The sequence below is a fragment of the Camelus ferus genome, chromosome 3 (assembly GCF_009834535.1).
Source record: "Camelus ferus isolate YT-003-E chromosome 3, BCGSAC_Cfer_1.0, whole genome shotgun sequence".
Classification (NCBI taxonomy): Eukaryota; Metazoa; Chordata; class Mammalia; order Artiodactyla; family Camelidae; genus Camelus; species Camelus ferus.
Window position 1 is genome coordinate 48,311,994 of NC_045698.1, and position 576,716 is coordinate 48,888,709.

The window sequence follows — 576,716 nt, forward strand, 5'->3', positions numbered from 1 at the left end:
CTACAGACTTCATTCAAGTCATTGCAAAGCCACTGGTACACTCTCTAGGAAAACCCATGAAAGATTAAGTTGAATCAAGTTTGCCAGTAGACAACAGGGGCTCATAGTAAAACAACCTTGGATTGTAAAGATATCTGCAAAAATACTGGATGATAATTTTCTTAAATGCTGTTGACCAAAAACTGAATTTAAATCTCCTAATTCATAGCTGTAATAGTCCATAAGAAAAGAAACTGCTGTGGCATGAATTCCTAATCGTTAACCTCGAATAGCCTAACAATGGGTTAAAGAGTGCTTCCTAAAGAGGACTTCTCAGTGGCTCTACCTTGGGAAAGGGGAAGTTGGGCAGGGGTTCTCCTGAAAGGGGGCATGCAGAGTACCACTGCCAAGAAGTACCTGCAGAAAGTGTAAATGAGCAGATATTTAAAGTATGAAACGGATCAGAGAAGCAGAAACTAAATTTACCCACCATGAAAATGAAGACTTATCAAGAAGTGCAAGGTGAGACAGGACTGGTTCAAATACATATAAAAGAAAAATGCCCAACGAGCCCTAGAGAGCCTAAGCTAAACAGCCCTTGGCAGTGCAACCTGGTAGCTTTCAAAAGCAAACATAATACTAGGAATGAACCATTAGGAACCACAAACCCACTTCTCCCTTTATTAGAGCTTTTTATTCAATGTGAGGAGCCACAACTGAAGAGACTTGGAGAACTAAACCAGTCTCCCTTCTCTCCTGTACTTCCTTCACTTGCTTGGTTTACATTGGTCTTAGGTGTCTACATCTTAAGGACTTAATGACGTTTGCCACCTGTCTAATTTTGTCCCCCAAACTCCCCCAGATCAAAATTAAATTATCTATGTCTCCATCAAGTGTGAAAGGAGCTTGTGGCTTCTTTTGATCAGAGATCCATGGCCCTGAGTTTAGAAAAGAAAAGGAAAGACAGCATTCATAAAAATTGCCCACATTTTATTATTTTGAAATCGGTTGGCAGAGACAAAGGGACTAAGGAAAGAAGTTTCAGACAGCCAAAAAAAATCATAGCTGAGGAACTTAAATTCTTTGGAATCAAAGACAAGAACAGGTTTCAAAATTTCAAACTCAAATTTCCTTTCCTCAGTGACCCCAGCCAAAAGAGGACACTTTGCTCTGACCCGTCAAGAGAAAGACATCAACAAAATGCCTGGTTGTCCAGTAAACCAAGGGGACCAAGGGGACTGCCCATCTGGAAGGTGACACATTCCCACACCCAAGCTGAATTTTTTGATGCCCCTTCATCTCCATGTGAGAGTGTCTTAGTCAGCTCTGGCTGCTGTAACAAAATACCATAGACTGGGAGGCTTAAACAACAGACATTTCTATCTCACAGTTCTGGAGGCCGGGAAGTCCAAGATCAAAGAGCTAGCAGATTCAGTTCTGGATCTGAACTGGAGGCCCCCTTCCTGGCTTGCTGACTTCTCCTTGTGTCCTCACATGGACACAGAGTGGGAGCTCCAGTCTCTTTCTCTTCTTATAAGGACACTAACCCATCATGGGGGTCCTGTCCTCACGACCTCATCTAAACCTAATTAGCTCCCAAAGGCCTCACCTCCAAATGCCATGAGGGTGGTTAGAGCTTCAACATATGAATTTGTGGGGCAGGGACACAAGCTTTTAGTCTATGGCAGGAGGCACTGCCAGGGGAGTGCAACTAGAGAACCTGTAGGACAGGACTGGTGGCAAATCCCATCCCACCTTCAAGGTGCAGACCAAGACCCTGCAAAGGGCCCACCTCCCGCTTTGGAATTTTGTCCATCTTCCTTTTCTGAAACCCCTTATTCCTCTGTGAAAAATTTTACGGCATTTACGGCCATTCTTGTTTGGTTCCTAGCATAAGCTACTTTGGATTAGTTCTATCCCGTGGCCCCAGCTGGAACACTACGGTGTTGATAAGAGTGGTGATATGATGGTGACGGCAGCTAACCTTGATTTGGCCTGTCTCGTGTGCCAGTGCTTTGCATGCATCGTACGATATAATTTTCACAACAAACCTCTGAGGTAGGTATTATTCATGCCCTGTTACAAATGAGAAAACTGAGGCTCAGAGAAGTTAGGTAGCTTATTCACCAGGTTAACAGGTGGCAGAGCTGGGCCTCAAACCACTGGCCTCCCGAGCCTGAGCTCTTAACCAGTGCACTGTCATGTGAGCATCTCCTTATGCACACATGGTGCACCACCCCCTCCCCAAATGCCTGGGAGGATGGTAATGTAAAATTTCATTTCCCCTGGGATCAGAGAAAGCCTAAAATTTTGAGTATCAACTTTTTTCTTACTGTGTGAAAAAATTATATTTCCATTCCCTAGGAAGTATTAATTATTGCCCCCTCCCCCTTTTTAAATGAAAGTCTCTCTCCATCACTTATAACTAGATTCAGTTGTGCACTTTGCCTGAGCCTGCATCATTCTGTTTGCTGTAATGAGTGATTGATAGCTTTAATTTTTAATGTATTAAACACCAGCCTATTGGGAAAATTTACTTTTCCCATTTGTTATTCTCAAAAAATCTGAGACTGATGAGATATAGGGGGGAAAAAAATCAGGCTTCCATGGAACTGAGTTTCCCAGGGTCCCCAGTAGATAGCTGGACTCAGGGCAGGAAGTGACCCAGAGCTTATGAAAAGAGTACAGAAACCCAGTTAAAATGCCCAAGGGGTCCGGGAATGGCTGCTGCTAGAACCACCCTTGAGGTAAGGGTTGGACATCCATCAATCAGAGAAAGAAAAGGGCCCGAGGATCTTGACTAGCTCATGGGTCTCCTGCCTACAAAAATGGAACTGGTAATACTGGTGCTTCTCTTCCAAGTTAATATGCTGTCAAATTGAGGGGCAAATCTAGTCAAGTACCTTGGGTGCCTCTCAGGAAAGCACCTACTGAGGAAAAGTTCTTTTTTAAAATGACATTGCCTCACTCCATCACCAGAAATTAATTTCTTTCCTAATCAAATGATTGATAAGCGGAATAGCTTTCAAATCACAGCGGATCCATGTCATTTAGATGAGCCATTTGTCTGAGCTTCCAAATGGAAAATAGGACCAATCCCTCAGAATTCCTCAAACACCAGGTGCCCTTATATGGGCCGGACTTGCCTGGAAAGGAGAACAGAATGACGCTGCTCAGTGAATCCCCGGGGCCTTGCATTCCAAAAGTGTCCCGTTAAATGAGTCCAAGCAGTTGCTTCTGAAATCATAAATTCCAAAAGACAATGAGAGTTGCAATCACAAGGGGTAACAGAAGCCAAACACATTAGGAGCATGTTCCTTGAGCAAATAGCATAATTCCGGACACGCGGGAACACATGGTTTGCTTCAAACATGTTTCATTTTGTCATCGCACTGAGTGCACAGTATTTCTCTTTGGGTGCAAGAGTGATTGATTTCGCTGGGAGAATTGTTTGTAAGAACATGAAAGTTGCCAAAGCAAACACGTTGGAGGGAAGTGTGGAGAAGGGGAGTTAGAGTATTTGGAGTCGATCTGGGTTTGGGAAGTTCATGCAGAGGTGAGACAGTGAGATGTAGAACAAATAAAAACATTCTGCACACTTCATCTACATAAATTATGTTCAGAAATTCACTCTGTGTAGACATTAGCTGTGCAGCTACAACTCTCCCTAGTGTGCCTCTAGAATGTGGGCACAAAGCCAATTTTTAAGTGAATGATTTGTAACTTTTCCTCCACATAAATTAATCTATTAATATTTAGATCATCCTGATTTTAATCCACAAAAGTCATGTAGTCATTGTAAAAAAAAAACCCTATAATCTATTTGCCTCTCATGATAGAGTTCAGTTACCATCTTGTATTAATAAATTCTCTAGAGATAAGTTGGAAAAATGAAAAACATTAAGAATATTTCCTTTGATCTGTTTCTCTACCATGAAAAAAAAAGAAAAAAGAAAAACCTAAAACTCTACCTAAATAATACACAGCAGCATTTACAATCATGTGAGTTTGAAATGTTCCCTTTGGTCATTTACTTTACATGTAAATGGTATGTTAGAAATGAGAAATTTCTTAGCTCTTATCTGCCTGTAGGTATTAGCTACTAAAATTTTTAAATTTGTTGTTTATACCTTTCACGAATAAACTCATGATTCTTAGATGCTTAAGTGCACAGTTACACTACAAACTAACAGATGGAATTTTTTGTTTACTCCATTAGCGTTTTTTTTTGCAAAGAGCAATTCGTCAAGTGCAAAAAGAAAACTTCTGAAAATTAGCAATGAACTATCTGAATAAATATGCTCATTTAAAGGTGGTACTCTAAGTACAAGATAAATAAGTTAAAATCCGGAGAACAGAGATTTTTTTAACTGATTTTGTACAGTTCCAGCATAGCTCTGTGTGTGTACAGGAAGATTCTCATCATTAAGGCACAGACTCCCTCTGCCTCCCCCTCTTGTCCTACTGCCCATCCGGTACTTCATGGAATGCTAGGAGGTCACTTGTATTAGTTATCTATTGCTGCATAACAAATTACCCCCAAACTTAGCAGTTTAAGACAACAACATTTATTATCTCATAGTTTCTGTGGGTCAGGACTCTGAGCTGTGCTATGTGGCATATCTGAGCACAGCTTGACTGGATCCTCTGGCCCTGGGTCTATCACATGGCTGCAGTCAGATCTCATGACCTGACTGGGAAGGATCTGCTTCCTCACTCACTGACATGGTTGTTGGCAGGGTTCAGTTCCTTGCTAATTGGTGGACTGTTGCCTTAGCTCCTCCAGGAATGTTAGCTGGAAGCCTCCTTCCCACATGGGCCTCTGTGCAGAGCATCTCACAACATGTCAGCAGGCTGCATAAGAGCGAGTGAGCAAGCAGGCAAGAGAGAGGACCAGAAAGATGGAAGACATAGTCTCTTATGCCCTGAGCAAGGAAGTGACATCCTGTCACTTTTGCTGCCTTCTCTTTGATGGAAGCAAATCACTACGTCGAGCTAAGAATCAAGGGGAGGGAGTTGCATCATGGGGAGCCATGTCAGAAGCTACCTTCATCTCCCTGATGACTATTAGGGGTCCACTTCCCTGGCATCCTACGTCCCACTTTATCTTCTAGGACAGTAATTCTCACAGCATGATTCCTGAACCAGAGGCATCGCTTAGGAACTTGTTACAATTGTACATTCTCAGGCCCAGTTCAGACCTACACCTGCTGAACAGAAACTCTGGGAATGGGGCCCTGAATGCCAACAAGCCCAACAGGTGATTCTGAGCATGCTGAGGTTTGAGAAACATTGCTTTCAAAGCAAAGGAGCAGAGCTGACTGGACCTCCCAATTTCTCTCTTACAAGACCAAGACCTCAATCATGAGAAGGTCTGCTCGCATCGTCAGCACACTTGTGACTGCTGATGGTTTGCAATGATGATGACTTGCACCATAAACCAAAGAGCCATCTTATAGCAGTATCTCATATGGCATATCTGGAAAAGACTTTTGGGTTTTCTTTACCTTGGATTTAAGTTTTTCAACCTAGTAGACCTCACACTCCTAACCTCACAGGCTGATGTAGGTTTGGGGACCGAATGGAACTATATCACTTGAACAAAGCTTAAAAATAGCTAATCAACAATAAGAAATTCACCCAGTTGTCTACATGCCAGATTGTTCACATACCTTGATGCTCTAAACAGTTTCTTCTTAAATTTTGTATCTGCTCCTAAAAAAAAAAAAAAAAGTTGTTAATGGCCAGAAGTGTGCTCCTAAAGTGCAAAGTGGCTTAAAAAGCTAATTCTATGGATTAGGTCCTTCTAGTAAGAATGCAAACTCTGAAGGAAGTCGGCATCATAGTCATGGAATATGGTGAGAAATTCTTTACTCCTCCCCAGTTGAGTCCCTTTGATCTCTTTACCATACTCTCAAACTCATCTTTGGGAGGCCTCCGTGGTATTGGTGCAATAAAGATTCTGGGGTTGGAAGATCTGGGTTCAAGTTTAAACTTTGCTACTTAGTCCCTGTGTTGCCTTAAGCAAGTTACCTAACCTCTCTGAGCCTTTATTTCCTAGAGTAAGACAGGCCAAACATCTGTCTCACTGGGTCTGATGTATAAATTAAAAGTGATATGATGCTCAAAGTTCCCAGTACATAGTAGGTGTATAATACATGTTATTCTACCCTCCCTTTCTTTTGCATTCCCCCTAATGCTTAGCATCACACCTTGTACATCTTAGCTCTTCCATAAAAGTGAGACAATCCAGAGCTGGGCTTTCAAGCGGGCTGGGCATTTTCAGGAAGTAGACAGTAGAGCACACAATAGAGCCAGCATACTCTGAATTATTTTACCCAGATCTTTCAGTTGAGTGATAGATTAGTCAATTTATTTATCAGTGAAATTATTCATCATCATATTTATTGAATGCTAATTATGTACAAGGCATTATGGGAATACAAAGAATAGCCTTTCTTTTAGGCAGCTTAAAACATAGAGGATACTTAATAGTAGACAGTCAATATGAACAAATCACCAAAGCTCATCTAGAATTACTGCCAATTAAGTTGTACATTTAATAAATTCTTTAGACCAGGAGAGACAAGTCCTTCATTGGGGGCAACAAAGAATAATGGAGCCCAGGTTCCGGAATCAGAACTTCACCCTAGCTCATCTGTTTAAGGATATACGGCAATGACAAATTGCTTAATTTTATCATGCTTTAGTTTTGCCCTGTGATAAACAGGGATGTACCTGGTAGGATGGTTGTGAGAATTAAATGAGATTATTTGCAAAACAAAACTATCAAAGCACTTGGCACAAAGTGCTCCATACTTGTTAACTATATAGTAATAGTATAAGTGTAGTAACAGTATTTATGTAGTATCAGTACTCATGTAGTAATAGTGTTCATGGAGCGGGGAAATACCTCAGCTGGATCTTATGTGATGGAGACTACAACACTATAGGCATGGAGAATCATAACCTCAGTAGTGCCAAAGGCAGGAAAATTCAGTGTCTGCTAGGACAGTAAGTTTGGCCCAGTTGTGAAAGTTCTTGATTATAAGGTAAACTTACTATTTCATCAGGTAACCAATAAAGAACCACTTCCAGGTCTTGAGCAGAAGTGTGACATGATAAAGAGGTTTCTGAAAAGGTAGTCAGCAGCATGTATTGGACAATGGGGAGACTAGAGATAAGGAGACCAGAGGAAAAAAACGATTTCAGTGGTACAGGCACAGGGTAATAGAGGCCTGATCTCTGACTGAGGTGCCTTGTGAGAGTGGAGACGGGAGAAAGAGCAGGTCTTTGCAGAGGAAGAATTGACCAACCTTGGTGAATGACGATGTGAGAATGAGTGTCATGAAGAAACGAAAGATGATTCTGAAAATGTTAAACCTGGGTTAACAGGACAATGGAGTACTATTGATAGAAGTACGGCAGTCAAAAAGGGAAGCCAGTTGTGGAGAGATGCTTATCTTAGAAATGTTAAGGTTGAGTCTTACTAACCTTACATTAGAAAGCTAGCACTAAAGCTTGGTAGATGTTGGGGATGTGATCTGGTTACCACTTGAGTAAGGGGAGGCTGGATGCAGTGGCTGTGAGTGGCATCACAGTGACTCATCAGAATTTGCTCTCCCTGTGCCTAGCTCACCACCTTTGCCACTCTTCCCTGCTGGCTCCAGCTAGTCTCACCGTCTACTCTCGTATCCCTGTCCATCCTTTATCAAGGTAGACGTTAAGAACAGGCCATAGAAGTCTGAGACACATCTCTGTAAACACCCTTCTTCTCCTTTCTCCATTCAGAAAATTACATATCCCATAAAACATTTCCATTTTGGAGTCATTATAGTAGAAATATGCCAGAAGGGTTAAACATACTTCAACAGTTAACTACACACTCAAATGAAGGGACCCCTAGTCCACACTTTTCCTGCTCTTTCCCTCTGAAGTGATTCTAGGCAGTGCCAAAGAAACCTCCGATTTGGGTGATCAGACTAGGAGTATCCATAAGCATTTGGTTGACTCAGTGTGATGTGTTCAATTACCTGCTCACTGAAAACATCCTGCTCTTTCATGCTGCTGTTTTTCATACATTCTATTCCCGTGTATAATTTTCTTCCTCCTTCAAGTCTCCTCTCTGACATTACCTCCCCTACAAAGCCTTTCTTGACCCTCTCAGACAGTTATTTCTCCCACTGTGACCTTACACTAATCAGTTCATAATTCTACTGAAGCATGTCCTATAGTATTTTAATTAGTGTACACGTCTTCTTCCCCTACCCTCCAACCAGATGTCTCATTTTTCTTTGTATCCATAGCACATCACACCATGCCTGACACACAGTAGGTGCTCACTAAGTGCAAGATGAGTCAATGAATGAATAATCAAGTGTAGATCTTTGGCTTCCCTTGATCATTTGTTTTGGTTATAGTATCAGTATTTCAGTGTTACCTTTATTTGTACTTTCTTCAACCCTTATTTTATGTTATGCCTGTAATACTATATATACCAAGAATATACCAATACCAAGAATCTGGTAACAAATTACAAATTTTGACACTTTCTATAGCATTTCACAAGATGTGGTTTTAGTTTGTTATTAATTTTCTATGTATGTTGTTAAATTTCTAAATGATAATATTTACAATCTTTTCAAGAATCTGTTGAAATTAAGGAAAGTAATATGTCTTAAGTTTTTATTTTATTTTTATTTTTAAAATAATAAACTGTTTTCAAGCAAATCAAGAAGTAAGCAAAAGTTTTTGATTCATTACTAGAGATTTTTCTATAATAAAACCAAATTTTTATCAGACACCCATGATCTGGTTCTTCTGCTCAAGTTTTAGATTCCGTGTGGTCCCATCTGGCTTCTTTAAACAGACGGGAGCCCATCTATGTGAGCAGGTAGATGAATGGGTGGAATAAAAGAGGCCAGTCTCTCTCTCTCCACATATAAATCTCCAAAAATAATAGGATACATGTGTGTAAAAGTGGTAAACCACTAATAATATTTACAACTCCACAATTCCTAGAGGAAATAAAATAATAAAGCAATAAAACATTCTAGTACAAGAACAAGTACCATAGTTAAAACACTGGCATCAGGACTCAAAACTTGTCTGATATTCAGCCACTTATGATTTGATCTGCTACAGTAGGAATTTGGATTGGTTTATGTCATGGTCCACTTACAGATATGCCAGCCAGATGTCCTGGGTAGGACCTGCATTAAGTCTGTGCCATAATTGTGCCAATTGTTGAATATGAAGGCTGAAAGATTCTTTGTCAATGGAGAGTTTTAACAACTTAATGGTAGTACTGGTTGAGTCACCCTTACGCTTTGGTAGACTGAGTAAGAGAGTCACAACTACATCTAGAGTTAATAAACATTCCATTTGCAAAAGTTCAAATTACAAAACAGATTAGGTAATGTGTACTGCTTTGCTTAGAAAGAGATTAATGTGTCACCCTTTAAACACTCAATATTTTGTTTAACATACTCTTTTCAAGAAGACACACACTTCCAAGAACCAAATTTACAGCCAGACTCTAGAAATGAGGCAAAAGTTTTAAACCATCACTAGACTGCTGCATACAAATGAGTATTTCCTTCTAAATCACCCCAGGAGGCCATACTGATTCCAGTGATGCTCTCAATCCCAAAGACATTTTGAGAACTCTTTTTTTGTGACCAGGGATGATAAATCTTCAGGGACACTTGGGCTTTGCCAAAAAACTGTTTTACCCAACTTGGTCATCTGTCTTATTCACCATATTTGACTCTTAGTGACATTTGGCTATTTGGAGGAATTAAACCCGCCTTCAAAGAATGAAGTTTTTCAAACAGATGGGCAAAATGTTTTATGTTCCCAGAAGTTTTCAGCATTGGGCCAATCAATAGGAAAAACAACTTAAAATGACAAGTCTTTTAAACATTGCTTATAAAATACCTTTCATAAAGGCAGGGCTAAATTCATTGCCATTACTAATTAAGAGAAATCAACCAATGAAAGCTCTTGTCATCAGCAGAGCATTCTACTAATGTGACACTGACTAAAAGATTTTTACTCATTTTTAAACTTTTTTATTCTGAAATAATTGTAGACTCACAGAAAGTTGAAAAATAGTACATAGACTTCTATGCACCCTTCACTCAACTTCTTCCAAAAGTGACATGTCATATAACTGCAGTACAATATCAAAACCAAGAAACTGACACCATATAACACTGTTAAGTAGCTTATAAGTTATAAGAGGACTTAGTCTTCACCATTTTTACATGCATTCGTGTGTGTGTGTGTGTGGTTCTATGCAGTTTTATCCCGTGTATGGATTTACGAAACCACCACAACAATCAAGGCACAGAACACTTTCATCACTACAACGGAACACCCTCCTGCTACTCTTTTATATATGAACCCCTTCCATCCTTTCTCTGTCCCATGGCAACCTCCAATCTGTTTCCATCTCTGTAGTTTTGTCATTTTAAGAATGTTATATAAATAGAATCATCCAGTATGTAACCTTTTGAGATTAGCTTTTTTCACTAAACATAATGCCTCTGAGATCCAGTTTTTTTGCATTACCAATAGTTTATTCCTTCTTATCACCAAGTAGTATTCCATTGTATGAATATCCCAGAATTTCATCCATTGAGTAATATGTGTATTGGCTCCTTTTTTTTTTCTTCTGCTATTACAAGTAAGACGGCTATGGACATTTATGTATAGATTTTTCTATGAACATACAGTTTCATTTTTCTGGAATAAATGCTGAGAGTATAGTTGCTGGGCTATATGATAGGTGGATATTTAGTTTTGTAAGTAAATGACAAACTCTTTTCCAGAGTGACTATACCATTTTATATTCACAACAGTGATGTATGAGACATCCAGTTTCTCTGCATCCTCACCAGCAACTGGTATTATTGCTAGTTTTAATTTTGCCTTTTCTAATAGGTATGTAGTTCTTTTGCTTATTTTCAGAAATTACCTATTCAATTTATATGACCGGTACCATGATAATTCAGTAGAGGTGACTTTTTGTCTTCACAATGTCTTCCTGAGTATGAACTCCATGGCTTATTTTATATCTATGTTAATTTTTAGGTTTAAGCCTATTAAAAGATGTGTTCTCTACTTCAACTTTATCAATATCCAGTAATAAGCAATCAAAACCCCAAATCAGTCTCTTCCACCTGGTCCCATAATTTCTCCCATGGCACAAACAAGCCCATGCCTAAAAATGCTGTCCTTCCTAGGGAGAAAAAAAAAAAAAAAAGCCCTACTGGCTGCATTCTCTTGTTTTTTGTGGGGGAAGGAGTCCTAATGATGAGCTGCACTGTTTGTCTCTGGTTGGTCATCCCACAGCATGAGTTCGTGAGAAAGCAGGCTTTGTGGCTGGATGGCTAGGGGTGCTAGGGAGAGCAGGACAATCATAATTCTGCAGGTTTGCTGTGCTTTTCATTTCTAGGGAACAGCTTTCTCTGCTCAAAGTTAACTGACTTATATGATGACCCATGGATGAAACAAAGTATAGATGACTAGGGTAGTTGCAAAATGAACACTTTACTTTCAAACAGAATTCAAAGTTCACTTGACAGGCTGTTGCCTTAAGTACCTGCACGTCTGAAATAAAACAAACTGGATGTAATTTATGTGCCCCCTCAAGTTCATGCATTCTTTATGAAGAGGCTCAAAGTACTTCCTACTGCTGAAATGGTGAATAGGAAGTAGAATCTAGTGACAAAAGCAGCTTCTGGCTTCTGCTTTCCTTATAATTTACCCACAACTGCATCTTGAAAATGAGGTAACAGTTATTGCAGGTAAAACATTTCATCATATTTGTTTACTTACATACTTATAGTCATAAAATCACTTCTGCTGGTTGATAATGACATATTTTGGAGGAGGGGGTTGGAGTGGGGGGTTGTTTTTAATTTAATGTTATTTGTTTTTAATTTCAGAGTAAGTGAAAGCCTTCCAGTATCTACACACCCTTCTTGACCTATATAAATTGACTTACTATTTAAATTGTCTTATAAATAGGAGTCTGAGCAGATGGATCTCAAAAACATACTGATGAGTAAAAGAAGCCAAACAAAAGACTGCATACACACTGCATAATTCCATTTATCTGAAGTTCAACAACAGTTCAAAATCTATAGTGACAGAAATGAGAACAGTGGTAGGAGGTGGGGTGGTATTGACTAGAAAGGGGCATGGAGGAGTTTTCTGGGTGTTTAAAATGTTCAATAACTTGATCTAAGTAGTGGTTACATGGATCTATCTATCTATATCTATAGGACACATATATATGAATACAGTTTACCAAGTTGTATGCTTAGGAGTTGAGCACTTTACTTTAGTTGCTGTGATTTAATTAAAATTTAAATTGCAACTGAAACGAAAAAAATAAGAGGTTTGGTGATAAAAATCACAGACAGAATTGATTTTGCTTTCTCATTTCAAAGTTTCCAGGAATTTTAAAATTTTCAAATTATAGTTTTCCTCAGTGCAAGTGAACCACTTTACTTGTCTCTCTTCTCTTCTCTGCCGCTCCCAGCTTCTTAACTAGTTAGATTTATGCTGCAATGTCATGCATATTGGAACTGTTAAATTAAAATATTGTGAAGCAGGGTGTGGAAGCAATAAAACTCTATTAAGATCAGTTTAGGCCTTTAAAACTTCCATGATTCCTTTCACTCACATGACATCTTTCATTCCTTTTTTTGAAGTTTGGATCCAAGGAATTTTGCACGCTGTGGGTTGACATTTAGTTAATAGCATCTTTCACTGAGGTTCCATTTTCTAAATTAACAAGATCAAGAACAGTGACCTGATGATATTTCTTTGTACATCTGGCTCTTTTCCAAAAAGAAGGATTAGGGCAAAGAAAGAAAAAGGGAAGGGAAGGGGAGGCAAGGGGAGGTTAGGAAAGTGAAAGGAGAGGGAGGGAAGGAAGGAAGGAAGGAAGGAAGGAAAGAAGGAAGGAAGGAAGGAAGGAAAGAAAGAAAGAAAGAAAGAAAGAAAGAAAGAAAGAAAGAAAGAAAGAAAGAAAGAAAGAAAGAAAGAAAGAAAGAAAGAGAAAGAAAGAGAGAAAAGGAAGGAAGGAAAGAAAGGGAGAGAGGGAGAGAGAAAGAAAGAAAGAAAGAGAAAAAAGGGGAAATCAAACTCTGTCACCTTTATTATAGGGCAAAATATGTTTCAAGTTTTTGTAAAAATGTCAGATACCACCCTCTTACCAAAAAAATGAGCAATAACCCCACACACATACACAAAATCTGTAGTTGAAATGTGTCTGCTGTTTCTCATCTCTAACTCGTTTTCCTAATACTTTGTTTTCGTACCTTCCTCCTAAGCCATGAAAAAGATAAAATCTACATATATCTACATATAAACCAGGGGGATAGAATCTACAGCTTACCTGAGGAATTGAACCAGGTCAAGTTTAGCTTCCTAAGTCAGATCTGGGGATGGGCTAAGAAGGAAGGAAGAGGGCTGAAGCGTATAGTAAGATCTATCTGACTAGGCACATAATAGGTGCTCAATACACACGTTTCTTAAAATAAAAGGCTGGTGACCAAAAGTACAAATTAAGCAAGTGAAGAACTCCTACAGCAAAGTGTGCGACCAAGATAAGTATAGTAGATCAAGAGGGCACCTGAGGCTCCCATTCACAGACTGACTTGGGAATTTCATGTTTAAAAAGGAGTAGGGGGTAGTAAGCCTGAGCTATACATAGACAATGTGGAAATACTGACGAAAGCAGATGGAGAGGAAAATCTGGAGCCTGCCAAGTGCCAAAGGGTGCTTTCTGAGACAGGAAGGGGGAACCAGGAGCCTTTTCCACGCGGCTGCCCCTAACTTCTCTGCCTCGCTTCGCATTCAAACGCAGTTGGCCGGGCCTTCTGCCTGGAGCGAGAGCGCGGGGGCTAGCGGTGCGCGGGAAAGGCGGGCCAGCAACAGGTGGGGAGGTGTCGGACTTTTGTCTCAGGGAAGGAAATCGGCTGCGCTGAAAGGGCGGAAAGCAGCGGCGAGCAGAACTTGTGTCTGCGGGGTCCCGGCGTTCTCGAAAACGCCCCGGGCTCCTCTAATTACAGAAGGGATGCAGGGTGGCGTTAGTTCCCAAACGTTTTAATCGAGCCTCTTTTCAATGGCCAGGGATAAATGTAGCCACTGTTACTCTGTGCTGAATGGGTCGCAAAGACCCCCGCTCGGCCCCCAGCGTGGCCATTCAGGGCTCTTTTCACAACCTCTAAGCGTTTCAGTCCCTGAGCCTAGCGACACTCCAGCGCGTTCCTAATTAGTCTAATTAGAAAGGTAGATTGATAGATGGAAAGAAGACAGAGTTGGGTTAGGAAGATGCTCAAGGCTGCCAATCTCGGTTAGGTTGCCGCTTATTCTCTCCAGAAAGAAAAAGCCGAAAAGGAGGCTGGAGCCAGAGCCAGCCCGCCCGCCCCGCAGAGGCTCGGATTGGGCGGATTCGCGGGCCGGGCAGTTGCTGACCCCGCGCTTCCCTCGCACAGCCGGGTGGGCAGCGGGCACCTCCGGCTTCTCCAGGGAGCGTCCCCGGGCCTCGGAGGAACGGCCTTCGCCGAGCGAGGCTGGAAGGAAGGGCCGCAGGGGAGCGGCGCACGGCTGCCCACCCCGGCCTGACGCCTCTCCCCCCCGCCGCCGCCCCTTCCTCACCCGGAGAACTGTGCAGAAGCGCGGCCTGGGCAGCGCGGCGGGCCCCCCGAGGCCGGGAGGTGGGGGGATAGGTGGGTCTCGACCTGAAGGTCGATGCGGGGCCTCAGCGTCCGGCCGCGACACGTGGCCGTTCCCCACGCCCTCCCGCCCCGGCCATGCGTGCTGTTGGCGCAGCGACTCGTCGCAATAAAGCCGAAACCTCAAGAAGGAAAGAACTTTGGTTTGGAGACGAAGCTTAACTGCGCGCGCTGTTGGGTGTATGCGTGCGAGGTCCCTTCATCCTTCTCGGAGAACAGGCCCCTTACCCACGCAGCCGCCCTTGGGGTCCCGGGCGCGCCCCGCGGCCGCGCGCTGCGGGTCGCCGTGCGCATTTCGGCCCGGCCCAGCGCATTCCTGCGCTCGCCGAGGCCTGCGGGAGGCGGGGAAGGGAGCAGCGCGGGTGGCTTCAAGAACACTGAACCTTTAATTGGGCTATAAATCAGACAGGGGAGTGCGGTGGAGTTTGTGCAGGTGTAAAAACAGAGGGAAAGCCCGGGCTGAGCAGCCAAAGCGCCCGGGCAGGTCAGAACCTCCAGCAAACTAACATCTTGATAAGTCCGCTGACAACAAAATAAACAGTGGAAAAGGCCGGGGGAGGCGGGGAGAGCGGTCGCCCGCGGCCCGCGCGCAGCAACACAGCGGCCGTCTGCTGGAGAAAGCAGGCCTCTCCTGGTTTTTTGTTTGGGGCTCTTTTTGAGGGGGCAGGGGGCGGTTAGGGAGGAAGTGAAAGCAAAATTATCTCCCTTTTTGCCCTCTCGCTTTCAGCATCGCATCCTGGTAGACAGAGCGTCCCAGTACTATCAGATGGTGAAGGGATGGGAAGTGTGCGCTGCCTCGCCGACCCCCGCTACGTCCAGGTGCCGGAGCTGTCGGCGATCTACGGCCAGGACGTCGCGCATCGGACGCGCGGCCCTCGGTGAGCGGCGACCGGTCCCCGCGCCTTCTCCCAGACACGGCGCCACCGAGAGACAAACCACCGGCTCCCGCTTCATTTCAGGGCCTGACGCTGAGAAAACACTGCTGCGCCCCTGGCCGAAGGAGGTAACAAACCAAGGAGAAAGGGCGATCAAAAATTAATTCGGTACACTGCTCGGGAGCAACACCCTGTCAAAATCCTATGGAGGCGTTGGCACAAGCGGCAAACGGATTCACAGACAAAGGAAAACAATACAAGTCTCGTTAGATCATTTTTCTGGACATTGTTTAAGGTCTGAAAGGGACCAAATCGTTTCAAAATGTTGCCAGTAAAAATTATCCTATGTGGAATGCAACTAATCCTTTTAGGTTCCTGTCAACTGTTTCCACAAAAGGAATCCGATTTTTCAAATCAAAGATCCAAAAGTCTTTGGGGAGAGATTTATTACATGCCAGAGCTTTAGTTACAGAATAGAGTTACAATAACAACTCGCACCCACCAACTCCCTAAAATAAGGGATCCCATCCCACACAATTCTAATGACGTGTGGGGGATGGTTTGTTGGAGTCCTGCTAAGTATGCAGATGGGGGGAGGAGGGTGAGGGAAAGAGGAGGAAGGCAAAGAAATATTAAATTCCTTAAATAGAAAAACAGAACACAGTGCCTCAGCATTTTTTTTTTTTAATCCTCTGGTACCCCTGGTTACTTTTGAAGAAAACAAGACCCAAACTTGGTGACCTGCCCTCAGTTTTTTGGCGATGACAACTTAAAGGTGAGGCTAATGCTTGAATATGGAAACACTCTGGGGTGCTTCTGCGCCCCCAGTGATCCAAACCCTAGACTGTGAGTTTGCATATTGATGTGTCTACCATTTCTGCAAGTGGAAGATATTTATTTTAAAGTTTATAAAAGAATACAAGGAATATATTTTTCTTTATTAAACATTTTAAATTTATTTTAAAACTTTGACTTATAATAAAAGTTTAAGGATGGATGAAAAAGGTGTCCTAGGGCTTTTTACTGTGCCTGTGTATTTGACTCTGTCACAAACCAATGTGGACATAAACTCATTCCGTGTTGGTTACAGTCTCAGTTCACAGTAGTAAGAGCATGTTGTGATGGGCCTGATCACATACCATCTTCCTCCCCCTTTGCAGTTTTTCACGGAGAACTCATGGGGTAAGACTAATAGGTAAACTATTCATAAAAAGCCTTAAAAACGTGGGAAGGAACTCAAATTTCTAGTTCTCTGCATGGAGGAGTTTCTCACTGAGTTACCTCCATACCACATAGGCACTTAGGTATTTTTGATATTTTGAGAGTAAACCACCACAGCAGAAAGGTATTTTCAAGAAGCAACTTCAGTTTAGTTTACAGATGACTGAGCTTTTTTAAATGGTTCTGTTAAATGCAGAAATGAAAACACCATCTTCCTAGCTTTCCCTCCACCCCATTGTATCCTGCTGAAATGGTCTGTTCCTCTTGTTTTGTGAGTATGTGTTTCTGTTATTAGATGCAGCTTGGTGGTGGGAATTCTTTCATTTGTTCCCTATATTTCAATGCGGAGTAACGGGATTTGCAATGTAGCAGGTGCTCAATAAATACCGCAGACTAATCCCACTTTTCAAAGCTTAGAGGTTAAAGAGATGATCAGTAGATAAATAACTAGACAAAAGAAATAGAACAAGAGACTGGAAAAGTGGATTTAAAACACCTTTGGTTTGTTTATTTTAGGAGGGAGGAGAAAGTTAACTGTCCAAATACACATCTGGCTGAAGTAAGAGAAAACACAATACTACTTCTTCTCGTTTCTAGGGAAGGTTAGATAACAATTTATTTCATGGATAGGACGGGAATTTTGAAGATGAGTTTTTACATGGGGCCAAAAATTTCTGTTAACTAATTTAAGGATTTGGATATACTCCAAAGTTTAGATGTTTTTCTTTTTATTTTTATTTCCTGGAAGAATAGGATGTGGAAGGGAAGCCACAAAAGAATCATTATTCCATTATTCTCTAAATGTGGATAGGTTTTGTTTTCCAAAGCATTTTCACATGAACTGTCTTGTTTGATTCTTGAAACCCATTCCCACACTCCCCAAAACTATAAATGAGTGTGAAAACTGGTCTAACATTAATTGTCAACCAAGGCTTATTCCTTCTGTTGCAGGCTTTGGAGATTTTGGTTTGTTTGTGATTTCCCCCTCTCCCATCTCCAAAGTCAATCATTTAACAGAAAACAACCTTGTCATGGTCATTTTCATATATATACTCTCTGCATAAAAATAATAGAAAATAGAAATAGAAAACCAAGTTATTTTTCATTCATAATAATCTTTCATTATTGACTTGTCAGAAAATGTGCCACATCCTCTTATGCTCAAAATATCTGCCTTTTAGTTATATTAAAGAGAATTCATAAGCAAGTGTTCAAAGAAGCGTCTGCTTTCTGCCAAATTCATATCTGCCCCCCTTTCTTTGCCAGTCTGTTATTGATCAGAGTTGCAAATAAGAGAGAATCTGTAGTTTGTTTCTGTCTACCTCTGGGACAGACAGACCAGGGTAAGTCCCATGGCCTCAGATCCATCGTCTACCACTCAGGCCTGCCTGACCCTCTCCTGGTCCTCGGGGGACTTGCCAGACCTGTGGATGCATTACATAGACTTGCCTTCTGCTTAATGGACTAGATAGAGTCTCCTTAATGGTAGCATCCCATGTACAGGGAAGCATCCTATCTTGAAAGGTAGAGTCACTCTCACTTTAAGACTAGAAAAATATCCTTTCAGACCTCCTGATTTCAAATTCAGAATTATAATTTTCCAAGCTATCTAAATAAAGCTTCTAATTTTAATAGACTGCTTTTCTTCCTGGAATGGGTTTTTTGTTGTCTTTTACAGTCTAGAATGTAGAAGAAATAGAAGTTTGTTTTTTAAATGCTTTCTCTAGAAAATTAATGTTATCTTGCATTAAGCACTGTCTCTTGAAAAGATCACCGAATACACTTTCCTTTGTGGTGTGCAGTGCTCACAATTAGTCAGGTGCAATCTCTGCATTGACTCCAGCCTGGATGTCCTCATAAAGGACAAAGCAGTGGCCCCACCACCTGCCTAAGGAGGCTGGGCTTCAGCGAGGCTTTTGGTGGCAACTGGCAAGGATGGGCTGTTCACATCAAGGGAGAGATGTGATTTCCAGCAGGTGGTCCAGAATTCCCTACCCCCACCCCAAAGCATTTTAGGGAGACCTCTGGCCAGACAGTTTGGAGCTCCAGGTGGGATTGCCCCTCAGGAGACTCCAGTGCAGTGGATTAACCGTGCAGGGGCTAACAGAACCCACTCAAGCCACATCATATGCAGCTGTTCAAAGACAGTAAAACCTTTGAAAGAGTGAGGGGACATCACATTCTCAGAAAAATGATTTGCTTTCTCATGAAATGTTCAACTTTTTGATCTGACTTTTACATAGTCTTCCCTTTTCCACATGAGAAGGATGTGACCCTAAGTCTGGTTACAAAGATCTACTTAATAGTTTAGCAAAAAGTTCTGTCAGTTTGGCAGATTTTGACCATTAAAAATCAGTGAGAAACAGAGGAAATGGACACATAGTACAGAAGTGAAAAGGTAAGCTCTGTGTGTGTGTGTGTGTGTGTGTGTGTGTGTGTGTGTGTGTGTTTAAAAAGACCGCTGATGCAAAAGAAAAAAGGAAAAGTGATGCTAGGAGAGTGTCACATAGAACTAGGTTGGGGAAGTGGCCATATCTGAAATAATTAGCTATCAATTCCAAAAAAAAAGGGGGGGGGGCTGAGGTATCTCTAGGAAGCCCTGAGTGGAGGTGGCAGGGAGGAGGATCTAGCAAAAACAAAAAAAAGTGTATAAAAAATAAATGACTCTCCTACACAATGACCTCTAAGGCAACTGCCCTACTACAGTGGGCATTTAATCAATCATATTGATGACAACACAGTGGCAGTGTGATGTAATGGAAATAAAATGGGATTTCAATGCTGACGTCCCAGTAGCTGCTACCTTGGGGAACTCACTTCATATCTTTTGAGCCTTCATAACTCTGTAAAGTGGGGTCAGTAACAATTAGTGCCCTATTTCACAGTGTGGTTGAGAGAGAGATATTAGTGAAAGTCTCTTTCAAAAGTCAATGTGTGCTGAGGGTAGTGACTGGAATGGACAGGAAAGGGGTTCTGGGGTGCTGGTAACGTCTGCCTCTCGAGCTGAAGCTGGTTACACAGGTATACTCACTTTGTGAAAAGTGGTTGAGATTTGTGCATTTTTCTATACATATATTTTACTTCCTTAACATGTTCACTTTTAAAAGTTACAGTAACTCAAAATAGTTTTTGAAGTTAGGATGATAATGCTAAAGACAAGGAAAATTATATATGCATGAGTCAGAAGCTTACAGTCTTTGGGGAGCAGGTGTACCTCAGTGGTAGAGGGCCTACTTAGCATGCACGAGGTCCTGGTTTCAATCCTTAGTGCCTCCAATTAAATAAATAAATAAGTAAGTAAACCTAAACACCTCTCCCTCTAAAAAGAAGAAGAAGAAGAAGAAGCTTACAGTCTTTATCCTCATTTCTCTTCTGAGCCACTTCCTCACACCTGGAGACTCAAAATGGGGGCTTGAAGATATTAATCAGTTGTTTTCTATGCGTGTTTTTTGCTTGTTACTGAACAGTATTTTCCTGGTAACGAAGCAGGAGCGAACTGGGAAGTTTCCTGCATGCCAGAGGGGTCAACAATAAAAAGAAAGGAGCCCAAGCTGTTCACATCAAGGGAAAGATGTGATTAGAGAGATGTGACATGCAAAGAAATTATCTGAAAAGTGAATTCAGTTGGGAAAGTACAAGCGCCAAAGAGCCCTGAGCAGCTGGTCATGATCAGATTCTCCATCTTTCTGTCAAATGTAATCGTATCCGAGTTGGCAGGATATTTATTGCTGAAGTCGAAGGGCCAGATTTTACACTAAACATATTTACACATTTATATTTGTGGCCCTATAAACACTCCACGTTTCACTGGGCGTGACATCAAACACATTTACCAACAAAAAGCATATGCCTAATTACAAAATCATAGCAGAGAAGAGACGCAAGTGGCAGCTGATAGGCAATGAGCACACATGCCTGTGTGTGTATATGCGTGACCCAGCTGCCACACCAGGAAACCGGTAGAGACAAGGATGGACACTGAGAAAGCCAGGCCCACTTCACTTGTTCCCTGCTCCCCAGGCCTGTCCTTGTCCAGTTCAGTTTTAAAGGAGGAAAGAGACCCCTGGCATTCCAGTTAGTTCTGGGGTTACCCTCATGGAGAAGCCCAGAGAGACCAGGGTGCTTCCTGGGCAGATTGCTGATTTGGATTGAGTTTGATGCTGATATGACCTTTAAATTGCCCCCAAATGATTTTTCTCAGTAATAAAAAAAGGTGTGAGCAAAATGTGTAGCCAGCAAAGAATTTCTAAACTAAAACTAGAGTTCTTAATTCTGGCTTTGGATAGTAAGATCAGATCCCTACCCATCAACAGCAGTTGTAATAACACCGTTAGCTGCTCCAAGCTTGGTCCTCGGTCAAGCAAGGAAATCAGAGCCACCAGGGCCAGAGAGAGAAAAACAAAACAGGCACAACCACTGGCCTCAGACAGCCTTTAATAAATGGCACAGGCTGGTATTCCATCAAAATAATCACCTTCCATCAGAATAACCACCTCCCCCAGCACTCTCAGAGGACAGGCTACAGGAAGAAATGGTGAGTTTAAAAAAAAAAAAAACTGTTAAGGACAGAAGCCTTTTCCCCAGATGGATGTTTAGTACGTTCACGGTGAGAAGTCTGATACCAAATATATCCCAAATTCCAATTCCATCAGCAGGAAGTTTGGGCAGGAACCAGCCACTGCGTAGGGGACAGGGAAGTAGAGGTGTACAAACAAGATCCCTTGGTGAATAAAAAATGGGGTAAGTCCTCACAATTGTTTCCCTCCCCCACCCTCAGTTTCTTTTTCTTTTCTAACAGGAAGGCAAGTAGCTCTTAAATAAATTCACGGGATGGGGGTGGAAAGGAAACACGTTGTTGAGCAGAAGGACTAGCTTCTTATTTTAAAGAAATAAAATAATTATCCAATAGAGAAAAAAGAAATCAACCAAGAAATGATCTAAGGTCATGACACCATGTGTGGTACAAGAAGCAATTCAATCCATAAGGGCTTCATTACCCCCGCAATAGATAACATTTGGCTAAATCTAGCTGCAGATTAAATCCCCGCAACACAACAGAGCCCTGAATGGAGAGGCTCCTTTTTGTGTGGTCCTTCTCCCGGAGCTGCCTGAACCATTAGCCCCAATATACTCCTCTCCCTATTAACTGCAATTCCCTCCCGACTGTGCTTCGGTCATTTGTCTCCAGGCTCTACGGGGGCGTTTGATGAGCAGAGAAACAAGAAGAAGGGGAGAAAAGCGTCGGGTTAATGAGTTGTAGCAAATCCACACTTTGTAGTCAGGAGGAGGAGAGCTGGTGGCCAATGTTTGTCCAACTGGTTTATTTTTCGAGACCTAGCCTATTGAGGAAGGCTTGTTCAAGCAGGCTTCGTCCTTACAAACACACAAACATCCTTCTGTTTGCCTTCAAAGAAAAGGGAACCAGAACTGGATTTGCATGCGAATGAGGAGCCCCGGGAGGAGACGTCCTCGCCCATCAAAGGCCTCGGTAGCCGGGCGGCCCGGCGGCCTTTGTTCCAGCACCTGCTCGCCCCGCGGCCTGACGGGGCGCGCCCCGCGCTCCTGGCTTGCCGGGTCCACGGCCTACGGCCCATCCCTCGCCTGCCCCGCGGCCTTCAACCTTCGCTTCTCCGTCTGCCATCCGCTTGCCGGCCAGGCCCGCGGAGCCAGCAAAGCCGACGTGGAACCGCGAAGCGGACGATGGAACTCCAAACCAGGAGGGTGGAGGCGCTAAACTCGCACGACACAAAACTCGAGACTGAGGCAGACGTGAACGTGTTTCCCTTTTCTCAGGGCTCAGTGCTCACAATGTTGCTTGCGGGTGAAGCGGGACCCAGCTCTGGGAGCCGGAGCGAGGCCAGTCCTTCTGGCCATTCTTGTAAAAGCACTGACAACCTCGGAGGTGGAGCCTGTCCCCGCACTTCTTTTAAAAGATGCGGAAATCTGAACAGAGAGAAGGTTTAGCCGGGATTCCCAGCTTTCAGGACAACCAAGCATCATGCAAATAATAATAATAAATACACACGGTTTTGTTATTTTGCTCCGTCTTCATAATTACTTTCAGATCTTAATTTTGGATCTACGCATTACAGAAGCCTCGAGGCCCGCCAGCAGTGCCTGTGCGGTTTGGGCTTAGCCTGCTAACGCCTTTCCACCCGGGGCGGCAGTGGCATTCGCACGTACTGGATTCCAATGTTTCCTCTCTCTTAGCTGGGCTAGGGTAAAAGTAACTTTTCACCTAAGATTTTGGTCTAACGAATTTCAGCTTGTATCTATATATTTTGTGGTACATTTTGGGGTGATTGTGTTTACTTTAAACTCTGATTTAACCTCTTACAAATATTTCATAGAAAAAAAAAACAACTTAATTCTGAGACTCTGAGGGTCAGGTTTCTTTGGTCCCTAAAAAGGGAGGAAAGGACAGAGCATCGAGATTGAATGTCACTGCAAAATACTGGCCTGTAATACAGTCTTCATTAATTTGCTAAGTCTCTAGCTCTTCAGATAAATACCTGCTCAGATATTTGAAAAAATATTTAACAGATTTAACCAATGCAACTCATGATATTAATCATTTAAATTAATACTACATATACCTTGGTTTTATTTGGAGCCCACAGTAACACCTGTAGTCATCAAAACTAGTCTCACAATTTTTCAAAGAACTATAAATTGACAGCAACAAGTAGTTAATGAAAACAAAGTTTGAAAAAGATATTCTAAATCACTTGAATTGTATAAATATTAAGTATTTCAATAAACACCTGATGCATTTTCACTTTTATTCTTTAAAGAGTATACTATTCCAAAATTGAAGGTTTCCCTTACGTACCCTAAGTTATTCATTTAAACTAGAATTTTAATGTTAAGTTTATCTTTTAGGATAAAAACTTCTTTATGCAACTACTGGAATCCTTTCTGTCGAAGAAAATAGCTTCAAATACTGGGGCTTTCATATACAATTTATTTCATATATGTGAATTTTCTTATTCAGGACTTTAAAGCCATTTAACTGATGATCATCTCTATTACATTTTTCTAATAAATTTTAATCTAAAAATTGCCTATTTGCTTGTGTCACTTCCATTACAATGTAATATTATGTTAGAATTTTTACAAAAATATACACTATTGTGTTCAAAAGTGAGTGGAAATTAAATAAAATGCGAGGCTACAAAATAAAATTTAAAGTTCTTTAAAATCATCTTGGAGTAACTGTGGCTCTCATTTTAAATAGCCTCAACACTCTTCAAAATGGAATAGAATAAGACTTGAAAATGTATACCAAAGTAATTCCTTTTATTTGTAGTCTTTAAAAAATAATTTCTCATCTCCTGCAATGGTTTTGACTTGGAAAATATAAATGAAAATTCATGGCATGACGCTTCTATTAAATTCTCTTTGAAAATATTTTTCTATTTCATAATGGGTTCCTAGCCTCCCTCACAAGGAAACTTTTTTTTTTTTTAAGGAAAAGAAAATAAACTAAGAAGGGGACGACTAAAGCCAATTCTTTTGGTGGTTTTTCTTTGAAAATTAAGCATTTTATTTCTGAAAAAAGTGTAAAAATCTTACATTAGAATAGTACAATTGCCAGTAAAATTTACAATACTCCTTGTAAAGCATACGCAGTAAGTACAAAATTAAAATTCCGCATGTCTGTTATGATACAAAACACAGGTTAAAATAAGAAATGATAATTTTGACCTTTTTCCTTGTGTAAACATGAGCATCATTTTTTTCTTTTCATGAAAAAGTACACCAGACAAGTGTCCTCAAATAAAAACCATTCTTCGGGACCGTTACTATTTTTGTATCATTATTCTGTTGAGTATTATTGATTTTTTTTAAACGCCTGGACCTGAGAATTTCTAGACCTTAAAAAGGCTTAATTTTTAAATTTCCCAAAGTCATGGAAGCCTCTTGTGCCTAGAGAGGGCGGATCCCCACCAGCACCCTCTCCCTCCTCACCCCAGATTGGGGGACTGCAGCATAGGGCGATTTTGCAGAAACAGGGGAACCTGCAGAGCCAAAAGGCGCGCCCAAGCAGTTGCCGAACAGTCTCCTCAGAGAATCCAAAACGGCGAAAATGGGGGCGGGAGGTCGGCAGGGGCCGCGTCGGGAGGCGGGAACAAAACACAAAACCACCCAGATGAAAAAAGGAGCCGGGATTCCTACCTTCTCCATCTCAAGCGCGCTAACATAGCGTTATTAACAATTTGAGATCCTAGCAGTAAAGTTCTCGACACTTGACAGGGCAGTCCCTTGGTGCAGAGTCCCCAGGGCGGCCGACGAGGAGACGGAGGAGGCGGCGGCGGCCGCGGCGGCCACGAGGGAGCGGGTGAGCGCGGCGGCCGGGCCCACCGCCGCCTGAGCCCCGCAGCTGCTGCCGCCGCCGCCGCCGCCGCCGGATGCGGGCGCGGGCGCGGACGGCGTGCCCGGAGAGGGGGAGGGCGAGGCCTGCACGGTGACGGCGGCCTGCGCGGCGGCTGCGGCGGCGGCCGGGCCCAGGCTGCCCCCGATGATGCTCTCGATGGAGAAGGGCGAGCGCGCCAGCGCTGAGGCGCCCGGGCCGCCCGCCTTGGTCGCCGAGGCCTGCAGGGGGCCGGGCAGGGCGGCGCCGAGCGGGTGCGGCCGGTAGCCGAAGGCGGTCCGGGCAAGCTCTGCCGCCGCACCGTGCGGTGGCGGGGGCGGCGGGGGCGGCGGGGGTGAGTGCGGGTGGAAGGCTGCGGCGGCAGCGGCGGCTGCGGCGAAGAGGGCCGAGGGCGGCGCGTAGGGCGGCAGCTGCAGGCCATAGCCGCAGCCGTAGGGGCTGTAGCCATAGGCGTGCGGGGCTGGTGGGGGCGCGGGTGGGAAGAGCGCGGCGGCGGCGGCGGGGTCCCCTGCGCTCCCCGCGCCCCCCGCGCTGCGCAGCAGCAGCGATTCGGCGGCGGCCGCGTTGGGCGGGAGCAGTGGCTGCCGCTTGAAGCGCTTCCTCCGGCGCAGGAAGCTGCCGTTGTCGAACATGTCGGCGGACTCAGGGTCGAGCGTCCAGTAGTTGCCTTTGCCGGGGTTGCCGGGTTCGCGGGGAATCTTGACGAAGCAGTCGTTGAGCGAGAGATTGTGGCGGATGCTGTTCTGCCAGGCGGGGAACTTCTCCCGGTAGTAGGGGAAGCGGCCGCTGATGAACTCGCAGATCTCGCTCAGCGTCAGCCGTTTCTTGGGGCTCTGCAGGATGGCCATGGTGATAAGCGCGATGTACGAGTAGGGCGGCTTCACCAGGGGGTTCTTGGCGCCTCCGCCCGAGCTCACGCTGCCGCCGCCGCTCGCGCCCGCGCTGCCGCCGCCACCGGCCCCGGCCCCGGTCCCTGCCACTGGGGCTGGGCCCGGGGGTGCCGGGGAGCCCCCTGTCCGCTGGGCCAGCAGGATGTCATCGTCGTCGTCCTCCTCCTCCAGGTCCTCTAGCTCGTCTTCCCCGGCGTACGAGCGCCGCCGCCGCCGCCGCTGCGCGGGGACAGCCAGCCGGGGCCCGCCACCGCCGCCCTCGTCGTCGTCCTCCTCTTCCTCGTCGTCTTCGTCCTCGCCCTCCCCCACCACGTCGATGTCTGTCTCTTCGGCGAGGCCAGAGGCATCGGACATCTCCGTACTCAGGGTCATAGCTGTGGCGCGGCGGCGGCGAGGCGGCCCATAGGGGCGCCGGGCTCCGGGCTCCCGCCGCGCCCCAGCCCAGGTCTCGGGCGGCGGGCTTGGCCCGGGGGCGCCACGCTGGGGGGGGCGCCGCTGCGGCTCAGGCTGCGCCGGGGCCGCCCGGCGGCAGCGGTGGAGGCTTGCGCTGCGACTTTGTAACTCCTGCGCCGCCGCGGTAGCCCCAGGATCTCCGCGCTCCCTTGGCTCAGCGTGCACCCGGCCGGGGCGGGGGACTTGACCTTCCTCTCTCCCAGCGCCTCTCGCCGGTTCAGTTGAGGAGGGGGTGGCGGGGCCCCGGGCGAGCAAGTTAAAACGTCGGGAGCCCGGGAGGGTGCGGGACGGGTTAGAGTCTAGGGACAGAGCTCGGCGAGGAGAGGGCTGAGTCCAGGAGAGGGCGGACCTTTCCTCGGCTTATAGCACAAGGAGGCCTGTCACATGGTGTGCACGTCAGAGCGCTACCGAGGCAAGGGAAAGAAAGCCTAGAAAATCAGCCCAGCTCGGGAGAGAAAGTTCACCCGTAGGAGGGAGCAGCAACTGAGAAGAGGGGGGAGGAGATAGGACCCCACCATTCCTTGCCAAGGGGGCTGAGACCTGAATTACGCGCAGGCCTACGGTGGTCTGACCGAGGGCCGCTGCCCGAGTTAAGAGTTCCCAGCCTCCTTGTCTTCAGTTAGCTCTCAACCCTAACCTCAGGAGCACTCCCGGGACGCGACGACTGGACCAGTGGATGGCCGGTAGGAGCCATCCAGCCGGGAGATAACCACCCCACCGTCTGAGGTGGTCCCTGGGGTACGGCCCTGAGGTCTGCTGGGTTGTTCCATCTCCTCCAGATTGGGTGAGCGGCTGCCCACCGAATCTGATGAGAAATCCCCCGGTTTAAGCACAATAATAATTGTTTATTGACCTTTTAACCTGTCCCCTTTGGTTCTTCTCCAAAGACGTCTGTTTTCCACCATTTGTTAATAAAAATGCTTTTAAGCTGGTGTTTTAGTCACTTATCTGCAGTTGAAAGCCCTAGAAACTTGACAGCTAAACTAAGCCACTCTAATGAGAGGATCTGATGAATTTCATGGGAATAAAGTGATCATTGAATGCAGAGAAGAAATAGAAATTTTTAGTGAAAACCCAAATACACACCAAAAAAAATGCATCTAGGAACAACTCAAAAAAGTTATTTCATAATGGCATGAGAGATTCTATAGTTTTCAGTAAGGGGAATGTTCTAATCAACACTCCACAGTAATCTCAAAATACTTATATTACTAAACATACACACGTATCTGTACACGGCCAGGCTTAATAATAAAACTACAATGATAGAAACTTTCACATCAGCTTTTAAAAATTGTTTTAAATCCACTAAATATTTCCAGTAGGTACTGGTGAAAAGAAATGAAATAATTTTAAAAAGTAAGATTCAAGTTCTGTTCAACTCAATTTTCCTTTTTCAGATGACAAGGTAGTGGTAGTAATTCAAATACAATGGCATTTTAAGTACACCTATCTTTGTCACCAACTCATTTTTATTTTGGTTAGTGGAAAAATCCTAATAGCTTGTGGAATTCATACTCACATAGCCATACTTTTTGGACTTTTGCATTTCCTAAAACTCTTTTACTTCAAAGTGGGGACCTTGCCTCAAAATTTTAGCTTTCTGACTAAAATGACCGCTTGACAAGAACTGAGAATCAAAAATCAATGGCTTTATGTGGAAACAATCATCAGCTGCCCTTCTGTATATCATTTTAAGGACCAAGCACTTTTCACATTTTCAAACATTTCATTACTCCCCTTACCAATTACAGAGCCTCAAAAATAAACTGTTTCCCCCATCTAAGACTTCTATTTAAATCGAGTTTTTGTTGCTGAGGACAGCTATCAACCAATTACAGTTACAAATGACCCATACAGTCCGTTATAGGTCTTTGAAAGTTCCATAGGAATGCCTCAGAACCCTAAATAAATTATTTTTCATTGACTCTTATTTGATATATGACTGCATTATTTAATTATTGTAATGGGCCCAGCATTAACCGGAGCCAACATTAATCAGCACTATTAATCAGGCATTACATTACTTTGTTGATGTAGCCAGGAGTCCTTACCAAGCAGTTCACTTTTACATTTGAAAGTTTAAGTTTTATAAGTACTCAGTCGATATTTAAATAAACACCACGAGATTTTCGCTGCACTGAGGATTGGTGTGTGGCAAAGTAAAGTTGAAACGTAGAAGAATTTGTTCGCAGACCATTAGTTACTTTAGGTGATCAGTTACAGCCGTCATTCGGTTCTGTTAACACTGCCTTGAACTTGTCTGACCAAGAAGGGCTCTGAGATTGACTTTGCATTTCGTTTGTAACTTTGCCTGAAGGTCCCCCACAAAGGGTTAAGAGCTCTTCCCTGGAAACCCTTGAAAAACGTGGCAAATTATCTTCTGGCCGCTCCTAGGAAAGTGTTAGGATTTACCGAAGGTCAGAGCGGAAGATCAACCCAGGAGAAGCGCTGCCGGAACAGAGAGTGTTAACAGAGATTTGGGTGAGCTTTACTAAAGCTCCACATTTGGACATACCACTTGCTTTGTTTGCTTTAGTTAAGCTACACGTTTGTATGCCACTTTTAGCTCCGTGCTCCTTGAAATTCCCCGAGCGTGGAAACCCAAGAATTTCATTTCCCGCGCGGGTCCCTCTTTTGCCTCCCTCGTCTGCCTTCCGTGGGCCTCCCGCCCTAATAAGCTCCCAGCTCTCGGCCACGGCTGGGAAATCTCCACCCCTATCTCTCAAGTTAGTACAGGGACAAGAAACTTCGGTGAGGCAGGCGGGGACGACGAGGTGACCCTCTTCCCTCACGCCCAGCTCGCGCCGACGCGGAAAGCCGCGCGGCTCTCGCTGGCCGGCTGGTGCCCGCTTGCGGGAGGCCTGCCTCCTGGTGGCGGCGCCGCGCGGAGCTGGCCCAGGGCTGGCCCCGAGCCGGAGCTCAGGAAACTGCGGTCGTTTTGCGAGTGTGGCCGGTGAGCTACCGGGCTTCCTTACCCCTGGACTTCGGGCCGCGAGTCCTTTTCTTTCTCGAGAACCCACCTCGCCTTCTCTAGGGCGACTGGGCGCATGCGGAGGCGTTTCCCTGGACTGCAGGTTTAGGATTTTTCCTGTGGCGGTTTGGACGCTCTAGGAGTCCTCCTGGGGGTATTGGGATGACGCGCTGGAGGAGCAGAAAAGGCAGCCGGACCCTCGGGAGGCACCGCCTCAGCCCTTTGCCCTCGGGCCCCGGACCGCGAGCTCCGCAACTTCCAGGGGCTTCCTTCGGTGGGCGAAGGCTGGCACAGACCTGGGGGCATCAACTCCCGGGGCGGGAACCTGGACTACTCTCTCCGGCCCCTAGCGCACCCCAGGAGTTTACCCATGAACGTGAACGTCAACGCGTCTTTAAACTCGGCGGACACTTGGGGCCACGTCCCTCCTCCAAGAGTCGTTCCACTCCGTCTGTATTGAGATGCTACTTTGTGCCTGGCACTCTGGTTTCTGGAGAGAGTAAGAATAAAACGCGACTTTCTGGTGTGACTCACGTCTCATGGAGAAGTCAGGTAAATAGATCATTATTAGGCCCAAAGAGAAATGCTTTCTGAGTACCTCTAGACGAAAGCGAGAAATGCCCGTGGCTCCATTCTTTCATCCTGCGCTATCCTTCTTGTGGCTGTAGCATCTTCCCTTCTCTGTGTAAACTCAAGCGCCTAGAGGTCAAAAGGGGCTCCATTCGTTGTTTTCTGTTTATTTTTGTGTGTGCGGGTTAAAATATATAAAGCATAAAATTTGCCATTTTAAGTGTACAGTTCAGAGGCATTAATATATTCACATTGGTACAACCGTAACCACTATCCATTTCCAGAACTTTTCCATCATTCCTGAACTGAAACTCTGTACCAGTTAAAGAATAACTCCCATTCCTCCTCCACCCCACTGCCCCCAGCATCTTGGCAACCACTATTCCATTTCCTGTCTCTAGGAAATTGACTATTCTATAGCTACCTCATATAAGTGGATGCATACAATATTTATCCTTTGTGTCTGGCTTATTTTGCTTAAGTAACATAATGTCTACAAGATTCATCCGTTATAGCATGCATCAGAATTTCATTCTGTAGGCTGAATAATATTCTGTTGTGCATTATATACACCACATTTTGTTTATTTATCCATCAATTGACATTTGGGTTGTTTCCTACTTTTCTGTTTGTTTTAGAGCCTACACTCACCTAGCTCTTTGTAATACTCTGCATGCAGTATGCACTCAATAAAGGTTTATTTATTCATTTTCCTAATTCTTTTTCATCCCAGAAATCCTCAAAGCATCCCCATTGTTTTTTGCTGTGCCTTCTGGATTTGTACCCTTAACTTGCTCACAATTAAGAGACATTCAGACTCACTCTGCACATTATCTTCAGTAAAAATAAGTAGGAGTTAAGACTGTACTAGAATTAGTTCCTGACAAAACTGTGATCATCCCCCTTCTCCCCTGCCTACCCGCCCCCATACACAGACTTTTTACGTCCTTTTTATGCCTTCTTACCTGTCCTAAGTCCTTGAGCGCCCAAGATGACTTGGAAATGTTTCTCTGACTGTCCAGGCCCTCCACTTCAGTGTCCTCTTGTGGTGTAATATTACCTGCCATAAGTGTTGGTTCACACGTGCTACTAAGCTAATTTCAAGGTCACGAAAACCGGTCAAGTGGATGGCTGAGGATGCAGGCGCTGAGAATTGCTGCTAGCTCTTATGTAGGTGGTGATGGCAGAGCAGAACCTTCCATCTTCATGGGTCTAGCAGTCTCTCCCAACACAGCCTCTCCCAATTCCATTGGACAAGCTCTTTCCAACCCTCAAATGTATTTCTTCAGGACCAGTTAGGTAGTCTGAAAATAGGTTCAAGGCAAGGTATTGCTAGCTGACAGTAGTTGGTGCTTCTCCCAAGAGAAGATTCATTTTAACCCAGGAATTCTGTTGATAACATGCCATAATCCAATTTCAAATGGTACATTTTCAGGCAGTGTAGCTGGGAGGTGATTCCCTCATGAAGAAGATATTTCAGTGGCCTCCTGGGTCTAACTAGGTAGTCTATGCCTGCACAACAGCTCCTTGAACAAGCACTTCATGGCCTGAGCAGGATTCAGAAATCCTCAAGAATTCAGAATGTCAGCAAAGGTCTAAATCTGTGTTTTATAAAGGTAAAATTGTTTACACTAACTCAGGAATTTTCATTACCGCAGTTAACCTGGACTAGCCCTCCCACCCTCAACACACAACACAGACTTATTTAGCTCTGAATCTCAGTGGTTTGCAGTGGTACACGTTTAAATTTTGCACCCCGAAATCAAAACTTCATAAGGTTTTTTAAAATTATGAATTTAATTGCAAAATATACACAACTCCATCCCAGAGAGAACTCCTCCATTTGTGGGTTGCCTTCCATAAAAGACCCTCAAGAGTACGTGTTTGTGGCTCTGTAATCATCTAGAGTTTATCTACATTGTTTAATAAATTAATTTCCTGGAAATATACTTAGTATTTTAAATTCTAATATAAGAATTGAAAAAATAATATTACCACATCTAGAAAGAGTGCATTTATTTATTTTTCATTTGTAGTTCACCCAGCGGGTGTCTGTGAAGAGAAATCTCTCTGCCTGGAAAGAATGGGGATCTCTAAATTGATTCTAGGAGTGTGGCTGTCTACAGGACACATTGGAAATGAATAGAATTCTCATGAGACCATGAGAAAGCCTTGTCTTGAACTGAAATTTTTTTGTGCTCAAAATCTATACAGTGACCAACTTTCTTTGTCTTTCTCTGTCTGTCTGTCTGTCTGTCTGTCTCTCTGTCTCTGTCTCTCTCACACACACATACACACACACACACTCACACACTCTTTTTAGCCTGATGTTCAGGCTTAAACCAAGGCTGAACTATCACCTCTGTGCTCTGCATATGCAAACAGACCAGAAGCTCGATGTCTACCCTCAGGGGCAAACCCGCACCTGACACCACAATCTGACACCAAGCTGTGGAGGTGGGGGTTGTGGGGGGAGGAGGAGATTTGTTGCAGTACAAACATAGTTTGTTGAGTACATAGTACCCTGTGCAGAGAGCACTTTAGATATCTTCCACTAGAGGCATGTGTGAGTAAATCGCCTTTGCTAGAAAGCTTTGATTGGCAGTCTTCCAGAGCAGAAAAAACTGAGAAAGGTCCTGAACCCAACATTTACAGAAGAGTAAATGCAAATAATAAATGATCACTAGTCATAAGAGACACACAAATTAGAAAATGATGAAATGCCATTTTCCTCTATCAAATTAGCAAATTGCACAAGAACGACGGGCATGATGGTAGGAACTCAGCCATATGCTGCCTGTGTAAAGTGCAAAGTGGTACATACCTTCTAGCAAATGATTTGGCAACACAAAGCTTGGACCTTAAGTGTCATTCTCTTTGTTTCATTCATTCTACGATTCCACCCTAAAGAAACAACCTGAAATATAAGCAAAGATTTATGTACAAAAATATTTGTTGAAATGGTTTTTTAAAGGGTAAAAATTGGAAACATTCTAAAGAGTTAAATATATTACTATATATCCTTTAGATGGAATATTTTGTAATCATTAAAAAGTAAGTCTATGAACAATTTTAATAACTTTTAAAAATCTCAAGGGTAATGGTAAATGAAAAGTCCAGATAGAAAATTATATATAATACTTTATCAGCTATTTAATATACTATACATGTAAAATTATGACTGGAAGGAAATGCACTAAAATGTCAACTGGTTATTTCCAGGAAGTGAAATTATGGGTGGTTTTTTTTTTTTCATTATTTATATTGTACCTTTCTATGTTTTCCAAATTTTTCACAATGTGCAACTTCCAAATTGCTGAGTCAAGACACCTGAAGAGCACAATTAGTGTAAAAAAAATAGACTACACACTGAATGGTTTATATTATCTGAAGCATGATTATTGGAATAGACACCAAGAATTTAAAATAAGCATGATAAATACCTCAAAGAGGAAAGGGAACTTATTAATAACATTAAGCAAGAAAAATTAACACTTTTTAAAAACCCTAGTGGAAACATTAAGTATGAAGACTCTAACAGACTAAATAAAGAACAAATTAATGGAATAAATAGAATAGGATACAGCTGAATAGGATACAATTGAATTTGAAGATTAGTTTGAGGAAGTCTCCCAAAAGCAGCTGGAACGGACAAAAGTGGGCTGCAGTTAGCATCAATAGAATAGAATGGAATAGGATGGGGTGGGGTGGGATGGGATGGAATAGAGAATAGAATAGAATAGAATAGAATAGAATAGAATAGAATAGAATAGAATAGAATAGAATATAGCACCACATGACACATGAATAGTTTGTGAAACTTTCACTTCAATTATTTTTACATCTTTATTTTTTATGTACGTGTGTACTGAGTTGCCATGTAAAATGAAATCTGTTAGTGTGGGTCACAGTACAAAAAAAAAGTTTGACAGCTACTACTTTAAAAAATATATATTTACATCATGCTCTGGCTATACTTTTCTGCCTTCTCTGGGACTTTGCTCATAAATTATCATCCTTCTCTCTTCATGCTCATCTCAGCTCACAAACATGTTCCAATCTCTTGCATCTAAAAATAAAAACAAGCAAAAATGTTCTTCTCTCCCGAATGTGCCAACGCAAGCTAGTGCCCCCCGCTCCCCTTCCTTCCATCACCTAATTTTTTAAAAGGCTGGTTTGGTCACATTGCTTCCAACATCATCTCTTGCCCACTCGTTAGTCCCTCACAGTGTCATTCCAACTCTGAACACCATTGCTATATTAGTCAGTGTGCCGAACCCATGTAGGAAAGGCTGAGTTAAATGAAGAATGCAGGTGACTTCAGTGCAGCATTTGGAGTTTTAAGGAGTGTAAAGTGCACTGTGATTCTTTTAGAAGGATATAGATGCAACATAGTATCTTCCAAGTTGGTTTTGCTAGGGAATACCAGTTTGGGAAACGGAGCTCGCTGAAATAATATGATAAAGCGTCAACAATGAATTTCTAACTGCCCAGATTAAGGATCCTTCTCATTTATTTACTTAATAAGTATTCATTGAGTGTCTACTATGGGGCAGGTACTGTTCTAGGCACATGGGATACATAAGTTAAAAAATGGACAAAGATATCTGCCCTAAGAAGCTTTATCTATTTAGCAAGAGAGAGACCGTAAGAAACAAACACAGTGGATATATTAATGAATGGATTACTTCTATTGTATGCTAGAAGGTAATAGATATTGTAGGGGGGAAATGACAGATGTGGCAAGAGAGTTGGGAGTGGTGAGGGTACAGTGAAGAAGAGACAGGTGGCTTACAGCTTTCAATAATGAACAAAGACTGGAATGACAATACAGGTGGATGTCTGGGGAAGGAGAAATGCAACTGAGCAAGGGGGAGAATGGTACAGAATCACAGAATTGGAGATAAGTTCAAAGAAGTGTGGGATGGGAGGAGGCAACCACACAAGTCCTTGTAGGTATTAAAAGGACTTGAGAGATGGGAAGCCACTGTAGGTTGTTGAGCAGAGCAGTGACCTGCTCTAACTTAAATCCTTACATCCTGTAAGGGGTTCCTCTGGCTGCTCTATTAAGAACACCCTGTATCAAGCAAGGGAAGAAACAGGAAGACAGGCTAGGAAGTGATTGCAGCAATATGGCTGAGACCTGAAAGAGGCTTCAACCAGGAGGGTAGCGGGGATGGTGAGAAGTGGTTGAATTCTATATGTATTTTGAAGAGGAGCCCACATGATTTCCTGACATATTGAATACAGGCTATAAGATTAAGAAAGGAGTCAAAGATAATCATCCCATTTGGTCTTTGTGCAGCATTTTTAGCACTGCTCCATCTAAGCTTCTTTTTTGACCCCATCATCACCTAATTGTTGGTGTTCCCCAAGACTGTGTCTTCAACTCTACCTCATTCTATATTCTCTGTCTTGGTGAGACTATCCACTCTCATAGAGTTATGTTATTATTATGCAAATAATCTGAAAATTCCTGTCTCTCTCCTAATTTCCCCATGTGCTGCAGACAGAGTGATGATTATGTTCATTATCTTGACTGCGGTGACAATTTCCTAGGTGTATACATGTCAAAATGTATCAAGTTGTACCTTCATCTGCATCTTCTATTGCATCCAATGTTCTGACTTGGATTAGCCATAGGTGACCTCTTTTAGAAGCCATTTATCAGCCATCTTTGCATCCACATGCAGTATTTAGCATGTTTCATAACAGACTGTGTTTAGCAAGGCTTTGCTGGTATGAAACAAATATAGATAAATCAATTGCTCTGCTATGTAACAACTGTAACTGGACAGATGGGCATAATGACTAATTTAAAGGTGTTAATATTTATGAGTTCAATGCAATTATAATAAAAATTATCATGGCTTTAAAAAACTTCTTTCAAAGGTTATATCAAAGAATAAAAGAGTAAGAATAGCCAAGAAAACTTTGAAAAAGAAGAGTGATTGGGCATTGAAGATTGCCTTACTAAATATTACTATGTAGCTGTAATAATCAAAATAATGGGGACTTCGTGTAAGAGTAGAGTGATGGTGCAAACTGTAGATTCCAGAAACAGGCTGTAAACTGTGAACATGGAACTACTTAGTATATGGCTTTAAATGTGGCAGGACAGATTGGAGGGGAAAGAAGGAATTAGTCAGTAAATTATATAGAACAATTAATTTTTCTTGGATGTCAAAAAAAAAAAAAAAAAGTTAGACACTTAGCCCAAATACCTAGATAAATTCCAGGTGCGTAAAACTGATGGTTCTTTAGAAGTGGGAAGTGGATGACAGGGATATCTCACATTGGGGTGGGTTTTTCAAAATCTAAGTGCTTTTTCCTCTTCCCATTCCCTAACTGTAATATTTTAGTTGAAAGTAAATGCAAATGATGAAACCATTTTTAATGAAGAAAAATATAGGAGCTATCTATCGGATCTTGGAATGGGCAAACATGTTAAGTATCAGAGAGTGGAATAAATCACAAAGGAAAAGATGGATAGATTTTGCTACATAAAAATTGTGTAAAAATATATATAAACAGAGGTAAAGGGGAAAAGGTCAGATGAGGAAAATAATTGCAACAAATGTGACCAGTAGAGTTTTAATAAAATTAAAAATAGTCCTTACAAATTAATTTTAAATAAAAATAACAACATTTGAAAAATGGGCAGTTAATGAATGTTTGAAAACTGTTCCACCTTTACAATTACATTAACTGTTAGAAATTGGAGAAATGCAAATTAGACAGATAAAATAATACCTAAATAAATAAAAGGTACCTAAGCGTGGTGAGGTGTGAGGAAATGGACACTCCTATGGCTTGCTGATGGGACTGGAAACCATTTGGCAGGATGCTGTCAGAGCCTTAACATGTGTATATTGTTTGGCCCAGTGATTCTGCTTCTAGGAATTTATCCCAAAGAAATAATCATTTATATGAAAAGTGCTTCATTGAAAAAAAAAAAAGCACTTCATTCAAACAATCCCCCCACAGGAATTTGAGCTCCATGGAGGGAGGAATTGTGTCAGTTTTGTTTACTGCTGTCACCCCAGTAATAAAACAGGAACAGGCATAGACTAAGCACCTCCAAAGTATTTGTTGAATGAGTAAACATTTTTACTTTCTGAATTTTGTCTTGTGATATATTTTAGATGTATGAAAAAAATACATCTTTTAAAAAATACAAAACACCCAACTACTATTGCTTGATTTAAGAAAGAAATTATCAATATGACTGAAGTTCCCTGTTGCATGTATTAGTTTTAAAGTAAGAAAAAAATGAAAAATATGTTCTCTTTAACCTTCTGATCAGGCCAAAAAATCCACACAAATTTTTATCTTTTCTCTCACTTGTTTTTTATTTATTATTATGGTAAAATGCACATAAAATTTACCATCTAACCATTTGTAAGTGTACTGTTGTTCAGTGACACTAAGTAAATTCACATTGTTGTGCCACCTCTACCACCATCCTTCCACAGAACTCCCTTCATCTTGCAAGACTGACTCTGTGCCCGTTAAACAATAGCTCCCATTCTTCCCTCCCCCCATCCCCTGCTAACCACCATCTGACTTTCTGTATGTATTTGACAACTCTAGGTATCTCATGTAAGTGGAATCGTACAATATTTGTCCTTTTGTGTCTCTTTTTTCACTTCAAGATTCATCCATCTTGTAACATGTATCAGAATTTCCTTCCTTTTAAGGCTAAATAATACTCCATTGTATGTGTATACCACATTTTGTGTATCCACTCATCCAAGGATGGACTATTTGCTTCTATTTTTGGGCTATTATGAATAATATTGCTATGAATGAGAGCAAACAAATATATCTTTGACACTGTACTTTCGATTCTTTGGGGAATATACTCGGACGTGGAATTGCTGGATTCTATGGTAATTCCGTTTGTAAGGAAATGTCACACTGTGTTCCACAGTGGCTGCACCATTACATATTCCCAGCACTAGTACACAAGTGTTCCAGTTTATCCATGTGCTCACCAATACTTGTTACTTTCTGTTTTTTCGTTTTATGTAGTAGTCATCCTAATGAGTATGAGGTGGTTCCTCTCACTTAACACCACTAGTGAGCTTGGAAAGCATCCTTCTCATCTCCTGCACACAATGCCTATCTGTGAACAAGTGTGTGCTTGAAAAAGAAACTATAGTCAAGAAGTTCTCAGATAACAGAACCACAGTCTAATAAGGTAGTCAAGAAAAGACCTGTAGAAAACACCCCCCTCACCCCCCCCACCCACCCTCATTCCACTTGAGTACAATGAGTTTCCACTTTTCTCCTATCCAGGAGAGGCTTTTCCAGCAAGCATGGTGGCCATTACCACACTCTGCCACTAGGGGCAGTATGCTTCCCAAGCAAGGCTGGCTTGTGTGGGTCAAAACTTCCTTGTTCCTTAGCCAGGTGGGGAAGAACAGGGATTTAAAAGGCCAAGGAAACTTTGAGACTGATGGATATGTTCACTATCTTGATTATGTTAATAGCGCAAGCGGCATATACATATATCAAGACTTACCAGATTCTATACTTCAAATATGTGTAGTGTATTGTACGTTGGTTATTCCTCAATGAAGCTTTAAAAAAAATTTCCCCCATCACTTCACATCCACTTATTTTTATAGGGAACATGCTTGGGGCCACTTGTGCCGTCTGGGTGGCGGCTCCGTCCCCAAGGCCATGTGGCCACGCTTCACATCACTCACAGTCTGAGTTCTCATCTGTTTGTCTCCACCCCTCATCGCTCCCCTCTGTGCCCACTCCCCACTTCTGTCCCCCTTGGCTTTCGGAGAACACCCCTGACTGGAATCTGGGAAATGGCCGGTCACCAGGGCTTTGGGGACTTTCCAGTGAGACCCCCGCTGCCCGTGGGGAGTTTCAGCTGATGCCCCCTTGTTTCATTTCATTTCTTTTATAAATTCAGGTTAAATGTTGCAATAATATGAAGCAGAATACTCTGCTTCTCAAGTCAAGGGGACTTGGGATGGGGGCAAAGCAAAGCAGAATAAATATTAACTTATTTAAGAAAAAAAAAATTTCCCCCATCCCTGACAAAATCAGAAAATTTTCAAAATGAATTTTATTAAAAAGCAAAAAAAGGCAAAGCAAAAGCTAAAAAGAAGAGTGATATAGGAAATAATTGGGCAGATTTACAGACTATATTCTCCATATATCTGATGCCTAGATTCTGATGAACACAGCTTCTCAGTGCAGATGGGCCCATGTCTTTTTTTTCTCATGGGGTATTCACTGAACTTGTGGGGGAGTCAGTTGGCAGTGCTGCCTAGTTCGGCTGAGATTTTAGATCCTGCCACAATCTGCTTCCCAGTTCCTTCTTCTAGAGCAGCCAGTAATTATTGCCCCTCTGACAGGTTGGCACTTGTGCATTTTTTACTCCCCGGACTCTGCCCCAAATGCAGGAGGTATGACTTATGGGGCTCCAAGATCCCTCCCCTGCTCCAGGCAAACTGCACTTCTCTTGCTAATGAACTCGAAACCATCCCAGAAGTTGTCCTGAAATTCCTACCCTTGCCCCTTAGCCACTGCTCCCTGGCCTGTTCAGTTTGCCTGAAATTCATTCATTAGGTCTAATAAATTGACTCATGGCAATATCACCTATTGTTCTTGACTAACGTCTGGGCCTAATGTCACAAAGGGCTAGGAGAAGTGAGGACCGTGGTTTCAACAAAAACAACAGCCATGTAAAATAAAAACTTGTGAACAAAGACAAGTTGTCAACTACTAAGTAACAAATTATTCCCAAATTTAGTGGTTTAAAACAGCCTTTTATTACTCTCACAACTTCTGTGAGTCAGGAATTCATGAGGGGCATAGAGGGGATGATATGTCTCTGCACTATCTGGGAGCGCTTGAAGGCTGGGGTGACCTGGGGCTGGGGACAGGAGTCGCCTGGAGATGTGTTTATTTGCATGTCTAGCACTTGATGCTGCCTGTCAGTGGGGACTGTCGGCTGGAATGCCAGCACATGACCTTTTCCGCAGGCCTGGGCTTCCTCATAGCGTGTCTGAGCTGTCTCCAGAGAGACCCAATGGAAGCCATGTTGGCTTTTATAGTCCAGTCTAGGAGTCATATAAGTTACCTCCATTGTGGTCCTAGGTTCCCCAGATTCGAGGGGAGGGAGCTATATTAGTTTGTTAGGCTGCCATGGCAAAGTACTGCTGACCGGGTGGCTTAGAAACAACGAAAATTTATTGCCTCACCATTCTGGAAGCTAGACAACCAAAATCAAGGTGTTGGCAGGGTTGCTCCTTCTGAGGGTTGTGAGAGAAGGAGCTGTTCCTGGCCTCTCTCCTTGGTTTACAGACAGCCATCCTCTCCCTGTGTCTCTTCACATCACTGTCGCTCTCTGGGCCTCTGTGTCCAGATTTCCCCCTTTTTATGACACTGGTCATATTGGATTAAGGTCCACCCTAATGACTTTAACTCAATGACCTCTCTCAAGACCCTATCTCCAATAGGGTCATATTCTGAGGTACTGGGGGTTAGGACTTCAACATATGAATTTCGAGGGAAACAGTTTAATCCATAAGAGGAACATGGACCCCAACTCTCAATGGGCAGATTGTCAGAGTCACCATGTAAAAAGTGCATGTGGGAGATAATGTCACTTGCCATCACTGGAAAATATAATCTACCACATCATGATATAAAAAGTATAGTGATCAGAACCTATTACATCTCGTATTATTCATTTCATATCAGTCAGCTCCTGACATATAAAACATATAATTTGAGGGGAGGGGAAATGACTTTCATATGTTTCCTATTTCTATAGTGGGCAGAGAGCTCAAATACCAAATGTTTGGTTCCAGACAAGACACCTGGAAACCCTACAGCTGACTCTTCCCCAAGGCAATGAAAGGCTGTGCTTCAACAGCCAGTGCTTCTTAACAGAACTGCCAGCAAACAATTGTTCTGTCCCAAAGGAGTCACTCTACTTTAGGGCCCTTTTGCTGATTTGCTTATTTGTAGTAGACACTCACTAACTAGTGCCTATTATTCAGTCTTGACCAATCTTGTCTTCACTCCGAGGAATTCATCCCTGTTGGTTTTATTTTATGTGCCAAGTAAATTTAAACATGCATTATTATCAATTTTCAGAAAAACAAATATTAATCAGCACCTACTGGAACAATAAATCCTACCGTGCCTCATTTGTCACCATTATTGTTACTGCTTGAGATGACTCTTCTAGTGCAAAATAAACTTTACACTTAGGTGGGCCTCCTGCAAAACCCAGACTGGTATTGGTTAGCACTCTTGTGGCCCCAGTGCACACCAGCAGATGTTCTGCAAAACCAACCATTAAAAAAACATTGTGCAAAAGCCAGTCTTGAAAATTGAAACATTCTTTTTAAAAGTAGGGTAGAAACCTAGTTTCTCCACAATCCACTGGGCTAATCTCCAAATTGCCTTTTCAGTATTGCTCACTTCTGCCGTTTTGCTTTTGCTTTCCCCAGCCTCTTTTCTCCCGGTCAGCCTTTCCCTTCCTGCCCACCTGGAGAGACACCCAGACCTACTGAATTTGAACCTCCAGATGTGGGGCCCAGGAATTTGTTTTGGAAGTTGCCCAGGTAATTCTGGTGATCAGCTAGGTTTGCCAACTAAAGATGAGTGTGATCAAATTCAAGTTTCTTGAGCTTAGCCTAAAGAGGCCCTCACCCCTGCTCAACTCTCCAATCACATCCCCTGCCACTTCCATCTCATAACTTACCCATTAACAGTCCTAACTACCAATAGCTCACAATACTCAATATGTGGCTTCATTCCTTCGGGCCCTGGTCCAGGAAAACCCTCCACCCATCTGGACTGTGAACTAGTCTCCCTCCAAAATCCAGCTCCAGGGTTTGCCTCAAGGAAGCCTTCCCTGACTGCCTCACCTCCACCCTCATCCGGAATTCATCCTCCCCTCTGCATTCCCACTATACCTCGTTCCCATGGCAGTCAGCACACAGTACAGAAACAGACTAGCTCTCCTCTCTCCCCTGCTAGAGTGTGATCTACTTAAAGACAGGTTCCATGCCATCTTCACCTTAGTATTCACGGCAACCAACCCCAGGACAAAATGAATTAAACTGGTTATATGAGGGTAAGCAAAGGAGTCTTTTGTCAAGCAGGTTGTCTCCTTCTTCATATAAGTTGCTGGTATGTTTTGTTACTCTGCCTGGCTTTGAATGTGATCAAGGAGATTTTCTTTCACCGCTTAACACAATACACACTAGCTCCTTCCCTCAGCAAGAAAGCAGGAAAATTGATTTCACTGCAGTTATAACAAACTTGAAGGGCATTAGCACCCAAGGAAAATCTCCCAAATCAAGGCCTTCTGGCCTCTCCTGGCACAGACACTTACCTTCCCTCCTTCCCCGTGGATTTTGTGCTCTTGTTTCACATCCCAGACAAGAGGGGCTGATATTGGCTTTACCTTGCCTTCCCTGTGTTACCTCTCCCTTGCTTGTAACTTTGGCCAAGGTTGCAGCTGCAGCCTGTAACTGATTCTCTCAATTTAATGCCGCCAGTTTCCAGCCAACAAAAGCTTCACAAATTGTATAAAAACTTAAGTCACACTAAGAATTTTGGCATTACTCATCTGAAAACTGGGGATTTGGTATTGCCCCAAATTCAGAGGGCTGAAGTCCTTGCTTCTTGCTCTGGCTGGTCTCTACAGGGATGGTGATCAGGACCCTCAAGGTACAGAAATGATAATACGGCAGTGGTTCTCTGACTTTAGGACGCATCCGAGTCACCTGGGGGGCTTGTTACAACACAGACTGCCACACCCCACCCTCAGAGTTGCTGATTCAGTGGGTCTGAGGTGTGGCCCGAAAATCACATTTCTAAAAGTTCCCAAGTGATGTTAATACTGGTCCAGGGACCACACTTTGAGAAGCACTGTGGTAGAGAGTATTTGGAGGGGAGCACCAAGCTACCAACCTGATTTGTTAAATCTAGAACAAGTGTTCCCAAAATTCTAACTATTAGGCATATTAGAATCACCTGGGGAGATTTAAAAACCCTGGCTGCCCAGGCTGCATCTCATTTTAAGTCAGAATCTTCGAAAGTAGGAGGGCGGTATCAGTAGTTTTAAAACTTCCCAAGTGCTTCCAACATGCAGGCAGACTCGAGAGCCAGTGATCTAGAGCAGCAGTTCTCAACCCTGGTTGCAAATCAGAGGCACATGGGAAGCTTTTAAAACATGTTCTTGCTAGGACACCACCCTGAGACAATTAAATCAGAATATCCGGGTCCGAGGCCTGGAGGTCCTTCCTTCCTTCTCGCCTGCCTGCCTGCCTTCTTCCTTCTTTCCTTCCTTCCCAGTTTCCTAGATTTTTCTAAAGTTTAACCAGCTGTTGGGGATTACTAACTTGGACTTGAATGTACCCGTATTATAAACTGTCATTTGTTTTCCAGTTGATAAATCCCTTCTTGTTTTGAACAAAAGAGATTGGGGAATTTTTTATTTTTTGAAAACTGGAGGCACTGGTCTGAATAAGCTGGGTGGAGGTGGGAGCAGGGGAATAAATCCATCTTCAAGGCAGATCTGCTAGCAGTGGGGCCAGATCTTCTCTACAACTCACCAGGAGCAGCGCTTCTCACAGCCGTCCCTGGACCTGCAGCATCAGCATCATCTGAGCGCTCTCAGAAATGCGCCTCCTCGGGGCCCACAATGGAAATCCAAGGTGGGGCCCCTGGAATCCGTTCAACAAGCCTTCCAGGTAATTTGGATGCGTGTTAAGGTTTGAGGACCACTGACCAGGAAGATAGTAGTGGGGAAGTTAAGATCTGGAGCTTCCATTTCTCATATAGATTCATGTCTTTATTTCCTTATTTGTTTAAAATGCACCCTCACCACACTACCTCTCAAAAGGAAGACTCCAGCAACAACAGCAGCACCATGCCAGTAGCTCCCTGACTTAACGCCAGGTGTCTCAGAGTGAGAGAGAGCCGTCAAACCCCCACCATCCTGGCTGGGCATGGGCTTCCATCTGGGACCTTTTTGTTGGGCCTTCACATGTGGTTTTAGGTCCTAAATCTGATGGCCACAGATAATTCCCAAACTCTGATAGCCATGTGCATTTAGTAGACCTCCAAGATGGCACTGCTACCCCAGTGTGATTGGGGTGCTGCCATCCCATCTTCTGTTCTCCATTTCCTCACCAGATGGAGTCACATACTCTCCAGTTTTTATGCAAGCCACAACACGTGGGCCTGCGCAGCCCTGGAGTTGGAAGGAGGCCCTGCTGGATTGAACCTATCAGTACTTAACCAGAAGCCAGAGCTTTCCCTTCAGTCTGGAAGCCAACAAAATAAGAAACAGCTCAATTTTTTTTTTTTTTTTTTTTGCCAAGAACCCTTTGTCAAGGGTTAGCAAGAACCTTAGGCAATATGAGGCCTCAGGGCCTGTTTGGAAGGAAACCAGACCACAGATGATGTGCAGTGATTCCTGTAAAATAAGTAATAAAGTGCTGGTGTTCTCAGCAAGGAAGGGAACCAAATTTATTGAGCACATATTCATTCCTCAGGATTTTATATACACAATTTTACTTAATCCCTACAACAACACTGTGAAGTTATTAGTATTATTCCTCCTCACAAAAACACAAATGTATAGGAAACAAATTCAGAGAGATTGATGTGCCTGAAACCCCAGTTAGTAAACTGAGATTCATGCTGTCACTATTACCCCACCCTGCTCATCTGGGGATGCCTTTGCCTTCCATGCCAGGCATAAATGCCAGCCCTAGTTTGTTTCTACCACTGCATTGCACTCCCTGAAAATAAATGTTGAAAATGAATACAATTTTAAAATGAAACCGGTATAAACATGTGCTGGGTTTTACGAGTTGATTCTTGGGATGCTCTGTAAAAATCAAAAGCATGAACAAAGAAGAATTTATGAAGGAAAACATAAATGTAATGGCATTGAAACCATCCTTATTTCTGGTACCCTCTTGGACCTGCTTCTCCCTTGCCATCCTGCTGTCCAACTTCCTGTCCCATCAAGAGCTTTCAGGAAATCTCCAGCTGAGCAGACTAGAGCTAAGAACACCCAATCTCTTTTGGGGGCACTGTGCTTTCCAGCCCTGACTGGTCCACCCCTCTGTCCCACACTCTGTCCTAATTCTCAACTGTGTGTGAATGATTCCTCTGAGGTGAGAGAACCTGCTTTTCCACAGCCTTGCCAGTACTGAGCAGTGTATTCTTTTAAAATCTTTGCCATTAAAATAGAAAAAATAAAAATCTCATCATTTTAATTGGTACATCCTTAACTGCAATTGAGGTTGAACACATATATATTTGAATTTTTTTTTCTTTGTTGAATTACCCTTTCATGTTCCTCACCCACCTTTTGGAGAGTGTTTCTTACTGATATATAAGAACTCTTTATTTACTAAGGATATTAATCCTTTGTCATATATAAGCAGATGCTGTGTCCCAATTTGTCTTTTGACTGTGGTCGTTTTGTCCAAAGTGCTGGGTGACAGAACCAAGCCTAGAAGGAAAGTTCAGACTCTTAGACCACTTTTCTTTCTGGCACACCCCATGGCCTACTGAGTAAGCCCAATTGTTCTGTGCAATGCGGTTGTAACAGTACTATTCAACTTACAAGAAGATATGTCTAGAGCTTTGTTATATCATTCCTCTGCCCTTCACCCCCCACCACTGTAATGAAATAGGGAGTCCCCTTTCTTTACACTTCTCCATCCAGAGCATGGGGCTGGGAGAGGAGGAAAGAGGCTAGGACAAGCCTGGGGTGAGCATCTGGATGGAAACCAAAGAAGTGGGGCTGAGGGGAAGTGGACCTCTGTAGAATGAGAATTTGAGGCATCATGGCTATTGGGGTTTTCTGCAAATGCATCTTCAAAGGCTGGATCTCCAGGGACTCCAATCCACCTACTTCCTTTGCCACTGCCACCACTAGGAGCTTCTGATTAGAATCTCCTTTCTCCTCTGGACAACTGAAGAACAGAATTCAGGTTCAGCTTTTTACTGCCTCAGATAAAACTTAAAACACACACAGGTCTTTAAGGGTTTTGTTTTTGTTTTTGTTTTTTAAGGGTTTGTACACTTACTAGCAGCAGTGGGAAAAAAGTGGTAGGAACTGAAAAGGAAAAAGGCTCCACTTTGAGAGCCCCTCTGGTGCTATTTTATGTAGATAGCACCGAAAAAAAGGGTAGATATTTCTCCAATCCCAGTGTTTCTCTACGAAGCTCGGGGACAGAAGATTAACCTGCAACTCTTGCTTGATTGGACATTTCACTGCTGGAGCTGAGACTTAAAGAGAGGGGGAGTTTGAGGTCAATGTGGGGGAAAAGAGCTGGATGCTGTAAGACTAACATTAGGGGTGGGTGGGGGCTTAGAACAGCTGTTGAGGAGTGGTCCTCCCTACCTCAGCCTCCAGACCTCACCCTGGACCAGCTGGAGGGGGGCAAATATACAGGGACGGTGGGGATCTGGGTCAAGGAAGGGGTTGAGAAGGAGAGAAATCTTAAGTTAAGCAATTGAGAGAGAATTTAGACAGGACTCTGGGGCAGGAGGTGAATGTGTATGTATGGGGAGTTGGGGGGGGGGGTGGCGGGTGGGAGTGCAAATTAAGTGACCTAAGTAACTGAGCAAAGTCAGATTCTAAGACCAACTGCAAAGCTTGCTTCTGAGAGTAATGTGTATACCATCTGTCTCTCCATGCCAGTGGAAGCACTAATAAATGTTACATGTTGAAACTTTTGCACTCACTTGTACATAAAAGTTCCATATGCCATTTGACTGGACTCCATGAACACATCTGTCAAAAACAGGTCTCTTAGGCACAATTTAGGACATTCCAAAGCAGCTTTATAACTGTTTTAGCCTCCAAATGGTATGAATTAACTCTCATAAGCCAGATCTATTCTCACTGAGCCAAGGATTGGGCCAAATGTCCAAATAATTCAAGTCAGAAACACTCTTTTGCCTTCATTAGAGAGAGCATCAGTAGCAAGGTCTTTTTTTACCCCAAATTATGCTGTTGATTGACTCAGTATTTGATGTCACTAAACAGACATACAGTATATCTGTGGTATTAAAATTTCATAGGGGGTGATAAGGCAAAAAAAAAAAAGTTCTTAAAAGGCTCTTTAGGGAAATGATAAGTTTTTTTAAAATTTAGAAACTCTGAATTAAAGCCATCTAAGCATTTTGGCATGAAAGTATTTTGCTGCTGGTTTGCCGCATGAAACCCAGCCAAGATTTGAAAATAAGAATGGGTCTATTCACATTCTCTCCTTGTCTTCATGTCCCCTCTTATTTTTTCCCATCCCAAATTACTGTACATCTGTTGTAACAGAATCACTCTTTTCCTTTCGGAGCCATAATCCCATTCCCTGGCTCCAGTTGTGGTAGGTGACCCAGGCCTGGCCAGCAGGAAACATGTCATCTGAACCAGGCCAATCAGTTAATTCTGGGACTTTTGCTGGAATTGAGGAGATATTTTCCTGCAGGGTTTACATCTGTCAGGTTGTGAGCTGGGAGCTGCTGGGGTCTCTCTTTGCTATAACCTGGGGAAAGCTGGGCTGAGAATGAAACCAACCAAGCAGGAAGCAGAGCCAGAGAGCCAAAGGAGACAGACACTGCACAGTGACATCATTTAGCATCTAGATGCAGTCATGCCTGCAGCCATCTGAATCCCTGTGGCCCCTAGTGTCCTTTGTGGCTTAGACCAACTGGACTCAAGTCTCTGTCACTAGCAACCAGAAGTGTTTCCACTTACTAAACCAACTCTGCCTAGTTCCCTCATTGAGCAACTCTGTCCGGAGGTCTGGGACCACTCTTCAGTTCCTCATCCAAGGCTGCTATCCCCACTTAGGGCCTTGACCCACCACCTGCTCCTTCTCAAACTCCACTCTCAAGAGAAACTGTTACAATTCTTGCTGGTACTGCTTTGAATCTCAGACACTAATCCTGCAGCAGTATTTTTGGTGCCACTTTCAATTTCTTGGTTAAATTGTGAATTACTATTTATTTGAAAGAATGTGTTTTATTTCCTTTTGCTGACAATTTTGCCATATAGATAAATACACATAAACTAATTAGGTGGCTTTTATCATCATCAGCTCACTTATGATTAAGTATGTATTACTAAGATAAACATGAATCTGTGCTTATGAAATGCTATTCTGACCTCCATGAAAAATGTCTATTGTTAATTTATGACTGATAAGCAGGTGAAACTGATTTTGATAATCACAAAGTATGCAAATACAAATATATATTTTAATTGAACTATAGTATATGGGCTAATATGTTTTGGTATCTGTTCATAAGGTTCTAACTAGTGTATTCACTGGCACTAAAGCTGTTCCGCATTCCTCAAGAGTATTCCATTTAATAGTCCTGTACACAATAATCTGAAATTTAGCGAATTCTTGATTTTCAACAAACCTACTCTCAAATACTTTCTTCTCAAAAAACTTTAAAAATTAAACATTAAAAATAAATAAATTGAAATTCATAAGGCAAAGATACTAGCAACAAAAGATGGTTTTCAATCCTTTGGGTACACAGTTAATACTGTCCATTTTTCTGTGGACACAGATCATGGAACAGCAGACCCGCCAATGAGAGGGGAAGTCACAGCCTATAGTGTATTATTTCATCAGCCTCAGTCACTGGTAGTAAAAAACAGGATGGTTAAGGAGACCGAATTAACTAGGATGATTTAGGTTGAGATACACTGCCACTGGGGACATCCAAGTGGATTCAGGAGACATCTGAAGATATGGGCCTGGGAACATAGGGCCAGGGTTTGTAAGACAAATTCAGAATTCAGCAGAGACTTGATTGTGGAGGCTCAAAAAATGACTAGACTCTCTGGAGAAGAGAAAGAGAAAAGCAGAAGATCCTGTAGAAGCTTTAAGGACTAGGAGAGGAGAGCCTACAGAGGTATTCGAAAAAATAAGCCAGTCTAGCATCAGGGGGGAAGAAAAAAGACAAAGAAAAGAACAAAAGGCCATATGACTGTATTGCAAGTGCCTGTACCTTCAACAGCTGTTGAGAAGGTAGGAAAGAAAGTCTTATAATTGAGATTTTGCTAAAAAGGTGACAGGGCAATTTTTGTTTAGGTTATATGTTGTATGTTGTCATCTACTGGGTAGGGCTTCATACTGATCCTAGTTGATAGAAGACAGATGTCTGGCATTTGGTTCTATGACCAAGTTTGGTCACTGTTTTAGAGCAGCTGGCAGCTACGCCTGGCCCAGTCTCTGTGGGGGACAAGGTCTCGACAGCAGCTGTACAACCAGATTTGGGGAAGTGGAGAGCAGCATGAAGTGTTTCACCCAAATTACGCAGAAGAGTTTGGTTGTTTTTTGGTTTGGGTTTTGTTTTTAATGGTACATATTTTTAGCACCTTTTATCATAGAGAAGCAATAATTTTGTTATATTCCAAATTTCTTACACATTTTTAGCATGGAATAATCATCTGTGGAGTACTTTATATTACTAAACTAGCTATTTTTTTTAACATTTTACTTTTAATATATTTTATTTATTTCTGTATTATTTATTTTATTTTGGCAGGGGTGGGGTGAATAACTAGGCTTTTTTTTAAGAGGAGGTACTGGGGATTGAACCCAGGACCTCACGCATGTTAAGCAAGTGCTCTACCACTTGAGCTACACCCTCCCCCTAAACTAGCTATTTGGTTCACACCTAAGCTATGGCTATCAGCTAAATGGGGCTGAAGGCTCTTAAAGCGACTTACTTCACCCTCTTCAGAAGTCTCTATGGATGTAATGAATAGACCAAGCCCATTGAGAAGAACAGCTTTGGATTGTCTGTAGCCAAACTTCTTTGAGAATCCCTCTACCCACCCTACCCCGCACCAACTCCTCCACTTCATTCTGGCACTATTTTTTTTGTGGCTCCTTCCAAGATTAACTCTCTCTTGTTTAACACTCTTCAAGACTCCCCCACTTATTTTATAGTAAGACTCAAGGTCCTTAGCATTGCAACCAGGGATCCTCATAATCGGTCTTTTGTCTTTGTAGCTTTATCTCCTACCACATACCTCCATGCAAGGCTTCAAAAATCCAGTCATTCATATTCCATCTCCACATTTTCTGGCACATTCAAATACCAAATGAACTAGTTACTTAATACTTTTAAAATGGATCAATTTAATTACTCAAATAAGTGATTTTTAAAAAGGAAACTGTATCTCTACAAAAATAGCAAGTTAGTTTCAATTGCTACAAAGTTTTGTTGAATCTACCGGGATAATGCTGCCAGCTGCACCTCTGAGTTTAAGCCTACTCTCTCTTTAAAAGGAGACTATCAAGTGTTACCAACATGTTTCGTATGAGAAACAAAAAGATGTTCTCTTTACAAAAGAAAATGTGAAAAAGAACTGGAGAGTATGATTCTACCACTATACAGTGACTTACCTGACCATCAACCACCTAGAATCTGAACATTCAGTGTGATGTGTCCCAGGTTTTGGGAAATAGCTTCTCAAACTGCTTATAGTTTCTATGTCTTATTCTTCTGTGACTAAACTGCTCTCCTCTAATTCTCACTCACTGGATTTATCCAGCCCTTCAAAATGCAGGGAACTCTTCCCTGGTGTGCAATTCTACGCAAACGGTGATGCCCTTCCTTTGTGCTTCCTCAGCATTCTGCCTATTTCAGAGCACATAACACTCTATTGCAACTAACAGTTTATTTGTCTGTCTCCTCCACTAAGCCAAGAACTTCTTTAGGGCAGGGCTTGGTCTCAGCACTGTGTACCTGAGTCACAGAGTACACATTTATTCCTAGTCACCAGCACAAGTTTATTGCTATACACATGAACAGACAAATAAATAAATGCATGACTCAGTCCATCCACACATCCATCTATAGAAGTATACTAAGACAACTGTTCTCAAATTTTGGTGTGTAATCAGAATTACCTGGGGAAACTTGTAAAAATACAGAGACCTAGGCTCTAGCCCCCAACTGCTTCAGTGAGCTGGGGACTCTATATGCTTCATTAGCTCTCCAGGTGAATATGATACACACCCAAGTTTGAGAACATTTTCAGGTGAGAAAACAAGTTCAGAGAGATTGATCTATTTGTCCAAGGACTGAAGTGAAAGCAAAACTGGGATAATTCACCAATGTTTGTGAAGGTTTTCAATTTAGTCTTTATAATATACATGAAAAGTTTACTTATAATGGAAATATGAAGCTATGGTTCTGTTTTAGTCAGTAGAATACAGATTATATATATATATAATATATATATATATATACAGGATATATATATATATCCCTACCTATTCCTCATTTGTTTGAATCAACAGTGAAAGATGAAGTCTGAAAATTAGCCATGATACTTAAAGCACAGATCATGATTATAATTTAACTAGGATTTAATGTAAATGTCATTTACTTCATGTGTTCAGCAGATCTGAGCTCAAAACAGACTGTATGCTTCAAGAAGACAATAAGGGAGTAAAATATTTTAAATTTTGAATTCTGTAAAACTACAGAAGACTGAAAACTATTACTCTCTATCACCTGATTTACATCTTATATATATGTTATTCTACAGGTGCTTTTTTTCCTAAAGCAGATGCTACAGCCTAGACCTTGGCAGTAGTTTAGATTTTGATTTACTGATGCTATTTTTACAAATGAATCAGAATAAAATTCTATGACAGTAGAGGATCTAGAAAAGCCAAAAGAATTATGAATGCCCCACCTACCATTTTAATACCACTGTATCAGGTTTAGTAGAACCTTCTAAGATGTAGTGATCCACTTTATATTACTAATTTATGTTATATAATCTTTCTGCAGAGAGATCGCAACCACTTGTTTGTGCTGAGCTTGGGCCAGAGTCCAATTCAAAACTTTCTGGTCTTTTACCAAGGGTCTTTCTAGAATCCACATGAGAAAAAAACAAATAAAAAATTCCAAACCCCAACCTTGATATCTACCTTACATCACAGCCAAAAATTAGAGATGGGTCATAGAGCTAAATATGAAAGCAAAATCTACAAGAAACAAAGGAGAATATCTTTATGGGGTGAGTAAAAATTCCTAGGAAGAAAAAAGTACCAATAAATTAAATAGTTTAAAAATGAGTAAACGATTATTTTAATAGTATTACTTTTAATAATATAATTTATTATTTTAACACTTTGCAGTATTAAAGTGATAGGTGGGGCATTCATGATTCTATTTCTCTAAACCAAAATTCTCTATAACATTAAAATATTTTCTATAAACATTAAAATACTTATTCTTTGGCTTTATCTTATATAGAAAATGTTTTCTCATTCACAATACCAATATAACAACTAACAAGACTACTGAGGTTTATATTTTTTCCAGTTCATTTTTCCTTTAAATACATTCCATTAAGTTTGGACAATCTTCCTACTGTGTTCAAAGGTCATTTGAAATAATTCTTTTCTCTATATGGCAACTTTGACAATTTGATATAGGTTAGGGTCCTTTGTTTCCATTTGTTTTCAGTTTTAGGGTTCACTTTTTTATCTTGATTACATTTTTCAATGTATAAAAGGTTCAAAAGTCAAAACTAACTGGAAAGGTATACTCTGAAAAGTCTTACTCCCATTTCTATCCCCTCCACTTCTCCATTTTATTTCTGCTCACACCCTATAGGTTTGTTTGTTGTTGTTGTTGTTGTTGTTATTGCTTAGTTTCTGGTTTCTTATTCTAGTGTTTACTTTGTTACAAAAATAACATACACACATATTCCTATTTTCCCCTTCTCTTAAACAAAAGGAAGCATCTTCTATATGCTATTCCTCATTGTATAGTACTCTAGTGCTTTGCAGAATATATATAAGTTTAATTTGTTAAACTATTTTGATTATGCTCAGAGAGAACAGTTAGAGGTCCATTGAGAGCTAATGGCAAGGGAACTGGAGAGACAGCCCCAGTGTGTGTTTCCCATCACTACCTAGCAATTCCTCAATTCTCAGCAGACAGACCGGGTGTCCTACAAGGTAACTCAACTCTGAAACTATCTACTTGGAGATAGTGTCAGATCCCACAAGTTAAGAGCTTGAAGACCACTTGCCTCTGCCAATCACAACTCCAGCTTGTTACCTGCACTTCTGACCAACTGGCTATTGATTGGAGGCTACCACAACACCCTCCTCAGGTTCGATTAATTTGCTAGAGCGACTCACAGAACTCAGGAAAATAATTTACTTACTAGGTCACTGATTTATCATAAAAGGATGTTACCTAGGAACAGCCAGATGGAAGAGATGTATAGGGCAGTAAGCAGAGGAGTAATATTTGCTATTTAAAAAAAACTGTCTGCTGTGTGGAGCATGAACTGCAGGTGGCCAAGCTGGAACAAGGAGGTAAGTTAGGAGGCTGTTCTGGTAGGAGCCCAGGTGAGTGATGGTGGTTTGGATTAAGGTGGCAACAGTAAATACGGTCAGTGGTCAAAGCTGGGATATATTTTGGAGGCAGGATCGGTAACATTTGCTCATGGATTTGATATGGGAGGTCATAGGAGAAAAAAGGAAAGAGTTGACTTTTAGTGTTGATTTAATAGTGGTTGGGAAATATTGTTCTGACTTAGACATAGTATATTTGGGATGTCTGTTAGCCATCTAGGTAAAGATAATGAGTGAGCAGTTGAATATATTTTTGTTGGTTATCAGGTACAGAGTTGAGATTATCACATTCCCTAGTAGTCAGCAGCATAGTGTAATAGTTATGAGCACAGGTTGTGGAGCTGACTCCCTGTGTTCATATTTCACCTTTCCACTTACCAGCACTGAGGTCTTAGGTAAAAACTACTTATACTTTCCTGTGTCTCAAATTGCTGTTTCTGTAAAATAAGATTAATAGTACCTACTTCATAGGCTCCAATGGGTTAATATACATAAAGCACTAAGAATGATGCTTAATATAAAAGCTATACAGACATTAGCCATTGTTAGCACACCATCATTTTCAGTCCTTGCCAGGTACTCTTACTGAGTTCTTCTCCAGATAACAAAGAATGCACAAATTTTCAAAACGTTTTCTCTATTGAAATATATAAAAGGGTTTTAAAAAAAAAAAAAAAGATGCACTCTGTTCGTGGATGTGAAGATTTGGGTGAATAAGGCAGTTTGGTACTCAGCATCCACTCAATCTTCTTTCGAGCTTGCTTCCTTATCCTACAAATCTTGAAAAGTTAAATACTACATTTCTAGACATGCAGTTAGGGTTCTAGAAGTAAATGACTTCTGCTAATTAGGTACACTTAAATAAGATCTGGAAGGTGGCAAAAGCCTTCTTTCTGCTACTTCGTTTTTTGGCTGGTAAGCATGGGGGTGAAGATAACAGTATTTTCTGCAGCAGCTTTCTAAAGCACAGTAATTCACTTTAAGTACTTGTTACAGTATCATCGTTATTCTTGAATTGGAGCTACAGTAGTGTATTCTTAACTTCAGTAACTCTAGTTGTGAGGTCTTGATTCTCCATCATCCTGATGGGTGGGGGCAGTGGTAGGAGCTCCCATGACAGCTCAGACCGGCAGTATTATCCTGGAACTCGTTCCTGACAGCCCAGGCTAAAGCCCACTCCTCCAGACCTTTAAACAATTTTCTAAACACCAATTCCCTATATTAAATCCCTGTATATTGAAAATAACCAGACCTACTTCCTGCAACTGAATGTAGACTCATACAATAATGAGTAAAGATATAAAAGCTTCCCAAATCAATCACACAATCAATCCCCATAAAATCTGGGGTTTTTTTTGTGTGTGGGGGGGAGGTAACTAGGTTTACTTACTTATTTATTTATAGAGGAGGTACTGGGAATTGAACTCAGGATGTTGTGTATGCTAAGCATGCGCTCTACCACTTGAGCTATACCCTCTCCCCATAAAATTTTAAATAATTGAACAAAACCTAAAATATACATGGCATAAAAGTCTGCAAATACATCAGCTTCAAAAATGATAAAGAAGTAATCACCCTACCATATTAAGAATAATGAGTCTATGTATTAATTTAATAATTGTTGAGGCTTGGGTGATGAAGCTATGAAGGTTCATTATATTATTTTTATGTGCCTGAAGTTTTCCATAATAATGTAAAAAGAATATTCAGTCAGGTGTTCAAAGTTAGGGTTAGAACTATAATCTTGGGGCTTATCAAAATAAAGATAATATTTACAGCCATGGGATTGGGTGAAACTGTTAAGGGAGAGTATATATAGAAAAGAACATGGGACTAAGACGTGAGCATCTCTAATATTTAGAAGTCGGAGGAAGAAGATAAAGCAAAGTAGACTGAAAGGATGCCAGTAAAGTAAGAGGAAACCAGAAGGTGAGTCTAGTGAACCAGGAGGTTCTGGAATCTTAGAGAAGAAAATGTTTCCAAAATGTGGAAGCAGCCAAGTGCATCAAATGCTGCCTAAAAGCTAAAATGAGAACTGAGAATTTGCCTTTGTATTTGTCAAGATGGAGTTTAGGCAATTTTTGGAGAAATTTTGCTATAAAGGGGAACACAAAAATTAAGTAGTGGTTGGAGGGGAACAGAAGTCAAAAGTTTTTTGTTTTGCTCTCTTTTAAGATACCTGATACTAAGGCATATTTAATGTACCCGAAGGATGATCTAGTTGAAAGGGGGAAAACAGATATGGGAGGAAAACAGTAACAGAAGAGTCAAGGTCCTGAATGAAATAAACACAAGTACAAGTAGAGGGACTATTTCTTTCATGTGTAACAGGAGGGAAGGCAACATCTCTAGGTTCAGATACATACAGACGAACAGATATGGTGGAGGGACAATGAGGCTGGTTGTGCTGATTTTCACATCTTTAACTCTCTAAGCCTCAGTTCCCTCACCAGTTAATATAGAATCTATCTCTTAAGATTGCTGTGAGAATTCAACAATCAAAGAGCCAACACTCAATATTAACCCAGTGGATAATTGTCATTAAGACTCCTAGCTCAATTCTTCATTAACTCAACAAAATTATCAATCTCTCATTCTGCATTTAGTAAAATACCACAACTAAAAATACATATGACAGATGTAACTCAATGGGGTTGAGGGTGTCAGAGAAAGCTTTCCTGAGACACTTAGACTAAGAGGTAGACGAGATATAGATGTTAACTTGATAAAGGTGAGGGTATTAGAAGAAGAGTTTAAGTATTAGAAACTAAAAAAAAAAAAAAAAAAAGTCCCTTGTGGTTAGCAGTCAAGGGCCAGAATATGAAGCAACTAAAAGCATGGAAACACTTACCCTCAGTGATTTCTCACTTACCTCTTGTGGGTGAGAATGGGGCTCTTAAGAAATAAACAAAATATAAAATAAATACTTCAGTTCTTGCTGAAGTAAGAAGCAACGCATGGGAAGTCCATCTGAGGGGTGAAAACAATCCATGGATGTTGATTAGACCATAAACCATAAGCCAAGGACTGCAGGTTTCCCCTTTTTGCCTACTCTACTGACAGAGGCCACATTGAGTGCTACGTAAAAGATTCTTAGCTTTGTTCAAGCTCAGCAGTAAAGTGTAGAAGCCAATTATCTGTATTTGCCATAGACAATGGGAGCACGTAGGAAATGGTAGTATGTGAGTTACTCTCTTGCCATCACTGAGCTAAGGTGGCAACTTAGCAGATATTTGGGCGGGGGGGGGGTGGGTGGGTAGGGGGAAATCCCTTCAGTTATTTCTTTTGAAAGATTGGTATTATAAATATTAGCAGAATCAGAATTTCCTGATCACACACAAAATAATCAGGAGTCAAAATCAAAACTTTTTCTTACTGTTAAGGAATCTTTTGTGATTTCAACATAGTGCAAGTTTTGCAATTACAAAACAAGAGAAAAGTGGGAACCAAAGGAAAATAAAAACGTGGAACATTTCCTGAAAACAGGTGAGGTAAATCAGATGGCAGATTACTTACGTAGACGCCTGTATTTACGTAAATACTCAGAAAACCTTGCATGACTAGGAAGTTTCAAATGACCCCAGTGTAACAGAGAGGAAGGTGTGGGGGTGGAATTGTCTGAACAAAGATACACTTTCAAAAAGAGGTGTCTTTCTATATATTTTCTAATATTTTTATAGCACTGTATAGTGTTGGCACAGTCATTTTGACCTTTATCATTCGGACAGTGACCCACATAGCCTAACAGTACAAAATCCCTTTTCTGTAATAAATTTGACTCATATTTAATAATAAGGGCAACATTGTTTCTTGAGAAACTATCAACTGTTACAGTATCCTAAAAAGTTATACAGCATCCTCATCACTTATTTTCCTAGAGTCGTCACAATTTTAACAAATTTACACTAGCTAAGTATTCAAAAACAAAAACATTCATCTTAATTGGAGATAAATCTGCACCTACACAAGGTTGCTTGCTTTATATAAAACGGTATTTTCTCTAGGTTAGATTTAGGACTCATTTTTGAATATGCAAAGGCTTTTTATAGCTAAGACCACAAAAGGCTAATCAGATAGCATTGTGACTTAAATCACCATTTTTAGTATCAGTTGTTTTAAGACTGTCTTAAAGCTTGTCCTAGCGTTTAGAAAATTTTAACTCATACCAGTTTAGCCTCCCCAAACACACAGGCACAAATTCTCTTTTGACTGAATTACTCAGTTAAGAAAGGTAAGGTTTGTTCAACTGTGAACGGCTAATCGTCAAGCCCACGCCAAAAGGTATCAAGGGATCGAGCTTTCTGTCAGAGACGAAAGAAGTGAGGTAATCACGTTCACGGGTGTAAGGCTGCCGGCTAGGCCTGCTGAAATGCAGATTACCCGGTCACATCCAAAGTCGGACTTAATCGCCGGGAGGTGGGGCTCAGGTCTGCACTGTGAACACGCTCCTCATAAATTCTGAAGCGTGGTCCCGCAACCACCAAACCAACTGAAGCAAAATTTTCACAAAACGTCTTGGTAAGGGCTCATTCGGGCCGGAGGGGAAATTCTAAAACATTCCGATAATCACTCCAATCTACACCACCCAACCAGCGGAGAGCAGGCTAAACAGGTGAGCACAATCTAGGCGCCCCAATCGTTTCCGCAAAGGTGAACAGGCCCTTTCTTCCGGGGGTAAAGAACTTGGGGATTGGGCCCGGTGGAGACAGGGCCGACTTACTCAACCCTAACTGCGCCTAAAGGCCCCTCCATGGCCTTTCCCAGGACCATTTGCGGTGCTTCCAGGCCAGTCTGACGTGCGGTCTCGACGCGACCTGTGCTGGGCAGCTAAAGGACAGCCACACGCGACGGTCACGACCGCTTGGCCAGAGCCCGCGCGTGCGCAGTCAGGCGCTGAGCTCGCGGCGAAGTCCGTTTCCTGACTTTAGGAGGAAGTGGGATTGCGTCACTTCCGACCTCCCTCTAGCTGCCATCTTGCGTCCCCGCGTGTGTGCGCCTTATCTCAGCTGGTCTGCCCGAGACCCCCCTGAGCGCCAGCCCTAGTCCCCCGCGCGGCCCCATTTCCTCTCCAACAAGGTACAAAAAGGCTCTGGACGCCGGCGTGGGAGGAGGACGGGAACGGGGGCGGGAAGTGCCCGGAAGGAGCGAGACAGGGAGGGACAGGGCTCAGAAAAGGAAGGCGATGCGACGGACAGGCGCACCCACTCAGGCTGACTCTCGGGGTCGAGGTCGGGCCAGGGGCGGCTGCCCTGGGGGCGAGGCGACGCCGTCTCTTCCTCCACCTCGCGGCGGAACCCGAGGACAGGAGCCTCAGGTACCGCGAGGCTTGCGGAGAGTGGCCGGGCCGGGCAGGCCCTGGCTAGGCCGAGGCCGGGCCAGGGCCGGGGGTGGGGGTGGGGGGCTGGCCGGGGGTGGGTTAGAGCCCTTTTTCTGGGCCTGCAAAGAGGGGGGAGTTTGGGGGGAGGGGGGAGGGAGGCGAGTGCTATTTGGGCTCCCTCAAAACTGAAATTTGGGAGCTTGGCGGGGTGGGTTTGGGATCCAGGCCTCGGCCTGTGTAGGTCATTTATTCTGCTGATGTCTTGGGAAATAACGCGCGTGGAATGCTAGAGTGAACTAGCCCTTTCCTCGCTGAGGGTTTCCTGTTTTTCTAGATGAAAGAAACTATCATGAATCAGGAGAAACTCGCCAAACTGCAGGCACAAGTGCGCATTGGTGGGAAAGTAAGTTTTAAAAGTTTGGGGTTTTTTTTTTTTGGAAGTTTAATGGCTTAGGTTTTTTTCTCTTTTGCGTTTGTAACATTGTTGGCTTGTCACATTGTCTCTAGAGGGCATTTCACGGAGCTAGCAAATCGTGTGGAGGGGTAGCAGGGGAAAATTAGATGTACAATATAGTGTATCAGTGAGACGTGCAAGTTGTATGTTAAAAGAAATAAATGCAAGTGATAATAGGTGAAGAGAAGACTCGAACTGCAAACTTTGCTTTTTATGTGGATATGTTTTCAGTGTTACAGTGTTTTAAGTAGAACAAAAGTGTTTCCTAATTAGAAAGAAAATGTGTCTCTTCATTTAGATCATAATTGTAGGCATTGTATCCGTGACTTGTATAAGGTTGTATAACCTCGGTTATATACAGTCAGTGCTTGGTGGTTTTTTTTTTTTTTTTTCACCCATTTTTAAAAATAACTGAGCTAACCATGAATTTAAGTTTTACCTACCTTTTCAACTTTATGATTCTGGATAATCATTGTACTTAACAGTTGAAGGTTCATTTCTCTTGTAAATTAAGATCTTTTTGTAATCCTTTCTTAGCTAAATGTAATCTAGAGTGGTTGTATATTTTCTAAGATATTTGGAGATGTCATTCTTATGGGTATATTTTAGAATTTAAGACCAGTGACTATGGATTTGAAAATATTGCTTAAGCAGGTATCTTCCCATTTTTACCTTGTAGTTATGCTAAAACTAAGGGAATGAGAGTGATTGGTGAGTTTTAAATGACCAGTTTTGGTTAATTCATTTTTCCTGGTGGCTACTGGTCCCCTTTAAGGAGATTCTCTTTTGAACTTGGTAAGTTTTTAAGTCTCTAATTTGCTTAAATCAGAAGTCCACTCTGGACAGAGGTCTACCTCCTTGTATTTTGCACTGTGTTAGCAGATTCCTAGTATTTAACAAGGTGTGGTAGCCTGTTGGAACAGAGCATGTCATTACTTGGTAAAACCTGTAAAGTTTCCATGCTACAAGTTTATTATCTATTAGTTTTTCCCAACGTTAAGCATTTACCTTCAAGTAGAGTCTACTGTGAAATAGCCAAAAGTTGCACTTAGATTTAAGTAATAAGATGTACATCTGTTAATTACTGACTTTTGCCAGCAGTGAAAGTAGCTTGATTCCTGCCACCCCACCCCCCACCCTGAAGCTGGTCTTCAAGATCAGCACCTACCCATTAACAACAGTAGGTGTTTCTTGTCGTTTTTAGCAGTTGTTAGAAGCTAGGTGAGGCCTTCAGGTGCCAGGAAGACTCATATTCTTTGTGGGTCAGTGTTTGCATGCTCTTTATTGTGGTATTTTTAATCATCATTTCTTTCAGTACAGGTTTCAGAAGGACTAATTTGAATAATGTGCTATGTGCCATCTTTTTGTTGCTACCCTGATCATTAGTTTTTAACTCGTGAAAGACATTCTAGGGTTAAGGAAAGTTGAAGTGTTCTAGGATTCTTAAGGCTGATGTGGGATTAAACTTTAGTTGTTTAGTTAAATAGGAAGTATTTCTGTCATCTTTGTAAAATGGAAACATGTTCTTCACCTCTTAAGAAACCTGATTGTGGGATGTGAAATTAGGTGAATTATTCTTGCCTTGGAGAAATCTGCAAAGTGTTAGGTAGTTTTTAGGTAGATTCTCTAAACCAGTTCTTTTTCAGTTTTTGATCAGAGCATTGATAATAAATTATTTCAGTAAAAATTGAATGTGAAGTGTATGAAATCTATAGAAGGTGGGCTGGTTTTGTTTTTAAAATCTTACAGTGGTTCTTTAGAATGTCTTTGAGAGGATTCTTTGGAAACCAGGTGTCTACATGACCACTTGAAGATCTTTATTCTTAAAGGTTTGGGGTGGGAGGGTTGTAACTAGTATTTTTTGTAGCTGTTGATATTTTCTTCTTTACTTGAGGCTTGACTATACTGGATCCTGAGAGTATAAAATTTAAGAAGTGTAAGGTCATTAGAGGGGAACTTTAATGCTAGTAGGGGAGATAAGTATCTTAAAATAACAACAACAACAAAACTTGTTTCACAGTGTAGTATACATAGTGCAACAGAAACATTTTCAAAATACAGAGATGAGAATGATTTGGTTTGGGGACTTTAATTGCAGTTTAGGGAAAGCACAGGAGAGATGATGACTTGAACAGGATTTTCAAAGGATATATAGAAATTGGTGCAGAGATTGGGGGACAGTGCGGTAGGTGGGTGATAGTCTTTCCATGAAGAGTCTTATGTACCACATAAAGGGATTAGTCTGTATGGGAGGGTCCATGAGAGTGTTACTAAAGAGTTTTTAGCAGAAAATGGGTATCACATTTGCCTAGCTTTGAAAGTTTAGAGGATATATTTGAGAGGAGGAAGATTGGCGATTTGGTATATATATACAAGAGACAAGATTTCCTGAAGCCGAAATTCTGTTTATTCATCAAGTTATTGTGTGCCTTTAGTGAGTCAGATGGCTATACTCAGTACTGGGTTTAAAGCAGCAAACAGAATAGAAGCCCTCAAGGAGTTTATATTCTCGTGAGGGAAAACAATAAAATACATTTGTCCCTTGTAAGTGTTGTGAAGAAAAATAAGCTGGATAGATAGAAAATGATGAGTGTGGGAATTGCTATTTCTCATTGGGTGGTTGGGAAAGGCCATTGATATGGTGACTTAAGAACAGGGATCTGTAGTGAGGCAGGGAGCCAGGTAGATGATGGAAGATGTGTCAAGAGTGGCAAAATAGGGGCAGGGCAGATCACGTAAGGGGCCTGGTAGGTTAAGATAAAAACTTCAGGCTTTACTCTTGGGTGCTGTAGAAGTTTGTATATAGACTCATTTGTGTCATATAGTATCTTGCCTGTGAATATTAATGGATGCTGATTTTTCTTTAATATAAAAACAGAAAAAGTTAAGGTTCCTCGACATGGAGTTTCTAAATGAAGTTCAATTTAGGTTGACACAAGCCACCTCTTGGATCACTTCTAGAACAGATAATGTAGAAAGCAGGACTTTGAAAAGACCATTCCTTTATATCTGAGAAAACTAGAAGCTGAGGAGGATTTGTAGACAGTTCCGTTCATTCCTTTCTTTTCCCTTCCATCAGTGCCTTAACTTGCCTACTCACAGCGTAAAAGTTTGTGGATATGGTAATTTTCTTATACAGATTCACAAGTCAGAAAGGAATTAGAAACTGTTTCTATTTGAAAATGTCTGTTGTCGTCTAAACACGTGCTGTGTTCTTTCTTTTTCTCCCCACTTTAGGGAACTGCTCGTAGAAAGAAGAAGGTGGTACACAGAACAGCCACAGCAGACGATAAAAAACTTCAGTTTTCTTTAAAGAAGTTAGGGGTAAACAATATCTCTGGTATTGAAGAGGTAAGTGTAAAATTTTATTTCTTTACAGAAATAAGATTTGGCTGAAACTATTAATGTTCATGCATTAAATGATTTTTTTTTTTACTCTACTTCCAACAGAGAATTTCATAGCTCTCTAAAATGTGTTTCTGCTCTTGGTATCAGGCAGATTGCCAAGTGTGAAACGATACATCCCAGCCAGAATTTCCCCTGTGTATCATAGTGAAATACTGGATTACCTAGCCAGACTTTAGCTTTTGCTTAATGAAATGTTTGGTTTTAATGGGATTTTGGTGGGTGTTGCTAATTTAAATTTTTTTTTCTTTTTAGGTGAATATGTTCACAAACCAAGGAACAGTGATCCACTTTAACAACCCTAAAGTTCAGGCATCTCTGGCAGCAAACACTTTCACCATTACAGGCCATGCTGAGACAAAGCAGCTGACAGAAATGCTACCCAGCATCTTAAACCAGCTTGGTGCAGACAGTTTGACCAGTTTAAGGAGGCTGGCTGAAGCTCTGCCCAAACAATGTGAGTTTCCTAGTAGAACTTTTTTTTCCCAGGGTTACTGATTTATCAGTAGATTTCTAAGGTTTAGGGTGCAGAGTGGATATGAATATCTTTAAATTTGGAAATGTAAACTTTCCTGTAAAAAATGCTTTTACACTGATTTTAAAGCAAGTGTTCTTAGTGTGTTCAGTAGTTTATTTAGTATACGTTGATCATTATACTTGATTAAGTGGAACATTTGTTTTCTACTAGCTTTCTTGTTTTGGATCAGAGACTAAAAATTTTACCTTTATTAGCAGGAAATGATGAAAATGTTAATTGGGGTTTTTTTTTTTTTTAAATAACAGTTTAGAATTGAAGCATACTATACGTTGTTAAACTTCGGTAATAAGGATTTTGTTCAGGGCAGAAAATTGTGTAGTTGAATAGGTGTACATATAGCTACTTTGTGCTGAAGCCCTCTGAAATTTTGACGAATGGAAGTGTAGCAGCAAGTCAGCTTTACTATAGGGCTTGTTACTTAGTCATCCATGCTCTCCTGGGTGTTGGCTCACTCTACTTCAGTCAGTTTGTGTTTGTTGGTGGGCTTTTGTTTTTGTCACGCTGAAAGGCATAAAAGGTTCTAGAAAGTCTTAGGCTTCCAGAGCTGAGGTGGGCTTTTGAAGGGTCCCACTGAAAATCGTACAAGGCTAAGGGCCAGTACTGTGAGGTCTCAGCTCTCAAGTGTAGTTCTTTCTTGTGTAATAAATGGAAAGTAGAGGCTAACTGGTCAAAGACACTTGTACTTTTCTGATTATTTTACTTTCGCTCCAGTAAAGGTTTTTTTGGTATGTGAGTTTACCTGTCCCTTGTCGTAGGTCAGAGGGATTGAAAGGACGGGTATGGACCCTTTGGTGTGTTGACTGATACTAGTATTCCGACTCATTTGTAGACATCAGACTATCATGTTAATGCCTAGTACTATAGATGAAATCCCAAATGCCACTGTTGTCATAAACCTGAGTTGTAACAACCCTTGACTTTTCATCTGATCTTTTGGTTAGTGTTTATTGAAGACTTAAATGTGTAACATTTACATTTCCTTTCACAGCTGTGGATGGAAAAGCACCACTTGCTACTGGAGAGGATGATGATGACGAAGTTCCAGGTAGGAACGGTCACTTGTGGTTAAACTAAAGAGTCGTAGCAAGGAAGAATGAAGAGTCTTTGTACTATAGGAGAAATTACCTTGGGGGAGGAGGTATAGGGTGAAGTGGGGCAAACAGAGACTTGGCCCTCACTTAGAATGAGACAAAAAAAAAATGCAGTGTTATTCAACTGGGAGTTAGGTTTGTAGGCTTGGCTTTTTTTCTGTTTGGGATCCCAAGAAGTTGTAGGTTTCTAACCTTAAATATTGAGTAAATAGGTATGTATGTTGTGACCTAAGTATAGTAACTACTTAGAGATCACATGACCCTTGTTTCCTACTTGGGGACCCATAAATGTGTGAGAATGCATGGGGAAGTTGTTGAAATATCTTGGGATATAACCATTCTAAAGTCAGCAGAAAAACTCCTTTGGCAGTCATGAGGCATTTTTCTATCTTGTTACTGGACAACCTATTTTACTGTAAAACAAGTATTGAGCAGTAGAATCCCTAGACTCAGAAATATTTCCACTTTGTGTAGACAGGTATCCTTAGGAATCTAGGAAAACTGCAAATTGTGTGCTGTGGCAATTCTTTGGTCCTGTCCTCCATGTAACTAAAATACTACATTGCTTAATTTTAGTTCTTAGGGTGGGGTGGGAGTGGGGAGGTTATATACATACTCTTTAAGCACAATATTTGTCTTCTGCTAATTAATGAATTTCTTTCCTTTGTATTAATTATATGCCAAAACATGCAGTTCAAAGCATGCCTACTAGGTAGTAGTTTCATTGGAAATGAAAACAGGTATCTAAACTGATACTCTGATTTAACACTAGGGTATATTTTGAGAGACTTCCCGTATCTCCTTTTTAAGACCTGATGATTATTTTTGTAGATTTGGCTTTTTCTGAGATTCTACTTTTTTTTCTCGTTTTTTATCTAGATCTTGTGGAGAATTTTGATGAGGCTTCCAAGAATGAAGCAAACTGAATTGAGTCACATTCTGAAGAAGATAAAACTTGAAGAAGTTACTGGGAGCTGCTATTTTATATTATGACTGCTTTTTAAAATTTTGTTTATGGATCTGATAAAATCTAGATCTCTAACATTTTTAAGCCTAAGCCCCTGGACACTGCAGCTCTTTTCAGTTTTTGCTTATATACAATTCATTCTTTGCAGCTAATTCAGCTGAAGAAGCCTGGGAATAAAGTTTGAATCAAAGATTAATAAAGTTCTTTGCCTAGTATACAGTTTTATTTTTTATTTCATTAACACCGATTTGTACACCGAAAGCAAAATTGTTTATAGAAAGCTAATCATGGCATGTAATGTGGCTGAATAATCTTGGATGAAATATGATTAAAGATTTTAAATGACAGTATCATGTAACAGGTGGTATAAAGTTCTTATGTTTGAAAACCTTTTTCTTCAGTCCTCAGGGCTTCATTCATGGTTTATGTAATGGGTGTAATTATAAAATGAGAATAGAATACTCCTTCGTGGGTGAGCAAGGGTTTTTTTTCTCTTCATATTGTCTCTATTGTATACATATACTGAGTGCCTTATATGTATTATCAGACTTAATTTTCTCTCATTTAATCCTCAATTTATGAAGTAGGGACTAGTGGCTCCACTTTGCAGTTGTAACCGAGGTTACTTGAGAAAAGATGAAGTAGTTAATCTCTTAACTCCCTTCTATGTAGGATATTCTATAAGATACCTGGAGGGAAAAAAAAAGTAGTGTTTGTATTAGGATGTCACCTTGTCTGAGATGCTGTGCAAAAAGTATCTGCACATCTTAACATTGTATTTCTTCAAAGGATTTGTATCGGTCCTGTTAAAGTAAACTGCTGCAGTAACTAGGACTAAGGTCTCAATGGTTTACAAAATTACAAAACATAAATTTGGGTTTCCAGACTATGGTGGGTCAGGTTAGGCTCCGCTACATAGTCCAGGTCCCAGGCTGATGGAGCAGCCTCTATCTGGGACAAGAGAAGCTGGTGGGTCATGTGCTGACTCTTAAAGCTGTTACAAGTGTCACTTCTTGTATGTAAGTGGCCAAAGCAAATGGAATGGCTAACCTGTAGGGCAGAGGATTGGAAAGGCTTGGAGTGGGGCCTGAGAATTTGCATTTCTGATATGCTCCCAGGTAATGCTGATGGAGTTCCAGCAGTGATGCTTGGAGTAGCCAATTAGAGATTATCTCAACTCATTCCAAGAGATTGGAGTGACAGTGAAAAGCTGACATGAGCATGTGAAGATGCCACTATCTGAATATCCTAGTTGTTTGCCTTAGGTCTGTACAGAAAAGGGACACTGGCTTCTTGTAGCAGATGCTGACTAAGGTTAATCCTGTTTTGCCTGTACTTGGAGATTTTTATTCCCCAGCAGCCTCTAAAAATGTTACTTCTCTGGTCCATTATTTAAACTGATGTGTGTCAGTGGATATAGTAAGGAAGGTTTTTCTTGTAACATTTTCAGCATCAGGATAGGCAAGGTTAAGCTACAGTTACAAATGATTAAAAAATTTAGTTGCTACAAAGGTTGGTTTGTCAGGTTTGACATTTGTGGTTTGCCTGTGACTAACCTCTCACTGCAACATTTCCAGTCTCAGGACAGGGAAGAGAGATGGCAATGAGCTGGCTCTTCAGACTTACACTGGGGAGTGATGCACATCGTTAAACAATCAAATGTCGGCAGCCAGAACAAGTCATCTGATGGCCCTGAGGATTGAGGGAAGTATAATCCTCTCCCAGAGCAGGATAGCAGGTATTTTTAACAATAATACAATCTACCATATCCTTAGAATTTCTCTTTTAATTGCCCACAATTCCTGTTGCCATTATATATTAAGCACTGTACAACTCTATATCATTTCATTGATTGTCATAACAGTCTCCCCCCAAAATACACATTATACAGATAAGGAAACCATTAAGCCTGCTTGTGTCAGGTCACACAGCCCCTCAAGTGGTAGGGTGAGATTGAAACCCAGATCTGCTCTTTTGACCTCAGTACCTACACTGGAAGGCTGGATGGGCAGATAATTCTGATCTGGTTGATCTTTTGGCTTTTGTCACTATTTGCTGGCTTTTGTGCAGTGCTTTTTAGCCCTAAGCCAAACTAGCTTTCAGCTGAATCTGAACCAGAGCTACACTAGTGAAGAGGTAGACAGCAATTTTGAACGGAAAATTGTTAAGATTAAAACCCTTTATTGAAATAATCAAAACAGAGTACATTTGTGTCATCCTCATAATAACCCTGTGGTGTACAAGGCAGAAAGGTATATTCTGAAACTTGGAAACAAGGTTTAAAATGGGCTGAAGGTCACTAAAAGTTGGGTCTGATTTCTACTAACCATTTTTTTCTCTGTTACGTAACACTGGATTCATGCTTTAGTAGCTTCCCCACTCCTACACACACTCTTAAGATACATATGTCACTTTGTGGGGAGAGAAGTCTTAAGGGAACTGGTAACAAGATAAACAATAGAAAAGTCTTCTATTCGCATAAATTTTCATCACTCCAGTCAGCAGTCTTGAATGCCATCTTTGCAGTGAGTTCTGGGAATGCAGGCACAGTCAGCAAAGAAAACAGTATCACACCTCCAGCCTGAACACTTTGGGCACTGTAAAACTAGACAGTTTTATTTATTTTTAAAACCACAACTGTTAAAATGTCAAAGTGGACTGGAAAAGATCCTATTGGAAAAAAATTTTGGATTTTTAAAATACTAGTGGAAACTGTCCAAGGGATATGTTGCAGACATTTATTAAGATTCTACATATTTGGGTGAAAGAATGTGTACTTTAAAAAGCCAGGAAGAGTACCACCTCTCTCCATCAGCTTGAGAATAAGCATACTGACATACTGCATATACAGCAAGAGTCCATAGGAGTTTGTATGTTCCATTAGCAGAGAAGAGAATCAGTATTTGTTAATTGGCAGCTAGTAAGAAAGACCTGTTTGTATTTTCAGTCTTTTGTTGCCAACACATTGTTAGATAACATGCAACTCCTAGGAAGCATTTCTGTTTCTGCCTTCCATGATGACCAGACAAAAGTCAGGATATGACCTATTTAGTGTAATATATTTCCAGTAAGTCTTTTACATGCTTACTGGGGCCATGCCATATTGGAAGTGTATCTACCACCATAGTTTTTGAGTAATCCAGCCACACCAGATTAAGTGATCAGGGGTGCTGCATAGTGTCAAACCACCATAGAGAACACTGTGGGAGGCAGAGAAGAGAGTGGGGGATGAGGGGCAAGGAAATGCCAAAGGTTAAATAAACAAAACTATCTTTGAAAGTCAAAGCATTCAACAAACTTCTTTGATCTTTACCAAAATTTTCAAAGAAATCAAAAAGAAATTTGGTAATAGACAAGAGTTGCCCATCAAGATGATTTCCTTTATCTTTGCTAAACTGGCTTAATTTGCTTCTTAGCCAGAGAACTCACCTACTTTAAAAATGCAAACTACTGGTAATGATAGAATTGCTTAATTGTGAATATAAATATCCTTAGGAAGTTTTTTGAGTTTGAGTTAATTTGTATGACTGAAATGTAAGGGTAGCAACTTCAAGAACCCATTAAAACATTAATTATATTACATAGCTTCATCTTTACCTGATTCATCAGAACAATCCCCACAGTCATTTCTGGTGTCACACACCTTGTCCATGTATGTCCAAGTCTTCTGGTTGGGACACTTGAATATCAAGTTTTGTGGGAGACGCTGGGCACTTGGCCTGTATTTGACAACAGCATTATTTCTAACAGAAACATTCGTGCATTGATAATTTTAATTCTAGTTCTGAATTTTAGTTATTAGATGATGGTGACTGCTTTTTAATTTGGATTGTTCGTCCACCTCACCACAATAGGTAGCAGACTCATCTTCCCTGTGACTGCAGCCAGCCTGCCATTACAAAGCAAGGAGGGTGGCAAGCAAGTGGTGAGGTCCTCACACAAGAAGCCCAGCTGCCGTGAAGCTGTTTTACATGGTCGATACAGCAAATCTGGAAGATTTAAAAGACAGGTACTGGATGTTGACATATGCATCATGACCATAAACGTCAATCTTGAACAACGTAATACCTGTCTGTAATACTCTGCTTCCTTCTTCCCCTGTCTGCTTCTTTCCGTTGTTCTTTTCCCCATGATTTCTTTCCCTTTTCCTTCTTTTTCTCCCCCTTCCTCCCAAACTCTCTAGGCCAGCTTAGCTTGCATTGCTTGCAATACCACTGGCATCTGGGTAAACGAGTGTGTACACACTCCTGCTTGAGAAGGAGTTGAAGGTGACTAGGAGGGGCCAACAAGCCTGGGATCTGGCTTGAGCTGCTCCACAGATTGGTTCTGTGTATTTGTGAATTTCCCTTTTGTGATTTTCTTAACTGGAATTGAGAACACAGATAAACTGCTAGGTCAACCTCAAGGGGACTCTATGGGTTAAACTGAGATCATTGTTTAAATACAATTAATCTACTCACTCAAAAATGAGTGGGAGTTTATCAAAATAATGCTGTGATATATATTTTTTAAATTTTAAGTACTATAAAATTTTGATGGAAGCTAAGAGGTAAATAGCAGACTGGTAACACACATCTCAACCATATTTATACCTAAAATAATGTATTTCCAGAAAATTCTGGCTTAGTGTGTGGGGTAGTAAACAGGAAACATTTTAGATACCTAGGTTAGAGTTGGTGAGAGCTTGAGGAAGGTGTGCTTTGCATCCAGAAAGTTTTGCAGTTGGACTAGGTTGATAATTAAGAAGCAGGTAACACCGCTGTGTGTATCCCTTAATCCATGAGGTGCTTGGCACAACGATTGTGGCTGATCTCCCTCGAATTGCTAACAGTATTTATCACCTAACAGTATTTATCACCCCACCCAACCTCATTTAATACTGAACGATATGCTCTCCTGCATTGTTCATCACTGGTTCCCTAGTCTCCCCAAATATGGCAGAAACTCCTTAAAGATACAAACCACATCCTGTGTAAGCTTCAGAGCTGGGCAGACCTGTATTAGAGCACTGGCTTGTTGATTTACCATCCGTATGATCTTGGGCAAGTCACCTAACCTCCCCGAGTCTCTGTTCTTAATGGTGATAACAATAACCACCTCACAAGGTGGTTGAAAAGCATGAAATCAAGATGAGATGTGTTAGTGTCCAGAGCAATGGTTGTTGGCAGAGACCACGTGCCAGCCACCCATTATCAGTAGACTCCCCATCTCACCCTATCAGGAAGAGACCCCACCCATTTTTGAAATACATGGGGGACAAATATACTCTTGCTGGTTGAGTGAATGACTGACAGGTCCATCACCTACGGGAGACACGTACTTGCAGGTTTTACAGGTATCCCAAAGGTGATCCCGAGACTGACCACAGCAGCCAGAACCCCGAGCACAAGGAATGCCATGCAGGAAACCCAGAGACAGTACTTCGTGGGAGACCAGCACCGCTCTGTAACAACAAAGCACAAACACACAGGAGAACAAGTCTCCATCTCAGTAAGAGCTTTGTCTTGGGGATACGATGTAAACTAGCCAGGTGGTATCCATGTTGATCTCAGTGCGAAAGGCAGGGGACAACATTTAGGACCTTACATGTATGCTCTGAGTGGTAGTGGTGCTTTTCCCGTCTACAATGTCTAATTCAATCTCTCAGCAGCAAGCCTTTTGACAAACAGGTATTGCTCCCTCTGCTGTAAAAATGAAGTTTTAAAATGAAACAGCAGGGCCAGTGAGGTGAAATGACTCCTGAGGCTTATGCTGAGGTGAGTGAACAATCTCACCTCAAACTCAGCTCTCTGGTTCCCTTCCCAGGGCTGGGTCTCCTGTGCCACTGTTTCCCCAGACCTGGCTTTCAGGCTAGCTGCATCAGAATTCAGGAAGGAAATGCAGGTTCCTGGGCCCACCCCAGACCTACAGCATTCGAATCCCTAGGGGGTGGGGCAGAGGAGCTGCATATTTTTTGAGCACCCCTGGTCACTCTTACACACATGAACATTTGGGAACTACAGCCCTGTGCCAAAGATGAAATGCAGACCTAGGCCTTGAGTTCCAACCAGACTTTCCGAAGGACATTGCTTGGTGGATTCTGGAATGAGCAGTCCTTGAAGAGCAGGAGAGGGGAGCTGCTTCCCTTTAGAGCGTCTTGGCACCACGGGAACTTGCCTGACTGGTTTTACTGGCACAGCATGAAGAGGAAAACAGTGCTCTGACTGCTCTTGATCTTTCCTCAGAGTCCAGCTCACTACCTTTCGCAAACAATGAGACTCACCCTCGATATTTCTGAGGTGGCCCATCGGCTGGAGTTCCTAATATCTCTGACCCTTCTTCAGTGCCCGGAGTCTGCAGTCAAGCCCCCTTTTGGGTAAACAGTACATTGTCACAGAAGAGAGACAGGATGGCACTTTTCCATGGGAACCACTCCTGGACTCCAAGGCTTTCTTTTGTCCCTTTGACAAGTATAAAAATTAATTCTTTTATCTCTAACACCTAAGAGTGCTTCAGAGTCAACAGCCCAATGTGGCTGTGAATAGTCACATAATTGGTGAAGAAACTTAGCTTTAAAGAACCTAAGTGTCACAGCCAGTAAGTGGTAGAAACGGACTAGAATGCAGTCAGAGCCTGCAAGTCTTTTTGCAGAACCACAGAGCTCCTCCCTCTGCTGGGTCACAAACACCCTGAAACCAGCATCTCCTGCTCTGCGGTCAGTGTTAATTTGTGCTTCCCACAGCAGCTGCAGCCTGTAAAATGTTCCCCACTCTTTGGAAATCCCACTCCAGCACTCTATCCTAGGCATACAATTTGATATACAGAAGAAAGATTTATGTAAAAAGATTTTTTTACATAGTCTTATTTGTAACAGGAGACGCTAAATGCTAAACTATGCTAAAACATGTATCACTTTCAATAGTGAAACCTGTTTATTAAAAGCGATCAAATAAACTACTCAGCATATATGTGATGGCTTCACGATCGTGTCAAACAATCATATAGAAGCACTAAGTATGAAAACGAAGGCTGGGGGAGCTAGCAGTGGCCATCTCTGGATTGTGGTTCATTGGTTCATCATTCATTCCTTCAGCAAATATGCACGGAACACCCGTGTCAGGCAGTGTGCTGGGCTCCATAGACACAATGGTGAACAAGAGAGATGGATGCAGTCTGCCCTCAGTGAGCTGACTGCCTGGAGAACGATGCGATTTTTAGCTGAGGGGTTTGTGTCAGAATCACCAGGGGGTGCTTTTAAAAAATTCACATACCGCACGCTTCACTCCTGAAGATGGTGGTTTACTGAGTCTAGGATGGGGTTAGGGCTTAAATGCTTTTTTAAAAAAGGTCCCTTAGTGATTCTGAAACAGCCAGGATGATAAATACTCTTCTAGAATAGACATCTGCAACCTTTTTTCATTGTATATCCCTTCAGTAACAAAACAAATAAATCAAATAAAATTAGCATTCCCCCACAATATACAAATATTTATAAACTCTATGCCTGTACTTGTCCACCAGTATATTTTGTATATTGTTAAACATTGTCTGAGATTGAAATCTAAGAAGAGTGAAATGAAGCATACTATATAAAAATAAAAGTTCTAATATTTTTTTCCCTGACCCCACTGGATCCTCTTGTGAGTCCTGTGTGGCTCACGTGGCGATCACTTCTCTAAAGGTTAATGAGGCTGTGAGTGGCAAACGAGAAAGCTGCTTATAAGAAGTCATTGCTTACTTAGTGCCACAGCCTCAAGGGTGTGTTCAAGAGGCCAGTGTAAACACTAATCATTAAAACAGAATCAGACATTCAAACAGCCCTGTGACGTTAAAATGGGATTAGAGCCACAAAGCATGTCTTTACTACCTCAGTGGCTAACGTGTAGCTGGAAATCATTCCGCTGTGGATCAACAGACCTGAGGAAACGTTATGGGGTCTCTGGGCCCTAAACTTCATCTTAACTAAGCCATAAAAACCAAGGTGGTGGTGGGTAGGGGGTGGAAGGAATTGTGCAGACTGAAAAATGAACCCAAGGCCTGGGGGCCTGAGGCCTGCAGTGGATCAGGGCCAGGCTGGAGCTGTGGGGTCCCGAGAAGGGTCTGGAATGCTGAGCTGAGGCACCCGGAGGGCAATGAGGCTTGGGCCTGCGCTGTGTTTCCTCCCTTGCTGCTGAGAACCCGTCGGAGGCAAGGTCAATTTCTGTACTGAAGAGGGCAGTAGAGAGCAAAGAACAAGCCCTCACTCCTAGACTCCCTCAGAAAGCTAACCCATAAACATCACTCTTCCTTGCTCCGGAGTGAACTGGATAGGAAGGACCAGAAGGGCCAAGAGGGACCCATGTCTGTCCCATGCTACTCAGGGATGACTGGCCAGGACATTTCAAAGCATTTAGAGGTCAATTTCTAGCCACTCAGCCCCCGCCCTTTGTGACTGTGTTCTCCATTGGTAATTACGCAGGAGGGTTGTTTAAGCCCCTTCACATTCACTGCCTCACTCACTTTCAGAGTGAGCCTGTGAGGTGAGTGGCATTTGTAAGACTGTCTTATAGATGAGGAAACAGACGCCTAAAGATGTGAGCACCTGTCCAGCCTTCCAGAGCCGGCTGGTGACAGAGTCGGACTTGGAATTGAGTCTCCTGAAAGCAAATAGAGTTTAACTTTTCCTGCTAAACTTCCCTTTCTCAGAGTTGGACAGTTTCTCAAGAATCTGCAGATTCTCTATGAGCACTTAAATTTTTGTCTTCATGGTGACGGTAATCTGTAACAGTTATTCTAAGCAGATCCTGAATCGTCTGGATGACCACACTGAAGCAGTGGCATGGAGCATCAGAATCCCTGTGTTTATCCTTTGATTTGTGTTTATCTCTGAGTTTATACCAAGTGAAATCCAGTCAATTGAATTTCACTTGATATAGCTTCTTGGTATATCCTATCACTGAACACAGAAATGTGGGTGAATTGAATCATCTCAGGACTCACAAAGCACAGGCATGTCAGACTAAAAAGAAACTTGCCTCATAACATCCGTGTTTACATTTCCAGTAGATGTGCTCTGTTTCTCAGTCTTTGAAAATATCAATTTTCAGCCATTCAATTAGCAATAATTTTAGTAGTAAGGATGCCTTGAAGAATGGTTCTGTTTTGGAGTGCAACAGTAATTGAATTAGTTGCCCACTGAATGCAGATGAATATCTTCAAATGAAAGAGAGAGCTTTACAGAGTTATCAAGTGACATCTGCATTGCTCACTTACAGAGTGTCGGTTAAGTGAAAGGTCTCCTCCTTCTATACTGCAAGCAAAGGCTGCGAGGCATTCATTCTTCTGTTTTGTGTGCAAACAGACATTCTTGGGAGTTGTATTTTCAAATTCACAGTATAGAAAAAGAATAAATAAATGACCAGACCTGAGTTAACATTTTTCTACTATGAACCCCACACTGGCGATTTAGTTTCTGCAAGACAATACCATTCACTTACCTATCACATTAAGTTAATATCACAAATTTAAATTTTATTAGCTTTATGGTATTTGATTTCACTTTTATCCTGCAATTACATAGTAATCTATAAACATGGAGTTTATAATTGTTTCATGGTTTATATATTAAAATAATATTATAATAAAATAAAATAAAAGAGTTGGGAGTCTATAATAATTTCCCAAGAATGTGAAGGGGTCCATTTGTGACCTGGTTTGAGGAACGGATCCCCATCCCACTCCGGGATGTCTCACCTTTGAGAGCTGCTCAGATTTGTTTTCCTCCTCTGTCTTCTTCCCTAATGTCAGTCCCAACTCTTACTGTAAGTCCCCTCTTAGTTCCTGAGCCCACCAGGGGACTCTCCTTCTTGGGAAAAGTTCTGAGGCCCTAATCTAGTTCAGTTACTGTGTTTTACTCATGAGGAAACTGGGGCCCAGATGGAGAAAGTGGCTCTAGTTCAAGGTCACCAGAGACTGCAGCCAGCTCTCCTGACTCTGAGCCCAGGAAACAGATCCCGCAAAAGGGGGCAGGGAGCAGCAGTCATTATTCCCATGGGCTTGCTAATTTCCTGCTTTAAGTGGGAAGCCGATGGACTGCAGGCATGACACAGGGCATTAGGAGCAGGGTCACCACTGGTGCAGTGGACTCCTCACCCACTGGCCAATGTGGTGCCCAGACTCCCAACCTGAGCCTCCTGCTTTCCTGAGCAGAGGCTGCAGACTGAAGGGCACGGTCACTGCACTGGAGTCAGCAAACCTGATCCTGGACTTGGACCTGCCGAGGAGGAGGGGGTGACCTTGGGGGAGCCATTCCCCCTGGGCAGGCCTCAGCTTCCTCTTCTGTAAAATAATCAGGGTTATGGTAGAATTTCAGTATCTATATCCCAATTCTCCATGATGATAAAGATCCCTTGGAGTGTTTCTTAAAAACCCACATTCCTGGACCCCCACCCAGATTTGGAATATCCAGGGGTAGAGGCCTGGTAACCTGTATTTAACAGGGGCCTCAGCTCGCTGCTGTCAGCAGGAAGTCACAGGACTTGCTGAGCACTGAGCCCTCTGCTGGCTCTCAAATGCTGAGTCATTGAAAGCCCGGACACACTGCAAGTATGACTGAGGGGAAGAACCCGGATCAGCCCCAGAGGTTCACTCCTAACAGTATCGTCAGTGAGTCACTTAATGTGGCTCCAAGGAACTGGGGAAACGAGATGGGTGAGTTTTAATCAGGGGAATTAACCGAGAGAGGGCAAAGGTAGGCCTCTGAGGAGAGGCAAAGGCAGTCCTGGAGAGCAGCAGTGTGGGTCTCCGAGTGGCTGGGGTTCAACACCTAGGGGAGGCCGGAGCCTGGAGTGGACCATCTCACTGCCTGCAGGGCTCTGAGTGGAGCCAGCTCTGTGGTTCTGTTTCAGAAGACGAGTGTTTGTCCAGTACGGCCCAGAGATCAGAGTTAGCCCTGCTTCAGAGGAATCAGCTGGTCCCTCTGGTGGCATGACCTGATTCTATTCAAATGCCAACTTGTGGCTTTATGGGCAGTGACACCCTCTAGTCAGAAACAGAGGTGCAGAGAGGAGGAGTGTAAAAGAAAAATTACTCTGACACCTGTTAGACTGGTAAGGAAGACTTCATTTGAGACTCTTGCAAGAGGGGAGAGAGAATGAACTCAGCTCCCGATACCGCAAAGGCAACTAGGGGTTTATGGCCAACAGATTGAGGGAGTCAGTGGATGAAAAGTTACTAAGAGGAACTTGATTATACATCAAGGGTAGGGGGATTCTTGGTAGACTGGATTCTTGCTAAAGCAGGCCAAGGCACTTAGCTATTAAGGGTGGGGGAGTCTCAATAAACTGGGTTAGGAGGATGCGTGCCAAGACTTGGCCTAATAGGCCAAGGTCATGTCAAGAAAAGTGCAGACACTCCTGGGCATATATCCAGAGGGAACTCTAATTTGAAAATATACATGCACCCCAATGTTCATAGTAGCACTATATACAATAGCTAAGACATGGAAGCAACCTAAATGTCCATTAACAGATGATTGGATAAAGAAGTTGTGAGACACACACAATGGAATACTACTCAGCCATAAAAAAGAATAAAATACTATTCGCAGCAACATGGATGGACCTGGAGGTTGTCATACTAAGTAAAGTAAGTCAGAAAGAGAAAGAAAAATATCATATGATATCAATTATATGTGGAATCTGGGGGGAAAAATGAATGAGACAAATGAACTTATTAACAAAACAGAAATAGACTCACAGACATAGCAAACAAACTTGTGGTTCTGGAAAGCGGTGGGGGGGCTGGGAGGAATAAATTCGAGTTCAGGATTTGCAGATACTAAGTACCATATATAAAATAGGTAAACAGCAATGTCCCACTGTATACAACAGGGAACTATATACAATACCTTTAATAGCCTATAATGAAAAAGAATATGAAAAGGAATATATATAATGTATAACTGAATCACTATGCTGTACACCAGAAATTAACACACCATTGTAAACTATATTTCAATAAAAAATAAATAAAAATAACATTTTAAAAAGAGAAGAGGGCTGAGAGTGAAACAGCACATAAAATATGGACCAGTTTAAACTGGGTTTGCCTCCTTGAATAGGTTGATTGATGGATCAAACCTTGAGTTATTTTAGAGACAGCACTGCATGTATGCAAAACGGGAACCTGCATCTCCAGGATGACCCCAGAACCAAGAATCTTCAGTCTGCAGAACTCAAAGAATAGGAATATTGCCACTGGAGCCCTTTACTAACCGAGAAGACCTTCAGTAGGAAAAAGCTGGCTTCCAGCAGCACGTGTGGCTTATATCGACTGATTCAAGACTAGCCAATCAGCCTCCAAGCTTGAAATTCCCCCTAATCCCTTATGTTTTGCCTGAACCCTGGTTTGAGGACGACAGAATTGAGCTGGGCTTCCTGTCTTTTTGCCAGTTGGCCTCACAATAAAGCTTTTATTTTTCCTCAAAAGCTGGTACTGTAGTATTGGCTTCTATACACGTTAGGCAATGAGCCCTTACTCGGTAACCGGAGGAGCCTGATTAAAGTTTGGTCAAGGAAGAAGTCTCTGTTAAGGGCTGAGAACCACCATGGTTGAGATGAGTTAAGAAAAAGCTGGAAGGAATGTGCATTTCTCTCCTTCAGGCTAGAGAACTGAGAGGAAGATTCATCCTCAGGTAAACACGGGGGATTGAACTGGGGGCTTTTACTACTTAACAGAGGCAATGTTAATAATAATAAAATAGTAGTAACTATAGCTCTCATTTATTGTTTACTATGTGCTAGTAATTTCAAATCACTTCATTTATTTCAAATTTATATATTATTTCAAATCCCTAGAAAAACCCTCAAAGGTGGTATTATGATGTTAACTTTATAGGTGAGGAAACGGAGGCTCAGGAAAAAACTTTGTTGAAAGTCAGGATTTGAATCTGGGTCCATTTGATTCTAAAACTGCTGATTTTCACGATGGCATGAATTTTATATACAGCAGTATGAAGAGAGAATGGGTTTATAAAGTGAAAGAGTGAATGAACACGTGAACTCTATTCAAGTCTAAAATAGGTTTCCAGATGGAAGGACTCTTCTTGTCTCTCGCAAGTCTCCAGAATTGTAGGAGCCTCTTATCCACACTGACTTCCCCTCTCCCTCTGTCACTTTCACTGCCTCAACTTGGATAGTGTAATTAAAAAAAAAAAGTTTCTAAGATGCATTACAGGAAAGATTAATTGGGTGCTGCCACTTGGAAACCCTGGGGATGGAGGAGGACTGATGGGCACCACGCAGACCTCCTGGGTGTGTGGACATCCTGGGGACACTGACTTCCCTTTGCCCATTTTCAACAGAAGGCCACTGGTCAAAGCGGTAAAAGGAGAGAGAAGGCTTGTTCCACAGCCTGCTGTTTGTGGTGATATAGCCTATTCCCAGAAGTGCATGATTGATTTGAATGCTTAAATGGCTAGAAATACTAAGAGCTAATCTAAATCATCAGAATCATTGGCTCCAACTCTAGCAAAGAAGGATAAACAAAATCTTTCTAAACTGGGAAATGGTTCTGGATTATTTTTCTTTGCTTTTCCAACTCATCAGAAATAAGCTTTCGACACCAGAATGTTTTGTTAATACTTTTAAATAGGCTTTATTATTTTGTTAATCAAGCTTATTACAAGCGTAGCATCTTTATATCTGTATTGCTGACTGGCTTCTTTTAAACCATGTTGACATTTTAGTTGTTTTTGAACAAACTTTATTTTTCCTTTCTTTTCATGAAATAGGTCACGTCTTACTGGCTTCTTTGAAGTTGGCTGCCTTTTTAGGGACTTTTTTTTATCATACTGATTGGTGTGATTATAAAATATGCAGTGAGGACAGATTGACAGAAGGCTGGAGTGGAGAAGAAGGAAATAATTATCTGCCTTGTGCAAAATGTGTACTTGCAATTTTCTATGTTAAGTCACAAATTATAAAAGGTCACAAAATACCACTGTGAGCTATTTAAGAAAGTATAGTTGTTTTGTGTCTGGTCCTAGACTGTGGATGGTGAACACCTAGGGGCACCCACTTTGGCAGGTTCTACTTGTGGCAAGACCCCCACAGACATTTCCCCGAACAATGTTGTGGCTGGACCTGCCCTTGGGGTACCTAACATAGGTTGCAAATCACACCTCAGCTACAATGTGGTTGTATCAGGGAACTTTGAAAAAACAAAGTTTATTACTCAAAAGTCCTGGAGGATACATAGCACACCTGGGGTCACACAGCTAGGTTGTCATTTCGGGGCATAGAACCTGGGGTTCTGCCTTTATTCAGCGGTGGAGGGTGGGTGCCTAGGGTTTCACAGATTCACTCTACTGGTGAATTCTAAAAGTAAGGTTAGAGTACACATAGACTGTGGTATTATTGTCTAATCCCCTTTTAAAACCAACACTTGTTGTAGCTGTTTCTTGCTTCAAGCAAGCTATTTATGCATTTCCTCAAATCTAAGGTGCTTTTGAGGTTGACGACTCTATTTGAAAGGAAGGTGCAAATGGAAAATTTCACATCACTACATCATGACTGCCACCTGGCGGAAAGTTATTTTATGACACATTGACCACATCTTGCTTTCAGAGATGTATGCTGATTTTAGAGAGGTTAAAAGGAGAAAAAATAGAGTGCACTTTAGAATTGTTGAATCAGGATATATATGCATAAAAGAAATATTAGGGACTGATTCTTTATTTTACATAATATTCTCATAGTCAGTCCTTAAATAATGACTGTTTTTTAAACCAAAAAAATTGTTTGATTTGCTAAATCTCATGTTGATGAAATGTCAATATTGCACAAAGTAGGAGACAGCTGGCAGTGCAGCCTCACAGAAGCTATGCTTGTTGCCTTCCTTTCATTTTCTGCTCTTATATCAGTACATAATTTAGTCCTGATGCTCTTTCTTTTTCTCTCTCTCTGTTTCCTTTTGGGAAATGTAGGTAGAAAATTATTCACAGTCAGCTTCTTCTCTTTCAAATAAAACAACTAATAGTAGACCTCGTAAGATAGGTGGTGCTTTTTGTGCCTCAGTGTTTCAGTCTGAAAAATACCAAGGGACAGCCCTCTGTGTAGTTCTGTTTTGAACATGCAAAGAGCACAAGCTTAGAAGGTCTGGCTCCTTTACTATTTATTAGCTCTGCAAGTCTCATGCCTCTTTGGGTGTCAGTTTCTTTGATTGTTAAATGGATATAGTCCTTCCAGCTCGAAGGGACTCCTGGGGGAATCAAATGAGACAGTAGGAGGGAAGCATTTTGGTAACTATTCAAAGCTTTTCACCAATGGATGATGAGAATCATTAAAACAGTACTTGGGGACTGTTTTGGCAAGTATCTGTGGTAGTAGAAACAGATCTTTACAACTAAAAATTTTTTTACTTTTAAGACTTTGAAGTGAAATCAAAGGGTCGGATCTAAGTCTCTGTGTTGTAAAGAATTTGGCCTATTTTAAGGCTGAAAAATGATGACAAGTTGTTAGCTTACAGGACCACCATTTGGCCCCGGCAATGACGTTCAGGTCCCGCTCAGTGAGTGGATGTGGGTTTGGTGGACAGCTTGCTGGGCAGCCCACCCAAGAGCAGCCTCGACTTTCTCCCAGGCGCATGTTTACCTGGCAGGTATGTGGGGGCCTCCAGAGCTGGAGCGTGAACCCCTCTGTTGAGGCAGCCAAAGCTCAGAGCCTCCAGCAGTCTCCAAAATGAGCTTGGGGACTATGTGGGGAGCAGACCCAGGCCAAGTCAATGCAGGTGAAGACAGAAGCTTTCCTGAACTCTTCCGTGGGTCTGTCACTTGGGGATTGCTCTCACCTTTCCTCTTGCTGGCCTTGATTTGGAATAATCCTTTCCAGGTCCTGGCTAAATCTCTGACAGAAAACTTGTGTGTGTGATGCTGGCACCTGGAGATGTAGAAAAGCTGACCCTCAAGGTCCCAGGGTCTGTGAAAGATCTTAGGTCGTGATCATCTTCAGCAGGAGTGGAAATTATCACTGGCTTTTATTATTTTGTAAATAGTTCAGCCTATATATAACTTTTAGGGCAAAAAAATTTAAAGTTAAACTGTATATTTTAATTGGCAACCACGTGTGTTTATGTAGGTAGTTAACTTTATTAAAATATCTTTATAAAGAAACTGTTGTATATATGTGTGTATATTATATGTATCATATGCATATGCCAACATAAGCATACTGACATTTATGGAAAGTCGGTGACTGGAAGTGCTTGGCAGTGGATGTACTTAGTGGTTCTTGTGCATAATCTTTGGTTTCTGGGAGCCCTGAGGGACAAAGTGTGACATAGGCAGGCGATTTTGCCCCTACCAGCTTGGTTACTCAGAATTTACCTGCAACTACCCTCCATGTAAAGTTTTCCAGGAGCCAGAGTCTGGGAAATGCCTACTGACTTTTTAGATGCCCTGAAGCCATTGGCTGAAACACAGAGAAGGCATTATTGGTCGGCTCCTGGGACATGACTGAACGCGTTCCTGTTTTGCAGAGCCATTTAATTTATTTTTCAAAAAAAGTAGAAATATCACCTTTTTTATGATTCAGAGCTGAAGGTATTTCCTTTTGCCACGGAAAGAGGAGAGACTTCTGTCACCTACGAGAGAAGGAACAGCCTTGACTATATTGATGTACAAGGACTTACTTTGGGTTCCAGAATGTACTGGAGTGCAGCGAGGCTTCTCTGAGGGAGGGCTGAGCTGAGGCTTTGTCCTCTTGTCTCATTCTTGGGGTGCTCAGTGAATGCTGGTGGAAGAGAGGGAGGGAGAGAGGGAGGGAATTGGCAGGGTCCGGGCTTTGAGGAAGCAGGTGTCAGGCTCAACAGGAATAACTCAGTCCTGCTAGAAATAATCTAGAAGAATATTTTTAGAAAAAGGACAATTTATTTCCCAAAGAAGCCAGTTTCTCAATATGCAGGGGTTCTGAGCCAGGCACAAGCTGTATCCTAACCAGGCAGTCGGGTTTGTCTGGGCAGGATGGATGAGTTAGTGGAACAGCAGCTCCAGGAGTCTATTTATAGGAGCTGTGTTGTACGGGGTGAAGGCTCTTCTCCTGGAAGGTTTGTGGAGGAGGTTGAGGCAGTGAGGGATGGAGAGAGAGTGAGGTGAGCATCTCTGATGCTGGCTGCTGGGCTGGTCCCGGGAATCTGCAATCATACTTGAGCCCTAGAGAGATGGGAGGAGGGGAGGGGAGGCAGAGCAAACATGACCAGGACTAAAGGAGCTGTTTTCACTGATGGACTCCCAGTGCTCAGATGGCAAAGTGGGACAGAGTCTGGGAGAGGGAGATTCTCCTTGTTGCCTTATAACTGTCAAAATTCTTAGCATGAAACCAACTCTGGTTAAACAGAAAAGGAATGGACTAGAAAACTGTCTGTTGACAAAAATACCAGAAAGTCTTGAGAAGCAGGCTGGAAGAAGGCTAGGGCAAGGAGACCAGGCAGCTACAGGGCCACAGCCAACATCTTGTTAGTGAGGACATGGCTGTGACATTTGGTACAATATCAGCTGCTCCCAGCAACTGAGTATTGCTGTGGTCACTGCCGTCACTGCTATGAGCACCCCTGTTTTTACTGCTTTGTGTCAGGAGGCACCGACTGAAAAATCTGGGGTGGGAGCATCTGAGTGATTAAACCTCTATCACATACTTGCCTTCTAGCTGCAAGGGAGGCTGGGCGTGGGGAGGTTGGGTAAAGAAGAAGCTGGGAAAGGAAGTACCTGGGCTTTTTGGCTTCTTTAAAGGGAAGTGATTTGAGATACTGTTTTAGGAGCACACCAGGGAAGTTAACTACACAAATAATAAAATATGCCTGCTCTGGAAAAGTTAGCATAAAGCCAAAAGACAATGACAAATTGATTGTCAGAATAAACCTCCTGGAACACCTTGTTTAAGATGAATCAACCAGTCATCTACTCACCTTTCCTACAAAGGGAGAGGAGGGGAAGGGAAAGTTCTAAGACTGCTTGTATTTAACAAAGAAGAGTGGTAGGTGATACTTTCTAGAGTTACAAATCTCAATGCATATACAGTTATCCATGACCACCAGCCAGCATTCAAGATTTTGAGAGATTAAAAGCTGCCCCTTTTTAGGAAAAGCATCAGGCTTTGAAAGCCAGATAGCTCAGAAAAGGATTTTTTTTTTTAACAGAAAACCTCACAAGGAAAAATTTATGGTTACTAAATATAAAACATTTCATTCTTAAATTTCTAGCCTCTAAATTTACCTCAAACTATTTTTTTAAATTGTTGCTTGACATTTCATCTTTTCTTCTAGCATCAGTGGCTCTTTTATTTAGTATTTGCAATTAGTAGGGCCTCTTTTTTCAAGGTACAGAATTCCGTTGGCTAGAACTGAGTCCAAAAGGGCAGGGCTTAAAGAAGTCTATGGCTTGACAAAATAATGAGACTCTGAAGCTATACTAACCTGCTTTTATATAATGAAATGTCCATAACCCTCTTCTCCCCAAGTTACTCACAGACTGACGTTCTTTGGAGGGAATTTTCTATACTTTAAGTATACTTAAGTGATAGTGGAAGACAAGACACAGACTGGAAGGAAATATTTGCAAAAGACACATCTGATAAAGGACTACTGGACAAAGAACCCTTAAAACTCAACAGTAAGGAAACCAACAACCTAATTAAAAAATGGGTCAAAGATCTTAATAGACACTTCATCAAAGAAGACACTATCCAAATGACAAATGAGCATATGAAGGGATGCTCCACGTCATCTGCCATTAGGGGAGTGCTCATTAAAACTACAGTGAACTACCACCACACACCTAGTAGAAGGGCCAGCATCTGGAACGCTGACCACACCAAATGCCGGAGCAGGTGTGGAGTAGCAGGGAATCTCATTCACTGCTGGTGGGGATGAAAAGCAGTGCAGACATTCTGGAAGGCAGCTTGGTGGAACCGGGGTCTGTCTTGATATTGTTGAGCTGCTCTGTCAACCAGCCCTGAAGTGCATCTTCCTCTGGACTTCCTCCCATGTGAACAAAAACCTATTTGTTTAAGCCATCTTATGTGGGTTTTATTTTACATCTAATGAGTATCCTACCAACAGATACAGGAAGTACACGTTACTTTTATATCCAGAAAAGGATAAAAATCAATTTTTAAAAATGCTTGTGTATTGGTGATTTGACATTGGCTTCCTGAAGCCACAGAAATAATTTTCTTCCCCCAGTTCATTCCTCCTCGACATTGGCTTTTGTTATTTATGACCTCATATTGCTCTGTGGCTCATTTATTTGTATTGCATTGACTAGATCCATGAGGCACAGTGACCATGACCCCAGTACCTTAGCACAAGGCTTGACATTTGTCCTAGGCTCTTTCTCATAAGACAACGGTGGTTCATGTATTGGATCTCTCCCCAGGTAGGAGGCTATGTGAAAACTGACCAAGTACACAATGCTGTCTTGGGGAGGGCCCTCCAACATCTCATCAACATGGACAAGGCAACACTATCTTTAAAAGAAAATCTAGAATGGCACAGAAAGAGTGGTTTATTCTCTGGCGAGGGCAGTCAGGCCAAACCCTGGCTCAGCTAGGGGGATGGGCTCTTCCATAAAGACTGACAACTGGTTCCTGAAGCCGCTGAGGGGCCTCTGAGGAAGGGGCTCACTGAAACAGGCTGAGGCAGTTGACTTAATCTTGTGGACAGTCTCCTTGGCAGCGGGGCAAACACCAGGATGGCCAAGTAAGAGGAGAGAGACGTTTTCATAACAGACATGCATCATGGAGGAGGGGTTACCTGGCCTCGTGGATGAACCCTGTGAGCAGACATGAGTTCTGGAGGCCAGTGCTTCAGTCAGTGCCTGCGCCCCACAAGGAAATCCTAGAACGAAGGAATAATACAATAAGCTCTTTGGTGTTTGTTGGTATGAATTGCTGTCCTGAATGTTCAGGGCAGCTCTTTAATCCAGAAGGTAATCAAAGTAAGTGAACAATCACGTGACATCAGATGTGGGCTCTGCCTTTCAGAAACACAGATGAATAAAGGATGCTGAGTCACAGCTAACAACTCGTGGAGTGACAGGTGAATTACAAAAGGTAAGATTTGAATTTCAAAACTCTTTGTCACCTAGGCTTAAAAGGGAACATGTTTGTTTATCTTTGCAAAAGAATCAGAGCAAGTACCAACCCGCCAGAGAGAAAGAATGAACTAGGTTCTTTCGTAAGGTTCTTTTGTAGACAAGTTGGCAATGAGAGAGGCAGATGTTAGGATGTGGTGTGGAGTACACTGGTTCCACCAGCCTGGAGCTAATCGCCCCAGAGCAGTGGTTCTCCACCTTGATTGTACATTCGAATCATCTAGAAAGCTATCTTATGTCTCTATATGGCATTCTTCGCTAGTAAATCGGAACTTCTAGGGTGGGAGGACGGGGGGGCAAGGCCCCAGTGTTTTCTTAACCTCTCCTATTGATCCTGTTGTGGCAACAGAGAACTAGCTGCCGTTGGAGTGGAGCTTCCTTCCGCTGCTCTGAGTTTCTCAGCCCTCTGGTTGCCCTGAGGACATGGAGGTTTCTATTTGTGTCAATAGGAGTGCGGGTGTTTTGATACAGCAAAACAAGTGGCATTTGAGAAACCCAATAACAGACATTTCTGAGCCTTGAACACACCTCAGTTAGTACATGACATTTTTAACTTGTCTTCAGGATGTATGGGATGAGGGGAGATAATTCTGAGCAAAGCCACACTCACTGGGTATGCAGATTCACTGGGTAAGATCTGCAGGGCAGGGCAGGGCAGGGCAGGGCAGGGCACCAGGTCTATATGGGTTTCCACTGCATCCCCAGGGTCCGGTCCAAATCAGCACAGAGTGTGGGCTCCGTAAATGTGTGTCGAAGGATTGAATAACTGTTAGAGGAAATTTCTTGTTTCAAACGTTTAACCTTTTGGAGAGAGGATGGTGAACAGAAAATCAGCTAAGCACATAGAAGATATTTATGATGCTTTCCATAAATTGATTCTGGGGTATGTACATCAGCCTGACTATCCTCAGTGGATATGAAGAGGGAAAATAACAGACACATCTACAAATTTAAGATACTTCCCAGGTTTATAAACACACATGAGCAAATTTGTCTGAATGGAGAACAATTTAACTGAACTTATGAATGAAAAACAAAACACATGAAACATATCATATAGTGGTCTCCATTTCATAGAGAGGAGAACTCAGCAGACAGTGAGTTTGGGGTGGTCTATTCTCAGTGCAATAATTACATAACCAATTGTAATTTCAATTCCATAGAATATAAAGTCACCAGAAATAAAGTTTCTTGCTTCCAGACATTGACCTGATAATAATGCAGGTGGATTGTGTGTCTGTGCACCAGCTCCTACCACACAGCTCAGAAAAGACTTTACTGTCTGAAGAGGAAAATCCATACAAAAATCTATATAAACTTTTCAAGTTTACTTTAATCCAAGATTATTTACACAAATCTCTGTAGATTGTACCCCTTTTCTTAATGATTGCATTTCCTATCTAAACGCACACATAAAAAAGTATCATGTTATGGTCCTTTTTCATATCTTCTGTTATTTTAAGACCAATCTATGCCTATTGTAAAAAACTTCTAAACAGCAAAAAATGTGAAAAGTTACTGTTACCATTCTGAGTTTTATCAGTAGTCCCCCCTACAGAGGAGTAAGGTGGTAAATTTTTGAAGTTCTCACCAAGTATGTAAATCTGAGAAGCACTGTCACAGAAAAAAAATTGAATATTATAAAGGGAAGGAAGACTTAATTTAAGGATTTTATAACAGCTAGAGTTTGTCCTGCCTTTCATTCTATTTTTATTCACTTTAAAACTATCAGATTTGTAACCATTTTATTTATCACACAGGAAATCACCTAACAGATATGAAAACACTCAGTGCTCCCTACAGGAAATATGAATATTCAATGATTGAATCATTGAATATGAAACATGTAAATATAGAAAGTGTAGGCATATAGAGCCAGTTTCTTCTAACAAAAGAATTTAAAGTTTTAACTTTTTGTGTGAGTAAAGAGACATGAATGGTAACGAAATCATACTGTTTCCTAAAAATCAGGAGGCTAACTGGCATGTTAGAGAAAATTCAAAGCTTTTAAACTTTAAAAATCTATAGTTTAGTTAACATCATCCATTACATTTTCATTAAAAACATGTACATTTTTCAAGTTACCGGCAATATTCTTTTTTAAAGTTCGAGGCTATTGAAATGACTAACCTCTTCACTCAGCTCTCCAGTTCACAGCTTCTTTCACCGTGGAATGAGCTGTGTCGTCTAGTCAGGAGGGGATGTGAGAGACTGTCACCAACACTAGCATGCTTATATTAGTTTACCTCTCAGCTGATGACAGGAGGGCGATTACCTTAACCCCACACTGGCTTTCACTGAAGTACTAAAAAGGGTCGTGGCCACATGTCCTTTCAATGTCATATGAGATGAAGGCCACCCAAGGATCACCTAGAGATGTAATTTGATTCACTGTTTACTATTTATTCAAGGTCCCAGACTTAGTGAAGTTGCATGTTAATTTGGATATTTCTGTCTTCTAGAGAAACAAGTAATTTCTGTCTTGGGGAAAAGGTCCCCCAAGTGACAATTTCCGTCCCTGTCAGACAACAGCAGATTTGTATATAACCCAGCATTTTTATCCTAATGCTACTAAAAATGCCCAGCTTCTCAAATGCTCTTGGAGCCAGTTTGCATAACTTCCTGGTTTCCTCGTTAGTAAGTGGAATAAAATCTTTGTCACATTTTTTCATTATATTTGTCTGAGAGCATCGTGTAACCTTTTGAAAATTGTATTTTACCAGTTTTGAAGGTCCTCCACTGAGATGTTTGAGGGGGTTAACCCAGTGGAGGCAAATTAAACCAACTTGCCCACACGTATTTTCTTGTCTTCTGAAGTGAACCCCGGGTGGCAATAGAACTTTAACTTTTCTGACTCTCTACTCCTTTTTTTTTTTTCCTACTGATACTATGCATCTTTCTTTTGGTTAGTGCACCTTCAATAAGTTAGCCCCAAATGCTGGCAGGAATGATTGGGGTTTGCTCTTACAGTCTATTTGGTAATCTCTGTTGGACGTGTAATGTAGACCTGTTCTCTGTTGGGTGGGAGATGACAGAGAATCCAATTTAGTAGTCTTCTTTCCTTTTCTTTTCGTTTTTTTCCTTTTTTTTTTTTTTTTTGATGTTTGTTTTCAAACTCACATCAATTAAGATCAATTACATGCTCACTAGGAAGAAAAATTACTGAGTTTTTGTGTTTCTGGTTTACTTCTGATTTGTAGCTAACAAAGCTATAAGCTTTCCATGTGTTTCTGTCTGTTCAAATGCTTCTTATATGATGAAAATTATTAATATTACTGCTGTTAGTGAGATAAAAGAATCTATAGATGAAACAGTATTTCATGTTGTGTATGATCAGAATAGTCAGAATATCATTGTGGTATCCCAGAAAGGCCGAGGACATGCTGTGGAAAGGTTATATTTATGCCCACATCTATAATTAAGAAAGGTCTTTACCTCTCATTGTGTAATAGAAATAGTTTTCTAACACTGGAGGGTATTAAAAAACTAGATTATACTATCCCTTAAATTAAAGAAGCATTGTTCTGATTGGTTTATAAAGATAAATAATCACTTAAATGAATCAAATATTCCCTCAATTTCCCCAAAATACAGAAACCACACCTCCTCCAGTGTTTTGTGTCCTAGGCTTTTAAGAAAAAGAATTAAAGTTCACATAATGAAGGTGAGTCTTTGAACAGATTAGCTTGGTTTAATAATTCTTGTTTTAAAAAATAATATCTATTGTCTTTACTCTTGGTTTATCAATATGTAGTATGATACAAATATACATTTAATTTTTTAAAATAGGATTTGGGTTTGTTTATAGTGCTCCTGCAGTGGAATTAAAGAGCACCTGACTTTTATTGAAGACTTGACTTCTTTTTCACAGACAACTCTTCCTACTGGAAAACCCACTGACAAGAGAAAGATATTCTCAGTATACTTCTAGAAATAACAATCAATAAGATTTTGTTCCCTGACACTGAATTTATTTTAATTACATTGTTTGAACTAATGGAGTGTCCTGGCAGGACATAGAGTTAAACTAAAAATCCTAAAGAAACCCCTTAATAATTTTATGTAATTAAAAAAAAAACTAGCGTGCAAACTAGCAGAAAAAAGTATTTTATTCATTTATAACATCATTTTGTAAACAATCACACTGTGCATTTAAAATTCATTAAGAACAAAATTTTTTCCTATGGATTTATAGCAAACCCTATATAAAGTCAATGAGTTAATGTAAGAGTGAAGATGAATAGCATAGAATAATTTCTGAAAATGTTAAATTACAGCACTTGATAAAAAGACAGATAACTATCTGTACCATAAAAATTTACATGCCAAGAAACATTCATTTATCGTTTTAAATATACAGTAAAACACACTTATTAAAAAAAGCATTAACAATAATCTTATTAAAACCAGTGAATTACTCAGAGGAATATTTATTAAAACTTACTAAAAATCAGTAAATATTGCAACTGAGGTAAAAATTTGTAAGTAAACAAAACTATCATTTGTAAGGGCCAAAAGTAAACCGAAGGACAGCCACCACTTCGTAGTGACTATGTCTACTCCTTGATGTTCTGAAGAAGTTTCAATAAATGTGACTCAATAACCTGTTGAACTAGAACAGACAGGTGATCAAGACCATGGCATGTTGATTATAAAATTGTTAAAAAACTATCAAATTCAATTTACCATCCCCAACTTTCTCCTAAAATAATCTCTAATTAGGATATACGCGTAGTCTGAGGGTGATAAGATTACAGTGCGATACCTAAATACTTAAAACTTCGTCTGTCACTGACTTTAGCAGCTGTCCAAGCTACTGGATTTTCTGTTCTTGGTTTCCAGGTTTTGAAACTGAAGGACAGTCTAGAGTACAAGGCTGTTCTATGGAACAGAGAAAGGTCAACTATAGAGCATTTTATAAGCAGTTCGCTATGAAATGTTAAATATATCTTGTAAACAGGTGTGCACTTATCTTCCAGCAGCTAATTATGTGGGTTGGTGAAAAGTAAAGTAACAAACTCATTTCTAGACTTTGCAGGACTTTGTTGGTTTTGCCCACGGTTAAAAGTACATGTTAGGAGTTATGATTACATGCATGTTCTAGGATTGCAGGTGATGATACCCGTTTGGACCACTGGTTTATATTATTTAACAGCTTTACTAAAATGAAACCTGAGAGTTCTAAAATACTTACCACTTCTATAGCCCAAGGCTACAGCTAAATCCATAGAATTATATCCAGAGTCTGTTTCAATGGTTGGGTCAGCTCCATTTTCTATAACAAAAAAATAGAAAAATCTACATAAATAAAATGAAAATGAGGATATGTCTCTGACTGGCTCATGTGAAAATAGTGGGACAGATTTTCAGCAAATTTGGAAGATCTTTTCAGGCTGGTCTGACAAAGTACAGGACACATGGAGTGCACAGAATTCACTTTGGTGGGTTGGAGGGAAGACACTTCAAAACAAACAGGTATCCTCTAGAGCAACTGGAACTTCTAAAAACTACAGACAAAGCTTAGGCATAAAGATACTGTGGAAGAGCCAATGGCTGTGGATTCTACATGTGACCCCTAAAAGGAAGGCCACAAGGACAGATGTTCCAGCTGCGAGCGTGCTGTGTGATGCAGATGCTGCTTACACGGGCAGTCTTCAGGCAGCAGGCGCTCCAGGGGGAATCATGTATTTAATAATACTTCCTGATGCTCCCGAGGCCAGTTTGTGGGAAAAAAAAAGTCTTCATGTGGCATTTTCTAAATATTTCCCCTTTTATCTGCTTACCTAGGAGCATTTTTACACATTTCACATGATTTCCATGTACAGCGTAAAGCAAAGGTGTCCCTCCATTCTGCGAAAGGAAAAGGTGATTTAGCTTTTCAAGGTGAGCAAGATTCAAATAATTTAATGCGGCTGTGAGAAGCTTTACTAAGAATTGGGCATGTGAAAGTAGTTTAGGGTAATTTTAATTTTTTTTTAGAATACTTAAATCAGAACTAATAACTGAGTTTAGGACATTAAGTTTCTCTTCTAAGTGTTCAATTAACTAAAGTAATTAATTATTCTTCCAAGTGTTTAAAACAATGTATTAGGTCTCCCCAAACCAAATAAATCCTAGCGTTTGTTTCAGTAATTTAAAAATCAGCATTACAGACTCACCCAATCATATTCATTTACATCAACTCCACAATCAAGCAGCATTTTGACAATATCTGTGTAGCCTTTACTGCAGGCCAATGACAGTGCACTTTCTCGACCTTTCCCTAACAGCTGGGGATCAGCACCCTGGAATGGGAAATGGAGATAAAAGACTTTTCAGTTTATGAAAACAAGAATACTGTTACTTCTGTCAATAATAATTACAGTTCAACACCTAGGTCAGGTAGCGTTCTGGGGTTCATAAAGAAATAACACAAACTTCCACTCATGGATGCTTTTGTCATCAAGGTTTGTCCGAATGCCTTCCTTCCTCCCTCTACCTCAGTCCTAACTCCTGTCACTCTGGAGTCAAATGGCATCTCCTCCAGGAAGCTTCTCCTACAGGGCTGACAGTACTCCTGTCCCCATGGCACTTAGAGGGGGGCTGGGCATTCAGTTCCCTCTCGCTGCTTCATGTATGACCAGACTGCCTGCTCTACTGGATCCACGTTCCACAGGAATAGGAAGAGCACTTAAAATGTTTTCGATCCTCTCCCATTACATCTAACTGGCTGGAGACACAGCAACTTTACTAAATACTTAACTGGACTTAAGTTAATGTACATAGACATTGTCTGAGGCATTTTCCTTACATTCTGAAGTAGAAACTCTACCACAGCTATTTGCCCGTGTGCTGCAGCCCACATCAGAGGAGTAAATCCTTCTTCGTCCGTGTGATTGATAACATTTTCTATTTAAAAGAAAAGCAATTTTTGTGATCTAATTTAACAACCGCATATTAATATTATTATGAAAATACTGGCATTCTAAAAAGTTGACTATATTACTCAGTAAGGCTCGCTTTGTGCGACTTGTGTTCACTGAAGTCCTGTTATGTGCTGCTGCATTTGTAGTCTGAATGTATTACAATGTGCCTCAGTGTACATGGCTGAGTTCAAATCGCGTGTTATTTAAAGTGTAAACTACCAGACACAACATAATGCTAGGTACGAGAACACTGGATTCAGAATCGGAAGACCAGAGTTTGAATCCTGACTCTCTCACTTCCTAGCAGTGATGATTCTGGGCATGTCACTCAATTTCTCCAATATCCAGAATACTGCTTTGCTTATCTCCATGTAGAGTTGGGAGGACCACAATAAAAATATGGTTATATGATAGCCCTTGGCATTACATAGCTATGTATTATACAAAGTCCAAAATCTCATTAAAGCTATTTTCTACTCTCTAGCTGACATTTCTGCCTTGGAGTTTCTTTCATTTTTGGTGATTTGCTAACATAACATAGTATAATGTGAATGAAGATTGAATAATATGAGACGCAATACTATGCAATTCTACCTCAAAACCCATTTTGTTCCCTAGATTTAGTCTACCAGTTATTAAGTCCATAGTTTTTTCCCTAGATTTATTTAGTAGATGGAGAATAGAACTTTCAAGTACTTATAAACAAATAGAAATATAATGATGAAGTTAAGTCTTTCTTATAAAAGAATGACATGATAAAAAAAAAAAGCGCTCTGATGTTATGTCCTGTATTCAGTCGATAAATTTGGACAATTGGCTAACTTTTTGAAAAATGAAAATACAAGTAAAGCTCGATCTTTACCCCATTACACCAAAACATATTCCACGTGGGTCAAAGATTGAAATGTAAAAAAGGAAACCACAGAAGTTCTAGAATAAGGTATGAGTGAATTTATTTATAACCTTGCAGTAGGAAGTCTTTTCTAAGCAAGATATAAAACTCAGAAGTCCCAAGAAAAAAATAAATTTACTACTTAAAAATGTTAAGCCTTTGTTTGAAAACATCATAAAGTCAAAGGAAAAATGGCAAACTGGGAAAAAATATATGCAACATAAACAATAAAAAGTGAATTTCTTTAACTTAGATAAGAGTTCAAATAAATCAATATACAACAGGCAGTTCACACAAAAGGAAATTCAAATAGACCATAATTTTAAAAAGGTAAACAAAACCAGTATGAGATCCCATTTTCCACCTATGAGATTGGCAAAGATTAAAGTCTGATGATATTGTGTCAGTGAGGGAATGGGAAAACAGAAACTCTAACTGGTATGAGGACAGGACAGACATCTGGCAATATGTATAAAAATAAAAATCCATATGCCTTTTGACCCAGCAAATACACTTGTAGGAATTTACCCTGTGGATATACTTCAAAAGAATGCCAGCAATATCGTTATTTAATAGCAACAAACTGGAATCAACTAACACCAGGGGGCTAGTTAAAAAATAACAGAGTGTATGCATATGCAATACAACACAAAATTACAGACCTATTAAAAAGAATGAAATAGATCTTTATGTGCCTGTATAGAAAGATCTTAAAATTTTAAATGAAAAAAGTAAACTGCAATGCAGTGTGTATATTTTTGCTGTTGTGTAAATAAAAACATACATACACATTTTCACATATAACCCCAAATACAAATAGCAATATTTTCCAGAAAAGTCTTCCGAAAATGTAAGAAACTTACATTTGATTTTGGAGAACAGGCTAGGGTGGTAACGGAAGCTGTATTAACTTTTATACTTTATCTTACTATTTTTTTTAAGTATCTATTGGGTTATCTTCTTGGTGAGATTATGCAACTTTTTTTTGTCTTTATACTTTTCTTGTATAAAAAGAAAATAATAAAAATCTAATAAACCTATTAAATTTGTTTTAAATACATTTTTTAAAATAGGCTAGTACCTTGTTCGATACGAGTAGCCAGGTATAGCATCTCTCCCTGAGCAGCCAGCTGGTGAACAGATAAAGCTGAAACAACACCATAGAAAGCTTCATGTGTATCTGCAGGGCACACTTTCATCACCTCATTGCTCATGTTTGTGTAGCAAATGTCTTTTCAAAACACAAGCCATCATTTTCTTGTTAAAAAAATCTAACCCAAAATATATCCTAACACTACAAGCAGCCATTCTGTATCTGAGAATTGACTCATATGTTTAAGGTAATTCGGACATTTGCAAAGTGTTATTATCAATGATTATGCAAATTGGTCAATTCTTAACAAGAAATGGTTTATGCACTTAATTTTTAAAACTATTTTGTCATCCAAACTTATAAGGAAGTTGAGTCTCAAAAGACCCTTTCTTCGTTTTGTGACCTTGGAAAACTGGTTAAACATTTTTGCCTGTAACATAAGGGATGTGGAACCACAGGATTTCTAGGGTTTTTTTTTTTTTTTTTAGCTCAAAAATCCTATGGTTGGAATATTCTAAGACAATCTCTTCATTTTAAAACAAAGCCAAACAGGCACTGTTCTATGACAGTTCACCTTAAAAATTAGCAATCACTTGATCCTTGATTTCAGGTTATATGACTGCATGGCCTTAATCCAGAAAGGAAAGCAATTGGGAGGCACGTGCACACAACGTAAATAAAACAGAAACGGCTTGTGGGCGGAGTCATGAACTCTTTCTGGCTTAACTTCTATAGCATACAATTCAAAATCAGGAGGGCACAGTGTTTCCAAAATAAAGACATATTTCACCATGCTTTAGAATAGAGATGCATTTACCTTGTATTCTCAAATATAGTTCCCAGCATTAAATTGCTAACTTTTTTTCTCTCAATTGAGAAACCCATACTATATAGAATATTTTCTAGCTTATATAGAAAACCTTCATTTTATTTCTTCTAGAATAATTCTGCATTAAAAAAATTGTGAATTCAAAGTTTTTAAAAGGTGGTTTCATATGCATATTATATTCAGATTCAAAATTACAGTAGACATTACTCAGCTTTTACTACAAATCACTTGTTGATCAGTGATCTAATTTATAAGTAAAACGCATTCCAAGAACACAGAAACACTCACAATGTCTTACTTTGCACAAAATTCAGAATAACTCTGTTTTTATAGTAAAACTATGAAGGTTTTAAGAATTACTATTTTAGTCTGTATTTGTTCTCAACAGAAAAACATAAAACATGAAATATTTGAATATGCAATAAGTGAAAAAGTTTTAAATTACTAAAACTATCAGGACATTACTTAAGGTTTCCAAAATAGAATATGCACTTAATGAAAACAGTGTTTCAAAGCCAAACTCTTGATACCATTAGTAATACGATTATTTTAATACATCACTGGGAAATACTTACAATTTGCTAACAGAGGTGTGGTCGAGACCTCATTTCCTCTGTGCTTGTTGGTTAAAGTAGTTGACTGTTTTATGGGTGAGAAGTGCTTTGTTGTAGAGGGAGTGTAGACATGCCTTACTTGAATTCCCGGAGAAGGAGATGTGTGGATATTGCATTCAGCTAAGTAAAATTAATTTAAACACATTAAAACAATATTTTAACAACAAAGCGTTTCAAAGTTCTAGGCCAATGTTTACATTAAAAAAGAAATACATGATGTATAATATCTTCAACTGATTCTCCTGTGATATTATTTTTTGGCATAAAAAGTCTGTACTAGTGAAAGTTCCAGAAAAAAATCTGTATTACTCTTGAGCAATGTTATCCAGAGATTAGTTTTGTTATTCAATAGCTTGTTATAAAAGTAAATCTACAATATGATGACAAACTTCACTGCATTAAAGCATAAGAAACTAATGCCAATTACAAATTTATGGTATAGAGAATATTAAAAATATTTGTTTCTAAAAGGCACAAATAATTTTTTCCCTATAATTTTAAAAGGTACAATAGGGAACTTTATTAGAGAATCTGTAAACAAACAAAGGTCAAGAAAGGAATTTTTTAAAAAATGTACTTATAGACATTACATAACATGAAATTATTTCATTTTGGTTTCTGTGAGATTCTAGAAAATCATATTAAAAGATGACTTCCAAACTCTCTTCCCCAAACTCAAAATCTCATGATCCAAAAGGGAAAAAAAAAAAAACCCAAATAAACAGAAACAAAACAAATGCAGATATTTATACCATAACTTTCAACCTTTAAATAGAACAGATGCCACCTCCAGGTCAGAGTTAACCTGATCTTGAATATTTTTACTGTCCTCTTCATTTAAGGACTTCACAAACCGAGAACAAACATTCATATCAAATCGGTTAGGCAGTATGAACTTCATTCCCATGGCAACACCCTGAGCTGATCCTTCTTCTGCATTTGAGTCCAGCTGATGTTCTATTTTAATGTCAGGCATGCCAGTTAGACTGTAGCTGCTGGGACACTCTTCCACTATCAGCTGGGCTCCAATATCCAGATTTGCTGATGTAGCCATGATTTCAACTGTAGTTTCAACAATTAAAACACTTCTTCATGGTTTCCTCTGGGTTTTAAAAGAGCAGTACACAGTGTATTCTTGGAATTTGGATATTAAAAAGTCTGAAAGAAAAAGATTAAAAGTGTTATATCAACTTAATGTACATAAAATAGTCATTTTCAATCAAATATGCAAATAGTGCTCTTATAAGCAACTATACATAACAGAAAGCAATGTTGAGAGGTAGGGAAACCTGGGTATGAATCCAAGCTTCGCCATTTATTACCTGTGTGAATCTGTACAAGTTATGATGTCCCTGAGCCTCAGTCTCGCTGGTAAAATGGGGATACACCTCACAGGATCCCGGCAAAGACCAAATGAAATACAGTCACATCCTCACCTCCATCACTAGGTTCCAGCAAGTTTTAGTTACCCACTTTTCTCCCCTTTCCTATTCCTGAATATTGCCAAATGGATTTTTTAAAAAATCAGGCTAACAACAAAAATAAACTTTCATGTAAAAACTTTAACCTCTTACCTGAGGTTCACTTATAAACACGCTGTTTATAAGTGGCTCTCGGTATGAATTTAAGAAAAGACAGAACTCATGTAGTACCCAAGTCCATCAGCAACACCCATGTGATTCCTGGATACCGAAAGGCTTTACGTAGCTTTGGTTATGATGACATTAAGATACATTTATCTATCAGTTTTTGTTCATATCAAGTGGTAGCAACTTAATACAGGTTTTTATGAAAAATAAAGTATATAGACTATGGACTGACTTCCTTTGCTTCAGCATCACTAGGACTTAAGGTCAACGTATAATTTTTGGATCCTGATCTTTGTAACAAGTGTTAAGAACTAAGAATTACTGATTTTTTCCCCAAATATAGATTGTCAAGACATGAACTCAATAAATGCAAACTCTCAAAGCATAGATTTTAAGCACATCTGTTATTCAAATACTTACTATTGTTTTAAAATGAGTTTTCAGTAAGGTAATCACAGGCACTTCCCTATGGACCTTAATGTAATTTCAAGAGAAATTTCATTATTATACTTAAAATTTCTAAAAAAAGGAAGAACTCCACGATATATAATTGACCCAGATATATAGTCACTGAGACAGGAAGAAAATTAATAACATCCAGTTAATTTTTTCATGTTAGGGTTTATTGCCTCTTAGAAATTCTGAGGGTGCAGGGTGTTTTAAAATTGGAATTTATTGGAACTAAAAGAGAAAAATGCATTAGGGTTACAATGGAGCAAAGGTTGGCAAATCATACGTTTACAGATAACCACTGTTTAGTTTTTAAACACTTTCCAAGATTGATTCTTATAACAATCCTTTGAGTAGTCAGGGCAGGTAATCATTATGTCCACCACAGAGAGAAGAAAAAAGGGAGCTCATGACTCCATCACCCTGTTCATTAAAATAAGAAGCAGCACTAAACTAATTCAAAACTCCCAAGGGAGAAAGAGTTGAAGAATAACAAATAACAACAACAACAGTAATAATAAAGTTAACAGGTAACAAAGGCAATACACTTTAGCAAAAGGTTAGAAGGAAATCAGAACAGAAAATGAGTTGTGATTCAAATGGAGATGAAGGTGCAATACAGAGGTCTTTAAAAGGATACTGCAAGATACGAACTGGGTTTCCTAAGGTAAGAGCCATCTCCCACAGACTTCTACCCAGAGGTGGGTGAAATGCAACTCCGCTGAGCTCTCAGCACCCTGCATATATCTTTATTTTAGCATTTATCATTCTCTTGAAATTTTCCAATTAAACTTTCAATACATTGAAAACTCCTCTAGGATGGGAAACCACTCTTACTAATCTTTGCACACAAAACACTGCTTGGTTCTATCAGGTGCTCCAAAAATGTCTTCTGATCTGAACCTTAACAAAATTTCGTATTATTTTCTATCCTGAAATGACCCTACAAGATGCTCAGCAATCTGCTAATTAGACCTGGCTTTCCATTCCCAACATCACTACCAACTAACTGAGCAAATCATATACATTTCCTGAGACTTTTTTAATTTATCTATAAGATGAAGATGGTTGAAACAGTCATTTCTAATATTATTTCCAAGTCTAAGCATCTTCCATGTTTCAAATCAGGGTTTATAGATGGAGTTACTGGTTTTAGAGGGAGGAAAAGCAAATGCACTTGGAGGAGGAAGGAGTAATCTTGGCACTGCTACAGAGAGGAGAAGCAAAACTGGTTAAGCCATAATTCTGGAGCGTTAAGAGAAGAAAGGCGAAAAAGATGATCTAGAAGAGGGAGTGTTGAGAAACAGAGATAAGGCCAAGGATAGCTAGGATCACCTCGATCTGTCAGAGTCCAGGTAGAAAGGGAGGGAGACCCTTACGAAATGAAGTGGGCATCTGAATTAGTCCACAGTGGGTGCCAATATCAGGACCCCCTCCCCCTGGTTCTTCCTAATCCTGGAATTGTCCTACAAGGTGCTATGAAAATGAATGATGCCTCACAGGCGACAGGTGTCCCGGCGTCCCAGGACAGGAACCCGCTGGAGGAGAGATGGTTGTACGGAAGTCCGCTCTGTCGCCAGCCGCCAGCTCTGTCCGAAAAGTCCCGGCGCGGCTCAGGTACGGCGGGCGGAAACTCGCTCAAAGGGGGCAGGCTGGTCCCGGGGACAGGCGCCGGAGGCCGACCGGGTGGGAGCGCAGGGCCTGACGACCACCGTCGACAGCCCACAGCGAGTCGGGCCTTTCCATCTGTGGCCACAGATTCCCTGCAGGCCCTCAAGCCCCGGCTTGTTTTGACCGCGACGTCACTTCCGATTTCTTCCCTCGCTTTCCGGACATAAAACGTTCTGCATCATCGCAGCCGAGAGGACTTCCAGGTTTTTTCCCGCCGCTGCGCTGCGCGGTCCTTACAGCCTGAGTACTACAGAGACAAAGTCGTTTCAGTTACAGCTCCGGGCACTAGAGCCGGCCTTAGTCTTGCCCTTCGGCCACGCCTCCTCTTCTCCATAGCCCCGCCCGGGCCCGCCCCCGCGTCACCCGGCTGCGTGTGTCTCTTGAGCCTGCGCCGTTACGTCACCTTCGCGCGACAGGCCTGGCGGTTCTCTTCGTAGTGTGTTTCGGAGCCTCCTGGAGGGTCCGCGTGATTTTCCGCGGTGTTAGTACAGTCCCAGGAAGGGGCTGGTGGAGTCCAAGGGCTTATCTTGAGGCCGGAGTGTCTCGGCGGACCCTCGGGGTTCACCGGAGGTAGGTGAAGGGGCTTCCAGTGGGGGTAGCCCAGACTCACGCGGGGCCTTCGTTGATACCTAGCATGTTCCTCTGGGGCTTCGCAGTCTCCGCGGAATGGCTAAACTCCGTGACCAGCCTCTCAGGATCCCCGCAGTTCAGCTCAACCTAGATTTTCCTCCTCTACGATCATATCCGCTCCTACGGTCCACCGTTTTTAGTCCCCGGAGTAATCACACCCCTTAAGGGCAGTGGTCAGATTTCCATCTCTGTCTTTGCTTATGAGGTTCCCTCAGTGTACAGTGCCCGCCCCCTCCCCGTCGCCTTTGCGCCCACCTTAAGTGTTTAACTCAATATTATACTTGAAAGCCCAGCTGAAATGCACTCAGAATTTTTCTAGGACTTTCCCGGTTAGAGTTAAAAATCTCTTAAGAGAGCTCAGTTCTCTGTACGTTACTTACAGCATACATTTGGTGTTCTGCATTGTATTGTAGTAGTGCCTATTTTTCATTTAGTCGCCAGTCTTTCAGACTCTAACCTCTCCCTAATCATTTTCTTTCTGTTCATTTTCACACTTCTTGCCTTCGTGCCTTTGCACCGTGTCTTAACTTCCCTTCCCCTGCCTCTGAGGCAGTTTTTCACTTTAATCTGGCAAACCACTGCTACTACTACTCACTTTTTCCTTTTAAAGTTCTAAACAATTTCTTTCAAGGCAGAGTTAATGCACTCCTTTGCCTATACAGTTACCCTTGAACATTGTAGGAGAAGGGAAGAGTTTAGGGGTCCCGACCTTCTCAAGAGTGGAAAATCCGAGTATAACTTACAGTGGGCCCTCTATATGTGCAGTTTCTCCTTATTCAAGTTCCTCCAAATCCTGAGTTCCGCTTGTGAGTGCAACCATCTGAGAATCCTGTAGCACTGTATTTAATATCGAAGGAAATCTGCCTGTAGGTGGACCTGCACTATTCAAGCCTGTGTTGTTCAAGGGTCAACTATACTCTAGTAAGGGGCTAGGTCTGGCCCAGTATCTGTTTTTGGGTAGTCAGTGAGTCAAGAATGATTTTTATAGATAAACATTTGCAATCTATTTGATGATAGGAAACACTAACTTTGAATCGAAGTAAGTGAAATGTTGCCCCCTCAAAGAATCCCATTCCTTTCATTCATAAATAAAAAATTGTACTCATAATTATTGGGGGGGGTTCATGAGTAAAAAATCGGGAATTTTTTTCTTTCTTGCTACGTAACTACATAAAATCCTCCAGTTTGCCTCTTGGACTGCAAAACCTGAAATATTTATTATTTGGCCTTTTATGAAAAAAGCTTGTGGACTTGCGCTTCATCACAGTGTTCATATGATAGATACCACTTGTGATTTTAATTTTGTTTCTCATATAATCCAGCACAATGCTTCCTTTCCTTCCTTCCATAAACATTCTTTGAGCACCTGCTTTTAATCTTCGAGACATGAAATTATCAATTTAATGGGGAAAAGGGATCATTACAGTGCAATGTGATTATGTGCATTGACAGAAATACGCAGTCAAGTAGGATCATAGAAGACAAGCCCATGACCCAGCTTAGGAGGTCAGAGGTTTCCTGGAGGATGTGATCCTTGAGTTGAACTTTAAATGATAAATAGGAAGTGGGAGAAGGAGGTCATTCCTGCCAGAGAGGACTAATGAACAAAGACTTTGAGACAAGAAAGAGCATGATGTGTTAAGGAAATAACAAGAGGTGAAGCTGCAAAGGTAAGTGAGGGCAAAATCACAGAGGGCCTTACATGCCATGTGAAGAAGCTTGCACCTTCTTTTCTGGGCAGTGTTGGGCTTTGCAGCAAAAGCTAGATTTGCATGGTGGTTAGGTAATTCTGATGACTATTTGGAAGATAGATGAGGGAGACCTTATATTGCACTTTCTCAGTGAGTGGGAAGATCTGAACTAGGTGGGTTGGACATTATGAAATTTTAGGACGATTTGGGAGGTAAAAATCAACAGCTCTTGGTTTGGTAACTATTTGGATGTTGGAAATGAGAAGGAAGGACACATCAAGGCAGATCCCAGGTTCCTAATTGATGCCAATTACTAGCTGAAGTGAAGAATATGGGTGTATATGAAGGCATTGACCATGTCTGTTTGACTCACCATTGCACCTAAAACAGTATGTCCTACATGTTATAGGTACTTCAATGAACAGAAAAGTTTCCTCCTTTTAAATCATTGATTACCATGTTTCATCAAAACAGCTTTTAAAATATGTTGCACCTAGTTATTTTGCTGTTACTGATACATTGTTTTCAGGCTTTTGTGAATAGATGGGTGGCACCGCTGGACTCATTCTCCTGGTATAATTGAATCTCTTGCAATTGAATGGTTCTGGAAAGACATTTTGGCTTAAATCATGTCAGCTGAAAGTTTTAATTAGTCTTTTATTCTGTCACTTTAATTTAGAATTTAACTTTAGAATTGCTTTACTCTTGTTTTCTTTCTTACTGTTCAAACCTTTTAAACTTAACTAACTTGATTTTTAAGGTTCTACATCAGAATATTAGCTTTTAATTTAATTTTAAGCTTTTAAATTTAATTTTAGTCTTCTACATTAAAATATTAGCTTTGTTTTCTTTTCTTGCAGTTTTAGACTTTCAGGAAGTCAAGTGCCTAGACTATGTTCTTATGGATTAAATGTCATCCTAAATTTAGGTTCAGGAAACATTTGTATTTGCAGTTTCACCTTAATGTTTTCTGTTGTCAGTAAATGAACATTCTGAGCCAGTGTGCTTTTCTCTGTTTTGCCTACTGGTTGGCTGAGCCAGATTTATTCCTAAGTGTTGTAAATTGGTCAATTAGGTGTGGGAACATTTGTGTACAGCCTCTGTTTATATCTGAGTAGGTGGTACACTCTGGTAGCCCTATCTGGATTCCTTCTTCCTTTGGATTGCCTCTTTTGTATTAAAATTAAATGGTTACTGATCACTAATCCATAAGCTACCACACAGCCTTTTGAAAAGACACAGAGTGAAAATCATAAGTATATCTAGCTGTATGAATAATATGTGTCTATAAAATGTTTTCTTTTTCAGACGTAAGGCAGAGTCACTTTAAGTATTTCTAACACCAATTTCAAACTACTTATCCTTGGATAACAGTCCAGTTATATTAAAGTATGGCTGGTTATAAGCCTGTATCGATCCAGACATATCCTATACTTGGTGAAAAAATCACCCAAGATACACTGTACTGGAATAACTATAAGGTAAGTATAGACATAATTGGGGGTGGGGGTGTTTTGCATTTGTGCTGATTACTGCAGCATACTTTGGATACTGTAATAGAGAGCTAATAACTACAGATAATCTATCAGTGGCTTATAGTTTGGGTATGATATATGTTATTTTTTTCCTTAGAGTTATATAAAAGTCTGCATTCCTTAATCAGCTTTATCATACAAGTACCTTGATCAGAATAGATGATTAATCCATGCCAAATGACAAATTTTAGAATTTGAATCTCATATGAAGTTTTTTGGTTTTTTTTTGCCTTTCTTAATCTAAGAAGGAAGAGATGCAGAATTAATTCTTCTAGACTATCTGTAAAAGCTAACAAATGATTGTTTTAAAAAGATGAACAACTAAATAGAAAAACGGGGAAAGACTGGGATTGGGAGGTTTATAGAAAAAGAAATTTAAGTGGCCAATCAATATATTAAAAGAGCTTCAGCCTCACTCATAATTGAATAAATGCAAATTAAAACAATAATTGGATAATTATTGGACAATTTATTGAATAATAATTTATTGAATAATAAAATTATCATTCGATAATAATTTGGATGCTATTTTTCATCTGTTGTATTGGCACAAATGAAAAGTTTTCATCATCATTGCTACTTGAGGGAGGGAAATTGGTGTAAACTTTATGGAGGGCAATTCTGGCATTATCTATTATGATAGAAATACTTTTTGGCCTTGTAAGTTCCACAGTTTGGAACTTAACGAAAATTTGTGTATAAAGTATGTTATCTTTATGTGTAAAGATGTTCATTGAAGTATTATTTGTAATATTAGAAATCTTGGAAAAACCTATTTGTTAGTAGTGGACTGGTAAATGATGACGTATCTTATCATGGATGGTAAAGCTATTACTCAAGAAAAGTTACCTAAGATGTGTAGGTAAGTGAAAAACAAGCAAGGTGCAGAATGGTCTGCATGATATGATTGATCTTTGTGTCAGTTTAAAAATACATGGTTAAATGTATGCTGGTTTAGGCATTAGCTTTTTCCCAATAAAAATCACAGAAAACTTCACAGCTGAAGGGAAAAAACGGGGTGTGGCTTTCCAATTATATATTTATTTACTTTCATGGCTACAGAGATAGTTCGGGTGATGGGATTTAGGTCTTTTCTCTTTCTTCATACTTCTCTATTAAATACAACTAAGTATATGTTACTAAGAACGAAAAGAAATTGTCAGTAAGAAATTACATGCTGCTTAAATAGTTACCAGTTCTAACTCTGTTAATACTCTGTATTATTTTTCATTAAGACCCCTGTTCAGATCAAGGAGTTTGGTGCAGTGTCAAAAGTAGACTTTTCTCCACAGCCTCCATATAATTATGCTGTCACAGCTTCTTCAAGGGTAAATATAATATTTATTTTTCTTTTGTGTAGTTTATGTTTACTCCTGATCTTGAGCCATCCGGTAAAATACTATGTTTTTTATCTTGTTGTAGATTCACATTTATGGCCGATACTCCCAAGAACCTATAAAAACCTTTTCACGGTTTAAAGACACGGCGTACTGTGCTACTTTTCGACAGGATGGTAGACTGCTCGTGGCCGGCAGTGAAGATGGTGGCGTTCAGCTTTTTGATATAAGTGGGAGGGCTCCCCTCAGGCAGTTTGAAGGCCATACTAAGTAAGAGACCATTGTTGTTTAAAAAAATTTTTTTTGAGGTATAATTAACATACAACATTATATTAGCTTCAGGTGTACAACATGATTCCGTATTTGTATATATTGCCAAATGATCACGACAGTAATTTAGTTAACATCTGTCACCATACAGTTACAGGTAGCTGATTTTTATGTGTTTTGTTGTATTGTAAGCTCTGTTGGTTTTCCAGGCTTTGGGGGAAAAATAGAGAGCAGTTCTATGAAGATTATGTACCTTTATGTACTTTATTTCCTGGTTGTTTTGAGACAGAGTGCTTAACTTGGTTCAGTTCAATGGTTCAGTTTGATGAGGCTCATGAATTCCCTAGAATTGTATATGCCATTTTCGAAAATGTATGCTTATCTAGGGAGATGTCCTGTAGCCTTTCATGAACTTCTTAGTGAGTTATGTGACCCTGTTGAGATTATAAACCATTGATCTAAAGAACACCTTACAGCTATTAATGAGAACGCTAAAGACCTGGACTATATTAGAGGTTCTTGTTTTGAAATCAAGTTAGAGGGTGGATTTTTTTTTTTCTTCTTAGGTTTAGTGTTTTGCCCCTTATAAATTAAATGGCCAGGGCAATTTTACATTATATCTTTGTTTCAGGATTACCAGTGTCATTGCTGAAATTTCCTATTGATTTTAAATCTCAAAAGAGTTTTTATAGTGTATTATCAGAATGGTCTTAGTCCATCAGTAAAACATTTAAAATACAACAAATTCACTTAACATGATACTACTTAATGGCAAGTCTCCTTAGAATTTTTTAAGAACAACCTGTTTTGAAATATTTTAAGTTACAGAAAAGTACCTTTGTGCCGACATTTATTTTCCATTGAGCAGCTAAGTAGAAATGCTGACATATTAGAAAATATAATTTTAAGGCTATTGTTTAATATTCTTATTAACTTCATAGTACATGGGTATTTAAAATTTTACATTGGCTTGGGTAGAAACACCTTTTTTAAAGATTTTCTTTTTCTCTCAGGATTTCTCCCTGCAATTACTCATTGAAACTGAGCTGCTTTTTTTTGAAATTGCGGGAAAAGGGCTGTTTTATGTTAGAAGGTGCCAGAAATATTTTTTTCTTGCTTTTTAATATACTGATCCTTGATCTTTCAGAGCAGTACATACAGTAGATTTTACAGCTGACAAATATCATGTGGTCTCTGGGGCTGATGATTATACAGTTAAATTATGGGATATTCCAAACTCCAAGGAAATTCTGACATTCAGAGAACATTCTGATTATGTGAGGTGTGGATGTGCTAGCAAACTGAATCCAGATCTCTTTGTAACAGGTTAGTGAAATCTTTTTTTTCCCTCCTGAAGTTGATAATTTTATTGATATACTTTAATACTGCTTTGGGACTTGGGATAGAGGAGTATAAAAAAGTTTTATAAAGAAATGTATCTCTGTTTTTTTTTTTTAACATTCTTTTTTTTTCTATTGAAGAATAGTCAATTTACAAGGTGTCAGTTTCCGGTAAAGTATGTCTCTGTTTATCCAGTTGCATTATTTTACTTTTCTTCTTTTGGTGATTGTCCTTACTGTCCCCCCAGTGTGTTTGGAAACTTAGTACTCTTTCCAACTTAGTTGGAAGTTAGTATTCTGGCTTTCAGAGAGCCTCCAGCAGCCAAGAAACAAAGACAATGCAGTTCAATCTTAATGGATCCCTGGGCAAAGATTCCCAGACAACTCAGTAGTAACAGTAGTCTAAAGGAATTTGGAATAGTTTAAGATTCTGCGTGGTATAGTGTCGTGCTTCAGAAACACCCAGTGGTACCAGCGGGTTTGGAAGTACTATATCTTCATAAGTATACATAGGTCTTTTTAAAATTTCATCTAAGCCTTTTCTCCTTTTAAAATTTATGTTTGAATATACACGTGCACACACATACATATATAGTTTTTGTTATTTGAGTAGTGGAACTTACATAATACAATTGATGTTTTAGGGTCATATGATCATACTGTGAAGGTGTTTGATGCACGAACAAACCAGAGCGTTATCTCTGTTGAACATGAGCAGCCAGTGGAGAGTGTCCTGCTTTTTCCTTCTGGAGGTCTTCTGGTATCAGCAGGTATCTGCTTTAAAAATTGCTTTCACCAATATTGTTTGTCTTGAGTCAAAAATTTCTTTATCAGTTACTCTTTATAATTTATCAGTGTGTACTTGAATTGCATATTTAGGTTTTTGCTCAAACAGTTGATAAGTGGGACAGGCAAGTAGTTATCATTTATTGAGAACCTGATATGAGCCAAGCAGTGTACTGTTATGTACATATTATCTCCAGTGCCTTAGAAGTGCCCATGAGATGGTTTTCTCCCTATTTTTCAACTAGGGAAATAAATAAAAGTTTTAACTGAGTTGTCCAAGACAAAGTGGTAAGTGGTAGATCTGAAATCTCAGAACTTGAGAGCCTGTGTTATGTACGTAACCCAGAAATCCAGGTTATACTCCTGCTGTTGTTCCTACCTAAGAGATCTGTGGCACCTTTGGAAAATGGGTTCTTTCAGATCTAGAATCAGGCTTATCTCTTCTTATGAGTCTTGAATGAAGTGGCCTTACCCAGCAAATAGTTGATAGTGCTGGAGGAGGAGATTAAGTGGAGTCAAAGGGGCCTTGATACATTGTTCATCAAGTTGGAACTAGGGTGTTTTTTTAATTATATTGATTATAGTGCATTTTCAAAATTATAATTGAAGAAGTAAATTGGCTTTTTTCATTTGTTCAATCAAAATGAATGTGTTGACATTAGAAGAATACATAGGTAGTCTGTAGCTTTTTTTTTCTTAATTCTTAAATCTAAATAGAAGTTATCCTGTTTTATAATCTTTTCCCCACTACCTATTTGATTTTAAAATAAGTTGATGCTATTGTCAGAGGTATCTATTTTTCTTGCTGTTATTTTGAGAAATGGAAGTAAATTCAAGTTGAACAGGGAGAGTGAATGCCTGTTTGCTAATCTCCATCATGTCACTAATTGTGTGACTTTAGGCAATCTCTTAACCAACATAGACCTTGAAAATGAGATCATTGGTTTCAAACTAATGTCTCTCATGAACTGCTACAGGAGACAGGGACTGTGAATTGGGTTCCAGGTCCTGTTTCCCATTCAGGATAGGTAAGAACTTCATCCCCTTCCACCGCCAGTCCCCAGGCTCTTTATATTTGACCCACTAGACTTTTGCTTAATATTTCATTGAAAGAAAAGTACCGTATTTAAAAAATTCTTTTTAAACCATTGAATTAAATTGCGTTTAAGGATCCTTCCAATTCTTAGAGTAAAAGTTATAGGGAAGTTTTTCAGTTTTGTTGGGATTCACAGAATGTAGGAAATGAAATATACATTATTCATTTCCATGGTTATACAGAATTTCTTTTGAAGAATTATTATAATTTTTTAAATGAAATCTTTTTTGGTTATACTTTTTATTTTGCCAGGCAGTTCTGTGTACTTTACAAATATGAAATTATTTAATTATCATACTGGTTTTTGTGACGTGGGGACTGTTGTTATTATCAATCACACACCCAGTAAATGGTACAGCCAGCATTGAAACTAGGCAGACTGGCTCTGAAATCCCTCCACTCCATGCTGTGGAATGTCCAGTGAACAATGCTTTTCAGGTCTTTGCATAATCAAACTGGTGGTTATTTCTTTTATAGGAGGTCGTTATGTTAAAGTCTGGGACATGCTGAAAGGAGGACAGCTGCTAGTGTCTTTGAAAAATCATCATAAAACTGTGACGTGTTTATGTCTGAGCAGCTCTGGACAGAGGTTACTCTCTGGCTCACTGGATAGGTTAGCATTTTAATTTTCTTTCTTGATCATTCTTAGTGTACGAGTGTGTACTGTTTGACGAAATGACTTATTTCTGCAGTATTTGTGATAGAATAAATATTCTGCCAAATGATTTCCATGAAAAAAATCTGTTTAGTTGAAAATAGTTTTGACCTTTTATTTACATATAGCAAACTTATCTTCTCCCTTGACATAAATTTATTGCCTAAAGTTATATATTTGAGGAATTTTATTGAACCATTCAAGTATCTTTTAAAATAATTTATTATTCTGTAGTTTTCTTCTAAAATTAAAGTCATTGTTGTATATTTGTATATTTTGAAATATTTGTATGTATATATTCTAGCTTATATTCTTTAAAACTTTATGTAAAATTTCTATACATTATAGAAATTATATATTTTCACATGCTGCTATTTTAAATAGGTATTAGTGTTTCATTAGTTAATGTTCTAGAACAGTTCTGTACATTAGAAATATAATGTGAGCTACATATGTAGTTTTAAATGTTTTACCAGCCATGCTTTAAAGGTAAAAGGTAGTAGGTAAAATTACTTTAATAATATATCTTATCTAGTCTAAAATGTTATTTCAGTATGTAATCAGTGTAAAAATTACTAATAGGCTAGAAACAACAGCCACCATTACAAAGAACTCTCTCTCCCAAAATGTCATTAATGCTGGACAAGCTGAGAAATCCTGCTCTTTTGACTTCTAAAGAGCATTCATTGATGCTTTTTCTTTACTCTTAAGTTTTTTTTTTTAACATTTTTTATTGATTTATAATCATTTTACAATGTTGTGTCAAATTCTAGTGTAGAGCACAATTTTTCAGTTATACATGAACATATATATATTCATTGTCACATTTTTTTCTCTGTGAGCTACCATAAGATCTTTTACTCTCAAGTTTTATCTTCAGGAGACAGTGGTTCACGGTCTGTCCTTCTGGTGGCTAGTTGAAGTCTTTATGGAAACATAATAATAAACAGTTCATTTAAAAAAAGAGATTCAGTGATTAATTAGTTTGTAATTAATATTACTAATTATTGTTTTTCTTCATTGTTGTGTAAATTTTAATATTCATATATTCTAAAAAAGTAGAAATTTTACATTTTATATTCATTTCCAAGATGATTTGTGACCCAGCTTTCTTTTTCATTAGGAAGGTGAAAGTATATAGCACAACTTCCTACAAAGTAGTCCACAGTTTTGATTATGCAGCTTCTATTTTGAGTCTTGCACTTGCAGTAAGTACTTTTAGATTTTTTTTTTAAAGGTTTCACTAACCTTGCCTGTTAAATTGTACTAAAAGGGAATATTAGGGTTTATCTTTCTATTTGAATAAGTCTTATTTCCTTCTTGCCACATTGGATAATTGGGCTAAGACAATATATGGCTTGTCTCAGTAACTAAGCATGAATTTAGATTGAGGTCCCACTCACTGCATAGCTTCAAAGCATTTACAGTGTTGTAGCATTGTTAACACTAAGGGCAACCCTGGGAAGTTGATAAAGCTCTCTTCAACACATTTAACTCAAGGGCTAAATACTCCAGAAAGTTAAATTGGCTCCTTGAACAAAAAAAAAGGTGGTGGGGGGTGGGCAAGAATAGAGGGCAGCAAAATGAAATGTCTCCTTTTCCTTCTTAACTGCTCTTTCTGGAATGTCCACTGTCAGGTTAGATGAGCCATTGAGGAGGAATCTGAATTGGGAGAGGAAAAGTTACTACAAAATATTTTCTTGGCAAGTCTGTGGAAAATCATGCCACTGCATAATTCTTTTTCTAGTAAGAGGATGCAGGAAAAAAAAGAACTATTTTGAAAGTTTCCCAAGGTGTCATTAACTGTGTATTATTATACAAACTGCCAGTGATAATTTCTAACTATAATAAGTTCTGTCAATATATTAGTATCCTGGAGGAAAAAATGATTTTAGTCCAACTTTTTGCATAGATCATTGTTAGGCAGAGGCATATCTGAATGGAACTCTGAGGTAACGTATAGATAAGTGGCAAACACATTATAAGTGGAATTTTAAAGAAAAGGTAAATTATGAGCTAGGAATATACTAACTTGTTTTTCTGATTGCTGTTAGCATGAGGATGAGACAATAGTTGTAGGAATGACCAATGGAATACTGAGTGTTAAACATCGGAAATCTGAAGCAAAGAAGGAATCTGTTCCCAGGAGACGAAGGCCTGCATATCGAACTTTTATTAAAGGAAAAAATTACATGAAACAGCAGGTATTTGTATACTTTGTGTATTTTTTTAAAAGGTGAAATTGGTCTGATTTGATCTTCTAAACAACCCTGAAAAATAGTAGAGCCAATGAAGTCTCCATTTAGCATCTGAGAAGATGGAGATGTACAGAAGTTTGAATCCAGGATTTCTTTATTGGGACTAGATGGCAGTTCTTCTAAAGCACACTTACTAACTCCCGTATGAAATCACACTGCCCGCCATGTAAAGAGAATTGCAGTGAGTAATGTTTGCCCAGAATGGAGGTATTGTGTATGCATTGTAAAGTCACAAAGTCGTAGGAGACTCAGAACACAATGATGTGACAAATTTTTCTATTTTCATTTAATCGGCATTATGGGTATATGACCATTATGTCTGATATAGTTCAAGGACACCCTGGAACTACGGAAAAAATACCGCTATGAACAAGTTTATTTTGAATGACACTCTGTGATGTTGATTTTTCTCTATAAATTTACTTTTCAATACAGGATGACATTTTGATCAACAAGCCATCAAAGAAACACCTAGAATTGTATGACAGGGATCTGAAAAACTTCCGGATCTCTAAAGCACTTGATAGAGTCCTTGAGGTGAGTGAGGAAATTTTTTTAGAGTTTTAGGGTCACAGCAGAATTGAAAGGAAGGTGCAGAGATTTCCCATATACCACCTTCCTGCCACATGCATGGCCTCCCCCATTATCAGCATCCCCCACTAGAGGAGTACATTTGTTGCAATTGGTGAACCTTCAAGGAGCTTATTTTTAAAAGAATCATTTTATTTCTTGCATTGTCCATTTCTGTGATTCAAAACTGGGAAGGAAAAAAAACTATTTAAATTTGATTATTGGTAGTGAGTTTCAAGACTGTGGTTTTTTTGCTTGTCCTGTCTTGTCGGCTCATGTTGACTCTGAAAATTTTTCTAGCCCAGTTGTACAACAAAGACGCCTGAGATTACAGTTTCCATCATAAAGGAGCTAAATCGAAGAGGAGTTCTTGCAAATGCCCTTGCAGGTCGAGATGAAAAGGAGATCAGTCGTGTTCTTAATTTTTTGATAAGGTATGTTTCATGTGTATGAATCACATGTATTTTGCATCTGAAATCTTTCATTATCCAAATTTACTTTTAGTTTGATCCTTATAGAGAACTGACAGAACAATTTAGTAAATCTATTTTAAGGATTTTTTTTTTTAAAGTTTGTAGGTTTCAGTTAACAGAATTTTTGCTTTGTAGGAATCTGTCTCAGCCAAGATTTGCCCCTGTTTTGATCAATGCTGCTGAAATAATTATTGGTAAGTAGTTGTTATAACTTGAAAAATCTTAGCATACTTGTAAAAGTAAAGGTGTGAAATGATGAGATCAAAGCTGAAAATCAAATAGATTGAAATATCTTGTTTTTACCTCCTGTAAACATTTCATGGAGAAGACAATAATAGTAAATCAGTGCACTTTAAAACAGAGTAAAATGTTTACAGTGGCTTGACTTCCAATTGCTGGGACTAGGGTTATTATCATTTTAAAAGTTTTTTTCTTAAATACCTGTAATGACCATGATTCATTTTTAATGGGGAAATGAAAATAAGTCGGGACCTCCACGTTATTTTTTTAATTATTTCTTTTTGAAATACATTTATTCAGATGGATTGTTTACTTTATGTAAAACATAAATTGTAAAATAAGTGCAAATTTTTCAATGTCTTTTATATTTAGTATTTTTGTACTTTTTCTAAATAATTGCTGTTTAGAAGATGTTTCTAGTTAATGTATTTCCTTCCTCTCTTTTTAGATATATATCTGCCTGTGATTGGTCAGTCACCTGTAGTTGATAAGAAGTTTTTGGTACTTCAAGGACTTGTAGAAAAAGAGATTGATTACCAAAGAGAACTACTAGAAACCTTGGGGATGATGGATATGCTTTTTTCTACCATGATGAGTAAAGAAAGCACTTCTGTGTTGCAGCATTCATCTGAGGGAACTCTAGAGAACAAGAAGATGAAATCATAGTGTCTGCTCACCAAGACACATAAGAACTCCTAACTTGGAATAGAATTGATGCTTTTAACTATCAGGAAGAGAATCTCTTTGATACATTTTTTTAAAATCTATTTACAGAAGCAATTTTATGAAAGGCTGGAATAACTATGATTAGAAAATAAGAACCTGTTTTAAGGCATGGTTTTCCATGTGATATTTTGAATCACTTCATGGCATCTTCAGCTTGGAAGGTCTCAGTTGTTTTGGTTATAGTGTATGTCCATCTCGGACAAGTTGATACTAATTTTTACACAAGAGAGTTCTGTTTCAGCGTTTGGGTAGGCATTCAGAATTTTGGAGGGGGTTTCAACTGGGTATTCTGACAGAGGAACGGGGCTTTATTTTTTCTTTATCCTGGAAAAATAACAACAATAACAACAAAACAAACAGCAAGAACAAGTCAAGTCTTTCTTCACTCTAATCAGTGCCCTTGGGATCCCCAGGCCCCAGCTGAGCTTGCCTCCCTCTCCTTGATGTCATCACTCGTCCCAGGTCACATGTTCCCCTTCAGCTGGTATTTTGACTGTTATCTGTTCCAAGTGTGGCAGATTAGTGGCCAACTCTGAATAACTGACACTAGTTGGACATGTATTCAGAGTGTGATGAGGGAGATTTGATACCTAAAAATTGTGCTCTCCATCCCTTGTTTTCTTTTTAGTTCTGTAATCTTGTATGTTTATCAGAGCAAGGTCTGCAGATTGACCTTATGGACCGTGGTTTTCCACTTTCCCTCAACATGCAGCCTTTCTACTGGGTTTTCAGCTTGCTTCAGGTCAGAGGAATGACAACATTTGCTGGTTCCTCATGATAAACAGCCTTTCAGCCTTTTTTATACATATGTTTGGAGCTTATTTTGTAGCCCCCTACCCCTCTGAAAACTATTTTCTCTGATCTGTATTTAGATTTTTATTTTTTCTCTATTCATATCATCTTGTGTTTCAGAACCCCAAGCCAGAGTAGCTTGCTTTGGAAAATAGTTGTATTTTTTTAAAAAGTTTAATGTAAATCACATTTTTTATAAAGAGATCTTATTTTTCTTCTTGGATTTCTGAGTTGTATTAAGTCCTGATGGATGGTCACTGGCTTGTGACTCCTAGCAGACTGATTTTATATTTGCTACCCTTTCCGCCTTCCCTCAGTTCCTGTTCCACCTCAAGTAGTTAATTATCTGTAAGGAAATATGTCTTAGGCTAGTTAAAGGGAGATTTTATAATGGGAACTTCTTAAAATTTCAGTTCTGTGAATTCAGATATATTTTTTAAAGCAGAAAAAATACTCCTATGTTCTGCTAAGGGCACGTGCTCAAACATAGGGTCTGGTCTCCCAAATGAATTGATTTAAGCAATCATACAGCCCAATGGGTTATAAGAAACCAGGAGTTTGCTTCCCTGAGTAATTATGAGATTAGTCAAGGTCAGAAACTGTGTTTTCATGTTAAGAAGGGCTAATTTATTTAAATAAATTTTGTATTTAAAAGCTTTTTTTAAATTTAACTTCATAAACATACTGATAATTTGTATAATAGTAAAAATGAAAAGTTGAAATTCTATCAAAAACTAGCTGCCATCAACTATATAACGTGACAAGGGTTTTTCCCAGACACGTATTTTATTTGATTCTTACTACAGCCGTCCAAAGTTGGTAATCTCACTTAACATTGAATTTACAACAGTAGTTAATTCACCCTTGAATCCCCCAAGCTTGAGTTCTTCATGCCAGCTCTGAACTGGCCTGCACACTGGGGCAGAAAGCACTCATTCCTTTTAGTAGAACTTCACTTAGTGCTGCCATTTTTAGATGAGATATGTAGTAATCACACATTTTCAAAAAGATTAGGAAACAATTCTTACAGTCATCAATACTTCAGTGTTAAGTTTAGGAACAGGTTTTATATTCATTGGGACAAACTAGTATTTGCTGTTTGAAGTAGTATTTGAACACAGCTAACATGTTACAGTATGTAACAATGGCCTTCAGTTCTAATTTAAAATGCCTAACAGAGTTTTAAACTTGTGAATTGTAGTTGAAAGGTTTTTTAAGATGTTTCTGAGACTGCAGAAATACTGAACTATTTCAGAGAACTAAGAAAGTCACTGTACATTTAATTTATTATATTTATAAGTTAAGCACTTGGGAAGGTTTTTCTTGTTGGGTCAAGTGTTTGATTTGCTATTTATAAGAAAATCAAATATCTTAAATATATGCATACTGTTAATTTGTTAAGACTTTGGATTATAAATGGGATTGTTTAGAGAAATTCATCTCTATCAAACATTAATTAAAAGCCCCATTAAAAATGATTATTAAAACATAATGGTTTTCTGAATGGGATATTTGTAAGTTAAAAGTTTAAGGAAAGCTTTAAAATACTTAAATTTTAACAAGTAACTATAAGTTGTCTTTCCCATGAACAAAATGCCCTTTCAGACAGACCTTAAAAAACATTGATAAGTAGGATACATGCCTCTTCCCCTGGCCATAGTTAGCTGCTCCAGGGGTGGTACACTTGGCTCAAGCCCTCTCTAAGCAGGGAGTTGTAATTTGTGTCATCAAATTCTTGATCTGAGAAAATGTGGGAGGCTGGGAACGCTGTGTTTGAGTCGTGAGAAGAGGAAGCTGGTGTTCAGAGAGAATGAAAGTCCAGAGGAAATAAGACAAGGCCATCCTGCCTCAGCAGGTCAGGCTAGAGAGAAAGGGTCTTAGTTCTCTGGTTTCTGTTTTCCTTCTGGCTCCTCCCCTTAGGGGCTCCATGAGTCTTTGGAATCCCTCTAATAAATTCTTTCTGCTTAGGTAAGTGTGAGTGCTTTCTCTTATTTACAACCAAATGACCCCAAAGACACGGATTCACTAGTCCTTACACTTAACTGAGAGACAGAGGCTGGGGTCCTGGGGCTGTAGCAATGAACAAAACGGACAGAATCCCTGTCTTCTTGGAACTCATGTTCTACTTGGGAGAGGTAGACATTCAGTAAGCAAGTAAAATGTATAGTGGGTCAGATGGTGATGAATGATAAGGAAAATCAGGCAGAGGAAGGAGATAGGAAAGGTTTGAGGGGAGGGGTAGGTAGGTCGGTGGTCGTTGTAGAAAGAGAAGTGAGAGAAGTCCTCACTGAGGCAGCAGTTGGGCAAAGACCTTAAGGAGATGAAGAGGGGTCCTCACTGCTATCTAGGGGCAGAGAGCAAAGACCCTGGGGAAGAAGCACGCTGGGTGAGTTCGGGAAAACAAGGTGGCTGGTTTAGCTGACATGAGGCAGGGGAGAGGAGAGTCGTAACTACACCTGTGAAACCAGCACTGCAAGCGAGATAACGTGTCTGTCACCCTCAAAAGTTTCTTTTTGTAAACCCTCCCCAGCTAGGCCCCTACCTCTCAGGCAACCACTGATCTACTTTCTGTCACTATAGATGAGTAGATAAGTTTGCATTTGCTACAATTCTATACAAATGGAATCACAGAATTTAAGAATGGGGGAGCTAGCTTCTTTCACTTAGATAAATGTTTTGAGATTCATAATTCATTTGAGATTCAAACTGGAAGGAATTACAGACTGTGTGCTGGTGGGGATAATCCTGTAGAGAGGGGGAAACTGATGATTATAGGAGAGACGAGGGCCAGTTGCTGGGGCAATGTCTTGGGGAAAGGACATGGGGCTGAGTAGCCAAGCAGAAGAGTTGGCTTAGATAGCAAATGAACAGTTCGGGCATAGTTCAGGAGAGAAGGCACAATATATAGCACAGGTGCAATTACGTGTGTATATGTGATGGTGGGGGTCTCTGTGCTTCTGGAGGCAAGGATGGCCAGGCCTCCACTGGGGCCTCAGTGAAGGCAAGCACCTTACACACTAGATGGTTGAGACATCATCAATGCCCTGTGCTTCTGTCCCAACTGCTACTGGCTCTGCGCTGCCACAGGCCCTAGCGTCAAGATCTGGGACTTGGAGGGCAGGATCATTGTAGGTGAACTGAAGCAGGAAGTTATCAGTACCAGCAGCAAGACCCCAGGGTACCTCTCTGGGCTGGTCTGCTGATGGCCAGACTGTTTGCTGGCTACCTGATGCGAGTGGGGCAGGTGACCATCAGCACCCGCCAGAAACGTGGCAGAACTTTAAAAATAAACTGGGTTTCTGACTTTTAAAAACAAAGTGATGGGGGTGGTCTATGGAAGTACTTTCCTGGGAAAAAAACAAAACAACCAACTGAAACTGAGGATAGAGAAGGAAGAGATCAGAAGTGTTGAAAGTTTGAGGAAGGAAGAGAAAATATGAAACAGTCCTCAAGAGGACAAGAGCTCAGACTTTGGAGCCATCTGCCTGGGTTTGAATCTTGGCACAGCCACTCGCTAGCTATGTGACTTTGGGCAAGTTATTTTTACTGTTTTGTATTTCTTTTTCTCCAACTGTTAATCAGACAAATAAAATCACAGAAGGTGGTTGTGAGAATTGAGTTAATGCCTGTAAACCTAGAATCTTTCCCTCGTTTGATATTATTAATTATCACGGGGGAATGAACAGACTAGAGAATGAAGTAGCATTACCAGCCGCACTAAGGGCCCACGTGAGGTCATGGACTTAAAGCGAGACTAACTAGCAGGATTCTGTGTTTTTCTCTATTCAGGTTTGGCTGTGAGGATGCAGGCGTGGGATAGGCTGAGATACGGACTTAACCAGCAATGCAGTTTTCATCGGTGAATGTGAAATAATTGAGAAAGGGACAAGGGTGTTTTTGAGACTCACATGAAAGAGTGCTTATAATGGACCATGGACTCTAAGCTGGGTGAGTAAGAAAAATGAGATCACGAGGGAGTGAGGGCAGTGAAAACGGGGTTGATGGACTGCTGGCTGTGAGGAGTTGAAAAGTTACAGTTGGTGTACTGGAGGCAGTGAGCTAGAGACGAGAAAGGTGCTGGCCAAAGAGCCAAGAAGTACGTCAGGACTAACGTCAGAGAGACTGACAGCAAGCCAGGAGCTACGATGTTCATGAAATGATGGGGAGTGGCCCTGCGCTCTGTGCTGACCAATAAGGTGGAGTGTGACATGTGAGTCAGATGGCATGAAAGTCACAGGTGAGGTTTTCTTGGGAAGGGGTAAGGGAGCACGGTCCAGGAGCAGCACTGAGCCTCACCCACCCCATCTGCTGGGCAGCACTGTGAGGGCTGTTGTGGAAGCAACAGCAGCAGCACTGGGAGGACTGTAGAGGAAACTTGTTAACAATAACTCACAGGAGCTGGCCTCTCCTCCCTCCTGCCTTCCGAACCATGTGTGATTGTATCTAATTGGTGGAGCCCAATTTTGCACCCAGAGCACTATTTGCAAAGGAATCTGGGAAATGTAGTTTTTAATTGCTCAACTCTGCAGTTCTGAAGATGACCTGGAAGGAGGAGGCAGCAGGGAATAAGGAAGACAAACCTCACAATAGTCTTCCCCAAATATTCTACACACCTTTAAATAAGAACACCCTCAGTTCTAAACAAACGGGAGCACATTATACTTGCTGTTCTTCATTTTACTTTCCACTTACTGTGCATCCAACTTAGTGCACATAGTTGTGCTTCATTCTTTTTTTATGCTGGCTTCCTATCTCACTGTATAGATGTGCCGTAATCAATTTAACCCATCTGCTGGCACGTAGATACCTTACATTCTTTTGTACTTACAAGCAATTCTGCACTGAGCAAGCTTTTACATAAGTTTTTGTGCATTTTGAGGAGAGTATACTGGGATAAATCAATATGAATTATCCTAATCTTAGAGAGCAAGTCTTTGCTTTCCCATCTCAATTCTTTATTTGGTAATGTCTCATCCCTGCTGCTCATCTTCATCTGAGGAAATGCTACCCACCTTTTCAGTCAAGGCTCCACGCACCACTATCACTTCCAAGATGTGTTCCCTGAAGAACTTCTCACCCAGGGTACTTTGTATTCCACAGGATCATTAATAGCCTTATGGGGAAAGGGCTATTATTGTTCCCACTCTGCACATGGTGACACTGCAGCGACACAGAAAGTTTAGGTGACTTGTCCAAAGTTATGTAATTAGTGGCAGATCTTGGATTTGAACTCAGGCAGTCTGGCTCAAGAATATGTATTCTCAGCCACTGTAGGAATAGCATCTTATGTTCTAGAAACACGGAATACATCCTTACTCATCTTTGTGTTCTTGACTTCATCCACAGCACATAGTTGGTGCTTAGTAAATATGTGCTGAATCAATGAATGAAATGGATGGATGCTTATTGGATCCAGCTTGGCAGTTTACGGGAAAACAGCAATGTGGTTACTGTGTACAAGATGAAATGGTTACATTTCATTTTTCTGAGAGCTACAACTCAAAATGTTTCTGAAAGGTGTCCTTATTGTCTATTGAGAATTTTAATCAGGTGAAATTGAAACCCTGCTTTGGGACCACTTACCTTAGCTCACCACTAGTCCACGAGGTGGCAGTATTACTTCGAAAACCATGAGAAACCGGCTCTTTCCACAGCCCTTTCTCTGAGTCAAGTTGCTGTTCTCTCAGAAAACAAGATATTTGGTTTTTGCTGTGTTGACAAAGTGGTTTGAAAGTCATCTATAATTATTGTAATTATAATTATTATTAGGTGCTAGCCATAAATATGGAAATAAAATCTAACTGAGGCCTGTTTTGAATTAAAAATTAAGGTTTTCAACAATGTTGAACAATGGAAAGAAACACGAGCTACATGATCCCCAGTAAGTCCCAGCTGCTCTCAGCCTCAGCTTCCATATCTGTCAAATGGGGCTAATGTCACTTCCCTTGCAGACTTTTGTGAGAGTAAGTGCAATGATGTATGAAAGTGTCTTACCTGCTTTACTGTGTTTGTCACATGCTTGTGGTTATTTGCCCTGAACTATTTGGGAACTTTTTCTTAGCTTCTATGATTATTAACATCATTTGTCTCACTTAAAGGTGGAGTTGAAGTTTTCTTTTATACTATTATAAAGGATGTTTTTAAAATAATTGCATACACTGTTAAATAAGGGATGCTTGCAAGCATTCTGAAAGTAAATGGTGTGATTTGCAGTATATATGAATAAGATACTAACCCCTTGATATGAAAGTAAGATATTAGTTCCCATAGATCACTAGTGTTATGATAGAAATTTTAAATAGAATTATGTCTTTTAACATATATGTTATTGCAGACTTCCCTGTATTCAAATTAACTGTATTAGCTGTGACTGTGTGATGACTGTATTGACCAAAAGGTTAAAAATATAAACTGTGTTAACTTAGTGAGGATAGGTGATTTTTCTATAAGCATTACTATAAAACACTGGACTCATGCAAGAAATTTTTTCAAGATTTTTTTCTTAGTTGAGATATAATTGACATTATATTAGTTTCAGGTGTACTGAGAGATATAGTCTTGACAAGTTGTTCCCAACTGAAACCTCCCCCCCCCCAAAAAAAAAACCCGAGTCAAAAGCAGTTACCTCACAGGAAACAAGTGGAAAGCAGTGGTCAGATTTTTTTTCTTTTACTGTTGACCCCTTAGGGTAAAAGATTTTGAGGCTCACCTGCCTAACTCATTCTTATCTTTCAGTGGGAAGAGATCTAGGTGGTAAAGAATCGAGAAAGAACAAAATAGAGACTTGCGGTGAAATTTGTAGCATATATGAATTTCCTTATTCTGTGATTTCTAAGAGAATATTATGAGCTCATACACATGATTTTTCTACCATAACGTTATTACTCATAAACTTAAATGTAACCTAGTGGTTTTATTTACTTACCTTGTGAGTACAAGTTATTTAAGATAGTGCAAGTCAGGGCATTACTAATAATAGGAAAGTTTATGATCAACATGTAAAGAGGACCTTGTATAATCCTGCTTTAAAAATAAGTATAAGGGTGATCAAAACTGGAAAGTTATAGACAAGGACAATAATAATGGCCAATACTCATAGTATGCTCTAAGGCATTGTTCTCACCAAGGTACATATACTAATTTGTTTAATCTTCACAACTCTGGGGTTGGTACTACTACCATCTCTGTCAAATTACTGTTTTTGTAAATACATATTTCTAAACTGTGTAAAGTTAATACCAATTAAACACAATTAGAAACAAGATACTATGTGAGGTGATGGCTATGTTAATTAGCTTGGGTGTAATAATCACTGTATACTAACATTAAATCGTCACATTGTACACCTTAAATATATACAATTTTATTTGTCAATTATACCTCAATAAAGCTGGGGAAAAAAGAAGGAACAAGCCTCTTAAAAAAAAAAAAAGGAAAAGAAGTAATCACAGACACAGAGGAAATTTAAACAACTTAGAATATTTGACAAAACTTTATTTAAATATATTTAAAAAGCTGAATTACACGAATGCTTTCTTTGAAAATATAAATCAAACAAATAGGTCCCAAAGAGACAGAAAATTGAAACAGAACACTGAATAGGGAAGTAATTGAGAAGGTAATCTGAAAAACACTGAACTCAAATGTTTTACTGGTAAATTTTTTCAAAATTTCAAGGAGCAGAAGATTCTAATGCATTTAAATGGATCTAAAACTTGGAGAAGAAAACTTCCAACAACATTCCCTAAAACTTGCACAACACAAATGTAGACCTGACAAACCTCTTATTGGTAGGTTGTATTATTGTTCAAAATATTTGCTGTCCTGGGGCAGGGGTCAGATTGTACTTCTTCAGGCCACAGACATCTGCCTTTCCCCTAGGACTCAAGGCAAGGCCTTCCTTCTTGTGGTGGGATGACAGAACCCCACCCTGTGGAAGTCTGGCATGGTCATACCGTTTGCCTTGGTCTATGAAATAGGGCAGAAGTGACATTGTACCACTGATAAGCAGAAGCTTTTATTTTTAAATATTTATTTATTTATTTATTTATTTATTTATTTATTTATTTATTTATTGAGGTACAGTTACAATGTGTCAATTTCAAGGAGATGAAAGACTTACATATGGAGAACTACAAAACACTGATTAAGGAAATTAAAGAAGACTTAAAGAAATAGAAAGATATCCCATGCTCTAGGAGGAAGAATCAATATTGTTAAAATGGCAATACTGCCCAAGGCATTCTACAGATTTAATGTGATCCCTATCAAACTACCCAGGATATTTTTCACAGAACTAGAACAAATAATCCTAAAATTTACATGGAACCATTGCCAAAGCAATATTGAAGAAAAAGAATGAAGCTGGAGGAATAACCTCTCAGACTTCAGATAAAACTGCAGCACTACAGTGATCAAAACAGCGTGATACTGGCATAAAACCAGGTATATGGATCAATGGAACAGAATAGAGAGCCCAGAAATAAACCTACAGACCTATGGTCAATTAATCTTCAACAAAGGAGGCAAGAATATACAGTGGAGAAAAGACAGTCTTTCAGCAAGTAGTGGTGGGAAAACTGGACAGCTGCATGTAAATCAGTGAAGTTAGAACATCCCCTCACACTGTACACAAAAATAAGCACAAAATGTCATAAAGACTTAAATATAAGACAAGAAGAAAACATAGGCAAAACATTCTCTGACATAAATCTTAGCAACGTTCTCCTAGGGCAGTCTACCTAGGCAATAGAAATAAAAGCAAAAACTAACAAATGGGACTTAATTAAACGTATAAGCTTTTGCACAGCAAAGGAAACCATAAGCAAAACAAAACAACAACCTACAGAATAGGAGAAAATATTTGTAAATGATGTGACTGACAAAGGTTTGATTTCCAGAATATACAAACAGCTCATACAACTTACTAAGAAAAAGACAACCCAATCCAAAAATAAGCCACAGAAGCTTTTAAATCCAGTTCAGCGTTCACCAGATCGCTCTTCTCTTGCCTTGAAGACCAGCAACGTGCCAGAAAAGCTGCTTTGTCCACCTCACTCCAGAGAGAAGGCGTGGAGAAGAGACACAGTGGACCTACAGTGGATATGTAACATGAGTAAGCTACTGAGATTTTGGGATTGCTCGTTACCACTGTATAATTTAGCCTACCCTAATTGATATACCTCTCTCCTCCACAAAGGCAAACTATCAATTCATTTATGAGTATCAATGTTAAAATCTTCAATTAATAAGAAAAACATTTCATGCATACATTGTAGGAATAATATACTCCCAAGTAAGACCTCGAAACAGGTAAGTTATGTTCCCCGCCAAAGACGTGGAGACCTCTCACCTTATGTGTGTGTGTTCCCAGCTAAAGAAAAGGTAACATGATTTTGTTTGTAAAATATGTAAGTAACTTTGTCCCCTCCCTCCCCCAATCTATTATGTCAGTATCAAAAAGGAGTTAAGGATTTGAAGACTTCACAGTATCAAAAACATCCTTTAGGTATGTGTAACAGATACACATTACTATATATAAAACAGATAAACAACAAGGCCTACTGTATAGCACAGGGAAATATATTTAGTGTCTTCTAATGAGCTGTAATGGAAAAGAATCTGAAAAAAATATATGTTTGTATATGTATAACTGAAATGCTTTGCTGTACACCTGAAACTAACATTGTAAATCGATCACACTTCAATAAAAAATAAGAATTAAAAAAAGTCTTGAGCAGGAAAATATGACTTAGCTGAGATGTGGATAAAGGATATACTAAATGAAAGTTCCTAGGACTCATTGCCTTGTAAAATTTCAGGGTGCAATGGTCCCTATGAAAGCATAGGAAATGAATATTACTCCCATTTTGCAAGAGAAGAAGCTGAAGTAGTTAGCAGGGAAACTCCAATCTGGGCTCCAATCACCAAGGTCCTGATGCAGTTTTACTTGTTGATGTTTTCTTGTTTTGTTAAAAATAAATTTACCATTGCCCAAGTCAGTGAGCTTCTAGTCAAGATGCTCTAGTGTTTACTGCAGGCCTTTTCTTTTCAGTAATAATGAATGTAATGATTTCTAAGTCACAGAAGACGAATACATCAAGCTCTGCAAAGAAACCCAGGTAACAGGTTGTCCTTGTAAATAACACACTGTCTCTGCTGTTGCTATAAGTAGGCCATGTGATGGATGATAAATTTTCTTAGAAAACAGGACACAGAGGTCATTTGCTAGTCAGAGGAATGCTAACATTTAATGTTCAGCTCAACCAATGTAAACTAGATCACTAGTCCTGGTAGTAACATGGATTAGTTCATCTCTGGATTTCTTTCTCAGCTGTGAAGGAGATGAGAGTATGAAACTCCAGGATCCATCTCGGAAGGACAGAAGTGAGGACAATATTTAAAATTTGACTGTTGACACTTAAATAGCAGTTGACAAAAGATTGAATGGATAAGAGAAGTAAACTATGCAGGAGGTGCTAAATAAATGTTTGATGTTTGAAGGCTGAATTCTGAGAGGCAAATGTCAGGCTTGAGATGGGGCTGAGCCAGGCCAGCAGGGAGGGAGGTGGTCTCTCCCTCGGGGCTAAACAAGACGGTGAGTTTTCTAGTTCTCTCTTGAGAACTAGATAAAAATGGAAGCTTCCAGGACTGAAGGCTTCAAAAGACTAGGGTTTTTATTTTATTTTATTTTTATTTTGAAATCATTTTAGACTTACAGAAAAGTTCTAGGAATAGTGCAGCTTTCCCTGGCTTCCTCTGATGTTAACAACTTAGGTTGTTACCCACAGGACAAGTGTCAACACCAGGAAATTAACACAGGTGTGATGCTGTTAACGAAAATATACCAGTTTCTCCAGTTTTCTCCCTGAAAACGTTTTTTCAGTTGTAGGATCCAATCCAGGCTCTTTCACTGCATTTAGTTTTTGTGTCTCCTTAATCTCCCCCAATCTGTGATGGTCCTTTAGTCTTTCCTTGTCTTTCATGACCTTGAAACTGTGGATGAATACTTGTCATTTCTTTCGTAGAATGTGTCTTGGTTTGGGGTTGTCTGATGTTTTCTCGTAATTAGATTCAGGTTACGTGTTTTGGACAAGAATATCACAGATGTGATATTGTGTCTTTATCAAAGCGTCATGTCAGTTCTACGTGATGTCAGTTTGTCTTACCACTGGTGGTGTTAGCTTTGCTCCCTTAGTTAATGAAGGCATTGCAGGCCATGTTCTCCACTGTTAAGTTATCATTTTTCCTTTTGTAATTGAGAAATATTTAGGAGAGATACTTTGAGATTATGCAAATACCCTGTTTCAGCTTAAGCATTCGCTCACTAATTTCACCCACTAATTGCGGTTTTGATTTCCATTTCCCTGGTGATTGGTGACGCTGAGCACATTTTCATGTCCTTGTTGGCCACTTGCACGACTTCTTTGGGAAAATGTCTATTAAGGTCCTCTGCTCTTTTTTTAGTCAGATTACTATTATTATTATTATTATTATTATTATTATTATTATTATTATTATTATTATTATTATGCTATTAAGTTGTACATGTTCCTTGTATGTTTTTAGATAGTACCCCCTATCAGATGGATGGTTTGCCAATATTTATGGACAAGCTCTTTGTGAGGGGACACTGAGGGAAGGATCTGCAAAACTCCTTTCTAAAAACTGATTTATTACTAAATCCTACTTCCAAATGTTATTTAATCTTAATTTCATAAGGAAGATTCATTTAATAAGGAAGATAAATTATTCCATTAATAACTAGGGTAGAGTGTCCACTTAATATATATATGCTATTGCTACCAAGAAGTGCAGATGATTTAATTTCTGTACCCTATGAAGTTTTTGTTCAAATGTATGCATTCTTAATCTGTGGACCATAAATCGGCTTTGGTGGGACCAAGAACCCTCTGAAAAGTAAATTCTCAATTTGGTGAATATGAGTGAATGTGTGTTATTTTGGGGCAACAATCTGAGATTTTTTCGGATTCTCAAAAGTGTTTGTGATCTCATTCTCTCTTCCCTGTGAAGCTTTATACTTTAATCAACCTAGTGGACAAACAGATCATACTTTTGTACTTACTCAGACTTGAAGTGCTGGGTTTGGCCACGTTTATAGAGGAGGGCAGAATAAACTTTAATTCAAGTTGATCATTCTGGTTGGAGGAAAACACGTTCATACAATGGATGAAAGATGATAAGCTTCCCTTTCATGTTGCCAGCTGCAGAGATTTGGATCAGCATTGTACCATGAGGTATGTTTAACTTACAGAGAAACAATTACATTTTGATGCCAACAAAAAAGCAAATAGGTGTTTGGAGTGATTAATGTTACTTTCACACTGGGGCTTTAATCTTGTGGTGTGATGTTTGCTTATTACGGTTTATACGATTTGTCATGCAGTCCATATCAAAGGTGAAAGTCAGATTGCAGCATGTTAAAGATTTTACAGAATACCATTTCCATTCTTCTCCTGAACACTCTTCACCTGTTTCTTAAGACAGCTCGTATTGTATACAAGAAGGCAATGTTTTCTACTAAGGAATGTTTTAAGGACATGGTTATTTTGCACTTGTCAACAAAGCCATTTTAATGGTGCAATTTAGCAGAGCCAAAACTGATGGCAAAACAAGTAGATCCTGAGCCACTCAAGTGTGATTGGGGTAGGGGAGAGTGTGAGAGTGATGGCAAATGAGATTTTTTTATAATGTGGTTAGTAATCTGGGGTATATTGTGAGTGTTCTAGGGGACCAATAGAAATTATTTATAAAATTATTACTAGAAATCATAAGAGAATATTTGTTATGTATTAAGCCAAATGCAGAGTCTTACAGAAAAGTTTGTGAAACACATATGCAGTTCTTGTGTTTTATTACTTGGCTTATTGATCTCCTTGACCACCGTGTGGTTCCACTGGCAACTCTTGCTCATCTCCTTTTCCGTATCTCCTTGTATTTCACAAGGAGCAGCTAATTTTGAAGACCTCGATTTTTTTTTTCCATATTGAAGTATAGTTGGTTTACAATGCTGTGTTAATTTCAGTTATAAATACATATATATTCCTTTTCATATTCTTTTTCATTATAGGCCATTACAAGATATTGAACATATTTCCCTGTGCTATACAGTAGGACCTTGTTGTTTATCTATTTTATCGAAGACCTCAAATTTTAAAAGATAAAGACAGGAGAGTTTGTATCTACAACATTTTGGTTGCAGACAACTATGAAGTGTTTCAATTTGTCTGCATTTTGGAGCTTCCATCCAGAATCCCTAGGGCCCTGTTTCACCTGCTGCAGTAGGTCCCCCACTAATAAGTCAAGGTAGGGTGGAAAAGAGAGAATTTAAGGATGGTAGAGGGGCCTTTTCTGCTAGAAAAGTGAAGTTTCTGGTGTACAAGCACAATGTCCCAGTCATGCATGTATATACGTATATTCGTTTTCATTTTTTTAAAGTAAAGGTTATGACAATATCTTGAACATACTTCCTTGTGCTATACAGAAGAAAATTTTTAAAATTTTATTTTTATATATAGTGGCTAACATCTGTAAATCTCAAACTCCCAAATTTATCCCTTCCCATCCTCTTTCCCCAGTAACCATAAGATTGTTTACTATGTCTGCAACAGACTTCAGCGGTTTTTAAAGCTCCCATCATATTCCAGTGGTCTAGAGCAGTGAGTAGGCCAACTATAGACTGTGGCTCAAATCCAGCCCCCTGCCTATTTTTGTAAATACAAAGTTTTGGAACACAGACAAGCTCATTTGTTTACATATTGTGGATCACTGTTTTTGTACGGCTGTGGCACAGTTGAGTGGTTTTGACAGAGAACATACAGCCCACAAGTCCTGAAATTTGTACTATTTGGCCTCTTATGGAAAAGGTCTGCTGACCCCTGGTCTAGAGGGAGGCAGAGACCATCCTGTAAGCTCCATGGGTTTGTCCACCACTTCTGTTGTGGCTGCTTCGCATGCTCATCTGTGGCTGAAATTATTTTTCAAAATGAAAAACAGCTAATTATTTGCACTATGGAATAATATCAGAGATTGATAATTTAAAGGCTTTTTTTTTTTTTTTTTTTTTGCTAGAAGCAAATCAACTTCCTTTTGTGGCAGGACTCCAGGTAGGACACTTCATTATATAAAAACAAGAAGAGTCAAAGACACATTTTTTTTTTTTTGGACTCACCATTTTTTCCCTATGTGTTTCAATTTTCCTTTGTACATTATGGATAATTCTTTTTTAAAAATTAAAGCAAAGTTTTTTTATTGATGTATAATTGATGTACAATATTATATAAGTCACAGCTGTACACTACAGTGAGTCACAATTTATTTATTTATGTTTTTTTTTCATTTTTGGGGGGAAGGTAATTAGGATTTTTTTTTATTTTTTAAAAATTTATTATTATTTTTTAATGGAGGCACTGGGGACTGAACCCAGCACCTCATGGATGCTAAGCACACACTCTACCACTGAACTATACCCTCCCTCCCCTGAGTCACCATTTTTAAAGGTTACAGTCCATTTATAGTTATTATAAAATACTGGCTGTATTTCCGGTGTTGTACAACATGTCCTTGTAGCTTATTTTATACATAATAGTTTGTACTTCTTAATCCCCTACCCCTATATTACCCTGTATCCTCCCCACCATGGATAATTCTTAAGTCTCTTCATCTGAGTTGGAGTCTCAGGGTCTCTGTAAGCTTACCTGCCCTACCCACCTCCTTAGTGTGCCAAAATACCAACTTCAGGGGCGGGTGGGAAGGGGGTCTTCTCAGAACCGAAAACAGCAGCAGCAGCAACAACAGTTCCCGCATGCTGCATTTAGCATCGCCTATCTTGGTCTTTCGAGTTGGATTCAGAAATTCCAGGATATTTAACTTAGGCTATTAAATTCCTGGATCCTTTGTGGCAAGCTTCCAAACTTAGTTCTTGGGTTGGATGTTGTGAGCAATCAAATGAGTCTGAATGCATTTTTAAAAGCTGAGTTAAAATGTTTTTGTATAGGTTTTTTTTGGGGGGGGGTGGAAACTGATTCATACCAATTTTATTTATAGATTTTCCTGTCTTTTCCCTTCCTCTGCCTGCCCTTTGTAAACAGAAAAACAGGATCTCAATCCTCTTCAATGAGTAATAGCTGCCCAAAGCTATACGTGCATTCTGAGGTTTCCAAATGACATCATGTGCAGAACACTGAAGCTTCATTGTCACCATCTGTCATGTCACCAGAAGTCTTACATATAATTACGGCCCATGTGACAGCAGCACACACATTATTTCCCACATGTATTATCTCCTCCCTCATTAAAATGGTGTTAGTATCTCAGTTATCAACTCTGTTTTTTAATGGCTTTTATTATATAACTGTGAAAACTTGCTTCGGGCTGAGACTTAATAGATTCATGTGAGTGTTCAGCAGGTGTTAGGGGATTGGAGAAATGCTAGATACTGTGTTGTTCTGCCCCACACCCTGTACCTGAGCACACAGCAGTGCTCTTGGAAACAAAATTGCTGATGGTGGGAGATTTATAGACATATACATTTGGGGCATCATCCAGCTGGCCTGCCTTGTAGCTATGCCCTAAAGATCAAAAGGGGGCCTTTGGGTTGGTTTAAAATTGAAGAAGTCAGCTGCAACTTGAGGAGCTGTTTTGCAAGGGAGCCACCCAAACAAACTAATGATTCAAATTAACAGTCACTTTTTGGGATAAAAGGTTCTAGATCATGGGAGAAACCTTTACAGTTCCTTGGGTGGATTTAGAATAGGATTTAATGCCCTTCACTAGTCAAAAAGGCCTAGCTTTCTTGAAGGGCAAAGGGATTTCCACAATAAGTTGGTTTTCTACAAAGTTCGGTTTGGGAGGTTTAGAATAGAACAGAGTAACTGATGATCTGTGTCGTTGTAGATCAGTTGACAAATGGGAACCAAAAAATGTGCCTGAGCTAGAGTCTGCATACTTCCCAAACTGGCCTTGCGTTTCAGAGGGTCTAGGATGGGTGGTCCCCTCTTTACTCAAAACCCTTGAAACAGCACTGATGGAACTTTCTGTGCTGATGGAAATGTACTGTATCAGGATTGTCCAATAGGTAACATGTGGCTATTGAGCACTTAAAATGTGGCTAATGCAATGAGGAACTTATTTTTATATATTATTTCCTTTTAGTTAGTTAAAGTAGTCGCATGTGACTAACAGCTAGTGTAGTGGACAGTAAAACAATCAGCAATTTTTGTTGAGGTGACTGTATTGAGTAACAGTGATGACAATGATGTGGTTTAGCCATGAATGATCACATCTAAATTTTTAGGAACTTATTAGAATTGGTGTTTCTTACAAAATGGAATCTCATCATTGTTTTCTTCTTTTGGAAGAAAATTTTCTGGTAAGTTCCTGAGATAGGGTCCTGGATCTGGAAGGTAAAAAGAACTGGGGCTGAAAGAATGTCGATGTTACAAAGGAATGGTCTTTAGATAGTGTGGGTCTTTAAAGAGTAGCTCTGGAGTCTCTAATGGTAGAATTTTAGAGCCCAGGAACCAGCCAAAGAGGAATAATGTTTGTCAATGGAGCATTCTCAGTGTTCCGCAAATCACGCACGTGGGAAATGATCAACTCTGTGTGGTTATATGACTCCATTCAAGGCACGATTTATATTTTTCCCAATATCTTCCTGTTATTTGTGTAAATATCACTACACAAATATCAGCCTCAATAGGCTTCATGTGCTTTCCTAAAACTACCTGGGACAAAAATGGACTGAGCACACAGCCACATTATGAGTTCTGTGAGGCCCTAACACTTTTGCCTTCATGGGTCACTTCCTCCATAAAAGATAAAGTAAAATAAAATAGAATAATTACATTTTATGACTCCATTATTATAAAGACAAATATATTAATATTATATGTTGAAACATTTCTTTGACCTAAAAGTTGATTTTTTTTTTCTGATTATAAAAGGAATTAAAACATTTAGCTGCTTCTAAAAGTATTGTGGGCTTTGGGCACTGAGCCCACTGTGCCTAGTGGAGAGGTCTGTCCTGTTTGAGAGTCTGTACCTTCCCTGTAGGGAAGTCCTCATACTTCAAACTGGCTGGAGATGGTCTATTCTTTTCTTAAAAGATTGCAAAACATATTTTGTGCATAGTTGGTGCACGATAAAATTGATTAAAAATAGTCAGAGATGTCAAGAGTTCTTCTGTAATAATGAGAGTATTTCTCTACTTTTTGTTCCTAATACCTGTTTTAGATCTCTTTATTATTTTGCTAGCCCAGAGTACAGTCCACAGACCAGCAGAACGGCACCACCTGGAGCTTGTCAGAAATGCAGAGTATCAGCCTCCATCTGACACTGAGTCAGAATCTGCATTTTGACAAGATCGCCAAGTCATTACACAAAGCACCTACAATTTAAACAGGGTTGTTCATCATTAGTAGAAATGAAAGAACTCATTCCCTTACCCTCATATAATTGAGGGCTGGCTCTCACCCTTTTCCTATGGCAACAAATGCTGTTCCTTTAATCCAGCTGTTCCCAACTTTGGCTGGCCATTGGAATCACCTGGGGAGCTTAAAAAGCCAAATTCATCGTATGGGCCCATCCCCTAGAGATTCTGAAATAATTAAGTCTGGGGTGGGATTGTGGGGATCAAGTATTTTTTTTTTTTTAAAGCTTCCAAAGTGATGCTAATATGTAGCCAGAATGCAAACTGAGCATTTCCCCACAAGATTTGTCCCCTGGTTTTGATCATTTTGGCCTCTTTTCTCTGTGTTGCATGACCTTCTCAGTCTGAGCAACCAAGTGTATAATCCAGAACTAGTTTCTGACCTCGGAGTCTGACATGCTCTATTAATTCTCAAAGCTCTGAAGTGTTCTCCTAGTATATCCATATTAATATGGAATATTAATTGCCAGCATTTTCTGCATCCTTATTATGTGTCCCATAATCACCTTCACTCAGCTAATTTTCACAATGATTATAAATACTATTCTTATGTTCATTTTATAGTTGAGGAAATGGAGGCTTAGAGAGATTGGGTCTTCCCAAGCTCATCCTATTTCTAGTTCCAAAACTTGTGCCCCACACCCCAAGTTTTTAGTCTTCTAGTGTTGTGCTTTTATTTAGGAAGTGCTGGTAATTTCCCTAACTCATATGTCCAAACATTAGATATACAGTTATTCAGTCTTTGAGAATTATTGGCAAAGGAAATAGAATGCAGAGCAGGAAAGAATTAAATAGATAATAGAATTTGGAGTGGTTATAATCCATTAAAGGAAAGTTTGAAAACTGTGATAAACATTTTCCAAACTGCATAACTGGTGTGATAGCTCACTTAGGAAAACTAGTGTTAACGACTGCAGAGGTGTCCGGTGTCAGGACTGTGAAGATGACCGGGGTAAGAAACAGTCTTTGTCCTTGAAATGACAAGTGAAGGAGGATAAAAGCCTGTAATAGTCCCACATATGCCAGCGGATGGAATTGGGGGCTAAATTGTGTAGTGACAACATTAAACTTGGCCAAAATTCAGAGGGTGGCAGAAACCATGACAATGAAGAAGGGATTTATGGAGGAGTTCCGTCTGAGGATGAATGGAGACTGAATAACTCAAGAGACAGAGGTGAGCTAGGACACTGGTGTAATGCTCACCGGCAAGTTAGAATTTTCCCAACTGAATTACCAACCTGGTTTCTTGTTGGCCTAATGTCTCTTGTCTGGGGACGGAGAATGTGTAGTCTTTGAATTCTAAACCAATGGCCATTGGGGCCAAGCTTAGCACTATCTCAGTGTCCTGAGTGACCTATACCTGGAGCAGCAAAATCAATCAGATGCAGAGGATTATTTACACAATTGATAGCTTCCTGCCGCAGAAATTCACGGGCTTCTTTTAAGGTTGCTAGAGTATACTTTGCTTAATATTTGAACCTAGAGAAGTTGAAAGCCAAGTGCTTATTTAAATATTGATCAAGCTCAGTGCTTGACAGAAGGCAAGAAAATTGCAGATAGCATGATTGTATGTCCTTAGCTGGTGAGGGTTCCACAAGTGCTAGTTTTGCTTGGTTTTTTTTGCTGTTGTTTTTTTAGTCAGAAGGAGTTTGGGGATAACATCTTATAATAGTTGGTCCTCCTCTTACATTTTCTAATTTTTTTCTATCTACACATTTGACAATTTATGCAAAAAAGGGAGTGGGAGGGAGAGAAAGAAAGAAAAGAAAAGACATAATACTAGTGATGTAAAAGGGAACAACAATGAAGGCCATTAACCTATCAACCGTTTTTTTTTTTTTTTTTTTGTTCACCACGGTTTGGAAACCATTTTTGTCCGGTGTGTTGGTTCAGTTAATCTCCAGTAGACACTGTAGGGTTGGAAATGTTTTTTAGTTTTGAAAAGAATATTGTTTTTATTTTTGTCTTGAGAACCTTGAAATTCTGGCAATGATCAGGAACTTTTTTCTTTTAAAGGCAGTGCCTTGGGGTTCCAGCTCTGTGAAGTAGAATGAGCTGGGAGTGCAGCATGGGGTCGCCGGCAATGCCAATTTGGGGCCCCTTTATCAAGGCAAAAGCCCAGACCTTTGGCTTGGAACAGGGCAAAGGACTTCAGAGAGAAAACAGGATTTTCTTGTTGTCTTCTTCAGCCTTGCCCTCTACTTCAGGTGTTCTGACAGCAAGGTGGGCTGGGCAAGGTGAGAGCAGGAAGGGAGGAGAAAATGACCAAAGCCCAGGAAGGGTGTTGTTGACAGCTGTGGAGGGGTGCTCCTTTCTGGCTCGGGGTCTTGGTGGCCAGCTCCCTCGGGCCACAGCCCTGTCCTGGGTCTGTGGGCGGCTGGTCTTCACGCGAAACCCTGAGACTCAAGGTCATTTTGCCTTTCCAGCTGCTATCATATCTGAAGTCTGTTTTAGGAAGGGGTGGCTGAGGGAGAGGTTTCTCCGCTTCGGGTTGTCATCATTTCTAACGGGAAAAGCACGTTGGATGGTAAGGGAGTCCCTCTCACATTGCTATTCATGGTCAAAACCGTGGTTTTCATTAGAATTCTTCTTATGGAGCCACTGGCGGGCAAGAACGTGCAGGGAATCGCAGCTCGCGAAAACTCTGGGCTCGAGGAACGTGAGCCTCAAGCATCAAGAAGGCGTCTGCTGAGGTTCAGGTACGAATTGGGCCACGTTATGTCACAGGTATGGTGGCTTTTGGCTGAGGACAGCGTGGGCCTCCCTTGGGCCCCGCACACCTCCTGTCAGGAGTGGGCAGCTGGCCCCTCGCTCGGGGGCCCAGAGCCCCCGCCGGTCCGGACGCTGGGGGCGGGGGAGGGAGGCCGAGGCGAGCGTCCGCCGGCGGCGGGAGGGGCCCGCGGAGCCCGCGCGGTCGGGCAGCTTCAGGTTTCCTCCTGGAGCCGGTGTCGGGCGCGGCGGCGGCCGGGCCGGGCCATGTGATGCCGGGGCGGGGAGGCGGGCAGGCGGGGATCCAGTGGCAGCCGGCAGGCGCGGAGCGAGCGGGGCGGCCCCCGCGGCGGGCGCAGCTACCACGGCCCGGGAGCGCAGCCTCGACTCCGCCCCCTGGCTCTGGCCTGGCCGCGCCGCCGCCGGGCGTGGGCCGCTTCGGGAGAGTCTCCCGGGCTCCGGCGGCGCGTTCCGGGCGCCCTCCGGCAGGGCGCGGGCGCAGCGCTTCGCTCGCGCGCGGGAGGCTGCGGAGCCGCCGCTTCGGGTAAGTGCTCTTTGGCGGGCTCCATCCCCGCTCTCCCGGCCACACGGGGCGGAAATGTTCGCCCGCCTCACCTGAGTTCGCCTTGGCCGAGCTACTTTCTCCAGGGTCCCGGGGAGGGGCGGGGGCGCGAGGGTCCGTAGGGGTGGAAAGCGGGTGCTGCCGCGGGCCCGGCTGCGCGGGGGATGGCCTCCGCCTCCCGGTGCCTCGGGGACCGCAACAAGTGCAGAGGCTGCGCGGCCCGGCGCGGCGGCGGCAGCTGCGGAGCGTGGGGTCGCCCGGCGGCACGGCCCCTCTCGTCCGCGCCGGCCCCGCTCTGGGGACGGGGAGGGGCGGGTGGAGTCCTGGCCGGTGTCCTTTGGGCCCTGGAGAAGTAAGTGGTCTTCTTTCCTTGGAGAAGGGAGAGCCTCGGAACCTGGGGTCTCCCCTCTCCATCAGTGCCGGGCTCCGGGGTGAGGGTGCTCGGCAGGGCCGGGTCCCAAGGGAGCCGCAGACCAGGCGGAAGCTCAGGACACTAGCGCTAACATTTCTTTCGTGTGGAAACGTGCTTTTAAGGCATCTATGGTTCTTCCTTTCTTTCTTAATTGAAGTGTAGTCAGTTTACAATGTTGTGTCAGTTTCTGGTGTACAGCGTAACACTTCAGTCATACATATACATACATATATTCTTTTTCATTACAGGTTACTGAATATAGTTCCCTGTGCCATACAGTACTTGTTTAGGAGGGGCGGCCAGAATTCTGTCGAATTTCCTTAGATTAACTTACGGATCTGTTTTCCCCTTGGATACCTGGGGTGTGGGTGCTGGGAGTTTCCACAGGGGTCATAATGTGCTTGGCCAAGGAGGCATCCTCGGTTATCCAGCGCTGTGTGGAAGTTGGGTGCTCAGGCTGCCTTGGAAACCCAGCTCTGGTTTCCCAGACACCAATTAGATTTCCAGGAGAGAATCCATCCACCTCCCTAGGAACCCACAGCATCTCTGTATTGACTAAAGCTGGGTGGATTGAGGAATGGCCGCAACTTTTCCCTTCTTGACGCCAGCCTGTGACCCTACAGATCTCCGCAGACCCAGATTTAAAGAGGTTTACCACCAGACCTGTGCCAACTGGGTAAGAAATACAGAAAAAATGAGACGTTTAGAAAGAACTGATCATTGAGGGCGGGGTCCCATTGGGACCCCTGGTTTTCTAAAACTTTTCTATCTTGTGTTCTAGGCCCTGAAGATGTCAGGGGAATTGAAGTCTTGTTTCCACAATAAAAACAAAATCGAAGACCTGTCCTCTTAGGTTCTGTGGGTTGCTCTTTGGACATGACAATCCAAACAGAGTGACAGCTTTACCTAGGAAGCTTCTTAATATATCTGTCCTGGGTTTCTGTATACACATTCTTAAAGCACAGAAGTATTTGCTTTATCTTGATTAATGGCCAAGCTGACTCCTTTGGAGCATTTGGAGTAAAAGAAGTTAATACTGCCAAAACCTTTGGCATTTTCTTATACAACGTAGTATTTCAGTGGAATGTTCTGATGTGCACTTTCTGTGTGATTATTGTGCTCACTAACTGTGATCAAATAGGAATTTGGATAGCAGCAGACCTCATATTTAGTGGTTAGGGAAACTGAGGCACAGAGCTAGCTATTAGGTGTGTGACTCAGATGAATGTCCTGGCTAGTGGGAGAATGGAGAACAGAGAATCAGTGTTTGTCCTGCTTTTGTGTTTTCTTCCTTATCAAACCCACAGAACCCAGCCAACTAAGAACAGGTTATATAACAGGTGTGTCGTTAGACTTTCCTTTGAAGCACCTCTCCTATCCTTTAAGCAGTTTAGAAACACTTAAAGGTAAAGAGGAAAATAGTAGTTGGTAACTAAGGCTCTCTGAAATTTCACCCAGGGCCTCACTTGGGTTTTGCACTTTTTTTTTTTTAAATCATATGAGTACCGCAGAAGAGTTTGGAATATTTTCTCATTGTGCTCTTATAAGAAACTGCTGCTGTAGCTAAGACTTAAATTGGGCAGGAATTTCAGGTGAGCTCTGATACATGACCTCCTTTAGTGTATGCCATATGAGAAAAAGAAATGTGTTCTAAATAGGTGTTAAGACAATAGGGGCATATAATATTACTTCTAAATTAAGCATTCTGTACAAAATTGTCAACCACTATATTGGTACTTAAGCTCTAACTTCAAGTTCTCCCAGAATTTATGACCAAGTGCTGACTCCCCAGAAAAAAGATTTATGGTATAAATGTTAGAAAAACCTTTACGATTGGGACATGGCTAGAATAATACTGCAGAGAGCCCAAATTACTCTTAAACTCCCAGGCTGACTGTAATTTTGTTACGCTTTAATTTACTGATCAGATATGACAGATCTGGTCTATGTAGGTTTTGTCTAATTGCATTTGTATTTATATTGCTTTAGTGAAGCAGAGAAGCTACAGGGTATTTTTCCTGTGACCTTAAATTTGTTATGAACAGATGGGTCAAGCTGGGCAACTCCCCTTGAGAGTTCTAAATTAAAAACAGTGCTATGTATGTTTTTTCACTTGTTCAAGGTGACATTTAAAAAAAAAACTTTAAAATTGAAGTGTAGTCGATTTACAATGTTGTATTAGTTTTTGGTGTTCAACATAGTGATTCAGTTATACATATATATATATATTTTTTTTCATATGCTTTTTCATTACAGGTTACTTCAAGCCATTGAATATAGTGCCCTGTGCTATACAGTAGGACCTTGTTGTTTATTCTGTACATAGTAGTTTGTATCAGCCAATCCCAAACTCCTAATTTATCCTTCCCTCCCCCTTTCCACTCCTAGGTAACCATATTGTCTTGTATGTCTATGAGTCTCTTTCTGAAAAACTGTTATATTTGAAATGCACCAAATTCAGGGAATTTGCCATATTAGGGTTGTACTGTAAATATTATGCCATGCTGTAAGGCTTGAGTCCAAATCCCTTACATAGAGCTGGGCATAGAGATTTCTTTCTTCCCTCCCCTCCTCTTTCTCTCTTTCTCTCTTTCTTCTTCTCTCTTTCTTTCTTTCTTTCTTCTTTCTCTTCTTTCTTCTTCTTCTTTCTCTCTTTCTCTCTTTCTCTCTTTCTCTCTTTCTCTCTCTCTCTCTCTCTCTCTCTTTCTCTCTCTTCTCTCTTTTTCTCTCTCCTCTTTTCTCTCTCTTTCTTCTTTCTTCTTTTCTCTCTTTCCTTTCTTTTTTTTTTGAGGTGGGGGTGGGTAATTAGGTTTATTTATTTATTAATTATTTTTTATTTAATGGAGGTACTGGGGATCAGACCCATGACCTTGTGCACGCTAAGCATGTGCTCTACCATTGAGCTATACTCTCCCCTAGACATACTTTTCTTGTCAGGTCAGAGCGTTTTGTTCTGACTGGATGGTACTCTGCCATTTTTGTCCAGTATCTGTGATCCTTAGTCCTTTTGTTCTTGTCCTGGGGTTAAGAAGTTTTCAAAAGCTCAACGCAGTGTCACTCTGCTGTTTTGCCATCTTGACAGTCTCTATCATGCTCCTCTCTTTCTGTGAACGTTTTCTTATATTCATTCAACAAATATTTGCAGGCCTACTATGTGCCTTTTATTGTTCCTTGCTTTGATTCTCCAGACTGTGGTTTTCATATCTAAGGCAATACTTTTCTGATTTTAGCATTTGACGATCTGTTGCATTTTGAGTGGGCTTCTGCACACTTGACACAAAGATATTGGGCTGATAAAATGTCAGGTAATTTTTTATGTGATACTGCATCTTCTTAACTTGACTGCAATTTTTCCCTTGAAATTTGATCTTAGGCACAATTGTAATTTGCTTATTTCTACCATTATTGCTCCTGGACTTCTTCTCTGGATAACCAGGATAATGAGATTTGACATCATTTTTAATATGAAGGAAAGTGAAAATGTAATTGACTATTGGGCATCTGTTCCAGTGATCTTGGTTTTGAACACTTTTATAAAAAATGTATTTTCATCTTCAAAGGTGTGTTCTCCTACTTTAATCCTTGGTTTATTAATTTGAGGTTTGATTTCTATAGAAAGTTGATGTAAAAGGACTGATTTGTAGCCACGAGTGAAGGCCAGCATAGAGGGTGATGGACAACGACACCTTCGCTTTACATAGTAGCATGTGTAGAACCAGCCTTCAGGGAATACTCTGCCTACTTCAAGTGGCAGATTTTGTTTGACTTTAAAAAATGCTTAAAATGTTTATATACTTCCCAAGTTTCCCTCAAATATACAGGCATTCCCTTAATAAATAATTAAGAAATATATTGCATATATTAATGAAATATTTGGTTTAGCTCTTCAATTCATTATCAAACACTAGTGAACATGCCCTTTTTAAGCCTTGCTCCTCTTCTTCCATCATTTTATAATTTAAAGCAATTATCTCTCATAAACAATAACAGAGTGGTTTAGAGTGGGGACCCTGGAGCCATCATTAGATGGCCCTGGCTCTGTCCTCGCTGTGCCACCTCTCTCTACCTCAGGTTTCCCATCTGTAGAATGGGGATAATCATCGTAGCCTGCCCTCTAGGGTTATTGTGAGGATTCAGTGAGTTAATTTATGGAGAGCCCTTCTAGTGGTGCCTGGCAGAGATTAAGTGCCAGAAAATGATGGTTGTATTTATAACAAATGGGAAATAGACGTTGAAAAACAAGGACCTTGAGCAGGGTTTCCAGGTTTGAGAAGGCAGTGAGGTGTCAGTGTGACCTCAGGGGGAAGCTGGAAGTTTGAGGCAGGGATGGAGGCTGCTGCCTGTGACCCCTCAGCTGTGTAACCTTGGCTAAGTCTGGCCCCTCGGTGGGTATTAACTTCTTCATCTGGTAAAACGGAAAGGAGTAGACCTGATGGTCTCTAAGAACCCGCTGGTTCTAATGTTCTGTACCGTCCTGAAATTTGAAGGTGAGGAAGGCTTTTGTCAAGTCAGCCTTTCCTGTCTTGGGCAGTACGGCCAGGAATGTCCTGTCCACATGGTCAGTACTGTGCCTGCAGTGGGCAGGCAGTCAGCATTTGAAGGGATTATGAAATAATACTATTAACCTATCTCACCTTGATCACCAGACAGTCATTAGGTTGAAAAAACTGAGTTATCTTTCTGGACTTAGTCCAGAGAGATTTCAGACAGGAAAGTCTGGATCCCATGCATGTGGGTCATAGGCTATCCTGCTCCCCTCATGTGGAAGAGGGGGTAGTGTAGCTCGGGGAAGATGAAAGACAAGTGGGCTGATCGTTCTGAATTTTGTGATAAAAAATCTCCACACCTGATACATAGGAAAACATCACCATTAGCCTTTGCAGGGATGTTGGAAACCAGGAGGGCCTGGAGCAAAGGTGGTCTCGTGAAGGGCTTCTAAGTATCAGTGAAGATCAAGAGGTGTTCATTGGGCTGGATAGTTCAGGCTCAGTCCCTCTGGGGCAAGTTTGTCTCTCCCCTCCGATGAGCCCTGTTTATTGTCTGTGCGTAGTCTTTTGTCAACAGTTTCCCACATTTTCCTGCTCCACCAGCCTCCTGATTTGCTGCATGACCAGGTGTTAGTTTCAAAAAGTAGGGTGCTCAGTGACTAATGAGATGATGGATTATTTGAGTCCCTAACCTAGGATTCTGAGCCTGGCTGTTCATTGGAATCACTGGGTTCAGAATCGCTTAGGTTGGGTCTGACATTTTTAAAAAAAAGATAATAGTAGCTACTTAAAGCGTTTCCTAGCCACTTGCCTAACCTTTAGTGTTTCTGGCGTTCTGCATCTGAAATTATCCAGGAGAGGGTAATTCTTATGGTATTCCTTTTAAGCTATTGGCAAGTCACCTGTTTCCTACTGCCTCCCCTTGTGAACCCCCGACTCCCGTTAGTCAGGATTAGTAACTGCCTGTGGGACATGCCATGTACTTCCTGACTTCTTTGACTTTGTCCCTGGTAGACCTCGTTCCTTCTGAGCTAAAGTCTATGGTAGTCCTTAAAACAAGCTCAAACCACTATCTTTCTGAAACTGTTGACTAATTTCTCAACTTTCCAGCTTGGCTGTAGGCCCAGGCAAAGACCCTGATTTAGGCTACTTTGTAAGGTGCTCAAAGCAAAATATATATACATATATTGGTTGGTTAGTAGTTTTGCTAACTGTCATGTCAACAAGTCCGGGTTTACAGCATCCTCCAAAGGCCGATGTTAATGTTTTCCTGTGTACCAGGTGTGGATACCACTGAAAAATACTGGGATGCAGGGGAGAGAAAGAAAATAATTGCTCAAGAAGTTAGATGGCTAGTCCTTCTCAGATGTAAATGAGAGGCTACCTGGACCTCTCAGGAAATGGTACGTTCTGTTTGGGGAAATGAATGAAATTCTTGTTCTGAGTTAGAGTCTTAGGATTGAAAGAAACCTGAAAGATTTTCCTTTAGTGTCTAGCAGATGCGCGGTCCTCCGGTATAGCATACCTCCAAGAGGCTGACCTTTTGGATACTGTCCTTGAATACTTTCCGTGATGGGGAACCAGTAACTGCAAAGACACCCCAAGTCTATTTTTGTTTTCCCCCCTGAATTTTAAATGCACACAATTATATTTGTCAAAGTGTGCAACATGATTTGATGTACATGGACACTGTGGAATGATTACCAAGATCAAGATAATTAACACATTCATCACCTCGCATAGTTAATTTTTTTTGTGATGAGAATACTCAAGATTTACTCTCAGCAACTTTTTTTTTTGTTTTTTTGTATATATGTATTTTTATTGAAGTATAGTCAGTTTACAATGTGTGAATTTCTGGTGTACAGCATAATGCTTCAGTCAAACATGAACATACATATATTCGTTTTCATATTCCTTTCACCATAGTTTACTACGAGATACTGAATATAGTTCCCTGTGCTATACAGTATAAACTTGTTGTTTATCTATTTTATATATGTCAGTTAGTATCTGCAAATCTCAAACTCTCAATGTGTCCCTTCCCACCCCCTTCCACTCAACCCCCTTCCTGCCCTGGTAACCAAGTTTGTTTTCTATGTCTGTGAGTCTGCTTCTGTTTTGTAAATAAGTTCATTTTTTTTTTTTTTAGAATCCACATGTAAGTGATATCATATGATATTTTTCTTTCTCTTTCTGGTTTACTTCACTTAGAATGACAGTCTCCAGGTCCATCCATATTCTCAGCAACTTTTAAGTCTACGATACAGTTTTATGGACCATAGTCACCATGCTGTACATTAGATCCTCATGACTTTTCTTACAGGTCAAGATGTACAGACTTTCAGTTATATCGTCCTGTTTCCTCATTCCCCCAGCCCCAGAAACCACCATTCTATTCTATTTTTATGGAATCTGCTTCTTTTTTTTTTTTAAAGATTCCACATGTTACTGATGTCATGCAGCATACAGTATTTGTCTTTTTATGAGTGGCTTATTTCACTTAGCATTATGTCCTCCAGTTCATCCATGTTGTCACATAAGGCAAAATTTCCCTTTTTAATGGCCGAATAATATTCCATTATGTTACCCATATCACATTTTCTTCATTCATTCATCTGTTTATGGACATTTAGATTATTTCCATGTCTTGACTATTGTGTATAATGCTGCAATGAACATGGGAATGCAGAAACCTCTTTGAGATGGTGATCTCATCCCTTTAGGCTATACACCCAGAATTGGAATTGCTGGATTACATGGTAGTTTATTTTTGATTTTTTGAGGACCTGCCATCCAGTTTTCCATAGTGGCTGTACCAATTTACATTCCAACCAACAATGCATACATTTTCTCTGCACCTTCACCAGCATTAACTCTTGTTTTTTGGTAATAGTCATGGTAACAGGTGTGAGGTGATCTCATTGTGGTTTTGCTTTGCATTTCCCTCATGAGTGATGTTGAGCATCAGTCATATACTTGTTGGCTATTTATATGTCATCTTTGTTAAAATGTCTATTCAAGTCCTCCACCCATTTTAAAAATGAGATTTTTTTTTTTTTTTTTTGCTATTGAGTGATACGAGATTCTTGTACATTTTGGGTATTAATCTCTTATTAGATATATAGTTCATGGATATTTTCTCCCATTCTGTAGGTTGCTTTTTCAGTTTGTTGATGGTTTCTTTTGCAAAAACTTTAGTTTGATATAGTCCCACTTGTTGAATTTTTGCATTTGTTGCTTTTTCTTTTGGTGTCAAATCCAAAAATCATTGCCAGAAGTGATGTTAAGGAGCTTCTCCTGCAATGTTTTCTTCTAGGATTCTTATGGTTTCAGGTCTGACAAGTCCTTAATCCGTTTCAAGTTAATTTGTGTGAGTGGTGTAAGACAGTGGTCTAGTTTTATTTTTTCACTTAGGGATATCCAGTTTTCCCTACACTGTTTATTGAAGAGACTATCCTTTTTCCATTGAGTATTTTTGGTTCCTTGTTAAATATTGACTGTATATGCATGGGTTTATTTCTGAGCTTTAAATTCTGTTCCATTGGTCTATGTGTCTGTTTTTATGCTAGTACCATACTGTTTTGATTACTATAGCATTGTAATACAGCCTGAAATCAAGAGACATGATGCTTCCAACCTAATTCATACTAAGATTGCTTTGTCTATTCAGGATCTTTTGTGGTTTCATGCAGATTTTAGGACAGTTTTTTCTATTTTTCTGAAAAGGCATTGGAATTTTGGTAGGGATTACATTGAATCAGTAGATGACTTTGAGTAGTATGGACATTTTAACAATATTAACTCCTCTGATTCATGAACATGATTATCTTTCCATTTATTTTTCTTCAGTTTCTTCACTGTCTTAAAGTTTTTGGTGTATAGATCTTGGTTAAATTTATTCCTAAATATCTTATTGTTTTTGATGCTATTGTGAATGGCATTGTTTTCTTTATTCTTCAGATGCTTCATTAGTGTATAGAAATGCAACAGATTTTGTATGTTGATTTTGTATCCTGCAGCTTTATTTATTACGTCTAAGTTTTTTGGTGGAGTACTTAGAATTTTCTATACAAGATCATGTCATCTGCAGACAGACAAATTTTACTTTTTTTTCCCTATTTGGGTGCCTTTTAGTTCTTCTTGCCTAATTGCTGTGGCTGGAACTTCCAGTACTGTGTTGAATAGGAGTGGTAAGAGGGGACATCCTTGTCTTGCTCCTGATCTTAGAGAAAAGCTTTCAACCTTTCACTGCTGAGTATGGTATTAGCTGTGGGTTTATCATATATGGCCTTCATTATGTTGAGGTATGTTCCTTCTATACCCAATTTGTTGAGAGTTCTTATTAAAGGATGTTGAATTTTTGTCAGATGCTTTTTCTGCCTTTATTAACACATTTATTGATTTGTGTATGTTTCTTTCTTTTTTTCTTTTTTTAAAATAATGTAAGTGTTGACCACCAGAAACTTCCCTTTTAGAACTGCCTTTGCTATATCCCATAAGTTTTGGTATGTTGTGTTTCTATTTTTGTCTCAAGGTTTTTTGATTTCCCTTTTGATTTTTCCTTTGACCAACTGGTTGTTCAGAAGTATGTTTTAATTTCCACACATCTGATTTTCTGGCTTCCCTCTTGTAATTGATTCCTAGTTTCATACCATTGTGGTTGGAAAAGATATTTGGTAGGGGTTTCATCTTCTTAAACTTGTTAAGACTAGTTTTGTGACCCAACATATGGTCTATTCTGGAGGATGTTCTGTGTGCTTGAGAAGAATGTGTATTCTGCTGCTGTTGGATGGAATGTTTTATATGTTTGTTAGGTCCATTTGGCCTAAAGTGTAGTTCAACTCCGTTATTTCCTTATTGTTTTTCTGTCTGCATGATCTATCCGTTGTTGAAAGTGGGTTATTGAAGTCCCATAATCTTGCATTGCTATCTATTTCTGCCTTCCCATCTGTTAATAAATACTTAATATATTTAGGTCCTCCAATATTGGGCATGCATATAATTACAAACCTTTTGTCGAATTGACCTCATTTTTATCTAATGGTCTTATTTGTCTTTTGTTATAGCTTTTGACTTAAAGTTTACATTGTCTCATAAATATAGCTACTCTTGTTCTTTTATTTTCCATTTGCATGGAATATCTTTTTCTATCCTTTCACTTTTAGCCTATGAGTGTCTTTAAAGTTTAATTGAGTCTCTTATAGGAAGCATATACTTGGGTCTTGTGTTTTTATCCATTCAGCCACTCTTTGTCTTTTAATTTAAACCATTTACATTTAGAGTAATTTAGTTATTGATAGGTAACTTTCTGTTTTCCTTTGTGAATTGCTAATGAGGCCTACTGGGGTTCTCCAACGGTCCTTTTCCTTGTGGGGTGAAATCCCAACGAGGGGATCCTTCTTGGCACCAAGCTGCTCTGGACTGGGGGATGGAGTAATGCAGGTAAGATGCTTCCTATGCTTTTCTATGCTGCCACCCTCAGTTTTTGAGCTCCACAAGGTTTCTGCTGCTGCTTTATTGTAGTGTAGAGCTTTCCCAGAGCTATTTTCATTGGTTTGTAGGTGGTCTATCTTTGGAAACCTTTTGACTGTTAAACAATCTCCTTTGTATTAAGTTTTATAGTCTGCTACTTGGGGGCCATTATGAACAACTTATTTTACGAGACAGCCCCCTACATTTTTGAGAATTAATTCATAGCCTACCTTTAAGCCTTATTTTATTTAAGTTGGAAAATCTGTTTCTTGAGTTCTTGTTAAGTGACATGATTTTGAATCTCCTCATGACCCTGAACATATTACAATTTGCTATATTCTTCTTAAAGTGTAGTACTTCTAGATGCTGACTGACAGTGCAGAGTACAGTAGAGCTATTCCCACCATTGCTGAGACTCCTCCATCCCCTGCCCCACCAGGAAGCACTGAAGCCTCAGAGTTAAGATTATCAAATGCCTATCAGAAAACTGGGGAGGCTTTTAGCTCTGCTAGTTTCTACCTTGTGTTGGGCAAGCCATCTAACTTTGAGCCTCAGATTTTATCTGTTTCTCTCATAGAGTTGTTACAAGGACTTAGTAAGATAATATATGTAAAATGCTTAGCACAGAATCTGGGCTAGAATAATTTCTCAAACAGTGGCTTTCCAACTGTAGTACTTCTAAACAAGGCTACTGACGTGTGATGTTCAGTCATCTCAAAATTACTAAGTTTGTTTTCACACGTGTTGCTGCTGAGCCCCATCTCCTCATTCATGGACATGTGCAATTGGCTTCATAGTCCCATGAATAAACCTGAATAGTTCTCTAAATTTTCCTGTACATGACCATCTGTTCTAGCCTTTCAAAGTCTTTTAGATTGTTTATACATTTATCTTTCACTGCCCGTTTTTGTTCCAAGTTATCCACAGATTTGATAGGCATTTCTTTAATGCCTTAAGGAAATAGTAAAATTGTTACCTAGGCTGAGGTCTAGGGCAGAGCAATTTGGTGTGTCCCTGCATACCTCACTTCACATTGATGTTTATTGATTTCAGTTAGAGTTGTTCAGCTGATTACTTCTATTTGTACTAGCACCTGATTCTTACCCCTCCATCCTGTCATAAGGATATATTCTATGTCAACCAAGTCTGCTGTGCCTCTACTGTGTGGAGTTACATTTAATAACCACATGATGGAATGGGGTTATTCTCATGTGACTTAATCTTGGGGAACCCACTTTGGCTCTAGGCAGCCACTGCTTCCTCTGAGGTACTCAGACATCAGCCATTTAATCTGTTCTAGAATCTTGCTTATAATCAGCATGAAGTTCCTTCTGTCTGTAGTTTAGAATTGGCCTTTTTGAAAATTGACATGACATGTTCCTGTCTCCTGTGTTTGAATCCTGTCATTCTCCACAGTTCCTGATGGGTTATGGGTGGAAAATCTCATTGTGTTCTTTCTATCTTGGCCTGTCTAGCAGCCTGCAACTTACTCAGAGCCCGTTAGTGCTCCCTTATGATTGACTCTCCTACTTACAGACATTCTTTCTGTCCCCTTCAATTGGAGAGTTATCACTCTCCAAGAGGAGACAAAATCTAAACAGATGTAGAAGACTTCGCCTTATCATTTATCTATACTACATCACTGCTCCTATCAGCAGACACATCTATCCCCTCCTTGATGCTCTGGCTTAAAAAAGAAGTTGAAATAAAAATTTGATTATCCTTAGTTTTTTGGCAACCTCATGTTATTTGAGGCTTCAGTCTTTCTGACACAACTCTTAAGAGCATGATATCCTCATTATTTGTTCTGGAAAAGAGGCAGGGAGGAGAAGAAAAACAAAGCAATTCTTTTTTTTTTTCTTTTTTATCATTTTGAGTGGAAAATAGCACAAACCTTGGAACTGGGTGGCCTGGCTTTAGTTTTGAGCTTTGTGAACATAATGATCTCCCCATATCCACACAGAATCCATATCCTTTCCAAATGGAGGTCTTTGGTTATTTCTATGAAAGAAATCTCTTGATTTCTTTAGGTAGTGATTTCATTGGTTGATAATAAAGTTTGGAGGTGGAATTGGATGGGATGGAGTGGCAGAATCCCCACTATATATAAGTATATAGATTTTTGTACAAGATCTTCAGTGTTGCCTTTCGTAGAGTTGTCGGCTTGCAACTTGACAGAAGTTCTCAGGGATGAATTTCTGGAAGTTGCTTTTATACCCGTTATCACAGCCCTTTCATTAGCCAGTTTCCTGTTGGCCACTCACCATTCTTGGCGGTAAGGGGCAACACACAAAACCTGTTATCAGCGCTTTAGTAAGTTTTAAGTTGATGGATTCTTGGGAAGAATAAAATAGAAGCATTTCTCTTAAATTGTATGTTTCTTGTCACACTGAGTTATGTAAAATACTTATGGATTTTTCTTCTCTCATTTAATAACCAGAAATGTTGATAGCTTGCTATTGAATGTAAAACACAGTGTCAAGAATCTTTAAAATCTCAGCCATGGGAATTCTAATTGTTCCTTGTTCTTTACTTAGAAAGGTTCCACGGAACAGGAATTATGAGACAAAGATCTCATATCCTTTGATTTTTAGCCTTCTTATAAAAACAATTTAAATCTTATGTAACAAGGTGAAATAGATTTCACATATAGATCCAGTTGTTTTGCAATAAAAATGAACACTCTAGGCCATCTTCATATCTGCAAAAAGTCCCAAGTTAGCTTTTCATTTGGTTTATTTACAAAAATGGGGCTGGCCTAGGGAAAATTCAGTTTTACTATGAGCAGTGTAAGGAAAACTTCATCTTGATAGGAATGCCAAGTAGAATTTAGATGTTACTGTATTAGTTTTTTTAAAATTAAAAATAGAATAAGTATTTTTTTCTTTCACACTCAGTAGGAAGCTTTATGCTCATTGGCTGTTATGGCATCTTTGTGTAGAAGCAGCAGCAGAAATTAATAGAAGTAGACAAAATGTCTGGATTTACATTTAAGAAGTTTTTTTAGTGGGAGTTGGATGTGGTTGCTAGTTCATTCATTTAAAAGCTGGTAGTAGATTGTGTGAAAGAGGAAGATTTAAAAAAGGTAGCCTGGGTATAGCAAAGGCTGAAGCAGGGGGAGGGTATAGCTCAGTGGTAGAGCATATGCCTAGCATGCATGAGGTCCTGGGTTCAACCCCCAGTACCTCCATTAAAAAATAAATAATAAATAAACCTAATTACCACCCCCACAACAAAATAAACAACGTAAAATAAATAAAAATTAAAAAAAAAAGGCTGAACCATAAGGAGATTTTCAGTGAAATCTTAGAACTGCCACTGACGTACTGGGTGAGTCATATCACCTCTCTGGGGCCCTAGTGACCTCACTTGAAACCTGATGGGTTGGGCCAACACCTTCTCCATGGTGTGTCTCATCTGTCGAGTTCTGTGTTTCTCCGGAGGTAAGGATGGTGTCTCAAGCCTCCTTTGGGTTACTAGCCTAATGCTTGCTTCCTATAGTGCTTTCAGACTTGACTGGCGACATCTAAGTTGTTTGGGAAGTTGGGTTTGAAGATGCTGCTTCAGGCTGCATCTTCACAGGGAGAAATGATTGCTCGTATCCTGAGGTTTCCATGTGATGGCAGCCCATGTTGTTGTTGTCTGAATACTTCAGGAGCAGTGAGGTGGAATCAGCCAGTAATAATCTAGTAATTATTTTTAATTGAATTCAGAGATGACTGAAAATGGGTATTAATTTCATTTAGCAGATGGAACTTAATGTACCTAACTCCAGTGAGGCTGGGTGGGAATATGCCCTGGAATTCATGGCATTTTTGATAAATGCCAATTTTTAGCTAAAATAACACTTTTAATGGTTCTTTCTTGTTCTCCACCCCTTTCCCCACTTCCCTTCAGTTTGTCTTAAGCTTATAAAATTGACCAAGTGAAATCACCAATTTTATTCCAAAAGGTTTAGCAAATTTCTCAAACCTCTAGTATTTAATGTAGCTTCTGACTAGTAATGTTAAAAAAACCAAACTTGTGCTCATAAAAAGGTGACATTTTAAGACATGACATCCCTCCACTTCTCAAAACCTGCAGATAAAGAGATCTTAGTGTATTGGTGATTTGGCCATTGGGCATTATTCTGTCGGGATTTTACTTGCTGAGTATAGCACTCTAAACCTTTACCCAGGAGTTCTTTCCAAAGCCCTTCTACCTTAGGGAGTTGAGAGTTCTGCTAGAGTTTTGAGACTTCACTGAGTTGAGTTTGGCTGGTAATTACTATGAGGTAGGCATATACTGGGTGCTGGAGGCTTAGAGGCAAGGGACGTGGAAGTTGTTTTGAGGAGCTCTCATTGTGCCAGATCAGCAGCTGTGAAAGCAAATGGATATGTTGTGATGTGAAGAAGGTGGGGCCAGGGCGCTTTCAGCAGCTGGGGGACATACATGGCATAATGGGAATCAAAGGATTGCCCAGGCTCTGTGTTTTTATGTTCTTGTTGCTGTTACAGTTTCCTAAACGTGATCTATATTGTAAATGTGTATCTGCTTCAGTGATGTTATAAAAACAGAAGTGAACTTAAGAAATAGGTATTTTAATGAAAATCTGTATGCTTAGTTCATAAATAGAGTATCTTCCAAATGTCATAATTCAACCATAAACTCTTGGACTTGCTTTGCAGCTTTTACTGAACTTACTTAATTGTTGCTAATTAAAAAAAAACCCTTTCAAATTTGGGCTTATGAAACATTTATAGTAACTATTTGGTGGGGAGCAGGGGAGAAACTTGGATATTATCAAACAGAAAAGTGTATTTTGTATTTCAGTTTGTTTTGGCAATATACGTGTAATGACTTTACATTTTAAATTTGTATGGGAAAACCCAGCTTTGTGTACACACACACACTTTTTTTTTCTAACTACAGGCACTTGAGGATGGAAGCAATTTTACAAAATTCTGAATATTCACTCAAGTTCATTGGTGCTCTGCTTGACTTAAGAGCAAACTGATTCTAATATTTCTGTTGTTGGGGACAGCTCTCCAGTCCGGGACTAAGCTCTTTACAACTCTGAATTACATTGATGGCTGCCAGTTTAGCCAGCTAGGGCAGGCAAATAGTATTGCCCTATCTTGCTTTAGTGACATTAAAGAGCACAGTTGTTAATACTGTGAGTATATATAGTTTTTGTTTTTGAGCACAGGATCATTTGAACAATTTAGTACTTAAAATTAAAAAAATAAAATCCTTTGTTGCCACAGTTGAATATCACTAAACTTACGGAGCATTTAAAGTCACGTAGCACTTAAAAGATACTAGTCAAATGAATCACCACCTCATGTGTTGTTTTGACAGGAAATGTATCACGTCTCAATAATTTCCTTAACATTTTTTCCTGCCAGGTGCCTGTTTTCTTCTTGTTAACTTATTTCCATAGAATTCCAAATATGTGGTTGATTTCCCTACTGATACTTTAACAGTTTTCCTTTTTCCCTTCTTTAGAGTTGCTAGTACGCTTTTGTTTGTATTGAATTTAAGGCTTATTACGGGGAAGGGAGGATAAGTAGCTTTTTTGGAGACTGATATACAGCCACGATGCCTCTCTTGGGTGAGCGGATCTTCTTGGCTCCAGTACATTAAATTTTGCTAAGTAGGTGTTAAGACATGCCTGTTAACAGAGTTGGTCTAAAGCCAGACGTACGTGAAATATTGTTCATCACCTTTGGAGAGATTAGAGGGAGGTTTTACATTTTCTATGTATATATGCAATTGAGCACTTTTTTTTTTAATACAATGAGCTTGAGGTACTTTGAAATAAAACAAATTAGAAACATTAAATATTGGGCTCTATTATAAGCAGGGTGCTATACAAAGTGATATGAAGTGATATGAAGGATGTGGAAAGTTTGCCACAGTCCCTGACTCAGACGTGGACACGCAGGTCCCCCTATAGGGCAGTGTGTTTGGTGGCCGCTAGGGGAGGTGCAGGCTTCGTGCTCTGAGGTGCTCTGGCCCGGAGGGGACAGCCAGCGGATGAAGCAGCCTTTCTTTGCCTGTAGCATCTTCCAGTGGGAGTAGGTGCAGAAGTCTCCTTTTTCTAAATTAGGCAAGGACATGGATGTGTGCAAAGAAAAACATTCAAGTCAGTAACTTATGTAGCTCTTGAACATTCATGTGTTTGCCTTTGAATATTTGGTCAGTATATTTCTGACTGGTAAAAGTACATGTGTAAAATCATAACTTACATACATCTTGTTACATAATAAAAACACTTGTATTTTTATCAGTGAGTTACCAGCACAGCATTTTGTTTTATAGTCTGCCTTATATTTTTTTTTTTGTGTGACTTATTGCTTACTTTCTTTGGTAGGATAAGTTTATGGTTTAAATTCCTTATTTTTCTTTATTGGATGTGGAATGATTGCATTTTAAGTACTAGTATACAGTAGGTAACTTCTTTTAAAGAAAAAAGGAAAAAAAAGATAGTGGTTTCTTCCACCAGAAGTCTTCCTGTTCTTATGATGTGGGATTACAAGGGAAGGACCGTGAACCTTACATCACTAGACATTAAAAGCATACAAGTTCATAGTGTATCCCATGTAACACTGCAGACTAAGTAGGTTGGAAGAAGGTGTGCTTGTCAGGGTTATCACTTATGCAGTCACAGACAGTCCTTCTTGCACATTAGTCTAAGCTTTTAACTATGCTATGAAAGTTAGTTCTTCTTATTTGTACTCTTATTTAGGAATAACAAACTTGTATAGAAAAGGAATACCATTTATTGACAAACCAGTTTCAGAAATGTTAACAATAGATATCCCATTTTTGTATTGTATCGAGACAGAGATCAAAACCACCGTATGGTTAAGGTGAGATGCACTTATGGTAAATAACGCTCTTGAAAATGGCAGGGCTAGGACACTAGCTATACAGAATGCAAAGTGCCAGGGGGTGGGGGGACTGGGCCCGGGCTCCCGTCTCGGTCTCCCATCCCTCATCCCAGCTCTCTTCCCTGCCTTCTTCTCTGCTTTCCTCTTGCAGGAGTCAGGTAGGTACCTAGCCACAGGGCCATCCTCAGTTTCCTCATCTGTTACCTACTGTGACTCTGAGCGATATATATAGACAGTTGCGTGTATGATATGAAAAGCCCCTAAGAAAGTTAAACAGCCTTATTGATTATGTGTTACATGCCTTGCGTCAGAATGCCAGTTACCTATCAGTTTGGCAGAGTTTGGTATTTATAGTGCCAGAGAAAATTTCTGCCAGCAGAGGTCAAAGCAGAACTTCTTCTGCCTTACTAACATTAGAAAAAAGTTAAACAAAATTATTCTGTCTGCTAGTTAAGGATTTATTAACAGGTCCCTTTTGCTGAAAATGCAAGTGTTCTCACTTAGTCTCAAAATTAAGCTTGAGGTTGGGAGCGCAAACCTAGTTTACCTTTTGTACAGTGTTTTAAACTTCTCGGTTCCCTCCCTATGAATGGGATGATAGCAGCCCTTTAGATAAAACTGAGTGGTTTGCCAGTCAAATGAAAACTATAGGTGGAAATACTTGGGAAAGTTTAGATGATGTATAAATATAAACCCCAGACCTAACAATGATAGCTCTGTTTGTGAAAAGTTATTTATGGCATAAGTCTGTAAATATACACGTGGAAAAGCACTGAATGTGATCAGTTGGTGCTATTCCAGCCCTGTGTCTTTTTTGTTAATTTAGCACTTCTGCATTTAGTACCTTGGAGGGAGAATGTGGAGCCAACGCAAATTAGGGAAGGAAGGTCTCAAAGAGGCCTGTTATGTAAGAAAAGGGGCTGATGAGTGGTGTGTTCTAGCAGGAATCCCTGGTTCTCTACTTCAGGTTGCAAAAGAAGTAGAGCACACAAAAGCCCCTCAAAAACCACTGTTTTTCTTTTCTTCTGTTGTTTAGCTAGAGTATAAAGCCACTTGAGAAAAAGCATTAGTGAGACATTTTACTAGACCACAATCCCCCTTTCAGAAAAAATAAATTCCCACCAAAAGAGGTTTTGTGAGTCCTTCTCTCAGATGTTGGTGGGACTGTATACATGTAAATGGTTTGTAAATGTTGGCCTCACTCTTTCATTAGGACATTTTCAGGGGTCCCGAGCATTTGTCCCTTCTAATCCTTACAAAGCCAGTGACAAAATGACCCTTTTCTCTTGGATTCATGGTTGTAATAAAAAGGCAAACACAGAATAAAGAAATTATTGTTGCTTGTCTCATCAGGCTTTGGAGTCATGTTTGATCGTAAAACTGTTACTGTTATCAGTTGAGTCTCCATACTAGAAATGACTTGGCCTGAGTACATTGGTTATCTTCAAGTCTTGAGTTGCGACACCTCCAAGGGAAGGAATTGGCTGTTTAACATACTTGGGAAAAAAAAGAGCCTCACTTCTGGATCTTGGGGGTGGGGAATAGGGTACATGGTGTTCCCACTGCAGACGATGGGGACTTCTCTTAATCATTAGCCAAGTGTGTGATTGTCATAGGTCATAGATAGAACCACTGTGTGAATGTCTTCGTACAGTTGGAGAAATGAGTCTTATGAAGTTATCCGACTATCCAAACAGCCCTCATAGCCTTTGAGGGCCCTGCTACAGGGAGAATCAAGTGTGATTTTCATCGGCTAGAGAAAGACCTCTTTGTGTCCTTTGGTTTGGAGTTCGATAATGAAGATGATGATAACTGTATGTTAATTGCTTTCTCTCTGTTCAGCACTGTGCTTGGAGCCTTGTGTGTGTTATCTTTAATTCCTGCAACAACCTCATCTGTTTTAGAGATAAGGAAACTGAGGAGATACGGAGGTTAAACAACCTGCTCTAGGTCCAGAAGCTTGTTTATCAGTCCCTCCTGGTGTGTGGGACTCCTTTCTCTCTTCACTTTCCCATGGTGCCTCTCAGAAGGCTTGGAGGGGAAATCCAGCTTGTCCACATGTAAGAGAGACCAGGGGAGCTTTGGATTCAGCTGATCCAAAAAGTTTTCACTGCTTCTATGTTGTCATATTTGTCTTCCTAGCGCAACTGTCTCATCTTTGAAATTTGTCACAATTTAGGTAAGACACTTGTCTGTGTTAGAGGCTCTGGTTTATATAGCTTGTCATCCTAAATCTTGCTAGGGTGAAAAATAGAAGTTAAAAACATTTTTTTTGCATAGAATCTAATACACTATCTGTTTGGTCAATTTGAGCCCTAAGTTCATGGCTGTTTCTTAGAGGCTCCAGACGAGGGACAATATTTTAGACCTAAGATTCTTTCCTCTCAATGCCTGTGCTCTGTTCCCAGAATTTTTATGCATTCCAGCAGCCTGTTGACATTTTAAATGTGTTGCGTTTTGAACTTGAAGGTGACTTTTCATTTTGTCACTCCCGAGGATTTATCTGTTTCCTTTTGTTCTGTTCTCGACCACTCTGCACTTGTTCCTTGTTGGCCTTGACTCGGTCTCCTGGGGCCTTTTTAGTATCAGTAGCATCCTGAGGACAGGCAGTGAGTGTGCCCCCCTTCCCTCACCCCTGCCAGGCCAGAGTGCTGACAATAAAGAGGTTTTTCTGCAGAAAAACACTTTAAATTGGTTTTAGTCAGTCTGGTTTTACTATTACCCCCACGAAATCCTTCTGTTGGTCTAAGTTCTAAATAACTCCTGCAGTCACCGTGGCATTTTAATAACATCTGTGAAAGATTCAAACTAGCACATTTTAATGATTTGTTTAACAAACAGTGTGTTCAATGTGGAATTTAATTTGGACAACTCCCCAGTTATATTGTTGACTATACAAGTTTGTTCTGAGAGTAAATTCAAAGATTTGGGGTGATTTGGCTTCTTTTGGGTTCACTTTGTGTGTCCAGTCTCTGTAGTACTATTTAACAGTATATTTTAAATAGTCCATTTGAAATAAGCAATGATAGCAGAGCGATGGTAAAAAAAAAAAAAACCAAGAAACAAAACTTGGGTTACTTTAATTCTGTCATTCTATGTGAGCACTTAATGTTCTTGTGTTTAAAATGTAAAGCAGTGAAACAGAGTGAGTATTGTGAGCCTTCATATTGTTTCATAAATGCAAATTTTATATTTGAACTATTTTATTGAATTTGAATATCTTTCAAATTGAAATTTGTTTCGGAACTAAAAGACAAGTGAAGAAAAAGTGACCCGCACAGTTCCGTGGTTGCCAATGTCTTTGGAAGACATTAAGAATTTTATTTACATTTGCATTATTTTAAAAATTTATAGTTTGATAAGGTAAGATTTTCACTGCATTTCTTGCCATTATTCATTTAAAAAAACTATTGCTGAAAAATTTGTCATATAGAGGAGGGGGATATTAAATGACCTGCTTTCGGTACCAAATATACCAGGTATGCCACTGTGAGGATCACCTTGAATGTTGTTCCTGTATCTTCCCACCATCTGCACAGGTAGTGAGATCCAGGTTATAGAGAAGCGTTTAAACTAGCAGAGCCCAGTTAATCTTTGTGGAGTTCTTTCTGTGATCTGTACCGGGTGCCCTGTGGTTTGGGCTTCCCCGTTTCTCCAGATGACTGTAATGGTTTCCTAACTACGATCCCTGTTTCCAGGTTCCCTTTTCCCATCTGCATCCTCCTACCTCCCACCTCGCACACCATTCATCTTCCACTGCTTTCAGGGTGAAGCTGCTCAAATACAAGCCCGAGCATATCAGTTTCCTGCCTAAAATCCTTCACTGGCTCCTCACAATTTTCATGACCCCTCATGGTCTGGCTCCTGTGTTCCTCTCTGGCTTTCCCTCCTGCCAGACAGATCTCAGGCAGCTCCCTGAACACACCTTGGTTTTCTGCCTTTGCACTATTCCCTCTGCTCACCATTCCCTTTTCTCTGCACTCCTCTGCTCCCTGCACATACCCGGCTGACTCCTGTTCTTCTTGGAGTCTGGGTCTGTTGCTCCTGTCCTGCATGCTCTGTAAGGACCCACGTCTACTCTGTCGTCACACATTCTGCTCCATGTTGTCACCACTGTGTGTTACCTTTAATCTCTTCCACTAGACCATGGATAGGTTCCCAGCACCTAGCTCCACATCTGGTGCAAACTAGGTGCTTGCAATAAATACTGTATGAATGGATGGACAGATAGCCACAAATTCCAGCCAGCTGAGTTACAGTTGCAAAAGGGTCTGTTCTCTGGACAGCAGTTTTCTAGCTTTGAGTCCCCAATCTAGCTGGTCATTAGAGCCACCTGGTGGGAGGGAGGGACCTTGAAATACAATTTCCTGGGCACTAAGACTGCATGAATTAGAATCTCTGGCAGGTGGCACCTGGGAATTTATATTTAACTCCTCTGGTACAGGTTATTTTTTTGCCTGGGTCATTTTATGAAAATCATGGTTAATTATCACTGGTGCTTGCTTAATCCATTAGCTCGCTGCTGCATCCAAGAAAGAAATTTTAGTAGTCTAGTAGAGTTTCTTCTGTATAAGAAAATAAAATTTGTGTATCCTTTTCAGTTTCCAGGGGGCTCCTATTAATATCTCACTTAAATCCTCAACAATTCTGGCAGACAGGCAGGCGGGTCAGTTTTTCATTTTAAAGATGAGGAAACTGGAGCTCAGAGATGTTAAGGAACCGGCTCAGGGTTATGTCTTTTTCAAGGTATTTATGTAACTGGATTGTTAGGGTTCCCAGTCACACTAGCATTTTCACAATTTGGAAGCGATGGAATTTCATCTCAGGTTGTTTCCTAAAAAAAGGCAAAGTTAATACATCTGTTCTGCAAAAATAGCAGATTCAGTGGTTTAGTGTCTTTTAATCTCCTTTTGACTAACTTAAAATGGAATTGTGGTACCTTTATGTGTGATGCTTCCTCAGAAAACATGGTACTGAATTCGGGGAAATGAAGTATTTTAAGTCATTTGGGGTGTGCTTTTTTACTGACAAAATTTAGTGCAGAGGTTAAGAGAGCCATTTTGGACAAAGTTTTGCTTTGAATTTTTGTGGTAGTTTCATCCCTTTTTTATTCTCCACTTCCCCCAAAAGTCTCGTGCACTTTTGTTTTTCTATTTAGTTTTCTGAGGAGAACCTGGGGAGTCTCAGCACTGTCTTAGATCACTGTGATTTTGATTATTTTTTACCTCCCCTTTCCCTTCTCTTTCCTCCTGGTGTTTACTGTCCTCTGGTTTGGGCCGTTGATGTCTGTGGACACTGGGTGTCTACATTAATGCCCCCCTGGAATTTGCATCCTTGCCTCTGGTACCATGTTTATGCTCTAGGCAAGGGGCAGCTGTTAACGACATGCTTTGGCACAAATGGCAACGTCTCAGACTCAGTGTGTCTGAAACAAGCCTGTCACCTCCTCACTCCATCCCAAATGGCTCCTCCTCCTGCCTTAGTTGTTGGTACCTTCCTCTAACCCAGAAATCTGAGAGTCTACCTTTCCCTCTTCTTTGCCGCCTAGGGTGACTGGATCTTTTGAATAGATCTTCATTCTGTAGCATCTTCTCCACACGGCTGTTGCTGCACATCAGGCCCTGATCCGACCTTATCTGGCTTGCTGTTTCACTCCTGCCTTTGATTTGGTCTCCTGAAAATCCACTTTCTGCACTGTCACCAGAATGATTGTTCCCTCCTCGGGTAGGCTCTACAGGTGCTCTCCATTCCTATGTGAAAAAGTTCCAGGTTCTCAATCCATCATTCAGGGCTTTCCCACATTTGACCAGCCTTTGCAGCCTCATCCTTTAGTGCTACCTCACCATCTTCCAGAGCTCCCTATCTCCAAGCTCTTGCTCCTCTGTGACAGCTCACTGGACACATCCCACTGACCCTTGCCTCGCTGCCTTGGCTCTGTTGTCTCCTCTGCCCTAAACCCCCTTCTTTGTGCTCCCGACCCTCATGACCAATATGCCTTTTTCCTTCACCTGGCAAACTCCTGGTCTTGAAGATGTCTTTAAGGGTTTGATCTCCTTTAGGAAACCTCTTCTACCCTTCTGTGTTAGCTAGGATATAGTTAGGGTGACTTTAAAGGGACATAAACAAGACAAGGATTTCTCTTAAGTGAAAGTCTAACTGGAGAGTAGGGTTGGCTCACTCTGTGAAGTGATCCAGGGAACACGTTCCTCTTTCTTGTTGCTCCCCTGTCCTCATTGTCCGCAGGCATTGTCCTCATCGGCATGGGTGCAGCTGGCTCACCTTCATACACCTGCATCCAACCAGTAAGAACAGGGAAAGAGGGTGTGGAGGCCACACACTCCTTCCTCTGAAGAACCCGCCTCAGACCCTGTGGACAGTACTCCTGTTCACATCTTGCTAGCCACAGCTTCATCGTATGCCCACACCTAACTTCAGGGGAGGCTGGGTAATAGAGTCCTTAGCTCAGCACTGTCTAAAATAATGTGAGCTACAAATGTAACTTGAAATTTTCTCATCTACCATATTGACAAGTGAAAAGAAAGCAGGTGAAGTTAACCCAGTATATTTAACCCGATATATCTAAAATATTATTTCAACATGTAGGATCAGCCACATTTCAAGTGTTTAATGCCATGTGCAGCAGTGGCTACCATATTGGGCATGCGGCTTTAGCCGGTTGGCCATGTGCGCAGCTAAAATGGAAGGATCCTGCCACTAAAATGAAGGAGAGAATGGATACCTGGGGTCAGCTGTAGTCTGTCAGCTTTCTTCCTAGCAGTGTCTGCTCCCTCATCCTGATTTGATCCTACTGCTTGGATCCTATTGCCTGTGACACATTTTGTATATGATCTGTTCTAGACTGTCATTCTCATTGGATTGAGCATTTTAGGGACAAAGGTTTTCATCTTTTCCGTAGATCTTAGTGTTTGGCACACTTTAATTACCCAATAAATGTTAGTTAAGTGAATGAATAAGGTGATTGGGGATTTCATTAAATTCTTCAGCTGCCTTCATTACTAGGCAAACGCTTATGATTATCTTCATTGATATAGATAATCCTCTATCTTGTGCACTGAAAGTCACACTGTCCTCAGAGGGGTGCGTTTACCTTAATTTTATTTGATAAATTTGCCGTGAACTCACATCCAGATATGCTTTAGGTTGACATCCACATGCTAATATAATGGCAGGTTCTCTGGCTTATGCTTTAGAAATAATGCTTTAGAAAATATGTCCAGTGTCCAGAAAACTCATATTTTCCCTGAAATAGTGCCTCGTGCTTTGGTTGAGTGTGCCTCAGCACTGTTAACCGGAGGGGGCTGTTTGCATGGGACCCCTTATATTGAGAGTTCCTGTTCAGTCTTTAGAGAAATACACCATTTCCAGGAAATTCTATTAAAAAATCTATTGCTAGAAGACAGAGGCAGAGGATAACATTTTACATGTGAAGTAAACAAGTCGGTGTTACCAGAAGTCAACAAGTCAGCGCAACTTACTTATCAGTGATTCCTAGAATTTTAAATGAAACATGAATGCAGCATCTTATTAAATGAAGCAGAGGACTGAATGTTTCCTGAACAAGTTCAATTCTAGATGTGACAGGCTGTTCTCATCCTTCTCAGGCCTGCCTCTGATCCCTCAGTCAGGTGGCTGCAGGAGCACCTTTCCTGGGCTAGCTCTTGATGTCAGGGCCCTTCTCCCTGGAGACAGGAGCACCGTGGGAGGAAGGGTAAATGCACAGGACTGCGTCTCTCCCTCCGCTTCTCATCGACAGCTCCCCGCACCCCTCACTCCATCTTTCCACGCCCCCTGAAAACAGAAGCTTCTCCTCACCATCTCAGGAGTGGCTCTTGGGTTGAGTTTTATAGGTTAGTCATTCTTTGGGGGAGAATCTCATTTCAGTCAAGTTGTACATCCTTCAGGAAAATAATATTTATAGCAGTAATAATTGCCACCACCACCACCAACACAATAATGGTTTTATAGTGTGTGAATGTGCCAAGCTTCTAAGGGCTTTGTGTGTGTTACTCAACTTATTGCAACAGTCTTTTTTTTTAATTGAAGTACAGTCAGTTATAATGTGTCAGTCTCTGGTGTACAGCACAATGTCCCAGTCATGCATATACATACATATATTCATTTTCATATTCTTTTTCATTAAAGGTTATTACAAGATATTGAATATAGTTCCTTGTGCTATACAGAAGAAATTTATTTTTTTAAATCTATTTTTATACATAGTGGCTAACGTTTGCAAATCTCAAACTCCCAAACTTATACCTTCCCACCCCCTTTCCCCTGGTAACCGTAAGGTTGTTAACTATGTTTGTGAGTCTGTTTCCATTAGTGCCCTCTTTTTCTCTTTTTTCAGATTCCACATATGAGTGATATCATATGATATTTTTCTTTCTCTTTCTGGCTTACTTCACTTAGAATGATGATCTCTAGGTCCATCCATGTTGCTGCAAATGGCATTGTTTTATTCTTTTTTATGGCTGAGTATTTTATTCTTTTTTATACATTCCATTGTATAAATACACTACAACTTCTTTATCCAGTCATCTGTCTTATGAAATAGGCATTATTATGATCCCCATTTTATAGATGAGGAAACAGAGCTTAGACTAAGTGACTTGCGTGGGATCACAAGCTAATAAGTTGCTAAGCTGGATTGACTCCCATAGCTGGATCTAAGCTATAACCATTATGTGGTCCCACCTCCTAAATACCGCTTTCCTCTTTGATATGTTCTTGGTGGTGGTGGTTGGTTAAAGAGCTGGGAAGGGAGAGGGGCCCCGGTGCACCTGACCTAGAATTGAAGGGATTGAGGAGGGTTTGCGTGAGGCTTTTCAGAACAAGATGATTTTGTTGGTAGAGCAAGGAAGAGCCAGAAAAATCAGAAATTCTCAGTAATTTTGAGCATTGGGAGAGCTTTCATTGTGACCCTCTTTATGGTTAAGGAGCTGTAGCTAGGTGTGAGGTAACTCAGCCCTCTTGTTTTATTGACCAGGAAACTGGAGCTCAGAGACATGAAATTACTTGTCCTAGGGCGTGCTCTTAGGAAAATAAAGCAAGGACCCAGGATCACATACTTGAACCTGCTCTTCTGAATGAATTTAATGCGTGCTTTGTAACCAGTGCTTGTTTGTTATTTCTGTTGTATGTTTCTATCAGAAATATCAGAAGAGAATGTATGCTTGCTGGAGGAATGTGCGCAGGGTAACAGAGAAACTGGGACAGAAGTCCATTTCCCAGGTGCATGGTGTAACATGGTGGGTGGTGGCAGGGAAGGGGACTGCGGGTCAGCCCCTTGGGTCCCCCTGCAGTAAAGGGGAGAGGACACAGAATACCGATGAGGGGCCCTCAGCGTGCCCTGCTGCAGCCCTCACACAATTCCTGTTTCTCACCTGAGTTGGGGCATCCTGGCTTCCATGGCTCCATCAATGCAGGGGAGGGAGAAGGGTCTAATCCCACCACCAGGGCTGTAGCAGGAGGAAGTGTGTTTTTGGAATTCTTAATGGGAACTCTGATTGTCCTGTGGAAATGTGGGTAAACGTGATGCTTAGGACAATATCCACGCGTTAGTATTTGAGGTAAAAAGGCTCTTGTGGGCTGGTCTGGGTATTTAATCCTCATGGCATGTAGTAGCTACAAATAACCCACTTACAAGTGTTAGAATCTGACCCATTCATAACCTGAGATATGTGTCCTAATTGAAATTACCTGTACGCCTTGGTTTCTGATCTATCCAAAGGAAAAGCTTGTCTGTGTAGAGATTACTTGATAATTAATATGTGGAGGAGTTACTAGACACTTCAAAACTCTCCAGATCAGGGAGGCCAACATGTTTTTGAAAGACAGATACTACAATTAGGTCTGATACATTTGGGAAGGTTACAGTGAGAGCCTGAATGGGGTAGGATTTTCTAGGAGCTCAGTCCTGGCCTGATCACATACATGGGGCTTTGACAGTCTGCTGAGTTCGGTTGCGCTTATGAAGGGGGTGGAAAATGCTCTTGGTGTTATGGTCCAGAGAATGAGATCTGGATGTGACATACATGGATTTAATTCTCAGCTCTACCATTTTTTTTAAGCTGGCGACTTTGGGCCCTCAGTCTGTTTTCTCATCCATAAAATGAGAATAACATTTTATGGATAATTGTGCAGAGTGAATGACTAACATATGTTAAGTGGCAACTCCAACTTTTCTCTGTGGTAAGAAATGGAGGTTGTACTAGAAGGAGGGGGCTTGTCTTGAAACCAAACGCGCTTTCGGTTAGGCTGTGTTAATGGGGGAAGCTGGCGGAGAGGTCTCCCCCTGGCCATCCTTGTCATCACGGTGTGAAGCGCTCGCAGAGGGAGGCTGGTGGCCAGAAAACCTGTACAGCCCCTTTCACCGTGACATAACCGGGGTCACATGGTATGCACACGGGCCATTCTGTATTTTCTACTTTTTATATTGCCCATGTTTTTGTTATTAACTATCCTTCAACAATTACTATTTCCAGTAACTGCATAAAATTCTCTATACTATTCTCAAAGTGGGACTTTTAGATTATTTCCAGTATTTTGCTCATAATGCATTAAGTGCATCTTTGTCTGATTTTGTGGTTTGATTCCTACAAGGGGAGAGGCAGTTTTATATTATTAATCTTGGCTGCGGCCTGGAAGTCCAGCATTAGAGTCTGGTGCTGTAACTATCAGAGGCCACAGCTTCCTGTGCTCCGTAGCGCCCAGGTCTGCCCTTGACCTGTGTGCATCTTGAGCCTCTAAGGCCTAGGAACTTGCCCTGCTCACCTTGGTTCCCCTGACATCAAGCACAGAGTGGGTGCTGGTTGAAAGTTTGTGAAAATGAACCGAGGATAGAAGTTCTGGTGCACAGAGAGGTTTAAGAGCTTCCTGTCTGTGTGTTCCTCCTCTGTTGTTGCACTGTTTTGAAGTTTCAGGGGATGGGGAGTGGACATAAAATGATACAATCTCTTCCCTCAAGAAGCTTATTACCTAGCTGAGGAGAACACTAGCAGAAAGGAGACATCAGGGCATTGACAGAATATCAGCTGAGAATCTGGTAAGGAGTTCAGAACGAGGAGAGAATCTTTATGATGGAGAAATCACTATTGTACTGGAGCAGGTAGAATGAGTTGGGTTTCAGGATTTATCGACGCAGGTCAATAGCGGGGGCGAGGGATGGGTGCTTTCGGCAGGAGAGCCAGTGGAAGCCCAAGTGCAGGAGCGGGAATGAGTGTGGACCATGAGAGGGACAGCGTGCAGATCTGGGGGAGCAGGAGGAAGTGGTATTCGATAGCCAGGTAGGGTGGGGCCACGTTAAGGAGAGTTGAAGTTAAACAGAATTTGAAAGCGGCATAACAGGCAATAAAGAGTCTTTGTAGGTTCATGAGTGACAGGAGGAAAGTGGTTGAACTGGAAATTCAAAGGTGGTGTCAGAAACGTCTCAGAGAAGGTCATTTCTAAGTACACAAATACCTGGTGATGATATTTTATGTATCCGGAGTCCTTAAAAGTTTCTGTGAATCTCCTTTAATCCTTCCATGTCCCAGAGAGGGCAGTGATTATTGTCCCCATTTCCCAGTTAGGACAGTGGAGCTCCCAAGTGGTTGGTGGACCTCTCACAGTCACACAGTTAGCAGTGGCAGATGTAGGAACCCACACCTCCTCGCTCCCAGCCCACTGGTTTTCCCGTGATGCCTCAGGGTGTGAGGGACATGTCTTCCAGAAACTGAGGTCTTTGTTGGAGAAACTGTTTCTTGGAAAGAAAGGGATGGTGTCAGCATGTGGCTGATGTGTACCGGGTCTTTAGGTGCTTTCAGTTTCATCGCCCTAACAATCTTGCAGCTCCTGGTATCATTAGCTACCTTTAAGGAAATTGAAGCTTAAATTAAGTAACTTGCCCAAAGTCACACATGTAGTTGGAGACAGATTGGAAACGCTAATCCAGGTGTGTGCCTCTTCTCTGCCTTGGTTCTTTCCCCTGCCTGACACTTGGACACCCTGCAATTACTTCTCTTTCTTGCTCTGCTCAGGAATGTGATGGGGTTGATTTTTTTTTCTGGTGCTATATATACAGAACTAGATTATTTTGAAATAAGTTTAACTGAAGCAGGTGTCTTGGCTTAATATTATGTTGTATTTTATGGTGGTGAGTGCATATATTAGTATGCACTATAAGGAATTTCAAAATGCTGATTAGGAAAAATGTAGAATTTAGGTCTCCTTCTGGCTTTTAGGGCTTTTATTCTTATACCACTTCTAAGCCACTCCTTAAGCTTCAGGATGGAGACTCAGGTGTGCTAAGTAAGTAGCGCTCTGCTTACGTCTCCAGTCTCAGCTCTTGTCCCTTTGTGATCTTGCACACAGCTCTAAACAGGGAACTTCACATCCTATGTGGATCGAGGTGTTCTCTGTCCTCAGTGCACATGCTGGGATGTGTCTCCTCCCCAGCCCCCATCCTTCCCTTTAGTCTACTTCACTTGCATTCATCCTTTAAGACTCAGCCTGCCCAGCTCCCAGACTGGGTTTGTTGTCCCTGCCCTGCGCTTCCCCCATCAGGCATCTCTGCCCTATGTTTCCCAGGAAGATGGCACGGGGTGGAAGAATACGTGCCACATTTGGGTGAGAGGAGGTAGGCTACTTTCAGAGGATGGCCAGCCTGTAAAGGGATGTTGTAGGAAATAAGCTGGAGAGGGACCCGCCCATGGTTCTCAGGTGATAACAGAAACAGACTTTGATGCCTAAACATTACCCTGACTGCCCTGAGACGCAGCCACTAACAGAAAAAAAGGGAGGGGAGGGTGCCAGACAACAGAACTCCACCAAGTCCGCTCTAGAGAAGAAAGGGAGTGTTGTAGGAGGCGCTGGGAGGGGCTCTCACACCCAGCAGCCTTGAATGGCAGGTGCTGAAGTGCGGCCTCTCCGCGCTGGACAGCGGGGAGCCATGGAGAGGTTTAGAGTAGGTGAGGGTGCTGGACACCCAGAGCAGCATTTGAAGTTGAATCTTCTGGTCGTGGGCCACCTGGACTGGAGAGAGCTGGGGCCAAAAGTAGGGAAACCAGTTGGAAGATTAGTGTCAGTGTGCAGTGAACACAGAACTGGAAGTCTGGAATTTACCGTGAGTCATCAGCAGCTCAGGGATTAGGACACGCTGACCTTGGGCGAGTCAGAATGTCCCTGCCTCAGGTGTCCACGCGGGGTGATCGTGCCGGCCTGCTCGGGGGAACATTGTTGGGATGAACCAGCAAAATCTTGGGTCCAGATTCCTGTTACTCGTGGTGTCGTTTTGGGCTTGTTGTTCCTACCCTCTGTGTGTCTTGACACTTTTCTAGCAACCACTTGCTCTTCTTTTTCTGAAACGAAAAGTGAGGTGCGAGAAAACCCGATGTTCACAGTAATCTGAGCGCATCCTTGCTGTGTCGGGGACAGACGTCACCTCCAGGCTGTGCCTTCACCTGGTCTCTGGCACAGCTCGCGCCAGGAAGGAGACAACGTGAAAGGTTGTGTGAATGCTGGTGTAAAAGCACAGTGGGCAGGGAAAACCATCTCTTTGGAGTTTGAGCGGAATCTGTCCAGTGGCCTGTTCACATCAGTGTTAATCATGACCATTTGAGTGGAGCTGGACAGCATTTAGGAAATAAGGGAAAACGCTTCCAACAAAGCTCTTTTTGTGGGTGGCTCTTATGATGTGCCTGATTCCACGGTTCTCAGACAAAAGTTCATATTTTTCTCCTTGGGTCTTGTCATGCTTCTAACAACTTGGAACATGGCCTCACGGTGGTTCACAGGTCAACACATTCAGCCCCCATGGGGAGCTTGGCTGGAGCGTTTCATTGCTTTGTAATGATTTTTAGCCTGTTTGATATTGCATGTTTATCTCGAGGGATCACCGCTAAAAATCCTTGTCGTTGGAAGTGAACTTCACAAAGAGCTTTCAGATGTTATCTCATTTGGTCTCTTCAGGCGCATGTAGGATGACTTCTGATAGCTTAGTCTAGCTTTCAGTGCGGTTTGTAAGAAGAGAGTTAAGATGACTCTGTCAGGACCTCAAAAACTTCCAAATAGAGTTTCATTGTCCCTTTCTTTGAGTAGCTCATAGTGTTTCATACACATTAATTCATGAATCCTCACAAAAGCCCTATGTGTGGGCAGTGGAAAATATTTTTCCCTGCTGCAGTATTTACACATTGAGAAACCAAGTCATGAGGCAGAGGCAGGGCAGGGCCCATGGAGCAGAGCCAGGGCTGACTTGGGCTGCCCTACTCTTAGTCTGGTCTTCTTCCTTGACCATTGGAAAACCCAAACTCATTTTCCTTTGGAAAATAATCTTGATTTCCAAGGAAAATAGCCCTGTAGACCAAACTCTATCTGGAGAACGGACCTGTAAGAGGGAAGAGTTTGGAGGTGATTTTTTAGCACAAAATGGTTGATGTGGTTTCATTTTCTTGTGTTGTTGGCATGTATTTTGACTGTAGCCGGAACCCAGACGGTCAACATGGCGGCGTGTTTTTTGTGTCTAAAACCACTCTTTGGATGTACTCATCTCATTTCTTTGATACCTTTCCAAGTGTTAGGAGAGGAAGATGCCATTTGATCTTCCAGCTTGGCCTGTGCCTCGGGTGGAAGAAAAGGCTTTCATGTTCCCTTCTTAGATTTCCGCATCCTCACAGGCAGGGAACCATCTCTACTCTTCGCCCTCTTACTCTCTTCTCTTCCCACATCTGCGCCACCTGCCCCCCTCCCCCTCTCTGTTAATGGCAGTTTCCTCCTTAGCACAGTCTTCAGACTTCAGAGACATCCTTTTCCTCTCATATCCCAGCTTCCACTTTGTCAGGAAATCCTATTGACTTTACCTTCAGAATATGTCCAGGACCCAGCTACTGCTTACCGCCTCCCTTGCTACCACCCTGTTCTTATCCACCATCATCTCTCACCTGGACTGTTGCAGTGCCCTCCAGACAAGCCCCTGCTCTTCGCTTGGTTCCTATGCCAAACTGCAATACAGTAGCTGGAATGATACTGCTAGTATATACGTCAAATTATATCACTGCTCAGCTTGGAACCCTCATAGGAATCCGTACTCAGAGAAACCAAAGCCCATATGACAACCTCTAAAGTCTTATGTGATCAGGCCCTCCATTTTTCTGTTTTCTTCTTCTTCTTCTTCTTCTTCTTCCTCTTCTTCTTCTTTTTTTTTTAGTGTATGTATATGATTTCACTACATGGTTTTGTAAAATAAAAACACAAGCACGACTTGGTCAGTGGCTCTTAAATATAGTTATATGATGTCCTTGTGAGGAAGCTCCAGCCCTCCGTCTGTGGAGCTGGAGCCTGCTCAAGGTAGAGTTTTGGGAGGGGGCAGAAGACATAAGCAGTTTTTAATACTTTTTCTCTCTGCCCCAGTGGGCACTGAGGCTGAGAGGACTCTGAGGACGCAGGAGTCCATAAATATTTTGTCATGGGTGTTCAGGTTAATCTGGGAAGGGGTGTAGCAGCTCTGGCTCTCCCATGTCTTTGGGGGAGGTGGTGAGGCTTTTTCGATTGGTTTAGCAAATCTGATGGTTGAAGCAGGTTTGGAAATTTTCTCAACAGTTATGGTAGTTGGTACAACTCTCCTGATGGGTGTCTTGGAGATTCTTAAAGAGGGAGCTGCTCTCATCTTTTTCTACTGCTACTGAGGGCATTCTGGAAGTATCTTTGTCAGTCCCTACAGATTTTACAGCTTTTCCAGAGCAGGGAAAAATCATGCTTTTAAAGCCTGGAACTCTTTCAGTAGATGATATGCATTTTTTTGAGGATGCTCTTGATAGTTCCTCTGGTTGATGAGTATCTTCCAAAAGATGCTGAAGATACGCTGCTGTAAGCCAAACAGGTTTTCATGAGTGGTTCTTTGGCTGTAATAGATCACTGGTTTATTATAAAAGGCTAGAGCTCAGGAACAGGCAGATGGAAGAGATGCAGAGGGAAAGCAAGGTGTGTGGAGCTTCTGTGCTCTCTCTGAGTGTGCCACTCTCCCAGCACCAACACGAGCTCACGTGCCCAGAAGCTCCTATCCTTTTTAAATTACTCTCCTTTTCATGCTGCCTCCTGGCTGCTCCTTGATCATGCTCACACTGGACAGTGTTCCTGCCTTGCTTTAGGAATTCCCACGCTCTCCTCCTTTGCCTGAGACCCTTGGCCCAGCCATTGCCACGGCTCTCTCCTACATTTGTTTTAAGTCTTTGTTCAAGTGTACCCATCTCAGTGAGGCCCTGACCACTGTACTTAAAATTGCACCTCACTGCCCACCCCTGCCCCCCTTCCTCCTCCTTTGGTCCATGTTTTCAGTAGCATATACCACTTTCAGATATACTATTATAAAATGTTCTAGTTATTGCCTATAAATTGTACTGTAAGATTCCATAGGGCTGGAATTTTTGTTTCTCTTGTTAAATTCCTCAGCACCTAATATCCTTTCACCCAGCAGAGGCTCAAGTATTGTTGAACGAACATGTTGTGTTTTCAGAACAATCACTCTTGACCTCCAGACCTGTCAAAGAATGTATGATTATTGGGCTTGGTCTCCTAATTTTTTAATATGTATGGAGCACAGCAAAGGATGCAAGAGGATAATTTAGTTAGGGGAATAAGAACCACATGACACAACTAGTAAAAAGTGCTGAGATGCAACTACTAGATTGTAGAATAAATAAAAGATACAGGGGAGGCCACTGGAAACATGTGACTGAGGGGAGGGGAGCCTCGAGTCTATTCATCACCTACTAAGTGTCAGTACTACTCTTGGGTTTTTGCATACTGGATTCCATTTGATGCTCACGGCAGGTATCGTGAGGCAGGTGAGGTAGCCCAAGGTCATAGAGCTAGAAGGTGTTTGAGCCAAGATTCAAGCCCTAGTGGCCCATGCCACAGTGATAGAGTATTCAGGGAGGGGCTCATGGAAGTCTGAGGTTATGGAACCTGGGTGTGAGACCCATAGGGAACCACTCCAGGTTGTGTGAGGTTTATGCAGAGCAGTGGTGACCAGTGGGTTATGTGTGGATGAACAATATTGTGGGGTGCTCTGCATGCCCAGTGGGGGAGCTTCTATTTGATTTGACAAGCATTAGAGGCCAATGTTTGTTCTTGAACAGAGGATTGAAATAATGGAAATGATGACTTTGAGTATTAAATTGAGCATTTAACCTGGCATCAATATCCAAGATGAATTAGAAGTTTGGGGGGATGGTTATACTGTTGATGACCACTTAACAGGCTCTTGAAATATTGCTGGGAGTCAGGGGAAGCGATGGGAATGGGGGGCCAGGATAGTCATGGGAATGAAGACGGGATGATGGGGGAGACTCCAAACAATTACTGCATGGTAAATGAGTGAGTGTGGGGAGTGAAGGAGGAAGAGAAACCAGACATGTTCCAGGGTTATAAACCTGAGTGGCTTTTATTACCTTAAATAAAGTAGGCAACTTAGTAGATGTGGACCAATGTGGGCCTGATGTGTTGAGTAGTTCTTGAAGCAATGACATGAGGGAAATAATCAAAGGAACAGTTCTCCTCCTAGAGAAGAGAAGATGGAGGGGATGGGGAAGTGCTGATGAGATGTCATCAAAGATTGTGAGGGAAAGGCATTGCCCTAGTTCTGTGCAGTTTCCGAGGTCAGTTTAGGATGAATGGGTGAAAATTAGGGGGAGGCAGATTTTTGCCTTTAAGTAAGGAACTAAAGTACCAGCATTGGGAGGGTTACCTGTAGTAGCTGATTTGACCTTCACAGCTCTGCAAAGTGGAGCTGTCACCCTATTCTTACAAATAAGGAAGCTGAGGCCTTGGAGCAGACTGCTTAAAAAGCGGAGAGCGAAGCTGTTTTGCTTTTTTATTTATTTTCCTTTTGTGGTTGAATTTTTTTTTAATTTAAAAGATTAAAATTAAATATTTAAAATATAAAACTTAAGTTATTATTAAATATAAATAAATCATTTTAAATATAAAAAGTGTTAAGTTATAAACTAAAAAATTTTAATTTACTTGTGATATCACAAGTAAAATAAGAGACTTTAAAAAGACCTTTCCATCTGCAGAACAGATAAACAAGATTATACTGTAAAGCACAGGGAAATATATACAAGATCTTGTGGTAGCTCACAGTGAAAAAGAATGTGACAATGAATATATGTATGTTCATGTATAAGTGAAAAATTGTGCTCTGCACTGGAATTTGACACAACATTGTAAAATGACTATAACTTAATAAAAAAAAGTTAAAAAAAAGACCTTTCCGTCACTCCCAGCAATGTCTCATTGTAAGAGAACCAACATGAATAGTTTACATATTTCTCTGCACTTTTTCTCTGTGATCGTACAAAGTGCAATATACAGTATTCTCCATTATTAAATCATTTTATATCACACAATAGACATGGTTCTGCAAAGTTTTCAAAAATCTGTGTTCTGTACTTTCACAGTGATGTATTTAGATATAGATTTGTTGGAGTTTAGTATATTTTCAGATCTGAGAATTTTATCAATTAACAAGAATTCTCCAAAATTATCTTCTCAAATATTCTATTATCCCTTTTATCTCAGTCTGGAATTCCTATACAAAGTATGTTGGACTGTTTCATCCTGTGTTTCATATTCCTTAACATCTTTTATATCTTTCCCCTTTTCTAGCTTTTTGCTGTATTCTGGGTAGCCTCATAGGATTCATATTCTAGTTTATTGATACCTCTTCATTTTTCTTTCTTTGCTATTTAACCTGTCCAGTGAAGTTTCAAGCATTGTACACCTTTTTATTTTTGAGGTTTTAATGTTTCTTTGTCAAGTCAGCCTCATCTTTTAGGATAGTATCCTGTTCCTTTCTCATGTTTCCAGTTACTTTTTTCAACATCTTATTTAAATATGCTTATATTTCAGAATATTTGATTAGTCTATGTGAGGTTCCAAGGGTCTGATTTTGCTGTTTGTACTGTCTTTCTTGTGATGCATAGCTTCATACAGTGTTTTATAATTTTGAAGTGTGAGCCTATGACCATTGCGACTCTAACTGTGGGAGTCCTGTAATTCTGAGTTAACTCCAAAGGTAGCATTACTAGCCTGGGCCCATTTTTTGTGTTAGTTTTTCAGTCACAGAATTTCAGGGAACGCTTTGCCCCTTTCCTCTTCAAAGGCTTAGGCTGAGACTAAGTTCTTTGCCTTTTCCTTTTGCCAGTGGTCATATTTTTTTGTTTGACTAAAGGTGGAGCTCTCTGGGTACTGCCTTGTGGAGGAGTTTCTGTTCTAACTCCCAACCACACGTGGATCCATGACTTTGTCTCTTGCCCTCAAAGGCCATTTAAACTCAATCTTCTGGGCTGAGGCCAGCCAAAATCTTCAGGACAAAGATTCATAGAAGGTCATCACTATATTTCTCAATAAGTCTTAATTTTGTGACTTGTGGAGAACTCCCTTGTTTTCTTGGGAGAGTTCGACGATGCATTTGCAGTAATTCTTAAATAGTCTAGCTGATGCTGTGAGCAATAGGGTTTGAAGGTTATTTAACTCATCATATTGACAGAAGATCTGTTTTCTTAAAGACTTAAATGAACAAGTCCTTGTCAACTCATTTTACAAATTACCCAGACCATTCCCGGCAGGACCAGTGCCTTTCCTATGTTCCCCACCAGCATCCAGGGCTTCTCTTTACTCTAATGTTGATCACATGGCATTGGCTGTTCAATTGCTTCCTTCAGTAAGCCGGGAGTTCCCAAGGGCAAAGATCCCAGACTACTGTGGGGGCAAAGTCCCTCAGCTATTCGGGACAAATGGGACACAGATCACAGGGGGGAAGGGGGAGAGGTAAGTGAGGGAATTGAAGGCAGGACCAGAAAGAAAGAGCTCTAATGGCCTGATGGATGAAAGGTATTGATTTCCAAATAGGAAATGATGTCTTTTGTTCAGAGTGAGGTGGCATCTTAAGGATGAAGGAAAAAAGGAAAAAAAAATCGTAGTAATTCTTTCCAAAAAATGTAATGTAGGTAGAAAGGGGGAGGTGAGTTGGTAAAGCATAACTTGGTGTGAGCTCATGACAGAGGTGACAATGGATGTGGTCTGGAATTGCTGTTAGAGACTGTCCATCAGTAAATCACTCCCTTGCTGTACTTGAGTTTGCTAGATGCACTCCCCACCTGGGGCATTTTGTATAGTGTTGATGTTTTACCAGACGCTCTGTGAACTCTCATCTAAAATGAGGGTTTTCCCACAAATACGTAATCTAAGTTTATGGGCCACACACCTAGACAGGTGCGTACAGGTGCATACAGGTGCACCGAGTCAGGGAACTGCATATTTTCTGTAATTTGGCTAATAGCCCTGCTTGCTCCGAGCTGTGTGCCCTGCTTTCCTTCTGGGTTCCTGTCTTTGGATCAAGGCATGGTTTGTTGGTAGGGAAGGTCAAGACTTTATACCTACAACTATCTGTTATCATGTAAACCTGGGTTATAGTGCTGGTTAGCTCTCACCTCGGCGAGGACAGGAGTGTAAAGAACTAGGAGATGCGAGGTGGAAGTCTGTGTGTGTGTACGTGTGTATGTTGGGAGTAGGGTCAAGAGGAACTAAGTTTAGTTGTGTTGATAAGAAGTCCTAAGGTGATGAGGAATATAATTTTAAGTGCTGATCATGTATTTAGCATTATCTTAGTCTGTTCAGACTCCTGTTACACAATACCACATATTGAATGGCTTATAAATAACAAATGATTTCTCACATTCTGGAGGCTAGAAGTCCCAAATCAGGTGCCAGCGTCGTCTGGTGAGGAGAGCCCTCTTCTGGGTCACAGACTTCTTGTGTCCTCACGTGGTGGGAGGGGCTAGGGAGCTCTGTGGGGTCTTCTTTAGAAGGGCACTAAGTTCATTCACGGGGGGCTCCACCTTCATGACTTAAGAATCTCCCAAAGGCCCCACCTCCTAATACCATTATCTCAGGGGTTAGGATTTCAACGTATGAATTTGGTGGGAGAGACACAAGCATTCAGACATGCAAACACCACACCTGTATATTCTGTTGATGCAAATGTTAGTTTTTCAGATTGCATTTTCCCCCCAGAACAGTTAAGAGTATTTTGGTTCATGGCAAGTGAAGATCTGCCTTGATTTGGCAGTTACTGCTTCAGGTTCTGCAAAATGTAGCATTTAGTTCCTAGTTCCTTTGTGATAGTGCTTCTTTTAAAATAGTGAGCTCAGTGTTGCTTTAGGAAATGCATTGTTATGCGAGAGCCATAGAAAACATGATGTGAGAAGGGACTTTTAATTGTCCTGAGGACTTGAGTAAATAGCAAGAGGGAAAAAGCCCAAGTTCTCCCCGCCTCCCGGCAGGTATCGCAGTTTTGCGAGCACATCTAATCTTAGTCACCCACTTGTCCAAGTTCAGGTTGCCTAGAAAGACACAGCCTTATTCTTTGGTCTCTCTTGCTGAGACTATCAACAAGGAAATTGTATGCTGTAAAATAAAACCATTCACTCCAATGGAAAATACGCAGATGTAGACATTAAAGTTATTTCACTGTATTTTTGATAAATTGAAGGCTAGTATTCTGTTTTCACTTTTAACTGAAATTGAATATTAATATATAATTTATGAGTTGGGTGGTTAAGTTATACCTTGAAAATATTTAGAAATTTTCATGGTAGATCTGAAAATAATTTATATGCCAATTTCCTGGGGGATGACACCAAGGATAGTATTATGTAGTTAACTTGTATGACTTTCTAGAATGTAGGAACTGTCCCAGAAGGGATCCCCTTTCTGGAGGAGACTTGAGGGCTAGCCTCTCTTCTGAGGACAAGGCACAGCTAAGCCATCAGAAGCAAAATTAAAATCTGTCCAAATTTCAAAGAAGGGCATGGCCCAGTTCTTCAGTATGCAAGACTGTCCCTGTCAGGGGACATGGACATTTAACATCCTTGGGCACTAGGCACCAAGTGCCAGGATCTGTTCTCCCCGGCACTTTGGGCACTCTCATTTCTTTCCCTTGTCCTTGTAAGCTTGCACAGGTCCCCGCTAACATAAAAAGACAGAAATAAAACAAAAGCCCCCTTCATTTTTCTCTCCACTGCACTTGAAGTGGTACCCAGTAACTTTCTAATTTCCAGAGACTATGGCCCCATGTGAGTCTTCATTCTCCTTGACCTCATTGCAGTCCTTTGTAAGCTCTAAGCAATTATGTATCATTATTGAACTATTATTTAAGCTCTTGAATTGTTGCTGCACTGTTCATGTGTTTGGACTTGTCTCTCTGTAAATGTCCCCGAGGGCAGGATCTTACACTTCTTTGTGCCTTTAGTAATATCCAGGACAATGCATGTAATGTTTAATTTGTTGAAGATTTCTTTTGTAACTTGTTTTTGCCCTGTTTGAGTATTTATCCTGTAGCAAAGTTCTTTTCAGTCTTAATCTTGAATGCCAAATGCTGAATTGCACAAGTTGTTGTTGAATATGTGGTAGAAATTTGTAGTTATTGTTTTTAGCATATGTAGGTCCCATTTGTTCAGACTGCAGGAGCCCAGGGTCTAGCTGGATCTTAGTCACAATAACAAAATGACTTTTGATTTGGCTTTTTACCAGTGAAACCACTTGAACACCAGTCCTCACTCTTTTCCTCCTTTTAAGACACAGCTTAGGGTCCCCTTTCTTAGCAAAGTCTTTTCTGACAACTTCAGCCGCAAAGCTCTCATCTTCCTGAACTCCTAAACACTTGCTGTTTAGCGTGGGTATCTCAACTCCTTCCCTCCTGGTCACTGCTGCACCGCCCTTATTAGGCTGCTCCTTCCAACATGGCTGTGGCAAAGGGGCCAGCCACCTCTCACATCATGGCTTCAATGAGTCCTTCTGAGTTCTTAACTTGCTTTGCTTCATTTACCCACAGGATTTGCTGTCTTGTCCATCTCCTTTGCATTTTTGTCACATTGATCCCCTTCTGAATTTCCAGCGTATCAACAGTCAGATGGTTGGGCATGTGGAATCTGGAACCAGACCGCTTGGGTCTGAATCCTGGTTCTGCCACTTAGTAGTTGTGTGACTTTGGGCAAGATGTTTAACCCCTCTATGCCTCACTTTTCCCATCTGTAAAATGGGGGCAATAGCAGGAGGTATTTTATACCCTTGTGAGGACTAAATGAACGTTGTCTAGCTTAATAAACGTCAGCCCTGATTCTGTCTCTACTTCCCAATGTCTTTTGAGAGCTCCTCTTCCTCTACATTACTTTTGGAGTTCTCCACATTTCTGTTTTAAGCCCTTTTTGAATTTGTGGTTTCCAATTCCTTGACCCATCTCATTTACTCCCAAGACTTTAACTACTGTACTATATTATCAACATCTTTCTCTGCAGCCCAGACCTCTACCTTGAACTCCAGATCTGTGCTTTTGACCTGTCTTGGACACCCGTCCCCACATCTCAAACTCATTATGGCCAGTATTCATTCTTCTCTCAAAGCCACCCATTTGCTTCTCCTTTCACTTTCCCCACCCTGTTCAATGGCAGTGCCTACCTGGTTTCCCAGGCCAGGAACTGAGGAGTCTCCCTAGATTCCTCCTGGTCCTTATGTCCTACATCTGGTTAAGCACCAAGGTCTTTCCATTTTTTCCTTTCATCTCTTAAATTTTTTTTTTTTTTTTTTTTTTTTTTTTTGCCCTCACTACAACATTGCTTTGAATCAGGCTCTCAGCGACTTTCACTTAAACAATAGCAATAGCAATGACTGGTCTCTTACCTGATTCCTTGACTGTGGCCTCTCTCTTTCCAATCCATCTTCCACCTGTGTGACAGTGATCTCTTTAAAGTTCAATTTGGATCACACCCTTCTGCTTAAAGTGACTCACTGGCTTGAAGTTCATACCCTTAGTATGATACAACATTGGGGCACGGAAAAGGTTTCCTTCTTTCTCGCCCACGTCTACCCTATGTACCCTTTCAGTAGTTCTGGAGGTGTTTGTAGCTCCATGAACAGCCCTTTCTTTAATGCTTCTGTGTAGTTGTACTTATTTTTTCTACTTGAAATGTCCTCCCATTTCGTGGTCTACCTGGTGAACATCTATTGTCTACCTCGGTGATTTTCAACAAGGGTTGCTTTTGGCATTTGAGGTGCGGCAGTTCTTTGTGCAGGACTGAGCTGGTATTATAGGACATTCAGCATCCGTGGTTCCTTGTGCTGACCCTGTACCAGCCCTCTTCCCTCATCTGCTCTTCCCTGCCCCTGCCAGCCCAGTCATGTGAGAACCAAAGATTCTGTCCTCATTTCCAAATGCCTTTCTGGGAGGCAGTGTCCCTAGTTAAAAGCAGTTATACATATTCTTTAAGCTTCAGCTTAGGCCTCGTCTCCTTGGGGAGACATGCCAGTACACCAGCTGCTGACTGATTTGAGTATTTCTGCCTCCCTGTATTCGCAGAATCCCACACATATTTTATATTCCTATTGTTTTCCTTTTTTACACTGGGCTGGAAATTCCTCTAGGACAGAATCCATCTTTGCATCCCTAGTGCCCAGGATACAGCAGATAGTCTTTAAGTATTTGTGTAATAAATGAGTGTTTATGTTATCCTTGGCATTTGGTTGTCTGTTCCTCTAGCGTATTTGCCTGTTTCACATTGGAATGCCCTTTATTTTCAAATAGATTGAGAGACACTTCAAGGGAGCCACTTACACTTGTTTTGTTTTTTTATGGAGTACTGAGCATATAGGAATTTCTGAGTAAATGTGCTGAAATAAATTAAATGTTTAGAGACGAACTATATTTATAAAGTTAAACCTACCTTCTTTTAATCTTTAAGGCCATATTTCTAAATGTTAAAGCTTCATTCTAGGACTTCTCCAAGTTTTATACACTTGTCCACTAGATTTATAGTCTAGAATTGGGTGCACCAATCTAGCTATTCTAGTTTAAGAATGTCTTAACTTTTCGGGATGGGGGCGGAGAGTACTTTTTTGTTCCTACAAAGACTGTATGAAGCCTAGTTGGGAATAGGAGGTGCATGAGGGTGGCACTCAGCCACAATTTGCTGCCTGAAATACAGATGAAAGCCACTGGGGAGGTGGTGGCTGCCTCCTGTTAGATTTGTTCACTGCTCTGTAGAAATGTTCCCAAATATCAGGGGAATTTCCCACAGACCTGTTCTCCCAGCTCCTCTCTCTGCCTCTATCTTCTTCTCTTGTCAGTCTATTCAGCAGTCTTTGGGTCAGTCTTGTGAAAAGGCAACCTTAGGTAAGTTACTGCCTCACTTCAAACACTCCTTTGGCTTCACCTTGCATCTAGAAGGGGTTTTCAGCCAGAAGTATGTGATTTTTTTCTCTCAAATCTCAAAACCTTAAGTTAAGCCCATGACTCCACAAACAAACAAAAAAACAAACAAAAAAACCAGTTTCATGACTTAACAGTTACTTTGTTTTTGCCCATGAATTGCATTTCCTACCTTGTTCACTCATGTTTCTTCTTCTTTTTTAAAATATATTTTTATTGAAGTATAGTCAGTGTGCAATGTTGTGTCAATTTCTGGTGTACAGCACAGTTCTTCAGTCATACGTGAACATACATATATTCGTTTTCATATTCTTTCTCACTATAAGTTACTACAAGATACTGAATATAGTCCCCTGTGCTACCTGTGCTATACAGTATGAGCTTGTTTATCTATTTTATGTATAGTGGTATCTGCAAATCTCAAACTCCCAATGTATCCTTTCATACCCCATTCCCCTCTGGCAACCATAAGTTTGTTTTCTATGTCTGTGAGCCTGTTTCTGTTTTGTTAATAACTTCGTTTGTCTTTTTTTTTTTTAAGATTCCACATATGAGTGATATCATATGGTATTTTTGTTTCTCTTTCTCATTCTAAGTGAAGTAAGTCAGAAAGAGAAAGAAAATAGCATACATTTCTTCTTTAATGTAGTTCTGAATTTCTTCTGACACTAAAAAAATTCATATTCTTAAGGATAAAGCCTTGCTGCCCTACAAAATAATCAAAACATGTCACAAGCTGAGAAAGAAATTTTAAAAATGTTTTAAGCAGTGGCAATATTATTGGAAAATGCAGAGAGGGAAGGAGGGGTAGGAGAAATAGCCTATGGTAGCCGCCACAAGAGAAAAAATTGGTTAGGTACGTAAAATTCTAGCATGATTTTTCAAATTAACAGTTTTATTGAGATAATTATAAATTCACACTCAGTGATAAGAAACAATATAGAGAAACTTTATATTCTCTGCCCAGTTTCTGCCGTTTTATAAAACTACTCTATAATAGCTTAATCGGTATTGACATTGGTACAACGTACCCATCTTATTCAGGTTTCCCAGTTTTACTTATATTCACTAGTATGTGCGATCTTACATATCTGGACCATTTTTGTTACCTGTGTAGGTGCATGCATTCACTACTACCGCCAAGATGCTGAACAGTTCTGAAACCACTGGGACCCCTCCTGTTGTTGTTTTATGATAACAACTGCCTTCCCTCCTCACCCCTCCCAATACTGTTTCTAGCCCCTGGCAACCACTAATCTGTTGTCCACTAATTTTTCTCATTTCAAAAGTAATGTTATGTAATTGGGATTCTAGCCTGTAACCTTTCGGGATTGGCTTTTACCACTCAGCATAATTTCCTGAAGGTTGATCCGTGTTGTATAAATGGTTTGCTCCTTTTAATTGCTGCTTAATATATATTGCTGAGTTATGCACACAGGTATGTAAGTATGCACACTGACAACAGAGTTGAACCGTTCACCTGTTGAAGACATCTGGGCTGATTCTAGTATTTGGCTGTTACAAGTAAGGCTATGAACAGTCATGTACAGGTTTTTGTATGAACATTCACTTTGATTTCTCCGGGGGGGCGGGGAATACTCATTAGTGGCATTGCTGGTAGCAGTGTGTGTTTAGTTTTTAACAGACCGGTGAACTGTTTTCCAGAGTGGCTACATTATTTTGCATTCCCACCAGCAATGTATGAGTGATTTAGTTTCTTCATATCCTCTCCAGGATTTAGTGATGTCACTGTGTTTTACTGTAGCCATTTGAATGGTGTGTATATCTCACTGTGTATGTGTGTATGTGTGTGTTAGCTTTATAGCCTTCCAGTGTCTTTTGTATACCTATTTTGTGTGTATATGTGTATATATATATTATTTGCAAAAAATGGGATTATACTGTATATTTTAAATAACTTTCATTCCTAATTTAACATGTAGCATGTAACATGTAATGAATGCCTTTCCAAGGCATTTTTCTACAGTATCTTTAGCAGCTATATGTGTGTGTATATATATGTGTGTGTATATATATATAAAAATATATATACTAGCTACACACACACACATATATATATATATATATTTATTTAGCACTCCAATATATGAACCAGAGCTTTCTTTTTGAGCTAATTGACTTAGAATATTATGTTTGTTCCAGGTGTAGAACAATGATTTGTTATATGTATATACAGTTGTCCCTTGGTATCCATGGAGGATAGGTTCTAGGACCACTGGTGGGTACCAGAATCCGCAGATGCTCAAGTCCCTTATATAAGATGGTGTAGTACGGTCAGCCCTTTGTATAACCTTCTTAAGGTTCCACATCTGTGGACATGGGAGGCTGATTGCATAGTGAAATGATCACACAGTAAGTCTAGTTAGTACCCACTGTGGTTTTAATTTGCATTTCTATAATGGCTAATGATGTCGAACATCTTCCCTTGTGCTTATTTGCCAGTCATGTATCCTCTTCAGTGAAATTTCTATGTCTTCTGTTCATTTTCTAATTGGATTGTTCGAGAGTTCATCATACATTATGGATACTACTCCTTTGCTGGAGAATTTTCTCCCGGTCGGTAGCATGGCTTTTCATGTCCCTCACTTAGGCTCTCACAGAGGAGAAGTTTCTAACTTTGATGTCTAGCATGATTAAAAAAAAATAGTTCTTAGTCTTTCACATCCAATGGTCCCTTGAAAATCTGAAAGCTGTAAACTCTTGTCAGAAAAATGCACATCACACAAAGTTTTGTTCCTAATTTCATGAAGTTTACGGACTCTCTAAAGTCCATCGGTGGACCATATGTTATATGAACTCATGACTTAATTTACAGTAATCCTGCATAAGACTCCAGAGAGAGTTACTCTTCCGTTATTAAAGTAAAAAGTGGCGAAACATTGTAGTTCACAAATAAGAGCAAGCTTCTTAGCCAGGCTTTACTCTTTGGAGGGCCTAACTCAAGTGCCTCTTTCCCCATAAAACATTTCTCAACGACCATGAGATACATTGCCAAATGGCTGCTTTAAACTTCTTAGGCTGAACACCTCTGCCATGAAAAAGGTCTTTCTTATGTCAGATTTGAGCTTTAAGGCATCAGCAAATGAATGAACTTGTGGGCTTTCACACCTGCCAGTTCAGTTTTACTAGCTTGACTCTTTAAGTGTGACTTATTTTTCTTGCTCTATTTCCTTGCTTTGTAAGAATGAGTGGAAAGGAAGAAAATAGAAATGAGATGCTGACGGCAGAGTAAGGGTTGATAAATTTGTTCTGATCATTATCTGTGCTCAAGCAGAGAGTTGTCAGTATCAGTTAGTCTTAGTAAACGTGATCATGCATTCCATTATGAGGGAGAAGCAAAAGTAAGGCACACTGTAGGAAGAGGCAGAGTATATTTTGTTTAAATTCTGACTAAAAGGGAGCATGAAATTAGCAGTGTTATTATTAGGTCTCTGGCAAAGGACCCTCAGCCCCTGGAAGTCTGTTGTTGACAGTTGTCACAGGTTTAGTATGTGTGTTTTAGGGGTAAATTGTTTGTAAAAGTTGGAGGCCAGTGACCTTCACTCCCCCTGGTTTCCAAACCTGCTACTCTAAGCTATCTAACTCCTAGTGTTATGTAAAAATACCCTTCATCTGTGTGCGTCTTCATGCTGAGTCCTCCTGCCCCTGCTCCCTTAGTGTAACTCACTTATCACATCATGCTTGCCCTGCACAATCATGTTCTCAGGGCAGTGGTATTACTCCTTTAACCTTTAGCTTTTCATGGCTGGAAGTCTTACCCGACCAGGGGTGAGATCATCAATGATGGGGGCAGTGTTTTATATATTTGAATATCCCTCCTATTGCAGCCTGCATGATGATGTGCACATAGTGTCGGTGAGTTGACTTTGACATGATAGAGGGACTTTAAAGATCTCTTGCTAATGAGGACACTGATGCCCTGGTAGGATGTAACTGCCCAAGATGCTTGAGTGATTAAGCTTTGCATTGACTATGAAGGATATACTAAACAGATGACTGATATAAGTGAGATGGTCAAGGGGATGTTATATAAAAAGCTTTTTGAGGGCTTCATCACTTTCTGTGCAAATCCATCCTGTGAAATACCAGTGAGTGTGGCTGATTTGGAGGAACATTTTTGTTAGCCGCTAGCTCACTTTCTTTGTACTATAAACTCTAGGCTGTACCATTTCAGACTGACTGGCTCCCCTTCTTCCTCCCCACCCCCAGCAGTTTAAATTGATGAGATCTTCTTGAATGGTTATTGTGTTGCTCTCTTTCTGATCTTCAGACATCTCCCTACAGTGAGTTCAAACAATTCTACTCTTTCACTTAAAGTTGCTTAGACCTGCATAACTCAGGTAGATGACTCTAGTCTGGAGCTGGTCTGTGGACACCGTTGTGTATTCAACAGTAGGTTTATTTCTAAAATGCTCTCTTGCTCATTTCCATAATGCTAGCATTGAAGGTTTTTACTTAGACTTGGCCTTAGCTCCCATTTAACTTTTCTTGCCTTCTTATCCAGTTAGTGTAACGATTGTGAAATACAATTAAAATGCTACCCTCCTCAGTTCATAGAAGGAGCTGTGAATCAGCATTACCCTCTAAGTGTGGAAGATTTCAAACTGAGGTAGCAATAGAATTACCCCTAACAGTAATTGCTCTCTGTCCTTTGAGTTTTCAAACCATAGGTAGTATGGCAACAAACTGGACAACTTAGAAGAAATGGACACGTTTCTAGAATCATACAGTCCACCAAAAGTGAATCAAGAAGAAAGAGATCATTTGAACAGACTGATCACTAGAAATGAAATAGAATCAGCAATAAAAAAAAATCCCTGCAACAGAAGTCCAGGACCAGATGGCTTCACTGGGGAATTCTGTGAAACATACAAAATAAGAACTCATACTGATCCTTCTCAAACTCTTCCAAAAGATTGAAGAGGAGGGAATACTCCCAAACTCATTCTACGAAGCCACCATCACCCTGATACCAAAACCAAAGACACTACTGAAAAACAAAATTACAGGCCAATATCACTGATGAACATGGATGCAGAAATCCTCAACAAAATTTTAGTAAGAAGAATTCAACAACACATAGTAAAGATCATACACCATGATCAAGTTGGATAAGTAGGATTCATCCCAGGGACACAAGGATGGTTCGGTGCAAGTCAATCAATGTGATAAACCACATCAGCAAAAGAGAGGACGAAAATCACATGATCATCTCAGTAGATACAGAAAAAGCATTTGATAAAATGCAACACCCATTTATAATAATAAAAAAAAAGAAACAACTCTTACTAAACCTTAGGGGGAATATTCGGTTCTATAACATCAAATAAAATTCTGCGGAACTTAACAGTGTGATATTTATCTGGTACAGTGCTCGTCTGAATTCCTGATGCGTCGAGATGCCTCTGGGCTGCTGGGATGAGGCTGAGCTGGGTAAGCCTCTTTCAGACCCTCTTGGCCTCAATTACTGCTGAATCATTTTGATCAGTCTAAGATGCGGAGGCTCCAATTGATTTCATTTGAAAAGATTCACATGCTTTAAAAAATCCTTTGCATGTGCTTAATGTGCAATGATAATACGTAATAGCTGCAGCTCGCGTTTATTGAGGGCTTATGATGGGCAGTAAGTGTTTGTCAAATCTCTTAATCCTCACAACAGTCTTAGGAGGTAGATACTGTTACCAGTTCTGCTTGATTTATTAGAATCTGGCCCAGGGAGGTAAATAATAGTCCCGAAGTCACACAGTTGGAATATGGTAGAACTGGTGTTTAAACACAGCATGTTCCCGAGCCCGTACGCCCAGCTGGGAGGCTTTTGCAGCCTTTTAGCCAAGCAAATTGCTGTCTTTCAGACCAGAGTAATGTTACAAAAGGACTGTGCTGAGGCTGAGGAGAGCGTGGGCTCTGGGGCTGGGCAGGCTGGATCCGCGTGACCCAGCCACGTCTACCTGCTTGTCCTCGTCCTCAACCAGGTGGCACAAGACGGCTGAGCTTTTCTTTCCTTGTGTGAAGTGGGGATGGGTGCTGGAGGTCCTCTTATCTGAAGAGCAGGTATCTGGTAAGCTCCTTAAAGTGAAGCTCCTTAAAATGGGGTCAAAAATTCACAGGAAACAGCGGCGGAAAAAAGATTTGCCTCGGGTTCTAGTTTTTGAAAATGAAATTAAAATTAGGAAAGTTATCTATGACATTTGTAGTTTATTCCTCTGGCTGAAAGGCAGCAGGGCGTCATGGCTAGGGTTACAGGCTCTGGCGCGGCTGCTCATACCAGCCCCGCCTTGCTTGTGGAGACCTCATGCACGTTTGTTCTCAGCCCTGTGCTCATTCTTGGGGTGAACACAGGGTGAATCTTGTGTGTGAGAGGCTAATTGGGAGAAGTTGTGACTTTTTCCCCCCCGACGTAACTGATCAATAATAGCACAGTAGGACATCCATGTCATCACGTTTGGTTTTCAGAGCATTACTATGAGGGTCATTTTTAATAGAAATACCCAAGAATGTCTCCCATTTTCTCACAGAGTAATGAGAAGGTGCTTTTATTCTTGTAATATCCTGAAATTTATTCCTGAAATTATTATCTTGAAGCCTTTATCTCATGATGTTTTCTTTTTACTTGTTACCAGATCTCTGTCACATTCTTATTGATGGTTTCATATATGACTTGAAGTTCTCCAGCACTCAGATTATTTCCTCAAGTTTTATTTAACCTTATTTCATGTTTAAAAAAAGATTTCCAATTTTATTGTCAGTTGATTTGTATTTTAGCTATAACATTTGGTAACCACATCAAGGCCAAAACAAACACTAAAAGATTTGACGTACAAGATAAAATGGTTAGAGAGTAGATGTTAGCATCAGATGGGGTGAAGAAGGAACAAGAGACTTTGTTGCTTGTAATCTGATAAGTAGTCAATTCATCTAAATATTTTTGTTTAGGTAACCTGCTTCTCACTTTGCCTTGTAACTTGAGAGGCTTGTAAATGAAGATTCAAGTAGCTAGGACTTCTACATTTTCCTTAATGCTACTATGAGAATTCTCTGAGATGATGTGTGTAAAGTAATTAACACAGTGCCTGATACATTGTTAACCTTACCAAATATAGTTTATAGTATTGATAAATATTTGAACATTGTCTGTTAATAGGTTGTGTAAGAGGCATACACACCAATGATTCTTAGCTTATTCAAAGGTAAAATTAGTCATAGGATTTTATATTGAATCAGTCTTAGAATATTTCATTTAGATGCAAAAACATGAGAAACACAGAACTTCCAAGAACTGTTTTTTTTCTGTATTAGTTGTTATATTTTTAAATTTAGTATATTCTTTTCACCTGTTGAAAATGGTCTAATATTTTTCTTTGGAGTGAACTAGTGTTCCAAGATACTGGAACTATTATGTATTTGTCATAAAATGTCTAAAATATTGAATCTTTTGTATCTTGATCTTTTCATAAGATTTTTTTTCCCCTTTTGGGCACAGACTTAAAAATTGTGGCTGTGTGCTTAGGCCCCCAGTTCATTCTGTGGTACAGCCAGCAAGACTGGAAATGTATTGACTTTTACTTTCCCAAGAAATATTTTCAAAAAATGCAATACAATTAAAATAGTACTTGAGTCTCAATTTTTGAAATTGCTGGTAGGGAACTCAAGCATTAGGAAATGAAGTGCAGAGTGTGATGCTGGACTTGTGTAGTGAGAAGCTACAGCATGTGGAGAACTTAGGCAGCTGTGACTTGCTTAGCAAATACACATTTTTTATCATTAAACTTGATGTAAAAGGAAGCATGGCCTCGTTTAGCCATGCAGCTCTGCACATGGGCACAGAACTTATTGTTCTTTGCTGTAAAAGAGGAATTCATTTCAGAAAAATGAGAATACAGTTTTTAAATATCTATTTCAGTTTGAAGTTTTATTTGAATATACAATATATTTGCTCCAAACTGTTTTCTCTTAAGTAGGGAAATCCTGATAGGAGTTTTAGAAGGGTTGAGAGGTTGAGAACCCTGGGTATTTTGTTTTAGTTTATTTTTTCAAGGAGGGTAAAAAGGAGTTTCTCTGAAAAACAAAATAACTGCTGCTCAAAATGGTTCTTAAACTTCTTTACTGAAAACTGGCAAAAGGTGGAGTAGGTGGGAATAACAAAATATGAGTTGTTAACTATAAGGTGACATATAAATAAGTTGTTTAATCGTTGACTTTTTGCCTTTTGCCTGACATGATGATAATCCAGATTTGAGGCAGGCATTAGATGGAGTTGGCCTCGTAATGACTGAAACGTCTGGAGAACCTGGGTCCTTTGCAAAGCTGTGTGACTTTGGGTTCTGCACTGCATCCGGCCCCCCTGGGCCTTCTCACCGGGTAGATAGAGAACCCCTTGGGCTCTTGTGAGCGCCACGGGTTATGCATTGGTCTTCTAAGCCTGGAGGAAAACACTGGGAAAAGTGGCCAGACAAGTAGGGGGAAAGGCTTACTTTACAGGAGCAGATCTTCAAAATGTTGTCATGTACCCTTAAGCATAAAATGCCAGCATGTATCCCTTAATTTGTGTATTTATTAACAAAACATACTGCTGTAACAGTGTATATTCCAAAGCAAGATCTAAAAAGCTCTAAGGACTAAACATGGTAGTGAAAAAATTTTTTATTCAATAACCATTTTTGTTCTCACTGAAAACACTGACGTAATGCAGATCAGTGAGAGCAATATGATGAATATGTGTCATTATTTTGAAAACCTTCATTTAATAATTTTAATGCTGTGTAACATTTCAGCTTGAATGTCTGCTTCAAATTACTGTTGGCTTTGAAATTGGTTTTGAAGTGTCATAGCTGAGAAAGATACTATACTATGATAAATAGATTCTAATTGAAGAAGTGAGTGCTGGCTCTATTTATAAATAAGGGTATTTATGTTTTAATCCCTTTCAACAATTAAACAAGAGTTTGTTTAAATTTGGCTCGTAAATTGCCATCTTCTCTGATGTCAGTCACTCCTCCTGCAAATTAATCAGAGGTTGTTGCATTTTAAAAACATGAAACCCATGAAACATGTGGAAAGGTTTAAAGAATAGATTAGAAAGCTTTTTTCAAAAATGTAAAGCAGGCAGACATGTGAGGGCTTTTGTAGGTGGCAAACTTTAAGTAATTTTTGCAACAAAATCCCAAAATGGAAATGTACACTTTTTCAGAATGTTTTTAGAATGGCACGGACTATCCATAATCTGAGTTACTTTTGAAATGTATTTTCTTTTTCACTTACTAAAATATCACCCCTTTCTTGAAGGTAAAGGATATTTATTTGAAAAATATCTTTTAAAAATCTGCTATAAACAGCTATCTACACTTCTATTTTTGCTTGAAAACTAGGTAATACATGTTTGGCAACTTTTGAAAGTACTTTGCTGTGGTATAACCGACACACCTTAATGTGGTAAAGATTTTTATGGTCATTTTCTGTCTTGTTACAGAAATTGTAAAGATGTGACCACGTTTGAAGGTCTTATTTCTATAAAAGTAACCACACGGACATCCTGTGGAACTGTGTGCTTTCGGCTTCAAGTTCTTTGTTGAAGTAGCTCCCCCATGAGTGACACAGTGAATGAATTTCGTGTAAGATGCTTTTTGACCTTCTTATCCGAGAAGTGCCCTATCAGTGGCTGTACTTGAACAGTTTTCCTGTAGAACATCATTTATTAAAGAAGTGATTCACTCTTCAGACTGTCTTCATATTCTCACCCAAAGTGGTTTCTTTTTAGTGTATTTTATCAGACAAAATTTGATACTAGAAGCTGAGTTCTGGAAAACATCTAAGTGTGTGGCAAGCCTCCCACACAGCTTAATATGTGTTAATGTGCTTCCTGAAATATTCAGTTTTGAAAGTTTTGCTCATAAAGGAATGCATTTTAGTTTTTTTTTTTTAACTTTCTGTATTTCAGTCTTTTTTCTTAGCACCACGTTGACTGTGGAATGCATTTGTTTCTTTTGCTATTAAGCAGAAATCTTAAAAGGATCTTCTAATTTTATTTAGTGAAATTTTATAAAGGGTTGGAATTATGTATGGCATGACTGTAAACATAGGTGAAAAGATGGCTAATATCTGGAGATGTGGCAAACAATATTGGGGTAGCAGGTACCCATGCTGGTGGGTATCCGTTCACATTCTTAGTGCCTTCTTGATAATTTTGAGCCTTGGTGGATCTGCTTGTCAGTGCTCTTGGGCTGGTCGTTACTTTGGTTTCGTAGGGTAGCTTGTGGGCAGTTCACACCGGGATTGGGAATCTGTTTTATCCTTCGTGTGGTTAGTATTATTTTTAATTTGAACGTTTCTTCTGGATTCCTTAAGCCATTCATCCAATTTGTGAGATCAGTTTCATTAAAAATTGATAACAGTAAGCCCTTTTAAGGGGGTCCGCGTGAAGTGTCACAGGGCACAAAATGCTAAAAACTGGGAGGGCTGAGCGAAGGCCCCATTGTCAACCCCTTGGCCTTGTGAGACCCTCAGTCTTGTCTCCAGATAACTCATGGAATGTAACTTGTGACCTCAGAGGGTGCTAGTGCCAGCATATATATGAATGATTTGTAAAACTTGAGCTAAGTGATTTCATCAAAAACCATATTTTCCTCCTGGCCAAATGTGTCATCTGCAGGATACTGTACTAAATGTCACAGTTTGGGTTGCTGTGTGTCTGCCTTCTGACGAGACATCCCCAAAGTAGTGCAGCTGGGCTGTGGCCTGGGAACCAGAGCCAGGCTTGGCCTGGTGAGCAGAACCCTGTCCCAGAGCATGCAGGTGGGTTGGGGAGGCGGAAGGTGACAAGGGCTGGGAGTCCCCCTGTCTGCCACATACATAGTTCTCATACAGCCCACTCTTCCTTTTCTCCCAATCTTTAGGTCTCTTTGGTTCAGCTGTGAGCTCTTTGAGGGCTGGACCACTTCCTGGTCATCTTTGTGTAATGCCTGGCCCACTGTAGGTACTCAGAGAACCTGTTTTAAATGATGCTCCTTTTTTCTAAGCTGCTAGCTGGTTTCTGGGTGCATGTTTTAAAAGGGCAGGTGGAATGTGCGCATCTGGTGGAGAGGCTGGTTAGTGTGACAGCAGGCTGCATCCCTGCAGACTAAGAGGTCCTAGAACTCTGTTGTCATCGCGAGCTCCTGCCTAGTCTAGCAAGAGTGGATTCTGACCTCAGAGTAACCTAAGATCCAAGTGATTAACGACGGCAGAACTTGCAACATGCTTATGTTGGCCTTTCTCGGCTTTCTGAAATATGATTTCTATTTGGAAGCAGTCAGTGGGATAATGTTGGGGGAATTAACCTTATGTGTGGGTATTAAGGTGAAAGAAGAAAGTGGGGGGAGGATATTTTATTCAAAGAGCATTTCATTCCTTTGTTCTTAATTTTGTCTCTGCGATTTTCCCATCTGTCAAGATCCTCTTCCCTCTGTGATGTTAACTGAAGGGCAGGACACAGCCCTGCTGGTTGATCACACTGGGGCTCCTGCAGTAACTCTCTCCTTTATTATTTTCATTGCAGGTGCAGAAGCCATGGAGTTGAACTGCAGCGAAGTACCTCTTTATGTAAGTAGCATTGGGCTTCAGGTCCAAGTGGCCCTGTCTTAGACTCGAAGCCCATGTGACTGAAGTGGGGAGAAACGTTTTGCTCCCTTTTGAGTTGGAGCTTTTAAAAAATACAACAGACAGCCTAACAGTCTAGTTCAAGTCTTTGCATGGAGCCTTTTAAAACTGGTTGGCTTCTGATTCCAAAGTCTGGGTTTTAATTATGCTTTCCTGAGCAACTTTTAACTGTGTAACTTCTGGCCTCAGAAATATGCAGTTCATTTGTGTGGATAATTTTTGACATATCATTTTATGATATCCTGCATGTTTCCTGTGTGTGTCATTTTGTGGGGAAGGTTCAGTGACAGTCGTGTCAGGTAAAATCATGAAATAGGAATTCAGAGGCAGAAGTGCTGGAATATACCTAGAACAGTTGAGGGGCTGGTGGCAGAGCTGCCCAGGGAGAGTCCTAGTCAGACATGCCTTCTGGGCTGAGGGAGGATTCGGTTTCTGAGAACAGTTACTGGGTGTAACAGAAGTGAACGGATTGTCTCCCCACATATAAAGTGGCAGGTGACTTTCACTTCCCTCCTTATTTTAGACAAAATTTCTTTCCTTGGAATCTGACTTTGTAGGTGAGGGGCGGTCATGTGTGTGTGTGGAAATTGAGGTTTCAAGTGGCCTTTGAATCATCAAGTCATGAAATCCAGCAAGAGTACTAGATCTAGAATAAGGATGTGACAATGTGACCTCAATTCAGATGGATCCCTAACAGAACAAAATATCAAGGAAATGGAACAAATTTAATCAGAATCCTCAATCAGTTAAAGTATATTCATTCGTTTCCCTTACAACTGCACTGCCCAGGTGGCCCTCCTTCTCTCCCCTCTTCCCCCTTCCTCCCTGTTACCCTCCTGCCCCTTACACATACCCTCATACCCCACTCTATTCCTTGGAGGCAGACAAAATGATAAAATAAATGGATTTCAGGATAATGACAGAGCTTCATCCTGGGTTACCCAGTGGTCTAAAGTATTCTTTCTAGGTTCTAATTTGCAGGTCATAAAATGTGTATAGCCAACTGTCTGGCCCAGCCATAATCAAATTTTTTTTAAAGGATGGTCCAAAGCTAAATTTAAAGTACTTTCAAGTCTATCTTTTGTTTTTTAGGGGTACCTTTCTCCTCCTTAGCTTTATTCCTTCCACCCTGCTCCCCTACCTTAAACCAGACAAATCCACAAATCTTATCATGATATAAAACCTAGTGTTTGATCGGTATCCTTGTATTGCTATTTTGAACTCAGACCTACCAGGTGATGACCAGACTAGGGAAGAGTCAATAGACATTGTCTGAAGGAGAGAAGAGACTTAAATAGACCAAAGGAAAGCAAAAAACCAAAAAACCAAAAAAAACACAAAAAACAAAAAACAAAAAAACCCCACCAAACTCGAATTATCTAATAATATATACTATTTAGAATAAAACAAAAAGTACAGAAAAGTGTTAAGAAAATAAGTCACTCGTAATCTCATCCTCTATAGATAATGTTAAAACATTAATATATTTGATCAATTTGAAGGTACAATCTTATCAGTTTACATCTCTGAAATTGAGATGCTCTTACTTCACTGTGCATCCTGGCAGATGTCATGATGTAGCTGTCATTACCTCCGCATGTGAGACCTTGGTCACAATGGTTCATAATGTTGCCTCTTGAGATTCCTTACTGGTCTTGCTGGTACTATATGAATTAATTGCTTTCAAAATGACTTTACTGTGATTTGGCACTAAAAGGCAAAGTTACTCTGTATATAGAAAGACATGGAAAGAGCAGCATGATACATGGTAAAATATATAAATAAATTTAGAAGAGCTCTTTTAATAAGTATAAAATCTCACTATGTCATGCTTGGCAGTTTTTTCTCTTAGTGGAATATAAAATGCACATTTTAACTTGTATTCCTCTCAGATAAGAGGAAATACATATTTAACATAACTGATTTTTATTTTACATAAATATATATAAAAATATATATGTATATACACACACACATATATATATATATATATTAAACTGCTTTTTCACTTAACGTGTTATGTCAACATCATTACAGATTGACCTAAGGCAGTCTGACCATTTGGCCTCATGCAGTAAGAGGTCGGTGGGGGAATATTATAACAAAAACAAGCCTTAAACCAAAGCCATCAATGAGTAATATGTAAACAAAACTGACACAACTAGACTATAGCTTGTTTCTGTAACATGGGGCAGTCCTCCTCTGTGAACTTCTGTCTTCAGAGCTTTCATAAATACTCACTTGTAGTTTCTCCTAGTTTATTACAATCTAGTTTATGAACTCAGTATTTTTTATTTGTATGTGTTGTATTTCATATATATTAATTTAAAAATACATGCAAAAAGTAAAACCCTGTTGAACCCTATTATTCATAATGATCACTGTTGATATTTTAGTGTGTTTTCCTCCAGAGTTTTATCTATATTTGGGTTGAATTTTTTTGAAGGTTCTTTTGACATTTATTTACATGACATCTTTTCTTGTTTGATGCATTGGCTCTCTTAAATTTTGATACTTTCATGTACTTCTAGTAATTCTGTCCAGTTGTCATGACTAGTTCTTTTGGAAAAACAAATTAAGATAATTCTGATAAGTGTAATTAAGAGAGAACCCAAATAGAACCCTTCTATACTGTTGGTGGGAATGTAGTTTGGTGCAGCCATTATGGACAACAATATGGAGATACCTCAAAAAACTAAAAATAGATTTACCATATGATCTAGCAATCCCACTCCTGGGCGTGTATCCAGTGGGAACTCTAACTTGAAAAGATACATGTACCCGCAATGTTCACAGCAGCACTATTTACAGTAGCCAAGATATAGAAACAACCTAAATGTCCATTGACAGAAGACTGGATAAAGAAGCTGTGGTACGTTTATATTATGGAGTACTACTCAGCCATAAAAAAGAATAAAATAATGCCATTTGCAGCAACATGGATGGACCTGGAGATCATCATTCTAAGTGAAGTAAGCCAGAAAAAGAAAGAAAAATATCATATGATATCACTCATATGTGGAATCTAAAAAAAAAAAAAAAGACACAAATGAACTTATTTATAAAACAGAAACAGACTCATAGACATAGAAAACAAACTTATGGTTACCAGGGGGGAAAGAGGGTTGAAAGAGATAAATTGGGAGTTCGGGATTTGCAGATACTAACTACTATATATAAAACAGATAAACACGTTTCTTCTGTATAGCACAGGGAACTATATTCAATATCTTCTAGTAACCTATAATGAAAAAGAATATGAAAACGAATACACCAGAAATTGACACAACATTGTAAACTGATTATACTATGATAAAAAAGGAACCCAAACAAACTTGAAATTATGAAGAGTTCATAACATATTGAGATGATATCTTAATTATAAAATAATACTAAACATAAATATATGCTAATGAACTGGAAAAATCATTTAAGGTAGGCTTTAGGAATATGTATTATTAGATTTATCTCAAGAAAAATTAAATTATAAAAATGGGTCAATAATCATGGAGAAAAAAACTGATAGAAATTATTCCCCAACTTTTATCCACTCTTCTCAAAAGGATACTTCATTCAAGTGGGTCCTGTAAGTGATTTTTTTTTTCCCTTTGGTTGTAACCTGTTTTGACTGATTTCTTACAACATTTTGTAGTTAAAATGTTTATCTGTGTTTATTTTTGGATCACTATAGAGAATCCTTCCTAAAAACGATAGCTTCTTTACACCTATAGAAAAACCTGTGGTTGTAAGTCTTTTTTTCTTCCTTTATGCATTTTGTTTGGATCCATGAAAACTTTGAACTTTTTAAAGTTTTGTCCTTTTGTCTTTCACTATTGTTTTCCCCTTTTAGAACAGCTGATATTCTGTCGTTGGACTGTTCTATCCCACCCACCGCCCCCCCTTTTTTTTGGTCTGAATTCTGGAAGCCTGTTTTCTTCTTTTTTTAAAAGCTTAGCAAATTTTATTTTACTATATTTTGATTTACTTATGTTTAATTGAAGTATAGTTGATTTACAATGATGTTAGTTTCTGTTGTACAGCATAGTGATTCAGTCATACATATATATGCATATTCTTTTTCATTATAGGTTATTACAAGATACTGACTATAGTTCCCTGTGCTATACAGTAGGTCCTTGTTGTTTATTCTATACATAGTAGTTTTTTTTGTATATATATGTATTTTTCTTGAAGTATAGTCAGTTTACAATGTTGTGTCTATTTCTAGTATACAGCATAATGCTTCATTCATACATGAACATACATATATTCATTTTCATATTTTTTCACCATAAGTTACTACAAGATATTGAATATAGTTCCGTGCGCTATACAGTATGAACTTGTTGTTTATCTGTTTTATGTATAGTAGTTAGTATCTGCAAATCTCGAACTCCCAATTTATCCTTTTCCACCCCCTTCCTCCTCTGATAACCATAAGTTTGTTTTCTATGTCTGTGAGTCTGTTTCTGTTTTGTAAATAAGTTTGTTTGTCTTTTATTTTTTTTTAGATTACACATATAAGTGATATCATATGGTATTTTTCTTTCTCTTTCTGTGGAAAGCTGTTTTCTTCTTAAGTTTTCTGTACTGTCAAGTTTATTTCCTGCTTGCCAGACAGTTTTAGACTATATTACTTTGTTTTTAATTTTTTTATGCAGTATTTTCAAATCTTGGCCTGTTTCTTCGTGTGCCTACATAGTTTTATTGTGAGCACAAAGCAAAAAGATAATTTTTTTTTCTCAATCTCCCAGGAATCTTTCAGAAGGAGGCGTAGTCTCTGATTCTGTATGTGTGTTATAAATTTCTTTGGCTTTTTTGGGGCAAAATGTTTTTCTGTTTTTTGGATGAGGGGCAGACGTTTCTGTTTGCTTTTCTTTAGGAAGAAGATGAACGTAGTATTGGGAATGCAGGGATATTCCTGAACTCAACCACAGACTTACTCTAATTTTCAGAATGAACCATGGAGGTCCGCTGTGTTGCCATTGCAGAAAAAGAGAAACACTGCGCTATAATAAGATTAGAGAAGGAGTGGGAGTTGGCAAGACTGGTAGCCAAGAATTTTATAATATTGATTTGCAAGCCTTAGGGATGGAAGCATTGCAGATCCAATTTTCATCCTCTGAGCAGCTTCCTGCATCTGTACTTTAAGGGGCACTACAGGAAACAGCTCTGGAAGGCCAGGCTGTTTGTTCCCAGTAGGAAAGTAGGAGAGGCATGCAATCTGGTTTGAAGTCTGGGCTTAATTTTTAGATTGAATGGTAACCTGGTTTTAGGCGGAGGTGTTGTAAGCCAGAAAAGAGTTGTCGTGAAGAAGCTGGTGAGAAGAGTGAAAGCCTGGAAGAGGGTAAATTAGAATTATTATAACTGATCGACAATATTTATGTTCTAGCTTAAAACTCTTTAACTGTCACCACTTGGGAGCTTAAATCCTATTGGAAGTCATGAAGTTATTGTTTAATTTTAGTTTGCTTTTAGTCTTATTTTTGTTATTTCCTAGTCTGTATGTACAGAGAGAAAATGATGAAAGTACAGTGTGAAAGGAGAGATTTTGCTTATTGAGTGTCTGAATTTTGAAAGAGGAAGAGATTGTGCATTCACAAGCCAAGCTGAATGTTTTTGTTGGGGGATTATTTTTTAATTGAAGTATAGTTAATTTACAATATTGTGTTAGTTTCAGGTATACAGCATAGTGATTCAATTTTTTTGCAGATTATTTTTCATTATAGATTGTTTCTGATTACTTTTAAATTGTTTCCTCTAAATTTCTGTGGGTTAAGGAAGCTTATAAAACACATGTTATACTTACATACTTCATCTAAGAACTTCCTTTTCCACATTAATTATACTTATATTTTTATATAAAGTATAATTAGCATTCATCTTTCCAAAAAATTAGTTCAGTGCTGTGATTAAAACAGAGGAACTTTTCCTTGAGAAATTCCTGGTTTCCAAAGGTTCTTTTTTCTCGGTAAAATAGCTTTATTTTAAATGATTATTCAAGTAACACTTGCTCATTATAAAAAAAATAGAAGAAATTACCAAGAAGAAAACAAAAATCACTTGAAATTCTACCTTTGGAAGAACTTTTATTAGTATTTTGATGACAGTCCTTTCAGGAATTTGTTTTGGCAAATCTACACACACACACACACGCACACGCACATGCACACGCACACGCACACAAGATCTGTAGGAGGAATCATATAGAAAAGCTGTTTATCTTGCCCAAATCCCTGTTATTCTCTCCTCTCATTTCATACCTCCTCCTCTGTCCCCCAGGTAATTCTATTTTTTTTTAATTGAGTTATAGTCAGTTTACAATGTTGTGTCAATTTCCAGTGTAGAGCACAATTTTTCAGTTATTCGTGAACATATATATATTCATTGTCACATTCTTTTTCACTGTGAGCTACCACAAGATCTTGTATATATTTCCCTGTGCTATACAGTATAATCTTGTTTATCTATTCTACATATTCCTGTCAGTATCTACAAATTTCAAACTCCCAGTCTGTCCCTTCCCTCCCAACTCCCATCCCCCCTCCCACCTGGCAACCACAAGTTTGTATTCTGGGTCTGTGATTCTGTTTCTGTTTGCATTTATGTTCATTTTTTTTTTAGATTCCACATATGAGTGATCTCAATGGTATTTTTCTTTCTCTTAAACATTTGATAAAATTCAACACCCATTTATGATAAAAACTCTCACCAAAGTGGATATAGAGGGAACATATTTCAACATAATAAAAGCTATATATGACAGACCTATAGTACTATAGTACCTATAGTACTCAATGGTGCAAAACTCAAAAGCTTCCCACTAAAATCTAGGACAAGACAAGGCTGCCCACTATCACCACTCCTATTCAGCATAGTCTTGGAAGTCCTAGCCACAGCAATCAGGCAAGACAGAGAAATAAAAGTGATCCAAATTGGAAAAGAAGAGGTAACAGTGTCACTATATGCAGATGACATGATACTATATATAGGAAACCATAAAAGGTCCACAGAAAAACTACTAGAACTAATTGAAGAATTCAGCAAGGTAGCATGTTACAAGATTAACGTACAAAAATCAGTTGCATTTCTTTACACTAATGGTAAATCAACAGGAAAAGAAAGTAAAGAAACAATCCCCTTTATAATAGCACCTAAAGTAATAAAATACCTAGGAATAAATCTAACCAAGGAGGTGAAAAACTTATACACAGAGAACTATAAAACATTGATAAAGGAAATTAAAGAAGACTTAAAAAAATGGAAAGATATCCCATGCTCTTGGCTTGGAAGAATCAATATTGTCAAAATGGTCATACTGTCCCCCAGGTAACTCTTGTTGAAACCTACTGGAGTCATTCATTCTCAGCAATGTGAACATCCTCTGGAAACTTGTTGGAAATCCACACTCTCAGACCTGACCCTAGACCTAATGAAATCAGACACTCTGTTGGGGGGGGGGCACAGATAACCTGTGTTTTAACAAAACCTTCAGATGATTCTGATGTGTGCTAAAGTTTGAGAATTGTTGATTTAGAATATATGTATCTCTACATTTTTCTTTGCTCATACAACCCTATACATTCATATATGTAGATACAGGCTTTAATGAAATTATTTAAAAAACCTGGATCTTATGTAAAATTCTGTATCTTTTCCAGCTCAGCATTACTTTGTGGAAATTCCTGCAAGTCATCAGGTGTAGCTCCAACTCCTTTTATTTAATAAATGGGTGTGGGTCAAGCCACTTCCCTGTGGATGGGTATTCACTAGACATCATTGTCCATATGTCCTTATTTATTGATATTTTTATCCTTGTGAGATAGGTTCCCAGGAGTGGAATTGCTAGGTGAAGGATGTACATACTTCAAATTTTAATGATCCATTTGCACGTGAAAGGTAACAGTTCCCATTTTATTCAACTTTCAGAAATATTTAGTATCTAGTTCTTTAGCCCTAACATATGATAATTATGAAGTTGGGGGTTAGGTATGCACTTTCACTGTGCAAAGGAAGGTAGCATGTTAAATTTTATATATTTTATAAAAGTTGAAAAATCCCCCCCCCCTTTTTTTTTTCCCCGTGGAGCTTCATTTCTGCTGTTTCTCGAATTCAGGCTGATTTGAGCATCTAATCCATGGAGAGGTTTATAACATCTGCAGAGGGTGTGTCTGTGAAACTTCGCGTGTGGGCTCTTGGTCTCCTCCACCCTTGAGACGTGGTAATCGTAGCAATTGACTGAGAAGAGTAATCATTTCTTTCTCTGGAGGCTGCAGATTGTATAACCATTTGGACGATGGAGTTTCAGCTTCAGTAGCTTGTTGCCGGCTGGAGCTAAGTGGCTTCCCTAGTCCCTTAGCATTTTATGTTTGTTATTCTTTTATTCTGAGTTACAGTGTCCTGCTGAGTTTGGTCCCAAGTACGCTGGTTGCTGTTGGGCTCACTGTGTATAATTGAAGGTGTAGTCTAGTGTTTGGTGATCTGATCAGCACTTCAAGTGGCTGAGATGAAACTTCCACAATCAACCTCTTCTATTTCTGGGGCTTGGTATAGTGTCCTGGAATCTTTGGCTGTGCACACTCCCCTTAGTCCCAGCCTTCTGGAGGGATGACCTTAGGACAGGGCGCAGGGAGGCAGTTTCCTATTGAGGCCTCCACGAGTGACTTGGCTTTGTTCTGCACTCACCTGGCAGACGCCTCCTTCCTGACTCCTGCAGATTCCTTCTGGCTTCTGGTTCCTGTCAGAGGAAATCCTGTCCTCCAGAGGCTGCCCTTTCTCTGCCTGTGGCTCTGTAGCCCCCAATGGGCTGACTGGGACCAGCCTCTCTTGACCATGAACTTGGAATCTCAGTATGTGAAGGCACTTTGGAGACCTTTGCCTGGCTACCCCCACTTTGCAGATGGTGAAATTAAGGTTCTGAGAGGGAGAGTCACTTGTTTGACAATGTTAACTCAGCTGGCTTGACACTTAGGATTTAAATGCTGTATTGGGAGCCATAAAATTTTTTTTGCTCAGTTTGTTAATGTCAGATCCACAATAAGCCTGGGATTTTCCCACCTTCACTGGCTCATTAAATGACCTTCCTCATTGCACTGTTCCCGTGACTTCATTTCCCCGTTGGCCTGGTTCTCAGGGACCCCTTTTGTCCTTTGCTGCCCTGCAGTCTCCCTTGGAGCTTTACCACATGAAGAATAGTGCTGCTTCTTGGACCTTCAATTAAAGTATCTCCTTTCTCTTACATGTTTTTGTCCTGCTAAAGGAGGCTGCTTGTATCTAAGTCTAGGCAGACCCTGACCCTCTAAAGCTCATTTGCTCACAAAAAGCTGGGCCTGCTAATTGCTGGTCACTTGCGCCATCAGGCTCTCAAGCTCAACTTAATAGGAAGTTCCTCAGCTCCGGTGTCACGGTGCTGGCGGGGGTGTCTGTCAGCACGGGTCACTACGGCGAACTGCGGCTTTGAGAATGGAATCAGGAGGGAGGGCTTTTGCCTGAAATGAACTTCTAGATCACACGTTTACTTTGTGCAAGTTTGTTTTTAGCAAATTATACCAACATTACCTGTGTTGTGACTTAAACGCAGCAGCGTGAGCATCTCAACTAACTGCTGCGCGCTGGGCAGCTTCCTCCATCGCGGTCTGAGTGGTGCTGGCTGAGGTCACCTCGCCTTCGTGGCTCTTGCTTTCTACCAACTTAAGTTGACCTTTTCCTGCCTTGTCTTTCTCTGCCTGGTCCTGCTGTTTCCTTTTTGCCTTTTGTTGTATTTTCCTTAAGGAGGGGCAGACAAATCCCAGAGCACCATGCTGTTCTAGCCACAGAACAGGAGAACCTCGGTAACTGCATGACCCTGCCTGGCCAGCAGCCACAGGGTGTCAGCTCCTGTGAAGAGGTGAGCTCCTTAGCTGCTGTGAGAGGTGGCTGGATGGTTCTGGCAGGAGCGGAGGGGAAAGACCACTTCTCAGACCCCTGCAGAACTTTGACTTAGAGATGTTGCCTAAATCCTCCCTTAGCTCCATCCCTGTACAGAGTTTTAAAGAAACACTACCCTTTCCTCTCAGCACAGTGGCACTTTATGGTGCCCCCTTCTCCTGTCACCACGAGATGACAGACTTCTGAGGAAAGGCCTGAGGGTAACAGGTATGACTGCAGGAAACTGCAGGAAGAATTAGCCCCAGCGCTCAGCCTCTTGGAAGGAATGTCTTTGCCGGTGTGGGCTGGAGGCTGGGGATACATAAGTACCAAGTGTTCTTAAAGTCTGATTGTCACATGTCCCATATTTTGGTGACAGCCTCCACAATTTTGGGTAATGTGCAGCCTTGTGTGTTTTTTTTTTAACAGAGCTCACAGTAATTGACATTTTTCTTCTATTTGATTTTTTAAAGATGTATTAGCATCTTAAGCAAGAATTTTAAGCATGAGGGGTGTGGGTCAGATATGTCTTTGGGAGAACCCTCAGCAGAAGAATAGGATATGAACCAGTGAAAAGGTTTTATTTCCATGTTCTGGAAATGCGGCTCCAACAGAGGGTGTGATGTGTAGCGATCCTGTGTTTTCAGCAGAACCTCCCCCGCACCCCTGAGGGTGTGTGCTTGTGGGTTGAACACCGCTGTCTCGCGGTCCTGCCTCCTTTTCCTCTCCAGAACTTACACAGTTTGGCTTTAACCTTGTTTTCTGTCTTGGTTTGTTTTTCTCAAAACTGGACACATGAAAGGCACTAATTTGGCTCTTGCTTAATGTAAGTTTTTTTCTTAAGTCCTGTCCAGGGCAGTGTACTATTCTAGTCACTAAGGATGGAGAGGGGAAAAGAAAGGGTCCCAGGACCCTATTCTGCAAGAGTCCACTTGAGAGTGGAGAGATGGACAATGAGTAGGTAAACAAGGGAAAATGTGAGAGTTTTAGCCAGCAGCATACCTTAGGACAGCACAGCAGTAAGCCATGGTAGAGAATGGTGTGTGTGCGTGAGAGAGATCTGATAGGTTAGGAACCAGGATCCCCAGGGAGCCTTCTGGTAAAGGATCAGAAAGCACCAAGGCCGTGAGGTAGGAATGAGCCTCATGCATCTGAGGGACAGCAAAAGGCTGACGTGGCCGGCGCCCAGGGAGCGAGAGGAGACAGGTCAGGGAGGTGGGCGAGCCCAGCTCGCGGAGAGCTCTGTGGCCGAGGTGACGGAATAAGTCAGGGTGGGCGTCAAGGGGGGAAGTTGCCTGATCTGATTTATACTTTAAAAATGTGTTCTTGGTGTCCAGGAACTCCGCTGGGCCTCCTTCAAGTTACACTGTCTCTTCGTCTGTTGCACTTTTCTCCTTGCCTGCTTACTTGGACGTTCCCCGGGCCCACGCCTTCCTCCCCTCTGGATGCGGCTCATCTCCCCGTGTTTTTCAACCACAGCTCCTCCTCGGAGACTCCCACATGTGGGCCTCCCCTGACCTCTGCCCACGCTGCACCTTCTGTTTCCAGCTGGCCTGTTTGCTAGTTCTACTTAGTTATCCAGCCTTGGCTTCAAATCCAGACTGTTATATTTTTAAGAAGTTTTTCAAGTTCTCCTCTAAACCGACTCACTTTCTAACTTCCTGATTTCTGTTACCATACCACTATTCTCCCAGGCACCCCGGATTGAAATCTGAGTTTTCCTCATTCCTCTGTCATTATCTCCTGCACTTGACCAGCCATCCAGACATGCTGATGGTCACAGCCATCTTTTCTCTCCCTGCTATGATTCTAATTCATCTTTAGACTCTTTGGAGTTGCCTGTTTCTCAGACTTTACTCCCCCCACAGATACTAGTTATCATTTGCATCCATCTTTTGCTTTGCAGCCATATCCTCTCTTTCTTCTAATGAGACAAGTCCTCTCTCTACCTTGGTGGGCTTTTCTTCATTCTCTTATTTGCAGAACTTTGCCCGAATTCCAGGTCCATAACCAGGAATATCCTCAGATAAGAATGGGATATAGTGTTGTATCTAGGTTATGACACTAGAAAGCTGTACGTTGGTATCTTTTTGGCAGTTTTCTAAGGCTTGGTTTCACTTTATGGGTTAAGTTACCATTTTGGAAGCTGCTTTTTAGCTTCCGGGTCTGTCAGCAACAATCAGGATGTATGGTACCCCATGGTGACTTGGGTATAGCCTGTGGCCTGAAGGGCTAGGCTTCCCAAAGTTGAGGCTAATTCAAAGAGAATTAAAGCTTCTTGCTTAAAAAAAAGAATTAGAAAAATTAAATTGCTATTAAATAATACTAGATTCACACTTAAGTAGGACAGATCATTTGGGACAAAATAGACACTTGTGTCCAATGAAATAGCTTAAAAATCAAACATTTCTAATAAACCTGTTATGTGCTAAACACTATACAGTATACTCTTTAATGAGATCCCATTTAATTTTACAAAGCCCTTGTGGGATAAGAATTAGCCTCCATTTACAGATTAGAAAATTGGGGTTCAGTGAAGCAAGGTGGTATTCCTTCATCAGCATGTATTTACCTGGGCTGGGGTCTGTGCTTCTCACAGAACTGGGTGAGGTATGACCACCCGGCTGAATGCCATTGGAACTTGGATTTGAACCCCAGATCTTCTGACTCTCAGGCCAGGGCATTCTCGATTATACCAAATGATCCCATGAACACAGACATTTATCCTTTGTTATATCGAAATAGCTAGTGCAATATCCAGTGTACTGTAGACTTTCAGTAAATGTTTGCTGATTGAATTTCTAGAGAATCATTGAGGAGGAGACAAGCTTGCTCTCTGATCCTTTATAGGAACATTCTAGACAATGACTGGTCACTTGGCGGTGGGGGGGGGTGTCCAGTTGACAAGATGGTTGATAATTAAAGATGGTGCTTGGTCACATCTGTGAAATTCTACAAACGCCTTACTCCATGAGCTCCAGCCCATACTCTCTTCTCAGTTCCTCATGAAAGTCATACTTCTTCCTACCCCAGGACATTTGTATGTGCTATTCTCTCTACCTGGCTGGCACAGTCTTGCTCCCTTCCCCCTTTAATTCTTATTATGCAAGTTTCAGCTCAGATGTCACACCCTCAGAGTGTTCTAGACACTCTACATTTTATATTTTTGAGAGAGTTTTGTTTATTGTTTTAATGTAGCTTCTATTTAGCTTGTGAACACCAGGAGAGCAGAGATTTAAAATTTTGTGTCCACCAACTTTCCCTTACCAGTTTAGTACCATGTTCAATAAATATTTGTTGAATGAAGACACTACTCTAATTTAGTTCCATTCAATAAACAGTGTTCTGGTTCATTCTGGAGCACGCTTTAGTTTTGTTTGCTTATTTCTGTACTGTTACGCACATTTTCCCAGCAGGTGTGTGGCTGTCCCTGTTTTGGGATGGGGACAGTCCTGTTAGTTTTTTGTTCTCTAGGTGCACAAAGAATCAGAAGGAAGATCAAGCAGGAGAGGGGGTTGCTGTCATCATGATGGTCAGGGAATTGGGAGGTTTGGGGGCAACATGTCCCAATATTTGAATCTTAACTAAATTTGGAAGGTACCACATGGGCTGTACCAAAATTAGGCAATACATTAAGGAAGTCTTTGTGAGGAGGACAATTCTTAGCTGAGAATTCAAATTGAACAGAAGATTCCTGAAGAGCCCCCTCACTCAGGAAGGATGATCTGTGAACCATGTTGCATGAACTCCCCCCACCCTGCTTCTTTGGCGTTTTTACTAGTATCAGCCAATACGCATAGTTACTATGTTCCATGTCTTTGGGGAAAAAATATCATGGTGCTCCTACCTTACTTGTTGAGAGCACCTTGTTGTTTTCACACATGAGCTATTTCATTAGGACCACACGGTACTCTTCAGCAGAAGAGGTGAACTTAGGGATTTTAAGTACTTGCCCTGGTGCAGTCCTGTGTGCAGTGATTCACATGACAAATTTTATGAGCCAAGTATACTATACGAGATGCAGGCAGAGACAGATCCAAGTTTTGTGGGGCCTGAAACTTAGGCAATTTGAAGAGTTCTCTTTCAGAAAAGTAATATGAAACTATAAATATAAAATTAGATTGAAAGTGAGTATACTGAGAGATTATAAAATTTGAAAAAGCTGACATCTATAAATATGAAAAATATTCTCAATATTCTTCTTAGCCAGATCCTGAAAATGCCCTCAGCCACTCCAGTGTCACCCAGTGGGAAGGGATGTGTGTCTGGGGGAATTTGAATGGAAAGAGATGGCACACTTCACTGTGGTTCAGGCATCTCTCCCACCTCCACCTCCAGCATAAAATGTAGAATGATTTTATTAGATTATTTTTCCTGTAAAATTTCACCCAGCACACTTCAGCTGAACACCAGGCCATAAGCAGATTTCCCAGGAGTCCATGTTGTTTTCCTCTGGGTGTGGTGACCACTCCAGATGCGTACAAATCAAACTCTATCCCATTTTTAAAAGAATCTTACTACTGTGGATTAGACAAAACCAACTGTGTGAATGAGGCTTAGGGTCTTCCCAGGGCTTGGAGGCAGCCTCATAAACCAGGAGCCCTAAGCTTAAGCTTCATCAGCTTGATGGTAAGTCTATCGCTGAGCGCACAGTGTACGGAGGAAAAAGGCTGCTGTGCCCTTACGAGCACTAGTGAGGGGGCAGTCACACACTCACAGCAAGCGCGTGGTGATCATGTGATAAATGGTTGGACAGAGACAAGCTGAGGATGCTCCTGAAACCATCAGAGGGCTCAGGGAATGCTTCTCAGAGGCACCTGGGTTCAGAAGAATGAGTGTCAGGGGGCAGGCAGGAGAAGAGCGGCCCAGGTAGAGGGTGCTGACTGAGAGGGTGCAAGCCCTGGTAAGAGCTGCCTGATTTGAGGGGAGGGTTGGGGTGAGCGTGGAGAGGAGGATGTTCTTGTGAGGGCAAAGCTGGCACTGAAACCCAGGCTTCCAACCGTGCCCCGCTGTACCGTGTTGTATGATGATTTGTGCCTTTTCTGTGTTCTTCTACTTAATTTGGCAAACTCTTTTCTCCTAAATGTAGAGGGAGGACATCCTTCAGCCTTTTCTGACGGGTAGCGGAACTACTGAGGGAAGAATCAGCAACTTGAGTCGGGGAAGGGACAGGGGACAGTTTCTGAATAACGGTGATAGTTATACTCCTGGGACAAGTCGCAGGAACCCTTTGAGGGTGAATGGCTGTCAGGGTTCTGTATTTCCCCAGGGAAACCTTTAAACCTTCCTCCATTTGTGAAGATCAGTAATAGGGACAGGGATCCACTAGAGACAGAAATTTAGGGGGAAACTCATGAAGCAATTTGGAAACTGTTGCTGGTATAGACCATGTTAAAGACTGCTTCTCGTCTGTGAAATTTCCAGAGACTTTTGTGCCAACTTGGAATTTGAAATGACCAGGCTGTGGAGCAGCATACAGATGAGGGCTGGTCTCTGTGGGTGATCTGGGATGTGGGGAGTGGTGAGCATGGAAGGGAATTTGAAAATCTAGGTCACTAAGGCCAAATACATCAAAACATCTGGCAGTAATCATTTATTGTTTAGAATATGGCTGTAGTTATTAAAAGTGACTTTCTAGAAAGAGGAAATTTAGCTTCTTGTGTCCCTTGAGAACAGATAACAAAAAATCTACAGAAAAAATGAAATGATTACTGAAGTATTCATTTTTCAGCAGAGATTTTTAGCACATTATTTAGTAAAACTGCATCATTAAAACATTAATCCATTTAAATGTGCTTGGCCATCCATAAATTTATACGTCAAATAGGTATCACACATCTTGCCATTTATACTCATCATAAAGTGTTGTGAAAATGGGGTGGTGCATATTTTGTTAAGAAACTGAAAATACTTTGCATGAATTGCAACACAAAGCATTAGTGGGAAAAAAAACATGAGTTGAATGACTGTGTGTGAAGTCCATGATCGGCTTTCATAATCAGATGTCTGCTTTTCTTTTGAATTATGACTTTATGGTTTAAAAAAAATACCTTCACTGTATTCTTCTTTAATAAAGGTGTTTTGGAAAAGTTACACATAAATAAAATCATATTTTAGCAGGAGGATGCCCTATTTGATAAAACCCAATTGACTATACTTCAATAAAAGCTAAAAAAACAAAAAACAAAGCAAAACAAAAACACCCCAATGGTGGATACTCTTGAAAATCACACCAGATTGTATGTTTGAATTTAGATTTTTATATGCTAGATTAGTTTGAACTAGGAGCACCCTATACATCTTTGTATGTTCTTGAATTTTAAAAAGGTATTTTTATACATGGGTGGTAGAGGATTAAACATGAAACTACGTGATATTTGTCAAAAATCACTGACTGAATTCAATAGGCAGCTACCCGCTGCCCCCCGGGCAGAACAGGGAAGAAAATGGGCTAAATTGTGGTGGCTGTAAGTTAATATGTGACAATTTGTTGGTGGAATTTCTGTGGGCAGCTGCCATTGTGCTTTCAGTAGAAGGAGACATGACTGGGAGGGACAATGAGCCATTAAACTGCATGTGGTCCTGGATTAAAGAATCGGGCATACAGAATTTGTGGAGCATTTTTGATGGTGGAAAATTGAAAGTATCTTTAATTTCCACAAATGAGTACGTAAATTTATGGTTCATTAATATACCCCGTCCCCCACCACCATGCCTAACCCCTGGCAATCATTAATCTTTTTTCCATCCCTATAATTTTGTCATCTTGAAAATGTTACGCACATTGTACAGCATGTGATCTTGGGAGGCTGGCTCACTCAGCGTAATGTCCTTAAGATCCATCCAAGTTGTTGTGTCAGTAGTTTGCTCTTTTTCATTGATGAGTAGCATTCCACAGTATGAGCAAATCACAGTTTAACCAGTCACCTGTCATAGGGCATTTTGATTGCTTCATATTGGTTGTTATACATAAACCTGCTGTGAGTAATTGTGTGGATGCAATTTTCACTTCTCTGGGATAAATGTCCAGGAGTGCAGTTGCTGGGTTGTGTGGTTAGTGTATGTTTCATTTTGAAAAGAAGGACTCAGCTGTTTTCTGGAGTGGCTGTACCTTAATCCAGTCACACCAACGATGCGTGAGAGATCCAACTTCTTTGCTTTCTTGTCCACATTTAGCATTGCCACTATTTTTTATTTTAGCTCTTCTAATAGATGATAGCTTATTATGGTCTCTGGTACAAACTTTCCCTCTTTATTCTGATAAAATATGCATAACTCACTTCAATACTGTAACTGTAAGTGTACAGCTCAGCAGCATTAAGTACATTGACACTGTTGTGCAACTGTTACCGCCATCCATCTCCAGAACTTTTTCATCTTCCAAAACTGAAACTCTGTATCCATGAAACAGTAACTCCCCATTCCATCTTTCCACAGCCACTGGCAACCACCATTCTGTTTTCTGTCTGTGAATTAGACTAGTAGGTTACTTCATGAGTGGGATCATACAATGTTTGTCCTCTTGTGTTTGGCTTATTTTATTTAGCATAATATTTTCAAGGTCTGTCCATGTTGTAGCATGTGACAGAACTGTATTCCTTTTAAAGGCTGAATAATATTCCATTTGATGGAGGAGGGTATAGCTCAGTGATAGAGTGGGTGTTTAGCATGCACAAGGTCCTGGTTTCAATCCCTAGTACTTCCATTAAGATAGATAAATAGATAGATAGACAAACAAACAAACAAACCTAATTACCCCTGCCCCCCCAAATTCCATTCTATATGTACACTGCACTTTGTTTATCCATTCATTTGTTGGACATTTGGGTGGTTTCCACCTTTGCTATTGTGGATAATGCTGCTATATGAACATTGGTGTACAAATATGAGTCTCTGCTTTCAATTCTTTTGTGTATATATTTAGAAGTGGAATTGCTGGATCACACGGTAATTCTATGTTTAATTTTTTCAGGAACTGCAAAACTGTTCTCCACATTGACTGCACTGCTGTTCATTCCTATCAGCAAAACATTGCACAAGGATTCCAATTGCTGTGTATCCTCATTTTTCTGTTTTTGATACTAGCCATCCTCGTGGATGTAAAATGGCCTGGTATAGATTTTGATAAAGATATTTGAAATGTTTACACAGTTGTCCCTGTAGTAGGGATTATTGATTAGGGCCCTTCAGACCTTTCAAACTGCAACCCGTTTTCACTCTTGCTCAGGATGAGATTAAAGCTAATTTACACATCAGTCTGAAATTAGAGCTATTTCACACAGAGTATGAAAAAATAGAGACTCTGGTTCCTCATGGGGTTTCCTGTGGGAATGGGACTCCCTAAGGGGTGGAGCTCAGGATGGTTCTCAGGTCCTGCGCCTGGCCAGCCCTGGGAGCCCCAGGGAGGACATTAATCAGACAAATGTCTCTTGTGCTCACATGCTTACCTTCGGGCAGTAGGGCAAGTCAGGTTATGGACCTTGCCTCTTTTCCTTTCACACTTTAGTACAATAATTGGGAAGTCTTTTAAAATTGTACCTATCCTTTGCCAAAAGTATGTGTGTGTATTGTGGATATTACCTATGTGTGTAAACTGCACATTCGCTTTCCATGGTCATCTTGGCTTAAAAGATGATTTTTTTTTTAAAAGAAGTGACTTAACATGGGTGTCTTTGTGGGCAGGAGTGTGGGGAGGTGCTATGATCTGAATGTTTGTATCTCTTAAAATTCGTATGTTGAAATCCTAATGCCCAAGGTGGTGGTGTTAGCGGCTGGGGCCTTTGGGAGATGCTTAGGTCGTGAGAGCGGAGCCCTCGTAGATGGGCTTAGCGTCCTTATAAAAAGACCCTAGTGCGCGCTCTTGCCCCTGCTGTCATCTGAGAGTATAGTGAGAGGCAGACCCTCACCAGGCTCCTAGTCTGTGGGGACTTGATCTTGGACTTCCCAGCCTCCACAGCTGTGAGACATGGATGTCTCTTGTTGCTAAGTCACCTGGTTTATGGTGTTTTGTTAGAGCAGCCTGAACAGACTGGACAGGAAGGAGTGGGAGAAGGCGTTCAGGACATTTCGTGCCTTAACTGGAGCTTGCTGGGAGGTCTGTGCCTCTCCCTGGGAGACTGATGAGTGTTACTGTGTCGGCCACAGGGTGTTAAAGGCCCTGGTTGGGGAGGGGTCCACCCACTGACCCAGGGTAGGTCAGTGAATCTTTTGGAGATACCTAAAAACAAAACAAAACAAGAAAGAAAGAAAAAAATCCCACCATTTCCCTGTAAGAAGGGAACCGCTTCAGTCTCTTTGTCGTTGGAAAACCCAGACAGCCTTTCCACGTGCAAACCCAGCCAGCCCAGGGTTGTTAGTAAGCCAGGCTGTGAACCAACTGAGGGTTATTACTGTTTTTTTAAAAAAGACTTTTAAAATGAAAACTTGGATGTGAAAATAACTTAGAAACCACAGGAGGAAACTTGAAACATAATTATGATACAGCAAACTTCATGTGCTGGGAGCCTGCAGTCTCACAGCCTTGCTAGAGCTGGGGTCCCTGTGAGAGCTCCTGGTAGTCAGGAGAACACACTCTGGGTTATTTTCAAGCAGTGATTTATGGCAGGGCAAAGATGGCCATGAGTTCTGAGAGGGGGGAGGTTTCTGGTGAAGGACAGTCTGCACGTTGACCTTGACTTCTTCCAGAGTTGGCTTTGACTAACCGGCTTTCCTTGACACTAAGGGTGCAAGTGAGTTTTACCTGTTCGTTTTTGCCCCACCCCTTCTGTTTTCCTTTAAGTAGTTTCCTTAAGTAAGTTTCCTTTTATCTTGGCCACGTGGTCACCTTTATTTGCCAGATTTTTTCTTGGCCTGATTTAGGCAGGAGGTATTTTGATTTCCGTTTTTCTTTGAGTTTTTCTTTGTTCTTTTCCTGACTTGCTCAGTAAGTGTGCCATTAGATTTCGATGCCCTAAAGTGACAACTGCTCTGTGTCCCCAGGAAGGCCCCATTCCACCTCATCACAAAGCTGTTAAATCGCTTGAGCTGGGGTTTGTGATTGGCCAGCAGGCCAGCAACCACCACAATGTTACCGTGTCTGGTGGGAGAGCTCCAAGATTAGCGGGCAGCCTCAGCAGGTGTCAGGACGTCTGGTTCACTGGGATAGCATCTGGTGTGTCATGGTCGGGTTTCTGCACTGCCGTTTGTTCATATTTGACAGATGCAGGGAAAGTAGGTAGGAGGTTCATGGAGACGGTCTGAGTAGGGTGGGTGGAACACTTCTGTGGGTTGAAAGATTTTGGAAACTGAGGTACTTAGACATTTCAGAGTTGAGATGCTTCTACTTGTGGCCTGTGACTCTGCTTTTCTTAGGTGGCATTTTAAACCCATGAATTGCTTTGTCTTCATAAAACATTTAAAACAAGTGGAAGATGTCTTATCTATTGGAAGCCACTGACATGTGGGGATAGACGCAACCAAGGCAACCATCCTTATTGAAAAAAAAAAGCTTTATTACAAAAAACTTTGAAGATATACCCTTCCCTGCTCCCTCCTACTTTGAGTTACACCCCTCCCTGCTCTGTTCTCGCTCAGTTAACAATCTGCTTTACTCAGGCCATGCCCCCACCTTCTCTGTTGACCAGTGCCAGCTTCGCACCTTCTACCCAATACCACTCTCGTTCCAGATTTTGGTTAACTGTGTGACATTTGAGGTGAACATTGGTCAGCACATGTCATTTGCCGAGTAAGCACTCAGTCAGTGTTCATTGTGTGGACTAACCATACACTGTGATCAGCATCATCCTTCCAGTTTTTCTATAAATGAAAACCACCAAGTGGCCACTGTCCCAGCTAGACAGCCTCTGTCTCCAAATCTTGAGTGTGTGCGTCTCTGAAAGAAGAGCTGGCCGTTTGACTTTATGTATTTATTTTAAAGGATGGGAAAGGAGGAGGTGGGGGGCCGAGAAGCCCACTGAAGGAGATCTAGTCTTAAAGGGCCTGCTGTGCGCTGGGGGAAATACAGTTTCTGGCCAGAGTTTCCAGGGATTGTGATTTCCGGGACCCCTTTAGAAGTTTGAAGGATATGTTTTTATAGACCATGTTGTCATCTCAGATGCTGATCTCCAGAGACAGGAACGGTGCTGGCAGTACATGAAGTGGCTTCCCAGCAGGCATGTGAGTACGTGCCGGTGACTGGCTGTCCACAGCTGCTTAGACCCATGTTTCGGGAGTGCTGGGGGTGTGGGAGTGTACTCATGACTGCTGCTTTTTGTGGTGGTGAACTCAACTCAGGTAGAATAAACTGTTGATCCAGGATGCTTATGTAGACGGTCCAGCAGCCTTTGAAACTCTGAGTGGAACTGAAGCAGCCAAGGCTCCAGGTGTTTGCACACCTTCTGACCACACTGCTTCAGAAGGGCTCCTGGGTGAGAGAGTCAGAAACAGCTCAGACGGGAGGTAGTTAAAATCCACTTTGTTGTTTTTAGCCTCTGAGGTAGACTATTCAAATGAAGGCCATTAAAAATCAACCACTCGGCCAACAAGAGAACACTGAAAGTGATTTTGCTTTCTGTGTGTCAAAGTTAAGTGGACCATGGGGAAACATACAGCATCGTAAAGAAGATCCTGTTAAAGTTCATGTATTATCATTTGTCTGTTTTCTCACTGGCACGTGAGCTGTGAGAGCTGAGACTGCCCTTCATTGCTGAGTCCTGGGTACCATGCCTGGCACAGAGGAGGTGCTCAGTAAGAACTGATTAAATGAATGAAACTTACATAAGGGTCAATGTCATTGAGCCTTAAATTTACAGACTCTGACTTGTAGCAAGGCTCTAGGTTAACTAAGAAGGTTGGAGAGAAAAATCTCCGTGTGTGACTTACTTTCCATTGGACAAGGAGACGTTTGGGTAAAGATAAGACAAGTGGTGGTTACTTACAGGAAGTCAAGGTGGTACCAGTGGGGTAAACAACCTCCTTGATATGTGTCCTCTTCCTAGCTCATCCCTTTCCTTTCTCCTCCCTTCCCTTATGATCAGCAGATATGTATAAGTAATGTGTGACTTTAGCCCTTAACTCAAAGGAGGGGGAATAAAGCTCAGAATTTGTGGACATATATTAAAATCACCACAGTAATTAATAAATATTTTATAGAAGGGAGTTTGAGGCGGTTACATGACCAACTACATAATTTGTGGGGTCCAGAACAAAATGAAAGTGTGGGACCCCCATGTTCAAAATTATTAAAACATCTCAGGATGGGAGCAGCAGAGCAGAAACCAACTATGAGCCCTTCTGAGCACGAAGCCCTGTGCAGTCACACAGGCTGCACACCCGTAAAACCAGCCGTGAGGCTAATCAAGTCCTGCCTTTCCTTAAACATTGGCCCATTAATTTTAGCATTCATTCGTGTGTCTTCCTACAGCAGTTACTACTGTGGTGTTTTATTGGTTACTTTCTATTTCCCTCATTCCTTCTATATTTGTTAATTGGAGTTCTTTTGTAAGGATTCATGATATTTATTTTATTCTTTGGGTTATAACCAAACACTATTGCTATTATTTAGTTGCTCAAGTTAGTCCAGCTTTGGACATCAGGGGCTCTTTCAGATCGGTTCTCGTGTCTCTGAAACGCTCTCATCTGTTTTGGTTCTTGTTGGAGACCTCCTTACTTTTTGGCAGCATGAGATGCTCCAGGATGATCTTGTATTTTCCATGGCTCAGCTGTTTTTCCAAGGAGCCTTGGTTCTTTTTTATTGGAGACTGGTTTGTAGAAACCAGGGTCTGGGCACTAGGTATGCTCATTGCCACCAGAGTGTCACTGTTTCCAGGCTCTCTCAGTGGACAAAGCCTGGAAATGTATGTGTGTATGCTAACCCATGTGTACAGACATGTGTATTAAAATAAACATGAGTTCATGCTGATATCTTTGACTCCAGTTCAGCACCACAAGTTTACTGTAGTGTTCACTCTTTGCTTATAACTCTTTTAAGACAGTGAGAAACTTGACTCTTGTTAACTACATATATTTACTTATTTGTTCAAACTTGGTACACTTATAATTGCTAACCTGTACTCCTGTGAAATTTAGATTTACCAACTAGAGTACAGTGCTTGTGTCCACGCTAGGTGCTTTATCACTGAGTAGTTTTATTATCGATGAATGTTACTCTGTTAACATGGTGAATTACATTGGTATTTGAATGTTGAGCCAGTCTTGCATTCCATGTTGAAACCTGCTTGGTTGTGATATATTTTCCTTTTTATGTATTGCTGGATTTAATTTCCTGATGTTTTGTTGAGTTTGTTTCTGTGTTCACGAGGAATACTGGTCTATAGTTTTCTTCTCTTGTAACGTCTTTGTCAGGTTTTGGTGCTAATGTAATTCTACTTTTGTTTGAAGAAATAGATTCCACATATACAAACTAGGAGTCCTTCTTTGTTCATATAAAATATGAGGGAATAAAATGATTTGTAATACTGTGATGCTACAGGTAGGCCACCTTTTTGACTGAAGTGAAGGTGTTAGATCTCTTAATTTCTGTTTACCTTTCTCCACTTACTATGAGATGGGTGCCTTCTCCTCCTCTGTAAGTGGGTTGGTATCTGAAGTACACGCCATGGACAGTGCAGGTGTATATTTGTTGCTGAAACTGTGCCAGCTTCTCCGAGGGGCAGTGTCTAAAACTTCCAGCCGGCCTGGGCTCAGTTTGCATAGAATTTGCATGCATGTTAACCACTGGAGAAATGGGAAGTAAGTATTTGGAACAGGCACAAGGTTCAGTGAACTTTCCCCTTGAAATTACTAGCATGCTTCCATTATACGTAGAACAATAGAAAAGTCCTCATTAAACTAGGAGAACAGAGGCATGTTCCCGCTCTTTGCATTCCAGGCTCTTAAACTAGTTGGTGAATTGCTCCTTTTTCCAATCTCTTTCTGGGGAAAAATGGAAGGAAATAAGTGAGTTATATGGTAATATAAATCTTGTTCTGGGATTGGAGATCATTCCTTTCTTTACTGATGTATTGAGTATAGCTATTCAAATATAAATACAATGAGCATTTTTTGAGAGGTTTTTAAAAAATCACTACTTACTGTGGTTTCCTCAAATATGATTGTATTTCCATTCACTTTTACTTACAAATGGGGGAAATGCAGCAGCCCTAAGAAAATGAAACTATATGAAAGACAAATTTTTATGAAAATGCAGTATTTGATGAGGCAGTTATTTTTGTGAAAAAAATGCTTAGCCTCTCCACAATGGCTTTCTTTAAGTTAGTGTGGAAAACCTGTTTCCCAGGTGCCAGGCTGGTGAAACCTACTGCCCAGGCAGATCCTGGGGGGTCACTTCTGACATTTGTTCTCAGATGCATCCAACAATTCTCCCAGGACCTCTTGGTCTCTCTCTCTCTCTATTGCTTTCTTCATAACTGCTTTGTAAATTCTTCTTTGTTTTCATTCTCTTTCTCTCCCTCCCTGTCCTTTCCCCCTCTTCCTCCTTCCCCTCCCCCCCTCCATCCCTCCCTCCCCTTCCTCCCTCCCCATCACCTTTCCCCAGTACTTTCACCCCTTTTTCCCTTCCGCCCTCTCCCCTCTCTTCTCTCCTTGCTATTGCCCTGATGTTGAGGATCCAGGGCTAGATGTCAAATCCTCAATGCTGTAGTTTTTTTCTGACACAATTTTCCTTGCCTCTTGGGATGGGTGAGGATTGACTCAGGGGCAGGGAGTGGTAGGGTAAGGGCACAGGAAGAAAAATTTGGGCCACTGTGTCTTTCCAGGCCTCTTGACTTCAGTTCTGAACAAATAGAAGTTTCTGGCAGAACTATTCAAGATGTGATCTTGACATGTTTGTGAACATGACCACATGATGGTATTTTTGGAGGAAGGGGAGGATCAGCCAAGGGTCTGGTCATTCTGAATGCATGTTATGTTTGTATGATGGACTTTCGTGACTTGTGCAAGACCACAGACATTTCCATGGTAAGCTAAATATTTTTGTTTCTCATCTTGAAGGAAGGAATACAGAGTAATTGTATATACAGCTTCTGGGCTGAACTAGCCCTTCTTCCTCTCTTACTTGGCATTTTGTTTTGCCTTGTGTGCATGTGTGCGTGTATATGCAGAATTCGAAATGGCAAATGGATGTCTTTAAAGAGAAATCATTGGTTCCTTACCAGGGAAAATGAGGGAAAGGAAGAGGCTGAGCACACACTGAATTTTAGGTCTAAGGAAGAGGGGTGAGCTGGGAGAGGCAGGTCGAGCGGTCCTCTTGCACTTTAACTTCAAGGAAGTTATTAACCTCTGTGTGTCTTGGGGCCTCACAGGTTGAGTGAGGAGAATAATGGTACTTGGCTGTGTAAAGTGCCAGTATCTGTGACTGATGAAGATAGTTCCTTATCATCATCATCACCTCTGGGGCCAGATAGTGATCAGGGTCACTTGATAAGAAAAGGAAGCTTGAGGACAGGACTTGCAGAAGAACAAGTCAGACTCTAGGTTTGGGAACTGAGGTGCAGCAAGGTGTCAATACAATGGAGGTACAATGAAATGGGGAGGGCAGCTGGAACCCTGCTGAGAGTTTTGAGTAAAGGTTTGAAGGAGTGATGAGAGATGAAATCAGAACTGAACATGCCCATCCTTAGGGGACACTGAAGAATTTCACTGGGCATTAAAATGTGTCCAGTGATAATTCTGTCAGCAGAATAGAATGCCCAGGAAAGTCCAAGATCAAAAAAGATAGTACGTACAAATAAGTTTATTTTGAGGACATTCTTTGCATTGCTTCATCAGCAGCCTTTTTTTTTTAAATTGAGTTATAGTCAGTTTACAATGTTGTGTCAATTTCTGGTGTACAGCACGACTTTTCAGTCATACATGAATATACGTATATTCATTTTCATATTCCTTTTCACCATGAGCTACTACAAGATCTTGAATATATTTCCCTGTGCTATACAGTATGCTTCATCAGCAGTCTGATGACATCTACCTGAATACAGCTTCTAGGCCATATGTCTGTATGTCTGTGTGTATGAGTGCTATTTAGGCAAACTTACAGGCCATCATGGGCACAGATCTTAAGAGTCCACGTAGTAAATTTTTACACATACATACTCATGTCATCACTACCCAGATGGAGACGTAGAACATTTCTAACACAGCCTGTGCCGCCTCCCAGTTATTACCCTTCCCAAAGGTAAACACTGTGCGTCTGTTGTCGCAGATTAGTTTCATGCAGTAAGAGATCTGAACTGAATGTTCTTCCTCCTGACATATTAGTGTTGAGAAAGTACAGCTTGAGCAAGACACAAATATGTCTAGATTAGATAGAAAAAAGGTCAAGTGAGATCTTGGTTATAGTATCTTTACCAACAACTCTGTTATCACTCCTTATACCAAGTGAATGCTAATTCGTGAGCTTAGCTCATTTCTTACCACCCGTGGAAAAACGTTTCTCCCATTGTGTGAGTCAGAGCTTTTAGTTGCAAGCTACAGTACTCTGGTTTAGGCAAAATGTAAAGTAGTAGGAAGATGGCTGGAAACCCAAGCTTGGAAAAGAGACAGGAGCCACAGCTGAAGCCTCGTCCCGTCCCTGGTGGTGTCCGGCTTTGGTGCTGCTGCCTCCCTGTGCCTCCCTGTGCAGTCGCCCCTGCTGCTGCCGTGGACCATCTCTGTGAACTCTGGGTCTTTAACGTCACTCACTCCAAATTCAGAGCCTGGAACGAGACTCGGTCTAGGTCACATGACTGCCAAGGAGCAGCAGAGGAAATGTCCATTTCCGTACTGTGAGGTAGGGTCTCGTCTGCCTCCAAGGCTCACACAATAGGTGATTCCCTAAAAATAGGAAGAGCTCTGGTGCTGTTCAGACAAAAAGAAAGTAAACAAAACCCAAAAGGCCAAATGTCAGCAACACTTTAAAGTTTCTTTTATTGCCAATGTTATTTTAAAGCTGTTATTAGCTGTAAGAATAGATTTTATCTGTAGGTCACAGAACACCCACTACTATCTCAATGTGCTAGTCACTTTCTTAGGGAGCCATTAATGGAACTGCTAACCGTCACCTCCTAGGAGTTAGTTCCTTGAGTTTTCAAATAAAATTATCTAGGCGTCATTTTGTGAATCTCTTCGCAAAAATATTCCAGCACTGCAAAGAAGTCTCACCCTGACCTGTAACAGAGTGGTGACATGTGCTAATCAGAGTTCCCTCTTTATACGCTTGCACGGTATCAGCAACCACAGCCCAGCAGTTGCTCAGTTAAAGCTGGGGTGTCACCAGCTTCATTTATTACAAAGAAGGAGGAAGTTAATCTCCTCTGATTTGAACTACAGGCTTATTTTAGGATGAAGACCAATCTGAATTTGGTTCATTTGCCCTTAAGGAGTTAAAAACTGCTATCAAGGAGAGCCTTTTTTTTTTTTAAATGATATGCTGTGGTGTTTTGGGCACCTATATTCCTTAATTATTGCATTCTGTGTTTTGATGGCAAGTTTTGAGAATTAGATGAAAATTCTTTGTAGGGACCACGTCGGTGTACGGCGTTGAGTGCAGAGGGCCTGTTTTGAGACCCGGTATTCTTTTTATCCATGTTGTTTGTTTGTGGTAGGATTCTGCACGCATTTTCTAATCTTCAGGGGCCTGGATTTAGGTTGTGTTTGTTTTGGTTGAGTGCGGCTGGGGGAAGACAATGCTTGCACCGACCTGACCAGCTGTGCTGCTCGGCAGTAGTTCTGTTCATCCCGTGTTTGCTGACAGTTCCGTGGCCCAGGGACCATCCTCCCACCCTGAGTCTGAGCACGGGCCTGCATTTGTTTCAGCTGGATTTGTTATGGAAACACCACTTCTCTCCTAAGTGGCCAGCCCCAGATATTGTAGGTTCTTAGTTCGCAGAGTATGTTTTCCAGCATCATCTATGGTCACATCAGTGCTTTAAAGTCTTAGAGAAGACGTCTGTTTCAGCTAAAGGAATTTAGCTTAAAATACATAATATTTAATATTTCCTAATTCTAGGGAAAAATATGAATTCTAAGGCTTCGTGACTATTATAAAGTTCATATCGAGGGTATAAATCTCATGACTGAAAGATGCTGTTTGCTCCCTGTACCTAGAACTTCCAAATGCTTCTCACTATGAAAAGCACACTGCTGCTGTTACCAATGACCTGTTTACATACTTAGAATAAAGTATATTACTTATTTGAATAGTTGATGAACCTAGAGAACTTATTGAGACAGAGAGTCCAGAATGAAGTTTAAAAAAAATCCTGAAAGAACCACCCAAGCAGATGCTCAGGTAGTTGGTGTTAATGATGGACATCCTGCCCTGGTTGTGGTTTGTAAGTCATAGTCGCCTCTGTAAATGCAGGCCTGTTGCTACACTGACATGACAGGCTATTTGGTATGTTTGATCTGTCCCCATCGTAGACTCCAGCCTGAAACGTTAGTCCCTCTTTCTCCCTTCCTTTCTTGGTCACGTGACTATTTTTCCTGGGACTCTACCTGTTAAGTGGTTCATATCAGTGGGATCGTCAAACTTCTCTATTTCTTTTGCCTTTAACCCTGTCCTATTCGCCCTGTGAGTAATCTCCCCACTCTCGTCCCTGTAGCTGCCACCCCCCAACCCCAACCCCGAGTCCTTTCTGGGAAATCTCTGTAGAACATCAACATGGTATTTGGGGAAACCGGGAAGATGACAGTAACTTAGTTTGCATGCAGTATAACCACACCATTTCTAAGAATGTAGAAAGTAGTCATGTTTTTATTTATTATTAAATGTTTATTAATTACTACTTTTGTTTATTCAGTAAAAGTTTATCCAGTGCCAACTATACATTGGAAGTTGCCCTAGGTGCTGGAAATACGAAAAGAAGAGAGCTCAGGGTTTCCCAGGCATGAGATGGGGTAGGAGAGAAACTATAGTTACAGTGTATAAACCTGTGAACGTCCTGTGTTTAAGTTCGTTGCTGTATCCATTGGAGCAGCACAGAACTGTTGCTGTTGGTCATAGAAATGAAATAGTATTTATTAAAATAGAAAATAGAATTCTTCTATGCACTAGTTAGGAAGAGCTCAGATCTCAAGGTTGGTTCAGGTATACAGAAGAAATGTAACTTCTTTCTAAGAAAGATTTGTCTTCCTAGTCCCCTCTCCACTGGGCAGGAGATAACAAAATGAGTCCATTCTAGAATATGTGGTCTGATGCAGTGATTAGGTAGCTCCTTTTGGTTTTGCATGCTTACTTATTTTGATAAACTACTCAGTCGCTCAGCTCTTTGGCTTTCTCCTCTGATCCTTTCCAGGATGGTTTTCTGCATGTATGGGGAGGGAAGTGAGGACTGGGGGTCCCCTGGCTCCATGCTCCAAGTCCTCTATGGACTTGAGTGCCTTGGGTGTCCAGCCGAGATCTGCCGATGGAGTCTGCAGCTGTGTAGTTTGTGGTTTGTCTCTTCCAGCTGTGTCAGGGCCTGGTTGTGCGTCTGAGCTGACCTTGACTTCGTCTCCTCTTAGCACTTGCTGACAGTCTTCTGGACCCCTTCTGTGGACTTGGGTGTCACCCCTGTAACCCCTGCCGTGGGGACATCTATTTGCCAGGCCAGGCCTGCTGCTTCTCAACTCACTTCCACCTGCATCTTCCTTAGGGTTGCACAGGAACTACTGGTCCCATCCACGCCACCCCAGAACTCAGATTGCCTGGGGAAAGCTAAACGCAGTCCTTGCCTCTGCCTGGCCTCTCCACATCTGTGTCCTCTGTGCTCAGACCATCTCCTGGGCTGATGGAGGAGTGGCCTCCCCAAATTCTAGTGGGTCAGATCCACTCACTCCTGGAGTGCCCCTTAGCTTACTGACACCCTTTTTCATTACCAGAGAAGGGAGATCAGGGCTCAGATGCTTCCCCTTCTGCCCCTCCCTGTAATTCCCTGGTCCCAGGAAGGCATGGATTTGGGACTGTAGATTTGTTCTTTCTCCTGTCCTAGGGCCCCAGGCTTAATCTTTAGCTTTAATAAGAAGCTTTATCTTCTGTAGAAGAGACCATGATCTGAATTTTTCAAACTCTACCCTTGATAAACCCTGCTTTTCCAGCCCTTTGTCTTGCTGTAAAATCACATGTGACGTCGGAAGCAGACATTTCTCTTTTGTGTTCTGCTATAACGGTGCTCAGATGTCCCCTCTCCTCACTCCAAGTCCCCAGAACGCCAGTACTTCAGGCTGACAAGGGAAGAGTCACGTGCCCAAAATAACAGTGGAGGACGCACATCACTATTTTTCAAATTATTATCTTTGTCACACAGGTATCAGTAACTAATAAATAACTCTTTTTGTGATGGTTTAAAAATATGTGCATCACACTGTGGTTTTAGATACCTATATACTAAGGCACATAAATACGTCCCAAGTGCATGCTGACTGTTCCACGGGGCACGTGTTCCTAGAAGCTAAGCCCTCTGTGGTGCCCCTGGGATGGAAACCTCGATGAAAAGCAGGGCAGGTTATATTCCTCAGTAGGAAAAATGTACTGGTGATGATACTCCCAACTAAGTACTAGGTCTGACTGATTGTCAAGTGTCATTGAAAGAAAGCTCTACAGACCACCATGAAGTTAGGCGGAAACTCCTGCCTGGAGATGAGACCAGCCCTGGTTCTAACATTAATCCTGCCTGTCGGCACGCCTGCCTCGCAGGAAAATGGGTTAGAGTGAAAATGTGTTGTAAAATACTAATGAGTTAATGTGCATTAAGGTGTTCGGAGTATAGCAGTTGCCTTAAGAAATCTGAGGCATGAACATTGAAAGTATGCTTTCAGGTATGACAGTTTGGATTATAGAGACCATTTATAATCATTGTATCGTGCAGGTGGGAAGAGTAAATGACCACATGAGTAGGCATAGCAAGTGGCCCCTAAAGGCAATACGCATCTTTTGTATTGTATTGTTTGTATTGTATTGTATTGTATTGTATTGTATTGTATTGTATTGTATTTTTTAAACTACAGTTGACTTATAATAGTGTGTTAGTTTCAGCTGTGCAGCTTCAGATTCTTTTCCATTATAGGTTATTACAAGATATTGAATACAGTTCTAACATATCTCTCGGAAAGAATGAATCAGTGAGTGAATGATAGAGCCTTGGGGAACTAAGAGGCAGTTAAAAGAGGATGGAGCAAGAGAAAGTGGTGCCCTGGAAGGCAGGGGAGGGGAGAACTTCAAGAAATGAGTGGTTGTAGAAATTACTGAAGAGAGGCAAGGTGAGATTGCATTTGGCCATTAAGATGTCAGTAGTGGCTGTTGTCAAATTTCAGAGGTGCAGTGGGGTGTTAGCTATATGGTGGTGGGTTAGAAAGGGAGACACAGGGATTGCAGAACTTGACTACGAAGGGAAAGAGAGGATACAAGACAAGGGAAGAATTTGCCTTTGAAATGATAACTGAACTTGGACTTGTTGATAATCTCATTAAAGTGTCCATTGAAAATGAGGGGTTGAAATGGAAAACGAAGAGGAGGACAAGTAAAACCTGACAAGGGGAGTCTGAATGCATTGATGGAGTTTGAAGAGAAGTGTCCTCCTCTGAGACTTGAGGGAAAATGTAAACCAGGGTCACAGTCTGGACCAAGGCTCTTTCTTAATCCAGGCCTTCCAATCTCATTCATCATTCTTCTGAAACAAATGAAACTGCTAGCTGTGAATGTGTATATGTTAACTTAGTCATTTAGCTGACCACCTTAGGATTTGAAGAACCAGTGGGGAAATTTGAAAGGGCCCATGCCTATTTAAAAATAGCAGCTTTATACAAAATGTACTGATTCTCCAATTTCCTCAGAACAGAAGAGGTTTTAACTCATGACTCTAATCACTCATTTTAAAGCAGAGCATAGGGCATTTCATGATTTTGTGATTTTTGGTCCTGCAGCTAGTGGTTCTCAGTTTTGTGCCTTTTGAATGGAAACTGTGAGGAATCTTGCTCTCCCCTGTGTGTTCCCTGCATCCCTGAGATGCCCTTGGGGCGAAGGGCTTAGCAGCAGTCTGTCATGAGCTGGGTGCTGCCCCATCCTAACCTGGAAAATTCTGCAGACCTAGGCACACACTCAGCATCCAATCAGCATATCTAGGAGCCTGTCAGCTATGGTCTGTTGCTGCTATTCACCGCTAATTGAAACAAAATTAAGCAGTAGCGCACAAATATATCTGGCATATATGGACTTAGAGATAGGCTTACTTCTATGCTGAAGTGTTTAGTAGACTAAGGAGAAGAGTTAATTGTGACTATGTAACAAAAGGTTTTTCAGAAAGAAGGGAGAGAGGGAGAGAATTAATATCCTTGAACATCCACTACATGCCAGACACTGTGTTGGCTGCTTTGTAAACCTTTTATATAATTCTCATGACTAACCCAGTGTGCTAAGTATTGTTTTCCCCCCTCTAAGGCTCAGAGATTATAAATGATATATCCAAGGTTCCTTGGTTATTTAATGAATACCCTGGGACTATCAGACTGGAAGGACTCAATAAAAGTTCATGGAATGGATAACTACAACAGAATGGCCCAGCTCTCCTGATATGTTTTAAAAGAAATATACAATTTGTTTTATATATATATATATATATATATATATATATATATATATATATATATATATATATGTATACACACACATACATATACACATACACACACATATATAATTATTTTATATTTATATTATATATGTGTATTTATGTGCAGATATTTGTGTTATGTGGTGGGGTGCGTTTGTATGTGTATTAAAAACAAAGCTAATTGAGTTTTAAAGTAGCCATTCTTTGGTGATTTGGTTTAAAGAACAGATTAGGTAATTTTTTTTTTTTTTTAGTGTTGACAGTTTTTTGAGGCCTTAACAATAATTTAATCTCTTAATTAGTCAAAGTGTCCTCTTTCAATATCATTAGTTTGCTAGTCACCCTTCCTTACATGAAAATATGAAGGTGTCTTTCAGCCCACATTCTAATTTAAGAAAGGTTTACTTGTTTTCAGTGTCCAAGAAAGAGATGAATGTGGTGGTTGTCCAGTAATTATGCCCTGACCTGTTCCAGGTCACTTTCCTCCCTTGTCTTCTCCATAAACAAGAAAAATGGGTGTCACTTTCCTCCATTTGGAGGAAAAAGAATGTTTCTTAGGAAGAACAATCTCCTACTTTATGAAAACCAGTTTGCACATCTCTGGTCTAATTATACCCTTTCAAGCTCATAACAAGCATCAGTTAAGGCTTACTTATGTGTTCTTTCAAACAAAGCAAAACAAAGCAACACAAAACCCCAGTTCCCTCATTAAGCTCAGGAGAAAGTTCCTTGTTCTCAAACCTGTCTGGAGGATGAGGCATTCTAAATCTTCTCTGACACCTCTCAGAAGCACTTTCCTCATATCACAGAGGTGTGGCTAGCATTTTAAGCCCTAAATTGAGCAAACCAAATTGTCCTGGTGACTGCTTAGTTATGCATTAATCAGTGTAGAGATGGTTCTGGCATGGACATGAGGGAAATCAGAGGTGCTCACCTACAGCCAGAGCCCTGGCTTTCTGCACTGGGTCCCGAAGTTTGCATTCAGTTACCTTCTGAAAGTATGAGGCTGGAAAATGATGTTTTCTGTCCCCACTCCCTTTTAAGTACCTTCTCTCCAGCTCTGGAGTTCCTTGGTTGTTGTCCAGGGTCTGCAGGGGCATCGCAGGCAGGCCTGAGTGTCCTGAACCTTATTTTATTACTACTCACATCTATTAAAAATTCTCACTTCTGGATCTCATTCCTTCAGAATTCTGTGCCTACTATGTGATAATTATGTAATCCTAAAAAAAAATCCTCCCCGTTTATTTTAAGGAAACAGAGACTCATCTGGGAGAAAGCACTGCATAGAACGTAATGTAATCTGGATGTTAATAGACTTCCATTTCCAATGGGTGGGATTTTTTTTAAGGCAAGTTTAATAAGGTATAATATGCTTACAGTAAAATTCACCCTTCTTATTATACAGTTCTGAGTTTTGACAAATGCATGCATTCCTATAACCAGCACCACAATCCAGATATAGAACATTTCTGTCACCCCAAAGTTTCCTGTGCCACCCCTTTGATGTGGCCGGTGCCTCCCTTAACCTCAGTCTCCTGGCAACTGTCTATCTGCCCTCCCCCGCTATAAATTTTACCTTTTGCAGAATGTCATACAAGGTGGAGTCATACATCAGGTAGCCATTTGAGTTTGGCTTTTGCCATTCAGCATAAAGCATTTGAGATTCATTCATTGTAACGTGTCTCAATAGTTTGTTTCTTTGCATCTCAGAGTGGTATCCCATGTGTGGAGGTACTGCAGTTTTTTGTGTTCATCCATGGAGGATGTTAGAGGTGTTCTGAGTTTTCTGTGATTATGATCAGAGCTGCTATAACCATTCCTACACAAGTTTTATGTGAATGTAAGCTCACACAATATCTAGGTAAATACCTAGGAATGGATTGCTGGGTGACATGGTAAGTTTGTATTTATCAAAGGTGATTGTTAAATTTCATAAGTTTTCTTCTAATTATAAAAGTTATGCATGTTTATCGTAGAAATTTTGAAGAACATAGAAAATTAAGGTACAAAGAAGGTAAAAAAAAATCCTAAAGCCACATATCTTTCATTTTCATCTGGGTATGTGCATACCTTAGCAAAAATGGTTGGTATTTATCCAGTTGTTTTGTGACCTATTTTTTACTTCACAAAATTTTTTGTATCATTATCATCATTTATCGTAATTTTTAATGCCTTAATATTATCCAAGAAATGCATCTGAAGATAGGAATATCACAAGTCATGGCAGACGGATGCAGGAGATATTTTGGTACAGAGGAACTTGGAATTCCTCAGTTGTAGCTGTTTGCACAAGCCCTATAATTGCTCAGCCCCATATCATAATTTTATCATTTAAATTTATAAATAAATTCATATTTTATTTAAGAACAATTAGAAACTAATATGGCCGATTGCCTCTGTGTGGATGTGCCCTTTAGGTTAGAAGCATATGGGTATGAAGAGAATTTTGGGCCATTCTGCTGTATTTTTTCCCCCTTGGGTAAACTCGGTAGCTATTAACAATGCTTTTAATGGTGACTGTAAGATTAATACCATTTTTCACATTCATAAAAGAATTTTCACTATTTTAATTTTTTTTAGGGGAGGGAGGCAATTAGGTTCTTTAATTTATTTATCTTTTAATGGAGGAACTGGGGATTGAACCCAGGACCTTGTGCATGCTAGGAACACACTCTACCACTGAGCTATACCTTCCCCCTTTGCTCTATTTTTCTTAAGCTTTTTGTTTTTCTGGAGCTTCTGGGCCCTGAACTCCCTGTCAGCTAAGTATGGCTACCAGCCTGTAACCGAGATTCAAGTTGTGTAGATTACTAGTTTGCTGTCTTGCTTATGTACATATTATCTAAAATCCAGCTATACTAGTAGCAACAATAATTCTTTTAAAAGAGTTGATCTAGAGCTTGGTTTTGGTTTTGGTTTTGTTAGAGAGTCAATTAAAGGGAATATATGCCTTCCAGTTTATTGGGAAGCATTTTAATGGGAAATTGGTTGAGTCCCTAGTTGGCAGATTAGTTTGGTGCAGGAGTGCATCAATCCAGTATGTGATCAATTTACTAAGTACCGTGGAAGTAGCTAGGAATACGGCTAGCCAGAATTCTATGCTAAGCAGTGTTTCTTAATTAATTAATTAATTTTTCTTTTTAAAATTGAAGTACAGTCAGTTACAATGTGTCAATTTCTAGTGTACAGCACAATGTCCCAGTCTTGCATATGCATACATATATTCATTTTTATATTCTTTTTCATTAAAGGTAATTACAAGATATTGAATATAGTTCCCTGTGCTATACAGAAGAAACTTGTTTTTCTTAAAATCTATTTTTATACATAGTAGCTAACATTTGCAAATCTCAAACTCCCAAATTTATCCCTTCCACTTCCTTTCCCCAATAACCATAAGATTGTTTACCATGTCTGCGAGTCTATTTCTGTTTTGTTGATGAGTTCATAGTGTCTATTTTTTTTTTGGTTTCCACATATGATTGTTATCATATGATATTTTTCTTTCTCTTTCTGGCTTACTTCACTTAGAACGATGATCTCTAGGTCCATCTATGTTGCTGCAAATGGCATTATTTTATTACTTTTTATGGCTGAGTATTATTCCATTGTATAAATATACCACAGCTTCCTTATCCAGTCATTTGTTGATGGACGTTTAGGTTGCTAAGCAGTGTTTCAAGGTGACTTTATATTCAGGTAGCTTATCTAGTTCCTGAAGAGATGAGAGAACATGTTTTAAGCAAACTAGGCATTTGTAAGTACTTAATGTTGTCACTAGCCTTTGCAGGCCGTCCTGTATTCCTGCTGCCCAACTGTAGGCTCCCCTCAGTTTTGAGTGATTTTAATTCAAACATTACGTTTCAATCTTGTTCTTCTTGCTTTAGAGATAGAAAGCTGGGTCTGAAAAGAACAGCAGAGCTCTTGTACAAGGAGGTCAGTGTTTGCACTCAGAAATGAAAGTGTGTCAACTAGTCTTGTAATGGTTTTTAGAGCTGTTCTGAATGTCATTTGGCATTTAGAGATGAGAAACATTTCAAAATTCATTGCTTAATATTTTTTCTTTGCAAATATTTTTCTTTACTAATTTATATGATCTTCCATCAAATGCTTTCCTGTCATGATCATTACAGAACAGATCATTTTGGTATCCACGTGAACTGGTATAATTAGAGCAGGAGAAATTCAAGTTAGACATCAGGAAGAACTTCCTGGAAAGCTGTGACTTTGGGAATACTAAGATAGGACAACCTCTTCTTGGAGACATATAAAGGAAACATTTTAAAGTAGTCCTTGTGATGCAGTTTGACTTGTCTCTCAGCTCAGAATTAGGGGGAGTGCATGAAATCTTTTGTGACCACTTCCACTCTGTGCTTTTGTGATTCTTTGGATGTCAGCAAAGGGAGAAATCTCTCCATGTTCAGTGCAAGTCTGAACCATTTTCATTATGGAATCATATGTGTAGGAATTCTTTCTGACAACAGGAACAGGTGGTCCTCTCCTTTAGCAATTTTAGTGGTGGAGAGAAACTTCTTTACCCCATAAGGAAGAGAGTCCATATTTGGACATTTTGAATTACTACAAATACTTTTTAAATGTGGTCTAAAATCTGTTTCTGGGCATTCTCTTCATTGGTTTTAGTTTTGCCCCTGAGACATTATATAGGGTCTCTGTTCTTATACATAATCCTTCAAAAGTTTGAGAACAGTGTTCATGCCTCCCCACTAAGTGTTCTCTCTGTCAGAGTAAAGCCCCAATTTCAACAGCCTTTCTTTACATGATGTGGGTTTGAGAGCTGTTAGCACCCTGGTGGCCCCTGGTGGCCCTCACCCTCCAGTTAAAACGTGGTGCCTCTAATTAAACAGAAAACTCTGGCTGGCTCTGCTCAGTGCAGAGGACAGTGGTCTGTTACCTTCCTTGCTGTGACCAGTGTCCTGTGGTCTCAGGTGACTGTACGTTGCTTTGGGCAGCAGTGTCACACTGTCAGCTGTCCTGATGTTGCTGCCAAACAAAATCAGCAGTCCCACTCCTGGGCATGTATCCAGACTGAATCTTAATTCAAAAAGATACATGCACCCCAATGTTTATAGATAGCCAAGGCATGGAAACAACCTAAATGTCCATTGACGGTTGACTGGATAAAGAAGTTGTGGTATATTTATACAATGAAATACTACTCAGCCATAAAAATAATAAAATAATGCCATTTGCAGCAACATGGATGGACCTGAAGATTGTCATTCTAAGTGAAGGAAGCCAGAGAGAGGAAGAAAAACACCATATGATATCACTTATTTGTGGAATCTTAAAAAAAAAAAGACAAACGAACTTAATTACAAAACAGAAGCAGACTCACAGACATAGAAAACGAACTTATGGTTACCAGCGAGGGGAGGAGGTGGCAAGGGATAAATTGGGATTTGCAGATATTAATATATATATATATAAAATAGATTAACAAGAAGTTCATACTGTATAGCACAGGGAACTATATTCAATATCATGTAGTAACTTATGGTGAAAAAGAATATGAAAATTAATATATGTATGTTTACGCATGACTGAAGCATTGTGCTGTATACCAGAAATTGACACAACACTGTAAACTGACTATACTTCAATAAAAATATATGTGTACAAAACCAAAAACGAAACCCAAAATCTCTAGACCTTTTACACATCAGTGGTGTTTGGTTCTCTTCCGTCCTCTTGTAGGCTGCTGAGTTTTCTTCAGGTACAATCAGTTCACTGATAGTTGGGAAGTTCATCTTGTTAGTGTTGGCCCTGTTCTTTCTGAAACTTGATTTGTAGTAACTGACCTTCCCAACTTTGTTCCTGCCATTTGTAAATATGATAAGGACGTTTATGCCTTCACTGAAACCATTAGGAAACATGTAGAACAGGATAGAGCCCTGCTTATTTTGGAGAAAGGCTTTCTCATTCTTAAAACAATTATTTCTTTGTTTTGTTCCGGTTAGTAAAGAAGTGGTTGGGCTAGTTGCTACTGAGCCATGGGGCATAATTGGTGGCTTCCCTTTGTGGTGTCTGCTCTTAGCTTTCCACATCATGGCTTTCCAAGCTCTTTGGTCAACTTCCTAGCTTTCTACATCTGAAAATTCAGTTTTCCTTTCAAGTCAGATGTGATATATAAATCCACTACTGGAAACTTTAAATGGTTTTAAATTATGAACTATTGGAAATAGCACAGTGCACAATATACTACAAAGCCGCCTTTGTACTTACCACGTAAAGACAAGTGGAGAGGTTAATATTCTCCCCTCCGTTCAGAATGCTAAGGAATGTTCTTAGCCACAGAGACGAGTGCACACCCTGTGCTGAACACAGGGTAGAATTCTAGGCGAGCGGAAGGTTCCCGATGGGGAACCCTGAGGAGATGGGTCGGTGAGTGAGCTGCCACGTGACTCTGGGGTGCGTTCTGCGCATCTTGCTTTCTGGGGCTGCTCTTTCCACTGTTTTTCTTATGTTTTGAAGGAGCAGTTTTGATGTAGGATGGTTGACCAGAGGTGTGTGAACTTGCCCCCCAAAACAAGAATATGGTGCTAGGTGTTAAAATGTGAGTTTTACAGCACCTCAAGGTGCAAAGAAATGGAGAATAAAGATGGCCAGAAAATGAGGAAATGGCAGAAAGCCCTGGAATTATGTAGGGGTTCATAACTATCGCTGCAGGCTGGTGGGGGTGAGCCACAGTTATATACAGCGAGAGGCCTGTCTTGTCCTCAGGGGAGGAGCGTGTAGGGGTTGCCAGTGTTAACTGCATCTCTGAGGACTTGGCCATGAGGTTGAGAGACTGCCTGGCTCAGCCTCCTCACTAGGAGTATGTGACCTCAGGTAAGTTAGCTAAGCACTCCTACCTCAGTTTCCTCATCTGTCAATGGGGGTTGTACTAGAACACCGACCTCAGGGGCTTGTTGTGGGATTACACGAGTTAACACGTGGAAAGCAGTGAGAACCAGGCTTGGCAGATGAGGGGACGGTGATACGTGGTGCTCTAATAACGAGGATGACCATGTTCAGTGCTGACTGTATTTTCAAGACCACATGCCCTGGGGTAAAGGAGGACTGTCTGCGCATGCTGCTTAGGGGGCTGCAGTGTTCACCCCCGGTGTCGACTGTCAAACGGATCAAAATATCCAGATTAGGGGGCTGGGTCGACTCGTCTGTAGGACAACACTGAATAACTGGGAAATTTTTCTCCCCAGGTTTTCCGTTTCTAAACGTCATGAGATCATCATGCTTTAATTTGTATTCTTCATTATAGCATCGCCCTTTACTTCGACGCATGGTCAGAACATGCTAAGTTTCCCGTTTGCTTGGTCCCTGATGACGCTGTAGGTGGGCTGCTGCTTCCTGATACCGCGCGGCAAGTCCTTTCCTTTCCTCAGGAAAGTGAGCACATTGCAGTTAGTAACCAGTTTCACCCAAATTCGGTGGATTTGTTTGTTTGTTTGTTTCACAGAGGAACTTCACGAGATGGGGGCTTGCCTTTTTGGGGCCTGTGAATACCCGTGAACCATCTCTGCAATAGCAATTGTTTTCATCTTGAAATAGTGGCAAGTAGTGATAGTAGACAGACCTGAATTCAAATCCCAGCCGGACCTTCTAACTTGTGCTGAGCCTCACTTTCTTCATTTATAAAATGGAAGTTACAAAAGCTACCTTGCAATGTTATTGTAAGGATTAAATGTTTATTTCCTAATAGTGGTGTCCTGCGTTTATCCTGCTCACCTTGCTGGATCCCATTGTTACCTTGAATCAGGAGGTACCTTTTGGGCAAAAAAAGGGAAATGAAAGTATTCGTCTCAGAAAGTACATTCCAGTGGACTGCTGACTCTGTGATGGATGCAACTAACAGTCAGTAGAGGTTAAAAGTATCTGCTATGGAGAGGAATTTCTTTAAAGATTGATATTTTCAGTGACTTGAAACTTTAGATTCGAAAAAGAGAAATTGATTCTTGAGGTTACGCTAAGGATTAAAAGCACCTGTTTAGAATCTTTTGGTCTTTTAATCCATGTTGAGTCTTCAAACAGCTGAAGACGAACATCTTGGATATCTTTGGAATAGTTGATACCATTGAACTGGATTATTTTTTATTGTAACGGTCGGTTGAAATTCTTTAATTTTTCTCCCTCTTTGCCTTTAAGCTTTGAGATGAAACACCTCAGATTTCTTATCTAGAGATGTAGAAAGCCCTTGGTGTTCTCCGTGACAAGAATAATCCATTTTTAGCAACTGTGTGCTCCATATGCTCAAAATTTAGCAAATTGGGTTTCAGTAGGAAAGCTTTAATTTCTCTGAATTATTTGGAACATGTTTACATTGATTCAGGAGGGGTTACATGTGCTTTCCGTATATGGTCAGAAGGTTTTGGAGGTGTGTAATTTGGAAGGAGGGCAGTCACCAATTAAGAAACAGTCTGTCCATGGATATAGATAACAAACCAGTAGTTCCCAGTGGGGAGATGGAAGAGGGGAGGGGCACTACAGGGGTAGGGATTAAGAGGTACAAACTGTTAAAAACAAAACAAAACAAAACAAAACAAAGCCTGTCTATCCTGTTAGAAATGAGATAACTTCAGGGCTTACTGTAATGTAAGGATTTCTTCAGTTAGACAGATGTCTTTAAAAACACAAATCATCGTTAAGTCTTGGGGGCTTGCTTTTGCTTGCCTATTAAAAAATTTTTCATGGAGAAGGGGTCTTGCATAACACTGAGAGGTATTTGGGTTTAAGAAAATATTGGGGACATTGTGACACAGTCAGTGGAGTAGCCGACAGGTTTCTGTGTTGTCATGTCCTTTGGGGGAGCCCCTCAGTTACCAGGTGGCCAGCACACTCCTCTCTGTGTTGTTGGTTTTAAAGGGATAGAGTAGTCATGGAATGAGAAGTGATGTTGTCTCTTTGACAGGTAAATCATAAAGTCACGTACCTCTGGAAAACTTTTAGCATCCATTGGTTGTGGTGCTGTGCTTTTGGGGTAATGACAAGGGGCATGATTTAATGTTCAGTGTCAGATATCTCCTTTATCATTTGGGACAACATTGAAAATAATGCAGTTTTCCTTCAGTACCTAAACAGTGCTTTACTGATGAAGCTGTTTTGTCCCAGTTTGTTTCTTTCCTGAATTAAGGGACACTTGCAGAAGTATAACTTTTGACATTATGTTTGGGGTAAAATAACTGAGAAAGTAAGGGTGTGTGTGTGTGTGTGTGCGCACACGCACGGGAGAGAGGGAGACAGAGACAGAGACGCACGGACAGACAGACAAGGGCAGGCAGGCAGGATGTGCTTTTGAAAATAACCCTGTGAGTGTGTTGGCACTGCTTAGCCATTGTTTATTTTCAACACAATCCCCAACTCTTGCCTCTCTTAGATTTTTTAATTTTTGCTTTTTTTTGGGGGGGGGGGGTGGAAGTGTAATAGTATTCAGTTTTCATTAAACTGAGCCTGAGTTCTTCAATGTTCCCTGGGAATCACTCGTTGTGCCAGAGCCTATGGCAGAGATTGAGCCAATAACCAGACCTTCTCTTGGACACACAGCTGTAAAAGAGTTCCCAGTTACTCTCTGTAGCTGAGATCTTGTGAATGGAATGGGGCCAGAGGTGGGAACCAGGCTCAGGCCTGGACAGCTCTGATGCTCCATATTCTTTTTTTTTTTTCTGGCTGGAATAACACAGGGTAATTTGGGACCCAAACTGTGGCAGAGCCACAAGGCAGCAGGAACCTGGGTCCCAGGAAAGCTCCTTGGAGAAGAGTCACCCAGGCAGCAGTGTATCCACATGGGCCCGTCTCTCGCCCGTCTGGGTCTCTGGGCGTTGTGAGGTTGCAGTGGGCCAGCAGTACACAAACGCCTTGTGAAGAGTGAAGCACTAAGGAAATGAAAGGGATTAGCAAGTTTAACTGCACGCTCAGCCCGTTTGGGTCGGATCTGTGTACACTGCCACCAGTGTTGTTCTTGTACCTCTGCACTCCGTGCTGAATTAGAAGGAGTAGATTCCAGTTGACTTTTGGCTGAATGGTACTTCTGGTGAAGCTAGCATTTGGCAGTTCTGTATGTAGGGCCCATTTTTCACTGGCCAAGATCCCTGAAGAGTTGACCTGAAGATTCAGAGAGAATCTTAAATAAGGGGCAAAAAAGGACAAGGCCAGAAAAGTGGGCTCCTGCATTCTAAAGCCATTGTTGGTTCTGAAGTGAGAAAGGAATCTCTGAGTGGGCCCTTCCCCTCTCCCCGCACTGTTGTACGTGCCCTAAGAAAGACAGCTGGGCCAGGATGGGGGTGCGGCCAGTAGTTGGTTGTGAGTAGTTTGAAAACACACTCTCCCCCCTTTATAATGTGTCACAAAAATACATTCTGTAGTGCTGCTTTTGCCCTTAGTTCTTGATTTTGATCACATGAGATGTTCTTGGCAGGCATTAAAATTCAGGTCCTCCTCCCTACCCTCTTTGTTTTTACAAAGATATTTCCAGATTGCAGTTCCTGCAGAATGAATATTTCGCTCTCTTTGCTCATTTTCATTTATCTGTTTTCCATCTTTCTTGCCCCTTTCCCGTTTCAGTTAAATTCCTTGTTGCTTTGTCTTTGTAGCCTGTTTCTCCCCTTACCATTGTCAACACCCCTCAGCGGACTTTCAAGTCTAGATAGCTAGCACTATTCTCTTAGAATAAACAAATAAGTAAAACAGAAAACAAAGCCACCATCTCTTGGTAGTGCGTGTTCCTCCTGAAGTCATCCATGTCATCCTTGGACATCTCTGGTCCTGAGAAGGCTCTCAGTGTAGAGTTGAACTCTGCCCTGTTCTTCCCCTCATTGTTTCCTGCCTTCCCCTTGGGGCTTGCAGATCATGTCTCACCCCTTGTCTGCATGGCGGACCCTCAGATATTTGCAACGGTGACTGTCTACCCGTGGGTCTGTTCTTCTTTGGCAAAACAGTCCTAGTTCCTTCAATTGTTCCTCGTATGACAACGTGGTTCCTGTGTCCCTGCAGCATCATTGTCATTTTCCTCTGAACATGCTGTCAGTTTTGTCTATATTTATATTAAAGTATTCCATGGCCCAGGTATGTCGGGGACAGGTACAGAGAAGAGCTGGACCATAACCATACTTAATGAAGTTACTAGGTTTTCATAAATGCGGGATCGGGCAGAATTAGCATTTTTGGGTGGCTGTTTCAGTGATAACTCATGCTAAGTTGATTATTGACTAAAATCCCCGCTGGTATCTAACTATTAAACTGCATTTTGCTTTATTCTTCATTTTTGCAGTTGATGATTTTGGAATAAATATAGGGTATTTATTCCTCAAGAAGTAATGGAAGTGTAGAGATTATTCCTTAAGTATTCTTATATCCAACCCAGTGTATTTCCTATGATGATCTGTTTAAAGTGTCAGATATTTGTTTTCAGTTTCTAGGAGTTCTGTGTTTTTATAGAATCTGTGAGTAAGTTAGTGATTTTTTTTTTTTTTAAAGGAATTAAGCTAAGCAACTTTTTAAAGCCTACTTCTGGCCTTTTGAGGAATCTGGAGTCATTTACTGACCTCCAGCATGAATTGTTTTTCACTCAATTCAGCTGTTGTTACTGAAACAAAGAATATTTCAATTCTATAGTGGTGAATCATTCCATCAAGTTGAAAATCAAGAAGTTTTATTTTTGTGTGTATGTTTAACCAAGTTTAATGCAGAGGTTTGAATAATTGATGCCTTTTTAATAAATATTACTTTATATATTTAACTTATGGTAATCATTCCTTTTGATTAATAATCTTGGTAATTGTGTAATTCATGTGTTTTATATCCTTGTCAGTTTTGTCTCCTTGTTCTGTCAGCTATTGAGAGAGGCACGCTAAAGTTTCCCATTTTGATTATGGATTTGTCTAATTCTCCTCTTTGGATTTGTTAATTTTTCTTTTATGTATTTTGAAACTGTATTACTAGGTGCATGCAGATTTAATACTGTATTGTCTTATTTAACTGACACTTTATGATGAAAGTTCCTCTTCCTCTAGTCACACGTCTTGGTTTATAAACTACTTTGCTATTGTTTCGGCTATGCTATCTCTCTTTTGGTTAGTGTTGCACAGTGTATCTTTCTACTTAAACTTTCTGCGTTATTTTGAAAGTGTGTCTCTTGTAAGCAACATACAAGTATTGTAACTGTTCTTGAATTAAAAATCCAAACTTGTCTATCTCAAAATTGTATTCGGATCTGTTAGTTTGTTTACATTTGATGTAGTTGCTGATGTAGTTGGATTTATATTTATTATATAAGTCTATTTTACACATGTTTTATGTTCTCCTGTCTTGTGTTTTTGGTTATTTATTTTCTGTTTCATTTTTCACTCTGTAACTTGCTGGCTATACATTCTTTTATTATTCTGTTAGTGGTTACCCTCAACTTAAAACATGTATTTGAAATTATAAATATAGTAAGATAATTATTTTTAACACATTTCCAAAACTTAGATACTCTAATTCCACTTCCCTTTTACGTTGCTGTGATCTCCATGATATTATAATTATTATTTTGTACACTAGATATTATATTTACTTACTTTGCTGTGCCTCATTGCCTCTTGCATGTCCGTATTTATGTTTGAGATCATTTTTCTTTTACTTGAATAAGTTCGTTTAGTATTTCTTTTAGTGCTGACCTACTGGCAGTGAGTTACCTCAGTATTTGTCTTAAACATTTAATTTCAGCTTCATTTTAAAGAATATTTTTGTTAGGTAGGGCATTTTAGGTCACTGGTTATTTTCTTTCATTGTTTCAAGATATTATTCCATTGCCTTCTAGCTAGAAGACATAATTCTAGCCATAATTCTCTGAGTGGTTCTGCCCTTTCTGGAGTTTTAATTATATTTTATTCTCATTTCCATTGGTTTCAGGTGCCTTTGAGACTATTAGTTTTAATTTTTCAGTCTTTATTTTCTTGTTGTTATCAGCAGGAATGTTGGTCTACACTGCTCTGTTTCATCCTGTCTAAAAAGAAGGTCATTCCTACTCCAGAGGCTGTTTCTTTTTTTCTTTTTTTGATTTTCTTTTTTAAAATACTTATTTTATCTTCTCTTTTATTTTTTGGAGGGGGAGGTAATTAGGTTAATTTATTTAGTTGTTGTTATTCATTTTAATGGAGGTACTGGGGATTGAACCCAGGACCTCATGCATACTAAGCATGTGCTCTACCACTTGAGCCGCACCCTCCCCCCTCAAAGGCTGTCCCTGAAGAAATGTCCTTATGAGTCTTTTAGTTCATTTTGGTTTACCTTCCTTAAAAAAATTGACATTCTGCTATTTTCCTCTGGATCTAACCAGTTTATATTGAACTGAATTTTGTTGACTTAGTTTTGGTTTGGATAATAAATTTGAATGATCTTGACATTTTACATTATACAAAAGATGCTTTAAACATGCCTTAAATCAGTGGTTCTTAACTTTTTTGAATCATATTCTCCTTGTACCCTCCTAGGAATCTCTGATTAAAAGACAGTCTCCCCAGATGGATGCTTAAAACTGTGCATATATATTCAGGGGATTAAGGAACATTTCTCTGACTTCCCCTTCCCTCTCCACCCCATGTCTATCCGTGGATTTCAGGATGAGAATCCTTGTATTAAGTACATAAAATCAGTGTTAAGTATAAAGATGTCGATAAGTCAATTAATACTTGAGCACTTGCTGTTTGTACAGCAACAGGTTGAGAAGAAGAGTGCCCTGGGCCTGGAACAGGAAGATGTAGATTTGATTTGTGGCTCTGCCACACACTGGACCTGATATTATCAGAGTTCTCATCTATAAAATAAAAGTTACAATAGTATTTCCTAGATGTGGGAATAAGATAAGACAATACACAAGGAAACACTTTATAAATTATGGAGTACTGTTCACATAAAAGATAATACATGTGTGTAAGTAGATATGCATTTATCTACCTATAATATGTGCATACAACATACAGGAAATAGCTTTTACAGTTTCAAACTTTGTTTTAAAGAAGTACTTCAGTTGAACACAGTAACTGGAAATAAAAGTCTTTGTGCCTACAGCACTTTCTTTGAAATTTTGCTCGAGGAATGTAAAGATAATATAACGTGGGGGTGGCGGCAGAAATCAAGAAACCCAATGCTGTTAATCTGGCTCTGGGATCCTGTCAGTGCTAGTACTAGTTAGTACCTGTACTTTTATTCACTGACCTATAACGTGGGACAATACATCTTTTTAAAATTTATTTTTCAAGGATCTTAAAACATTCAGCAACACTGTGCTTTGCAGAGAAATCTCTGGGTAGAATTACTGGGTTTTTCTGTTGTTACTGTAAAGAGGACAAGTTTCAAATACTTAAAACCAAGAATTAAATTTGATAGTTCACTTAGAGCATTATATTTATAGTATGATAATGGTTTTAGTGGCATGTATTAGAAAACGTTCATTATAATATTTAACATGTCAATTAACATTTACCTTCAATAAACAACAAGGTCCTACTGTACAGCACAGGGAACTATGTGCAATGTCTTATAATAACCTAATAATGAAAGAGAATGTGGAAAAGAATATATATGTATAACTGAATAATTATGTTGGACACCAGAAAGTAACACAACATTGTAGATATACCATACTTCAATATAAAGAAACCTTCATTGTGCTTCTGTCAAAAATCATCCCATGTAAAGGCTGTGTAGAATACTAGAATATCTTAAAGGGCAGAACAGTCTTACTGTCACATGAAAAGGTGACAATTATCAATAAAAAGCACTTAATAAATTCTCATTTTTGTTTGTTACAATAAAAGCTAGTGTTCATAACGTTTTTTGAATCTTTAGATGCCTTTGAGAATATGATGAAACTGTAAACCTTTCCTTAGAAAATTGGGCACACATGCACATAAACAATTTTGCTAACAACTTTAAGAAGTTCTCAGGCCACCCATAACCCCATATGGACTCACCATAAAAAGATCTACACTTTGTTCTCATTGTCATCACTTGAAACAATACTATTTGTTCACTGCCCAATCATGCCAGGTATTTTAGAAACGACATAGTTAAAAGGCTGTTGTCCAGAAAATGACATTGTTATTAACAAAATATTTACAGTTATATTGTTTGTGTATATATATATATATACACGGTTATATACACTATCTATAGAGGGTGGAAGAACTTACTACAAGAATACCCAGGACCAGGATAATACAGCCACCAAGCTATTCAGGGTGTTAGAGACATTGAATTTGAGACCATTATAGAGTAATGAAAAAATATTTAGAATGTGCTTATCAATGTCGATGTCCATTTCCATCTTAAATGCCATTGGAAGAGGAGTTAAGAGAGTCGAATGAAGGTGGCAAAAACATTGAGTACCTTTTTGGTTCTTTGAGAAGAAATCCATAGGTGTCACAGCATTTCAGCAGAAGGCTTGGTCTTTGAGAATTATTGATGAGTTTTACAAATAGAATTTCTCTAGGGGGATGCTTGATAGTAAAAAGAAAATGTTGGTTTAATACGCATGATGTTTTTGTTTGTGCTTATATTGAGAGTACTCAGTGTGATTATGCTTAGTTACGTTTTTCTCCTTTGCGTACACTTTGTTACTTCTGTTGTCCGAGTTACCTGGCCTTCAGTGGTCTTACCTGAGTGTTTGAGTGCTTTTTATTTGGTCATGAGTAGTAGGTGGTACACATTCACTCGTCAGAAGGGGAAGGGGATCATTTTGATATTGCTCTCAATTGATTCATTAGGGAAAGTGAAAATTTTGACCTCCTGAAGGCAAAGGTGAATTTAAATGTGAATAGAAAGGGAAGATTAGAGTTCCTTAAATCAAAATTTAATCAGGCCAACTAACAATGCGGACACCATTTAGTAATAGGCTTTTATAAAAGTAGGCAATACATTTCAGTGGCAATGGAAAAATATGAATTAATCAGTGAAGAAACGTTTATTAAATGTTAACTTGGGAAACAATAAAAAAGAAAGTTTTGGCAAAGTTGGGATAAAAATGATACTCTTGACCAACCAGCGCAGGTAGTGACGCAAGTTGACACATTTTTGGAAAGCAGTCTCACAATTGTGACAATTGTGCCCTTCTTGGCCTCATTTCTTGAATTTTATTCTAAAAAAGTAATTTAAAGTATAAAAACAATATACATGAAAATATTTATTGTATTTTTTACAATGTTAAGCTAGAAATGCTCTACATGTACAACAGTAGAGGAATGATTAAGTTAAGTTATGGAACATCAAATCTTTCATGGAATGCAATTGAAAATGGTGCCAAAAATTGTAACAGCATGGAAAAATGCTTTTTTTTTTTTTTAACATTTTTTATTGATTTATAATCATTTTACAATGTTGTGTCAAATTCCAGTGTTCAGCACAATTTTTCAGTTATTCATGGACATATACACACTCATTGTCACATTTTTTTCTCTGTGAGTTATCATAACATTTTGTGTATATTTCCCTGTGCTATACAGTGTAGTCTATTCTGCAATTTTGAAATCCCAGTCTATCCCTTCCCACCCTCCACCCCCCTGGTAACCACAAGTCTGTATTCTCTGTCTGTGAGTCTATTTCTGTCCTTTATTTACGCTTTGTTTTTGTTTGTTTGTTTGTTTTTGTTTTTGTTTTTTAGATTCCACATATGAGCGATCTCATATGGTATTTTTCTTTCTCTTTCTGGCTTACTTCACTTAGAATGACATTCTCCAGGAGCATCCATGTTGCTGCAAATGGCATTATGTTGTCGGTTTTTATGGCTGAGTAGTATTCCATTGTATAAATATACCACCTCTTCTTTATCCAGTCACCTGTTGATGGACATTTAGGCTGTTTCCATGTTTTGGCTATTGTAAATAGTGCTGCTATGAACATTGGGGTGCAGGTGTCATCCTGAAGTAGATTTCCTTCTGGATACAAGCCAGGAGTGGGATTCCTGGGTCATATGGTAAGTCTATTCCTAGTCTTTTGAGGAATCTCCACACTGTTTTCCACAGTGGCTGCACCAAACTGCATCCCCACCAGCAGTGTAGGAGGGTTCCCCTTTCTCCACAGCCTCTCCAGCATTTGTCATTTGTGGATTTTTGAATGACGGCCATTCTGACTGGTGTGAGGTGATACCTCATTGTAGTTTTGGTTTGCATTTCTCTGATAATTAGTGATATTGAGCATTTTTTCATGTGCTTTTTGATCATTTGTATGTCTTCCTTGGAGAATTGCTTGTTTAGGTCTTCTGCCCATTTTTGGATTGGGTTGTTTATTTTTTTCTTATTGAGTCGTATGAGCTGCTTACATATTCTGGAGATCAAGCCTTTGTCGGTTTCACTTGCAAAAATTTTCTCCCATTCCGTAGGTTTTCTTCTTGTTTTATTTCTGGTTTCCTTTGCTGTGCAGAAGCTTGTAAGTTTCATTAGGTCCCATTTGTTTATTCTTGCTTTTATTTTTTCTAGGAGAAAATTTTTGAAATGTATGTCAGATAATGTTTTGCCTATGTTTTCCTCTAGGAGGTTTATTGTATCTTGTCTTATGTTTAAGTCTTTAATCCATTTTGAGTTGATTTTTGTATATGGTGTAAGGGAGTGTTCTAGCTTCATTGTTTTACATGCTGCTGTCCAGTCTTCCCAACACCATTTGCTGAAGAGACTGTCTTTATTCCAATGTATATTCTTGCCTCCTTTGTCAAAGATGAGTTGACCAAAAGTTTGTGGGTTCATTTCTGGGCTCTCTATTCTGTTCCATTGGTCTATATGTCTGTTTTGGTACCAATACCATGCTGTCTTGATGACTGTAGCTCTATAGTATTGTCTGAAGTCTGGGAGAGTTATTCCTCCAGCCTCTTTCTTTTTCTTCAATAATGCTTTGGCAATTCTAGGTCTTTGATGGTTCCATATGAATTTTATTATGATTTTTTCTAGTTCTGTGAAATATGTCCTGGGTAATTGGATAGGGATTGCATTAAATCTGTAGATTGCCTTGGGCAGTGTGACCATTTTAACAATATTGATTCTTCCAATCCAAGAGCATGGAATATCTTTCCATTTTTTAAAGTCTTCTTTAATTTCCTTCATCAATGGTTTATAGTTTTCTGTGTATAATTCTTTCACCTCCTTGGTTAGATTTATTCCCAGATATTTTATTACTTTGGGTGCTATTTTAAAGGGGATTGTTTCTTTACTTTCTTCTTCTGTTGATTTATCATTAGTGTAAAGAAATGCAACTGATTTTTGAACGTTAATTTTGTAACCTGCTACCTTGCTGAATTCTTCAATCAGCTCTAGTAGCTTTTGTGTGGACCTTTTAGGGTTTTCTATATATGGTAACATGTCATCAGCATATAATGACACTTTTACCTCTTCTTTTCCAATGTGGATCCCTTTTATTTCTTTCTCTTGCCTGACTGCTGTGGCTAGGACTTCCAGGACTATGTTGAATAGGAGTGGTGATAGTGGGCATCCTTGTCTTGTCCCGGATTTTAGTGGGAAGCTTTTGAGTTTTTCATCGTTGAGTACTATGCTGGCTGTAGGTTTGTCATATATAGCTTTTATTATGTTGAGATATGTTCCCTCTATACCCACTTTGGCGAGAGTTTTTATCATAAATGGGTGTTGAATTTTATCAAATGCTTTTTCTGCATCGATTGAGATGATCATGTGGTTTTTGTCCTTTCTCTTGTTGATGTGATGTATTACACTGATTGATTTGCGTATGTTGAACCAGCCTTGTGTCCCTGGGATGAACCCCACTTGGTCATGATGTATAATCTTTTTTATGTGTTGTTGGATTCTATTTGCTAAAATTTTGGTGAGGATTTTGGCGTCTATGTTCATCAGTGATATTGGCCTATAATTCTCTTTTTTTGTAGTGTCTTTGCCTGGTTTTGGTATCAGGGTGATGGTGGCTTCATAGAATGAGTTTGGGAGTAATCCCTACTTTTCAATCGTCTGGAAGAGTTTGAGAAGGACTGGTATGAGTTCTTCTTTGTATGTTTGGTAGAATTCCCCGGTGAAGCCGTCCGGTCCTGGACTTTTATTTGTAGGGAGGTTTTTAATTGCTATTTCTATTTCCTTTCTAGTGATCGGATTGTTCAAGTGTTCAGATTCTTCTTGATTCAGTTTTGGTGGACAGTATGTTTCCAGAAACTTGTCCATCTCCTCTAGGTTATCCAGTTTGGTTCCATATAGTTTTTCATAATATTCTCGTATGATATTCTGTATTTCTATTTTGTTTGTTGTAATTTCTCCATTTTCCTTTCTTATTTTGCTAATTTGTGCTCTCTCTTTTTTCTTCTTTGTGAGTTTGGCCAGAGGTTTGTCAATTTTATTTACTTTTTCAAAAAACCAGCTTTTGGTTTGGTTGATTTTTTCTATGGTCTTGTTAATCTCTATTGTATTTAATTCCCCTCTGATCTTTATTATTTCCTTCCTTCTGCTGCTTTTTGGGGCTTTTTGTTCTTCTTTTTCTAATTCATTCAGGTGGTGGGTTAAATTGTTTATTTGAGATTGTTCTTCTTTTTTGAGGAAGGCCTGTATCGCTATAAACTTCCCTCTTAGCACTGCCTTTGCTGTGTCCCATAGGTTTTGAGTGGTTGTGCTTTCATTATCATTTGTCTCAAGGTATTTTTTAATTTCAGCTTTGATTTCCTCATTGATCCATTGTTTTTTCAATAACATATTGTTTAATCTCCATGCTTTCCTTTTTTTCTCCTTTGTTTCTCTGTTGTTGATTTCCAGTTTCATGGCATTGTGGTCAGTAAAGATGCTTGAGATAATTTCTATCTTCTTAAAATTGTTGAGGTTTCTTTTGTGCCCAAGTACATGATCGATCCTGGAAAATGTTCCATGTGCACTTGAAAAGAATGTATATCCTATTTTTGGGGGGTGTAATGCTCTGAAAATATCCACCAAATCTAGTTTTTCTATTGTAGTATTTAATTTCTCTGTTGCCTTGTTTATTTTCTGTCTGGAAGATCTGTCTAGTGATGTTAATGCAGTGTTAAAATCTCCAACTATGATTGTATTCCCATCAATATCCCCCTTTATCTCTGTTAGTAATTCTTGTATGTACTTGTAGGTGCTCCTATATTGGGTGCATATATATTAACGAGTGTAATATCCTCATCTTGTATCACTCCTTTAATCATTATAAAATGTCCTTCTTTATCTTTCTTTATGGCCTTTGTTTTAAAGTCTATTTTGTCTGAAATCAGTACTGCAACACCTGCTTTTTTGGCTTTTCCATTTGCATGGAATATCCTTTTCCATCCTTTCACTCTCAATCTATATGTGTCCTTCTCCCTAAAGTGGGTCTCTTGTATGTAGCATATTGAAGGTTCTTGCTTTATTATCCAGTCTGCCACTCTGTGTCTTTTGACTGGAGCATTTAGTCCATTAACATTTACAGTAATTAATGATAGATGTGTGTTTATTGCCATTTTGAACTTATCTTTGCAGTTGAATTGGTATATCCTCTTTGTTCCTTTCTTCTTCCTTTTGTGGTTTGGTAATTTTCCTTTGTATTATCATGGATTTTATTTAATTTTTGTGACTCCTTTGTAAATTTTTGGCTTGTGGTTACCCTTTTTTGTAAATCTGTCAACCCATTACTATAACTGTTTTTATTAAACTGATAGTAACATGATCTGAAACCCATCCTACTGTTAAAAAAATTAAAAAAGAAAGAAAAAAATATTCTATATTTCCCTGCCTCCCTCTCCCACTCTCAGTGATTTGTATGTCTTCTTTTATAATTTCATGTTTACTTTATTTGTAATTCATGAGTTATTACCTTTCCAGTTGTGTGTTTCTCATTTCTGTAGCATCCTGCTGCTTTTCTATTTAGAATAGCCCTTTCAATATTTCTTTTAGCATGGGTTTAGTGTTGCTAAACTCCTGCAGCTTTTTTTTTTTTTTTTGTCTGTGAAACTCTTTATTTCTCCTTCTATCCTCAAGGATAGCCTTGCTGGATAAAGGATCCTAGGCTGCATCTTTTTTTCATTCAGGGCTTTGAATATATCTTGCCACTCCCTTCTGGCCTGTAGTGTTTGTGTAGAGAAATCAGCTGAGAGCCTTATGGGGGTTCCCTTGTAACTTACTCTTTGCTTTTCTCTTGCTGCCTTTAGAATCATTTCTTTATCCTTGACTCTGGCCATCTTGATTATGATATGTCTTGGTGTGGGTCTATTTGGGTTCTTCCTGTTTGGGACCCTCTGAGCTTCCTGTACTGATATCTGATTCCTTCTTTAAGTTTGGGAAGTTTTCAGTCATGATTTCTTCAAAAACCTTTTCAATCCCCTTTGATCTTTCTTCTCCTTCTGGGACCCCTATTATGCGAAGATGGGGACGCTTTATATTATCCCATAGGTCCCTTATGCTATTTTCATTATTTTTTATTTGCTTATCTTGTAGTTCTTCTGAATGGGTGCTTTCTATTGCCCTGTCTTCTAGATCACTAATTCGTTCCTCTGCATTATCTAGTCGGCTTTGCACAGCTATTAGATCATTCCTCATCTCTGTCAATGAGTTTACCCATTCTACTTGGCTCTTCTTTATAGCTTCAATTTCATTTTTGACATATTTTATATCTCTAAACACTATCTCTTTTAATTCCTTCAGCAATTCGATCACTCCTTTTTTGAAATCTTGATCTAGTAGGCTATCGATATCTATTTCGTTCATCTTTCTTTCAGGGGATTTCTCTTGTTCTTTTAATTGGGAAAGGTTTTTCTGCTTCTTCATCTTGCTCATACCTCTTTGGCACTGTGGTTTATGGAGTATCAGTTGTTTATTTTGGTCCTTAAGGATTTTATCTATCTGATGCATATTTAGGAATAGAACTTAGGAAAAAAAGAAAAAAAAATAAGAGAGAGAGAGAAAGAATTTTAAAAGAAGGGAGAAAGAGAGTTTGAAAACAGTGTATAATGAATAATAGAAGAGTGAGTTGAAGCAGAGTATTAATCGGGTTGAGACGTCCTTTTAAAACCTTTACAAAAAAGGGGGGGGGGAGATGAATAGATGTATTTGAAACCTGTGTCTAATCAATAGCAGGACATCAAAACCCAAGAGAAATAGAAATGAATTAAGAAGTAAAGATTTAGAAAGTAATAGAAAATAGAACAGGTAAAAACAGATTTAAAAAAAAAAGGGGGGGGGGTTTGTTGGTGTTCTCCTAGAGTCTGTGTGCTTTTAATGTGAAGTCTTTCTGTCTTCATCCTGTTTTGGAAGCTCAGCTTGCTGTTTTCAGAGGCCCTCCGTTGGCGCCCTCTTCTGTGCTGCTCCCAGCACCTGTGGGCAAGCAGATCGCGCCTCCTCCTAACACTGGGTCAGGTGCAGCTCTCTGCTGTGGGCGGGTGGGTCGCTGCCCCTCCGGATGCCGCAGTCAGATGTTGCAGACTGGCCAGGTAGGAGGGCGGGTCGTGCCCCCTCCCAGCACCTCGGTCAGGGGCTCTGTTCCTGCCCGAAAGGCGGGGGGGGGGGGGGGGGCGCTCTCCCTCTACCTGCGCCGCCGGTAGCTCCGCTTTCTGTGCGGCTGCGCGCTCCGCCCTGGTCGGCGCTCCGCGGGTGGGCTCAGGGAAGACCGAGGGACAGCCCTGTCCCTGCTCCGAGCCAAAACCCAGCTCCTTGTTTGTCTTTGTGGAGCAAGTTCTCTGAGGGACCAGGATGGAAGGATCCTATCTGCCCTGGGCTGCAGGCCAGTCTCAGTCTGGCCTTTGAGGCTGCTAAGCCCTTCAGTGCGGATGCAGGTTTCGCTCCCGCCCCCGCCTGGGTGCCCAGCACCGAGGATGTGGCGGCTGTGCCTGAGCCCCGCCTCTCTTCCCCCGAAAACTTTCCGCGGGTTTTCAGAGATGGGGGTGTGCACCCTTCCCCGGAGAGCACATCAACCTTGCTGTTTTATGGAGGGCCCAGGTTGTTCTGCCCTGTGCACCCACAGCCACGGCGCGCAGCCCCTTGCGTTCACCCGGGGCTGCCTCCGTGCAGCCACTTCAGTCCTCCGCCCGGCTTGTGCAGCCTGGCCTTGCCCGCGGCTGCCGGCCCGCGTTTCAGGCTGGGTGTCCGGGGGGACGCTCTATGCCCGTTTAACTTAGTTCTGTTAGTCAGGGGCTGCTCTGTACAGATCCGAGCCTCGGAGCCTCCCCCTCCGTCCCGCTGGCCTCTCAGTTGGAGAGGGGAGACCCAGCGAGCGAGCGCCAGTCCTCCTTTGCCGCTCCCTCCCCGCGGGACCCGTCCCGCGCTGCTTTGCCTTTTGTTCTTTCTTTTTTCCTTTTCTCCTACCAGATTTTTGGCGTCTTTATCTTTTGAAGAGGGCGATGTTCTGTCGGAGTTCCACAGGTGCTCTGGTTGGCTGAGTGGGTCTGTAGATGTGGGTCTTGGTGTATTTGTGGGAGAGGGTGACCTGCGAGCGTATTCCGCCATCTTCTCCCGGAAGCATGAAAAATGCTTTTGATAGAAGAGAGAAGAACACAACTGTACATGTGGCTATGCCATGAGTATGGTTATGTAATAATTAGCTGTGCATTGAACAAAAACTAGAAGGAAATGGAAAAAAAAAGTTTGATAAATTAGGGTGGTGTCAGAATATATGAAATTTAGGTATCTTTAATTGTTGTCTTTTGTTCAATAATGAAAAGTTCAAGACAATTTTCTAATTTTATGCACTTATGGATTATGTTCAATATTGAATTAATTGGGAATTTAAGTATTTGGTGTGAAGAATTTTTTTTGCCCTTAATGGACAGCTGCTGTTTCAGAATGATTTATTGAGTAGTTCATTCTTTCCCCACTGATTTGAAATGCCGCCTTTATTATTACTTAATTTCCCTGACAGGGGCAAGTTGTGATCCCTCCCCCACAGCTCAAAACATTATTCTCTTTCTCAAAACTTTTGTTTCTAGTCTTGTGAGTTGACTCTTCCAGATGAACTTTAGAATATGCTTGTTGAGTTTCATTTGACAAATTTGGTTTGGATTTTGATTAGAGTATATTAAATCTATAGATTAATTTGGGAAGATAATTTGGGAAGATAATATTATACCTCTTATTGTTTCCAGAAGTTTCAGTAAAATAGCCGAGTGGTTTTTTAACTTGGGATACGGTGAATTGATAGAAAGGTGGTAGCACATCTCTTGTTTTTTGTTTTGTGTAGAAGAAGAGTGATTTCAATATTGATGCCAACATTCACTTTACAAAAGTTTATAGTTTTCAGTGGCCTAAAACAAAGTATGCAGTTGACTCCAGATGGGGAAGGGACGGAGGCACACTGGAATTCTGTAAATTGGAATTTATCTTTGCCATCAATAAAATTAGTGGCCTTTTAAGAAAAGTAGATTTTGAGTGGCCACAGTGATTAGAAAGTCCTCAATCTTAGTCAAAAATTATCACCGGCGGCTGTCTTGCTATTTATGCTGTACGTGTCCCTCAGCACATTTGTAGAAGCCCGTTCCTCCCGCTGGCCTTCTTTGTAGCTTTATCTAAGTCTCCTTCGAGCTTTGTCTAACTTTTCTTAATGAAAATGTTCATGTTCTTTTCCATGCGTATTTTCTTTCCCAGTCTTCCTCTCCTGCCACGTCCCCCTCCACGCCTCCCAGTCCCTTTCCATCTCATTGGGTCTCTCTGTTGGTTTCTGTAACACCCCTCCGTCCTTCTCCTGTGACACTCTTCGCCGCAGCTTCCTGATCTCCGTGATTAGCAAGTGAGCGACTCCTCTTAGTGCTGAATATTACTCTTAGTGCTAGGACTGCTGGGCACCTCTCTTTAATGGACATGCCATTTCTGACATGAATGTTTATCTTTTGACCAATGTACAGCACAGTGTGATCTTGAAAGGGAGGCATAACTGAATTGTGAAACTGTACTGTTTGGGGTTGTGTTGCATTGGAAAGGGTTGCAATTAAACTCTTTCATTAGTCATTGTCCTAGTTCACCTACCAAATAAAATAGTAATATGATCGTTGTTTTGAATAGATACGGATTAGATATCCTTGTGATCTGTGAAAAAATTTGGTCTGCTTATATAATTTATTTTCTAACATTAAAAAAAGTATCACCAACAGGTCAGTCCAGGTTCTGTCTATGGATAATCAATAGTCTCTTTAGAAACCAGGAATGTGACTAAAGCAAGCTTGTCTTCCTTTTTTAGGAAATGGAATTTCGTCTAAGTTTCTTCTCTGTCATTTCAGACATTTGTTGTTTTTTTGCTTTTCAGATCCTCTTTCTGAACTTTTTTTTTGAAGCTATTGCATAGTGGATTTTTCCTGGCATGTTACTTTCTATTGATTGTGTGTGTGTGGTGTGTGTGCATGTGTGCTCACACACCTGCTCACACACAGAGAAAGTCTAATTCAAAATTGTGAGCTAGTGGTTTTTTTTCAGAGCTCCACACTTTGTATTTATACCTGTTCATGGTTCAAGATGATGTTTCATGTGTGTGATGATTGCAAACCATCTAGAAAACTAGGAAAACATAGCCTTTTCGTTTCTAGAATTTTAGATGAAATAACCATGTGATTACGGGAAAGAGGAGGTCCGCACTGATCTTGTTTCTGGTCCTGGCTGGCCTAACTCTTGGTATTTTACACTAACACCCAGCAAAGGCCAGCATATGTCAGGGAGACTGTGGAGACTCCTCTGTGTTCACTTTTTCCCCCTGTCGCAGGGTGAGGAGCTCTCGAAGAGTGGGTGTGTTTTTGTAGGGCAAGCACATAAAAGCCCAGCTGCTTTTCCACAGTGGGCTGAGCTCTGGAGGCCCTCCAAAGTGGGTGACCCTTTCCACCTCCTGGTTTCCATTTCCCTGCCACTCCCACAGGCTGGGTGGAATGCACCTGCTCCCCGGAGGCCCCTGTTCTATTGCCTTTTTGTGTTTGAGGGGAGGGAGTGTCCCGAATCCTTGGAGTCCTCCGGGTCCCAAGACCACCTGGCCGGCTCATCCACTGTGGCCACCTTGGTGGCAGCATTGCTGAAGGAGCCCCAACACACCGCCTCTGGATGGTAACATCCCGGGGAGCACTGGCCTGCTGCCCACTCCCTCGACCTGCCTGCCTGCCTGCCTGCCTTCCTTCTTTCCTTCCTTCCTTCCTTCCTTCCTTCCTTCCTTCCTTCCTTCCTTCCTTCCTCAGAGTGTGCCCCAGTGACCCAGGGTGGCAGCTCCTCTCCTTGGGACCAGGATACTTAGCTGGGCTTTGTGCCAACCAGAAGCTTTCAAGAGAAAGCCTGAGGTCAGGCTGAATGAGACAGAGGACTTGGACATCTCTCAGAGAAGACAAACAGCAGCGGGAAAGGCACAGCAAGTGTTGGATCGCGTGGTGCTATTTGTTTGGCAATGTTTGTGAATATTTCAAATTCTTACAACCCCCTGTGATCCAGTACAGAGTCAGGCCATAGCTAAGAATAATTATTTTGAAGTTTTATACTATAGTGGTGTCTCAGGTACAGGAAAAAATAAATATAGGCAATGATGTCCATCAGGTAGGAATTCAAACAAGGTAAAAGACAACAAAGTATCATATTTACACATCTAGTAAATAAAATTCTTCCGTATGCGCTGAGCTTCTTCAAGTTTAAAAACAGAACAAACCAGCTCTGATACCCATACTTAAATATATCAGAAATCATCTCCCTGTTGTTCAAAACATTGTTGCTGGGAGGAGGGTTCCTGGTATTTGAGCTCACCCATGTGACGTGAGCATAACAAAGGGCCCAGTTTTGGACTGGGGCCCTTTTTATTGTGGTTTCTTAGGGCCAGGACAAGGAAGTATGACAATGCCCTGACTTACTCATTTTTTTCCAGGGGCAGATGACGGTCTATGCGAAATTTGGCAAAAACGTTTATCTTCCTAAAGATGCCGAGTTTTACTTTATTTATAACGGATCTCGTCAGAGACACGTCGTGATTGCAGAGCGCACAGAGGATAATGTTCTGCAATCCAGTGTTCCAGGTGAGGTGTCCTCTTGATTGAGCAATTGGGAAATGTCTTTTGGCATCTTCACAGCGCTCCAAGGTGGGAGGGGTATGAGTGAGTGTGTATGTGTGTGCGAGAGCGTGAGTGTGTGTATGTGTGTAAGGAAGGGCACTCACACTGGATTATCCCACGTCTGAGGCTCTTCCAGGTGTGTCTGCAGCCCCCTGAGCAGCCTCAACATAGACCTAACTCTCCAGGTTGGGTGTGCCTTGGATGCAGTCCGGTGGAGGAGATGCTCTGTCTCAGTATCACCCTCTGTGGTCCCAGGGCTGTTGCCTGGGATGGTTGAGGCAGATCTGAGATATCTGACAGTTCATTCTCTCTTCCTCATTCTCCAGGGGTCAGTCTAGCAACCTCTCTCTGCTTTGCTCCCTTTGGTGGCTGGAGTTCCTTCCTTGGCACCCTGTTCATCCAGATGCTTTCTTACTGGATCTCAGGCTTCAGAACTTTCTCTTCCCACCATAAAATGTTCACATTCCAAAACCTGTAATTCTCCCTGATATCTTCAAGTACCACAGGGACAGATGACAAATTAATATGTTACCATGAGCCCTTCTCGGATACAGTTGTTTTGTATTTTCGTTGGCATGTGGGCTGTACATCTGAGACATCGAACTCTAGCCTAAAGGTATAATCAAGATGTCATAACCTGCAGGAAAGGAGGGTTTTTGTTCTTGTTTGTTGATTGGTCAGTTTTCTTTAACTTGTGGGTCTTTCAAGACCTCTTAAAATATACAGGGAATTTTTTAAATAGGTAAGACTGGCCTCATTTTTAAAAGAAAAATGTTTCGAAGTGCATCTGTAGTATATCTGTTGAATGCAGGGGAGAAGGAAGACAGTAAACCTGCAAACACAGACATAGTGAGAACTGTAACGATAACAAAGACCTTTCAGACCTACCTGGGTTTGGACACTGAATCAGTCTATTGTGCAATTTCTGGGACTTTGGACGATTTTAAGCAGTTCTCTCTCAGACCCAGTAACTCCCGTTCTTGTAAGAAAAACAAAGTCAAACCATGTTAACGGCATGGAGTTATACCGGCTGCCAGTCTCCTTGGCCCTGGCCTTGTGCTTTGGTGTTTATGTTGATAGTTTTTGTTGCATTTATCTTGGCTGCTTCTTGGTTTTCTCTCTTTTATCAAGCCTCTTATAGAGAAAGAATAAAAATACTAACTAAAGTGCCACTCCTAACATCAAAACATCTGTTTTGTCTTTTTCTTTACTTGCATGTAGGGGAATACTTCCTTCCCACTCCTCATGTGTCAAAGAAAATCTTTTTGATTATACTGTAGTTTGCTTAGAAGAGACGGTTCTTTGATTTTAACAACTTCCCTGTAGACAAGGAACAGTCCCTATTTCTGGATCATAAATTTCCCCTGGTTACAACTTTGCCACGGCAACCTTTCCAGAGTACGTACAACAGATTTCTGAGGAGATACTGGACGTGTCTAGTCTGCGGGTGGGGGCTGCATTCTGCGTCTGTACCGTTAGACTGCTTTAAAGAGGCGACGATGTGAAAGTGGCAGCAGCTCTTGCCTAGCAAACGTGGGATGCTCTTGTTCCTTGAAGCCTTGCAGCATAGCCTTTGGAGAAAGGCTTTGGAGAATAAGGCAGAGTAAGGGCGATTTGTACCTATTAGCTGTTTGTCTGGGGGCCAGTGGTGGGTGAATGTTAACCCTTCTTCTGTCCAGCTCGGATTATCATAATCACAGAGGTTTGGTGGTAGTAATTCCTGGAAATTCTGCAAAGGATAACAGAAAAATGTACCTGGTTAGAAGTCCACCAACCTTGGCAAAATGAAAGAAGAGTGTAAGGAGGAGGGACAGGTAGCAGGATTAGGTGACCACCCACGAGCAGAAGTACTAAGAATACGTATAAGACAGAGAAGCCATTCTCACAAGTGGGGAGGCGGGCAATGAACAATATATGTGATGTTTCTGTTGAGTAGTATTTACCCACTCCAGTCACATTCGGAAGAATTCTGTGGAATTAGGGTAAACTTGTGTAACTTTGGTGCCATCTTATAAAACTAGCACCTAAATAAATATATAAAAATGTATGACTCAGAAGGGAATGCAGAGCAGGAAAGGGCAGTAGCCTTTAAGACAACAAACTTGAATGTGAGGGTTGGGGTTGAAGTACAAGGTGAAGTTAAGCCAAATAACAGTGGTAATGACAGGAGAATAGGCACTGAGATGCTCAGAGCTCATAACAGGTAGTTTGAAACTCAGGAGTCAGTGGAAGAAGCTGGGGTCCACTTTCATTTGGACCCACATGCTTGGCAGCATTTCAAGATAATTGGCTGCATTTTCTTTCTGTCTTGCTCGCCGGGAGCATGTGGTTTGCTTGGGCTAACACACTGGACACTGGGAGAGCATGTTCTGCAGACTCTGGGTGAACAGTTCACTGTCTTGTCGTCCAGGCCACAGGCTTCAGGAGACGGTGACGGTGTCTGTGTGCCTCTGCTCGGAAGGTTACTCCCCAGTGACCATGGGCTCCGACTGCGTGACCTACGTGGACAACATGGCTTGCAGGCTGGCTCGTTTGCTGGTCACCCAAGCCCATCGCCTCACAGCCAGTAGCCACCAGACCTTGCTGACCCCGTTTGCCCTGACGGTGGGAGCATTGCCTGCTCTGGACGAGGAGCTGGTGCTGGCTCTGACCCATCTGGAGTTGCCTCCTGGGTGGACTGTCTTGGGAAATTCTTCACTTGAAGGTGGGTCCTTACCAGAAAATTCAGGTGTCTGCTCTCTTTGTGCTTTACAATTTGTTGCCTGTTTCCCTGGGTGGGTTTTCCTGCCTACTTTTGGCCCAAGCCTTGCACTGCTCAGGCTGGGTTCCCTGAGGTCCTGAGCCACTCATCTCTGTGCTGGTCGACGCCGCTCTGTTCCAGGAGGTGAAGAGCTTTGCCTTAAGGATGGAAGGATTTTTCCTTTGTGGCCAGCTGCTTTGGGCTGTGGCTCCACTTCCCGTGGTGTGCTTTCTTGTTGTAAGAAGGGGATATTGGTCCCCTGTTTCCGAACAGGTAGAGTCATCAAGCAAGGAAGAGCAGGCAGTCAACTCCGTGGACCACTGAGAAGAAATGTGGCTATGCGGGAAATGTAATGAATACATTGACATCTTTGAAAATGTCAGTCACCGAGAGCATTCATATTACTGCATTACACTAACTTTCGAAATTACATCTGGATGCCCCTTGTTTACTAAATAGACTCTTAGTATCGTTAATTAGACTCCTAAAACCATTTGGTGTCTGTGTATGAGCAGAGATATAGATGTATGTAAAAAGCTCATACTGTGCACAAAACTACGCTGTTCAATAGATGCTACTTATGGTGATTACAAATAACAATTTCACTGAAGATAGAAACGGTGCTGTGCATTTTATTGAATATAAGCATATACTATTTCTGGGTTTGTTTGTTTGTTTGTTTTGACTTCAGTTTTGTGGTTATGTGGTGCTATTTTTAGGAGTTTCTGCTTCCTGATAAATTCTGGTTACAGATTGGTTTAAATTCGATCATGGATAAGATTAAATGCACTTGTCATGAGAGGGGATCTCCATTTCTTTCCTTTAATCAGGGTTATACTAAAACTCTCCTGGGCACTTAAGGATGCTTCTTATTTCTTAAGACCTTGGAAGTCACAAGCCTAGTTCAGCACTGAGCTATGCCCGACTCCCATGTGCTGTGCTTAGCTGTGGGGTAGCTGATTGGCATGAATGAAGGGGTGGGCTTCCTGAGGGAATGGGTGGTGTCTGTTCTGCTCACCATTATCCCCAAGAACCTAGCCAAGGGCTTGCCACATAGTGTGTGCTCAAGAAGTATTTGAATGAATGAGGCGTGTATCCTGAGATCTTTAAGGAGTTGCATATCCTAGATATCACTGTTGTAATTCTCCCATATATAGGAGGAAAAATGTTTTCTGGCTAAGGAACTTTGTTCATATGTATATACATACATGTATTCATTTGTGTATTCACACATGTAGTACATATGTTCATTCATATGTATGTACATATAAATGCACGTATATATGTGTGTGTGTGTGTGTATATATATGTGTTTTCTGGATAAGGAACTTGATTCACTTAAGCCTCCTGGCTTTTAAAACAAATTCTGTCAATAATGTTGGAGAGTATTTTATATTTTAGAAGGCAGACTTATTTTTTAAATTGAAGTACAGTTGATTTACAATGTTGTGTTAGTTCCAGGTGCACAGCAAAGTGGTTCAGTTATACATATGTATATATATTCTTTTTCAGATTCTTTTCCATTATAGCTTATTACAAGATGTTGAATATAGTTCCCTGTGCTATATAATAAACCTTTGTTTTTTATCTATTTTATGTATGGTAGTGTGTATATGTTAATCACATACTACTAATTTATCCCTCCCCCCTTTAGTAACCATAAGTTTGTTTTCTATGTCTTTGAGTCTGTTTCTGTTTCATAAATAAATTCATTTGTATCTTTTTTTTAAGATTCTACATATAAGCAATATCATATGATATTTGTCTTTCTCTGTCTGACTTACTTCACTTGATATGATAATCTCTAGGTCCATCCATTGTGCTGCAGATGGTGTTATTTCTTTTTATGGCTGAGTAATATTCCATTATATATATATATGAGATCTTTTTTATCCAGTCATCTGTCGATGGACATTTAGGTTGCTTCCATGTGTTGGCTATTGTAAATAATGCTGCTATGAACATTGGGGTGCATGTATCTTTTCAAGTTAGAGTTTTCTCCAGATATACGCCCAGCAGTGGGATTGCTGGATCATATGGTAACCCTATTTTTAGTTTTTTAAGGGATCCCCAGACTGATCTCCATAGCGGCTGCACCAATTTACATTCCCAACAACAGTGTAGGAGGGTTTCTTTTTCTCCACACCCTCTCCAGCATTTATTATTTGTAGACTTTTTGATGATGACCATTCCGATTGGTGTGAGGTGACACTTCATTGTAGTTTTGATTTACATTTTTCTAATAAATAGTGATGTTGAGCAGCTTTTTATGTACCTGTTGGCCATTTGTATGTCTTCTTTGGAGAAATTTCTGTTTACATCTTCTGCCCATTTTGCGATTGGGTTGTTTGTGTTTGTGATAGTGAGCTGTATGAGCTGTTTTTATATACTGAAAGTTAAGCCCTTGTCATATGTCACATTGTTTGCAAATATTTTCTCCCATTCCATAGATTGTCTTTTCATCTTGTTTATAGTTTCTTTTGTGGTGCAAAAGCTGTTAAGTTTAATTAGGTCCCATTTGTTTATTTTTGTTTTTATTTCCATTACCTTAGGAGACAGATTAAAAAAAGATATTGCTGCAATTTATGTCAAAGAATGTTGAAGGCAGACTCATTTTGACGAAGACATAAAGCTTTCATAATTTCTTACTAGTCACCATACTCAAGGCCATAAGTAAAGAGCCTCAAAGGCTCATGGAGCGGCAGGTGCAAGTCAGTGACAGGGCCCTTTTCCTCAGCATAGCAGCTTGAAGTCTGCAGTGGTTCAGTCTGTGCCTCTGCAAAACAACAAATTGTTGAAAGTTATGAAACTTCATAACTGCATGTGAACAAAGAGCCTCCACACTGGGATTTATGTTACCCATATGCTATGTTTATTTTTCACCCCAAAATTTAGAAGTAAGTTAATATTTCCTAATCTTCAACCTTTGCACTGACAATAGCATATACATACAGTTTCCTGCTGGGAGTGTATGCTTAGTTATTGTTGCTGATAAATTCCACTTCCTGTCTTCTAGTTCACTGATTTTTTTCTGCTACTTGACCTAGTTTGTCATTGAACCCTTCTATTGAATATTGATTTCTATTTGGTACTTTTAAAACATTTTCTGTCTCTTTTTTGAAATTCTCACTTTGTTCGTGCATTGCTGTCCTGACCTCAGTGAGCATCTTTATGCTACTTTGAAGCCCCTATCAGATAAGTCACTTATCTCCATTAAGATGAGTTTCTGGAGATGTATCTTGTTCTTTGGTTTGGAACTTATTCTGTTTCTTCATTTCCCTGTCTCCCTGTGTTGTTTTCTGTGCATCAGATAAAACAGACATCTCTCCCAGTCTTGTATAGACGAACCTTATCAATCAGCCCAGCCTGAGCTCCTAGTTGCCTCTTAAACCTTTGTGATAGTTCAAGTTGCTGTCTTTGCTCTTAGTGGCTCCCAGTAGTTGAGTGTGTGCCAAGACCCATCCATGTCCTAAAGGGGAGGATCTCAGCCAGCACCCAGATGCAGACTGATTAGAAGGCATAAGATGGAATAGTATGCAATCTGATCTCTTCTAGGGAAAGACTGGGAGATGGTGTTTTTTGCTTGCTCCCTCTGTGCAGAATCTTGGAGGGGATGGTTGCAGCGAGTGCTTTGTGCAAACACATCAACAGCTGCTTCTTCATCCACAGTGGTCCTGTGAGACTTGTGCATGCACGCCCCTTTGGCTATCAAAGCCAGGTGATCTGGGGACCAGTGGCAGCCATAAAAGCTGCTCCTTCTAGAGAGAGGCTCGTGACCTGGCCTTTATTGTTGGAGTGAGCTGGACCAAGGAAGTGGGAAAATTGCCAACTGACTTCCTTAGAGAGTCACAGCCAGCCCCTAGCTGCATGCTAGTTAGAAGCTAGCCCCCCAAGGCAGCAGCTGATGAAGTAAACAATCAAATCTCTTCCAGGGAAAGACTGGTAGAGGGCTTTCTGCCTGCTCCCTCTACACTGAGCCCTGGGGAGATAGCCATGGTGCATGCTTGTGTGCCCATCAAGAACTGCTTCTTTATTTGCCAAAGTCCTGTGGGGCTCATTGTTGACTTTCAGAGCTGGGTGTTTTGGGAGCCCATCTCTCAGGTGAGACTCTTAAAAGTTGGGATACTCTATGTACAATGAAACTCCTTCACTCCTTCACCCCTCCTGATTGTATGGTGCTGTGCTGGGGGTGGGGTTTATGGCCAGAGTGTGTCTCAGCCTTTCCTACCTATTTCAAGGTGGATATTTTCTCATTCACCTTTTATGTAGGAGTCACTCAGCTAGTTAATGGAGTGCTCTCAGTGGGAATTGCTCTGTGTGTAGCTGTACATTTGGTATTTCCATGGGAGGAGGGACATTCAGGAGTCTCCTATGTCACAATCTTGGTTTTTTCCCTTCAATTTTGTAGTTTTAATCTAAGCACTTTAGAATCTCTTATGTGCTCAGTTCATCTTCTTCTAGCATATATGTTTTATTTAGTGTTGCTTGTCTTTGAGGCAGATAAATTATAATAGCAAGGTAACAAATGAACTGTGGCATGTGGCCCACTGGAGTTTATCATGTGTTAATGGTAATAGCATCGTAAGTGGAAAACAGTTTTTTTTTCCCTAGTAATTCTTTCTCCTAAGACCTATCCCAAAACTATTTAAAACCATACTATTCACATTTACTTAAAATTCTTTATTTATACTTTTTTGTGGGTACAAAGGATGCTATGAAATGAGTATTAATTGATTTCTGTAATGATTTTGTTGTGAAAGATTCTGATGGAAGTCTTCTTGTGAAGTATTATTGTATTTCTGTGCATTTTATAATATATCCCTCATTTTTCTTTCTTTTCAATTACTGAGAGTTATCAACAGGGCCTGAGAGCCTGTAGAAGGGGCCAGAGTCTGAGCAGAGTACTGTGTATTGTAAAGAAAAGCAGAGCCTTTCTTTGGCCCTGCTTGTTACTCACATCATTACTCACAGTGCAACTCAGTTATTGTCCTAGGGAAGGAAATATCCTGTTTATTTAATTTTGTGCTATAAATAAAATTGGATTTCTATTTCATAAAATTAAACCCATTCTTTCTGTGAAATAGCTTTTATGATAAAAGCTTTTGCAAGGCCTCAGGACCTCACATTTACAGTAAAACTTTGAGTAGTAATATTATGTCCAATAAAATCACACGATTAATTTATCTTTTGCTTTGGATTTTTTGCTTGTTTGTTTTCTGGACAGAAATCTTTTCTCAGAGATTGGCATAATTTTGACAATTAGGTTAACTAGCATCAAATATTCTGTTTTATTCTGTTGGTGCTCAGATAACTTGAATTAAAGTCTTCCCTTCCTGCTCAGTCAGATTACTTCCTTTCACATGTGTGTCCAGAAGCCTGACATGGCTGGCAAGCACCAGACTTCCCATCACCAGTGCGGAGGCTGCCATGTGAGTAAAGAGCCCACAGGGACTACAGATGCCATCTCAGAGGAGCGATGGTGCTGCCCAGGGGAACATAGTAACTCCTACCCATCCTATGGAATTAGGTAGAGCTTGTCCTGGTTATGCTTTCTGATTTAAGGGAAAAAAGCACATTTACTTAAAAAAAAAAAAAGTCATATGAAGTCTCTCTCACAGCCTATATTTACACTTACAAACCAATATGTAGCAAGAATGTGCAGATTCAGCACATTTTCTGCTAAAGTAAATTTCTGTAGTGAAAAATGAATGTGGCCTTTTTTGCAGTTCTCTAGGTAGAAGCACTTCATATGTTTAAAGTCTCCTTATAGGTGGAAGTTCTTTGTTGTGGAAGAGATAGACCCTCTTCATTATACCAGTTTTAAAGGCAGGACAACCTGGGTTTTTCCAGCTTTATTAAGGTATAATTGACATATATCATTGTGTATGTTTAAGGTGTGCAATGTGTTGATTTGATACATTTATATACTGCATATGATTACCACCATAGCATTAACACCTTCTTCCCATCACGTAACTACCATTTGTTTTCTTGTGGTGAGAACATTTAAGAAAGGTGACATCACAAATTGAATCTGTAGAGCAAATATATTAACATTTTTAATAAAGCAAAGAAAATGTTATCTGTTTGATTGCTTTACCAAGTTTAAAGAGTTAGACTTTATTCCTGCCTTTAGAGTTGATTCTATAAGTGAAAGAAGTTTGTAGGGTCAGCCAACTGAGCTTTTGAAACTTTTCTGCAGGGCTGTCTTAGGTGTAAACACGGCCAGTGTGTTTAGGGAGCCAGCTTCTCATTCTGTAGATGTATGGTTGGTTGGAGAGCTGTCCCCAAAGAGAACCAATGGGTGGAATGGGTAGGACCCACTGACTGGCTTAGAGAATTCATGATTTTAATTATTAATTCCAAAGATCAGATCAAGAGTATGCTCCTTTCCTTGCAAGTACAGCAGTGGAGTCATAGCAACCATAACATTAACCTTGAATCCAGAAATTAGAGAAATGGTGCGTTAGTTGCAGAATACATATTGTAAGGGCAAGTCCAAGTGGCATCTGTCTGTGTAAAAGCAAGTCACAATGTAATGAATAGTGACTTAAAGGAGAAGCAGAAACCTCAAGGACCACAAATTTAATAGATAGGTTCTGCTGCTGCTAAGAAAAAGGGTGGTTAGCATGATGCTCTGCTTTATTAAAGGGGTCTTTATAAATTCCCATTGAAGGAGACTGATTTTCTGTATTTTACAACTAGTGGGGGAAAAGGAAAAGAAATGCAGGTGACCAAAAGGACTTAGGAAGAAAGTTTATAAGACTGGGGGTTATCCAGTGACTCTTAAGAGGTGTCTTAATTGTTTAGTGTTCCCTTAAGGAGTTTAAAGAGCAATCATAATATTTCTTATCTGCAGAAGAAGCCATTAAGTGAGAATTAACAGCTTATTATCAAAGGTTCAGTGGCATTGCCAGTTTTTCTGTGACCTCTACATCTTGCTTCAAGGCACAGGCCCGGAAACATCACCTTTCTAGGCAATGAGGGAAGGGACTGTGTGGGCCAGCAGTGTTGGATGGAGGAGAGTATGTGCTTATCTTTCTTTGAATAGAGGAAAGAGATCTGTAACCAGTATGAAGCAAGGTTTGTTTAACACCTGAAACGCACCTTGGCTGGTGTTTTTTATCCTTGAATGCAATTTGCCAGCTGTAGAAATAAAAGCAGAGGAAACAGAGCGAGGCTCAGCAGCAAGGCCCTGTTGGTTGACCCCCACCTGTGCGCCAGGTCTGATGAGCCAGGGGGTGGTACACTGAGTTTGAAGGCTTGCTTGCCATCCCACGGACTGTGTGAAATGTCAGCTTTGTCTTTCTGCCCCAAAGCTTTGTACTAGACAGAAAGTTTGAAATAACATCAGCTGAAGTCCTACCAGTGGATAGGAAACCCATAAAGGACAGATCTGTTACAAAATACAAGTTTTAAGGCTTTTTTTTTTAAATTTTGAAGGGATTTTTAAATTAATGCATTATGAGTATCAGCTAATTCTGGTTTTATGTTTTTCTTGGAAACCTTGACATTTTTAAGCAGTTGTGTACACACTCAGTGTGCACTTCTGATAGTATCTGTTGAGGCAGACATCACCAAGCCCTCTTCTGACATTTAAAGCTGGTGTTATATTCCTTCAGTTGCTAAGGTAACCCGCTGGATGACTGCTAATGGTTTAGAGACCGTATTCTTAAAGACAGATCCCATGGTAAATGGGGGTACAATGGTTTCACAGTACTTAGCCATACACACGTACACAAATGTGCGCCATTTGTGAAGTTTTAAAACCCTTAACCTAAAACTGATTTCTCCATCTTCCATCCCTTTTTTTAGCTTTCATTTTTTAAGGAATAGGTTTTCTGGCAGTAAAGGGTTTAATAAAGAATTGAACTCTTAATAAAAGGACGTTTTTTCCCCGTCACATCATTTGGACTTATTTTTCAGTTAAGTCAGTAAACTCTGCTTAAGCACATTCTGTTTAAGGTATGAAATTCTAAGGGAGAAAAAGCAGCTTGAAGTCTTTAAAAAGAAGCTTCTTACAGGGTACCGATGGCCCTGAGACTGGAATAGAGAGTTATATATTTACTCTCACACCTGAGAAATAGAGGATAGGGTTCTATTTGGGTTATTTCTGGTTATTTTCTCCCTCTCAGAATTTTCAAGGAAAAGAATGTAAGTGGAAGCTTCTATTTTCAAACTCCCTAATGTGTTTCCCAAAGGATTCAAGACAGTGGAAGCTTTTGAAATTTACCTCTGGGTGGCAGTGTCCATCCCTCGCTTTTCTCCTCTGGAAACCCTTCAGATGTGCTGGGGTGCATGGGGCAGCTTCGGCTGCACACAGGAGACTAAAAGGGAATTTGAAAGTGACCATAGCCAAGGATTCCCTTAATATTTGAGTAAAAAAAGTTAAGATTTTGCTTTCTTATGGACTGCTTTCATAGAGTTTGAATGCTGGCAGCTGCCCTTGCACTACTTTATTTAAAAATTAATGAAACATTGGTTTTAAATCTATCAGTGCTTAGAGGCTAAAAGGCTGATGGTTGAAGAAGATGGGTGGGCGAGGCCTGGGGAAGGGGCGGGCTGTGAGCCAGAAGTGATGGGGTGTCTCAGGGAAATGGCCAACCCTGTGTCCTGGTGCAGACCCCCTTCCCTTGGCCCCAGTGAACATTACGGGGCCTTGCCTGGGCTCTTTCCGATACAGGCCTTGATGTGGGCACGAGGCTGTAAGGTGCCCTCCAGATCTTCTGTAATTCTGCCTTAGCTTTTAGTTTGTAGTGATTTTCACATGCCCACTTTCTCTTCCCCACATCTGTGGCTGTAGCAGCTTTGGTTTTGCAGGTTTATCATGAGAGGGTGTGTGTGTGTTTGTGACCACGTGTGTGTGGAGACAGATGAGGCCGACATCTGGAGTGGAGCACACGCCAGGCCCTTAGGATTGGTGAGGCTTAGTTTCCTTCTGCTTGCTTTTCCTCTCTGTTTGTTGATTTATTCAAGTTCTGTCTTTTCTGCCTTTCTCTTCTTGGATTTGTCTTCTTTTACCTGATTATTTCTTTGCCTGATAGGAGGTGTAATAGTAGGAACTTGAGTTTTGGAGAAAGAGAAACCTGCGTTCAAGTCCTTGATGCTCTATTTACTCCGAGTGAGCTTCGGCAGTTAATTGCACAATTGTGTTGAGCCTCAGTTTTGGTCCCAGGGAAATGGGGCAGGTGAGTTTCTGCCCCTGCCTTGTGCAGTGCCTCTCAGGATTAAATGAGGAAATGCACATAAATTGCTTAATAAATGTCAGATGGAGGTAAGGACTGCCACGGCCCGGTCCTCATGGGCACTGAGCAGGAATGAAGTAGAGGTGTTTGTGGTGCTGCATTTCCATTCATGCACAGCGGCTGCCACCTGGACTTCTGGTTAACTTTCCCAGCCTTCCACCCCTACTCTCATCCCAGGTAGGCTGTGTCTATATACTGATTACCTGTTTGGTTTATCCCATGTACCTCCTCCTCCTCTCACCAGAGAGAAGTTGCCTCTGTGCGGAAGGAGAGGATAAGGTCTCCCAGTAAAGTTGTAGCTCAGACCCACAAAGGCTGATATTTCTTGGTCTGGGCTTGGTGCTCTGGCTTTCAGTGCAGCCAGTATCCTGGTTGTGCTTGAATTCGGACTCCTAATGCAAGCTTAAGAAGGCTGTTTCCAAGATATGATGAGTCTATGCTTTTTCTGCTTGTCACTAATAAAATTAGACTGCAATGTGTTTTCATTTGTTTCCCAAACAGAACAGGGTTCTGGGAAGGTCAGTTGGGAGACTGCCTGGGAATTCCACAGGCCCCCGTGTGGGGTGTGGGGAGAGCAGAAGACTGCCTGGTGCATAGGAGGCTGTCAGCAAATATCTACTGAATGAATGATTGGTGGATGTGACTCAGAGCCTTGAAGACACATTAACAAATGAGAAAAATCTATTGCACAGGCTGGCCAAGAGGGTATGACAGAATTCCTGCTTACAGCACCGAATGACCGCCTGCTGCCCAAGGCCTGGGTCTGCAGCACATTTGCCCTAATGGCACAGCTGGTGTCTTACATGGATGCAATTGTGGCATCTCTTAAGCAGATGGCTAGTTCCCTAAAATTATGATTTTAACCAGAGGAAAACTACTTTCACATATGCACGTTTCCATTTAGTGACTGTTCATTCTATTTTTGTATTAAAACGATCAGACAAATGTGTGCAACTGGTGAGTCCCGTCAGTTAGTTCTTGGGAACCCTGTCCCTGTGTTATTTTCATGAGCACCCCCCTGACAGTCCTGGGTACTAGGCTGAGCAGATAGTCCTTTCCTTTACAGATCAAGCTACTGAAAGCTTGAGAATTGAGTAATCTTCCCCAAGCTCCATCCCAGTAAGTGTCCACCTCCAGATCTTTCAGCTCTTTAATCTGCTCCCTTTGCACTATACAGTTTTGTGTCTGGATTCTCAATATCTTATGTTGATGCCCACACTGTATAATTCAGTCTGGAAATGCCTCCAGATTGTTAAGGCTAGAAATTGGATTGCCATCTTTGAGTTCTGATAAGGACTTTTTAGTGTTTCAAGTGATTGAGCACTAGTTCCACAAGGTAAACTACAACCAACCTGTATGAGATGCAAAATCCACAAAGTACATTCCAGTATCGTGTATCACATTGTGAATTTTCTGGAATGATTGTGTGGTTGGTGTTTTCCCAGATTTTCCATTGGAGGTTGTTGTAACCTGAGTGTCTTGAACGTGCCTGATGCAGAACAGAAGTTTCAGGTGCTGAAACCACCCATGAGCTTGTTTCACTCCTCTCCTGCCTTTGGGCTTTGTGATCCTGCCATGTTGGTGTTGTGCTCCATGCGACGTCCTGTTTCCATATCTTTCCTACAAGTGTGTTTATATTTTCAGTTCCCATCCTAGACTCACCAACCTCTGATCTTCTGTGTGGAAGGCCAGTTTGTCTAAACACACACCAGAGCCCTGACCAGACTCCCTAAAGGGAAGATGCGGTAATGCACAGCCTCTCCTCCCGTTCTCACTGAGAGTCCCGGAAAATACCAGTGGTTGTGTGTGATGTTCATGCCAAGTAGTCTCTTCTACCCCCCATGTACATTTTTGCTAGTATTTTTTCATTCTCTTTACTTTTTGCTCATCAGTTTTGATATTTTACAAATGTCTGTAAATTTTCAAATCATGCTGCAATCATGATGTAGGGTGGCTAACCTGTGGAGCAATTTCCTTGTAGTTCAGATAGTTTCCTTGTTTCTGTTCATACTCTTTGTGTCTAAGCCTAGAGCTGTAGTTTACCAGACAGGATTTCATGGGCCAGATGTTTATTTTGTTCCAAAGTGAGCTGGCTATATGCTTCCCAAAGACAAGGATCATGCCCAACTTTGTGTCCATGGGGCCACGCCTATGGTAGTAGTTTCATTCAGTGTTTATCCACCAAATGGTGCACAAACTGAGACCTCCATGAATATATATGTGGCTTTGGAAACAGAGTAGAAGTTATTTTAATGGATTGTATTTGTATAAATTAAAAATTATGTTTTGTTCATAAACTTACAGTGTTGAATACACTTCAGTGGCTCCACTCAGGAGTTATGAAACATTAGAAACCCTACAAAGTAAAAGTACTTCTGAAAAGTACTTCTTGTTTAAAAGTATCTTTGGCTTCTAGATTATTGTCCCCATCACATTTTAGTTTTAATATTTTGCTCAGTGTTTAAAACCATATCCTGGCTTAGCAGCAAGTGATGTAGATTAAAAATAACTTATAAAAGTCACAAACTTTTTTTTGGCCTTATTCAGGGGTGGGTTTTTTTAGCTAATAGATCTAAAGAGATGATTGGGGAGATAGTGATATAAAAAGGAGGCATAGATAGAGATTTTGTTAACCGGTTATTTATTAAAAGTAGCAAATCTCAGTGGGGAAGGTATAGCTCAGTGGTAGAATGCGTACTTAGCACACAAGAGGTCCTGGGTTCAATCCCCTCCATTGATAAATAAATAAACCAAATTACTACCCCCACCATAAATAAATAAGTAAGTGAATAAATGAATGAATGAATGAGTAAATAAATAAATAAATAAATAAATAAGTAAATACATACATACATACATACATACACCTAATTACCTCCCTCAGGAGGAAAAAATAAAATAGCAGATCTCAACCCTGGATTCCCTTCATTTGGGAATCTTTAGCAAAGGTTGATGCTTGGGGCCCACGGCAGAGTTTTAATTTTAATTGTTCTGGGGAGGGCCTTGAACCCAACTATGTGGAGGGAATGGGGAGAGAGAGGGAGAGACATACAGACATCACTGGACCCCAGAAGTACTAACACGCCTCACTGTTCCCCAGTCGCATTGACAACGTCTTTCCCATCAGAGGTGTTACGCTGCCTGTTACAGCAGCCGCTGCCTTGCTTTTCCTTTGAGTTTCACTACCTGTGCATCCCTAAATAACATGGCTTAGTTTCCACTTTTTAAAACTTCTTATTAATTAACATACTCTGTATTCTTTTGTGACATTCCCCCTCAACACTGTATTTCTTAGTTTCTTCTCTGTCAGCCTGTAACTCATTTTTAGTGTTAGAATACTAGCATAAGATTAGGTTATGCTACTACTTACTCTGTTGTTGGTGGACATTAAGATCCCTTCTATTTTTGACCATTTTATATTTTTGTGCCTGTTTCCAGGTGCATACAAAGCGTAGTCTTCACTCGGGTTTATCTGTAGGAGTGGAATTGCTCGGTTGTAGGACGTTAGTTTCTTAGAATTTGTTAGATTGTGCCACTGTGTTTTCCACAGTGGTCGTGCCAGTTTACATTTCCTCTAGCAGTGCATGTGAGTTCCTTTTCAGTCTTCCAACCTGAATTTCTTACTACCTTAAAGGCTTAGTCGGCCCCTGTGTAGGTATGATAATGGTCCCAAATTTGGACTGACAGTACATAACATCACTTTTCCTTACTGACAACCAAACTGGCCATCCCTGCTCTTGTGCCTCTCCTGGTGTGTGCTGTATTTTGTGGATCCTTGATCCCCCAAAATCAGGGCGGGGATGAATACTCCTAGGACCTTGAGTCTCTGATGTGACAGCCTCGTTCTCCAGGCAGAGACACTGAGGTGCGGCAGAGTGAGCAGCATGGGCTTCGAGGCTCCTTCCCTGTCTGGGGCAGATGAAGCCCACTTCATGCTGTGACGGGAGTGTTTATTGAATGTCCCAGCCTGCTCTGTTCCTTTTTGTGTCTGGGGGATCTTGTTCCAAGGATGTTACAGGTCACACCTTTTAATGTTTTCCATTAGAGTAATTATTAGTAATTCTGTTTCCGTTACATTAGTTCGGATAACTCCTGGTACCAACAAAGCAGGAAGGGACAAATTTATTTGGTTAAAAAAAAACCCCTTCATTTTAATTAAACACCCCCATGTCTATTAAATTGTAGAACCCCTTCCCATAGCTTGTTTTGCTACCTCCTGTTACGAATCTGAAATTCTATAACAAGCAGAATGATGGATAATGCATCACGATGTTTCCTCTTTTAGGCTGTTAGCCTGATTGTAGGCGCTGAACTTTTTTGCTGAATGAGAAAGCTCTTTCTCGAACATTTTGAGGAGTTTTTTGTTTTCTTCAACCATCAGAAGATCCTCTTTTCCCCTGTCTTCCCATCTGCCCAGAAGGAGGGTAGATATGGAGGGAGGGAGAGTGACGGCAGTGAGCGTTCAGTCCCACGTGTGTGCTGTCCTCTCCTGTTGAACATGACGCTGTGAGGATGGAGCCAGAAAGGAGAGAACAGGGAATTGGACTAGCAGAACAGGGCTGGGAAGTTCTCCTGCTGGAGGAAACACGTTCTCCCCATGGTCACACATCGGTCAGGTTGGGTAGAGTGAACTACAGCCCAGTTTTGAGGGTATTTAGGGCATTGCTCCAGGCACCTTAGGGAGTACCATGTAAACGGTTGACACTGTACTGCCTTTATCAATGGTATAATGTTTAAAAGGGAACCCAGAGGGTTTAGATATTCCCTTTTGGTCATATTTTTCTTGGAAGAAAACTATCCCATTTAACCGTGGGCATTTCTCACCAGGTTCAGACTGAGATCTATGACTTAGAAATTCTATCCTAGTGTGGCTGGTGGCAGTCTCATGTTGACTGGCTTTTGGGCAGTGTACTGGTGTGCTTGCGTGTGTGTGTGCGTGTGATCCTAACAAGTCTCTTCCTGATTATTTAAGAAGGAAAAAATGTAACTGTTATCAAATATGTCTTGTAGGGAATCTATTAAGAATAGAAACCCTACTTTCTAATAAAATGAGTTTGAAAGTCAAAAACTTAAAGGATAAAATAAAGTTCTTTAATAGCTGTTGTAGAAAACTAAAAATAGACTTACCGTTTAATCCAGCAATCTCACTCCTGGACATATATCCAGAGGAAACTCCAGTTTGAAAAAATGCATGGACCCCAATGTCCATAGCAGCATTATTTACAATAGCCAACACATGGAAGCAACTTAAATGTCCATTGACAGATAACTGGATAAATAAGATGTGGTATATACATACAATGGAATACTAGTCAGCCATAAAAATTATGAAATAATGCCATTGGCAGCTACATGGATGGACCTAGAGATTATCATACTAAGTGAAGGAATTCAGACAGAGAAAGACAAATACTATATATCTCTTATATATGGAATCTAAAAAAAATGACACAAATGAACTTACTTACAAATCAGAAAGAGACTCACAGACATAGAAAACAAACTTACCGTTACCAGGGGTGGGGGAAAGAGGTGGGGAAGGATAAATTGGGAGTTTGGGATTAGCAGATGCAAACTACTATATGTAAAATAGGTAAACAACAAGATCCTAATGTAGAGCATAGGGAACTATGTTCAATATCTTATAATAACCTATAATGAAAAAATATGAAAAAGAATATATATGTGTATAACTGAATCACTATGCTGTACACTGGAAATGAACACATTGTAAATCAACTATACTTCAATTTAAAAAATAGCATTTGGAAGATATCAAGTATATAGAACAGACGTCTGGCAGAGGAGCACTGCTTTGTCTGTTTTCAGATGTTTTGGCATTTCAGATGTCATTTTCCTCCGTGGAGGCGGATCTGTGCTGTGTCACACGGATGATGGAGCAAGTGCACAGTGAAGCCTGTGACATTTCACTATGAGGGTTCATTCACATATTTGAAATAAGAGGCCTTAGGTTCATTGATCTAGATACAGAAATAATATAAATCAATAAAAAATGTAAGCTGAGCAGTTTTCTTTTACATCCACGTGCACTGGAGTATTTCCTTCTGATGGTTTCAAATTAAGAGTTGTGTTGGAAGCTGGCTCCCCATATCTCATCAGCACAGCCTGCTGGTAAGACAAAGCTGGGTGTGTTGCCTACCCTGGCAAGAGGGAACTCCACCTCCACTGAGCCTTAGCAGCATCTTGAATTGGGGAGACAAGATTTGAATTGATGGAGAACTTGAAGTTTGGTTTAATGAGGGTCTTTGAATGCAGGGGGGGAATGATGCCAGGGTGGCAGGGAAGACAGTTGGATTAGGACTGGATAAGGATCATGATATAGTAGTTAAGGATTGGAGTTTTAGGGCTTAAACTGTCAGTCCTTCCTACTAGAGTTGATGGGCCTTGGAGGAAATTCCTATAATGAATCATCAGTCATTTACCTTGGCAAGAGTCTCCTAGACTAGTGAAGTTGTGCTAACGAAGACGATGGAATAGCAAAATCATGTTAGTGTGGGCAGTAAGCTGTGTGGAGAAGTAGGTAGTTTCAGTCTTCAGTGGCCAAGCTGTGTGGGAATACATAGTTTGTGTTCACAGATTCTAGTCAAGAGGTATCAGTGGCAGAACTCAAGATGCCAGCTGCTCCACATAACAGCTGTAGCCGTGTATTAAGAGCTGACTTTCCTGGGTACTCATCGGGGAAAGAGCCACTGATCACTTATTCATTCAATGAGCAATATTTATAGAGTACCTACAGGTGCCAGACACTGTGCTAAGATAAAAGTCAGGTGAGGTCCTACCCTCTTGGGCATTTCGCCCCATGTGGTGCAGCGTTCTCTGCATCTCCTTCACCTCGCACACGGTCAGTGATGTTACTTAACTGGAGGCTGTGTATGACCCAGAGTGTAACTGTGTACTTATTCTGACAGATCTAGAGTGTTAGGATTTTCGTGTTCAGTTGTTAAGGTGTGCCTTGGTGTCTATGGGGTTCTCGGGCCTCAGTTTTTTTTTTTTTTTAATGTTAGCAAAGGTATTCTTTTACATGTTCCCAATGTAATGTTTATTGTGGGCCAACTGCGTTCCAGACTCTGAGTCACTGCAGTAGAAATGCAGGTGTACAAACTCTATATAAATTAGGCAATTTAAACATACACAAATAATTGGTATTTTTAACAGTCAGTTGCCATTCAACTCAGTAAGTACTGAGCGACTTCAGTTTGCTAGGTATTATACTAGGTGTCAGGAGCGAACAGCTTCCTGGGTCCCCTCAGCCTGTAAGATGACATGGTCAGGAAACAGCCATGAGGCACAGCCGTGAGCATCAACAGTGCAAACCCAGACCAACCAAGAGCCGCCTGTCAAGGGGCACATGGAAAGGCACAAACCGCGCTTTTTAAGCAAAGCACTGGGGTGGCTTTGGCAACACTGGAGTAATCCCAAGATCTACTAGGAGGGTGAAAGCACCTCTGTGGTGTTTGAGGGAGACCACGGACTCACATTTTCTGGACATGTGCAGCCCATTTCTGTCCTTGCTGCTGGTCCGGGGAGGAGCATGTCTGCAGACGAAGGGTGGAAATGGAGGCTCCTTGACACTTTTGGCCTCTGAGAGCCTGCGCTGTGGGGGTAGCAGCATTTCCTTACAGGACACCTTGGAGACTGGCGATGTCTGTGTCCAGAGGATGGTGTGCTCCTATCTCTTGTTTTCCCTGGATGAGCCCTCTGAACTGGAGTGGAAGGTGAGGGGGGCGTGCACCACAGTGGGTAGAGCAGCATCGCGGAGCTGGCCCCAGCACCTGCTGGCTCCCTGACCTTGCACAAGCCACTTGACCTCTCCACATCTGTAAGATGCGGTGTCTGCACTAGATGCTTTTGATGGTTCCTTCCAGCTCCTACGTTCTTACAATTACTGTTCTCACTCAGACAGTGTCTTTGATACAATATATGGCAGCCCTTTCAAACAGAGGAACTAATACCCCATGTTTTTCTTTTCAGTTTCTCTACACAGGGAGTCTGTTCTGCACCTGGCTGTGAGATGGGGCCTTGCCAAGCTCTCCCAGTTCCTCCTGTGTCTCCCGGGGGGCGTCCAGGCCTTGGCTCTACCCAACGAGGAGGGTGCCACACCATTAGATCTAGCTTTACATGGCGGACACTCCCAGCTGGTTGAAGACATCACAAAGTGAGTGTGGCTACTTGACAGATTCTCTCTCAGTCTGTTTCTTTAAAGTCTTCCAAGCATTATGGAAAAATTAAAATAAGCAAACCACAAGCTGACATTGGTTTATATTTTACCACTAGTTCCCAGGTATGGAGTACAGATATGCATATCATACACAAACAGATACACAGATATATTTGGTATAACATTCATGGGGGAGAGGGAGTAGGGAACCATGTCTTAAAAGGTTGCATGGGGGCTGTTACAATAAGAAAAAAAGCTGAGAAACACTAGCCTAACCCCTGCTTCTCTTTCAGGTTTTAGCTTAAATATCACCTCTTTAGTGAGGCCTTCTATGTGTGGTCTTTTTTACAATTATGATTAATTTATAACATAAATTGTGATTAAAATTATTAATTTACAATATAAATCATAACTTATAACTTTATATATAGTTATCATTTATTTCATATATGTCTTCATCCTAAATCATTTGAGGACTGAAACTATTTCTTTTATGCACTGCACACATTCATCTAAAAGAGTATGTTTTTGTTGAATCAAAGAGTAACAGACAGGCCTTAAGATATTGTGAAGCCAGTGGGCTGGTTTTTAGGATCTAGAAATAATGTAAATGAAATAATTTGTCAGTTATAAAGTTCTCTGTGTTGGTGATGTTACCAACACTTTTAATGTTTGTTACTTGGACTGGTTCAAACTGGTCATTATACTTACTTATGAATGGAGGAACCCTATATAGTGATTTCCTTGACTTAACATGTGGTTAAAAAAAAATAAATGGGAAACCACAATGAAAATTACACAGTACTACATAAATATTAAATATAATCTGTGATATTACAGGTGTGCCTTAATGGACTGGTTTTTCTCACTCTAACTTATGGTTATATGTTACATAAACTGATGTTGGAGTAGAAGTTGCAGCTTTCTGATTGTTTTTGTCCCCACTCGGTCAGATGACCACCAACTAAGGGAAGACCCCACCCCAGTGGGATTGTCCCTTGTCTTTGCTCTAATGTGACCCCGGTTTCTTTAGTGGAGAAGGGCAAGGCAGGACCTCTTTGACTTAGTCATTGTGGATAGTTCAGGGTGACATCGAGGACCTGGAGCCTCACTTCTTCGCCTTTGGTAGCTTTGTATCATTCTGTTGTGTCCACACCAGAGGATGATGTGAGTTTTAAAAGTTTACACATCTAATAAACGCATTCATGGATGAGATTGAAAGTAGACTGTAAGCTAAATTTGATTCTATGATGGAGCTTCCATTTTCCAAATTAATAGTAAGAATCTTCTTGCTCAGGCTGAGTCCATTTACTTCACTGGCTTGTTGTTGGCATGGGGAGTTGTCTTCTAGAAGATTCCAGAGTCCCTGCCAGTAATTGTGTGAAGAGCTTGGGGAGATGCTGCAAATTTTAGAGTATAGGTGCTCTCAGTGAATCTCTTTTGGTCGCTCCACATGGTGGAGATAACATTCATTTGGTTGGCAGTATACTGTATTTTTGTAAAGCAAATGCTCATTAACAAAATGAGGTGATGGAAGAAGAGGAAAGGGGCAGAGAACGAGTTCTGTGATGTGAGGGACCTGGGAGCATCCGTGGGGCTGTGACAGCAGGCGAGGTGGGCTGCTTTCTAGGAGCACTAGCACTCCCTCCTGAGGCCCCTCTTCTGTTGCTATTGCATGACCTATAAGCCACCTGGAATATTATGCTGCTAACCGCGAAGCCTCCGTAGAGCTAATAAATGTGCAGCTGTTCTTAGCCACAGCAGAGCAGAAAATAAGTTGATATTCGAGAATTTAGTTTGGGAATATTGTTTCTTTGTTTATGAGTGGATTCAGGAATATCACACGATCAAATTTATGCGCGTTTTAATGAGCATGAGAAGATGATTTACAGCAGTGGGCCAGTGTGTTATGACTGTCTCACTTGTTTGTAACATCCAAGCCTCTCCACGCTCCCTGGAGATCATATCTGTTTTCCACTGTAATCACCTAATCAACTGTTGGCTGCCAGCTGATTTATCCTCCTGCATGTGGTGCTGTTAAGGCAAGAGGTGTCTTCTCAGATTAAAAGGAGAATGAAATATCGAGGTAAAGTACAGTATTTAAAAGTCAGTACTGTTGCATTGATTATATAAACCTTTAAAGCATATAATGTATGTGAATGGGTTTTCAACTGACATCTTCTCAAGGTGGGAAAAGAAAGATGGCGTTATTAGGATCTGTTCACAAGATCTTCTGTACCTATTGTCAGTAGGTGTCTTTTGTGGATCGTTGGGCCAGTTGGGCTTGTAATATCAGGGGCAGTGAAGGGTACTGAGATCGGCGGTTTTGATTTGTGATGTTTCAGCTTCCAGGGCAGGCGGTCCCCAGGCTTCTCCCGGGTGCAGCTCAGTGAAGACGCCTCCCTGCAGTACATTCACTCATCAGAAACACTGACCCTGACGCTCAACCACACAGCCGAGCATTTGCTGGAGGCGGATATTAACCTCTTCAGGAAGTACTTTTGGGATAGAGCCTTTCTCATCAAGGTTTGTGCCCCTTTACTGTTGTATAAGGGACAGTAACTCATGCTCCTTAAGAGTGCAGACAGCAGATTTAGGATTTTGGGAACAGTACTTTTGGGGTAGTACTTTCTTTTTTTTGGTGGGACCTTGGGGGACACGGATTGGAAACTGGTAGAATGGCACCAGTAGAACGACGGTGATTTTGTAATATTTTGGTGGTAGAAAACAGTAATTTCTGTAACATTGTTTCCTGTATTTTCCATGAGCCAGCATCACTGGCATTGGATTTTAATACTCCAGTATTGGATTTCCTATTAATTTATTGACTGCATTGTAATTCTTGTCTAAAGCAGTTGCCTTTAGGGTTATTTTATTTTAAAATGAATGATATCTTCTTCTGGGATTTCTTAAGATATAGCCAAGCATTTGTTTCTGAGTGAAGATTCTTCTTGGATGGGGACTGGTCACCCAGACATCAGCATTGAGTGCTAGCATAGCACACCCCACCTCAGGGTTTAAAACGGTTCATCTTCATTATTTTTATCTTTTTGTAGAATCTTGAAGACTAAAGAATATTCACATATTTTAATTATTAGTAAAGCAGAACGTTATTTCTAGTAAAAGGGCTTCAGTCAGCCTCGTGGACAGTGCTCAGGGGTATAATGCGTCCACTCACCGGATCGGGTGTCGCCCCCACTCCCTTTCTCAAGCATGTCCACGAATAAGCACCAGTTTCATGGCTGCACAGGTTTTACAAAGTAAACAGTCTGTTTAAAAAACTGATCATTGTTATTTATCAGTTTGACTTTTGTGAAATGTTTGCTTTGTGTAACTGAACTAAAGATTTAGCCATAAACATTATTTATTGGAGATGATTGCTTACTCTATATAGATTTTTATTAAACAATTAAAATGGAACATGCTCTTCAGAGTATGAACCACCTCCCTTTGTTGGGTTTTGGGAAGTCAGTGTATAATTTTCTAGCATACAGTATTTCCTCATTTTGCTTCAGGGTACTTGTCCTTTAAATATACAGAAACCCTCAGCCATCCCCGTGGCTTCTCACCCAGAAGCCCAGCGGTGGATATTCCAGCCCGGCAGAGGCTTGGCCTGGCCACACAGCATTGCTCAGGGTGAGCTCCGCCACCTGCAGCTTCGGAGGGGCAGAGCTCAGCAACCTTGCGTGTCCTTGGAGGGGACCCTCAGACCGCAGCAGGGTGCCTGGTGACAAAGCTTCTGCAAAGGGTAGAGCATGCTCTACATACAGCAAAAGTTCTGGATGTTTGTTTCATTATGAAAACCTCCAGCGTCTTAAGTTGGATTCATGATTTCTCAAAACACTTTTGAGATAAGTATTACTAGTGACCTTGGGAGAGACTTGGGACGATTAAATCTAGATGCTTTAATAATTTATGGTGGCACGTTTTACAATTACAAAGACTGAGTGAAGATTATTTTCCAATTTCTTGGAGATTGTCATTTTATGAAAAACACTTGATGAATCATTTGCAGTGGGATGACCTTGTGTCCCAGGTGTTGACCCTCCTTTTTTTCCCTTCCAGTCCTGAGCCATGTGGCAGGGTAGTGAGTAGGGAGACCGGGAAGGGCACAGGGCTGAGATTCCTTAGGACATGATGATATCGTGACTTATAATAAGAAATATATTTGGTCTCTCTCTGATTCCTGGCACTTTTTCCATCTGGCTATTCCTGAGTTATATTCTTTTATAACAAACCGGTAAGCTGATAAGTGAAATGTCTCTGAGTTCTGTGAACTGCTCTAGCAAATTACTTGAACCCAAGGAGGGAGTTGTAGAAATACCTCATTTATAGCCAGTTGGTCACAAGTCCAGGGAAATGTAAGCAGGTGGTAATTGTTACATAGTTGTCCACAATAAAGCTTTACAACTTGGGGTAAAAAATGTGAATGTATATATGGTAATAAAGCATTTGTGCTTTATTAAATCTTAGATATCTAAAAAGTCTGTTTTTATATAGTAGCTGTAGACAGTGACTGGGATCTGAGAGGCGTGTATTCTCAGTGGGCCTCAGCGTGCCCTCAGTCTTGCCAGGATGCATCTTCAGTCTCAGGGTTTGGGTGTTGCCCAGTTATCTGCAGCCTTCCAGAACGATGACAGGAAAGCCCACTGCAGAAACCTGGTTTTGCTGTACCATGTGCAAGAGCTGTTCAGGGCATCCCATTCAGAAGTCAGACTTGCTCGGAGCTGTGACCAGTTCATGTTATCAAGCTGTGTTTCAACTGACACTGGTGGGCTGGTCATTTGCAATAAATACTAAATGTTAAAAACCACAGGTTGGTGCTAAATATCCAAACTGTAAAGATAGTTACTAGGAAATTAAATAGTCGGCAAAATGCCAGCTATCTCTTTTTATCGTGTTTTAGTTCTCTCCTCATAACAAAGCTTTTTCTGTGAGTTGGAATGCTGATTATTTAGTGCTAGAACTTGTTAGCCAGGAAATTTAAGTGTTCTAAAGTTGTATCCAAAATTATTCACCAGCATAAAAATTAAGTTTTGATACAGCCCATTTACAAAACAATTATTTCCTTATTTCAGGTTTTGCTTTGTAATTAGAACCAGCGTTGCCTGATGCGCTTCTCGCAGAGGCTTGGCAGTTGCCTTTATTGAAAGACTAGGGCGTGGGGTTAAGACTGACCCCCGGTAAGTGCGTGGGGCCAGTGGCTGTCTTTGGCCCTGAACCTGCGTGGTCAGCCCTCGTTCAGCCCCAGGTGCTCCTGCTGCCATCTCCTTAGCATCTCCCCGACATCCCTGCTCTAGTCCATCCATCATCCCATGGCCAGCCCCAAAAGAGAGAGCACCGTGTCCTGGGAATCAGGCTGGGGGCAGCTAATAGCCACAGAGGGTAGGTGCCTGGGTACTTCTTGTTCCCTGCCCCTTTGTGTTTTGGTCAATTATGTATATTTTCATGTCCTTTTTGCTCTGGACTCAGGATGTTTGGAAATAGTCACAAGCAAGGCAGTTGGTACACGGAGCTTAGTCACAGGCTCAGGGGAGCCAGGGGTCTGTGTCGCTGGTAGGTTTCCCTCCCCAGTTGGCTCGTGTGTTTGTTGTGGAACATATACTGACGCCATCTTGGGCAGTTTTTGACACATCAACGCACATTTCTCTCTCTTCACATTTTCACTGGCTGTGGGGAACCCATTTGAAAACAAACAACCGAGGGCACTCAGGGCAGCTTCTGCCCAAGGCTCACACTCGGTGTCGGCCAGGGACGGCCTGCATCCGCTCGGGCGTCCGCGTGGGCCAGCCGTCGCCCGGGGCTTGCGCTCCTTGGGGTCCTGCCCCCATCTCCAGGCCCCCAAGCCCTGTGTCTTAGGGTGTGGATGGAGGTTGGTCCAGGTGGGCCGGTGCATAACATGGCAGCGTTTCTTTCAGGTTTCAGCACTTTCTGTCCTGTCTCCTTGCTGGGTCTTGTGTCATGTTCCTGAGAACCTTCCGGTGGGGTGACGTGGGGGAGCAGCGAGGACGAGTGGCAGGGGCGGGTTTGGCCCATGTCTATGGTTCCTCCCATCGCCCCTCACGTCATCCCCGGGTGCTGCTGACGTGTTCTCCCCACAGCTGACTCACCTGACCTGTCCTCACCGCCCCAGGCCGTGCCTCTGGCCTGTCCCAGCGCTGAGATCTTTGATTGTGATTTTCATCTCTTGTTACGTATATGAAGCCTCAAAAATTTCCAGTAATTTTTTTTTTCCTTCCTTTCTTAGGCTCTTGAAGAGCAAGAAGCTAGGTCAGAGGAAAAACCAGATATGCCCTCCAGTGCTGCAGAAACCGCAGAAGGTAGGCATGCATGCTCCTTCCCCACCTCGGAGACCAGAACACATTCAGGACTGACTTGTTAGCTGGGCGTTGACGTGTGTGGTGGAGGAGCGCAGAGCCCACGGACTGAGAGGCAAGATCAGGGTGGTGGGGTACAGCGAGGCCCTGGCTCCTCCAGCAGCGTTGAACCAAGGTACCGTGCTTTGCCACTTTTTACTCAGCATTTCCTGGGTTCCTCCCACAGTCCTGATGTGAGGGCCCTTTCCTGACACTCAGAGAGTGTGCTCCTCATTTCCAAGTTCAGTTTGCTCCTTCCATTCAGTCCTCCATCACTCACCTGTCCTCCGGCTTGTTCCACCTCTGTGGAGCTCCTGCTCTCTGCTGGGTGCGTGGGTCTTAGTGGACGGAGGCTGTGGCGGTATCTATGTTATCATGAGGTCTGGAGAACTCTACTGTCATGTAGAGGTGAGGGATTGGGATGCTGGATGTTCCATGGGATACAGGTGGCCCTACCCACCCCAGGTTGTCTTGTACAGCAGTGCACAGCCCTGATGGAGCTTAAAGACTGAACGTACAGATCTGCTCCAGGCGGGTGTCCACAGCAAGAGGTGTATTTTTATATTAAGTTGTCACTGCTGTCTTCCACATCCTAACATGTGAAATTGTGTTGGTGCCACACTTCACCCTTTGTTAGAATATCGTGCTTCCTCATTTTCTCCAAACTGGCAGTTTATCTGGGTATGTGATCACAATTTCAATTCAAGTTCTTTCCCCTTCATGTACAAGTAGGTCTGATCTGTCAGCAAGTCCTAGTAATAAACACAAGTTTTGATTCTCTGGAGCATCTTACCTCTGTTCTTAAATACCCCTGCACTCCTTGCACGGAATTGATTCTTATTTTGTGTTTTGTTCTCCAGACCCAGTAGTTGTAGGAATCTGACCATACGTCGTGATGTCTTCTAGGTAGTTAGGGCAAATGTTTGAGTACATATTATTATCAAGTATGTTCCTTTTTCTTTATATTTCAGTGCATTTTTAATTTTTAAAAATTATGTGTAGGATTAGGTTTATATGTATTTGGGGGTAGGGTTCTATTATCTACTTAATTTCAGGTGCGTGGGGGGGGCATTACAAAATTTCTGTTAAGGTGAAGGGACAATAGTCTGATAGGGGCGAGACCCACCATGCTAGATGCTGGGGTAAGGGAAAAATAATAGGGCAAGACTCCTGTCCCCAAGCCACCAAAGTTGACAGCTGGAAGCCTTGTGATAGGTTGCTGGAAGTCAGTGCGGCCTATGCACATGCCCACTCCTGGGTGAAGCCAGCCAGCTGAGCCTCCTACCCCAGCTGCACCTGCTTGGGCCCCTGTGGAGTTGCCCTCCCCGTTCTCCCCTGGGGGTGATGTGCTGGCTGCATTGAGGGAGCTGCAGCTTGCCCCGCCTGCCCAAGGAGGCGGCGGGGAACTTCACACTTTCTCCTAAAGACCTGCAGGAGAAAACTCTGGTCTCATGTCAGGAGTGCTGCCTTCTCCTGAGCATTCAGCTTACTTTTACTGCTCTGACTGTAACTGATCAGGTTTCTTGCTTGTAGTTGGCTGCAAACTTGGGGCTAAGTTTCTGGCATGCCAATTGCAAATTTGTAGGGTGTTGCTAACTGCATTTTTGTATTACCTTTATTACTTAAGCCCTTACTCTTGCTTTTCCTTTTTTTTTTTTTTTAAAAAAGTCAACTTCTGAGTTTTACTTTATCATCTTGTATATTTTTCTTCCCTTGTAATCCACATTTGTGCTAATTTAGAACAAAGTAAGTTCTAAACAAGTGCTTGAATTCGAAGCTTTTGCCCTCAAGGGGCTGACAGTTGGGGGCTGGTGCAGAAAAACAGGCTGTCCCAGCACATTATAAGTGCTACAAGTGGCACAGGCGAATAACGCTGTGAGAACACTGTGGAGTGTGTTGGTGGGATGGTCCGGGAGAGCTTCTTGGTAGAGATGACCCTGGGGCTGTGAGCTAATGCAGGGAAGGGAATTCTGGGTGGTAGAAATATGTGCAGTACCGAGTCCTGAACCAGATGATGCACTGGGGGAAATGCAGGTCATTTTGCAGTCCTGGGAGTGTGTGTTTGTGTGTATATGATGCCAGGAACAGCGGCGTGGAGGCAGATCTTGTACCCAAGAAAAGGAACTGGAACTCCACCCTGACGGCACTCTCTGGGAGCTGTTTTAAGCCAGTGAGATCAGGCTGTTCTTTTAGAAGGTCACTCTCTGCGAGCCTGGAGCAGGGACTGCAAGGGCCAGCGGGCTGCTGAAAGTGATGCAGGAGAGGGTCTGCACCGCAGACGTGCAGTGAGATTGGAGAGGCAGGGACAGATGGGACTGTCCCGAAGACGAGGGATGTCAGGTGGATTCGGTGGTGAGGGAGAAGGGTGATTCTTCTGTTCCTGGTGTGTCCCTGGGTGGAATGGGCCTAAGGAAGCAGGAGCGTGACAAAATACGTACTCAGTTTTAGACAGGTTGAGTTTGGTGGACCCAGGGGGCAGCCAAGTTAATATACCTGGCCGCCAGCTGGACTGAAGTCACTCCACCAATAAGCAGAAGAATTTGGACAGAAGCTCAAGTTCTCCGACACCAAATAATGAATGTGTCTATTTTATAGACCTTGTAGACACTGCTTTTATTTTTATGTGCCCAGAGGATATGTTAGGAACTGGATGCACATTCCAGCAGAGGGCAGTGTTCAACTAAAGTGAAAATATTCCATTAGTTTTTGTTCATTCATAAGCCTGGAGGTGACTCAACTGGAAAAACAAAACATTTTGAGTGTAAGAGCTTGGTGGTTTATTTTTTTTCCCCTTTAAAGCCCCAAAGCGAACTTTCCCTTTGAGATCTTAGAGAAGATTCTTAACAGACCACGTTCTTCTGTTGCTCCTGAGGCAGTGGGTGGAGGAGGAAGCTTTAAGTGTGCGTCTGTAGTTGCCTTTGATTAAAAGACTGTAAAAACTTTAGCCTGGAAATGTACTTTCCCCTGTTAGTATGATAGATGGCTTTATTATTGTCTGTGAACCAATTATGTTTCCATAATTTCGTGATTGTAATTGTCCTTCCAAAATGATGGGATGTTGTTCCAAATGAATTAAATGGCCAGAAGGTCACCTCATTTTCAGTATGCACAGATGAGTAAGCTAATTATTAGTCCGTATTGATCCACTGACAGACTCCGTTGTGTGCTTGCCGCCTTTGTCCTTATTTGATCTCCTTACTCTAGGATGTCCTCAAGGGCACTGTTCAGAACACCAGCCTTGGAAGATGCTCTGAAAAATAAGCATTCTTTGTCCAAATGAGTAGAAAATGCTGTGTGTGAAACCCCCATGTTGGAAATTGAGAATACAGTTAATGTTTTGTAGGTTCTAGTAAGTCTCTCAGTCAAGAAACCTGTGTAGCCTCTTTGAACCTACCAGTTCTTTAACTTGATCCTGGGAAAATCCCTTTTTCATGGTTCTCAGCATCTCATGAAAGTGGTCTGTGGAAGGTGCTTTGGAAATGTTACTCTTCCTCGTCTCTCCTAACCCTGCCATTTCTCAGTCTTATCTCCTCCTTTTCCATGGTCACCTGGGTTCTCTCCGTCTGTCAGCACAGAACGCTCATGCCGGGAAGGAGGCTAGGGAGGCATTTTTAAAGCTGCTCATGGTCACCGTGAGCACTGAGATCGCCCGTGCCTCGCCGCACGGCCCAGTTTACGCTTTACATTGTTTGGGAGGCGGTTGCCTGCCTGGGTCTGTGGGGCCATAAAACAGACAACCAGTGCGATACCATTGACCGCTATATGAATCCATTTTTTCCCCTATTATTTTGTAGTTTTTTAAAAACCCTGTGGGGGAGGGTACAGCTCAGTGGTAGGGTGCCTGCTTGGCATGCACAACATCCTGGGTTCAATCCTCAGGACTTCCATTATGAAATAAGTAAATAAATAAATACACTGAATTACCTCCCCCACCTGCCCAAAATAAATAAATTAAAAAAAAAAAACAAACCCTGTGTAATATGCTAGCTGTCTAGAGTTTTGTGTTGCTAGTCCTTTGCTTTGTTGCCTTCTCTCCATTAATTTTCTTCCACATTCTCACTAACGAGGAACTAAGGAGTTGGGATTGGAACGTGAGTTCCAGTCACAAAGGAGAGAGGGCAAAATCACCCCCTTCAGGGCTGAGGCAGCGGCTCCCAGCAGGCTCAGAGGGGCTTCCTTCTCACGACAGGCGGGGAAGGAGGGAGAGGCAGGCCAGGCAGGCAGACGTGCGCCCCACAGGCTTGTCCACGCCGCATCTGTGTTTACTGAGTGCCCGCTCTCTGCCGGGCACGCTCTAAGCACCGGCGATACGGCAGTAACCAAAAGGGCAGAGCGGAGAAGCGCTCCTCTCAGGGAGTCCCTTTCATGGAACTGAACTCGAGAACAGGGTACCAGGCACCGCCCGAGGCTCTGGCGGGTGCAGCGGGGGGCCGAGTGAGGTTTGAACACCTCACGGAGAACATGTTCCAGTGGTCGTGGACAGGGACACTTCTGGGAGTCAGGAATCCATTTTCCCCATTTTATACGTGAGGAAGTGGTAGCACAGAGGTCACGTAACTTGTGTGAGGTGACACGGCTTGCTCAGGCGGTCAGGCTGAGGTGGGCACATTCTTACCCCCGCACCGTACACACCCCCACCCTTGTGTCACAGAGCGCTGACCGCTTTAGTCTTTGGACTGCTCGTCTAGAGTTCTCTCCAGCTTTTGTGTGATGGAAAAAGTGCAAAATTGGAATCGTTTCCCTGAAGTGAGCTCTCTTCCACGTGGCTGACCTGTCTCATGGAGCGCTCATGATGGGAGCCTGTGACCTGCATGCACAGACATGTCTTGATGACACACCAGCAACCAGCAGACTCTGCTAAAACCCTCGGCTCTGCCGTGACCTGGCTTCTGAACGTTTTGCAAGTTACTCAGCTGTGTTTTCTTTTGTGGAAAATGGCAGAGTGGGAGTGTCATTTAATACTTACTTGGTTTAAATGAGAAAATAGAGATGGGGCACCTTGACCAGTATCTGACCATGGATGCTGAGCTGACATATGCCTAGAGTGGGCATAGTGATAATCGTGTGTGTTGAGATACGAGGACATCGCTCTTCCTGCCACGGTGACCAGGTGAGCAGAGTTTTCACTTGAACATTCTTCTGACAAGGATGCAGCCCTTCTCTGTGAGCTCTGGGTGAGTGAGACGGGAAGAGGGAGTTGCGTGGTGGATTCTCCTCATTTGAGTATCTCCTGCGTGGTATTACCGGGAAAACCAAGGGGGCTTTTATCTGTGCAAAGTTTCCTTCCCAAGATTTTTCATTTTAAATACTCTAGCTCAATGTCATATTTTGAACTGTTGAATATGGTTCCAATGTCTTATGAAGACAGTTTCTTTAAATGACTAGAATGGCTGGGACCTGAGGTGTTGGGGATTTAGGACAGCAATTAGGAAGGCTGTTTTGCAGGGATGATTACTCAGTTGGATCACAGCTCTTATCTAAACCCTATTGTGAAATACCCATCCAAAGATTTGATCAGTGTTGCTCACCTGAAAGTCGGGACTTGGGCATTTTCAAGACAATCACAGATCATGCCCAGAGAATGCGCTTCCCAGCCCCAGGAAGTCATCCGCGTTTCTTTCACCTGACAGAGAGGCTCAGTCCTCTCTGTTTCTTTTAGAGACTGACGTTGCCAGTCTGCTTTCTCCTCCTGCCCACAGAAAAGAATGTTTTAACATTAAAAGGCCAAAGATTAAAATGAGATATCAAGCTGATATGATGCTCACTTTGTACATTATTGTAGTAATATTAGTATTTTCTCACACATAAAAACTCTTTTCCTTGCCTCCCCCAGTTTATCACAGAATTGAAGAATCCTAGTTTGAGCTAGAAAGGATCTCAGGCTCCTCAGAACTGACCTAGATACGATAAATCCTGCTCATATCTGCCGTGGATGCTTTGCTCCAGCTGGGTCAGGTTAGCAGGTGAGCAGAAGGATGCGGCATTCAGTGAGCATATCAACTCCAGAGTCTAATACAGCTGACATAAGCCTAAGTTGAAGGTGTAGTTGAGGAATTTTTTCCTGAATTCAGATAGAATCTAAGTATGAAGTCTTAGGGACATGAAAGCATTCCCAAGAGAAACTTGAATCTTGTTCATACATATTGAAAGATGACTTTCCTCACGTTATTCAAGAGATTGAGTAAATTAGGAAAATTATGTTCTGACCTCAATTTGAGATACGGTGATTATAGAGCTTCTGCTTAGTTGATAGTTGCAACTGAATTTGGGGGCTAAAGATATCTTTTTTTTTATCTGCATGAGTTAATTTTTGACTATGTGAGACTTTATGGGGGTTGGGGAGTAGGTGGGAGTACACACTGGAGATGGGAAAAAAATCTGTATTATAAAAACATACTAAACATAGAATTATCATATGACCCAGGGATTATACTCCTAGATATATATATATATATATATATATATATATATATATATATATATATATATATATATATTTTCAAGAGAAATGAAAACATACCTCTCCTTAAACTTGTGCAGAAACGTGCAAAGCAGCATTATTCATAACTGACAAAAAGTGAAACAATCCAAATGTCCATCAGCTGAGGAGTGGCTGTAATGGAATAGCATCTGGCAATAAAAAGAATGAAGTACTGATGCATCACAACATGAACAGGCCTTGACAACATGTCGTGTGAAGGAAGCCAGTTACAAAAGACCACACACTGCGTGAATCCATTTATGTGAAATCCAGAATAGGCCAATCCATTAAGACAGAACATAGATTAGTGGTTGGTTAGGGGTGAATGGGAGTAGAGGCGGCTGGGGGAAACAGGTAGGAAGTGCTAGTGGTTTTGGGGTTTCTTGTTGGGGTGATGAAAGTGTTAAAAAATTGGCTGTGGTGTCGATTGCACAACTCTGAATATATTAAAAATTATCAAATTGTACACTTTCTTTTTTCTAAGTTTTTCCTATTTGATGATTTTTTAACACCTTTATTATGCTGTGGTTCCTGTACAGTAAACTACACATATGTCAGATGTACAATTTGATGAATTTTGGTAGATGTTTACATCCATGAAACCACCACCACAATCAAGATAGCTAATATTTCCATCATTCTCCAAGAAGTGCAATTTTCAAATGCCCAATTTATCCTTTCCCACCTACTTTATCCCCTGGTAACCATAAGTTTGTTCTCTGTGTCTGTGAGTCTGTTTCTGTTTTGTAGATATGTTCATTTGTGTCCTTTTTTTTAGATTCCAAATATAAGTGATATTATATGGCATTTTTCTTTCTCTTTCTGGCTTACTTCACTTAGAATGATGATCCATCCATGTTGCTGCAAGTGGCATTGTTTTATTCTTTATGGCTGAGTAGTATTCCGTTGTATAAATATACCACATCTTCTTTATCCAGTCATCCGTTGAAGGACATCTGGGTTGCTTCCGTGTCTTGGCTGTTGTAAATAGTGCTGCTGTGAACATTGGGGCACATGTGTCTTTTTGAATTATACTTTTCTCTGGATATATACCCAGGAGTAGGATTATTGGATCATATGGTAAGTTTGTTTTAGTGTTTTGAGGAATCTCCGTACTGTCATCCATAGTGACTGCACCAGTTTACCTTCCCACCAACAGTGTAGGAGGGTTCCTTTTTCTCCACATCCTCTCCAGCATTTAATGTTTATGGAGTTTTTAGTGATGGCCATTCTGCCTGGTGTGAGGTGATATCTCATTCTAGTTTTGATTTGCATTTCTCTAACAATTAGTGATGTTGAGCATCTTTTCACATGCTTGCTGGCCATTGGGATGTCTTCTTTGGAGAAAGCATCCTGTGTTTTTGATACAAGCTTTTTCTTTGCTGACGTCTAGCTTCTGTGGTCCCATTTCTCAAAAGGAGACAGTCTGACTTGGGCACAGAGTTGAGATCCATTAGGCTAATCCATTTCTTAATAAGACACTGGTATTAATTTTACAGCTACTTCACCCTGTTTCAAAAACCCTGTTTGCTGGTGCATGGTTACTGGTGAACATGAATATTAGGGATTATTTCTTGTTCCATTATAACTTGGCAATAAAAAAACATGTTTCTGAAGTTTGGAAGGTCTGATTTAGGAGAGGATAATCTTTACTTCTGGGTGGGCCTTGAAGGCAAGATTAATAGGCCTTTAAAACAGAATAGCTTGCAGTTACTGATACCATTATCTGCTGAAGGTTCCTATAGCAACGAGTGGTTTGATTGCCCTGTGCAATTGGTGGTTCTGTGAGTAAGTGTAAAAGGATCCTAGTAATTCTGCAGAAACTCCCTCGGAGCAATCTCATTAACCTCCCATGGAAGGAGTGCCGTTTTCTTCAAAAGCTCCGGATACAGCTCTGTGTCATCCTAGATCAATGAAAGATACATTATCCTGTCACAAATATTTTCAGTGATGTTAAGATAAAGGTTTTATAACTTTGTAAAGTTTTTAAAATGATGAAGTACACATTCTATGAAGGCATCTCTTTTAACATAGTTTGTAATATTTGTTTGAATAGGAAACACAATTGCATGAGACTGTATGGAAACTGTAGTCTGGTGACGTATGAAAACTAGCCTTTTGAGAGAACCTGGAATCTGAACTTCCTGCAGGGGCGGGCTGTGAGCATACCACCGGGTGAGCACAGCCTTTGCTGCTGCGGGCTGGGTTACCTGACGGTAGAGCCTTCTTCATCAGCAATCTTGGATAAAGTGTGTACTATTCTCTTGAGTCAGTGCTGTAGGTACACAATTCTTTAGAAATGCAGAATTATCATTTAGGAGTATATGGTCTGAAAATCCTGTGACAGGCCGTACATATATGTGTGACTCTCTTGCTGTCTATGCAGACGTGTCTGTTGAAACGTTGGTTCTAGTTACCTTCCTTTTGTAAACACGGTGGTGGTGTCGTCTCTGCTCACCCAGGTAGGGCTTGGGTATGTGCATTTCAAAACAGAAACCCCACCATGCTCCTGTATGGTGACCACCACAGTAGATGCTTCACATGTTTTTTGCATCTGTGCAGTTGGATGAAAGCTTTCTCTTAACCTGGTGTTTTGGACTTTGGTGCTTAAGCAACAGGCTCTTGAAGGGTGAAGCTAGCCCATTTTGACATTCCTGGCACTGGCCATGTTGTTCTGCAGATGGGACTCTGCTGCCACCTGGAGGCCTTGTGTGGGGTGTGCATGTAAAGGCAGGCAGGGGATGCAGGGGAACAAAAGCTGCTCAGGCTGTGTGTCAGCTGCAGCCTTGTCCTTATTTATTCCCTGCTGAGGTCACAGGAGATTGAGTCTATTACCCTTTGGATTTTCATCATAGAAGCTAGTGTGCATTATGAATTCAAGAGCAATGTTGTGGAGCGCAGGTATTAACTTGCTTGGCAAATGCAAAGTTAGTGTTCTGCAGATTTAGAAAAACACATAGTGACTTCGTGTTTGTTGACTTCTCTGCTCCGTTCTTGCCTTATTCATCATCAGGAAAGCCACCTGAACGGAAACCTTACACATTTTCTAAGTATTAACATGGTTGAAAACTCCCACCATGTTGCCAGGGAGTAAGAAGAGCTTGAATAAATGCACTTGGAGGTTTGAGGCCTCAGGTAACTTAAATTAATAGGAGTAGCCCAGTGGAGTAGGGGATGTCTAATTAATGCACCTGCTGGGAAGACTGGGGGCGCTCCCCAGAACTGGCATCCGGCAGGGCCGTGGGGGCAGGGAAGCTGAGGGGTCTGGAGGAGGGCCTGGGCCCACAGTGTGGAATGTTAACACAAATTCAGGGTCAAGGTCTCCATCTGACTGCCCTTGTTAGGAGTGCCCAGCACTTCTGCTTCCCTCCGCCCAAACCTGTTTTCAGGTGGTTATTTCAACAACAGTGGCTCTTATTTACCGGCAGCTGAGTACTTGGGAAGAGAACCAATCAATCAAAACAAAGAAAAATACCCCTTAACTGGGCCTTCCTGTTCATCCCAGAACATCATGACCACTGATGTTTCCAGGAAGGCCTTTATTCAGAGAGATGGTCCCTGGTGTGCCTGGGGCTTGTTAGTGCAGAGCTGGGCACCGTCTGAGGTCTGAGCCCAAGGGCCACCTCATGTTCTCGGCTCACAACGATGCCCGTGCGAGGAAATGCCAGACCTCGTCTGGAATGAATTACGCTTTTTTGACACATATGAAATCTGCAGTATTGGAGGAAGTAGACGTGTAGGATTTCCTCAGGTGGGTGCGCGTCACGTCCTTAGAATCTGTGCTATTGACGAGGCTTTGGTCCAGGCATAGCCTTCCTAGTGAATCAAGGGCACTTGTTTACTTAATGATCGCTTTCTTCCTCAGGATTTCCTGTGAGAGCTCCTGGGCTTGTTTACATCTTCCTCCACACAAACGATACCAGAGCGTGGGCTGTCAGGTTCTGAGATACTCTGCTCTGCGGAGAGTTGATTTTTAAGAAGCCTAATCTGAGAACCTAGCTCCGTACAGACAGCTCTGAGCAACTCATTTATCTTTGTCATCTAGTTTCTTTTCTTTTTTTCCTTTTTTTTTTTTAACGGCAGTTCCTATCAGCAGATCCTGATGAGAATTATTCCTTTTGCAGAGATTAAGAATTTGGTGTTCAGCAGATCGTCACCTGGAAAGCAGGATGGAAAGGTAATGATCCCCTGCCCGTTCTCTTCTTTGTGTTTCTCTCCAGAACTGAAGTGGCAGTGAAGATCTAGTGGTAATAAACATAGGGGAGGAAAAACCCCGTAGGAAAAAAAAAAAAAAGAGAACAAAAAAAACCTTGGGGATATGCCCCAAGTCAGAGTCAGAATGACTTGAAATTCAGTTTCCTGTATTGAATTTTCCATCTCTACTCTATGACCAAACATAGCTGTCTTTCTGGGTTGTAGTGGTGTATGCAAGATGATTGAATACATTTTCCAAAAATTTGTGCTTGAAGATGACATCCACAGATGTGTGCCAGCCATGGGATGGCAGGACTAAACCTGGGAGATGGCCTCTGAGTACAAAACACCCTGTGGACCGCTTTTAGGTGTGTTTCAGCTTGGGACAGCTCCTTCCCTTATTTCTAGGTCTTAACATTTAAATACAAGATGAGTTTTCTGTTTACATGTGGTGCCACATCTGACATGTCTTCATTGATATTTTCCGAGGCAGTTTTTTATTTACAAAAATCAGCCAACATTAGTATGACAAATAAGTCACTTTCAAGCAACCCGCCTGGCTTTGTCTTTCCCAGTGTGTGAGAGGCCTGGAGACGCGGCCGGATGCGTGTGAGGACCCGGACAGCCTAGATGCAGGTATGCTCCGAAACATCTCTCCCTGCCCTCATGCAGGGGTAGTGCAGACCCAGGATACAGAGGGCAGGATGAAAAGATACTTTAAAAATGAAATCTTCCTTCTTGGCAGCCTTGTCTACTTCTTGAAACCCACAGAGGTAAATTTTCTTTGCAGCGTCAATGATAATACTGAGACTTCAGGGGTTGTGTGTCCATTTACAATCTAAACAAAACAAAGCAGGACAACTCACAACAAAGAAAGCAATCCCAGCTTTTGCTGGGCAGTTGTGCTCTGAGTCATGCTGGCCTGGGGCTTGTTGTAGGTTACCTTGGTATTCCTAACGAGTAGGTGCTACCAGCTTCAGTCTCACGTGAAGTGATGGAGGCCGCTAACTTCATCCTGCTTGGCCTCAGCATCCCCAAGCCTGCCACAGTCCTAATTTTGATACCCAGTGGGGACCCCATGGGGCTGAGCCTATGTGATCCTACCCCCGGCCTCAGGAAGAGACCAGGTGCTTGTCTTGGGGCATGAGCCTGATGTGGGTGTCCTTTTAGAGGAACCAGGAGCCCCCTGGGCGAGGGGATGGTATTCCCTTCCACGGACCCGGGGATTCTCGTCTGCTCATAGGCGTCCTAACTCACCAGTCCCCGAGCTCAGGGCCCCTCCCCAAACCTCATCCCTGGGTATTTTCCAGTTCTTCAGGGCTGATCAGGGCTCCAGACTTACCTCTGACTTGGAGCCTGGTGAAGCTGTGGGCTCTGAGGACATACACAGGCTGGACTGTGAGCAGATGCCTTGTCTGGGCAGCTGGATGGTCTGGGAAGACCTCTGGGGCTGATACGTGGGAAGCAGATAATCAGGTTTCCCCGTCAGTTTCCTCAGGCAGCTCACACCCCTGGAAAGCGCGTGGGCAGAGCAGGCTTAGGAGCTGCAGGGGCTGGTGGTGGCTGAGGCAGGGCCAAGAGCTTGGGCTGATGTGAAATTGGGGAAAACCAAGACAAGGCCCCGGGGAGTTTAGCAGCAGAGGTGGGTGGGCCTGCCGAGCCTAGAGACGCAGAGGGCTCGCCCAGGGGCGTTGTTGGCACTCCTGGCAGGCACACAGCACAGCAGCTGCAGCAGGTGGGAACCCATGAGAATAAAGCCGGGCCAGGAGGAAGCGCCCTCAGTGTCGGCTGGCTGTGCTGCTGGCAGTTTGGCCACAAGCCAGAGGTGGTTCCTGGATCTCCTGTGTGAGCTACTGCTGAAATTGGAACAGAAGCTAGGCCGTACCAGGCATTATGCATGCCTTTCGTATTTCTGCTATGGAAGGTAAGAGTAATAATTTACTTCCAGAAGAGGGGAAGAGGAAGGAGAAATGAAAGCAGACGTGTCCGTGTGGATGACTGCCGTGGGCCATTGACGCTCCGGGGGCGGGGGGAGCTGCTGCTCACGCAGACAGGATGTCTCATCCATAGACTGCATTGTGCGCTTTGAAGAGTGTTTACCAAGGCAAATTGCTGGTGGGGGAGGAGTGTTGGCTGTTAAAAGCATTAAATAGCAGGATTATTTTAATTTTAGGCTTTAAAAACTTGCTCCATTCTCAAACTGGTATCCTTGCTGGGTCAGAAGGCCCACGTTTTGGAAATTGTAGCAGCCTGACCTAGCCAGAGTGTTGTCAGTAACATCGGTGTGTCTGAGGAGGGTGGTGATGAAAAATTTGAGAGAGACAAGTGTGTATGACGTTAACCCAGTGATTTGTGGGAAGATCTGTGAGTGATTGTCCCTTGTGCTAACATTAGAATTTTTGTTCATTTCAACTTTTTGAATTAAAAAAAACTGACCTGATCTTAGCAAAGAAAATAATAGATTTTAAAAGAAACTTCTGAGACAGAAGTTTCAGGGGGCAGGAAGCTGTGAGCAGCAAAGGCAGATGGTAAGCGGGCATCTGGAGCCGGAAACAGCTTTTCCCTGTGGCCACTTCCAAACTGTTTTGTTCCTTTGTGCGCTTACGTTCTGCTCAGCCTCTAGGGAAGTGCTGGTGAACGTGGGGCTGAGGTGCATGCCTTTGCTCACTTGCATTACTCAAAGTGGCGTGACGTGAGTCGAGCAGGATCTCATAAACGACGCCAGCAGTGTGCCCGCAGAGCTTTCTGTGATGACGGACGGGCTCTGTGTCTGCACTGTTCAGACGTAGCCGGTAGCCACAGAGGTCTGTTGTGTATGTGATGTGTACCTGAGGAGCTGCCTTTCAGTTTTACTTGTTGCACTGGACAGGGAAGAACCAGAGCCAGATTCCTTTGTATTGCTGTCGTTGGCCCATCAGTGCATCGAGATCATACTCACCGTTAGTTTATACACCGATGACGACCGCTAATTAGAGGAATGACGTCACCTGTGGGTAACAGCTGGTAAGGACATCCAAGCTAGTGCCCTGTCCCACTTCAGCAGTGAGCAGTGGTAGTAAGGTTATCTTCATGGTGAGTCCAGGAGGGCTGGCCCAGCCCTCTGTGGATCCTGTAAGGCCTGGCCTTTGGCTCAAAGGGGAAGATCCCAGTTGAAAGGCTGGGATTGGATTCTGTTGCTATTGCAGTGAGGAGTCTGCTCCTCCTCCCCATCTGGGTAGGTAGAATAGGGGAGAGGGCAAAGCATTTGGAGGAAAGGGAAGAAGAGAAGGTCGGTGAAATGGGTCAGCATGGAAATTAAAAGGAAGAAAGGGTCCATTTGGCTCAAGGATGTGGGACTACGTATGGTGAAGAAATAGAAGCTCTACAGTGGGCAGCAGTGAACGCTGTGCCAAGGAGAGGGGTGCCAGCGTCAGGCAGAAATGTGGAAGCATGTGGGGACTGCTGTGGGGAGCGCGGGCGTCGGCTGCCCTGCTGGGATCCCAGCTGCAGACAAAGGTGCAGAAACCGTCACTGAATCAGCAAAACTGGAAACCACCTGATTAGCTGCGGTCTTGCAGACTCTACTTTGAAAAGGTTGAATGTGAAAAATTAAAGCCACTGTGCCTGGTTTGAAATTAAGATTTCCAGTTAAAAGTTTAAGTTCATGCTTGGAGACTGTGAAACAAGGTGCCAGTGTCACGGGTGGATGACAGAAGCTCCTGGATGGTGACACCCCTGCTCTCTCCGCAAGTGATATTCAAGTGTGAGTGAGGTCGTATGTAATAGTCCAGCATCAGTGACACTCATACTGAATCGGATTTTCCTGCACTGATTTATCAGCCATGGTCTGCACTGGGACTGAAGATTCTTTGAACTTTACTGGGCTAAAGCAGTGGATTGTATGACTGTTTGGATGGAAAATAATGAAGGACTGGTAAAACTGACAAGTTACAACAAGAACTCTGTGAGCATGTTTTAACTTTCCAGTGGGGGAAGGAGGCAGGGAGGCAGAAACACTAGGGGAGTGGTGATGGGATTAGCTGGCATCGTCCTCCTTGTCTGGGAACTCCTGGTACCGCAAAGCTCCGGGCGTGAAGCAGCGTCACCGCTGCTGTTTGGCTGGCGGGGAGTGAGTGATGCTCATGTTATCGTGACATAAACATGTTATTGTGCTAAATACGCCTTTTGGAAGAAATAAGTTTTCTTTTTCATAATTATGGAAGTTATAAATGCTCACAGTAGAGAAATTGTAGAAAGAGTGGAAAAGCATCCCTATGGTTCTGCTGCCTCCAAAGCGGCTGCTGTTAAATTTTGGTGCCTTTATCACCAGTAGTTCCCTGTGCATCCATTTTTTGCATAGTTGTGATCGTGTCAACAGTAGAATTTTGCGTCCTGCTTTATTCATTTGACTTGATACGTCATAAGTAAGCTCCATTTTAAAAGGTAGCTTAAAATGATTCTGTACCTTTTTCTACCAAAAATATGGATTACTCTTGTAAGAAGAAGGAGAGAATGTCATTGAGTCTCTCCGCAAGTGTTTGTCAGCCAGGAAGAAACCCCAAACCCTCCTCTTTGTACTATGTATTTGATTTTACAGAGGGCCCGACTGCCAGAACCTGCTAGGACTCAGATCACAGTTATTCTTTAATACTTTGGATCACTTCATTGCTATTGACTGTTTATTACTGGTATGTAATGAGAGGAAACCTCTCAGTGGGTGCTGGGGCTGGTCAGGTGGATCCTAGGGAGACAGCTGGATGTGGGAGGAAACCTGACTTGATACCAGAAGACCCACCCAGACCAATCAGGAAGGGAAGGAAGCAGAAATAGAAACCAACAGTGGGAAGTCAGGTGTTCCAGAGGGCCCCCTCGGCCGACACAGACAAGACAGAAGAAACAAAGGCCCCACGCAGGAAGTTCAGGAAAACGTCACCGAAGGGAAACTGGAAAGAAGTGATTGGAAGATCCAAAGAACAGTCCCTCCAGAACAGAATGTGACGTGTAGTGTGAACTCTTTATCCAGGCTCTCCACCTGGGGTGTGTCTGGGAGAGTCCAGGCCCGTGGATTTAGGTGGTGAGCTGGGTGGCTGGGTGGAGACAGTGCGCTCAATAGTGCTAGTTTGGCAAACCACCAGTAAGCAGGGCTGATGGGGTTAGTCTTTTCTTCTTATATTAACTAAAGTTTGGAAATGGAATCAATGCTACTGAGCGATAAAAGCTTATAAAACAGCAATTTTAAGTTGTTGAGAAACATCTCAAAACTTTATTTTCACAAGCAAGATCTCCTCAAATGTGGACCTTACGGTTTAGGACCCGTGTCCTTGGAAACTGGCCCTCTTTTGGCTTTTCTTATTTAGTAACCCCTGTGTATCTATGTCGAGATCCCGAAACTGTTGCATGAAACGTGAAAGAAGGAAAAAAAGGGAGAGGGGGTAACCTTAGCAGAGCTCTTACCCTTCTGAAAAATAAGTTTTCAAGCCTGATTTCTGGCAGGTCTCTCTTTATGCCCCAGGCTACAGAAGCTTCTTGTGGATTCCATTTTCTTCTCTTTTCTCTTTCTTTCTTTTTTCTTTTCTTTTCTTTTTTACAGGGGTGAGGGGTGGGTCTTTTCTCCACCACAAACCAAAGCTTACCAGTGATTTGGTTTTGAAATAAATGGGCTAGGGCTGGAAAAATATACCAAGAAGACCATTGGGAATTCAAAGTTATTTATAAAAATTGTGATTCAAATTTTATCCCTTTTGTTCACTTCAATGAAAATTTCTTATTGCAGTTGAGGTTTTAAAAATTGCTTTTGGTAGAAGACATTGCTGACTTACTAGAGTTCTGCTGAGTGTTTAGGCTGAATATGGCTCTCTTATCACGAGTGTTCTGCCTTTTCTCTTTGTGGTTTCATTGTTTGGATAAAATTCTCCTTGTAGAATGTGAATAAAGCATTTTTCTTTAAATTAGACAACTGGAATATTTATTGTCAACTTTTATCCCATAGTTAAAAGAGAACTTTGGGATTTTTAAGTTAATCTGATACCACAGACTGGGAAATGTGAAGGAACTAAAGCCTCACTGGAGGTGTAGTCTTCATATTATTTGTCTTTTCTTAGAATTTAACATAGTTGGTGTTTTTTGTTTGTTTGTTTGTTTTGTTTTCTTTTGTTTTGTTTTCTTTAATAAGTCCCAAGTCTAGGAAGCTGTCTGGTCTAATGTTCTGCGTATTTTTTGCTGACAGATATGTGCTTAAAAACAAAAAGCAGAATGAAAGTGAGTTAAGGTTCAGAGTTGCTAATTAATCCAAGCACCACTGTTATCTGAACTTGGCCTGCCCACTGGAATTACCTTGGAGCTTTAACAAACAATACAGACGTCCTGGTCCCGCCCCCAGAAAAGTCTGACTTAATTGGCTTGGAGGAGAGGCTCTGTTTCTAGCGATTCTCAGGTGCGGGTTGAGAACCCTGAGAGTTCCTTACTGGAGCTCTGCTCTGCTGAAATCACTCCTGACTTGGTGGGTTTTCACTATTTTTGAACTGGGGAAGTGTGGGCCTACTTTTATCTCATTTGATTACAGAAGCAATTAATGGAAGGCCATTTGTGTTAGGTTTGCAGACTTTTTTTTTTTTCAGTTGAAGTATAGTTGATTTACAATGTTGTGTTAGTTTCTGGTGTGCAGCTTAGTGATTCTGTTATACATATATATTCTTGTTCATTATAGGTTATTACAAGCGATTGAATATAGTTCTCTGTGCTATACAGTAGAACTTTGTTTATCTATTTTATGTATAATAGTTTGTATCTGCTAATCCCAAACTCTGAGTTTATCCCTTCCCCCACCTCTCCCCTTTGGTATAGGTTTGCAGACTTTTAATGATTATCCCTTTCATTAGCATTGTAGATCTGTGGGAAAGGTAAAAACAAAAAAAATTATTGAAAAAGTTTCCTCACTACTTGAACCTAAATGAGATGACTGAACCTTTAAAGATTCTTTTTAAACATTAGGAAGGAATCAAGTGACTGTAATTTGCTGTCACATTCATTTACTGGACTCAGAGGCACACAGATTGGGGTGAAGGGAGTGGGTGGTGGTTTACACCAGGTCATAGGGGCACTACAAGGAAGCCAGACGTTTGACGTGAGTACCAACCTCGCTGTGGTGTATTCTGAATCTCCTCTTCCTTTTATCTCACAAACCAGCTTAATTTCTGAAATGTAACTGAGGGAGAGGAGAAAAATGGCAGTTCTCTGAACTCTAAATTTTTCATTCTCTAAAATAGGATCCTCAACTCCGAATAAACCAGCTCAGTGAGTAATTCCATAGCTCCTATCCTTAAAGATTCTGTGTTGTTAAATCAAATGATTATAAATTTCAAACAAGTATAAAGTCTTAAGGAAACGACAACTAACTTATATAACATGAAACAAATGAAAAATATGAAATATATTCTGGAAGTAGTATTTGTAAATTTTTTCATGTGAAGGCAAAATTCCACTTACGGATTTTGCCCCCTTTTCTCTTGTTGAAACACTTCAACATACCTGTGTGTACAGACATTTAAAGAAAGAATTGCCTACACGGAGGATTGAATCCTTGGGTTTCGGGCTTGACTGCGATGTCAGGGTGTTTATGTGAATTTGGGCTTGCTGAGTACCCAGTGGTTAATCCCTTGGAAGGGACTTGAGGGCAGTTAAGATTCTGGTTAGCTTTCATTGCCAGGCAGTCCGAGCTCTAATAATTTATTGGGACAATTTGCTTTAACTTTTAGAGTGCCTAATTTGGAAGTCGTTTTTATGAAACATAGCCTGTTACTTCAGACATGGGCAAGAAATCCAACAGAATTTATTCTTCACAGTATGAGATTCTGCTGAAGAATATGTGTGGTTAAAGTATAGGGAAGAAGTGATGGAATCAGAAATTGGAAAGGAGATTCAGTGGTAAATAGTCTATTTTTCCTTCATAATATTTAAAATTATATACAAAAAACCAGAATAAAGAATGAAGTTAAAGGTGTCTAGAATTTTGAAGCCAACTTTCAGTAAGAGAGCTGGACTTCATCCAGGTTCTTGAGATTTGTCTGCCAAAAGATTTCTGCTGATCTGAGGAAGACGCACCTACCCTGCAAGTGCCTAGAGGGGACTTCTCACTGGGGTTAACTCTTGGGAGCATATTAACCCCTAAGGGACACTATTTGTTTCTGAGAAATTAAAACTGTTTTCAGCATATAATCTTCTAATGTCTAATTAGTTCCTTCAGAGTTACATGGTAACTTCACATAAGAACTTAAGCAAAGGAAATGGAGTTTTGTGCATGACTTGGATTTGATGTATTTGAATAAGTGATACAAACTTTCTTTTTGCATGAATTTCACAAACATTTAGTGAACATAGATTCTATACTTTTTACCCCATCCTTTAAACATTTTTTAAACTATTTTGTAGGGCAGGTTTAGATTTACAGAAAAGTTGCAAAGATGGTACAGAGAGTTTCTGTACACCCAGCCCCCTAGGTCCCCTAGTTTCCCTTATGATTAACATCATATATAATATTCTGGTACATTTGTTAAAATTAGTGAACTAGTTTTGATACATTATTATTGACTACAGTCCATCCTTTATTTAGATTTCCTTAGCTTTTTATCCAGTTCCCTTTTTCTGCCCCAGGATACATATTACATTTAGTTGTCATGTTTCCTTAGGCTCCCCTTGGCCGTGAGAGTTTCTCAGACCTATTTTTGATGATCTTGACAGTTTTGAGGAGTACTGGTCAGGTATTCTGTAAAATGTCCCTCAATTGGCATGCTTTGGGTGTTTTCCCATCATTAAACTGGGGATAGGGATTTGGGGAGGAAGTGCCATTATCATCACATTATATCAATGACATATAATCTCAACACGACCTGTCAGTGCTGATGATGACCTTGACTACCTGGTGGAAGCCGTGTTTGTGAGGTTCCTTCACTGTCAAGGTGCTCCTCCCCACTCCCCTTTCCATAATTGCATTCTTCGGAAGGAAGTCATGATGCGCGGCCCACACCTCAGGAATGGGGCGTTATCTGTGTACTTCCCTCTGGGCAAAGCATCTACGTACATTATTGGGAATTCTTCCACGTGAGGAATTTGTATTCCCCTCCCACCTGCTTCTTTGTTCAGCCATTTATGTCAGCGTGAATTAATGGTCGTTTATTTTACACTTTGGGTAGCAATCTAGTGCTTCATTCAATGTGTTCTAGCTTTAGCAACGGGGGGCTCTTTCAGCTGGCTTCTGTGCCCTTTCTACTTATTCCTGTCATTGCTGATTTCTTTTTCAGGGTGGTGGTGGAAATATTTTTTATGATAATGGTAATGGTAGATACATGTCAAAAAGCCATAAAATTTTTTGGCACACAGAGTAAACCTTAATGTGTGCAAATAAAAAAAAATTAAGAGGTCGGACGATTCTATAATGGAATGCAGAATGTAGCAAAATAATCTAATTGTATTAAAAACTTTACAAATAACCTTACTGTCGAGGACAGGAATGGGGTGCAGACCTCAAAACTTTGGAAACGAGTAGAGTCTGTAAGAATAAAGGCAAAATAAGCTGTACATAAAGGACCATCGGCTAGGAGATGAAGTTGTTTCCTGGAGGGGTACAGATTAACATTTCTGATACCACTATTAATATATACTGGAAATAAGTAAGTCAATGGATTATGGAGAGTAGGTGTCAGGTTTTTCACTTTTGGAGTGGGAGTTTACAGATAAGCAAGGGGAGGAGGCTAGAATGACCCATGTGCTAATTAATGGATTAGAGATGTAGACATCAGTGTGTACTCGTGATTAGCTAAAATAGAAGTACATAATTGCATATAGGAGTATTTGTAGATGTGTGTATATACCTGGGTTAGGACACATGCATCTCCTTGCTGACAGTTGAGAGGGCCTTGAAGCAGCAACACTCCTGTAGCTGTAGCAAATACAAGATGAGCTCGCTCTTTAAAAAAAGGACTATCTATTACATTTTGTGTGAATTTCAGCTTCAGAACTTTAGAATTGATAGCTTAACATTTACATTAAAATTATTTAAATTCTTTTCTCTTTTGATATTACATAGTTAACTTACTTACACAATAAATGACCATATAAAAGTCTATAGAACAGCAAGTTGAACTTTGTTCAAATTGATTTTAAAAAAGTTTGTGACTACGTCCATGGCATTTGAGAAACTTTTTCGGAAGGTTTGGGAAAACTGAAATTGAAGCATTATCAGAAAAAACTTCAAATGTCATCACAGATGCCACTTTCCCTACATGTCTTGGCTCTTCTTCCTTGGAAGTTTTTTTTCCCTCCTTACACTTTAACAAGATCCTTTCCTTCCTCTCCATCCTTTCTCTGTCCAGACTCATGGCCCCTTGTCCTAGCTTCCCCCACATCCAAGGGCCCCCACATTCATATCCACAGCTGCTGCTTCAAGAAAAATTATAAATTCTTCATAATGTATTATTCACAGAAACTTAGTGAATCTGTCCTAATTCTTTCCTTTCAGGTATGCCTGGGAACTTTAATGTTTAAAACCAAAAGAGATCCACCAAGCATCTTTATTTTCTTCAGAGAATCATCTAAATAGAACCTCTCTCTATAGCAATACTATGTGCTGGTGGACGCTTTGATGATATAATTCTTTTAATACGTTGCTTTGGTCAGAAGATCTATTATTTTCTTATCCTGAAGAGTTTTTCAGTATTTTCTTCTCTTCTTATGTATGTCTTAATGTAAGTGATTTCATTTGTTGAATTTCATTTTTTTCCTCCTTAGACAATAGGATGACATAAGGTGGGGATATGAGAACTAATGAAGGGGCATGCAGATTTTTTTGTTAAAATAAATCAGGGTAATGAAGGTAGATAAAAAATAAAAAATATTCTTATTTTTAAAGAAAGGTGGTATTATGCACGGTGGCATCCTGAATTTCCAATATATGGCCACCATTGTACCGTGCTCCTACCTCATGTCTATTTTATGCAAATTCTATTTTATAGGCTCTATTTAAAAAATAAAACAGAGAAGGGCGGTAGGAAGAAAAATAATAATTTGAGCCTTGGGTGGCTCTATCCAGGATTGCACTCAGTGGGTGTAATGGCCCTGAGAGAGTGTGACGTTGGAGGTGTGAATGTGCCCTCCCCCCCCCCCCCCCGCTTCTCACAGGAGCACAGCTTACATGTGGATGTGAGCTGTGCCTTTAAAGGTCCTCGCTTTCTGTCAAACATGGCCTCCCAGTGAAAGCCAACCATTGCACCTGGTGCCCGACCGAGGTAACGATGTTCTCCAGCAAAGAACTGTTTCTGTTGAGTTTAGAGAGATGACATGGTGCCTTCTAAGGGATTTTTGAGGAAGGCTTTGATCATCTCTTTCACCTAACGCTAGAACTTGAGGCTACATGGAATTGTCACCGTCCTGGCTGAAATTTTCCAGGATAGGCTTGTCCTTGCATCATGGGCCTTGCCGCCTCTTACTTGTATCTTTTATGATTTTTTTTCCCCAAGAATGGTGTTTAACTGTGTTAAAAACTGTGGTTGCTGGTGGTCAAACAATGGAGCAGAGAAACAAAACACATCTTCCTTCTCTTTCTGTCTTGATGTGATTTCCTTGGCACTTCTTTGCACATTGCCCTTTTCTCTGCTTTGAAAAATCAAGCTATTACTCCTGGGGGTAAAGATGAGAATCCTTCAATGTCTATGGTGTAGAAGAGAAAGATAATGAAAGTGAAATTATTTACATTTCATACTTAAACTAAAACTTACTGAAAATTTATGTTCTTTACTATTAGAATCTTATTTGTTCCTAAGAACTCGTTGAAGTACAGATGTTGTCACATTTTGTATAAAACAACTGAGGATCAGAAAGTATGAGTAACTTGGTTAGGGCCACGAAATAAGTAAGTGACAGAGTCCAGAAATACAGATCTTCCTTAGCTTCTGATGGTGTTATGCCCCAATAAAACCACTGTAAGTTGAAAATACTATAAGTCAAAAACGCATTTAATAAATAGAACCCACTGAACATCATAGCTTAGCCTAGCCCACCATCTTAAGCACGCTCAGAACACATACATTAGCCTCAGCTGGGCAGCATCATATAACACAAAGCCTATCCTACGATAAAGTGTTGAAATATCTCATGTCATTTATTGACTTCTCTAATGAAACTAAGAAATGATTGAATGGGTACAGAATGGCTGTAAGCATACAGGTTGTTTACCCTCATGAGTGCATGGCTGACTGGAAGCTGCACTCGCTGTCACCTTCCAGCATTGTGACAGAGGATCATATCACATATCGCTGCTAATCTGAGGAAGGGTCAAAATTCAGTACTGAATGTGTATTGCTTCTGCACCATTGGTAACACTGAAAAATCCTGAATTGATCCATTGTAAGTTGGGGGCCATCTATATATGTCTCCAAAACCCCAGTCTTTTTCTTTTTAGCCTGTGGCTCCTTACAATATGAATATAACAGTTCTTGCCCTGAATAAATTTTGGGTCTCATTGGAGGATAAGAAAACTGTACAAATACTGTAATTCAAAAAAATATACTCTTCTAGAGAGGTTCAGTTTTATCGGGGTTGAAAGGTAGGTGACAACATCTGTCCTGGACAACTGTAACTTTATGGAGGTTATTTTCTAAGTAAAGGGTTTTCTAATCAAAGGCTGATGAAACAATTCACATTCTTATGCTGCAGTGGTTGTATGATATCTGGTGAGAAAGTGGCCTAGGGGATGTATCACTGAATTCTGCCAACTGCAGTTACAGTCAGCCAGTCAGAGAAAGCAAAGAAATTAAGCCATTGAATATAAATGAGATGTAAATAACATCTTGAATTAATTTAAATGCAACCACTTTGACCCAATGGAGGAAAAAATCTGAATTACTATAGAAAACAAGGAAGATAAATGACCCACATTCAGGAGAAATTCTTCGGTAAGAAAGCAAACCGGCTTAAAAATAAAGGGGCTGAATCAACACCATATTTAGTGCTTCGCTTTAACTGTTAACTGTGCACTGCTGGTCAGGAAACTCATCTCGTTCTTTGAACAGTGTTGATAAATAATAAGGCAAATGAGGAGATGGGAGAGTCTCTTACTGGGCTTCTCACGGGCACTGGTTGGGTAGTTCTGGTAGTTTTATTGCCGGCATCATGTCCGTATCATCAGTTGATATGAAATTGGTCCACAAGGACTGAGCTTTGGGGAAAACTAGATTGAGGTGGATCTACCTGGCATCTCAATTTACAGAACTGTGTTTTACCAAGTTCTTCCATACCTTTGTCTGCCTTGTCCCGAAGGTCTTCTGACCTGTCACTGATGGTCAGGAGGGAAGCAGCCCGCTCCAGTAGTTTGTTGACCTGAGATTTATCCTGGTTAAGTGGTTCTAAAAGTTTACCTTGCAGGATAATGAGAAAGATAATAGTATCTCCTGATCCAGTACATCCATTTCGGTTTGGTGATTGTCTGCACTGATGGGGGGCCCCTTCCTTTGGTCCAGGAGTTCTGAGGCAACCAGGAGTTCTCGGATCTATGCCAACCCCAAGTATTGCTTGGAGCCTTAGGGAACAATGGGTTTTCTCCACCCATAAGTATTGCGCTTTTCAAATGTAGATATTGTTGCGATGAATACAATGCAAATATATTTTAGAGAATTCTTGTGTGTAGCTTTTTTTTGGTCAAGATACACGTTTTCAATTAGCAGATACTAAAAATACTACAGCTATCACATAAAGATTCCTCACCTACAGGTTGATACTTAACTAGTGTAAATAACTCATTCATTTAGCACCTGCCTGCAATGTTCTAAGTGCTGAAACTGAGAGTGAATGGAAATCCATTCACAAGATTTTATCTATTTTCTCAGAGGCACATGGACTAAAACTCACATACCTGTTATAATAGGTAATAGAGTTGAGCATAGTGTTTCCCTACAATTGCACCCAGCTGATTAAGAAAAATGTGTCCTTCTTCAAATAAAAGGTCACTAAGTAGAGAATATATTGTTTGTTTTTACTTAGTTGTAATGCTTGCAGTGACCTTCTAGTTGTATTTTGATCTACTTGTATGCACATTTATGTAGCAAGCCATATAAAAACACAGAGGTGATTTGTATAATTCTGATTTTGATTTACATTTGCAAGTCCGTGGTTTCTCTCCTTTCTTCACTTATGTCCGTGCCCCTCACTCATCTGCTACCCAGTCAGACGAGAAGAGCTCTCAGCGAGTAGGGTGTGCATCTCTTTCCACACAGGGCAGGACACGATAGTGCCGACAATTTAAGAGGTAATTGACGTAAAGAGATGAATGTTAACTAAGACGCATGCTGTCGTGTTCCAAGTCTGCAGCGCTGACAAGGTCCTCATATTGTTTCCACTCTCCTTTGGTTTATTTGGCTGCCAGATGACCTCAGAACAAAACACAGTACTTGTATGGAAAGAAATGCTTAAAGAGACTCACGTATGAAACTTGGGATAAACTTCTGCCCACCGCAGATCTTGGCTGCTATACTTGGGCTTAGGGGCACATGTATCTGTGTGCCTGCCTGTCGGGATTTAGAGAAGCAAGTTTGAGCAGTGTCACGATTTATGGGGAGGCAGCGATGGGCTTCTGCTGAATACTAACTACCAGAGAGTTGTTCAGGGAGACCGTGTAAGAACGCTGGCTTGTGGTAAATTCATCACCAGCTCTGCTGAGATGGACTGCAAGTTTAGATCAGAGCCCCACAGGTGCCCAAATCCTTATGACTGACAGCCACACTTGGTGGCAATTTAAGAAGCAAAGCCCCAGGTATGCTAAACCATAAAGTAGACGATTTTGCATGAATTTAATGAGATAAGTACAATTCTGGATAAAAATTAAAGCTTCCAACCACTTTAGAGTTGAAAGGATGGGGAGACTAGATTGTTAAATGAATTATCAGAGCTGTTTTGGCTGTTTGGTCTGAAAAGCTGCCAAACCTGCCAATGGTGATGAAAGAAGAGATTGCTCTGGAAAAATCCCTGCCCTGAGTAGGATGGCCTTTGTTTGCCTGTGTGCCGAGCTTTCTGGCTGTCCACACACATAAACCTCAACCTTTATCTCACGGGGCACAGGGTGGCTTTTCTGAGGAACGATACACTCCAGCTCCCGAGCAAAACACGCGCCTGCATTGGGAGGCTTTTCTCGAGTCACAGGCGGCTCTCTTTCCATTCAGTTACCTTTCTTCTTCATTCGCATTTCCAGCAACAGAAGAAGAGAGTTAATGATTCATTTGCTCCCAGTGACCTTTTGAATAACTGGACGGCGACGTACCCGCACGACTCTGAGCTGCCAGGCTCGCCTCCTTTTACTTCCCTAGCTTGGCTTGAATATTTACAGCCTCCTTCTCGGTCTACATGCCTGAACGCCTGAAGGAAGCTAAACATTTATTGCCTCTCCCTCCCAGTGTTCGCAGCTTTCACCCAGCCCCATTCCTTCCTTTTACATCACACGGGAGACTTGCCTCTTTGGCTGGGGACGCCCGAGTCCTTCCTGAGTCTCTCCTGCTGAATCTGTTGATTTCATCGAGACAGAAAGATGGATTCTGACTCAGACTCACCTTTTAACTACTCGTGGCCTTCCTTCCCCAAAATGAAGATTCGACGGAGGGCGTCCAAACAAGGTAGATCACAGGATCTTATCTTTTACTTCCCTGAGAGCCAAGCCAGGCATCTTCATATTCTTACCTCTCTTCCTCGTTGCTTTGCGAGACTCTTTCTGATGGAAGTGCGTGTTTATACACGTCTTTATAAAACTCTCACTATATAAATACTTCACAGTTCGACTTCTGAGGCAAACCTACTCTTCCTTTTTACGTTCCATTCTCTCTGAATCTACCTTTGTGCCATGTCGTGTACGTGCAATTCTGTTTTTTTTTTTTTTTAAAGGAATTTAGTACAAGGTAAATGTTTTGGATTCACTTAATCAGAGTTACCTTGGCAATTAAGAGTCCTGTTGACTTTAATATGTTCAGTCTTTGTGGGACATACAGAGAACTACGCCTGTGTTCGACACCCAGTTTCTGCTGCTTTTGTGTGTGAGTTTTCAAGTGTGGTTTTTTTTTTTTTTTTTTGGTTTAATACCTAAGAAAGTTCTTTCTATTTTTTTTTACTATTGCATTGATTTTATAGATGTCCTACAGAAGGGATTTTAAGAAAGTGATTTCAGCAGGAAAGCCTATATTTCTCCAGGGGATACAGTCACATATAAAAAAGGTTTATTAATAATAATTACCAAGTATGCAAAATGCTTTACTGCCAAAGGAAGAAGTGCTCTTTATTGGTAGTGTGGTTAATAATGGAGTGGCTTCACACTGCGTATTCCCCTCACCTGCAACCCACTCTGTGGAGCAGGCCTTGGGGACCAAGGGACAGTGTTCGGGAACAGCGGAGATGGTCGCAGTCCCCAGCGTCCTGTCCCCAGCAGGTGATGATGGCTGCCTTCTGAGATTTATCAAAACTAGAAGGGAAGTGAGCAACCCATTTTGTTTCTTGTCTTTAGAGAGAATTTATGTGGTTATGTTTTTAACTCAAAGAGAAAGAAACAATTTATGTGAGCTTGCAAGCAGAAGAGGTATTTCTGCAAGTGGGCTGTCTCTGTAGCTTTGTCCTTGGGGAGCGGAATTCTCTGTCAAGAGCAGAATGACCTATCACATCACCCTGTGCTTTTCCCAGAGAGAAACGGAGCCTGGCAGTTGTCAACATACCAGGTTCACCTCAAGGATCTTTTCCCTTCTAAAATAAAATGGAGGGTGTGTGTGTGTGTTTGTGTGTGTGTGTGTGTGTGTGTGTGTGTGTGTGTGTGTTTGCTCTTGGGCTGGAATTAAGGCTGACCCCAGGAATAGGATGGATCGACTGTTCATCACCATCCTTGAAATTCTATCACTGGGGACTTAAAAATTTTGTATGACATTCTCTTTTCCATTTATTCTGTCTTAAAATTTAATTGCTTCTTCTTTGGGGATAAATGGCTGTGATATTAATGTGACCTACCATTCAGTGGCTCAGAGGGGAGAAGATGTATCTATGAGGGAGCACAAGTGTGTGCATGTGAAAGCAAGCTCAGGCACAAATGGAGAATGGATTAAATGTTCACAGTAGTAAATCTGGGTAAAGGGTATGTATCTGTGTGTTCTTTGTGCTATTCTTTTCCTTTCAGCTTTTCCGTTAGTTTGAAATTATTTGCAACTAATTTTTTGAAACTTTTAAATGCCTTCTGAGATGGGAGATACACAAAGTCCTTAATTCTTTAGAGTGAATATGATTGGTTCTGGTACATGGAGAGTGTCTTGAGGGCAGGTAACAGGTCTGTAAGACTGCTAAACCTTTGTGCTAATCCTAACCCAGTTACATTTGGGGAATAATCCGCTTTATATATTTTTGTGTTTATATTGCCTGGCTGGTGGACTGGATGCCTGTGCTGTTGGGGGCCTGGGTAGACTAACAACCTGGATTAATGGTTAGGAGGCTGGTGGAGAACCTTGAGAGTCCAGTGGAGTTGCAGGGAATGCGTTAATCATATTCTCCTTTAAATCTGAAGTTACAGCATAGCCAGTTTGGACTAGAGCAGAAAGTCATAACATAGCTATGTATAAATTAAACTTGATTCAAGTGAAAGCAGGTACCCAGGATATGAAAATGATTAACTATTTGTCACTAATAAACAAAGGACAATTGAAAATCAGGTTGTGGCAGAGAGTTGGGGGTTGTCAGACGGTGTCCCATGCTTCTTTTCTTCATTAAACAATGAAACGATGATGACCTAGTTGTGATGGGTGGGTTTGGTCACACTGTAATGTTAGCTGGATGGAGTCCCAGAACCATAGATCTTAGAGCCAAAAGGGCCTTGGAGGTGACCTGGTCCAACCACCTCATTGTAAAGATGAGGATGACGGGGCCCAAAGAAGTGAAGTGATGGGGAATTATTCATGTGTTCAATAAGCATGTCTAGAGTGCCAGGTACTTCCAAGAGGAGTGATGTAGTGAATCAGATGGATCCTGTCTCTGCTTACGGGGGTCTCAGCATTGGGTTGGATCCCACATCTCCCAGGACCCAGACATGCCACCTCCGTACAGTAGAAGAAACACCAAAAAAAAAACAAAACAAAAAAAAAACCCAAAAACAAAAAACCAAAAAACCCTGACTTTTTATCAGCCCTGTAGCTAGTTTGTGAGAAATTGTGGTCTCTCATCCCTTAGGAGATAATTTGATTATTTTGTTCATCTTTAAAACTGAGGTAACTTGAGTTTCTTCTTTATTCTTTCCTCCCTCCTAATCATTGCCAACATCATTCTCAAAATGTAAGTTCTGGTCTCCTGGGAAATCGTGGAGGAGGTTTTCAGGGCCTGGTATTTCTGGCTTATTAGCAAAGCTTTTGTATCTGATCAGAAATATTTTTTATTCTCTGTTCTTATTCTCCTGTCCTGATTATCACAGTTCTTTGATAGATACACATACACATTACTAGCTTGCGAAGGAGATGTGAAAATTTAGACAGAGGGTTTTGTAATAAGAGGAAAACTGGATTAGCAGAAACCCACCAATACTTACATATTAACTCAAAACTGCATGTAGTACTGTCTTATCCTCATGCCATCCGAAGGAAAGAGAAGGAGATCTAACTTAGAAGCAATGCCTTTGGAAATGACCGGTGTCTAGAGGGGGCTGTGATGTCAGCAGAGGCTGAAAGCAGTTAAAACCAAACCGCCCACAGCGTGCTCCTGGGGTTCTCAGAGTTGCCCTTTGTCATACCATGGGCAGCCCAGGTCAGGCTGGCCTGGGAACCTAGTGGTTAATGATCGGAGTGGGACGGGATCCATGACCGTTCTGCTTCAAGGACTCCAGGAATGCCAGGATTGTTGTTGTGATGATTTCAGAAGGAGACTCAATCAAGAAATTTAACATTTTTTAATCAAAAATTTAAAAATATAGGATTGGACCTCACCTAAGTTCCCCATAATTATTCAGTCTTTAAAATGCGTTTTTAGTGTAAATCATCAGGACCCGGGAAGTGCTGAGCCCTTCTCCTCTTTGTGCCTTTCCTTCACTTGGGCCACGTGTCTCACTCTCTCTCACCCCGGCTCTCATCTATCATATGCCTCTCTAATGACACAAAGTGTGAAAGGGTACTTTTTTTTTTTTTTTTTCGGTTGCAAGACCAGTCAATAGTTGCCAAAAAGGCAATGCCTATTAGAAAGCTTACCAACCTTGGAGAGCTTAGACAGTGCCGAATTTTCTATAGTCATAGTCAAAATAACTAATATTTATGTGTAACTTTATTAATCATAATAACCATTGTTTACTAAGCTGTGGTAGATACTTTACCTATATGATATCGGATTCTCAAAATAACTCTAAGACATTATCTCTGTTTTGCAGTGGAGGAAACTGAGGCTTTGAGAGTTTTTAAAGTTATTTCCAAGGCCATACTAGGGAATGCAGGGAATAGTGACCATGGCAGAATAAGGAAGGAAATGAATGAATGAGGGACATTCATTCATTTTATGTGTGAGGTCATTTTCACATGTGTTATCTTGTAAAAGGCCTTCTTTATTAGTCAAATGTTCTGAGGCTCAGAGAGGAGAAATAAATGAGTTGCCCAGGAGCAGAGCCAATAAATGCAGAGCCAGGCCTAAAACCAGGACATAGTCCTTGACTTGAGAGGTTTTGTTCTTCCCAGTGTGTTCTGCCACCTCTTCGTTGAGGTAAGGGATGGTGAATTCAGTGGATAGCTGTCATACTTAAAAGGTACCACCGTATCTCACCATCCTGGCTTCTCCCTCTCTTGTGAATCTGGGACTAGGAATAGAGGTGGCAGTGGAGACGAGGGAGTGACACGGTAGCGCTGGTTCTGTGTCTTGATACATCCATATACATGTGTATCTGGTACTGACACCCATTCTTGGTTTGCGAGGGAAGAGATGAGTGATGACTGGAGGGGAAGAGAAACGATACACTGAGCAAAGGATGGGTTGTGTGTGTCCTGCAAGGTTCACAGGTTTGTCCCAGACAGAGAAAGATAAAGTCAGAGAGAGTGAGTGTGCTGAAAATGGAGGTAAGAACCATGAGACCACTGTCTTGGCCTTTCTCCTGGGCTCATTTAGTGTTTGGAGAAGCATGATACCTAGTCTGAAAAATAATCCCTGATTAATTAAAGGTAGGATGACATTTCAGAAGGTTTAATGATCATTTTTAGAAGTGAGTTACTATTATCTCATGGGCTTACTTGCTTTCTTCCTCTTTTCCTGTCCCCCTCTCCCTGCTTCCTTTCAAGAAGTTTTATTGAATACATACACACATTTCCATGTGTATGTGTATATTCAGCCTAGAAATTCTGAGAGGGTGCCTGAATACCATAGGAGGAATAAGTCACCACAGAAATCCTTCTTAAAGCAGAGAAGCATTTTTCTAAAGGTGACATAACCTGCTAAACTTTCGTTGGCTCACAATGAAGATAGTGTTCAACCTCACGCAGAGCAGTTTCAATTTCAGACTCTGCCTGGAGAGTCCCTTTGTCAGCCTGGGAGAGGAGGCCCATTACAAGCCTGTGGCCAAACCACAGAACTACATACCCCTCATGGCTCCCTTTAGTTAAACAAATACTTTGCCAAATATTTGAAACTGATTTTTTTCTTTATTTTCAGTTAGTTCAGATTCTTAGGCAAGGTACATTTGTACATTAATCCCTGTAAGTGGAAGGGAGGCACTGTTCTGATTTATTACCCCATGTTCAAGAGAGTCCTCCCCACCACTCCATTTTTAGGGAAGACCAATGGTGGTTTTTTTCAGATACAATAACTAAGGCAGAATGTGATAAGTCCTATAGGAGAGGTCAGGACAAATTACTGTCAAAGTTCAAGGTGAAGAGGCAAGTTCAAGTTGAGGGTATCATGAAAGGGATGTCATTTCAATAGCCCGTGGTGAATTGGTGGGGTTTTAATAGCCTGTCTCTCCAGGCAAATGGACAGAGTCAGACATACATAGAGTGTATCAAAGTGATGGAAAGAAACCCAGGCTTGTGCACTCTTGATTCATGGAGTGCAGAAATGCACAGAGGTGCCAAATGTTGGATTGGCCTGGACAGTTGGTTTTGTCTGCCTGGTATCCTCCTGCACTTTGCTGAACAGCACTCACATTCTCTAGTGGATGGCCCCTCCACTGCTCTGGCCATGGGTCCCAGTGATGCCGCCACCTTCTCATGTAACCTTGCTTTCCTGGATGCAGTGGGATGGGCTTCCCACCCAAGTGGGCCAATCACAGCACTCCTCATGCCTGGCCACAGCTATTGGCCCAGGGTGGGCACATGACACCAACTTGGCCAATCAGAGTCTTTCCTTGATATTCTTCAAACTGGAGTTTGGAGAGAGATGTCTCCCTTCTTGGGTAGCAGTGCTGGAAGGGTGCGGATGGAAGTAGTTAGCTGGGAGAAACCAGTCTGTAGTGTGAGGATGTACTGCACACAGGTAAAGAGCAGCAGCCTTGTGTAGGGCGCTGCCAGATTCCAGGCCTTCATTCTAGTCTCTCGGGGCCTGTTGCTGCCAAGCTGCCCCCTACCCCCGGCTTAGATGTTAAATTCCTTCAGTTCTGCGAGCTGCCCTCACATGCCTTCAGTAAATCTTTCCCCTCCCCCTTTTGTTTTTTGTTGAGCAAATTCAGGTGACTGTTTCTCCCACTTCCAACTGGAAATCTCTAACTTGCCCTTTAAGATGGAGCTTGAGGGTCCTTTTTCTGGAAGCCATCCCTGAATTCCCTCATCTATCTATCCTTTGGGCCACTCTGGCTTGTGTATATTTTTATAACAGTGCTTACATTACTGTATTACAACTATGATTTAATGTCCCTCACCCTAAGACACTGAATTCCTTGAAGGTGGAGGCTGGCCAGTCTGTTTTCACATTTCCAGGGGCTGGATCACTGAAAGCAGGCAGTAAATAGGCAAAGTGCGTTGTGCAGTTTTCCTACATACACGCAGGTGCTGTTTACCTTGCCTTTATTTCTTTATTTTGTCTATAATAGATCTGATCTTTCTTATGAAGTCCTACTCCCTAGGCAGTGAGGAGGGGGAGGGGTACACTTTGGTCTAACACAGAAAACTTGATCTGAGATGCAACGATGAAAATAGTCATTTTTGGTAACTGCTCAGTCTCTTTAAGTAAAATACATAGTTTCTCAGATTTCTTCCTCCTCCACCTCCTCCTCCTTTCTTGCCAAGCCGGTGTTGAATGTGATTCTCTGGTGAGGATGGCTGGGGAGGAGGAGACTCCATCTTTGACTGCCCTCTGGGTCCTCTGGTCTCAGCTGTGGATCTGCTGGCCCGGGCTCTTCCCTGAGGCACGACTGTTTTCCCGGGTGTCCTGGCATCTGTGACCACGGTCCTGCGGCTGCTCCTCTCTCTGGTGTTGGTCAGATCTGCGATGCTCCTTCACTGACTTGGCCTCACACTGGCTTTTACGCTACAGAAACCTTGGACTCTTGGTCCCTGGCTCACACACTTGCCACCAAACGTCTGCTTACAAGGTCCCTTCCTTTGCACCCTGGTGGGCCGTGGCAGGCCATGAGTACTCAACTCTGCTGCTTCCTGCTCTGCTCAGAGGCCTTTGAGATCTTAAGGAACTATTCTCACCTCTTGAGCAGCTGGGAGTGGCCCAGGAAAGCTGGCTCTGGCCCTGATACCTGATCCTCCTCTCTCACCGAGGGTGCTCGGTGCTGGTTGTCCTCATGATGGATTGGGGCAGCCTACAAGGCAACGTCCCCAGATGAAAGCGCGAAAAGCCCACCCACCCTCAGGGTAGTCCCCGGCTTATCTCTCACTGACCCCTGCAGCAGAGAAGCCCCACGTCGCATCCCTGTGATCGCCGTCGTCCCTGCCAAGGGGCAGCCCTGGTTATGAACTGTAACTAAGCTCCTCTCCAGCTCTCGTTCATGCTAGCCCACCCGAAGTTGCTCAGGGTAACGGAGCAGGATTCAGGATCCAAGGAGGGTTTCCCAGCCAGGAGAAACCCAGAACAGTTTGGGGGAGTGCCAGGCAGCACTTGGCTTTCATAATTTATGACCCTGCTAATTTGAAATGTTCTTGCTGAAGACACAAAATAAGTGAAGGTTAATTGAAAGTTGCTAAGAGAGTACCTTTTAAAAGTTCATATCGCAAGGAAAAAATTTTTTGTAAGTATATGTGGTGATGGATGTTAACTGGACTCATTGAGGTCACTTTGCAATATGTACAAATATTGAACCATTATGTTATACACTAATGTTATATGTCAATTATACCTCAAAAAAGAAGAAAAAATTTACATTTCAGTGGAGAATTCTCTATTTTGCTGGTGTAGTTCCTTGTCTATAGTAAAACTCAGTTACTTTTGGGGATATTAAAGGGGGCAAAATCACATGGCTCCAGAGATAGGTGCTGGAGAATTGGAGTTCCTCGTACCTTTTGAAGTGGACACAATTATTTTTATGTGCCTGTGTCTTTCCATAAAATTATTCAGGATTTGAATTACTCATAGGGTTTCTTTTTCTTTTTTGATCATGCATTCAGTTTATTAAAGTATAGTCAGTTTACAATGTGTCAATTTCTGATATACAGCATAATGTTTCAGTCATACATATATGTGCATATATTTGTTTTCATATTCTTTTACATTATAGGTTACTATAGGATACTGAATATAGTTCCCAGTGCTATACAGAAGAAACTTGTTTATCTGCTTTACATATCTGCAGATCTCGAACTCCCAATCCATCCCCTACCACCCCATTTCCCCTCTGATAACCACAAGTTTGTTCTCTATGTCTCAGTCTGCTTCTGCCCTGTAAATAAGTTCATTTGTGTCTTTTCTTTAGATTCCACATATAAGTGATATATGGCATTTTTCTTTCTCTTTCTGGCTTGCTTCACTTAGAATGATGATCTCCAGGTCTATCCATGTTGCTGCAAATTGCATTATTTTATTCTTTTTTATGGCTGAGTAGTATTCCTGTGTGTGTGTGTGTGTGTGTGTGTGTGTGTGTGTGTGTGTATGATTGAGCATCTCCTTAATAGCTTGGGGGAAGCAAGGACAGAAAAATGTGACTTATGTATTTGAGCCCTCCTGTTTCATATATACATATGTATGTATGTATACGTATATGTGTATGTGTGTGTGTGTGTGTATATATGTGTGTGTGTGTGTGTATTTATATATATATATGACAACTTCTTTATCTGGTCATCTGTTGATAGACATTTAGGTTGTTTCCATGTCTTGGCTATTGTAAATGGTGCTACTGTGAACATTGGGTCACATGTGCCTTTTCTAATTGGAGTTTTCTCTGGATATATGCCCAGGAGTGGGATTGCTGGATCATATGGTAGCTCTATTTTTAGTTTTTTAAGGAACCTCCATACTTCCCTCCATAGTGGCTGCACCAGTTTACTTGCCCACCAACAGTGAAGGAAGCTTCACGCATAGGGTTTCTTGTGATGATAGCACATAGGAGCACCTTCCTCATTAGTTGGTCCATTGTTTATTTATTTATGTATTTATGATTTATTTAGTCTACAGTCACCTGAAGTGTTTTGTCAAAGTCCTGCCACTTTATTTCAGATCTTTTTTGTCTATCCTGGTGTTTGTATAATGTGTTAGCGTCTCTCCCCTCAGTTTGCCCATTTTTCCTTCTGGTAGATGAAGTGGCTTTCGGCCTGGGAGAACTGCATCAAGACGGAAAGGAATTGCGGGTGAAACCTAGTCACACCAGAATCTGCACACCACCCATGACTGAGCGTCTCCTTCATAGCTTGGGGAGAGCAAGGGCAGAGAAATGTGGCTTATGTATTTGAGCCCTCTTGTTTCACACATAAATGCTCGTCCCCTTGAAGGCTACTTTGTGCTACTGTAATTAGGAATGAGGACCTGGGAAGGCTTTGGAGAAAACTGTGGTTGTTCTCTGAGCCTGTGTATTCTTCCCTCTCTTCCTCCTCTCTCCCCACCTCCCTCTGTGCCCCCAGTGTATTAGGAAGGAAAAGACTTGTTTTCTTCTTCAATAATTTTGATAATTGGGTCTTTCAAAACAGCAGAAAGGACTTTCTTTTAGGACCTGGTTTTAGAGTGCCGAGTTGTAACTTGCTATTCAGAAGGAGTTTTAAACTGCAGTTCCAAGGCAGAGGGCTGGGGAAACAAGTCACCCCCAGCACCTCTGAAGTGCATTCACTTCCGTCCTCAGCCATTGCTGTTGTGTGTGAACAGGACTGGCTGAGAGGCCTGATCTCATCCCAGGCCTCACTTGCCTTTTTTACAGGATCCCAGGAAGGAGAGATGAGTTCTGGAGTGAACTGGACATTTGGATCCACATTTGGCTGCTCTATTTGGTAGATGAAGGTTCCTGGGTTCTCCAGACTCATCTTGGTGTGAACTGGAATCTTCTGAGTAACTTTACCTTACACCCAACCTACGGGAAATTCCAGGGCTGAGAATAATTTTGGAATTTGGGTGGATCCCCTTTGTAACCTCAAGTTGCAACTCAGCAGAGGGAGGCCAGGAGTTGTTTCCGGCCAAGACGAGTATCTGGAAAGTCCTAAGAGCACCTTGGAGGAAGAGTAGGCGAGAAGATAAATGATGGTGTACCCCTGAAACTGTTCATTTTCATTTATGAGAGTGGGTTTTTCTGTCTTCTAGGGCTCACTCAGACCACTGGTAGAAAGGACCATCTGTACATTTCAGAATTTGGCAGAGCTGCCTTTGAGCTGGGGGATCAGGGAGGTGGTGAGCTGCAGTGAGAATGGAGGTCTCTGCCAGCACTGGGTTTGTGTTCTGTTTCTCTCTCTTCATAGCGTCTCCGGGTGATCACTCTCCTTGGACTTCAGCTTTCTCATCTACAAAATGAACATGATAATGACTTACGTGGTTATGGAGAGGAGGGTTGGCAGATGGTTAAAAACAACACTACGTACTCTTGGGTAAAACATTTCCAGCTAATACCTTTACATGTATCTTATCTGACATGGCTGCTTTACCGATAGCCTGTTTGGCAGGAGATCCCACAGCTGTTCTTTCACATAGGAGACAAGTTTTTAAACCATGGCTTGTTGTTCTCTCTTTATTTTAGAAGTAAAAATGGTCATTAGAAATCTAGAGATTGCAGACAGTAAAGAGTTGAACATCAAAACCACCTGTGCTCCGTCCCCTAGACAGAGCAGTGAACACCTTCGTGTATCTTTTCAGTTTTTTCTCTTGGTTACCTTGCACGTTGTTGTGTGGACAAACAGAATGAAGTCATACATTTACTGTTCCGTGAATGTTTTCTCAGCAAGACTCACGCTGTTGTGTTCTGACAGTAGACCTCCAGGGGCAGATAGCCCAGGCCTGGGAAGTGAGCGAACACACCTGGACACGAGTCATACTATGAACCATAAATGAAACTTCCTCATGGGAGAATACCAGACATTGCTCAAATACCGTTTTCTTTGATTCAAAATGGGATGCACAGTAACCACAATTATTAAATAACGTACTTTGAACTGCCCAGCAGCGTGCCTACCTAAAGCAGCCACTTACCAGTTGTGTGGCTTTAGGAAGTTCATTAAGCAGCACCACAGTTTTCTAATCTACAGAATGGAAATAACAAATTATACAGCTTTTAATGGGTTGTTTTGGGAACCACACGAGTTAATATATAAAAATCATACAGTGCTTGGTTCATAGTAGGAGCTGTATTTGTGATAACCGTAATGGTGATATTCACCAGTGTGATTACTCAGCATGAGCAGGTGTCATCCAAGTACCTGACAGTTTGCTTCAGGTCTCTCCCTTTCAATGTTTTTTTCCTCTGATATCTTTCTCCAGTACCTTTGCTTTGCAAATCTGCCCTGATCATCCCGTAATTCCTTTAAAAGTAACCTACCTGATGTTTAAATGAAGAGATAGAAGAGCAGTAGTCCTGGGCTTCTGCTCCAGAGGGCTTGTCGGATGGGGTTGCACAGGAAGTGCTTAGCATCTTTGGTGGTCCGCACGGCGGGAGAGTCTGCTTTCAGCTCAGACACCAACCAGGAAGTTACTTGTCCTACCAGGAGGGGCAAAATAAAGCTCTCAGTACTGGAGTGTGGTAGATGACAGGGCAAAACACAGAGGCAGCAGGCAGGGAGAGCCCAGCAAAGGGGGACATCCTTGTGGCTGTTTGGAGTCTTGTCAGGGGAACTTCCTGGGGGATCGTCCGTAATGACTGTGCTTTGATGATGTTTTTAAGAGTCAGAGATGGAGGCTGAGGGCCAGGTAGCTGAGTGACTGGTAGTCAGCAGACACTCAGCAAGTGTGGAAAATGAGAATGAATGAGTAAGTGGGTGAATGACTGAGAGAAAAAAGAAAAGGACACTCCCATCACGGCCTGGAGCAGTGTGAGAACAGCTGGGCAGCAACAAGACCTTCAGGATGGGAAGACGCTTGACCAGGCTAGAAGAGCATGGTTTCTTCGTTGTACCTGGTACAGGTTTCTGTTCTTTTCTGAATGAGAAAGTGTTCACTCCTTCAGAGAATATTTATTATCTACTCTGTACCTGACATGGTTCTAGGCACTGGGGATACAGTGAACAAAGCATTCAGTCACTCTCCTGGAGCTTACATCTAGTAGAAGGAAACAGACAGCACCTGTACTTCTGATCAGCTGGCTGTAAGTCGGACGTTGCTGCAACTCCCTCCCCAACTTTGATTAATTTGCTAGAGCAACTCACAAACCTCAAATAAGCATTTTACTTAACAGGTCACCAGTTTATTATAGAAGGATATAACTCAGAAACAGCCAGGTGGAAGAGATGCAGAGGGCAAGGCATGGGGTAGGGGCATGCAGGATGGTCACCCAGCACCTCCACGTGCTCACCACCTGGAAGCTCTCCAAACTGAGTCCTTTTGGGTTTTTCTGGAGGCTTCATTAAATAGGCATGGTTGACTAAGTCTCTGGCCATTGGTGAAGTCCAAGGAGGGTGCCATGGGAACCTCCAGTCTGTAGCCAGTCATTCAGGAGCATAGGTCCCGGACATAAAATTGGCATCTGAGGTTGGTAGGGGTGGTGGGCAGTCAAACCCTTAATGTGGAATCTGATGCTCTCTCCAGGTAGATAGTGTCAGAATTGAACTGACTTGTAGAACACTCAGCTGGTGTCCAAGAATTGCTCAAATGTGTGGAAACCTCCCTCCAACCCTGCAACATTGGAGTTGGGTCCCAGACCGTTTTAGTAAGGTACCATAGGTTATAATAAAGTTTGGCTTTGACTCAGAATGAGATGGGAAGCCATTGGAGGATTTTGCAGAGGTGTGGCATGATTTGATTTCCCCTAAAGGCCTGTGTTGACTACACTGTGGGGAACAGGCTGTGGAGGACAGAAGAATGGATGGGAAGAGACCAGGGAGGAGACAGAGTCTTACACGTGTCGGCAGGAGGACGGTGGTGCTGTGCCCTGGGGTGGTGGTGAGGTGATGCGGAAAGGTCAGATTCTGCATCTCTGGTTGTGAAAGATAACAGTCAAGGCAACTCCAAGAGTTGCCATTTACTGGGAGGAGCAGGTGTAGGAGGGAAGATGGGGAGTTGAGTTTTACACCTGTAGCACTTGACGTGGCTGCTGCACAACTCAGGGGGAACACCAAGGAGCCAGTTGTGGTTCAGGGGAGAGGGCTGGGCTGGGGGTGAAGGTCTGGGAGTCACCATGGTGGAGTGGTGTGTGGTGCCGTGTTGTCAGATGACCCAGGGAAGGAATGGAGAGAGAGAAGATTTGAGGATTGACCCCGGGGCGTCGAAACTTGCCGAAATCCAGAAGATGAGGACTGAGAAGGAAAGGTGGGAAGAGAGAGAGAGAAAAGGGGGGAGAGAGGAGCAATCGTCTGCATGAGATGCTGCTGTAGGTCATGCCAGGTGTGCGACGTGGGACTGAGCAGCAGGTTCTGTAATAGGAAGGGCGGCAGTGAGCTCGGGGCGGAGGAGAGGGCACCGTTTCAGCGCAGTGTTGAGAACTGAGCGCTAAAGACAGCCTTACTCATTATGTGGCAGTTAGTCATCCTCGAGAACTCCTTCTGCTGAGTTCATAAGCTTGTAGATTTAAAACAAAAAAAGAATGAAGGAAAGAGAGAAAGAAAGAAACAAACAAACCCACAGAGCTGCCCAGCTGTTGTGGAGAGGTCTGGGCTGAGAAGCCCTTTCCTGGCTTGCGCAGTGAGAACCTGGCACCCAAAGAGGCCAAACCAGGTCAGCAGCAGGTTTGCAGAAGGCCACCTTGGCCGGGTTTGTTTCTCTCGGGGTGTGGGTCTCTTACATAACCAGTCAAGTAGGCCACATTTTCCCGTAGCTTACAAGGCCCTTAGCTTCTCCAGGGAGAGTTGGGTTTCTTTAGAAATCAGGTTGCAGAGGCCTTAGGCTGGTCTGTGCTATTGACTGTGTCCTGCCAGAGTCGGGGTAGGTGACAGTGTCAGAGAAAAGGGAGGCACCTGCCTCTCTCTGTCCGCCTCACTATGCTCATTCCCCTTCTCTGGGTGAAGTGTATTTGCTTTCAGCTGTCTGTCTCGTGTCACCTAACTAGAGCATCCTTGGTCATCAGGGAAGTTCTGATGAGCATTTCTGCTTCGGGGAGTCCTTGTGGAGCTGCACAGATCACACGACAGAGCAGTGAGAGAATGGGAGCGGGGAGAGCTGGGGATCCCCTCGGAGCAGCTGCTGTTTACCCTCTAGGCATCTGCAGGGAGAACCTGGCCCGAGTCGTGTTTGAACATCGCAGTTTCTGAAATCCTCCCTTTGTTCTTGAGAAACGCTGCCTCTGATTGTCTGATCTTATGCTTTGTTCGTCCTGCTGTTATAATCCTCTCCCATTTCGTAAGAGCTCATTCTTAAATCCTTGGAGGTAAATTTTATGGGCAGCTTGGCTTTGTTTTTTTTGGTTACCGTGTTCGGGATGGCCTTTTAAAATTTCTTAACACGAGTGGAGTCTGAAATAAGAGTTAAAACATTTTAAAAGCTTTTTGTGTAGCCAATGGAATGTCCTGTGCATTCCAGTTGCCTTGGGCTGGTTTTTAACACGTACAGTTATAACCAAGGTTGAAATCATTTTTTTTAAAGAAGCAAAACTACATGAAAGTATCAAAACTATACAACCTCATTTACTGGTACAATAATAATGAGCATTTACATAGTGCTTTGTGTCTGATTAAATTCCTTCTTTGTCTCAGATTGTGTTTTAATCACTTAAAATACTAAACCGTTTAATACTTAGAACAATTCTGTGTGGGAGCTGTATCATCCTTGTTTTATAGATCAGGTGATGGAGGTGCAGAGACGTTAAGTACCTTGCCCAAGGCCACGTGATGAAATAGGGACGCTTTGAATCCAAGCCTTCCAGGACCCCTTGCTCTAACTATGGCAGTGCATTGCTCTTCACTGATTTAAAATTTGCAGCCATTGAATGGGAATCGAGATTTGGTCACTTTTAGTACTGTCTCTGAAATATGGGTTTACCAAATACTAAAAATGAATACTATGAACAAAACTGTAAGTTTAGCTTTTTGACAAGAAAAACTATTTATAAAACAGCATTCATTTAAGACAAAGAGCTGATTTTCTTATTGCAAATTATTTCTATATGTTCATTGAAAAAAGACCTGAAGGACTTTTATTTGGCAATAATTTTTTACTTAATTTGCTACTGAAGTGGTTACATATGGAAGTAATAAAATAATATATCTTGAAAAGTCTGAAAAGATAATTAAAAAAAAATGAAACCGTTGTAGCTTTTTCTTTGGGCTGAAACACAGTAGAGCGATTAACCACTTTAATACATGTAACCACCTTAATATATGTAGCTGATGTTTATTTGAAGCTACTTTTTAAGACTTATTTTCTTTCCACGATAAATCTTATTCTGCTGGTTTGAACCCCCCCCCTCCTTTTTTGCAGTGTCTAGTGTTGAAGTTAATAAAAGAGTGGAGGTCTTGTGAGTCTATGTCATCTTTTGGTTTGTGCATCCGTGTTCACTTCTAGATCCTATTATCTTTCAATACTTTTTGGCACCTGGACACTATGGATGCTCCAGACAGTTATACTGCAAGGGCTTTGGGGCTAGTTTTATAAACAGTTGCAGTGAGTGACCCAGAAAATCTACATGGCAGGTTATGGATGACAGATCCAGAGAGGAGGCAGATTTTCCTTTCCCACTGCTCTCTAAAGACTTTGTACAGTCATGTCCTCCCCAGCAAGACTTACTGTCATTACTGACAGGATGAGGGCATGGTCTAGGCAGTCCAAAGCGTAGGGTAAATTCTGCGGATGATCTTGGGGATGGTGTCCCAACCTAACACTAGAAGCCACTGGCTCACACAGTGGGGCAAGTATTTCCTTTTCCATTTTCTTTTGATCTTCTGATTCAAGGAGGAAGTTGGTTGGCACCATTGTATCTTTAACATCTCTCACATCCTTCAGAGTCCCCCTTTATGACAGAGAGCAGGCCCTGTGGACTCTCAGCTTTGACAGACAACTGTATTTAGTCAGAATGTAGTTTCATTGTTTGTTTTCCTTGTTTTAGGATGTATAATTCCCTCCTACTTTTGACAGGGACTACTGGCTTTCTGTTTACAGTGAGGAGAAGGTATTTCTATGAAAACCAGTTTCATTTAAAGGAAAATGGTGAGTCAATCAAAAAACAAGTACTAGAGAAAGTAATAATACAGGTGATACGTAGCTGTGGCAAAAATGTGAGCTTGCTAGAGGAATGACAAAATCGTGGGAAATATTGGTCTAATATCTGCTATGGTTAATTTTGCAGAAATCTGCAGTCTCTTCTTTGAAATTCTTGGGACCAGATTTGTTCTGGAATTCAGGATTTTTCAGGTCTTATTGACATAGTGCTTATTATCTATGATGTGACCCACGTAGGAAACACTGGGGCAGTGCTGGCATCAAGCACAATAATATTTCTGCAGCAAAACATATGAACACTCACACCAAGTGGTGTAGAAACTCTGTATGGCCTCATGTGGGTTCAGGTCAATCCACCAAATAGGTTTTTGAACCAAACTTAAGAAAAAAGTTTGATTTTCAGAGATTTCTAGATTTCACAGTTGCACATAAGAGATGACAGATCTGTGTCAACAAATCTCATTATTTTCTAGAACACCGATCAGATTAATCAGGCAGAAAACAAACTAGACCCCAGCTTGGTCCAAGGAACTCTGCCATGTTTCAGTTTATTTTCCTGCTTGAATGTGGTCTCCTTATAGATTCTGACCTGCTGTCTTGGGCCAGATAGACTTGTTTGCCGAAGAAAAGTTGAATCCAAGTGACTTTGATCTGTGAATGTGAAAACAGGAGTAGTTTCTGGTTCTGCTCATCCTTGAGATGCAAGGGTCAGAGTTTGGAACACAGAGCTCACTCTCTTGGAATTTAAGAATGCAGATGTTGGGTGACTGGGCAATGCATTCACTGGCACCAGACAACATGGGGAAATATTTCATTTGGTTTTATGTTTTTAAAATGAAATTCATCAATTGTTTGCAGTTGTTTTGTTGAATGTCTTGTTAGTTCTTAAGATAGTCTGTTATCAATGAAGTCTTAATTTAGCCATGATCAAAATGGTTAAAGAGGGCCAAGACTAGCCTTCCAAGTGTGATGGCAGAAAAGCCAGGTGTTTTATAGTCTGTGGACTTATGACATTGTAGAGCAATGGAATCTGAGCATCATGGTATAATCACGAATGTGTCCAAGCTATTGAGTGAAATGAATTTTAGTTTAGTGTTAGTAGTTGAAGGTGGATTAACTGCAGTTCAGAGGGCCATGTTGAGTTACTTATGATTGTTTTTCAAACGTTCTATAAGATGATAAATGAGCAAGCATTTTCTTCAGACCACATTGAAAGTGTTTTGTCAGATTCTTGATTTATAACCTTGAGAACATGCATTTATTTTTTTGCAGTTAGAATGAAAATGCATAGTAATTGATCATAAAAATTACACTTATGAAGTATTTATGGGCTTTGTATGGTATATTGCTAGTTATTTAAATAAAGTGATAAAACAAGATACTATAGATATAAAAATGGTTTTCTTTATATTGTGTATTTCCTCAGGAAGCTTAATAAAATGTCACTTCAGTGTTCTGTGGGGAAGAGGTATATTCTGATGTAGAATCTCAAGCCAGGGCCATCTGGCTCATACAATTCATACATACATGTACGTAAATTTTATAATGTCATCCAGGACTTTCCATGGAAGAATAGCATTTTACTCCTTGTACATTAGCATAACTTTTATGAATTGACTCACTCCCATGGGCTGACCTGAATTTTATGCTGTGACAGAACTAAGACAGGTGGCAGGATTAGCTCCATTTCTGGTAGAATAGAGACAGCACTGTCCCTTTTGTACCTGCTCAAGAAAGCTTACTGGAATGTTGGTGAGGGTGACATTTGCTGTGGGTGTAATTTTGAATCTACCCTATTAACGTCATTTATAGACATTTAGAATCTATTATTAGTGTAACCCACCCTGATTAGTATTAATAATCTGGAACCTCACATTGAACCTGGTAAAAATCACTTTTACTATATAACAAAATATAAAATATACTAGTGGCAATATTTATTGAGCAATTGCCAGGCATGTGTTAAGTGCTTTGCATGTTTCAACTCGTTTAATCCTTATAACTGCACTTGGAAGAAAGCATAATAATTAAATGCTTTTACAGATGAGGAAACTCTGTAAAGCTATTTGGAGATCCAGTACTTTAGCCCAAGTCACAAGAAATGAGGCATCTTGGCTCGACTCTGTTTATTACCTTCAACTTCATGTTCCCTACAAATACAATAACATAACTCTCTGGGACTCAACTTTGAGCAGCTTTGTCTTTTTTGGAGCAAAGCTGAGAACGTGGGAAGCAAGCAAAATCATTTCTGTAATTAAAACAGAAGCAAAACTCTGTCTGTATGAGATGATGCATATTCAGCAGGCGATCAGAGCCAGAACCGCTGGGCTGTGTCCTGTCTTGGGTCCTTTAGTAGAGGGTCTGGAGCCCGAACACGTCTGTGAAATCTGAGCGTCGCAGTATAATCACTAATGCATCCAAGTTATTGGGCAAAATGAATTTTAGTTTAGTATTAGAAGTTGAAGGATAAAAGCCTGGTTGATTTTTATGAAAATCTGTCATGATTGGAAATATAGTGCTTGAAATAGGCACACTTTTTAAAATCTAGAACTGTTCACTTTTTAAATTGAAATATAGTCAGTTACAATGTGTCGATTTCTGGTGTACATCACAATGTGTCAGTCATGCATATATATACGTATATTCTTTTTCATATTCTTTTGATTAAAGGGTGTTACAAGATATTGAGTATAGTTCCCTGTGCTATACAGAAGAAATCTGTTTTTATCTATTTTTATGTATAATGGTTAACATTTGCAAATCTCATTCTTTATGACAGTTTTAGATAACTGAGACAGTTTGGATGTAGAAGAGAAAATATTTGCATTGTAGATCTTAATATGGGAAGACAGCAAAAATGCCATCTTAAAATGCAATCTTGTTTTTTTTTTTTTTTCCCTGTGATTTGGTTAAGAAGGTAAAGCTTGACTGTAAAATAAATTCCTTCTACTTTATTTGTCCTGTTTTCATTTTTATTCTAGATTGTTCCTGTGATGTCCTCAGAAGATCCAGGCATCCCCCAGTGTTCCTTGCTGCTGGCCGGCTTTCTGACATGCTTAATGGTGGAGATGAAGTCTATGCTAACTGCATGGTGATAGATCAGGTAAGGTATGACTGATGTTACTAGGCAGATATGTCTTTTTAAAACCTAAGCATGTGAGAAATATATTCAGCATTGTTGTATTCCTCTGAAAATTTTAGCTTAAGAGCAGCCCAGGCTTTGTTGCTGTGGAGTCTCATCATAAAAGCATTTACTGTAGGTCCTTCCTTCAGAACACAGCACACCTTACCCCCTACCAAGAAGCTCATCCTTGGGGCCAAGATAGGTGATGACATTTGGGAGGTCAGTTTCTTCTCTACAGTTTTTCCAAGAAGTGTGTGTATATGACCTAATTAAGCAATAGTTGTATTCAATTCCAGCAAACACTAATGCACAAGAGCTTGATGCCAGCCCCATATGATACTGTTGGATAAATTAATCCTTGCTTAATCCTCACAACACACCTATTAATGTTTACTTAGGTCATAGAGCGTTAATATTAAAACAGAATGGTGTCATGTTGCAGAGAAGCTGGAACCCTTCAGTTATTCACCCTTCCTGATAGAGATTTGTGAGTTAAATCTCATAAGGAGATGGTTTGAATGTGCATCTCATAGAGATTTATTCTTTGTTCTTTTCTCTAGTTTGGTGATCCTCAAATTTTAATATTTATAAAAGTTAAAAGATAGTTATAGATGTGAAAATTTCTGCATGCCCTAATTTATGGGAAATTTAAAGGATTTTCAAGAGTAATTTAGACAACACACAGTTTCTGCCTTATCCCCTCGGTTTAAAACCTGATCCCCACATGAGATGCACTGTATATGTGCTCACACAGCAATAATCTATTTTACTTTTTACATTGTTATTGTTAGTATGCATATGTTGTACCCTATTAGTTATAGATGTTTTCTCTGATACGAATTTTTTTTCTTGTCTAGTAGATCTCAATTTCAGCCCATTGGTCTAATGTCTGCTTTTTTCTTTGACTTATGAAGCATTGTTACTTTAATGTTTTACATTTAATGAAACATAGTATAAATGGCATAGATTGGAATGATAATCAAAATGACAGAAGAATCAATAAATCAGAATGGACATCAGCTGTAAATAACTATTAAAGTTTTTTGTTTGTGTGTGTGTGTATGTAAAGAAGCAGAATGTCAGCCATAGTTATAGAAATCTAGGATGAGACACAGAATTTAGGACAAAGTGGGCATTCTGGGGACAATTCTTTGAAAATACAAGGTAGTTGGACTTACTGTGCTCTAGCTACATTTTGATTTTAATGGTTTTATTCTGTTCGCATATTTTCTCAACATTTAAATGAAGTACGTTAGTGTCCTTTTTTTTTTTTTTCCTCTGAGCCTTTAGTGAATACTACAGTATTTCTCTTTACCTCAAGTAGCTAGAATTGTACATTCCTCAGACATTATGTGGGGGCAAACTGTATCTTTATGGGTTCTAAGATACATTAGAAATGCAAAACTTCCCAAACCAAAGATGAGGTTTGTATGTAATTTCTGTTTGGAAGTATTTTGAGTGAGAGAAGTATTGCTTTAATAATGTGAAGCATACATTTAAAGAGAGCTCAAACAACCTGATTGATACACTGAAGTGAAGCGGAGGATTGCTGAATGTGTGCACTGAAAACAAAACTAAAAATCTGAATGCAAATCACACAGTTCACTATATCAGGGTAGTGTAGTTACATCATTTCTTTTATTGTTCCCATGTCCATTTGACTAGCAAGGACAACAATAGGAGTCCAAATTCTGCATATTTAAAATAATTGCTAGCAATATCTGGGAAGAATCTTATCTAATTTTCTTCATCTCCTTCAACCTGGCACAGGAACCTAAAAAGATTGCTACCTTGTTTACGGTGCTGTTTCCTATGAATTTCAAGGTTGTAAACCAACCTGATGAGGAAACTTACATGATAAAAACTACTTTGAAAATTACTCTGTTCTACAAACTACTTTGAAACAGTTTTTACTTGGTCATCATTTCAAGCCTACATAATTTGGTACAAAGAATCTCTGTATACTCTTTATAAAAAATCTGCAAATTTTACCATATTTTACTTTATTATTCTGAGTATGTGTTTGTGTGTGTGCATGCAGATACTTAAGGTATGTATATATATATTAACCATTTGAGAGTAAACTGAGAATGTGATGCCCCTTTACCCCTCAGTCTTTAATGGTGTATTTTCCTAAAGGCATGAGTATTCTACATGGGCACATATAGTTATCAAAATCAGGAAATCATCATTGACACAGTACTGTTAGCTGTCTTCAGACCTTATTCAATTTTAGCCAATTGTCTCAATAATGTACTTTGTTGCAAAAGAAAATTCAATAACCTGTCTTGTATTTAGTTGTTGTGTCTCTTTAGTCCCTTTTAATCTGGGACAGTTCCTTAGTCTTGTCTTTTATGACATTGATAATTTTGAAGAATACAGCCCAAGTTATTGTTTCTTTGTTTATATTTTGCTATAATGCCCTTTAATTTTGGTTTGCCTTATATTTCCTCATGATTAGATTCAGGTTACTTCAGGTTGGCAGGAATATTATAGAAGTGATGTTGTGTTCTTCTCAGTGCATTGTATCAGGAGGCATGTGAAAATAATTTGTCCCATTACTGGTACTACCTTTGATCTACCAAGCTTCTTTTCAGTAAAATTACTATTTTTTTTTCTTTTTAAATTATTGAGTGTCTTGTGGGGAGACAGTTTGGATCTCTACAAATCCTGTTCCTCATTTGACTCTCATCCATACCATTCCTTGGTGGTTTTTGCCTTAGTCAATTATTGTTATGATGGTGAGTGATTTAGGGCCCTATATTTCCCCCTTTGCTTCTTTTCCCCTTCACTGTCTTACTTCTAAATGGGGTTACTTTTTTTGTGTTTACTGTCTTCTCCCCCTAGATGTGATACTTTCGATGACTACCACCTCAGATCACCAGTACTTTTAAGCCCCTTCCTTAGAGCAAGTACTTTAATCAGCGGGGACTTTTTTCCCCACACCATCCAGTGTAGGCTGGACTTTCTCTTTTGGATGGTGATTTTAGATCAGTCTCGACCTTCCACTAGTTCCTTTTTCTCTAATGTGCAGGTTTTTATAGGCTTCCCTTACTCTCTGCAAAGGGCTTATGGCAAGAGCATGACAGGTTGCTTGCTGAGATTTGGTTTTTATTACTTACAGGTAATTTAAAGTTTGGGGTATTTTCTGTCTTCTTGTTATGCTGAATCCTTACATCTTACATAGTTTTATTTGGTCTTATTTTTGTTTGGGAGACTCAGATTTCTGTGACCACTACTAACTTGGTTACCCAGATTCCTATAAACTATAAGTTAAGCTGCCTACTCTTTAGTTTTTTTCTCAAGTATTTAAAACATTTCCCCTCATTTTGAGCCAGTGGTTGATAAAATGTTAAAAGCATAGTCAGTTTCTGGTTTTGTAATAAAGTTTACAAACCACTCAGTTGATCTTCTTTTCTTTTGTGACTTATGGGATAGCAGCCCAGTGAACAAAAATACATCATGTAAGAATTCTCTACTTACATAAAACAAAACAAAAATAAGAACAAACAGAGCATAAGAGATAAATAAGTTCTGAGGTTTCTAAATTGTGAAAACTTTATTCTTAGCTAAAGCAATCTTTCCTGCTTTTGCTGGGATGTTTTTCTTTCAAATTCCAGGTTGGTGATCTGGACATTAACTATATTAATATAGAGGGAGTCACTACAGACGCTTGCCCTGAATCCATGGGTTCTACTCGGGGGCCTCAGAGCAGCAAGCTCATCCCTCCTACCCAAACCAGCCCTGGCGTGTCCCCACCAAAGGAGAACAAGGGAGTGACCTCATACACCGAAGCCCAACCGTCTTTCATCTCATCATCAAGCTCATATGCTTCCAATTTGAATCTTTCTTTTGGTCTTCATGGATTTGAAAAGGAACAAAGTCATCTAAAGAAAAGAAGGTAAGGTACCACATTCTGGAGGAAAAATGTAGTAAATCCAGGAAACTTACAGCTAGACTTAGAAAATTTCTATTTTCTTATTTTTATCATCCCCACCTTTTTTATCTCTACCTCAAAATTTTAGGTTCTTAAATTCCTTGGCTTGAAAGTAAGATCCATAAGAAAATAGACAAAAAAATAAGAGAGGAAAACCACAATGAGATCCCACTTTACACTTAATAGACAGGAAGACGTTTTAAAGATTAACAATACCACATTTGGTGAAAATGCCTATGATGAAAACTCCTATGTACAGTTGATAGGAGTGAAAATTGTATAATGACTTTGGAAAATAATTTGGCATTTTCTTGCAAAGTTGGATATGCATATATGTTATGACCCACCAGTTTTACTTCTGTGTGAAAGAAGATGTATACATGACTATTTATACGTGTAACTCTCTAAACATGATAACTTAATCTGACATGTTTGGAACCTCACCTGACTCATGTGCGACCTGTTCCTTGACACCAGCTCTGGGATGAGATCTTCAGACGTCTCCCTTGTCTCCTTACGTGTGCCTCTGCCCTCATGAGCTTTCGGGGCCAACGGAGGGAAAGCCGAGCTGTAACTTTCACGTGCAGACCGCCCCAGGCGCCCCCCACCCGCGCCCCGTGCTGCCAAATAGCCCAGTAGCTCTGTTTTGTCCACGTTTTTAATATCTGAAGGGTAACTATTTGGCTTTTGTAATAATAACATGTACAAGACAGACATAGTAAGGACAGTGCTAACTCGAACCAGCTTTTGTTTCTTAGAGCATTTGAAGTGGCTTCCGCTAGGTAGGAGTGTTCATTTGGGGGAACATTAAATCTTGTTTAAAGATTTGGGCTATTTGGAGGAGAGGAACAAAACAAAAACCACTTAAATAAAAATTTTGCTAGAAATTGAGTAGGTACCCATTGCAGCGGACCCCAGTGGGAGGCATAGAAACCCGTGACACTGTCTCACTTGACTCTTCAGTTGCTTGTTGGCTTTGTGCTTCAGTTCCAGCCTTGACGCCCTGGATGCCGACAGTGAGGGCGAAGGGCAATCGGAGCAGCCACACCGTTGTTTCACTCCAGTGTCTCAGAGCTCCTCGAGAACTGGCCTTCCTAGTGGGGATGAGCTGGACTCCTTTGAGACCAACCCTGAAGCAGATTTTAATATCTCCAGGACTGAATCACTTTCTTTATCAAGTAACCCACAGCTGAAGGTATTCTTGGTGGTATTATTTTGGTTTATTGTAACCATGGAAAATAAGTTGTCTAAATCTACCCATCTCTGAAAGACATATTACGTTATAGTCACATGTGTAAACTTCTTTTTTTTTTTTTCGGAGACCCATGAGCTTCCTGAGTCTGTCCTTTTAATCTCTCCCACGTTAAGTTGTAGGGTCCTTACAACTGATTCATTTACAGTGGCTAATTCATTTTTGTTAATCACCATCTGGACAAGCAATCTTTCACATACTTGGAAAATTTTACCAATTCATACTGGGATTTCTGCCATCATCCCGTAAGCAGTGGGAGGAAAACTGGGAGCATGAAGTGAGTTTAAGTGATCAAACTTGTTTTGCTCCCATAAAATTCTGCTTGACCCAGGTGAAGAGGTGAGTAAGATGGTTAAGGCAGAGGTGGTGTTTGTTGAGCATTCCTGGTTGCAGGAACTCTTCTGGAATGCCTAGACTTTGTCAGTTTTTCCATAGGAGACAGCTTTTCTGTCATTGGCATTTCGCATTTTGCTGTGATTTTTTAAAAGGTTAAACTCTTCCAGTTTTGAGGAGAAAGGCATTTCCTATGTAGACCTATGTTTTCTTTTTGATTTCTATTGTCCAGTGGTTTTCTTTTTAGATTGAGTTTACTACTGTAAAACAATGTGTGCTGTGCCCCAAAGTCTCTTAACACCGACATACGGGGCTTATAGTAATACTTTGTTAGCAGTGTGCTCTACAATATACAAAACATGCTTTGTGTATGTACAGAATGTATAATTATAACTCACTTAAGACAAAAGTAGTACTTCTAATTTTTGAGCAGTTGAGGTTCTGGAGAGATTGGATGTCTTGTTTAGGTTGCCCAAACCTGGTGATAGAGTCAGAACTCAACTGTAGGTCTTTTGATCCCAAATCCTGAACCCTCTTCTCTCAGCTCAGAGGCCTGTAGGGCTGTCATAATCTTCTGAGCTTAAAGGTCATGTGGTATTTCTGGGTAGTAAGAGATGGGTGTGGTTGTTAATGTAGATACTTCTTGGTTTTGCATTTTAAATGGAACTGTGAACGACTCATCATTACTTGGAATGACAAGTAATTCTTTTTGAAACAGTTCCATGTTGTTGACTTTCAAGAAGAATCTGTCGAATAAAATATGTCTCGCCTTGCCTCTGCAATGACTCTGTGTAACTTTTTGCTAAAGAATTCTGGGTAATTTTCAAAGTCCCATTGTTAGGAAAAATGATTACCATGCATAACTCAAACGTAGAGGATGGCATTTGGGTAGAGCTATTAGGGTTCAAGGACAACTAGCGTTGGCCTTTCTGACCTCCAGGCCCACTGGGTCTTTCCCAGTGAGATAGTCAGGGAGCCATGGCCCAAGACCCTTTGAAGAAGGGTCAGGCTTCTGTTTTCAGCTCTCCTCCAGGCTCTTTAATTAAACCATGAGCCTAGGGCAACCGCGTGCTTTTCCTTCAGAACAAAAGAGATCAGTGCTTGTGAAGCACAGTTGCTGATGGCTTGATTTTAGTAACAGACTTTGCACTGCTTCCGTTTACCTCTAACTGTAAGCGGTCTCCTAAAAATGGATTGCGGGGGGTTCAATCCTAAGGCTACTAGGCCCCTATTAGATGGGATTTGGGTGCCATAAATGGCTTTAATGACATTCTATTGTGTATTCATTTAAATTTTCTGGAACACGTTTAAAAAGCATGTTTTAATTATCTTGCATTTTCCAGTATGTTGCCGATATGATAAAATAGAAGTAATTGGTAGTTGGGAAACAGAAACAAAATAGCAGGTCATTTAAAAGGAATAAAATTAAACATATATAAATCAGTGATAATTCAAACATCAACCCAGGAAGTGCTGGATATAAGATCTGTTAAAAGATGAGCGCAGACTAGAAGGATTTCTATAATGAGCAGATGCATTTTTTTTCCTAGAGGCTGCAGCTAACATTACAAACTTAAATAGCTGTTAGAAAGTTTAAAAAACTTACAATTTTAAGTGGCTATTCCTCTACCTTCTAATCATTGTTATGTATCAAGATCTAAGTTAATATAATTTTGCTTAAATGCTACAGTATAAAATAACAGAAATAAATGACAACTCAGATAAAGAAAAAAGTTAAATTCGCTGAATATGAAGAGAAAAAAATGTGACTTAATTTTTCAATTTTATCCAACTTGGTTGGAATGTCATAATTGTGTTCTAAAGTATATATATAGGAACTATTCCCAAAAGCTCAAGTTTACTAAAGCATTAAAAAGACAGTAAAATTTTTTAAGTTCTGATAAGCAAACAGAAACAGATTATTAATAAGATCATATCAGGAGTCATAGAGAAATAAAAGGAAGAAAAATATATTAAAATACATTTAAAAAGATTACATCAGAAATGTTTAGGTTGAGTCTTTTTTCAAAGCTCCTGATTTAGTAACATGCACTGTTAACACATGCTTTCAAGTCTGCTACAGAGTTTTTTAAAACTTTGTTATGATTTCTTTTAGGAATCATTGCTTTCTGGAGTTCGCTCACGTTCTTATTCCTGCTCATCACCCAAAATTTCTTTAGGAAAAACTCGACTGATGCGTGATTTTACAGTGTGCAGTTCAGCTGAAGGTAAGCATTATTTATCACTTGGCTGTGAAAACATGTTTCTCCCAGAGCAGATTTTCAGTTAGTAAAAGTGCATAAAGTATATAAGAGCAGCCGGCAAGAACTTTCATTTAATAATTGATGTTTCCAAGCTCAGCAAAATCCTTTGCTCATTGGGTATAAGTATAAGACAAGGTATAAATTTGATTTTGATGAAATTATAAATATTTACACACCTCTGTTGCCTTGTTCTTTGAATAAAATGTTTTCCTCAAGGACAGTATAAACCAGAATTTATTCTAGGTTCATAATTGTGAAGGCTTTAGGGAATTTTATTTAAGTAAATTATAAAAGTTACTTTTGTCCTACATATAAATTGCTGAAATGATCCAACCCATCAGAGGCAAAGCATTGCAAAATGGATTTTTTTCAGTTCTTTGTTTAGCCAGGGACTTTAGAAAGTTGAAATAACAGAACATACTTGAAGCACAAGTAAATATATCCCAATGTTTTTTGTAGCCGATGTAAGCAGTCAGAAATATAACTTTCATACAATGAAGTGTAAATTGAAATATAGTGTACCTACAGAACAGCATGCACATTATAATCATATAGCTTGATGAATTTTCAAAAGTGAGTTCAAATCATTAAATGGAACAATTATGGGCAACTCGAAGCTGCCCTTGTAGCCCCTTTCAGCCACTACTCGATTTTCAACTTTATTTTGAAATGTAATTATTTGATGCTTTCTGCATATATTTACATTTAAAGATATGTTTGAAAGTATTAATGTCAATCTATAATATATAGCAAAATAGAGGGAGGGTATAGCTCAGTGGTAGAGCACATGCTTAGCATGCACGAGGTCCTGGGTTCAATCCCCAGTACCTCCATTAAAAAAAAATAATAAAATAAACAGACCTAATTATAATATATAGTGTAATAAATCTTTTATCAGTGTATTAGATAATGCCTTTTTTTGGCCTATTATCCTTAAGAGTCTTAGAAGACTCAGAAAACAAGGGTTGTGCTTAAGTATTCTCAGTTTCCCAATGTAGAATATTTAAAATAGGATTTATTTTACTCCTTCCTTTTTCTTTCCTTCTTTTTCCTTGTTCTTGCTTAATTACATTGTCGTTATTTTGTACTTTGACACTATGTCGAACAATATTGAAAGCATAAACTTTGTGCTTGGAACTGCCATCCTGAAACATTGACTTATGTATGGGAGATGCTCGATAAATATTTGTTGAGCGAATATAGCAGACAAGGTATGTAAAATACAAAACAAATGCCACTAGGTATTTTTTTCCTTTTTCTTTCTGAGTCTTTTTGGAAGAAGAGAAAACAAGACCGATAATAAACATCAGTTTTGATTTTGGGAATGGGAAGATGGAGAAAAGGATGAAATTAAAAAGGGGACAATTACTTTGAGGAGACAGGAATGGAAGATGGATTGAATTTGCCCTGGATATTTTTTTTTTCAATGCCATGAGTCTTTCTAGGATCTAAGGTCTCCCCAACCTTAGTTTAGGCTGGGATTCCTTTTTATTATTATTATTTTTATTTTTTAACATTTTTTATTGATTTATAATCATTTTACAGTGTTGTGTCAAATTCCAGTGTTCAGCACAATTTTTCAGTCATACATGGACATATACACACTCATTGTCACATTTTTTCCTCTGTGAGCTACCATAACATTTTGTGTATATTTCCCTGTGCTATACAGTATAATCTTGTTTATCCATTTTACAATTCCTTTTAATGTCAGCTTTGATACCTTTTCACTTAAAGTCTTAGAGATGCTGAATTAACTTTGTACTGTAAATATCTGCAAAACACTGTTTAAGTCTTCTATGCAGAGTGCAAAATGGTGACTTTGCTTTTATATCTGTAACATCTGTGATTTTATAAATTCCAAAAGTTCTGATGTTTGAAATCTCAGACAACTGAGAGGAAACTGATTGTTTATAAGGGAAATGAATAAGGAAGGGCATTTTTGCTTTACATACAATCCTTAAATCTTTTCATTTGAATTACAAAGAATAAAAAGCTGACATCAATTCCTTTGGTCTTTCTGTGAATAAAAGCTTATCTTTAGAGAGCATATTGAAAAATTGGGCTACTAAATGAAGTTTGGTACTCTCCAGAAGGCAAGAGTTACAAACAGGCAATTTAGATTGAGGCTGCACACTAAATGTACAAGGGTTCCAATGATATTCCTCTATGGTTGTAAACGTTTAGATTGATAGCATTTAGGTCCATCAAAAGCATAGAATTATGAAGAATTAACTCCTAAGGTAGAAGAAATAATTTTAACTGTGTGCATGTGATCAAAGCACAGATGTGCAAGCTTGACTAGTTCAAAAATGTATCCTAATATTTCATTGTTTAGTCTGCTTAATCAGGGGTAAACTGACATTTGTGTTGTTGTAAATCCTTCCTCGATGAGTTCTGAATAGTTCTAAAATTTTTTTTCTATTTGAACAGTGTCCGAGTCTCCTTTTTCCCAGTGGAAAACTCCCGGAAATAAGCTGTAACACAGCTAAACGAAGATAGGATTGTCTTTCAGTCCTTTTTATACTTGTTTGTGATTTTTCTCTTCCACGTCACTTCCAAAGGATTACTTACTATCATTTCTCATGCTTTTTTTTTCTTCTTCCATTTTTTTTTGACCTAAGAGTGCAGTGGTGGCAACTTTATTATTTAATGCTTGTGTACATAAAAGAAAATCCAATCCTATAATTCCCTTTGGTATATCATGGAAAGGAATATTCTCAATGTTGAAATAATAATTACAGCCTCACCAAGATGGACAAAAGTGCTCTGTATTTAAGAATCTGAGGAGAAAAGTGAATGTACTTTTGAAAATTATTGTGCACTGATGGATGGAATCCTTGTGAGACTTTGTCTACTTGCCTGAGTCTGATTCTGTTACTTTATTAGCTTGACAATTTTGAATATGTGGCTTATTCTCTTGAAACCTCAGTCTATGTGCGAGGATGATGATTTCTGCTCATGACTTAATTTGCAGAATATTTAACGGCAATAATATAAAATCTTCAAACTCTTCAAAGTAGGCTTTTTATTACCTACAAGACACTACTGGTTTGACACTGATATTGCCACATTTCAGGGGATATATGTTTATTAGTTTTCCTCCTTACATATCTGGCCCACCTCCCTTTACAACCTAGTCTTGCCTCTTTATTCTTCTGGATTGTAGTAGTAAAGAATCTGTCCCTGCTCTGCAGATGGTGTGCTCCACAGCGGCCGTTCCCTTCTCAGTCTCTCTCACTGTCTACGTCAGTATCTCTGCTCCATCCCTGTAGTAAGCACTCCAGTTTGGGAGACAAGACGGTGCTAATCTGCTAATCTGCTCGCATGAGCCTGCCCCTTCTACTCCCTCACCTGCCACGTCCAGTGGGAAAGGCGGCTCTCCCTTTCCCTTAAGCCACACAGCACATCTCTGAACTGGCTGCTCTGTAAAGGCATTACAGCTATATTGAAATGGACTCTTCCTTATGCTGGCCTTCAAGACTTCTCCTATAAGCTTTGCTAAAAAGCAGCTAAGTTATTTATTGATTCTGTATGTTGGGGAAGTAAGTATTAGGAATAAGAGATGAAGCTCTGATGAGAAATATCTAAAAAGATAGAATTGATTTCCTGTACTTCTGCAAATGTTTGCTGCCCCTTGCTAATGCTAACTTAGTTCATAAAGTCATTAAGTGTGGCCCTGTTTTGGCCTCTTCCCCGTTCTCTTCAAACTAGGGAAAGTGAGAAAGACATCTTGGAGCAGAGCTCTCCTATGTAACATGACTTGTTTTCTCATCATTTTCTAAGTGGTGGTATGTGTATAATAACACATGGTGGAGTGTGTACACTTCAGACTAACACATGACTGCTGGTTTGTCTGCCTGAGTTTTCATTTTATTGTTCTGTGTCTTCTAGAGCAAAGAGCTTACAGCTTACCGGAGCCACCAAGAGAAAAAAGGTATTTTAACTGTTCCACATTTCCTGAGGGGCTGCTTGATCCATCTTGGGAAGCGTTTGCACTTCATCTTTGATGCCTGTTCTGTAGTTTGGGAGAAGTTTCTGCATAACAAGCCTGTCTGAATCCTTTGCTCCCTTTGTGATCTGTGTGGGTGCAGGTTTGCCAGTTTTCCTTTCAGTCCCTAGATGAGCAGGCCTCAGGACTGAGGGCAGAGTAGTCTGTTTGGGGTTATTTACAAAGCCAAACACTTCCAGTGTACAAGACCATGGGGAACAGTGTGAAGCCTTGCTTTCGAAAGGCACCGGGTTCTTACTCGGTCTGTCTGCCTTGGCGAGAAAACTTACTATGGTAACAGGCCCCTGGGTGGGCAGTTACAGTAAGTGCCTAAACCTCTCTCTTCTCCGTCCTTAGGGAGTATTGCTTAGAAGTGCTAAGTTTGAAACAAGGAGTAAATGATACAGAAAGTACTTTGAGCATCATCCATTTTCTGGTTGATTTGCAGGTTTGAAAGCCTTAAGCCTAAGCTGCTCTTTCCCCTAGAAGATAAAACTGTCCTTGGAGTAAATCTTGGGAAGCTGACTAGCAAGCAGGCTGGACTGCTGACTTCTGTAGGCCTTGAGAAACTGACTGCTCGTGAATCACACTGTGAAACAGCCCTGGTGTTATGTCAGGAACGGCATAAGTGGCATGAATGTCTGGGTCTAAGAGACCATGTGAAAAGGAGGAAAATGGTTTTAATTTGAGTGATATTAACGCGGAAACTGAACCATTTTCCTGTGTAGATCAAAGTGGACTGTTTTGCTTTAAATCTTAGACTGAAAGTATGAATAAGAAAAAAAAAAATCTCCTTTGGTTCATTCCTAGTTTTTTGAGACCAGAATAGAAATTTTGCAGTGCTAAAAACAGAGGAAGACGAAGAATGCCCTTTAAGAACAGGATGGTGATGGAGAGGCCATAGTGGCAGTAACGATGGCGACAGCAGGGGCGGCGATAACCGACCCTCGTGGGCTGTTTCCATGTGCCTGGCTCTGGTTTAAGCAGCTTACATTTATTGCTTTATTTAAGCAATTTACTAACTAATTCTGGAGTTTGTTCATCATCCTGGTCTTCGTTTTGGTTAGTGGTTTTCTCCTGGCCATCTTTTTAATAATTGGAGAAGTAATGGAATGATTTGTAAAGATGTAAAAAAAATTTTTTTTTACTTTGGGGAAGGTAATTAGGTTTAGTTTTTAAATTTTTTTGGTGGGGGAGGTAATTAGGCTTTATTTATCTTTGATCAAGGTACTGGGGATTGAACCCAGGACCTTATGCATGCTAGGCATGCACTCTGCCACTGAGCTATACCCTCCCCCCATAAAGATTTTTTTTTTAATCAAAAAGTATTTTCCATTAGGAGAGGGATTGAAGACTGGAAGAGCCAGTGTCATCACTGGTTAGATGTTATCCTGTCAAATGTGTTAACTTGGATGGGAACTATAGGGAGCATCCCCTTCTCTCATATTCTTCATTCCTGTATTTTTTTCCCACTGTTCTTTGGTCTGTCTTGGTCTACATCCCAAAGGCATCTGACTTTATTAGTAATATCCCTGGCATATCTGGTAGAGTAGATCTTTTATCTCGCCTACTTCTATTCCTGGTCTCTTGTTGGATACACTGGTAAGATCTCTGGCCATACCTAATGCTTGGCTTTGGTCATGTTACAGATATTTTCCCGAGGGTCTGCCTTCTTTGGAATTCCCTTATTTATGTTAATCCCTTAGTTTCCGGAAAAGAATGCAACCAGGTAAAAGGGGAGGCTCACTCAGACCTTGCAGGCTTACTTCTGTGGGAGCAGACCTTATCTATACCAACTTCTTAAGGATTATATGGCACGACTCAGTTACTTTATTGCTGCCATCTATCTTAAATCTATTACGTATGTTACCTTTTACTTTTAAAAAACCCTGAGCATCTGAGTGTTCAGAGCTGAAGTCTCACTGTGTCTGTTTTCATTTTGGATAGTTGGAACTTTTTTTGTAAACCTTTGTTGTGGGTAATTCCATTGGTCATCAAATCGATAATAGAGTTTATGTATTCTTGTTCTGGGATGTGGAAACAATTTAGGTAAATTTTTTTTCCAGATTCTTATAAATTGAAGAGCTATTTGAATTCTGTTGTGAAATCTGTTGAGGATTTTTTCCTTCTGAGTTCTTCTCTAAAGGACCTAATTGTTACATAGGTAAATACCACATAGTTAAGTTAGATTTGAAACATGGAATTAGCGCACATCTGCCCAGAGGTTACACTGTGTTTCCCATTCTTATAATCTGAGTCATGTCCATGAAAGTCATATGTCTACCAGGCTGAAAGGTTCAGAGTTTTTAATATTTAGTGTTCAGTATTGACTTTGTCATGTCTCAGTTCTTATCAATTTGAATTTAAGGATTGATATGATTTTATGTCACTTTGTGCAAGTCTATAGGATGTATGATAAATGGGGATGCATTTATAGGTTTTAAATCAAAACTGTCATGTTGTTCTTGATGCAGTCTTCTACAGCAGGGGGAACTGGGAGTAAAGTTGGGTAAACAAGAATTCATTTTCTATTGTTTGAGAGGGTTTAGTTGTCTTCCTGCTGGGAAGTAGGGGAGAGGCCTTCTTGACCTCAAAATCCACATTGATCCTACCTTCTGTAATTCTGAGACTTAGGTCTCCTCAGCAAATTGTTCTTATCTTAGACATTGGGTGACTCTCGGTGGGGTTACAAAAGGTGTTCCAGAGAGGATTCTTTCTAAGCTCCCAAACGTGGTTTTTTTCCTGTTTCGAAAGTGAACCTGTTGAATATCATTCCATGAGTTTTGCAAGTAGGATCCTTAAGACACAAGAGGTATGGAAATTCATGGCTATAGTAACCAGTGAGTTATCTAAGGAGGTGGCTGTGGACTTGGAAAGGAAATAAGAGGGTCTGAGTTCCTTGTGTTACTCTCAGTACTTGTAGGGCCTATTCACTTGTTTACCTTCTTTCCTTTCTAACTTTTCAACTGTTTTCTCTAAGAAGCAAACCCAATTTCACTAACTGTGCAGGATTCAGATAGCAGGATGCACACTGTCTTGACTACACCTTTAGATCTGCGTGACCAGGAGGCAGCTCTGAAGCCATTTACTATGTATTCTAAATGCATTCATAGGTTTGAACTCTCAATTATGAAATATGGAGGTTCAATAATTTAGTTTTGTTTAATATGTACTGGCTAAGTATGTATTGTATGTAAGTATGAGAAAGGACCTTAGCAATAAGTTAGTCTTTGATCAGATGAGAAAAACTGAAGTCCTAGAAAGCTGTCATTTAACTCATGTTCATAAAATGTAATATATCACATGCATTTTGGTGCGTACCAATAATATTGCTTTTGAAAAGTATTTCTGAGAGGTGAATCTGTTAGCCACTAATACTGACAAATGAGAAGCTTGGGGGCAGGAGAGACATTGGTTATGAAATGTTCATTTTGGAAATAGTCTAGAGAAGTATTACCTGGTTTGACATGATACTTAGGTTGGGCTTTAGTATATTGACTCTGTCTCTCTGTAATAATGTTAGAAATATAAGATGATCTGAGAAAGTTCCAGAGAAAATTTTAAAGTTCCAGGGAATTTTCCTCTATATAGCTGGTACTTTTTTTTTTTTTTTTTTTGGCTAAAGAATGATCCTGTGGATTAGAGGAAAAGGAATGATGTTCAGTGTGTTTACAGATTGGTTACAATTGCCTCTAGCTTGCCTCCTATTTTGGGGGAGTTTCAACAATCTTGTCTCCTTTATGACCTGGAGAGTCTCAGATTGCAAATAGCCTGACTGAGTGGGAGAGACTGAACCATGGGGCAGACGGTCTGTTTCTCAGGCTGTATTGACAAAGGAAATGTGTGTCTGTTGAGTATTATTTCTGCTCTGAAAGTAAATAAAATCCAGTTTTATATCCTTGGTTATTTGGCTTCTTTGTGCTAGAAAAATTCTATTAGCATAGTAAACAGGGAGATGCATGTTTTCAGAGTGAAATTGGAAGTCTAAGATTTCCTTTACTTCTCCAATATTTTAATATGAGAACTTCTAAAGTATACAGAAAAGCCTAAAGAGTTACATACTTGAATACCTATTTCTACCACTTAGATTCTATAATTGTTAACACTATGAGATAATTGCTTTATCATACGTCTGTCCTTCTGTTCATCCTGAAGATATATTTCTGTCTTTATCTTAAAATAACCATAAAAACCTGAAAAACATACACACATAAATATGTATGTATAAAGAATATGTGTAAAAATATATGCATAAAATACATCTGTGTGTTGGTATATATACACACACATGTAAGTATGACTGCTGCTTTTTTGCTCTGTTAAGTCCATGATAACAGATTCTTTTTTGTAGAATTCAGGAGGAAGAATGGGATAAATACATTATACCGGCCAAATCAGAGTCTGAAAAATACAAAGTGAGTCGAACTTTCAGCTTCCTCAGGAGTAGGATGACCAGCCCTCGGAATAAATCTAAGGTAATTAAGGTTCTATGACCACATATAAAGTGTAGGTGGCTCAGTTTCAGGGCAATCCATGTAGTTTCCACTTTCCCTTTAAAGTCATTTATGTTAGATTTTACGCACATGTATTTGAAACCCTCTGTATTTCTTCTGGGATATCGTCCAAGTCATGGGAAGTACTGAGAACACTTCACCCTGGGTGCTGTTACGCTGGGGCGTTCTCGTACTTCTTGGTATGTGGTCCGTCTGTCCTGACTGAATGTGCAGGACTTTGTATGGCTTCTCTAAGCCTGTCAGCTCTCAGCATTTCTCTCCTCTCGTTTTTCCCCACGTTGCTGCTGCTGCCATCTCTGAAGACAAAAGGCAAGGATGCCAAAGACAAAGAGAAACTGAGTCGACATCAGTTTGTCCCTGGAACATTCGCTGGGGGTCTGCAGTGTTTGGCCTGTGATAAAACGCTCCTGGGGAAAGAGTCATTCCAGTGTTGCAGTAAGTTCTCGGGCCCGGTGTGTGCTGTCTGCGTGCTTTGCCTCCCCCGACGGTGAACTCCCTGGGAATAACGCCAGCGCCAGGCATGGTCACGGAGACTTTTGTTTCCGTGCTCTCTGTGCGGCTTCACAACTGACCAAGCAATGACCCCTGATGGTTAGAGTTTTGTCCACGAGTGACAGTCCCCCAGAAGCCCAGACTTGTATACCTCACCGCCTACTGGCGTCTCCACATGTTAAGTGTCCCAAGCAGAGCTCTGCTCTCCCACTCCCGTGCCCACCTGCAAGCTGACCCTCTCAGTGAATGGCTGTCCCGTCACTCCAGCCAAGTGCTTGTGCCAAAAATCGTGGGTCTTTCTTCATGCCTCTTTCTCTCAATACCACATCCAGTCTTTCAGTGGTCCACGTGGCTGTTTCTTCAAAATATATATGAAGGCCAGCCACTTCTCACCCCTGCCAACACCCCTCACCTCTTTCAGGTCTGCTCAGACCCCCCCACCCCCACCCCAGGCAGGCCTCTCCTGATCACCCTAGGCTTGGCTCATTTTCTCCCCCTTTCCCCCTTTTTAGCTCCCTACAGCATTTAACATCGTTTCACTTTACTCTGTGTTTTATGTGTCAGTTTTATGTATCTGTCTCCTTCACCAGAGTATAAATTCTATGAGGGATGGACTCTGGTCTGTTGGTTTTGCTCTCTGATATATCCACGGTGCCTAGGACAATGCTCGCACGTAGTAGGGACTTAGTACACATTTGTGGAGTGAAAGAATGATTCAGCACAGAATAATTTGGGCCCAGGCAGGTGACAGCATTTCATGGCGTTTGTTGGCGGCCAGAACTAGGAAACATTTGGGGGGTGGGAGGGGAGCACAAAGGGAAGTGAAGAGCAGGGGAAGGTTACAGGTTAAGTTCTTTGTTTAATACCTGGAAAATGATTAAGAGGTTGAAGTGTGTCTGTTCACACCGTCTTTCATGGTACCAGCTTCACTGCATGCTTGAACTTCGCTTTCCTTGGAGACTAGATTACTCCCTTTTATGGGACCTGAAGTAGCATCAGGCAGTTCAGCTGAGAGTTAATCTGCTCACTTTCTAGGGGTTTGCTAAGTGTTGCTGGTGGACAGTTTCCGGCGTGGCTCTGTGTCAGCAGTCAGTTTATCCGTGTGATGACATGTTCTGTAGGCTGCATCGTCTCCACTGTCCCCCCCGCCTTGTCCACGACCCTATGACCTTTGTCTCCCCTCATTTCGACACAGACTCCTCAAGTTGGGTGATCTCCGCTCGCTGCTCTGAAGTCCGCCTCCGCCACTTCTTCCTTAACCCTCTGCATTTTGGCCTCTGTCCCCATTGCTTAACTGAAATCATGCTCTTGATGGAAACTTGGAGTCTCCTCCTAGTCAAGTCTGAGCGTCTTTCCTCTTGACTGTTTCCATACTCGCTGATCTCTCTCCTGGTTCCCTGATCGGCTCCCTTCATTTGGGTAGATGTCCTCTCTCCCTGGCGCACTACCCTTCTGTTTACCATCCGTATTGCCTCCTTAGTCCTTTGACTACCCTCCAGACTCACTTCTTGGGCATTTGTTCTTTTCTCTTTATTGTTCCTAAGTATAGTCATCCAGTGTGTGGTTCTAAAGTATCATACCTAGACCTCTTCTTCCCAGATTAGCATCTTCATCCCTCACTTTCTTCCTTCCATCTTTCTAGTTGCCTGCAGAGGCTGAGCACCCGTGCAGCCTGGGCCCACTTTTGAGAACTACAGCAGAACAAGGTACAGACTGGGTTGGTCCCAGTCACACCCTCTCCGTGGGCGTTATCATCCAGAGAACTTGTCTCCCACACCAGCGTGTCTGAATCTGGCCTCACGGGCCACGTGCAGAGGGCTGCTTTTCCTGCTGTGTTCGGGTACCAGCTCGCACCTTGGGCGTGTGACTGGTAGCTGCTCTTCTGTCAGCCCCCCCGTCCTCGTGGTCTGATCAGTCTTTCATTTCCTTCCTCACTGTTACGGCTCTGGTAGGTTCTCATCAGCACCACTGGACTGCTGACAGCAAACTGGACTAGTGACCCTCTCTGCAGCTGTTTCCATGTACAGTGTATTATGGACACTTTTACCACGTTAATGAAAGTAGTGAGGCACTCCCTTCCTCTGCCCACATGCACTTAAGGACTTCTCTCTTTTTCATTTGCGGGACTAAGCCCACACTCCTCAGATGGGCGTTCGGTTCCCCGTCTGCGTCCTGTTGGCTAGTTCTACGGTCGGTCCCCACTTCAGTGCTGGTTTAAGACCTGAGGCCCTGCCAGGCCTGTGGTCCTCTTCTCCCACCATGTGTGTGTCCTTGTCTCCATCCCTTCACTTGCAATCATCTCCTGTCTCCGGTTTCCCCTGTTCCTCTGCATTGTCTCGATTTCTTATCTCTTCTTGGGAGGTCTTCCCTGACCACTGTGGCCCAGGTTCCTACGCATCACACTTAGAAGCTGTTTATCCTGGTCCATTTAAAACTGTGATATGAACAACTTGTTTTGATTTTTAACTGCTAGACTAGACTATGTTCTTGGAGGTCTGTAATCACACAGTGGTTTTTTGTGGCCCCTACAGCAGCTGTCACAAAGCTGGGCCCTTAGACACTCATGTGGTTAATGACCAATAGAAAGCCGAGGGCTCACTGAAAGGCGTGTCTTTGTCGTACAGAATATGTTAGTTCACACCGAGTTGGTCACTTGGATTGCCACGAAAATTTTCGTGGAAGATGGAAATTGCTGAAAGTACACAGGATTTACTGAGCTTTTAAAATGGTCATTACTTTAAAAAAAATGCAGTAGGAGTCATAGAAGATGCAAGGTTAAAGAGAAACTTGAAATTATCCAAAATTTTCCCACCTAGAGAAAACTGCTACTTGTATGTTAATGGAGTCCCTTCTAATCATTAAAAAAGTCACCTTTTTATGCTAATGTCTCATTTGGTGATAATATCAAATGTGCTTAATTTTTCTTTATTGTACATTTAAGTTTTTTTCCAGTTTTTTTTCACAACATAAATAATGTTTCAGGAAGCATTCTTTTGCTCATATCACTGTCCACATCTTTGATGATTGCCTTAGATTAAATTCTAGAATCAGTTTGAATATATGTTTAATTTCCTTTTTAACATCATAGTTTTTTAGAAGTTTCAAGATTTAGTTTTTTTGGGAGGGAAGTGTTCAGGGTTTAAACTTTGCTTATTAACATTAAGTTTTTTACATTGGGTAAGAGAATATGACTTGTACAAATTGCCTTATTGATGAATAATCATATTTCATGGGTGTATTTTTTTAAATTATGAAGATTAATATTTCTCATCTTAAAAACACGATATAAAATAATACAAATATTCAAAATCTTGGTGTCTGTATTCATGTTTGTTAAAGCCCGAGTTGCTAGTTTTCCACAAATACTGTATTTCTTTAAACTTCTCCTTGTTTATAAACAGGTTTCACTACGTATATTTTTATGTTACGCTATTTGGTGCACAGAAGTTTACTAGTCACAGCTTCACTGTAAATTTTTTTTTTGTAAACATGAAATTACCCTAATGCAGTTAAATGCCTTTTGTAAGAATTTTACTGTGTCTAAAATTAATATTCCTCTTACTTTCCTCTTGTTTGTATTTCTCTTAACTATTTCTGCGTTTTTAATTTGGGGGTGTGTCTTTAATTTAGCAATGGGTAATCTGTAATGTAACCGAGAGAGCTTTTTTTAATGAAGGTTTTCTCCTTATTTACATTTAATTTTACAACTATCTTGTGTAGTTCTTTGCTGTTTTCCTTGGTGTCTGCTTTAGCTATTTAGACCATGTCTTGTTGGCTTTTATCTTCTCCAGGGATTTGACAAGATAATGCTGTTTTAACATCTACTGGTAATAATTTTACGGCTGTGTAAGGCTTATGATTGAATACTCTGATTTCTCTTATAGTTACCCCTTTTTCCCCCTAGCATATATGAGTATACTGAACTCATTATTATTATTTTTATATTGTATGTTTAATCTTTCAGGAGTAATTTTCTATTTCAACAACAATTTGGTGTTTGTGTTCAGTTCTGTGTCTACTTAAAACAGTGTTTTAGATGTGATTCTTTAGCTTGGTTTCAGCGCTCACTTTTGCTTCCCCCTCCCCCCCAATAAAGCTGATCCATTTCTGAACTCTTAGCTGTGATTCTGCTCTTAATAGGCTAAAATAGGATTTCAGGTAATTTTTTTCCCAAGAAGGTTATTCGGGTAATCTGTTCTCTGAATCTTGTGTACCTAAGGGTATATCTTTGCTTCTTTCACACAAGAAAACCAGTTTTATCTGGCCAAATAAATTCTTCAGCCAAACTTTCCCCCTCAAGACTCTGTCAACACTGGTCCCTTATATCTGGGCATTTTGTATGACAGTAGAAAAGTCTGGAGCCTGCTGACCTTACTCCCTTGTTGGCAAGTTGCTTTTTCTTCCGTAGATGCTTGAAGACTTTTTACTTTTTTAATTGTATGGGTTTTGTCAGAATGTGTCTATAGATTAGGTGTCATGTAATGATTTTTCCTAGAAAAATAAGACTTTTTTCTTTACCTTTTTTGGTTCTTTTTAAGCTTTATAAAAGTTTTTTTTTTTTCAGTTGCAGCTGTCAGTTATCACTTCTGATCTCACTTTTCTGATTTCTTCCTTGAAGAGTGATCTGTCATCTGTCGTCTTTGTGTGACATCTTCTATTTGATAATTATACCCTTCTTTTTCTCCACGTTCCAGAGGGAATCTTTCAAGTTTAATTTCATAGCACTGCTTTGATACTTTGTCACATCGATTCTTCTCAGTTTGGTTTACGTTCCGCTCTTGCTCTTTTTCCTTCCTTGTAGTCCTTTCTTGTCCCTCAGAACTCCATTTCCCTCTCATCCTGTTGGCCTGTTGTCACATCCTGTACTCCCTACACTTCATGGCCTTTTGGTCCCATTTTATGTCTGTTTTGTGTCTCTGAGAGAGGACATATGTCAAATTTTCATCTCTATTTGTGAACTTAATAATATGCAGTGGCCCCTCTCCCTGTGACTTTTCAGTGTGACACTGTTGTGTGGGATCTCCTAGCTTCTGCTCTTAGCCTTTTTCTTTCATTCTTTTGTTGTGGAATGAGGAGAGAGCCGTCCGATTTCGATGTTTGCCAGCAGGTCTGGTACGTGAATCCGCCGGGATTCTGCTCACTGACCACTGAGGTGTTGGCTTAATGCTCCTCAGACCCACAGTGGGAGGAAGGTTGTGGGCTCAGCATCTTGCTCAGTTCTCGGGGCTACAGACACTGTCCGGTGTGGCTCTGATGGACCTCAGTGAGACCTCCTGCACTTGCGGGAGGATTTTGCTAATAAAGTTCCTGATAAGCCTCAGGCTCCTCCATCTGTACACACTGTAGGGCGGAGGTGTAGGGGTGGAGGTGGGAGGGGAGGGAGGGCAAGAAGACCCTGGCGGGAAGCAGTCCCTGTGCAGGGAGGGCGTCTGAGCCCGTGGGCGGGAAGGGGCAGCAAAGTGTCCCCTTCTTTCTTTCAGTGAGATGAGACCACATTGTTTCGTGAAGGAGAACCTAGGCAAGTTGCTAACTTTTCTCTTTGAGTTTGGTTACCTCTCGGGAGTCGGGGTTCTTGCGGAGCCTGACAGTGTGTTTTTTCTAGCGTTGTTGGGCATGCTTCCTTTCTTCCGTCTTCATAGGCATTTTGCCGAGTGTGCGAGTGGGCAGTAGCCAGACGTCAGGCGTCCCTCAGCAGTCCAGGGCGGACTCCTTGGGAGTGGTGTGCGACGGCTCTCAGCAGACACACAAGTGCCTGTCATCTCACGTTTCACGATTGATAAACCTGGTGCCGAAGGGGAAAACTGTCTCCAAGGGAATGAAAATATTAACAGTGTGCTCTCCTCCCGTGGTGGGGCTCGTGTGATTTAAACATTTTCTCTTTCCTTTTTAAGCTTTCTAAATATTTGTAGTGTTTATGTGTTCGTTGGATAATGACCCTAAAAAGCGTGCTGTAGTCTCATTCATTCCAGGACAGCTTCAGTAAGATGGACACTCTTCTTTGTTTCAGACTGTAATGTGAACGTACATAAGGGCTGTAAAGATGCTGCCCCTCCCTGTACCAAGGTGAGCTCTCAGCCGTGTGTGAGCATTACGTGTGGGTGTCTAGCTCGGTGCTTCATGTGATCTGTTGAGATTTGTACATTTACTAATTATTTCTGTCTAGATCTAGTTCTGAAGTAGTCACTTTAGTGGTGAAATAGCCGATGCTCACAGTGTGTACTGACTCACTTAACTGTGCCCTTGTAGATCGAGATGGAGGGAAAGCTCCGTCTGTGTCACATGCTGTGGGTGGGCTAGGCCTTCCGTCAGGACCTGCTTGGGCTACCAGTGCAGACCCCGGGCATACGGAAATGAAGTCTGGAGCAGTAATTCTCAAACATCAGCAGGCATCAGAATCACCTGGGGGACTTGTTCAAACACAGATTTCGGGGCCCCACTCCCAGAATTTCTGACCCAGGGGGTCTGGGTGGGTTCTGAGAATTTGCATTTCTGACCAGTTCCCGGGTGGCGCTGCTGGTCCTGGGACCACAGTGTGAAGCCCGCTGGACCAGAGGACTGTTCTCTGTATTTAGGGGGTGGGCTCGAGGGGAGGGAGGCGTTCCTCCCGGTGTCCCCTTCTCTCCCACTCTGATGCCACGCCAGCCGTGCCTGTGAGTGAGCATAATGCTCCTTCAGCGGGAAACGGGGTTGCCCGCTCTGTGTTCAATGACGCACACAGCGTGTCGGGTTACGGGCTTGAGGGTGACATGTCAGTGCTCCAGGTCATGGCGCCCTGTCGGCAGGAGGAATAGCCAGGAACAGAAAGAACAAACAGGAGAAAGGCAGCACTGATAAGAGCTCCTCCTTCAGCCTGGGTCTGGACCCAGAGCTGGAGATTCTCGGTTCCCCCAGGCTTTTAATAAAGCTGGGATCTTGATGAGGCATGTGTTCAGGAGGCACATCCTTGTTATAACTTGCATGTCTCATTATCGTAACGTTTTTCTCTTTGATGCATTTTATGTCTTCTTCTTTGAATTCCTCTTGGTTGGAAATAAAATAACAAGGAAAATGATACAGATAAGAAGCCTGTTCTGTGTAACTGTGTGGACATTCTTGTAGGCTAGTGGTTCTTTGATCTTACTTTCTGTGTTTCTCATATTCTTTACAGAAACTCCAAGAGAAATATAACAAGAACAAACCACAGACCATCCTTGGAAGTAAGTGATGTGGAAAATGGCAAGAACTTTTTTCGGTTTCCTACGTACCACATTTTTCTAATGTAAAAAGCCCCTTCCTTTGTTTCCTTCATTTGTCTGATTATTCTTTCTCTCATAACACATGTTGAGCGTAACTGGCACAATTTTCAGTTACATGAAGAAATCATGCAGATGGCATAAACTTCGGTGGCAGCCTAATAGCCTTTGTGCTACGTGAACTATATGGTCTTTGATATTAGGGAGAGCTGTATGGAGGAGGTATTATGATGTGGCGTCGATTCTATGATGCAGACTTGTGCGATATGCAGCATTGATGACAACCTCTGGGGGAGAGAGAGAAACGCTGTAGTAAATGCACATAATTTGATGTTTTCCTAGCGGTAGCACATGTTTATCTAGGAAGATAGGCACCACGTGCTTCTTAAGAATCACAAAGTTAGGAAAAAGCCTTCAAGTTGAGAATCTCTAGATTCTTACCAGTTGCTGTTGTCCATTATCACAGCAGCCTGGTTCATTTTAGCAGCTGTGCTGGAGGCTGCAATCCCCTCAGCTCTGCTGGGATGACAGTGAGATTCCAGGGCATGCCGAGTTTTGTTTGCACACGGTTAAACTCAGTGGTTCCAGTTTTTTTTCTTGCATTACACACTGCTGAAATTTACACGGTTTCCCTTAGGTAACCTGCAGCCTTTGACAGTCTTTGCATAGTGTGCATTGGCCTCCCAAGTCTGAAACTCCTGTGATTTGTCCTTTGCAGTTTCTTCTGCCTCAGATGTTGCATCGCTTTCCAGGAGGCAGACGTTTTCTGTTTGTGGTCACTTTTCATTTCAGTGCTGCAACCATGTGACCAGTGTTTTAAAAGCCCCTTGAATCGGGGTCATTGCAGTATGCAAATTGGTGGAGGCATGTGATTGTGTGATGTTACTCCAGGGTAAACCGTGCAGGCAGCAACAAATGTGACGTTATTTACTCCCCTGCTTTGACATCGGAAGCCCCTTTGACCTCCGTTGTAAAATGCTTCTCAATTTCATATAGTTAAGCATGTGAATAATTAGAAAGCTTCTCTTAGAATTCAGAGAACACCATCTATTCCTTCTCTTCACTTCGGAGTTGTGAGAATAAAATTGAATCATACATGTGCAGAATCTCTTGTAATACCTTGGGGCTCCATGTAAGTATTTTTCCCCCTCGAGAAGGCTGTGTGCTGAGCTATAATATTACAGGACTGACATGTTTTCGGAGAGTCACTTTTAGTACACATCAAATGTAAATGCGTGGATACCCGTACATTTAGAACTGACCAGAGAGGTACTGAAGCACCACTTCATTTTCAGTGTGTGAGAGAGAAAAGCCCCGCTTGGCTTGCGGGTTTCATTTGCCTGATATTCTTTTTGTTTGTTTGTTTGTTTGTTTTCTCCTGCTCCTTTTATTATTATTTGTGTGTGTGTGGTAAGAACACAACATAAGATCTACCCTCCTAGAAACTTCTAAGTGTGCAGTACAGCAGTATTGTGAGCTATAGGCACTAGGCTGTACAGTAGATTTCCAGAACTTATTTACGTTGCATAACTAGACCTTTGTGCCCTTGGACCATCACTGCCCCATCTCACTCTCTCCCCAGCCCTTGCAAATCACCATTCTACTCTCTTCTATGAGTTCAACTGTTTTAGCTTCCACATGTAAGTGAGGTCGTACAGTATTTGTCTTTCTGTGTTTCATTATTTCACTTAGCATGATGTCCTCTAGGCTCATCCATGTTGTTGTAAATGTCAGGACTCTCTCCTTTGCCCGACGTTCTCATACCATAAAGAACAGACTTCCCAAAATCATTCCAGTCTGACACGCTGTGTGTGTGTGTGCGTGTGTGCACGTGTTTGCTTGTTCATACACACAGTGTGCTTTCTACCAGTACTGCTAATAACACCTTGCACCTGTTTAAAGCTGGCTCGGAGGGACACAAGCAGTGCTTTATGGGCAGGCATTCCCAGCGCTTCCCCATTCCTTTTTCTTGTTTGTTTGTATAATCCCAGCCGCCCACAGTCTCCAGGTGGATATGCTCAAGCAGGCCTACGGCTTGGGTATCAGGAGGCTGTGCAATGGAAGGGACATTTGGAGCAGGTGTCGGGATGTGGCAGGGAGGCTGGTTTCAAGACTGGGCTTGTGACGCAGTAGAAGTGGCCGTTGGAGTGCTCAGCTTTCTGGCTTTTACGTGACTGCCCTTGCTTGTTGGGATTACTGCCCTCTGTGGAAACTGCATGAAGCATCCATTCTGATTTCCAGATTCTTCGTTTAGAGACGGCCCCCTGCCTGGTCCCTCCTTGCACCCTTCCTCCTCCATGCCGATCGGGCTGCCGGCTGGCAGGAAGGAAACCACAGGGCAAGTCCATCCATTGTCCAGAAGCGTTCCTGGCACGACCTTGGAAAGGTAAGGCTCAGGGAGGCTTCACACCTTGACGTCTCAGGGCCACTGCAGGGCTGACTTTTCTCTCTGTCCCTCCAGCTTCAGGAGGTCAGGGATGTCCTTGGAGTCCGAGAGTGACGGGAGCACCTGGAGAAGCAGGTCGCATTCCGATGAGCTGTTCCAGCCCATGGGCTCGTCTCCCTCCACGGACTCCTTCTTAATGGAAGGTGAGGAGAAGACACGCTTGCATTTACTAGTGTTTGTGTAAGCATTTGCCAAAAGGAATGTTTTCTGAGGGATACAAGATTGAAAAGTACTCTTTTGTTCTTTTTAAAAGAATTTTATTTGATGGTGTATCTTAGGTACAGGTTCTTCTGATAAGAAGAATAAAACTTTAGCCCCAGAGGAAACTCCCAGGTAGTGACCAAGGAAGCATGATGTATTTTTTTAAATGATCTTATTCCCCCCAAACTATGTCATAAACATAATGAAGAAAAAGAAATACATGTGTGCTTGCTTTTCTTTTGAAAAGTTTTATAGCTGTTGATGAATTGGAATAGGATCGGACATTACAACATATATATTTCTGTTACTTAAGATGGACTTGCCTGCATCTCTGAGATCCTTATCCCCGTCTGTGGCCTCCTACTTCTGGGGGGGGATAAAAGCATTTTTAACAAACATGTTGTAGGATAGGACAATCTGGGGAATGCTTATTGTACCCAAGCTGTACCAATAAGTGAAGGAGAAGCAAATGAAAGGGGTAGTGGCGAGAGACGAGTGGGCTCTTCCCCCGGAATTGGTTTATTTCAAATCCACTGTCATTGTGTCTCTACTTCTCTGAGCTGGAATCTCTCTAAGGAGTGCTGTTTGGACAAAGAGGATTCAGTGTTCCTGAGGGGTGTGTGTATGTGTGTTGCCAAAGTCTGTCAGAAAGATCTGTACTCACTCGTGACCTACGCTTCGCCTTATCCCCCGCCGCGCGTTCATGTTAAGGACAGCAACCGAGGGCAAACCAAGTGGACACGCACAAAATTCAGCTTTGAGTAAACAGTGCCGAGTAACCTGCGGCAAAAGAAATCAGTGGCTTCAAGATTCTGTAAGCACATTGTGGACTCTGCAGGTTGCCAAAAATAAAACTAAAATAGAGCAAGCCAAAACAAACAAGAGAATCATCTCCTTTTTTTTTTCTTTCTCGCATATACAGTGTCAGTGTTTTAATACCTGATTCTGCTTTGCCTTCTTGAGAGAGGTCTTGATTTGAACCATTTCACTGGTTTGGTCTCAGATGTTTCGACTCACGTCAACAAATATTTTGTCTTTGTTGTTTCTGTGTTCATGGGGGTTTATTTAGTGGGGACATGCGCAGGTCCGCTTGTGTCACGCCTGTTGCCCCATTTCTGGCTTTTCTTTTCTCTTCTCAACACACAGTTGATGTCGTGGATTCATCTGTGTGGCGTGACCTCAGCGGTGACGCCCAGGAGTTCGAAGCAGAATCTTGGAGTCTGGTGGTGGACCCCTCGTTTTGTAGTCGGCAGGAGAAGGATGTCATCAAGAGACAGGATGTCATTTTTGGTAAGCATTTCGGACTTGGGCTGCAACAGTGTGGTGCAGAGGGAAGAGCTTGGGATCTGAAACCATACAGACCTGGGTTCAAACCTGGGTTCAGATCCCAACTCCACCCTTTCCTAGTTGCTTGAGCTCAGACCTCACTCACCTGGACCTCAGCTTTTCCTTTTGTGGAATGGGGATACTGATACTCAGGACTAAAATGTCCTGAGGCTTAAGTAAGGCATTGCGAGTACCCGGTACAAAGCAGGTGTTACTTCTCACTCCCTTTCCAGGTTTACTTGGGCATGGCCTGTACTCTTTTACCTCCTCTATTTTAAGAATCACAGTGAATTTTCATGTGTTTTAAGGTGGGGTAGACAGGCCTGCTGCATGCATTGCCCAGCGGTTTGCCTGCTGCACACACTGGGGACTGTGGCTCATATGGACGCAGTGGGACTGGCAGCACCTGGATGAGGGCCCTGTGAGATTGTGCTGCGGTCTGAGTACAGAGTTCAGCCATGGGAGGTTTTACGGTGTCATGCTATTTGGGGTGAAGGCAGGCTGAATTAGGGGAAGCTAAATTATAGACTAGTTAGGAAAAAATGAAGTTTAAAAAATTTTCAAGCATAGGGAACCATATTCAATATCTTGTAATAACCTTTAATGAAAAAGAATATGAAAACGAATATATGTATGTGTATGCATGACTGAGACACTGTGCTGTACACTAGAAACTGACACATTGTAACTGACTATACTTCAATTAAAAAAATTTTTTTTCAAGTATAAAGTAAATGGTCAAAAGTGGTTCCAAGAAGATACCTTGCTTTAAAGATGAAACTAGCTCTTAGTTTGCGCTAATCCTGTGTGTGTACACATGAGCCACGAAGTCCTGTGGTGAGGAGGGCCCCTTATCACCTGTGTGAGGTGGCGGTCATACTAATTTAGGTCAATAGGAATACTTTTTAAAACCTGAGGTATAATTGACATGTAACATTATGTTAGTTTCAGGGTTACAACATAATGAATCGATATTTGTATAAACTGCAAGATGATCACCATGATAAGTCCAGTTAACCTCCAAGGATGCCTGTTTTTTTAAAGTGTGGTTCTGCTCACCTGTTTCAGAGCTAATGCAGACAGAGATGCACCACATCCAGACCCTGCTCATCATGTCCGAGGTCTTCCGGAAGGGGATGAAAGAGGAGCTGCAGCTTGACCACAGCACCGTGGATAAAATCTTCCCCTGTTTAGATGAGTTACTCGAAATCCACAGGCATTTCTTCTATAGTATGAAGGAGCGAAGGCAGGAATCCGGTGCTGGCAGCGACAGGAATTTCATCATCAACCGAATTGGCGATATTCTAGTCCAACAGGTAAGAAAGCTGTAAAGGTCCTAAAACCTCAAAACCTAAAAGTGTGCAGGCTCTCTGGAGTGTTCAGAGCCTACGGAGAAGTGGAATTGGTCTCGTTGTGATTTTTGACAGGTTTGGCTGGTTTTCTTTTCCTTGGCACTGGTACGTATGACTGATGTCTGAGACAGCCGGTGACTGACCCCTCCGTGCGCCACAGGACTTGGCAGTATCATCCATCCCTCGCCCTGTCTCTGTCTCCAGCAGGAGGCACAGCCATAAAGGAATTCCCTATGGAAGCTGACTTAAACTTCTGGATGTGGCGGGCTCTCTCATAATATGCTTTCCCCCTGGGCCCATGATAGTACCACCAGTACCTCCAGGATAAACACTGGCTCATTTCTGGAGGAGTGAGGCAGATCTGTTATCGTTCAGGCCCTGGAGCTAATGTCTGGGGGATAAGACAAGCAAATCTCACTAAAAGGGGGCTCTTCTTAGTGCTTGGGATGCTTGAAACATCAGTGAGAATGGGCTGTGCCACTCTCCTAATTAAAAAACAAACGAACAAACAACTTACTTTTGACAATTTGTTTTGGCCCCCTGATCTCTCTGAAAGCGGCTCACCATTTGAAACACACTAACACAGAAGTTAAGTGACACGTATCCGGAGACCTTAGTACAACAGGCAGCACTTTTAAGGTACTTCCATCATATTGTCTCACTTAACCTTCACAATACAGTGAAGTAAACATTATTTTCCCTACAACCGAGGCATGGAGAAGTAATGACTTTCTCAGGTTCACACATCTCATAAGTGGCATCACTGGGATTTGAGCTGAGAATATGACGTCTTGAGACATTGCAGGGACATTCTGCGGAAACCTTCCACCATTGCAAGTCTCTGAGTCCCAGTAATGCAGGGAGTCTCGTCTGTTTGTTTTGCTACTGTATTTCAGCACCTAGAACGGTGCTTGGTACTATAAATGTTTATCGAATGAGTGGGTCACTTGAGTAGAACACTAGGAATTCACTCCAGTGCTATGTTTTGCAGTCGCTTATAGGTTTTGAGGAAAGGCTTGGAGAGCCATCCCTAGTTACCTTAGTTTGGCTTTCTCTGGGTAGACGCCAAAATGTCATCTCCAGAATATTAATTTTGTATCAGTTTCACCCTGTGACACACACCAGTGGAGGTCAGCTTTTGGGCTGTATGCCAAAAATTCGGGAGTTAAGTTCAATAATAGAAATATGCTTAAATACAAATATTTTTAATGCACAAAAAGAAAAATAGAACTGTGACAAATGCCCAAAATCTACTTCCACTTGCCTAACAATGTATAAAATCCACCTTAGTAATGAGTTTCTAATCAAAGCACTATCTGATTTGCATATTATCTTTAAAATCCTAGATCTGCTCTGTCTTCATAATTTGCCTGAAGCATATGCAGTGCCAGGTTCAGAGGCTGTACAGTACTTTGCAAGACAGTTTGAATAAAAATGTCTGAATGTGTCTTTGTGACCTTGAATCTGAGTGCATTCCAAAGTGAAGAGCAGGATTATTTTACCGTTTGAAAGTATTTGAGTCCATCTCTTTCCTTGATCCAAACAATCATTATTTTAATTCTAGTCACTTAAAACATTTTCGTTCTTTACATCACTTTTCATAGCTAACAAAAACTTCACATCTGTACGTTATATTTTTATTTAATTTGTGTGGACAACAGCAAGGCTGAAGTTGAGAACAAGGTTTGGGAAGCTGGCTGTTGCACAGGGTGAGCCTGGCGGTCTTTTAGATGAAGCACTGGGGAGAGATCCTCAGTACTCAGAGAAAATGATTAAGTCTGCTTTTGTGTTCCTGTGGACGAGCATGCTTAGTGGGTGTGGCAAGGGATTCCTTCCGGCACTCTGTAAATAAAGCTATTTCCTGAAAAACCTATTAGCAAAATTCTCAGACAGTGGCTGTGGGTGTGGCGCTCTGTGGGAACCGAGGAAGAACAAGGTGTTGAAAGGTGCAGGAGAGAGTTTGGGGAAGCCCCCCACTCTGACCTCGGAGACTCAGGAGGATCTCAGGAAGCGAGGCTGGGATTGAGTCAGCGGGAACGTGGAGTGTGGGTGAGGAGCTGCGAGCCTGTGGGACGTGGTTGGGGTGTAGCAGTCGTTCCCTACTTCCAGTACCTGGGAACCTCCCAAAGCTTGTTCAGATCCTGTGCTCCCAACCCCTAGTGTGGTGTTTGATAGGATTGGGTCTGGGATTTGGCATTTTAAAATTATTTCTCCCCCACTGGTAGTATCTTAAAAACTGTAACACAGTGCCACAACCAGAATCCTGATATGGATACAGCAAAAATACAGATCATTTCTGCTGCCACAAGGATTCCTCATCTCTGGCCATTTTATAGCCACATCTACTTCCCTCCTGTCCCCAACTCCTGGTGACCACTAATCTCTTCTCTCTTTCTATAATTCTGCCATTTCAGAAATGTTATATAAATTGTACACGTTATATAGATTATAGACACAGTACGTTCCTTTTGCACTGGCTTTTTTTTTCCACTTAGCACAGTTCTTTCAATCATCCAGATGGCTGCATATGACACTACTTCATTCCTCTTTACTGTTGAGTTGTATACCGTGGTATGGATGTTCCACAGTTTGTTTAATCATTCACTTGTAGAAGGGCGTCTGGTTGTTTCTAGTTTGGGACTATTACACATAAAGCTTCTATAAACAATCACATGCAGATGTGTGTGCACATTTAAGGTTTCATTTCTTCAGGATCAGTGCCTGGGAGTGCAGTTTCTGGGTTGTGTGGTTGATAATAGCATGTTTAGTTTTCTAAGAAACTGCCATCTGTTTTTCCGTGTACCATTTTACGTTCCTATCAGCAATGTACAGGTAATCCCGTTTCCCCACCTCCTCGCCAGCATTTGGTGTTGTCACTGTTTTTTATTTAACTGTTCTGAGAGGGGTGTAGTGATGTCGCCTTGTGGTTTAAATCACAGTTCCCCAGTAGCTTATGATGGACATCTGTCACATGCTTATATGCCATCTGTATCTCCTCTCTGGTGACATGTCTGTTCTTGTCTTTGGCCCATTTTCTAATTGGATTTTTTTTTAGTGTTGAATATTGATATTTCTTCATATATTCCAGATACTAGACTTCAGTCAGATATATGGCTTGCAAATATTTTCTCTAAGTCTGTAACTTCTGTAGTTCTGGTGAGGTCAACATGTCAGGTTTTCATTTTAAGGATCGTGCTTTTGGTCTTCAAGTCTCAGAACTCTTTGTTTAGTCTGAGATGCCAAAGGTTTTCTCCTGTGTTTTTTCTGAAACATTTTATATTTTTACGTTTTACATTTAAGTCTGTGATCCATTTGGACTTAACTTTTGTATAAGACATGAGACTTTGGTTGAGGTTCTTTTTTTTTGGTCTGTGGATATTCAGTTGCTCCAGTCTCATTTGTTGAAAGGGCTGTCCTTCCTTCAATAAATTGCTTTTGCCCTTTGTCAAAATCTGTTGGGCATTTTGGGTTCCTATTTTGTTCCATTGACCCGTGTGTATCCTTCCGCAGTTCCTATTACTGTAGTTAAATAATCTTGAAATTGAATAGGCTTTATTCTTTCTCAAAACTGTTTTTAGCTATTCTAGCTCCTTTACCTTTTGATATGAATTCTAGAATAATTTTCTCTATGTCTATAAAAAACTTGCTGGGATTTGAAAAGAATTGTATTAAACTTGTATATTAATCTGGGGAGAATCGATATCTTTACGCTGTTGGATCTTCCATTCTGTAGACATGGTATGCTTATTTAAATCCTCTGGTTTCTTTCACTAGCATTGTGTCGTTTCAGCATACAAGGCCTGTGTATGTTTTACTCGATTTGTACCTAAGTATTATTGTTGGTGGTTTAAGGATCATCTCTTGAGATATATTGGCCTTGAGCGTAGATAAAACTATGCGAAGGTGACAAGACCAGAGGTAGTGATGTAAATGTTAAGTACTTTCTAAGGGGGTGTAGGTGTGGTCTGGTTTCTGTTGCAGTGATCTTCAACATGGACATGCGTACACAGTGTCGTCAGAGTCTGAAAATATTGGCATTTAAATAATTCAGCTAATTCTCTCCATATCACCTTATGATGTCAAGTTGTTTCCCATGTGGAATTTTCTACAAGTCATGGTAGTGAAGTATCCAGCTCACATCTCTACATGTGTCCTTCAGTTAATAAATTTGCCTTCTGATTACTCACCTTTCTCTGTCATCTTGGTTAATGATAACCTGCCTTTTGATCCATTTGTGGTGACAAAAATCAAATTCCCAAGCTGAGGACTGAGTTCATGGACACGATCAGTTAGCCACTATAAATGTCAGCCTTCCTGAGGATCTGCAAACATTGCCCCATTCCCTTCCTTCAATCTATAAAAGTATTAAAACTATAAATCGAAATTATAAAGTTGCACAAACACATAAAAAATACATCAAATGTTTTTCATTTGACTGTTGAAAAGTGAGTTAGTTCAGTATAATATAATTACATTAGGTTGATGTCTTCCTCTTAACTCTTTTTTAAAAAAATTGTATTTATTTATTTATTATTTTTAATTTTTTTAATGGAGGTATTGAGGATTGAACCCAGGACCTCATGCACCGAGCTGTACCCACCTGCCCTCTTAACTGTTGACTGCTACCTCTTATTTTAATTTAAAAAGCGTTCAGGGAAGAGAAGTGATTTTTGTCAGAAATTCCAGGATGTTTATTCTTTGTTTGCAAAGAATATATTAAAAATATATGAAAATTGTATGTTCTTTTTAGTGTTTAGAACTAAATTTATAAACCATCATTGAAATGTTATTCTTTGCAGTTTTCAGAAGAAAATGCAAATAAAATGAAGAAAATATATGGAGAATTCTGTAGCCACCACAAAGAGGCTGTTAGCCTCTTTAAAGAACTCCAGCAGAACAAAAAGTTTCAGAATTTTATTAAGGCAAGTATTTTAAAACTCTGTTTTAATGGTAAGCCTGCATGAGGCTTCTGCTTGTTTCTTACATGATCTAACCAAGTTTCACATCTAGAAGCTGTTTTTCAGGGAGGAAGGAAATGATAGTTTTATGGCAAAGATAATCTCTTTTTCTGTGCTAGTAGAATATTTCTCCAAAATCATTTACTTTTGTATCTTATATTTGTGAAGTCACGTTCTCCAAACTTCCAAAGGGCACCTTTGTAATATCCTATGAAGCTGTTTCAGGCCCTGACAAGTTACAAATTGGAAGAACCAGAGAAAAATAAAGAATCTACCCTATCCGCACCAGATGAGTTTGAGGCAAATGTGTGATGTACATCATTTCATATGTAACTTACATCTCTAAACCATATGTCTTTTAAAAATTACAATAACATTATTACACTTAAATTAACAATAATATGTTATTTAGTACCTTCAAACAGCTCATCAGTATTTACATTTCCCTGGTTATCTCATAAAATTGGATTGCTTAAATCAGGATCTGACCAGGGTTCATGTATTGTACGTGGGGATTATGTCTTTTTAAATTGCCTTTAAATTGAATGCTGCCATCCCATTTTTAGGGAGGGGGGCAACTTACTTGTTGAAGAAACTTGTCCTTTAGAATATCATGGATTCTAATGTTTTTATCTACCATTTTAAGAATGCTACCTCCTTTTTTTTTCTTTTTTAACATATGTGTGTATTGAGAACTTGCAAAGAATATTTTGAGATTTTTAGAAAAATACTGTCCTGTGTAGAGGGAATTTTAAATGCTACGATGAATAGTAAGAAATGTAGAGAAAAATCTATTGGAAAAATAAATAGTTAATTGCACACTCATGTTCAAAATCTGACTTTGATTTCTGAGTATTTTTCAAAACGTTTGCTTTTCATGAATCTTAGCACTTACAAGTATTAAATTTTGCTCATTTTTGGAATTAAATACATAGATACATCAGAGTAGCTTGAAACTTCTCAGTCTTGGGGAGTTGGGTTATTGAAATTAATGACAAAGTGTACAATTTAGTGATAATATATCAAATTTTAATTAATGATAATACATGTTATATCTGAATAGAATTATACTGTTGTAGATTCTCTGTATTATTAAATTCCTACCTAAAAAGAAAATACAGGTAGAGTTTACATATATTAAAAAAATCTATATGTTTTTATATATTTTAAGCTCCGAAACAGTAATCTTTTGGCTCGAAGGCGAGGAATTCCAGAATGCATTCTGCTGGTCACTCAGCGCATCACAAAATACCCTGTCTTGGTGGAAAGGATATTGCAGTACAGTAAGGGTGAGTGATGACTTCTGGGACAAACATTTGCCTCTTCCATTAGTTTTCAACGTAACTGAGGTGTTGTAAACAGCTATAAATGCTTGTGGCCTCTGATTCATGAAGATTTTTCATTATGGAAAAATGGTAAAGCCTTAGGATTCAGATCCATTTTGAAAAGTTGTCTTTCATAATGTGGCTTGGCCAGTAGTCTGCATTCCTCCAGGCAGCCCAAACCAAGAAGGCTTCCTCATACTTCGACCCCGCCCTTCCCTTCTGCTTTTCCCACACCCAGTCCTTCATACCTCTGCTTCTTCATCTTGCTGTTACCTTCCCAGCAGTCTGATGAAGCGCTGGGAAGTGCGATCAAGCCTCACCTCTCCCAAGCAGTGAATTCTTAGACTGAGAATGCTTCCTGAAGGAGCCTTTTTTGACCCTGACAATTCATCCAGCTCAGGGGCCAACATCTGGGTACGCTTTAAGAAGCTGTTAATGCACGTGGCTGGACTGTATGCTCCTTGTGGGGTCCAGATGCAGTGCCTGGTGTGGTGGCTGGTACACAATAGGCTCTCAATAAAAAAATATAACAGTGCAATGAATGGATGGGTAAAAGTGCCTATTCCTCAAGCTAGCGTACTGATCTTGAGTAAATTACTAGGGTGGTCATGTGCTGTGTTAACAGGGGCTTGGGTGTGGCATCCTGTGCACTTGCTTTGCCATTGCAGATACTTGGCTCTGCCACTCATTTGTTGGGCAAGTTAATGAAATGAACCTCAATTTTCTCCTCTACAAATGAGAATAATCCTCATGTTATGGAATTGTTGTGAAGATTAAATGAGATTATCTCAGAAATTGCCCAATACACAGCCTGGTTATAAACAAAGTGCTTGATAAGTGGAAGCTGTTTTTATTATCTTTATTCTGATCCTTTGATTTGGACATCTTGAACATGGTAATGAGATCTTAAGAGCCCACTCTAAAAAAGTCAACTTCTAACATCATTTTTTTTTTTTTGGAAGCGGTCTAGGTGAGGAGAAATGCATGATATAGTCTTTCCATGTGTTTAGTCACATTAGGACTTAAGTTCAGGCAGGAACGGTAGCGTCTATTCCTTACGTCCCATTTGTACTGCTTCCTATAATTTAACATAAAAGAAAATACAAGCACTATGTAAAGAGAAAAGCCTCATAATTTTGTTCTCAGTAAAAGAATGAAAGCAAAATTAAGACTCGCAGTTTGCATTGAGGTTAAGTTTAATATGATACCTCAGAGACTAACTTCGGTCCAATTGTGTTAGGTCAGCTCGTGCTCCGCTGAGTCACCCCACGCCGAATTCCAGGTGGAGTGCATAGTAGGGATTGCCTGCTGTGTGGCACCGATGAAGTGTGACTTGTGGCTCCTTGGGCATAGCCGTCAGAGTGTCCGAATGGACCCTGCCTCCTTAGTGAGGTCAGACCTTTCCAACCAGCTGTCTCTCTGGCTTCTGGGAACATCGGCTCCATGGCTCTATTATGGCCACGCTTTTTGAACTTTATTAGGAATACCCTTCGCCTGGGGATCTTGTCAACAGGCAGACTCCGACTCAGTAGGTCTGGGGTAGAACCCCAGGTAAGCGTTTCTAACAGGATTCCCAGGTGAGCCCACGCTGCTGCCCTGGGAGCTGCACGCTGTTACAAGACAGTCGTTTGTCCCTGAAGGTCACAAGACTTGAGCCTTTTCTTGGCCTTAGTTTAAGTCAGCTTGTAACTCACCTTTGATTTTCTCTACTCAGCTTTCCTATACATGAAATAGGCTCTTTAGAAGGAGAAACTGTTCTTGGAGGCAGGGGTGCTGCTTGGTTGGGCAGCAGGTGGGTGAAGTAGTGAAGGGAGGGCAGGACATTCTTCCACGGGCAGTGAGGACGTCTTCCTTGTTAACCGTGGGCATCCGCATCTGTTCCTCGGCTTTCTGACAAAGCCCTCGAGTGTCTGTTTAATACATTTAAGCCCAGGCGTTAGACCCTTTGGAGGACTTGCTCTTACTCCATTTCACTGCTGTTTCTGCGTGTTTATTTCTGCTGCTCTAGGCTCTAGAGAATCTTTTGTTTTCTCTGCTGTTCTTCTTTTCTTCTCTCCTAGCGTTTTCTAACCTCCCGAAACTCTCCCTTTCAGTTCCATTCATCTCAATAAACATCAACTAGTTTTTTTTTCAATCAGACATAGACAATAGCTAAATTTAGTTTCATCTGGAGCTCCAGGAGGCTGTTTCCAGAAACTCCTCCAAAATTTTCCTTAAGCTAATCTAGAGAGAAGAGAAATGGCCAGTATTTTAAAGAATAAGAGCTGGAATCGATGATCTACCCTGTTGGCGTGAGTGTGGCTGACTCAGCACAGTAGCTTGGTCCCATTTTTTTAGGTTGAAAAAAATGTTTTACTGTCTATTATTAAAATATTTATCTTTATGCTAATGCAATGGTAAAATACAATTTTGAGTATTAGTTTTTATGGAGCGAGGACTCTAGAAAGGCAAGTGAGCCTGGGGTCTGTTCACATCACCCTGCAACTGCCTTTTGTGAAAGGACTCCAGCTCAGGTAAGTTCTAAGAAACTTGGTGTGGGGGTTACTTGATTACTTGTCTCCGGAAGGTGGAAGGAAGGTCTAACCTGGGATGTAACACATTCCCTGCTCTAGGGAAGAAGGTCAGACAGGTGTCTAGAACTCAGACATTGCACTGTTACAGTGTTTCAGTGGAAGCATTGCATAAGTAAATCTCCTTAATTATTACATTTTCAACCATCCTTTTGGGGAGGAGGGGTTCAGAGTGATAACAGACTATTTGAACTTAATCCAGTATTTTTGTTCTGGGATTTCTGCAGTTTGGATGATATATTTAACTGTAGTTAAATCTACAGGAAAAGTGTCTTCCTTAGCACTCTGGTTATTTGCATAGTGTTCGTTCTTTTTCCCACGCAGAGAGCACTGAAGAACATAAAGACTTATGCAAAGCTCTTGGCTTAATTAAAGACATGATTGCAGCCGTGGATTTAAAAGTCAGCGAATATGAGAAAAAACAAAAATGGCTTGAGATCCTAAGTAAGATCGAAAACAAGACATACACCAAGCTCAAGAACGGCCATGTGTTTAGGAAGCAGACGCTGATGAGTAAAGAGAGGACCCTGCTGTATGATGGCCTTGTTTATTGGAAAACGGCTACGGGTCGTTTCAAAGGTACCATGGCTCTCACAGACCAGTTTCTCCCTCTTTCACGCATGTTATTCACTTAACAGAGGACTGATTTTCAGGAGATAAGTGTTCAGTGATGCAGGCACACACACAGACCTGGGTGAGAGGAAAGGTTCCTGTAGGATTGAGTTGGGAACTTCAGTAGACAGAGGTGGCCCAGCTACAAACCTCTGCAGGGGATTTGCTACCCCGAGCAGAAGGCTTCCTATGCATTGTATGCCTGCGATGTTTGAATCAAAGGAACTGAGAACTCTGCTCATTGTTGGCATGGAAATAGTATTCTGGCAGATGTGGTGTGTTGAAAATGAGGCGGTATGCCGAAACACCCAGAGTCTGTTGTGTGCCAAGCCAGCCTGGGGTTCAGACCATCAAGGCGAGAAATGAACTCTGAACGGCATCTCTAGTGCTAGGTGATTCAATGCATAAATATGCAGAGTAAAATCATGCATAAATACACATGCTGACATTGGTGTGCTGCTTGCTGTCAGGCACCACCCTACCTGTCACTCTGGCTGGAGTCTAAAACACTTTATTCCAGTCATCAAGGGCTGATTCTGTAAGCTGGCATCTTGCCCGAGGCTTTCTCAACCCTGGCCACTGGACTTAAAAGCCTAGAATGGCCTTTGGAGCTTAAAAATTTTACTGATGCTCAAGTCTTCTCCCAACGATTGATTTTTACTGGTGTGGGGATGAAGCCCAAGCAGAGGGATGCTTAACAGCACCCAGGTGAGGGTGCATCAGGCTTCAGAACCACTGGCCTGGTCTCCTGGGTCTCACACATCTTAGTAACTTCCTGAGGCAAGCAATGAGAGGAAGAGGTTGTTAAATTCCAGGTGCTCGAATTCCATTGGAGGGTTATCCAGTTTTTGTGGTGGTGGCAACAGATGACTGAAATGGGATTTGTTGATCAGCACCTTGCAATGTTGCAATCGAATATTCACCACAAGCAGAATGTTGACCACAACTGAAATATTACCTACAGTCTGTAGACCCTATCGCTCCAAGTTATTTGTTTTGTTTTGCTTTGCTTTTAGTCTATTTTGTAGAATGAACAGCTTGGTAACGGTGTTAGAATGTGCAGTGGTGCAGTGAAGATGGATTCTTGTGAACAGTACGCAAGGGAAGTGCAGGATCTCAGACTTCCCTCAGATTTAGACGGAAGGAGACAGCAGATTAGTATATAGGTAACAAGGCAGAAGCTGCCCCCGAACATTTTAAATTAAGTACTTTTTCCCCGAAAGGTAAGGGCTTGCTCCATTCTGTTAGAACCTTCTTTCATATTGAGTATTTTTTCTTCCATTTTGAAAAAGCTACAGCATTAAATTTTGCTGAAGATTTAGCTGTACCTGTAGTGACACACAGACACGCACATTTAAACACAGCTTACCTACTAAGTTGTCTATAAAATACATCTTTAGCTATCATAATATGAGCATTTTAATAGAAGTTCTGTAGTTAGACTAAGTTGTAGTCTTTATTTTTAATACGTTTATTTAAGTTATTTAAACATGAAATCAAAGTATCTAATTAAAGGCTTTTGAACTGTGATGTGCTTCATTAACATGGGTGATTTTTTTTTTTTTTTTGCTTTGAAGATGTCCTAGCTCTACTCCTGACTGATGTGCTGCTGTTTTTACAAGAAAAAGACCAGAAATACATCTTTGCAGTGGTTGTAAGTATATGGCTGGGTGATGAATATTTTAACTGGCTTAATCCCACATCGCCTTGAAACATGCCTGAAATTCCTAGTGAATTAATTGGTCATTGGCAAGATCGTGCCTGTGGTGCAGGCCCATCACTAGCGATTGCAGTGGCCAGGAACAAGCATCGGCTTGGGTTTACCGAGCATGATACATGTTGATGTATCACACCCGGGACTGGCAGTCAGCTGAGGCAGCAGTTTAACCATCTGTGAAAATATTGGCGTACTTTGGTACTGGTTGGTGAATAGGCACTGCCTAAACCCCATAAGTGACCCTTTGCTCTCTGGCTATCTTGGTCTTTCCTCCAGAAAACCCCTCCCTGCCCGCCCCACTCCAAACTTCCCAGCAATTCAAAGGTTAATGCTGGGAACAGTAGGTCATTTCTGGCACCTCACTCTCTGTGCCCATGGGACAGTGCCTGCTGTACCGGGTGCTAACCCCATTCATGATGCTCCTTCTGCCAAACGTGGGCACTCCATCCTGATACCTGAAGGGTAAAGAGGATTCTTTCCTGTTTCCTCCACAATGGCTACTGATTACTAAGGTTGTTCATTTGACACTTACCTTTGTACTGTGTCAGGTTAATCTCATTGCCAGCAAAGAGTGAGGCTCGGGCCAGGACTAAAATCAGTATTTTATAGCTTTGTTTTACACAGCATCTTGTGGTCCACAGTGACTCAGTTAAAGATGGAAGATGTCATCGGTTAACACCTCGTCAGCATCAGGCCCTGTTACAGGAAAGAATCTAAGGTGCAGTACCAGTGTGGGCACTCTAATGGTGGCTCTCTAAAATGTTAGTGCTTATCATCCATTGACTGAGAGGATATTTGGGTACCATTAGCAGACATCTGTAATTCCAGCTGGTTTTGGCAAAGTCAGAGCTTAAAGAAGTTTCTGTTACGCTGTTCAGAGAAAGCAAAGGAGCGTGCCTGCCCAGTGATGGCTTCTGGGGGGAGAGACTGGAGCAGCGTCCGTGCTCATCAGGTTGGCTCAGTAGACGTCTTCACCGTGTTCAGCGCGTTGCCTCTCATCAGCACAGTGATGCCAAGTTGTGTCAAGCTCAGAGGTTATTTCACAAAGTTACCCCAGAGGACAACAGGAGGCCTTAAACCAGTCCTACGGCCCCGACCCATTTGAACTGTATACTTTGCAAGTTTCATGACAACCTACTGAGTCATCCAACAGCCTGTCGCTACTGTAATTGTGGGTGCTCTGGAAGAACACACAGAAAATAAGTGAGAAGGTGGGACCATTTTGTTTGTCCTGTGGCATGGTGAGGGCTGTGCTGGAAAAGAAAACAAATGTACAGCACATTTTTATAGAAAAAAAGGTTTCTTCAAAAAGAAAGACCTGAAAGAGAAACAAATCCTGTGTCTTGAGTGGTACTTATCATAGGCCACGTGACCTGCTGACGGATCAAGAATTAGACACAGTGTAAAGACAACTCTTTTGTCATCTAGGGCAACATGCATGTGGATTCAGACCAAGCTGTGATGCACAACCTAAAGTATGGCTTGAAATATGGATCTTTCCTTCTTCTCTGGGCCACCTGTAGACCACGTTTACCATTAAGTGGGGCACTGGGAATGCAGTCCAGCAAATGCCAGAATGAAGGCAGCCACAGCTAAGCTCCTCTTGGTTGGACGTGTTTGGCCCTGGACCACAGTTAGATGGTGCCAATCTTCCTGACAATGTTAGCCTGAAACATCGCTGCCTTTGTAAAGGCCAGCCAAGCCCTTGTCGGGGTCAAGGAGTGAAAGAGAAAGCATTATCCTTGAAGAGTCCAATGCACACTACCGTTCAGTCTAATGCTTTTGAGTTGCATCATGGACATTTAGTGGACACAAACCCACACATCATAAATACTTTATGGTTAACCTCTTGAGGGAATTGATGCATTAGCCAGGGGTATACAAATACCTGGATTTCCTAGTTCTCACCTTAGTATTTTAGAAAGTTATCTTCATGCTGATCACCACAGGTGAGATTCTCTGCTCCTTGTGCTGTTTGAAAAATTTCTGCCGGAAATTCTTAACTTGCTCTGTGTTGTGGAAGACATGATGAATTTGGAAGTGGCCAAGGAGCTAAGCAGCTGAAAGTAGAGGTTGGGGGATTTTTTTTATAAAAGAATTTTGCTTGTTTTTAAAGACGACTCAGTGGAAGTGGGAGCAGGACCAAATCTATGAAATGAGTAGGAAAAAGTAGACAGGTTCACTAAATCCTGGAGTCCTGAGTCTAGGAGGACCTCTTGAATATCAAAGAAGATAATTTCAGAATGAATGAACAATAAAAAAGCAGAGTGAGCATGCAGATGTGGAAGTACACGTTGAGAATATGAAGTGACCGTAAGGTCTTGTTGTCACAGTGGAATGGCGAACGGAACTTCTCACTGACAGAATCAGCCACTTCATGGACTCGCAAACGGATAAGGTGTAACAGTGGGGCTAAACGCAGCGGGTCCCTTTTCCCTTTTCCCTGTGGCAGAGGTTGTCAACTCCAGCACCTGCTGGGACTGGGCAGGAAATGTAAGTGAGTGAGCTGGACCGACTCTCGCTCTGAAGCAGCTGATCGAGAGGCAGGACTGCGGTAAACGGGGGATACATGCCCCTTCTCAAAGACGGCAGGGATGGCTCAGCTATCGCCTGTGCTTTAAAAGGAGAGTATGGACCCAGGATGGTTGATCTGCTGCTTTTTCCCCAAACCCCAATTTAATTAATGCTACTTTCTATCCACTGACTTAGTTTTCATTTTGAAAATATCTGACCCCACCTGTCTCCTCCTGCACCACTAACCAACTGGTTCAAGTAATTTATTCTTGTTAATGTCTTTAATCAGTTCAGACCTACTCGGCCTCTTTCTGTACAGGGGCTGTGGACCTTGTAAGCTGAGGAAGCTAAAGCTGTGCATTGCAAGAAGGAAAGCAGACAAGATCTTAGATAGCAGATCCGCAATTGAATATGGGATGTTTACAGTGCCCGGGGGCTCTCCCAAGTTAGAAAGGGCAGCATCCCAGTGGCTCTGCCACAGAGCTGCTTTTCCAGCCATAAGCAGAGACAGCATGCAGGGCTGGGTATAACAGTGGTCTGTCCCATCATGGGTTGTTTTTTTTGGTTTTGCTGCTCTTAAGAATTGGATGGAGGTGGAATGAAGAGATACTCTGCTCCTATCCTCATACTCAGCTTCTGATGTCGTAAAGCCGTGTCCTGCTGGGAAAGCAGACATCAGCACTGAGGAGTCAGCAGTGAGGGATGGCGCGACGTGTTCTGGATACAGGCGTCGCTCAGTCCATGAGGGAAAAGCAAAACCATGCACTGCGGCCGACTCTGTCAACAATGGTAGAAGCCACAAACCAAAGCAGATTCCTCATATTTAGCCCCCAGGCCATTCATCCTGCAGGCATTCTTTTAGCAATTCTTGCGACTAGAGCTCCCTACCCAAATCAGTGTTATCTGTGTCTTATTCGTCTTTGAATCCCCAGTGCATGGAAGGGGACATTGAAGGATCACAGTAAATGCTGGTAGAAGAGGTGATTCAGTTGTGGCTCGGATGCCACATTTTAGACTTTCTTCCTATTTCTCTCTGATGGAATTATGCCAACTATAGTTCCACAGACATTTATCGAGTTGCCTACTTTTTTCAAAGCAATATAGTTAGGCATATGAAGATGAATTAGACCCATATCTGCCCACCAAGGGCTCGCCTGGTTGGTGGGAAGAAGAGGCATTTGCAGGTAGAGCTGTAGGAGTTAGGCTCTTGTGCTGGGTACCACAGTAGCAGAAGACGTTGGTTCTGGGGAGTCTGAGGTCTTGCCCCCCCCAGTTCTTTCATTTTCACAGTCTACTCTTGGGCGTCTGTAACCATCACCTTGTTGAAACAGTGTTGCTGTTAACTGCCAAATCCAGTGGACTCTTAAGGCCTTCCACCCTTCTTCATTTCTTTGTAGTATTCATACACTGTTTCCTAAACTGTGCCTTTCTAGAAAAATCCCTCCATCCCTGACTACACCATTTTTGACATTGTTTTCTTGCTGTTCTGATTGTTCTTTTAAAAAGTTGTCCTTTTAAATCACCAATTCTTAAGGACAGATGTTCTATAATCCTCCTTTTCCATCTTCTCTTCACCATACTGTTTCTGCCGGAGATCTTACTAACTTCCACAGCTCTTCTGAAAAGGTTGAAGTGAAATAAAGATTTGTCTAACACTCTTGCTTTCCTTAGCTACCGTATTTTGTGAGACCCCTTCACCTGCACCCCGTCCTGTTTTATGTAGGATCAGAAGCCATCAGTGATTTCCCTTCAGAAGCTGATTGCTCGAGAAGTTGCGAATGAGGAGAGAGGGATGTTTCTGATCAGCGCTTCCTCTGCTGGTCCTGAGATGTATGAAATTCATACCAATTCCAAGGAGGAACGAAATACTTGGATGAGACGGATCCAACAGGCAGTAGAAAGGTAATGCTTCCTTCTATCCATCATTGAGGGAATGGACTTGCTCCACTGGGGAAAACCTTCTAACTGTGTCTCCCCTGCATGAAAACTTAGCCTCAGCCAGGATGGTGCACTCCCTGACCCCTGCCCCCGCCTGCCGTAGCCCCTCACCTGCACCTTTGCTGCCTGTAACGCCCCCATCTCCCTCTGCCTGTGTGAATCCTGCCCATCCTGGTGCAGCGCATGGCTCACCTCCTTGGTGAAGACCTCTTCAGCTCCAGTGGTCTCTTTCTTACCTGAAGTTCCTTAACACCTGCTCTCTAAAGCACACACTTGGTGCTTGTAGCTGTTGTCTTGTTTATGTATATATATGTTTGTCTGTTAGATTGGAAGCTCCTTGAGGGCAAGGACCATGTCTTATGTCTCTGTGTCCCTAATTCTGAAGAATCATTCAATAAACATTTTTAGATTGGTGGCTCTAAGTGTGCTACATCAATTTATCTCTCATTGTGCAAAGACATCTTTTATAAATGGGGATGTGAGGGTGATGGTGATCATTCTTAATGGAAATTGGATTAGTTAGATCTTGAATGATGCTGTATAAAACTCCTCCACCTCCAGTGCACCCCACTCAACCTGGCACCCTACTCCCCCACCCCGCCCCAGTATCTCTATTCTACCCTCATGAAGAACAGAAGTGCCCAAATGCAGCAGAAAGCAAAATGTCTGATTTTAGTTGTACCTACTGCTGGCATTGGTGGTGTGTGTGTGTGTGTGTGAGTATGTTTGTGTATGTGAGTGTTTGTTGGAATATTTGAGTCCTCCTAAATGGCTGACTTGAGAGCTATGTTACATTATGCAAGGTCTGTTATACACTTAAGAAAACCAACTCTTTTGGTTGGGGGCATGATGAATTCTCTTTATGCTGAATTTTTCTTCTCGAAATAATTCTCCTGCTAAGTTCCCATGTCTTTCCAATGAACCTAAAGATACCTGGATTTGGTTTCAGTTGTCTCTCTTGCTGTTGTCTTTTCAAGTTGCCCAGAAGAGGAAGGGGGAAGGACAAGCGAGTCTGATGAAGAGAGGCGGAAAGCTGAAGCCAGAGTGGCCAGAATTCAGCAATGCCAAGGTACAGTGCAGGCACCTCGGCTCCCTGGTCGTGGGGTTCTCCTGGGGTGCTGGGAAAGCCCAGCTGTCATGAATGGCACGTTATGACTAAATGATGAATTTTGTGCACCAGAGGCCCACCCTGACCCCTTTCCAAAAAAAAAAAAAATATACTGGCACTAAAAGTGCTCAAATAAAACGACTCCCTCCCTCCTTCCTCCTTAGTGATTAAAAATATATTTTAAAAATTCTGCATAAAACCTAACAGTAACTGCAGGCAGTATGGTGCAGATGGGCACTGGCGCTGTTGTCCGATGGTTTGATTTTAGATCTCAGTACTGTCAGGTCACGGTTGTATGACTTTGGACAAGGAACACAATAGCTCTGGTCCTCAATTTCCAAATCTGCAAAGTAAGGAAATTAGATGCACTCAGTGATTCTCATCTCTGGCTGGGCATTAGAATCACTTGGGGAGGTCTTTAAAAATTCTGATGCCTGGGTCCGACCCAGTTCACCAGAATCTGAGGGGGTTGGGATATAGACGTCAGGATTTTAAACTCTCCCTTGGTGATTTTGAGGCTGACTGAGAACCCCTGGATTCACTGCTGGTTAAGGTCCCTTTAAGCTCTAAGGATTCTGTGACATCGAAATTAGAGGAAAAGGATGCAGGCGAAGATGGTTGAAGAAATTGGATGTTGAGAAACAAAAACATCAACCAGTATGTGTGGTTTGGACCAGGACTGGCTGCAGGCCGAGCGGTTCCAGGCCCCTGCATTGTTCTCCCTTGTGGGTAATGCTCATTGCGGGCAGTCCCGCCTCAATTTCCATTCCTCAGCTTCATGTTTGGTCTTAATAGAAAACAGCCTGAGTTAACAGTGATGGGCTTTTCAAGTTTTTCTAGAATTAGGGGAATGGGAAAGGAAATGAACATTTATTGAGTACAACAGACTTACAGAAAAGACAATGGATGCTCAGAGATGTTAAGTCATTTGCTGGAAGCTCCAGTCACCAACAACTTGTACTTGACCTGTTAGGCCACACTGCTTGCTAATTAGCAACGTCTTTATCTTACAGCTTGAATTTTCATATTGTATTCATGTGATAACCTTCTACGGTAAATACTGTTTCTTAGAAATACTCAGTAACCAAGACCAACAGATTTGTACATGTTTGGAGGAGAAGCTGCATATCTATGCTGAACTTGGAGAACTGAGTGGATTTGAGGACGTCCATCTAGAGCCCCACCTCCTCATTAAACCAGACCCCGGGGAGCCTCCCCAGGCAGCCTCATTACTGGCAGCAGCACTGAAAGAAGGTAAGTTGCTTCCAAAAGGATTTGGTTCAACAAATTCAGGAAATGTTTATTGAGCACCTACTTTGTGCTACATAGTGTGGTCTTGGTGCTGAGGATACAGCAGAACAAGACAAAGTCCTTACTCTTATTCCAGAAAGAGGAATATTTTAAAAAATGTGTGTGTGTGTGTGTGTGTGTGTGTGTGTGTGTGTGTGTATATACACACACATGTATATATGTATGTGTGTGTGTATGTACATGTGTGAACATGTGTATATATATGTATGTGTATGTCAGGTTGTTTCAAGTGCTACAAATAAAAATAAGGGTAAGGGGAATGGAGAGTGATGGAGTTGGGGAGGTTCTATTTTAGACAGGATGAGCAGGGAAGGCCTCTTTGTTATGGTGTTATGTAAGCAGATCAGAAGGAAGTGAGAAAGCCAAGTAGATATCTGAGGAGTGAATGTTGCAGATGTAGAGAAGAGCAGGTGCAAAGGCCCTGAGGCAGGTGAGTGCCAGGCCTGTTTGAGGAACAGTACAGGGGACAGTGCAGGCAGAGAGAGGCAGAGGTGGAGACAGGCAGGAGATGAGTGAGAGCTAACTATGACCCAGATTACATGGACCAGATCAAGGCAAGGACGTTGGTTTTCATTCTCAGTAAGATGGGAAACAATACAGTTTTGAGTGGAGGAGTGACTTCACTTGTGTTTTGAAAGGAACCCTCTGACTGCTGCGTGGAGAATAGCAGTTTAGGGTATAACCATGGGAACTGGTGGCTGAGTTCGGGTGGAGAACAAGATCACTGAAGGTGAATAAGGTAGGGAGATGAGAGGCCAGGGTACTGGAGGGACTATGTTCACAGAATTGAAAGGACAAAGAATTTTGACAAGAGTGGCAATGGGGGTGGTCAGAGAACCTGCACCTGGTGCCACGTTGTCCAAGGAGTCTGTAGATGAACGGCCACAGGGAGGGCCAGTGAGTGGTGTCATCTGATGGCATGAACTTCAGGGGAAATACAGGTTTAGGGAGGAAATGGGCCGAAAAGTCCAGAGGTGTCAATAGGGACAGAGGGCTTGGGAAATAAAACAGCCACCAGCTGACAGTGGCAGGGAATGCTGTCCTTTAGCACAAGGGCTGGTAAACTACAGACCACAGACTCAATGCATCCCACGGCCCCACCGCCTGTGTTTGTAGCTGTCGTTTTATTGGAACGCAGCCATGCCTGCTTGTTACTTGTCGTCTCTGGCTACTTTCTCACTGCAGTGGCAAAGATGAATTGTCGTAACAGAGGCCATAGGGCCCACAAAGCCTAAAATATTTACCGTCTGGTCGTTTGCAGAAAACGTTTGCCAAGCTCTGTCTTGAAATCTCAGAACATGACCTCAGAAAGAGAATTCAGAAATCTTGGAATGTATTGTTTCTGTTTCACAGTTGAGGAAACGAAGGTCTTAAGAAGGGCAGAGAGGCTGTCCGAAGTGGCGTCCACTGATGGCCTGACTCATTCATCAGATATTCCCTGAGCATCCACTGTGTGCGCTGTTGTTAGTGCCAATGAAGGAAGCAGTGATGCTTTCCTAAAAACTTCTCATTGGGGAAGATAGACAATACACAAAGAAACAAGATAATTTCAGAAAGTCACGAGAAAATAAGACATTGGGACTGACTGAGGGGAAGGCTGTGCTGTAGGGAAGTCAGGAAAGGTTGCTTAGAGATTATGCTTTGAGGAGAGAGTTGACGGGTGAGGAGAAGCCAGCTGTCTGGACATCTGAGCAGAGCCAGTGTGTAGCCCCTGCATCTGGAATGAGCTTGGCATGTTCATGGACAGAGCAGGTGGCAGGTGGCAGGAGTCAGGGGAAACTGCTCTGGGGTGGGCAGGGACCAGATCTTTGTAGATTGTGGTTAAAAAGAGAGAGAGAGGGAGATTTTATTCCAAAATCAATGGAAAGTTGTTTGTTGGACACTTTTAATTGTGGGGATAGCATGATCTTATTTCTTTCCGGAAAGGAACGTGGGCGACTGAGTGGAGAACAGACTGGAAGGAGATGAGTTTCCCTGGAGATTGTTGGGAAGCAGTTACAGAAGCCGCGATGAGGGAGGCTGGGGCCTCGGTCTAGACTGGGACTGTCAATAATGCAAGTAGAGAGAAATGTGCAGATGCAAGATAGATTTTAGAAAGAAAGCCAAAAAGACTTTCAAGCAGGTTGACAGGAGCCGGTGACCCTCTCATCATCCTTGATGCTGTCTCGATTGAATACGTTGCCTACTCTCAATTTCAGCCAGTGCCTTTCACTTCCTCCCCCACCAAAGCTGTCACTCAGTTTTGCCTGGTTGTAAGTCCATCTGCTTTAATTCCTCTGGCTCACCAGCTGCTCAGGGGAACCCAGAGCAATGGGGGTGCTGCCTGAGCCACAGGTCAGATAATCCCCTCTGAGTCTCTGATCATCAACACCCAGCCTGTGAGCAGGGGCAGGAGGTCCTGTCAGGGCGGGGTGATTACCTGCTGAGCAAACGCTTGGGTCATGCACCCTGACTCACCTCCTGGGGCTTTGTTCTGCTGCCCTTCTTCCCTCCTTTCTCCTCTTCTGTCCCTGCCTCTTGAACCATCTGTCCTTCAGGGTTCTCTGCTCAGTGATCTCCTTTAAGGACTTTTTCCTAACCTAAACGTGTTGGCTCATGTAACCCCCTGCTCCTCCCTGCTGCCGGGCACGTTGTGATGCTCTCAGGCCTGGAGAACAGAATGGAGAAGCACCCAGGGTGCGCTGACCTGTCGTGCAGTTAGTTATGTCCCTTTGCCCCTTGTCTGCAAAGTCTCCTTCTTAGTTAGCAGACGCCCAGTGGCCCTGAGAGCAGAGCCAACGCTCGGTGAGTGGTTGCTGAGTTGAATCCCTGGACAGAGCATTTTAGAGATGTGTGTACTGTCCCACATGCTAGCTGCAAAGCCTTTATTGTGAATGAAAAGTTCCCTTTCTTGGTGTGGTGTTTCCCAGTCTTACCAGACCCTAAGAGCAGCCTGTGGTGCTTCTTTAAAATTCACATCCCCTGTTTTCTCTCCTGGAGAATCTGATCCAGTAGGTCTAGAGGATTGGGAATCTGTATTGTATTGAAGGCATGTTTGGGGAAATACTCTTTTGAAGAATAACTAATACTTCTGAGTAGCAAGTTATAAAATGCTATTGCCTGATAACTTATTTAAATTAACTGAATTTCAGAAAGTTTTTTTTTAGCCTACTAATTTACAGAAGGTTGTAGTTGAGATTTGTGTACTGTGAGTTTGGGTTTTTTTAATTTAATTATTCTCTATCATAAAATGATGCTAGAAGTATTGGTCTAGATTGCAGGTTGGTAAACCTTGCCTGTAAGGGGCCAGATAGTAAATATTCCAGGCTCTGCGGGCCGTATACAGGTTTGGGGATGCAGTCTTCTTTGTGCACATATGTGTGCATGGCTGTGTATTTGAACAACTCTTTAAAAATGTAAAATCTATTTTTAGCTCTTGGGCCATATAAAAACAAATGCAGGCCAAATCCAGTTTGCCAACCCCCTGGTCTATTAAACTATATATATATATACTTATATCTATAAGTTTACTTTTGTTTTCCCCCTCCTCAGCGGAGAGCCTGCAGGTGGCAGTGAGGGCCTCGCAGATGAGCGATGCGAGCCGGTCATCGGAGCAAGGCTGCGGAGAGCCTGCTTTGCAGGATGTGCTCAGCCCTCCGGGTGCGTCAGGATCGCCTCCTGCTTGTAAGTGAACGTGCAGCCTTTGCGGTGAGCCCCAGCACAGTCCCTGCAGCGTACAGTGGCTGCATAAAATGAAGACAACGGCTCGGTCCCCACTTGGGGGCACTGAATGTATTTTTTAGAAAAAACCTGAGAATAAATATGCTAGCCTCCATTATGGATGATCATGACCCTGGTGTTCCAGGAAAGAGGACATAAAGAATAGCTGGTAGGTGACAGCGCTGTCACCCAGGCAGGCTGCGTCCCTCCCGAGACCCTCCCCTGCCTCGCATGTGGCGTGACTTACTGAGGACAGTCTTGAAAGAGCGTTTCCATTGTTTGCTTTTTTGGAAGCGGCTCCCTGCAGATCATTAGAGAGCAAGGCTTTTACCTTCATCTCACATCATCAACTGAGAAAACGTTAACTCAGGAAACTAGAACCTAATGCATACACACACACACACACACAACACATGAGGCTGGGTGTTGTGGTAAAGGCAGAAGTGCCAAAATATTGTCATACCCTTTAATTCAGGTCAGAATTCACTTACTAAGCAGCGTTTTAATAGATTTTAAATACAGAAAAATAGAATGTAGAGAATTGATTTAGGTAATTTCCCAGAACCTAATTATATTGTTACAGGTATAGCTGTGAGCTAAATACTTAATTCCCTAGGGGTTCCTGTGGTATGAACATGAAGAATGTGTCTTTCATTATGTTCTGATGGTGAAAAACCGTGCTTGCACTAGGTCTTCTATGCACAAGAGAAAGTGTCTTCAGTAGCTAGAGCCTGGAGGATTAAACTGCCTTAGAATTTCTTTAACAGCATCTCTTGGTTAATTAAGATGTATGGAAGCAGTAAAGGTTTTAAATTCGGTACTTCTTTTTTTTTTCCACCAGCCCCAATAATTATTTTCCCCTTAGTTCTACTTTATCTAATCCTGGGTTTCTATTTTCAGAATGTGCACATATGTTTTTCATTTCGACACAGCCCAGATTCGTCAGGGGACTTGTCCTGCCCTGGGTGATTTCCTTTTTAAAGAAGAACCTCATTATGCCATTGAGGAAGTTCTCTCTAAAAATACACGTAGGGATCTGCTGCTCTCAGCCTCACCCCAGGGACAGCGGGAGAGGCTCCGCTCGGCTCCTGCAGCTGCTCGGGGCCGCACCCACCCTCCCCTCAGACCACGCCACCAGGGCTCTCCCTGTCTGTACCCACATCTCCCATGACATCTGCTAGAACCATTGAGAGGCTCTTTCCAGTGGGTTCATGTAGAGGAGGGGCAGGTTGGTAGGGTTTGGACTGCTTTAGTCTTGGGCTGGGCTGCATTGGAACACGGTGCTGCAAGAGTTTGGTTCTCTTTATAACATTGATAAGGGTGAAAAGCACTATCCTAAATGAGGATCTGTCACTGAATGGGTCAGTTCCATGATCGACTTTGAGGACTGGATCCTTCCACGTTAGTCGCATGTCAGTCTGAGGCTGGAGACCAAGTCAAGCCCCCTATTTTTAGTCCTCAATATACCTAATCAGGTGGATGGATATAATCTACTTCCTGTAAAATTATGGACACCCTCTTGTTGACTCTGAAATAGGATATAGGAGCAGAGGGACCTGAGGCTTGCCATCCTTCTGCCTTCATCCGGCTCACCATCAGCTCCCTTCCCCGTCTGATGGTCCTCATATCTATGAAGGGAAGCGAGATTGGCTAATTCTTTAGTAACACTTTTGGCATCTCTCTAAGAATTAAGAATAGTACCCAAGAGTGAAACAATTTTTTTGAGTGACAGAAAAGTCTGTGAGATGTTCCTTCTCTGTCGTGAAAAAGCATTGACTAGCTTGGGCAAAATAAACTTAATTTTTAGCTCATGTAATTTGAAGCAGTTTTGGCTTAAACAAAAGCATCTTTGCAATAAAAGAGACCTTTGGAATCTTCAAAGACTGTCTTTTCCCATAGACCTAAGTGTTTTCTAATTAATTTAAATAAAAAGTATTTCCTTCGTCAGAAATAAAGTTTCAAGATAGCACTGGGAAAAAAAAAAATTAGAAAGTGTCATGAAGTGAGTATCTGTTTCACCAGGGTCCTGATTGGACCTGGTTCCAATGAAGAAAGAAAGGTCTTTGGAAAGTCTTGTTTTAATCCGTGCACGGTGAGCATGATGTAAGTTTTAACTGAGTTCATGTGGGTAAAGAAATAAACAAAATCCCACTGCCAGAGATTAAATGGGTGGAGTGAAAATCTATATTTGGTACTTAAAACATATTTCTGGACTAGAAATATTCCTGTGTTTTCATGTGTTAAATACACAGTATTTACGGCATTGGTGAATTTAGAGCATAAGCAAGAATTGTAAGGGAAAAAACACACTTGAAGATTATTTCAAAAAATGAATTACTTGGAGGTCATGACAACTTCTCAGTCTGTGTGACTGAGCTCATAGAGTACTGGCATCTTCACCTGCTTAGAAAGAGGTTTCATTCCTGCCACTGGACTCCTCCTCCTTGCTAACCTTGTTTATGGTCTGCCGCTCTTGTACTGGCCAGGAGGGAGCCTTTCCCAGACCAGTCTCCCTAGCCAGTCTGCCAGCCCTTGCTTTTCGTCTATGGCGCCTGTTTTTAATTTTACCATTTGCAGGCAGCTCTTCCCATTAGGTGAAAATGAGACGCCAGATCCTACCCTCTTGGTACAACAGACATCACACAGACATCCCTCCGCTAGAAAGAAAGAAAAGTAAAAAGATGAGTGACAGTGGAGGCTGTTGGTCAGTTTGGCATCTGTTAGCATGTAAGCTCCCTGAGGGCAGGAACCCAGCACCTGGCTCTGTACCGCTGTCGCACCTCGTGTAAGAATATTCGCTATGTGTGATCTTGTGATTGTCTTGTTTTGGAATATGTGTCGGCTGTACACAGAAGAACCCAGTCCGCTGGCTGCTGTTTGATGATGTCCTTTTTGTTTCTGTCTCAATGGTGTGCTTCCAGCACTAGTCACAGAAGGGACAGGAGGAAGAGGCTGTTGGGATGTGGATCCTGGGACCCAGGGTGTGGGAGCCGACCTGGCAGTCCCTGATGCAGGGGAGAAGGTATTGTGAACTGATTTGTTAGTAAACAGCATGGGTTGCTTTGTGTCATAAAACAACCTCGGGTTCTGGTCTGTCCATGGCAGTGAATAGCACGCAAGTGTTTTCCTGAATTGTCCTCAATTTCAGTATTCATTCTTAAACTTTCTGACTTTTTTCTAAAATGTTCTTGCTTTTCTGATGTCATGTAGGTGTAAACAAAGAACAAATGAAAAGTTATTAAAAAGATTTAAAACTCAAACGTTTATCTGTGTGTCTGCGCTCTTGCTTCTGGTCTCACTTCCGCCCTGCCAGCCTCCCGCTTCTCACCCGCTACATCCAGCGTCTCTAGGCTGAGGGGTGGTCCTGGGCACCCAAGCCCTTGTGCAACCAGATGGTGCTAAAGTGGCAGAAATCATTTTGAGTTTGGACTGTTCTGGCTTCTTTCCCTTTCTTTTACCTTCCTCTCCTTTCCGATTGTTTTCCTGTCCCCGCCCCGATTGTCACCTACCTTTTTTGGTGATAGACTTGTAACCAACCTAACCAATTTTTACCTGGGGCAAAGTAGTTCCAAATGCTTGCTCCTTTCTTTCTTTCTTTCTTTCTCTCTTTCTTTCTTTCTTCCTTCCTTCCTTCCTTCCTTCCTTCCTTCCTTCCTTTCCTTTCCTTTCCTTTCCTTTCCTTTCCTTTCCTTTCCTTCCTTCCTTCTTTCTTTTTGATGTACTATACACATAGGTTATAACACACTGTTATAACAATTAAATGTGTGAAATATCCTATTAACTTCTAATGGAACTGAGATGTCAGAGACAGAATAAGAATATGATTCTGGGAGGTGGCCAGTAGGCCTCTCCAGGATTGTCTGGGGCTCAAGAGTTTAAAGTTTAGCTTTATCTAAAATCAAAGTAGCCACATTACAGGTACCAATATGTGTTAACGCGGTAAAATGACATCGTCAGATCCTGATATGTGGAACATTTTGAATATTGTGTGTATTTTTGTATATATTACATATGATTGAGAAGCCAAATCCAAAGATATTTTAAAATCCATAGAAAATATGGCTATGCTTTTTTTTAACATCATAGGCCAAAATGAAGAAAGGAATGCATGCAGTATTCTGCTCCACTTACTTTGACTGTAAGCTTTCAAACCTATTTTCTTCTGAAAATGTTCCTGCTCGTCCATCCTTTTCAGTGCAGACCTCACTTTTAAGACTGTGGTTCCAACTGCTTCTATGTTATTAGAGGACGGAAGCAGAGCAGGGCTGGTTAGAACAGTGTTCTCTTGAATGGAAAGCTCGGGGGGCTTCACCCCTCCTGTCCTTCCCTTCCCTGATTCAGTCACAGGTGAGGGATGAGGTGTCCAGGTTCCTCTTTGGATGAGCCTACCTGGAAAATTTTGCCATTCATAAGGCATTTTGAGAAGCAAAATGAACTGATACGTAGGGCAGAATCATTGGAAATCAAACGTTAAAAATAGCATGTGATGGATATTTTGTAATTCTATTTCTTAATATGGCAAGGTTAAAAAGAAAAGCACTTCTGGCAGAATTTTTCAAAAATCTGAATTTGTAACCCAAATGGCAAAAAAATCCCGTGTGTAAATTGCTAACTGCAGCTGCGCACATTCACCACAAGGTGGTGGGCTGGCTCCGTTAGAAAGACTTCCTTCAACATTCCCGTCTTGCCGCAAGCCTAGTGGTTCTCGGGAGTAAGTAACTACAAGCGGCATAATCCAGCTCATTTCTGTGTTTCTAATTTTTATAGAATTTAAAAATTCTATCCCATATGATCTTCTTATTACAAAAGGACAGAACCAGAAGAGCAGAGAGAACTCCAGAATTACTCCAGAACGGGGGTCTTTAGCCTTCGTGTCTTCCAGGGGGTTGGGCACAGATCTAATGACTAAACTTCATCTCCTTTCCCATCGTTTGTCCTTCCCCTGTTGAAGGTGCTGCCCTCTTGGCAGAATGGGGAAGAGTGAGGGGGCGGGAAGAAAAGGCCTGGCTAGTGCGTCATAGCACCATGAGCCCAAACTAACTGAATTTAACGATGTCTGAAGTTACCCGAGAACTGTTTCTTGCGGTTTCAATTTAAAGCTGCTCAGACAAGGCCACAAGCAGTGCACACGAGACTGAGACTCTCGGAGGGCAGGGAGTCAGGTGGCCCCATCACATGAGGTGTGGAGGACGCAGTGGGTGCTCACTGTACAGAAGGGGTGTGCGCGCCTGTTACGTGCCAGGCAGCATTCTGAGGTTTGCAGATACAGCACTGAGTACACAGGTGAAATCTTGCCACTCGTTGGCTTACATCCCAGTGAGAGAAAAGAGACAATACATGTATGGACAAATGTTGAATTCTGGAAACTGGAAACCCTCACTGTCTACATGTGTCCTTAATGTGTGCAGTGGAGAGACAATGAGTGAGGCAGTGGGTGCCTTCCCCCAGGAGCAGAGGGTCTCCTGTAGCCTCATTCACGGCCTCTGCTGACAGTGCTTCTACCAAGGCGGCTATGCCCAGGCCCAGTGAGCTCTGAGCAGTAGGGCCTGGAGCTGGCCAGCTAAGGGTCCCATGTAGGGCCTTCTCTGGGTCTGGTTTCTTCTCCTAACCACTTGCTGTTTTGGCTTCGTAAATCTCAAAGTGAGTTAGAGACCAGGCAGAAAGTCTGTAGTTCCCAAATCTGGCCTCCAGGGAGCAAGGGCCAGCCTGGCCTGGGAGACAGCTTCACCCTGGGCACAGGGAGTGCCATTTACAGTGTGGCTGGCACGAGGTCAGTATTGTCACTTAGAGTTTGCAGTGCATCCTCGCCATCTTCCCCAGTTGTTTTAAGGGGTGCTTGGGTGGAAAGTGGCCACGCATCTCACGTACCAAGTTGGCACAGAGGGAACGCGCATCAGGTGGTGTTTACCTCTGTGGGCTTTGATTTCTGGGAGGGAACAGCCACTGTGGGAGAGTTTAGAGAGGGTCAAGTGACCGCCCTGAGGTCGTGCATTGTGGAACACTAGTAGTGCAGCTTTTCAAAAGTAGAGTATTCACTTTTGTATGTTTTTATGTGTTTTAGGTGGAATATAGAAGTTTCCCAGGTTCTTCCCAGTCAGAGGTAAGCTCTGCACACCTTAAATACGTCACCGTCCTCTCTTTGTGGATAGTGAACGCTTTTGCAAGAATTTGACACTAATGATCTTCTTTTCCAGATTATACAAGCGATACAGAATTTAACCCGACTCTTATACAGCCTTCAGGTAACTATGCTCCTCTAGTCTTGGACCCTGTGAATGTTTCCCTTCATGCAATTCCCTTTATTTGATGAGTCCCAGACTTTAAAAATTAGAACATTTGAGAGGCAGTGAATGATCTTAAAAGAACACCACCCTCCCACCCCTGCCGCCCAAGCGTAACTCAGCTAGATGCTTTGAGCGTCACCTGGTTTTGTAATCATGAGGCACCACCACTACTACGTGTTATACCATTCTTCTCTGAAGCCATAAAACAGTTCATATCTTTAAAAAATATTGATGACTACGATCTGGCTTGAGGTTTACAGTGAAGCTCGTAGGTGAGTGTGGCATGACTTCACATTTTCTGGTGAAAACTTAAATTCACACCTAAACTTGTTTCACTTCCACATGTGGCCTTAGGCCTTTGGGGCAGTTAAATAGTTCATATGCCCCTTCATTGTTTTGTTGGTTCATCCAGCTAACATGTCCTGAGGGGCCTCCCTGGGCCAGGCACTGTGCTGAGAACTGAGCACACGGAGGCAGGTGGGCCCCAGAGTCTACCCTCAGACGGTTCACTGTCTGGGAAAGACAGACATCATAACAGTTAGGACTGTAGGGCTCCCCTTAGGTCATGGACAAGAAAGGCTGAATACATCCAGTTGCTTAATTTATGAGTTAAAAAATATTTTAAGATGCTATGAAAGCAACGTGTATAGACAAATTTATAGAAAACCCTTTTTTAAAAGTTTTTACTTGAAGTATAGTTGATTTACAACATTGTGCTCATTTCAGGTGCACAGCCAAGTGATTCAGTCATACGTATACTTTCCCCCCACACTGGTGTATTTGCCGTCCCTACTTCGTATCTTGTATCTGTTGAATATTAAAAGAAAATAAAGTCTGATTTTAAGTTTTCCCCAGAAAAAGATGCAGTTGTGCTGCACTTGATGTTTTCGTAGTAATGCTTTGATTGCATCGAGACTTGTTTTATGTTCTATGGTCATCTGCCTGTTCTTATTGTAGCACCACAGGTCTTAGTTATTAAAGGTTTGAATTACACTTGAACATGACAGTGCTAATCTCCTCTTACTATTTTTCTATGCTTATCGATAGGTTCTTTCATAAGAACTTTTGAATCACTCTGACCAGTTTCTTACCTTCTACTAAGACAGTTAAATTAAAATATTATTGTATTTATGAATTAAATTGAGGAGCATTGGCACTTTTGCAATAATTAGTTCTCTTCTCTGAGAACATGTTAGTTATTTTATGTTCTGCTGGAAAGCTTTGTAATTATCTTCATATAGGTACTATGTATATATGTATTTTGTTTTTGGTAAGTTTATTCCTGAGATACTGTTTTTTTTTTCGTTATATTTCCCCAATGTCAGTTGCTGGTATGAAAAAGGTATTGATTTTTTAAAATATATTTTTAACTGGCCGACTGATTGAATTTTGCTTTTTGTTTGTTTGTTTTAATAGTTTTTCTTTTGATTTTTAGAGTATTCCAGGAAGAAAGTAAAAATTTGAAGGTGTTAATATTATGGCTATTCTTCAGTAATGACATCAGTTTCATCCTGGCTTACTGCTTTGGCTACAACTTCTGAAATGTATTAAGTAATAGTGGCCATAATAAGCATCCTTGTCTTACTCAGATGTAGTGGAAATGCCATTACATTAGATATGCCGTTCTGGGGTGGATATTCTTAGAGATGAATTTCTCATGAAAAACAAGTCTTCTTTCTTTTAAATTTTAGCTGAGAAGGGATATAGTTTGAGTATAGTTCATTAACTTTTGCGATATAAAAACTCTGAGTGTCCTGGCTTGTGTCGCCTGATGGAAATAAGGTCGTAGCTCTTTTCAACCTTGAATGCAGCCCTGTGTGGATTCACGGCTCAGAAAAGCTGGGTGACCTAAATAACCTAGTTTTTGCAACACATTAGGCTGAAGCAACATGGGAAATATACGACTCTATAGTGGGTTCTCTTCACCAAAGCTTTTGAGTTAGTCTCAGGATATGGGCTTTGGAAGATTTCTATTCATGGCACCGCCATCTCTTTTGAAGCTGAATCTCTTAGACACGATGAAAGCTTTTGCATAAGCATTTTTGAATCAGATGAAAATGAACTTTGATCCCTGTGTTAGAAGAACAGAGTTAGGGCTGAGGTGTAGGCCAGGCAGAAAGGGAAGGACACACTTACTTCCGCAAAGAAAAGTTAAGAGAGAGGGACCTGGGAGTTTCCCTAAACTTGAAAAGCAAGTGCTGTTCTCTGTCCTAAATATAAACTCTAAGTGCCAAAATGAATATCCAGTCTTCAGACTTCACCTGTCTGCCACAGGAAAGAGTGGTCTTGTCCCAGCTGTTAAGTCGATATGAAGAATACTTCATGGTAGCACTTAATTAATCTAATTGTAATCCTTACATGAGCATTATCATTGCCTGTGGCAGTGTTGGCATAGAAAATACTGGATTTTTGCTTGTTTGTTTTACTGTGTTGATGCCCTTAGGATCTGTTAGAATTAAGTGGTGATGTTCAGTCTACAGTTCTCTTTAGCTAGGTCAGCAGAGTCCTGAATGGCTTATTGTTTCATGTCTAAAGATCAGAGTAATTAGGGCCCATTCCCAATGATGTCATTGTTTCCTTTATAATAACTGCTGAAAGACATTAATCGAATATTCATCTGAATTTGAAATTTTCTGAATTGATTTTCAAATTTAAAAACATGAATTTTATTTCAGAAGGCCCCACTGAATACATTGTGGAGTCTCATTCCAAGACACATACCCGTTTAAAACACGTATTAGTTCTTTAACCTTCGGAAGCATAGGAAACTGCTGATTTAGCAACGAACTACTGGTCAAGTCCCCATCTTCCCAGCGTCTGTTATATGGACAGTTTTTAAAATTTTTAGGAAAGAAAAATGAGAATTTATCCCCAGGAGAGTAATAACTTCTCCTAATGGGTCACAACGCACACACATAACCAGTATGTGGCCATTTTCAAGTTGTCCCTCCCCTGCTTCTTTGTGCTTTCAATGGGAACTTCTAAAATTAAAAGCTTCCAAGGGCATTTGCAGAGATTGTTTTTCTTGGTTTTGTGGAATCCTTCTAAAACTTGGCAGTTGTTTCCCGTGATACTGCCAAACTTTTCATAGGCAGATACCGTAACTAGAAATGTTTTTTTAATCTAGTTAGTGATGTCCCCTTGGGTTTGAGGGTACCTGTCTTCCTTTAATCATCACAGCCTCCTTTTAGCCGTCCATTAAGCAAATGAATTTCAGCTGAGTGTTTTCTGTGTGCCACTCCCGCTGTAATACAAAGAAGCAACAGTAAGGAGACTAGTTTTTCCACTTACATATCTCCTAAATAAGATATTAACTGTCTTCGCAGACGTTATATCATAAAAGAGATTATTTACCAAAAGCTTCCAAGTGGTTGACTTTTATTTTTATGTCTCCACATATGTCGTATAGCTTAAGTAATTTCTGGTTTGAGGCTCAAAGGGTACTACCAGATTTATATAGATTCTTAAATTCTCCTGAATTATTGACTCCAGAGACCTCAGAAAGAAAATGAGACATAGCACAGGAATGCAGAGTCTCATGAATTTAGGTACTGGATTCTTCTTCAGAACACTTGCTTAAATACTATCCAGCAACCAGCAATAAACCATGTTTCCAGAAGAGAGGATGAGTATTGCTTTTGTGCTTTTATTTCTTTTGTACATAAATCCCAGGCCATACCACTGAGGAAGTGCAGACAAGCTTATTTGCAGGGCCAAGGTCAGTCTCTGGAGGTAACTTAGAGGAAGGGACAGAAATATTAAGAGAGAATAATTGGGTCATGATTTTTAGAGGTCATTCCACCCCAAGGTGCAAACAACATGGAAGCCTTCACTTTCTTCCTCTCTGCTCCGCCAGGCCGCCTTGACCATTCAGGACAGCCACATTGAGATCCACAGGCTTGTGCTCCAGCAGCAGGAGAGCCTGTCCCCCGGCCCCTTTTTCCGAGGCAGCCCCTTTCAGGACCAGGAGAGGTACCGCAACCTGGAGAAGCGGCGGGAGGAGCTGGCCAACATCCACAAGCTCCAGCATCAGTTCCAGCAGGACCAGCAGCGCTGGCACCGCAGGTGCGACCAGCAGCAGCGGGAGCAGGCGGCCAAGGCCAGCTGGCTGCAGGAGCGCGAGCGGGAGTGCCAGTCGCAGGAGGAGCTGCTGCTCAGGAGCCGCGGGGAGCTGGACCAGCAGCTCCAGGAGTACCAGCAGAACCTGGAGCGGCTGCGGGAGGGCCAGCGCCTGGTGGAGAGGGAGCGGGAGAGGATGCGGGCCCAGCAGAGCCTGCTGTGCGGCTGGAAACACAGCCGGCAGAGTAGCCTTCCCTCAGCGTTTTCCCCGGGAAGCATGGAGGTACGTGTCTTCCGTGCCTACGAAAGCAGAGTGTAAGGCAGCTTCCCAGAGACGGGTTTCGTCCTGGTTGTCGAGCCATTGACCAAACATCCATCTTCTTGCTGCTCCTGTAAGAGCTCACAAGAGTTCATCAGTATGTAGGCAGCAGAGGCTGGGAACCTTCAGAGACAATGCATAGGCATCCTGACTTGAAATAGGGACATTTGAAGGGCCTCGGTGCTGCTGGATCATGGGTTCATGGACTCTGAGATGCCCTCATGCAAAGGAAGAAACACAGAAGCAAGTTGCCCCATTAAGGCTAGTTTGTCCTGGACGCGTGCTCACTGCGAGCAATGCTGGTTTTCCTCTAGTTGAAGGACCCCCTTTATAGGCTCTAGTCATCAGAGTTCTGTTTAGATTGACCTTTTAGTAGATCAGTTAGCTGTTAATGTGCAGCGGTACTAAATGTAATAAGTATAATATTTTTCTGTTATTCCAAGCTGATTCTCTTTTTGTAAATTTGACCTAGTAAACTCAAAATTCATTTCCCTAATAACAGTTAACATGAGTCGTATACTAATTAACGATTGTACTGGATAAAATCTTTCCAAAGGTTCTGTGTTTCCTTTCGCGTCCTCTCTAACCATGCTTGGCAGTTCCATTTGTCCCAGGAGTTTACTTTTCTGTACTAGGTGCACATACATACTTTTCATTGAGAGTACATAAAATTGTAAAAGTTGGTAAGCTTATAAGAATGATCTGTTACATCTGATTTTCCTTTCAAACTGGCTAAATTACATTTATTGCAAATACCTTATGTATACATGAATGTTTTCACCTTTTATTTAGCCAAAGTGAAAATATTATTCCCTTAAAGTAGACACACTTTAGTGGCGATGAGCACCACTGCTTGTGTTTTTTTGGTTTGATTTTTGTTTCTTTTGAAACACGCTGTGCATTGTGAATGGAAGGTTTTGGTACCAGCCCATTAAAAGGGGATGGGAGGAAGGATCAAGGGTAATATCCTTTTCGACGTCACTCGTATTAAAATCTTGACTGCTAAATTCTATTCAGAATAAATACTTTATAAAACTTACACAGATTGCTGGAGAAGTTACTGTATTTTTTCTTTTTGCTCACACAGGTAATGGAACTTAATCGATCTGAGAGTTTATGTCATGAAAATTCATTCTTCATCAATGAGGCTTTAGTACATATGTCACTTAACACTTTCAACAAACCAACTCCATCAGATATCCATCAGGATGCCACGTACCCCCGAGATATGTCTCATTCTGCTTTGCTAAGGACTAATGAAAATCAAGTGGACCTCAAGATGGACCTTTCTCAGCCCTTGGATGTCAGCCATGAACTGTGGATAGCTGCTGGGTCCTGCCATCAGATACCCCCTCTCCACCAAAGCAGCGAGGATCCTTGTAAAAATGGTAATTAATGCTTTTATCATCATCTGTAGAGTTTCTGCAAGAAGCTGTTTCTCTGAATGGTTGGTTCTTTCTTTAGAGCAAATCAAAGTGGGCTCTAGACTGGGAATAAATCGGTGTTGATGAGCTGGAGTTTGTGGCATGAACTTTTCTTTGGGGAAGTCCGGGGGTTTGTGATTATCTGGCAAATGAGACCACTGTTGGAGAGCTTGGAGGATGCCAACAAGATAGGAGAACTAGCCAGGGTTTTCAGATCTGTGGGTCAAATGATAACTTTTCCCTGAAAAGTGAAGCAACTTGATATTTATTCCTCACTGTAGACCCGACCACATCTTGATCCACATACTTGTTGACTCTCAGAAATAAAAGATGGACAGGGTTTGTAGTAGGGCTTTATCGTCTCTTGGGGAAATTTCCTGTAACCTTAGTAAAAATCTTCTCTGTGGCTGTTAAACACCCAAAATGAAATTGTTCACATCATTTGTCATTGTTTAAAAAAAGAAGGTGGTGTGTCTCCATAAGTACCTCATAATAACACGATTTGCTAATCCCATTAAAGCATTTGCCAAATAGAAATGAAAGGCAGCTCCAGTTACCAGCTCCACATGTATCCAAATGATTTAAATCTATGTCTATTATAAATTGTTTTCCGTGGGATATGAAGTAGGGAATGAGAAGAACTTGAAACCTCTCTACCGAAAAACAGATGGCATGCGATAGAATAAACAAATGGCCGGCCACATGGATGTGAAATAAATCACCGACAGCAAAGTGTTTCAGAAACATGAAACAAGCAGTGAGGTCGAGCTCTTCAGAACTGGACACAGACTTGTTTCCAGGCTTCTTGTATATTCGTAGTTTGTCAGTAGGATAATTTTTCAGGAATGGAAACGCTTGAATGTGTTCAGCTTCTTGGAATTAGAGAGTAATAATTCTGACACTGCCTGAAAGTAGAGGTCTTACTAATCCAAATTATGCTGATACTTAGCAGTGGGTAATTCTTCATTTAGTCACTGCTGCAACTTTCTTATTTCTTGTCAGCGGATAGGAGACAATGAACTAGTTCTTTAAAGTATCGTTTCAAATGTTCTTTAAAGAATCGTTTCAAATGTTCTTTAAAGAAAAAAGAAAAAAATGCAAGAAGTAGTAAATTGAGATTTTAAAAATAGGCAGCATGTAGAAAATGTAACCCCTTTAATGTGTTATCTTGCAGCTCTAATGCCGTAACGATCATACTGCAGAATGCCTTCTCTTGGTCCACGTGGCTTTGCTGTGTGGATTCATTAAGTTGCCGTTCACAGTGCCGTCTACATTGTTAAGTGTGGTTTTGCATACTGGCTTTGGGATAATTCAGAAGCTCGGTTTGAATTAAACCACATTCTGCTTTTGTTTAAAAGACGTATTTCTACATTTTCTATGTCTCCCATCTTTTCCTATCGACTTGTGCTTTGAAATAGAAGGCTTTTAAACATTTGACAGCACACTTGCAGGAGATAGAAAATGTACTAAGGAAATAAACAGTGATTATATACAAAACCAGACTCTCCACATATGAGGAATTAAATGTAACCCTGGGAAATGCAGAGAAAATGTACTTAATGCTTCAGATCTTGTGTCTGGTGTAGGCCAAGGACACCCAGGACATTGATAGAAGAGAGCAAAACCAAGTTCGGCCTTCATCTCTCAGGAACATCCTGGTGTGTGCAAATAGGGATTAGATCAGAAATGCAGCGTGGGCTGTTCGGCACTGGAGTTTTGCAACTAGTCAAAAACTTCTATTTATGTTTGTTTACTTAAGCATGATAAGCAGTTTCTGGAGGAGACAGAAGTCAGATTAGGAGGAGGTGATAGGGAGGTGGAAGGAAAATTGGGTATATATTCTTAAGAGGGTTGTCAGGGCCAGATAAAATTGTTCAAGCCACTCCAGAGCTTTCACGGTTCTCAGAATCGAAAGTAGCTCAAAATAAGCCGCTGATGGTGTTCATCATAGCCTCAGCCTCTGCTCTCCACGTATGCCCCAGGGAGGGAGTTGGGGACGTGAGGGGGGACAGGAGGAGGCTGGAAGAAACCGGTCCAGGCGTTGCTGGTGGAAGGGGGACAGTCCTTGTGCTAGAATCGAGGACAGTGCAGTGTCAGCATCTTCTGTTTCCACATTTTGCTGCTGTATCTCTGGGCGAGTGCTTGTCAGTGACCATCACTCTGGCTAACAAAATTTGCCTCTGATGTTCTTGGCTGGTGTTTTTGTTAAATGTGTGTTTAACTGTGATTTGATTTCATCAGTAGGCCTTCAGGTCAGCTGCTTTCAGGCAGCTTCTGAAAGAATGGTTTGCACTTTGTTCTGTTCTAGTACTGGGTGCATAAGAGCAGCTCAGATCAGTGGAAATGTGAATTTTGGGAACGGTAAGCCTGGTGGAAAAAAAATTGTATGTAAATAAAATTCTCGAATGTGTTTAGCTGTCTCCCAGCTTGGAATTGTCAGTTTAGTTTGTTCAAGCCAACCTCATCAGACATGTTACTGGGCTCTTTGTGTTCTGGGTGAAATTGGTGTTTGAATTGCTCTGTCACCACCACTGCCACCAACAGTTGTATGACACTTGCCAAATTTCAAGCACTGTGCTAAGGTTTAACATAGAGAAGCCCATTTAGTACTCACAACATTCCACTGAGATCATTCTGTTCTTGTCTCCATTTGAGAGGGGTAGCTGAGGCACAGAGAAGTTCAGTGACTTGTCCAAGGCCACACAGCTAGTAAATAGCAAAGCCGGAGGTAGAACAGGGAAGACTGGTTACGGAGCCCAGGCTCTGAACCGTTACACTGTACGTTGTTCATTTCTAAAAAGCTGTTTAAAATTGTCCTCTAAGAGAAGCTGGAGTAGAACCAGAATAAATCCTATTGTAATGCCAGCAGGATATTCATGACCAATGGCCAGTTCTTTGTTGTTGTTTTCTTCCCTTCCTTCTTTTGTTAATATTACCATTTAGAAAATATTTCCAAATCATTTGGACTGTGGTGGCCAGTGCTTGCATGCGTTCTGAACATCTTCAGATATCATAAATACCCTTTAGCTTCACTTTTTTTTCCCATAAGACACCTTTTCTTAAGGATCATTTGTTTCTCAAATATTGTCCATATAATAGCCCCATGCTACTTGTAAATGTTTTTTAAGGTAATACTTTAGAAAGAACTTTACTTTCCAGTTTTGGAAGTTGTCTTGTGAACAAAATTCTTAATGTCTGAACATTAAATCCAAATTGGTATTTGATTTTATTTATAGTGGAGGGGATGGTTGATTTAAGAACTTAACCAGAACGCCTCTGAGGGACACCAGCCAAGACTACAGAAAATTTGAAGTTCTTTAAACAATATAGTCCCTGTAGGACAAATGCTATATAATTGGCTCCAAGAATTGCTCAACTGTATATTACTCTTCTTAAAGGCAAAACCAACAGAAAACACTTTTTTGTGTGCCTTTGTTCCTCACCTAGCTTTTAGAATTCTAGAACTACTTATTTAGTGTCACTGTTAGTTTATGCTATTTGGCTTTTCATTGATCAACAGAGAAAATATGGTATGCTAATTAATCTGAAATCTTCTTAGTTTCCCTTTTCAGTTATACTTTTGTCTGTGCCTCAATATTTGCAGGTTACCTAAAAAGCTCCTCTTCAATGTAGTTAAAGCATCATGGTTTTGCCATAATGCCTATGATAAAATTTAAATCAAGAACCAAATGTATGCGTTAGTCATGTAGTTGACATTGGAAAAAAAAAAAGAATAACTTGAGTAAGTTTGGATTCCAAAAGGGTATTTCTTTTCACTACATGTTGGAGTTTGGTGCCCATCAAAATATTTTCAAAATTCGAAGCATTGTATTCAGAATATTTTATCTTGGCAGCGTTGTTTCTTCTTTTCTAAAAATACAGACAGCTGTGTTAAACTTCCAGTGACATGTCTTTTGCATATGGAAATATGATAGAAAGTTTCCAAGTAAAAAGCCATGCTGTAGTTAGTATCTAAGTAATAGTCTTTAAGATGTGAGTATGTGATAATTTCTAATATTTTAAAAATATTTTATAATTCAGAAATGGGCACCTTATTTGTGTAATCTGTGTGGAAAGAAGCTTTGCCAAAGACCTACAGGCAATTTCCCATAAAACTGAAACTGGCATTAGATACTATATAAACTTCAGTGACAAAGGAGCATTTGAAAAGGTGGATGTATAAGATGGCTAGGGCGGCCATAACGAAGCACTGCAGACGGGGGGGGGGGGCGGGGGGCCTTGAACAACAGGAAGCTCACAGCTCTGGAGGCTGGAAGTCCAAGATCAAGGTGTTGGCAGAGCTGGCTCTTCTGAAGCCTCTCTTCGTGGCTTACAGAGGGCTGTCTTCTCCCTGTCTTCACATGGTCTTCCTTCTGTCCAAATCTTAGTCCTAATTTCATCTTCTTAAAGGACAGTTGCCATATTGGGTTAGGACCCACCTTAATGACCTCGCTTAATTACCTCTTTGAAGGCTCTCCAAATATGTTTTGAGGTAATGGAGATTAGGACTTCAAAATATGAATTTTGGGGGGAACACAATTCAGCCTTTAACAAAGAAAAATGATTTTTCTCCTCATTGCTATTTTTAGGTGCCATGAAAGCTTTAATTAAAAAAAAAAACTGTACCGAAGTTGAGCTATAATTTAACTACAGTGTGAACTTTTTAAAAAAAACTTGCTTAGGGAAGTGAACTAAATTTTGTTTAAAAATTCATGACAGTAAAATTATGATAAATATCTATATTCTTTATATTTATAGATATAGGTATCTGCTATCAAGCCTGTGTCAACACAGAAATTAGGGCAGAAAATACTGCCTATAGATTCATTAGGCCATTTTTCCAAACCTAGACCTTAATTAAGGAGCTTTGGGAATTTTGAACTCTCTCTGTGATTGGTAGGAATGTTAGCTGCCTTTGTTTTGGATTGCTTAAGTAAAGCCATAGCTGAGAGGCTGAGAATATTCACTGTGACATCAAATTATTATCCAGATAGATCTGTAATCACAATTGGGAAATCACTGATCAGCTCTTTATCTTTTCTTCTAGAATCTTGGCTGTCACTTTGGTTAACATTTTAAAGGAAACTGCAGTACTGCTTGCTCTCAGTAACTGACGTCATGACAAGAGAGTAAATAATTGGGCTCAAAGACTTCATTCTAATCTTTCTCACTGACAAGTGTGGATGATTGACTTTCACCTTTTGCAGATTTTGTACCAGGAAAGGGAAACATGCCATTTGTTTGCAGAGCCTGGTGAGCCACGGTGCTGCCTGCCAGCTTCCTGATGGCATCGTTCTCTGGGGGCAGGTTGGCTGTAAGCCAACTGGGCCAGGGCCATCCTGCCTGGGCGCACAGAGCCCAGTACACATGGGAGAGCACAGCCAGCAGGTGGGTGGATTCAGAGGCAGCCAGCCAGCCGTGTGGCTGCCTTTGCATCCCCGCCTCGGTTCCAGTTTGGTTTGAACAAGTTGCTGGAGCGAGAGTGTATCAGTACGAAGGATTCCAGAGGATAGGCCTGACCTTGGGTCATCCTGAACTTAAAATATGAAAAAAAACTCTACATGCATGTACGTGTATACAAGCATGTACGTACACACCTGTCATCTATGCGTTACATATTTGACCTCTCTAGTGCAGTGTGGCTTTATTCTCGAAGGGATTAAGGGTTGGGTTTGGAAAGGAAGATTGTAACCATGTAGGTACCAAAATCCCTGCAGGATAAGTCATGCTCCTTTCACTCTCAGTGACTCCTGGGACAATGATCCAAGACCGGCAGAGACAGCATCACATCTACAAAGCAGGATCTGGGGACTCTCTCCTCACTCACCCCTGTGTCCATCTAACCACGATGATTCCATTTCTAGGGCTTGCTTAAGATGTAGAGTGCTCAGCTAAGGAGAATATGACCGTCTGTTTCAGTGGGTAGCAAATTTTTCCTTAAAGGATTATAGTGAATACCTTCGTCTTTTCAGTCCCTCAGGTCTTTGTCTCCATTGTAGCTCAAAAGAAACCATAGACAATACGTCAGGAAGGAGATTAGCTGTGTTCCAGTAAAATTTTATTTGTGAAAACAGATAGTCTAACTGATTTTTCTTCTTCACTTAAATTGAGGAGGTTATAGTCCTCCTGGCTTGGAAGTTTCATCCCAATTAGTTCACCTTGGGAGGAATTAATCATGTAATGTTACCAGCACTTCATGCCGTTGAGAAACATATTTAAGTTAATGGTATCATTTGTTCTTTACAACACTCTTGTGAGACGGTGGTTGCTGTCTCTGTTTTTTGATAAGACACTTTTCTTTTTAACTTTTTATTCATTCAGTCTCTGTGAAAAGATGAATTTAGAAAAATGGAGTTGAGTATAGTGGATGGAGTTAAGGCTAGTGGCTTAAAACACAGAGAAATTCACCCCCCATCTCCAGCTACCCAAATCCTGTGATGGGTTATAAGGGTCACCTTCTAACTATGAGGCTGATGAGAAGTAAGATGCCAGGGGTGGGATTGGCTGCTGGAACCATGGGCAATGTAGCTGGCTGTGCATCAGGTTTCTGGGAGAAGGCAGTCAAAGTATGAATTCCTCTGTTCAGGAATTCTGATTTGGTAGGACTGGGCTGGGCCTGCAGATTTGTTTATCTGACATTCTCCTTTGGTGATTCCAAAGCGGCCATCCTGTTGTCTGTTCTCGCCCTGCCAGCCTGGAGTGCTGGGCTTGATGTTAGAGATCCTCAGTTCAAAAGCTAACTCGGCTGCGTGATTCCTAAGCTCTAAAAAGGAAAAAAAAGAAAAAGAAAAAGAAAGCCACACATGTTCTGGGATCCAGTGAACTTCAGCTTCATCCCTTCCTGCTGGAAAGAATTCATTGTAATTGTGATTCCAAGGTAGCATGCTGGTAGAAGTGAAAGTGTCCCCTAAATGTCAGTAGGAAGCTAATAGTTTAAAATACAATGTTTTAAAAACCCATAAATTGCAGAATTTTTTTTTACTCAGAATGGAAATACATTAGGATATAAAGGGTTAGCTTCTTTTCCCTACTGCTCCAAGTGGAGGCGTTTGCTAGTGTATCACTAGCACTGTCCTGCGGGGACGTCCTGGAAGCACAGCTTTTTGCTTCCCCTTGTTGCTCTCTGTAGAGGAAGAGGTTGCATCAGTCAGCCATGCTTTCAGGACCAAATGTAAGAAATATTCTGGCAACAAGACCGGATATCTCGGAGGGAGGACATAGTTCAAGTGGTAGAGAGCATGCTTGACATATACAAGGTCCTGGGTTCAGTCCCCAGTACCTCCTCTAAAAATAAATAGATAAGTAAACCTAATCCCCCCCAATTAAATAAATAAAAAGTAAAAAAGAATTTTAAAAAATACACAATAAAATCTTTTTAAAAAAGACTAAACACCTCAATGTGGCGTGTAGAGCTTCCACATCTACAGAATGCTTGCATTATATCAACATATCCTCAGGGAAACTTCAAATAATACTGGAGTTCCCTGAATAGGCTTTCCTACCAGATAGAAAATGTTGAGGACACCCAAGAGGAGGATTTTGGTTTAAACCATTTCTCACTTTAAATGTAAAAATTGTGTTCTGGTTTATGACCTTCATCTCTTTTTGAGTTCAGTTATCCTGAATTGATTTGTCCTTGTTGGTCCTGGATAAACTGATAAAAATCAAGGCTCAGAATCACCCGGAAGCACCTCTTCTTAGCACTTCTCATAATTTGAATCAATTACATGTGTAATAATGTACGTTACGTCTCCCTGTCCTTCTGCAGAATAAGCTTCAAGGGGGTGGGGAACTCCAGGTATCTCCTTTGTTAATCGCTCTCACACACGCACCAAGCACAGTGTTTGGCATATAATGAACATCTGATAAATAATTACGCCATGAATGAAGGAGGCAAGGTCTACACTCTTTAGCAGGAATGAAAGCAACTGTGAGCTTGAGCCACACAGCCTGACTCGACTGAGGCATTGAAAGAGGTTGAGGAAAAGCAGCAGACCTGTGGGGTTAAGACACACAGGCTAGCTACCTGGATCAGGTGAGTTTCAAAACTTTCCTAAATTGAGTATATGTTAGATGGCATCCTTAAAATGTCAGGGTAACTATAAGGTTGTTACAAGATTGTTTGCCTTGAGGACCTTCCTGGATTCCAGGTAGCATACTTTAACAATTACCAACTTTCCTTTCTCATTAATGTCAAAATAAATTTGTTTTCTGGTGTACAGTCCTGTTTACCAGTTTGTTCAACTCTAGAGAGCATCTTTTTATGAGTTACTTTCCCCTTCAGAACATTGTACATATAGCCACCAATGGCCCTGGGTAGTCACTGAAAAATCCAAAAGTTAAAACACATTCTCCATAAAATGCTTTAATTTATTCCCAACAAGTAGAAATGAGTTAGGAAGACAGCACATAAACAACGTAGCATTTAATTGTTACATCAATAACAGTTAGTTAGCCTAGCTATTCGCTGGGGTATTTCTTTCTGAACTGTAAAGTAGCTCGAACACCAGTGAATTAAACACGGGCAGCTAGTTCAGCATCAATGAAACACTTTCATAAATGCTTTTTCTTCTGCTAAATCCTGTTTAACAGCCCAGTGTATCTCCCCAGGCAAGACAATTAGTATCTGTGTAGCTAAGTGCACTCCTAGAATGTGGACCAGTTTCCCTGGCACCACCTTCTACTTGTCAGCCTTCAAATATTGCCTGAAAGATCACATATTTATTACAGCAATCTTAAAATTAAGGGCGGTGGCATCTTAAGAAATACTTCCCTTTGCTTTACCCTAGACCGACAGACTGACTGAAAGGCACCTGTGTGTTCTCAGCAGGTCAGTACCCAGAAACAGCTGGTTGAGGGGAGAAGTCTTGTCCTGTTGTTCTGCTCAGACGTCGAGCCAGATAATAATTAAGCCGGGGCCTGAGTTTTGATCTGTAGAGATGTTAATTTGCCACGATAAATCACTGTGGAGTTTCCCTGGATGCGGGACCAAGATATCCATTCTCCTTCTGGATGAGACATTAATTCAATTTAAGTTGAAATGTTAAAGCTTGGTTTGAAGTTTTACCTAAGGAAAAATGTAGTCTTACAAGGTTCCAAGTTATGCAGGAGAGGACTTTGAGCCTTTTACTGAACAGTTTCACGCTAAGACTGTGCAAAATTTAATTATTTTCATGGTAGTTCTTTTCCATAGCTCTTTGTGCAAATTTCATTACATGACAGCTCTCCCCCCCCCCAACCCCCAAAACATAACATACTGGAGGTTTGGATTAAATATAGAATATTTGGCTCATCTGCCAAGAATACAGGAGATTTTACTTCCCAGGTGAATTGAGGTCATTTTGTAGGGACTGGGGCCGTTGTAAGGCTTTGGAAGAAACATTTACAAGCAAAACATTGGCAGAGTTTTCATTTTATTTAATGACCTGCTTCCTACCACTGATCTTGGCACCCTGTGTGGTGATTTGCAATCAATTAATCATACAGAACGTTGTAACACTGCAATAAAGGCCCTGTGCTCTGCGTCTCATAAACCCACCAGCAACAAAAAACACGAGTTGCATGCTCAGAGACCACTCCATGCAAAACTCCAAAGGAGCAGGTGATTTTAATATTCTGTTTTCTAATGTGTCCTTGGAAGCCTCAGTCCTTTCTTGTACGTTCTGAGCTTTGATGTTTCTCTTTCTCAAAGATGGTTTGGGCTGTCATATAGGAGTCTGTGAGTGTTTATCTCATTCAGTTTAGATACCAGTCATCTAGGTGGGAGGGCTTCTGGATTCTTCGGAATTACTGAAACAATTACCATGGTTTTGGTTTTTTTCCCCCTGAATTCAGGGCAATCGTGCTGAAGTGCAGTCAGCCTTATTTGGGGGAGTCTTTGTAGGAATGATTCAGAAAGGAAGCGTGTTTCCATCCTGGCACTGACATTTGCTAGAGGCAGATGGCAGAAGATGGGATGGTGTGATACTAGAAGTCAAGGAGGAAGAGGCTTCACGTACTTGGCTTTGCCAAACGCTTCTAGAATCTGTGTGTTTAGGATCTTAGGTTTGTATTCTTGTCATCTCAGATGTACCCTTGCAGTTAACTGTTCAGCTCTGCTGGATTTCTTTTTCTTATTTTAGCATAGTAAATATGGAGGTATTAAATATTCTTAAAATTATATAAGCCTAAACTCTTGGATATGTGTAGATTGTGTTTTCTATACTTGTTTCCATATGGTTCTGTTTTGAGGATGTTCTTATAACAAATATAGAAGCTTAAATGTATATTCCATCTGATTAAGATTGTACCTTTTAAGAAACTAAAGGTTTTCAGAGCTGTGTTGTTACTTCCAGTGAGTAGGTTACACTTCTGACTCTTGATGGATTTATTCCTACCGAAAAAAGCTGTCCTGGTTTTAATTCCTTGTGAATTTATCCAGGTTGGCATGATAGATGATACCCAAAGCAGAGCTCATCCTGTATTTTTGGATGCTTCATTCTTCTGTTTAGCATGAGCTCTAAAATATACTCAAACAGTTTCGCATATGCAAACTACTTTTCACTGGCACAGAAACTGGAAGAAGACAGTGAACGCTTGGGCCAAAGTGTGATGGTCTGTTAGTCAGCACGTAGTGGTGAGGGCGTGTTTTGCCTTTGGGCTCCGGTGTGAGATAGTGCGGTTACCCCCTGAGGACTGTGGGCTGGGCCCCCTCCCCTTTGTAAGGAGCGGCAACACGGCAAGGGCGGGGGGGGGGGACGTGTTTGGCCGCCTTTAAGGGTATCCACTCAACTACCTGCGAAGATTTTTTTTTAAGTTTTAGTTATTTTATGCACTGAACAAGCAGCCTGAGGTAAAGCATCAGGAAGGATCAGGTACTACGTTTGTCTTTCATGGGCTCCCTTGGCTCTGAGCTGGGTGTGAATTGATTACCTTAATGAACGTGGGGACAAAAGCCTAAATCTTCACTGTGTGAGCCTGGAAGCTAACAAAGTACTGGGAAAACTCACGTTAAAGTGATCCTACTCAAAGAAGTTACTGCTTCTGGTAAGAATGTGGAAGAGTTTTAACAAATTAAAATATTTCCTCTTCAAATAAGGATAAAGAAATTTTGATATGTAGATATGGTAGATATAGTTTAGAGATGATTATTTTGTTTTTTTAGACTCTTGGCTAACTTTGAGGATGTGCAGTTTGGGAAATTTTCAGAAAATGTATTTCATGATAGGCTTGATTGAATGACTGATTCAACACTGACCCAGAAAAAAAAACAACAAAACACGAGGGTGGAAACATGTCTAACAATGTCATTTTTGACCAAAATGATCAAGGCGAGATAGATGTTCTTGTGAGGAAAGTAATCAATGCAGTATTTCCCTGTCATTTAAAGGTGAAAAGAATCTACTTTCTTCCCTCTCCTAAACCAAATTTCAGCAAAAAGACTAAAATGATGCTTTTCCAGCGTCATGAACTGTAAGTGCATTTCCTGGTGCTTTACTTCTAAGGGAGGGATTTGAATGAATGAATAAATGAATGGATTCACCGATGAACGCATGAACACGTGAATGCACTTGGTTATGCTGGGACAGTGGAGATGGCTGCCGGGCACGGGGGTTGAGCTCGAAGGCCTGGGAATTGCTCCTGGGTTCAGATTCCTGCCTCTGTCATTTACTGCCTGTGAACATTTAAGTGAGTGTTTAAACTTGCGGTGTCTCGGTTTCCTCATCTATAAAATTGGACTTCTGAGAGTGTCTACTTTGTAGGTAGTATGAGGATTTTACAAGACAAAATGTAAAATTCTGAAACCTTTGGAAGCGCTCGGTAGACACAGTTGTTGTCACTGTTACTGTTACATCTTGTGTTAAGAAAGGAGTCAATCGTCAGGAAGTGCATTCGGTCACTTGAGCCTCTGGGTTGCTTCCAAAATGGTTGCTCTGGGACCTGAAGGATGTATTATGTCTCATTTGAGTATTATCTAAATAGACACTTCTCAAAAAATGTTCCGCAGCACATGACAGAAAGTTCCCATAGTCAGATGTTATTGGGAAATGGTGGTTTGGGGACTACACAGCTTCTTCAAAACTTCCATTGTGCTCCTGTGTACTGTGAACCTCCGAACGTGGCACTTCCCAAACCGATTTAACCACAGCATCCTCTTCTGCAGCCCAGAATCTTGCAGGGCTTCTATTCCTTAAAATACACTGGAAAAAAACCACTGCTGTGAGTGGGTGTTGAAAGAAGCTCATTGTGTGTGGCACACCCTTCAAATGTATTTTTTCCTCCTGTAGGAACAATTGAAATCCAAATGACATACATATCCCAACATGATTTACCACGTGGGTTGTCTTTTGAAAACCAAATCCAACACAATAAGTTTATGATAGAGCTTTGCTTAGCCCCAGGCCAGCACTGGGGCCTGTGGACAAGGGTTCATGTCCAGTCCTCTTAGGGCTTTTTTTGGAGACCTTTCTTGGGCTTATTCAAGTGCACCGTGTGCTGAAGTCAGTCATCGCTGAAGAAGCACAGGAGCTGATGTGCTTGGGCTTGGAGGCCTGATCTGGCCTCTAATCTCACAGCCTCCACTCGTGCTGCTCCGGCCTTTCTCCCCCTGTGGTCCAGCCACGTGAGGTTCCTTCACTTATGTGAAAGCAGCCCCTCTGCTCCCCGCCCCCGCCCCCCCCCCCCCCGCGCCGCCTTCCGTTCATCTGTTTCCCCTGTCAGGAATCTCTTCTCCTCTGCCCTTTATTCCCAACCTGGTTAACTCTTACCTATCTTTCAAGACTTGACTCCAGCGTCACTTCTTCCAGGTGCTTATGCAGACCCTCCCGATCTGGGTTACGAGCTCTCCTTGTGATTTTACAGTGTCCAGTAGCTCCTTGCATTACTTTCCACCATATTTTGTCACTTGTTTTCCCTATTACCCATCTACTCTCCATCACCACAGGTTAATTTTGCTTATTCTAGGTTGGAATGGAATCAGATACAGTGTACCTTGATGTGCCCAGGTTTTCTTGCTCTGCATACTGTTTTTGAGATGCCTCCACACTGTGGCATGAATCTATAGTTGGTCCCCTTTCATGACTGAGGAATCTTGCGTTGATGAATTTACCCCAGTTACTTCCCAGTCTTCTGTGGATGGACACCTGGCTTATTTCTAGTCTTTGGCTCTTAGGAATAAAGCTGCTATAGACATTCTTGTCCAGGACTTTTTGTGAATTATGTTTTTGTTTCTCATGGCTAAATACCTAGGAATAGAATTCCTCCTGGAATAGATGCCTATTTAACTTTTAAGAAACTGAAACAGTTTTCAAAGTGCCTGTACAGACGGTAAACTTCCTGGGTGCTGAGACGAGATCATGTTCAACTCGGTTTCCCTGGCGTCCAACCCAGTGCAGGGCGCATACTAGGCCCTCAGTGTTTGTTGAAGAATGAATGGACAAGAAGCTCAGAACAGTTTTCATTCCAACACACCCTCTACTAACTGGAAAAAAAAATTAATGCTTTGTCCATCAAAGGGATGGAAACTTGACTGGCTAAATGTGGACTCTTTCCAAGCAGAAAAAAAAAAAACGGGGAAAAACAGCTCCCTTCTGCCCCTGCCCTTGGACCTACATGTGTAGGTGAAGCCAAGTATATAGACAACAAGGGACCATAGAAGGGTCCTGACCACCAGTAGCTGCCAGGCTTACCTCCTAAAGTTAAATCTCCCAATGTTCCCATTCAAGATGCTCCACGACCTACTCTTCCAACACACGTCCACCCCTCTTCTTGATGTGCACAAACTTGTATTTCCTCCAGAACCCGACATTCCCTTTGCTGACAGCATCTAGTGTTTTCTCCCCTTCGCAGTAGTGGGGAACTCCACCTGGGCCACCGCCACACAAGGCCACCTCTCCCTGTTGACATTCTGGCCAGCCAGGCTCCATTCAGATTCTTTCTGTGCTCTGAAGCCTGTCTTGGCCACTCTGTATGGAAACACTCTCTCCGAAGTGGTGTCCACCTGTGGACGGTGTGCATTCGTGGTTGGGCAGGTTATCCTGCCTTCTTTGTAGTTGTCTGTGGTGGCACCTTCCTATTCTGTGATGTAATAGGCTTTCGGAGGGCAGTGTGCTTAGGCCCTCGTGGCCTGGAAGGAGCTGGGGCTACTGGTCACTAGTCGAGTAGCTGAGGCTACTTGTTCTTTGCTCTTGGTGGCTGATTCAACTAAAGAGAAGTTAAATTATATGGTAATACTATGGCTCCTTCTTAAGAAGAGTTGTTTACAGAAGGACGAGATCTGTCTAAAACGAGGAGGATATATGCTAACTTGGGGATTTGTGTCACCAGGCAGATAATTAAAAGGAAATTAGCTTTCGTTGGGCTCCAGTGTTGGTTACAGGTCACCAACCTGTCAGGAAGCACAAATATTAACATTTAGAGTGGCTGCATGTGATGCTTGTATGCATAAGACAATTGAAGTTCACCTGCAGGAAGGGAGACCTCCAAGGGGAGAAGTGGTTTCTCTTGTGATGTATGTTCTCTCTTGATTGCTGTTTCGGTAATTTAAAGTCCTAATTTTGTCTCTCTTCTGCAAACGGCCTCCTTCTCTTATGGTACAATTTCTGAAAATATTTAAGTTTAATTTCCAGAAATGTAATATAGTCATCTTTACTATGATAGCAAACATAAATATGGAAAGAATGCTAAGTGTGTGAAAATCTCCACTGAACAAAAACAGTTTTCTATATATTATGTTGTACTTTTAAAATTAGAATCATTTTTGAGTGACATAAATTTGAGGCTGCAGTCAGAAAAGATATTTCAGGCTTTGGTTTCTTAGCAAATGCTACTTCAAAGAATTACAAAGTGGTTCTCGTTTTTAAAAAGAAGAAATTCTCTGTTCTGAAAACCGTACATACCAATTTCTTGGGACAGAAAAAGGCATCATTTTGAGTTCTCAATTTTGTGGTAGGTCAAGAGAAAAATACGCTCATTTGTATACCTTGAAAGAATTGAGTGCCATTTTTTTTAAAGTCTGGTAATAACATAATTATTAAGAAGTAGGTAGAACTAATTAGCTTGGGTGTGTTTGAGCTAATTGCTTGCCTTTTTCTGGTTTAAACAGAAACACTGGATCTTGTATGCTGATGAATTTAAACAGCTGCTTTTCCCTCTGCTGAACCAGTAAGAAGTAAATGCAGCATTAAAATTCCTAGCTTGATTTCCTGCATTATTCACCTGGCAGAGAAGTGAATTCAATTCTTCTTTCAGCAAAATGAGAAGCATAACTCTTTCAATGTGGGTAGGGTCACAGCAGGCCATTTCCAGTTTTATTGCCATGGTATTTAGAAGTCCCTGGTCTCTCACATCCTTAAGAGGAATTCAATGCTATGAAAATACTGCCCTGTCCTTGTAGCTGGAGACCCACATGTCATTTAATTCAGGAAAATCTCAAAAAACCATGCCTACCTCTTAACAGGGACTGTGAGGTTGGGACATCTTAATTTGTTTTGATGTAAAATTTGAGCTTGATGTATTTCTTGCCTACCTGAATGTGTGGACAGTTTCAAACATGTACAACATTAAGCAGAGGAGTGTGAGAGCCACTCATGTACCATCGCTCAGCGTCAGAAACGTTCCCTCTAGATTCCTAGCTGTCCCCTCAACCACACACACCCTGCATTATTTTGAAGCAAATTCTGAAAATCATATGTAAACATTTATTGATATATAACATTTCAGTATATGTCTCTAAAAGATAAGGCTCTCTTTTTAAAACTATTATCACACCTAGGAAAAAATTACCAAAAATTCCATAATATCAACATATAGTCAGTGTTTAAATTTCCAGTTGTTTTATAACTGTAGCACGTGTGTCCTTTTTCTAGTTTTTTTTTTTTTTGACTCAGGATGCAAATAAAGACCACATGTTGCAGTTATTGCTGTGTATTTTAATGCATTTGTAACATAAAAGTTTTAATTATGAAAATTTTCAAACTTACAAAAAAGCATATAAAATACGTTATCAGGCGTGCATTTAACGGAAGTTAACCTTTTACCATATATGCTTCAGAGATCTCTCTGCCCTTTTTTTTTTTAAAGAAATATTAGCTATAAAATCCCTCCCCCTTACCTTTCTCTTTCTTTCCTATTCAGAATTAATCAATTTCCTGTAATTGGTGTATATCATTTCCGTAGTATGTTTTTATGCCATTTAAACATTTATGTATCCGTAAACAATATATCATATGTTTGTTTTGTTTAACAAGCAAAAAATACATTGTTTATCATTGATGGATACATACATAGGTAGTGAAAAACAACAAAAAAATATATTGTTTATGGACACATATAATGTAGTGATATTATAGACTAGCCTGCCCTTCCCTCTCTCCCCCCCATACATTTGTGTGTGTGTGTGTGTGTATTTGCAACTTATTTTTTTCATGCAACATGCATATTCATACATGTAGAACAGTTAATTTTTAAACTACTGTATACTATTTAATTAGTAAACAAACAGCATATTCATTATCCTACTAATGAGTAATTAGGATGTTTCTAAATTTGTTTCTATTACAAATGATTCTCAGTAAACATCCTTTTATGCACATTTCCTTGTGCACATCAATGAGAATTTATTTAGATTATAAACACCTAGAAGTGGCAGGGATGTCTTTGGTTTCCCTGGGTACTACTGATTTCTCTGTAAAATTGTCATGTGACTCTCAGCAGCAATATATGAGTTCCAGTTTCTCCAGATTCTCCCTGATACCTACTATTGTTAGGCTTCTAGAGTTTGCTGATATCGTGGATATGGAATGGGTAACTCATTCTTTCAATTCTTTTCAATTCTTTCAGGGAGCTTTGGCACGTTATTTATATTTATTCGCTTTTTGGGTTTTTTCTTCTCTGAAGTGCCTGTTCATAAAGGTTTGTTCTAACGCCAGTCTATTGGAATTTCAAAAGTATCCAATCTTAATTATGCAGACACATTACTTCTTTTTGAATGGGCTCAATATATTTTGTACTTTGAGTAGTTTTCCAAGGAATCATATTTACAGTTATATGTGGATATTTTAAGATTGGAAAGGACATTTGTGAGAGCTGAGCTCTTTCAAGGTGGAGAAAAATCAACTCTATGTACACAAGCTACTAAAAATAATGTTATTGACTGTTCTGTTCTATCCTACTGAAATTTTAACCATCTGCCTTATTTTTTCAGTATTCTCAATTTTTTTTCCCACCTCCTGTGTTTTCTTCCCAAGTTCCTCTACTTCTCTCAACAATATTGATCAATATTATTTTACATATACTCAACACATTCCAAAATCCACCAGCTTCATTTTCCTTTCTGGAAACATCCCTTTCAGAATCCTCTGTCCTCTTGTTCTAATACGCCCTTGTTGCATCCAGGCCTGCAGGGCGGCTGTCTCCTGGGACATCTCTTCACGCCTCTCCTGTGTTGGGTCCTGTGTCTTCAGCCCCATCCTTCCTCTTCTGTGGTATCTTCCTTTACTTAATGGAGCATATCTCTGAACTTTCCTAAGAAAAGGTATAATGAAAGCACATTTTTTCCCAAGTTAGTTAAAATGTCTTTTTCATTTCACGTATTCATTTTTGCTACTTTTACACTTGGTTTTTTATAACATATCTGGGCTTAGAATCCTAGGTCAAAATTATTTTCCTTCAGAATTCTGAAGGGTTTGATTCTTCCCCTTCCCTGCGTTGCTGTTGAGACGTCTGATGCTGTTCTGATTTTAATCCTATGTTTGTGACCTGCTCTTGCTTTTTGGAAACCTTTAGAATTGTCCGTTTACTCCTTCTTGGATGAATTCGATTACATGCCTTAGTGTGGCCTTTTGTTAAAAATCATTTTTACTAATTATTCATTAGTCTCTTTCAATCTAGAAATGTGTTTCCTTTCATCCTGAGATATTTTCTTCTTTAAAATAAATTGCTTCTTTTCAGTTTTATTTCACTAGAACTGTTTCCAGTTATAAATTGGACACCTTGGATCCTCTGGTTTTTCTGTTTTTTTTTTTTTTTTTCCTTTTATTTCCATTTCTTCATGTTTTTGTTCTACTTTCTGGGAGATTTTCTTGTCCTTAACCTCCTACTATTCTACTGATTTTTTTTTTTTTAAATCAGCCAACATATATTTAATTTTTAAGAGATTTCCCTTATTCTCTTATCGCTCCTACTTTGTGGAATCTTGTGTGGTGGCTGAAATGTCTATTAAATATATCTTTGAAGATATTATGGTTTGTGATGTTTTCTTCAGCTTCCTGTGTTTCTCTTGTGTTCTGTTTTCAGGTTAGGTTTATCTCCATGTTTGTTCTAGGCGCTCTCCTTCCTAGTCATGCTGTACCTGCCATTGTGGCTTGGTGTGAAGATTGACTTTAATGTTTGACTGAAGGTCAAATAACGATAGGCTTAAAGATAGAAGCCCTATCATGCAGTTCTATCTTGACTACATTTTCAGTTTGAGGCTGCTGAGAAGACAAGAAATGAAATTTTAAGGTACTTTCTAAACATAAGAATTTCAGGGGGAGGTACCAAGATGGCGGAGTAGAGAGACTCACAGCTCGCCCTGTCCCACAAATACATCGAGAATTACACCTACAATCCTACTGAATCGCAAAGAACACCTGCTGAACTCTGGCAGAGTGTCTCTTGCTTCGAAATACAGGAGAATTCTCACAAAATCTGATAAACAACACATACATCCTGTATAGCACAGGGAACTATATTCAATATCTTGTAGTAACTTATGGTGAAAAAAATATGAAAACGAATATATTATATGTACAACTGAAGCATTATGCTGTACACCAGAAATTGACACAATATTGTAAACTGACTATACTTCAATAAAAATATATATACAAAAAAAAAAAAGAATTTCAAATTGGCGATTCCCACAACTCTAATTAGAGAGAATTTTTGAATGACGTATTCACTAGTTCATTTGACAGTATCTATTGATACCTACTATTATTATGAACTGAAGTTGACTTTGATGTTGCTGGACTAGACGTGCTACTTTTAGTTCCTAATTCTTAAAAAAAAAATCACTTTTTAGCTTTATGTAAACTCAAAAGGCTAAAGAATAGGAAACTAAATTCCAAAAGAACCTTATCAATTCATTTTGGCCAAGGACAAATACACCTAGGGTATAAAATGAGATCTTTTCTGAATTACATTTCACTTAGGATATGTTAGCCTTTCTAGGCAAAAGCAAAGACCATACCTGAATCTGTATCATTTTTATGGATAGCTATAAACTCAAATGAACCTCATCTATTTTATGGAATAGGTTCATTGAATTGTGTATCTTTCTAAATAGACACGAACCCATACACAGCATTTGCCAATGACTTGTCATACAGTCACATTAAACTTGATATAAACACACTCGGCGTCCAGAAGAGGCATCTGATTTATTGCCGCAATGTTCTGTTTATATCAAACATACAAAAGCTTGGCTATTGGAATAATAGAGAAACCTTTAGAATTTTATATTCCAAATATATGGAAGACTATGGACTTTTAAAAAACTTATCATAGAATGTTTTAAACATATATACAAAAGTAGAGAGAATGATTTGATGACCTCCCAGCTTTAACGATTACCAGCACACAGCCAACCCTGGTTCATCAGTGCCTTTTCTTCTCTCCTCTCATGTCAGGCTTTCTTAAAGCAGATCCAGAACATCCCATCATTTCATCCAAAAATACTCCAGTATCTTTCTCTAAAAGATGCGCACTCTTTTTTATTTTTTTTTACATCACCACAGTATCATTTTTATACCTTGGATACCTTAACAATTTTTACTTAAAATCATACTGTCAGTACTTGCATTTCTTTGATTGTCTCAATATTTTCCCTTGGTTTGTTCAAAATGGGATCCAAATAATTTGATATATTGCATTTGTTTGTATCTCTTAAAAGTCTCCTTTAATCTAAGGTTCCCTTGCCTTAAAAAAAATCTTACAAAAGATTTATAAATCTTGAAAAGACTGGGTTGTTTATGTGCTGAAAAGATATTTTTTTCTGAAAAAATTATATTTTTCTTTTGAAAAATTTTCTGCGTTCTAGATTTTGCTGATTGCATCCATATGGTGTCATTTAACATAATCTTCTCTGGCTGTATTTCCTGTCAACTTGGGAATAGGTATTTGATGTTTGACTAGATACAGGCTTTATTTTTTGACATGAAAAATCTTCATAGATAGGGTTGTCTATTTCCTAAATAATATTAATGTTGTATCTTTCCTGTGCATCCCATCAGGAGGCTTGCCATATCTGTTTCTCTTTTTGTGATATTAAGATTGATCCATGGATTCAGATGTTGTCAGCTTGATTCATCCATTATAAAGTTTGGGGGATGGTGGGTGTAGCTCTGTGGTAGAGCACGTGCTTGGCATGCATGAGGTCCTAGGTTCAATCCCCTCCCTCCAAAAAGTTCCCCATCAACTTTTCTCCTAATGGTGTTAGCAGCTATTGATGGTGATTACCCAAGTCCACTCTAGACATTATATACAGGGTTAAAAGTTTCTGACTTTGGAAAACCTCACCCATTTCCAGCTTCCCACCCCTGATTTATTCTGGCACCTTGGTCATTTACTGTCTGTCTTTCTAAGTCTACCAGAGATTGAGCATCGCTAGTGCACCCTTCCCCAGAGTGTGTTGCATAGAACATGACACTGCAAAGTACACTGTGAGAAAAATCTCCCCGAGTCTGGGGTTGTCCGCATAGAGTTTTTCCCTCTCAGAGGTTTATAGTGCAGGCGAGCCTGTTAAAGTTCTGAGGAATCTGCTAATAAAAAAACTTGATTAACCCAGAGTTTCATCAACTTGCTTGACCACGGTATTCTTTTATCATCAATACCTAGTAGTATCCTGTTCAGAGAAACACACTTCAAAATGCATCCCAAAGAAGAGAGGAAGGTGGTGGCACTCGCCCCGTCCTCCCGTGGGGCTTGCTGATACTGAGATCATGACTCCTTAACACGGGACTCTTCAGGGGAGAAAGAGTGTGAGAGCAAATCCGAGTTCAGACACCAGAGAGAATTGGCGTATCGTAACACATCTTGTGTTTGATTAATGACTAATGATCATAACACATCTTGTGTTAATATAATCATATCGTCATTGTACTGATTGCTTCAATTGCTGTGTTCCTTGTCATCATTACCTACGTAACCAACACAGATTATTTCCAATATGTTAATTACTAGTAAGAATATAAAGTCCAACTTTATTTTCTCTAACAGTCACAACCTAAAAAAAAAAACTGTAAGTTTGGTTTCTTACATTACAAGTGTACACATGTACATCACGCATGCGTGTGTGCGTGCACACACACCCCTCCCCGCCCCAGAGCACACTTCAGGTCTTTTATTTCAGGTGCAGTATTGGTACATGAGGAGTAATAAAGGGAATCATAACACTGAGATTGTTGGCTTCAGATATCAACTCCAGATTGGTTTTTATGCCAGAGGCTCACTTTGTGGCTCACAATGGGAAGTGCAGTTGAGCAAAATTAGCAAGAGAGACCAATTTTCCTTTGCTCGGAGGACACCTTGAGCTTTGTACAATAAATGTTTTCCATTAGAAGGAAAATGCTGTGCATTAAAGTTCCTGAGAAAAAAAACCAGTGATTGCCAGTAATGCCATCAGGAAACAATTTTGTAAATGTTTCACAGTATAAGCATGAATCAATCATTAAATAGGGCATACAAGTTATTTTGCAGACTTGGAACATTAATGACAATTTCTTTGGAGGTGGTGTTATTCTAGGAAAGTGTGAAGTTTGATTTCAGGAACATGCACAAGGGATACAGGAACAAGAAGTCTAAGTCAGAACACTTCGTTAAAATAAAGAAGAGCAGAGCCAAGACCCAGGAGACATGGAGCTCTGTTTTGTGAGGTTTGTTGGGGAGAATGGAATAGGATAAGACAGGAGGAGGGCTGAACAAGGCATCATCAGTGATTCCAACAGTAGACTCACTGTACTTTCTGTAGCTCTGCATTGCTGGCCGTTGGGGAGTGCTGAGCTGCTTTCAGACCTGGACAATGTTCAGACCTAGACAGCTAATGTTTATGATGGGAGTTCTTCTGGTGCTTTTAAATGGAAACAAAGCTTTTCTTTAAAAATTACCATGGCTTTAAAATGCTTTTCTATTCCAGAAAATCCAGAAGAAGGCAAAGACTAGATGAGTTAAATATGTAAAACTCTAGACACCTCTGTTCTTTACGACAAATGACTCTTAAGTTTGCTGTTCATAGAAGAGGAGACCAAGTTCAGATTTTGACCATTATTTGACCATGGCCGTTATTTGCACTAATTAAGTAACTTTCCAAATACTGTGCTTTAAGGACTGGGTGGGCTCAACTCAAATACATGTTTTTGGAAAGACAGAAAGTAGAAGGGTGGAACCTATGTCTGGAAATTACCCTAAAAACATTATTTTTAAAGTCAACCTAAGGTAGTAAATTTGCATTCCTTGGGCGTAGAGCACTTGAAAAAAATGTTTCCGTTTCTTGCACCCCTAGAATATTATTTGGTGCATTACTGCATTACTGAGCCAAAACACAGATGCAAAAATTCTCCTACAGTGTAAGAAGTTTAAGAGGCCTGAATGATGATTTCAGTTGGATCCTTCATGAACTGAAGCCCAGAGAGGGCAAATGACTTGCCCAAGTTTACATTTTATCTTGCAGTTTGAAAAATTTCATTCATATCTCACTTTTGGGGACACTTTGTTCACTCTTCATATGACACATGGTTGCATTTTATACCTTGAGTTTACAGTCTGGTCTTGAAAGTAACCAATTGTCCCATTGGCTCAAAAGCATGACCATGATGCTGAGCGGATGGAGGGGGCCCATGTTCCTTCCTGCCCTTCAGGAGCTGATCGCTGTGGTTGTATCATCCCAGATCCCGCATCCTCTTCTCTGATTGTTTGAAATTCCAAGAGCCGGTGCGCACAGTGTGAAAACAATAAATGCAAATCTCAACCATCAGGTTGCAGTGAAGGGCTAGAAATGGGGGGATTAGGGGGCTGTCTCTGGGTATCAGTGCCCCATGCAGCCTGTGGCCTGGGAATTCTCTGCCCCGTGTCCACAAGACAAATGCAGACACTTAGAATTTTTAGAAACTTCGTTAGAAGACTGACTTAGACTCTACAGTGCATCTAAAGAGATTTCCTGTGAAGGATGAAGTTTTAGGCTGTGAATAAAAGTTCAGCTAAATAGGAAAAAAAAAAAAAACAACCCTGCACCAAGATTCTGCTTCTCCACTTGGTTTAACTAGGCTTTTATGTGTTTCTGCTCATTCGTCCGTGTTTAAAGGTCAATAATGTTCATTCTGTTAAGTTTCCAGAGGGATGGTAAGGATCAAATTATTTCTTTTATGTCAACTAAGAGGGACAGTTGTGTTGAGACACTGGATTAAAAGGTTCTTTGTAGTCTGAAGTTTTGTTTCTTTATAATAGCACTTGGTTTTTAGTTGACCAAATTATGATTGTATTAATATTTCTTTGCTTATTAAAAAAAGAAGTATTCTCTTTTTATGTCCAGTAATTTACAACCATTTCGATCACAAATAAAAGTAGATGATTCATTTTACTCCCCAAGAATTCTGCTTTCTGAATCAGTGAGGTTTTATTTGAACAAATGTGTTTTCAGTTGAGTGTTCTCTACGATGGTCATACTCTCTAGGGTAAAAAGTGTGGAAAAAGGTGGGTGACCTTGAGAAATACACAATTGCTGTGCTGGAGTTCTTTCAGGGTTGAAATGGAGCAATAAAATCAGAAATCACAAGACGGTTTCTAATTTCAAAGCCAGACAGTCTGACCTCGCCTAAATAGTTCAGGTACAAACCAAGAAGGAACACGGAGAAGGAAATTGAGTTCCCCTCCAGGTGACACGCAGCCACAGCAACCTCCATTAATACATCTGGGGTTTCAGCCTCAGCCGTTCCTTCACTTTTGGGTCTAAGAGATATTTTTCTCCTATATTTTTATTCTTATTTGAAGAAGTTCTGATGAAGCCTCTCTCTATATCCTCTTATACTCACACATAAATTAAAAATCCCCCCCCCCATGTTCATTCTTGGTTCTCTGTCCTCCTCAACTACAGCCTACAGTTTAAGACAAGAGAATGCTTTCTGCTGTGTATCGGGTTCTTCGGCTTTTTGAACAAGTCTTCGCTAGGAACCATTAAGGGGGCTTCCCCAACACCTAGCCTCACCAGTGTTTTGGATTCTTTGCTACATGTTTCATACCCAGGGGAAGGAAACTTACATGGATTAAGGGCTTCCATTGTGCCTGGCATTGTCACCAGCAGTTACCTCCCAGCCGCCGCATTCGATGGATGCTTGTCCATCCTCCATGCAGTGTCTCTTGCGCCCTGGTTGGACCTTCTGCTGACGAGGAGGCAGCACTGTGGTTGGCGGCTTGGGTGAACTATTCTCCAATCCGTTAGTATCTGCTAGATGGAAATTTTGAGGTGTGCTTCTGTTTTTCAGGTTGTATAATATTAAACATCAGTAGTAGTTTGGGAATATTTATTCTTAGAGGTGGAACGGTTTTATTCTAATGCCTGGGAAAAGGAGTTGAAAGTGTGAAAATGTGTGATAACCACAGACAGGCAAAGGACAGAGGACATTCTAGGTTGATTTATTTTACCGCGATAGTGAAATCATTGCCTGGGGGTTTTGGGGTTTACCTGATTCAATGAGGGAGTTTCCTAATTTTATAGTAATTACCATGTCAGTTGGGAGGAGCTCAGAATGTCTTTTTCTCTCTCTTTTTTGTAAGTGACTCTTTAAAATGTGGTCCTTAGGAAGGAAGATAACTGTTAAACATCCAGGGTCTCTTAATTCAGCAAAGATGGTCAAGCCATTTCCAGCACAAGGAGAAATGGGGATCATGAGAATCTTGAGCAGATGGGCAAATGGCAATGGCCCTCTGAGTTCAAACCTAGACTCCTTCCTGGCTGTGTGATGGGCAAAAGTGTAACTGGCCTGAGCCTCGGTTTCCCAACCTGTACTTTGTGAGTTACAGTGTTTTGAGGCTTAGAGAGACGATGACTGTAGAAGACCTGGAACACTCTATACGTGGTGGTACTTAGAGGCATCTTCCAGAGTTATGTTTCCAGTATCAGAGTGAGTTCCCAGTATTTGAGGTACAGGATTTGGAATGAGGGTCAGGAGAATCATCACCCCAGTGTCAATGGATATCTGAGGTGTCTGAGATGGCCTAAACCTTTGAGCAAAGCTGTGGAGTGCAGCACCCCCTCCCCCTACTCTCTCTTCCTCCAAGGGTCCTCTCAGCTTCTCAGGCGAGGCACAGGTCAGCCCCTCCCGGTGACTGGTGTCTACTCCCTGTGGAGGCAGTGGTGGAAGGAAGAATAGTGGGGAAGCCACATCCCTGAAGGTGGAGCCTTGTGAGGACTTTGGGCTCTTCATTCCTGCCAGGCTTTGCTACCTGCCTCCCTAATAACTGAAGAGCCTTGTCAGGAGGGTCAGAGTTACAAGTGTTTTTGTCATCAGCATGCCAGCTGTTCTGTGTATCCATCTAAATGATAGAGGCTTTGAATAAAATGTGGCCAGGATTATAATGGCCTCTTGTTAATGACTGAAAGAAAGAGCATGTGGCCCTCAGGGCTCTCCATCTTCCCACCTGGGTATCCACATGTCCTCTGCTTCCTGCTCCAGCTGAAGCTGGTTGTTTGTAACTTTGCCACAGAGCCAAGCTTCAGGGATGGTGGTCCACGGAACAACGTGGAGAACGTGGTCTGCAGCAGGAACCTTGCTTTTCCCCCAAATCACAAGCCACCTTTGCCTTCCCTTTAAACCATGTATTAGAAGGTTTTTACCAGAAAAGAAGAAAACAGACTATGCCCTGCTGTTGCTAGGTAACCAGAAAACAAAAACAAAAACAAAAACAAAGCCAGTCAGTCGATACTGGAACGGTTTCCCCCCGGAACCTGGCTACTCTTGCAAAATGATTCGTGTGGTGTTAACAGATTTGTATACTGATGGGGCTGGAGGGTCTCCAGCCTTCATCTCCTTTCTCCTGGCCCCTTACTGCCCATCAGTAAAACTCCAGGTACATTATGAGTCTTCAGGTCAGTTCTTGACTTTGAGATATTCTGAGGGAGGATGCTGTGCAGATGCAAATGCGGCTGATTGCACAGAGCTAGGGGAGATACTGTATTTCTCAGACGTGGAACCACCTTTAAAACTAACTGGGCACCCCTTTCTCAGCAGTCCCAGTGTTCTAACAGCCCACAACTGGTGACGTCTTTATTCATTTGATGTTTCCCTGGGAGTATTTTGTAAAGTTTATCTTTAGCCATAGGAGACATTTGTACACATAACCGAACATTGTAATATTTTTGATTAAGGCATTAGGTATGCATTTTGTTCCTTCCTCACTGGACTCTGTCATTCTCTCTGCGGCTGGCTCTATGGCCTTGGCATTTCCCAGCCTTAGGGGGGTCTGCCTGAGTGTCACCTACCTTGTGGGTCTCAAGCTGACTCTTCTGTGACCTGTGCTGTCTTGTCTTTTGCAGATTTGGACATCTCTCAGACTGAATACCCACCCCTTAGCGACTCCAATCCACACGGCCCTCAGCTGCAGACATTTATAGCAGAAGCAAAGCTCAGTCTACAGAGAGTGACCAGCCCAGACGGGGAATCTGGAGATGGAGCAGAAGAAAATATTGTTTACCTCTAACTGTGTTGTTATGTTTCCAAACAAAACAAAACACTGGTGTTTTCAGGAGAAATTTCTTTTTCCTTTTCCTGATGTGTGTGTGACTGCGTCCACATTGCTTTAGGAGTAATATTTAACGTTTCATGCAAGTTCATTTGGGGGCATGAGTCTAATAATTAAATTATTGAAAGCAGCTGTTTGTAATGATCATTCACTTACCACACCTAATTTCAGATTTCTGGAGGAGAAATTAACTTAAGTAAGCAAAAATATTTTCCAAGTTGTTAGGACCCTAAGTTTCCATGTTATATTTTCTACTGGATCATCTGCTTTTCAAAGTGTCCTTTAAAATCTTGACGAAGCAGTTCGGACAGAAAGAGTGACATTCATGTTGGGCAAACTTTCGCCATCACAGCAGCTAATTAAGGAGAGTGACTTCAGTGCTCTCAGACATCGAAGGGGTCACACCTGGTGGTGATCTGTTACAGTCACCATGCAACCAAGGTGTCCAGTCTGGACATCTGCCCTGACCGGGCAGCCACTCTGCTGTGGACACAGTCTGGACTCAGGACCTGGGCCAGAGGTTTTTCAGATACACTTTCTTGGTCCTAAGGCTTGTCGGCTTTCAAGCCACAGTTCAGCATCATCCATCATTCAACACAGCCCAGAGGCAAAGCCGCAACAAGTCGGTTTGGATGTAAACTTGGCTACTAACGTGAAACTTCAGTAGTGCACGCCCGTGCTCCTGGTGGCTGGCCTGTCCCCGCCGGCCCCGGGAGCGCCAGCGGCCTCCACTCCCTGGAAGGAGCGCCGCGCTGCAGCTAGTTAAGGACAAAAACTGCTCTCCGGTGAAGCTTGTTTGAAGCTTGTTGCCTGTATGTGCTTTTCCACAGAGGAAAACCGGTACATCTTGCCTTCAGGGTAATACGGGTCTCTCTGTGAGAAAATAAACCGGGAAATGCTTTCAGGTGGTTCTTCAGAAATATCTGTATGTGTTTTGGTCAGTGTCAATAAATACCTTTTACCTCACTATTATACTTTGAAATTTTAAAATTGTGTGGAACTGTAATAAAATACACATTTCATACTCAAATGCAACCTCCCTTTATTAAAAATGAAAATAAAGGAGGAATACTAAGTTCACCCAGACTTGCCGTCCTTACCAGGAGGGAGCTGTGATCAGAAGGGAAAAATATTCACCCAGCTCCCATTGCTTGTTTTTTCCCTAAAGTTGCCGGTTGGATAACTATTTTCACTTGAGCAAGTCAAATCTTAGTTTTAAAGAAAGCCTTTTTGGGAGAGGGGCACCCCCTTTTTTTTTTGACTTGCTGCTTCTGGCCATTTGGGTCACAATCATATTAACACATTCAGAGACAAATCTTCACAGAATGGATATAGCTCATTAAAATGTTAATCAATCATTTCATCTCCAAAATGAACTCCTCAATTATAAGATGCATCTTCTCTTCCTAAAGACTTCGAGACAGAAGGCTCTATCTTCCCTCTCTCTCAGTAATGTCTATTCCAGAATCCTCTATCCCTCGAATAAAAAGCACATAGATATTTCAGTCCAAATCCTTGCTCCAATAACTATAAGTATCTTTCCCTTTTTCCTGACAGCAGATATGGAAATTAACCATGTGTGAAAATAGGTAGAGATGTTCTAAATCCCCGTGGAGTTCTTTAAGAACATGTGTGCTCAGTTGATTTTCAAGTCCTGCGAACTCTGGGGCTTTGTGTAGCCACCCTGTGGAAGGCCTTGGCATCTTTTGTTATGTCTCTGTTCATAGGTTCTTCCTGGTAACTTTAATATTTAATTTTATGTCTTTTCAATTAAAACAACTAAGTCTCAAAGGTTTTTTGATAAGTTCTTCCATTTTACTTTGTCCTCACTATTTAATGAGCTCAGATCTCAGTAGAGTTCACTCTGTGGCTCCAACAGAAATTCGCTAATCTTAGAAAACCACCCTATTTCTCAGCATCATAAGTAAGTTTCCGTCAAAGGATACTTCCCACCCACCGAAGATCTTGGAGGAAACATTCAGCCCTTTAGAGACTGGTTGTGGAAGGGAAAGCAACGTTTTTTGCTCTGTCCCTTCCAGGCTGCATGCATCTACTTGCGTCTCGTTTATAGTCCAAGCTTCTCTGTGGCTCATCAGGGCATAGTTGCTGGAATCCTGGGACACTTTCCAGCCCACTCACCATGGAGCCATGGTCATTCAGAAAAGGGTAAAAGCACTCGCTGCAGAGAGGGGGGTGGCGGCGGTGTGTGTAAGGGTTATATAAGGTGAAGATGATGAGACGAAATTGGGGGTTACAGATAAGTAAAAAGGAGGATGTATTCCTTCCTGTGACCTCGGACCGTCTTTCAAACTCAGAATAAAACTGAGGCTACTAAGGTTCAATCATCTCTGTCTTTCTGGATGAGAGGCTTGGAGTAGAGATTCTGCAGCCAGATCTCTGACTTCCGGGCTGTGTCCCTGGTATGTTACTTCACCTCTCTAGGTCTCAGTTTCCTCATCTATGAAACAAAGATGATTACCTTACAGAACTGTTGTGAGAATTAAATGATTATGCAATGTGCTTAGAACAGAGCCTGGGGCATAGCAATCACTCAATATGTGCTAGCTATTATTATCATATCATAAAAAACTCTGAATAATTGCTCAGCCTGGTCCCAGACCTTAGGCAGGTTGCACCTGCACAGCCAGAAGCAGTGAGTAGAGTGGTCAGATGCCTGGAGATGGTAGGTATGAGAGTGGACTAAGGCTTCCTAAGGTTAGCTTTCAGCTTATTTGCATTTAACTCATTCAATTAACATTTATTGACTGTCTCCTAAAGGCCAGTCTATTAGAAACAATGTAAAAGTGAACAAGTTTGTAAGTTGTTGAAGACAAACACAGGAACAGATGCGGAGGAGTACTGGTCACTATGGGAGCTCAGAGAAAGAGCATGTAGGGGCCAGTAACATGTGCATGGAGGGAGTTGTCCTAAAGGAGAAGATGCCCAAGGCTTGAAGGATAAGTAGAGAGTCAGAGGGTGGGGGACCCAAGCCAAAGTCCAGAGGCATAAAACAAGACTTGAGAGACACTGACGCACACACTTGGAAGCACTGCAGGAGCCCCTCCCCGTCTAGGTTAAGGTGTCCAGGGAGAAGGACCCATCTGTCTCGCTTCTTTCCAGCACTCTAGCACGAGTCGTGGGGAAACATGGGAGCACCTCTCCCAGCTTGGAACTGATCACGTCCCACGTACAGCTGGGTTATGGTGGGCTACAGAAACCCAGAGTAAGCCTTAGTCAAATGCATTTCACTTGCTTTCACTAATCAAGATCGTCTACGAAAGACGTGCCTGTCCTCCAAGCACCGTGGAGCCTAAACAAGATGTTTGCCCGAGTTGTTTTCCAGGGGCTTGGAGTCAGCTGTGTCTAGTCTGAGCCCAGCCGGTTAAGACTGGAGAGGCCCGCCGACCCCCCAGCTGGGCATGCGTGAGTGTCCGCTCCGCGACCTTCTGACGTCAGCGGGCAGAAACTCCGCCCTCCGAGCGTGCGAAGCGGCTCCATTTTGCACGTGCAGGGGGCTGGGGCTCAGTTACACCTGAGCAGGATGATGGTCACCTGTGCCCGTCCCCGGTCCTTTCCGCACGCTCCCCACGCCTCTGACCGCCCTGCTTCCTTATTGGTCATCGCATAAATACCCCGACCTTAACACTCATCACTTTTCCTGGGACGCTGATTTGAGACGCATTTCTCTGTCTTCTCGCTTGGCTGCCTTGCCAATAAGCTCTGTCTTTGCTGTAAACCTCGGGGTCTTGGCATCTCGGCCTGATGAGCGTTGGGAAAAATAACACCCTATACCCTATCCCCTCACCTTTCCACACCCACCTCCTCCACAAAGCAACTGGGTTCTGGTCAAATGGCCAGTGGGGTAGCTACCTGTCGGTGCTAAGCCACAAGAAACCAAAAGTAAAGGGGACCCTGGGGCTACCTGAAGATGCTTGTTGGAACAGAGGGATCTGGAAGGATGCCTCAGGGTGCTTCTGTGGGATGAACTGAGGACTTGAGTCCAAACAGTTTTAAGTGGAAGAAAAAAAGCGGCGGGGAGGGGGTGGTGTGAAGGGGGGAAGGGGAAAGGCTCTTCGCTTTTCTGCTTTCTTATCTCTGTTTCAGTAAGATTTTCTTAGTTTTATCTTCTTTCCTTTGGACCATGTTCCTGTTTTCTTTAACCTGACTTTCTGTGGGGTTTCTGTGTTCTAGATGAAACAACCACCTCTCGAAATCGTGGAGATTGTGTAGGAGATGAGCCTTATTGTTCAAACCTGCCCTAGCTCTTGGGTGTCTCCCAGCCCTCTGTGTTGATCCAAGCAGCCCTGTTTTATTTTTAGTGGCTTCCAGTGCCTGAAGGGTGTGCAAGGACCTATCAGCGTCCTAGGAGGGGGACACCTCAGTCAGAACCTAGATTCAGGCTGATTAGGAAGTCAGACCCTCAAGCAGCAGCTTTGAAGTACGTCAATACTTAACAGTAAGATGGAGACAGTGCTGTGGGGACACAAGTCTAAGCCCCGCTGGCCAAGAGAGCCAGGCTACCCGGAGGGGATTTGCTAGACAACAGTTGGAAAAACTAGGGCATCAGATCAGGGCATAAACTCTTTTCTGGGGGATACTGGCCAGCTCGGGCAAGGCAGAGGGAGGGCACAAAGATGGCAGCAAAAACCCTGGGGAGCTGGACTGGAGCAAACGCTCCCCTGCGGGGAGACGGGAGATGGAGGGTGAGCAAGCGGGGGAAAAACACCTGCACCCACTGGCTTTAGCAAGGGAGGGAGGACATGTAAGACGCGCCTGCCAGCGCCTTCATCCTTATCCCAGAAGAGCAGGGGGCTTGGCCCCTCAGGCCGAAGCTTTAATATCAGCAAATGAATCTTATAAAGTCTGTGCGCTTTTCAAACGGCTGCTTCCACGCCATCCCTGGGAAGAGAAAGTCTGCACGCCCGCCTGTTTAAAGCCGTTTCTCAGATCCCTACAGCCCCTTGGGTCTTGGGGAGGCAAGACCCACTGGTTTTCAAGCCAGATGTTTCAGGGACTCATCTCTCAAGTGCAGGTCTCAAAAGCGGGGTTGCCGATGTAGGGGAGTGAACCCTTTGTTCCTTAGGGAGAAGCTCTGGGTTTGAGTTCCCTGCAGGTGCTAGGTGGGGAGGGGGTTGTGGGCTGTTTAAACGTGACCACATCTCAACCTCTCCTACTCGCCTCAGTATGGCCCTTTCCTCATCTGTTTGTGATCTGTCTTTTAGCTAGCTTTTAGGTCTTTTTCAGAAGAAATTTCCCTATGTGTAGCTATAGATTCAGTGTGTCTAAGGGAGGAGGTGACTGTAGGATCTTCCTCCATGGCTGTCTTGACCACCTGCTTTATTTTCTTATCTCTGATGCCACCCCTCACCCCATCTTAATGTACCACTTTGGGCTTTATGGGAAATGGAAAAAAGGTGGGGGGAAGGAGTGGAAGGGGATACATGGATTCCACAAGGATCCTGTGATGAGTACGGAGAGTTCACTATGCTCTCTCATGCTGGCTGCCCTCTACCAAGAGTGACAGGAGTGAAAACGTAGGGAAAAACCAAACAGACTTGGGCTCTGCTTAGTGAAGTTCCCTAGGGCCACAGGGTTGCACAACACCACTTAATGTGTGTTATGGAGTCGCTCGTGGAATCTCTTGGTTGCGCAATCCCACAGCCTTGCTTCTGAGCTAAGTTCGCTTATTGATGAAATGGGGAGAGTAATAGCCATGCCCTCGCAGGGCTGCTGTGAAAACCAAACGAGTTAAGCCTAGAGCAGTAAATGCCGCACAGTCCCCCCTCTGAAAACGACAGCAGGGGTCGCATGCTGGTGACTAGGGGTAGGGAGAAGGCGGGCTTGGGCGTGCTCAAGAACCAAAGTAGCTGGGGGATCCTTGCTTCAGGTTTTCACAGGTTTCCACTTTCCTTTGCCTTGGGAGATGTCCGGGATCAAATCCCTCCCTGACACTGTGCTCAGAGTAAGAGCTTCATGAGACTTCGGGGACGAGCCCGGTGAACAGGAGTCTCTGGAAATCTGAGATCAAAGAGGCGGTAGAACTGGAACCCTGATCCTGTTTCCATTCCATTTCTTTGCCTCTGGCTTGTGAGTTCAAAGCCTTCACTTCAAGTTGGTGATTGAATAATGTTTTGGGTGAAGTCACTTGAAGGGGGGAGGACCATGGTTCAGTAGTTTTGTAGAAGCTTCATGGATGAGAAACTTCAACATGCCATTAATTGAATCCTAGTTGTCTGCCTAGCAATAAAGCTCTCTGAAGAGCAGAAAGTCAGAAATCTCTTAAGAGACGACTGCTTGCGGACAAGAATGAACTTTGAGAAAACAGGGTTATACTTTCTTTGTTAATTTCACTAGCTACTATAGTTACATTAGAGAATGGGCCCTTATTCCTGCAGAACCTCCCCAATTACTCCTCCTTCAATTTGGGGGTTCATTATCTCCCAGGCTCCACAGAGTTCCAGTCACTGGTTGGGGGGATTCAGGAAGGTTCTCTCCTTGTTCAGAAGCTCAAAATGGGGCGTGTCCTATGTTTATCATAAAAGGGATCTGATTTGTCTACAAAATGCATTTTCTACTTGCCCAAGAGTTTGTCTAAAGTTCTTCTTGCTCCTCAGTGGGTTTTGGGTGGTTTTCCTATTCAAAGAAGGAAGCAGTGAAGGGGAAAAGGAGCCAGGACTCTGAATGGTTTACTTCTTGTTAGCAACCCAGGTTAAACATTTAATGATGGAAGTCGGTGTGGACTGAAACGCCACTCAGAGGGTAAATGCCTGGCTTCATTTGTCCACGCTCTTTTACCACTGCCCTCCCCCCAACCCCCATACATAGTACCTGAGCAGGTTTTCTGGGTAGTCGGCAGTATTTATTTTTACTGTCTCTAACAGCTTCAAACACAAACACAAACACAGCCAGTGTCAAGGAGAGCATCTCTAGTCCACGGAGCTAAAACAGACTCTGGGAAATGTGCTTGACATTTCCCTTGGCAGTGTTCACGGCTTCCTTGGAAAAGCTAACCTCTCTGCTGCTGGCAAGCTCTAATTTGGGGAAGAAGCTGGCAGGTGCCTGCAAAGAACAATAAGCTTTGATTTCAGGTCTGCAGGGCCAGCAGCTCAGGAGGCCCACCTCCTGATGAGTTTCTTCTTAACGCTTGGATTTCTTTTAACTGCCCTACAAACAATAACCGTGTGCTCCGTCAAGGTAACTGTGCTTATTAATCTTCAGGAGCACAGGAATTTCTAGTAACATAAAGGTAGAAATGGGATTTTTTTTTGCACTACCTTGAAAAATTAGCGTTAACTTGTGTCTCTGGTTTGAAAGCAGTTGCTTTTACTATGGTGATGGTGAATATGGTCTCATAACTTAGTCTCTCCATGCAGACACCCTCCCTGCAAAGTTCTCATATCTGACACTAGGGTTAATGTAAACATGTTTCGATAGTGGCTGTATTTCGAGTCATTCACTCAGAAGAAGATTTTTGCATGTGGAGAGAGCCTGTTAAGCACAGTTGCTATGGAGACTGAGAGAGCTGGATTAATTAAGGCCTGAACAGATGTTGTGAAGTGTGCAGAATGCACTGTTTTCTGCTAGTAATTAAAGAGGGTCTGTGTGTACGTGAGAAAGGAGGGAAAATGGAGACAAAGCAGTCAGACAGATAGAAGTGCTTGGCCCTGGACACGTAACACTCCCTCCAGTGAAATGAACCGCTGATCACTCTGCTGACACGACTCTTTTCACCTCCACCCATGCCAGACAGGATAATTGCTTGAAATGGACAAAGTAGTCAGTCCAGCCATTCTTCCTTTTTGGGTCTGATAAGAGGCATAGGAATATACAAAAATATGTTCTTGAAGCAGTGGGTTCAAACAACCCATCTGTCTAAACACTCAGATCAAACTGGACTGTGTAAATGGGTTTTAGACTATCTGGCAGGGAGGCTGAGTTTGTGGATTGGAGCTATATTAATTGTCCACCCTGCTGGGGATATTGTCATCAGTGAATTGGCAGCCAAGACAGCGACTGGCTGCCCAGTGGCATGGAGAAATTGTCATGGGAATGCCTTCAAGATTAGAAAGTAAATGAAACATCAATCTAGTTCAGGTTTAATTTGGAGATTTGGCTGTTTCAGTTTGAACTAAATGTTGATTTTTAAAACTCTGTATTTCACTTTTCACGTGAATAACATTAACGTTGGGTTGAGGTCCAAGTTCAGCAATTTAAGTTCCATTTGAATCCTGCTTAGTGTCCCCAGTGAGTAGTGTCCCCATATTGTCTCTTGGTTGGTGGGAAAGAGTAGATGAGTTGAAATCATCCTAAGATTTCTCTGCTGCCCTGGCAACAGTTTGACCAGACTGGTAGCTTTTGAAGCATGACCATTCTTATTTTGTCTGAAAGCTGCAGGAGCAGTGTTGTCTGAAAATGGGGACTCCGAGCATCACACACAGAGAACTTTGTTTCCTGGGGGATAGTGTCCTGGTGTCTTAGTGGCCAAACTCAACCTCTTCCCATTCCCAAACCTTGGACATGCAACAGACTGGGATGATGTAATAGGGAATTGAACAACTGGGAGGGTGGGAGGGAGGAGAGAGAGTAGAGAATGACAAAGCTGTCTCAACCACAGTTAGGTGTCTGATCATACACGTCCCTAAAGAGTCAGGCACCCCATGCTCCACCCCCGATGTAACTTTTACCTAGTTTTGCAATGCCGCTGATCGCAGCCTGGTTCAGTCTATGAATGGGGCAGTTTCTTTCCTTTTTGTTTTTGTTGGGTGAAGCCTGCAGGCCGCAGTCTTAGTCTTAGCAAAGGTCAGATACCCTACAGTTGTGTGCTGTTGAGAGCTACAGAGATAGGGAAAGAGGGACAAATTGGATGAATGTGAATTTATTACCACGTAGGGGGGAAAAAGTTGGCATCTACGTTTCTGTACTGTCTCCAGATATGACCTGTCGTTCGCTCACCCTTAAACTTGATCATTGAATCTGTATTTTCCACTTTTCCTCTTACTTGAGGACTTTTTCCATTTCCGTCATGGGAGAGAGCACTGCGGAGGCCGCAGAAATAGGAAGGACTAGTATTTGCCTTTTGAATCAACTGTGGTTTATTTCTGTCTCTGGTCATTAGTGAGAAAAATGACCTTAAAAATAAAATTCTTTTTCTTCTCTCTAACGCATATAGATAAAAGGGAAAGTATATTCTGGGTAACTTGTTTTACTGAAAAAGGAGTTAGGATGAGGGAAAAACAAAGTGGTTTGATGCCTTCGGAGGGGACATCTGTTAAGTGTAAGAACAACAGTTGGAAACCTTGAAACGAATGAAAACAGAGCCAGTATAGGGAGTTAGTTCAAGAGGAAAACCTACTTTTCCCCTAACTCATCAAATTTTGAGAAAGGATTTTATGAAGTGTTAAGACGTATTTCTGTGTGTGTGTATACGTTTGTATTTGCGGTCACTTCAACATACCTGCTGTCCTAGCAACAGACCTTACTACATTCCTTGTATTGTCTCTTCATGTGTTAATACAAGGCCAAAAGAACCCAAAGGCCACCATGCCGCAGACACAAGCACAACCCCTGCATGCCAGGAAGGGTAAAAAGCATAGAGATGGCGTGTAACTGTATCTCTTACTAAGCCAATAGCCAGTGGTCCAGGATTTAGATCCTCCCTGTCATCCAGTCACCAACTATTCATCCAATATAGTTAGTAAACGTCTGCCAAACCCAGGACTCTTTGACACGGAGCACAAGATGTCTATTCTGAGATATCTGTCCTCTGGCAGGGCACCACGCAGGGGGACAGACAAGAGCTCAATCAGCAGAGAAGAAAAATACGATACAGTTCAGGCAGCATCACAAAGCAGTCAGTCCCAGCAATGCAGCGTGCAGCCCAGGCACACAGTTAGGATCTAGGTGGCGAGAGCCCTGAGGGGGAGGTGCGGGGAGGGACTTCGTGCCTAGCAAGCATTTTGGTTGGGTTTTGTCCGGTACGAGGGTTTTGAAATTTTTGGTTGACTCTCATCTCAACTGGAGCAGACTGTGGCTTGGGAGGCATTTGAAACTGAGTAGAAGGCCTTTTGGTTGTCTCAGTTACTAGCATTTAGTGGCGAGGAGGAGCAGGGAAGCTCAGCTGCTATGGTGGGTGGGACAGTCCTGGAAGGACAGTTGTCACCCTCCAAAAGCCCACTGAGAAATGCCAGTCGAATTCCAGCTCTTTAGAATATTCATAACGTGGATTCAAATGTGGGAAAGCATTTAGAAAACTTTCATACATTCTAAGATGTGACTATTTATAGATACTGGTATTTGAAGCACCTTTTTTTTAAACCAGAGTTCAGATTTTTAAGGAGAGTGTCCTAAAAATTCAAAGAGGAACCTTAGTACAAGCATTCTGAGAGAAGTCATTTCCTCAAATTCGTCAACCGAAAAGTGATGGACCGACACAGAACCGAAGTTAACGAGAGGCTCTGACATTTTCATAAAGCACACTCTAACTTTAGCTGACATTTAAATTAAAAAGCCCAGCAGTGGAGCAGGGAGCCGATTGATTTGGAAAGCATGGATATGAGATAATGAGGGCTCTGCTGTGCTTTTCATGGCGAGGGGTTAATAAATGATCTATTCCTGGCCCAAAGCAAAGGAGGTGAGGCCCCTTCTGCATTTGCACTGCAGGAATTTGCATTGCAGAGACCAAAAGTCGTTCAAATGCTGCTTTTTTTCTGCTCATATTAATCTTGATAATGGACGGGAGAAAGACGCTGGTAGGCATTTCACGTGTCAAAGACCCTAGTGGTTACTGTCTTCAGTTTCCCGATGTGCTTTAGACACACCGGCCTTGTTGGCTGACAAGCAAAAACTGGTTCTGTTAAGTGGGTGGGACCAGCTTTGACCTGCCAAACATGGGTGGGTCCAAAAGTTCAGGTGGGAAAGCTAAACCAATCCACCCTCACTTGGAAACTTGTCATCTGTTTGGGGAAGGGTATGCTGACTGCTTTGCCACGAGGTGCAGGATGATCAGAGGGCTGAGGGGAGGAGGCCGAGGCTGAGAGCAGGCCTCCGACCCTTCTTGGGTACCCCCGTGCTCCTGGGCTTCCGTCTTCCCCGTCCGTAAAATGGTCTAATAGTAAATCTCACTCTCTCACTGAAGAGTCATGAAGCAAGGCTTGTAAAGGACTTCAAACTTGAGGATCGACCCCAACATGCTTTTAAATCCTTTGGAATGAATCCGCTCTGGAGGACATTGATCTGAAAGCCCGAGAAAAATCAACAGACAAGGGACCCCTTAGTTTTCCTTCAGAAAAAGTAGATGCTCATTTCATTTTGCTGAACAGATAAAGGCACAAGAGGGCTGTCCTAAGAGTCACATCACTAGACACAAATTTGACAGTGAGCGAGACTTGTCCTTTTAATCAGGTCCCATTCTTTGGTCTAAATTAACTTCAGTTCTGCCTCTTAAGCCATTGACTCCCCAGATCGGGGTGATACTGTGCCGCCAAATACGGCTCCTGGTACTTCCTTCGAGAGGGTATGCTGTTCCTGAACATGTGAAAAATATGTGTATTATTTCCCTAGAAACCTGGAGTATCAACAGTGGCAAAAAAGAGGAAAGCAAAAGACTCCCTTTGGTCCCTGAAATGTGGTGTATATTATCCTAACTGGGCACTTTCTAAACAGATCAATGTGGAATAAGTCTTGGGGTATTTATCTTAATTTGCTCCTTGGAGAAATACCTACCATTTTTTAGGTGCTTAAGTTGGTTGCTGTTAAGCTGAGTCTGAAAATAAACTTTCCTCCTTGATTCCCCACCCTCCCCCCACCTGGCCCCAGGATCCATCAAGAGATGACTTCAGGCAGCTTAATGAGAGACAAAGTTCCGCCACCCTTGTTGAAGGAACTGTGCTAACTCCAGCAGGGTCTGCGTGCTGGCGGGCAGCCTCCTGCAGCGCCCTGGGGCAGGACTCTCCCACCCGTTGCTCCAACCTTGTCTGCAAAGAAAGAAAGGGCTTTGGGGGATGGTGGAATCCCCACCACTGCCACCGACCAGCCTGCTGATGGACTCATGTGGACAACATCAGGTTATAGATTGGCACTGAGGGTGGGGCTGGCACAAGGCCAGTGAGTGGAACTTCCTTGCTGGCCCTACTCATGCAGTGTTAGGGTTTATGCCACCAAGGTAGGCATTTCGCCTCCAATCCACTCAACTGAGTTAATTGAAGTTTCAAAATATTCCTCCAGGGGGAGCAATCTGAAGGTGTCAACTAAACATTGGGGGTGCAGAAGAGAAGTCATTGAAGGTTTATTAATTCATTCCAAACTAGGAGATGGGAGTTTGTCAGCTGGAACGTGCCACAGAGAATCCTAGCCTCAGAGGAAGAAACAGCCACGTCATTTTCTGTGTTTTGTAGAAATGTTACCAAACTCAGATTCAGCTGCTCATCTCTCAAGAACTAAATAATGAGAGACAAGTGTTGGATAGAAGGAAAGAGCTTTTTTTTGAAGAGGCCACAGTCCTGGGGAGAAAGTGAACTCATCCTAAAGAACCAACTCCCGCTTGCCCATCAGGCAACAAGAGCTTTAAAAAAGGAATTTCAGGGGTGCATGAGCTGGGGCTAGGAGCCTGTGTGCAGAACAGCACAGTTGGCTCTGACAGTCATCTTGAAATTGGTCATGTGGTGGCTCCTCAATGCCATCTTGATTTAAGTACAGTTAATCTTTAACTCCAGAGTTGGTTTGTTGCCATTTCTTTGAGGCCAATTCTTGAAGTCATGCAAGATGGAACAGCTAATGTCATGGCTACAGTCTGGTCAAGATGTAGTTAACTTCTTGTTAACTACAGATGTAGTTTAACTTCCACCTGATGGAGGTTTGTGTCTGCAGAACAGCTCAAAGGATATGGCTCAGAATATTACCTACAGCCCTGGAGGAGGAACTAAAGTCCTTGGCTTTGTTTAATAATAGCTAAACTATCATTTCTGCCTTGTTTGAGTCTCTAGCTTATTCTTTGGCTAAAGTTTTTCTACAGACAAGAGGCAGGTGGAGGACAAGGGAGGGGGCGTTCTGTCCTGGGAAGGGTTCAGAGGGTCCTGCTTCTTTACAGAAATAGTTTAAATAGGATCAGTAGAACCAGTTGGCCTTAACAGATCTAAGGTGAATGCAAAACACAGTGTGAAGTCGCTGTTATGAGCCTGGTTTCTAGAGTCAGACTGCCTGAGCTGATAAGCTCTGCTCTCCTCAAGGCAGAGTGAGCCACAGGCGGCAACTTGGGAGCCCGGGCGGCGTAGAGCCGGGAAGATGAAAGAGACGAGTGGGCCTTTGATTTTACCGAGGAAAGTTGGCGTGTTTGTGCAGATTTTTCTCAAGATGACATAACACGATTCCCAGTAACAACATGTCTTCTGGTGGCCGGGGGGTTGGTACTGCTCAGCCTTCCCCTGGGAAAAGCAGCAGGCCGACCGGGCTCAGCCCGACGCTTGCAGACCTTGTGGCCTCAACTCTACCGAGTGTGTCCTTGGTGGGCTATTTGCACCATGCCCTGGGATCCATCTGCGCGTGGGAGGAGATGTTCTCCCTTCGCTTCTGTGTGACCCTTCTGCTGAAGCCAATTAATCGTCCCCTAAGAGCCATATGATGTCCCGGGAACCTAACATGTCTTGTTTCAATTAAAACAAGCTGTTTTATTTTGAATGAGAAAATCCCCACCTGCCAACAATTCTTCTCCAACCTCTGAAACTCAGAAACCACAGGAAAGAGAAGAGCTGTTTTAAGACACAGCCGAACCACCTCCCAGATTTGCCTGCCATGAAATAACCAGCCACCTAACCGAACTGGCCAATGGCTGGCAGTGCAGTAAATCCAGGACCTCCAGGCAAGACAAGCCCTAGAATCTGGGTGGGAGATAGGTAAATAGATGAAAGATAGGAGAGCATGCTTGTCCTTCTCCTTCCCACACAAAAGATGCTGTGGTTTCGCGCTGGGACCTGGAATTTGTGACCAGGCCTGGGTCAGAATTGAGATCTGATCAGCAAGTAAAGGCTGCCATCCATTGATCGCTCAGGACATGCCATGCTTTGTCCTAACATGTCCCAGGCCGTATTTCTGCAGGTGTGGTTATTATCCTCAGATAACCCTTACGGGTTCAGAGAGGCTGAGTGATTTGCTCAGTCATCCAGCGATGGATGGACTCATTCAACCACTGGCTGACTTCAAAGACCAGGGATGGTTTTAAACACGTGCTCCACTGCCACGTGAGTTAGATCTAGACAGAACCGCTCTTGGTGGGCCCTGTACTGCAGGGCATCAAAAGCACTTTACGTGTATCCAGGACTACCTGCTGAGTGAGTGTTCTGAGCCTTTTATTACCAAATTTAATTCTGCAATGTTTATTCCTGAAAACTAGGGGTAATAGCTAATATTTATTAAGCACTTCCAGGTGTGAAACATTATACCAAACACCTTAAAATCTGTGGCTTCATCTAATCACTACGGCATGGTGTAGGTGTCATTTCCATTTCACAGAAAAGAAAACTGAGGCTTGGAAAAATGATGTAAACTGTCTATGCTCTTGTGACATTAAATTGAACCATATAAAATTGTCATTTTGTGGGTCAAAACCAACCAAATAGTAGGTCAACTTCATTTTAACCAGCAAAATGGGCTTGAGACCAGGTCTGCCCCTAACTAATTAGCAGAGGAATGGTCTATGCTGGGGGACATTGGACTCAATTGTCCTTAGCATCTGCTGAAACAGTGTCTCAGATCAGAAGCCACTTGGCTTTTCAGTGCATGAACCTAGGTATGCTTCTAGAATGAACAGACACAAAATATGGTTGGGATGTTTAAGTGGTGAAATTTAAACTCAGCCCTTGGATATCATACCATATGCCCCCACCCCCACCCCATCTTGTTTTTACACGTGGTTCCTTCTGTCCTCCCTTCAACTCTGCCCTGTTTCTGCCTCCCGACTCCTGTCCTTGGATTCACCTCAATCCCATGCTTGTCCTGTCATGACTCGTCTTGACCTGGCTCCTCCTGTGGATTGGCCCTGGGCGTTAGGTTGCTCCGCGTGACTCAACGCCTCTGCTGGTTCCCACCTCTCACTCACGCCGGCCTCTGCACTCCTGCTCTCAGTTTAACCCCCTGGGGCTTCTGGCTCTTGCTGTCACGCCCAGCCCTGCCCGGGCAGCTCTTCACCTTGGGGCTGACCTTGATGTTCCCTGCGTTCCCAGTTTTCCACACCAGCCACTTTTCAGTTCTAGACTCCAGCTGACCCACCTCCCCTCCCTTAAGCCCATCCCAGCCTGTGGGCTGGGGCAGGGCAGTTGATGAAGGTGGTGGTGATAAGTTTGGAGTAGGTGGGAAACTGTGCTGGCTCTCTTCAGTTCCCAAGAGTAGGAAGGAGTTCTTCAAAGAGTGGGCAAGTCTGGCAAAGGCCATGAGAAGCTGGTGGGTATGGTTTCAGGGAAAGGACGGCTACGGTAAAAGGGGTTTGCTGGTGAGTGAGGAAAGAGAAAGGGTGGGGAGATGCAGGAATGTGATTCTGTTTGGCTACCCAAACATGCAAATCACTTAAAAGCTTAGTTCTCGGAGGAAACCACCAACCAGGCAAAAGAAGCAACCCCAAAGGAGGTGAAAGTTGATTTCCACAGTTTTAACTGAAAAGGAAAATGTATAGGGTCTTCCTTTTACCCTAAGCAAAAGTGGTGCCTGTGGGAGGGACAGAATGGGGTGCACCCACTTTTCCTCCCTCCTTATGGAACGTCTCTTCCTCCTGGCTAGCCCGAGCATTTGACTTCATCTCCACGGGCTGACTAAGTAAAGGGATAGACATTTTTAAAGATCTGGGAACAAGAACGCAAAGGAAAGTGATGCTGAAAGATTTTAGCAAGAGAGAAACCAATCAGTTTTATGGGAAGATATAAAGGACCTGAGTAGACGTATCTGAGATTGAGAGGTGGCTAATAGGAAACCGCAAAGTGTCACCTTACCTGGGGCCTTTTAATACCTGGGGCTCTAGGACTAGGCAGTTGATCTTGATACATGTTTAAAGATAAATTCAAGGAAAGCCCTTCCCCTACCGTTCAGTCCTTCTTGCCTTCTTTGAGGTATAACTACATGAATGTGTTGTAGTGCCACAACTCGGGTGCGGCTTTGAGAGGAGACTTGGCAGATTGCAGGAGCTGGAATATTAGCTGGGAAGTCCAGGAGGCCAGAGAGCAACACAGACCAGAATCTGAGCCACAAAGGGTTAGAACTCCTCCATTTCTACCCTTGAGCCTCACTCCAAGGAAGGGGTTGTTGGGTGACATGATCAGTGTTTAAGCTATGGGCTCTGGGGTCAGACGCCTGGGTTCAAATCCCAACCCTACCGTTTTGTACCATTTGCGCGAGTCTCTACTTACTTTTCCATTTTTTTAGCAGTGAAAATGGGACAGTAACAGCTACCTCATAGGATGAAATAAGAGCTTGTATGCACATAGAATGCTTGGAATAGGGCTTCATATGGAAAAAGTGGAAGGTGATGTAATAAGCATGATAATAATGGTGCTAGTTTGAGAGTCAAGGTTGATAGAAAGAAGGGGCTTTCGTTTTCAACCTCAGACACCTTCTTGTCCTATCTCTAACCTTTTAATCTCCGGATGTGCTCTTAAAAACCTTGATTTCCCTGCAAATTCTGAGACTCACAGATGTAGACTAGATGCTTGCTCCCTCTTTGTCACATGGCCTCCAGAGCAATGTTCTTTCCCTCGCTGTCTGCCCCAGTACTGAGGTGACTGTGCTGCCCAACCCAGCCAGGAAAGCAATCGATCAAGTCCAGCCCCTTCCTCCATTTGAGTGGGAGGAAAAAGCACTCTCCGTCAAAATATGAGAAGAACCAACTGCCAGGTAGCTCTATATTGTTTCCTGCTGAAGTGTCACTCACCATATAATGTATACCCTTTTTGGCAGCAAGTTTATTGAACAGAAGAAAAATTGTTGAAGGGACTGATTTTTGAGACTGTTACTTGATACTTCTCTACTGGAAGTGATGCGTCTCAGTACTGTGGTTCAGTTGGACCACAGTCCTTAAAACATGCTTAAGTGTTCCATATGCCTGTGGTTAATGAGCATCATACTTGGGTTGTTCTGTTTTCTGTCTTGTATTGTCCAGTCCTCCTGTGTTGGATATGAGAGGGAGGGGGTTTGGAATGCTTTGGAGGCAATTTGTATTGAGTCACATTGACTTAAGGAGTTAGTGAAGGTCAGTAAATATCCTTGAGCATGTTTATTTCATTCTGTGCTCAAGTACGGCAATATTTACAGCTTGACTCAACCATTCTTTTTAAAATTATAATCCATTATCTCCTGAACGTTTTCTCATGTTTTTTACAAGCTGAACATAGACACATAACCCCACTCTATAGATACAATGAGGTCACATCTCTCCAGCAGTATTAGGGAATTAAGTCCTCCCCAATAAGAATTTTCCAGATAACAGGAACTTATTCCCTTTGAGATTGAAAACATATTTAATCATTTAAATGAAAATCTCTTTTTGAAATAAACATTTCTCTAACATACTAAACAGTGATGCTCAACACAAATTAACCTTTTTTTGGTAAGTCAGAATGAGGGTTAAAAAACACCATTATTGTACTGATCCAAGACTGGCCTTCTTTAGATGATGGTTCTGGGTGGTGATGTCTTTGGATTTCTGATTTTTAGAATATTTCTTGTATTCTTCCCTGCTGTCATTCCGTTGGTGTAACTTCTTGCCTCTCTCAGTAGGTCTACTTCTATGCTTTCTCTTTAAATCAGCCATTCCTACTTAACTTCAGACTGAGACCAGATAACTCGTCTTTGTGAACTTTTATGTAAAGCAAGTGTTCGTGGTCTCTGAGGTTTTCTTAGGAAGAAACATTCGCATTTCAGCACATGGACTTTAGATCTCTTTGGGCTATTCTAGGAGACTTTGGTGCTTGTTTCAGTGTTTCTCTGCAATGTTCTAGACAGAGAAAATTATTAGATGTCTGAATTCTAGGTGATTGAGATGTTGCTATAGTCTTGAAAGAAGAACCTATCACTTTAACTGAGTTTGCCTGTGTGTCCATTGACTCCAGCAGTGAATGGTGCAAGTCTTCCTGATCAGTCCAGCTCATGTTAATCCCTCCCCTGATTGCCCGAGGGGATCACTTTGATCTCCGGGGCAGTTAGCATTTTATTACACTCAGGAGGCCCCTGGAATTCACTAAAGATATGTTCTAAAGCCTTAGCGAATCCCCAGAATTGCAAATATTATTATAACATAATAATATCCCTCACACAATGCAGTAAAAATGTGGTAGAAAAATTTAAGTGTTCCTTTAGAGCCTTAATGACTCTATAAATGTAGGACTTAAGTTACTTATAAAGCTGGTTAGCTTTCATTTCAAGGCCATTCCTTACAAAGAAATAAAATTTTATGATTTTACCAACATTACTGCACGGGCCCTGACAGAGGGAGGCAAAGCCCAGATCTCAGGAGGATGCTGTAGGTTACACGGGGCTCCAGTATCCAGTGAAGTGGTTCCTCTGTATACCAGGCGCCCACCGTAAATGATTCAAGTTTGCATTCATAAAAATGACAGTGGGTCATGGACCAAGGACTGCAACCTCAGATACTGACAGGGCCGTGCAAATGAGGGAAGAAGGAAGCTCATCAATGCGCTCTATCCGCATTTCCATTTCTGTCTCTTCTGACAGAGCTTTCCATACATTGACTGTGGCGATAACATTGAAGGGCTCTCTGGAACCCCCTGCTCCCTTCTCTTTCTCACTTCTAGAGGCTGAAACTTGATTTCCCAGTTTCCTTGCAACTCTAAACGTGTGACAGAATCCTGGCCCATGGGCACTGGGGAGGGCTGCCTTTTCTCTCTCTGCCTTCCTTGCTCCCTGAAATGTGCAAAATGCTTTTCAACTGTGACCATGAAAACTGTACAAAAGATGGAAAGACAGAAAGATGGAAGGAGACTGTGTCTCTGATAGCTTTGTGGAGCTGCTGATCCTCATACTGATTTAAACCAACATTGTTGAGTTTTCTGTTACTTGCAGCTGAATGTATTCTTGACCAGTTCACTGGTCACAGTTCTTACATTTCTTTTTATAATGAAACATTAAGCTGTGTTACTTCACTCAGACACACTTTTTCCTGTTTAAACACGTTATCACAGTCTTCCTTTGCATTAAAAATGTACCCTCCAACCCACTTTTTGAAAAAATGCATCCCTCTCAGTCTACATTCTTGATTTTTGAAAAGAAAACCCCTCGAATTTTAAGAGTGAAAAAGATAATAAATGTTAGCTGAACTCTTAGTGCTGGAGAAAAAGTAGGAAATGAGGGTACTGTGGAGAAGTGGAGGCTTCATACCCCAGCCTGGGAGATCCTGGGATGGGAATACAGATTCAGCACTGCCTGTTTTCCAAAAAGAGAAACATATTTGATTTTCTAAAAGGGATGCTGGAAACAGATAGTGTGATATGGTCTATTTTTACAAATTTTTGGCAGCTAATTTCTAAAATTTTAAACACTCTGTAAGCCAACAATGTGTAGGATAAGTTCTGTGTGCATGCCTGGACGACTTGGCTGGTTGCCACACTGTATCTTCTGTCATGAGGAAGCTCATTAAAATTGCACCTTGGAGAATGCCATGGTTCTACCATGCTAACTTACATTGTTCATTATTTAATCTATAAAATCTTATCCAACTCAATTGCAGGCAACCTGCAAAAAAGGAGAAGGCTATATATTTTTGCTTTTTTTTTTTTTTTTTTTTTTTTAAGGACACCTTGTCTGTGGCTATCTGGTGGGTCCTTGGTAGGATATTTTCAAAGAAACCTGATATCCTGGTGTCCCAAATTGCCATGCATTTATAGGGTTAACAGGGGGCACAGCACAAAGTGTGGGAGACACACAAAAGAAATAGAAGAAATGGGCAAATCCCTGCAATCTAATGGAAGGGACCACACTCACGTGACGTAGTAACCCACAGGAAACAGCAACCACACACTATCAACCTGGGGTAGGTAGGGTTACACACCTGCAAAGTAGCTGTGTTACTACTCAGGGAAACCCTCATGGATCTTGAATAGAAGTGAGTATAACTTCCATGCTGGGGGTATAACTACTCAGAGTCAGAACACAGAGCCTGTTGAGGAATGGGAAACCTCTCTCCTAAAAGAATCTGAAACCTGAACGTCTTCTCTCAGAGGCAGTGAAAAATCATCTCTGCATGAATAGCTGATTTGTATACACATCGCACGTCTCATGACAGGTTAAGTGAAAATGGGAAACATGAATGCGGAGAAGGTGCCAGAACTGTTTGTTAAACATTAAAGTGATTTCTGTGATAATGAAGGGATGCTTACCGAGCTGTGAACATCTCGAGGAAGATGAATTACCAAGTACCTTGGTCCATCTCACAGCTCTGGGATGTTATCAAGGCTGGAAAGTTAAGCTTAATGCTGTATCTTGAACATCCAGCCAAGCACCCGAAGAATGTGGAACAGAAGCTAAGGGGGCCATGCATCTCTAGAAAAATCCCCAAACTTGAACATGTGCCTGCTTGATGCCTCAAGTTTCAGCAGGCTGAGAGCCAAATTCTCTGAATTCACTTCATACCTGTGATGCCTTCCAAAACTAATAGTTCTTGCTTTTGTTTGGTATCCAGTAGTCATGGCTGATGTGGTGACAAGAACAGTAAGGTGGGGTGGAGCTAGAAACGGACAGGGCAGCTGCTGGCCATCTGGAGTGAAGCTCTGCAGACCTCATCGGCGGGAAAGGCCAATCGAGAGAGGTGTGTAAAGTTCTAGGGAGGGGCTCAGCTCTGTGCTGGGGCCTGAGACAGGGGCCCAGAGTGATGTGTGTGTGCCCAAGGAGCCTGCAACCCAGGCACTTAAGAATTAAGGAGCTTCACTAGGGAAGCAGAAACCTGCTTCAAGTTTTGCCTTCCTTGTGTCATATATTGGCTGGATGACCTTGGGCATGTTACTGAACCTCCTTGAACCTGACCTCAGTGTCCTCATACACACTCTGGGGCTAGTACATCTTACCTCAGAAGATCATTGCAAGGGTTTAATGAGATAATGCAGGCGAAGAGCTTAGTTGCCTGATACGGAATCCCCATGCATTAAAAGCTGGCTGGTTTCTCTGTGGCTATTACAATTAATTTGTATTATGCAAAAGACTGAATTAAAAGTGGTTCCTATGCAATGGCCTTATTATCCAGGCAGGTAGCTATAAATCAGATTCAGTCCCTGTGGTACCCTGGATTGTGTTGTGAAGGCATTCATGATGGACACTCTGTTTGGCGGGTACAAGGCAGGCTGTGCCCTGATGTGCTTTTGTGTTTTTGCAGCCCAGCACTGTCTGTCCTGGGGTAGAGTGTATTAGTGGATGGTGGCCCTGGGAATTTAGAATGGAACTTATGGGGAGGGATGTCACCAAGGCCCCCAGACCCCTGAGTCCTAGAAGTTTGTAGCTGAATGTGATGCTAAAGGTCAAGCAGTCTAAATACCTTTTTTTCCAGAAGATACCTGCCCTTCTTTATCGACGCTCCAACACTCACACTCACAGCTGGGAGTGCCGGTGGGAGTGGATGGCTTGTGCGGCTCACCTTTTAGAACTGTTCTTCCTCTGCCCAAACTCCACCCCCACCTCTCCTACCAGCCTTGCCCATCATTGCCCCATCAGTGCAGCCCCGGTTCCCTCTGAGGGCAGAGCAGAGGAAATGCGGGAGGGTGGGCTTCTTGCCGGGCTCAGGTGGGTCCCTCTGGGTAGAGTGACTCCCCAGCTAGCCTGGGATGGTTTTGATAAAATTTTGGCTAGAAGTAGAGGGATAAACCAAGATGATTTTCCTAGGATGCTGCCAACAATGCTGAGACCCAGGGTTTAAAAACAAACATACATAAGACAAAGTAAGATCTCCTTTAAGAGGGTGGGAGAGAATGGGGCCCCTGGCATTCCCCTTGGGGTTGAGAAGCACATGAAAGGAGTCATCTTATTTGTGTCTCTGCCTCTCTAGCTAGTCTGTACTTTCTAGAAAATGATGATGTCAGAAGATCTCACTAACTTTGTCTTTGGGTAATTCACTGACTCGAATCGGCTTTGAGTGTGGTGATGGCAGAGATGCTGTGAGTACGCGCACAAATGAAAGCAACCTTTTCTCAGTGTGATGAAATGTAACTGAATGATGACCCCAGTTTTTAATAGCCCTCAGAATATTAATGCTCTGGGAGTGCAGCCTTGCTGTTGGCTACAAGACAGCAGGTCACCCGAGTGTGGACCACGAAGCACCACGGTGATGGCAAATGAAGGCCACTGCACTTGCCCAGAAACAGCAACGCCAGCAACAGCAATAATGATGGCTTAGAATCTGTGAGTTAGGCACCCTTCCAAAATTTTTGTGTATTAGATCGTTGAATCCTCACACAACCCTTTGAGGCAGGTGCTATTGTGATCTCAGAGAAATTGAAAAATCTACCTAACATAGCTAATACACAGTAAAGCCAGTCAAAGAAATAGTGCCAACCCCCCTGCGGGGGTCACACGTGGGGCGTGTTGGCTTCCTACTCACGTTCTTAACCACAAGGGTTTTCATTTGGCTCTCATCCCTCTCCACATACATCCCATGCTGGGTTGAACTATATGAAATGACTGTTTCTACAAGTCAAAAATCATTGACTATGAGCAGTTTCTGGTGGTTCAATCTAATGGTCCAGGGGTCCTTTCTAGTTGAGACAAGCACATTGCATTTTTCTGCTCACTGTTATCTATTCAGGAGGAAGGCATCTGATCAAAGTGATCCAGTCAAGATGAATTTCAGGACTTTTGCTAGGAATGTTAGGATGGAGGTGGTCATGTACAGATACAAGGTCCAGAACTCCCATAGCTCTATTGATAGCAGCTAAAAGAGGAAAACCATTCATGGAGTTTCCATGCCTCTCTGTAGCCAAGAGAGCCAGAAAGTGTACAGCCAGGACCTGATGCAAAGCACACCTGTTCCCTGATCTCCCGATGTTCTCAGCTAGATGAGCCAATCAAACGTCTTCTTTAGTTAAAAGGAGCTGAGTTGAGTTCTTATTCCTAGAGTTCAGTCGTTCTTCAGTGGAGAGAGACAGCAGAAGATTATCACTCTGCACCTGACACGAGTGGCAGAGAAGCCAGCCATGCCATGACCCTTCACACGTGGGTCCTCTGGCTTTTCAGCCAATAAGCCACATAATGCTGAGACCAGCTATTCCGTTATACCACTTGCTTTTCCTTTTTACCTGCAATCCTTTGAATTGAATTGAGTCAAAGATGAACTCCATCTTTGCTGTCTCTAAAAGAACAGCTGCAGAGCAAAGACACACAGTGAGAGGGAGTGTGCTCCTTCACTGGCACCAAATCCTTTCTAAGTTGAGATAGAGGCGACTCAGGCAGAAGAGCTGGAAGGTTCTGGCAGACAGCGGGCCGCATGAAGTTGTATGTCTAGTGAGAGCTTATTCAGGAAACGTAGGAAGTGGAGAGTAGAAGGCGGTGTCCTGGTCTGTCTTTTGTCATGAACTTACCCTGAAATTTATAGCAAATCTTTTCCATGTAACATCTTTTCATCTAGAATCAGCAGCCACCCTGATTTTCTTCCACTCCATGGGGATGTGATGAAGATTAAGGACAGTGTCAGTGCTCTGGTGGCCCGTGATGGGGGGATGCTGTGGCTTGCCTGTCCAATATCCATCCCAGCCCCTATTTCTTCCTAACAGAATCCTAACTTTGTGCAGGAATCCCTGTGTGGTACTGTGAAACATTCTAAGGTCCAGCCTGGATAGGGACTCCATATGAGCTAAAGGAAGGCACAAAGCTGATTTCTAAGATGGAAATGATTGTCCCAACTGATGAAGAGCATTGCTTTTCTGATAATTGATGATCGCTCTGTTTAGAAGCGTAATGATTGTGTATTCCGGTGGTAACATGAGTCGTGTTCTTTGATCAGAATTGATTTAATCATAGGATCAAGACCCTTAGAATATGAAAGAGAGCCTTTTAATGTTATTCCACTGAGAGGGTGTTAGAAAACACATGCCATTCAAAATGGGACTGGGTCCCAGAGAGAGATTTTATTTCTGGTCATGGGTGGAGATGGGAAATTAGGGGGAAAAAAATCTCCTGGAATTTATTGACCTAATGTGTTTACAAAAAGTCGGCCCAGTAGGCCGAGGGTTGAAACTGAGGGACAAAAGAGTGGGGGCTGCTGAGATGCTAGTTTTCATCCTCACTTCCCGGGGGACCCCACCCCCCACAACAGTACCCAAGAGACTCTTATTTGCTATGAGGGAGGCAGCACCAAGACCTCAGGTGACTGAATGAACACCTTTGCTGCCTGTTCACCCATTAGGACATCTCCCAGGACTGCAGTGAGGCTGAGGACACTGTCGCCAGTTGTCGGAGGAGTACAGGACAGATCTGGGAGTGAATGGAGTGAGGTGGTTTGTAAAGCGCGTTGCAAGTACTGGCCGTGGTGCCTGGTGGCCAAGGTGACAGGCACTGGAGAAGGTTCTAGGTCCCTTGAGTTGCATGGAAAAGAGTGAGGCCTGGGTCTCTCCGGTGAGGTGGGATGGTCTGGTGAGTATGAGGGAAGGAGAGGACATAAGCTCAAGATCCCCCTCGGGGCAGGCAGGCTCCCCCTCCCCCCGGCGGCACACACGTGGAAGCTTTTGTAGGCAGTCAGAAATGAACTTGAAGGGGAGCCTTTAAAGGTAAAAAAGAGATGCAATTTGCTGTCTGAGAAGATGTGTGGGATTGAGCCTGGGAGGCCCCATCCAATTGGCCCTGGAGATAGTGCGGGCGATTATGAGCCTCAGAAACTTGAAAGTGCTGTCTGACTGTCATCATCTCTTGAAATGTCTCCAGAATCAAGAAAACAGTCACTGCAAACACTGAGAGAACTCTGTCCTGGAGAACTAGGGAAAGGAGAAAATCAGATGAAAGCTGCCGCTGTGCTGTGCGGGAGGCAGGCCAGCTGCAGTCACGTGTGTGGACCGCTCATCCCTTCGGCTGCACGACCACTGCCACGCGGCGAGGGGCATGGATAGCGCTCGACAGAGTGAGGTTAACCAAGTGTTACTTGGTTCCAGTCAAAAAGCTTTTATGTACGTGTTCCATGTGTGTTACCTACGTGTCAGGGATGTTTGTCGGCGATGTGAACACTTTTCAGAGCATTGGTGGGAAGACCTTAGTGCTTTCCAGATTGGGGTAGGCCACATTTCCTGACCACGAGGCTTTTGGGCCCATCCTTGGGGCTGGACAGACACTAGAAGAGGCCCTGCAGTAAGCACTGGACCCTCTGTCTGTGAAAAGACCGAGGTCGCTGCCCGCCCAGAGTCACTGGGAAGGCATCACAATGTCACCATCACACGAATGGCAGTGATTACTGGCTCCTCATCAAAGCTTACTCTGTGCTTGATACTGTGCAAGAGATGATACACATTATCGTGTTTCATTCTCACAATTACCTGATGAGCTTGACGTAGTAAAGAGGGGGCTAAAATCACGTAACAGAAAAGAGGCAGAGGCAGAGCAGGCGTGTGGCCCACAGCCCGAGCTGCACACTCACCTTAGGAGCGCACCCGCTGTTCTTGCAGCCGCGCTGACGGGAAGTCCTGTCTGAGTGCTGCACTGGATTCTCGGCCCCACGTGACATTTAATACCCCGGCGTGGGTCAGGAGGGAGGGCTGGCATCTCCTAAAACTCACAGACGTGGCCAAGGAGGCCTCAAGGCTAAATCCCAGCACAGCCCCAGTGGAACCATTTAGTTTCCAAATGTTCACTTCTTGCCCCAGAGTGGTGGAGAGGCCCCCTCCTTTCCTGCCAGGCCGTTAGCCCGCAGAATGAGGTGTCCGTCTCCCCAAAACAAGGCGGGGTACCTCCGAGCCATGTCCAGCTCAGGCCTGGACACTCCCTCCGGGAATTTTTTTCCCAGCCCGTGATCAGTCACCCGTGCCAAACAGAGCGGCTCCTGTAGACTCAGAGAGTTGCCAATAAGATAAGGAATTATCAAATTTCACTTCTTCCTCTCCCCCTACCCCCCACCCCGACTCTAGGATTGATTCATCTTGACTTTCCAGATAGGGAAAAGTGGGGGGTCACAAGGAAATTTATAGGGCTACTTCCCAGGACAATTTCCAGTGTGTAGCTATAAATATTTTCAAGAGGGGCCAAGGCAGTTACTCCATCAGTACCTGCCTGCCCACAAATGGACCCTGGGAAGCAAGCAAATCTGGGGAGTGTGGGAAGGCAACCTAACACTTACCTTCCGCATTTGCCCCCAGGAGAGAGGCAGGAGGCTGCTGTTGAAAGTGTGCTCCACCCCCTCCACCCCCCATTTATACTTAATCTCTCTAGACTCCCCGTGCTTTCAGAGCCAGGCCCAGATCCATGACAATGGTTTCCATTTTCTCCCCATCTCCCCAGCAGGGAGCAACAGAGGAAAGACATTCTAAGAGCCTATGAAGTGTTTTTTATTGAAACCCTGTTCTCCAGAGAGAGATTGAGGAAGTGATTTAAGCAACCTTATTACAAAATAAAAACGTATCCTCCTCCTCCACAACAGGAAATGCGAGGAAGAGACACAAGCCCATTAAAGCACGAGAAAAAAGTTTGCGGAAGGACTGGAACAAAAAAAGATGTTAAATAATTATGCGCAAAAGCAGCAAAAGCCAGCAGGAGACTCAAAGACTTCCTTAAAGTCTACATGTGACATTGCCCCAGGAGGGACCTTATTTGGGACATTATGCGTGACTTTTCACATTTTCTAATGAAAACAGTCCATCAAGCCAGGAGGGGAATCCCTTATTTTTAACTTCAGACCTCAGGAGAGCACGCCGCCGCCGCTGTGCCGCTGACGGAGTTACGAGCACATTCAGCAGTGTGCGACCAGGAAGAGCTCAGGTGCTTCAGATTTTGTTTGTAAAACATTTATGTTATACCATAATTCAGCGGCATCTAAATAAATCTGCTCGTTAATGAGGCTAATTAAGAACGGGCTTAACAACACAGCTACATTTCCAGACTGATCATCCTGCCTCCCCACCCCGCCAGCCCCCAGTTCTGCTGAATATTCCCCTGATCCTGAAAGGGACAGGTGATGATGGAGGGGTGGTGATGTCCCGCCATGAGCTCTGTTTTAGGCAACTTTTTCTTTATTTTTCATCAGTTTTGCTTGGCTATTGACAACTGATCTATCACTAGATCCTCCGGGCATTTCAGAACTCATGGATAGAGTGCTTTTCACAGGATGACCTCCTGTGTTTTCATGCACAGCTTCTTGGGGATTCCTCCCAAGAGTAGGCTGAGCTGGGCGTCAATATTTGGAATACGTAGGTGGGATGGAGCGAGCCTTTCGTCAGAGGGGCTCATCTACTTCTCAAACACTTTGGTGGGAATTGGTTTCCTTCTTGGCTCCAGGAGTCCTAAGTGCCTTTCTCCTCCTGTGAGGAGTGAGGTTTGAGGGTGGACTGGGGAGACAGGCCTCTCAGTGCAGCCTCTGTGTGCCCACCTGCTGGAAATGGAAATTGGGACCCTGCTGGTGTCAGACTGTTGTCTGTGAAAGGTGATCACGGGTGGGAGAAGGCTGAAGGCCTTGGCTGTCCCTGGCTGACCCCCTTGAGGTGTGGGCTGGGAATTGGTAGGGGAGGGGGAAGGAGGTTGAGTAAGTCTATAGGGGTAGGGAAAGAAGTGGATGGGTGAGGCGGGATGGGGGGATGGAAGGAGGCCAGCAGGGTGAATGACCTGCAGGGAGGGTGGTGATGGGACCAGAGAGGAGGTTCTTGTCTCACACAGGGAAGAATTCAAGAGCGAGAGAAAAGTGAAAGCAAGTTTGTTTAGAGAGAGACACACTCCACAGACAGAATGCAGTCCATCTCAGGAGGGAGAGAGGCCCCAAGATGTGGGGATGGCTAGTTTTTATGGGCTGGGTAACTTCATATGCTAGCAAGTGGGAAGTTTATTCCACTGTGTTGGGGAAGGGGGTGAAGATTTCCAGGAATTGGGCCCCTGCCCACTTTTTTGGCCTTTTATGGGCAGGCTCAGAGCTGTCATGGTGCCTGAGGGTGTGTCATCTAACATGCTAAGGTATTACAATGAGTGTATAATGAGGCTTGAGGTCTACCAGAAGGCAAATCTTCCACCATCTTGGGCCAAGTTGGGTCTAACCAGTTTGTTGTATCTTCAATGGCTGTGTCATCCTTTTAATGGTTGTGCCCTGCTCCCTTCCCTTCTGTTTCAATAGATCTCATCTACATAAGGTCTTATGTCTCCTACTCTAACGTCTAGGTGTAGGTACCATTCAAGCCCCCCCCCCCAAATATGCCTGCCAGTGTGGCAGCTAACCAGTGGCAGCTGCACTATTTAGATCCAGAATTCGCCAAATCTCAAAGCGCCTATAGAAAAAAATGCAGAATCTGAGCAATACCCACCCATCTAAATGGCCTGATTTCTCTCTTAAGAAGCTTTTAAGCTTTTAGGAGGACTAAGTCTGCATAAAATTGAGGTAGCAAGCAGTATTATTCCTCCAGGCATGTTTGAGTCAGAAAGACCCTGAATTTTAAAAATAAAAACTGCTGCCTTGCTTAATATATTTGCTCCTCTAACAAGCCACCAAGCAGCTATTGTGCTCCCCCGTGCCAGTGGATATATATCTTGCTGAGACACATGCATCCAAAGTCAGGATATTGTCTGGGAAACCTGAGCCCACAGCCTGTGCAGGAGCCGACATCACTGCATAATTCCTTCCAGAAGAATAGAAACCCAGGCACAAGGCAGCACAGCTGAGCCCCCAAAGGACACGCTGCCATTTATTTTTGCTGTGATTGTTTTCCGTTACACACCGTGCGAGGGGCGTTTCTGAATGCTATCTTACTTTCTTTTCATGTCCCTTCATTTACTGCACCCCGAGAGGCAGGCGAAGTCTGCAGACCACACTCTGCAATAAAAACTCAGCAAGTCTGAAGGATGCAGCACGAAGCTTTGCAGACTGCCAGGAAGTTGTGCTGATGGTACTAAAATTCAGGAGCTTCATCTAGCAGCCCAGGCAGGTGTGTTTATTCAGCAAAGGGGGAGCTGGAAATGCTTCCTTGGGGGGTGCTTCTCCTGTTCCTGTGCGCTGAGAGCTGGGGTGTTTTCCTCCTGGGCTGCCTTGATCCTGGACTTTGCCACTTCTGGGTCTTGGACTGGTTTCTGGGGCTTTGTTTGGATTCTGGAGGTTACTTTCCCCCGAGATCCTTTGTACTGTTATGAGCAAGTGTGAGTCCTTTCAGCAGGGGCCAACGGCTCTTTATGAACTGTGATAGAAGATCAGAATCTCTTTCTACTCACAGCTTTTCTTGGACTGTCCCTGAGTGTATGATGACAGAAAACAGTCACGCGTCGGTTCCCGATATGTAAGCACAAGGCACCCTCTCAATGCATTCATAGCAAAATAGTGTATTTCCCACCAAAATAAACTCACAGACCTGAACTCAGACGAAGTGGCCCCTCTGCAAATCACTGAGGGTGTTCTATGTCTATGAGTTTCTGAACTCTGGGTCAATGTCACTCTGCATTTTGGACAATGCCTCAGTTGTATTAAAATCAGTGCTTCTCAAAAATGTCCAAGCATCAGAATCACCTAGAGGTCTTGTTAAAATAGTTTGGTGGAGCCCCCCCTCATAGTTTGAGTAGATCTCGGGTGGGGTCCAAGAATTTACACCTCTTATTTCTGGGAATAACGAGTTAGATGGTATCCTCCCCAATTTCGCCAAATTTGTGCCCTTCCCAGAACCTCAGAATGGGACCTTATTTGGAAATAGGGTCATTTCAACCAGAAGTAGTTAAGAGAGGTTGTACTGCAGTTGGGTGGATCATTAGCCCAATTTGATTGGTGTCCTTATAGGAAAAGAAGAGAGACAGAGATACAGGGAGAAAGTCATGTGGCAAGAGGCCGAGAATGGAGTGATGTATCTACAAGCCAAGGAGTGCCAGTGACTGGCAGCAACACCATGAATTAAGAGAGGGGTGGAATAGATCTTTCCCTAGTGCCTTCAGAAGCATGATGGCTCTGCCTACACCGTGATTTTGAACCTTGCAGCCCCAAGAACCATGAGATAATGAATTTCTGCTTTTAGTAATTCAGTTTGTGGATAACTAACCCATTTCAGCAGAAAATGTAGACGCCAGAGACGCTGATGTTGCTGGCCCTGAATCACACTTTGAGAACCACTGATCAGAATGAATCAAATCATCTCCCTCTTCTGCAACTCCTAGTTCTCCTTTCGATGTCCAGGATAATTTTTTTTTTTCTGGAATAATTCCTCCTTGCATCTGCCAGCACCTGCTTAATTCCCTAAGAAGAATTTTCACCAGCTCCCAGTTCCTTAATACAGCCCTGTTTCTTGTTCCTAATCTATTTACCCCAAAATAACCCGTGGGGCTCTCTTCAGCTACACTGTGGTCAAACAGAATCTCTGATCCCCTCAAGCGGATAGGGAATTTGTGGCTTCACGTGGTTGAGTTTGTACACACTCTGGTAAGAGAGACACAGGTAGCAGGAAGCCGTTGCAGAGACGCCAGGGACCTGGAGAGATGCGCTGGGAGTGAGGGGATTTTGGCCGCAGGAAGACAAGCATTAAGAGGGATTTATCTGCCTTCAAATATATGAAGTGTTGCTGTGCACATGATGCAGACAGTCTGCCTCCTGCCCCTCCAAGAAAGGGCCAAAGGAAAGCAAGCTTAGGAAGGAGACCTTCCAGTGGACAGAAAGAATTTTCTGAGGTTGAAGGTTTTAAGTCACTGGAATGTCAAGGGAGGAGTTGAAAGTGTAGACACCCCTCCATTAAATGTGATTTAGCTGGGGCCCTTCCTGGAGCCAGGAGAGAGGCTTCTGAGGGGCTCTCCTGCTCTTTGAGTCTCCAGAACAAGAAGAATGCCCAGCTGGGAAAAAATTAACTCAAAGGGGAGAAACCTCTCTCTGCTGGTATGTTTGTGACCCTTCATTAGGGAATCTGCCTGTATTTCTTCTCTGATATTTTTAACTCAATGCCTGGAAGACACCTTTTTGGGCTGAGTTAAAGAGTTAGATTCGTCAGAAGGTTTGTCTTGTAAGCCCTCAGGTATTCTCTGGTCCAGCTTGTCCACCTGGGTGAAGACAAGCAGGGCACCTTCATTGTCTATGACTGTGTAACAAGTGCACACAAACCGAGCTTAGGCCAACACACACCTGTTATCTCACAGGTCCTGTGGGTCAGGGGTCAGGGCACTATTAAACTGGGCCCTTTTCTCAGGGTCTCACAAGGCTCCCTCTGGGGGTCAGTGGGATGTGTTCCTTTCTGGATGGCGGGGTCCTCTTCCAAGCTCACAGGATCTTTAGCAGAATTCAGTTCCTTGTAGCAGCAGGACCAAGGGCACCCCTTTCTTGCTGGCTGTCAGCTGGGGGGCTCTGGAGTTCCTCTCCTGTGGCCCCTTCTCAGGCCCTCCCACACAGGGTGGTTTCCATCTTCCAGGCCAGTGGGAGACGCTCTCCCTCTAGTTTGACCACAGGGGTGACATCCATCACCTTGGCCGTTCTCTCTTGGTAGAAGCCAGTCATGGGTACCGCCTGCACTCAGGGGAGGGGCTGTGTAAGCGCATGACTCCCTGGGGGTTGTCTCAGAATCGAGCCTCCCACATGGAGGCTGGGAGGGGGCTCTTCTGCACGTGCTCTTCCCCGTGACCCAGCTGCTTGGGGTGTAAAACCCAAAGGATTATACTCTATTTGGAATTTACCTGATTAAAACACCATACCCATGGAATTCCAAACGGAAAGCAGGAAGCTGGCACGATCTCTGGCTTACAGACCCGTTGTGCGCTGAAGCTCAGGCCATCACCTGTTGAAATGTAAGTTCTTTAATCAAAAACACAATATTAAAATGAGTGGTTTTCTACACTTCTTTCTTTTACAACACAGCCTAGAGGAAAAACTCTGTAGCCAGACTGTCTGGGTTCCAATCCCAACTCTGTCACTAACTGAAGTCTTAGGCAAATCGTTTAGCCTCTCTGTGCCTAGTTTTCTTCACCTATGAAATGGCAACAATAATAGTACTTTATGGAGGGCTGGTGAGGATGAAATGAATTAGTAAGTATAAAGCATCTAGAATAATGCCTGGCATATCATAAACGCTATATACGTGTGTTAGTTACTGTGTGGGTTTGGACACCAGCCAGCACGGGCCGTTCACACGCATGCGATCTAGTGGCGTTCTTAGGACTCGGGCATTTCTTGGCTTGGAGCTGTGGCTCTGCATCCTCTTCCACTCAGAACGCAGGAAAACGTGGCAGTGTTACAGGGGTAAATTTGACTCAGGACTGATTTTTAAAATAAATGGTTTATAAATAAATGGTTTGTAACTAGTAATAATGATTATGATGGCTGGAATGTGCCGGGAACTCTAAGTGTGAGGACAGCATACCTCTCTGAGGGTAGGTACTGTTACCCCTTTTTGCAGAGAAGGACCGAGGCTGAGAAATTGTTTGCTCAACCCAGCTGTTCAGTGGCACAGCCCGTGGTCGGAAGGAGCTCGAGCAGCTGGACTCCAGAACCCTCCATCCTAATGTCTCTGCTGTTCGCCCATTTCCCGCTGGCAACTTAGCTCTCAGCTTAGGTGTTGTAACGTGACAGCTGGAAATGCCAACTTAAATGACACAAAAGGAGAAGGGGACTGTGGGTTCTGGTTTATTTGGGTGGGCATCACGCGGAAGGAGGGAAACGACTAAGCAGGCACACAATTGGGACAAGCACCTGCTATGAATCAGGTTCAGGTGCGACGTTCCTTACCCCTCGTCTCTCCCACCGAGCCCCCAGAAAACCCTGCAGAGGCCCAGCATCACCTTCCTTCAGCAGGTAAAGCAATGGAGGCTCAAAAGTTGCCAATGAGAAGCTGAACCAAGAATCAAAACCCAATTGTTCAGGCCCCCGACGTCTGCACTGTTTCCAGCACACAGTGTTGTCTGAGGGTGGAGCCTGGGCGAGGGGAGAAGGGATGGATCTGGGGCTCGTGCACCCCCCACATGGAGAGAGAAAGCCCTGGGCAGGCCGCAGGGGGCCCGGCAGCCTTGACTAACTTGGTTGCTGTTCTGATGGATTTGACATCCGAGGAGTCGGCTGATTCCTAATTCTGTCAGGTGCCACTGCTCTAACCCAGGGCGAGTCACTCAGATGCCTTCAGCATCAGTCCCTCATTTTTTCAAGTCAAACTGACCTTGTTGCAACGACAAAGTGAGAGAATGTTTGCTAGCTCTGGGTAGATGCTGTAACACTTGCCTCTTCTCATAGAAACAGCTACTCAAAGTGTGGAGGCAGAGTCTGAGAGTTTGCACAGGACGTGAGCTGCAGGCAGAGAGGGACAGTGATGAGCAGCGAGTCCCGTCTCTGAGATATGATTGTGGCCCTTTGGATAAGAAGACAGTTTAATCCTAGAGCTGCAGATGTCACTTCAGAATGCCAGGTCAACTCTTCTTTGTGAGCAAATACACGTGGTGGAGGAAAGAGAGGCACAGCCTGGTGGCTGGTACTGGGTGGAGGCTTAAAAAGGGTCTTCCTGACATTAGTTCAGAGGGCAGAGGCCGACAGGATGGATTTGGAATCACACCCACCTGGTTCAATTCCCAGCTCAATGACTTAATTGTGAAATTGGGTAAAACCTCCGAGTCTCTGTTTTCTCATATTTAAGATGTAGATTGTAACAGCAACATTGCAGGGTGTTTGTGATAATTAGGCAATGATTCTGTTAGCGTGGTGCGCACCTCTAAGTGCTCATTAATGGTACCTGCTGCCGCCGTATCATAACTGTTAAAATAAGGATAAAGCCTGGAGAAAACGTGTGTGTTTTCAGTGCATGCACTGTTTAAAGAAGTTCTGATTCGAGTCCCACTCTTGGATTCCAGCACGCTGGAGACGGAGGAGTGGTGGGCCCAGGCAGAAAGGGGCGTGTCCCAGGTGTCATGTCCACGTGTCATGTCTGGCACTGGAAACAGGATGGTGTGAAAAGCCAGTTAGGAGTTTCAGGAACAACTGGGTGCTGACCTTAGAACAGAACCGTGTGTCATCTTTCAGGCATGATAGAGCTGACAGTGACACCTGCATGGGAATGGGGTGGAGACGAAAGGAGTCCTTTCCCATAACATATGTCAACAGGTCCAAGAAAACCATTGACAGTGTAGCTCAGGGGTTAAGGGCATAGACTCTGGAGGCACATTTGGTACCTATGGCCTCAGACAATTCACTTAGCTTCTCTTTGCCTCAACTTTCTCATCTATAAAATGGGGAGGAAGGATTCTAATAGTGCTTACCACAGAGACTTCTGTAGTGATGAAATGAGACAGTACACATCTGAAAGCCTTAGCAGTGCTAGGCACACAATAAGCCCCCCAACCTCAAATTTTAACTCATTATTACTCCCCTTATAATTCAGAAGAAATTGAGATTCAGCAAAACCAAAACAATCAGACAAATAAAATTTAGAAGCCAGTAAAGGTGGATTGTGGTCCAGATTTGTGATTCTACCTCCATGCTGTTCCTGCCCCTCCTGTCTATCTCAGAGTTAAGAATTCCCTCCGTTCTGCTCCCTGCATTTCTGTCCATATTGTTACTAAAATGCATATTGTTGAAGTATGAACAGAAAAGGAACATTCAAGGAGCCCATAACTATCTTTTGGCAGCAGAAGGGATTTTGAATGACTTAGAGGGGAATTTAGGTTAGTTGGGGAAGGTCATTTGTTCTTCCAGACCATGATATCATTGTGAAAAGGGCTCATCTGATGAACTAAGCATCACTGTATATTAAGTACTTCTGCCAGAGCTGACAATGGTTAGTTTCTGATTCCTATAGACTCTCACGTGTTCTAAATACGACAGAGAGCTGAAAGTGAAGTTCAAAAGACTATTTCAAAAGAAACCATTAGGCATATCCTGAAAGAAATCAGTTTGATTTCATCTGCTTGGAAAAAGCATTTCAGCAGAAAGTGGCCTAAAACTGGATGGTTGGCCTTTTGCAAGAGGCCAGTTTTTGCAGGGGTCAGAAGGAAAAGCCCAAAGGCAGGTCTGCCGATGGCTGGAGATAAGTGTGAGGGAGATGGTGCAGGCAGTCTGAGCACGTAGCCTTGCCCTTACATCACAGGCAGGTCATCTAGGGAGAAAAACAGAAATGGTTATCCCTGTCTGTCCACTAAATGCTGCTGGGAAAGAGAAACTCATTTCTCCCCTGTGTCTCTCTTTGATTCTCACACAGAAGACTTCACTGCTGGTCACCAAACATATGCATTTTTGACCGCACACCAAGCAATTCTCCGACACACCAGCTGGGTGTCCTATAATCCAATTCAGTCCTGGCACTACCTGGAGATCCCTCACCCACATACCCCTGAGATTCAGAGTTAGTAGATCCATGTGCAGCCAAGAAATGGCTGGATATTTTGGACTGAATCTGGTTGATTTCTGATCATCATCCCCATTAGGGAGCCACTGGTCTGCAGTGGAATTTCTGTTTCTCCAAGGAACTAAATGGAGATTAATCCTGTAATCAGTGAGCAGTTGAACATTACCTTCATCCAGAACACCTGACCCCCTCAAGCTCCCCTGGAATGAAGGACTGAAATGAGCCAGTGGTGTGCACACTCTATTCGGCAAGGTGACAACAACTGGAGACTGGAGAAAACCATTATCCTCTTATTGGAGGCCATCAGACAGTGGTACCCAATTTGTCTACTGGTGAATAGAGGAAGCCTTGGGGCAAAGGCCTTACATCCTGTAAAAATCAGTCCTGGGCAGGAAGGATTAAGTCAGATCAGGAGGGAGAGTGAGTGAGGACTCAGGGTGAACAGAGCTGGACTGTGGGCTCTGCCTTAGAGCAGATGGAAAAGTACTTCCCCCCTTCAGGCTGTTCCCCTCTGCCAAGTGCAGGCAGCTCACATTTTGTTTGAAGATTGAATCTGCACCCAGATACTCCGCCCTCTCCCCGCCTCCATCTCCCTGGAACAAACTTGAGTTCAATTCTGAGCACATGCTCCTTTCCTTCTTGCCTCTGCTGAGGAAAAGGGCCTTTCATCCCAGTGACCTGAGCTCCTAAGCCTGCATCAAAAGTGACAGCTTGGGGAGGCACTGACCAAAGCCGGTGGCTCAGATTTTAATACCGTATCTTCCAGAGAGCTGGGAGGAGTTCTGTGTAAATGGCCTGGGAAGAATGTCAACTGCCTATTCTGGATGAAGGATTCTGCTGGCTCAGGAGGGGAACTCTTAGCTTCAAAGCCAGTTTTTCCCCACAGATACTGATTGTCCCACATAGTCGGCCATCAGTTATCAGGTACATGCACATTTACTTCATTCTCCCTCTGGGTGGGTGAAGACACTCCCACCTGAGTGCCCGCCAGGTGCCAGGCACTGGGTAGAACTCAACACATTCATTCCCTGGTTTTACCTCCCAGGGATTCTCTGAAGAAGCCATCATTACACCACTATGGTCCCCATTTTACAGATCAGCACATTGAGGTGCAGGGCAGTAAGATGACTTCACCTTCCCATAGGGAGTAAATGGCAGAAGAAAGACTCAAACTCTGGTCTGTCTGCCTTCAGCGCCCTTGCTTCCTTTGTCCTCTGTGTCTTGAAGCACAAATAATGAATCAGGCTAAGAAAAACATTTTACGAGCTATGCCGATTGCTAGCCTGCCGCATGAAAAGAGCCTTTTCGTAATATTCAGGTCCAATTCATTACGTTGTTGTTCAAGCATATTTGATTGTAGAACTATAAATGCCAATTATTTCCCAAAGGGCTCAGATATGGTAAGTGCCTGGCCATTAGCACCTATTGGTGGGCTTCGTTTTTAGGAGACATTGAAAGAAAAATACAAATTGATCAAATCAATTAACATGAGCTTACTCTTGCCAGGAGGAGTTTTGATTTACAGACTAACTTCCCATTAAAAAGGTAAAGTTAGCAGCCCCATCCTTCCCCCACCGATTGTTAACTGGTGCCCACTTAGAGCAGTGGTTCTAAACACTGATGCCAGATGCTTGGGTCCTACACCCAGAGCTTGTGATGCGATGGATCTGAGGTGTGTCCTGGGCGTGAGGAGTTTCCAGAGTTCCCCGGGGTCCGATGTGGGGCCAACTCAGGGAACTACTGATTTATGCTGGTAGGGACAGGAGAAGAGTAGGGTTGGAGAGGACCAGGATCTAAAGGATTAGGAAGCACGGAGCGATGACCAACTCATCCCTGTTTACTGAAGACTGTCCTGGTTTTAAAACTCAAAGTCCTATGTCCTGGGAAACCTCTCAGTCCCAGGCAAACTGGGACGGTGGGTCATCCTAACATACCACAAGTGTTAAGCAAAGGTTCTCAAATGACAATCTCTGACCATGGGAAATGGATCTGTTTGCAAACTTCTCTTTATACAACCCTTGAAAACCACATGGCTCTTACATGGAAACACACAACCCCATTCCATTTGAATTCTAGCAAAACAAACATACAGCCCTGCTTTCACGACCTGCATTCCCTTTGCTTTGCAAGGCACAACTATTGTCCATAAAGATTCCAGCACCATTCTGGCTCTGTGGATTCATTCTGCAGCCTTGTCGTTTGAGAAAGGACTTGCTGAGAGCCCTGTTTTGTCCTGTTGCCATTTACTAAATAATTCCCAACACCGGAAGATTATCAAGGCTCTTTGATGTGTCCGATGATTCTCATTCCCATCAAGTTACAAGTGATGTGAGATAACTCTGAATTTACCCAAATTAATGTCTAACTTTTCGAAGCACTCCACCCACTGCGGGCATCCTGACCGGATTTTATGGAATCTTGTTTACTGCTGGCTTCCCACGGGCTCCGGAATCTGGCCACGGAGGGAGGGAGGCCGTCATTCCTGCTCACTGAGCACGTTTGGCAGCTTTGGCAGTAAACACCGAGGAGACTGGTCTCTGCTCTGACACGTCTAGGGTGCTGAATCAATCAAACCATGGGTTTTTGGTGGGCACTGCCTGCCCAGCCTGGGGCTGGTCTCTCAAAACCTCAGATACTGGCAAGTGACCTCTAGTCACAGATCAGAATGCCCACCTTCACTGTCAACATTATGTCCTGTGAAAAAAGCCACATTTGGACATGAAGGACACAGGAGTTTCAGGGTATTTCTTGTTTTCTTAAAGAACTCTTTGAAAAAGAAAAACTAACCCCAGACTCTGCTGATCTTCATTCAAGAAATGTTGGAGCCCCGGCTATGTTCAGCATTCACAGTTGATCCTGAATAATTTGCAACTGGAGAACATTTTGCAAAGGGGTCTTTGAATTGGCCTCCACCCCATTCCTGGGTCCAGGTTCATTTTAAACTCGGCCGAGCCACCTGGGATTATGAGGAAACATACTGATCATAGGCGTAACTAGGTGACTCTAGGTCCTAGTTCACTTTTCTGTTTTAGGAATCCCTTCTCTAGTGTCTCTTTTGGCCTTTGAATCCCTCCAGCGTTGGGGCACTCACCACCTCGGGGTGAAGTGCGTATCACTCTTCACCAGCTGGGAGTGTTATGCATTCCTTTCTGGCTCAATCTGAAAACCGCCTCCCTCTAACCACATCTACAAGCGGACTGCAGCCCCGCTGTCTTGGCAACGTGGAGCGCCTGGCATTCTCTTCCACAAGAGGGAGACAGACCCTAAACCCGTAGTTTGGGTGGTTGGCAAATTTGTCTTTTTTTGGAATTTGTTTTCTGAGAGAACACGCTCCAGTTTTGGAAGATAGGTCTTAGCATTGCGTGGGGAACAATGCACTTACTGTGTGGACTGTTTTTTTGGACACAACCAACTAGCATTGCTTAACAGTTTTGTGCAAACATGTTCTAATGGACTGAAGTATGAGATTTGGTCATTTCAGCCCAGGGCTAGACTGGCTACAGTTCAGGCTTCCACCGGAATCACTAGTTCATAATCACCTTTATCACCTGGCTTGTTTCAGTTGTTTCCTGTGTCTGAAGTCTTTGACCCATTCAGATACCAGTGGGGCCTGATCATTTTTGACTATGTCCATTTTCAAGGTGGCATTGTTATTTTCAAGTGAATGTCTGAAACCTAGAAATAGAGAAGTTTATGCAGGAATCTGCAAGACCCCTGCTTTCTAGGACTGGAGTTAATTATGAAAGGAGAATTGCTCTGGTTTAAAAAAAAAAGATTATCCTACATTCATACTAATAATAACTTTCCTTTTTATAGTCATTTCCCTTCTGTAATAGAGTTCAAAGTGCTTTACAGGCATGGCCTAATTCGGTCATTTTTATTATTTTTGTTAAGTGTGGGTGATGAGCTATATCATTATCCCCGCTTTACTGAGAGGGAAATGGAGGAGCTGGGAAGCCTGGAGTCTGGGAAAGGAGGAGGAGGTGGACATCTGGACCCATGACCTCATTCTGGCTGTTCCTCACCTCGACAATGTCCTCCCACCTGCCTCCTTTCACCCCTTTCTCAAAGGCCTTTTTGTGAGATTTCAGCCTGATGGAGATTTTTCTCTTCCCGATGGCTTGTTTCATGCCATATGACTCTTGATTTAACTCAGGTCTTTTTTTTATCCTAGGGAGGTGTTTTGGGGCATTTTGATTCACAACAGTTTGTTCCAGTTGTTTACATTTTATCCCTCAAATATGGGGTAGAAGTTTTTAAGCCAAGGGGCTGTGTAATCTTTTTTTTTTTTTTAACATTTTTTATTGATTTATAATCATTTTACAATGTTGTGTAATCTATTTCCAGTGTTGCCCAGAGAGCTCTTGCATAAGGAGTGGGTGCATAGAGTTTACTTAACAAAATCTTAGCTCTCTCCTTTGGACTTATGTGATGGGATATGCCACAGTGGGAATGGTTACGTCATGCCTGGTAAGTGGCCTGGAAAGGGAGACATCTCAACCAATCAACACAACAACTGAGTGTCCCCCAGGTGCAGGGCGTTGTGTTATGCTGTGAAAACAACGCAAAGAAAAGGGGCAAGGACCGTCTTGCAGAGTGGCTGATGGCAGGATTTGTAGCCTGCAGAGGTGGCTTTGAATCTCTGCTGGACCACTTACTTTTGTGTGGCCTTGAGTAGGTCATTTAAACTCTTTGAGCCTCTGCAATTTCTTTTGTAAGATGAGAATAACAACAGTGCGGTGATGATAAATGAGGTAATGTCTACAAAGGCATTTGGCACAATGGTTTGTACAGAGTTGGAAGAATCGATAAACAGCATCCATTTGAATGTTATTATTAAATGGCTGGTAATTCTAAGAAAAGTTAAAAAAAAAAAAAAAAAGGCCTGGCAAGAACATGTGTGGGAGTTCAGCTGAGTGGCCAGTAAACTACATGATGACGAGGGATCTGCAATTAACCTTGAAAAAGAGTGGGAATTGGAGTTTTGGGAAGCGTGAAGGATGCGGAGGCCTAGAGATACGTGTGGAATGTGTGAAGGTGAGAAGGAGAGTGGGCTGGGCTGAGGACCTAATGATTCCTGTGGAGGAGAGCTAGCAGACAAAAATAAAAAAGATGAGAGCAAGGCTCCTGCTGCTCATCGTGGTAAGCTCTTTCCTTTCATAATTTCCTTTAAGAGTATGATTAGGAAAGAGTTGTCATGGCCATTGTAAAGATTAGGAAGCAGAAATTCTGAGACCTGCTGCGAAATTAGTTGGAAATAAATGCAGAGACCTTGGCTGGGGTTGGGGCTCATGGGTCGTCTTGTATGCTGTTGATGGAGGGTAAAGTTCAAATGACCTTTGGAGAGCACTTTGACAGTGGCTTTTAAAATTGTTCATTCCCCTTGAGGTGCTGATCCTGGAGAAAGCCTGTATATGTACTCACAGGGGCATGAAGAGGGATGTTTACTGAATAGTCCAAACACCTGGATACAACTCATATGTCTACTAATGATGGAGTATGTCAGTAAATTGTGGCATGTCCTTATGGCATATTATTCAGCAGTTAAACATCATGAGGTAAATCTACATGACTGACATGCAATCCTCTCTAAGAGAAGCTGTTTAGTGAAAAAGAAAAGCTGTAGATCATAAAATCAGTATAATACCATTCACTTTTAAAATCCTACACATGCATGGGTACATGCACTAAATGTATGGACAAAAAATCTGGGTGGAGACAAATCAAACTTTTAACAGTGATTATCTCTGGGGAGTGGAGGGATATTGATTGGGGAGGGTATGTGCTAAAGAAGGATTTACTTTTTAGTCTATGTATTTTTGTCTTGTCTATAAAGAAAATGTATCCAGCTACTACTCAAATTCAGGAGGTAAAATTGAAAAATTTATATGCTACATCAATACTACAGAACACTGCAGGGTCATTAAAATATGCAAAAATACATTGTAAAATATATTTATTGATTTGGAAAAAATTCCCCAGTGAAGTGGGAGAAAGTTTCAAAGCAGTATGTTCTATGTAGATATATATATAGCTTTATAAAAGCATACACATAGCACAGAAACACACATAGACATACATAAACACTATTGGTTATCTCTGAATGATGGGATTATGGGCATTTTTTATTTTCTTCTTTATACTTGTAGCACCTAGCTTTTGCCACAGTAATGCTGTGTAACAAACCACCCCACAATTCAAAGCTTTAGGACAACAGTCACTTTTTCCTCACTCACAGCTATGTGTCTATGGGTCAGCTGATCTAGGTGGAACTCGGCTTGGCTAGCCATGGCTTCAAGCTGCAGGCTGGGTCCAGGTATCCTCTGTGCATTTCATCTTCCTTGGACTGTGGGCTAACCAGGGCATGTTCTTCTCATGGCGATGACAGAAGTGCAATGGAGCAAGTGGAAACATGTGCTCTCTCTTTGGGCTTTGGTTTGGATTTGGCTTACTGTCCTGCCCACGTGGCCAAGCCTAAATCAACAGGGGAGGGAAACAGACTTTGCTTCTAGTGGAAGGATCTGCAAAGTCATTGCAAAGGGCGCGGATACAGGCAGTGGTCAAGTGTGGTAACTCTAAAGCCATCTATCACAACTTAAATGGGTTTTCTAATTGCCCCCACTATGAATGTATATTACTTATGAAATAAACATCTTATTATTTAATGTGCAATGCCTCAGAAAGATGGGTGATAAAAACAAGAAGCTGGGAGCCGCGGTGCTTTTAATGCCTCTCTGGCTCAACTCCAGTCTCTTGGCTTTGTGGGTTATCTCTAATGTCATCCTGCTAGTCAGTGTTTTCACCAGCATCTTCAGAACATGCCTGAGAATAACTTGTCTTCTGTTTGGACGACCTTGCAGCCCTCATCTTTTCTTATCAAACCTCCCTCTGTGTTCAGAGTTCATGTACCTTGGGAAAATAAGCTAGAATGTTACATGATTTTCTGAGAAGTATAAACCTATGAGCAAGAATGACAGTCAGGCTCTGTATTCCATGGTGACACATAACACGATTACCCGAAGCCCTTTTTTGTACTGTTTGGTAAATCTCAAATGAAACAATGAAGTGCCCATCACATCTTCTGGCTTCAACATGGCAGGCAACGATGGCGCCTACGGGTCATTACCTCAAGGCACACAGCAACGACAGCCATTTATTATCTCAAGTTGTCCCTTCTTGCATGTGTTAGTGCACCCAAAGCATCCAACTGCAGTAATGAGAGATGATTCTAAACCCCAACGTTCAGCTACACAGCCCTCCTTGCCGTCACACCTGCCCACAAAAGAGGACTCTGCTTTCAGAGAATGTGCTTGGGACAGAAATCCTCCCCGGTATTCATTCCCCTCAGCCTCCCCCAAGCTAAACTTTATTCAGTTCCCCTGAGAGAAGCCACTAGACCCCTTCAGGTGTGCAATAAATCTTCCACTAGTCTATTTTAAACCCCTTAAAAGAAAGGCATTTAACCCCATCTGTGGGGTGTTGGTGCGTGTGTGTGTGTGTACATGTGTGTGACAGAAAATTTTTTATGATGCAAATATTTATGGACTTTTTAACCTTGCCCTTTAATGTTAGACATGCCTTGGCCAAACTATCTTTTAACGGCTTTAATCTTTCTTCATAAATCACTCGATGACTCTTCCTTTTCCATTCTCATCAGTCCATCTTTTCCTTGTTTCTCAGGTGCCCAGAGTGGGGGGCAGAATTGCCTAGATCTGCTCCCAGATTAGGCTGGGGTCTCACAGAGTTTAGTCTGAATCAGAAATGGACCTGAAAGCTTTAGGAGCGGGGAGATTTCTCCCACCACTGGACATACATTCAGGTGCCCACTTTACTTGAAAGAGACATTTCCTTTCTGAGTGGCCGAGCAAAAACATGAAGACCCTTCAGGCTTTTCTACACAGAGGCTTCTCTAGGTCTTAACATCTGAGGAACCCTTCTGAGGCAGCTGGAGTGTGAGGGGCCTTGTGCCTAATGTTGGTGGTGGAGAGAGCACGTGACCAAGGCCCCACATTTTTCAGTTTCTGCCCCCAAATCTGTCCATGGGTGATTTAATCAATACTTCATGAAGGTGCATATCTCTGCCTTCAACTACTGAGGAGAGGGACCCACTCTTGGAGAATGTGCTTGGGGCAGAAATCACACACCCCTCTGCCCCTGCCTCCCGTCGGCCTCCCTGAGCTAAGCTTCTGTTCCCGCTTTGTAGTTCTGTTCCCCTGCACGGATACACTGAGCCCCCTCAGAAGCAAGCTCTGCCCACCCCACCTGCCATCCTGTGTCTGTGCAGGTGTATAAGCGCGGCCTGGGTGTGTCTCTCTGAGGTGGAACAGGATCCTCCGAGAAAATCAGTTGCTCCATTTACGATCATGCTCAGTTCTGAGTGAGTGTCCCTTTCAGACCTGTTGGAGACAGTCAGACGGCAGAGGCAGGAACGGGCTTCAGGAACCTCCAAGCTAGCGTGGGGAGGACCCTTCAGGGGACTTTCCAGGGTGGGACTTGATTATGCTGAAAAGAATGAATGAGCTTTACTTGATCCAATGCTTCTTAACAAAAGAAAGAGAGCTAGATCTTTCTGGAATCAAACAATTGAGAGAGAAGGTCTAGGAGAGGCCAGTGTTTCAGAAAATACATTTTGAACTCCGAGGTGGATCGCCTCGAGCAAGTCCCCTGATCCTCTGCCACCGGAGGACATCGTTTTGGGGGTTTCAACTCTTTTCCTGTGATAGTTGATGCCCATAAAGTGACCTTGGGAAGCTATTTAATTATTCATATTATAGTTAAAGCTAAGGGAAAGTAATGCAGGGAATGCAAAAACTTGCTCTCATTATTTGAAGAGGAAGCATTTGTAAAAACAACCAAGTGGTAATTTACTAAGACGGTCCACCTTTCAGGGCTGGGGAGGTGGAGTAAACACACCTCATCGACCACCCCACCAAGGCCGGGCACGGCGCAGCGCAGCGGGCGCTTTGGAGACGGCCTGGCTGCCCCGCTGGTAAAATTTAGATTTTATCTGGGTAAGAAATGGGCCAGTTCATAGTCTTGCTGAAGGACTGAGGGTTTAGGAATGAAAATACAGGGGGAAATCTGTTAGTCTCTCCTGGTATTTCAGACCCGGAGGTTTTCCTGGGCGGGGAAGAGATTCTATTTTTGAGATTCCGTCTCTGGCCCGGCAGTAATTTTCATCACCTGTTTTGAGGCCAGTTTCAGGAGAGGAAAAACTCATGGGAGTTGGAGAGTAGCATTTCTGAAAGTGTACTCTGAGGAATACAAGTTCTGTAGAGGAGTCATTGAACGTAACAGAGATGCTGTGATCATATGAACTTGGAAACACTGATTTAAACAACCTTAAAGGCTTTCCTTGCTAGAATGTCATTGAATGTAACAGCAATTCTGTGGTCAGACAAACCTTAAAAGCAACAACCTTAAAAGCTTTCCTTGGTGCATATCTTCTCAGAGCTTTTTAAATTCGGAGGTGCACTGTGAACCTCCAGGCACGAGTGGGGCTGGGGTGGGGAGCCCGGCGGGAGAGGGCAGCATACATACTGTGTCGGAAACTTACCTCATCCTAAAACCCCCTTCTGCCCTCCTCCCCAGAGAAATTTTTTAGGACTGGTGCTCCATGAAACATTCTGTGACCCACGCTGTTCAGGTGGAAAGAGCCCAAGATTGGAAATCAGTTTCTCAGGGTTCCAGTTCTGACTGTTTTAATTTGGGGCATTCATTTTGCCTCTCTGAGTCTTAGTTTTTTCATCTGCAATAAGAGTGAGTCCTCATATAATGGAAAAGAGCCTGAAAAAAAAATTCATAACTGGATCACTTTGCTATACACCTGAAACTAACATTGTAAATCAACTGTACTTCAATAAAAAAACAAAATTAAAAAAATGAGTTCTAATGGTTCTAGGATCCTGTGCTTCTTGCGTGACTGATCCCTCACATTTCTCTCTTTCTGACTCAAGATGTTTCCTGAGGACTTTGTTGGGGGAGTGTCAACTCACCACCAACTGAAGACCTCCCAAGATGAACAAAGAGTGGTGTCCCACCACCATTTCTGTGGCTCACCTAGGTTTTTATGGAACCAAGCAGGTTTGCATTAAACCAACACGCCGCTAGCCAAGCCCTCCTGGAAAGAACAGTTTACACTGTTGAATGCTCTCTTGACAGATTACTCGCAAAGGACATGAATCACACTTTGAACCTCAAGTCCGTTGCACAACTCATCACATTTTCCACCAGGGCCAAGGAGAATTTTCGATGTGGAGGGAGACACGGTCATTTACCCTGGAGCTGTTTGTCAGAATGATAAAGAAACTATTCTAGGGCAGATAGGACCTCATAAAACAGCTGTCTGTTGGAGGCTTTGCCGTGACTTTGATGTTCTGCAGGGAAAAACCATCGTGCGCGTGGGTGGGCCAGGCTACATCCAAGGTGAACTGGGAGGCAGGATTTCTTGAACTTCTCATTCATTCAACAGCTCTGTATTGAGCACGACTAGGTACCAGGCTCAATCCTCATCAAGGGAGACTTCCTTTTAGAACATTCTTGCCAGAACTGGGTCTTATAATTTAAAACTCTGCTAATTTCTGAAGTGAAAAATATTGCACTGTAGTTAGAATTTGAATTTCTGATACTTGACATGTTATAATTTTTAACTTAATTGTAATTTTCTCATTTTATAAATTTTCCATTTAAACATTAGGATCTGAGTACGCTTGGGAGGAATAAACATCAGGAGAATACCTAGGCATCCATGAGCACAGGAATGATGCTGAAACTGGGGGGACAGATGACAAGGTAGGCAACGCCTGCCAGGCACAGCCCTGGGTCTTCTCTCTGCCCAGCCGTGGTGCTAGCTGCCCCTCGGCATCCATGAGCCCCTCATGACCTTTCGGAATGGTTGGTGGTGTGGACCGTGTAGGGGTGCGGGACTCCTGCAGGGCAAAATATATCCTGGTTCTGCAGAGGGGGGATGCACCTAATACCCAACAACTTTATTTGGGTATTTGAATTTTTCCCCTTATTTATCTTCTCTTCCTCATGTCCTAACATGAATTTAGAATCCTTCTGGGAGAGGAGCAACATGAACAGCTCACCTGTTTGACAGAGCCGAGCGCATGCTTGAATGACTTCCCCAAGGAAACCCAAATCCTCAGCAAACTTTGAAGTCAGCATCTTTGCCTCATTTTATTCTTCCCACATCCTTTCTGTCCCACACAAGGCATACTCTTGCCTGGCATCACAAGGCTTATACAGCCACGGGTTTGTGTGGAGAATCTCTGTGGGGTTATAAGGCCCAGAGGATCTGGGTGGATAGTCAACTTAGTAATGGTGATGTTCTCACACAGTTGGACCATCTTCCACCAGTCTTTTTTTCTCCTGCTTAAAAAAAAGAGTTGAGGTTGCTGTGAGCCCTTTGGTTGGCCTGAAGACAAAGGGCCTCCTGGTTTCTTTCTCTCGCTACTCCCAGCATTAACCAGCGAGTGCAGCATTTGGTTGAGGGCTTGTTTCGAGGAGAATCATTTACTTACAGGCTTTATTTTTGCAAGTCAGAACGTGACGTTTTCTACCTCAAGAGGTTTAAAGAAGCCCTTCCCAGAGGGGCCTCATTTCACAAATGCATGTCGGCTTTGGGGTTTGATAATGACTCATGATTTTAATCACTCCAACCTGTGACTGTCATTGAAGTAGAGCCATTCTCTCTCCTTGCTTTCACCTTGGCATGGATTTGTTGAAGGCTGACCTCCTCTCAGTGATGGGACAACCACAGATCTAAGATGATTTCTGTGCAGCTGTTAAGACATCCAACTCATCCATTTGATGATGAGGACCAGGGACCTTCTATGGCTGGAAAAGTTAGGGGAGGCTGGGTTGCTAGGGATGGTGTTCAAATGCAGTTTGTTTTGGACTGAATAGAAAGTCCCCCACATGCTGTTTCATTCATTATTCAAGTTGACCACAGTGTTATTCATGCTCCCTCTTTCTTCTTCTTATCACCCATGACGAAGGATGAGAAATGGTAGAAGTTTGGAAAAGGAAACTGGGCCAATGCTCTGAACTTTCCTTTCTTTACATCTCTCTTACTTGAAGAAATGTGAGTCAACTTGTGGGCCCAACTTGGCTGCCTTTGGAAGAGCAGCATGCTTATAGTTCACACTGGCAGAGGGGCACAGAGGGAAAGACGGGTATGTGCCAAGGGGAGCAGCACATCCAGAGAGCTGCTCAAGGTTAACTCGCCCAATCCCTGCTCTTGACCTTGATGCTGTTCTACTTACCAGCTGTGCGGCCTCCAACAAGTACCGCATTTTTCTCACGTTAGTAATGGGAGTAATTATGGTACCTGTCTCATAGGCCAATGAGCTAATACACGTGAAAAAACTCAGAAGAGCATCTGGTGTGTAATAAGGGCTCAGTGTTAGCTGCCATTATGATGATATGATGATGATGATGGTAACCAGAGTGGCTTCAGTAAACTCCAGATGGAAGCCTCTGGTCTCCCCAAAGGAGAGGAGGGTATTAAGTGGGAAGGTGATTCATGGTACCATGAGCTGCTGGTTTTGGAATTACTGACCAGCTGCAGCAGAAAACACGTTGGTTAATCTCCTTTTCGCTTTGACCTCGTAGTTGATAAAACAAGTTTAAAGTGTTTAACCTCTGCCCATCACCTTGGTTTCCTACAAAAATAATTTTTGCAAAACACTTTGGCCCAAAACATGCATGCTCTCATCACTGTGGTTTTCTTTTCGCTCTGAAGGGGCTCAGATCTTTTTCTTTGTCACCAGCACAAGTGAAATAGACTATTTCTATTTCTTTGACTGTCCTTTAAAAAAAAATAGCCTTACAATGTTTGAAAGTGAGAGAGTTGCTTTTAGGGTTTATTGTGGTTAAGCCAGATCATTAGTTGTCTGCTTACTACCTGTGACTTGTGTCCAGGTAGGTCCCAACACAGAGAAGCACTAAGCAGGCAGCAAGAACACAACCCAAAGAAACATGTGAGATCTTTGTCCAAACAAGAGCAGAAAATGGTTCTACTTGGGAAAAAAAGAAACTCAGTGGACACAAATACTGGAAGAGCTGCCTGGGGAAGTCAGAGTGCCTCTCTGAACAGGAGGAAAAATTGCCCATGAACCTATGTAGCAGCCCATGGTCTTCATCCTCTAATCACATCTGCTCAAGTTTTTTGGATATTATCTGTGCTCTAGGCACCCTCCTAAGGGGTCTACAGTGTCTTATCTGTTTTAATCCTCACTAATAACCCAGTGGGGTCAGTGTTAATATTGTTTCCACTTCACAGTTGAGCAAAGAGAAGCCCTGGGAGGTTAAGTAACTTTCTGCTAACGATAGCTAACAAGTGGTAGAGCCAGGGTTTCATGCAGATCTGTGTGATTCCAAAGCTCACACTTAGAACCATGGTGCCATCTGCCTCCCACGTGAATGAATGGTATGTCCCACTAGCCTCTAGGTTACCTATATTGAACAGGTAATAAAAATGCACCCCCCACACCTCCCGCAAAGGAGGCCATCAGCTGTGAGAGGGATAGGGCCACAGCACACCTTATACTACAGTTGCTCCAGACTTTCATTTCAGTTTTGACTTTGGGAACCAATGCCTTTAAGGAAGAGACAGTCATAGAGGAAAAAAATATCCCGGGCCCAGTATTTGCATGGTAAGTGATCTAAGACGTGAGCCCACAAAGAACTATGCATCACTGCTCCTCAGCAAACCATAAATAATAATGGCAACTAATAAAATCGAATTCATGTGTACCAACGTGATTCCTTGAGTGTTAGCCTTTCCAGGGAGAGTCCAGCACATCTGCTGCTGTAACTCAATAGAAATCAGACTCCTGGTATTTCTAGTGGGCAGTTTGGGATAGCTACTTTTTAAGGAGTCTGGAATAATGTTACATACTTTGGTGACTATGCAATTGACAGATAATTTACTTCCCGTTCATCAACATCCTCAACGAAGGGAAATGTTGGAGTGATTAATATGATGACTTAATAGGGGAGGGAAGGAAAAAAATCAGCCTGGAGACTTGGTACTTGGATAATTTATGGGTAGTAGGGCACGGAAAAGGCTCCATCAGTTTTTGAGCAAAGACGAGTTACGTGCCTCAATAAGGAGCTTATAAATAAACATGAAGGCCTAGCAATCTTGAACTTGAGAATTAATCTCATCTGCAGCAGTAAGGGACACTGCTTCCAAGAAGGAAATGTAGGGCAGAATGTCCAGCTCAGTAGACAGTCTGAGGAGGGGAAAGCTTTTGGAGAAATTAAACACCTCTTCTGTTAGCTATTTTTAAGCTTCCACATAAGAGCACCAAAGTTCTTCACATGCAGTCTCTCAAAATTTAAAATGGATGAATTCTTGTAGTGGAAAGGGCTTTAAAATCCATCTAGTTCGAGCTCTCCTCATTTTACGAGACAAGAGGGAGGGAGCCCAGAGAGCCGAGTAGACATATACAGTTGCATGTCCAGCCCACCTCCATTTCTAGTCACCAGGTTTTTTAAAAATAATCATGATACTTTTATAATCCTTCTGATTATAAATCCTTCTGATTATAAAAGTGACAAACACTCATGGGAGCAAAATGAGGAAAAAAAAAAAAAACCACAGAAAAGCAAGGTGGAAAAAACCCTCCCAATTCAACTTCTCAAATGACTGTTCCATTGACACTTTGGTGTAGGGTCACCCCTTCATCTTTCCTATATGTTTGTAGGGAGTTTGTATTTTACTAAAACGGGATCATACCTTTTTGTGATTCTGACTTTGCTTTGGAGATTTTTAATAAGTTAAAAATAGCTTTATTGCTTTTTATAGCTATTCAAGTAATACATTGCATTGCAAAACTTTCAGATAATACAGAAATTATAAAGAAGAAAATAAAAATCACTTGGAACTCCACCAGCCAAAGATAATAACTGATAATATTAATTTATCCCAGTGTTTTCTATGGTGTCCCTTGTCACCCAAGTGTCTCCACATCTCACCAACTTAGGGGTTCTTATGATGGCTCTTAAAAATTAGTACATTTCCTGGCTCTTTGTTTCTTAAAAATTAGTACATTTCCTGGCTCTTTGTTTCAGCTGAAGCCCACAGGATCTCCAGTGCTGCCCCAATCTGCCCCTCCCAGTCATTTCTGGGGTACCTGGGGTAGCTCAGGGTCCCACATACTCAGCCTCTCATCTTTTGCTCTGTGATGTCCCCTGATGACAGAGCCTTGAGGGAGACACATGGTCATCCCAGCAGGAGCCTCTGTGAGAGGAGCCTGGCTTCCGTGTTCAGTATGCTGCCTCCTGAGTCTGCAAAATATTCCTGGTGCCCAGAGACCCCGCAGCCTCCTTGGGCCTCCACATGGCCTGCTCAGCAGGGGGTACACACCCTCCCTCTCCACCTCTGCTCTTAGGTTCTGCGTTCCTATCCCTCTGAGGGGGGTAGGCCGGCATACTTAAAACCAGCTTCTCCCAGCACCTCGGGTCCCAGTGCAAGTCAACTCAGGCAAATGAATGACTGAAGACCTCCTGGCTTTAACTGACTTTAGCTCCCGCTGTGATCTATTATGGGTACTTGGAGTAAATGTGTAGATGTGGTATCAGGTATGGACTAAAGTTCAGCTTCTCATATGTGGATATGCAATTGTCTCGTCATGTTTATTGAAAATACGATCCTTTCTCTGCTGAATTGCCTCTACACCTTCGTCACAAGTCAGTTGTCTGTTATGTAGGCGTCTATTTCTGGACTCTGTTCTGCCCTCGTGACTGTTTTTCAGATTCCAATCCTATGGTTTCATGATTCAACTATGGTTGCAGCTTTATAATAAGTCTTGAAATGGGTCATGTTAGTCCTCTAACTTGTTCTTTTTCAAGGTTGTTTGGACTATTCTAGGTTCTTTATGTTTCTATGTGTATTTGAGAAGCAGTTTGTTAATTTTTACCAAGAATAGTGTGGGGATTTTGAATAGGGATTGCGTTGAATCTACAGATCAATTTGGGGGGTATTGACATACTAGTAAGATTAAATCTGATGACTGATGAGTGTGACATCTCTCTCTATTTATTTAGATCTTTAGTTTATCTCAGCAAGATTTTGTATTTGTCTTATCTGTTCCCAGTTCCCCTTTTCCTCTTTTTTATGTCTTATTTTCCATTAATCAAATATTTTTAATGATTCTATTTTATCTCCTCTGGCTTGGTAGTTATAATCTTCCATTTTGTTATTTAAGTGGTTGCTTTAGCCCTAAAGATGTAGTATACATCTTTAACTTCCCACACTCTGGGTAATATTATATGGTGATATTATGTGACTTGACATATGATGTTCTGTGACTTCTGGTGATACTACATGACTTCGCATGTAGTACAAGAATGCTACAAAATAGAATACTTCCATTTCTTCTCTCTCAACCTTTGTAATGTTGTCATACAATTGATTCATTCATCTGCTATAACCCCACACTTCATTGTTATTATTTTTGTTTAAATTGTGAATTATTTAAAGATATTTTATTAAGAAGAAAATCACCTTATGTACTCATCCACATGGTTACCATTTCTGGTTCTTCTTCCTGTGTGTAGAGTGTATGTGATACCATTTTCCTACCCCTGGCGGACATCCTTTAATATTTCTTTCAGCGGGGATTTGATGCTGATGAATTCTTTCAGATTTTGTAAATCTGAAAAAGTGGGTATCTTGACTTGGCTTTTCAACATTTTGCTTGGATATAGAATTTGAATTTGACAGTGTTTTTTTTTTTTTTTTCCTTTCAGTATTTAAAAGATGTTGTCCACTGTTCTGTTTTGCTGTGAGAAATATGATGTCATCCTCATTTTTGTTGTTCTGGAAGTCATATGTCCTTTTTTGCTGCTTTGAAGATTTTTCTCTTTATCACTTGTTTTGATTAGTTGTGCTTATTTGATTATTGTGCTTGAGGTTTGTCAAGCTTCTTGGAATTTGGGAATTACAGTATTCTTTGGTAAACTTTTGGCCACTATTTCTTCAAACCTTATTTCCTGCCCTCTCCACCATCCTTTTTGAGGATTCGGATTACATCTATATCAAGTTACTTAAGTCCTACAGCTCACTAATGCTTCGTTCATTTTTTAAAAAGCTGTTTTCTTTTGATAGTTTCTATTGCTGTATCTTCAAATTCACCGATTTTTTTTCTTCTGCAATATCTAATCTGTCATTAATACCATTAAGTGTATTCTTCACTTCACATATTATAGATTTACTCTTTAGAAATTTGATTTTAAGTCTGGTAAAAAAAAAAAATCTTTCAGTACCTCAAAGCTGGGGGATAAAAGAAAATCTCTCGATCTCTACTTAATTTTTGAACATATGGAATAGTTATGATAACTGTTCTCGTGTCCTTGCTTGATAATGCTAACATCTCTGTCGGCTCTCATTCCGTTTTGATTGATTATCCACCTCATGTCTTCCTGTTTCTTTGCATGACAGCAAATTTTTCTTATTGTATTCCAGACATTGTGAATTTTACCTTGTTGAGTATAGAATATATTTTTATTCCTATCAATGTTCATGAGCTTTGCTCTGGGATGAAGTTAAATTGACCAGAAAGAGTTTGAGCCATTTTAGGATCCTTCCTTGTCTTGCTTTTAAGCTATTAGGCAAGACTGGAGGGGAGCTCAGTCTAGGGCTTAATCCCCACCTCTGAGGCCAGATCCTCCTGTGTGTCTGCCTAATGCATTGTGACGTTTTCCAGTCTCCCTGTAGGAACATGTCCTGCATGCAGCCCTGTGTGAGTGCTGGGCACTGTCACCTCTAATCCTGTGATCTGGTCTGTCTCCATCCATGAGTAGTTTCCTTGTGCGTGTGTGCTGAACACTGCAAGGGAGGCTCTGAGCAGATCTCTCTGTGAAGCTCTCTACTCCCTAGTACTTTGTTCTGAGAACTCTAGTTGCCCTGATTCTCCCCCAGATTCTCGGCTCCTTCTCCTCAACTCAGAGAACCCTCTGGGGTCCACTGGGGAATGCACTCCCTACACCCTAGTCTGGGAACTTGCCAGGGAGTCAGATGAAGCAGTTTTATAGGGATCTCCCCATTTGTTTTCTGTCTTACAAGGAGCATCTTGTAAAGCATTGTTTAATATATTTTGTCTGTTTTTTTCTAATTCTTGTAATCTCAGGCTGGAGAGTAAATCTGGTACCCATTTTTCATCTTGACTGGAAGCACAAGGTGTATTACCATTTATAGATTTTTGGGGGGTCATTTATAAATTTTTCTCATACATATTGCCAAATTGCTCTCCAGTAACATCAGACAATAAGTGGCAAAGCAGTTGAACCACATTTATGAATCTTCGATGGTCATCCTTTTATTAAAACTGTCGATTTGTAAGTGGCAAATATTGTGTTGTAACATATGATTCTTTTCATCACCACTGAAATATGATGTTCTTTCATCTCTTTGTCAGCCATTTGCATTTCCTCTTTGAGGGGCTTGACTGTTCATGGTCCTTATCTTATTTTCATTAGTTTCAAGGAGCACTTATAGGATCTGAGTCAACACCAAGGATAGAGAGGCCAAACACTTCAGATTTCTGTTCCAGAACATTGCTCTGTGTGGACAGAGGCTGTGGAGCAACAGAAGGGGTGGAGTAGGATGGAGAAGTCAAGCCAAGGTGCTGTGAGAGCCAGAGAGGGCCTATCACCTAACCCAGAACGTAAACGAACTAGATCTTTGTTAGCAACAAACAGATGTAATTAAACTCGAAGAATCAAGCTCTGTTTCACTGTTCCTTCCAACAGTGAGCTGCCTTGTGTGTTTTCAGATGGAAGCCAGAGATCTGGACTTCCTGGCAACCTTGTAGAAATGATGGGCGGGTTGGCAAATAGAGCTGTGTTGGTCAGGTCTGAGATTAGTCAGACTCTGGGCTGTGATGTCTACGTAGTTTGAATAATACTCCCTATCTACAGTAAAGTTTTGCTCATCCTTGGCCCATTTCATTTTAAAAAGTTTATAATTTAGTTGATTTTCCCTACCATCTTGCTTCAGCAGCTGATAGATCAAAGGTAGATGAGAAAGGGTTGTCTGAAACTCAAGGTTTTAGTTCAACAAACTTTGAAAGTTCTTTTTAATAGCCTACATATCTTTGATTACACTGGTCCAATACAAGTATGTGCAAGAATGTTTTATTTTAATCATGACAATTCCCAAAATGAATAAAATTTTTGAATGAAACTGACAGTTATAATTCATCTGGCAGATCAAGTTTAATTATCTACAGATCATCCAATCTTCCCCATCATCTTTAAATGAGTGAACTTTGTACCAAATTGAAAAGTCAGAGTAATATATAAATTTATGCACACAAACATGTTTGCACATATCCCAGGGCCATCATTAGTCTGTGCATTTACCATGAAGAACTAGGAGATGTTTAAGGTTATTCCAGCAATTCATCTGTGTATTAGACTTCTAGGGCTGCCATGAGAAAATACCACGGATTGGGAGGCTTAAATAATAGACATTTATTTTCTGACCATTCTAAAGTCTGCAAGTCCAAGCAAGTTCAAAGTGCCGGCAGGGCTGGTTCCCGGTAAGACCTCTATTCCTGGTTTGCAGATGGCCGCCTTCTTGCTACGTCATTAGTGTAATGGCCTCTTCTCTGTGTGTGTGCCTCCCTGGTGTCTCTTCCTCTTCTTATGAGGACATCCGTCATATTGGCTTAAGACCCCTCACTTACGACCTCATTTAACCATAATTACCTCTTTAAAGGCCCTATCTCAAAATATAGTCACACTAGGGGTAAGGACTTCAATATATGAATTGGGCGTAGGGGCAGGGGGCAAAATTCACTACATAACAATTTGCAAGGGAGTTCTTGTGCTTTTGGGAAAGTGGAGGAAGCACAGAAGAGTTTAGGCTTCGCTTTAGGTCTCATGATGTTTTTGGAGAATACTGCTAAAAAGGTGTGAGGGGCCTGCTGTTCAGCTCCTGAATGTAGGAGTGGTGGTGGGTTTGTGGTGGGTTTGTGGCGGAGGAGGGGGTATCATCTTTGGGAAAAAGAGAACTTGCCAAAACACAGAGAAGGGACAGTGAATCAGTCTGCTCTGGAGATAACATGAAATATTACTAAGACGATTTACTTTCTTAAGGCAACTCCAGGGAGCTTTAGGTGACATACACGGGGTTCTTCATTATCGAATCCTGTAGGTTACACAAGGTTTACTAGGAAAGCAAAAGTCCTCATAGCATGGAAAAATCCACTAAAAACTAACCAGTTTAAAACCAGTTCAAACCTCGCTTTCTGCTTAGTCCTGGGATTTATTCAGTGGGGTACTGGAGCTGGCTCACACAGCCTCTCAGAATCCGCGTACACGTGTCTTCCCTACTCTGCATTTAGTGACCTCGCATGAGTCACTTGGAATTGACCGTGGTGGAGTGCTGATACTAGGTAACTGGAAAACACTATAAATCAGAGCTCTTTGTTTTCCTGAGAACCGGTTGATCAAGATTCACCAGCCAGTCATTGGATTGATTCATGCCCACTGAATCGATATCATTGCTGGACCACTCACTGCCTATTGCTGATAATAAAAATTCAGTGTAAATAAAAGGCAGAGTGAAACTCAGTGTCCTGCAAAATGATGTTAGATTTTGTGACATTGTTGAAAGCGATGCCGTGCTACTATTCACAGCACACACAACCACTGACGGACAAAGATGGGAGAAAGTTTGGTCAATCATCAACTAAGGAAGGAAAAAGAACAAAATGCATCCTTAAATGCAATATCAAAATACAAGAGAGGCCCTAGTGAAATATGATAAAACCTTGATCATTTCTTTTCAAAAGTATTTTTATTTTTACTTATGGCACAGCAGTCTAACCTCAAACCACAATGTCCTCATAGACACTGTCAGAATTTTTTGAAAAATTTCGTCCCCCAGTACTATTTCCACAAAACAGTGCCTACTTAAACATATTCTAAATTTTTTATGAAAGAACTTATTTCAATATTTTAATCTTATTTTTAACATGAAGTTCAAGGTAATTTTTTCTTTGTCATTTTAAGTGAATTTAAAGAATTCTTTCTCCAGTTTCAGTCCTGCTCAGAGAATGAAAACATGGAATACTTGAAAATGGTCACTGAGCCCTCGTCCATGCATCCATCCATCAATTTATTCATCCAACAGTAAATGAGTATCCAGTATTAGACACTCTAAAAATGTCTGGGAACACTGAGAGAAAAAGACCATGTTCTTGTCCTTAGGTTTTTATTCTAGGAGGAAGACAGACATATAATGAACTTGCAGTACAGCCAGAGAGGAAGTGACAGTAGGATCACACACAAGGTCCCAGAAGCTTTACAGCGAGGAGAGTGGTGTAAGCCCAGGAAAGACCTGAGACAAGGAAGGCTGGATTCAAGCATCACTCCAACAGAGAGCCTTCTCTAAACACCTGGTCTGGCGCCATTAGATGTCCCTCACCTGTGCTCTGCAGTACCCCATGCAGTTTTATTGGAATTGTCAACTCATTTGTCTGTCTCTCCATCTAGACTAAATACATCTTGAGGGTAGAGATGGCTTTTGTGTCCTGAGGATGTAGCAAAACTCTGCTCCATGCTTGAGGTATGATGAATAATGGATGAAGGGTAATGGGCACTGAAAGATGTTGCTCAGAGGAGTATTTGAGCTCTAGCTGCTATGACAAAATACTAAGGACCGGGAAGCTTAAACAACAAACGTTTATTTCTCTCAGTTCCAGAGGTTGGGAAGTCCAAGATCCAGGTGCCAGCAGATCTGGTGCCTCGGCTGTCTTCGTGCTGTGTCCTCATGTGACTTCCAGAGAGATCGAGGTTTCTCTCGTCTTTTCTACTGAGAGCACTAATCCCATCATGAGGGTTCCACCCTAAGGACCTCATCTAAACCTACTTGCTTCCCAAAGCCCTCGCCTCCAAATACCATTACATTGAGGACTGGGGCCTCGACACGTGAGTTTTGGAGGGGCACCAACATTCAGCCCATAAAAAGAGTTTGAAGAATAAATAGGATTTTCCTAGAAGGTCTGGGAATGCTGGGTGGAGAATGAAGGCTGAGGGTTCAGTATTGGAAGACAAGGAACCCTAAAACAGCACGTACAGCAGGGCCAGTTCTCCTTGAAGAGAGATGGGGGTGGTGGATCTCCACCAGTCCCATGGGCTGAAGAGTTCACCTTACCACTTCGGGGAACAGATAGCCTTGGTTCAAAGCCTGGCTCTGACAGTGGTAGTTTTCTTAACCTCTCTGAGCCTCAGTTTCCTCTGTAAGCGGCGTGTGTGTCTGTGGTAAAGGCTAGTAATGGTGCCTATTTAGTGGAGTTATGGTGAAGATGAAGAGAGATAATACTTGTTAGAGTGCCTGGTGCATAATGAGCTTTCAGTAAATGTTAGTCATTATTCAAAAGACATCATATGCTTTGAGAATCTGAATGTTCTACATGGAATGGTTGAGACCCTAGACCCAGAACATTTTATGGCATATTGCATTTCCTTCTTATGGAATCGAAAACATAAATATTCATTCCTACTTGACACAATTTACATGGATGGACTTCCATTTTAACAGCAGGGAGAGAAATAAAAGCTCACTGTGAATAATTTGGGAAATATGCTAAAAGCTGATGCATGGATTTGTCAATGCCTTTCTTAAACCGAAAGTCAGAATAAAAGTGAAAAAAATAATGTCAAGCTGATCCCTAAAGTTCCCTGAATTCATTTCATTTTCTTCCTTGTTCAACTGTTGAAAAGAAGGGTAGGCATCTCCTGTTCTCTGAACTCACCTGCTCTGTGCAGGTTTGCCAAGTGTTTGCTGCCGGCCTGGCTCTCGTGGCGTTTCCCGTGAAGTTGTCTTTCTCCTCTGCCTACATCAGATGTTTCTTACAGCCCAAAACTGTTAATCTTCTTGTGAAAGTGCATACACGCATTTTGTCAGTTAAGATTCAGCAGTGGAAACAATGGCAACGCGTGATTTAGATGTCCCAGGGACTGGTTTGTCGCCAGTTGACCAGAGCACAGATGACCGTCATTTTCTGAAGTGAAGATGATTTCTCCTCCAATCCATCCTATTTGGAGTCCAGCATTTGGCTTACTAGCAAATTCTGTAAACACACACCAACAAACCAGCCCCCTGTGATGCGAGGCCGGCTAACACTCCGTGGCTGAGATCTTTTCTTCTTAAACGTTTGAATCAACTTTTCACTGGACAGCAGATTCTTATAACTGTCTTCTTCAAGGATACAAGTTCTCTCCTCTTTCCCCACCTATACAAGTGAGCATCTCCTCCTGACTACGAGTCTAAAGCTGTGGGAGCTGAGAGGTCCAGGGTTGGAGCCCTGACCAGCTGACCGCGGTTGGGCTCCAGCACCCGGGTGCTGCCTGAATCACCCCCGTGACTGTCAGGAGCAGGACGGGGGGCCCGCGGATGTGTGGGAACGAGCACAAGTCCCAGGTCCTTACAAGCATAATTACTAGACATCCGTGTCTCATTAACATTGTAGTAATAATACCAGTTAAACCTTGTAAAGAGCAAATTAGCATCCAAGAGACATTGTCCAACATGCTGCAGTTCTCTGGCTGGCTGTCTGCTGAAGGATGGTGAGAAGTGCTTTTCATCGTGTGCGTGTTGGCGTGTGCATTTCTGACCCTCCTTCCTCCTGATGTAATTCTGCCTCTTTTGCCTCAACTCAGAAATTTTCCACCTCCTGCGTCAAACAAGTTTTTCTTTTCTTTTCTTTCTTTCTTTCTTTTTTTTTTAACAGCCTCCTTGTGAAGGGCAAAGCCTCTTGCCACCTCCTGGACCACACAGACCTGGAGTTCCATCTCTCTTGTTGTCCCCAGAACAAAAATGCCCGGGGGCTTGCATACTTCCCAGCAAAATGAACTTATCCTAGTTTCTGCAAATGGTCTCATCGTTTCCATCTCCCTGGTGATTTCTGAATATACAAGAGTGCTTTTGAAGTACAAATCAAAGGCTAATTGTGAATACCTTGGGGCATGCACTGTTCGGAAATGATTGGTCTTCCGGACCCAGGGGAAAATCTTCCGTGTGACTCAGTGGGGTCCCTTGGCATATGTCAGTGGGTTTCATGGGCTTCTCCCAGTAAAGAACTATTTGAAAAGGGGGGACTCTGCCCAGGTGATCACTGCATAGACTGTGATTGTGGTAAAAACTGACTCCGGAGAAGCCTCTTGCAGGATGTCCTGGCTTGAACCGCTACAGCTTTGTACCTCTTTTCTCCCGGCTTCAGCTGGATTAGCCAAAGGGGTGCCTGTGGATTCCAGCCTTTGGGAGGCTGCCTCGTCCCCCTCTCAGCTCCCCACTCTAGTCCTGCTCCCCCTGCCCTCTCTGCTCCCACCCCTGCTGATACAAGGGGTCTTGAATGAGAACCAACCCAGAGCTCTGGGACCCAGATTTTGAAGGAAGGGAGGGCAAGCACATGTGTTTGGGCATGTGGTGCTTTTTTTTCCCCAGAAACAGCCAGATGTCTAAGCAGAGGGAGCATGGAGGTGGAGCTCGGGAATTCAATTTGAATGCTGCTCCTCAGTGATGAGCTGTGGGACCTTCACCCCTCCTGGGTAAGGGTTACTTCCACTTTAAAGTAAGGGAGTTTTACCCGGAATTCTGAGGTCTCGTCCAGCTTCAAAAATGTTCAATGTTTTTGACTCTGACCCAGTGTTAAATTCACTTGGGCAGCTTTAAAGCAGGCTGGTGCCCAGGTCACATCCCCCGAGACTCTGATTGAGTTGGGTTGGGTGGAGCCTCAGTCCAGGGGTGAATCCAGGTTTGTGGGTCTGGAAGAGCATAGAGTTTGAGGGCCCTCATCATGAAGAACACAACAGCATCTTACTTTTGCAAATTTTACAAAAATCTGACCTTGTGAACACACTGCAGTGTCCCTCCCCTCCCAGGACCTCGAGAGGTGTCTGTGCAAGTAAGTTAACCCCAAGGTTAATTTTACTGCTTTGGAGTAAATCCAGGGGTCTCCAGGCATCAGGAAGTCATAAATGCTTCCCAAGTGATCCCCACATGCACCATTCCAGTGTGACAGTCCCGGGGTGGATTCTGAATCCTGTGGTGAGGATGAGTGTGAAAGCACTTGGTAATGTGTCCAGCTCTGCCTGCAATATCCTTGTTTGGAAATTCCCCCTCCATGTATCCCTCTTCTTACTAATTCCTACTCACCAGTAAGGCTCAGATTCAAGGTCACCTCTTTTGGGACCCGACCCTAATTCTCTGGTTGGGCTCTCTCTTCTGTGTTTATCTCAGACCTGTGCCTGTCTCTGATACAGCCCTTAGCACATGTTGTTATGATTATTTCTTTAGATTTCTTTCTCCCTGCTAAACAATGAGCAATTTGAGGGCAAAGATTGTGTCTTAAGCATCTTTACATCCCAGGACCTAACGCGGTCCCCAGCACAGAAAGCCTTGGTGGAAAAAAGGGGGAAATGTAAATTACTTTTACATGGAAGACCTTTGGGCCTCCCCTCACCCCACATTATATTTTCTAGCCTCTTCTCAATAGTCATTAATGATACCACACTTGAGATCTAGTCAGATTCTCCTTGTTGACAAATGTGAGCTCTCAAAACCCCTGGCAAAGACCTAATTAAAAAAAAAAAAACTAGATTAACCATTGGATGGTGCTGTTGTTGGATCAAAAGGGCATCTGCACAGACTGTGGGGTTATCAGAAAGAATCCTGGCAAGAACCAGGAGACACGCCCAGCTGAGAGTCTGAAGGTAACGGAAGGTAAGGACTATTGACAGAGGCGTGTGCAAAATGAAAGGAACTAGTCAGAGAAGTTGAGGCATCCAGGAGCCCACTATCCTCCAGGTGTTAGAAACCATGCTCCCCAACCAGGTTGAGGGTTGGAGCCCAGAAAAGAGACTGCCCAGTAGGAGCTCTGATTTGAGAAGCATGGAGGCACCACTAGAATGATGTTGCTGAAGAAAACAGCACAGGAAGAAATATTCTGATCTCTATCCAGCCCTCCAGTGTCCCCCTGGTGTCTCCCATTAACCCACCCACTGGAAACCAGAGCCCCAGGGACGCCTTACCTAGGGATGGCTCCCCTGACCCCAGCTCAGAGGTGGGGGATAAAGGTGGAGAAGGATCTGGGGAGAGAAGATTAAACAGAGAAATCATCACAATGAACTGGATGATGCCATATTATAGGGAGGGGAGGAAATAGCTGAATGTCACCTACATCTGTAATAACGTGATGTAGTTTAAAGTAGTTCTGCTGTACTTATTTGAAGTGAGAAACTTACCAAACCCTAGGCAACTTATAAGTAGCTTAAAAGTAAGGGAAGATCGCAAAAGTGACTCTACGTATCCAGGAGAGAGGTGCAGCGGTGTGCAGGAATTCCGACTCCCACCTTCCCACCCCTGCCCCTCAGTTTTGAGAAGTCCTTGTTTCTATTGTACTTGCTGCTTGGGCCCCAGAGCTGCTGGCACCCGATTCTTTCCCTGACCACCTCCCGCATGACCTGCGATATTTCTAAGGGATTCTCCTTCCCAGCATGAAGATCCAAATTTGCCTATTTGAAAGAGCTTCCAGCTTAGCTGTCAGCTCCCGTGCATGGCTGATTACCTCGAGGACAGCATTTGGGGTCCACTGGTCCCCTCCTCAACCGGAAACCTCACACCCACCTTGAAAGGGGACAGAAACAGCGCTGCAGGTTGTGCGCTCACGGGGAAGGCAGGCTGGAAGAGACCTCACACTAGGTACACGGGGTCTGCACTGCTGGAGGCGGCCAGCAGGGGCGCCCTCACCGCACGCTCCCCTTAGGAGTCCCCTCTGCCTCTGCTCACGGGTCCCCTGCGGTCTGACGTTCCCCTGACTGACTGCCTCCTCGCGCAGGCAGTGGCCCCAGGCAGTGAGAAGAGCCCGCTCTCAGAGGATCTGCCAGGGCCGTTCTCTTGCCTGAGGTCCTCCGTTCCCCCCACCTCATTTCTCCTCTGCTTCTCTCTCTCCAGTCCTTCCACAGTTGGGAGATGACCGTGTAAGGGGCACGTAGATGGGATTCTTTGGTTTCTCGGGTTCTTCAATACCTCTAGGGGGAGGGTTGCAGATTAAGGAGGGGGCAGACCCCAATCACTTCTGAACTTTCTAGTTTCTAACTTGTGGAGTGGGCCACTGCATTGTCGAGGAGTCGCTGCAGCTTGGTGGTGCAGAAAGAACGGTGGGGGTGGGGGGGAAGGTGGGAGGTCCTAATGGAGTTACAGCAGGGGTCTCAGCATCTCGGGGGGGGGGTGGTGGTGGCGGGGAGGGGGGCTCTGACCTCTCTTTTTATTCTGCTCTCAAGTCTAAGTCTATAAAATCAGACCCAGAGCTCTAGACAGGGTGTGCCCTTGGCGTTTTGGGCATATGCTCCAGCAGGCAGAGCCTTCCAGACCACAGGATTTGTCCAAAATCAATCTCCCTCTATCCGGGGGATAATTGTGAATAACCATCCCTATGCCAGAACCAGAGATTTCCAGGGCCTTAAAAGCTCATTAACAATACCCTGGGAGGACCAAGTATGTTGCTATAAAAACCAATGGCCCTGTTGCCTACTCCAGCTCAGAGGACTCCGTGACTCACAGGGCTTGTGACTCAGAACGCTCCTGGGCAGGTTTTAATGGGTTTTGAGAGCATCTCCTCTTGCTACTATCTGAAGACAGGAGGGAGGCTTCGCCCAGGTACTAATTGCCTTGACCTCGAGTCTAGTAAACACTGGCGAGGAAAATGCTATTGTGGTCTTGGAGTTTTCAATGCTTGAGAAAGTGGAAGCAAAGCCAGGGGGTGTGGAGACAGAACACAACCTGGGTCCACAACTGGGTCATGAAATGGAATGATCTCAGGAAGCCTCGCAGAGAATCCTGTGGCTTCCATGAAAAGCCTAGTCCTAGTTAGTAGGCATGAGGCCACAGGGGGGATTTATTGTGGTGGCTCCAAGTGGGACCAATAGCCTCAGACCTCCCAGCTGTGTGACCATGGCTTCCCTGAGCCTTCATTTGCTCCTCATTCAAATGGAGATAATCGTAGGTTGTGAGGATTAAACAAGAGAGCATAGTGCCTGGTCGATAAAGTGTCCTATAGCAATCACTTTCTTCTTCAACGCTCCAACATAGGAAGCCAAGGTAAAGTTAATGGTTGGGAAAAAAACTCTTTCAGAACATTTATATTAAATAACAACGTTTTCCTCTTTTCCCAGTGCTGATATCAGATCCAGCAAACAGACAAATAAAATACATAAATTGCAACAGGAAGGTTGATTCTTTTGCTGATGTGTAGTGAAATTCCTCACAGAATCATGGTACTTAAGCAGTACTCCAGGCTGCACCGAGATGCGACCAGTGTATACTCAACAGGCTTCCATTAAATGCCTATGTTTACAAGTTGGCCAAGCATTATGACAATTCTGCCCTCAGGAAGGTCATAGTCTACGTCAGGACACATAATATTGCACAAGGGCAGTTGTGCTTGAATTAGCCTGTCTCATAACCATCTGGCAAGCTTGTTAAACATGAATCCTGGACTCCGTCCCCACTGAGTCTCGTTCAGTAGGTCAGGGGTCCGGCCCATGGATTTACATTTCTCACAGACTCCTGGTGATGCTGACCCTTTGAGTAGGGCTGTTATAATAGAAGTCAAAAGTTACAGGGCTACTGACAGTGCAGAAAGAGAATAGTGAATTATTTTGCTTCATTACTGGGAGGAGGTGCTATTAGGAGTGACTTCATGGAGGAAGCAGTTTAAGCAAAGCCTAGAGGTACAGACAAGACTGCAGCAAGCGGCAACTAGAGGAAGTGTTTTCACGTGGACAAAATACTAAAAAGTCAGGGAAAATCAGAGTACATTCAGCAAGCTGAAAAATGCCAGGGTGTGTGTGTTGGGGAGGGAAGGGAGGAAATGTTGGACATTGGTTTCCAGGAGACCTGGGTTCTCAGGCTGAGGAGGTTGGCCTTAGTCCATCAATAATGGGGGCTGCCAAATATTTTTGAGGACAGGAGTAATGCCGCCAACTCAGTGAGCTGATGCTTTACGTCTGTCTGGGAGACAGATTAGAGGAAGTGGTGAGAAATGGGAAAACCAGTTGGCTGGCTGAGTTTTTAAGTCCTGTAACTGATAGGAGTTCATCCAGAAGCCTGAACTAGGTGAGCTGGAACAGAAGGAAGGATTCAGCCATGAAAATACCAAGTGGAGGGAATACCAGACTTTAAAATTAAATTGCATATGATTGATGATGGAGAGAGACAAGTCAGAGGTGGTCCTAAGGAGCAGAGCCTGTGTCCTAATGAGGAGTTAGGGGCTTTAGGAGGGAGAAAGATTTAACAAGGAAGATAATGACTTTGGTTTGTATCTACTGAAGTTGAAGTGCCTACAAGTTATCTAGTAGTTTGCAATGTAAGCCCGGGTTCAGTAGAGACTGGGTCTGAGCATTTATATCTGAGTGTCTCACAGATAGAAGATTGTGGAAACTGGGAAAGTAGATGACTTCATCAAAAAATTTTTGGGGAGGGAAGAGCTTTCTAAGGAAGCAGGAGAAATGGATGAAATGTGTCTGTTTCTCAGAGTTTGTATTATTTTCAGATAGTATTATGGCATTATTAATTATGAGATGACCCGAGAGAGAAGGATGTAGGCAACAGAACCTTAGCAAATGTCTGCATCAAGTGGCTGGTGGAAGAAGAGCTAGCCAAAAAGACTCAGAAATTGTGGTTGGGGAGGTGGTTGAATGTTGTCAGTGAAAGCACTGACAGACAATGAAGCAGACTGCAGGAAGGGAGTGATTCATCCTGTTACTGCCAGAGAAGCTGAGACAGACAGGCCACTGGATGTGTCAGTTAGAAACTTCAAGAGTGTACTTTCCAAGGTGGGGCAGGATCTGGGCTGGGAGAGTCAAGGAAGAAAGAGGAGGCGAGGAAGTAGAGGAAGTGGGTGTTGAGTGGTGACAGGAAGAAACTGGGACAGGAACTTGAGAGGGAAACAAGTTCATGGGCCTGTTTTGCTGTTGTTTTAGGATCTGGGGGACCAGAGCAAGCGTGCAGGCCAAGTGGAAGGAGCCCATGGAAAGGGAAAGATTAAAGAGGTAAGAAAGAGAGGAGATGATTGATGCCGCACGGTCTGGGAGGAGATGAGAGGGTGGGATGGAAAGCCCTGGGACAAAGGACCACTTTATAATAAGGTCCTCTGGGTGTTCTGGCAACAAGACTGCTTTGGATGGGATCCAAGCAAGACTCTCCTTTTACTAGAACAAACAGCATGGTGGCACCAATGTAGCTCTGGGAATCTCAACTACAGAGGTGTCTGCTTTTTTCCAAAGACCAACCTCTCCCCTTTCAAGCATGCAGAAAGGACCAAAGGTTAAACGAGAGTTTCAGGATTCTAATTTTCCAACAAATTTATTTCCTCTCTGGGTGAGCCAAATCATGGAGTCTTTTTCCCTCACCTGGGCTCCCAAATTTAATTAGCCGACTTCCTCCTTCCCCTCCGAGAGTCAGCTCATAGACCTCCTTTCTCTCCTCCCTTCCTAGCTTTTGCTTATCTAAACTAAGGGCCCCCTGGGAGCTTTCTGCTGATTTATTTCAGCTGGTCCTTCATAGCCACCCCGACTTTGGGTTAACCTTTTTGGCCCCTCTGGGACCGTTTTTAGGAAGGCTTGCTAGGTATTCTGACCTCCTAATGAGTCCCCCGAGGGGAATTCCACACTGTCACGGTAGATCTTACTATCTAACACCTAGTGAAATCCTAGGCTTTGCTGAGCTCAGCCAGGACACTGCAGGAAACACACGGGCTGGGGTTCCCAGAGAGATTGTCTAGATCTCAAAGAATAATGCTAAACAGACAGCGTACAAAACCGTCTGCAACAGGAGGCTTTGGGGTTTGAGTTTAAAAAGCTGTCTTTTTTTTCCTAAAAAACTGCTGGGGAGGGAAGAGCTTTCTAAGGAAGCAGGAGAAATGGATGAAATGTGTCTGTTTCTCAGAGTCTGTATTATTTTCAGATAGTATTACGGCGTTATTAATTATGAGATGAGCCGTTTGGAGAAACGATAGTGTCAAAGCCGTCGTCCCCCTTTTGTTTGCCTGGAGGGAGTGGCCTCCCCGCCTTGGCCTGGCTCCATGTGCTTATGCTTTTTTAGGGGCACGTCATCATTTTGAGTGACAGAGACCCATTCTGCGCCCTTCGTAGAAACACATTAATCGCTGTTCTTAAAACCTCTTCTTGAACATCAGGTTCTGTTTCCTACCATTCACACAGCCATAATGTTAAAGTGAAGATGTCAGGAGAAGGAAAATGGCCAAATGCGATTATAAACACAGCGAGGGGGTATGAACTTCTGCTCCAAGACCTATTTTTAAAACTCTGTTCCAACACATATATACGTTTGTCTCCTGCTGTCTTAAATTTTTATTTTGGCCTTTAAAAATAAGATATTGATGAAAATCATGAGACACATAGAGTCAGTGACATATAATGAGCTGTGCTCTAAACTTACAGATGGAGTAAGAAATAGGCACCGTTGTATGAGGGGTGCATGTGTTTGGTGCAGTAGCCTTGCTCACAAGTCTCTGTTCTTTTCGGAAGTGTGGGGCTGAGTCCATCTTTATGTTGTGGTAGTGAAAAATAGTTATTGTCTCTTCGTGAAATGTCATAGCCATTTTGTCTGAGGGGATGAGACTGCTAACCCAAGAGACTCAGTGAGTATGTGAGGAAAAGAATTGGCCTGTTTATGCTGCTTCAGATCTTCCCATGCAAAGAGCAGCTCCGTATGGAGGCTAGGCACGGGTGTTTGGGGCAGACTCCCTTGAAGTCACGGCTTTGTGCAATCTTCATCAATTTCCTGCCCTCTCGGTGTCCGATTCCTCTTCTGTAAAACAGGGATGGTAACCTACCTGGTAGGTTAACTACCTCGAGCGGTGTGGAGAGTAGATCATATTTAATATCGGCAAAGTGGTACCAGGTGCTGTTCCTATGCCACAGGGACCCTCGTACAGGCATGACACCCATCCTGTCTGCTGCAGGTTTGGCCTGCTCACACCTGCACCCTTTCCAAGAGACTTGCCCACGGCTGGTGGGCGCTGTCTTGCTGGCCATGCTTGTTGTGAGCTCTCCCCACCCCACCCCACTGAGGGTGGCCCAGAGCCAGGGACCTCTGGTTCAGGAAAGAAGAGCCAGCACTGTTGCTTCTGGAAGGGTCAGCACTGGGGCACATTTGCCATCCGGGGCTTCCGTGGAGTCAGGCTGAGGCTAGACTTCTCTAGAAAGCCCGGCTCCTCTCCTCGCTTCTCTCACTTGTTTACTGGTTTCTCCTCAATACAGGTTCTCCCCGGCTGGCACAGGGCTCCCCATCTCAGGCCCCGCCAGGGAACTTGACCCGAGCCCAGTCCTTCAAAGAGTGCTTGGCACTGAGTATTCATTCCATAGATCTTAGCCACTTGAAGAATTGAAAGTAATCAGAAGTTTTGGTCTAAATCAGGTGTCTAAACTGGAGAAGGCTCTGCTGTTCAGACTTGAGGGACCTGCAAATTTGTCATCGGTGCTGAAAAACAAGTGCTTCCCCAATCAGTTGTCTTTTGAACTATTTTTCTTTTAGTGGCTGTGTTTGAGTGTCAAGAGTGGTCAGTCAAAGGTCGAAGGTGAGCACGCACAATGGGGGAAGCCAGGTCCGTCCCCACAAGTCATGAGTGGGCGGAGTCTCAGGTGTCCTAGGTTTTAGGTCCAAGGGCTACGACAGGAGACGAGGGAGGGAGCCGGAGCAGAGGCAAAGCAGTGGTGACTGGGGAGGAGAAGTGGTCCAGTTCTGGCTCATTTCTTGAGTGACAGGGGGCAGGTTTGAACCCTGGGGCTCAGTTGTTTGGGGTAACCAGACCGGACATACTGTTTTGTTCAGATCATCAGGATGCAGGACACTCCTCTCAACCTTGGGAGGGAAGAGGGACAGGGCAAGGAAAAGAGGAAGGGAGAGGAGAGGAAAGGACCTTTAGCTGCCAGAAGGTGGTGGCCCTTCTGGTCGTGCAGGGGAGAGAAAGGAATTCTCTAGATGTGGGACAGTGGACAGAGAGTTTTGAGTCAGCTTAACTGCTAAGCCGAATCATCTGTGTTGACAGGCAGACAGTATTCCCTCCCGGAAAGTGTTGCTCCTGGGGAGAAAGCCACTGCAAAGAGCTAAAAAGGCCATGTGGCAGGGCACAGCCCCCAGAGCTGTGCCATAGCCCTTACGTGACAGCGAGTGACAGTCAAAACAGGCCACTGAGACTGCGAATTTCAGCTTCAGAAGTCCAAATGCAATCTTGAAGAAGTTCTTGCCCATTTGCCATCTCACAGTCAGGAACTCAAAGACCTGGGGAGCAATCTGCAGGTGTATGACACCCATTTCATTAATCATCAACCACTGGCTTTTTCTCCTGGAAGACAGGCCATTGTCACCAACATCATTAACAGCAGATAAATTCAAGACACCCGCGTTAGGTCAAAATCTGGTCTTCTAGGACTTAGCATCAGATACTGATTTGCTTTATGACCAGGATCACTCATGTGACAAAGGTGGGGTCACCTGGAGGCAAGATGGCAAGGCTGACTGCATGGTTGAGATAGGAGGTACAGGAGAAGCACTTCTAAGGGTCTCAAGTCCATTCTAGTGAGACTTCTTAGAGAAGTTGATGTTCAAAGTGAAAGGGGGAGGAAAGGGCGCTCTGGGGCTTGGGTTCATGATATTCAACAAGACCCTCAGGGTTCACTGCATTAGGCTGGTTAATAACCACTGTGCACTGGGACTATTTTAGGGTTAACTCTGCCCTCTTACACTTTGTCTCGGTCAACGCTGAACACAATGATATTGTTGTTTCCTCCCTTTTTTACTTTAAATGAGAAAGCTGAGGTTCAGAAAACATAACTCAGGAAGCAAGAAAGTCAGCATTTGGACCCTGACCATCTGCCTGATATTTCTCTTCACTGGAGAAAAGAGCTCAGCTGTGCTGTAAGTATGTTGAGAGAGAGTGTGTCTTTAAGCACAGGACATGCCATTTGTCTCTTTTATTCCTTGATTCCTATTACATTCATGTGTATGAACCCCACCCCCAAAGATAAAACTCTCCCTGCCCACCTAGTCCCTCATCTGCCAGGTTCTCCCTTCCCAGCCCCACGGGTGCCCTCTGGGATTGGTCTCTTGTGTATTCTTCCAGGGTCTCCTGACGTCCTAAGGGGAGGTAATGAGAGTCTGCCCTTCTTTCTGCCTTCACGTGAAAGTTAGCATATTAAAAACATTGCTGAATCCTTTTTTCCCAGTGAACTCTTCCTCCTAGAGATCTTTCCACATCGTTTGACGGGAAGCTTCCTCAATCCCTTTTCCAGTTGTATTGTGTTCCATTACGTGGAAGTCCTGTCATTTATGGACTCAGTGCCCTACTGATGAAACTTTGGGTTGTTCCTTATTCACTATTAGAAAATATTGCAAGGAGTAACTTGCACATTCATCCTTCCACACATACACAAGTACACCTTTCAGTTAAATTGCCGAAGGTAGAATTGCCGAGGGAAATGGGACGTATTTGTATTTTTCTGTGGCTAGTCACCAGAAATTTTGATAAGGCCACAGTGAGACACAAAGCACTTGCGAACCACGGACACACCCAGCTAATGAGAACCCCGGCTGAGCTCCTCCCGGGGATTAAGCACTGGGTGGGTGCCCTGAGCGCTCACTGGAGCCCAGGATGCTGGGCTTTGGCTTTTAGGTCTCCTTCCATTCTGTGCCGGCTGTGATGCAGGGAAACTGGTATATCCTTGGGGTGCTTCCTCTTGCCCTTGGGCACATCGTACTGTGAGACAGAACTGAGACAGGATGCCGTCTGTGACCTGTCTTAGAGAAGCAGAAAGAGCCCAGGCTTGGGGCCAGAAAGACCAGAGTTCCAGGCTTGGCTCAATCACTCTTTATCTGTGTTATCCTCTCTGGGCCTTGGTTCCTTCATCTGGGGAGAAGGGAAAATAATCAGACCCATCAGGAGTGGTTATGGTGAGGATTAGAGAGAATGTGTGGGAAGCCCAGCAAGTGCTCAATAAACGGTTGCTCTGATTTTGTAGAATTATCCTAAAATCCATGCTTATAAACATACTCTGTCTGTGTCACTGAGGCCCAGCACCGGCCTCTACCTGGCATCCCTGTCAATGACTCAGAGCCCCAGCTACAAGGCATCTCATCATGGACGATCTGACTCTTCGGAAGCAGTTCCCGAGTGGTCTGCCACATCCTGTTGATGATGCAATGTTACTCACGACACAGCCACATTAAGCGCCAACCGCGCTCTTATTGAAGGATCCTGGCTCGTTCATTAGTCAGAAACCAATTTTTCACTATTCATTCCAGCACCTAAGCAAGCCCTTAAAAAGCGCTAAGATTTATCTAGAGTCAGATGAGCTTGGAAATCCTACAAATAGGGCCACCCACAGCCTCACCATCCAATGACAGGTGTCTGGACTCACAAGAAGAAAAGACCCACCAAGTACAGGGCAGGCGTTTTCAACGCCGATCTGAGACTTGCCCCTTCCAATTCTTTTTCTCATCTTTTTTGGTAGTTCTTGACACCCAAATCAGTACTCAGAGGTCCGTTCCCTCTTGGAGAAGGAAGTGGACGCTCTCTGAAATACATCATGGCAGTGATGCAAGAGGGATTTCTCTTAAGTTTCCTCATGCTCTGAATCCCTTAAAAGGGGGGAATTGGATTTTACCTAATCAGGCCCCCCATTTCTTTCCTTAATTGTTTTTTAAACCACTGAAACGCAAGGCTGCAAACAAGGCACACATTAGCTATGCCTCCCATCTTTGGCCTGTTCCTGCCACAGTCACATCTTCTGCCCTTCAAAGTAGTTCAGCAGCAAAATGTTCAAACTGTGAGTCACTCCCGGATTGTTCAGGCAACCGAAGGAAAGTCTGTTAATGGGATTCACAGTGCTTACAACTGAAAATAGAGTGAGACATGGAACGGCCAATGTGTAAAGGATTCTTCCGTGTCGTTCAGAGTAATGAGATTCTGTTGCAGCTTCTTCCTGAGTTGAAATCGCTGACAGTATATATGCATATTCATTTTTGGACACTTTGATGTAAAAACCAGTCATTTGAGGAAGTCAGTCTAACATCCGAGAATTGTAGGCACTTGGGAATAAAGGAGAAATTCTCTAAGTTTATCTTCTTCCTCAACATTTTTGCGTTCTTGAAGAAGATGTTGAAGACTGAGTATCTGGGGTGATAAGCTCACGGGCTATTAAAAAAAAACCTGATACAGATTTGTGGCAGGAATATTAACCTGTAGTACTTGCAACTTTCGACTTTTCTATCCTCAAGGATTAGTTGCGAGCTCTTATATCGCTGTGGAGATTTGAGTGGAAATGTTCTTATATCTGCTCTGTGCAATACGGTAGCCATTGGCCACATGTGCTATTTGAATTTAAACTAAAATCAAATTTAAAGGTTCGGTTTTTAGTAACACTAGCTACACTTCTGGTGCTCAGTGCCCGCACGTGTCTGCTGGACGGTGCAGCTTGGAGGTGCAGAAAGTGGCGGGCGTCCATGTGGTGGCCATGGCTCCTCCAGCCCGAGCGTGACAGAGAGCTGGCTCCCCAGTGGGTAGCGGACTAACCGGTAGCCTCTTGCTACAGCCTTTTCTCCTCATGAGTGTGGGACTAGACATCCCTAAACGTGGTTAACTCTGGAGGGATAGGCTTGCAAATTAAAGTTCATACATTCATGTTCAAGAACTAGGTTCTTATGCTTAAGTGTAACTGAGTTATGTGTAGTAGTCAGCCCTTCTGAATCACCAAGTTTGTCCAAATTTCTTGACTTGAAATGAGTTGGGACCTGCTTTGGGAGATAATGTTCCCTCTAGAGAAGAAATGCATCAGTTTTGCAGACTGACGTTATTTGGTGCACAAGCATTTGCAAATTTCCCACCATTTGACGTAGCACAGGAGTTGGGTCAGATCTATGCCAGAACGAGCCAACAACCCACCCCCCACCCTGCTCAACTTAATGGTCTGTGTTTTCCGATAGAGCTCCACTGCCAAGCCTGATGATTTAAGTTGAACTCACCTTGATGCAAAAACGGTATGAGGCAATATTACGTGTGTTTTATGAGTAAAATCTAATCATTGTTCAACATTCATGTGTTCCTTTGGAGATACCTCCTAGCGAGTTAATGGCTGTTACTACTCCCTCCCTCACCCGCTGCCCTCCCAGCCCCACCTACTGCCAGCATTACGGTCTAGTAGAGACATCAGATGAACCCCACCAAAGGAAGTCTTGAAGGAGAATACAAATTCAAAGGGCTAAACGTGAACATCAGTGTGAATTACTCTTTGAGCTTCATCAAGGGGGACAAATGGTGATGCAGGCCTAAGTGTATCTAAAGTCTCTAAAGTAACTAACTTTTATGAAGGAAGTCGGCAGAGAAAGACAGATAACATATGATATCACTTATATGTGACATCTAAAAATGATACCAATGAACTTATTCACAAAACAGAAAGAGACTCACAGACAAAGAAAACAAACTTATGGTTACCAAAGGGGAAAGGAGGGGAGGGACAAATTAGGAGTTTGGGATAGCAGATACTAATTACCATACATAAAATAGACAAACAACAAAGTCCTACTGTATAGCACAAGGAACTATGTTTAGTATATTGTAATAACCCATAATGAAAAAGAATACAAAAAAGAATATATACATGTATAACAGTCATTCTGCTGTACACCAGAAATTACCACAACATTGTAAATCAACTCTACAATAAAATACTAACTTTTAGAGGGTTTATTCTGGGCCAGGCACTGTTCTGTACACTCTGTATTTACTCATTTTATTGTCACAGCAGCCACATCTCTCTGATGAGGAAACTGAGACAGGGAGAGGTTAAGCAATTTACCCAAGTCCACATAACCATGCTACAAAACTAGTCAGTCTAGGGGGCCTAGACTCCTATAACCATGAGGCTAATTGCTTCTCTGTTTGTGTCTTATGTCTGCATAAGTACCAGGCGGGCTAGTCCTTTGTCCCCAGTACAGTCTAGTAGGGTAGGCTGCTCCCTGGAGCTGTACGAAAGCCTGAGAATGTAGGATGTGAGCCCAGCACCATGTGTCATGACTCACCCAGAAGCTGGAAGGTGAGCTGAGTAGTCACTGGGATGCTCACCTCCATTCTTCCCTCACCTGGGCTTCTTCTGTTGGCCAGGTACGGAGGGGAGAGAAGTCTTCCCCACTCTCCACCACCCTATAACAACCTCTCCTTGCTCCTGCCCTGAGCTCCCTCAGGGAAATTCAGGAGAGATGGCCCAGTCCTGCCGGCTCACTCTTTTGGTTCTTTGGAGGATTTGAGGTAACCAGAAACTAGTGAAGGCTGAAGGTATGCAATGTCCCTTAGGAATAGAAAATCATCTTTGGTAGGGTCAAGCCTGGGTCCCCAGTCCCCTTGAATAAAGCATGAGGGTAAACAGGCTCCCAGCTCCAAAACAATTCTACTTTAAAGTTCCATATCTGACAATTAAAACCTAAGATATGGTTTGAAAAGGGAAAAAAGGCTTTCCTTTGTAGAAGCCCAAATTACCCCATTGCCAGTAGCCTCTAGGGCATACACATGGAATCACAATGTCGTTAAAAAGCAGCCAGCACACTGTCTATGCAGTCAGCAGACACTTAGCTGACTCACGGTCTGGCTGCTTGGTCGGGGGAAGCCGTATGATTGGCACAGCACACGTACCCGGGGCAGTCCTGCTGTGTTTGTGTGGCCGAGCTGGGAATTCACTCCCCTATCTTATCTGTAGCTGGGTGACTGACAGATGGTAGGGTTACAGGGCCAGACGGAAGGCGAGAGGGCCCTCTCTTCTCTGCCTGGGTGGTCTCTTTGTTCCTATCTTCCTAGCAAAGATGATTAGATACAGAGCTGGGTTAGGAAAGAACCTTTGAGGTCATGTAGACCCACCCGCATTGCTGCTTTGCAGATAAGAAAAAGGAACCTTGCGGTGGTAAAATGACGAGCCTAAGGTCAGTTTAATGTCAGAGATGATGATCATGGTTGTCATCCAAAGAAAGTCCCAATTCTTGTCCCAGGCTACCAAGTGAAACCAGCTTGCAAGATCGCTTTCTCAGAGGTCTTCAATGCTATTTCTTGGTTAAAGCCTCAGTTTTTGTGGTTTATGCTGGGCAGACGAAATTGAGGCAGAGGGAAAGGGTTTTTATTATTATTTATAATGGGTACTCTGCTAACTGTCTAAAGGGATTTGTGGTGGCTTGTAAGGAAAGGGAGGCATCTAATAAAGCTGTTACATTTTTTTAAAAAATTACATATAGAAGGACAGGGAAAAACAATATTAAACTTCTAACTTCAAGGCAGCCAAGGGGAACAGTATGAGTAACTCAATTCTCATTATCTGTTGAAATCCATTAATTCTTCAGGTACAACGTTCTTGCAGAAAAGTTTGATGGCTCCCTCACCACTCCCCACTCACTGCAGAGCTTTTGTTTGTTTTGTTTGTGATCCACCTGGACAAGGGCCCTGGGGCTGCAGCGATGCTCTGGTGCTCACTGACCAGGTGCCTAGTGCCCCAGAGAGGGTGCCCAAAGGCATCACGACCATGCTTCACCCTTATTCTGAGACACTATTTTCATGGTATGCTGTTTTGACTCCACATAACTTTCATCTTGGAGTGTATATTGTCACCTAATAATTGAGTTGTCTTTTTAGAGACTGTCAGGGTCTTTTCTTCTAAATACAAGGACACATCTGGGCACACCAAAGGCAGAACAGCCAGCCAGGGAGGTCTCGTTGGAATTCCTTTCTCTGAATTCAACAGCATGTACTGAGTACCTGCTGCATGTCCTACCCCCACTGAGGAGCAAGGGATAAGATGTGAGTTGGGCCTGATTGATTGATAGAGGTGGGTCTGATGACGTACACTACAGTTTAATGACATAATGTGATATAATGGAACAGTGATCAGAATGGCATGTCTTAGGAACACAGTAGAACATCAGATTCTGCCCAGGAGCATGGGAGGAGGCTTTCCAGGAAATGTAACATTTTATTCATTCTTTCAACAAATAGTTAATGAATGTCTGTTTTTTTCCCAGACAGTGTGTTGGGTACTGGGCTGATCAAATCAGTCCTGATCCCCCTATGTATAGAGGGAGAATGGGAATCCTAGAGTGATTCTAGAGGAAAAGAACCCTGTGAACAAATGCGGAAAGGGCACAGAAGTTAAAGGGTGACCAGATAATGTAAGGGCACGAAGGAACTTGAACTTAATCCCATAGTCAATGGGGAGATGGGGAAGGATTTACAGAGGGGACTGGCATGATCAGATTTGTGCTTTCAAAGTTAATCAGCCACAAAGATTTAATTATTTCAAAAACAAAACCATAAAAGTACTAGAAAAAGACACAGGTAAATATTTATATAATTTTCACTTGGGGGAAAGGTTTGTCAGTGTATGACCTGAAAAAGCTAAAACGATACAGAAAAAGATTTGAATATGTAAAGATTTAAAAGTTGGGTAACAACAAACCACTATTAAAAGGACAAAAGTTTTTTAAAAAACTTAAAAAATGTTTGGCAAATTGGAGAGAATTTAAAAGCCTTGGTATAGAAAAAGCTCATACACATAAGTAAGAAAAGGAAGATCACCTCCTAGAAAATGGGCACAAGGAGATGTTCAAATGTGCAATAAAAGAGATGAAACATGTTCAAATGCACTAGCAGCCTGAACATGTGAAAACAGGCAGATACCATTTTTCATTTAGCTGAATGAAATGGTTTTGGTTTGTTTCTCTTTTGTTTTAAGAAAGTCATGCCCAGTGTTAGTGAAGAACTAGAGAATCAGGCACTTTAAAAGTACTGGTGGCGTAAGGTGGTGTGGAAGAGCCACCTGTGATGTGTCTGACAGTGAAGAGGTGCACTGACTCAGGAAACCTACTTTTAGAAATACGTACTAAGTAAATAGGTTCTTTCATAAAATCTTCATTCCAAATGGTTCATTCTTATGTTGTTTATAATAGTAAAAACAAAGCAAAACCCAGCACAAACCATAACCCAAAAAACGCCAGGAGAAAACGATGTAAATGCCCGCCCCGAAATAGAGGACTGGTTAGCAGTGCGGTGGCCAGCCGTGTGCCACGGGGCCAAGAGAAAGGCTGTGGCTCTGTGTCTGCCGACGTGGACGTTTTCCCACAAAATGTTACTAAAGAAGAATGGAAGGTTATGGAGAATGATCATAGTAGGATCTCGTTTTTGTAAATATATATTCTATGCACACATACATCAGAAAAATCTGCGAAAAAAGACAACAAAGCGTTACATGTTATTTCTGATTGTAGTTGGTATTTCTTTCATTATGCCCATCTTTATCTTCTCACTGTGCTTCAGAAAATATGAATCAAAGAAGTCAGTTTTGGGGGGAGGGTATAGCTCAGTGGTAGAGTGCGTGCTTAGCGTGCATGAGGTCCTGGGTTCAACCCCCACTGCCTCCATTAAAATAAACAAATCTAATCACCTACCCCCTCTTCCAAAGGAAAAAAATCAGTTACTGTAACACAGTAAGATGACTAACTCAGGTGCAAAAGACTGGCGGCTTTGAGGAAGCCTTTGGCACAATCCAGGTGAGAAATGAGGAAGGCTTGTGCTGGGCTCCACTGGTTTCCTGCCCTGGCTGAACGTCAGAATCACCTAGGGAGGGGTCAAAAAACACTAATTTCAGGGCACAACCAAGACTGATTCATTTCGAGTCTCTGGCGTTGGCTCTGTTTTAACCTCTGCACCCCAGCCCCAACCCCTTCTAAGTGACTAAAATGTGCAGCCAGAAATCAGACCACTGCTCTCTGGGGCAGGGGCAGCTGGAAAGGAGAGAAGGATTTGCTGTTTCGTGGGTGGGATCTCTGAAAAGGATATTAATCGTAAGACACCCACGAAGCTAGCTTTAGTGGCTTTCCTTTCATTCTGCGCAGCTTTCAAGGTCAAGTGTATTGCTGAGACATGCAGGGGCACTGAAAAATGGCCCCTGTTGGTTGATCCTTCTGGGCTAAGCTGCCTCTGGTATTGCAGATTGTTCCATTTTTGCTCTTGTGTGGAGCAACGCTGCCACAGGGACAAATCCTCCATCTTCCCAGCGACTGCATGTGAGCAGTCAGCTCCAGAGCTCAGGCGATGCAGAGGGCTGAACAGTTCACACAAAGGATGACATTTCATATACATCTGTGAATGGGACTGTTACTTACATGATGGTTTTTTTTTTAGAGGAGGTTTTGTTTTAAAGCTCGCTGGAGTTGGTCTTTCGTTACTAATTGCAGTGTAGGTAGGTGTTAGCTAATGTTCCAATAACTGTCTCCAGCAACGCTGCAGTAGCTTCCCTTAAGGTTTAAAAATTATGATTTGCTTTTAATTGCCACCCTTCTTAATAGGGGTCACTCAGACAGGAAGGAGAACTTCACATATCTCACCAGTCTTTGATGTTAGAGGTTACCGAGGCAACTTGGAGGGGTATCTTAAAAGGTGTCAGGTAAATACAGGTGAATTTTAATCATGATACGCATTGACATTTTAATTCGCAATAGCAACAGAGACCCTTTTGTATGGCTGGGGAGGAATTATATCAGATTTTGGCTATGGATACAGGAATTCTCACTTCTTATTGGCTAAAAAAAATGAGGCCATTATAAACCGTATTGAAATATTAATCACGCCTCCCATAATTAAACACCTCCTTTAAAAATAAAAGTTACGCAATCTGTCTTTCACTTCATCTTTGACTTTCATTCCAACACAAGTGGGAGGAAATGAGCTCCGGTCGAAGTTAAACTTGAAAGTGATTTTGACTTCGCAGGGAGTAGCAGTGCTGAGGCCAAGAACTTGACTTTGTCTTCTCTCCCGCTTGGGGTCAGTATTTCTGTAGACGCCAGAGGGGCTGAGGAGACAGGACCGGAAATGACAATGCTTCCACCAAAGGCCAAGGGAGGATTAACAGAAAGGTGGCACTGCAGACCCAGTGCGGACTGGCCCTCGTGAACTGCTCCCAAAAGGCAGGTGAGGTCAGGAGCAGTAGGGAGGAGGTCGATGTTGGAGGTGACGCTGGGGGATTCAGCGAGCAGCTCCAAAGTCCCCCTCCCAGGCAGTCTTTGACATCAAAGGCATGTGTCTGCCTTAACTGGCAGGTGAAGTTGCCTTGCGGATGACAGCAGGCCTCTGGGAAGATAAGAACAGAAATCACTGAGCTTCAAATCACTGATCTTTGTGCTTCACTAAAACTGGTCCCGTCTCCCTGGGGCCGGACCACAGAACCCTGAGGGCAGAGGCTTGGGTCCTAATAAGCCCATGGAGTGAGTTAATAAACTCTATTGACATCATCTCCATTTTAATTTTGAAGAATACAGATAAAAGTAAAACAATACTAAAAGGTATGCATTGAAGAGCAAGCCTCCCTCTGTTCGCCACTCTGTTCCCTGGACCCACCTTCCCGTGTCCCTTTCCTGGAGACAACCACCACTAGTTACTTCTAGACATCCTGCCACAGATCTCCGCTTCCTCCACTTTCTTCTTTTCCTTTGTCTTTTCCCTTCCTCCTCCCTCCTCCATCCCCACCTCTGTGTGTGTGTATATATATACACACACTACGTATATGCACACACACACACTTTTAACACAGGCGAATGTCAACTTTCCATGTTGTTCTCTCTTACTACGTTCCCTCATATTCACTTATCAATAGATTCTGGAGATCATTCCACACAGGACCTACTCGTTCTGTGAAAGTCTGCACATCACTCCACTGTGCAATTGGACTGTAATATATGCAGCCAGGTCCCTAACTGATAGCCTTTCAATTTTTTTCTAACCTTTGTGCTTTAACGAATGTCTTTGCACAACTGTCTTTATGCATGAGGGAATGCTTCTGAGGGATTAATTAACTTGGTCATAAAATTTCTGAATCAGAGTATAGGCATTTCAAATCTTGATTGATAGTGACCCATTTTTATCCAAATATTGAGTTAATTTACACTTTATCAAGAATGAATGAGACCTTGAAAATATTATGTTCAGTGAAAGAATCAGGTTACCAAAAGGCCACATCTTCTGTAAGTCCATTTATAATGAGATATCCAGAATAGGCAAATCCATAGAGACAGGAAGTAGATTGCTGGTTGCCAGGGGCTCGTGGGGAGGGACTGCTAAAGGGGACAAGGTTTCTTTTTGGGGTGATAAAAATGTTCTGAACTTAGATACCCGTGATGGTTGCATGACTGTGAATATACTAAAATCCACTAAATTGTATCCTTTAAAAGAATGAATCTTATGTGAATTATATCTCAATAAAGCTGTTATTTAAAAAAAAATGAACGAGAGCATCTCCCTCACCCTTGACAGTATATGTTCACATTCTTCCTTCATCCTCCATTCTAAGAGTCTTTCTCCATTCTTCCTAAAGGAGAAATATGGAAAAAAGTCCAACGATCAAATGGGCTAGCCAGGGATCTAAGGATTTGGGCCATCAGCTTTACAGTGTAACAACAATGAAAAGGACCAACATGGCAACAATCAAAATAGCAGGTTGTTAACAATTGCCAGTGAATTCAGCCATCCCATAGGAATGAGACTTAAAAAATTCCAGAGAGGATGAAGGACCCATTTCTCTCAGCCAAAAGGATTTTGAGCTCTCCTTTTGTTTACTTAACTAAGGACGTTAATGCCGTATCTCCTGAACGCAGAACTTAATCCAACAATCTGTCTCTATGGGAAAATATACTGAAGCCCCATGGAGGTAAAGAAAGTTTGGAAAGCAAATAAAAACGATTATTTTGGAGCCCAGTTCCGGAGCTCCTGAGAGTCAGGCTGAAAAATTAACCGTTGCCCGTCTCCAATTGGCATGTTCATCAAGATGAGGTTCCTCAGGGTTGCATTTCACCCCTTTTCACCTCTTGCCTCTAGCTTAACCCTGCTCAATTCTTCTTTTTCTATGATGTCTTCTATTTCAACCTGCTTGTGCCCCGTGGGATTAAGAGCTAAACACTCTTTAAGAGGAGTAATCCCCTAAGTGGACATGTTTCCGAGGTTGTTAGACATTTGATCACAAAGGAAAGGAGAGAAGGGAGACGTATGAAAGCGAAGAAAATGGAAAGGCTAGAGACTTTCACCTTAGTAATAACTGATTGCAAAGGGGCTCTCCAAGCCAATATTTGCATGAAAATAGACCTGTTCCTCATTCCCACGAATAAGCTCATTTTCTTCCTTTGAGAGACAAACCCAGCTCCAGCAAGGAAAGTCTTGATGCGTTTGACATTTCTCAGTTTTTGAAAAAACAGCTAGCACTTACAAACAAAGCTGGATTCACATGAGGCAGCCACTGGTCCAGGCACCCCACATGCACTGGCTCATCTCCACCACAACCCTATGAGGAAAGCCCTGTATTTGTACCACTGCCTTGAACTGACTTGTGTGCCTCCCACATTCATATGTTGAGGCCCTAACCCCCCAATGCCTTGGTATTTGGAGATGGAGCCTTTAAGAAGTAATCGGGTTTATAGGAGGTCATGAGGGTGGGGTCCTCATAGTGGGATTAGTGTCCTTAGAAGAAGAGACCAGAGAGCTTGCATCCTCTCTCTGTTCCACGTGAGGACATGGCGGGTAGGTGGCCATCGGCAAGCCAGGAAGAGGGCTCTTGCCAGGGAGGCAAGCGGCCAGCTTCTTGCTCTTGGACTTCCCAGCCTCCTGAACTGTGAGAAGTCAATTCCTCTTTAAACCACTCAGTCTGTGGTATTTTGTTATGCTGGCCCAAGCTGACTAATACAAACACCATTTTATAGAAGAGGAAATTGAGACGAAGAGAAGAGGCCAAGTAACTTACCTACTAAGATGTAGAACGTGACAAAGGGCAGGATTCAAACCCACCCTGTCTGCCTCCAGGGTCTGCGGTCCCCACTCCTGTGACTGATTGCCTGGGGTAACGGCTACAATTTCCACGTGCTCTAGCCACTTCTCTTTCTGTCATCTTGAGACCCCAATCACACCCTCATTCGGACTGGGAAAAGACTGTATTTTCGCCTCCACTGTTGCCTTTGTATGTTGTTTCAGACGCCCTGCCCTCTGCCCACCGGGGAGCCCTGTAAGGGCTGGGAATGGTTTTCACTTCTGTACCTCCTGGTACAGTGTCTGGGTAGGTGTCCTCTGAGTCCTTATTGGAGTGAATATGTGTAAGGATGAAACTGCCTGACCTCACATAGTGTTACGAATAAGAATAAATGACCACGAGTCTTTGAAAATGAGAACATTGTAGCGTGGGAGGCTCTTTTGGTAATAATGCAGCTAACCAACAGAACTGCTCAAGTGTTTACCAAGCCCCAAGGTGAGCGATTTTGTGATCTTTTGTGATAGTCTGAACACACTGGGGACAAGGCAGAAGGGTTGCTGGTTTTCTATTTTGCTCCTGGCTCCTTGCTTGTGAAAGTACCACTGCAGGCTGGATTGCTGCAGGAGCAGCCCTGAGATTGTGTTCAGTGGGTAGGATATGGATTAAGGGGTGTCCTTGACATCTGCACCTGTCGTAAGGAGGGGCTGGCCGCAGGTGGGGATGAGGGTCGAAAGACGAGATGTGCTACAGAGCCAGTGAGAGCCGTGGCCATCCCCATGGGCAGCTCTTGAGCTGGGGTGGCCCTCCTGGTTGCCCTGAGTGGAGCCAGATGGCCAGGTCTTCATAAGCCATGATGACTCGGCCAGTAGATAGGGGCTGCGGGAGAAGGGGCAAGGTCTTGAGTGAAATGACTCATCGCAGTGAGGCTTTCCCTAAAGGGGTGGGCAGACAGCTGAAGGCTGTCCACTGACAGACTCCCAGAAGCTGGGACAATAGGTCTTCAGTATCAGGGAGAGCTGAGTGGTGTATCACGGTGTCCTCTACATGACCATTACTAAGAATCAGTGTTTTGGCCACACAGGAGCCCAGCGTGCAGAGTATTCTCTGGTTATACAATGTTACTGTCATCTCTTGAGCCAGATTTCCTTTTATGACTCTTGGCAGATGCCCAGAGATTCTACATTTGTGAAGGATCTCTTTGAAAAGGTTTCCACATAGACTATCTCTTGCATGAGATGCCCTTCTAAGAGCACTAAGCCTCTGGGTCTTTTTTGAATGCGTCGTCTCATCTTTCCTTCGTATCTCAGAGGAAGGAGGTTCCTTTCTCCTTTCTCAGGTCAATTTCCCTCTTGTGCCTTTGACCTGAACCTTCTTGACCTCCCACAGAGCCTTGTCCTCCCAACGATCCTCTCTCAAGCCTCCTCAGTCTCTTTGCTCTCCTCTGCAGGGGAAGGTTCCAGAATAGTATCACGGAGATGATGGGGTCTTAGCAGAGGAGTAACACAATGACATTGGCACTTGGGGAGGAATGTTCTGGCAGCCGTGTTTCACGTGGGCTTGTGAACTCAGGCCTGGGAGCAGGGGGACCAGCCGGGAGATGCAGCTCAGCTGAGCAGGTTCGAGGACGCCCTGATGAGTGATCTTAGCTTCTTTTTCACTCTGTGCAGCCCACTTGGGTTGTATGGTAGGAAGTCTCATGGTGCAGTGTTGGGGGATGTGGTTTGGAGAGTTGTTCAGGACGGGATTTGACTCCTACCGAGGTCACTTTTAGCTACGTGACCCCCCGCCCAGCTATTTATTAACCTCTCAGCCTCAGTTTCCCCATCAGGAATGTGTGAATAAGGCCTCCCTCAAAGGGTTGCTGAGAGGGGGACGTTCGCTGGGATGACACAGATGAAGACCCTCACGTGGCGTCTGGCAGGAGGCAAGCCTGGGTACACGTGGGCTCCTCCCCACTTTAAGGCAGTTGCATTATATTAAGCTGTCAGTCAAGAGAAAGCCCAGCGGGTCAGGAGCTGCCTCTCCTCTGGCTCTTTCTAACAAATGGGCCCAGTCAGCTTCTGATTTGACGTTTAAAGCTAGTGTCCGAATTCCCATTCTGCCTTTGGTGAAGCATTGGTGAAGCATCTCTCAGTGGCAGCTGAGGAGGTATACTGTGAGCTGAGTGAATGCAAGATTGAACGAACTAAAACAAGACAAGCATGTATGTGAAACTCAAGACTCGCTCTGAGTATCCTGAGCTCCAACGGTTTGTGCTCTTCCCTTCAAGGACGTCATGTTATGTCTGCTGTGATGATGGGCTATGACAAGACGGCTTCTTGGTGCCGAAAAATGTCTAACAGGATCTGCCTGTCATTGGCCCACCTCCCACGGCATACCCGTGTTAACCAATAGGTTTTTGGAAGATTCGTCCCTGCCTTTGGGGTTTGCCTTTGAAAAGTTAAAATTCTTATACTGTGAGCCCCTGAACATTCATTTTGAGACAATAAGCAGAGAATTAGCTACCAGGAAGGGCAGAGCAAAAATATAGTTTATTATGTAGGTGTATTTTAGGCCAAGAATTGGCCATGGCTTTTCCTTGCTTCAGTCAAAACTCCAAGAACTGTGACAGAGTTAGGGGACAACTAGACCAATGCTTGCATAGGCGAAAAGAAGTCGTCAGTGAGCTTTCATCAAGCTAGTCAAACACACATCTGTACGTGGGTTTTGAAGAATGACTTTGTTTTAAGGAAGTGGACTCTTGTTTTGGTTTGCTATGCGACTGACTGAGTTATCCTCCACCTTGTGTGTCACCTGATTTGTTCTGACACTAACCTGGCAGAGGGAGGCAGAGACAGTGCCCCAGGCCCAGGTGTCAGGCCTGGAATAGGACTCCAGTAAATAGAGAAAGCTTTTCTGCCAAGAGAAGCAGGAAAAAGGGGCAGATAAGATAGAAAACTGGAAAGGAGAAACTTGGTGGCCTGTGAGCAATGGTGAGAGGCCGGGGGAAATGACTTCATTTCCTGAGACCAGTCTGTGCAGCTGCGCTCGATCTGCCAAGAGCTCCAGATTCTTACATGGTCACCCCCCCCCCCATTCCAGCCCCCTCCCTGACCAGCTGAAGCGGTCCCCTCTGCCTTGGGCAACCCTCTCTGCTGTGTGATCAAAGCGCTGAACTTCAGCAAGAAATGATCGACATCAGTGGTCTGCAAACATGTTTTCCCTGCGTAGCTGGGGAATTTTGAAAAACTACATATATCCCCACACACTTTCAAATTGATATCTACAATTTTTGTTTTCAGTTTAAATATCATATATCATGGAATCTGCGTAAGTGCATTGATTGCAGGATATTATGCATCACACTTCCTGCATTATTGATGTGCAGCTAAGAAACAATAGTCATGCTGTGACCTGCCAGCATTGTAAGTCGCACCCCAATTTCAGAGACAAGAAAATGTGAAAGCAAATGGTGTCTTAGAATCGCTGATATGTGGCCCTTACCAAGGATATAATTGCTTTTCTTCTTTGTAGACCAGAGAAGGGCTTTTGGGGACACAGGCATGTTATTCTCAGACCAGGTTCATTTTAGGAAAAAGTACAGGCAGAAGTTGAGGATCTGGGGGAAAAAAAATCCCCAAACTCTATGTGATCACATATAGCCCTTGGAAAACACGTATGTGTCTGTAAATTACTGGCTTATATGTTTGTTTATAAAAATGAGTTTTTCTTTCCTTTCTTTCTTTAAAAGAAATATCATTAAAGCTACTAGGATAGCATTAAAGGGTATTTCAAAAAAAAAAGAAAAATTCACAATTTTACTGGACAAACAACTGTCCACGTTCCCTTCTAGGCTCCTACCGCCCGTATATGGTGGTCTTAGTAACCCTGGAGATTCTCCTTTGCCATGTAACCTCTTTACCAGGGATTAGGGCCTGAACATTTTGAGAGACATTATTCTGCTTACCACCGACCTTAAAATCAGTTCGAGTGCCACTAAATTCCCTGTTTTTTTCTGGAACAAACAAGAGGACCATTTGGTGTTACTACCATTGCATGCGGTCTGCCTGCCAACAACACACTCAGCTCTCCACTGAGACACATTTAGGAACAGTCTTGCTCGACGTGCTTACAAATATAATTATTGTTGACATTTTCAATTATTTAACATTTATTGAGCACCAGTCATGCGCTAAGCATGGTTCAAAACATACAGTTAGTCACGGTTGATGCCCAGAGGGCTTACAATTCAAAATTAGACAGGTCTAAAATTAGAAGGATGCAAGCATCTGCACATAGTGGCGCTTGGTGAAAGAACTGAGTATCCCGTACAAGTCAGGTGTAGTGCTTTGTGTTAGGTGTTCCCCAAACTAATCTTTACTCCCGTGATTCCTAGAAACGTACACGCTCCAGAAAATACGTTTCGGAACATTATGTAGACAGGAGAAAATATTGTGTAAATGCCACTTACAAGCAAAGTTTTAAGCGTTTGAGACATCTACCTTGCATTTTTATTTCAGATCTTATGACAAATGAAATTTTTCCTGTGTTCCATGATCAGTAGGATTCAGCTGTGAAAAGAAAATATCTCATCAAGGATGCATAGTATAAAATGTAATTGCTAACTAGAGAAAGGAATTTTTGAAAGCTGGTGTTGAGAACGGTAAGTCAAGCTCTTAGAGGCCCAGAATCACTCAGGAGGCCACTTCACACTACAGCTTAAGAACAAGAAGGAAACCATTTCTACAGTTTAGAAGCCTGAACCAAGCAACCAATCACTGCGTAAATGTCTTACGACACGTGGCTGAAGTGTAAGCATGTGTGCGCTACTTGTTCTAAACCTCCAGTGAGTTTCCCTGGCAACACCTTGCTCTGTGTCCCATTCGGGGAGGGAGAGGGGTTGGTAGAGTTGAGCTCAATGTATGTGCTTGCCTTTTTAAAATGAAATGGAAATATGTTTACAATACCATTTAATATACCAATATATTTTGTTTGATAAACTCTAGGGATGAAATTACCTCCTTCCTTTAATGATGAACAAACAAACTGAGGTCCTGAGGTGAGGTGATTTGTTTGAGGTCATACAACAATGAGTATTCTCTAGTTCCATCAGAGTCGGAGCTAGAATCACAGCCACCTTTGCCACCAGCCAAGAGTTTTCCCACTTCCCCTTGGTGCTCTTTGCCTGACTCATCCTGGTTCTCCCTCAATCTCCTCTGTCCTCAACCACTACCCACATTTTCCCCTATAACTCTTTAAGATAAAAAAGGGGAACATTTCTGTAATGCCATGTGTCTGTTTTCATTGGCTTTTCCCAGATGTTCCTCCAAGGTGTCAGGTACTGAGGAAGCACCCACCTATGGCTGCAAGGAAGGGAAAGCCGTAATCTCCCTGGAGAACAGTGCACTGGTGCTCCCCTGTCAGGATGGCTGGGGAGGGTTTGAGTTCCCCAGGCTGATCTGGCCAATTAGCACTCTGAGCACAAGCAGGGGTGGAGACTATCTGTTCTCACCCCGAGCACGGGGCCGCCATGTTAAGGGGTCCCAGCCACAACGTGCCAGCAACATCTGGATGCGTGGGACACATTGTTATCTAAATTAAAATAATTTAGTGCTCATCTTACCATCTTCCCGGAAGTACAATCGTGGATGGAAAGGGTGGAACACGGCCTTTTGTTTCTAGGGACCAGTGCTCTAGTTGGAAGGAGACACCGTAGGCAGTTTCACCCTTTCCATACTTTTACTGCTGGCTGAGGGTGGTATTACCAACCTTCCTAAGTCCGTTTTTAGATTGCTTGAAGCCGCCTGCCTCTGACTGCACAATGGCACTGCCTGGGTTTACCTCTAGCTCCTAGCCCGCTTTCTCAGACCACACACAAAAATAAACTCCAAATGGATTAAAGGCTTCAATGTAAGACCTGAAGCCATGAAACTCCTCGAAGGAAATACAAGCAGTATACTCTTTGACATTAGTCTTAGCAGTATTTTTCAGAATCTGTCTCCTCAGGCAAGGGAAACAAAAGCAAAAATAAACAAATGGGACTGCATCAAAACAGCAAAGGAGACCATCAACAAAACAAAAATGCAGCCTCCTGAATGGGAAGAGATATTTGCAAACTGTATCTCCAACAAGATGTTAACATCCAAAATATACAAAGAATTCATACAACTCAACCTCAAAAAAAAAAAAAAAAAAAGTGGATTTAAAAAATGGGCAGAGGCCCTGAATAGACAATTTTCAAAAGAAGACAATGGGAACTCTGTACTTTCCTCTCAAATTTTCTGTAAACCTAAAACTGCTCCCCCCAAAATACATTACTTAAAAGAAAATCACCCTTTCACATACATGCAATCAATATAAAAATTATCAATGAGCTATTTTACATTTTTGTACCAAGTCTTTGGAATCTAGTGTGTGCATTTTACACATACAACACATCTCAATTCATACTAGCCACTTTATAAGCACTTAATAACCACATGTGACTAGTGGTTACTATTGTTACACTGGAAATCTAAACATTTTAGTGAGGTTAGAGAGTAAAGAGAAATATATACGTGGGAATATTTTATCTCAGAAAATAAACTCAAATGCTTTGGAGAATGCTATATGTTACAGGCCACTCCCTAACAGCAAAACATACTAAGATTGTTTCAGTAATCCCCTCTCCAACAGTTTTTAAAGAATAAAAGCAAACACAAATCCAGTCCGACGATTTGCTTGACGTGGGGATTAATTAAGACATGTGGGTGAACATAAAGCGAGATTTCCTCCTACCATCCATCTTCCACTGACCTTCATTAAGGACAGAGAGCATTTTAATGGATGAAGCCTTCACCTTTAATAAGCCTTTACTCTGTTACTTCCCATGGAACCATTCATTAGATTAACAAAACAATGGTAGCTGGCTAATGACAGAGCCGTGGTCAGAACCCCAGGGATAGCCTCTGTCACCATCAGCGCCTCGAGGCAAAATGTCACTGGGTCCACCTCGTCCAGCCCAGTTGAGAAGACTTTGACCTATAATTGCATTCGGAGAGTTCAAGAGCTCAAGAGGTAGAGATGGGGTGAGTGGGTCCGCGCTTTGCATCCTCCTGTCCGCTTGAGGAAAGGACGCATGGGAGCCTGAATGGAGGCTGATATGGGCGAGGGGGAGGTACTTGGTTTCTGCTTCCAAATGATATTCCTGTTTCTTACTGATTGCTTTAAGGAAAGCGTATTTGTGGATTACTGTGTGGATGAAAAAAATTAATCAGTCGATCTAAGAGAGAAATGGAAAATTTTATTTGAGCCAAACTGAGGATTATAACCTGGGAACAGCCTCTCAGAAAGCTCTGAGAACTGTTCTGCCTGTTAGAGGTCAAAGCACAGTTATTTAAGTTTTTTAAGATAGAGGGCTGTGCATTCAATGACATATTATTGACAGTTTAAACAATCCAGGTTACACGTACAAAGCATGGGTCATCGTGATCCCTTACAAGATTAAGCGGAAAGGTCATGTCCTAAGGAATTATCTTGCTGATGACAGGAGGACCCTTGTTCTTTGTGGTTGAGCACATATTCCTGCCGATGGGGGCGGTTTGGTCGATGCATAATGCAGACACACAGTGCAGAGTGGAGGCCAAAGGGCAGAGAAAAAATTTGTGTTCAAATTCTCCTTGACTTGCCTTAACATATACATTTCTTATTCACATTCTATGATGAATTTTTATGTCATCAATTGTTTAAATATATTTTTATTTTGGAATCATTTTAGGTTTACCAAAAAGTTGCAAAGATACTACAGAGAGTTCCCGTATACCCTCACCCAATTTCCCCATAATAACCATGGTACACTCAGCAAAACTAAGAAATCAACACTGGTACTTTACTATTAGTTAAACCCCAGACTTTGCAGTAACTTTAAAGAACAAACAAAAACAAACAAACAAAACTCAGCAGGAAGAACTGTGTAAAAATTGAAATATCAAAGCAACTTTTGGTCTTAATTTGAAAAAAACTCCCATTTTGGAGAGAAGAGAGATAGGAATGAAGGAGGACTTAGCTTCCCAGTACAGACGTGCCCATGAACTTGCATCATTCAAGTCAGATCAGACCAACTTTCTTTATGAAACCTTCCCGATTTTATGCCAGTGGTTAGCGTTCCCACTGGAGGACAGACCTCTAGCGCCTTCTGCGCTGCATCACCTGGCACTGGTAGACACTCAGCTACCTGCTGAAAGAAGTAAGGACTCACGTGTTCAAGAAGGAATTATTCCAGCTTCCTCTCCCTCCTTCTTGGCCCTCCCCCCAATCTGTGCTAACTCATGTGCTTTCAGAAAGGCTCTCTGAAGGTTTTATGCATGAAGAAAATTGGCTCCTTCTCCTTTTGAATTATTGAAAGGGAGCTATATATCTCTAAAGATGAATAATTTAGGAATTTTCATAGACAACACCATCTCAGCTCTTCTTACTCTAAAATGAATTCAGAGGAAATTGGGTTTACTCAGTTCAGGACTGACTTTAAATTCAACCAATACAATTTGAGCAACTGCCATGTATTTGGCTCTGCTCTCTGTGTGCTCCGAGGGCCACTCCTACGGGAACACTGATACACAGGCTGTTTCTCTATTAGACTCAACGCTCCCTGATGACAGGGACTGGGGGAACTGTGTCTTATTTAATCTCTCTCATCCTTAGATCCGCAATGCCAGAAATATTCCTCAATGTCTGGTCGATGCTCAGTAGCCTTACTGAATCAATAATAGACAAATAACTGCTGAATGGGTAGATGGTTGAATGAATGAATATACGAGTTAATAGGTGAGTAATTCCTGATCACTGCTCTTAAGGAGACTGCCTTCTGGAAAGAGGCAGGGAAGAAGAAGCACACAGAGACCACCATGCATGGTGGAATGAAGGATGGACCATCAGAGGTGAACCTGCTAAAAGAAAGCACTGACAGCTCCTGGAAACATAAGCAGAAACACGTAGTACCTGTGACCGTCCAGAGGGTGGGCAGGGTGTCGTGATCGGGGTTGGGAGAGGCGCTAAATGAGGAATTCCAGCCTGAGAGGGCAGAGCGAACACACAGCAAGGGGAAAATCATGAACATTTTGAGGACCTGAGTTTGGATAGCTTATGTGGCATGCGTAGATCAGGGAGGGAAAATAAACCAGATTCACACGCCAGGCCCACATTATGTGGGTCCTTCAACACCAGGGTTTGTTCATTTGAAACTGATCACAGATGCAGACAACACATGAGAAGCTGGCTTGGCGTGGGGGCTGTAAGATAGGCTTCTTCAAGCACATCTTCTACAACACGATAGGTCTAAGGAGAAGGTTGGAAGTGCGGGAAAGAGAAAGGAATTTGCTATAACATGGTGTGATATAATTTATCACTAAGTTCTGTGACGGCAAGTCAGAATTTTCCTATATTTGTAACGCAGGAATCTGGGCTCTGGTTAAATCACAATCTCTGCCCTGCCAATAAAAGGTGAGGAAGGCCATTAAAGCCGTTTTGTTAAACAAGCAATTAAAACAGTAGTTGGTTTCCAACTTAATGCTTTAACTTTATACATCACATTAAAAAGTTATGTGATGAAGTCGACCTGAGGTTTCTGGACAGAAGCTGAACAGCTGACGTCACATTTTTGAGAAGTGAAAAATCCGTGCTGAACTGCATAATGGACTACTCACAGAGTCCGAAGGATAAAACAGGAGCATCTTGTGGGGGCAAAGTGTTCTTAGTGATAGAGCAAAAAGGCCACGATCATCACATTCATGTCGTGCATTTCAAGACTCTCTACTGTGGCAGAGGCCCTCTGATGCTTCTCTGAAAACCTTCTTAGGAAAAGATGCACTGAGCCACTGTGCTGGGTGGTTCCTATTCATTTCCACTTCCAGGGGTCTTGTGCTGCTCTGGCTGGGTGCCTCAGGGGCTCCTCTGTGAGTGGCGCAGCCCTTGGTCCCCAGCTCCAGGCTCGCTGGGTGTAAAGATGGAGGCTATCGCGGCAGGAGTGGCTGGATGTGCACTGTTGGCACATCTGCTGTTGCCTTCTGAACTGTGTTTTGGGCCAGCGCCAGGCAGCCTCTCCTCGATTTTAGCTGTCACACCATTAAAGGAAATGAGATGATGGCACAAATCATCATTCATATGACTCCAGCACAGAAGGCCGGGGAGACACTGCCGGGATAATTCCACAGCCACCATCGCCCCTGACAGTAATTCCACACAGGGGATCGCTTTCTAATAGGCTTTTGTGCAGTCAATTCAGAGTCCGTTGTGTGCCCTGAGTTTGGATAATTAAAGTTGTGTCTCAGAAGCCGCATGTGGTAGCTCATAATTATGTCGTGGGGTCTAAGAGGAACCTGAGGTGAGTGACACCTGGGCTGGAGTGAGGAACAGGGACCCTGGTGATGAGGAAGAAAGAAACCAGTCCCCTCATTGGGGAACAGGGGGCCGGTGTTCCCTCTCTAGCATCCAGTGCTTTATTTATTTTAAAACAAAAATGAGTAATTACAGCCCTTCCCGGTCCAATCCCTCACCCTCCGGAGGGACTCGGCTAACCCCTTCCTGTTGCCTTCGACAAAAGAATGGTAGCTGACCCGGGCAAGGAAGAAAAATATCAATGGCTTATTGAAACACCAGAATGGTTTAATTATTTAATTATTTGCATGTTGAGAGATTTGCATACAGGCAGGAAAAGGCTCATGTTGGAATTTGGCCTGTATCTCCCTCAGTTTCTCACTGGAGGAGAGATCTCGAAGTGTGGCCTCATTTAAGCTCTTGAATCTTAGAGAAATGAGACCTTTGGAAAGCTTAGATTTGTTATTTCAAGGACACACTATTTGGAAGGAAAACAAACCCAAGGCCATGTCCCATCGGGCCATGTTTCCCTAGTCAGTCTGTGGCTGTCAGAGAAGAAAAGTAGTTGCTTTTCCCCACGCAGGACACCCTCAAAGAGCCATTCTCCTGAGCAGGGCAGGGCAGGGCAGGGCAGGCAGACCGCTGGGGTAAGTGGGCGCCTTTCAACACTCTCAGACGTGGTCCCAGCTTTTCCAGATTCAACGTGCGAGAGATGCTGAAACGTCAGAACAGGACCTCTTTCAGCTTAAACCTTTAGACCGTTTGGAGGATTCTGGGACTGTGACTTCTAAAGGGCTTTGAATTTCTGAGCCTTGAAAGGAGGCTTCTGCTTTATTCTAACACGGGACATCTTTTCTTCCAGGTTTTGCCAGGTGGAGAACAAGCCCTTCCTCCTTTGAACCCCTGTCGCCCCTTTTAGGGCAGGCAGATTGATTCTTCCCCCGACATGGGAACAACAATTGATATTCAAAACACTGCCCTCTCCTCAGGCTTTGCCTTCATGAAAATGAAACATACTTCGTCCCGAGCACCATATGGTGTTTGTGAAGGGTGGGCACGCAGATGCCTCCTAATTAAAGCATTAAAGTTGGCCACGAGAAAAATGGCAGCCACAGATGACTTTGGCTGGGCGCATGGCGGGGAGGGCTGGGTGGGAGGGGGTCCCAGAGAAGGGCTGAAGTGGGAGGCTGCCTCCCGGCTTTTGCAAACACACACTCTGATTGGTCCTCTGGGAACAGATAATGGCAAGAGGCAGTTAATTTGAAGATAATTGAGAGATCTCTTTCCTGTCTGCACACAATAAAACAAGGTGTCGGGCCTCAGCTGGCACTGGCACCCTGGCAAGAGGAAAAGGGCCCGGAGTCGGTCTGTGAAAGCTGCCACCTCATTTTCACATCTCACACAAAGCTGGGAAACCCCTCTCTCCGCCTCCCCTGGCCCCAGACGCAAGCACCCATGTTTATTGTTTCAACACATCAGACCATAAATAAGAGTTTCCAAAGGGAGAGGCCATTAGAGGACCAGGGACGCTCTGTTCTTCTGGAAGACGAGCGCTGTGCCTTTAAAAACACAAGCTCACCGACCAGCCAGAAGAGGGGCGCCCTCTCAGGTGGTGAGTTTTTTTTGAGAAGGGGAACTAGTGTTTTGAATCTTTTTTTTCTTTTCTTTCTCAGCATCCTTAGTGCTCTGGGCAAAACAGTTTCCAAACCCACTGAAGTCTGGGAATACTGAGGGACCTTCTCAGGTTAACTTACACACTCGTCTGCACACCTTTGTACAGACAGGAACCACAGAGGCATCCTGTGCAAGGGATGGTCTTGAATGAGGCTCCGTTGTTGCCTCAGCAAGCCACACAGAGAAGGGGAAGATGTGGTCGTCACAAGTGAGGGGCTTTTTGTTTTCTTTTTGAAGGATCCTTCCCTCTGTCCTGTCCCAGCCCCTTTTTATTCTTTTAGGACAGCTTGCTTATAAATTTTAGGAAAGACTTAAGCCAAGGAGATGAGAGAACAATCTGTTTTCCTCTTTTAACACACACATAACAAACAAAAGGGCTGGATAGAAGGGTTATGTAAGTGTGGAAAAGAATGCTGCTTTTTCTCAGGAGTGGGAAAATTAATGGCGCCAAGCTTGTGGGGATCACAAAGATAAAGAACTTAAAAAAGTGAAGAGAGATTTATTCCTCATCAGTAAAGCCCCTAGGAAAAGATTTGAGGAAGTGGGCACACAGGAACACAGGAGTGGTGGGCACCACTCTGAATGAGAGAGCCAGCCGGTGGGACTGAATTCGGTGATTGATGCAGGATGGCTTGGGGGTTATTAAAGGTAGCTAGACAGCTGGGTTTGCTAATCTGACTTGAAATTTTTTTGAAGTACAATATATTTTTCTGCTATTCTGGTAAGTTGGGACCGAGTAAGTTTTTCTTCTCTCTGAGCAGTGAGATGGTGATGGTCTCCCCATAGAGGGCTATCTTCAAGTTTGTTCCCAGGGAGTACCGCAGAGGTGGAAATATTGGTCTGTGTGGTTACTTCACTGCTGTAATTACACAGAAAAGGTAGGATGGGGATAAACTGGGACCACAAAAATTAAGGATGATGAAACTAAAGTTAACAACTTCTGTTTATTGGACGAGATCCTAAAGAGATAGGGTCCAACCTTGCAGAAGAGAATTCCAACACACAAACCAACAAATGTCTAGTATCAAGAATAGATAAGGAATCAATAAAGGTATGAAATCAACAGCAAGATGAAAATAAATAGCCAAATCAAAAAACTAGGTAAATGACAGAAATAGACATCTGATGGCAACGGAAACACAAATGATGGATATACACAGGGAGAAATGCTCCATTTCACCAGTAAGAAGGAAATGCGAATTAAACCCAGGTGAGAACCTGTTCTATACCCACCAGATAGGCAAACAATCAGGAAGTTTGAAAATATCAGGCAATGACACGAGTAGGATTCCATACTGGCTTGGAGTATATGCTTGGGTACCAAGACATTGGAAAATGATTTGGCTTCATTGAATCACCCAGGAATTCTAGTCCTGGACGTAACCTCGAGGTAACTTCTGGCACACCTACAAGTGGTCACTGCACACTGTTTGTAGGAGCAAAAATTATCCGAATGATGCAAAAGTTCATCAATAGGCAACTTTAAGGGCAGATAGTGATAGCAGAGTACCATACAGCAGTGGAAAGGCAGAAATTAGAACTATACACCTGATGCAGAATCTCACAGACACTGAGTGAAGCGGGAAGAAATCCAAGATTTACAAGACTGCATATAGTATGGTGCCATTTTTCTAAAGCCCAAAGCAAGCAAATGAAATGATATATCATTTAAAGATAGTGGATTCTTATTACTTTCTCTGTAAACTTGGAGTGAACGGTGACGTAGCAAATACTGAATCGTTGCTTCTAAGGAAAATACACCCGCTCTCCTCCCCCAAATAGATGATAGTTTTAAATTCCAAAACCAGCTCATCTGGCAGGTTCTATTTTCTTTATTTTACAAAAGAGAAAACGAGGTTCAGAGTGTGAAGTGACTTGCCTGACCCACCCATTAATGACTAAACAGCTGGGATTCAAACCCATCCAACTGACCCCAGACCCTCTGCACCACACTGCACTCTCCCCGACCTCCCCATCCTCCGGGCATCTCTGGTGAGAGCTGAAACAAGGCACAGCCTCATCTCGATGGACCCCATGGTGGGGTGGGCGTTGTACTCACTGGGTGACTCAGATCTCTCTCTGCTTTGTACACGTCCACCAATGACTGGGAGAGCGCTCATTCGTTTTGGCTGGCTGCTGTCAGCCAGGCCAGTGGACATGTCTAGTCATGTCTGAGTACTTTCTAGACATAAGCCAATCTCCCTTAGATGTGTGTGTTCGCACAAAAATATAAACACTGGCTATCACTGAGTGCTATGACCTCTCTCAATCTAAATAACCTCATAAATTTCTCCTCTATAGGTTCCACCGTATATCACACGTGTGATGGGACCACGATACTAAGGCTAATGACTCGTATACTCTCGGAGAAAAGCACAAAGCCCCAGATAAACACAAACAGGAGTTTTCCCTCTCCTTGCTATGAAAAGAAGTTGTTACAGGTTTTAATCTGCTTTTGAGAGAACATTTTGAAACCCATTTCTCCCTAGTTATTGGAATGGATGAGGTGAGGACAGCAGAGCCATGAGGAGCTAACATGTCGACAAATGTCAGCAGACTTTTCTCTGTGGATCAGCGAGAATGCTGCAAAATAAAATGGAAGAATATCCCACTCACCACCACAGTAAAAGATATAAAATTGTCAGAAAACCTAAACAGGGAATGTTGTGAGACCCCTATGAATACAGGGAGAAAACTTTATTGAGAGACAAAATAAGGCTCGAATAGCCCAAGTCACTCCCTAGAAGACCAGATGGCAATATTATCTGTTAAAACCTGGAAGTTCTTCACAAATTAACTTATTGTTGTGAGACAACCATGATTAAAATCCCAGAGAGGTTTTGGAGGAAAAAAATGGGCAAAAATATTTTCAAAGTAACCTATAAGTATAACTGTTACCCCAAAAGATAAAGAGGAAAGACCCCAGTCCTTATCTTAGCCAAAAGACAAGATTGCAGATGGGAGATGGAGTGCATTGTGTAGTGAAAGATTTTAAAGGATTTATTTAGGAAAAGAAAAGTTCACCTCCAAGAACAGGAGGTGGGCTGATCCATGGAGGAAAAGCATCCGTTTTTGTCTCTTTCTCTTAATACCGTCACTTACAGGTGGTCTCCTGATTGATGACGGCGCTTGTCCCTGGAATGCTTAGTCATGTTTGGCCCCTTTTGGGCATGTCCATAGTGTACACAGAAAAACCCATGGGGTCCGTGTGTGGCTAAACAGCAATTTATACAATGAACACTGGATCATTTCCAGTTAAATCCTTTCTGCTACCACGCAGTCATGGCTGTCAGGTTCTAACTGGTTTCTTGCTGGCACTCATTTGGAAGAAGTAAAGTCCTTTTAGGGTGGAGGTGGGCATAATGCCATCTTCTGAACCATCCTCCCTCTCCTCCACCTGTCTGCCTGGTGCCCCCACTTATCTAACTACCTAACATAATGAGTAGCGAATAGCTAAGACAATGTTGAAAATGGAGACTATTCCTGGATGCTGCGTAGACACGGTGGATCACCATGGCCTGCTGGCTGCATCTTCTAGTATCAACCCTACAGAAACTAGTGAAGTAAGATGAAAGCAGGGATTTCTGGAACTAAAAAATAAGTGAGCACCACTTGGGCAGACTGAAACCTATGTATGTGCGTGTGTGATGGGAGAGGAGGGCTGGAGGAGGTGGAGGGGGTTGCAGGCAGGACCCAGGGCCACCGGAGGTAGGTGGGGGAGGATGGGTTGGAGAGACACCAAGCTCTGCTTTCCTGTGTGATCTCAGGAGCATCCTTACCTGCCCCAGGACCATCGAAATAAGCTCTGTAGCTCAGGCCACTGATATCCCTGTAATATCAGAGCAGCAAAAACCCTATGGGGAAGAGCAGTTAAGAAAGGACATTTCTTCTTCTCTGCCTCTTTTTCCCAATCCCCAAATTTGGTGATTTTTCTATATTTAAAAAACTGCCTTCTAATATTGCTGTTTCTTTCTAAGAGTTTAAAGGGCCACAGGTAAAGGAGGTCTCAGGTATACGTAGCTTTAAAATATATTGATTAGGAAATAAGAATGGTTAAGAGCAAAAATAAGCCAAGGGTTTAACTCACAAATTGGAAAAAGAATAACAGAACATTCAAAGAAACAAAAAGGAAGGGAAAAAAGGAAGAGAAATACGGAAATGAATAAAAGAGTGCACATGTATTCACCTACACAGTCACAAAGGAGGAACAGAGAATAACCAAGCTCAGTGCTGTTTCTTTAATGTGTTCCTGGTAGTGACTGATTCTAGAAGAAATGATCAAGGAAAAAACACACAAGTGTACCAAATACAGCGTGAAAAGGGAGAAATTACTACAGATAAGACTTCTTACTTAGAGATCACATTAAGAAAATGACTAGAAAAGGCACGATCTGGAAGAAAATATTTGCAAAGCTTATATCTGACAAAGAACCTGAGTCCAGAATATATAAAGTGCTCCTATAACTCAAGAACAAAAAGCTGAGCCACTCCAACAAAAACTCAACCGAATCTTCACAAAGAAGAATGTAAACGTGACCAACGAGGACATGAAAAAGCTTTTAATGTCATTAATCACAGGGAAAGGCAAATTAAAACCACAATGAGATACTATACACCCACTAGAAGGTGTAAAATTTTAAAAGACTGTTGATGCCAAATGTTGACAAGGATGTGAAACTACTGGAACTTTCCTAAGTTGCTGGTGGCAGTGGGTGAGCCAAAGGCAGGGGAGCGAGTGGCCATCCTGGGCGCAGGCAGTAAGGGGGTGGGTGCGTTGTCTGCAGAGAATTTAAAAACAATAATAAAACTGCGTATAAGTCGGTCTGCTTTTTATTATCAACATTTGCCAGCAATTCTAAACAACATTAGTGATAAAGCACTTCTCCCTGAAAAATATCTTTTTGTTGGTCTCACTGCTAAACAATTGTTGCGGGTTAGTCTTGAGTTTTAATAAAGTACATGTAAGCTTCAGATTAGCACCTTTTTATTATTGATCCTTTAATAATCACCACGTTTTACACGGAGTCCAGTCCTCCCAGTCATGTCAGCCTCCTGCACACTCACACTCAGCTACATGTGTTTTGAGAACAAGCCCCTTAAGATCCAAAATCTTTTCAGCTGCCTTCAGAACACACTTCTTTTTTTTTTCGGTCTCCAACTCCTGTGCAGTCCACATGCCTGTATTTAAACAATAGATTTAAATAATGAAAACACAGTGATTGTAAAGTCAAAGAAACAGAACTTTAGTTACTTGAATTTTGTTACTCCATGTGACCACTTGAAGGTTTTATTTGCGTTTAAAATGTACGACCGGAATAGAGGCCGAACTGTTAGGTCTAGTATTTTTATTTAGAGAAGTGAACGTTTTAATTCATGGGTGAAATATTTTGCTGAATTTGAGTAACATTTTGAAAATTGAACATTGGTTTACTTTCAATTTATTATTGATTTATTTTAAATTGAAGTGTAAATGACATACAATGTTATAGTAGTTTTCAGTATACAACAGTGATTCAGCATTTATATATATTGCAAGGTGATCACCACAATGAGTCTAGATCCTGTCTGTCCTCATTTAAAGTTTTTATAATATTATTAACTATATTCCCTATTCTGTATAATTTATTGCCACCATTTATTTATAACTGGAAGTTTGTGCTTCTTAACCTCCTTCATCTGTTTCACCTGTCTCCACCCCCTTCCTCTCTGGCAAACACAGTTTCTTCTTGGTATCTGTGGATCTGTTTCTGTTTCGTTTTGTTTGTTTTGTTTTTTAGATTCTATACATAAGTGAAATCATACAATATTTGTCTTTTGCTTTCTGACTTATTTCACTTAGCACAATACCCTCTGGTACATCCACATTGTAGCAAATGGCAAGATTTCATTCTTTTTTGTGGCTGAGTAGTATTCCATTGTATATATATATACACCACATCTTTATTCATTCATCTGTTGATGGACACTTAGGTTACTTTCAGGTCTTGGCTTTTGTAAATAATGCTGCGGTGAACATAAGGGTGTATATATCCTTTTGAAATAGCATTTTCAGTTTCTTTTTTAGTCAACTGGGTATTTAAACCTAAAGAATGAATCAGGAAAATAATGATTATCACTGATTATTACATGAAAATTACTGAAAATACTTTTGTTCTATAGCAAAGAGAGCTAAAATATCTACTCCCTCTGTCAAACACTCCAGGTACGCTGCTGTTTGGTGAGAGTTTAAAACGAGATAATCAAAGTCAGAAAGGTTTGGGAGTTTATTGTAAAGTTAAACATACACTTAGACTTGGCCCAGCAATTCTACTTCTAGGTATGTATCCAAGAGAAATAACAACATGTGTCCAAAAGAATTGTACAAGAGTGCAAAGGGCAGCTTTATTCACAATAGCTGAAAACTGGAAGCAACTCAAATGTTCAGTAACAGGAGAATAGATAAACAAATTGTAGTATATTTCATAAACAAAATACTTTTCATCAATGAAAGAACAAACACTGACATATGTGCAGTAGGGATGCATCTTGCAGGCATTGCTATGCAGAGTCAGGGAAGACATGAGCACAGGTACCTACTGTGTGATTTCATTTATATGAAGTTCTAAAACAGGCCCCAAAAAACCAATCTAAAGTGAAAAAAAAAAAAAAACAAACCAGTGGTCTTCTCTGATGAGGGTCTGAGGGAGGGAGTACTGACTAGGAAGGGACAGGAGGAAACATTCTGTGGAAGTGAGAATGTTTTATATGATAATAGGGTGTGAGTCAAGATTGTGTGGCTAAGTTTGTGCGTTACAATGTATATAAGTTATCCATTAAAAAACTAAGATTGCTTTAAAAAAAAGTTTCTGCACAGCAGAAGAAACAATCAACGAATGACAAGGCAACCTATGAAATGGGAGCAAATATTGGCAAATGATTTATCAGATAAGAGGTTAATATCCAAAATATATAAAGAATTCATACAACTCGATAACCAAAACACAAACAGTCCAGAGTTACTCAGTTTTTCTGGGTCTCTCCAGTGTACACATATTATTAAACTTTTGTTTGATTTTCTCCTTAAAAAATAGTCCAATTAAAACATGGACAGAGGGACTGAATAGACATTTTCCCAAAGAAGACATCCAAATGGCCAACAGGTACATGGAAATGTGCTCTACCAACATCAGTAATCATCAGGGAAATACAAATCAAAACCACAATGAGCTATCACCTCACTCCTGTAAGAATGGCCATCTGACAGAATGGCCAGAAGACAAGGGATAACAAGTGTCAGTGAGAATGTAGGAAAAAGGAAACACTTGTGCCCTGTTGGTGGGAATGTAAGTTGGTGCAGCCGCTACAGAAAACAGTATGGAGGTTCCTCAAAAAGTTAAAAATAGAACTACTATATGATCCAGCAATTTCACTTCTAGGTATATACCCAAAGGAAATGCAAACAGGACATTGAAAAGTTACCTGCACTCCCATGTTTATTGCAGCATTATTCACAATAGCAAAGATAGAGAAACAATCTGAGTGTCTATCAATGGATCCCACACAAAGGAATATTATTCAACTGTGAAAAAGAAGTCAGTCTTGCCATTTGCTACCCATGGATGGACCCTGAGGGCATTATGCTAAGTGAGATGTCAGAGAAAAACAAATACTGTATGATGTCACTTGTGTGTGGAATCTAAAGAAGCTGAACTTGGTAAAAATAGACAGTAGAATGATGGTTACCGAGGGCTGGGGATGGAGGTGGGGTTGGTGAGACGTTGTTTAAGGGAAAAAGTTTGCAACTAGTAGATAAATAAGTTCTAGAGATCTAAAACCCAGTGTACCCATGATAGTCAGCCATACTGCATTACAAACTTCAAAGTTGCTAAGAGACTAGATTTCAATTGTTCTCACCACAAAAAAAGAAATGGCCATTACGGGATGTGATAGAGATGTTAGCTAAAGCTATGGTGGTAATCATTTAATCAACATAAAATCAACATAAAAATGATCAAATCAACATGTTGAGAACCTTAAACTTGAGGTTATATGTCAACTACATCTCAATAGAAAAAAATTGAAAATAATTTAAAAATTAAAATAAAAATAATCCAATGGAGGGGGGGTGAGGGTGGGTGGGAGAAGAGATGATAATGAAATGTCAGGATGCCGATCATATTTGCAGCTGAGTAATTGGTACATGGATATTCATTATGCTAGATTGTTTTCTTTGAATGTTCTGAAATTTTCCATAATAGTAAAAAAAAAAAAGCAAAACAATGCATGAATAGAATACATTTTTACAAGAGCACATTAAATAAAAGTATAGATCTGAAACACACCAAAATTGTTGCTCAAAGGGAGGAGGGGGGAGGAGTGGGAGGATGGAGATGCTATGGAACAAAGAAAGAAATCCAGAGAAGGGCCTAGCACGGAACAATGCTGACAGTGTGAACTGGGGACGTCTTTTATTTGCTCCCACCTGTCTCTCATTGTCTTTATCTCTGTAATTGTACATTTAAAAAATTATTTTACTTTCATTTTAAATGGGTTTTAGAAGAGCGAGCATAGAAACACGTGTGGTCAATATGGCACATTTAATGAGAAGTCTATAAATAATTCTGATAACAGATAAGTTTATAATGCTTAATATAAAAAGGACACACGGTATTATAAACAGTGTGATCTCAAGCAGGTTATAATGCCCGGAAAAAATAAAGGAAGAAAAGTATCAAAGTGTGAATTTATACTGCCTACATAAAATACCGTTGATTTTTAGCTTCTCCTTAATCCTTTTATTTCCAAGTGTCCTCAGTGAGCGAGAAAGACTTTTGTAATTAGAAGAAAGCTTTTTTTTTTTTTTTTTTAATAGAACTGCAAATATAAGTAAGATCACCAAGTAGAGAAAATGTTTGGAAGAAATTAAAGTTCATCTCAGTTGGAAGTGTTTTTCTCCAGGCACAGTGTGCACCTTTGACCTTGGACGCTGCAGATTCCACCCCCATGAACGAGAAGTAGACAAACAATGCCATGTGTTTGCCAGACTCTATTGATTATCTCATTTGTTCGTTATAGTCATCACAGAGGCAGATTACTTTCTCCCCCATTTATAGATGAAGAAACTAAGGCACAGATTCAGTACACTCATGGCCCGAGGCTGGTTCATGGCGGAGCCAGACTTCAGACCCACCACGCTTCACTCTAGAGTGGTTAATGCCTTAGCCACTCCATTGCAGTCTCTTACATGTATATATAAGTGTACGTGTGTGTGCATGTGTCCCTATCTAAATCCCTGTACATATTTGTGCTTATGTCTACACGTGTGTTCATGCAGTCAGGAGCACGCATTGGCTCTTGCACAACTGATAAAGTGAGGGCGGGAAAGAAGGGCAGCAGGGCGTCTCTCTGGGAACTGCGATAACAAACACTAGAGGTGGCTTGGGGTCTGAATTCTCACTCCTTCTCTTTCTCCTACTCTTTTCCATGCCAATAAATCACCCCCGGCCCACGGGTGAAGGATGCCTTGGGCTTCCTGAGTGTGTTCAGGAAACGAGCAGCACTCACACCTGTTTAGGCTTATGCGCTCTGACAGCTTTAGAGGCACAGAATGGCCCCAGGTCTCTGGTCTGAGTCTGGTGGGTGGAGAGGGCGTCTCACAAGCCAGGATGCATTAAAAGTTCATGGCAGCTGCCTAGAAACTACTGCGGTGTTTCCCATTAAAGACAAGCTAGTTTAAACTCCCCAGCATTTCCAGGCATGTAGGAGTTTGGGGCTCTGGGGTTCTTTCCATCCTGTTGTCTCAGAGCTCGAATCAAACGATGCCACACGTAATACTGCCCTAGGCCCCGAGAAAGAGGTGATTTGAATGATTTGGGATGGTCCCGCTTTCTTTAAAAAGGGCTCACTAGTTTTTAAGACTTTTTCACTTGCAGGCAGTAATTCCTGATGTGACAGCCTGGGGCCACATGCCTGATCCTAGCTGGCAAAGGATTTACTCTGCACAGTTCTTGTCCATATAGTTCTCTTTTGCTTGTGAAAGAGTACGCCCCCAGATTAATTTTCTTTTGTCCGCCCTCTTTTTAATGAGCACTTTATTGAGATTCACATATCATACAATTCACCCATTTAAATGGACAATTCAGTGCTGTTTAGTGTATTCGCAAAGGTGTGCAACCATCACCACAGTCAATTTTAGAACCTCTTCATTGTTCTGAAAAGAAACCTAGCACCCAGAGTGTGGTTTCCAATGCCATTCTCCAATAAAAGAAACCGGAGTTCTGTGGGAAAATGACCGATTCTAGCACTGGACAGGAAATATATGAGATGAACCTGGAGCATCTTGTGGTGCCAGAAAGTGAAAAAGCGCTAAAACAAACGAAAACAAAAGAAACAGCCAAAACCCACCAAACTCTACATTCACGGATCATGTCAACTCAAAGAGCTTCCAATGGCCAAAGCTGGACCAACGTGAGCAGCAAAACGTATGAGCGTTGGATTATAACCTAAAGTATGAAAGAAAATAGATATCCACGTGTTCATACTGATACAGAGAAATGATTAAATAAATAACTGGGGAGAAAAGACAGAGCTGCAGTGCAAAAGAATTCCAGGTCATTTATGAATATTACCTATGAGACATTGTGACCACGTCTTCCTTTATCGCCTAGTTGCCTTTCTTATTTTGCAGTCTTTGTTAAATCCAGTATCTGTGCCCTGTCACAGGCAGTTTCTGTTTCTTCGGTCCCTGGCTGTAGGTCATACTTTGTTGTTTCCTTTCCTGTCTCATAATTTTTTGTTGAAAACTGGACATTTTTAGGGAATATAAAATAGCTACTTTGGATCCTGATCTCCTTTGGGGCTTGTTTTTGGTGCTGTTTACTTGTTTATTTGGCTGGTGCCTTTCAGTGAAATCTGCTTCCCCCATAGCATGAACGTCATGACGTCACCTCCCAGAGGGTGAGACTTGGTCATGCGCACAGCCACCCGAGGATAGCAGTGGTCTAAATGGGGCTCTCCTTGACTGTTTTTCTCCTTGGTTTGACTATTAAGGTGTCTGTCTGGTTAGGTATCCCACCCAGCTGATGGTCTCCTCTGCCTGCTGGCTGATTGCACTACTGTTTTTGACAATGCCAGGGGCATGAATTGCTCCTCAGTCTGGTCCTATTAAATCCAGCACCTTTGCAGGGGCAGGCTGACGTTTGTTCTGGCCCCAGGAGGGCTTTTCTTAGCCACTTCTTTCCCTTGCTCTCTCTGGTGAACCAGCTGGCCTGCAGTTTAATTTGTCTTGCTCCTAGAGCGACCAGCTGCCTCTTAATTGCTTGCCACCGAAACTTCCAGCGCTTTTGAGAGCATCCTTAGGCTTGAACTTCCCCACCGTCTGTTTCAAATAAAGTCAGTTCCCTTGGGAAGAGCTTTGGCGCTCTCTGTTCCTGTGGTCTGCCTTACTCCCAGGCAAAAGCTCTGAGTCCCTGGGTAGAGAGTGACACCCTTGCCTTAGGAGCAGGGTGCTGGGCAGGGGCAGTGGGCTTCGGTCTTCTCTGTGTGTTTCTCCCAGCATGGAATCTCCACCCTTGGAGCAGGCTGAGATGAGGGCACCTGGAGCTCCAGTATTCTTGCCCTGCCATGTCTGAGGTAGGACCTCTCCCTTGTGAGTCGGGGATTGAAGGAAGGAAGGGAGCAGCCTCTCAGCCGCACTGCCAGAAACCTATCCTGCAAGTCAGAGCTGAAGAGGATGAGCAACCCTGGTGGCTGTTCCCTCTCAGCGAGACACTGTGTCCCTTGACTAGGAGATGAGGGGAGAGGGTCCCTCCCCTTCTTCTTGGCCACGCCTGCCCAGAGTGGAGTTCCCATCTCTCCGAGTGCGGGAGAGGTGGGAGGAGGGAGGGATGGCTTGTGGCTCAAGGGCCACAGATCTTACTGCCCTTACCAAGATTTAGTAGCTTCTTAAATAAATGTTTCTGTGTGCCCTGAGGACAATTTCCAGAAACTTTATATGGTTGCTTTGTAAAGTAGTTTTCACTAGTTAGGGTCATTTTGCTGGGGAATGAGTCTATGGAGCTCTTCCCACCGCCATTTTGAAGGTGGAATTCCTTTTATTTTCTTGCCCTGAATCTAAACCGTATAGTTGCCCCTCAGCATTCTTGGGGGGTTGGTTCCGGGACCCCCAGGGATACCGAATCCCTGGATGCTCAAGTCCCTTGTATAAAATTGGTGTAGTATTTGCATATAGTCCACGCACATCCTCCTGCACACTTTAACCACGTCTAGATTACTTATAATACCTAATACAATGTAAAGACTATGTAAATAGTTGTTGGTTCATGGTTAATTCAAGTTTAGCTTTTGGGAACTTTCTGGAATTAAAAAAAAAATTTTTTTTGATTCATGGTTGAATCCACAAATGTGGACCCTGTGGATGTGGAGGACCGACGGTCCTTTATTTTCATGAACTCTCTGGTGTTGAAGAGTCTGTTTACCCATGTGATATGAATCCAGGTTTTCTGGGTGATAGTCGCTCAGGAGAGTCAAATGGGACCAACTTCCTTACAAAATAAAAGGGAGGGAGGTCTGAGACCAGGTCCTGCCGTGTCCACCCAGATCGATCTGACTAATCTGCACAGTATTCCTAAAGCACCGTGTTTAGTGACTGGATCTCTAGGATGTGAGGAGCAGGAAGGCTGGGAATTCAGTAACAGCAGCTAGTTTAAGTGAAGCCACACATCCAAATGCTCTTCCCAACTCCCTTCCAATCAACCAACTAAATCCATGAACCATTTGTTTACAAACTGTAGAACACGGGATGATTTTATACAGTACATGACTAACACTGTTTTTGGTTGGTTTTTACAGGTTTACTAGAAAAAATACATACAAAAAAGATGAATAAATGTGAATATAGATTTATAGAGAGTGCTTCTGAGCACATAGATAGATTAAAGATTCAGGGCAGGTGGCCAATATTGCAATGTTTCCCTTTCAAAAACAAATAAACAATTCAGTTTAGATGCCCACGCATTTCCAAGCATGTGGAAGGTCTCTGATACTGTTTTTCTTTCCATTTTATTGTTTCACTGCTCTAATTAAGGAGTGCCATGCCCATATTTTATTATTCTCCAAGGCCCTAAAAAATTTGCATTATGTGAGATTGCACACTGTAAAAATGATATATGCGTGAACACTTTGTACACACACAAAGCATATCAAAATTGTAATTTCACAATACTGTTACTCAGACAAGTCTAAAATAGCTATTTACTTTTATCAAAATAAGCCAATTTAAAAGCGACCCAGGACACAGCCAAAATTATAAAGGTAATGTGAATTTTGAAAAAAGGTGTAAACATCAGGTGAAAAGCTTACACGATAGCCAATTTGTTTAAAGAAAAAAATAATTAAATTGGTTGTTTCATTATAAGCATTGAAGAAGAGGCATTCAGAATTCTCTCTGCTAATTACTTACACTGGACAGCTTAAAAAGTAGTGGCCTCAAACAGACAAAAGGGAGAAATCATGATTCTTCTTTTTCCACCCACGCAGCCTTCTCATTTCTAGGTTCAGGTACCACTAATCTTTCCTTTTCATTCTTTGCAAAGTATGGTGAGGATTAGCTTGAATGAGCAGACAGCCTGAGTTAACTTATCAGAGATGCATCCGTGGTCCTCCGGTGAGCGATCCAGTCAGCGGCACACAGGTCAATGAGGAGGGAACCGACAGAGCCACAGTTCAGATGGATCCAAGGCTTCTGATCAGTGGCCGATAACATCATTTCCAAGTTGAAGAGCAACCTTCCGGAGAAGGCCCGTGATCGTTTTCATGGGCTGGTCACCTCCGAGACCATTTACGTGTATGAACTCAGAGCATTGTTTTCTGGTTGTCATCTCTTTTGTTTTCAAATGTTGGTCCTGAAGTCATTTTCATGTCTATGAATAGAGCAGGACGGGCTGTGAGGGAAATAGTTAATGTTCCAGTTCTGCCCATCTCATGGCAGCCTTCTGCGTGGCTTTCCATGACAGTGACTGTGAACTTTGCGTCTCATGGTGCCTACGTGTGCTCTTCTTCCTGGTCAATGTCACCTCCTCTTCCTGCTCCTCCTCCCCTAAGAAGAGGAGCAAATTTCAAGCAAATGGACACTCTGGGTTCCAAAGCCCCCATTTAAAAGAAAGAAACAATTTTGCTGAAAACCAAGCTTAAGCAAACATAGTCAGGAAACTACCTCGCCTCCATCCCTCAACTTAATGCCACCTATCCTTATTCATCTGTACCTTGCTTAACCGGTTTTGTCAGTGAGCTTCTAAGTGACAGCATTAAATCACATGGGGTTGTCCTCCTGTCTCATGTTGCCCTTGTAGAAGATCTAAATAATTGGAGAAATTGGACAGTATGGAGAAATCAAAGAAGCAACAGGTCTGGAAATTCCTTGGTATAAGGGAAGGACTGACCACAATTACTATGATACATTTGTGTGGTAATAACACACAATGTCTAGTATAGATCACGTCCAGTGGGCCTCACCAGCCCCCTGGGCCCTCCGCTCCCGGATGGGCAGCTGGGGGAAAGCCTCCACACAGGACCTCCTGGCTTCCCCTGGGTTGTCTTCAGCTCTTCCCCCACTTCTGATCCCATAAATGCCAGGTCGTAAATTATAAGCTCTGCTTCCCCCAGAGAGGCCAGGTGACCCCAGCAGAAATAGGGGGGTTAACTCCCATGGCTTTCATTTTCATAAATGGAAAAGTGAAGGCAGAGAGGAGTCCGCAGCAGGACTTTTTCTCCCTTCCTCCCTCACATAGGTTGTTCTGAGTTCCATATGGTTTGTCTGGAGACATCCTGCACCTGTCCAGCCACTGGTGGGGTCTCCTCTTGACTCATCGTGACCCAGCAGCTAATGCAGTGATGCACGTTCTGCCATTCGCTCCCCAGCCTCCTCGGATTTCCTCTCCATCACTCTTGCCTCTTGTGTTTGTACTTCCTGATGAAGCCTGAGCACTTAGACCTTGCCCCACGATCCCAAGTATTCCATCTCTTTATCTCTGTGAATGTTTTGGTGTCGGCCACAGTATAGGATCCCTTCATTTTTTTTTCCCCTTCAGAAAGTCCCCGAGATGAGCTGTGTAAGACTAAAGAAGGTAACAGCAGCTCTTTAATTCAATTTTAAAATTTCTGTCTTCGATTTGGTAGCCTAACTTTCCAAATCTTGATCCTCTGCTTTTGTGTGTTCTTTTTTCTCTGCCTGGCAAACTCTGACTTGTCCTTCCCAGCCAAGCTGAATGTCACCTTCTGGGTGACACCTTTCTTGGCTCTTGTGCCCATGCCTGCCATGTCAGTCTCTGCTGTCTCAAGCCAGACGTCAGACAGCCTGCACACCTGTGCTTCCTAAAGCACTAACACTGTGTCATTAGTTTGATACAGCCTAACCCCAAGTTTCCCCACCCCCACCAAGTCTTACTGATTTTATCTCCAGGACGGGCCCATAGAAGGTGTTCAGTAACATTTGCTGTGTGGAGCTGGTTCAAGATCTCCTTTTTGCATCCATCAGTGTTCCATCTATCTCAGCCCTGACAGGCCCACTCCACCCTGGACGGGACAGTGGCCTTAGACTCCAGGCTGCCAGTCGCCTTCTGACAATGCCATCTGCATAAACTACCAGGCTGCTCTTCCTAAAAATTGTGTCCTCTCACCCCTAGACCTCCAGAGTCTACAGAAGAATCTTCAGTGCTATGGAGAAATAATATAAATGCGCAAAGCCCAGACAGCCAGTAATAGCCCTTAATAGACGTTGGCTACATCATATTTGGTGTCAGTGCCTTTGTCTGGTGTTCATGGTCCAGGTCAGCTTAACTCCTGTAACCTCGCACCCCAAACACACTCTCCATCCTGGTCAGGTTGCTCCTCTCCCTGCTCAGCCTGCCAAACTGTCCTCTGCACTGGAGTAACTCAGGACACCCCTGCATTTTTCCGAAGCCTGTCTGTTTTTCAGTCTCCCACCTACCTGGGTGCTAGTGGAGTTGCTATAACCAGACAGATCCCCTCTTATTGCAACTTTTAAAAGCATCAGAAATAGGCCATCCAGTTTCTCAGCTTGCGAGCTCATTGTCTTAGGTTTTTCTCATCTCTTTCCTCGATTAGACTAGAAACTTTCCAAGAGCAGGACCCATGTTCAGACCTTCTTCAGTAATTCTACTGAGAGTTGACACGTTAGTGGATTGATTCATTGCTATAGAAATTAGCCTAAGCCAGGCAGAAGAAGTTAATGATAAGTTACAGTCTGATAGAGCATATTATTAGATTTTAAATTCTAAAAAAGGAACTTTCTGTTATTTTTATTTATGTCAGCATAGAATAAGAAAAACACAACATGTATTTTTCTAGACGTCTAGTGAGAAAAATACTACTGTATGTTACAATAATTCATTAAAGCATTCTTCTGCTCCCTTTCCTAACATGTGCTATGAGTCTCCATAGCAGTCAGGGTCCATTTTCTCCCAATTAATTTTTTTTTTTTTTTTTTGCTTTACTGGCAGTCAGTTTCTAATAGCCATTTTTCTAAGTCAAAGACCTTAATTAAAGTTGGAATGAAAAATCTGATTAAAATCTAAATTGGCTCAAGGAGCTGTGATCTTCTGGTCTGCACTTTGCACTTACATAATTTATACCCCAAATGGCTACATTAGGACTTTCAGTCCTCGTTCCTTACCTAACGGGTTTAAAAAGGTCTGGAGCTCTGAATCAAATAATCCTCATTTGGGCGCTGTTGCATCCCCAATGTCAAGAATTTCAAGACTAGCAATAGGCTGTGGAGTGAATTTCCAAAACAATTTAATTTTTGAGCAATTCCAAAAGATAGGCAGACAATTTCTTTCCTGTCGGTCACCTTTCCTCTGCTAACTCGTTACTGAAGTAAATCCAATACCCACCCTAAAACTCATTCTCAGTGACAGACGCTCTGCCTGCCACAATCCAGAAGAAACCAACCAATTTTGAATGTATAAATAAATATTTAGTTTAAAAAAAAAAAGAGAGATGATGTGGCTTATCTGGGCTTAACTTTTTCTGCTGTTCAGAAACCTTTCTGATTTTTTAAGGCAAGATCTGAAAACCCAGAAAGTTAATGTATTCAAAAGTCAACACGAAAAGCCTGAATCACAGAGTAAGTTGATAAATCTGATTCCCACTTAGAGTCTCAGGTGGATGAATGAACGATTTCATGAAAAACGGGTGAGACCATCAGGGACATGTGAATGAGAACAAAGGCTGAGGGAACAAAGGTAAGGAACACGGGGAGCGTTGATGAGGAAGAAGTCGAGGTTACTCAGGCGCCTTGTTTCTCCAGCTCGGCTCGTGGGGGTCAGACGGGGTAGCGGGCTCTGTTGCCAGCTCCGCAGACTGAAACTGGCCGCCGCGGGCAGAGGTCACCCCACAGTATCAATTACTTGCTGCTACCTGGAAAATTTAATTTCATGCCCGGCAATAGATCTGCTTTCTTCTCTAGCATGAATGGCAACTGTCCCCAATTGATAGCAAGAATAACTCATTTCCTCAGAGTCATTAGACTCTAGAAGCTTCTCCATTCAGAAAGGGCTCTGCAGATCGCTGAGTGAACGGAATAAAAGCTGGGGGGGCTGCCCTTCTCTTAACCTTTTAAGATATTGTTTGGTTCCTGATTTGCGGTGGGGTTAGTCCAAGCTCTTGTGTACGATTGATATTTAGATGCACATTGGTTTTTGCACGGAATTCCTCAAAGAAGACTGTCCAGGGATGTTAGCAAACAGAAAAAGTCTGTATTTTCAAACAATGGGGCATCTGGTTGAGGGAGAATTTGTACTGGCCTTATTTTTGCCTGGAAACATTGCTAATGTTGTTAAAAATTTAAAATAATCTCTCCCTCTTCCCCTCCCCAAATCATTGTCTTTGGAAAGATGAGGTAAGAGCTCTTTTGATAATGAGATTGATATTATACTGGGAAGTTGAAAGGAATATTTAAAACCAACAAACAAAGAACAAACCCTTTCCATCTGATCTGCTCCATTGTTGACCTGAATGCAGACTAGAAGGGTGAGGCTGCAAAACTGCCAGAAATTCTGGATCATCAATGACCAAAGGAAACATTTTTTAAAGGATCATATAAGTGCTTCTCATTTTTGTTACCTTTTTTCCCCTTGGTCTTAGTTCTAATGCAAAAATGTTCCTAATGCTTTCCTCAGCATTGCAACGAAAGAATAAAACTATACCTCAATTAAATAGCAATGTACATCCCACTGTATCTAAATTTTTTAAAGGCAGAAATGAAGAATTCTCATTGTTGATTGGTGTTTCTGGCAGAGAATGGGTATGAGCAAACACACACACACACACAAACACACAACAGGACACTAACCGTGCAGTAGTGCATGTGGTTGTGAGCAGAAGCCTTAGGCCAGCTCGCCTGTAACAGAATCACTGGAGAACACAAAGTGGGCCTCACGTGCAATCCTTCCTCCCAAGTCACCCTGCAGTTCTCGTTAATACAGCCAAATCCACCCAGGCCATAAAACGATGTAAGGGAAAGAGGGAAGCTAGGGCTTTAGGTGGGAGGCATCTCAGTGGGTGGGGAAATGACGGGGGAAGTGAGGGAAGATAAAGGGGTAGATGAGAATTGCTTCTTCTCTGACCATTAGTTCCAAGAACAATGCCCCGTCTGAGAAGCGCTGTCATTGTGGGAGGAAGCGGCCAATATTTCCTGCTGAGGGTCAGAGGTCTTCAATTTATTCCATCCTTTTTGATACAAAAGGCCATACTCTGCTCCTCCTTCTCCCCATGCTAAGAAATAAATGAACTAACTATTCATGTGTTGCTTTTACTGGTCAGCCACGATGCTGGCTATTTAAATGATTTTTTTTACATGTAAATTGAATAAAAAATACTCTCAAAACGAAAACAATCATTTAAAAAAGGTCTTTGAAAAAGGAAGAGAAGGAAAATTATGTATCTTGGTTTTTCAAACCTACACAAAGAAAAAGAAATGAAAGATATTCTAGTGTAGCTCCCCTGTTATTCAAAACGGACAATTGGACTCAAAAAGCAAAGTGAGTTGACCCAGTTCTCAAAACTTCTTAGAGTCCAAAGTGTGATGAAAATCCATGTGTCTTAAATCTGGGACAATTTGAGCATCAAAATAAGTGATCTTAGTACATTATAACCCACTGAATAAAATGCAAGTTCTGATTCTGTATTGATATGAACAAATAGACAAATGGGAAAGAAGGAAAAGTTCTCTTTAACTAGAATGACAACTTATAAATACAGAAGAAATGACTGATTCATAAAATTATCAATGGATGCTAAAATTGGAGAAGGGAAGTCATGATGAGAAACGAGTTATCTACACAGTCTAAACTGGCATCATGTCCCTCCTAATATGATGCGCTGAGAACACATCACTTCTGTGACATTCCTGCCAAGACTGTGTAACCGGAATCCAGTCCTAAGGAAAATCAGACAAATCCAAAGTGAAGGACACCTGGGGGGCAGGTATAACTCAGACGTGGAATACCTGCCCGGCATGCATGAGGTTCTGGGTTCAATCCCCAGTACCTCCACTGCAATAAATAAATAAATAAATAAACCGAATTACCCCCCCCAAACCCCAAAACAAAACAAAGTGAGGGACACTCTAGAAAGTAACTAGCCTGTGCTATTAACAATGTCAGGATGAAGAAGGACATTGCTGAGGCAGCTGACAAGACGTCAAATAGCTTAGAGAATTGTATTCTGACGTTAATTTTTAAAAAGAGTTTGATAATTGCACTGTGTGTAAGAGAACGCCTTTCTCCTCAGGAAATATGCACTGAAGTATTTAGAAGCATAATGTCTCCATCTACTTTCAAAGAGTTTAGGGGGGAAATGCATGTATGTATAGATATAAAAAGTGCATGTGTGTATATTATATATTATTATATATTATAGACAGATAGATGACAGAATGATAAAACGAATGAGGCAAAAATGCAAACAACTGGTGAATCTGTGTAAAAGGTATACAGAGGTCTTTGTACGATTTTTATAAATTTTCTTTAAATTTAAAATGGTATAAAAATAAAGAGTAACACAAAAAATCAGGGCTCTTGACTCCAGGCCAGAGGCTACTTTAGTACATTTGAGAGCCCAAATCTTTGAGATCCTCAGTGTTTGCGTGTATGTAACACAGCTGCCTTTGTCAGCGGGGCTGCTCAAACAAACTACCATAGAGGGTGTAGCTTGAACAGCAGAAGCTTACTGCTCATCGCTCTGGAAGGTAGGAAGTCCCGAGATTAAGGCATTGGCAGATCTGGCGTCCGGTGAGGACACCCTGCCCGTATCTTCACTTGATGGAGAGCAGAGCGAGAGCAAGCTCCTGTGTCTCTTATAAAGGCACTCATCCCCTTCGCGAGGGAGGCTAATTTATTCTTTTACACTGAGGCTAGAAGAATATCTATTATTTTACACTGAGAAATACTATTGTCAGGCTCAAGTAGGTACACAGACTGGCCAGCCAAAGCACTCTCTCTTTACAGACAAGATCCTTGGGAAGCAAATTTATGGGATCAGAAAATAGGGGAGTTTTTTCCCCCCATGGGAATGTTTAATGTGGTCATGAGGAATTTTTTTTTAATAGATTTTATTTTTTTAGAGCAGTTTCAGGTTTACAGCAGAATTGAGCAGAAAATAGAGCTCCCTCATAGCCCTCCCCACCCACACATGTATACTCCCCTACCCTCAGCATCCCTCATCAGTGGGGCATATTTGGTACAATCGATGAACCAACATGGACACATTAACATCAACCAAATTCCATACTTTACATTAGGGTTCACTCTTGATGTTGTACATTCTATGGGCTTCAACAAATGCATAATGACATGTAGCCACCACTATAGTATCATACAGAATAATTTCAATGCCTTAAAAATCGCTTGTGCTCCATCTGTTCATCCCTCCCTCCCTCCCTCTCCCCAAACCCCTGGAAACCACAATCTTTTTATTGTTTCTGTAGCTGAGCCCTTTCCAGAATGTCATTTGGTTGGAATCGTACAGTTTGTAGCCTTTTCAGACTGGCTTCTTGCATTTAGTAATATGTCTTTTAAGTTTCTTCCATGTCTTTCATGGCTTGATAGCTCTTTTTTTTCACTGCACATATATTTTTAAATTTACATATATGTACTGTTCATTGTTTCTAAGAACATTTAGAGCTTTAGCTTTTTAAACTTGCATAGTTATCAAAGGCATAAAGCCAACAACATAATAAAAATTAATTCAAAAAGATACACAAGGAATTGACACACTGGGATGCTGGCTGTGGTATAAAAGAGGGCACTCTTTCCTACCTAGTGCCAAGAGAGGCAGCGCCATCTCTCCTTGTCTAAGATCATCACGGGACTGGCTGATCAGTCTTCCTGGTCAGAGTGTCACTTACTTATCTGTGGTAACAATTTCAGATCGATTTGCTCTGCAAGGGAGCTAGAGCCACCTGGACCTTGCATATTTTGATTGTTACAGACAGTGTCCCGCTAAATTCATGTTGAAATCCTAACCCCCAATGTGTTGGTATTAGGAGGTGAGGCCTTTGGTGAGACATTCGGTCACGAGAGCAGAGCCCCCTTGAATGCGGTTTGTGCCCTTAAGAGACCCCAGAGAGCTCCTTTGCGCCTTTGGCCATATGAGGTTATAGCAAAAAGATGACCAGTTGTGAACCAGGAGGTGGGCCTTCACTGGACGCCAAATCGGTCAGCATCGTGATCTTGGCTTCCCAGCCTCCAGAACCATGAGAAGAAAATTTCTGTTGTTTGTAAGGCCCTCCATCCATGGCATTTTGTTACAGCGGCCGGACCAAACTGAAACTCTGTTCAAGTCCTTACATCTGATACTTGAGCTCTCTGCAGGCAAGGTTTCCCTCACTTATAAGTTCCTGAGGAGCAGCTCATATCTGTCTTGCCAAGGATCTGTTCCATGACAGATAGGAGCCTGCTAACACTGATTTCAGCTTTTTTTAATTTTCAGCTACAGAAAATAAAATACAGGGTAACGGAAGTTTGTATCTCAGCATGGAGGCTCTTTCCTTTGACTCACGGTGAACTCTCTGATTCACGTCCTCTTGACCAGGTGGGCTGAGATGTTCCTTCCTCTCATGCTATTTTAAGAGCATATTCCTTTTGGATAACATTTTAAAAAATTCTTTTTTTAATTGAAGTATAGTCAGTTTACAATGTTGTGTCAATTCCTAGTGTACAGTATCATATTTCAGTCATACAAATACATATGTATTCCTTTTCATATTCTTTTTCATTATAGGTTACTAGAAGATACTGAATTTAGTTTCCTGTGCTGTATAGTATAAACTGGTTGTTTATTGATTTTGTATTTCCCTGTATTTCCGATGTAAGAGATATTCTGCCGAAATTCAGTAGGTGCTCTGTTCTGTGCAGAGCAGGTGTAACTTGCTCCGTACAATGGTGCAGATTTTGCTGTACTCGTGGGTGAGGGTGAGCTAGGTGTCCTACTGCTCCGCCATCCTGGCCTGGCCCCTAAACATTTATTTTTTGGGGGGGCCTATTTACCATTCTGCTTCCTCTTCTCAACTATGAGCTCATGAGGGTACGAACTGTGCTTGACTCACCTTTGGGTTTTCCGGAGGCAGTAGAGGGTCAAGATCCAGATCTTGGTCTCTGGAGTCAGACTGCCTGCTGAGGGATACCTGCTCAGCACCTCTTCTCCCTTCGCTCAGCCTCCGTTTCTTCACCTGCAAAAAAGGGGTATGAATAGTCATTGCCTCCTAGGTTGTTGGGAAGAGTATGGGACGACAGAAGTAAAATGCTTAGCCGAGTAGCTGCCACTGAACAATGCACACTAAATTTTAGTGTCCAGTTAGTAGTAGTTAGCACGTGGAACAGCGGCTCAAAGAAATGCGTGCTGAGCAGATGAATGAATGCAGACATGTGTGTAAACTGAAGCTCCAAATAGAACTCCAAAACCACAAAATGGGTCCCCCGCCATAGCCTATTGACACACAAAGACATTTACTAAGTGTGACTGCAACCGAAGGAGGAATTCTGTGACTGCCATAGACGGTGACTGACTCTCTGGGCTCCCTGAGATTTTCAGCATCTCCTTTGCCCGAAGGGACCTTTCCTCAGAACTCGCCTGGTAAAGACCCCACCCCATTGGATGACAGAATTAGTATGTTAGGAAGAGATATTAGAAATCATGAAACCCACCCCAGTTTGCTTCAGAAGTGGGAGGTTTAGACCTAGAAGGCTGGTGAGGCTTCTGAGGGCTGAAAAATATTCTGGGGTTTTCTGCCATCCTTATTTAATTTTTTAAATTAATTTGGCGGGGGGAGATAATTAGGTTTATTCATCTATTTATTTAATGGAGGTACTGGGGCTTGAACCTAAGACCTCGTGTATGCTAGGCATGCACTCTACCACTGAGCTGTACCCTCCCTCACATTCCTATTTAAAAGTCAGGGCTACTCTGGTTGGTGGTGGGACTAGCAGTGCACAGTGAAGTGTATCTTCATCTCTAAGGCCAGAGCTTAACTGCAAAGTTTCCAGGCACTTCTTTGGCAGGGGTAGGGGGTGGGGTAGGTTTCCTAAAAAGGCTGCTTCAGCGCACACGCACTGGCATATGTCACTGTGACAGGTAGACACGTCTTAAAACAAACCTCACAAATACAATTCAAAACAAACCGAGTCTGTAAGAACGGATTCCTTCCATGAGCTCACCAAGTCCACCCCCTGGTGAAGGCGAACGGAATCTCCAGGTAGAAGACAAAACAGTTGATCTTTTCCAGCAGGCCACGCAGATTTTACTTCTTCCCCTTCCAGAATTGATAAGATCTCAAATAACCACATCGGCCTGGCTCAAGGGAGGAGCTAGACCTCGCTTGGCTCGGAAGCTGGTAGTTGTTAGTGAGAGGCCGAGAGCCCCGAACAAAGAGATTCTCAGCTCTGCGGCTGTACTTCTGTCTGGTTTCCCCTCAGGCTCCCTCACTCAGTGCTGACCTCACCAGCCTGTTACATTGACCAAATGAGACGCATCTAACAGTGGGTTTCAAACCACCGCAAAGCTCTGTGCACATGCGATCTGCCCCATTCTTCAGGGCATTGTGCGCTCATGATCCTTAACCTTAAAGAGCTCCCAGTTTGAGTAAGTTTAAGATCTGTCTATCCACAGGATTTATGTGGGTGTGATTCTGATAAGTCAAGGTGGCTCAAGCCACAGCTCTTGGACACGGGAAGACATGAGGAGAGGGCACTAGACACAGGAATCTGGACTTTGGTTTAGAAGGTGCCCTTATAACTCAAGTCTCCCACACCTGAGGGCACATAAGCAAACCTACTCCAAGCCCATCGCTTCTTGTCCACGACGGGCTCGTCCCTGTTAAATGCCCCTCCGGTATTTCGGTCTGTCGATGGGTGTTGCTCCTACACTGCCGTCTCCCACTGGGCACCACCTTCTCCCTCTGCCAGGCCACGCCCTGGCCACCGCATGCGTGGCCCCCGGCACGCCACGTTTCCTCTCACTTTCTGTTCTGAATCACGCTCAGTTCAGTGTTATCCCAGCAGGACGGCCCGAGCCCCTCTACTTCCCAGAGTTTTCAAGAAAGACTTCTGCATTATTTGCTGCCCATACTGTTCTCCACTGCGCCCCACACTCAGTCCAAAGTGCTGCCCCAGGAACACAGCTAAGCGATGCTCTCAACATGCACAGAATCACTCTTCCCTCCCCACAGCTGAGGCTGCGACTTTAGGGCCCAGTGGCTGTACCCTGTTCCTGCCACAGGACTTCACCACCTCTCAGGAGACTCAGCCTCCCATGGTCTGTGCTGTGGACTGAATGCTTGTGTCCCCTCTGAACCCCTATGTTGAAATCCTGACCCCCAAAGTGATGATCTTAGGCGATGGGGCCTATGCGGTGATTAGATCATGAGGGTGGAGCCGCCGTGAGTGGGATTAGTGCCCTTAGAAAAAGAGACTCTAGAACTATAGATAGTTCTGTTTCTCAGCAAGTGGGGATACAGTGAGGAAATGGGCCATATGCAAGGCGCAGGGCCCTCACCAGCCGCTGGTCGCCGCGCTTGATCCTGGGCTTCCCAGCCTCCAAGACTTTGAGGAAGAAATGCCGTTGGGCACACCTCCCCATCGATGGCGTCGTCTGGAGAACGGAGCGGGGTAGGGCTGCCTGTCCCACCAGCCGCTCTGTTTGCTTAGTTTTACAGATACCCGCAGAAATGTCTGCGTCTTATTTAGACTTAACCTCCCTCTTCCGCTGCCTGCCTCACCACACCTGCCTTGTAAAACTCTCCTTGCTTTTCTAACATTCGTTCATTCCATAGATTTAGTCGAAGAGTATTTACCCTGTGAGATGGTTCTCAAGCTGTAAAATGAAATTGCGTTCCAACTCCAAGCTGTGCTGAAAACGTCCTGTAACTTAAAACCGTGTAACTAGAGGCACGAGGCTTATGGAAAATTGAGGGACTTGTGACTATAATTTATCCTGTGTATTCAGTTTTAAGAGATGATTTAAATCCAAACACTGAAATAGATTTAAGGGGTTTTATTAAAAATATTTATTTCAAAATTACACCTTCATGAACCTAGAGTATATATCATTTTACAGTTCCAAATTGCAAAATAAACAAAGTAAAATTTGTGGATACTTACCTAGTTCTCCCAGAGGTAAGCTCTGGGAGGAACTGGAAGTTGGCAGAAGCCGGAGTGGAGAGTGGTTCTGGGGTTTGCTGGAGGCAGCTGGGTTGGGTGGGGAAAGGAATGGGCTCCCCACTCCTCTGTCTTAACTCCCCCCTCCACCCCCTTAACCTCACTAGTGCCTTAGGATGGTTTCACTGACCTCCATCTGCCTGCAAAATATCTCCACTTGTTTGTGATGGGTGGGATGGGGTGTTGGGAGGTGGGACAGGATTCAGAGAGGGAGGAAAGAAGGCGTTCAACACAAATTCCATTTATTTAAAAAGTTTCTCAACATCCTCTTCTCCTGTAGCAGAGCTGATCACATGCTGACCCCCACTCCCCAAGCTCCTCACGTTGTCTGGAGAGTCTGATATGAGAAGGAGAGAAGGAAGGGAAGGTGGGCAGAGTTGTGCCCCTCTTTGCCAGGACACCTTGTTCCCCCTCAATCTGACTTTGACTTTAGAAGTCCCAAACTGTGACAGGAGTCTCAGTTTCACCTTTCTTCCTGCATAGCCCCTGTCCCCTGCAGAGTTCACACCCAAGGGCACCCCAGTCACACAACACCCTCAGCACAGCCTGACTCGGCACTTGCTTCCCACTCTGGGTTCTAGCCCCCCTCTTCATTTTTGGCCCCTTGGGGTTTGCTTGACTTTCTTGTTATGTTTTCCCAGCATTTCTAGGTATTTTGAAGTAGGAGGGGTTTTCAGAACACATAGTCTGCCACATTGGCAGCAACAGAACCCCTACCAATACTTCTACACCAGTAAAATCTGGTTAACAACTGACATGAGACAAGGAAAAGAGAACAGCTTGAGTGGTCAGTGGTCCTACTCTTCAAATCAGAAGTAAGGACGGACAACTACAAGTTTTTTAGGAGTTCAAGGGATGGAGTGTTAAAAATGAGGACTGGTCCAAGAGATCCAGGAATATGGGAGGAAACAGGCATCATTGCCAGCTGGGCTCATCAGGACCCCTGGCTGAGGAAGACGTCTCCAGAGACCAGCATGAGAGTTAAACTACCCCTTCCTCCTCAGCCCTGCCTCTCTGAGTTGCCCCCAAAGAAGGCAGGGCAGGGGCAGACAAGAATTCCCACCTCCTGCCCTGGGAAAGGTCTCTGCCATGGCCTGGAGTGCCTCCAAGGACAGGCTTTGCAAAACACAATATGTGTTCAAATGTTAAGTTTTCTGCCACTCTCCCTTATAACAGGCTGGGAAAGAACTTTGAGAAATTGGCTCTTGCAGTAGGACACAGAAATAGAATGCTTGAGTCAAACATCCAGCTATTTGGTCACATTGCTTAACATAAGGTGGCAACGAGTGTTCTTGATTGAATCACATCCGTTCCGTCAGTCGCAGGTGTCTTCCTAAACAAGCAGATGGACTAACTTTGGGAAGCTTGGTGGAGGCGATGGGCATGGTGGGTGGCTGAGGAGTGGGTGGTGAGGAAGGGGGGCCCTTGTTCACTGCTCATTGCCCACCCGACTGACATCGGAGCCGGGCTGCCTTAACCTTCACCTTGCACACTGTCACCCAGGAAGCTCACTTGTCTCAGTGAGCTCTTCTCAAACTTCCCCCATTGGATTTTCAACTTTGTTATTAAACCAGGGCCACACTTGGCATGCTTTTTATATAAGAACCGTCTTATCTCATGCAAATGCTTCAGCTGGAGAAGAATTGCTCCTACAAAATGAATTAGCCGCGGGAGAGGGGCACTGCGGACCCTTGCCATGTCAGATAAACTTCAGTAATTGAGAACAAATCGGTATTTATCCTAGCGATGGGAAACGCTGGGCCTCAAAAGGCAGTGCACTTAGAGTTCACGTCTTCTGCTCATTCTCTTTAGGGCTACCAAAGCCTCTGAGCCACTGCGGAATCTACTTTGTATTTGAAATCCCCAGTCCTTTAGATAATTTTAAAACAGGAAGGGTTTTTTTCTCTCCTCCCACCTCTTAAACTAAGGCCCAGAAAGATCTGCTCATAGACCCAGGATCCTGTTGTTCACCTAAGGCGGAGTCTCCAAGTCCTAGAGCACTTTTCCTTCCCCTCATATCCTCAGGGCTTCCCATTAAATAGTAACAGAGGAAGGAGGCAAACAGCTGGGAAATACTGCCCCCCTCCTCAATCCCACCTCAAGTGGTAGGCGTGGCTGTGGGGCCTGCCATGGAATTTTGTTGAGTAGAGACACCAGATCAAACCCTGGGCTCTGTCTTTAAATCTTCAGCCTAACTCATGCCATGTCGGGTGAGAAGCTTAAAGACACAAACACTTGCTTTTGACTTTCATTATGGGGTGACGTCGCCCAGGCTGCTTGCATAGAGGGACCACCATTTTCTAGGCACGTAACTTCTCCAACTCTGTTTCCTTCTCCCCTTGAAAGGATGTCATAGCAACAGGGTCTAAGCCTGCATGTGCCCAAAGACCTTCATGTTAAATTTCCTAGACAAACAGCCTCAAAGAGACTCTCCTTTGAACCCAGGTCAAAGAAATCTAAGCCTCCTGGAAAGTACAAAATGCTGACCATATCGCTACCAGTCTTTGGGCTCATTACAATATTGGGAACTTCTCGTTCTTTATCCATCTCTGGGAAGAGGGAATTCTCAATTTTAGAGAAAGCTCTGTTGTCAATACCTGTCAATTTTGCCTTCCCAGCACCTGAATCCCCAAAGATATGCTGGAGGCAGGGCTTACCTCTCATCTCAAAGCAGGAGCACGTCAGACAGTTCCTCTCTCAGCAAACTGGCCCCTGGCGTGTGGAGATGGATGCAGCTGCCCTGGTCTTGGAATCTGAAGGGAGTGATACAGAGAAATACGGGACACTTAAAGATGAATTCTGGCAGGACCAGCGACATTAAGCTGCAGTGGCGTCCAGACCTTCCTGTGGCATGACCCCGACTGTGTATCTAGCATCTGGCCTCCCTCGGCACCTGTGTATCGCCCACGCCTAGTTCTCCATGTGGCCTTCTCATCAATTTTGCAAGCTACCCAATCTCCTTCCAGTGAATTCCTTCTCTGCCTAAGTTAGCTAGAAGTAGTTTCTACTGTTTGCAACCACAGATCCTGACTAGCCCCGCCTCCTTGAAGCTGTTTCCATGAATGGATGAGTATTTGAGGAGTGAGTGAGCTATGCTCAAGCGTCTTTATTAAAAGGGAATGAGAGCCTCCCCTCTCTCCCTCTTCAGAGACGGCCCGCATTCAGTCTATGGAATGTGTACCTACTTTTCATCTGAGCACCCAGCCCCCACACCTCATGGCCTTTCTCTTGCCTTTCAATGTATTTCTCTGAATAAATCTACCTTCACTCAAAAATAAAAAAGGCGGGGGAATGAGAGGGTGCGAGTACCACGACTGAGGCCTGAAGGGCTTTTCCTGCGCTAGCTGCTGGCAGCGGGGACAGGAAAGGAGGTCGTTTAAAGTCAGCAGGAGGTGCTCTGTCTTCTAGCACCCACGTGCCTTTGCTCCAGCTCCCATGCCCCCACTGGAAACCAGGTACTGACAGGCATCCTGTGGATTTATTTTTCCAGCTCTGCCCTCCTTCTCTCTCTGGCTCTCCTTTTAAGCCAAAAGTCAGCCCTCACAGCTGGATAAAATAAAATTGTTATATTGAGAGACCTTAAGATTAGCGTGGCTCAGTGTGTTTTAAACTGGGGACCATTTGCAGTAGAGAATGGAGGCTTTTCTCACTTTCTTTGCTGTGGCTGCTGGGGATAAAGTCTAGAGCGGTCTGCTCCAAGGGCTCCCTGAACCCAGGCCTAACCCTCCCCTCCCCTGCCCAAGCCAGCCACTCCCACACCCGCCATGTCCCCCAGTGAAAGATAACCCCGCCCCATCAATGACACATTATCATGTGGCTTTCCATTTTTCTTAATCACCTTATTCCTTTGCTCTTCCAAAGTTGAGGATAAATTATTTAACAAGTCTCCGGGGGCTCGCTTTATGAGAACTTAAAGCCAGTGCACAGATGCTATAGGTTAGGGCAAGCCAAACGCTGTAAGTTAATCCTTCTTGTTCCACTCTGGAGAACACCCAGCTATGCACACACACGTGTGCACGCATGAGCCATCACAAACCCACACACCCTGCAACAGCACCTCCCGAACCACATGGCCCGAGCCGTAAAACCTCAAGGCTTGAACCGCCCTACTCAGGCCAATAAAAACTTAAAACCTTAACTCTGGGCCCTTACATAGTGGAGCTTGTGCTTGCAAAGTATCCCCCACACGTCTGGCTCTGTGAGCGAGATGCTGTCATGCCTTTCAGACAAGGGAATAGGTTCTATTCAAATGTTTAAACACTTACATGCACCTCTATCTTTCTGGCACGTGCATTGAAGAAGGGAATATCAGAGATGAAAGGTAACATACGTGACATGTGTAACACACACACATCATATGTATCATTTTATAATTTATTAATTCCACCACATTTTATTTAATGTTAATTTATGGGACAGAGGTCAGCTAATGCAATATAGTTTTCAGTCTTTTGCAGAAGAAATGGGTTTGAGCACTGGCTCTGTCCTATTCTTTCAGGGTGACCTCTTTAAGCCAGAGCTGCTTCTTTACCTGTAAAATGAGGACTGAAAATGGTATCTACCTTGTATTATTGTGACAACGAAATGAAATATCAGCTGAAGTCTTAGTACAGAGTCTGGCAAACAGAAAATGCTATTATTAGCTAGAAAAATGGTAGCCATTATTATTAATATTATTCCCACCTGAATGGATTCTATTTTGGAAATGACCAACAAAACTATATTGATGGATTAGTAATGAATTCACTCTCCCTGTCTTTCAGTTTTCAGACACATGAATATCACCCCATTAGAACTTTTCATCTGAGAAATCAGTTGCTGTAACTCCGGTAAAAAGTAAAGACCATGCCACTTAAGCAATCTTATTGTCAAGGGGGTGATAAACTTGAGAATGTTACATTTTAAACATTAAAATATGAAATACTTGAAAATGTTTTATAATTATTAGAACCAGCACAATGCAATTTCTCTCTTTTTCAGAAAAAGAAAGTAATATCTAGAGACGGGAACTTGCCTCAGGCCACAAAGCAGAAACAAGAACCCCTGGGCCCCCAACTATGAGGCCAATTTCAGCCTCCTTCATCCTGCGTCCAACTAAGAACCCACAGCCCAATTTCAAACTACTAGTTGGTACATTTATAGGCTGTATCCTAAGTTGGGAACTGTGGTGGAAACCTACTGGGTCGTGTGTCCAGGAAGTTACCCCTATTCCACCCGCAGCCTTTTCTGGAACTTCTTCCCTGCTCCCCTCATCCCCACGCACCCCCCACCATGGCTGTTGGTCGCCATGTTTGTAGGATATGATTCAGCCCCCAGCCCTAGGAGAAGGCACCAGGTCCAGGTTGGACCAATAGGAATATCTCTTCTTAGAAATGTGGAATAAAGCGGGGAAGGAGTTAGACTTTTCCAGGTGGGTGGACACCATTATGGGTTATGTTGTCGATGGTGCTGTCCACAGAAGCGGAGACAGCCAGGGCATAAAAAGGGAAGAAAGTGGACTCACCAGGAGGAGCAGACAGAAGAGTCAGATTCCTTATGGCTTTTGTACCCTGGGTTCTAGTTTATTTTGAGGTCTGCTGCATGCTTACCTGTGGGTTTTTGGAAATATTGTTGAATAAATTCTTTCCTAGTTTAAGCCAACTTGAGTCATTTCTCAGCTCCCTGTACACCCATAGTGGTGACAGTGTAGGAGGTGGGAGCACTAGGGAACTCACTGGAACATCACCCCTGTGGGGAGATATTTTCTCACCATTAGTTATGGCTCTTCTCTGCTTCAAAGCTCTTTAATGCATGGCATGCCTCTGGCCGTGGTCTCTGAAGCTAGCAGGTCTACCATGGCCTGTCAGACCTCCCAGCTACTGTGCTGTTTCCTTTGCAGATGTCTAAGGATGCCTATCAAACCCCCACAAGCTTCTGATCTTTCTTTCCACTTTACCATCACTGCCTTGAAGACCCCTTGGGCTTCCGTAAAACTCGCATCTCACCACCCGGTAGAAAACTCTTTGCTTCCATTGGGGACCTATGGCTCCAGCACTTGTGCATCTTCCTTCAGCCATCTGGGGTCAAGCACTGTTCCCCCGGAACACAGGATGAACGGCTGGAAGAGAGATCACAGTGGAGCAGACAACGTGCATCACGGGGCCCGCGCAACGGAGGAGTGCAAGGGAGAGCACGTGCTCGCTGCCCAGAGCCTGCAGATGGCTGCCTTGTGGGTGCTTCCTGGTTGCCCAGCCCATCCTGGTCCTCAGAACACAGGGAAAATATATGTGAACAACGACTAAGCTGGAAGGGGAAACGTGAATATGTAAATAAGTGTATGTGTCTATAAGTGTTGCGAGGAAAATATTTCAGCGAAAACTGTCATTTTAAAAAAATCAGCCCTGGGCAGCACGTGGTGGGGATATATGGGTTTGCAGTCTAAGACACGTCTTTTGTGCAAGAGCTAAGGAAGCGTGTTAAAAGCTATGAGGAATGACTGGACTTACTCACTCACCAAATATTTCTTGGTTGCCTACTGTGTGCTTATTTAGCAATGCACAAAATAAATACAATTCCTTGCCATGATGGGGCTTCTATCTGTAGGCATGAAAGCCTTAATGGAAATACTAGCAATGGAAGGTAGTGGTGAAAGTGTCTGTTCGATGCCTTTTATTCCCAGATATGGTGTTGATGTGGATTTTATGCATTATTTCATGTTCTACCAGGTGATAAGTGATAAACTCCTTAAGTGAAGGGACTGTGTTTTTTATTCATCATTACATCTCTGGTGCCTGATCCATAGTTGGTCTCAGTAAATACTTGTTGATTAGATAAATGAATGATCCCCTCCTCTGTACACCCTGTGAGTTTAGTATTATTACACCCATATAATAGATGGTCAATTGAGGATCAAATAGGTTAAGTAATTTGGCCCAAATCACATAGTAAGGAGAACCAGGATTCACACCTAGAAGGTTTTCCATTAACTGGAATATTCCTGTTGCATGCATCAGGGGGACCGAGTTTCCTTGGAGCTAAGGTCACTCTTTACTGCAAGCTGGTCCTGCGGGATGAACTTTCAGCCCCTGAGATACTGTTCTGTGCTAACAGGAGAACCTGATTGCCTGATAAAAGTGTTCACTTTGTCTTCCTAGTATGTCCCAGCTTTCACCAGGCCAGGCAGGGACTACCAACGAGCTCTGATTAACATTAGTGACCCAAAGCCCTATTTTTGCCCCAGTCTGCTGTCTCTTCAGCATCTCTTCCCTTAAATATAGCCAACCACCACTCCATTTACTCCACCTCCGCCGTGCATGCACAAACACTTCCTGAAATTTCCGAAGGTCACTTTAGGTAGTTCTCAAACCCATCTGTGAGTCGGTCAGCAGCCAGTGGGCCCCCCCCCCCACAGCTTTTACCTTCTGCTACAGCTTTGGGCATCAACGTCTACTGAGCAAGAAGCTGTTGGGGGTTGCTCACCCGTCCTGCCGTGAATGGTGCCTTTTGGGAAAGTAAGGAGCAGGACTCTCAGTTCTCCCAAATCTCCCAGCCCTGATGGCCTTGGACCAGGGTGGCCTCTGTTGAAGAGATCGGGGGAATGACCCTACAGCCAGTTTGTCATGTGACCTGACCCTGAAGGCGCTCTTACCTGTCCTGAATCTCACAATGTCCCTCCATCACATCCACCCAAATCCTGTGAGCCCACATCCAGGCGGAGGACACCTGGGATGCAGAGACCCTCTCACATGACACGTTCAAGTGGCAGAGTAACAGGGAGACATGTGCTCTTTGTGGAAACCCCTGGATTGTTGACCTATTAACTTAGAATAACTAAGTACATAATTTTGCTAAATGACGTACCCTCTTGGATTCTCATCCCAACAAGTCTTAGCAGTCACTGGAATGTAAGCACAGACTCACAAGTACACACACACAAATGCCTTGTAACAGAAGAGATCAACTCAACACCATGTGTGCGTATGTGTGCACGTACACACACACTTGAGAGAGAGAGAGAGAGACTGAGGTCGGGAAAATGTCCATGTTAAGCACATCTCCACGTGTGGTGGGCGCAGCCCACGGAACCACAGAACACCAGTGTTTTGAAAGCTCTACAAAATGGCCGAGCATCTGGGGGTCATTCATGGGACCTGGTGAGTGTTTCCTGCAGCTCAGAAATCCATGCAGTATCCTTCCTCGGAACCTCAGCTCCCCCTTGGTGAGACAAAGTGATTAGACTTGAAACTCGATTGGTCCTGCTCCAGTTTTAGCCTTCTGAGATTAGCCTTCTGAGTTGGTAGGCCAGGGCCCAGAAGACTTTGGGGTAAAAGCAAACGCTTCGGGGAGGGAAATGCCAAGAGCGGGGGTTTATTAGGCGGGAGTAAGTTTATGATACAGCTCAGGACCTCGCAGCAGTCTGTCTACAAGGGTGGCACTGTAATTACAAGGTATTTTAGAGGGAACATTCCCTGCCAGGAATAATATAATTTTGGTCTTTCCTCCAAGCTTCACAAGAACTTATGGAGCCCTGCAGACTCCTAGAATGGGTTGTAAGTATCACTGCATCTTTCAGGCAATAAAAGGAGCTGTGGCCACAGAGAGTGTTGCCTTTGTGCTCCCAGCATTACCTGCCGGCCCCGTGGTCCTCTACGGGTGGTCCAGGCCTCCCTGGTGGTCTGCAGTGGACTTTCAGGGGTCTGTGGGATGGTCTCCTGGAGCAGCCATGCTTTGTCAGGAGCTTTGACTCCGCTTCTGCCCCAGAAGGGATTTATAATTTACTTACGCTTCCTCTTCTGAGATTTTTCTAGACTTTAATGCCATTCTTCTTGCTTCTCCTTGTGACATCACCCATGTCCATCCTGTGCCTCATTTTTATGGTGCTATGTTATTGAAAGTATTGGGTGGCCTGAGTGTTTTCTGGTTCTGATAAAGGAGCCTTTTAGTCCAAAGTGTCAGCTTCTCTGCTTCACCTTGGCTTTTAGTTAACATGCTGTGCTGTGATGCTGAATTTCAGCTCCCTAACTGGGCACAGCATTGCTCAGAAATTATCTCCTCTTTGAATAACAGACAGGTGTTGTCAAGACATCGTCCAGACTGTGCCTAGTAAAAGGCCAAGAAAGGAAACCATGAAAAACACAGAAAGTGTTTGTGGGTCAAGGTTTGTTATTCAACATCAAGATTTCATGTGCGTGGAGAGACAGGAAAAGAACAGACAATTTATTAATAAGCACATTTGTTCTCCTTTGTTATTGGCTGTTATTTCACAGCTCTTGAAAGTATACAGAGTCATATTCTCTTTTTAAGTAGTAAATGTTTGCAAAATTTTGCATTCAAATGGAAGCATCTATCTATTGGCCTAATTTTTCAGTGAAAGAACACTTAAAACACAACCACCTGAGAGCCCCAGAACCTTTTAAATTTCTTTGGTCTATTTGTTTGACAATAAAATTTCACATCTGGGCTGAGAAGCCTGGTGCCGAGTTTTAACCTAAGACAATTTCAAATGGATGAGCTTTTTCATTCAAGCAAGAAGACCCAGGCTGCCAATGGAACTCCTTGCTAGCCCTTCTCCCGCAACTTGCTGCTGTAATGGCAGGATAGCTCTGGTGACCGATGAAGTTGATACAGGAAAAAATGTGGCACCAGAGAATGGCTGTGTCCCAGGTCTCGGTTGAGTCCCTGGGATGTTCCCCATCAAGTGAGGGTCCTTGGCTTCATGCAGTAAAGAATTCAAGAGCAAGACATAGTTGAGTAAAAGTAGATTTATTCAGAGAGATGTACACTCCATCAACAAAGTACTGGCTGTCTCAGAAGGCAAGAGAAAGGACTAGGAGACACACATTCCATAGGCAGAATGGGGGCCATCTTACTCAGACGGGAGAGCGGCAGACTCAGAGTGTGGGGTTGGCTAGGAAAAATGAGATTGGGTCTGATGTGTGGGGTTGGTTGGTTTTTATGGGGCTTGGTAACTTCATATGCTAACAAGTGGGAGGATTATTCCAACTACTTTGGGAAGGGGTTGGGAGTCCCAGGAACTGGGCCACCACACACTTGTTGACCTTTTATGGTCAGCCTTGAAACAGTCCTGGCACCTGTGGGAGTGCCATTCAGCGTGCTATTGTATTTCAATGAGCGTATGTTGAAGCTCAAGGTCTAGCTTGAATTTTCCACCATCTTGGTACTAAATTGCGGTGTCATTCTTTTAATGGTTGTGCTCTGTTCCCTTCCTTCCTGTCTCAAAATCATGTTATCAAGCAAAAATTTGTGTGCCCAATGCACAGTGAGGCCAAACAAACCGAAACATTGAAGTTTGGAGCAAAAGCGGTTTATTGTGGGGCCAAGCAAGGAGGAAGGGTCACTGATGCTCGAAAAACCTGAATTCCTTAATAGTTTTTGAGGAAAATGTTTTATAGATAAAATCTGGGGTGGGGGCTGCGGGGTGTGTGACTTTCTTCTGATTGGCTGGTGGTGAGGTCAGAGGGCGGTGCTCCAGGAATCTTCTGCTCAGCCTGAAGTTACCATCCTCCTCCCAGGTGGGGGGCCTTAGTTCCTGCAGAAGAACTCAAAGATATACTGTTCTGTGTATTCCTTGAGGAGGAACCAGGACCCTGCCCCAAGGCTGCACTGTTGTTTCTCAACTGTTTCTCCTTCATTTCTGCATTCCCTCCCTTCCCTGATTAACAACTGTTTGAATCTGCCCTTTGGAACTCAGAGAAGGTCAAGGAGGCTGAATGAAGCCTATTTCCTACAAACAAGAAACGGGGGACACAGAAGGGATTCGTATCAGGGAGGATCCCACAGGGTCCTGCTCTGTTTCAGTCAGAGCCCTGTTCCAGACCATCTTCCCAGAGAAGACAGATGATTTTCTCATTCACTTTCTATCAGTCGGTTGTCAGGTGGGGCCCAAACATCCAGCCTCGTCCGTCCACTTTGTCATCTGCGCCAATAATTGCTCCCATTCGCCTAGACGTGAGCCTCAAGGCAACACAGTCCAGTTTATTCCAACTAGTCCTCCTTCAGGGGGCTGCTGCCCTGCTATTAATTACTTCCCGTGTCTCTTTCCCCTGCGCATCCATAGTACCTCATTCAAAACCTACTGTAAAGATTCTGTCACAGATAAACCCCCAAAATGCTCACAGCCCAGATGTGATCAAGGTTTATTATTTTTTGCTTATAGCAGATTCAGTATATATTCCCAATCGGCAGCCGGCTCTGCTTCAACATGGGACACAGGGGCCCAGGGTGGCTCGGCCACCTGTCTCACATGGCCCTTCTGGAGGAACCCAGCACAAGGAGAAAGAATGTGGCAGAGCACGTCTCGGGTATTTGAGGGCCAGGCCTGGGCGGGGTCCTATCACTTCTGCTCACATTTCTTCAGTCACAAGAACAAACGGAATCACCAGGGACCACGACGAAGAAGGAGGAGGGAACGGCTTGGTGAATTGGGAGCTGGTCTCTGCCCCACCTCTGCTCTTTCTAGCTTTCTAGCACCTCCCATCCCCACCCCCTAGGGACTCTCAGGGCCTCCCGCACCGGGACTGGACTGGAATCATGTCTACCCTGCATACCAACCCTGGTCTCTGGGGGAATGAATGGATGAGTTTCAGCCAGATGAGGCAGAGTGTAGACATATCTTATGAACCTTGGACCTCTGGCTGCGAGGACAGACTGTGAGGTTCAGCAGATGTAGCTGTCAAGGTCATCTTTTGCACAACTGAAAAAGGATTCTTGTCTTTTCTAATTATAAAAATAATATGTGCTCGTTGTAAAAATTCAGAAAAATGCTGAAAATATTTTAAGGAAGGAGATTAAAAACCACCCATAATCTCTTTCCCCAAGAGATGCTAATGTCTTATACATTCTGGTAGAATTCTTACATGCACGTAATTTAAATTAATTTGTGTCTGCAAAACTGAGATCATACTGTAAGGTATGTAGTATTTTGCAATTTGATTTTTTACTTAACAGGATACATTATGAACATCGGCACATGTAAATAAAAGTAGATTTGCGTCGTAATTTTTGGCTATATATTATCTGATCCTACAGTGACCCTCAGAGAAGGGGAAAAAAGTACAATTATTTTTAGAAGTTGGGACTATGCAGACGATGATGAGAGGATCAGAGGAAAATGACCTTTCTTGGGGCCTCTGCCTACAGCTGTGCACAGAGGTGCTGGGTCAAAGGGAACCCAAGCCCCTGTTCCTCTCACCAAGCTCAGTGTTCACCTGAGGAGGAGGGGCTGTTTTCTGATTGGTCTGCCAAACAGGATGCCTTCTTCTGGTTGGTCCGTGGAGAGCAATGATTCTGAATAGACTTGGGCAAGTCGTTTACTATTCCTAGATGGGGAGGACTTTTTGTAGCTGCCCCCTTCCCACCAGGGAAGTGGGATGTAGCTTTGCTTCACTTTTCTCACCCTTAGAATGGGGCTAGTAGTCCCCATGGAGGATCTCTCTAAGAATGAAAAGGGCAAGTGTTTTGGGGATGCCCAGCAGCACTGTGTTTGAAACAAGCCATCAGTCACTCAGTACACAGCAGGTGCAGCCAGAGGAGAGCTGGCTGGTAAGCGGATACCGCTGAGGGAGGCGGTTAAGGGGGTTGTGGCCTGTCCTCAGGAGGTGCACAGCTAGACGCCTTCCGGTTGCGTGACCTTGAGCAGGTTGCAAACTACTCTGAGTCTCAATTTCTGAGCTGGTAAAATGAGATTGTTGAGAGTTTAAACTAGATACTCGGGTGACAGACTAACATGGTAGTTAACACAAAGTGCTTCGGACACTTTCAAATCTAAAACACAGCATGTTGATTCTCTAACAGCACTTGCGCATCTTAGGGCAAAAATATTCCAGACTTACTGGAACAAGAGTGGGACCTGTTGTAAAGGAACATTTGGCCAAAAATCAGAGATACACCCTGCTCCCTGCCAGACCCCAAATGTACTCATACAATCTTATTAGGTAGCAGGTGAAAAGATTCAGAACTCCAAGAAAAGGGATCAGGCTGAAGGGATTTTCAACAAACTCTTTTAAATCACATTTCTACTCAAGACATTATTCAGTAGAATTGCTCAGTCTTCTGCTGGTGAGACAGCTTGTCCCAAATAATTTCAAAGGTCCGAGCAGATCTGCAGAATCCTCCCCTCTGAAGAGGTTTTCACAGAAGTAGGTCATTGAAAGTCATGCTCTGTGGACACAGGCTCAGAACAGTTGCTCTCTCTGCAATGTGACCAGCTTCCATTACCGCTTAGGAGGATGACTGACAGAAGTGACAGCCAATTGTAGCCCTTCCCTTCCATTTGGCACAGAGAGGCACTGCCTCTTTTCAGAAAGAGAAATGTTACAAAGTAGCCAGCTTGCCAGAATTATCATGAGGTCGAGTAAGACGTCTAGAGTGATGACTTCACTCTCTCCCCTTCTTCCACCAGATGTAAGTGATCTAGTGGGCATAGAATGGTCCAAGCTCACAGTCGCATGAGCTCCTGACGGCGGGTTTCCAAGGCTGCGTGTTCACAGAGGGAGGAAGCACTGTAACTCTGCAGCTGATCGAGCTGGATTGTCACAGGGTTCCTGTCACAGGACCAGCCACATGACTGCTCCACAGTGACTCTGATGTATGCTCAGGGTTGAGAATGAGAGATTAAAGGCTCTTGGATGCTCAGGACGGTCCCATTCTGGGCTGTGTCCTCCTTTAGCCAAGTGCCTCGCTAGTCTCTGTCACACAGACATTCTGTCCCTTCTGAGAAACTGCGACCTCCACGGGGCCAGATGGCCTTGTTCCTGCTGGGCTCCAGATGTCTGGTGTTTACCCTGGAGCAGAGCTGGAGTCCCCACTGTTACGTAAGCCAGGGGCACTTACAAATGTGACATTAGCTAGAGAATATTTGCTAAGCAAATTAACAGTGTAAATAAGATTAGAGGGAGGCAAGGAAAGTGGGTTTAAATGTTAAAATGCCCGAGGACAAACTGTGCTTGAGCGTCTTAAAAGTATCCATGAATACTTCAGTAATTTAAAATTAGTTGTGCATGCATCATACCTATTCCACCAGGCCATGCTTTACGGACCTGCATGTATTTATATGTGTAGCTCAAATAAGGAAGCAGCTGCTTTCCCACTGTTGGGCAATCTCCATCTGCATCTCAAACATCGTCAGCGTACCAGCCCATGGATTCAAATGAAATGCTGTGACTGCTGCTGCCCGTGTCTTGGAAACCCCAAACTCGCACTGTTCACATGGGACCTTCCGTGGTCCCCCCCACGGATGTACGGAACTTCGCACAGAGTGACTTACATCCATCTGTGAGTCAGCTTAGGGGCACAGGGCATTGCTCTCACTGCCTCTGCTCTCCACACTCAGCCTCCCAGGGTGCCTGCCACCCGCCGCCCTGACCTCTGCCACCCGGCCTTGGCCTGTGCTGTTTGCAGCTGCGGTGGCCTGCAGACCCTGCCCCCCAGAGCCACATTCCTGCCTTTGACCTGGACCCTTTCCAGAAGACCCCTGCCTGGCCCAGGTTCGGCTAATTCACCCTGGCCACCGCCAGTGCTATCACTCACCACAGTCTCCTGTAAATTCACAGTCTCCTGTAAGTTAGAAAGGAAAACATTCTCTCCCAGCATGTCCCCTTCGGATGGGGTGGAGGGGTGCCCCACAGCACGGTTCCTGGCGCCTTGGATTCATACGAGGTTTATTGCAACACCTGTCAGTTCACACACCCAGCTCCTGCTCTTCGAGGAATGAACAAACGCCCCCAGGGCAGCAGGGATGGGAAGATGTCATACCTAGACGCCATGTTGCATGTTCCAGAAACATCTATCATTTCTGGAGGGAGAAATATCTAGCAAATCCCACAATCAAATACATATTTAGTAATCTCAATTTTTCACTAGGCCAGACTCTTGTTATTTATGAATTTATTTGAGCATTTTCTTCAATTAGTCTACATCAGTGAGGTCATGCACTTCCTAAGTTCATCTATTTATAAACATCTAACCTAGGAGCACTAATAGAAAAACCCAAGAGGGTTGGAATAATAGTTTGAAAAATTCAGGTGCGTATTTTCAATTGAGATAAGAATTTTTAAAACTGAAAATGATCAGGAATGACAAGCACTTGCATGTGAGATTATTTATTTAGTACAAATAACCCCAAAGCCAGAGTGAATAACGTATGTAACATAATAATATGTCTTTATGTATTTTTCTAAAGACTCTTAATTCCAAGTTTTCTCCAATTTCCCAACTCTTTATTTAGAGAGCAGTTCCAAGAGAACTGTAGAAAAATAATTAGGTTGAAGTCTTTGAGCGCCACCTCTGCCCCATCTCTCCCCCTAAAGAAAGCTTTTCTAGAATACTTAAGAAGCCAGGAAAAGAGTTACCTAGACTGTGTTTTGGATTCTTTGGTTTTGCTAGCTACAGTGTTGCCATCCAGATTTTATCTTTGCCTTTGGTTTCAACTGTCACCTGTATGAAAACGATGCTGTGATTTCTAGCTCCAGCTCTGACTTCTGTTGAACCTTGGATATGCAGCTCTCCAGAACCACACCTAGTCCTTTCCCCCTTTATCTGAAACACAAGATCTGAAACCAAATTCACTCATTTCTTTTTTCCCAAAGAAAATCCCGGTCTGTTTCTGGACTTGTCCATTTCCATCAATCATTCTATTTTGTAATTTCAGTTACTGTATGAAAACTTTTCAAAGGATTGGGAGCCTTTAAATTTTTTTCCAGAACTGGAGCCTTTTTTAAAGAGATTTTTTTTTTCTTTTCCCCAGCACTGAGCTGGAAGCGTTTCCATTTCTCTTATTTTCTGTGGGAAGCAGCAAAGCCAAAGGACAAGCAGATGCCATGGTGGCTTCAGGACAAAGCATGATGGAAGGAAGCTACCATCTCTGTTGTCTGGGATGAATGGGCAAGGAGTCCAGCACCACATGCCATTTCGGAATAAGGTCAACAGTCTAAAGTTATTGCTCCCTCATTCCCAGCATCCCAGGGGAGCAGGATGCGGGTGTGGTACCTCTGATGGATGTGATGCAGTGTTTCCAGCCAGCATGGCCACGTGCAGATGGGCACCGAGAATGCAGATGACATCACCAAGCACAGCTGCTGCCACGTCCACCTGGGGGTTTTGCTCACAGCCTGGCTTACGCTGGGCACTGTAGCTGGCTGGGCCTGAGCACATTCCGTGCTTCCTGATCTTCTCCAGACCATGCTTTGCTTCTCCCACCCGTTTACCCTCAAGTGGGAGGCTGCAGCTGCTGCTGCTTACGGCCTGTTTCCACGGTCTCTTTCCAAGCCAATGTCAAGAGCGAGAATGTGGACTGACAGCTGACACTGGCTCGCTCTTTGTCTTCTTGTTGAATGGAACATATTAGGGGGCAGCTGAACTATCTTAAGTTTTCTTTTTATAGTATTCTTCCAACTTCCAAGTTTCTCTTAGTGGCTGAAAGCACAGACTCTGTTGCCAGGCTTTCTGCGTTCCAATCCTGTCTCCACCATTTTACAGGCTGTGTGAAAATTGAGAATTACTTAACCTCTCTGTGTCTCAATTTTTTCATCATATATATTATAATAATAGTGCTTATCTCAGAGAATAATTAAGAAAATCAAATAAATTAATAGATGTAAGGAACTTAGAATACTGCTTGACCTGTATAATAAGTGCTACCTTATTATAATTTTTATTACTGAAAGATGTTCACTCCACAGCAGTGATCCATATCATGATGGAAATTCTATCATTTCTAAGAGAGGTCTTTATTAACAATAGCAAGCACGTGTTAAACACCTTGGTTTTAAGGCAGGGCATTCACTATTTCACTAAACCCTGTGAAACAGACAAAAGCAGAGGTGGTGGTTACATCCAACAGAGGAAGCTCAGAGAGTTTCAATGGCTTATCTAAGACCACAGAGTGTGTAAGTACAGAGTCAATACTTCAAATCCTTTTGACTCTGGATTTCATACCTTTTCTACTATATCGAGTTCCCTCAGTTTTTATTGATCTGTTCAGTCAGTATCTGTTGAGTACTGACTTGATGCTAGAGCAGGAGAAATGGAATTGGGTGTAATTAAGAAATGGCCACCAACAGAAAGACTCAAGTAGGCAAAGGGATGTACAGCCCTTCACTCCGGAGCTGTACTCCTCAAGTGTGTAAAATTTAATTGTCGTAAGTTGAATAATGGATTGGATCCACTTACTATTTACAGAACCTTCTTTAAGAAGGTGGCCACCTAAATCAATCAGAGTTTGGTCAGAAAATCAGAAAATCATTCTAAACATTTTAGCAGGAAGGGATTTAATAGTAGGAAATACGTGCCTCTAAAACTATCGGAAGGGCTGAGGGTGTGAAAGGTACAGGGATCCTCGGCTGCTTTCAGGAGATCACAAATTGCCTCTAGCAGGCTCTTCAGAAAATGGGCATGTCACAGGAATTCACCCGGAAGCCACTGCAAACGTCCCTCACCTCTTTCCATAGTTTGCCTACAGCTTCTGGAGGGAAGAGATGGCTGATTCTCTTCCACCATGGAAATCTCATATCAGTGCCTTTCATTGGCTGCATCTGAACAAGAACCCTGATGGCAAAGGAGTCTGGGAAATGTAGTTTCTATGCTTCTAACTCTGTGATATGGGAACAAGCTTAGAAGGGCAAGGATGTTGCTGGGTACAATAAGGACTATATAGCACTCTTCGCATTGACTTGTCAAATGCCTAATGATGGGGATGATTCTCTTCTTCAGGTCCAGGAGGCTAAATATTGTTTAAGGGAGAGCAGTGTCACCACCGTCTAGTCCCACCCATGTAAAAGAGTGGAAAGTTTTTCCTGTCACCATCTTAATGGCATTAAAACCTCCACAGAGGCTGTTTGAGTGTATTGCTTTCAGGCAGTTGGCCCCATGTAAAGGAGGATGTCTACCTGAGTCTCTTGAACCTTGGAGTTCAGGATGTGTCTTGTGTTAGATGGTGAATATGTGGCTGATTTGCAAGCAGCCATCAGGAGAAAGGCCTTGCACTGTGCACCACACATGTGGCTTCTCAGCCCCGGTGATGGGTCGTAGTCCCTGGAATGGAGATCTAGAAACAAGCCCCTGATCTTTGTGCCATTTGTACAGATTCTCTCTTCATGCTAATTCTCTCCTCCCTACAAGGTGCTTCTACCTGAACCCAGTCTTCTGGTGCATGTGCTCCATCCCACTCTCCTCCCCAGACAGGAGTCATTAGCCAAGGTCTCTATCTTCTTTCTGATTCCAAGCTAACACAATGCCAATTTCCTTTCAGTTCTCAAGGGTGTTTCCTCTCTTGACCAAACCTGCTCTAACAGATAAAAAATGTTGGCTTTCAAAACAATTGTTTCCGGTACGGACTGCAAGAGCTCACTTTGGAAGTCAAAACCTATGCATCAAATATTTATCTCTCAAAATATTTCCCTCTCAAAATATTTCCAAAAACAGACACATACATATACAGTCACTTGATTTATGACACAGGCACAATGAGGAAAAGATGATCTTATATTTCATAAGTTGTGTTGAAACAATTAGATACCTATATGAAAAAATTAACCTTGACCCCTACCTCACTCCAAAATTTTCACTTAGGGTTGACAGTAGCTCTAAGTATGAAACAACTGAATAAATATTCTAAAAGAAAACAAAGGAGAGTAGCTTCAAGACCTTGACATAAGCAACAGGTTTTAAAAATAAGGACACAAAATGGACTAACCACAAGAGAAAAAGCTAAAAAATTGGGCTTCATTAAGATTAGAACTTATGTAACTAAAAGGCACCAGTAAGAGAATGCAAAGGTAAACCACAGCCTGGAAGAAGACATGTACAATATACGTGATTGATAAAAGACTGACATTCATAATATGTAAAGAATTCCTATGAAGCAACAAATTTAACTAAATTTAAATATACAGAGAGAGAGAGAGAGAGAGAGAGAGAGAGTCTTGAGCAGGCACTACAGGAAAGAGAATATATAAAGGGCCAGTGACTATATGAAAAAGTCTTCAATATACTAGTCATCAGGATAATACAAATTAAAAGCACAATGAAATGCCATCACACACTTGCCAGAATACTAAAATCCTAAAAAGATGGACAAAACCAAGTGTTGGCAAGGATGTGAGCAGGTGGAACTCTCACGCGTTGCTGCTGGGAGTATAAAGCGGTGTGAGCACTTTGGAAACTACTGGTCGGTGTTATCTAGTTAAGCACACGCTGTTGTCCTAGATTCATATCCAAGGGTAGTAAATGTTTACATCCAGCAAAAACATTCACAAGGAAAGCCCATAGAAGCTTTATTCATAATAGTCAAAAACTGGAAATAACTCAAATGCCATCAACAACAAAATGGATAGAGATATATGTGTGTGTCTATATATATATAATCACAAGATTTCAAATGGGTATATAAAACATTTAAATGATTTAATGTAAGTGAACTAGAAATGGATTTTATTTAAGAAAAGAATGAGGGAGGGATAAATTGGGAGTTCAGGATTTGCAGGTATTAATTACCATGTAAAATAAACAGAAAGGTCCTACTGTATAGCATGGGGAACTATATTCAATACCTTATAATAACCTAGAATGAAAAAGAATATGAAAAGAAATATATATATTTATAACTAAATCACTATGCTGTACACTAGAAATTATCACAACATTGTAAACCAACTGTACTTCAATTAAAAAAAAAGAATGAACTGCTCTATCAAAAAACGGAGATAAATGTCAGAGACACTATGTTGAGTGAAAGAAGCCAACAAAAAGAGTAGATACTCTAAGACTGCATTTATATGAAGTCCAGGAACAGGCAAACAGATCAATGGTGATGGAAAGTAATATAGAAGTTACCTCTGGAGAGTGGGTGGGTGTTGACTGGGAAGGGGCCAGGGAGCCTTCTGGAGTCTGTGGGAATGTTTATGTCTTGATCTGGGTGGTGGTTCCGTGCATATATACACTTGTAAAAATCCACTGAATTATGTTCTTGAGATGAGTGCACTTACTGTAGGGATGTGATACCTCAGCTTAAGAAGAAGGGGAAAAGAGCCTATTTGGAAACTTTAAAAGATAAACATCAAATATTTCTGTCTCTTTTTCCCTTCTTGTAACAATTTAAATTCTCCTCCAAGAAATGTGTGTACCTCTGACTTGGGGGAGGCCACAAACAGGACAGTCTGGAAGAGAAAGGAGCTCACATTTGTTTTTTGAGGCTGTTGCTGTTTTTCTTCTGTTTTCTGCTACCTATGGTGAGACATCTCTGCCCCAGGACAGGGGGTGGCAGGGAGAAAGAAGAAAACATTACCGGTCGGCTGCCCTGTAATGCTCTGGCGCCCAGCATCATGCTGTACACGTGTAGTAGTAAATCAACACTGGCTAATTCTCTGACGGAGTCTTTCTAAGCAGATTGGGCCCTGGTAAAGCCCAGAGAAACAAGTGTGATTGTGTGAAGGTGCACATGCATCTTTCGCAAGCTCCCCTAGAGTGGGCCTCCCCCTTGGAGGCAGAGCTGGGAGCTGTGCTCAGAGCAGCCCCTCTCTCTTGGGTGAGTGCCCAGCTTCCCTTTGGTCAGGAGAGCTCGCTCCTGATGGAGACTCTGAGATGACCTGCCTATTGCCTCGCTAGCCTGGCAAAGTCTCTCCTATTTCAAACTTCCCAGCAGGCCTCCCACTTGCCCTCCTGCTTTCCTTGGTGGCCTCTGAGTAAATTAGACAGGCTACATTTGAACAATCCAGCCATCAGCAGACAAGCTCATCTCAGTCTAGCCACAGACTTACAAGTACCTGCACTTTACATTTTGGGCGATACAGCTTGTGTCTATAGAAATGAACGCCCCCTCCCATGAACTCCTAATAAATATCTGGAAGATCTCAAGGCATGAACCTTGGCTGACCCACTTCTGCACATCTTTGAAATCCCTCCCTTCCGCACTTCTGGGGAGCTGGGCGAGTGGTCTGAAAAGGCTTGAACACTTTGGTGAACGATAAATTCAGAGAACTGTTAGTTTGGGGATTTGAGGAACAGATTTCAGGAAGTAGCAAGGAATAATCATGTTTTGGGTCATTTCATCATTGTCCATTCCCTAGAGTTTACATATGTTCTCTGCCTGGATCCCTACAGCTCTGCATTTCCTGTTGGAAGGAACGAAACTGAGTCAGTATTCAATGTGCACATGATATTAATCAAAATTTTATTTTAAGTGACAGCTCTTGGTAATGTGGGGATAGCTCCTCTCTCTCAGAAGATGGATTCTGTCTGTTTGAATGTGAATGAGAAGCAACGTATGTCCTCTCTGCATAAAGAATCATCACATAAATACATATTTCTTTCCCATATGGCATGTCTTTTCAGCCCTTGTTATGTGTGCCTTCAGAGGGACAGCAAGTAGGAGCTTTGAGCTGCATGACCACATTCATGTTATTTTAAGAATCTAAGGGTTTGACCTCAGCTCAGAGGCATACTTAAAATGGATAGGTTTTATGTCTTGCAGTTGTTAAACTGGGAATTCTTCGCTCCATGAGTCTATTTCTATGGGATGGAATAAATGGCGATAGTGATAATTAGGCAAAGGATCATTCTTTTTTCTCTCTGTAGCATTTACAGAATCTGCAAGTCTTGGGTTCTAGCCTAGAGGTAGAATCTTTTGGTGTTTGAACTTGTTTATTTTGGTCAAAAATATGACTACAGGGGAAAAGGGATGAGAGCATTTTTTGAACAACTTCCAAAAGCATCTTAGACATCAAAAGGGGTTATATGAAGCAACATTTTAGTGATTTAATGTAAATGAACCAGAAATGGATATATTGCATTTCCTTTAGGAGTACACAGGGCTTAAAATTAAAGGGGAAATTCTGACGGATAAGGTTTCTGACTTTATTAAATCACAGATGTCTCTAAGCCCAATTCTATGCTGGATAGGATTAAAACAGAATCGCTCCCTTTTCCTAAAAAGTAGTAATCTGTTATATTTTTAACTCATAGAATTCCATATTAGCCAACAGTGTTTCAATACAGATTGTCTCTACTCATTATTGAAAATACTGAGGCTGCCATGGTAACAATAGAATTCATTTTTTTTTCATGCTACATAGTGACACTATAGCAACTCTGAAAAAGACTGAGGTGTGGGTATCAGCAGAAATCACAAGGACGTGTTAAAGGTGGAGTCTGCAAGCCTGTGGCCCACAGCCGATTCTAGTCTGCACTCATGTTTTATTTGGCCCAAAGAGCATTCAAAATGTTTTTGAATTATTTGCCAGCCAGCATTTAAATACTCAATTGATGTGATCAAAAGCCAAGATTTCTGGTTTCTCTGGACAAGCAGAAAATCTGGCTCCAGTGACCTCAATTGCCACCCCCAACCCCCACCTCACAGCAGGAACTCAAGCCAGGCTACCTCTTCAGAAAGCAAGTTCTCCAGTTTGCCACGGCCCCCTCCTGAGCTGCTTCAAGCAGCCACATCACCTGGTCCCTCTAGGCTTTGAAAGTGACCCAAACTGAAGAACAGAAGTAGAATACAACACTCTCTGAAAACTGCATCCTTCTTAAAAAGATAGGGAGCATTTCTGCTCTATGTTCTTCTAATGGAACAGCAACTTTGGATTATTCGAGATTTGAGTAACTCTCAAATGCAAGTTCTTTACCGACACTGTATCCCAGATGTCCCAGTTTCTTGTTACAGACCAGTCATCATAAGATCAGGAGACCCACAGGGGACCACACCTCTGGTCCACACTTTAGCTCTTGATTCAGCCATTGAAAGAGGTGGCTCTTGAAACCAAAACTGAATTATGGAGTTGACTGTAACAATTATTTTTCCAAGTTCTGTCCTTAGCCACTGAGAACTGGGAGCTACACATCCCACTGGGATATTTAAATATTACTCTGGCATCTCTGATAAACACAAGGTAGCAATAAATTCTGTTGGCCCACATTTCTGATTGGTGTAGACACTGTCCTAAGGAAGACCAGATAATAGGATCATGGATGGCCAGGACCAGTCACCTGTTATGGCCACAGAAAATACCCTTAGATCAAGTCAACCACCTTGCGTAAGTAAACTGTTTATTATAAGGAAAGAAGAGGTTAGACAGTGCACCTGAATTGCTATGCAAACCCATCATTACCATGAATAAATAAGTAAAAACACAGTTGTGAGCAGAGAGGTGTCATTTATCCTTGCTTCCTAACCTTGACTTGAGTAAAATGGCTAAGACTATGCCGTATGTCCAGTCAAAACTCGTAAGACAACCACTAATTACATCCTAGAATCAGTCTGCATGATGGAAGAATGACACCGCCACTGGGTTATGACTTGTGACACTTATGTCAAGCTGACATGTGATTTCAGTAGCTCCCAGAGCGAAAAACAAAAGTTGATGCACAGAGTTTGTTAAACCTCACCTTCCTGGCATGCCAAGAGTCACCATTCAGTCACAGGCTCCTTTCTCCCCAGCTAAAACGGAGGCAGACGAGACTCACTGTCAGCGCCAACGTGAGAGGATACAGTTACCTGCTCCGCTGTGCTTCTTGGTCTTTCTTGTGCTCATATCTGACCACTAGTGCTCCTCGAAAAGTTCTTTGGAATTCCCACTTCTCTCCACTGTACAAAACTCAGTTCAGGGGCAGGCCTTGCTGTCTCTGCTCAATGAGAATCCTGGGGGGGGCAGAAAGTTGGGTGTGGAGGTGAGTCCCTGAGGAGGCGGGTGGTTGTGATGTGCTGTCATAATTGATGACATCTGTTTGCTTCCCCGTTCTAGATTTATTCAACAGACATTTATTGACTCTATACTCCAGGCCAGATAGAATTCCTGAGCCATGGGATTTAAATTAACTAATCATCTATTTCTCCGTATCTCCGGGGGTGGAAAATGAAACCCTCACTCCGCCACCCTTGTTAGTACGTGATCTTCCCGTCAGTGGTGTACTTACGCATGGCTGCTCGATGAGATTCCTACTTATCCACAGCATATCTATTGACTTAACAGTGCTCATCGATTTTTTCTTTGCTGTTACAGAAAATGCTTTTCAAGAACATATCATGGATAGCAATCCAATCGTCATTTGGATGCCCTTTTATTTTTCTTTCAAATGAGTTAAATTAGTAGGAATATTTTGGTAGGTATCTTGTCCTCTCATGGAGAACCAGGATAATCTCTTTGTTATTTTAAACACTTTGTCTCACCCAGATGTGTAGATTTGTTCCTCTGTGGGGTTACCAGTTCATAATGTAGGAGCTGGGCATACCTCAGGGATGATGTTTTCATTGTCAGCTCTCCTGGTCCATCTTAGTGGTCACCATAGTTGTCCAGAGTTGCAGAAGGATCTACATAAGATAAGAGGTTCCAGCCCATTAAGCTACCAGCTGAGGAGTCAGATAAGGAAGCTCAGTGCTTCTGTCATGGTGCCCCCACTTGACAGGGACATCATAGCACTGCGCTGGTGCATGTGACTCTACCTCCTCATGGCTCAGATCTACAGGGCCTGACCTTAATGATGCTCCTTGGGCATCTGTAGGACTTTCCAACAAAGACACATTGCAGCGCCCTCCTATAACTCAAGTGCACATGGAGAGAAAAAGAAAATTGTAGGAGACATTGGGCATCAGAAACTTGGACACAAGAAAGACTAAGAGAAGCATGAGAGAAGAAAATTCTTCCACTCTTCTCTCAGGATGGATGCTCGGTTACTTTGAGATGCAGTATGTTGACATGAGATCTGATGTACTATGAGGTTATAGTGAAAGCTAATTACTAGTGATTTTGGTTAAAGCTGAACCTTATAGAGAAACAAGATGCATAGAATATTGATAGACAATTGACATGTGTAATTGAGTGGAGAAATAAGTATTAATTTGGACCCCAAACTCAATCACTTATCCTTGTTTTCATGAACATACCTTTTGCTAAAAAAAAAAAAAGGCACATAAGTGCAGTTGAGACAAATGTGCAGATGAGAGGCCCCGGAAGCAATTTCCATACCACACAGCATGAAGAGAACGAACACATTCAGCACATTTCAGCTCTGCTGTCCACATCCCCAGCTTTAACCCTGTGCAATAATCTGGCCAGCTCCCAAGAACTAGGCTTAATTTTTACCCTTGAGTATAAATTAGTCCAGCACACTGACTGCAGGGCTCCAGAGCGCAGCTCAGACTCAGCTGGCCTGAGCCCCACCACGTACTGCAGCCAGGTCTCTTAAGCCCACCAGCTAATTAAGCTCACTTCCTGAAGGGAGAATTCCAAATGTACAGAGGTCGAGTAATATAAGTGAGATGCTACTGAGATGGTAGGTGAGAGGAAGGGTCATACCTCCTCCAGAAGTCTGATATGATTTATAGTCTAATAAGTACACATTTCTTTAACACCTACAGGACATAACTCATATCTAAAACACAGAAATTACATGAAATCTTTATCTTTTATTGGAAAAGGCTATTAAAGGAAACAATTGTGTTTATCTGACTCAGCCAAAGACAAGTTCCACCCCAAATTGTTTCAGAAGCATTAGGCGAGTTCATGTGAAATATAGCTAGATTAATTACTCATTTTATTGGGGGGAAACTAAGACATCATCCTGATGGTGTGACCTTCTTGCATAGCGGGAAATTCAAGAGTAGAATTACAGTTGGAACAGAAAAAAAACAATTATATGGAAAAGAAGCTCTGTAACCAGCAAGACACCTTGAAAAGCATCTGAAACATTGCTGTTAGGAAATAGTGTAGAAAAAAAAAGGATCATCAACAAAATTAGGGCCAGGGATGTGGGGAAGACGTCAGCTACTTTCCATTGGTACAATTTCACACTAGCGATCATGTGAAACGTGCTGATGGCTTTTTGTTCTTGTGACAGCCTCCGAAGGAAATACGAACATATGGCTGAGCATTAAAATTGATCAGAGAGACGCTGATGATGCGGTGTCAGCTGGAGGAGAGAATTAAGTGGCAGCCTACAAAAGCCCAGTAAATGTCACTGCAGATAACAGGAAGTCTAACTGGGGAAAGGACCCACTGAGCCTTTCTGCAGAGAGTGGAAAAGGGAGAACTTGCACTGTGAAAGGAAAGGTTAAATACAGCTTAAGTTTCATCAATTAAAGAAGGAGACTGAAACCAGTAAACTGAGGTGACGGAGATGAATTGGAAAAAGTGGATGAAGAAGAAAATAATTGGATTCCCAGCAGAGCAGCCATCGGTAGGCTGAAGGATAAACCACGAAAGGTGCTGCCTGCCTGGCACATGCTGTGTGAAGGGACAGCGGGGTGGATGGCTGTGGGATAGCTTGGCTGTGCAGGTCTCACCTGGGGATGATGTGATGAAAGCAAATGATGCAATAAAACTTTTAAGGAATTGATGCACAGAGAAAATTAAAAATGCAAGGGGATACCTAGGCCAGAGAGGAGAAGGCTGATGAGTAGGTTTTTTGCAATTCCGTGGGTACTACCCCAGTATTGTCTATAGATTAAATCAACAGATGCACCCTAAGGAACGTTCTTTTTCAAATGTACACACATGGAAGCATGATGATATCAAGAACTGTGAGCAGTCTGAGATTTTACCCCATTTACAAGCTATCGAGTTAGCCTGCTGGTTTCATGGATGTTGGCAGAGGACACAAAGACTCCTGGGTCAGAGACATAGGACATTCTCTTACGTAATTATAGCAATAGAGTATCGTCATTTTCTTGTGTCAATGACCTGAGCCCCAGGTCCCATGGGGGTCACGGGAGGAGGGCCAGGCTACACCTTCTAGATGCAGTGGGTTATATTGTATGAATTGAATCTTGAGCTTAAGAAACCTGGATCATGGCAGTGGGCTTCAAACAGATCTTCCCCTTGCTCCAAAGGGAGACGTTATCTCTATCCTCCAAGTCTGATCTCTATACCGATGTGGTGTTTGTGAGATTCAGCCACATTGTTGCATGTGGTTTGGGACTGATTATTCTCATTGCTGTATAGTATTCCATTTGTAAACATTCCACAGCTTATTTCTTATCCATTCTACCATTGATGGCCATTTGGGTAATCTTCAGTTTTGGGTTATCATGAATAGTGTTTCTCTGAACCTTACAGTACATGTCTTCGGATAAACATAGCAATGAATTTCTGTTGGGTACATTCCTCTGGGTAGAACTGGGTGGGTCAGATGGGACGCTTACGTTTAACTTTAATAAATGTTGCCAAGCATTTTTCTGAAGTAGCTGCAGCAATTTACACCCCCAGGAGTATGCGAGAGTTCTAGGGGCCCCTCACCCTTGCCAGCACATGCTGTCTTCCATCTTTTTTGTATTCGCCATCCTAGGGGCTACAGATGGCTGTAAATGAGTGTTGAGCTCAGTCTGCTTTAAGCATGGAGCAACTTTACTTTTGCTCCCATCCATGCCGTCAAACCCTACTTTCCCATCACTTAATGGTGTCTCGAGAAACTCTCATAACTTTTAGGTCCTTTTCAGTTAGTAAAATTCAGTTTGCTTCAGTTTAAAATTTCACTCTATCTGATTCAGAGTTCTTTCCCTCCTCTGGTCCAGAGGAGTTTTGTGGCTTCAGAGGCTTGGAGTAGAGAGGCGTGTGGTCTTCTATTTACAGGCCACCCTCTCCTCTCTTGATTATGTTCTGGTTCTGATTTGGGGGCAGGAAATGTCTAAAAAGCATTTAGAGTGTTTTAAATGTCTTGCTAATTAGCTATGTGAGCTCGCATCGTCTCCTGTTAGTTGTGGCTGCTTTTCTGGCTAGCCCTGGTTAATGGGGAATATATACAATGTTCCTAGTTCCTGGCACAGAGCTTCGAAGAGCCTTGGAATTTCCCGAGGAATAGGAATGTCTTTGTTATGCTAGTGGACTGACTCTGGTGGGCTCCTAGGTCACTTCAGGGCGAAGGCTGGTCACCAGAAAGACTAAGCACATGGATTAGAGAGCTGGAAGTCTCCGCTGACCTGACTTCTGGGGAGGGGGGAGGAACTGGAGTTGGTGATGGAATGAAATCTCGTGGCCAATGATTTAACCGATTGTGGCTATGCAGTGAAGCCCCAGTTACAACTCTAGGCAGACTCCAATGCTCAGTGAAGCGTCCTGGTTGGTGAACACATTGATGGGCTTGTAGGGCGATGTGCCCTGATTCCATGAGGTGAGGGCATACAAGGTCTGCATTCCCTTCCAGACCTCACACTACGGGTATCCTTTATAATAAAACTGGAGTCGTAAGTACAGTGCTTTCTTGAGTTCTGTGAATCATTCCGGTGAATTTTTGAACCTGAGGAGGTTGTGGGAACCCCCAAATTTGCAGCCAGTTAGTCAAAATTAGAGGTGGCCCAGGGACCCCATATGCAGCTAGTATCTGAAGTAAGGACAGTATTGTTGGGGACCAGGTCCCTAAACTTGTGGTGTCTAATGTTACATCTGGTGGTTAGCATCAGAACTGGATTGCAATTCACCCCAGGTGAGGTGGAAACAAAACACCTGGTTCATCACCAGTCCCCTCCACAGCCAGTGCCCGCAGGCTTGTTCTGTCGTGCAGTTGCACGTTGAGTTCAACAGATGCCTGTGAGGCCTCTCTATGACATGAACGATCTAGTCCCCACCTGATCACTTCCGCCTCCTCCAGCCCTCAACACAGCAGCCTGCGCATCAGCCTGTTGCTGCTGGAATACCCCGACAGCACACAGTCCTCTTAGGTGAGAAGTTAGGGTCCCTTGCTCTGTGTCCATGGGACCTCCAGGAACTTCACATGTGGGAGGGCAGACAGCTCCACCAATGAGCTGAGCGCCCTCCTGCTTTGCCATCCCTCTCGTGGTGGCTCCGGGGCAGGGCACTAGGCTCATTGCTTAAACCCATGTCCACTCTGGGACATGAAATGCCAGTCACCCCTTCTGGTAGGTACTCCAAAATCTTTACAGATAATTCCCTTGGGGCTTCCCCACTTCCCCCCTTGGATTAAGGAAGGGAAATGTGTCCGTGGCAAACACCACCCCTCTCCCACCCCCCAGTTTAGGTTTCTAGCAACCGTCTCTTCCCATCTCTTTATATGGGCTGTGGAAAGATTCTTTTTTTTTTTTTAATTCTTGTTTTTTATTGAAGTGTAGTCAATGTACAATGTTAGTTTCATGTGTACAGCAAAGTGACCGTTATCTTGACTGATGTGAGCAGGGCTGGCTCTGCTAGCTGTTACTAAAACCTGCAGGGAGATGCCCACCTATCGGAGAACCTCTTGTTCTCACCTTTGGGCCTCAGCCATTCTTACTGGACAGAGTCCTCTTACAAATTAACAAACAAACAAACACACAAAATGCAGGTCGGATCAATCAACAAGTATATTTTGAACATCTCTTTCATGCACTAGACTGTGGAATGAAAATGGAAAAAGAACCGCATGGTTTGTGGTGAGAGACCTTAGGAAAGAGGATAAATATCTATAATAAGAGATGGGGTTTGGAAAGGGAAGACAAGAGAGAGAACTGGTCCTTGTCGGGGACTAGATGTAATTAATTCTCTGTCGGCAGTTTATCCGGTTTTCTTTCTTTGCTTCCTCCATTGTAGCAGCACTAATTACAGGCAGGGGAAGGTGAACCCCGCATAACTAAATTGGATTATTTTTATTGTTTCCACAGGAACCGCACCATGTGGGGAATGTTTGTTCAGGGAATATGCTGTGTTTGTATTCATTTCATTCAATTGTCCACAGGAGTGATTGGATTTTATGTTCTATAACTTTAATACCGTGAAATACGCTTGAAGCACATTGATTTTAAACAGGATATGAATTTCAAAACTCCTGAGCTTCCCACTTCCTTGTGTTCTGTCATTATTTTATTTAGTTGATCTTCCCTCTTCATCTCCCATTCAGCTTTTTTAAAATATGAAAGCGCGAAAGCCAGTTGCGAACCCCTGCTGTTGGAACTGGGGCCTCAGCCTCTCTGCCTGGTGGCCGTCCCCTGCTGAGTGTAATGCACTGGTGCCTCTGTTCCGTCACACTGTTGTTCCTGGAAGGGAACAGGATAGCAGGCAGTGGAAATTCCTGGTGGGATCTGAGACGCACTCTGTAGCCAAACAGGCAAAATCCTCCCCTATCCTGCCACGACCTCCAAAGAGGCTGCACCTAACTATCACATTGCAGCCAAGTGAACACTGTGACCACGTGGCCTAATGGATAAGGCGTCTGACTTCGGATCAGAAGATTGAGGGTTCGAGTCCCTTCGTGGTCAGCTTTATTTTGATTGGGGGGAGGAAGGCGGGGCGGAGAGGTGGGGAAGGAGGTTTTGGTTGGGAGCTCAGGTTAGTGCCACCACTTAGCAGCTCAGTGACCTTGGGAAGTTTCTTTGGCTTCCTGACCCTGCACTGTATGATTTGTACAATGGCAATAAAAATACTACCTCCCTAACTGGGCCGTTGGGAGGATTAGATGAGATAATGCATGTAAATCCCTTAGGGCAGCGCCCGACACACAATAGGGCTTAATAAATATGACAAGCTATTCTGAATAAGGGGGTGGGGTGGGAGCGGGGAAGGAATGTTCTCGGTAAATGTGTGCAGAGCCACTACAAATTTTATAAGTGCTGTAGCATTTTTGTGGACCGTGCTGTCTCCAAGCGGGATATATAGCTTTTCATTAGGTTGGAAGGCCTTCTCCGGGAAGAGGGAAATTATCTCATCAGGGCTCGCGTTCCGCGGTTGCGGTGCCTGCTCAGGTTGATTTAGCTCACTCGCAAAGCCACACACCACGCAGCCGCGCTCATCGCCCTCCGCATTAGCTTATTAATCCTCGAGTTATTCCTCCCCAGTTCAAGGGCGTGTTGACTTTCCGGCGGAGGCACCACGAGGTGAAATGACGAGCCCCCACCCAGGCCGACAGGGAGCGGCCGAGTCGGCTCCGCTTCGCCGGCGCCTGCCACCCTTGGAGGTTTCAGCCACACGGAAGGCTTTTTCTCCCTGAAACACACATCTTAATTGTAGGTATTTTATTTGCTAAGTGAGAGAGAAGCAGTGGGGCTCAGAGAGTAAAAACTGGACCAGTGATCAGTTTTGGCTTTCAGTCCCTCCCCTGCCCTCCCTGCTGTGTGACTGGGTACAAGGAAAGGGGAAATTTCCAGCCCTCATCCCCCTGTCTATTCGATGCTGGATCAGATCGGAGCAATCTCCATGTTCCCTTCCAATGTGAACATTCCAGGGTTACAGCTTTTGGAGAGAGGAGATGGCCCCTTGTGATGACCTTAAAATCTTACTGAACCAGAAGAAATTTTAATTTTAGAATTTCCTTCTGTGTAAGTAATATTATGCAAATCTTGACCCATCAGCAAGTGACAGCCAGGTACAGCTCCCGGCATCTTTAGACCCAAAGGAAGGGCAAGGTAGGCCGTCAGAGGGTATCTTGACTGCCCTGAGGCTGAGCATCCTGTCCCAGTCCACCCTGACCCTCTTGGCTTTATCCAGACCCAGATACTATGGGTGGTGCTGCTTTCTGCAGAGCTTCCTGGCAGCTGCTCCTCTTGGATCCGCGGGTCTGATGGTTGCCAAAGACTGTGAGCTCATGGCATGGCTGCCTGACCCAGCAGCATTCGGCTCCAGGGTCTCTTTTCAGCAAAGGCATCTCTCCATTCTCCCATCCGGCAAATATACAGCTGGCTTAGGTAGCATCTAACTGGAGTATAATCAGAGAACTGTTCTAACACGTCGGGGGCTGGGTCCTACCCTCCTCGGCACAGCTGTGTGCACCCGGACAATGCCTGTGGTTGTCTCTCGGAGCCGTTGGTGGAAACATGCTGCTATTTCTCATGACTATCTCTGTAAGGCAGAAGCTTCGGAAAGTGATTTGCAAGTCTGGGTTTATTGTCTCAAATGCTGCTTTACCTGCGTTCTGAGCTCCTGAGGGAGAAGTCGGGGTAATTCTGCGGAGATTTTAGAGACTGGATCTTTATCCCTCATGGCTCCCTGCAAGGGAAAGTGAACTCCAATTTCCCAGGCCTCCCAACAGCCACTCCCCTGGGAGGCCAAATACTTGGCTATTTGGACTGGAAAAATCCATTATGGGAAGAGAGAATGAGATGGTAATAGTAGATATTTGAGCATCTTGGGGGTGGAGAACCGTGTGTGCTGAACATGCCTGTATCACCATCTTAGAGATGAGAAAACTAGAAACCTGGAGGAATGCCTTTCTCAAGACAGTGGAGCTTGTAAGTGGCAAAACCGGCGGAAAAGCCAGGAGGGAAGATCCTGATGGCAGGGACTGATGCTTACCCAGCAGACAACCCCCTGAGGCCCTGGAGAGACCACACCCAGCCTCGTTTTATAGACGGCTGCTGTCCTTATGCAGGGCATGTGGATGTTGGTTCATTTGCAGGGGGTGCTCACCTCTGGAACTACCTTCAAGCTCCTGTTTGATGTACCAGGAGGGGTGGTAAACCCTGCCCGGTGCTGGAGAAGAAAAGGAGCCTGCAGATGAAGCTGCTGCCCTTCTGTAGAAAGGGCTCCCTCTTATCGACTCTGCCTCCCACAGGCTACAGAAAAACCCTGTAGAGTTGGGGCCAAGTGCATCAACTTGTATGAAAGAATTAACGGGTGTGAATTGTACTTACCCTGATCCAGCCTCTGCTTTCTCAGTTTTAGATTTTTCCAGAGGTATTCATATTTTTTCCAAGTACCTTTTTATTAAAGTGTAATATATATATGCAAAAGTGTGCATACATCCTAAATATGCAGCTTGATGACTTTTGTTTGTTTGTTAACAAACCGAACATGCCTATCCTAATTAGCACTCACCCTGCCAAACGGAACACCCTGCCTCAGAAACCCGGCTTGTTCCTCGTGAACAAAGGTGACTGCTATCCTGACTTCTGTCACCATAGATCAGTTTTGGTTGTTTTTGCACTTTGTGCTTCTTTATGTCTGATTTCTCCTGCTTGGCATCATGTTTGTAAGATTCATCCCCAGCACTGCATGAAGCTGTACATTATTCATCTTCATTGCCATCAAGTATTCCATGGTGTGAATATAGCATCGTATCCATTCTTCAGTTGATGCACATTGGGGTTTCCATTTGAGAGCTATTGAGAGTAGTTATATGCCTTAATTAAAAAAAAATTTGGTAAAGTCTCACCCTAAGTGCTTAGAAGTAATTAGGATTCTGGAGTGATCACCCCTGTCATCAGTTCAGCTCCCTGGATACTTGGGATTAGCAGGTGAAGTCAGTGAGTACTGGGAAGTCTGCACTGCCAAGTTTATTTCAGACAATTACTGCGTTAACAAGCCCAGGTGGAAAGGAATGTGGGGTTGGCTCATGCCCTGAGATACTACCAAAAATATCATTTGGAGCCAAACTTCTTCTGGTGGCCAAGAATCCTGCTGGTCTCTGTCCCACAGGGAAGACCATGTTACAACCCAGTCTTTGAGACAATTAGGAACATTATAATTAATGGCCCAGATCACTCAAATTTCATGACAGTTGGAGAATGGGGATCTTGGGGTCTGTAGATTACATTTTGAGGTAAAACTATGTGACCACAAAGTCAGTGTTGTTCTCTGCAATAAACATTTCAGGGGAAGCTTGGCTGTAGGCAACCAGGAATGGCCAGCATTTTAAACTACATATTTTAAGTTGTGGAATAGCTTGTGAATAAGAACTATATAAACAAAGAATGTTCTAAAGGTCATTAGTCTTTGGAAAATAACCAATTACATACCCCAACCACGTTCCAAAAAGCAGAATGAAACCAATGGAGCCAGAGAATCTGATAATAGAAGAGTGCGGGGAAGTACACTATAAACTGAGGCTCTGGGATGACTGATAACTTTCTGAATCGTGTACACAACTATCTGAAATATATATATACATTCTTTTCCACTATAGGGCATTTAAAGATACTGAAAATTGTTCCCTATGCTATACAGTAGGATCTTGTTGTTTATCTAATTTATATATAGTAGTTAGTATCTGCAAATCCGAAACTCTCAATTTCTCTCTCTACCCTCCCCTTTCCCCTGGTAACCATAAGTTTGTTTTTTATGTCTGTGAGTCTGTTTCTGTTTTGTAAATAAGATCATTTGTGTCATTTTTTAAGATTCTACATATAAGTGATATCATATGGTATTTTTCTTTCTCTTTCTGGCTTAACTTCACTTAGAATAACAATCTCCAGGTCCATTCACGTTGCTGCAAATGGCATTATTTTATTCTTTTTTATGGCTGAGTAGTATTCCATTGTCTAAATATACCACAACTTCTTTATCCGGTCATCTGCCGATGGACATTTAGGTTGTTTTCATGTCTTGGCTATTGTAAACAGTGCTGCTATGAACATTGTGGTGTGTGTATCTTTTCAGATTAGAGTTTTTATCTTTTCTGGATATATGCCCAGGTGTGGGATTGCTGGATCACAGGGTAAGTTTATTTTCAGTTTTTTAGGGAATCTCCATATTGCTTTCCATAATGGCTGCACCAAACTACACTCCCACCAACAGGATAGGTGGGTTCCTTTTTCTCCACACCCTCTCCAGCGTTTATTGTTTGTAGACTTTTAAATGGTGGCCATCGTGACTGGTGTGAGGTGATAACTCATTTATTTATTTTTATACAATTTTTTAAGGTTACACTCCATTTACAAGCTGGCCAAGATGTGTATCCTTGACATGCAGACAAGCAGAATGCAGGAAGAGTTAAAGAACTCTTTCCAGCAGAAGCTGTGGTCTCTCAGTCAGAGTCCATGTCCTTTTCTTGGTGTGTAAAGCCTCATGACTTCAGCCCCAGGCTGTGCCCTCTCTCTTTCCTACCAGTTTCTCTGCTCCGCCAGCTCTGTGGGCCTCTTCTCAGCCTCCCCATAGGATTGCTAATGTTTGTTCAGGAACGTTCCTGCCACCTGGAGTTGTCTTTCTGTGTCTTTCCTCCTTGTTTCATTTGGGTTCACAGCAGGATGCCACAATTTTCTCCCTTTCTGTTAATAAAAATTAAGCAATCAATTTCCTTCCCCTCCATTACACCTAATTCCCTCCGTAACTCAATTTTTATTGTAACTCTGGCAAGTGCTTTTGTAAGGCAGATGGCAGGAAAGACGACGTTGCCAAAAGAAAGGGCATTGTTTGCAGAGGAACATTGTTTACATGGAGGTGATGATACTCTCCTTCCAAGGATAGATTACTTTTTCTGAAATGAAATTCATGTTTAACTCTATGAATGTAATAAGTTTACGCAAGTGCTGCCAAGGTTAATATAAGCACATGTAACACTGAAAATACTGGAAACGCATTATATTCCTTATTCACAGATTGTAGAAAGTTAGGATAAACCTATTATATGACTTTTTATTCCAAGAACAATAAATATAATGAATGCACTGCCTTTTGTGAGTGCTGAAATATCTGATTTGTAGGAGCCTTCTAGATTCTGTGTATTATATTTGTCACGTGGAGGGCAAGCCTGCCAAGTTGAGTATGGCCCTTTGTAATGGTACCCAGGAAGATTCGACGTGGCCAGGGATGGCGAAATGGTCCCAGCTCTAATGCAAACTTCAGCTGGGTGACTGATTGCTGATGACCGCCGATGCTGGGGTGGGAGAGAGACGCAGGAAGAAGATGGGCATCCTTTGTAATAATATTTCTGACTCCTGAAGATGCCCAGAAAGAGGTGAAGGGAGATGGTCCTCAGGTGGTCTTCCCGCCGCAAGGTGAGACCCTGCAGTGTATCAGCCGGCTCTTTCTCTGTTGTATTAGGTTTGACTATAGACTCAAGAGGCCGTTTTCTACAAGCCAGCTATATAACCCATCTTCGTATTTTTATCTTTTTTTTTTTTTAAGGATAAGTAATGAGGTTTATTTATTTATTATTTTTAATGGCAGTACTGGGGATTGAATCCAGGACCTCAGGCAGGCTATGCACGCGCTCTACCACTGAGCTATACCCTCCCCGCACCAATCTTTATAATCATACTGCACGGTTTAACACTTTCTGCCTTGTTTGTAGAAACACTTCCATTTCTCCCTGCCGCTGCCTTCCTGGGTTGGTTTCTAGCCAGTTGTTTCTCCAGGAAAATAGGAGATTCCCTGAAGCTCTCAGAACCAAGACTTACTGGTGTAAAGGACCACTACACCCCTCCCGGCGTTCAAGGGAGCCTGGACATCTGCATCCCGTTAATTCCCAGAGTGGATGTGAGCTTATCAGAACACATGAGGCTGGAGTGGCTGGCCAGAATTTCCCTTCTCCTTCTAAAATCACTTGGATAAGAATTACATAAGTGATTAACAGGCAGAGTATAAAAAGAGTACACTTTCTTTGTTTTAGGATAGCAGGAAAACAGATTCATTGTTGAAAAAGCCAGAAAATATAAGTAAGTATAATAAAGAAAATAATAAAGTCACCCTGTAATTCTACTCCATGGAGTTAACAGCCATCAATATTGTATTGCAGTTTTTTTTTAAATGTATATACGCTCTTAAAAATGGAATCAGCCATATGCACTCCATTGTAACCTGTTCTTTTTTTCCTTCAGCAACATATTATTCATATTGTTTCCTTTTTATCAAACATGCTTCAGCATCATTTTTAATGGCTACAAGGTATTCTGTTACATGGCTATCCCATAACTTATTGTAACCAGTTCCCTGTGGTTGCACATTTATAAGGATCAGTGATTGTACACAGTACAACTGACTTTCCTATTGCTAAGCCTTCGTGTGTTACGTATCTGCTGTTATTACCCTGGGACAAAGTGCGAGAGGTGGGACTGCTGAGTCGGAAGTTACTCAAAATTTTAAGGATTTTGCTGTCCGTTGCCAGCTGACTTCCTGAAAGGCTATGTGATACTTCGGAAATTTTCATTTTTCAAGGCTGTGTACTTTGAGTTTTACATTCAGCATCTGAAAAGGCACTACCTGTACATGCGTTTTGTGTATGTTCCATTCAGCTCTGTGCACCAGGGTATGTTTGTGAGCAGTCATGATGAGGATTCCTTTGTAGGCACCAGTTCTCCAAGCTCACCAGTTACTTTGAAATGTACTCCTCCTTTATACAATATTATCATGCTTAGCATTACAAATCAGTGGCCCTAGGCTTGCAATGGGATTCAGATGTCTGGTCGCTTAGAGTCATTTTCATAATTTATTTGAAGAAGTTTGCTCAATATTCATAAAGCCAAATGTTCAAATAGTTTATTTGCCAGGCTATTATGGCCCTGTCATTGGATGTGAGGCCCCTGTGTCTGAGGCAGGACTAGCAGCCGCGCCCCGGCTCCGAGAGGCACAATACAGGTAACGTTCCTTTGGCTGCATCCCAAAACCACAGCACACAGATGGTGGAGAACAAAAGGCCTGCGTGGCCCACCTCAATTCAGCTGTTCCTGCAGCCTTCCCCCCAGCCCTCCTGGGTCTGATCCCTCTCCCCCATCTCTACCACTCTCATCAGATTGACAAAAGGCCGTGCTCAGAATACCCCCAAAGTGGGTGCAATACAATCAGGCTGAAAGGGGAGTGATTTAATGTCACTCAGTCCTCTCATTAGATTTTGTCTTCTCTCTCCTCTTCGAATGTCGGAGAAACAAAGTCCATCTAGGTGCCAACAAATCCTTCTGATAGAACGGTTGCTATAGCAACTTTATAGCGAGGAACTAAACAGCCAGCCACTCAGTTAGAAGGTGTTGGCTCGGAAACTGCTCTGCGTGGGGCCCCACCTTCTTTTGAGACAAGGTTGTTCTCTGAGACCCAGCATCTCTGTTTTGTTACTGTGTTCCAGGCACAATCCTTTGTTAAGGTATTTGATTTACTGTGGAATTAAGACTCCCAGGAGGGGGTGTGGGGTGGAGAATAGCTGAAAGACTGGAAAAATATGACAAATACAGGATTATGATTTTTTAAAAGGGAGCCGGGGGGTGGGGGGTGGGGAGCTTAAATAGAATCAATTCATTCAAAACCAGGTGCAGAAGAATAACGTAAATTCTGTGCTCTGTGAGATGGTGAAACAAAATCAGCTCTATCTAATGTGTGGTTTAAAACAAACCTCATGTTATTATTAATATAATCCCTGCTTTGTAAGCCCTGACATTTAGCTGGGTAATTAAATAATAATTGAATAAGCCTGCGAGGCGTAAAACCAGGCAGAAAGGCACATTCCCCTGAGGTGATTTTTATCAAATATTGACCTACTCTTCAATATTAATGATGGGAATTTAGTGTTATAGATTATATTTACATACTAACTTTGTTTGAAAGACCCTTTGTAATTTGTAAGTTCTCAAGTTACACATGTGACTTGAATTAAAAGCACCAAGGGAAAACGCAGGGGGTGGGGACCGAACATGCAAACATCAGGTGAGGGGTAGGGGGTAGGGGGTGGCAAACCTTCACTGCTGTCAGTCCTGCATCCGCTGGGGTCTCTCACCTGTCGTGGTCTCCATATACGCACGCGTTGTAAATCCTCTCAACGTTCTTCGTTGACAAAGACGCACGCTGCATGCCAGGCTGAGGTACAGCTCCCTTCTGGAGGAAACTCCTTTCCTTTTGCTCGCTTTCTGGGCAGGCAAGATAGAGAAGGGTATGGTGTCCCAACCCCCGTGATGTGCTGGTAAAAGTTTAACAACTGGCTCTCCGGAGAAAGTTCTAGGTATGTGCACACGCATGTAAATTTATTCTAAATTTTCCCTATATAAAGGATACATGGCAAAATTTAAGAAGAATAATGAAATATACAATACTCTAGGTTTCTAAACTCATGGTCAATTTATTCTCACCGAGTGCTTTTTGGTTTTGGGTTTTGTTTTTTTGTTTGTTTGTTTTTTTGCTGACGTTTTATATCTGTAGTCAACTTACAGGTAGAACCAAATTGTTCAACGAACAAATGCTTGCCATGAACAAACAGTAGTTTCTGCACGAAAGCTGACTGGTATCTTTGTTTATGCTGAGCCTGATGAAAGTAAAACAACTTCCATCTGATCAACGTGTGAGTGACCTCTTTGGCAGAATCGGATTGTAGTTTTCCGAAACTGCAAGGATATTCCTGCGATGTTCGGTGCTATTCACGACACAGTGGCTACCTCCATGACACACCTTTAAGTTTAATTTGCCTTATTAACCTTTTCCATCACATTCTTAAGTCTCAACAATCTGCAAAACAATAAGCTAAGCCCAGCACTCAGATCCTGGGAGATTTTAAGCTAACCATGTGACACGACCAAACACAGAAGCAATGAGCAGAGGCACTCTGTTACACAGTATCTCCCCATGCAGGTACAAAAGAATCTGTACCTCGAGAACAGAGCTAATAGTAAACTGCAGTAAAATGACTAGGAAAGGATGAATTCTGAGTATTTATTGCTTTTAATAAAGTCATTAATTAACAAACAGTTTAATTTCAATAATTGCCATGTTTAACAATGGTCTTACAAAATTCCTGAAAAATTTGCACTTGGCTTTGGGAGCGGGGAAGGACTGCTTCTGCACATTGTGCTCCCTGAGCCCCCCTGCGCGCACCTCTCCCTGCAGCCTGCGTCTAGGGTCCTGCCAAGGCTGGGTGCCCCCTTGGAACTTGCCCTCTGGTGTCCCCCACCAATAAGCACAGCGCCACCTCCCTGTGACCGAGCACCTGCTCTGTGCCGTGCCCCTCGGATGCCCAGCCGGGCCCCGGGGCTGTGCCCTGGGTAGCCTCTCAGCTGTTCTCTCTAGTGGGTGCTCGGCTCTGCCCTGAACCTCTACAGCCTGCAAATGTGCATCAGCGCAGTGAGCCCTGCCCTGCCCTACCCGCTTCCTGCCTGACTCAAGGTCCTGACCTACTCTTCCAGTTCCCGCCAACTGGCCGTGTCGGCTCTGTTCTCTCCACATCTAGGAAATGGGACATAATTATTTTTTTCTGCTTTGGCTCTCAAGCGTGTACTCTGTAAAAAGGGACAGGATGAAAGCTTGCCTTCTCTGGGTTCCTTTCTGGAACATGCTTTACTTTGCTTGCAACACCCTTTGTCACAGAGCCACCACCCCCACCCCAGGTTTCCAACTCAGACACACTGCTTCACCACTCCCAGATGGCACTAGAGACAATGAGCTTGGTTTTCTGGCAGGTATATGATTCAGGGATCTATCCAAAGTCCCCGTGGGTATCTGTGTTGTAGGGGAAGGAAATGGCAGCGGAAAGCCATTCCTATATTAGGTCAAACTCTTTTGGTGTCAAATAAAAACCAGCTAAAGCAAGAAAACAAAAGGAATGTATTGGTTCATAGTTAAGACGCCCAGAAATGAATCTGGCTTCAGGTCAAGCTGGATCTAAGGATTCAGATGAAAATAATGTGACTTCCCTCTCTCTCGTTTCCATCTCTTCCTCTTGTCCATCGGCTCATTCTTTCCTCTTGCAAATAACCTTTCATAGGGGTCAGGAAAGGGGCCTCAATGCCAACTCTAGGCTGACCCAGCCTCACTCAGGAACTACAGCAGAGAGGGACCCTCTATCTTTCCGTGCACAGAAATCAGAGAGGGACTCGAGTTGGCCCTGCGCTGGTCATGCCTTCAAGTCAGACCAGTCGTGTGTGCTCTGATGGACCTGGCTTCTAGCAGGGGACGAGGGAGGGCATAGTGGGTGCTGTCTGTTCCCCACCCTGATCCCCTCGGCCTTGTCCCTTTCAGGGCTCACCTGCCACACATCTAAGTGTCTGGCACTGTGCCCCACAAACAAACCACTTGCACTCAAATCTTTGTCTCAGGATATCTCTACCTAAGATACAAAGAAACCACGATTAGCACCTCCAGGACCACGTGGAGTGTGAGGGACCCTCCCCTCCAGGAAAAAAGGTGCTGGCCAACCCCAACAGAGATCTACAATGCCGCCAACCATTCTGATGCTGCTCCTGGCACCAAGGGTCTGCTCCCTCCCTCCCAGCTTTCAGAGTTAGGTGATAGGATCTCACTTCCAGGATCTCTGCAATCCCTTCTGTCCTTCTGTGCAAGCATCCCACGTTCCTACACAGACAGCTTCTGGGTAGTTAGTCTCCACTCCCCCGCCCATCATGGAAATACTGAAACCAAGATAGGCTGGAATATACACCCACAGGAGTCCTCTAGCTTGCCCACTCTTGTATTTCAATTTCAGACAATTAAATAAACACTTGATTTCTAAGATTTTACCAAAGGCTATTTTTAGATTATAAGTAAATATATATAGGGAAAATTCATACAAACTTGCTATTCAGGAAATTTATTTTTAATACTGCCTTTTCCTTCATATTGGCCCATGACTCTCTATGAAATACCTAACTGTTGGTTGACTTTCCAAAAGAGTCAACAAGAGGCTTGTAAACAGAGAAGGGTACACACATATGGTGTTTGCCCCTCCGTGTTCTGTGAAGGATCCTGGGTTTTTCTTAGGTTCTGAATTCTGCTTACTCTTCTGCAGAGGTTCAAGATCATTCATTGGTGGTTGTTTTCTTTTTAAACATTAAATTTTTCTCTCAAAATTTCTTTCAAATATCTCAGCATTTTTCAGAGAAAGCAAAGCCCAGAGCAATCCTAAAACCAGCCAAACCTGTGGCTTAAATGTGCATAGATTTCCCCATCGCTGGGGCTCTGGCCTTTGAAACCACATGATTTCCCACATTGGTTTTAAAAAAAATTCAGGAATTCCCTGAGAGGGCACAGCATGCCCGCCTCTCTCAGAAGCCATTCACGCTATGTCAAGCTGCATTTACAAACGGCCAGGGGGTTGTAGGTGTCAGAGGACAAGAGCTTTCCAGCTATTCGCAAGTGGATGTCAGCAGAGTGACAGGTACGCTGTGTGCCTTTGCCCATGTAACAACTTTTCCATCAACTTTGTTAATCTGCTGTCATTGGGCTGAGTTGGAGTCTACATTTGTGAGTGCAGAAACTTAAAATTTAGCAAATCTTAAGTTTTAAAATTTTAAAATTTAAAACAATTACAATCATATCTTTAGAAAATCTTTTTTGGATTTTTTGCATTTTCCTGTTCCTTGAAAAGATGATAATGAATGAATTTTAGTTTCTGTGTACTTTGATGTCTTGATGATGTAAGGTTATCATGATGAACAGCCATCACATCATCATCACCACTTTAGCTGTAAGATGACGATGTTTGTTCTCAAGAACTTTCACAAGATGTAGAATTTTTTGATGCTACTTAAACTGTCCTTGGACCAGTGTGCTCTATGAGGTCCCCTCCTCTTGCTCCCTCTCTCTTCTCCTTTTTTCTACTCTTCTCTAGCAGATGTTCCCGAAAAACCAGTGCTTTCCACTGCTGTCATTGTTTAAGTCGGCAAATACTTACTTAGCATCTCCTCTGTGCCTGGGACTGTTCTAGGTACGGGGACCTCAGCAGTGAACAGAACAGACCATGTCTTCACCCTCATGAAGCTTATATTCCAGCAGATAATGCCTGCCTGTCTTCTTTAGTCTTCTCTTTTTTCCTTGTCCTCTTCTCACCTTCAAAACCAATAAAACTTAAGATGAAATAGAATTATGTTTACAACGTGAGCATAAATAAGCTCATGTTACACAAAGGGGCAAAAGCCTAGTCCATGACTCAACTCATGAAACTCAGTGAGTGCACTAAACGATATGAATGTTCAGGTAGTGAAAACTCTACTTCTGGGTTCTCTGCAGTGTGCCAGATGGTTCGACTTGTGAGACAATGGCCTCTGGACAAATGCCATTTTGCTTGATTCAGATGATATGCTTTCAGAGAGAACCATTTCCCTCTGTAGCTCAGTGGAGAAGGATGGTGATACATTATGTAATAAGCCATATGAAATTTTGCTTATAATCCAAAAGAACTTGTAGGATGTATGACAAGAGGGGCATCTTGGGGCTGACCCTGCTGGTCCAGGCTGAGTTGGTCTGGTTTTGAGCATTGATTCCAAAGTGGAATCATAGTGGACACACGTGAATGAACCAAAAGCCACCTTCCAGCCTGACTGCAACGATGTCTCCACTGGAGCTCAGAGAAGACAGTCAGACCCCAAGACCCAAAATCTTGCTCTTTAGATCATCCCACTTTTAGGAACAGCCTGATGAATGCCACCTGGTTGGTCCCTCCTGATTTGGCTCCTAGAGGAGGGCAGCCTGCCAACCTGTCACCTGAAGTCTATTTTTCTTTGCTGACTTGATCACTGATTTTTCTTTTTTTACCCCATTTGTCTGATTTTTTCATGTGTTCAGGTTTGGCCAAATGGAAAAAAAAAAAAAAACAAAAACGTCTTCAGTTAATCCAAGTAATCATGCTGTGTGCGTGGGAGAGAGAAAACCTGAATCTTTTCCTGGCGGCCTTGCTGACTGCTATAAATTGTCCTCCAACACGTGTAGCGAGAATGGAGCCAGAATTTCCACAGAAGGACTCCAACCAGGAAACTCTGGATGTGCTTTGTGTTCTAGAGAACTGTGCTGGCTTTCAGGCCCCCTTGCCAGCTCCACACCCGTGGAAGACACTTGACTTGCTGCTGCTGTGTTTTAGGAGACGCCGTGGACTTCAGACAGAAGCTAAAATGCAATCCTAGGCCTCAGAACGGGGCAGAGCTTCTAAAAAGTGAGTCAGAGGTTAAGGAGCTCACTCACTCTCCGTTACAAAGGCAAAAAATAAAAACCTCTTGAAAATATTTTCGAAACCAGTCATGACACTCTGTTCCCCTAAACCCTGTACCTGTAAGTAATTAAGAATGATCAATTCCCTTCCCCCAGAGAGTATATGGTTTAATGGTACAATCTGGGAATTTCAGGTGTTAATTATGGAAAGGCAAGTTGGAGGGGAGGGGGTCTTGGGGATCCTATTTTCTTCCCCCAGCACCTAAGTTTCTGAGAGGGACTCGCTGCTTCAGGCAGGAAGGATGCAAAGACCACAATCCCCTGCCCCCAGCTGGCTTTTGAATCCGTAAGACTTCTTGGTAGTACAAGATATGAGACCTTTTTTCCATGAAGGCGTAGGAGGAGAAAGGATCCATGACTTCTCTGCAAATACAATTAAGTTGTCAAAGACAGATACCAGCTCTGAATTAGGACAATAAATCTTTCATCTGGGCCCACACTGCAGCGAATGGCAGGAAAGGAGCCTCCCGTCTAGCTAGGGTTGAGTTTGGCCCTGTAGCCTTTGAGCATGAGGAGGCTGATTGATGCTCACACACATGAAGCTCTTCTAGGCTCGAAGCATGATGGGCGAGATGAATGGGGGTCCCACCTGGCCTACAGCAGCACATCAACCAGGGTGAGATAGGAAAAGCTTTGCTCCCGTATCTGAACCCTGAATCGTCAGTAAACTTCAAGGCTCAAGTGGAAAGTTTCAGTCGGAGCATTTTCCCATCCTCCATCCCCTAGCTCCTCCCACCTTTGCATCGTTTGAGTACAGGTAGGAGGGATAAAGAATTTTCTTTGAAGAGAGGCAGTGCTGCAAGAGAATGGCCACACACTTGAGTGAAAAGACAGCTCAGCTCTCAAAGCCTCTTCCCTTTGTTCATCTAGACAAATGGAGCAGACAGTTGTGAAGGTGAATAAAGGTGACCTCGGGGATTAACAGTGACTGGGGCTGGAGAAGGGAGGAGCCCTGGCTCTGGGTCACCGGGAGGGTGAGGGGAGCAGCCACAGGGACAGGGAAATGAGGATGCAGCAGCTTTAAGGGCATCTGGTGAGCATTTGACATGCAGATCCAGGCCCCTGGGGATGACTAGCAAAGAGGTCTTAGGGGAAAGGCCAGGGTTGAAGTTCATGATTTCATATACTCTACTCAGTGCTACAGCGTGGGAGACCACGTTCCCAGCAAACACAGCCACCAGGCAGAAAGGTAAGTTGCATTCCACCAAAAAGGCAATCTGCCTGCACTGAGGGCTGCAGGAAGGGCGGCTCTCCTAAGAGGTGGTGTCACTGGGTGGTTCCTCTGGTACTCTGCTCACCAGGCTGTGAGGAATTTGAAGACAAGTCATTGGCCTTACTGTGGGTTTTTTATGGCTTATAATTTACATAGAGTGAGATGTGCATGTCTTAATTGTACAGTTTGAACTGTTTTGACAATCACATACTCCCACATAACACACACCCTCTCCCCTACAAAAATAGAGAATATTTTCTTGACTCCAAAATGTTGCCTTATATCTAGAGTAGTCAAATTCATAGACAGAAAATAGAATGGTGGTTGCCAGGGACTGAGAGAAAGAGAGAATGAGGAGTTAGTGATTAATGGGTACAGAGTTTCCGTTTGATGAAAAAGTTCTAGAGATGGACGGTGGTAATGGTTGCCGTACAGTGTGAAGATACTCGATGCCAAAGAATTGTACGCTTAAAAATGGCTAAATGGTAAAATTTATGTTATGTATATTTTGATTTAAAAAAGAATTTAAAAAGTTTCCTCATGCCTCTCCCCAGGCAATCCTCCTCCTTCACCCGCAGAGGCAACCACTGCTCTGATTTCTATCATGTACATTCATCTTACCTGTTAGAGAACTTCATCTAAATGAGACCATACAGCATTTACTCTTTTGTGTCTGGCTCCTTTCTTTCAGCAGAATGTCTTTAGAATTCACCTGAGTTGTGATATGTATTGGTAGTTTCTTCCTTTTTTATTGCTGAGTAGTATTCCATTGTGTGACTACACAGTTTGTTTATTTACTCTTCTCTTGATAAACACTTGGATTTTTCTTCCAATTTGCGGCTGTCATGAATAAAGTAGCTTTGAGCTTTATGGATATATGTTTTCATTTATTCTGGATAAAGATTTAGAATTGGAATTGTTTTTCAAAGTTTTTTAATTAGTTTTCATAGTCTATCAAAGTGGTGGCACCATTTTACACCTTCACCAGCAATGTGTGAGAGTCCTGATTGTTCCAAATCCTAGATAACATTTAATGTTAGTAGTTACAGTGTTTGCCATTCTTATGAGTATTCAGTGGTATCACACTGTGGTTTTAATTTGTATTTCCCTGATTAATGATGTTGACAACTTTTCATGTGCTTATTGGTTATCTGAATATCTTCCTTAGTGAAGTGTCTGTTAAAGTCAATTTCCATTTTATATTGGGGTTGCCTTTGTGTTATTGATTCATAGTTGTTTATATATTCTGGGAACAAGCTCCTTGTTAGAGATACGTATTGCAAAATCTTCTCCCAGCCTCTGGCTTATCTTTTCATTTTATAAATGCTGTGTTTTCAATGAACAGGAGTGCTAATTTAGACAAAGTCTACTTTATCAAGTTTTTTCTTTTCTATATATTAATTTTTCAGTCCCCCTAATAAATCTTTTCTCAGCCCTTAAAACCATGAAGGAACACATTCTCTTATAGAAGGTATTTTCTTATAGAAGCTTTATAGCTTCAACTCTCTACATAGTTAAGTCTATGACTCAGCTTGAATTAATTTTGAGGGATGGTAAGAGGTAGGGGTAAAAGTTCATTTGTTGCCCCATATATTTATCCAGTTTTCCCAGCATCATTTGTTGAAAAAATATTAACTTTCCTCATAGACTTGCCTGGGCAGCTTTATAAAGACCAGTTGACCATGTACATGTGGGCCTAATTCTAAATTCCTTATTTTGTGTATTAATCTATTGGACTGTCCTGATGCCAGGACCAGAATCTTCCAGACTTTATAGTAAATCTGGAAATCAGGCAAGGAGAGTTTTTCATATTTTTTTTTCAGGGTTGTTTTGGCTATTGTAAGTCTTTTGCTCTTTCATACAGATTTTAGAAACATTTCCATTTTTACAAAAAGTCTTGTAGAATTTTTATATGGAATGCACTGAATCTATAGAAGAATATGAGAAAAACCGATCTTAAATTATTGAGCCTTTTAATCCATGGAAACCTTAAATCTCTCATTGTAAGAGGTAATCAAGAAAACATGACTACAGGTTGACCCTTGAGCTGGACCTTGGCAATCAGAGGCTCCTCACCACCTCCTCTGTCCATGAAATATACACTCTGCCCACCATTCCTGCGGTGGGAGCCATTTTCAAGGGTGCAGACTTGAGAAAGTAAGGTTTTGTTAAGACCACTTAGATGGTACACATGACTAAACCCAGTTAAAGCCTTCATATAAGCTTTTAAGATTCTGGTGGGTGCAGAGATCTACTCATCTGGTGGCCAGTCAAGACAAGTCTCATATGTAAGTCACCTTGCTTATTAAACCGGCCACCTTCCCTTAGTGTCTCCTTGCCTTGTGTGTGTGTGTGTGGGGGGCAGTTTGTGAACCAACATTTCTTTATTAATTTAGTCTTCTTTAATTTCTGTAGCAGTGCTTTATAGTTTTTGATATAAGTGTATTATATGTCTTTGGTTAAATTTTAACCTGAGTATTTGATTTTTTGGATGCTATTGCAAATGGTATTCCTTTAAATTTCATTTTCCATTTGTTTGTTGCCATTAGGTAGACATACAATTGATTCTTGCATTTTGGTCTTATATCCTACGATCTGCCAAATTCACTTATCAGTTCTAGTAGGTGATTCATAGAGACCTTAGGATTTTCTCTGTAAACATTGATGTCACCTGAAAAGAAAGAGTTTGACTTCTTCCTTTCTGATCCCTGTGCTTTTTATTTCGTATGAATTGGCGAGGCTCTCTGGTACAATTCTGAGTGGAGGTCATGATGGTGGGCATTCCTCCCTTGGTCTGCATCCTAGAGGGCAGAATTCAGTATATTGTTCTCCAGTATGATGTTAATTCTAGATTATTTTGTAGATCCCTTTATCAGACTGAAAAATTTTCTTCTATTTTCAGTTTGCCAAAGGGTTTGATTATAAATAGATG

General features: G+C 42.1%; 5 protein-coding genes and 1 non-coding gene across 14 annotated transcripts; 4 read left to right on the forward strand and 2 right to left on the reverse strand.

The window, feature by feature from the left end:
* Window positions 1–23,725: 23,725 nt before the first annotated feature.
* Window positions 23,726–27,435, reverse strand: FOXD1 (forkhead box D1). Its single transcript, XM_032474178.1, has one exon. It carries the CDS (start codon window positions 26,465–26,467, stop codon window positions 25,043–25,045), a length of 1,425 nt encoding a protein of 474 aa, XP_032330069.1. The 5' UTR covers window positions 26,468–27,435; the 3' UTR covers window positions 23,726–25,042.
* A 31,005-nt stretch (window positions 27,436–58,440) lies between these two features.
* Window positions 58,441–65,651, forward strand: BTF3 (basic transcription factor 3). Of its 2 annotated transcripts, none has more exons than XM_032474188.1 (6): window positions 58,441–58,597; window positions 59,173–59,241; window positions 62,530–62,643; window positions 62,953–63,154; window positions 64,224–64,280; window positions 65,206–65,641. In XM_032474188.1, exons 2-6 carry the CDS (start codon window positions 59,173–59,175, stop codon window positions 65,250–65,252), a joined length of 489 nt encoding a protein of 162 aa, XP_032330079.1. In that variant the 5' UTR covers window positions 58,441–58,597; the 3' UTR covers window positions 65,253–65,641. The 2 variants fall into 2 exon arrangements, with proteins under 2 accessions (XP_032330079.1, XP_032330074.1); XM_032474183.1 differs by having other exon boundaries at window positions 58,486–58,835; window positions 65,206–65,651.
* A 23,837-nt stretch (window positions 65,652–89,488) lies between these two features.
* On the reverse strand, window positions 89,489–99,743 carry ANKRA2 (ankyrin repeat family A member 2). Its single transcript, XM_006176701.3, has 9 exons — window positions 99,270–99,743; window positions 96,496–96,888; window positions 95,692–95,850; window positions 94,276–94,341; window positions 92,188–92,285; window positions 91,556–91,681; window positions 91,181–91,247; window positions 90,592–90,672; window positions 89,489–90,009 (listed from the first exon to the last, which is right to left on the reverse strand). Exons 2-9 carry the CDS (start codon window positions 96,782–96,784, stop codon window positions 89,954–89,956), a joined length of 942 nt encoding a protein of 313 aa, XP_006176763.1. The 5' UTR covers window positions 96,785–96,888; window positions 99,270–99,743; the 3' UTR covers window positions 89,489–89,953.
* Window positions 99,744–99,850: 107 nt separating this feature from the next.
* UTP15 (UTP15 small subunit processome component) lies at window positions 99,851–115,811 on the forward strand. Its single transcript, XM_006176702.3, has 13 exons — window positions 99,851–100,010; window positions 103,070–103,242; window positions 104,532–104,624; window positions 104,719–104,903; window positions 106,051–106,229; window positions 106,888–107,013; window positions 108,603–108,738; window positions 109,904–109,988; window positions 110,835–110,984; window positions 111,474–111,575; window positions 111,909–112,042; window positions 112,217–112,275; window positions 112,770–115,811. Exons 2-13 carry the CDS (start codon window positions 103,153–103,155, stop codon window positions 112,985–112,987), a joined length of 1,557 nt encoding a protein of 518 aa, XP_006176764.1. The 5' UTR covers window positions 99,851–100,010; window positions 103,070–103,152; the 3' UTR covers window positions 112,988–115,811.
* An 18,473-nt stretch (window positions 115,812–134,284) lies between these two features.
* Window positions 134,285–411,097, forward strand: ARHGEF28 (Rho guanine nucleotide exchange factor 28). 8 transcript variants are annotated; one of them, XM_032474203.1, is made up of 36 exons: window positions 134,285–134,541; window positions 188,627–188,670; window positions 247,989–248,136; window positions 250,583–250,876; window positions 268,150–268,333; window positions 270,682–270,862; window positions 274,584–274,656; window positions 285,298–285,350; window positions 285,943–286,003; window positions 319,996–320,117; window positions 323,759–324,039; window positions 325,063–325,270; window positions 327,777–327,888; window positions 331,819–331,861; window positions 336,267–336,390; window positions 336,732–336,864; window positions 342,929–342,984; window positions 344,069–344,117; window positions 346,395–346,539; window positions 346,615–346,742; window positions 347,947–348,090; window positions 349,195–349,442; window positions 354,278–354,400; window positions 355,608–355,725; window positions 358,656–358,910; window positions 360,521–360,597; window positions 364,898–365,076; window positions 366,090–366,181; window positions 367,292–367,474; window positions 371,063–371,194; window positions 374,140–374,252; window positions 377,292–377,330; window positions 377,425–377,472; window positions 381,371–381,856; window positions 382,980–383,280; window positions 409,862–411,097. In XM_032474203.1, exons 2-36 carry the CDS (start codon window positions 188,638–188,640, stop codon window positions 410,023–410,025), a joined length of 5,130 nt encoding a protein of 1,709 aa, XP_032330094.1. In that variant the 5' UTR covers window positions 134,285–134,541; window positions 188,627–188,637; the 3' UTR covers window positions 410,026–411,097. The 8 variants fall into 8 exon arrangements, with proteins under 8 accessions (XP_032330094.1, XP_032330084.1, XP_032330087.1 ...); XM_032474193.1 differs by lacking the exon at window positions 134,285–134,541 and adding an exon at window positions 182,481–182,529; XM_032474196.1 differs by lacking the exon at window positions 134,285–134,541 and adding an exon at window positions 182,481–182,529 and having other exon boundaries at window positions 374,152–374,252.
* Window positions 411,098–559,156: 148,059 nt separating this feature from the next.
* Window positions 559,157–559,229, forward strand: TRNAR-UCG. Its single transcript has one exon. It is a non-coding gene; the product is annotated as a tRNA-Arg (tRNA).
* Window positions 559,230–576,716: the final 17,487 nt, after the last annotated feature.

Excerpts from the sequence above, each read along its gene's own strand:
- FOXD1 (XM_032474178.1), bottom strand. The coding sequence starts at position 26,467 with ATGACCCTGAGTACGGAGATGTCCGATGCCTCTGGCCTCGCCGAAGAG.
- ANKRA2 (XM_006176701.3), bottom strand. The coding sequence starts at position 96,784 with ATGGCTACATCAGCAAATCTGGATATTGGAGCCCAGCTGATAGTGGAA. Across the intron at positions 94,342-95,691 it reads CACACCTCTGTTAGCAAATT|CTTTATCTGTTCACCAGCTG; the intron begins GTAAGTATTTCC and ends GTGTTGTTTCAG. Across the intron at positions 92,286-94,275 it reads GGCTACTCGTATCGAACAAG|AAAATGTTATCAATCACACG; the intron begins GTACTAGCCTAT and ends TCTTTTAAATAG.
- UTP15 (XM_006176702.3), top strand. The coding sequence starts at position 103,153 with ATGGCTGGTTATAAGCCTGTATCGATCCAGACATATCCTATACTTGGT. Across the intron at positions 104,904-106,050 it reads CAGTTTGAAGGCCATACTAA|AGCAGTACATACAGTAGATT; the intron begins GTAAGAGACCAT and ends TTGATCTTTCAG. Across the intron at positions 107,014-108,602 it reads AGGTCTTCTGGTATCAGCAG|GAGGTCGTTATGTTAAAGTC; the intron begins GTATCTGCTTTA and ends TTTCTTTTATAG.
- ARHGEF28 (XM_032474193.1), top strand. The coding sequence starts at position 182,496 with ATGCCTCTGGGCTGCTGGGATGAGGCTGAGCTGG. Across the intron at positions 346,540-346,614 it reads CCTGGCACGACCTTGGAAAG|CTTCAGGAGGTCAGGGATGT; the intron begins GTAAGGCTCAGG and ends CTGTCCCTCCAG. Across the intron at positions 371,195-374,139 it reads GTCAGGATCGCCTCCTGCTT|GTGTGCTTCCAGCACTAGTC; the intron begins GTAAGTGAACGT and ends TCTGTCTCAATG.
- BTF3 (XM_032474183.1), top strand. The coding sequence starts at position 58,704 with ATGCGACGGACAGGCGCACCCACTCAGGCTGACTCTCGGGGTCGAGGT. Across the intron at positions 58,836-59,172 it reads CCCGAGGACAGGAGCCTCAG|ATGAAAGAAACTATCATGAA; the intron begins GTACCGCGAGGC and ends CTGTTTTTCTAG. Across the intron at positions 59,242-62,529 it reads AAGTGCGCATTGGTGGGAAA|GGAACTGCTCGTAGAAAGAA; the intron begins GTAAGTTTTAAA and ends TCCCCACTTTAG.